This window comes from Equus caballus, chromosome 8, assembly GCF_041296265.1.
Source record: "Equus caballus isolate H_3958 breed thoroughbred chromosome 8, TB-T2T, whole genome shotgun sequence".
Classification (NCBI taxonomy): Eukaryota; Metazoa; Chordata; class Mammalia; order Perissodactyla; family Equidae; genus Equus; species Equus caballus.
Window position 1 is genome coordinate 101,281,164 of NC_091691.1, and position 576,716 is coordinate 101,857,879.

Below are 576,716 nucleotides of genomic sequence, written 5' to 3' on the forward strand. Positions count from 1 at the left end.
CCTCCCTGCTGGCTGCTTGTCTGCGAGTTCTTGATGGTGACTTTTCAGTCCTGCACCTACTGTAACCTTGATTTTTAAGATAGTTTCCTTTAGAAACCAATCTTAAAACATTCCAACCTTTCTAAACTTGCAAAATATTTTCCAAAATTAAAAATAAAAGGTGGTATGAGACAAGTCCTCTAGCAAGGATTCCACCACAGGTATCTGAGCTGCGGATGAGGAGGCCTGTGCCCTCCCGGCTTGGTGGGGGCTCGCTCTGTGGCCTCTGCGGGGTCTGGCTGCGGAGGCTGAGTCCTGGTTCCGTGGAACCTCGCAGGTGGAGATCAGCTTTTAAGTTCCTTCTCGCATAAGTACCCACCAAGCTGCCGGCGGTGTTTCTTTAAAATGCTACATCTGTGTGTAGATGTTCGCACACGTAGACAGGGACATGCTTGTGTCACTGGAGGTGGGTAGAGCTGGGGGCAGGCCTGTGAGCCCCCAGTTCCAGCCCCCAGGCTACAGGGTCAGAGAGACTGAGTCTGCGAGACTCAACTGGGGTGGGCATTTGGGGTGCCCAGAGCTCCCATCCTGGGCACGGCCAGTGGAGGCAGTGCAGGTGTGGACGGGGCTAGAGTTCAGGAATCAGAACAGGAGAGGGTCGTGGGGAGGCGGCCCTCACAGCAGGCGAAGCCACAGCCCCACCAGCTGCCTGGAGGTGATGCCTGGCCCAGGGGAGATTGCCCCCAAGGGCTGCCTGCAGCTGCAGTGCGGGGGGCACTACCTCACCCCCAGGCCACCGACCGTCAGTCTCCAGCTGACATCCTGCCCAGCAGGTGGAGAGCTGGCACCAGCCCCTCCAGGGGTGCTGCCAAATGATGTTAGGCGGGTAGAAAGAAAGCTGAACTCATGCCCACTGACCAGCTTGGAGAAACAATGGGGTCCATGCAGTCCCTTGAAAGGAGGTGCAGGTGGTAAGTGGGGTTTGGGAGGGGCAGCCTGTGCTCAAGGTGGCTGCGTGTTCTGCCAGGTCTTGCTCTGGGCTCGTAGGACTCTGCGGCCAGCGGAGAGCTGCTGCCTGGGGAGGAGGTCCTGGGAGGAGGAGCTGTCCTGGGGAGCCCAGGGCAGCGCACTCCCTGAAGGCCTCTGTCACCCACAGACACATCCTGAGGCTGGCACATTGGCTCATCTCTTGAAAGCAGCATACCATCTCTTAGCCCCAGAGCCTCTGACACAGCTGCCACCAGGGGAGGAGTGCTGGGGGAGTGTTGGCTCGGAGGGGTTTCTGCTGGTCAGGGGGTCCCGGCTGGCATCGCTGAGTGCAGACTGAGATCTTAGAATGAGACACGGACCTCAGAGTGGGGCCAGAGTGGAGCGGCTGGGCCAGCTCCCAGGGGTCACCTCTGTGACCTCTGCAGGGGTCAACCAGGCTCCTCCCCTTCCACCCACAACTGCCGGCACACGGAAATGAGGCCAATGCCCCACAGCCTGCAGTCTGCTTGGCCTGTCTGCGTCCCCAGGGCAGTGGGCTTCCTTGGGATGACGTTGGATGAGGTGAGAATCAACACTTGGGTTCCATGCTTTGTGCGGTTGTGTCATACTTTCCTCTGAAATGGTGTGTCTCTTAGTTTCCTGCTCCGTGCTCCAGGACGGTAGTGGCGCCGATGGGTGGGCTGGGCTGTCTGAGAACTTGATTTTTTCCAGGGGGCAGAAAACCTATAACAGCTTAGGGGAGGAGGGCTGAATCTGGGGTGTCAGCTCATGAATGGACTAGGCTAGTTCTCTGTGATCACTGAACAGAATTAACCTTAAAAAATAAGGGCAAGTTATAGTACACCCCCCACAGTGTAGAGGGAGGGGTTCGAACAAGAAAGGCTTGTACCGGGGGCATTTGAGGATGATGAAGATGAGCAAAAACATTTGTTAAATCCCCCTATAACATTCCTGAAGTGAATGATACATTGATAGGTAGAGAGAGAGATGATGGATATTAGATGGATGTATGGACAGATTGGTAGAAGATGGACAGATGATGATGGGTGGATGATAGATAATAGATGGGTAAATGGATAGATGATGGATGAGAGATGGATAGATGGTAGGTGGATAGATAGATAGCATGATGGATAGATGATAGATGGATAGATTGATAGATGAGAGATGGCTAGATGATGATGGATGGATGATATGACAGATATTCCCTGTATTATTGGTAGGAGTGGAAGACGAGTGAAATTCAGTACCTGTTCTCAGGAAGTGGCATTCAGCCAGGAGACATCCTGTGCTGAGCCCACCTTGATGCCCCGTGTTGTTTCACCCTCTGCAGCATGCACCTCCCTCCCTCTTTTCAGTGGGTATTTTGTAGAGTCTTGCAGTGGTTCTGGAGCTGTGGTGTGCATCGGGATCTCCTGGGGGCGGGTTAAACCACAGACTCCCGGGCCTGCCCCCGAGGCTCTGATTCAGCAGGTCTGGGGTGGGGCTTGAGAGCCTGCATTTCTCAGGGGTTCCCAGGTGAGGCGGATGCTGCTGGCCCAGGGACCCCACTTTGCAAACCGCAGATGTAGTCACCCCAGGGGGGCTCTCCAGAACTCAGCCAGGCTCTGTCCACACCAGGTGGATCAGACTGGCTGAGGGTGAAGCCCAGGTGGTGGTTGGTCAACAGGATTTAAAACCGCACCAGGCTTTGCCAAAGTGTAATGTCTAGACCACCCGGGGAATCTCGTTAAAATGCAGATTCTGGCTTGATGGGTCTGGAGTGGGGCCTGGGAGTCTGCATTTCTACCACGATCCCAGGGGATGCAGATGCCTCTGGTCTTGGCACCACACTAAGCAAAGGGAGAGAAAAGGAAGCTGTAAATGCTCCTTAAGGACAAGTCAGCACTACCCAAGGCACCAGGCCCTTACGCTCTACTTTTTCCCAAGGCCGTTCTTCATTAATTGTTTGCACTTGGCTACAAATAACAGAAACCCCATCTAACAGCTTCAATAAAGGTTTATTTTTCTCATAGAACCCAAAGTTCAGAGTTAGGTAGTTGCTGGGGATGGTTCGGTTGCCCACTGAGGCCACCAGAGGCATTAATGTCCTCATGCTGCTCCTTTATGACCACAAGGTGGCTGCTGCAGTCCCAGGCACTGCATTCATGCTCCACTCACAAAGAAGAAAGAAGAGCAAAGGGCACCAGGCCTAAAGTCAGTATTCCCATCTCTTTATCAGACGAGTGAAAGGTTTTTCAGAAACCCCACCCGGCAGACTTCTGCTTCGGTTTCTTGGACCAGCACTGTGGTCAAGAGGCCACCCCCAGCTGGAAGTGGCTAAGAATAAGTGTGTATGAGAGACAGCCCACAGTTTGTGGCACAGCCCTCCAGTCTGTTGCCCCTGAGCAGGTGTGCTGTGCCAGCTCTCACTAACGCCTGGTGGGGGAATCTTCTAGGCTATCTCCATTCTGCCTGAGGCCTGCTCTCTGCTCACCCTGGGAGCCTAGCAGGTCAGTGGGTCTCGTGCAGACCTTGACAAGCATGGGCTTCATGAACAGAAGGCCTCGGTCTGAGCTCCAGCACTTACACCGTGGCTTTGTGAGGGTAGGCCGCTGCTCACATTCTCGGAATCGTAAACTCGGGGTTTGTACGGGGGCTTTAGGGCTCTGCCTCGCTGGGCTTCCGTCAGCATCACCGGAGCCAGTGTCTAACCCGCCCAGCTTGCGGCCGTTCCTGGGAAGCTCCTGCTGTCCAGCACGCCGCCTGCAGCTCTGCCCGGGGAGCTCGCTCACGTCTTCCAGACCCGTCCCTCCTGAAATGGGTCAGCCGGTCATGAGCAGAGCAAGGACAGGATCCCACCTGCCGGCCGGCGGCCTGGCCAAAGTGCTGGGGGAGCCAGGCAGGGCTGCTGCAACCATCCAGGCACAACTGAGATCTGTTTACTAGAAGCTTCTACCCTGACCAGTGGAGGGTGAGTGTGGCAGGTGTGGGGACAGTGCCCCACAGACAGGGACCCGTGCCTCTGGAAAGGGGGTGAGGCTCAGCCTCGTGACAGCGGCAGGGCGCTGGGATCTCCTGGGAGGGGCAGGTTTGATAGCGTGGGTGGAGTAAGGGGAGCCGCTGGCCCTGACCCAGGGAGAGCAGCTGGAAGCAGGTGCGGGGCAGAGCCGGTTCTGATGGGACACGTGCTGCCCTCTGGGGGCTCTGCCCTGGGCGACCTGGTCTCCGTGAAGCTCGCAGGGCACCACGCGGGAACCACGCACCCGCTTCCAGGTACAGCAGGTCATCTTCTGGGCTTGACCCCACTGCAGCTCTTGTCCGTGTCTGTGCACATCTGGTCTCCACAGCAGAGGAAGCCTCACAGCCGGCTGCTAACAGCTCACCCTGGCGCCTACTGAGAGCCAGAGCCATGGCTGAGCAGAGATGTTTCAGACAGGCCCCGCATGTCAGCTGATTATTCTCTGGCTGATTCTAACACCAGTGTTACTCTTGCGCTCACAAGAGGAGTGTTCGTGGTTTTAGCCCTCACCTTCGTGGAGCCAGCCCAAAGACTGGCACACAGGCCGTGTCCAATAAATACGTGTTGATGAACCGAAATTAGTGTTGTAGATGCAGGAATGTTCTCGAGCTTTGAAGAAGTCTGGGTAAACCCAGAGAATGCCAGTTCTGCCAAAGAACTGTAGTATTTTCTGCTGCTCCCGCCTCATGGTTCAGGAGTGACTACGGAGGCGGAATGCAGAATGGTGTTTTGCAGTGTTCAGCTTAATGATCCAGGAACTGCAGATGGAGGGGGATAACTTGAAAAGAAAAGGGCATTATTGGTGAATGCGCTGGACGCCTTGCAAATTTGAGAGGATAAATTGAAATTTTACAGGACTAATGAGTTTTTGAAAACTGTTAGCCAGGCTTGTCCAAACAGTTCTCTCCCTATTTAAGATTTTCTAAATTAGAAACTCAGAAATTTCAGTAGCTGTTTTGGTCCTGGAATGAATAAGCAGCCGAAGTGGATGGCATATTTCCGTTTATTGACGTTACATTGTATCTTACTTCCATTGTAACCGTGTGTTCTTCTCATGATTGATGGCTTGTTCAGAGCACACGCTGTTTTGAGCCACAGTCTTGATACTTTGTAACCATAACTGGATACAGCTGTCAAGAAAATGAACTATGGGTGCTTACATTTAATTTTTTTATGTACTGTGGGGTCCTGGGACATTTTCACATAAGCCTAAAGTTGAATTTCGAGGTAAATGCACCATCTGTTTAAAATCGTTCTTGTTTAACTCTGTGGTGTTAAAACCTGGAATTTCATTTTGGGGCTTAAGCCCTAGGGTCAAGTTTGAACTTACATCATCTTTGAGAACTGTTGTGCACCTAGAGCCACATCGATGTATCTGAATCCACAGGCTTGCTTTTAGGGGTGAACCTTTCATATGCTCTGAGCGCACAGGTAACACCTCATCTTAGGACGCTATCAGCCTGATCCCTCTGGCAGTGGTTTGAATGCTGTTTGCATCCATGTACTTAATGTGTTGCCCCAGGGAACTGTTATCCCCATTCGTCAGTCAAGGCTGTATTCTACTTTGCATTTATATACTTCCATTATGTAGTATTATATAGTTGAATGTGAGGAATATGCTAAGTATTCTTAAATATCGTTTTCTTCTTAAGCAGCTCATGTGACGTTATTTTGTCTTTTGCAAAAAAAAATTATCTGTGAAATATTTTATCTGTGTTGCCTAGAAATGTTCTTAAATGGAATATAGATAAATCGAAAACTAAGTTGCTCACAGTTTATATTGAGAATAATTTGAGGAATAATTATAAATTCTAAGTTGTGGGGTTTGTTTTTTGTTTGTTTGTTGCCCATATCAAAAATATACCAGGTAGTTTGTTAACATGAATCTTTCAAATTTCAAGTTTAATCCACACATTGTTTCATATTGACTTTAATGCTGAAATAATTGATTCTGGAATTTTTACCTATCATCCTCAGAAGAAGCAGTTTGTACAGCTGTATCTTCTTTTTAAACTGAAGCTGCATACTCATCTGTTACCTTTGTGTTAAAAGAGATTTAAAGGTTTCCACCTGAGCCATAGTTTTCGTAGTGTGAGTCGTAATCCATTTGTGGGTCATGAAATCAATTTCGTGGCTCTAAACCAGCTTTTTTTTTTTTAATGAAAGAAAATAGTATAGAAAATGTCGACTGCACGGTGAGTTGAAATGGTGAGTCCCAGCTTATGTCCGTGTGCAGGTGGGTTCTCCAGGTGGGGTGGTCATGGTTAAAAAGTTTGAAAATCATCCCTGTATGGAGAGATCTTTTCCTTTTCTCTATTTTTCTTTCTTTTTTGAGTCATTAGTTTACTTAATAAGGATTAAAGGCTAAGGCTATAAAATCGAACGTCTGCCAAGATTCAAACTTGGGCTCCGTCATTTACTATCTGCACAATCACAGGCAAGTCACTTTCCCTTTGTACCTCAGTTCCTCACCTGTAACGTGGGCATAAGAACAGCACCTGCTTCACAGGCTTATTGTGAAGTTATGTGAGTTCCTAGACGTGAAAGTGCCTAGACCAGGGCTTGGCATAGAGTAAGTCCCACGTAAATAGTAGCTAGAACTGTTATTTCCAACTCTTGGGGATCTTTTGCTCCAGTATTTACAAAATTGCTTTTTTCATTGTTACTAGTTTTATACATCCCTTAATTGTGTATTATCCTTTCAACATTTTATGTTTTGCTTTTGGTTTCTAAATGAAGATATATATCCTTTCGTACTAGTACTGTTTATACATTAATTAAGATTTTTTGCGGTTCCTGAGATAGGGGCTTTATTAGATATTAAAATGAGTAATTCCTATTTGATTTAAATATATTAGAATGAACTTAATGAGGTTTTCAATTGTGGAAATCATTCACCGAATGCATTCATTACTGGTAAAATGGTGAAGGATTTTAATAACATTGGTTCTGGATTATGAATATACGTGGGAGAGATCATAAGCTACTTGGTAAGAAAATGATGAAATACAACAATGTTTAAAGTGAGGCACACTTAAGAATAAGCACTAGGATCTTTTCTTGAGGTCTTTGGAAGATGACTCGTAATTCATATAGGAAATGGAGGAGAGGAGGTGTGGCTATCGCAAAGAAATGGAAAGGCAAGCTGTAACTGTCCCACCAGAGCTCTTGCAAGAGTCAGGAATAAATCACAGATGGTGAGAAAGCTAAAGGGAGTGAGGGTTGTTACAGTATTCTGTCCTGCAAAAATGTTTCAGCTTTAAGTAGATGAAAACCATCACAATCTTAATTCTGTGGCTTTCACCAAGCCAGGTACTGGGAAGACTGCATTTGGTACAATAGGCAGCATTCCGTCAAATAAATGAATGCTCTGACGTCTGAAGTTATGTCTTTCTAGACATGTAGAAAGGAAGGTACCACATTTTGGTGACCAGAGTATTACAAACAGAAAACACAGAAGCAGATATCAAATTGATTGACCACCTTAACTATACAAGGCATAGCCCCAAACTAAACAGTTGTCTTGGCAAACACATCGTTTTTATATTTCTGACAACCCAAGGCAAACACTAGCTTTTTGTGAATTATGAAAGAACGTGTGCTGACGGCCTGTACACATGGTGTTTTCCACCCAAGGCCATCTTTCCTTTGGTGTAAATCTGGCCGACAGAGAGAGAGCCACCTACATGGCCATCCGAGAATCTTTCTCTCCAGCAGGACGGGCACAGTCAGTTGCTGAGAAAAATATGTAATGAGTTTTGTAAACGTTTGCGTGATTGAAGCATTCAGGCATGTTCTGAATTATGGAGATAAGAGCAGAACCAAAACCCTCTTCATAAGGGTAAAATTTGTTTTAAATCCTGAAGAAAACTGACGTCCCAACAGCAAAGATGGTCTTCCTGGCCTGTGGGGCCCGCTGCCGGGGTAGGAAACTGACCCAGGAAAAGGGTTCACACAGAAAGGGACACATCTCTAAGGTCCCAAGACAGAAAGGTTTTTACATTGGAAACAATGGTTCAAAGAAGCACCAGGACAGTGTGTCAGACCCTGTGTCATCCCAGAAGGCTCTCCTGGAATGGGCCTGAGTGACAGGACTCGCATTCAGGGATGCTTTGCTCCAAGATGGCTTTAGAAATGCGTGTGTCATTGGTTTGATCTGCAACACGCTGCCAGACCAAGCATGCTGTGTTAGGGGGGCTGTTACAAATGCCCCCGTTCCTGCTGCTCAGATTATTCCAAGTCGTTAGATCTTCCATCACTCAAAAAATAAATACAGGGGCCGGCCCGGTGGCACAGCGGTTAAGTGTGCACGTTCTACTTTGGCGGCCCGGGGTTCACCAGTTCAGATCCCGGGTGCGGACATGGCACCGCTTGGCAAGCCATGCTGTGGCAGGCGTCCCACATATAAAATAGAGGCGGATGGGCACGGATGTTAGCTCAGGGCCAGGCTTCCTCAGCAAAAAGAGGAGGATTGGCAGCAGATGTTAGCTCAGGGCTAATCTTCCTCAACAAGAATAAATAAAAAATAATAAATAAATAAACAAATAAGTACATCTTGTCATCTGTTGGTTGTTAAAAATCCATGCTTTCAAAGTGGTTGTGGTGCCACTTGCCATGCCAGGGCTGCTAGAGAAGAACCCTTCCTGCGGATTCGCCCTGACACCCAATCTTTGTGCCTCGCATCTGGGATTCATTCTAGCGTGTAACTGGGTTTGCTTCAGTCCACAGTTGGGGCCTCGATGGCTTTGTATTTGATATTCCTTTCATTCTGGGGCAAAATCAAGAGAATGGTATTTCCTAAAGCAATCCTTGACTAACTTTGAGTTTTAATATTGGCCCAATCAATTTTTAGTTTGTTTTGACCAATAGTCATAATCTCCAGGTAAAAAGTCCTCCTGCTTAAATTCTTGCTCTAATTGCTCCCCCAAATAATTCACATTGGTGTCTATAAAAAAGTGTTGGCAAAGTAGAAAATGAGGCACTGGGTAAGGACATGGCCTAGGAATCACAGTATTTAGGAAAACACTAGATGAAAGAGTTAAGCTGGTTTTCTTTGCTGCAGGACTTCTCAGAGCCTTAAATAATCAATTGGCCATTGTGAATCTCCAAGAGAGGAGTGCAGTGTGGGTGCTTCCCGGATGTGGAGAGCCCGGACTCCACATCGTCCCTCTGGCTGCAGCTGCGAGGTGCCCATGTCGGCTGGCATCCCCGCAAGTCACCGTTTGCGATACTGGAGACACAGTGGGTGGAAGCTGTCGGCTCCTCTTCTCTCAGCGTCTGCTGCAGCTCTGTTCGCAGCCCTAGTCCGTAGGCTGGGTGCAGTTCCCACTTCCCACAGACTGGCCCCCTGGGCTCCTGGAGCAAAGTACCACAAAGTTGGCTTAAAATGACAGAAATCTACTCTCTTGAAGTTCTGCACGAAACCAGGGTGTGGGCAAGGCTGTGCTCTGGAGAGGGTCTTTCCTGTTTCTTCCATTTCTGATGTTGCTGGCAGTCCATGGCTTGTAGACCCATCCTGGATCTCTACCTCTGTCGTCACAGGGCCATCCTCTCCCTGTGTGTCTGTGCCCACGCTTCCCTCTTCTCATGAGGACGGTCGTGGATAGGGGCCAGACTAACCCAGAATGACTTGATCTTACCTAATCACATCTGCAAAGACCGTCTTTCCACATAAGGCGACGTTCACAGGTACCCAAGGTCAGCGCTTGGACATACCTTTGTGGGGACACAGTCCAACCCACAACAGACCACTTCTTTCTGGCAGGGCTCGTGTCAGAGCCCCGGCCAAAGCAGGTGGCACACTAGAAGGGTCTAAAAAGGGACTCTCTTCAGAGCTAGTGGAGACAGCGTCCCGGGGGCTGGTGGTGTGGTGGGTGGTCGTTAATGGAACCAACAAGGGCCGTGGCCTTGAGAGAAGGCTGTCCATCCGGAGCTGTGGATGGGGCTCGAGGTGCATAGTCATTGGGCCCAGAATGAGGGGCCTGAACCCCTCGACCTCTCTCTCCTCCCTTGCTGACCTCCTGTCGCTCTGTCCGGTTGGCTGAGCCCACAGGGCAGCTTCCCGGGGCCCAGAGCCCCACAGGGCAGCTGTGGATGTCCTGCCCCCCAGTCCGTCTCCCTGTAATTGCTCAAGGTCACACTCTAAACAGAGCATGGGAAACGATGGCTTCCCAGCAGTCTTCAGCAAGCAAAGTCTGGGCCACCATGCATTAGTCTGGGCCACCGTGCATTAGTCTGGGCCACCGTGCATTAGTCTGGGCCACCGTGTATTAGTCTGGGCCACCATGTTTTGTTGTTGTTTTTAATTGCATTGGTTGTGAAATTTTACCCAAAAGTCCAGATTTCTAGCTCCTCTACAGACCAGGCCTGGAGACCCTGGGCCCGCATCCTGCAAGACCAGCATCGTTTGCAGCGAGCGGCTGTGCTCTGGACAAGATCAGACATCAACTTTCCGTCCAGCCGTTTCCAGCATAGCCCGGAGGCCCCGCGTCCCCTTGCGAGACTGCTGCTTTCTCTTAGCGGAGTGTCTGCACACCTGGCCTGCGTGTGTGCCACCTGCACACACCTTTGTGCTGCACCCCTGCTGCAGGGCATGGGGTTGCTGCCAAGGGATGTCCACAGCTCCGGCTACCTCACTCCTACCTCCTGCTAACCGGACACAAGCAGGGTTCTCACATTCTGCAAGAGTGCCGGCTGCTGTGAGCTGTCAATCTCTGGCCAGGGAGTCCGGAAGCTGCCCTGTCTCCACAGCGTGACCTGCGGCGCGAGGCTGCCTCATCCCCACTGACCCCTCCCACCTGACCACAGGCGAGCCTCAATTCCGTCCACCTTGAGCCCTTCCTGTCCTTCTTTTATTCACATTTACATTTCCTCTAAATCTGCTGTGAGCTAGACGGCCTGCTTGTGTCGGGACTTCTCGTACAGGCTGGGGGCGTCCATGCCCCACCGTGATTGGATTGTGTAGACTGGGCGTTTGGAACGTTAGTGATCGTTCTGAACCGGTTTTCTCGTCTATACAAAGGGGTCGTAACCGTTACTATACACCGTTATGAACAACATCAGGATGTTTTGCAGATTAAATATTGTCTGAGCCTAGAACATGGTAGGTACTGTCACAATGGTGAAGCCTCCGAGCGTCCACCTGCTCTGCAGCCCGCGAGGTGCCCGGCACAGGTGCACAGGTGCAGGGTGCTGGTCGGAGACATGAGACTTGGGTCAGAAATGGAGGAGAGTTTGTTATTCGCACCAACAGCTGGAGTCTCCACATTTTGCAGTGGTGCCCGCCCACAGGGTGGCACAGAGGGCCAGGCGAGACCTGCACACACAGCTGCACACGCGGGACAGGAAGCCTGCGCATGGGGCACCGAGTCGTTTATGGTGGGCAGTAAGCAGCCAGCCCTGTGCCCACGGAGGAAGGCCGTCCCTGACTTCCAAAGCTGTGAGCAAGCCCGCCCGCAGCCCCGAGAGAGATGCTCTCCATCTCCAAAGCCGTTTACTGGACACACCCCCTGAAACGTGGTCCAGAACAAAGGGCACGCACTGCCTCACTCACAGGGTGGGCAGAAACAGGAGAAACCCTGTAAGAGTTGTCTCCCAAAGGGAGCTCCACCTGAATCCACAATGCCTTCGTTGTATGGAGAGATGCGACCCATTTGATAAACTGGGTATTTAGACAAGCATTTCTAATACCGTCAAATAGTTTTTTGTTTTTTTTTTTAAAGATTTTGTTTTTTCCTTTTTCTCCCCAAAGCCCCCCAGTACACAGTTGCACATTCTTAGCTGTGGGTCCTTCTAGTTGTGGCATGTGGGACGCCGCCTCAGTGTGGCTCGACGAGCAGTGCCGTGTCCGCGCCCAGGATTCGAACCAACGAAACACTGGGCCGCCTGCAGCAGAGCACACGAACCCAACCACTCGGCCACGGGGCCGGCCCCTCAAATAGTTTTTTTTAATATAAACTCTGACTCATTAGATAGAAAGGTGTAGGGCCTTCTATCTAAAAATCTGAGGGAGGGGCTAGCCCTGTGGTGTAGTGGTTAAGTTTGTGCACGCTACTTCAGTGGCCTGGGGTTCACAGATTCTGATTTCAGTTCAGATTCCAGGCGCAGATCTACACACCATTCATCAAGCTGTGCTATGGCAGCATCCCACATACAAAACATGGAGGAAGACGGACACAGATGTTAGCTCAGGGATGATCTTCCTCAAGCAAAAAGAGGAAGACTGGCAGCTGATGTGAGCTCAGGGCCAATCTTCCTCACCAAAAACAAAAACAAAAACAAAAAAAACTGAGGAACTGCCAGATTTATGACTCCTCTTCCCTCGCATATAAGCCAAATGTGATCTTCAGATCCATTTTCTCCTTTTCATTTTCTGTCACAAAACATAATGTGGAAAATAAAACAAAAACAATGCAGTCACCTTAATATTGTGGCTAGATTGGCTAAAACTGATATAATGACAGCATTAAATGTATTTCTCACAATTGTCATTGCCTAATTCACCTTCTCAGAATGACATTGATGGAAAATTCCTTTCAAATGGATGACTTTCTATGCTGGATCAATTTGGTTTGTAAGAGAAAGAGATGAAATCCGACAGCTGGACGAAGGGGGAGGCGTTTCCAGTAGTGTCACTGTTCAGAGAGTGTTTCTCCCTGTCCGTCTCGTTCCTGTTATTAAGAAAAGTGTCTGCCCGAAGATGTGTTCCTTTGTGAGTGATGGTGACTGCATAAATCATAAGAAAATCCTACTTGACTTGTCAGCAGCACTCACAGTGCCCGTGGGCAGAGCTGCTGCCCGTCCTGGCTGCTCCCTGCCCTGGGGGGTCACTCCTGACGTGGGGCAGGCGTCCAGGCCCACGAGCACTCTTGCTGTCCTGCCTGACCCCTGCTGCCTCCTCTCCAGCCCCCTTTCCCGCCACCCATGTGGGAACCTGCAGACTCATCCTCAGGAGCTGCCAGGAGGCAGAGGTGGGCGTCAGAAGCGAAGGTGCCAGGTTTGCTTTGTGGGGTCACTCAGCCTGCGGTCAGTTCTCGTCCTAATCACCCACTGAGCACACTTACGGTCTCCACAGTCCCCACCAAATTAAAGAACTCACTGGTTAATTATCTAACTTTTTGTTGATAGACGCAAGTTTCTACGATTAAACATGCGCGTTTGAAGCCAGCTTCTTCACGGCCTCTCTGCGCAGCAGTGGGCTGAGTGCTCGGGAAATGAGGTCCACCCTAGTCCCCAGCGCTCCCTCGTGTCTCCCCACATCCAGCCACGCCTCTGTCCTCAAAGTCCTTGGCAAGGAGGTCCGTCACTGAGAGGCCCGTGTGCAGCGGGATTTGCACTTGGGCCCAGGTGCACAGATCTGCACGTCCTGTCATCATAGGGGAACAGAGGAGGACTCTCCTTTATAAAGAGGGGGAAACGGAGGAAATCTCTAAGCTGGCCCACATTAAAAGGCTGAAGCCAGATGGCGCTGTGCTGGGTGCTATGGGGGGGACGCGGACACTTTAAAGCACGTCTCTGCCCCCACGGCTCACGGTCTTTGAGTGAGGATGGGCGAGCCAGACAGGAGGGCAGTGGGAACCTGGCGTGTCGCTACCTTGCTGGTTCGTAGCCTCATCTGACTTTTCTAGTCTAACCCACATCACTGGCTCCTGATTTGAAAATCTAGACATGCTCTTAACCTGCTGGCACTCAGAATCGTGGAACTAGGAAGATTCTTAGTCTGCCCGATGGTTAATGCGGGATCTGGGGTGGGATCCTGGAGCAGAGAAAGGACATTAGGGAAACATGAGGGAAATGAGGATGAACTTAAGTTTTTAATAATGTACCAATATTGGTTCACTAATTGTAACAAATGCGCCATACCAATGCAAAATGCTAATAGTAAAGGAAACTGGATCTGGGGTGTATGGGGACTATCTGTACTATCTGCAATTTTTCTGTAAATCTAAAACTGTCCTAAAACAAACTTCTATTTAAAAATAAGCTAATTTAACAAATGAACTGAACTCAGTCATCTCTTACAATATGGGTCATGACAAAAGCTAGTGAATCTCAGAAATATGAAACAACACACAATGGATAAGCAAGGGATATTTTTTTTTGAGGAGGAGGAGGATTAGCCCTGACCTAACTACTGCCAATCCTCCTTTTTTTGTTGAGGAAGACTGGCCCTGAGCTAACATAGCAATGGATATAGTTGGGGGCTACATAACTCCAGGTCACAAACCCTTTCCTGCATGAACAGGAAGGCAGGGGCAGTAGACAGGCCTTGGGACAGAAGACAGCGACAAGATATACACAGAGCTGGGATGCGCTGTGTCTTCTCCGTGGTCTGTTCAATTGGTTTTCATAGAATTCTGTCATCTGGGACCAGACCCAGGGTGTGTCTACACAAGTCACATGAACCAGCCAGTTCAACTAGAAAACCATCCAAACTGGTTACTCAAGACCTCTGGTTGAAAGCCGTTGGCTGCTTCCATTTCACCTGGCAGTTCGTCTCCACAGCTGACGTCGAGGTAGAGCAGAGTCCCTCCAAATTCTCCATTGATGACAAGTATATTAAAATTCCAAAAAGACGGACCTTTAATCAAGTCTCCTGGGAATGTTTCGGAGTATTCTGGCCCCAATAGAATATAACTGTTTGTCTAAAGCATATTATTCTCCTTCTGCTGTTTTTAATAGTGCTTTAAAAATGTATCTATGTCATAAAGTTTTTCTTCCTAGATAAAGTAATTCCTATGTTTCGAAAACATGGTCATGATGTATTAGTCCACCTTACTGCTTGTAACCTGCAAGTGTATCTAATAAAAGTACAAACTGAAATTACAACAAACACCCATAATCACGTGACTATATAGGAATATTTAAAATATCAGTATGTGTTCATCATGATGTTTTAAATACAAACGTATATTCTATTCATAAAAGTAGAAGAAGACAGCGCTTCCCAAAACAGATAAGCAGAGCGCATCACATAAAATCGCACGTAGTTTTGTACAAACAGCATGAACAACGTACAAAGAAAACGTTATGGAGCAGATCCAAGTCTTGTGCCTGCAAAGCAGCTGATCACCTTTCTCCTAAATTTTACCCTCTCTCTATGAACAGACACAAAATGGTTGACTGATTGACTGGTCGTGATCACCACGTGGCAAAGCACAGTTATAACAGCCAATACCACGACCTTGTGCTGTTGAAGCCCATGTTGACAATCAAAAGGCTGGTATTTATCCACGTTGTCCATGGAAAATCACTCTGCATTCATTTCTCTGACAAAAAAACAAAGGTCACCATGGGTGCTGCCATTTTGTTTTACTCCGAATGAACGGGTTGTCGGGAGCCGTTAGAGGAAAAGGAGAACGCACTACCGGTTCCCTCACGTCAGCATCGTGAAAGCTGGTGACTTTCTAAAGATCGAAATGCCATTTTCTGCTAATGTCCGCTTGGAAGTTTTAAAACGCAAACGTACGTGACAGCATTGGATAGCCATTTCCATGTTTACGCAAACTCCCTGCAGCATATTAAGATCTTTGTCAACAGATGGGGGAAAGGATCTTCAAAGTGAGGTGTCGATTATTCCTGTAGAGCTTATCAGCCTTGCGATGTGTGCCCCTGTCATCACTGTGCAGTCAGGATAACCCAGTACACAATGGCGGGCCCTCCAGGGTGAGTGCAGCTGCTCCACCTGGTACAAATTCTACTATCCCCTCAGAAACTCAGGGCACATGGAGATGGGTGGGCTCCATGTTCATGACTGTGGACTCAGTCCGGCCTCTCTGCTCCTGTGTCCTCTATCTGGTACATGCAGCCCCCGATGCACATGAGGCATCAGGCTTAGACGTACCCCTGGGAAAACGCATTAAAGTCTCCACTCGGTGGAGCTGTCACCCCATCAGGACTTCCTAAGGGAAGCTCGAGGGCTCCCTCGGCCAATTCTTGAGCCAGAGCTCTGAGTGGGAGTGACACCAAGGGTTGGGGCCACCCCAAATCCACATATGACCCAAGTGATCATGGAACGTTGCTGCACAGCACCCTGACAAGCCCGTCTGCCTTCTGTTCCAATGACGTGACTTGACTGCAGCCCTCTTATAAATTTCAGGACTGCCCCACCTGAGAGGACACTTCAGTTCTTTTCAGGCACTCTGACCTCTCCCCTACTCAGGTCCCAGTTGGTAGATCTGGGGTTCGTGTGCAGAACCACCATCTCAAAAATGGTCCCAGGCAATTCTATCGAAGGTGGACATTCTTTGAACAGCGTTGATTCAGGTGGTCCTTTGCTTCATAACCTGTCCCAGAGCCACCTCAAGATGGATTGTGGGGATCAAGGGCACCAGACAGTAACAGCGTGAATCTGAATCATCAAGACACTCCCCAGGGAGACTTCCTGCAAGGAAGCCCTTGGCCCAGGCTCTGATGGGGATTCCAGGGAAAGACAGATGGACAGGCCGGGAGCTAGATCCACCCCGAAGCACAGAGAACCTAGAAAGCCTGTGGCTTGCTCTCTGCAGAGGTGGACTTCGGGATGCACTTGTCGGACACGAGCCTGGGTTTAATCCCGGATAGTTGAATGTCCTCTAATAGTTTGCTGGCAAGAAGCCTGAACAGGTATAAAAGAGACGAAGGACTTTAGCTTAGAAATCTTCCCTTAACGACCAAAGACAGGAACAAACAAGACATGACGTGGGAGACAGAGGCGGGCATCAAGCCGAGGGAGCGAGGAGAGTTCGCCCGGAGAGCCTTGGGATGGCTGGGCCGACGGAAGCTCACGTCTGTGGGGTCACCGATTATACCAGTCTCTCACTTCACAGCCACTGGGGTTGAGACCAGTCAGTTATGCAGCCCAATTTTGGTGAGTTCCCAGAAAACTTCTGCCGGGGATAAGCCAGCCTGTCTCTCCCTTGGCGCTCGGCTGTTGGTTTCCAGAATTGTCACTATGAAAAATAAAATACTTGGGACCTCGAGAGCTGCTTTTAATTAAATTGCCACGTTTCCCATTGGGGGTTATCTGCAAATTATGTTGCTCTCTTTTTTTGTGTGAAATGAGCATTGTTCAGTGGGCAACACCGTGAAACCCATGCTCTGTACGAGCTCCCGGGAGGGCGTGCACGTGGGAATCCCTTTGACACCCAGCTGCTGCCATTTTGTGCTCACGAGAGCGCCAACAGGCCGCCGTGCAGAGGAGAGCTGCTGCAGTTGGGGTGGCCTGGCTGTGCAGACACTGGATGCTGTGACCTTGTCACCGGAGGCAGCTCTGCCATCTGTCATCATCAAGAAATTTGAAATGCCTTGAAAACCAAAAGCAGTTCTATAATTTGTTTGATGGTAAACCTGATCTGAACTAAAGCGAAGTGCTTTATAGGACACGTGTGTGTGTATGCACACATATGTAGGTACACGCTTACATATGTACGTGTGTCTACGTATTCTCTGGATGTGTTTCGCTGCAGAAGTATATGACTGACTGCTTGTAGGACGCTTACCCCCCTTGATGCCGCTGGAGGTGCCATATTGTGTGTGCTGTGTGCACGGTGTTCTTTTTCTCAAATCCCCAAATCCTGAATTTCAAAGTGAAAGATCTCAATAAATGGAGGGATAGTCTGTGTTTGTGGATTGTAAAGATGCCATTTCTTCCCACGTTGATCTGTAGATTCAGTGCAATCCCAATCAGATCCAGCCAGCTATCTTATAAAAGTTGGCAAGCAGATTCTGAAATTTATATAGGATTGTGAAGAAAGAAGAACAGCCTACACAATCTTGAAGAACGAAGTGTGAAGACTTATGTTGCTGAATATCAAGACATATTACAAAGCTCGACTGGTTGAGAGAACGTCATCCTAGACAGGAGACCAATGGAACATACAGAAAGGCCACATATGGATGCTTGATTTATGACAAAAGCAGCAGTCAGAGCAGCAAGGAACGGGTGTCCTTTTTCATAAACAGTGCTGGTCATTGGGTGTCCACATGAAAAACTCCAAATTTCACCTTTGCACCAACCCATACCAAAAAAAAAAATCAATCCCAGGTGAATTGTAGACCGAAATGTGAAGAGTAAAATAATAAAGCTTCTAGAAAACTGCACAGGATAAAATACCTTTATGGGCTAAGAGATGATTTTTCAAAACAGAACATAAAAATAACTAACTAAAAAGGAAAAATTGGTCAAAATTAAGAACTTCTGTTAGTCAAAAGATGTAAGAGACTAAAAAGGCAAGTTACTGGTGAGAGAAGATATTAAAACACAGGGAGTTGGTTCTGCTTCTGGAAAGATGAGTAGACATACTTTTCTTTTCCTGTTGCTAAGAACAACTAAAACCCTGGACACTACACGTAAAGCAGACATTGGGAGGGCTGGGAGAAGGGTTGAGAGAAGGCAAACAGGCTGGGACTTCTGCACTGAGGAACAGCACAGTTGTCACTTTCCTAGGTTTTCCAAAATCAGAGCTGAAGAACCGGCATCCCAGAAACACCAATGGGCAGAGACAAAAATCTCCAAGAAGAGCTGCTCTCTCTAGCCTAAGGACCAGGAAAGGGACCACCTGGTAAGACAGACAACTAGTATACAATCACCACCCTACGGTGGACGCCCCCACCTGCAGTGTCAGTGGAGACCATGACAGGGGCAGCCTGGACGTCCACCCCCACCCTGCAGTGACTGCGAGGTTTCACCAGCACCTAGTGGTAATGTGGACACCACTCTCATATCAGCAGTGACCATGGGGGGACCTGGAACTCTCATGGCCACCCAGCAGTAACAATGACCCCCATCTCAGGTGTCCACAGAGACCAAGTGGGGCCCTGGACTCCCCCAACCCTACCTGAGTGATGCCTCCAGCTCTGCTGCTGGAGCAGAGCCAGAGGAAGCCAGCAGAACAGAAGGTTTACATTAGGTCCAGTCTCTCATAAGGCGATGTGAAACTCTCTGGGTTTCAACTGAAAATCACTCATCATACTAAGATCAGAAAGATCTCAAACTGCATGAAAAAGACCATCAGGAGATGTCGACTCTGAGATGACGGAGATGACAGGATTCTCTGACAAGGATTTTAAGCCTCATGATGAAAGGCTTCAACCAGCAATTACCAGCACTCTTGAAATGAGCAAATAGAAAGCCTCAGCAGAGAAACAGGAGATGCAAAGAAGAATATATAAAGAAAAACATAAAAACCAAAATAGAAAGCTCCGTCAATGGTCTCAACAGCTGAGAGGAGAGGACAGAAGAATCAGCGAACTGGAAGATAGAACAAGAGAAATTACCCAGTTTGAACAAAAGAGAGAAAATAGACTGAAAAAGATGAGCCTCAGGGACCTGCGAGACCAAAACAAAATACTAACGTTCATGTCACGAGAGAGCAAGAAGGACAGGAGGAAGGGGGTGGGCTGAAAACATACTCAAACAAACAGTGGCTGAAAACTCCCCAACTCTGGCAACATTCAAGAAGCCTACACGTTCAAGAAGCTGAGCAAACCCCAAAGAAGATAAACCCAAATCCATAGCAAGACAAGTCACAATTAAACTTTTGAAAATTAAAGACAAAGAAAAGATTTTGAAAACAGCCAGAGAAAAATGACACTTTATGTAAAGGAAGAAAACAAGGAGAATGACAGCAGATTTCCCATCAGAAACCGGGAACCCTGAAGAGAGTGGCACCATACTTCTCAGGTGCTGAAAGAAACAACTGTCACCCGAGAATCTACACCCAGCAAAAGTCTCCTTGAGGAGCAAAGGGGAAGTGGATATTCTCAGATGAGAGAAGACTGAGAGGGGTTGTTGCAAAGAGATGTGCTCTGAAAGAACCAAAGTGAAGTTCTATAAATGGAGAGGGAAGGATAAAGAAAGGACGTGGTGGACAGCTACAGCAGCGAGCAGGCTGGGCTCTTGTTCTCTCCCTGAGTTCACTAAGTTATGTTTGGCAGATGAAGTGAGATGACAGCATTGCCTGATGTTGCTGTAAATGTACAGAGAGAAGACATTTCAGACAATTATATTATAAATGGCAGACGTTAAAGGGACGCACAAGAGGATAAGGCTTCTCTACTTCAACTGAACTGGTAAAACGGTGCCCGGAGACTGTGACAGTTACGTGCATTCGATGTGATACTGAGAGCAACCACTGAAGAAGCAGTACAAGGAAATGCTCTCGAAACACCATAGAGACAATGACAGTCCTGGTGTCTGAAAGCAAAGGGACCGAGTTCCCAGAGCCCTGAAGACAAAAGGCGAGACCCAAAAATGTGGACTCATTTCCCACTCCACCTTCAGGGACTGAGCAGATGCCAAGAACAAAGCCTGCCTCCCCCATTCCTGGTGGACAGATGCAGTATTGCCTGGGGAATCGATTGGTTCTCTGAGGTGCCCGTGAGTACATTTGGGGAGAAGCTTTGAGAACACGGCGAGGAGTCTGCCCTCCATGAGACTGGAGAGGTTCCACGAAAGGTCTGGTTGTCATGAAGGAGACAACGGTACAGGCAGGGGAAGCAGCTGCTGAGGTCGCTAGGAAGATGGAGAGACGGGAGAAGAAACACTTGAAGAAGGAAAAGGAAGGGCTGGCTGTGACGGCGCCTTTGGAAATGGCAGTAGTTTTGGAAAAGGGAACGAGGAGCTGCTCAGTAGTGACCTTGAAGAAGTTACTGATTCTGAAGGGGCAGGCATCAGGAGTGTAGCCAAGAAAAAGAGGAAGCTCCCTTCCAAGGAGGAGCCCGCTGGCAGTGGACCTGAAGAGGCTGCTGGCAGCAGGGACAGCCACTCCAAGAAAAAGGGAAAGCTCTCTTCAAGACGAGAATGGGCATTCCCGTTGGGGGCGCATACCTGAGGTGACATTTCCCACCCCATCTCCTGTACCCCAGTGAAAACAAAAATTCACACACAACATGATAGATACATCAAAATGGAATTCTACAGCACCTCCAGCCCCCGCAACCACTCATCTGCTTTCTGTCTTCAAGGATTTGCCTCTTCCGGACATTTCATAGAAATCAAATCATGTGATAGGTGGCTTCTGTGACTGGCTTCTTTCACTGAGCATAATGCTTTCAGGGTTCATTCGTGTTGTAGCAGGTGTCAGTTTGTCATTTTTTATGGCTGTATAATATTGCATGGTGTAGATAGACAACATCTTGGTTATCAGTTTACCAGTTGATGGACACTTTGCATTGTTTCCATCTTTTGGTCATTATGACTAATGCTGCTATGAACATGCATGCACAGATTTCATATGTCTTTTCTCTTGGGCGTATATCCAGAAGTGGAACTGGTGGGTCAAATGGTAACTATACATTTAACTATTTGAGGAACTGTCAGATTGCATTCCAAAGCAGCTGCACCATTCGACAATCCCCCCAGCAAGGTATGAGGGCTCCAACTTCTCCATGTCCTCAGCAACACTTCTCATTGTGTGTCTTTTTGGTTCCAGGCATCCTAGTGGGTGCTAAGTGATATCTCATTGTGGTTTTTACTTGCATTTCCCTAATGACTAATGATATTGAGTGTCCTCTCATCTGGTTGTTAGCCATTCGTATGTCTTCTTTAGATAAAAGTCTATTTAAGTCCTTTGCTTACTTTTTATTTATTTTTATTTTTATTTTTTGGTGAGGAAGATTTGCCCTGAGCTAACATCTGTTGCTAATCTTCCTCTATTTTTTGTATGTGGGACACCACCACTGCGTGGCTTGATGAGCAGTGTGTAAGTCCACGCCCAGGATCCAAACCCACAAACTCTGGGCCACCAAAGCAGAGCATGTGAAGTTAACCATCTGCCACCTGGCAGCCCCCCTTTGCTCATTTTTTAATTGGGTTGATTGTCTTTTTATTGTTGAGTTGTAGAGTTCTTTACATATTATGGATATAAATCCCTGTTAGACATATGATTTGCAAATATTTTCTCCCATTCTGTGGGTTGTCTTTTCACTTTCTTCATAGTGTCCTTTGAAGCATAAACATTTTTAATTTTGATGTAATCCAATTTTTCTATAGCAATCATAAATCTTGAATTTCTCTCATGTTCTTTCTTTTCAATCCTGTAGGTCAATCATATAAATTAGCAAAGGCCCACAGGATAACAGCCTGAGAGAAAGCAAACAGGGCCTTAGCCTCGGTCAGAAAGTGGCTGTGACATGAACAGTGCTCCACGGTGTGGGCAGGTCTTCCCCGGCCCTGACGCTGTCATCCGCGTAGTTGGAGTGTGGTTATTGGAGAGCGGGCGGCAGGCTGGGAGGCTATGAGTGGGGTCTCCCATGTTCTCTCTCTGACATCACTGGTCTGGGAACAAACACGGAGAGCAGATGCGGATGCAGAAGCACAGATGTGGTCTGCCACCTGCCAAATCTCTAGGATGCTGAGCAAGTGCTTGTCGTTTCAGTGACCATTGATCAGTGCTCTCCTCACTGCGCACCTCAGCTTACTTAATTACAAAGTAATTATTTTTAAGAATTATAAGATGAGATGAGTAAGAACTTGATGAGTTCCTCTGCTACTAACAGTGCGTGGGTGCCTCTGTGACCTTAGTGGGGGATTGGAATTGGCCACCTCAAAGTGTGCCTCTTTGGCTTATTTTTAAGAACATGAGACTCTGAAAGAAACTTTGACCTTCTCCCTAACTGCGTAAAAGAACTTAAGATAGAAAGCATGTCCCCAGGACAGGCCATCACCGTACATAACTCTGGAGATCGTAGACTGGGAGAGTCCTTACTAAGCCCACTCTTATCAAAGTTCTGTTTACCGAACATTTGCTTTTCCATCTCCCTGTGAATTGCCCTCCTCCCCTTTGAAGCCCCAAACCACCCCCCACACACACACCCTCCTTTGTCTTTAGCTAAAGATGGTATTTCAGGGAATAGCCTCTGCCATTTTGCCGAGTTGCTCAGCTTTCCTGGGTTTCTCCCGTGTGTACATGTTACGAAGCTTTGTTTGATTCTCTCCTGTTATTCTGTCTCATGTCAATTTAATTTGTAGCCCGGCCAGAAGGACCTAGAGGGTAGAGGCATTGTCTTCCTCCTCAACACCTTCTTAAGGACACGTAAGTTGTCTTGGCTTAACTGATTCCTACAACCGCATCCCCATATGTTCCTAGGTGCCTAAATTGCCAGTATGAAAAGGATGCATGTTTACACATGCTCACATTTTGTATTTCTGAACAATTGTTTACTGACGTCATAGGGAGAGCCCAGTCCTCGTATTTTAATCAAATCAACATGATGGAGATCGCCCCCTCCCAGCTTCACTGTTACTTGTCTAAAGTCTTTATATATTTACCTGTGTGCAGGTAACCAAGTGAAAATAGGATGAATAGACAAGAACAAGTCCAGTGTTTCCCACATGGTCAAAATGTCCATTTTGCCCACACATTTGACACAGGTCAGCATTCCTGTCTCAGGAGAATTCCGTTTTCTAGGCATTCGAGCCTCGGCAGTGGCCTGGGCCTCAGGGTCAGGTGGGTGATGCTGGCCCGCGCTTCCCGTGTGGCCCCTTCCTCCATAGCGAGGGCCCCTCCTGCCTGCTCACTATGTGGTCTCAGAAGGGGTCTTTCCATTAAGTTTGTTTCCTCACAAGAGTTTCCAAATTTTAAAATTTATTTTTAACTATAAAATTAAAAAGAAAACTTTTCCCTCAATGAAATTTCATTTTAAAAAGTTTTTACCTCCAATTTTCAATGTTATTCCTGTTCACTATAGAAAATGTGGCAAATATAAATAAATATACAAAGGGAAATTCACGCCAAGTCCCACTACTGTTGATTTTTTCTGCTAACATTTTCATGTCCTTCCTTCCAGTCTGTCTTCATGTGCACCTTACACGTGCACAGACAGACGCACACACACAAGTCAGGATGGCCCTGCTGGACCTGTGGTTCTGTGTCTCGCTTTACGACTCTAGTTTGGAAAACGTGGTTGCTGCCTGGCTGTGTCTATGCTAATTTTTCTGTAGGATCTTTCGAGGCACCGGTATCAGGGGAGAGAGATGCTTCCAAAGAGTCTGCGGTCACCATGAAGGTCGTGGTTTCACGGGGTTCCATGAGGACGTGATTCTACTATGGAAGTTAAAAATGTGCTTGTGTGGCTCCACAGGGCTGGCCAAAAAATGAAATGAAATGAAATAAAGACTGCAGGGTCTCGTGGGTTTCTTTGAATATCCTTATAATACTCTTGTTCTTTGAGGACAAATACTGAAGTTGAAATATTTAAAAGGAAACTGCATCTATGTCCATAGGATTTTTTTTCCCCAACTTTTATAAATATGTTTAATAACAGTTGTGCTGTCCATAGGTGTTTGAGTTGATGCTTGCTATCGTGTTATAATGTACATGTCTTGCATTTTAATTATGTGGGAAGTCGTTTTGAACAGTATGGCCTCTTGCAACAAAAGCCATTAAGCCAACTTCCCTGGTGCCTCTAGTTTTATTTTGTTTATCTTGATCTTTTCTCACCATCATTTCTTTTCTCTTGGGAAGGAAAGAGTTGTTAACATATGAGATTATGTTTTTGGATTACAGTGAAAGATAATTTGAGTGCCAGTCCGTGTCCCACAGTCATCCAGGTTTTGACTGAGAACAGGTGAGCACCCTCCCCGAGGCTGACGGGCACAGCTCACCTGGACAGCTGGGAGTTGCAACCTCCATCTGGTCCCCGGTGCCTCTGTTTAATGGAGAGTCATTTATACGTTTCAGTGGACAGAACCAAAGGTGATCTGAATTTATTCCAGGCAATTTCTCCCTTTGTTTTTCTTAAGTCATGAGTATTAATATTCTTTAATGAGGATTTTTTTATTTTGAGGGTTTTTTTTGGAGGGAGCTCTGCTTCCGTCCTTTCTGGAGTGTCGAGCATTAGTGAACTCTAAGTAACGGAATGTTCACAAGGTCAATTAGCAACTTTTTATAAAGGGCAGAGGAGGAGAAGGCTTGGCATGTACTCTAGTAAATTAGACTCTAAGGTTCTTGTCGCGTGTCAACACGGTCCAGTCACTACTGTGTCAGTTTGATGCCCTGTCTTGCAACCTCTGTCTCTTCTAAGGCAGACCTGATGTGTGGACGTCACTTAGCCTACAAAGATCTGAGCTAAGGGGTGAAGGACAGGAGGTGCCTCGGAGGAGACGCTGGTGCCTAGGTCGAGCGGACACCTTGTGAAGATCGTGAAAGTTACTACACGTGTGCTACCGTGTCGAGCACCCTGCTGCAAGCTTTGTGTGCATCCTCTTACTTGATCCTCACATAAGTCTTTTGAAGTCAGTAGTATTATGATTCCCATTCTTCAGGTAAGGAAACAGATACTCAGAGTTTAAAACTGGCTCAAGATCACAGGTAGGTAAGTGGGAGAGAAGAGATAAAAACTCCGATGGCTTCATCCAGAGCATTAACTCTTAGATACTGAGCTACAATCACTCCTAAAATTTAATAAAGGCATCCCTGTGCCTTAAAACACATCTGAAAATAAATTTGTCGTACTCTCTGATGGGTGTTAAGTTTCTAAAGTCAAAAATTTTTGCCAAAAATTTGCAGTAGGAAGAGTGAAGAGTTATTAATAAAAAATAATTGTGATAATAATCTATATACAATGCTTTCGCAAAACAAACTTAAAATTATTGGAACAGTTAACGTTACAGGAGTTTCTTCTTCTGGAGAGGAGAGGACAGTGGGGAGAAGTGGGGGCGGAGTGCCCAGGGGTGTCGTCCTGTACAAGCCATGTGGACCACAGACCAGGCGTTCTCCATCACTAATGGGGACTGGCCTCAGAGACCCTGGGTCGGGCTGGCAGATGGGAGGAGTCCTGGGATGGAGGGTAGCTGAGTGCTGAGTGCATCTTTGAAGGAAATCATAAGATCTTTCAGAGACTGTGCTCCTGCTGGTTGTCAGCCTTGGCTGTCAGTGCGCTGACTCCTCGCAGTGCGTGGGCCCTGGGTGTGAATTCTAAGAGCTGTTCTGATTTTGCAGATGTATCAAGTGTATCTGAAAACTCTCAGTTAAAACAACTTGCTAATTTTAGACTGTCTGAAAACATCAAAGGGAAAAGGGTTTAATCATTTGGTTTATTCTATTTGACTATTAAAATAAAATCAGAAATACTCCAAGTCTAACATAGGGAAACACATTAAAAACTAATACGGGAAATCAATAGGAAAAAAGTTAGCATTCAAGTAAACAATAACAGTACATAATAATAATAATAGAACATGCAGGTTATGAGTCAGGCAGACCGTTTCTGCTGGATACCAAGAGTTAATGCTGTAGATGAGCAGGAGGAGGAGAGAGGAAGGGTTTGCAATTCAGTGCATCAAATGTTTATTAGACGTGTTACGGGGGAACAGTGGCAGTGACCAGAGAAACAACAGTAAGTAAGATACAGTTCCTTCGACCCAGAATGAACAACACAACTGCACAAAGAGGAAAATACGAATCTGACTCTATTGTGTGAGAAGTCACACAGGTGCCCTGGGAGTTTCGAGAAGGATACCTCCCCAGGAGGGTCACCCAGGGTCCAGGCAGTGCGGGCTGCTGTGACAGAACACCACAGACCAGCAGATGCTCAGTTCTCACAGTTCTGGAGGCTGGAAGTCCAAGACCAGGGCGTGGGCACATTCAGCGCCTGGTGGGGGCTCTTGTCTGGGCTCATGGATGGCTGTCTTCTCGCCTTGTCCTCACGTGGCAGAAGGGACGGGGGGGCGGGGGGCAGCTCTCTGGGGCCCTTTTTATCAGGGTGCTAATCCCATTCAGGAGGGCTCCATCCTCATGACCTTATCACCTCCAAAGATCCCGCCTCCTAAAACCATCCCCTTGGGCGTTAGGTTTCAACGTGTGGATTATGGGGGGACACGAACGTTCATCTAGCACAAGATATTCGTGAAGGTAATGGCTTTGGAAGGGGACTTGCGTTACAGCCTCAGCAGACAGATGGGAGGAGAACAGCCTGGTCATGCGGAGGGAAGGACAGCTGGGAACAGAGGTTTGAGAGACAAGGAACACCACTATGGGGGATGTGGGAGGGTGAGGTGCACAAAGGCTCAGAGAGTGCAGGGCCTCCTCCTGTCCCCATTAGCAGGCCCCACGCCTCCACCCCAGCCCCTGGCAACCACTAATCCACATTCTGGACCTGGAACAGGCCCAACACAATCTGTGGAATATGATTGAGTCTGTGAATGAATTGCTCGATATTGATGTTTATAACGTAAAGTACTTTAAATAAAGATCTCTCGGCGGCTCACCAATGGCCCATCACTAACTGGTGAGGAGAGGGGACTCAGGAGTGGTGAGGCTGGGGAGGAGAAGAGAGAGAGGGCCGGGAGGGTAAGGCCTGGCTCTCAAAGCAGCCAGCGGACGGCAGGGAAGGACTGGAAACATTTTGAGGGAGTGCTGAACTTTACGTGTGAACGATTCTTCAAGACTGGATTTTTTAAAAAGCAATTCATTGAAAAAGCCAAGAAAGGTCTAAATCATGCACCTTTTCAACGATGATAAATGAAGTCCAAGTGCCTGGCTTGGATTTTCAATCACTGTAAACTGCCCTCGACATGTGAACAGTTAGAATCTGCGAGCAGGACTCAGCTGGAGAGCTCAGGCTCTTCTGTTTCACTCGGGTGTCTGCACGTGAGGGGCGAGCCCGAGGCTGAGAGCCCGTCTGCTCGGGCGCATGCAGCCTCTCGAGTCCACTTGCCCACAGAGAAGGAGAACCTTAGGAGCTTTGTCCAGACAGCGGTCTCCACCAAGTCCTGGGGACCTCCTTCTCCCAACGTCCATCTTTGTGCTGGTCCCACAGTTCCCTGGTCGTTCCTGAAGCTCCATAAATGGCACCCCTCTCTTGCCTCCCTGCCTTCAACATGCATCCAGGACAGGACCAGCACTTGGTGTCGGCCACGGCACTTGGTACGGGCCCCTCCCTCCTGGTATTGCCACCACGTCCAGCCTCCTGCATCCACACGCCTGCACGCAGTAGTCTCCACTCCATACAGCAGCTGGAATGAGGCTTCTAAAACACAAACTAGAGGACAGTGCTCCTGTGCTGCAAACCCTCCGACCACTGCTCGGTCCTCGACCAGAGGCCCCAGTCCTTGCGGGGCCACGGAGGCCATTGGCCCCCAAACACCTTCCTGATCTCAGTCCTCTCCCTTGGGCTCACCCTGTGTCAGGCCTGATCTAGTCCCAGAAGATGTACTGATGGGTTGGCCACAGCTCCTTCTTTGTACAGAGTGTGAAGCTCCATGGGGTGGCAGAATAAACGGGCAGTGATGGCAGACGGCACAGGGTGGAGCTGACGCAAGGCCAGCGTTCTGTAGGAGCACAGGAGGGGCCCAGCCTGGGAATGCAAGCACCCTGAGGGCCACCTGGAGGAAGTGAGATCTGCAGGGACGGGATGGGTGGACCCGGTGGACAGAGAGGGCAGCATCCAGACACGCGAGCGCATGGCTTGTCCTGGGGGCTGCTGTGCCTTCCCTTTGGGTGTGGGGTCCAGAGACATGGAGGAGGACAGGCCAGCAGGGTTTGAAGAGGATTGTCAGCCACCTTATGAACTTCAGACACACCCTGAGCACATGGGAAAAGATTCAGTGCAGGGAGAGGCGCGCTCAGTTTCTCTCCTTGGAAAGACCACCCTGGCCAGGGTGTGGCTAACATTGGAGGGCCACAGGTAAGAAGGCATGGACGGTCCCCTGTGACCGGGACCCAAGCAAACCCTGGAGCCCCAGACGGCCAGCTCGTCTGGATGGAGGCGTGGCCTTGCTGAACCCTCTCGGGACCACAGCAGCTTCGGCTTTGTCTCCACACACAGCGTGATTGTAATAGAAGAGGTTCTCAAAGAGGAGTCAGGGTATTTGTGTTACCAAACCAGGTTCATTTTTGCCTGCCGCCCAGAAATCCAAACACCGTGACCACGAGATTGCAGCAGAGAGAGTGTTTACTCACAAGGCAGCCATGTGAGGAAGCGAGAGCATGAGCCTCAAATCGGCTTCCCTGAAAATAGGGACTCGGGCATGTTTATGGGATGGGGGGGCAGGGTGGTCTGAATTGTGGAGAGAGATGATTGGAGGTGAGGAGAGGGGAGGTAATTGATGATCTGTGCAAGCACAGTCAGACTCCATGCCTCTTCACGGGACCCATGTTCACAAAATGGCAGCGTTAGCATGATCTGAGGGTGGAGTTTTTAGCATTTTGACGTCAACAGGTTGCCTATCAGACATCTGTGTGGGCCTGGTCGATGAGTTGGTGGTCTCAACTGGCCTGAAGTGGACAGGGGGTTTTAATTCCTGAAAAACAGCTCACAGACCCATTACCATGGTGACCCAGGCTCCATGGAGATGTCATCTATAGGAGCGTAGTGGGAGTCAGATAGCATATTGCCTAAGCAGCACAGTTAACAATGGGCGGGTTAAACAGCTAAAAGCTATAATCAGTAACTGCAAAAAGGAAAAAACTTTAGTACCTCGATACTTAATCATCAATGGCTGTTTGCTGGTTTCATTTGCAATTAGCTGGCTAAAGATGGAAAGCGAGACAATGCCGTGATGTGCTGTTTGACACATAATTATAGCGGAATGTGAGACTGTAACCTGGCTTTTTCCTGATTTACATTAATATTGTGGAATCAGACAACATCTGGAATAAGTAAACATTATATTTTCTGTCATAGAATATCTAAAAGCAACATACCAAATCTTTTAGTTTTACAAAATGAAAGCCAGTGAAGCATTTTTGCATTCTGACATAAAGGAAATTGTTAATGCATCTATGCATTCTTGTACACAATTAATATGAACATTTAGTTTCTTCCCGAATAAACTTGCTCAGCTATAAACAAACAAACCTTCGTAGAGGATGGACCAAATACGAGGCTTGTTGACTGGACACTGAAGTAAATGGTGATGTCAGTGTAAATCAGAGCCTGCAGGTGGTAGACGGAAGGGAGATTTCTTTACATCTGCATTGAGGAATAAATTACATACCAAAGAATTCACCCGTTTAAAGTACACAATTCAGTGGTTTTGATACGTTCACAGAGTCATGCAGCCATCACCACAATCTAATTTTAGAAGAGTTTCTTCACCCCAAAATGAAACTCCATACCCATTAGTAATCCCATCCCCCACCCTACCAGTCCCCCAGCCCCAGGCAACCACTAATCTCCATCGAGTTGCTAATTCTGGATGTTTAACATAAACGAAATCATACCATATGTGGTCTAAGAAAGGTTATTTTTAATTGTAATTTTAGAACTATATACCCCCAATGACTTTTTTTTTTTTTTCACTTCAACTTAAATTGCTATTCCTAATGAGGAGAGTGAAAAGAAACTCCATTAGAAGTTGTCAAGCTGCCTAAACACGGGTCTGGGAGAAAGCTTCTGATGCCGTGGTCCCTCCAGCATTTCAGTCCCTGTGTGATGCCTGCTGGCTGGCTCATCTGAGATGCCCACACCAACGGAGCGATGGTGCAGGTGGTTGCTGTCTCGCTGGTCCTTCGAGTGTGTCAGAGTCTCAATCAGCCTCCACGATTGCAAGAGTCATGCATTCCTTGACACATCCTAAGTATTCATTTTCTAAAGGCTGGCACATGTCTTCATTTGGAGTGTGTGTGCGTGCACACACACACAACTTTAAAGTCATAATTTCCACCACGTAGTGACCCTGTTTCTATTAAAGGCTGCCCTACATGAAATTTATTGCATTGGTCTCATTTTAAAGACATTTTGTCTCTTTTATTACATAGAGTTTAAAATTCAAGAAATTTTAACCAATCTGGGGGGAAAAATCAAGAAAATCACATTTTCTGACCAGTTTATAATCTTCATTTGCTGTTCCTTTTCATCAGCAGTCTTTATGCTGTATATATTTGGTCATCATTTCACTTTTTCGGGCCTGTTGAGTCCCTCTGATATATCCATGAATGTAACAGTTACCTCTGATCGTTCAATATGTTCTCTGTTCTCATAGTAGAAATTTCCCATAAAGGTAGTTAGGTCACTCAATTGATCGTCCACATGAAAAGTTGTTGTATTATAGAACTATACTTTAGGCCACTGCATGTTTTCCAATGACGGTTTTTGGATGAGGGGGGACTTTTTACTTTTTGATAATCACAAATAGGTAATATGAGCCCAACCTTAAAATTACTTACTTTGTACCGGGCACTAAGCTAAATGCTTAAAATACATGATATCGTTAACTTGTCACGAGAGCTTGGCGGGGTGCTGCCTCTATTCCTATTGAAAAAATAAGGACACCAGGCTGGGGTCAGCATGAAGGTCAGCGTGCTCAGGAGGTATGTGCCCGGATCGAGAAGGAAGAGGTCACGTTCTAGGCCCACGCCCTCAACCCTTCATCATTCTACCTCCACAACGAGCATTATTGTTTTCAGAAAAACACTAACAAATGCTTTCTGGGGTCTCTCCCCATATTTTGTGCTTCTTTCTCATTGAGAACGCACGCTGTCAGACGTGGGTTTGCAATACCAGCGGCACGTTTTATAAAGCTTTTTATGATTACGCTCTAAATGTTGCTGACAGTAACAGTTGCAAGTGCCTCCTGCCCTTGAGGACCTTGCTTTCTCCCGCCAGATGCTAAACGGGGGCATCTTGTTTAGTCTCCAGTGCGCCCTTGCCACCACAGGGCAGGGCGGCCAAGCGGAGGCACAGAGCACCTTGAACAGGGCTGCAAGCGATTAGACACCAATGTCCTGGCTTTCATTCCAGAAGACAGTCACGACACACATCTTCAGGACCCACGTTTCTGTGTCCACTGTGGAAAGATATCCATCCTTTCAGTCTCAGCTTAAACTAGGATTTTCACAATATGAAATTTTCATGGAAACTGCCTTCAGCATAATAAGTACAAATAATTTATCTGATGAAAGAATGTCAACCGCAAGTACAGTATAATTTGTGTGGTGACAAATTGTCCCCATCGTTCCCAGGAAGAAAAGGATACTGCTGTGCTTGTAGTGGATGGGGGCACTTGTGTTTAATACGCAGCTCCAAGAAACATCACTCGAGCCTTTCAAAAGGTAGATGCAAATTATACTGAATGAAGTTATTATAAATAATTGCTGCCTCCTCTCTGCATTACAGTGAGCTTGGAATGCGAGAAGTGGCAGTTATGAATGAGAGACACCTACAAATTCTAAATTAGGAGACATCCGATGTAGCCCTCCTAATCTTCACTGAAGTCGGAGATGTACTTTCAGAGATTAGTGGGGTCACTTAGGAAATTCGAGGTCCAGTCAACTCAGAGATTGAGCTGCGAGGGGCGAGAAGTGCAGCCTTCAGGTGTCTCCCAGATCCTCACCCACTGGAGCGGCAGCAGAGGGAAGAGAAGGTGCTCGCTTTCACGTGATTATGGCTGGATGCAGGAGACATTGGGTTATGAAAGGGAACATAGGTTGTCTGTAGTACAATGGGTACAGTATCTCATAATGAAGTGGGAGGGTCTTCCATTCCAACAGTAGTTGTTGAGAGACCTACCTGTGTCCACCCTGCGCCATGGAGGGGAGTAGCCACAACTTAGTCTCCAGCAGGTTATGGCGGTGATGAAGACAAGCCAGGGAGAGAAGGCTCTGGCCTCGGTTGGCTGTGCAGGCCTGGAGGGCAGGGGGTGGCTGCACCCACCCTTGTACAAGTTGGGCACCGTGTGGTGGGCATCCACGGTGAGTCTCTTCTTTTAATCCTTGTGCAATCTGTGCTACAAATGGGGACACTGAAACTCAGAGAGTGACTGCCCACAGCCGTCTAGGGTAGGAGAGGCCCAAGAGGACCAAGACCTGGAATGAAAGAAGTCTCACTCCCAGAAAGAGTGGAGAGGGGGCTGCCGGGGCCGCGGGAGGGCACAGCGGGCGTTCCTGTTGGGTGAGGAAAGGGATTTGGTTCTGCAGGGTGAAGCCTTCTAGAGACCCGATACACAGCCGTGTGCTCAGAGTTAACAGTGCTGGACTGTGCACGTAAAAATGTTTAAGATGGCACATTTTATGTTGTGTGTTTTGGGCCACAAAAAAACACCAACAGGACTCATTCAAGTGGGGCTCAAGTCCCTCGTGCTTCTTTTCGCAGCAGTGCACACGATGGAGACTGTGTCTTTTCCTCTGCCCCCACTACACAGCGTGACTCTTAGAACCACACGGCCGGGCTGGCTGGTCACTTTTTTATGTAATATGGTTTTATGAAAATCACATAGAGAGATTGTTGGCTAAACAAGCAGATATGCACATCGTTTGTGACAAGATTTAAAATAAAAATGGGACCCAGGCCTAGTGGGTGTTGCGTGGCAGTCTCCTGGCCCCTCAAACAGAACCGGGGGGCAGCATTGGTCTCGGGATGGCTTGCCTTCCTCACTTCCCTACTGGACACCAGATTCATGCGTTTTTGGCGTTTGTCTCATCTGTTAACTCTGGCATGGGAGAGGCCCTTGCTGATAACCTGGGGCAAAAAAAATGCGGAAGTATCCCAAATCTGTCTGAAACTTTTCCAGGCTTGTGGAAGGTGGTGTAAGTCACAGAATGCCCACCAGTCAGGAGGAGAAGGTAAGGATGAGAACACGTCCTGAGGACCCTCACCCACACCGGGAGTGAGGCGTCTCTGCTGACGTTCAACCTACTTCTTTATCAAGGTCTTCTCGGGGTAAGGTGTTCTGTGGTGGCGAGGGCATCCCTGAACTGGGCAGGATTTGTGAGCAAAGAGGGCTTCATCTTCGTAAGAGGAAGGGGCAGCTCTCTGTCCCCACAGTGGATGGGGGTCCCCCATGCCGGCACCTGCCGTCTCACACAGTCTTGTTATGTTGCTTTGTTTTGTTTTGTTTTGGCTGGAAGTTGATTCATGGTGCAGCATGACCTGGTGAGGGCAGAGGCACTCCCGCAGGAAGATCCGGAGTGCCGGCACATTTGGGGCACCAGCCATGGACCAGACTGACCATGCCAACTGCTGCCATTGCTGCCGCCATTTGTGGCTGCCTGCAGGCCGTGGCCTTCGTTTACTCTGTGCTTGACTCAACAGCCTCCTTTATCGCTCCTTGGGTTTCTTGACTGTTTCAAGAATTCCTTGGAAGGGCTTTACCTCTCAGGTTGGTCCCAAGGTAATGACCAGCCTTGATGGTCACGGACCTTTGAACTGAGACAGGTGAAATCCTAGGTGTCGCTGGAAGTGACTCAGACGTCCCACAAAGTCCGTCAGGCCCCTGTTGTCCGAGCTCACGTGGTGGACCCACGGTCCTTCTGCATCCATCGGTCGTCTGTGGTCCAGTTCTGTGAGTGCTCAGGTGGCAGGAAGCTGTCACGCTTGCCCGCCACTGGGACAGCATGTTGGCCTTGGGCAGGAGTCTCCTGGTCAGGGGCTGCCTCTGGGTTCTGTGGCCCCGCTCCCCTTCGCTCATCCCTGCCCTGGGAACGCAGCTATGTCCACAGCCCGGCTCCAGGCTCTGTCTGTCCAGCTCGGCTGGGGCCACGGGAGCCGTGGCAGCCTTAGGACGCCTTAGAATCCCTCCTCTCAGGGCTCACGCTCAGGTGCTGCCTGAGGACAGCTGCCTCTCATGTTGGTCCGGGTTTACGGCTGGTTTTGGTGGGAGGGCACGTAAGCAGCAGTTCCTCTGTCACAGCAGAAGGAAAAGCTCTCGCTTTTGGTTTTGACTTACTGTCCCCCTGCTCTCCTCAGAACTGAGACAGGGCCCCAGGGAGGGTTGGGCTATGGGCCACGTGACAGACTCTGATGGCGCCCCTCTAAGACCCATGCTTTTCTTTCTGGCTGAGTTCTTGGCAATGAGTCCCTGCCCTTCTTATCCTTGGGGGCTCACCGCTGCTTGTTTTTCATAACAGCTTTCTTGAGACAATTCACGTATAGTTCACCCATTTAAAGTGTGCAACTCAGTAGTTTCAGCATATTCACAGAATTGTGCAACCATCACCACAGTCAATTTTAGAACATTTTCATCACCTCCAAAAGAAACCCCGTGCCCTTTGGCTACCACCCCAAGTTCCCCAGCCCTAAGCACCCAGTAATCTGCTTTCTGTCTCTATGGACTGACCTATTTGGGAAATTTCATACAAATGCAATTGTACCAGGTATGGCCTTTTGTGACCGGCTTCTTTCACTCAGCACAGTGTTTCAAGGTTCACCCATGTTTGGCAGCATCAGTACTTAGTTCCTCTTTATGGCTGAATAATAGTCCCTTATATGGATGTACCACAATTTGTTTATCCGTTTCTCAATTCATGGACATTTGTGTTGTTTCTGCCTTTTCGTTGTTATGAATAGTGCTGCTGTGAACATTTGTGCACAATTTTGTGTGTGTGTTTTCATTTCTTTGGGGTGTGTACCTAGAGTGGGATTTTGGGGTCAAATGGTAACTCCATGTTTAACTTTTTGAGGACCTGCTGGACTATTTTCTGCAGTGACCACACCATTTACTCAGTTCTCTGGCAAAGAGACTTCCTGTGGTCCGTTCCACCAGCACTGGGGACAAGTTCAACCTTGTCTAAATCCCACTAAAGCAGAAATTGGAACTGTCACTACAGTTCCACCAACACTTACACAGTAATTTTGTAATCTTTTCCCTGTAATTTCCCTCCATCTAGTATTTTATTTTCTTTACAAGTCATCTGCACACTTAGGTATTGTTCTCTCTATGAAACAGTGATACAGTTGTTTATAGTGTTTTGACCAAGTTATATGACAAACGGCTGGAGTGGCAGTCAGACCTCCAGCCCAAATTTCTGTGCATTATTTAAAGTAACACCTTCCAAATTAGGAGAAGGGGCTGGGGTGGAGGTGGATTGGCTAGCATGCTGGAGATGAATTCTGAACTTTGGAGTAGTGGAGACTGTGTGCAGCTCTAGCAGTGCTGGTGGGTGAGTGGCTGCTGTGAGTAAGGTCACACACTGGCACAGGCTCACGAGTGCCCAGCAAGGACTGCATGCACATCTTTACATTCCTCACAGCATGGTGCTTTGCATGTCTAGGTGCTCAAAAATATTTACTAGACTGACTTGTTCTAAAGGTCCAGATAAGTTACTTGCCTGCCTGTTTTTGGCCGAGGCTGCCATGAACATTAACACGAGTTGCCTTGAAGGAATGGGGTGTTTTCTGGTTAAAGATGCATGCTGGATGAATACCTTGGTCTCCACTCCATCCATAAACCCACTAGGAAAAGAGAATGGGAGAGGACAAACAGCAACAAAATTTTGGAAGATGAAGAGTGGACAGATGGATGGAAATGACTTAGCAGTACTGAGAGAGCTGAGTTCTAAGTCAGCAGGGAGGAACGCCAAGAAACAACCCAAGTTACACCACAGAATTCCCCAAAGGCTTGTCAATGGGAGACACTGGACACCCTTGAATGTGGAGATGAAGATGATGGTAAAAACAGATGAATTGCTTGAAAATGTGTTTTTTCTTTTAAAGTAGACCAACTGACCCACTTCCCTATCCTAAGACAGGACTGGCTCTTTATTTTCTGGGAACACCACACATAGTGGAGGCTGGTGCCTCAGGCTAAAACTTCGGGACTGAGTGAATGTCGACATAGTAAATGCTGCTCCCAGCATCCTTCCCCCACAGGGCACCTACAAGGCAGGAAACTGAAAAAGCCCTCTCTGTCCTGCTTTCATCCAGAGATACTGACTTTGGAGGTTTTCCCAGAAAACAGCCCAGCTCTGTCGTTCTAGATTGAAGTGCACAGACAGCGGGGTCCAATTACCCACTCACAGCCTTCCATCAGCTTTTTTTTTTTTTTGAGTATCTGGCTCTAAAATACGAGCAGACAGCCAAAGATGGCCAGACATTTGCAGAAACCCACTACTATAAAAGACAGAGGCCACAATGAACAAATAGATCAAAGCAACTCTCAAAAAACAGAGGCTATTTAGAGAGATGAAAACTGAAAAATCACTAATGTCCTCAAGACATGGGAGAAATTAGTGTACCCATGAAATAAAAACAGACTGCTGTGAGAAAAAAAGCTCTAACAGAGAACCAAACTAGCTTTTGGAAATTAAGAATAAATTAGGAAAACTTCAAAATAATCTGGGTGGAGGAGGATGTGAATGGGGGAATAGATGAAACACGAATGGCTACAAGTTTGTAAACATTACAGCTGGGTGGCAGGTATGTGACATCATTCTCTTTACTCTTGAACATGTTTAAAATTTCCCATAATTAAAAAGCTTTAAAAATATGATAACAAAACTGTAAACCTCAGTAGAAGTGCTGAAACGTGAAGTTAAGCAAATTACCCTAAAAGAAGAGTCAAAGAAGCAAACAAAGAGATAGAATGTGGGAAAGATAAGAAGATGAGACAACAGGTCCAGGAGGTGCAACACAAATAATAAGAATCCCAGAAAACTAAAATGTAAGCAAGGGAAGATGTAATAATCCAAATTTGATCAGAGAAACAGAACTGCTCTTAGTGACATGGAATAGGATTTACTATTGGAGTTATTGGACCTTACATGATTGTGAGAACTGGATCTCCAGTCTGTGGCCCTGCATTGGTGTTGGGTCAGAAGTCACTATAGGTCAGCCATCACAGGCAGTAGGGGAGGAAACTAGATGTGGACAAAGTGAAGACAAGGTAAACCTGCAAGGATGAACCCATGAAGGCAGTCAGAACCCACAAGTACAGATGGGAACCTGCATCTTCTCTCACCACGTCAACTGAACGTGTGGGAAACCTGTGGAGGAAGCTGAAAGTCCCTCCACAGACCTGAGTGCACTTGGACTAGCATTTGAGAAAGCTGAAGGAGAAGACCCAGTGGAAGCTGGAGATGCTGTGGGTCTGGACACTGCCTGGATCAATATCAATGTGCAAACTGCCACAGTCCCCAGCACTGACCTTTAGAGCATAAAAAATATGTTCTTCTTTCCCTCTGCCTTCTAAATCCTTCTCAAATATCTCTTGTGGTGTGGCCAACACCACAAGAAACATGTGGCAATACAATAATAGTAGGGAACTTCAACACCCTACTTTCAACAATGGCTAGATCATCCATGCAGAAGATCAATATTAAAACAGCAGACTGGAATAACACTGTAGACTGAGTTGACTTAATGGACACACACACAATGTTCCGTCCAGCAGCATGAGAATACATATTCTTCTCCAGCACACCAGAATATTCTCCTGGATAGATCATATGTTGGACCACAAAGCACGCCTTAATAAATTTAAGAAGATTGAAATTATATCAAGTATCTTTTCCAACCACAATGTTATGGAGCTAGAAATCAATAACAGAAGGAAAATTGGCAAATTCTGAAACATGTGGAAATAAAACAACACACTCCTGAACAAGCAAAGAATCAAAGAAAAAATCAAAATGGAAATAACGTAGTATCCTGAGACAAACAGAAATGGAAACACAACATACAAAAACTTATGAGATGCAGCAAACGCATTTCTAAGAGGGAAGTTCACAGTGATAAATGCCTACCTTAAGCAAAAAGAAAGATTTCAAATAAATAACCTAAGTTTACACTTCAAAGAGATAGAAAAAAAGAACAAACTAAGCCCAAAGTCAGAAGAGGAAAGCAAATAATAAAGGTTAGAGCAGAAATAAATGAAATAAAGATTAGAAAGACAACAGAAAAAAATCAACAAAACTAAGAGTTAGTTTTTTGAAAAGATAAACAAAACTGACAAACCGTTAGCTAGACTAACCAAGAAAAGAAGAGAGAAGACTCAAATAAATAAAATCAGAAATGAAAGAGGAGACATTACAACAGATACCACAGAAATACAAAGAATCCTAAGAGACTATTATGAACAATTTTACACCAAAAACTGGATAACTTAGAAGAAATGGATAAATTCCTAGAAACATACAACCTCCCAAGACTGTATCATGAAGAAATAGAAAATTTGAACAGACCAATAATGACTAAGGAGATTGAATTAGGAATCAAAAACCTCCCAACAAAGAAAAGCCCAGGTCCAGATGTCATCATTGGTGAATTCTATCGAACATTTGAAAAGAGAATTAATGCCAATCTTTCTCAAACTCTTCCAAAAATTGAAGAGGAGAGAACGTTTCCAAACTCATTTTACAAGGCCAGCATTACCATCATACCAAAGCCAGATAAGGACACTACAAGAAAAGGAAATTACAGGGCAATATCCCTGATGAATATAGATGCAAAAATTCTCAACAAAATACCAGTAAACTGAATTCAACAACACGCTGAAAAGATCATACACCACGATCAAGTGGAATTTATTCACAAGGATGGTTCAACATACTCAAGTCAATAAGGGTGAGACACCACATTAACAAAATGAAGGATAAATATCATATGATCATCTCAATAGAAGCAGAAAAAGCATTTGATAAAATTCAACATCCTTTTATGATAAAAACTCTCAATAAATTAGGTATAGAAGGAATGCACCTCAACGTAATAACAGCCATATATGACAAGCCCACAGCTAACATCATACTCAGTAGTGAAAAGCTGAAAGCTTTTTCTCTAAGATCAGAAACAAGACATGAGGCCGACCCCACCACTTCTATTCAGCACGGTACTGGAAGTTCTAACTATAGCATGGAGGTGGGAAAAAGAAAGAAAAGGCATCCAAAGTGGGACATGATCTTATATATAGAAAACCCTGAAGACGCCACCAAGAAACAGTTAGAGCTAATAAATGAATTCATTACAGTTGCAGGGTGTAAAATCAACATACGAAAATCAGTTGCATTTCTATACAGTAACAATGAACTATCTGAAAAGAAATTTAAAAATCAACTCCATTTAAAATAGCTTCAGAAACAATAAAATACTTTGGGATAAATTTAACCAAGGCGGTGAAAGATCTGTACACTGAAAACCATAAGACATTGATGAAAGAAATTAAAGAAAAAGCAAATAAATGGGAAGATATCCCACGTTCATGGATTGGAAGAATTAATATTGTTAAAATGTCTATTCCACCCAAAGCCATCTCTAGATTCAATGCAATCCCTATAAAAATTCCAATAGCATTTTTCAGAGAAATAGAAAAAACAATCCTAAAATTCATATGGAGACACAAAAGACACCAAATAGCCAAAATAATCTTGAAAAAGAAGAACAACGCTGGAGACATCACACTTCCTGACTTCAAACTATACTACAAAGTTATAGCAATCAAAACAGTATGATATTGGCATAAAAACAGACACATAGATCAACGGAATAGAATAGACAGTCCAGAAATAAACCCATGCATAACTAATCTTTGACAAGGGTATCAAGAATATACAATAGAGAAGGGGCAGTCTCTTCAATAAATGGTGATGGGAAATCTGGATATCAACATGCAAAAGAATGAACCATACACAGAAATCTTACATCATACACAAAAATCAACCCAAAATGAATCAAAGGCTTTAATGCAAGACCTGAAACCATAAAACTCAGAAGAAAATGTTGAGAAAAAGCTCCTTGTCATCAGTCTTGGCAATGATTTTTTGGATATGACACAAAAAGCACAGGCAACAAAAGCAAAAACATACAAGTGAAACTGTGAAGCTTCTTTCCAGCAAAGGGAACACTCAGCAAAATGTAAAGACAACCTACAGAATGGGAGAAAATATGTGCAAACCATAGATCTGATAAGGGGTTAACATTCAAAATATGTAAGGAACTCATACAACTCAATAGCAGAAAAACAAATAACCTGATTTAAAAATGGGCAAAGGACTTGAATAGACATTTTTCCAAAGAAGAGATACAAATGGCCATCAGGTATATGAAAAGATGCTTATCACTATTCATAAGGGAAACGCAAATCAAAACCAGAATGAGATATCACCTCACACCTCTTAGAATAGCTATTATCAAAAAGACGAGATAATAAGTGTTGGTGAGGAGGTGGAGCAAAGGGAACCCTTGTGCATTGTTGGTGGGAATGTAAATTGGTGCAGCCACTATGAAAAACAGTATGGAGATTCTTTGAAAATTAACAATAGAGCTATCATATGATCCAGCAATCCCATTACTGAGTATATATCTAAAGGACATGAAATCCTGCCATTTGCAACAACATGGAGTGACTTTGAGGGCATTTTGCTAAGTGCAATACATCAGACAGAGAAAGACAAATACTGTATGGTCTCACATGCACCACCACATGTGGACACTTGCCTCTGTGAATATCTCCAGTTGTCCTTAAATCTAGACAGCTGAGCCAAGGTTAAATGCCCTGGCAGTCACAGATAGGTAGATGTTTGGTCTCTTTTACTTCAGTGGTGAGAGGCAGGTGATCTTTCTCCAAATCTCACACAAATGGAAAGACCCAGCTGTATCTACTGCAGCCCTCTGCTCACAGGTGGAGCTACAAAGTCTGCTCTCAGCCTTTTTTTCTTGGGTTAGTCTAAGAAAACTCTGAGAGGTACATATGCTTTAGTCTCTCTCTCCATAGAGATGTGTGTGTGTATTTATAAATACATAGTAAAATCTCATTTTCTGTGATACTCTTAATGGAAATGCTATTTTTACAAAACGAGCAGACTGATTTCCATTTCTCCAAAACAAAATATTTTATACACACAATATACGTATTATTCTGTGTATAAAATATTTTATGTACAGAAATTTCTGTACAGATTTTTTCTGAACATAAAATTTTAATATGGTGGTACTTGGTATTATATCCTCTGCTTAGAATTTTCAAGAGATTTTTTGCATCACTATTGAAAATATCCTATATAATATCTTGTGGGCTTCCACAGTTTGTGATAAATATACTCAACAGAACAACTTCATTTTAAGAATTTTGAAGTGATAGCTTCACCTGCTTGAAGTGCAAGAGACAAAAATGAAGCTTCAACCAAAGAATGCACTTCTTGTAGAGCTGTATTAAGAGACTTTCCGTTTCTGTCATTACTGAGACTACGGTATTGTGCCTAGAAAGAGATTCTCACGGCTAAAACCGAAGGTGGAAAGGCCTTGTCAACCTCATAGCTGTTGATACAGAACAGTCTTATTGACGCCAAACCCCAACCAACCCCAATGAGACTCCAAAGGGGACAGTTTGATTCCAGTTTATGTATTCTTTATCCAACCCTTTGAACCTCTCCATGAGAAGCTGTTAATTACATTTTTCCTGTCTTGGTAGAATAGTTGAAATATCTATGGTTCGTTACAAAGCAGTAATTGAATGAATGGTTTACAGAAAACTATGAATCCTCTAAATACATTGATTTTAATGCCCTTCAGCCTGATCCTAAACAACAGACAGTTCTTTTTCAAGTTCTTTGGCTTTCTAAGGTATGACTGAAGTTGCACGTGCCATGTAAATGCCATGTGTACACATACCCGCTCACACACATGCATGCGCACATGCTCACACACACGCACATTTTTCTGGCTGACTTAAATTCTTCTTTCAGAAAATGAGGAGCTAGAATAAGTTACTGCACAAAAATGTTTTGGTTTTTAATTATAGACTTGCTATAATTAATGTGAGAGCATTGTGTGGTAAATTGAATAAAAAACCTTATTTTACCACAGTTAAATTTTTCTCCTTTATAACTAATCAAGGCACCATAAATCTTGAGGGTACTTAATCTTTCCCCTTTTAAATACATTTCTATTCAAGGAGTGAAATATAACGTTGGAAATCTTGTGTTTTGGTCCATGTTGGGATGTGCTGAATTCAGATATATGTTAGAGAGGAGGAGTAAAGAAAGACAATCTTTGTTGAACATCTTCACGTCTTCCGTCCTCCATCTGCTGTGAGAAAGAAGGCACTTCTCTCAAGGCAGAGTTCCAGGAGAGCAAAGCAAAGAAAGCGTAAGAAATGATGAATGCTAAAACCGGCTTTTAAAAAATGCGTTTAAAGATAGTTTTACAATATTCATCTCTTATGGTAGTTTTTTTTTTTTCTTTAAACTGTGCATTACAATAACAGTCTTCAAACGTTTTTTTCGTTGATCCCCTAAAAGAATTTTGGAAAAGTATGTATCTTTTCACACATTTTGTATTGACAGCTAAAAGTTTTCATTATAAATGTAAATAGTTACAAATGATGCATTCTGGGCATGTTGTAAGTATTTACATTTAAAGATGGAACTGTGACATCAGTCTTTCAGACGGATCAAAGACATTAAATTCCATAAAGGCTTGATACCCACTGTCATCCATTTTTAAAAACACATAAAGAAGCTCTTCCTTAACATTTGAAAATTTGTCTTTCTTTTTGCCAAAGTATAATTTTCAAAAAGGTAAAATAACTCTCATACAGATGCCAAAAATTTTATTCACATTAGTAAGAGGGAAGATATAATGAGCAAGATACTAAGTCTAGTTCAAAGAGTATTTCAGGGCCTAGATATTTAGAGGCAATTTAATAAAGGAATGTTAGGGTAAGATTTGGCTTACGTACGAAACAGCTGAATAGCCTAAAGGACAATAAACTATATCCTTTGGGGTTATATTTTCTTACTGGACAGAAATTATCTGTATCATTACTGGCAAAAATCGTCAAGTTAACATGTAATTTTGCCAAGTTGGGGACTTTTAATAAATAGTAAATGGTGAGCTCAACAGAGTACATTCTCCTGGTCTTTCGTTGAGCCTGTGCCCTACATGATGTGAAATGACATGCAACCTCCTTTTGCCTTATTACCAAGTTCTGGCTATCAAAATTCTCTTCCTTAAAGTCAGCCGGAAACTTTGGGCTAGAGGTTAAGAAGGCGGACTTTGGAAACTGGGTTGGAAGTCTGGCTGTGCTGGTAGAGCACTGTGACCTCGGGCAGATTACCCACCCTCTCTGCCTCAGCCTCCTCATCTGGGGAAAGGTGGAGGACACTGACAGGACTTGCCTCCTGGGGATGTGACCATAACCAGTGATTGCATGGCATATATTTTGTATCCTTTACTTTCAACTCTTTTGTGACTTTACATTTAATGCGAGGCCTCTTAGACCTCAGGCGTATAGTTGGATTTGGTTTTTAATCCAATCTGACAATCTGCCGTTTGACTGGGGTATTTAGTCTGCTTACATTTAATATATATATAACTGACATTCAGGTGTAACTCTACCATCTTATTACTTGTTTTCTGTTTCTTCCATTTGTTCCTTTAATTCCTTTCATGCTTTTCTTTGGATTAGTAATTTTTTTTTTTAAGGTTGGCTCCTGAGCTAACATCCGTTGCCAATCTTTTTTTTTTCCTTCTTTTCCCCAAAGCCCCCAGTACATAGTTGTATGTCCTTCTAGGTCTGCTATGTGGGATGCCGCCTCAGCATGGCTTGATGAGCAATGCTAGGTCCACACCCAGGATCCAAACCAGTGAAACCCTGGGCCACTGAAGTGGAGTGTGTGAATTTAATGGCTCGGCCACGGGACCGGCCTCTAATAAAGTAATTTTTATCATTCCACTTCCCCCTCCATAAACCTGCTAGTGGAACATTCTTTCCTTATTTGTCTAGTGATTGCTCTAGGGAAGTGCTATTCAATAGGACTTTGGTTCTGTAATTGTGCTGTCAGGGCAAACCCGCCACCCCCGCCCGAGGCATTAGTGAGGCTGTGGTCCTCTGCATCGGGTGTTGGCAAAATCTCTGTAAAGGCCAGATAGTAAATAGGCTTTGCAGTCACATGACCTTTGTAGCACCTACTCAGTGCTGCCACCATAGCTGGAAAGCAGCTGTAGATAATATGTCAACAAATTAGTGTGACATGCTCCACAAAAACTTTCCTTACCAAACAGGTGACAGGTTGATTTCACCTGTGAGCCAGTGTGCTGACCCCTGCTTGGTAGCCCTGGCCATTTCAGGTGGGCTGGTGTCCAGGGCTCCTCCTAGGATGGTTCCAGTGGCGCTATTGCCTACTGCCAGCCTCTTTGAGCCTGGGGGCAATAACGGTTTCCACTCTCACTTGTCCCAGGTAGTCCATCAAACCTCTTTGGTTTTCTGATTCCACCTACAACAGTCCCTTTCTTTTTTTTCCTGAGGAAAATTCACCCTGAACTAACATCTGTGCCAATCTTCCTCTATTTTGTATGTGAGCTGCCACCACAGCATGGCCACTGACCATGCTGATGAGTGGTGTAGGTCCATGCCCAGAAACTTAACCCGGGCCACCAAAGCAGAGTGGGCCAAACTTAACCACTAGGCCACCGGGGCTGACCCTAACAATCCCTTTCTTAAACTTTTCAGCTGAATGCCTTGCGTGTACCATCTTGTTCCTGCTATGATCCGAACTGACAGAACTTTATACTTATGTCATGGCAAGAATTTCTTTCTGTCCTAAGTTACCATCAGCAGTTTGCAGATGTGTCTCCCTACCCAGGTAAGACCTCCCACGGAGCAGACACTAAGTCTTAGTTATATTCGTATCCCCACAATACTTGTCTCTCACTTTGGCACAAAACTGGAATGAAGAATCTTTGCTAAACCGAATTAACAATGCAGAAATGGAGCCAGGAGAGGTCAAAATTTGGAATAAAGACTTGAGGGTTTTTTTACTTAAAGTGAGTAGGCTGTGAAAGAGAAATATTGAAGAGAGGCGTAGTTCGTAAAGGAGTAGAGCCTCATGATTTGTCTCGAAGTTATCACAGAAGGGAAAAATTCAAGGACCTGATGTTACAACGTCAGCTGTTGAGTGAAATGAGGAGCTAATGTTACAATGTCAGTTGCTGAGTGACTTTGAGGAGTTGTGTTACAGTATCAGTTGTTGAATGTGGTTATCTAGCTGGTGGTAACAATGTCGGTTGTTGGATGTGGTTATCTAGCTGGTGGTAACAATGTCAGTTGTTGAGTGTGGTTATCTAGCTGGTGGTAACAATATCGCTTGTTGGATGTGGTTATCTAGCTGGTGGTAACAATGTCAGTTGTTGAATGTGGTTATCTAGCTGGTGGTGACAATGTCAGCTGTTGAGTGTGGTTATCTAGCTGGTGGTAACAATGTCGGTTGTTGAATGTGGTTATCTAGCTGGTGGTGACAATGTCAGTTGTTGAGGGTGGTTATCTAGCCGGCAGTAACAGTGTTAGCTGTCGAGTGTGGTTGAGCACCTCCTGTAACAATGTCAGTTACTGCAGTGAGCCTGAGTAAGGGAAAGGATGAGTGAAGTTCATTTAGCAATTAGGTCACTGTATCCTTTGAGGGCAGTGTCCTCAAAGGAGTGGACTGTATTTAAACCACATAAAAACCAGCTAAGTAGCAAACTGGCAACCAGAAAGTGGGAGCAACTACTTAAGAATATTAATTTTTGGGGGGATGGCCCCGTGGCCGAGCGGTTAAGTTCACATGCTCCACTTTGGCAGCCCAGGGTTTCGTCGGTTTGGATCCTGGGCACAGACATGGCACTGCTCATCAGGCCTTGTTGAGGTGGCATCCCACATGCCACAGCTAGAAGGATCCACAACTGAAATATCCAACTATGTATTGAGGGGATTTGGGGAGAAAAAGGAAAAAAAAAAAAAAAAGCTTGGCAACAGTTGTTAGCTCAGGTGCCAATCTTTAAAAAAAAAAGTATTAATTTTTTAACAAATAATTTTTTAAACTGAAAAAGTAATATATGAAGATACTTAGTTGAGTCTAGAATCTACAAGTTCATGTTGAACCCATTGCTTCAAACACATAGCCATAATGAATATATAAATTATGAGAACAGAAAATGAAAAAGACATAGCAGGGCTCAAAAACAGCAAAGTTATTGGACCAAAACAGAGAGGTGAGCATGGCTCGTCTGCTGGCTTCTGGGTCTGGAAGCAGGTGATGCGAGTGGGAGACAGGCTCACTCCAGGAGCTTGGGTGAGGCTGTCCTACTTGGGGTAGGAAGCTAAATGAACCAACCAAACCAATCAACAACCTACCAACTAACCAACCACCCACAAAACCCTGTTGCTGACAGCTGCCTCGGGCTTTTTAGCAGGCTAGGGGCCTAGAGGGAGGAAGAGGTAGACCCAAACTGAAGAGCAAGAATGAATCCAGCTGCCTGCAGACTCTAGACCTGGCAGGCCACCCTGTTACTGAGCGCCTTGAGATGCCACGGTGGGACTGGGTTCTGGAGGAGGGTGGAAACAGCGACTTTGCTAAATAGCAAGAGGCGAGGACAGAAAGAGGGGGAGGTGGAAAGGGAGAAAGGGAGGTAAAGCAAATATCTCTTTCCCACTTCAAATGTTCCTGTAAACCTAAATTTCAAGACATTTGAAGAAATCTAATGCTAAGAAAGACAGTTAACAAATCAGCAATCAGAACATTTTTCATGCCAGGGAATCCAAAGTATGAAACAAAACTGGCAGAAATGAAATAAGAATGGATGGATAAGAAAAAAAAAGATGAGAAATCTTCAAAGTAAAAAATATAATCATTGAAATAAATGAGTCAGACTGTCAAAAGAAAAAACTAAATCCGAGACAAAATTAACAAAGGCTTGTTTATTCATAAACTTGCAGTGAGGGTACCACCTGCTGCCACTTTTCTTTCAGCAGTCCAAGGGCCTTCCTTAGAAAGGAACTAAGTTTTGCAGAGTAAAAAGAGGAAACCCTGAGCGTCTCTGACTGGCAAGCATTCTATTAAGGTGAGACTTTTGGAGGCGGAGAAGACATTCCAATTGGTCTTCAGGTACTTCTGACACTGCTTGGTTGGCTGAGGGGGCACATGAGCAGTTTAGGGACATTCCAAGAGGACGGATTATTCGGTGTTAGGGGTGGCAGGTGTTCTGTGGCAGGCTGCTCCCTGGAACGAATGGGGGGCGCTGGGGGTCTTTTAGAGTGAGTGTCCTCATGAGAAGTGACTGCATGGCAAGTCGTGTTCCCAAACAGACTGCACCTCTTCCCAAGCTCCCATGGAACATGGATCAAAGTGACTGCCTCCTGGGGGCGGGGTAGAAGGAGGACTTCAGAAGTATCACCGGACCTTTAGCATTTTGGATCTTGGAATATAAAACCTATTCACTTAAATCTGACCACATATTTGGCCAGGAAGAAAACCTCAAGTTTAAAATATGGAAAGAGTTCAGACCAAATTCCTAACCTATAAATTAACAACATTTAAATATAAACTAACAACCTAATAGCAAAATTGAGAACTCTCTGAAGACTTCACTATTAGACCACTCTCTGGAGGCAATTTATGGGAATAATGAAATCCAGGGAATTTTTTAAGTATAGGAAAAACCTGAACGTATTTGCATGTAGAATAGACTGAGACGGAAGGAGGAATTAAAGATACCAGAAACTCAAAGTACGGGCGGAGCAAGGAGTCCATGGAATTAGCCCTGGACACTGTTTCACCCTCTGAGGTCGGGAAAAGAGCGGGATACGCGGGACAGGACAGACCGCCGAGGGGACGGCAGGACGGGTCTCCGGGACGTGAGGAAGGTCCGAGGCCGGGAGCGGGAGAGCCTCGGGTCCAGCCGTGGATGGTGCTGCACGCGGAGCAGCTTGGGGGACTGCGCAGGTTACACAGCGCACATTCGGGGGCGCGGCTCCTCCACGGCTCCCAGCAGAGGGAGAAGCGGGGAGGCCCTTCGGCCACCCGGAGAGGGGTCCGAGTCCCGGCACGCCCTGCAGGCGGCTGTGAGCCCCAAGCACGACTCACCCGCCGCGGAGCGCCGGGAGCGCGTGCCCTCGGCTTCTCCGCGCGCCCGGGCGCGATCGCGGCGTCCCCAGCCCGAGGGCAGCGCGCGGCCTCCACCGGGTGGCTGTGAGGGCGCGCGCCGCGGGGCCCCTTGTGGCTAGAGCGCTGGCAGGCGGGCGGCCGGGGTCCGGGGTGCAGGGCCCCCTGCGGCTGAGAGCGCGGGCAGGCGCGCGGCCGGGGTCCGGGGTGCAGGGCCCCCTGCGGCTGAGAGCGCGGGCAGGCGCGCGGCCGGGGTCCGGGGTGCAGGGCCCCCTGCGGCTGAGAGCGCGGGCAGGCGCGCGGCCGGGGTCCCGCGGTGCAGGGCCGCGTCGCGCGGGGTCCCCGACGGCCTCCGCGCGCGGAGACGCGCCCGCCCCTGCGCAGGGGCCCGGCAGGTGCCCAGCCGGGCTTTCACTGCGGCCCTCGGGGCAGGCGCGCGCCGGCCGAGAGGAGTCGGCCTGCTCCAGACACGAGGGACGGCTCCCACGGCCCACGCGCTCCGGGAAGACGGCCCGCGGCGCAGGCGCACGCGCACACGGCCCAGCGCCCGGGCGGGGCCTCGGGGCGTCACCTCCTCCTGCTGGCGCCCGCGCCGCGCGGGGACGTCATCGGGCTCCGACACACAGTGACGCCGTCAGGCTCCGACAATCAAGGAAGGGCAGAGCGGGCCGGCGCCTCAGCCGGGCTGGAGTTGACGGAAGAGGGCGGGGAAAGGCGGCGGATCGACGGGCGCGGGGAGGAGCGGGCCGGTGCGGCCGAACATGGCGGACCAGATCCCCCTGTACCCGGTGCGAGGCGCAGCGGCCGTGGCCAGCCGCAAGCGCGCGGCCTACTACAGCGCGGCGGGGCCCGGGGCCGAGCGGCCCGGCAGGTAACGACGGGCCGCGCCGCCTCCCCGCGCCCCCCGTCCGTCCCGGGTCCGTCCCGGTTCCGTCCCGAGCCCCGGCCGGCGGCCTGCGCCCACCCCGTCCCGGGCGGAGATCAGTCGCAGCGTGGGTTCGGGGGCTGCTCCCGGGGCAGCCAAGCCCCGAGCGCGCGTCCCGCAGCGACCGCGGGGCCCGGCGCCTCCCGTGCGGCGTAGACCGTGAGGACGGCAGGTGCCGCTCCTAGTCGGCGTCACGGGCGCGGGGCGCTTCTCGCTGAGCCCGGAGCTTCCGCGGCGCCCGCGGCCGACGCGCTGTGCCCTTTTAGGGCCGGGGCGGAGGTCGGAAAGGCTGCGTCGTGTAATGGGCTACGGTGGGTTTAGGGGGAGGTCAAAATGCTCGGCCCTTTGCTTTAGAGTGGAAGTCTCCTATCTGGTTGGTTTCAGCTCAGTTCAACTTATTTCTCACGCGGAGAATACTACGTTTTATGTAATGAGAAAAAGAAACATCAAAAGGGGAGATATTGCCCTTTATGATTACTAAAGTTTTATTCCTGAGGATTTGCAGAAGCAGTTAACCTTTAAAACTTGGGAAAAAAATACACATTTCAATATACGAAATCTAGTTTTCAGAATTTTAGAATTCGAGTTTTTAGAATAATTTTTGGTTTGGGCTATTTGAGAGGGTCTAACGTGTTCAAAGGAGTCCGTAGGACAGCGCTGTAGAGCTGAATTGCATGTCGGTTCATTTGCTTACTAGTCGTTTGATCTTAAGTAACTTATTTAAACTGTGCTCCCTAATTTCCTCAGCTGTAAAATAGGGGACAATATTTTTTTTTAATGGGATTACTGAGCGTTACAGGGGAACTTAGGTGCCTTTTAAAAAAAATTTTATTTTTATCTTTCTGGTGAGGAAGGTTGTCCCTGAGCTAACGCCTGTTGCCAGCCTTCCTCTTTCTGTGTCAGGGGGATTGTCCCTGAGCTAACACCTATGGCAGTCTTCCTCCTTTTTTTTTGGTATATGGGACGCCACCCCAGCGTCTCTTGATGGGCGGTGTGTGGGTCCGCTCTCCGACCTGTGACCCCCAGGCCGGGGAAGGGAGAGCACAAACTTAACCACTCGCCACCAGGCCGGCCCCAGTAGGTGCCCGTTTTTAGTGTTTGGTGGGAAGTGGGTTCTTCAGAAGTGCCACTTCTTTCCTCCCGGTGTTCCCTATGAGAGTAATTGCGTTAGTAATTCTCTGAGCGATTGATTTTAGGAGATCGTTATTTGGAAATACGCCATCTATTTCTCAGTAGGTTTCCGTTAAAATTTGCAGATCAGTTCCTCCTGGATGTTGAGGCTCTGTCATTGTACGTGTGTGTTTAGGATGCCTTGTCTTCAGGGTGGGTCGTCTCTGTTCTTGTCCTGGGTAGTTTTCCTGCTCCGAAGTCTACTTCAGTGGACACTCATGTGGCCACTCCTGCTTTTTGTGGGTTAGTGTTTGCATAGTGTTAGGTTTCAATCTGTGTTGAATTTGTAGTGTTTCTTGTTGGATTGTGTTTTCCCCTCACACACTCTGTCAGTCTCTGTCATTTGATTGGTGTGTTTAGACCATTTATGTTTAAGGCAACTATTGATATGTTAGCACTTAAGTGTGCCATTTTATCATCTGTTTTCTGTTTCTTCTGATTCTCATTCCTCTTTTTCTCTTCTTACTTTCTTTTGGGTTACTTGAATACTTTTTTGATCTCTACAGTTTTGTTTTGTTTTGTTATTTGGCTGAGGAAGATTGGTCCTGAACTAACATCTGTGCCAGTCCTCTTTTTTTGTACATGGGGCATTTCTACAGCGTGGCTGGTGAGTGGAGTAGGTCCTTGCCTGGGATCCGAACCTGTGGACCTAGGCTGCTGAAGTGGAGAGCATGGAACTTTAACCACTTGGCCACAGGGCGGGCCCTCTACAGTGTTTATTTTTTTTTGAGGAAGATTAGCCCTGAGCTAACATCTGCTGTCCATCCTCCTCTTTTTGTTGAGGAAGACTGGCCCTGAGCTAACATCCATGCCCCTCTTGCTCTACTTTATACGTGGGACGCCTACCACAGCATGGCTTGTCAAGTGGTGCCGTGTCCGCACCCAGGATCCGAACTGGCAAACCCTGGGCCCCAAAGCGGAACGTGCCCACTTAACCACTATGCCACCTGGCTGGCCCCATCCTCACCGTCTTTAAATGTGGTGTCCTGAGTATCAGATGGTGTTATACTTTGATGTGTGCAGATCATGGTCAGGACAGTTTATTGTACGTGCCCGTATTCTTGCTCTTTCTGTTCTTCCTTCCTTCCTTCCTGATGGTACAAGAGTCTTTCTTTTTGAAGAACTTCCTTTAGCCAACCTTGAGATTTCTTTCATCTTAAAAAGTCTTTATTTCTCCTTCATTCCTGAAGGACAGTTTTATTGAATGTAGGATTCCCGGCTGGTGCTTCTTAGCACTTGGAGACTGTTGTTCCACTTCCTTCCGGCCCGCATGGGTTCTGATTAGAAGTCACTGTCATTTGAATCAGTGTTCCCTGATAGGCGATGGGTCTTTCCTCTCTGGCTGCTTTCGAGTTTTTTTGTTGTCTTTAGTTTTTAGAAGTTTAATTATGATGTATCTTGGTGTACATTTCTTTGGGTTTATCTTTTTTGTCATTCACTAAGCTTTTTGTTGAATCTGTTCGTTTTTGTTTCACTAAATTTAGGGAGTTTTTAGCCATTGTTTCTTCAAGTACCCTTGTTTCCACTCTCTTTCTCCTTACGTTGGGGACTCCAGTAATACAAATGTTGGATGTTTTGTTAGTGTTACATAATTCTTTTAGGTTCTTTTTTTTTTCTTTCAGTTTCTTTTCTCTGTTTTGTTCAGATTGTGTAAATTCTTTTGATTTGTTCTCAAGTTCCCTGATTCTGTCCTCTGTGATCTTCACTCTACCATTGATCTCATTGAGTGAGATTTTATTTCTCTTGCTGTATTTTTTAGTTTTATAATCTCTCTTTGTTTCAAGAGACTTTGTAATTGATAGTTGAAGCATTTTTATGTTTGTTGCTTGAAATGCTTGCTATAATTCTAGTGTCTGATTTAATCTTAGTTTTGGTGTCAGTTGATTGTCTTATTCACACTGTGAATGTTCTGGTCCTTGGTATGACCAGTGGTTTTCAACTGTCTTCTGGACATTTTGTCTCTTTTATTTTTATTTTTTTTAAAGATTTTATTTTTCTTTTTTCTCCCCAAAGCCCCCCGGTACATAGTTGTATATTTTTAATTGTGGGTCCTTCTAGTTGTGACATGTGGGATGCCGCCTCAGCATGGCTCGATGAGCGGTGCCATGTCCCCACCCAGGATCTGAACTGGCGAAACCCTGGGCTGCCGAAGCAGAGTGTGCAAACTTAACCACTTGGCCACGGGGCTGGCCCTGAACATTTTGTCTCTTACGTCAGGAGCCTGTGGTTCCTATTTGGGTCTTTAGCTTTAGCAGGTAGTTGCCTGTTTAGATTTAGCACATAGATTCTGGCTTACCTTTGTAGGCTGTGGTTCCAGTGACAGTTTAATGTTCAGGGCCTTTGTGCTGTGATCTTTGTTTTCTTTGGTTTATGTGGTGCTGCTGGGGCTTTTTCTTGTCTCTGCTTGTGCAACTGAGGGGAAGAAGGGATTTTCCCAGGCTGATGTCTCTTAGTAAGAGATGAAAGTGTCATCCCATGTGGATGAGGAGGCTTCATTAGCTGGGCAGTGGTTGTGGCTGTATGACCCTCTGTATGTGCCCCCTGGCTACCCTGGTGTGTCTGGGTAGGAGAGGAATCTCAGCACCTCTGTGGCCAGATCCCTCTTGGTGTGGCCTCCTGCTGCTCTAGTGTCTTAGGACAGGGAGGGGACTTCGAGCCATGGAGAGAAACAGTTTCCTAGGCTGGCTGCTTCTCTGGTGGGGTTGCACTTGTCAGTGCTGCCTGGCTGCTCCCCTAGCGAGAGGGGAATCTCAGGCCTGTGGGGACACAGAAGGTTCTTGAGGTCTCTGACCTCTTGTTGCGGTGAGGTCCCCCTAAGTAGTGCTGCCCAGATGTCCCCGTGTCCCAGGGGAGTCTCAGGCCCTGGGGAAGGATGCTGCTTCCTGTGACCACTTGTTGATCTCTTTTGCTGGTGGTAGTAGACTGTCGTCCTATCTAGGGGAGGAATGACCTTCCTGGGCTGCCTTCTCTTGCTCGGTTGGAGGTTAGGAAACCCTGCACCTGTGTCCTTCCTTCTCTTGGGTGGGGGTATGTAAGACATCCTGCTGCTGTGTTCCTCCACTCCTGGGTTGCAAACCATCCTGACTCTCTTCCTCTCACTGCTGCTTTCTTACTGCCTTCCAGAGGTCTCTTTTGCTTGGTTCCTGCTTTATTTCCAAGGTTTATAGATGGACTGAGGTGAGAGGAGCAGGGAGAAATAGATGTTGACTGGAAGTTGTGCTTCCACATTATTCTGTGAAGTTTGGTTGTATTTTATCATGGTAACGCATATGGTTTAAAAAATTTAATAGCGGTAAAAGTTTTGCTTTAAGATACTGTGGCTCTCTTTCCCACTTATTCATTCTCCTTTACCCTAGCCTCTCATCCCAGAGGCAGTTACTCTGGGCTCTTCTAGCTATTTCTTCTGGCATTTGCACATCTTCATTTTTCAGTGGCTGTGTTCCTGACTTTGTCAACATCTAAAACTAATCCTGAAGGCTTCCTTGATCTCAACCCCAGCCAGGATAGAGTTAGATGCCCCTGCCAGGCTCCTATAGTACCCTGTTTCCCCTTGTAGCACTGACTGCACTTGACTATAAATGCTTATCTTCTCCTTAGACTTTAAATTTCATGAGTAGAGTGGCAATGGCTGTCAGATTTTACCCCTGATACCTGACCTCATGAGATGAGTTGGAAAATACTCCCTTCTCTTCTGTTTTCTGGAAGACATTGAGTAGAGTTGTTCCTCCTTTAAATGTTTGGTAGACTTTTCCAGTGAAACAATCTGGGCCTTGAGACTTCTTTTTTGGGCCTTTTAATTTACAAATTCAGTTTCTTTAACAGTTACTGGGCTATTCAAATGTTGTGTTTCATATTGGGTGAGTTGTGATAGTTTGTGCCCTTGAACAGTTGATCCATTTCAGATACGTTGCCAGATCTGTGTGTAGAGTTGTCCGTAGTCCTCCCTTATTACCCTTTTGATGGAGTTTCATTCAGGTGGTGGTTTGTGCCTTCACTTGTTTTACTGGTCAGTCTTGCTAGAGGTTTGATCTTTTCAAAGAGCCGTGTTTTATTTTACTTATTTTCTCTATAGCTTTCTGTTTTCAATTTCATTAATTTCTGCTCTTTGTTTTTCCTTACTTTTGCTTGCTTTAGGTTTGCTTTTCTCTTTTCATTCTCGTTTCTTAAGGTGGGAGCTTAGATTATTGATTGGAGACTATTTTTTTTCTTCTTCTTCTTCTCCTCCTCCCAAAGCCCACCAGTACACAGCTGTATATTCTAGTTGTGAGTGCCTCTGGTTGTGACATGTGGGACACCGCCTCAGCATGGCCTGACTAGCGGTGCCATGTCCGTGCCCGGGATCTTAACCGGTGAAACTCTGGGATGCTGAAGCAGAGCACACGAACTTAACCACTTGGCCACGGGCTGGCCCCCTGTAGGCTTCTTTTTTAATGTAAGCATTTCGTACTGTAAATTTTCCTTTTGGCACTGACTTACCTGTGACACACAAATTTTGGTATTTTGATTTCCTTTGAGATGTCTTCTCTGACCCATGGGTTATTTACAAGTATGTTTGGAAAATTTACTGTTATCTTTCTGCTACCGATTTCTAGTGTGATTCCTTAGTGGTCAAAGAACACGCTTTGTGTGATTTCACTTATTTTAAATTTGAAGTAATTTGTTTTGTAATGAAAGATTTGGTCTGTATTGATAAGAATTCCTGGGGTTCTTGAAAGTGTCTTGTGCTCTTGTTGGGTGAAGTGTTCTGAAATGTTGACTGGATCCTGTTGGTTAATGCTGTTGAATTCTTCTGTCCTTTCTGGTTTACTGTCTAGTTGTATCAGTTGTTGAGAGCGGGTTGTCAAATTCTCCAACTGTAATCATGAACTTGCCTTTTTCTCCTTTTAGTTCTATCAAGTTTTGCTTCACGTACTTTGCAGGTCTGTTGTTGGGTGCATACATGGTTGGGATTGCTTTGTGTTCTTCATGGACTGACTCATATCATTTTGTAATTTCCCTGTCTGTCTCTAGTAAATTTTTTGCTCTTTACTTTATCTGACATTAATATAGCCACTCCTGCTTACTTGCTTTCTTTTTAAAGATTGGCGCCTGAGCTAACAACTGTTGCCAATCTTCTTTTTTCCTTTTTTTTTTGCTTTTTCTCCCCAAATCCCCCCAGCACATAGTTGTATATTTTAGTTGTGGGTCCTTCTAGTTGTGGCACGTGGGACGCTGCCTCAACATGGCCTGATGAGTGGTGCCATGTCTGTGCCCAGGATCTGAACCGTCGAAACCCTGGGCCACTGAAGCAGAGTGTGTAAACTTAACCACTTGGCCGTGGGGCTGGCCCCAGCATCCTTTTAATTAATGTTTGCTTGGCGTATAATTTTCCATCCTTTTAATTTCAACCTACTTATATTTGAAGTGAGTTTCTTGTAGCTGGCTTATGGTTGGTTTATATTTTTTATCCATTTTGCCAGTCTCTGTCTTTTGATTGATATATTTAGAACAAACATTTATGGTCAGTGTAATGAATGATAAGTTAAGGCTTACGTCTGCCATTTTACTTTTGTTTTCTGTGTTTTTTCTTTCTGTTTTCTTTTTCCTGCCTTCTTGTGGGTTACTTGAGCATTTTTAAAAATTTCATTTTGATTTACCTACAGTGTTTTTCAGTGTAGCTCTTTGTATAAATATCATTTAGTGGTAGTTCTCGGTATTACATTATACATACCTAACTCATTAGAGTATACTGTTGTCAATATTTTATCAGTTTGAGTAAGGTGTAGAATCCTTACCTCTTTACATCCTTATATTCCCCCCTCTTAGTAATGGAATTATCTTCTTAAATTATATGTAGGTTTTACATATGTAAAAGTTCATAAACATTTTCTTTACATACAATTAGAACCGTACATCAAACTGTTATAGTTTTTGTTTTGTCTCTTGACTATAACTTAGAAAATTCAAGAGGAAAAGGAAAACCTGTTGTATTGACTGATACTTTTGCTATTTCTGTTGTACTCTTATTTCCTGATGTTCCAAATTTGCTTATTTTATTATTTCTGTTCTGTTCTAAGAATTCCTTTGCTATTCTTTTAGGTTAGGTCTGCTGGAAACAGACCTTCTACTAAATTCTCTTAGTTTTCTTTCATCTGAGGATGTCTTATTTCCCCTTCATTCCTGAAGGATAATTTCACCAGATGTACAGTTTGAGTTTGACAATTCTTTTCTTTCAGCACTTGAAAATATTATGTTACTTTTTTCTGGCCTCCATGATTTCTGATGAGAAATCTGATGTCATTTGAATTTTTTTTTCCCCTGTAGGTAGATGTCACTTCTCACTACTTTCAAGCTTTTTTCTTTTCATTTTGTTTTCAGTAGTTTGATTATTATGGGTCTTTGCATAGATTTTTTTTGAGTTTATACTGTTTGGGGTTCACTGTGCTTCTTGGATCTAAGTTTATGTCTTTTGTCAGATGAGAAGTTCTCAGTCATTATGGGTTTGAATACTGTTTTGTGTGAATACTCTGTCGTCTCTTCTTCTGATTCTCTAGTGACACCCTGTGAGATCTTTTCTTGTAGTTCCATACAGTCATGAATTTCTGCTCATGTGTTTTTAAGTCCATTTTCTCTTGAGATTGGGCAGTTTCTGTTGTTCTGTCTTCAAGTTCATTGATTTTTCCTCTCTCTTCTCCATTCTCATGCTGAGCCTATCTGTTAAGTTTTTTAATCTCTGTTATTCAGTTTTTTAGTTTCAAAATTTCCCTTTGATTCTTTTTCATATTAGGTATTTCTTTGCTGAGACTGTGTTTTTTTCATTTGCTTCTCGCATGTTCATAATTGCCTATTGAAACATTTTTATAATGTATGCTTTAAAATCCTTGTCGTTGCAACACCTGCATCATTTTCATGTTGGCTTCTGTTGATTTTCTTTTCTCATTCAAGTTGAGATTTTCCTGGTTTTTGGTATGACAAGTGATCTTTGATTGTGTCCTGGACACTTTGGGATTATGCTGTGGAGCTCTGGACTTGAAGTCTTCTGTTTTATAGGGCCTCCTTTTGACACCACTTTGACGGGGCGCTGGGTGACACTGCCTTGTGAGTGTCAGATGAAGTGAAAGGCCAGGTTGCCTACAGAGCCCCTTGACACCTGGGAAGGGAGGGTGCCCTGTTACCCCTGGGCAGAGGTGGGCTCTGAGGTTCTGCTGACATCACCTTGGCTGGGAAGAGCAGGAATGCTCGCCTCTCATGCAGTCTCCTCTGACAGTGGTAGGGACGGGCAGGGCTGCCTCTTAGGTTGGTTGGGGTGGAGGTCTGTGACCTGCTGGGATAAAGGTCCCACCCCTGCCCCAGTGGGTAGGGCAGTGGGAGGGTGTCTGCCTACAGCTGGGAGTGTGAGAGGCTGGGTTGCCTTCCCTCTTTGCCATCCAGTGATGGGGTAGGGGCTGTGGTTTTCTTCTGTCTTCTTTGGCTGGGGATGGGCATTGCTATCTGAAAGTTCTCTTTCTGGGTTGCTCTTTCCTGGTCTCTTCCCCCACTTTGTTTCTATAGACTTTTTATTGTGGTGAAATATATGTAACCAAACTAACCTTTTTTTTTGTTTTTTTTTTTAAAGATTGGCACCTGAGCTTACAACTGTTGTCAATCTTTTTTTCTTTTCCTGCTTTTTCTCCCCAAATCCCCCCAGTACATAGTTGTATATTTTAGTTGTGGGTCCTTCTAGTTGTGGCATGTGGGACGCTACCTCAATGTGGCGTGACGATCCATTCCATGTCTGCGCCCAGGATCTGAACCAGCAAAACCCTGGGCCACTGAAGTGGAGCGTGTGAACTTAACCACTTGGCCACAGGGCTGGCCCCAAACTAACCATTTTTAAGTGTACTTTTGACTTAATATGTAACAAATCAGTAGTTTCATACTTTAAAACTGTAAAGCGAGTAGTTTGTTTTATATCAAAGTTATGATTTTTCTAATATTTCTAATTTTGAGAAATGTGTGTTATATATTAAAATACAACTAAAAAATAAAAAATGCAAATTAGACAGTATAGTCTTATATTTACCAAAAACAAAAGTTTACATCATGCGGCCTTGTTCTCCACATTGGCAATCAAATGCTAATTGTTAAAAAAAAGCCAGCTTTGATATGAACTTTTCTTTGTGAGCTTTGAAAGCCTTTTTCCTCTACCTTATGAAAATGTCATTTTATGCTCATTATGTATGAAGAATTGTAGTAATGTATTTTAAAGGCTCCCAGGTTTTCCTTGAGGTGAAATTATTTTTATTTCATTATAATCATACCAGTTTAGGACACAATATGTTTAAAATATAATGTTGGTAAATTGTTACAATTTGTGTAAAAATTTTTATCTTTAGGTTTGTATTTTATGAAAATTTCCAGGGGAAGAATTAGATGTGATTCGAGTATGTTTTAATAAATGTTAAAAAAAAATATCATATTGTTGTCTATATTATCTAGGGTGAGGATGTTCCTGTTTTTTTAAAAATATGTTATTAGGTAAATGAAATGTTGTGTACCACACATAGTATTTAATAGTTCACCAGGAATGCAATTGCTTGTTAAAATCATTTTCTATATAGTAATGTGAGGAATCTGTTTCTCTTTTGAATTATGAGTATGTGAGTAAAAGTAAGGTATTTGTTAATTTGATATTTTTCATTTCTGTCTTTTAAATGGTAGGTACCTGTGCCATTCAAGTTATCTTCACGGTTTGAATGAAGAGTGAATGACATTGGATCTTACCTTGTTTATCCATTTCTGTTAGTACCTTCTCCTTCCTCTTCTTTGCAGTGTGGCTATTGGCCCTGCCTAGAGGCATTTGCAATATTATAATAGTTAAACTGTAGTGTTTAGAAAGAGACTCATGCTGAGAACAGATGGCTATTGTCTGATTATCTCTAAAATATTAGTGTGTTTCTTGGTAGAAGCAATACAATTTTTTTAATGTTAGTTTTCTCATTTTGAGGTCTATATACAATTATCTCTGAATCTTAAAAATTTTACTATTATGATAATATAAAAAATACTTCAGTAGCTGTAAAGATGAAACTTTTCCTTTGCCTTGATGGTTTACAATTGAAAAGCTTTTTTAACGTACAGAATTATTCTTAAGATAGCATTTATCAAAGTGCCCAGGATTCCTTGGAATCAGAGACATATTCTTAAGGTCTATAGAATTTCTTTTAAAAGGATCTGTAGTTCACTCATTTTTTTTTTTTAACTTAGGCATTGTGGGCAACCACTTTTCCTTGTTCTTCTTCTTCTTTTCTTTTTGATGAGGATGATTGGCCCAGAGCTAGCATCTGTTGCCAATCTTCCTCTTTTTGCTTGAGGAAGGTTGTCGCTGAGCTAACATCTGTGCCAGTCTTCTTCTATTTTGTATGTAGGACACCACCACAGAGTGGCTTCATGAATGGTGTGTAGGTCCATGCCTGGGATCTGAACCCCGGGCCACCAAAGCAGAATGCGTGAACTTAACCGCTACACCACTGGGCCGGCCCCTGTAGTTTGCTCAGTTTTACAAAATTCTTTACACCTACCAGAATGAAGAAGTTTCACTTTGTTTTCTGCAACTGACAGTATTAGCATGAGGGTAGAGTTGGTGATTGGGGACATCATAGTTTTAGGCAACTGGAGTATGTGTCCAGAGCTAACTGGTCTGCTTGTCTTTAAATTTCTGGATTGGTATTTACATAATACTAGGCATTGCACCATTGACTCTAATTTGGAAGTTTGTCTCAACTTATGTATAGTGTTGATGTAATTTCTTATATCAAGAAATTGGTATTCAGGTTTCTTACAGAACGTTTTAGAAGAGGAGTCAGTGACTCTGAGGTTACTGTGTACGTAGTTCACGTGGGGGTCGAATCTCAGCTTGAGGGACTAACTGACCCCTATCCTTGTTGCTTGTTTTTGCTGCTGAGGTCATGGCATGCTTTTCAGGCACTGTTCCATTAATTGTTTTTTTAAACTAGTCCACTGTTTATCTCCTCTGCTGCTGTAGAAGGGAAAGAGTTCCAATTTCTTGGTGATTTATATGGTTTTCCTCCTTTTCAATGACTCATCAGTGACATGGTTGAACTTGGAAGCTGTATTTGATGAAGGGACTATACATGTTTCTTTATTGTACTTTGTTGCTTTGTTTTTCTACTCTATTAATATGCAGGCAAAGGGGGAAATATTTATTTTTCTTAAAGAAGTTTTAAACATTAGGCGTATTTTAAATGTCTTTCTCCTTTAATATCAGTTGACTTCTCAGAAACGTTTCCTATCAAAATGGAAACAATAAGTCTGTTAGATACTTAAGGTAAAAATATGAGTTTAAGCTAGTTATCGTATTGACCTACTTTTACTTAGATCTGTGTAAATTATGCGCCTTCTAGCACTTGAGTGTTTTGTTGAAAGTTGCTAATTTTCTTTAATCCTTTGGCAGCAGTTAAAATAGCTGTCTTCATTTCCTAGCGTGGCAGTACTCTTGGGTTTAGTATCATTCGTTCTGTCGTCTTTGTTCACATTGTTTTTACTCATTTTAAAAATATGTTTCCAGAATTATACTTAATTGCTGGAAACGTTGATTTTTCTTGAGTGACAAACCAATTAAGTGTGTGTGACACCAGGCAACAAAGATACTTAAGATTCTCTGCTTATCCTGTCTCTGAAAAAAATCCATTATTCATCATCTTATTGTTTCTAAATACTGAGCTAAGATTTTCAATACAATAGGAAAATTGCTTTGGAAATGGAATAAATTGCTTGCCAGTTCAAAGGCTCCACTTCTGAAGTCGAGGTTACTAAACATGATGTTGCTTATATTCATTATCTACCAGACTCATTGTACTGCTTTTCTAGCATGAAACTTGATAAGATTGTGACTTTTGCTAAAATGCAATGCAATTACTGAAAGAACTTAATGAAAAAGACTAAAAATCTCATTTTGTATACTATATTATAATATATTTAAGTGGTGTTTTGAATTTTAATTGCATTTTATATAAATATTCATCTTCTAGTTGGCTGTTGTAAAAGAAGTGATCTTACACAGAGAAGTAAGAAAAAAGGAATTTTTAAGAGGAAAGATATTCTGCTTTAGGCCTGTTACTTGACAGATCATGTAATTTTGTGCCTAAATCATCTAAAATAACTAGTGGCTTGTCGTAGGGATGTTCTCTGATGGCATCAACAGTAATTGGAGTTGTCTTGTAAAAGAGCATACGAAGAGACTCAAATGAGTATCATTTCCATTAGTGGAGTGGAGTAGGCTGTTCCAAGAGGGATGAGAATAAGTGACTGTTCCTTCTCCTAACACATTTGCTTTCAACAAAAAGTTTTCTACCTTAATATTTCTAGTGACAATATGGTATTCCATCATATATTTAACTAGGTCTAATCACTGATATTAAGGTTTTATTATTTTTGGCTGTGTTTTTAAAGATTTTTTTTTTTTTAATTTTTCCTTTTTCTCCCCAAAGCCCCCCGGTACATAGTTGTATATTTTTAGTTGTGGGTCCTTCTAGCTGTGGCATGTGGGATACCACCTCAGTGTTGCCTGATGAGCGGTGCCATGTCCGTGCCCAGAATCTGAACCAGTGAAACCCTGGGCCACCGAAATGGAGTGCGCGAACTTAACCGCTCGGCCACGTGGCCGGCCCCTTGGCTGTGTTTTTAAACAGGTCATCTTTGTAGATAAATCTTGTATACATTTTTAATTTCCGTGGGATAATTGGAACCTGTGGTTCAATTTTACTTAGATTATTAAAAAAAAAAGGCTTTTGATGCATCTTGACAAATTGTTCTGTAGAAAAGTTGTTCATATCCTTACCAGCAATTAAGAGTGCCTGGTTATCTAAGACTGTTGACCATGCCAAAGGTTAAGAATTATTTGTTTCAGTTGTTTTAATTTGCATGTTGTAAAAGTCTTTCTTGAAAACAAACATTATTCCTAGGTTTAAAACCTTCCCCTGATTTCCCCTTCCACTTGAATTAAAGTTAAGTTCCTTATGCCGCTTCCCAGGCCAGTGGGATTTGCCCCTGCTGGCATCTTCAGCTGCATTTGGTGTTGCTCCCCTTGGCTCTCCTGCTTTAGCCACACTGGCTTTCTGTCCACTCCTGGAGCCCTCTGGGCTCTGCAGCTCCGTCTCGGTCTTCCTAGACCTTCACCTGGTTGGCTGCTTTTCACCCAGGTGTCACTTTCTTGAGACTCAGCTTCCTTGATCTAAGGACGACCCCTCCTGTCACTTTTCGTCTTATCACCTCCTTTATTGTCTTTCTAGCACTTTTCCCTTTGTAATGTAACCTGTTTACTTCTTGTTTTTCTTGTGTTAGTACTTAAGCTGTATATGAGCAGGGGTTTGTGTGCCTGTTTGCGGCTGTACCTGCAGTGCTTGGGACAGCGCTAGCACATAGTAGGCACTCCAGTGTTTATTGAAGGGGCTGGAGTCCCTAATGTGGTTGAACATAATTTTGTAAGTATAGCTATATTTCTTCTGTTGTGAATTGTCTTTGCTCATCAGTGTTTGCTTTTTTATTGATTTTCATTGATTTGTAAGAACTGTTTATAGAGAATCGTTTTTCTGTCATGCGTTACAAACATTTCCCCCAGATTCTCATTTGCATTATAATTTTCGTCTTCGGTGATGCAGAGTACAGACCTCCAGAGAGCCTGGCTGTAGTAAGGACTCAGTATGCTTTAGCCATCCCTTCTTCAGGGCCTGTTTGTCTCAGAAACTGTTAGGAGTTGTTTTTCATTCTGGTTTTTGGTCTAATTCACAAACCTGTTCCCTGAATAATCCATCTCCTGAGTGAACTTGCCATACGCATAAGGATTTGGCTTTTCTAGGATAATCGTATCGAGTGCAGCACGTAAACTACGGCAGCCAACAGGAGGATGAGGAGAAGGGGCCCTCGTGGTAAGCACAGGCAGAACTCGCGGTCTAGGAGTTAGCTGGGTGTGTTCTGTCTTCCAGCGGTTACTTGGCGCCAAGGAGCCAGAGTATCATCAACAATAGTCATAGAAATATTTTCTTTTTTTAAAAATTGTGGTGAAGTATACATAACAAAATTTACCATCGTAACCAATTTTAAGTTCACAATGCAGTGAACTTAAATGACATTAAGTATGTTCACACTGTTCTGCAACCTTCTGTTTCTATGAATTTGACTCTTCTTAGCACCTCATGTAAATGGAATCCTGCGTTGTGTGTCTGGCTTATTTCACCTAGCATGTTTTCAAGTTCATGTTGTAGCTTGTATCAGAATTTCCTTCCTTTTTAAAGTGAATAATATCTCATTGTGGGTATATACCATATTTGTCTGTGGACATTTGAGTTTTTGTTGTTTTTTTATAGTAAAAATTTCCTGTGTTAATTGTCTAAAACTAGAAATTAAATGAATATATGTGAAGTGCTTAAGTTCATGCCTGACAATCCAAGCTTCAATAAATGTTTGATGCTGCTCTCTCCTCCTTTTTCTCCTCCTCCTCCTTCTCTTGATGTTAACTAGCAGGGTCACAGGTAGAGAGGTCCAGTCGGCTCACACAGTCACTGTTCCTTCACTCAGTCGGGTGTTTTCAGCACAGCCTCGCTCCCTGGTTTCTCTTCTGACCTCCCTTCCCCGGAGGATACACTTGGCTAGTTCTATGCAGGAGGGGAGGGGCAGTTGCCTGGTTGGGTGTGGGGAGGGGGCAACGTAGGGATCCAAAGATTTCCTTCACAGCTTTCAGTCCATTTGTGTTTTAACACGCTTCCACACCCACTTGTAGAGTGCTAGTGCTGCCAGGCCCCAGCCCTGTGGATCCCGAGGTTCTCATGGCCTCAATCTCTGCTGCCTGCACTGTTGGCTTCAGATTCTGTTTTCTTGGATCTGCTTAGTTATTTACAATCTATCCATCTGCTTTCTGGTTTCCTACATTTTGTTATTTTCTCCTCTTTTGTTTTCTGTTCTTGCAGGTTTAAGCTTTAAAAAAAAAAATCAATTTTTTTGGCATTGAAATTAGGTTATGTATTTAATCTTCCATCTTTACATGAAACCTTTTTTTCATTTTATGTGTATATGTTTCTTTCTTCTCTTTCGGAAGACTGGTCTTCTGGGTTTCTTACTCTACATAGTGGCGTCGACCTCCAACAGCTCTCCCACAGGAGTTAATAGCTTTAGTTACCTGGAGGGAGACTGTCTTTTTCTCAACTCCAGTTCCAGAATTTTTGAACAACTGTGGCTTAGCTTGGTTGGATGCCATTCCCCACCAACCATTGGGATTTGAGCTCCCTATGCAATTATATAGCAGTCCTTCGGGTTGGGTGGGGAGTGGGCCAGATTCCTAAAGAAAGAGGAGCTGGTGAGGCAGAAAAATAGTCCTGTTCTTTAGAACTTAAATTCTCTTCTACCAGTAAGCTCTCCAGCTACTGCCTGTCCTTGCAAGGCCAAACCTATTTATTCTAGCTGCCTACTTCATATTTCATAGAGACCTCAAACTGAAAATGAATAAAACCAAACCCAAGATTCCCCTCTCCTGTCAGAATCCTGCTCCTGCTAGTGTTTTCTACTCTACTGAGTGGTCCTGCCATCCATCCTCCTGTACAGAGAGTATCCTTAGGCCTCTTGTGTCCTCTGGGCACATAGCTAACTTATCATCTATTTCTGTCTGTCCTGGCTCTTAAATATCTTGAATTCATCCATTTCTCTCCGTTTTCACTCCAGCTGCTTCGTCCAAGCACCATAGCTCTGCCCTAACTCTGACAGCCGCCTCCTGGTTGGCCTCGGCCTCTGTCCTGACCAGTTCTCCAGGGCGGCTAGAATGCAGAGTGACTTGCGTGTTTGCTCCTTCTCTGCAATGGCTGTCCTTCCTGTGATTTGCAAGGGCCTTCACTGCCAGGTTCCTACTGACATTCCAGGCCTGTGAGGTGCCCTGATGCTGACCTCTGTGCGGCTGCCCCTGCTTCCTTTCTCATCTTTCAGGACACCATGTCGTTCCACACTCCTGCTCCTCTGCCTGGAATGCAGCTGTCTTTTGGCTGCATCCCTCCTGTCCTTTTCAGCTTTGAATGCAGGCATCACCCTCCTAGTACTAGGTAACTGTCTCATCAGTTGCCACTGCTGTCATTTTACATTTATTGATTAATGACTTTGAGCCCCATGAGTTAGAGGGTGTGTCTTTTTGTTACTGACCATTGTGTTCTCAGTGTAGGTACTTGCTTGGTGCCCAGCAAGTCCTTCACTGAGTGTATATACTCAGTGTAGCCAAATGGCTTTCTGAGTGTTTGTTCACATTCCTGTGATGATGTTGAGAGATGATCTTCCTTGGGCTCCTAAGCGTAATGTACTCTTATACTCTGGTACTTTCAGAGGTCCCATGGTTTTTATCTTGAATATTTAATAATCCTGGGAGGAGGAGAGATCTTTCAGTAGTTAGTGTTTGCTAAAGATCAACTCACAGTCTCTTTAGGCTTATTCTTTGTTTTATAGGGTGAGGGTGAGCCACTGTGTGTAGGTCCCTGTGTCTAGTAGGTGATTGCCCAGTGAATCTTTGCCAGTGCTGAGTGTCGGTTCCCCTCAGTGCCTAATTCTCTCTACCTTGAACCACTGCAGTGCATGGGAGAGCTATAGTGAAAGGCTCTCCACACTCTTCTGTCTCCTGCGTACAGAACATCTCTTAGTTTTGCTGGGATGCAACTTGCCCATACCAGTGTCTTCTACTTAGAACCCTGTCTTATTGGAGGATTATGTTTCAAGTAAGTGAGAGAGATGAGAGCCAGGTAGTGGAAAGCAGGATTATCAAATTGACTCAGAATACAAAGAAAACAAAACCATGCCATTAGTTGTTATGTAATTGTAGTACAGGCAGGCGTGCACTGCACAACGATGTTTCGGTCAATGATGGACCACATGTATGATGGTGGTCCTTAAGATTAGTACCATAGAGCCTATGTGTACAGCAGGCTACACCATCTAGAGTGTACTTACACACTCTATGATGTTTACACAACAACGAGATTGCCTAATGGTGCATTTTGCAGATGTCCCATCATTAAGTGACACGTGACTGTAGTTGCCAATTGCTGCTGTAACGATTATTACAAACTTAGTGTCTTAAAATAAATTTATTATCTCCTAATACTATAGATCAGGACTGTATTGTCTCACGGGGCTAAAATGAAGGTGTCAGCATTCGTTTCTGTAGGCCCTGGGGAGAATCATTTCATACATGTGGTTGTAGGGTTAAGGTCCTGTGTCCTTGCTGGCTGTCGGCTGGGGGCCACCCTTAGCTCCTAAAGGCCTGTCTGTGGTCCTTGCTCATGGCACCCCATCTCGGAGCCAACAACAGGGCAGTGAATCCTCACACTACCATCCCTCTTGCCCCTGCTTCATGGCGTGTTTTTACAACCCCCATTCTTCTGCCTTCCTCTTCCACTCTTAAGGGCCCATGTGATTCCTTTGGGCCCACTTGGATTATCCAGGATAATCTTCATATCTTAAAGTCAGCTAATTAGCAACCTTAATTCTCTTTTGACTTGTAACCTAACGTATTTGCAGCGTAACATTAAGGAGTAGAATGAGGACATCTGTTGGCGGGGGGGATCTGTTATTCTGCCTACCACTGTTATTAAGAAGAGCTCAGAGGGGGCTGGCCCCATGGCGTAGTAGTTGAGTCCAGGGCGCTCCACTTGGGTGGCCTGGGTTCACAGGTTAGGATCCCAGGCATGGACGTGCACCACTCCTCAAGCCATGCTGTGGTGGCAACCCACATACAAAATAGAGGAAGATTGGCACAGGTGTTAGCCTAGGGCTGATCTTCCTCAAGCGAAAAAAGAAGAAGGTTGGCAACAGTTGTTAGCTCAAAGTGGATCTTCCTTACCAAAAAAAATAAGAGAAAAAGAAAAAAAGAGCTCAGAGAGTTACCTGTTCAAACGGCTATGGGCCCAGCCTGTTTACAGATAAACTTTAGAAAAAAATTTCAAGGATAATTTTCTTACCATGTAATCTGTGATAGAACAAGCACATATTGATTGAATTATATAAGTAAAATATTAGCTACTAAATGCAGAATATATTAAAGAGATTAATTCAACTAACTGTGCTCAGCCACCTTTTGGGACAGCCTGTGGATTAGCTGCTCTGAGGTTGCTGCAGACAACAGGTCCAGTCACAGGTGGAAAGCTCGCCTCGCCCGCTCCTGCTCAGGGACTACCTGGGGCTGCTGTCTTGGGGCTGGGGCTGTGAGCAAGTCACTGCCTTTACAGAGACAGGTCCAGCTCCAACATAGAATAGATAGATGGCACAAAATTGTACTTGGAGCTAAAAAAGTCTTGGAGCGAAAGTAACTTATGACTGATACAAGATAAATACAGTTCCTATAAGTTAGCATTGTCAAACTAGAAAATCCTATGGGAAAAACAGATATATTTATGATAACATTATAATGATAAAATATCTAAGAATAAAATTATTTAAAATGTTTTGACAGATGTGTAGATATAAAATTTTAAGAACGTAAGAACTTTTGAATGAAACTATGTATTACCTACTCATCCAGTTCTTCCCTAATCTTGTTTATAAATTCAATATAATGTTTAAAATTCTAACAGGATTTTTTTGTTTGCTTACTTTTGGAACTCAACAAAATGATTTAAGAGTTTATCTAGTAGGGAAAAGATAGCCTTCTTTGAAAAGTAGCAAAGACAACTTTGGGCATGAATTATGAGTGGATAAGTTGTATCAGATATTAAGTTGCATATGAAGCCATATTTAAGTTGTACTGATTTCATTAAAAATGGAAAAAACAATTCCTCAGGTTACTCTAATATATTTAAAAGATTGCTTGGCAAATCAACATGGGAGAGATGGACTCTTCCAGAAATAATATTGCCATTTCTGTTGTTAGATAGTGTATGCATTCCCGCAAAACCTCGTTCAGTGGAAATGCTCACTGAAAATAGTGTTTACGGGCAAAAACAAGTTAGACAAGGCAGACCACCGGAAACCTATCCTGCTTTGTGACCACATCACTAATGAAAACAGTCATAGTCTTGGTAGCATTAGCTCAAGGGGCACGTTGAGCTTCTGGCCAGTGAAAAAGTGCGTCTTCAATAAAAGACTTCCCTGTGAGGAGGCTGATGGTGCCGGGACTGCTGAGTGTGGAGCCACAGGCAGAGCACACTGGCTGCAGGGTGCCCAAGGTTGTACACAGCCAAAATGTGCCCAGCTGAACTGAATTTTCTGTACAAGAGGCGGGGCAGTCTTAGCCAGAGTTTGTAAGTAGTATACGATCCCATGACACCATGCGTGTGTAGGGCCGATGACAACAAGATGCCATTGTCTTCCCCCGTATGTAAGCAGAGGGGCAGTGTATTCAGCCTCAGTCTGATGAGGTTAGGTAAAATTGCTTCTAGTATTTTTGGTATTATTCATGGCACTCATATTGGTTGGAGTTTAAATGTGCAGTTTGGTAATATATATCAAGTGTTTTAGAGCTTATGACTTTATATAACACTTCTAGTTCTAGAGATCTGAAATAATTCATGTAAAAATATGGGAGATGTTCTATGCACAGATACTTTCACTGAAATATTATTTAATGGGAAATTGTAAATATCTTGTCTGTCCAGCAATAAGGGATAGCTCAGCCACTTGGTTAATCCACTTGCGGAGTACTTTTTAGTTAACAAATGTTAAAAAGACGGTAGAGAAACTTGGGTCTCAGGTTGGCATTAGCTCATCCGGGGACTTTCTATCCAGGGACTTTCTATCACTGAATTACACTTATGTTTGGATTCTTGACAGCCAGATACTTATTTTAAGAATAAAGTCCTGAAAACAGAGGCTTTTGGATCTTGCCTTCTGACCTTCTCACAGCATCCTAATAGGCAAAGCGCTATCTGGCACCATCACCATGCACGTGCACACACACTCACTGGCACTTACCCACCTAAATGCATGTGCACATGCATGTGTGCGTGTACATGCCCACACATGCCTGTGCACATAGAAATACAATTACCTGAAAAGTTTGCTAAAAAGAAAGCTAACTGCAGATATAAAGCTCTTCTATACTGAGGAGGATGTATTTTCATAAAGTCTAGAGCAGAATGGAAATCCTAGTGTTGTTGGATATTCATGATTCTTTGGAGTAGCACTCATCGTTGTCCTTCCCTCTTAAGGCTTTCATTTCCAAAGTGTTGGCTTGTGAGTATAAGAGATCTAGAGAAAGAAGAGAGTAATGATGATGAAGATGACAAATTTCCAAATGACCACAGATCTTAGAGAACATGGTAGGAAAAAAGATGGAGAAGCCGGGGATTCAAGAAACAACAAAGAGAGGACATCTGTTTTGGTCTTTAAAATTATTTTCCCTCGAATACATTTTTCCCAATTGTTCATTATTAGATATTTCAAACATACAGAAACATCCAAAGAATAGTATTCTATAGAGATTCAACAGCTGTTAACATTATACCCCATTTGCTTTCTCTCTCTCTGTGCTGAACTGTTTCACGGTGTGTTGTGGGTCGAGTGACCTTCAGCGTGGGTCTCCCAACAGTAAGCATGATTCTTCAGCCACATCACTGTTGTCACAACTGAGAAAATTAGCTAACTCATAACATGGCATATCCAGCCCATTTTGGATATCTCCTGTTGTATTAAGAATTTATTTTTTTTCAAATTGTGTTAAAATACACAACATATAATTCACCATTTTAAAGTGCACAATCCAGTGGCATTTAGTACACTGACAGCGTTGTGCAGACATCACCACCATTTAATTCCAGAACATTTTCAAGAATGTCTTTTATAACACTTTTTTTGAATCCAGGTACCAATCAAGGTTTAAGTGTTTCATTTGGTGGTATCTCTTTAAATTTCTTTTAATCTGGAGAAATCTTAACAGTTTTTCTTTTTCCTAACAGTATGGAGCTTTTGAAAAGTCCAGGCCAGTTGTTTATAGTGTGCCCCACATTCTGGATTTGTACCTCCTGAGTCAGTAACTGCTCTTCATTTCCTGCACTTCCTGTCGTATGAAAATGAGCTCTCAAACAGTGCTTCTGTAACATCAGTGTGCGGGACTCCTTAGCATGCATTGTAGGCTTACTCCCACGGTTTCTTGTCCTGTAGGTCCTGGGGTGCCTGAGGATTTGCTTTTCTGACACATTCCCAGGTGGTGGTGATGCTGCTGGTCTGGGGACCACACTTTGAGAACCCCTGCTCTAGAGACTGATTAAATTCAGTAAATGTTTTGGCAAGAATGATTGATATGCTTCATATTGCATCACATCAGCAGGCAGACAATGTCAGGTTGTCTCATGGGAAGTGGTTCTGAGTTTGATGACTCATTTAAGGGGGGGCCTCTAGAGCTTTTGGCAGTTTGTACATTTCCGTTTGCAGTTGTGAGGAATTTCTGGGTTGTCCTGCAGTATCATGCGACGTTCTGTTCCCAGCAGCCTTTACCAGATGATTTTCATATCTACTAATGATCTTGGCCTAAACCAGTTACTACATTGAGGGTTGGAAAATGAGGATTCTCACATTATTTCCACATATATGAGCTGGTAATTTTTGGTAAAGAGGAGTTTTCCTTCTCTCTCTCTTCTTGAGAATCACTATAGACTCATGAATTCTGTTTAACAAATTACAATCAATAAGAGTCATTATCCTTATTGCTCAGTTGTCCCAAACTTGGTGGGGAGGTGGTAAATGCTTCAAGCTTACTCCCAGGTCATCATCATCTTCTTTTTTTTTTGAGGAAGATTAGCCCTGAGCTAACATCTGCTGCCAATCCTCCTCTTTTTGCTGAGGAAGACTGGCCCTGAGCTAAGATCCGTGCCCATCTTCCTCTACTTTATATGTGGGATGCCTGCCACAGCATGGCTTGCCAAGTGGTGCCATGTCTGCACCTGGGATCTGAACTGGCGAACTCCAGGCCGCTGAAGCAGAACATGCACACTTAACCGCTGAGCCACTGGGCTGGCCCCTGCTCTCTTTATTTTTAACTTGGGGTAATTCCTACCTGGAGGCTTGATGTGAAATTAAATAAGATAGCATTTGTTGAATCTCCATTATGGTTTCTGACAAATTGTAGGTTCTCAAAAAGGTAAGTTTTTATTTTTTAAAGATAAATATGTTAATGATTGAGGAAAGATAAATGGACATTTGATGGTAGGCTGCGTATTTTTGGAATCAAAAGGGGATTGTTGAACTCTAGAAGGGATGCTGCTTGTGGAGGAGAGTATTTCATTGAATAGAAAGTTTTAGTAAAGGGAATAACAGACAGAGAATAAGCGGGACATAGCATCCTTGCTGTGTATATCAACTCTGACAGCAAACCAAGGGGCCATGTTTCCATCTGTCAGCATTAGACACCTACATAGTCACTTCCACAACTTTGACTGATGAATGTGAAGTTGGTTAAATTTTACGTCCATCAATCCGTAGAATAGAATGTTTAGATATGACTTGGAGGTATATATTTTTTTGCTAATAGTAATGTTTCAGATGATTTTTTTTTTCTAAAGATTTTATTTTTTTCCTTTTTCTCCCCAAAGCCCCCCGGTACCTAGTTGTATATTTCAGTTGTGGGTCCTTCTAGTTGTGGCATGTGGGACGCTGCCTCAGCGTGGTTTGATGAGCAGTGCCATGTCCGCGCCCAGGATTCGAACCAACGAAACACTGGGCCGCCTGCAGCGAGCGCGCGAACCCAACCACTCGGCCACGGGGCCAGCCCCTGGATGATTGATTTTTTTATATTCTTGAATTGAACCCAGTGAGTGGGTGGTGTGGTCAAGCTGACTGTGTACATGGAAGGCTGCTTGGAGGGTTTGCTCACAGCATGGTAATGTCGGCTTCCTTGGGTGGCTTTTTCCTTTCCTGTTTCCCTTGGTTAAGTGCATTTTCTGCAAAGGAAAGTACTATGCAGGGATATTTATAATGGTTTGCCTCTGCTGAAGACAGCTTAGTTGGAGAAGAAAGAAAAGTGTGATTGGTAGAATTGGACCAGCTCTTGCCTTAGACGAAACCCTTACCCCGTGACGGAAGATGGCTTGGCCTGCCTCAGCATTCTGTTCTCACCTTTAACCAGGTTCCAGCTGGAAGATGAGTCTGCCCATTTGGATGAAATGCCACTGATGATGTCTGAAGAGGGCTTTGAGAATGATGAAAGTGATTACCACACGTTACCACGAGCTAGGATCTCGCAAAGAAAAAGAGGACTAGAGTGGTTTGTCTGTGGAGGATGGAAGTTCCTCTGTACCAGGTTGGTTACCCATTTCTGCCTGATTTCCTGTGCACTGAGGTTACAAAGTTAAATTACATATAAGCTTAATTTCTAACATATTTATTGTTATATAAAACTAAAGAAGATGCTCTCTAAATGACATCATGGAGAATATTAGTAACATTAGTCAAAACTAGACAGTGCTAATCTGAAAGGGATGGAAAGCCAAATTCACTTTTTTCTGAGACATTTTAGTGTTTTAAAAGATGGAAAAAAATTAGTAATTTTGTAATTAATGCATGGTAGAATTAATTCTGCTCACTGTATCAGCATTTATAAACTGTTTCTTTCTCTTCCATCTCTAATTATACTCTCATCCCAAAAGGTAGATATGGACCTATAAAATGCAGTTTAGTAACATTGTAGATATGAGTATTATTCCACTTTAATGCTTTGACTTGGAATAAGATTCTTCTGGTTAATTTAACCAGAAAGATATGAAGATAAGAGCCCTTCATATTTTAAACAAGTTCGCTGGTGGTTGAGATAAACTGATGCTGTGTGTGACATGTGTCACATCTGTTCACCTTTAGAGTCTGGTATATGAAAGCACCTTGTATTTCTAGGACGCTTTGCCTTTGACTGTATGGCCAACCTTAGGGACAGGCAGGACAAGATTACAGCTGACCAAAGCTGGCATGACTTGAGGGGAGTATGTCAAATAACAGTTTTTGTAGTCTTTCTGCTTTTTAAGGTTTGTAGTCAGTTCTTTATTACGATCATGAACTTACATCCTTTTGTTCAGAAAAGGAAAGTAAATAATTGTAGAAAAATGTCTTGTTCATCCTTCCTCTCATTATGCTTTTAGAAATTTGCAAAAAGATGTTTTTAGCACTAATTTGAGGTGATATTCAGAACCATTCCATGGACTCCCAGGGATTCTGAGGAATCTCTCAGAGATTGGCAATGTAGAATTAGCAGGTGAGGCTGAACCAGGATTTGGGTTTATCAATCCTTTTCAGCTTCCAGTTAAAGTAGTCTCTATCTTTATCCATCTTATATATTGTAAGCTTTCATATGAAGAAGGAATTTCATGGCTAAACAATGTTTTAGAAATTGCTGACTTTTAGAAATTGTCAGACTAATTTAATAAATGTCTGTGACTTTTTAGAAAACATTTTCTAGGTTAAATAGCCAATATTCCTGGAGTGTTCTTTGTGGGTATATATTTAATTCTGGAGTTAATTTCTTCAACAGATATAAGACTATGCAGATTTTTGGGGGTTTGGTTTTCTTATATCAGTTGTGACGCTTTGTATTTTTCAAGGGATTTCTTTTCAAATTTATATTTAAATTCCTGTGATCTAGCTAAGGTATGTGTGCAAAGGGCTCTTGGACCCAATTCCAACACGAGTGTGGAGTCTTCCCCACAACAGCAAGCAGTTCTCGAGCTCCAGCTGGGTGTCCGAGAATTGAACTTGATTCTGACACTATCAGTGTCAGTGCATCAGGACTATCCCCCATTTCAGACACCAGATGCAAGTCCAGGTTGTCACCTGTGCTTCTGACCGACTGGCTATAAATCAGAGGTTCCCACCACCCCCTCCTCAGGTTTGATTAATTTACTAGAACGGCTCACAGACCTCAAGAAAACTCGTTTTCTCACCAACTTATTGCAAGATGGTAAAGGATACGAATCAACAGCCAGATGATGAGATACATACGGTACGTCGCTAAGAAAGCAGCTTGTGTCCTCGTGGTGCTTGGGGCCCAGCTTGGTGGCACATGGAAGTGTTCTGATTCCCCAGTGCAGAAGCTCTCTGAAAAGGGCTGATGAGCTGTCCTTCTGGTTTTCTACGGAGGCTTCATTACGTAGTCATGATTGACTAAGTCATTGGCCATTGGCGATTGATTCCAGCTCAAGCCCCCCCTCCTTTCTCTGAAAATCAGTGTGGGACTGAATCCTCTGATCACAGGCCTGGTTCTCCTGGCATCCAGCCCCCACATTGGGTGGGGTCCAAAAATCATCCATTTACTTAACAAAAGACACCTTAATCACACTCAACACTTAGGAAATCCCAAGAGTTCTTGGCAGCTGTGAGTCAGGAACTGTGGATGAAGACCACATACGTATCAGAAATACATTTTGGTTATTTCTTATAAATTACAGTGCCACAATGAAGCTCTGCAGGAATGTCACCATTTTTTATTCCTGATATCGATAATTTGTGTCTCTTTCCCTTAATTAATCTTGATAGGAAATTATCAAGTTTTATTTTTTCAAAGAGCCAAACTTTTGGTGTTGTCTTCTCTTTTGAAATTTTAAACTTTTATCTTGATTATGTGTGAGGAAGATTGGTCCTGAGCTAACATCTGTGCCAATCTTCCTCTGTTTTATGTGGGGATGCCGCCACAGCGTGGCTTGACAAGTGGTGCCAGGTCCACACCTGGATCTGAACCTGCACACTCCCTGCCGCTGAAGCAGAGCGTGCAAACTTGACCACTGTGCCACCAGGCTGGCCCCAAACTTTTATCTTGAAATAAATTCAGACTTGAAATAAATTCACTTTTATCTTGAAATAAATTCACTTTTATCTTGAAATAGATTCAAGCTTATAAAAAAGTTGCAAGAATAGTACAGAGAATTCCTATGTGTCCTTTATCCAGATTCACTAATTTTGAGGATTTTGCCACTTACTTTATCATTCACTTTTTATCTTAGTATTATTTTCTTAGTCATTTCAGACTAGGTTGCTTACTTCATTCTTCTTTACATCTTAATACTTTAGTGTGTATTTCTTGGGAAAGGCTGTTTTCTTACGTAAATCAATGCAGTTACCAACTTCAGGACATTTAACATTGATACAATACTACACATTTACTCTAAGTCCGTATTCCAGTTTTGTCTATTTTCCCACAGATGCCCTTTGTAGCACACTTTTTCTCCATTACAGATGTGGTCCTGAGTCAGATGTGGTGTTGAAGTGTCACGTCTGTTTAGTCTCTAACCCGGTCTTTCTTAGCGTTTCTGTCTTTCATTCCATTGACGTTTTTGAGGACTACAGAGCAGGTAGTTTATAGAGTGTTTCAAATTTTGGTTTGTCTGATGTTTCCTTGCTCTCAGATTCAGATTAAACGTTCTCTCTGGAATCCTGTCTGAATGAGTGATGCCGTGTCCTTCTCAGGGTGTTTGCTTGTGACTTCACTGATTTCTGGTCTTTCCTTTATTTCCTTTCATGCTTTCTTTGAGTTTAATTTGCCGTTCTTTTTCTAGCTTCCTAAGATGAATTCTTAGATCGCCAGTATTGTACTTTTTCCTTTTTAAAAATGCATGCATTTAAGTTTTGACACATGATATTTTCATTATGATTCAGTTCAAAATATTTTCTAATTTCCTTTGTCATTTCTACTTTAGTCCATGTTCAATTTAGAACTATGCTGCCTTATTTCCAAATCCCTGGTTGGGGATTTTCCTAGTTATCTTTTTGTATTTGACTTTTAATTCCACTGTGGCCAGAGAACATTGGTGTAATTTTTTTATTTCAGTCTTTGTAATGTGTTGAGACTTGCTTTATGAGTCATCATGTTGACAACATAAGTAAATTTTCTTTGTGTATTTGAAAATCATTTGTCTTTTTTCAGTTGTTGAATGTGTTGCTCTATATGTCATTGGGTCATATTTTTTAATTGTCTAGTTCAAATCTTCTGTATCCATATTCAGAGTTTGGTTGTTTATTTTATAAGTTACTGAGAGATTTGTGTTAATCTCTAAACATCATTGTGCATGTTTCTGCTTTAAATTTTGTCAGTTTTACTTTATGTATTTTTAGAGTATGTTATTAGATGATGCAAGTTTAGGGTCATTAACTTCCTATGGAATTGACCTTCTACTGTCATTTAATGTCATTCTTTATCTCTGGTCTTTCTTTTGTGAAGACTTATGATGTCTAACTTAAATAAAATGATATCTGCTTTTTTGATTAGTGTTTGCATGGATATCATTTTCATCCTTTTACTTTATTTATAAAAAACTTTTATTTTAAAATAATTAGAGATTCACAGGAAATTACAAAGATAGTACAGAGAGGTCCCGTGTATCCTTCACCCAGTTTCCCTGTAATGGTGACATCTTAAATAACTATAGTATAATATCAAACCAGGAAGTTGACATTAATGTAAAGTGTGTGTAGTTCACTGTCGTTTTATCACATGTAGATTTGTGTAACTACCACTGTAGTTGAGGTGCAGAACTGTTTCATCACCACAAAGATCTCCTTCGTGCTGCCTTCTGTAGTCACATTCTCTCCCCTCCCCCGTCCCAACCCTATCATTCTCTTTCTCTAATTTCTCTAATTTTAATTTTGAGAATGTTATATATCTGAAACCATTCAATTTGTGACTTTTTGAGATTGGCCTATTTCAATCAACATATAATGCCCTTGAGATCCATTGAAGTTGTTGTGTGTGTCAATGGTTTGTTCCTTTTTATTGCTGACTGGTATTCCATAGTATGGGTGACTGTTTGGTTTTTTGGGGTTTTTTTAAAGTTAATTTTTATTGAGTTTATGATAGTTTACAATCTTGTGAAATTTCAATTGTACGTTATTGTTTATCAGTCTTGTCGTAGGTGCACCCCTTCACCCTTTGTGTCCACCCCCACCCCTCCTTTCCCCTGGTAGCCACTAATCTGTTCTCTTAGTCTACATGTTTAAATTCCTCATATGAGTGGAATCATACAGAGATTGTCCTTCTCTATCTGGCTTATTTCACTTAATGTAATTCCCTCAAGGTTCATCCATGTTGTGAATGGGACGATTTTATTCTTTTCTATGGCTGAGTAGTAGTCTTTTGTATACATATACACCATATCTTCTTTATCCAATCATCAGTTGATGGGCACTTAGGTTGCTTCCACGTCTTGGGTATTGTAAATAATGCTGCAATGAACATAGGGGTGCATGGGACTTTTGAAATTGCTGACTTCAAGCTCTTTGGATAGATACCCAGTAGTGGGATGACTGGGTCATATGGTAGTTCTATTTTTAATTTTTTGAGAAATCTCCACACTGTTTTCCATAGTGGCTGCACCAGTTTGCATTCCCACCAGCGGTGTATGAAGGATCCTTTTTCTCCACAACCTCTCCAACATTTGTTACTTTTTGTTTTGGTTATTTTTGCCATTCTAGTGGGTGTAAGGTGATATCTTAGTGTAGTTTTGGTTTGCCTTTCCCCGGTGATCAGTGATGATGAACATCTTTTCATGGGCCCATTGGCCATCCGTATATCTTCTTTGGAGATATGTCTCTTCATGTCTTCTGCCCACTTTTTGATCAGGTTGTTTGCTTTTTTGTTGTTGAGTTGTATGAGTTCTTTATATAGTATAGAGATTAACCCTTTGTTGGATATATGACTTGCAAATATTTTTTTCCCAGTTAGTGGGTTGTTTTCTTGTTTCAGTCCTGTTTTCCTTTGCCTTGAAGAAGCTCGTTAGTCTGGTGAAGTCCCATTTGTTTATTCTTTCTGTTGTTGCGTTGTCTGAGATGACATAGTGTCCGAAAAGATCCTTTTAATACTGATGTCAGAGAGTGTACTGCCTACATTTTCTTCTAGAAGCCTTATGGTTTCAGGTCTTACCTTTAGGTCTTTGATCCATTTAGAGTTTATTTTTGTGAATGGTGAAAAATAATGGTCAATTTTCATTCTTTTACATGTGACTTTCCAGTTTTCCCAGCGGCATTCGTTGAAAAGACTTTCTTTTCTCCATTGTATGCCCTCAGCTTCTTTGTCGAAGATTAGCTGTCCACAGATATGTGGTTTTATTTCTGGGCTTTCAATTCTGTTCCATTGATCTGTGCACCTGTTTTTGTACCAGTACCATGCTATTTTGATTACTGTAGCTTTGTAGTATGTTTTGAAGTCAGGGATTGTGATGCCTCTCGTTTTGTTATTTTTTCTCAGGATTGCTTTAGCAATTCGGGGTCTTTTGTTGCCCCATATGAATTTTAGGATTCTTTGTTCTATTTCTGTAAAGAATTTGTCATTGAGATTCTGATTGGGATGGCGTTGAATCTGTAGATTGCTTTAGGTAGAATGGACATTTTAACTATGTTTATTCTTCCAGTCCATGTACATGGAATGTCTTTCCATCTCTTTATGTCGTCATCCATTTCTTTCAGGAAAGTCTTGTAGTTTTCGTTGATAGGTCTTTCACTTCCTTAGTTAAATTTACCCCAACGTATTTTTTTCTTTTTGTTGCAATTCTGAATGGTATTGTGTGCTTGAGTTCTTTTTCTGTTAGTTCGTTATTAGAATATAGAAATGCTACTGATTTATGTAAGTTGATTTTATATCCTGCAACTTTGCTGTAGTTGTTGATTATTTCTAAAAGTTTTCCAATGGATTCTTTGGGGTTTTCTATATATAAGATCATGTCGTCTGCAAACAGTGAGAATTTCACTTCTTTACTCCTCATTTGGATTCTTTTTATTCCTTTCTCTTGCCTAAGTGCTCTGGCCAAAACCTCCATTACTATGTTGAATAAGAGTGGTGATAGAGGGCATCCTTGTCTTGTTCCTGTTTTCAGAGGGATGGTGCTCAGTTTTTGCCCATTGAGTATGATGTTGTCTGTGGGTTTGTCATATATGGCCTTTGTTATGTTGAGGTAATTTCCTTCTATCCCCATCTTGCTCAGAGTTTTTATCATAAATGCTGTTGGATCTTGTCAAATGCTTTGTCTGCATCTATTGAGATGATCATGTGGTTTTTATTCCTCAATTTGTTGATGTGGTGTATCACGTTGATTGATTTGCGGATGTTGAACCATCCCTGTGTCCCTGGTATGAATCCCACTTGATCACGATGTCTGATCGTTTTGGTGTATTGCTGAATTTGAGTTGCCAAAATTTTGTTGAGAATTTTTGCATCTATGTTCATCAGTGATGTTGGCCTGTAGTTCTTCTTTTTGTTTTGTTTTTTTTTTTTTTTGGAGGAAGATTAGCCCTCAGCTAACTACTGCCAGTCCTCCTCTTTTTGCTGAGGAAGCCTGGCTCTGAGCTAACATCCGTGCCCATCTTCCTCTAGTTTATACGTGGGACGCCTACCACAGCATGGCTGCCAAGCAGTGCCATGTCCGCACCCGGGATCCGAACCAGTGAACCCCGGGCCGCCGAGAAGTGGAACGTGTGAACTTAATCCTGCGCCACCGGGCCGGCCCCCGTAGTTCTTCTTTTTCATGGTGTCCTTGTCAGGCTTTGGTATCAGCGTGTTGTTGGCCTCGTAGAACGTGTTAGGAAGTGCTCCATCCTCCCTAATTTTTTGGAATAGCTTGAAAAGTATAGGTATTAAATCCTCTTTGACAGTTTGGTAGAATTCCCCAGGAAAGCTGTCTGGTCTGGGGTTTTATTCTTTGGGATGCTTTTGATTCCTGTTTCAGTCCCCTTCCTTGTGATTGGTCTGTTCAGATTGTCTGCCTCTTCTTGACTTAGCTTTGGGAGATTCTAACAGTCTGAAAATTTATCCATTTCCTCTGGGTTATCCGTTGTGTTGGCATATAGTTTTTTATAGTATTCTCATATAACCCATTGTGTTTCTGCAGAGTCAGTTATTATTTCTCCTCTTTCATTTCTGATTTTGTTTATTTGAGCTTTCTCTATTTTTTTCTTTGTAAATCTGGCTAGGGGTTTGTCAATTTTATTTATCTTCTCAAAGAACCGGCTCTTTGTTTCATTGATCCTTTGTACTGCCTTTTTTGTTTCAATAGCATTTATTTCTGCTCTGTTTTTTATCATTTTTCTCCTCCTGCTGCCTTTGGGCTTTGTTCGTTCTTCTTCCACTAATTCAGTTAGGTGTAATTTGAGGTTGCTTATTTGGGATTTTTCTTGTTTGTTAAGGTGTGCTTGTATTGTGATGAATTTCCCTCTTAATATAGCTTTTGCTGTATCTCATATGAGTTGGCATGGCATGTTGTCATTTTCATTTCTCTCCAGATACTTTTTGATTTCTTCTTTAATTTCTTCAATGATCCATTGCTTGTTCAATAGCATATTGTTTAGTCTCCACATCTTTGTCCCTTTCTCAGCTTTTTTCTTGTAATTAATTTATAGCTTTAAAGCATTATGATTGAAGAAGATGCTTGTTATTATTTCAATTTTTCTAAGTTTATAGAGGCTTGCCTTGTTTCCCAACGTATGGTCTGTCCTTGAGAATGTTCTGTGTGCACTTGCGAAGAATGTGTCTTCTGCTGTTTTTGGATGGATTGTTCTATATCTGTCTATTACAAAAGTCCAGCTGTTTTAGCTTTTCATTTAATTCCACCATTTCCTTGTTGATTTTATGTCTGGATGATCTGTGCAATGATGTGAGTGGGGTGTTGAGGTCCCCTACTATTATTGTGTTATTTCGGATATCTTTTAGGTTTGTTAATAGTTGCTTTATGAACTTTGGTGCTCCTGTGTTGGGTGCATAGATATTTATAAACGTTTATTTCTTCTTGATGTAGTGTCCCTTTGATCATAAATACCGCCCCTCTCTGTCTCTCTTTACCTGCCTTATCTTGAAATCTGCTTTGTCTGATATAAGTGTTGCAACACCGGCTTTATTTTGTTTTCCATTAGCTTGGATTATAATCTTCCACTCCTTCACTCTGAGCCTGTATTTGTCATTGGAGCTGAGGTGTGTTTCCTGGAGGCAACAGATTGTTGGATCTTGTTCTTTAATCCAGCTCGCCACTGTGTGTCTTTTTATTGGAGAGTTCAATGTCTTTACATTGAGGGTGATTATTGATGTATAAGGGCTTACTGCTGTCATTATATCACTCGTTTTCCAGTTTTCCTGCATTTCCTTGGTTTCTTGTCCTATGTGTTCTGGTCTACCTATTGAATTATGCAGTTTTTTATGCTGTTTCTTTGTTTTTTCCTTCTTTATTTTTTGTGTGTCTGTTCTGCTTTTAAGTTTAGTGGCTACCCTGAAGTTTATTTTCAGAATCTCATGCATAACGTAGTCCATTTTCTGATGGCTTCTTATTTCCTTAGTCTAAACTGATTCAGTCCCTTTCCTCCTCCCCTCCTAAGTTTTTATTCTCATTTATTATTCCAACTTGTGTTGTGAGTTTATGGTTAAAGTGACAAGTTTGTCTTTGTTTTTGATGTTTTCCTTCCCTTTAGCCTAATGCTATAGTTGACTGTTTCCTCTCGTATTCTGATTCTGTCTGTCTCCTTACTGTGTGTTTTGTGATCCTTTTCTCTTTCTCTTTCTTTAGATATGAGAACCTTCTTGAGGATTTCTTATAGGGGAGGTCTTGTGGCAATGAAGTCTGTTAGCTTTTGTTTGGGAAAGATTTAATTTCTCCCTCATATCTGAAGGATATTTTTGTTGGATAGAGTATTCTTGATTGTTATCTTTTAAAGTTTTGAATATGTCATTCCAAGCTCTCCTAGCTTGTAAGGTTTCTGCAGAGAAATCCGCTGAAAGTCTGATAGGGTTCCTTTGTAGGTTATTTTCTTCTGCCTTGCTGCCCTGTGTATTCTTTCTTTGTCCTTCGCTTTCACCGATTTTACTACTATGTGCCTTGCAGTAGGTCTTTTACATTGACATTTTCTAGGAGACCTGAAAACTTCCTTTACACACATTTCTCTCTCATTCCTTAGATTTGGGAAGTTCTCTGCTATTATTTCTTTGAGCACTGTCTGCTCCATTCTCCTTTACTTCACCCTCCGAGATACTGATGATTCTTATATTGCATTTCCTCATTGAGTCAGCTATTTCTTGGACATTTTCTTCATTCCTTTTTAGTATTGGTTCTCTCTCTTCCTCTGTCTGGCGCCATTCAACCCATGTTTGATTATGCTGATTTGCTCCTCGGTGGTGTCTACAGGGTCATTCAGGGAATCCATATTATGTTTTATTTCTTGCCTTGTATTTTTCATCTCTAGAATTTCTGATTGATTCTTCTTTATAGTTTCAATCTCTTTTGTGAAGTAGCTCCAGAAGTCGTTGACTTGTTTCTCTGTATTTTCCTTTACCTCTTTGAATTTTATGACAATAGCTATTCTGAATTCATTGTTGTTTAGTTTACTTAGTTCTGAGTCCTCAGGGCATAATTCTGGGTGCTTGTTTTCCCTCTGGTCTGAAGATTTGATAAATTGATGAATGCTGGAAGAAGGACGGGTCTTCCCCATGGTGATATTATTCAGTTGCAGTTACAGCCCGTCACCACTAGATGGGGGTTGAGAGCCACGTATTCTGAGCCTTCTGCCTTGAGCTGAGATGGCCGGCACAGTGTGTGTGGGGGGCAGTTTCTCTTGGGGCAGACCTGGGTTTCCTGATCACCTCTTGCTCTCTGCTCTCCTGAGGTCTTGGCTTGATAAGGTCACCCCACTCGAAAGCGTTAGCCCCATTAGAAGGCTTCCGTCTGGGTGGCAAGGGCACCCGGGAGTCCTGGGTGATCCCCCGGACGTGTGGCCCCTCCCCTGCTCCTTCCCTTATGGAGCCTCCTGCGGCAGCAATCCCAGTCTTTAGGGGAGGGAGTGAAGTTCTCTCTTAACCCATGCCAGCTCCTCCGAGGGGGGCTCCATCCTCTCCACTCTCTGTCCTTTGGCTGCTGTGGGTCTCCGAGGATTCCTGTGTTGTTAGGATATTTTTTGTTGGAATATGGTTGTTCCTTTTTGTTGTATGTTGGAGGGGAGAGAGTCCTGGGCAAGCTCACTCCACCATGACACTGACGTCACCGACTGTTTGTTTAATCGTTCATTTATTGCAGAACATTTAGGATGTTTCAGCTGTTTGGATATTATGAATAAAGCTGCTATGAACAATCACGTACAGGTTTTTTTTGTGTGGACATAAGTTTTCATTTCTCTGAGTCAAATGCCCAGGAGTATGATTGCTGGGTTGTATGACAAGTATGTGTTTAGTTTTTAAAGAAACTACCAGACTGTTTCCCAGAGTGGCTGTACCATTTTATATTCCTGCAGTAGTGTGTGGGAGATCCAGTGTCTCCTCATCATTGCCAACATTTATCATCACTGTTTTTTATTTTAGTGTTATGATATGTGTATAGTGACAGTGCATTGTCACCTTAATTTGCATTTTCCAAATGACTGGTAAGGTTGAACATCTTATTTGCTGTTTGTATGTCTTCTTTAGTAAATGTCTCTTCATGTCTATTTCATTTTTTAATTGAATTTTTTTTCTCTTGAATTTTGAGAGTTCTTTATTTATTTTTCCCGTGAGTCCTCCATCAGATAGGGAGTTTGCAAGTATTTTCTTTCACTGTGTAGTTTTTCTTTTCATCCTCTGAAAGAGTTTTTCATAGATCCAAAGTTTTTAATTTTGATTAAGTCTAGCTAATTGCTTCTTTTTTCTTTTGTGGATTTTGCTTTCAGTGTCATGTCTAAGAACTTTTCACCAAGCCCTGTGTCTTGAAGATTCTTTTTTAATAGTCTTAAAGTTTTACATTTAGATCTTTTTTGAGTGAATTTTTGTATAAGGTGGAAGGTTTAGGTTGAGGTTTGTTTTTCTGCTCAAGTACCGTTTGTTGAAAAGACCATCCTTCCTTGTTGGGTTTCTTTTGTGCCTGTGCCAGCAGTCACTTGGCTCTGCATGCGTGGGGCTCTTGGTGTCTCTGCTGTTTTGTTATCTGTCTGATCTTGTGTGTCTGTGCCCTGCTAGTGCTGCTCAGTCTGTAGTACTCTCTCTCTCTAAGTCTTAAAATGGGGTAGACAGATTCTTCCTGTTTATCTCTTCTTTTTCAAAATTCTCTTAGCTATCCTACTTTCTTTGTCTTTCCATAGAAATTTTAGAATAATCTTGTCCATAGCTACGAAATCCTTAGGGGGCTGGCTGGAACATACACTACTGGGTGGAACTGCAGTGGTGAGAGTAGACGTCTTTGCCTTGTTCCCAATCTTAGAGAGAAAGCTTTCAATATGTCACCATTAAGTATGATGTGATCTATGGTTTCTTTTTTTTTAAGAGGTTGCTCATCTAAAACTATTCACAGTTTTCTTTTTTAAAATCTATCTTGTATGGTGTTGGTCTAATACAAACAGTTTTGTCAGATCCAGAAGCAGGATCATGATAGCGGAAGCCACGTGGAAGGATGATGTACCTATAAAGGTAAATAGATATGTGCCATAGGTCTGTGAAGAATAAAGGAAAGGAAGACTAATATCCATCCTTTTAGGCAGGAGGAATATAGGGAAGGAAGAGTGAAATAGTGGTGGAGAAGGTGACTTTTATCTTCTCCTTACCTGGGACATGGGATCATCTGAGTGGGGAGGTGACGGGGACACAGAGCAAGACTGAAAACAGAGGAACATTGGTCGTGCTTTGGTAGAGATCATCAATAATCAACAGAGAAAAATCAATAATCATGTGTATGTACTGAACCTAGCATAATTTTATACTGTTTGTCCATCAGGAAGAGAGCCTAAGCCATCACAAGCCAGCTATGGAAGTGAGGTGGTGTGTCACGGTGGGGATGGTGGCCAGTGCTGTGAATTGAGGAGACAGCTGCAGCAGATAGTTTTGGGTGGTGCCACTATTGCAGTTTGATGACTGTGGGTGCAGTTGAGAGCTGTGTGTTCTCCATTAGTGTGGGGTGGAGGAAGCTGTGGGGCCAGTACCCAGTGGTGCTCTTCCTCCATGGCATGCACCTTCTTAAAGAAGTGGGCATTCTCACCACTGTTTACAGCCAAGAACTGAAAGAGTCCCTCTCCTGATAATTCAGGACTAAGTGAGAAAGTGAATCATTGTCTGACTTGACAAACCAAAGCCCTTGCTCTTTGCTCTGTGGACTGGGAAAAGTGCTAGGACAAGGGAGTCTGGTCCAACGAAGATAGATCCTGATTTGTAGCCTTTAAGTGGAGAAATGCCTGTTTTCACCATCCTAAAGGGAACCCGACATGAAAATGTGTGGAATTGAGAAGGCTGAGAATCTGTGTAGTGAGCGTAGAGAAGCACCGAGTAACAGGAGCCTGTCAGAAGAGTTGCTGAAGACTGAGCAACTGGGAGTGGCTGCTGATGGGCATAAACCTGTAAGGATGTGGATGGTTTTGTGTTAATGGTATGGACTTTAAAAGGGCGTTGTGTGTTTTGTAAGTGGTACTTATCCATGTGAGTCAAAGAGCTGCCTAGAATTATGGACTTTTAATGTTATTAGTCTCTTCCTAGTGCTGACTACATTGTTGGATTAATTATTTTTGGTCTTTTACAGGATTTCGTTTTTACCAAATGGAACATAGCCAAATTTGGGATTTCATTTGTAATATATTCCTTTTATTAAGGAAAATATTAAGACTATATTTGAAAATGTAGATGTTAGCAGCAAAACACTCATGTTTTAGGGAAATTAAAATATCTCGATAAAATCTACAGGATGTGTATTTAAAGTCTTGATGTTAATCAGTGGCGATCGTGTGGAGAAAGCTAACTGGACTGCGGTTGGCAGGCTTTGGTCAGCCCTGTGGCACCACTGCTGCGTGTCTTCTGCCATGTGGAGTGAGAAATGAGCTGAGATCTTGTCACACACTTCTTATTTAGTAGGCATCTGCTATACCAGGAAGTTATTATGGCAATTAAAAACTGTATCTTACAGAACTGTTTGTACATTTAGCAACTTGCAATTGGTCTTATTTTCTTTATTTCATATAAATTTTCAGTTTTGAATATTTGCTACCTTTTTATTTCCTAAATACCAGGCATTATAAAATTCAATGTTACTAACATTATTAGATGGTGGATCAAAGAGTAGAAGATATATAAAATTACTTAGTTGAGTTGTCGGAGGAAAATGTTGGTGAATATTACAGTAAAGGTAGATAGCAGATAACATTAATGAGTTGTAAATATTTCGATGTGTTTCTATTTGTAGATTCTGTAAGTAGTAACACTTATCTTAAAATTATTCTTAACTCCAGGGACTGAGTAGGCTTTAATTCTTTTATGGCTTAAGAACTGTTTTCTCTTTTTATTATTCTGCAAGAATTCCAACTCTGACAAGTTGAAAGAATTTTTCTGTACTCTGTCTTCTAAGACTTTGAATGTCCTGCATTCAGGCAGATGTCCTTCATGAGTTACTGTGATGCACGTGGAAAGGTGTAGCTGTCTGGTGAGGGGCAGTGTCTTTCTCAGGAGATTTACATTTCACTCTATCAAAAATCACTTTGTTCCTGTGAAGGTGGAGCTGCTGAATGGCATTTCCATATGAAAAGGGGGGAATATCAAATGCTGGGATTATTCCTAGTTCTAAATGGCCTCTATGCTTTCAGTTAATCTGCAGCACATTTGGGGTGTAGAAGCATGGGAAAATGCTGATCTTTTAAGAAGACGTGAGTACTGTGTTGCTTTTGGTTTGGTAACCAAGGGTACCTGTTGGATATAATAATTGTCTTTTTTTTTTGGAGGAGGAGGCTTTCTAAATTTTGGGAGTTATTTAACTATGGGTAGTTAAAATTTTTAGAAGATATGATCTTGGTATATAAAGATGCTGTATTTAATATTAGAGTACTTCTTTGATTATAGTCGTTTGTGAAAAGCTACTAATCCTAAAACGTTTTAAGAAAAAGTATAATTTGTGCACTTTTGGATTTAGTTTCACTTCGAGTTGATGATGTAGGGCGATTTATATATAAATGAGAAAGTGTCTTCTGAATAATCAATAATTTAGAAAATATTTAGTATGCATAGAAATGTCATTAGATAAAGCTCCTAGTTATTTTCTTCCAAGATCCTCTTTTTGGTTTTCCCTCTCATTTATCAGTATTTGTCAGTATACTTTGCCCTCAAAAATTGTTCATTATTTTATTTTCTCCCTTAGCTCTGTAACTCAAGGCTTACACATACTTTCTTGATTACAAGTATTCTCTTTATTTTTGGATTTATGCCCTTTACTTTTAGCATTGAAGTCACCTGTCTTCCCTTTCTGGTCCTGTATTCTATCTGCATAATCCAGTAGCAATTCTGGTGGAATCACAGGCTTTTAAAACCCCAATCCTGTGTATTCATTTAATTTTGTGAAGTAGCGTGTGATAGTGGCTCCCTAACCACTCCTCTGTTCTGTCTTTACGTAAGGAAATAATTAATAACACTTTCATTTGTTAATAGTTATTCGTGATACCGAACTTCTTAATCTCAAGTTCCTGTGCCTGATGCACAGTAAGCCAAACACTGAGACATCGGTACTTGGAGATGGAGAAAGATTTATTTGAATTGGCCAAAACGAGTAGGTGGGAGCCTGGGTTTGCCCAAATCCACCTCCTCAAGAACAGAAAGCAAAGGGTTTTTGTAGAGCTAAGGGACTTGGCAGGAGGAGCTTCGCGGAGACAAAGGGTGGTGATTGCAACCTTCCTGAAGGCATTCTCTTTCTTCTGCAAAACAAGCTCACAAATCCCCAGACCCTTGAGTCACCCCTCAAGTTAAACAGGAAAAACAGCAAATTGGTTAAGGTCTATAGTAACCCTCAGGTACCCAGCTTCTTTAGTAGCAAAGTGTTATGAATAATTTAGTTACATCTTGGAAGTCTAGGAATCATAACTTTTTTCTGTATAGGGTTATAGAGAAAAATTAATAAACTGGTGAAATATATATGTTTTTAGCCCTTGAAAGCTATACCATCAGTATTTCAAATACCAGCAGGGTCACCCATGGTGGACAGGTTTCAGCGGAGCTTCCAGACTAGACAGACTAGGAAGAAGGACCTGGTCACTCATTTCTGAAAAAATTGGCTGTGAAAACCCTATGAATAGCAGTGAGGCACTGTCTGACTTGGGGCTGGAAGATGAGAGGGTGGTGTAGAAAGACCAGCAGGGTTCCACTCTGCTGTGCATAGGGTCACTAGCAGTTGGAATCCACTTCACGACACCAGCAGACAAATTTAATTCGTGGTTTATAGAATGTGAGGCTGTGGAAGCTACTGGAATCTTACTTCATGTGCTGCTGACAGTGGTGTTGCTGTTGAGGTTTTGACTCTAAGCTGATGTTTCCAGTGTTCGTGTGATACAGACCGCCATACTGGACAAACAGTGCTTTTACATTGATGGAGCCTTTTACCTGTAGAAGAATATGTTGACATCAGCATAAACTCTGTAAAATCCACACTTTCTAAATTTCATATGTATTTTTTCAAACACTAAATTTTGCCTATCTGTTTCATCTTAGATTTGTCTGACTTTTGTACATTAAACCATCAGACTAGGTAATTATGTTTTTGGGAACAAAAATGCATATGTGAATACATTCCTCGAGGATTTTTGTCATGTTTGAAATGCTGAAGGGAATTTGCATGTACAAAGCCCATACTCACCTGTTGTGCCTGCCCCCAGGGTGCTTGGTGTACACTAGCCGTGCTCAGTTGCTCTCCCTGATTATAGGAATATTTCAGATCCTGGTGTCTGAAATGTCATATGTGTGTGTGGCAGTCATGAGCCAAAGTGGCCATTGAGCTCTTGAAATGTGGCTACTGTGACTGAGGAACTGGACTTATTTCACTTAATTTTAATTAACTCAAATTAAAATAACTACATGTGGGCGATGGATGCTTTATTGGACAGTACAGATATATTCAGTTTTTGTGCGAGAGTTAGTGCTATAAGGTTGGAGACGTTTTGACACTGGAAGGCAGTAGAGTGACAGCAGAGCTCCTTGAGTGCTTCCTCTGTGACAGGCATTGTGCCAGGGACTTCACAGTGTGTTAACACTAATCTTGTCATTCCCTTCTTTTTTCGCTGAGGAAGATTCTGTCTGAGTTGATATCTGTGCCAGTCTTCCTCTCTTTTGTATGTGGGTTGCCAACCATAGCATGGCTGCCGATAAGTGGTGTGGGTCGGTGCCCGGGAACTGAACCCAGGCCACCAAAGCAGAGCATGCTGAACTTAACCCTAGGGCCACGGGGCCTGCCCATCTTATCATCGTTTTTATGGTTGAATTTTGTCTCCAGAATCGTGACTTTAAAGTTCATGTTTTTCCATTGAGTTTTGTTGCCTCCTCATAAATTGTTCATTTATTTTCATCATCTATTAAGTGGCTGCTGTGCTATTTACTAGACCAAGGACAGGCAGCCTATAAAAATGGAGAAGAGCCAGCCTGACTGTTGTTAGTGTGGTGAGAACATCGTTGGGATCCAGGCGCTGGTTTCAGCTCTGCCATTAACCAGTTGTTTTGTCTTAGATCACTTACCTTTGTGGCCTCCAGTTTTCTCTTATGTAAAATGTGGGAATTGGGCATCTATATAGAGTAGTTGCAGGTGTTAGACACTGCGATTAAATCCAAAGTTTAAGAAAGAATCCCTCCTAGCTTGTACAACATGAGTGCATAACTTGGGTGACATAACTAGGATTTTTGTGCACTGGGAGTACATGTTCTAACTAGATAAGAGGGTGGCAATTGAGATCTGTTGGGGGGGAGGAGCTTGTGAAGCAGGAGGCAGTTTTGTATGGGTGTGCTAAGGTGGGTTGGGCTGGGGGGCAAGAATCCTTGGGAGGGGATCTAGGCCGTGCTGTAAAAGCAATAGGAAGTGAGATACAGTCATTGGAAGCTCATTATATTTTGCCTGAAGCCTTATTTAATTTTTGTTTCATTCAAGAATAAACAAGATCATATATTACCAACATTTTACTGAACTCTCCATGACCAGTCCCTCCCCCTCACTGAAAAACAGTAAAGGTGGGAATACTTATTTTGACAATCTTAAATCAGTTTAATAATGCCCTAATTTATAATTGTTGGAGATTTGAAAGTATGCTTTATGTGTGGAGATGCTATCTCTTCTGATTTGCTTTTAAAAAAGTGATGGCAGGCAGTGATGAGAACTTTCTGTTCTTGCAGAGTTGGATCTTTCTTTGTCTGCTCCAGGTGAAGCAGGAGGTGGGATGGGAGGGAGTTTGTGCTGACCTGCTTGGCCATGCCCTTGGCATCATCAGCCCGATCACGGGGTAGCTGCTCAGGATAGCAGTGCTGGCAGTCCTGTGGCGAATGCCCACACCGCGAGGACAGGGAGCTTCCGAAGGGCAAACCCCTGTCCTTCCAAACTGAAGATTTTCTGAGCATAGCTGAGAACTGGGAAGATATTCAGTAGGGATACGCTGATTTCAGTTTCAGCACACATACGTATTCCCTCCACCACTGATGCCACTGTGGGTGATTTGTAAAGCAACACTGTCTGGTAAAGTCAGTCTAAAGAGTGAGATCTGTGTGATTGGGGGAAAGGCATAGTGCGCCCTGGGGGAGGACGTGCAGGATCCCAAGATTTAGTCTTGATGTGTCGACCTCCCTTTATAACCACACCTTCTGAGACTGTTGTCGTCATGCAGAATTTCATGTTAGCTTGTGAGCCTACTTTGTCACAAAGTGGAGTTAAGACTTTCTGCTTTATCCTGCTGGCTTGCTCTTCTAGCCTTGGCTACATTTAGAAGATGAGGTTTAACAACTTCTCGTAATAAACCATTCTGAGTCTTTCTTTGCATTTTGGAAATTTGAATTAAACCAAATTGCTAATACTGAAGTTTAAATTCATGATTATTTTATGCTTAATAGAGATGAATTTGATACCTTTTTATCATTTTCTGAAGTATTTTAAGAAAAGTTATCCCACTGGAAATTTATAATCTCCACCTGGAAGTAGTGGTTTGATGTCCAGGAAGGGGAAGCGTGTTGTTCCTGGACCCTTGACACTATTGGAGCGAGGATAGATTTAGAATTTAAGTATTTATTGCACAGATAAAGATAGCTATATGAAAATATTTATATCAAGCTTTTAATATTGTTAGAATATCCCAGTAAACGTTAGTATCCTTTCTGAATACTGAATTGAGCCTTGTCTTGATTTTATATTAAGGCTACTAGAAAAGTCATCTTTTAAGGAAGGAAGAAACTGATTACCTCAGAGAAGAGAGGAGGTCACATCCTGGATTAATGATGTCTGAGGACCTTTGTCTTGGAATCCCTGAATGGTATATTGAGAATTATCAATAGCATTCGGGGATCATTTTCTCAGCATATAAGGAATTGACTGCTTCAGAATGTTAATGGTTTTACTTTGCCAGTAAGAGAGTTTAAACAGGGAGGATAATTTCCCTGAGGTTCCAGCAGTTCTTATCTCACACGCATACAAGTCTCTTTCAGTGTTTTCAGGTCAAATTTAAGTTAGTATAACTGACCTATTTTAAGAAAAGCCCTACAGATTAGCATTAGGTCTGCTATCCATGTCTGGTAAATATGGAAACAATCAGTATTGGCTCTAAATACCTAGAATTAATTTAAAAACTTTTTAAAAAGCATATGCAATATGTATCTTTTGTTTCATGCAGTTGCTGTGATTGGCTGATAAATATTTGTCAAAGAAAGAGAGAACTGAAAGCTCGCACAGTGTGGCTTGGATATCCTGAAAAGTGTGAAGAAAAACATCCTCGAAATTCTATAAAAAATCAAAAATACAATGTATTTACCTTTATACCTGGGGTAAGACTATTAAATTCTTGAAAATGGGTTGCATATCAGAGATTGCTCCCTTCCTTTGTTTTCATTGTTTTCTTTTTAGATTTTTTTCCATGTTAATTGTGTCATATCCAAATCAGCATCCTTTTGCTTTTGAACCATCAGTATTTCAGATAATTATTAAATAATTCATACACATTTTTAATGGCTCCATCATAGAGTTAAACTCAAGAAAATTTATAGTTTGATTATTGCCTTCAGTTCTAGATAAATGTTATAATTATATTATTGTAGAAATAATCAAGTAAAGCTAAATAAAATTATCAGAAAATAAGTAATAAATTTTGTTTGGCTGGGAATCTGTTTGGAGGGAAAAGTAAAATATAATGTTTAAAGCCTGCCAAGGAACTTCACAATGAAAGTTAAATGATTTTTTACATAAACGTGACTCAGTAACAAAATATACATTTATAGATATCTTTTCTACTTCACATTATAAATTTCAGTCCTTGTTATATTGTTATATCATTAGTTATCTTTAATCAGGTATTATGTTAAATTTAAATACTGAAGTTTAAGTATTTCATTACTTTTTTTGTTGTTAGTGATATTTCTGACTTAAATTACAAAACTGAGATTATATAGGTTTAGAATAGTTGAATAATTTTTGCTTTTTGCACATGATTCTCTATTTTAATAGATTTATCTTTCTAAAGGCAAAAGAAAGCTGGTACTGGTTATATTTCCATATCAAAGTTTTTGAGATGTTTTAGGTATTAGCTATTGTACTATTGTGCAAGAAAATCTCTTGATTATGTGAAATGAAGGCTACTTTATCTTTCATGTTTTCATTTAAATAATCATATTGGGCATTTATTGGACTGACTTTATATTGGGCATTGATTATCCCCTACCACCTGTCTTCATCTATGTAATAGTTGGCAAATACTTGATGTCTGATATGCTCCTTTATTAAAATATGCAAGACTAATGGCTTCATAATTAAAAGACTAGTCTTTTGCAGGACAATAAAATGTAAACTGTCTTTCAGGCAGATAAATATTCTCACCTTTATTGAATGAAGCTACTGTTTCTCCTTAGGTTTAAATTATTAAATACTCTTGGATTGGCTAAGAATTGTACATTTCCCTAAAGGTCATGAAGTTCATTCATAGACAATAAAGTGTTGATTGCAGTGGTTTGAAATCAACAGTGCGGTTTCACTTTGATCAGAGTAAATTCACGTAGCCTGCCGAGATTGGCTGTATTCTGAAAATACCTGTGGATGTGTCTGTACAACTGTTACTGTGTGAATGATTTTTTTTCTTATATTGTCTCTTAAATTAGTCTTTTCATCTAAGACGTAGTATTTTAGAAACATTTGGTAATTGCACAGTAGGAATTCTATGCCATTTTTAGCACAAATGGCAATTGCTGAATTGCTAATAGATATAATTTATGCTAACTGAGATTTTAAAGAAATCACTGAGGAAAAGAGCTTTCTCTCCTGCTGAGATTAATTTATAAAATGACTCAAAACATTTTTAGGCAGCAGTTGAACATGATTATGAATATCGACTTGTTATCAGTGTAACCGATTTCTCAGTCACTCACATAACTGTATGATGATGTAAATTATGTGAAACTCTGGCTCCAGACTCTGACAATAAGTACTTAACCCATTGCTCTGCTCTTGTTTAAATTTCTGTACCTTACAAGTTGCATTAAAAAAATGGCATCTAAGGAGATTTTGATTTGCACTTTGCAAGTTTCCTTATAATAGTAGTGTGCCATTTCCTCATCTATAAACATGAGTTTTGTTCCATTTTGATTTTCAATTTAAATCTAATAATTTGAGGCATATGTAAGTAGAATTCTATTAATATACCAGATCTTGGGTTTTCTTCCTTAAAGATAATTCTATTTGAAAAAAACAGTTGCACAATTTGTGTTCCTAAAATTTAATTGAATAATGATATTTATTTTTTATTTGGAAATATTGTTGAAGATCAATTATCAAGAGACTGTAAAGAAGGTATAGGTAGCTGTCTTTCTGAAAATTGGTCTGTAATTTACATATTTTTATATTTTATCATTTCATATACGTTAAGGGAAGTAAATACTTAGAGGAGATTAGGCATTTTTTTTTGTGAAGTCGTACCTGTGTACGTTTTACTTGTTCACTCAGTCTCTGTAAAGCTACCCAGATGTCCACATTCAGAAAACGTGGCTGTCATATTTATCATTTCATAAATATAAGGTTAACATGACTTTTCCATTATAAGGTTTTCTGAATTGTTATCAAGATGTGCATTTTTGTATATGTATATATACTGACTTACTAACATTAGGAAGGTTTAGCTGTCTCATTTGCATTGACATACACATAAAGATTTATAGAAGATGAGTGTGGAAAACTGGAAAATTGCATACGGGAAATTAAAAATCTTTTGGAGGACACCTTTAACATAGTTGAAAGTTCTAATGGTGTTTTTTCAGTTTATTTTAAATATAATTTTGGGGTAACTTTACCTCTCTTTATTTGTGATTTAGTTATTGGAAAGCCACTGTCAAGATTTTAAATTTACTGTGACTCAGGGCATATTCTCACTGTTTGATGGAAATGTAGTTAGATATTGTGCTGATTTTAATTATTTAACTGCAGTATTAAAGATATGCGTTGCAGAGATTGTGTTAATTTTTTCTTTTCCTTTTTAGGTTTTATATGAACAATTCAAGTTTTTCTTGAATCTCTATTTTCTGATAGTATCCTGCTCACAGTTTGTACCAGCATTGAAAATAGGCTATCTCTACACCTACTGGGCTCCTCTGGTAAAAGAAAAGATTTTTGAAATTAAGTTAAATTATTAAGTGTTTAGAGTATAGTTTTAAGAGTTGAAGGGTAAAAAATAAGTTGATCAGATTTTAAAAAACATGATGTTGTTGCTGTGTGGCATTGAACTCTTGTTAAAAGGTAATAAAGAGTCGTGTTACTTAGGTCCTCTGCAGCCTTGTAGCAGTGTAGGGAAGTGTACTGCTGCAGAGTCGGGGAGCCTCCAGGTCTGGGCTGGGGAAGCTGCATAGCCCTGTGCTGTGGCCTGGGAGGAGTTTCTGTTGGGCATTCTGCACCTGCCTTGGGGTAGCAGGTCTGTCTCCCCAGCCCAGCTCCCTCCTTTGCTGACAGAGCTGTTGGGAGTCATGGTGTGGGGTCTGTAGGATCTGCTCAGGAACTCTCTTGACATCCTGACAGATGGACAATCTTTTACCTTTGGTTGACGGTGACAATTATAAAGTACGTCAGTCAAGTCTAGGAGATTTGTGGTTGACAGCTCAGTGGATAAAATTTTTTGAAAGGCAAATGATACTTTCTGAATATTTCCATTTCAAACATATGCCATTTCGATAGTTTTATGCTGTTTACTGGTAGTTTTCACTAATTTTCAGCTTATATAGATAAGATGTGTGTTGGCTTTCTTCCTTTCACCTAGAAAAAAGTACTGCTTCCTTTTGTTTGTTTCCTTTTGGGCAGATTACCAGTGTAATCCAGGTGAGGAAACATAGTGAGTGAGATCACTCCTTTAGTGAAAGAGCAGTGCAGTGCTCTGGTTTCCCACCTCAGGCTGCCTTCAGCTTTGGGAGTCTGAGCCAGTGTGCTCTTGAGTTTGTCTGCTCTGGGCTGTGTGCCCTGCCACCCAGCAGACTGCTCCTCAGTGCTGCAGGGGGACTGGAGGAGAGTGTAGAAACCTCGTTTACAGGACAGGGTGAGCCAGCCTCCCATGCTGTTCACACAGACTTTAGGGTAGCTTGGATTTGAGCAGCCAGAGTAACTTTGTATGTAACATAATTACAAAATCACTGAATAAATGAATACCTTTTCCACATAGTAAATTAGCAGGATTGAAAGAGACATTGGTGCTGACAGTGTAAAGCTGTGGTGGTCATCCACTGAGTGTAGATATCAATCTCTACAGTGTAGCCTTTCTACAGGATAGTTTGTTAATATTTATCAAAGACCTTAAAAATGGATTCACCATTTTTATTGGGGAATTTATCCTAAGGAAATAATGATTGGTCACAGAGTCTAAAGAATGTCTGTTATTTTTTATATCAAAAATTATTTAAAAAGTCAAATGTTTGACAGTAGATTGTTTGTGCTATATGGCATATGTATGTTGGAATACTGTCTTGCTGTGTAGCTTTAAAAATGATTTTTAGAAAAAGTATTTAATAACATTAAAGGTATATATGTTAAAATAAATGGAAAAAAGTAGGTTAAAATACATATAGAATGAAAACTATTAGAAATAATCAACAACTACAGCAAAGTTGCAGGGTACAAAGTCAACTTACAAAAATCCGTGGCATTTCTATACTTTAATAAACGAACTAACAGAATGAGAACTCAAGAATACAATCACATTTACAATTGTAACAAATAGAAAAAAATATCTAGGAATAAATTTAACCAAGAAGGTGAAAGGACCTGTACAAGGAAAACTGTAAGACGTAACTGAAAGAAATTGATAATGACATAAAGAAATGGAAAGAGATTCCATGCACATAGATTAGAAGAATAAACATAGTTGAAATGTCCATATTACCTAAAGCAATCTGCAGATTCAATACAATCCGGATCAGAATCGTAATCCTAATGACATTCTTCACAGAAACAGAACAAAGAATGCTACAATTTGTATGGGGCAACAAAAGAGCCTGAATAGCCAAAGCAATCCTGAGAAACAAGAACAAAGCTGGTGGCATTGCAGTCCCTGACTTCAAAATATATTACAAAACTGTAGTAATCAAAACAGCATGCTACTGGTACAAAAACAGGCACACAGATCAATGGAACAGCATTGAAAGCTCAGAAATAAAACCACACATCTACGGACAGCTAATCTTTAACAAAGGAGCCAAGAACAAACAATGGAAAAAGGAAAGTCTCTTCAACAAATGGTACCAGGAAAATTGGACAGCCACGTGCAAAAGAATGAAAGTAGACCAGTATCTTTGTCCATACACAAAAATAGACTCAAAATAGACCAAAGACTTGAAGGTAAGACCTGAAACCATAAAACTTCTAGAAGAAATTATAGGTCGTACAATCTTTGACATCGGACTTAAAAGGATCTTTCTGAATACCGTGTCTACATCGACAAGGGAAACAAAAGAAAAAATAAACAAGTGGGACTTCATCAGACTAAAGAGCTTCTGGAAGGCAAAGGAAACCAAGATCAAAATGAGAAAACAACCACCAACTGGGAGAAAATATTTGCAAATCATATATCCAACAAGAGGTTAATCTCCGTAATATGTAAAGAACTCACAGAACAAAACTACAATAAAATTAACAACCCAATCAAAAAGTGGGCAGAGGATATGAACATTTTTCCAAAGCAGATATACAGATGGCCAATAGGCATGTGAAAAGATGCTGAAGATCGCCAACATCAGGGAAATGCAAATCAAATCTACACTTAGATATCACCTTACGCCTGTTAGAATGGCTATAATCACCAAGACAAAAAACAACAAATGTTGGACAGGTTGTGGAGAAAAGAGAACTCTCATACACTGCTGGTGGGAATGCAAACTGGTGCAGCCACTATGGAAAACAGTATGGAAATTTCTCAAAAAATTAAAAATAGAGATACCATATGACCCAGCTATCCCACTACTGGGTGTTTATCCAAAGAACTTGAAATCAACAATTCAAAGAGAGCTATGCACCCCTGTGTTCACTGCAGCACTATTCACAATAGCCGAGATGTGGAAGCAACCCAAGTGCCTATTGACTGATATTGGATAAAGAAGATGTGATATGTCTATATACAATGGACTACAACTCAGCCATAAAAAAGGGCAAAATCGTCCCATTCGCAACCACATGGATGGACCTTGAGGGTATTATGTTAAGCGAAATAAGCCAGACAGAATAAGACAAATACCATGTGATTTCACTTACTTGTGGAAGATAAACAAACTTATGGACAAAGAGAACAGTTTAGTGGTTACCAGGAGGAAGGTGGGTGGGTGGTGGGCACAAAGGGTAAAGGGGCACATTTATATGGTGTCTGACAAACAATAATGTACACCTGAAATTTCACAATATTATAAACTATTAGGATCACAGTAAAAAAAGATATATGTATATAGAATGAAATACACAATTCTTTGGTCAGCCAACGTTGAGTTTGTGTCCAGCACTCGTCTAAGCAATGTCGATTCAACAGCAAATAAGAAAGACAGAGACCTTTCCTAATAGAGCTCATATCTTGGGAGAGAAGGACAATTTAAATAAATCCGTAATGCCAGGTGGCCAGCCGTCAAGCTGTGAAGAACATGTGAAGCAAGATAAGGGGATCGAGAATGACAGGGTTATTTCAATAGGGTGATTAAAGAAAGCCCTTCTGAGAGGGTGGCACCATATCTGAATGACAGGAGAGAGTGGGTGGGCCACGTTCAGAATGGAAAAAATATTACAGGCAGAGGGAACAGCCGTTGCAAAAGGTCTTGGCATTTTGCTATAGTGTGTGAACGTGGGAACTGAAGGAGGACCCTGAAGCTTATACCACAGTTTTAAAAGTTGATGATAGAGCCACCTAGCTATGGAGAAGGAATATAGATGACTTTTTCTTCTTTCTTTTTTCTCACCTTTCTTTCCCCTGGAGGTAACCTCTATTCTAAATTTCCGATTAAATTGCAGTGTATCTCCTAATAATTTTACCAGTTGGATTTGTATCATTGAAACAATGTGCAGTATTGTTTTGCATGCTTTAAATATTTTACTTAGAGTTGTCTTACTCTCTGTAACCTTTTGCAACATGCTTTTTTGGCTTAACATTGGTTTATAAAATTGATCTGTGTTGACACATACATAACTAGTTCATTTTTTCCCTCTCTAAAGTATTCCACTGTATGAATATATCCTGATTGATTCGTCCATGCTCCTGGGAAAGGAGACTTTTAGGTTCTTTCTGATTTTTCACGGAGACTTTGCTATAATGGTCAGTCTGATTGTACATTATTCCTTCTGCACATGTGCCAGAAATTCTGTAGGCTGTCTCTGCCCTAGAAGTCTCATTTAAAAGTGGGGTTTATTTTTTCCATTTTCTAATGAAAGCAGTCTAACATTACAGAAATTTTAGAACATAGAGAAAATACTTGCTAATACTAAAACACATCCATCTTTATGATTTTGATGTGTTTATTTCTAGCCCAGCTTTACACAGTTTTATTTACCACTTAAATATTATTTCTGTCTTGGATTAAAATTTATTTTAGCTTAAACAGTGATAGTCTGAGAACACAAATTCTCCTTAAAAATCTAAAGTAAAATGTACTCATTCCTATTTTGCTTTTGCCTTTTGTCCTTATTAACTCTGATTTAAGTAGCTTTTAACCAAAGAAAGTATTCTTTTTAGATGGATTCTTTATGAAGAATTTAACTTGACCTATTACAAAATTGGTTGTGTTGGCCAGACCTGGAGTGAATGCACGCATGTACTTCGTTCCCTCTACTTTCTCTGTTTCCATATGAGTGCTCATCCCTAGTTCTGGCTTGAGTTCTAAGTCCTTTCACTTGAGTCTTCAGCCTCCAGTTTTTTGAAGTACTGTATCATTTTTTTTGATGTATGATAATGGACTTTATTATATTTGGGTAAGTACTTCAGTAAGAAGCTAATTCAATATTCATGTAAGGGATACTGTTATTCTGCTTGTGATTGTGGGTTAAGCACCCCAAAAAGAAAGAAAAAGTCCTTTTTTCCCAGTTGAGTAGTGCTTAATGTTGCCTTCTGACTTACACTGCCATGTTCTCTTCTCTTCTGCTCTGATGTCACAGGATTAGACCTCAAAATTGATCTACTTTTTCACACAGCTTTCTTTTGTTCCTTGGTTTGGCAGCAGCAACAATTGATGATTTTTCTCAGATAATAAATAATGAAGATTTGTTAGTATCTATGCTTATGCTATTTATATACATTTTAACCTTTGATTTAGCAAAAATCTTAAAAAGTTGACGTGCACATTAGGTTCATCTTCAAATTCAGAAAGTAGGCTTAGGATATTTTGGTTCTTTGATCCAAACTCACTTCAGAAAACCTTTTAAAAATTTTGAAAATTCAGGTACTATATATAGAAGATCTTTTTTATTAACCTAGGCAAAATTAATGAACCTTTAAACTAAATTTAAATCTAAAATACATTTTAAATTTAAATCTAAAATACATTTCTTTATAAGCTCCTGAGTTCTTCCTCTTCTATACCTGTGTATTTTAACCCCAGTCCTGTGTCCAGGGCCTGTAATAGCATGTGATCTTTCTACACACACTGAAGTTTGTGACATCTTTTCTCATCTTGCTCTCTAAGGTTCTGTAAGGTTGCTCAAAAAAGGAATCAGTTAGCATTTCCAGATCGCTCCTTGCCACAAACCCACTGGTGAAGCATAAAACCGTCTTACAGCTGGTGATTATAAAATCTTATGTCTAATGTCCACTAGTTTTAAAGAAAAAAAGTTACGTCAGAGTTATTTCCTCTGCTCTGCAACTAAAATTGGAATGTTTCTGAAAACAGTAATAGCTTAATTAATAAACATTCTGTTTCGATTCCTCCTGGCAATATTTCCTGGCTTCAGTTCTGAACTAATTTCTGTTATATTTTTCCATCTAATAGAATAAACTGAAAAATTGATTACATTATTGTTTCAGAATGAAGGTTATCGTTCATATTATTCAGCTTTCAGAACAATTCTTAGAGACAAAGCTAGTGTAATCAGAGTAACAGATTGTAATGCTTCTATCAAAATTAATAAGAATAAATCTATCAGTGCACTGAATCAGTGCACTATCGATCACTGAATAGATCTATCAGTGCAAATGATTTTTAGACAAAGAAAATATGGGGTTTAACTCTACAGTTTCCATATGAAATGTCTTCCTAGTATTAAAACATAGTTGAAAACCAGATAGGCTGTATAGGTGAGAAATCAAGCTGTGAGGACTCTGATTTTCAGTCTGTTTTAAAAATCCTTCCTTCCATCCACTCTTTTTCATGAGTGTCTCTGCATCAGACATGTGGGTGAAGTGTGAAAAGGAAAAACAAAATCAATTACTTAGAGTCCCACCATCCAGAGACACTGTTAACGTGAGCTGTGGGACTTTGTTCTCTTTGTGTCTCAATTTCCTTATCTCTAAATTGGAGCTAATGGTACACATCTCATAAGGTTTTTGTGACATTTAAAAGGTAACATTTAAAATACATAGAAGAGAGTTGGCGTATGATAATTCCTCAAAGGTAAATTGATATTATAATGTAGCAAGAGAATTTTTCTCCTTTTACAAAAATATATATTGTTTTGGTACTTATTCCACATGACTCCTGGTTTATCTGGAAAAACAGAAAAGAATTCCACTTGGTGATACAAGATTTAGCCACGGGCTGTGGACAGGCCACTTGAGACATTCCTGTCATCCAGTCTGACTAACAGGGTCATGCACAAATACTGTTGTTTCCAGGGTGACGGTATTTCACTGTGACTCTTGTGTTCAGTTTGGTATTTCTAGTAACAGTACTATAGCTGACATCTCTGACTTGGTTGGTGCTGAGGTCATGGGAAGGCCCACCTGCTCCTGCAGGAAGATTTGATTTTCTAAGTCTCCCATAAACCCCAGTCTGTTATGATCCAATTAAGAACTCAGCAATCTAAACTCTAGAGGTAGAGGCCCATTGACTGCAGACTCTAGTGGTTACAAAGAAAATGGTGGCATCTGCTTTGCCTTTCCTTTAATCTGGTTTGTATTCCTTGGCTGGCTGTTGGATGTTTTCTCAGGACAGATAAGCTAGAGATGGACGTGATGGTGTGGGAATGGCACCTCTTGGCTATTACTGATCCTGCACATCTGTTTTGCATTCACCTAAACTCTTAGATTTGGAATGTGTCCTAGAGTAGCTTAAGGACGCCAGCAGTCCTTGCCTGTGACCAGGGCTCTGTTTCCTCCTTGGAGTGTTTAACTCCTGTTTTTAGAAGTTGGGCCCTGCCCCTTTTTGGTGCATCTGCACTAATATTACTACATTAGAAGTGGGAGCTCATTTTCAATCCTTGCGTTGTTAGAAGCACTAAGAACTAGCACATTTTTGTGGTTTATAATTACTTAATGAATTCAGAGTTAACTTTTGCTGTCCTTAAGTCATAGGTTTAAAGATTGAAAATTAGATTCACCTCGAGAATTTAAATACATTTACGTGTCTGGGCCTGTTTCCTGGAGATTAGAGGTAATGTACACATTTCGGGTAGGGCCTCAGCAAATCTGTTGCAAAAAATTTTTCAGGTGATTATGATGTACTTGCCTGATTAAAAACCACTCCTTTAAAAATAATGTCTTTAGTATATAAATAACATACATTTGGTAATCATTCTCTTCTTGGCTCTCAAGGTGAGTCAGTCACAAACAGAATTTTAAGAAATTACTTATACATCGTGAACATGAGTCTGTAACAGTAAATATTCTCCTACATGAGAATGGCTGCATAAAACTGTATTTTCTGGATCTGTAGATGCGTATTTTTCATGTTACTGAAATTGAGTTGTGACTTATAAACAGTTTGTATATTTAAAGTGGTATTGTCTTCCCACCCAAGACTATTACTAAAATAGTAATGATGTATCTTAAAATCAGTGTTATCTTTGAATTAAGGAACTATAGTATTTCATCATATGAGTGTACCATAAATTATTGATGGATGTTCAGGTTATTTCCAGTTTTTCATATTTGATGCTGAGATGGTTGGTTTTTTTTCTTTAGGGTAGGTTTCTAGAAGTGAAACTACTTGGTTAAAATGTATATAAATTTTAAGGCTTTTGGTAATACTAAATTCTTAAAACTTTTTTTGTATCTACTCCTTTGGCTTTTCATATATATTTCTTCTCTGTCTTACCTTTGCTAACTCTGATTCTAATAAAATGATGAGTTTACATTCAGGGTAGGAGTCATTCTCTGCCTTTGGTGATCACTGTATGTCACTGTTCCTTTGTCGTGACGAGTTACCGTCTTTGGAGAAGCCCCTAGAGCACGTATTTCCCTCGAGGATGGAGACGTTTGGTCATAATGTAGAAATCTCTCTTGTGCTTAAAAATTTGCACTTTGCACAGCTAACATACTCTTAATGGTAAAAGACTGCATACTTTCCCCCTGAGATCAGGAATAAGACAAGGATGTCTGCTCCCTCTGCTTCCATTAGATGTTATATTGAAGATGAAGTGAATAGGGCAGTTAGGCAAGAAAAAGGAATAAAAGACATCTAGATGGAAAGGAAGAAGAAAAGCTAGCTATCTCAGTTTGCAGATGATGTGATATAGGAAAATCTAAGGAGTCCACACACAAAAATATTGGGACTAATAAATGAGTTAGTAAGGTTGTAGGGTGCAAGATAAGTATACAAAAGTCATTTGTATTTTTATACACCAGCAGTGACCATCTGAAGGTGAAATTGGGGTAACAATTTCCTTTGTAATAGCATCAAAAAGAAACAAAAAATAGGAATATATTTAGCTCAAGTGCAAGATTGTGTACTGAAAACTATAAAACATTTTTGAAAAAAAGAAGAGCTAAATAGAAAGTCATCCCATCTTCAAGAATCGAAAGACTTAATGTTATAATGGTGCTGCTCTCCAGACTGATCTACAGACTCGCCGCAATCCCTGTCAATTCCAGCTGACTGTTTTGCAGAAATTGACCTGATCCTAAGATTCGTATGAAAGCGCAAGGATCCCAGAGTAGCCAATACAGCCTAGGAAAGTAGATCAAAGTTGGAGAACTTATACTTTCTCATTTCAAAACTTATTACAAAGCCATAGTAATCAAGACATTGTGGTATTGGCAGAAGGATAGAAATATAGATCAAGGGATACAATGGAGAGTCCAGAAATAAATCTTTACATTTATTGATACAAATTGATTTCCAGCAAGGGTACCAAGACAGTTCAGTGGAGAAGTGTTTTTTCAACGAATGATGCTGAGACAAGTGGATAGCCACATGTAAAAGAGTGAAGGTGGACCCGCACTTAAGACCATATACAAAAAGTAACTCAAAATGAAACTTAGACCTAAATGAAGGAGCTAGACTCCTGGAGGAAAATGTAGAGGTAAGTATTTGTGATCTTGGACACTAAAAGCCTAAGTGACAAACGAAAGTTTAAGTAAATGGGACTTGATCAAAATTAAAAACTTCTGTGCATCAGAGGACACCATCAAGAAAGTAAAATAAGCTAGAATAGGAGAAAATATTTGTAAAGTTATATTTGTAATTCACACGTCTGACTAGGTATTTGTATCCAGAATAATATAATGAACTCTTACAACTTAACAATTAAAAGACACATAACCTAGTTAAAAAGTGGGTATAGGATCTGATACACATTTCTTCACTAAGATATGCAAATCGCCAGTAAGCATATGTAAAGTGATGTGACCACTTTGGAAAACAGTTTGACAGTTTGTCAAAATGCTAGACCTAGAGTTACCGTATCACCCAGGATAGGCACATCCATAGAGACAAAGTAGATTAGTGGTTGCTAGGGCCTGGCAGCAGGAGAGGATGGAAGTTGACTGCTGTTGGGTATGGGATTTCTTTTTAGGGTGATGAAAATGTTCTAAAATTAGGTGGTGGTGATAGTGGCACGACACTGTGAATATACTAAGAAAATGAATTTTATACTTTAAGAGGGTTAATTTTATAGCATGTGAATTATATCTCAACAGAACTGTTACTTAAAAAAAGTGTGCTGAAGGACCTAGGTGAGGATCAAATTCTGCCCTCAGCAGTTGTATTCTTTGGGGGCTATTGCAGATAGGTGGCACATGCTATGCCTGCCTTCCTCTTTGCAAATGGCACACGCCGTCAGCTGATTCTTGTCAGTGATTCCAAGAGTGGCTTTAGAATATCTCTCAAAATAGTACTTTTCATGACCACTGGAAGTATATTGGCAAAGACCAGATGGGATACATCCTGGTGTTTCTGGAGACTACTGATAATTCCCTGGTGTTGGAGGACAAAGCATCATTGGGTGCTGAGGCTAGAGAGCTATCCTTTCTTAAGGTTATACTTTAGTGAAAAGAGTGTCAACAACGAGGAACTATCAAAGACTTTGGGCAGTGAATTGTTGGGGCCCACCTCTGGAGGAGGGTTTTGCCACGTATTTCTCAAATTTGTACTGTAGAAGACACTTTGGTAACTGTGTGGAAGGATGATTTGGAGGGGGATGAGGCTGGAGGCCAGAGACTGATGCTGTAGTGGTGCTATGGGTGAGAACGGAGGAGGGCCTGAGCCAGGCTCTTGTGTCAGCCGTGAGACTGGTCTGGGCCCGAGACGTGTTTAGGAAGCACAATCAGCAGTTGGTGATCAGCAATGAAATTGAGGTAAGAAGAAGAGTCATGACATTATTTATCGGTGATGGCTGTACCATGAAAATCAAGACTATGATGGCTAATGGGTGAATGGAGCACTGGGCCATGGGGACTGAGGCTTGAGCCCTGCACCAGCCGTCAGTGGTGACTGCATAAAGAGGAGTACATTTCAATAGAGAGAAGAAATGTTTTCTCTAGTGGCCCACTTAATTTAGCCTATTAGTCATACAGGAAAAAAAAGACTAGAATAAAAGATTATTGTCCTTTCAGTAGAAATTCATCCAGTGTTGTATTATTTACATGGTAGACTGGGGCATGTTTATCAATAATATGAAGCCTACTGAAGAGGTCTTTATTTCAATATAGGGAGATTGATTTGAAGAATATTCCTGTAATATGTGTCAAAATACGGATGTAGCTTTAAAAAAGATGGACGTTATCCACATGTTAGTAGTGTAACAGAATTCACCATAGATTCCAAGTACATAAAAGTTCGGTTTAGATAGCATCAAATTAACCTATTCAGGTTTTTACTTAAAAAATGAGAGGGTAAAAAGCACTATGACTGTATGACTGTATCTGTGCTCTTAAGTACAGTTGCATGGTATTGCACTATGTGAGAAAACTGATCAATATTAAATGCCATATATGGTTGTCTTGTATTCCTAAATGGTTTTATTCTTTTAGAAAGATGTAAGTGTAGAAATTATATGTCAGTCTTGGTTAATTTGATATTTGAATGCCTGAGTGTTGTAAATATAATTCATGGGTTTATTGAACATTATTTTCTTTTTCTTTGGATTACTAAGTATTTTCTGAAGTTTAGCTTGCAGAAAATATCATGATGTGAATTCAAAAATTTTCTTCCATATAGTAAGAATTTTAAATCTTTTACTACGTATCATTCTCCTTTTGTAATGTTTCATTGTTACTTTTTTTTTTTGAGGAAGGTTAGCCCTGAGCTAACTGCTGCCAGTCCTCCTCTTTTTGCTGAGGAAGACTGGCCCAGATGTCTTGCCAAGTGGTGCCATGTTCGCACCCGGGATCTGAACCGGTGAACCCTGGGCCGCCGAATCGGAACGTGCACACTTAACCGCTGTGCCACCAGGCCGGCGCCCATTGTTACTTTTTGTCTGTTTTCTTTGTTTTCATTTATTTTGTGTTTTAGAAGTAGTATAAATTGGGGGGGGACAATAAAACTAGTAAAAGAATTTTGCTTTATTTTTTGTAAAAGTCCAGTTTTCTCAAGTCCCTTATTTCTGTTTCATAGGGGTTTGTCCTGGCTGTCACTATCGTGAGGGAAGCAGTTGATGAGTTTCGGCGTTTTCAGCGAGACAAGGAAGTGAATTCACAGCTGTACAGCAAGCTTACAGTGAGAGGTTAGCAAGATACTTGGAATCCAATTTATTGCTTGTTTAATGTAGTTAGCATTTTAGAATTAACATAAATGAAAGAAAGCGTCTTAATTCTGTTATTGAAAATAGTATTATGCAATGGCATTTGGTATATAATTAATTTTCTTTTAATAATGTAATGCATACAATTTCAGGGTAGATTTTTATTCTCTAGATGCTTGGATGTATGTGCATGTGTTTATATAAATAGACACACACAACGCATGTACACATACATGTGTATATATATGAATAATTATGTAATGTGCTCCGCTGCAGTCTGTGTATAATCCCTGTGTGCTCGGATACACGTGAAGCCGGACTGGTGTATACACATTTTCTGTGAAGCCTGATAGCACCTTATCTAAAGTATCTCTTTGCATTATATTTTAAACACAATCATAGAGGTGAGACATCTTGTACCGGGGCCTTAAACTATACTTAGATGAAAGGACTTTGAGCACCTAAAATAAATATGATCCTAACTAGTAACTGATATATGCCTATTTCTCCTTGACCTTCATTAAGGGATTTGACCCTTGCTTAATTGATGCTTTTAAAGAGCTTGTTTACTTGGTTTTTCAGTCCATAGTAGAAAAGAAGCAACGTCTTGGGAAGAGAATGGGTGAAGCTTTTACATTTAAATAGGCATGGTGACAGTAGAAAAGTGACAATGAAACCTTGTCAGTGAGGGAAGACATTGAAAAACTAAATGGATATTCATAATAACCTCAAAGTCTGCTTAAAAATGAAGACGTTTAGAGTGGATTTTTTATCTTCTGTTTATACATGGACATTTGTACAATGAATTACGTATTTGAAACACTCCTGTCCAAAATAATTTTTTTAATAACTTATTCAGATATATTTCACATAACATAAAATTCATGCATTTAATTATATAGTTCAGTGGTTCTTGGTATATTCGCAGAGTTATAAAACCATCAGCACCATCTAGTTTTGGAGCATTTTTAACATTCTGAAAAGAAACCGACTATACTAGCACTTCTTCCCTGTTCTTGCCCCTTTCCTGTCCTGCTCCAGGCCTGGACAGCTGCCGGTCTACTTTCTGTCTCTATGGACGTGCCTCTCCTGAACACTTCGTATAAATAAAATCATGTAATATGTGGCTTCTTTGACTTGGCATAATGTTTGCAAGGTTCATCCATGTCGTTGTGTCTATCAGTACTTTATTTCTTTTTATTGCCAAATAATATTCCACTTTTGATAGAACACATTTTGTTTACCCATTCATCAGTAGATAGACATATGGGTTGTTTCCACTTTTAGGTTATTGTCAATAATGCTCCTGTGAGCATATGTACAAGTTTTTGTGTAAACATTGTTTTTATTTCTTTTGTTTGTATACCTAGGAGTGAAATTGCTGGATTATATGGGAACTCTGTTTTGGAGGAACTGCCAGACTGTTTTCCTGATTGGCTGCACCATTTTACATTCTCACCAGCAATTTATGAGGGTTCTGATTTCTCCCCTTCTTCACCAACACTTGTTATTGTCTGTCTTTTTGATTGTAGCCACCCTAGTGTGTGTGAAATAGTATCTCACTGTGGTTTTGATTTGTATTTCCCTAATGACTAAAGATGTTGAACATCTTTTCATGTGCTTTTTGGCCATTTGTCTGTCTTCTTTGGAGAAATGTTTATTCAGATTGCCCGCTTTTTAACTGGGTTGTTTGTCTTTTAACTGTTGAGTTGTAAGAGTTCTTTCTTTATTCTGGATTTAAGTCTGTTGTTAGATATGTAATTTGGAAATATTTTCTCTCATTCTGTGGGTTGTATTTTCTTTTTCTTGCTGGTGTCCTCTGATACACAAGTTTTTTTTTTTTTTTGGTTTTTTTCTTTTATAAAGATTGGCACCTGAGCTAACAACTGTTGCCCATCTTTTTTTTTTTTTTCTGCTTTTTCTCCCCAAATTCCCCCAGTACATAGTTGTATATTTTGGTTGTGGGTCCTCCTAGTTGTAGCACGTGGGACACCACCTCAGTGTGGCATGACGAGTGGTGCCATGTCCCGCGCCCAGGATCTGAACCAGCAAAACCCTGGGCCGCCGAAGCGGAACGTGTGAACTTAACCACTTGGCCATGGGCCGGCCCCCACAAAAGTTTTTAGTTTTGGTTAAGTCCATCTCATCTGTTTTTTCTTTTGCTGCTTGTGCTTTTGGGGTTGTAGCTAAGAAACAGTTTATCATCCAAGGCTACAAAGATTTACTGTGGTATCTTCTAGAAGTTTTATAGTTTTAGCTCTTAGATTCAGGTCTGTGATCCATTTTTATTTTGTATTTTGTATATGGGGTGTGATATGGGTCCACATTCTTTTGCATGTGAATATTAAGTTGTCCCAGTACCATTGATTGAAAAGTCAGTTCTTTCTCGATTGAATTGAAAAAGTAATGCTTAAAAAGCTTTGATGCTTAAAGTAGTAACATGGTAGAGGAAAGGAGTATTGTAGAAAAGAAGGTAAGCTTTAGTTTTGGGAAAAAGAATCCCTAGAACCGTCAGGTAAGTTAGGTATAACTTTGATTTGTCTTTTTTAGATGTTTTTTAGATAATATAGATCCTGGCTTATTTTTTAAATTGTCTTAATTGTAGCATTTGGGCTGAGCGAAGATTTGTTTCTGTATATTAATTATATCATTCAAAAATAAATAGTATGGTGATGTCAGCGAAAATGGTAGAGTAGGTAGTGTCACATGCCCTTCCTTCCACAGAAACATTGAAAAATCAAGCAGAAACTGTCAGAACTAACTTCAGCAGAACTCTGAAAAATAGTCAGAGATTTACACCACTGGATGATTGTCGAATCCAGGAAAAGGCAACCTAAAAATACTAGGAAAGCACTTTGGTGTTTTCACTTGCCCTTGCCTCACCTTGTCCCCATCATGGTACCTGTCTTGAAGACGGCAGCCCTCATTTGAAATTTCGGACTCCAGAGCCTGGCTCTGAAGGCGGTAGAGCAGGACTTACTTTTAAATAATTGTGTTTGTCTGTCTAACTTATCTGGGGCTACTTGTAGGACTGACTCAAGATACTCATCTTTCTTTCGCCTAACTTGGAACTCAGGGCAGAAAAGCCAAAAAGCAGCAGGCATTTCTTGAGCATACATAAGGCTAAGGAACAGTTGCAGAAGCCTGGGGCAAAAGGATACAGTTGAGATATACAAGAGAGTGTCAAATGCATGACAGAAAATCTTGGGGAATTTCTGTGGAAAACTAGGGCATTCAAAAGTGCCCATGTTTAGTGGAGAATTTTGAAAGCCACATCTAAGGCCAGTGCAAGCTCAGAAAAGTCTTAAGAAGAACTTTTGCCTGTGGCCAGTCTCTAGGCTCAGCACAAGCAGAAGTGAAGGCTGAGGTAGAGCTGTAGACACCTGACTAGGTGGTGGAGTCTCCAGCACAGAGCCAGTCTGCAAAGACTGGGAGAGGTGGTTCTCCCTCCCTCTCTGCTGCCCTTTTTTCTTTTCTTTCTTTTCATATGCAAGGAAATCCCTTTCAAACACTGGCTCAACACAGGCTACAGTAAGGAAGACTTCAAAGACCATATGTGACAAAGAACACACACTTAACACAAATAGTTTAGCAAAGTCACTAAATACACATGGCTGTAGCATACACCAAGTAACAAAACCATCCCAGGAGATGGGGGCATATCTGATTTCCCGAGTTATCAGATTATAATACTCCGAATGACTAGTTTTTCAAGAAAAATTACAAAGCATGCAAAGAAACAAAGTGTGGTCCATTCACAGAAGAAATTTGTGAAAAGTATCTCTGAGGAAGCCCAGACGTTGGACTTACTAGACAAACATTAAATCACCTGCCTTAAGTATGCTCAAGGAGCTAAAGGAAACAATGAACAAATTGCTAAAAGATATCAGGAGAATGATGTGTTAAGAAATAGAGAATATCAATAAAGGTATAGAAATTATTTTTTAAACAGCAAAAAATAATTCTGGAGCTGGAAAATACAATAAAGGAAAAGAAAAACTTACTAGAGAGTTTCAACAGCAGATTTGAGCAGGCAGAAGAAAGAATCAGTCAACTTGAACCCTAGGTCACTTGAAATTATTCAGTCTGAGAAACAGAAAGAAGAATGAAGAAAAATAAATAGATCCTAAAGAGTTGTGGGATAGCATCAAGTAAACTTATGTACACATAATGGGAATCTTAGAAGGAGAAGAGAAAGAGCAGAGAGAATATTGGAAGGAATAATGGCCATCAACTTCCAAAATTCGATAAAAGACATGAATCTGCACATTCAGGAAATTCAGTGAACTAGCAGTACAGATACAAAGAGATGCACATAATCAAACTGTCGAAATCCAAGGACCAAGAAAGCATTCTGAAAGCAGCAGGAGAGAAGCGACTCATCATATACAAGGGATCTTCAGTAAGATGATGAGAAATCCGTTGATCAGAAACCTTGGAAGTCAGAAGGAAGTGGAGTGACGTTTTTAAAATAGTGAGTGAAAAACCTGTCAACCTAGAATTCTGTGTCCAAAAAACTATCATTCAAAAATGAAAGAGAAGTTAATATATTCCCAGATAAATTTAGAATTGAAAACAGGGACTCAAGCAACTACACATACACTCATGTTCACTGCAGCACTGTGTACAGTTACCAGAAGGTGATAACAACCCACTGTCGATCAGCGGATGAATGGGCAAACAAGTTATGGTGTATTCATACATTGGAATATTACTCAACTGTAAAAATTAGTGAAATAGTGATGTATGATACAACATGGGTGAATCCTGAAAATATTCTGCTCTGTGGAAGTAGTCAGACACAAAAGGCCATATAGTTTATGATTTCGTGTTTATGAAACACGCAGAATAAGTTGGTAGAGACAGAGCGCAGATTGTGGTTGCCGTGGTCTAGGGAAGCAGGGAATGGGGAGCAGCTGCTTCGTGCATGGGAGGTTCCTCTTGTGGTGGTGCGATGTTTTGGAACTTGATAGAATTGGTTGCACAATATTGTGAGTATACCTAATGCCACTGAGTTATTCACTTGAAAAATGCTGATTTTATGTTATGTTGGTTTCACCTAAAAATAGGACAGAATGTTGAGGAAGACACACTGGTGTTATGTTCTTTACACCTCCTTGATATTTGAACTACTTTTAAATAATACTTTTGTATTATTAAATATTTAAAGTGCTTTGAAATACTTTAAAAATAATTTCAGTGGGTTTATTTTAAATACAAATGGAAATTTACATTTTATTAAAAAATTGGTCATGGCTAGTGATTTAAGAAATGGACGTTTTACATGTAGATGATAATGATAGCTGCTATTTTTTGACTTCCTTCTGTGTCAGATAACATTCATAATGTTCATTTGTGTAACTCTCATGCGAGGGAGGTGGTACTATCTCCAAGTTAGAGATGAGAAACCTGAGGCTCATGCTCAGTAATTTGCCCTCAATCACTGTAGTTTTTGGTAGACTTCATATTTGAACCTGGACCCTTCTGACTGCCACTCCAGTGTTCTTTCAGCTGTGGCGAGGTGCTTCCTGGCTGGTTATTCTGATGCAGATGATTGATAAGTGAAATCTAGAATATGAACAGTGCATGTTTATCCTTATTGAGTACAGTTTAAAACTTATTTTCTTGTGGAGAATATTTGCTGCTCATTTTCTTAATTTCTAATATTTCACAGTTATCTAGTCTTTGAATGGCATTGATGGCTATTTATGTGATTTACCGTGGTTTGTTGTATCATATTTACAGCGTTTGAACTTTTTATATTTGGAGTTCTCAAGTGTATTCTTCTAGAAATACACTGGAAGAATGTTCTCTGTTGTTGTTTTTTTCTTTTGAAAAGGAAAGGCCTTTCCACTTTTCATATGCTAATATCTTGAAGGTGAAGTGTTTGGAAGCAGAGAGTATTTTAACTGGCATATGATGTCTGTCCGCCCTGGAGGACTTTTAGTTACTTCTTTGTTTTATTGCCTCATAGGCTGCTATTCTTGTGTGGCAATTTTTCTTACCCGTTGCTGCTACTTTCCTTCCTTTCTCCTTGTTTATGACTGCTTTGTTTAGTTGTCATTATCTGCTAATGGATGGCATCAGAGGCAGAGTCAATGAGGAGAAAATAAAATAAATTTTCCTGCTTGTTGGCAGCTTTTGCAAAAATTTGTGATAAAGAGGAATTTGAATTGTGTGTGGCCAGTCTACTTTCAGATTCTTGGAATCAATGCTATTACATTTTTTCCGATTGCCAGGGAGAGGTGTGTAAATTGTATACCTTGGTTGTAATCATTCAGTTGGCTAGTTCACAATTGACTTCCACAAATGTTTACTAAGTATCCACTGTGTGTTAGTCACCCTGACAACCTCCGGAGATTCAAACCTAAGTCCTGAACTGTGCTTCTAAAGACCTCATGCAGCGTTCCAGCAGATAGGATGGACGCAGAGGCTTTGGTTGGTCTGTTTTCGTTTTAATCAGCCGCCAGATCTCAGCAGGGCTAAGTCATTATCAACCACTGTTAGTGTATGTTCCAGATTTAAGCCTAAAGGTAGCGTGAAACTATATTTAGAATGGAACTTGAATTAATTCTGTTACATTTCCTTCAGACAGTTTATGATGATTGTTTTCCAGTATATCCTAGCTATTTCTTTTAAGAGTTTTCGCATTTGGTTGTTTAACGTGTTTTCAAGTATTCAGACATATGAGAGAGAAGCATGTCTCTTGTCTTTGAACCTTATGTAAATTGTTTGTGTATCTGTGAATGTGCGAGAGAACATTTACGTATTTACATGTTTCTTGTGTTCCAGTTTCCTTGCCAAAAACAAACGGTATCTGTATAGAGTACAAAAAGAGACAAGTGTTCTTTATTCGTATGTATTTTAGTGTCTTTGATTCGTATTATGAACCCTGTATTTTGCACACTTGTTAAAATTGTTATTCTGGGTTTCTTTTACACTTAAAAAAGTTTTTGAAATGTCTCAATAAAATTTTGTCATTTTTTAGTGAAATTTGCTCCATTTGTGAGTAATAATTATTACTTGAAAAACCAAGAGATTTTTAAATCCCTCTTTGGTGCCGTTTATATATTGTCTATGCATTATGTACACTTTCACAGGGAAATCATAAAATGTCATTGTAATTACTGTATTTTCTACTTGGCAGGAAGGATTTCTCTTGCGACAGTCATATCTTCAGATAGTTGTCTTTGTTGACTCGTGTGCTCAAGTGTTCGCTGGATTTTCCCAGCAGGCATTGCTTAGGAGCTGATACACTTGGCCTTAATCAGAGTCGATCGCTGCAATCTGACACTCAGACAGACATGGATGATTTTCCTTGTTTTATTTATGTGGTATTATCTCCTGTTCCTCCACTTTTGTGACTGTGTAGATAAAATAGAATAATGGATATTTGGAAATCATTTATGTATATTTTATTTTATACAGTCAAAATAATTCTTTGGTAAACATGCTCAACTTTTTACATATTCCTCTCATATAGTCCCCTTTCTTGTTAAGTCATCTTTCTTGTCTGTGGTCTGAGTAGCATTTTTAAAGAATTCATTCCAGTATTCATTGAAGAACATTCAACATACATTATTGCATTTTTATAATATAATACGTATCAATCTACTATTAAATGTCAGGCAGAAACACTTTAGATTTATCATCTCGTTTGTTTAGTTCTCTGTATCTGTACCAAGGTGTACATAGATACTGAGGACCGTATAATGTATACTCAGGACTAGAGATATATATATGGAGGAGTAGATTTATATACTCATTACTCACATAACTAGTATTTTTCTTAGGTCACTCTAAGAGGATCTCTATGAATTCATTTCTTCATGATATTCATACATTTAACATTTTTTATTACAATGTTTGGAAATTAGGGCCTGGAACACATGAAACAGGTTTAAAAATACTTACTGCCTAGCTCAAAGTATCTTCTTACACATAAAAGAGTTGTGTGTATGTATGTGTGTCTGGTGGTATCCTGTACTTCCCTTTGGTAACTGGTATTAATCTGGTGTTTATATTGGACTCTCAGCTCTGTGCTCATACTGCTGTTTCCCCAAGGCCAAGTAGAGTGATTGGCACAGGGTAGGCACTCAGTAAATGGAATGAGTAAGTAAATGAGGAGTTTGCAGGTCAAATATGAAAAGTTTTAAGGTTGATATACATTGTTAGAGTACTGCCCAGTAAGGTCACCCCGGTTTACACTCCAGGGTGCCCAAACGTACCCTTCTGCTAACATCCTTGTCCTCATTGGATATAACTTTTTTTTCATATTTTATTTTTTTGGTTTTTTAAATTTTGTTTATTTATTTATTTGTTGAGGAAGGTCAGCCCTGAGCTAATATCTGCTGCCAATCCTCCTCTTTTTGCTGAGGAAGACTGGCCCTGAGTTAACATCCATGCCCATCTTCCTCTACTTTATATGTGGGACACCTACCACAGCATGGCTTGCCAAGCGGTGCCATGTCCACACCCGGGATCCAAACTGGTGAACCACGGGCTGCCAAAGCGGAACATGCACACTTAACCGCTGCGCCATTGGGCTGGCCCCTGGATATAACATTTTTTTTAACTTGCCAGTTTGATTGGTGAGAAGTACTCTCATTGTGTTTTGCTTGCTACGTACGTACCTTTTAACATTTCATTGTTTGTTTTTGATCTTTATAAAAGTTCATTTATCTTTTGTTTCTGTATCCATCTTTACCTTATAATTTCTCTAAGAGAAGTTTATCACATGTGGCAAATATTTTTATCTTGTTTGGCTAATTTTTTAAATAATTTTTTTAGATATAGATAAATTTATAATTTTTATGTATGCACATCTTCTGCTCTTTTCCTTTGTGGTTTTTACTTTAGTTTTAGAAAGTCCATTCAGTCCCAATATAAGTGAGTATTTTAATTTCATTGCAATATTTCTGCACTTTAATTTTTTGTAGTTGATGTTTTACTCCGTTTGCAACTTTACATTTAAGGTATGTGTTATATGTGGAAGAGATCTCCCTTTTCCATTTTTCCCCTCAAATGGTCGGTTAGTTGCTTTAGAACCGGTTGTTAGTTACTGTGTCTTAACAGGCCTGTGAGCGGGTGCTGGATGTGCTTCAGCCTGTGCTCTGCTTTCTTTCCTGCTCCACGGACTCATCTAAATTTCTATGCTAGCGCCACACCAGCTGTCAACAATGTGCCTTTATAGTACATTCTAGCGTCTTGGGAAACCTCTCCCTCCCTCCCTTTCTCTACCAGTTATTTGTATTTTTCATTTTTTTGTTTTCTTCTCTGAGAAACATGAAACACAAGACACTATAAATATAAGATTATTGGGAAATATGATTTTTGATCATGAATTAGACCAGTAGCGTTGAAACCTTAAGAACAGCCTCACGGCCATATTGTAGTCTCCATCTGTTGATTTCTTCATTCTTTGCAAGGATTGATGTCCACCCTCCATACTTAGGAAGTGCGTCAGAAGTAATCACTGTCACATAGGTCTTTGGAAATTTAGAGGAAGTAAGAGACCAGGGGCAACTTTGAACTGTTTTTGGCTCATACCTCTCTTAATACTAACAACCATACAGACTCTCATAGGACTTTTGGGTTTTTGTATATTTGTAGTCTCCTGAGAAAGGGAGACTACTTTTTTATACATCTTCAGATTTTAGTGATTGAGAATCTTAGAACTTGTTAATTACAAACCATTCATATTAACAATATTTCATATCTTAACCTTTAGTAGATATGTAAGAAGTCTATGTAACTATAGAAAACAAAGATTAGAAATTTCCTTTATGCAAACAGCAGAGGGCTTAACCAAGACTTTGAAGTGTGTCCTCTCTAGTAATGCCATATAATTTTCGTTTGTATCTGTTAGTTGATAAAATATGTAAAGTTTGAGATACTTATTAAATTTTTCAAACCATTGTAATTTTCTACAAAATCTTTATCTGGTGAATGCAGTGAATTACTATTGATACTTATTTCAGTGTTTAGTTCTACGTATTGCCTTAGGCAAAAGATGTGTGCATTGGTGGGCTATAAAGTCTGTATGGATAGCCTCTTCTGCAGCTTCTGGACTCTTTATTGGTGATTACGCAGATGGTATAGACTATTTTCGTAGTGAGATAATTTTAGAGGGGAAGTGGTTGGCTGACATAATTTATCCAGTGAATAATATTCAGTGTTTTATCTTTAAATGTTTCTTATCACGATGTAATATTTCATTATTTCAGTATTCTTTTTAAAGCTATCTAATACTTATTTTACTGATAGAATAAGAAAAAGAATTGACTGTGTTTACTTTGAGCATCTTAATTTTTTTTTTTGTTATTCCTAAAGAATGTTTTTAAAAACTACTTTGGTTATTGCCAGTGAATGTTTAAGGGTAAAATTGGTTGTTTTCGGCAAGATGCTTTATAACCTTTCCCCCCAGACTGTAGTATTTCCCTTTTTCTTATTTTCTAGGCTGTAATTTATATAGTTCACGTGTTGATGTGTTTACTTCACTCTGCCTTAATCTTACCAGAACATCAGTTACATGAGGGTCAGCCTGTGCCTGTTTTGTTCCCACTTTCATCCCCAGTGCATGTTGGGGAAGACGCCCACATGCCCTGAGTAAATCCTGATGTCCAGCACTTCATCAGCAGAGATCAAGGGAAGGCCTGTGCCCCTGCATGGATCTTCTGTCTTGCAGCCTGAGCACAGTCTCAACCAGCGTGCCCCAGGACTGGCCTCACATGACCGTTGTCCCATGTCACTGAAGTTGCAAATTCTCAGACTTTAAAGTCAGACTTCATCTTCTGCATTTTAGTTACTGTGAGCTTTTGCACATCTTCATCCTCAGCTCTGCCCCTTTGTCACTGGGCCCCTGGCATCTGTGTTCCCTCATCACCTACACTTTTCTGTGAAATGTATCTTCCTGCTTCATTGAAGTGCTGCTCTTCTTGGAGGGTCCTGCTTCCTCTGCAGTTCTCTTAACTGGCTGTTGTTTTTCTCCCTTGGCTTTGGGGCACTTGACCTGGAGTTAGCGTCCCTTCCTGTGTTTCCAGCTTATCCCCTTTATACCTGCCTTCAGCTGTTTCTCAACCTCCAATACATTGATCCCACACCTTTGCACTCTTCCTTGCCCCTTTGATGTTGTAGCTGATGAAGTCCAATTTACCAGTTTTTTCTTTCATGATTGTGCTTTTGGTGTCCTGTCTAAGAACTCTTTGCCTAACTCAAGTTTACAAAGATTTTCTGCTGTTTTCCTGTGTTTCTTCTTCTAGAAGTTTTTTAGTTTTAGGATTCATATTACGTATATCTCTTCTAAGTGAATTTTTGTATTAGTACAAGGTATGGGAGTAAGTGTGGATACTCACTTGTTTACTGGACCATTTTTTGAAAAAATGATCCTTTTCCCACTGTATTGCCTTATACTTTTGTCAAAAATCATTTGTTTTTCATGTGTGAGTTTATTTCTGGACTCTCTCTTCATTGTATTGATCTATTTGTCTAGCTTTATGTTAATACCATGCTCTTTTGATTACTATTGCTTTATAATAATCCTTGAAATCAGGTAATGTTTGCCCTCGACTGTGTTTCCCATTTTCAGAGTTGTTTGGCTAGTCTAGATCCTTTGCATCTCCACGTGACTTTTAGGATCAGCTTGTCACTTTCCATGAAAAGCCTGCTGGGATTTTGTTGGGATTGCGCTGAGTCTGTACATAAATTTGGGGGAAAAGTGACATCTTAATATTAAGTCTTCTGACCGTGAATGAGAGAGATGTCTCCTTTTATGTAGGTGTTTTAAAATTTCTCTCAGCAATATTGTGTTTTTTCAGAGTATAGGTCTCTCTTTTAATATATTGTATAATATGTTAATGTAATTAATAAATTAATTTACTTATTTTCCAACTACCCACTTTGCCTCATCTGTTTTGAATTAGGCTCCTACCTCCTCACCCACTTAAGTGTCAAGAGAGTTGGGGGAGAGTGCCATTGTCACCCACATCATGAAGACAAGCCAAATAACCATCTGTCGAGGGTAGTTGTCTACCCGGGAAGCAGTACCTATTAATCTGATGTTGACCTTCTAGAGTGCTTCTTGTATGTGATCAAGTCCTTTTCTGTAAAAGTTGCTTAATTATCTTCCATTCTTATCACCTTGCGTGTGTTTTGTTGTGAAATAATAATTAACACATTTTCATCTTTATTTGATTGTGTCTTTGTCTAGTTAGTTGTGGCTTATATGGTTATGTCCTCTTTAATCCATTATGTCATTTGACCCATTTTATCTGGTTAGGTATAGAATGGTTATAAACACCTTCTTTTTAAAACTGCGTTAAGTTTGGATATGTATTTGTGAAGAAAGAACTAAATGTCATAAATGTATATTTCAGTTACGCTTTGAACCTGTCACAGGATCTGAAATTTAGTAGACATTCAGATGTTTGAATATTTATAGCATTTTAAGCACATTGTATAGAGGTGTCTACATAATACTGCTGGTGCTTACATGGGTTGCTAAAGGCTTCATGAGGTTATATTTGCTGTGTAATTGTGGCAGTCTGGAAGGGGAGGGGTTTCAGTCCAAAGGAACAGCAAATGCAGAGAACTTAGAAGAGTCAGCACGGCATCATAGTTGAAGGATCAGGTGCTAGATTCCGATAGCGCAGGGACAAAGGGAAGTGGAGCGGCAGATAAAGCCAGAATGCTCCTTTGAGATCCTTTGTGAAGAATGTCTATGTGATGGAGCACATTTGAATTATCTTCTAAGTAATTGCCGAATAATGGAGCTTAGTGGCTGGGGATAGACGTAATCCTTTGTTTTTTCCAGCTAATTATTTGGAATTCATATTGAAGTAGGGAAGTGATAATGGAGACCATTTTTTAGTAGTATATTCTTTTTATACAGGCAAAAAATAACGAGTAGTGTTGAGATTGGTGGTCAGGGTATATGTTTAAGGTGCTTTGGAGTAAGAATAAGTAGTTCTTTGAGTTACTTTTTGGTCTTTCTTCAGAAGAGTCCATAAAACTTGGTTAATGAAACAAGGTAGATGAATACTTTCCTTCTAAGAAAAAGAAACACCTAAGCTATTATACTTTTGAAGCATAGTGGCAAGGAACGTTGATTGCTAGAAGAAAGATTTAATGGGAAGGGTTAATTGCAATAGTTTAGAGAGAGAAAGGACTGTTGTTAACTTACTTGGTAGTATTCGGTACTAACTATTTCATCAAAATGGAAAAGGCCAATAATGTATGACTTCCTGAGTCTGTACTTGATGGTAGATTAAATAGGATAGTTTTAAGAAAAACTGTCTCTAGGTTTAAATACTGGCATATACGTTGAAGTATCTTTGTTACTATATTCAGAGCTTGCTTCTATCAAGTGTAGCTCTGAAATTATTAAATTTTTAAATTCCCGTTTCGTAAACACTTTGTGTTGTTTATGACTGTCAGTTTGTGAGAGCAGTTGTGTGTTTTATATGTGCTGTGACTTGTAAAAATTAGGGATTTTCTGTTGTTAACAGTCTTTTCAACTGTGAAGTTAGTATGTTACTAGGAGCAGCTATCAGTTCAGCTCACAAAGGGTGGTCAGAAGTCAGGCTGTTCAGATCAGGCAGCTAGCGGCAATGGTCCTGGGCTTCACTTGTGGACAGGTGCATGGGGAGCAGTGACTTTCCTCCATCTTTTCTGTCCAGTGCACTGACTGTTCTTTGGGAAAGAACAGAAAAAAAGTCAGTGAGTTCAGGTGACAAAGGCTGTAAAGGAAGTGCAGGTAGTCCTTTGAGCACAAGATTAGAATTGTTAGAGAATCAAGAACTATTGAATAATTTGGCCAGTTCTTCAAAATTTAGAAATGTGTACTTTGAGCACGTGAGAGGTAGGTTATTATTACTGATTTGACACTATACCGTGTTTAGCATTCTCACGTTTTGTTCGTATTGTAATATTAGTAACGTTTCAGAACTTTCAACACTGCATTTTACCCTCAACTGTTTTCCTTAAACATTTAATTACAAGGAAGTTCCATAGAAATGAACAGTGATCACTATGTAACACCTAAAATTAAAGGCTATTAAATACAAATTGTGTCTGTTATCATGTGACAGAATAATTAATCTCTCAGACATGTAAGATCTTGATTAAGGAGTCAAAAAAGGATATTTTCTATGTTTCAGAATATTTTAAAATTATTTACTACATTTATTATATCTTATGCCTGGAACTGTTTCTCTTTTTCTCCTTTTTAAATGTGTCTTTTACGGAGACTGTAAAAAAGCAGAAGGAAGGAAAGTGGATTTGATAGTAGAAGAGAGAGACTTAAATATTAGGCAGGAGTTCTGTTGCGCGATACTCGGGGAGGGCGAGGTCAGTGAGCTACAGCTGCTGCCTGATGCCCAGCTGTGTAAAAGTCGTCGCACTGGAAGTACAGACACAGAAAGCTTGCAGTGACTACATGAAAAGTAACTGAAGTAGACGTTCTTTTGTGAGTGTATTTTCTGGCTGGTAATAGACATATACTTATCCATTATGAAGATATCTTAAGATGTGTTTGACATCTAATTTTAAAGAATATAAATTTAAATAAATTTAAAGAATTATAAAATTGCTATTTTATAATATAAATAAAAAGTAGCTCCAGCCCTTATGCATTTATTGTATAACTGAAGAACACAGAAAAATACAATGTAATGTTTAGAAAGCTTTCTGATATCCTCAAAACAAATCTTTAGGTACTGGTGTGGTATTACTGAAATTCAGCTGCTTTAAGAGGTGCTTAGGAAATAAGGTTTTATAATAAGTTGAATGTGGTCTAAAAGTCAATGTAATGACTGGCAGTGTTAGTTTTTGATAATGTAATATGAACTTTTCTCTTGTTCTGTTAGCCTTCAGAATAAACTGGATGTAAAGGAAATGGACTTTTTCGCATGTTAAAACAGTAGTTACAAAAATGTAAAAGTAGACACACAAGCCTGTTGCTAGTCCTAAAAGGGATTGACAGAGGGGAGATCAGTGAGACAGGGAGGGGAAGGAGGGAAGGAAGGAGAGACACAGAGCCGGAAGAAGGGCAGGAGGGAGGTGCCAGACACACAGGGAGAGAAAGCTTGCCTAAGTCATAGCTCAGATTATCTGTATGATATTTCATCTACTGTGTATGATATTAACGTTCTATTATGTAGATGTTGTTTTATAGATGTCTTCTATACTAGACATTGTGTAGATAATTTAAGAATTTATTCAGTGTGTCGTGTAGAAGAATGGCTTTCTGAAATAAAGCTGTAGACCTTAGTTTTCAGTCCTGACCTGTGTCTGTAAAGCTGCTAGTGGAGGGTGATTTTATGTATAATTTTCTTTCTTTTTTTCTGTCAGTTATGTGCCATTCACTGCCATTCACAATATTAAAGTAAGAATTTTGCGTCTTCGTCTTACTCAGTTTTAGTCATCAAATTATTTTATTTAGTCATATTTCTAATCATCAGTAACTTGACTCAGACCTGAAAGAATGGCAGATATGGGAAGAACTTTACAAATAGTATCCTCTTTCACGTTGCCACACTTTTTTTTACTGGGGGATAGTTAATTGTTCGTACTTGGGATTGACTGAGAGAGGTTAATTTTTAGTGACTGTGTCTATCTGAAATAAAGTTATTTTGCAAGTGTAAGTATACATAAATTTCTAAAGTGTTTTTTCCCCCCAAAAGTTATTTCTAAAGTACTGTTTATCAATTGAAAGTTTAACTCTGGTGTACTATTGTTTCCTTGAGTTGATTTTACTTCTTCTTTTTTTTAAGGTAAAGTGCAAGTTAAGAGTTCAGACATACAAGTTGGAGACCTCATCATAGTGGAAAAGGTTGATGCATTTTTAATATATTTTAGACATGTACATGCCAGTGTTTAACATTTAGCCTGATTGATTGCAAGTAACTTTTGAATCTTAAGGAATTGTTCGAGACGTTTATTTTAAATCTCAACATCTTTGTGTAAGATTTTATATACGTGAAGAAAAATCTAGATTTTGTGCAGTCTCTTTTGCTAAAGTACATTTCAATGTGTGTAGGTAAAGTCATAGTTTGTCTAAAATAAGTCGTGTTAATTTCTAAATGTTGCATTATTAGAATCACTTCATTTAACCAAAGAATTATATTAGTTAGAACCTGTTTATAGTAGACTATGTTTCAGTTTCTAGAACTTTCTTTTACAGATAGATATATTACTGGATATTATTGGATATTAATTAATTATGGCTTTAAAACTTAAAGAAAGGAAGGTAAATGGAAGTAAAAGAGGATTAGAAAGAAAAAGAAGTCTTGGTGAATGTAGGAAGAAGCCATTAAAAACAGTCCACAGTGGTCAGCGTTGGAAATTATGGGCCGTGTACATGTGAGTAGAAGTATGTCTGCGTGTACAGACTTTCCTGAGTCACAGGGACTCAGTGGACGGTCTTTTTTTTTCCTTTTTTTGAGGCTCTAGAACACTTTTTAAGAAATATGAAATGACAAGTTTCAGTAAGGCCTCTTACAGAGTAGTTTGAGCCTTTGGTGCCAGCTGGCCTCCAGGCCCTTTGGGAACATACCCAGCCTGAGCCACCGCGTGGAGATGTTTAGTGTAAGAAAGTCTTCCTTAAGAGTAAAGTGGTCTTCATCTTGTAACATTCATCTGTACACGGAGAATGTTTTTGGGTATTTGTTTGGTTTTACAAAATGAGATAAAATTAAACATACTGATTTGCAACTCATTTACGTAGTATTCAGTTGAATGGATACTATAGGTTACTAACTTCTGATCCATTGTTAGATTTTCAGGTGGTTTGTTTTCTACTATTGTGAAATGCTATGGTGAACATCCTTGTACGTGTATTTTGGCATATTTCTATAGGATAAATACTGACAAGAGAGATGGCTGAGCCGTATGTTACTTGTAAAAATTTTGATGCAATTTTTTTCTTCTTTTTTTTTTTGAGGAAGATTGGTCCTGAGCTAACATCTGTGCCAGTCTTCCTCTTTTTGCTGAGGAAGATTGGTCCTGAGCTAACATCTGTGCCAGTCTTCCTCTATTTTGTATGTGGGATGCCACCACAGCATGGCTTGATAAGCAGTGTGTAGGTCTGCACCCAGGATCAGAACCCAAGAACCCCAGGATGCTGAAGTGGAGCACGCGAACTTAACCACTATGCCGCTGGGCTGGCCCCGATGCAATTTTTGTTTTAAACACCAATGTTTATTATCTCACAGTTTCTTTGGTTAGGAATCTGGGTGCAGCTTAGCTGGATCTCTTGACTCTAGTCTCTCTCAAGGCTGGAGTCAAGGCGTCACCTCCAGGCTCTACTAGGGTAGAGCTGATGCCAGGTTCACTCCTGGGATTGTTGGCAGGACTTACTGCCTCGTTGGATTTAGGGCCTCAGCTCCATGAGTTCCATGAGCTTTTTGGCTCAAGTCCTCCCTCCTTACTGGCCACGTGGGCCTGTCCACAGGCAGCTCACAGCTGGCCTGCCAGCAAGAGGGTGAAAGAGAAAGAGAGATTGCCAGCAAAATGGACTCACAGCTTTTGAGGCCTCCTCTCAGAAGTGACATCCCATCATCTTTTGTTTTCCTTTTGGCTTTGAGGAGGCTGTGCCGCATTTGTTGTGGAGTTTGAAGATTGAGATAGAAGCTGTCGTCGTGAATGAAGAGTCCTGTTGGCCTTCTCAGTCTTTTATCTATCTCCTCTTCACTCTCCTCTTTACTCTCTGTTTTCCTTACCTTTGCTGTTGAGTTTGCTTTAGCAGTGCACAAGACCTTCCCGTTTTCCTTCAGTCCTCCCGTTTTTAGTGAGTAACACTTGAACCCTTCTTGGCCATGTTTTAATTAGGTCATCCCCTCAGTCATACAGAGAGATGTGAAGGACACAAACCTAAATCCATGTCTGGGGATTCCCTGGCCTCAGAGGTGTGTTCTCTGTCAGTAAGAAAGAGGTGGGTGAGGGACACGGCCTTTGTCGACATCCAGGTAAAGGCTTTACTTAAATCTGCCACTGGCACGTCCTTATTTTCGCTTGTCAGTTCAGTGTTCAATGGATAGCATGGTGTGGACCACACTCCAGAACCAGATTAGTACTATATATGAGCATGTGTGTGGTATCCCGCCCTACCCTAAAATTTAAAGACTTGGTAGCTGAGCTAGAGGAATATCTTCTCAAATATTTTCACCTACCTTTAGGAGATGTTGGTGCATCCTGAAAGATAGAGGTGACACCACTTACCTGATTTAGTTTTTTATATTGCCAATTTTACATCCATTTTCATGTAAAATTTTTTCACATATTTTACTTACCTAAAATACTTGAATATTCAGAAATTTGAGACATAATTTTCAGTAATTACTGTGAAATGATAAATTTTCAGGAGGAGATCCATGACATTTGTTAAACCAATTTTGTAGTTTTTCTAGTGATAAAAGATTTTGTCTTGCTGATTGATATAACCGTCATAAGAAAGTAGCAAAGATTTGGTAACAAGTGGCTTTGTCCTTTTACTTTTTCTTTAAGAATTCTGGCAACACTTATCACTAGCCAGAACAGTTATTTCTCTTTTATTTGACTAGATTTCTATTTAGAAATTAATGTTTGGATATTTCCATGCTGGATTTTATGTTGTGAGATAGTTGTTGTAATTTTCTATCTGAATTATGGAATGAAAATTAGTGTATTAATATTCATTTTATGGATATTTAAAAGAAAAATGCTAATCAAGTTTGGACCAGTGTTGTAGGTATTGGTAGTTGTAGAACTTACAAGAGAGCAGCAGCCTGAGAAAAAAGGTGGAAAGAGGATGATATGGACTTTAGTGTTAGATGGGTCTGGGTTTAAACTCCTGGTTTTTCAGCTTCAGACTCGACCTAGGAGAAGCATCTCTTTGACAGGTACCTGGGAATTGGTAGGCTAGAGCCATTGAAAGTCAGGGTTGGACTACACCTTTATGCATGTTGGACGAAGAAAGTAATTCCAAAGATTATCTCCTGGCTTAACAAGGAAACCTGAGAAGTATCTAGATTTTTAGACAAACATATCAGTTTAAATATTATTACTTGAGGAATGTATCAAGTAGGGTAACTAGAACAAGAGACTTTCGGAGGCTGAAGGTTGTATTTTACAGGTCGTAGCTCCAGTCTCTGAAGCCCAAGTGTTTGAGAGGTTCCTTGGACAGGAGCAGGACGGGGTTAAGGTGGACACTGTTGCTAATCCTCCACTACTCACCCGAGACTAGCTTCAGGAAGGAAGGATGTTTGCTGTTTTTTCGGGTTGGATTGAGAGACAGTGTCTTTATCCTATTTTTCTGAGGTAATACTATTAAGTATTTTAAACAACTTAATAAATAAGTGTTACAACGTATATTTTAATACCCAGAACAAAACTACAAAAAATATGCAAGGAGAGACACTCTGAGATGCTATAAATAAACTAAATAGAATCCTAAAAAGGGTTCAGGTAACACACAAGAAGGCAAGAAATCAGAAACTAAAGAATGAATACTAAAGAAAACCATCAGAAAACAAATAATAAACTGCAGACTTATTCTCTAATGTATCAGTAATTGCCTTTATTGTAAACAATCTGAATACACCAATCAAGAGACAGGCAGAGTAGATAAAGAAATGAGACTCAGCTATATACTGTTTACAAGAAATTCAAATCCAATGACACAGTAGGATGAAAGTAAAAGGATGGAAAAGATATACCATAAAATTAATCAAAAGTAGGAGAGAGTGTATTAATGTCAATGAAGTATAAGTTCAGAGTGAGGAAAATTACTTGAGACAAACAAGGACATTACATAATGATAATAGGATTCATCCATCAGGAAGACATAATAATCCTAAATTTGTACTCATAATAGAGCCACAAAATACATGAATCAAAAACTGTTAGAGCTGAGGGGCTGGCCCCGTGGCCGAATGGTTAAGTTCGCGCTCAGCTGCAGGCGGCCCAGTGTTTCGTTGGTTCGAATCCTGGGCGCAGACATGGCACTGCTCATCAAACCATTCTGAGGCGGCGTCCCACATTGCCACAACTAGAAGGACCCACAACAAAGAGTATATAACTGTGTACTGGGGGGTTTTGGGGAGAAAAAGGAAAAAATAAAATCTTTAAAAAAAACCCAAAAACTGTTAGAGCTGATAAAAAAAATACACAAATTCCTAATTATAGGTGGGTACTTCAGCACCACACTCAGCATCAGACAGAAGTACTAGACAGAAAATCAGCAGTGACATAGAAATCTTCACCACATCAACCAGCAGAATCTGACGTGTAGACTGCTCTCCCCACCAATAGGAGAGTAAACATTCACTTCAAGTGACCATAGAACATTCAGCACGGTAAACCATATCCATTAAACAAATCTCAAAAAATTGAAAAGAATTTGAAATTATACAGTGTGTTCTTTCACCAAGTAGAATCAAATTAGAAATTAGAAATCAATAACAGAAAGACAACAGGAAAACTCTAAAACATGTGAAAAGTAAACAGTGCACTTCAATTTGTGGGATTAGTAGTGAGTTTCAAGGAAACAAAAAATACATATAACTGCATGAAAGTAAAAATACTACAATCAAAATATGTGGAATGCATGTAAGGCAGTGCTGAGAGGGAATTTTATAGTACGGAATACCTACGTTAGGAAGTAAAGCTCTTGAATCAATAATCTAACTTCCTACCTCAGGAAACTAGAGAAAGAAGAGCAAGATTAAACCAGTGCAAGCAGAAGATGAGAAATAATATGTCAGTGAGATTGAAAATAGGAAGACAAGATAGAAAATTAGTGAAAGTACAAGCTAGTTCTTGTAAATAAATTAATAAAATTGGTATACCTCTAAGAGTGATGACACAAAGCACCAATATCAGTGATGAAATAGAAGATATCATTCCAGATCCTGCAGCCATTAAAAGAATAATTACCTAATACTAGAAACAAATACTCATAAATACACCAACTTAGATGAAATGGACCAATTCTTCTGAAATCACAGCCCCTCAGAACTCAGTCAAAATAAAATACATAGTATGAATAGTCCTATAATCAGTAAAGAAATTGAATTCATAACTTAAAAGCTCTGAGAAGGAAATATCTAGGTCCAGGTATTTTCATTGAAGAATTCCTTGAAACTTTTAAAGAAGATTTGGCTTCATTTTTACACAGTACTCTCCAGGAAATAGTTGAGGATGGAACACTACCCAGCTCGTCTTAGGAGTTTAATAGTATTCTTATACCAAGCCGCGAAAAAGACAGTACAGCAAAAGAAAACTACAAACAAATATTCCTTATGAATATAGGCAGAAAAATCCTTAAGAAACTGTTTGCCAGGGGATATCAGCAGTGTATAGAGAGAATGATATATCATGACCAAGTGGAAGTTATTCCAGGTATGCAGGGTTGACTCAACCTTCTAAAACCAACCACCGTAATCTATCCTATTAACAGACTAAAGAAAAATCATATAATTTTATCAATTGACGCAGGAAAAACCTGATTAAATCCAACACCCATTCCTGATGAAAACTCTCAACAGGTTGGGTTAGAGGGCAATTACCTTATCTTGTTCAAAAAGCATCTATAAAACACCTACAGCTGGCGTGATCCTCAGTGGTGCAGGTCTGAATGCCTCTCGTTTCAGAGGCGAGGATGTTTGCTCTTATACTTGGTCAGCTGGCATTTCTAGGCACTGAATAACGCAAGTAAAGGAAATAAAAGCAATTCAGATCAGAAAGGAAAAAATAGAAGTGTCTCTATTTGCAGATGACATGATTATGTATGTTGAAAGTCCCAAAGGTTCTATAAAACACCTCCTGGAAATGTTAAGTGGGTTTAGCAAGGTGGCAGATTATAAGATCAACACTCAAATATCAATCCCATTCATATACTAACAATGAACATGTGGAAACTGAAATTAAAAATGCTGTAATCTTACAGTCCTATGAAAACAAAATCTTAGGTATACTGAAAATTACAATGTGTTTATGAAAGTAACCAAAAATCTAAGTAAATAGACACACAATGGTCTTGTTCTGGAACATTCCACAATTTTCCCAAAATTGATCTGTAGGTTTAATAAAATTTCTGTCAAAATCTCTGCAAGGGTTTTTTTTTTTTTTTTTTTTTAAGACAAAATAAGCTTATTCTAAGACTAATTTGGCAAGGCACAGGCCCTAAAATGACCCAAACAATCTTGACAAGGTGACTAAAGTGAGAAGAGTCGCTCTTCCTGATGTTCAGGCATATTACCGAGCTATATTAACCCACACAGGGTGCAAGAAGGGTAGCAACAAAGATCAGTGAGACATTACAGGGAACCCAGAAAGAGACCCGCCCAAATAGGCTCAAGGGATTTTTTGAAAAAGTGCAAAAGCAATTAAAATGGAGAAAGCATAGCCTTTTCAACAAGTGAGGCTGGAGCTGTTGGACATCCATGGGTAAAAATGAACCTTAATCTAAATGTCACACTTTATATAGATATTAAATCAAAATGGATCATGGATTTAAAGGTAAACTATAAAACTTTTAGCAAAAAAAGTAGGAGAAAATATTGAGAATCTAGCATAGGAAAATAGTTCTTAGACTTGACACCAAAAACACAATGCATAAAAGAAAGAAATTGTTAAATTGTATCTCATTAAAATTAAAAACTTGTGCTTTGTGAAAGAACATGTGAATATGATGAAAAAACAAGCTACAGACAACGAGAAAATATTTGTAAACCTTAGATCTGACAAAGACTTGTATCTAGATATGTAAAAAGTCTTAAAACTCAACAGTAAAAAAAAAAAATCAAATTAGAAAATGGGCAAAAGATATAGAGACATTTTGCCAAAGAGGATCTACAGATAGAAAATAAGCATGTGAAAAGATATTCAACATCATTAGTTATCAGGAAATGCAAATTAACACAATGAAATATTACTACACGTAGCAGAATGGCTACAATGAAAAAGGGTGACAACACAAAATGCTAGCAATGTTGTGAAGAAAATGGGTCACTCAAACTTCTTGTGGGAATATCAGATGTCACAGTTATTCTGGAAAATCATTAGACAATCTCTTAAAGAAATAAATATGCATCTGTTGTATGACCCAGCAATTGAACTCTTAGACCGGTATCACTGAGAAATGTTAAGTTGGCACAGAAGCCTGTACATGAATGTTTATATCTACATTATGAATAGTAGCCAGAAATGAGAAACAGTTCCAGATATTCTGAATGGTTGATGGTCAAACAAACTGTTGTACATCATGCCTTGGTATATCATGTTAATAAAACACAGGGGCTGGCCCCATGGCCGAGCGGTTAAGTTCACGCACTCTGCTTCAGTGGCCCAGGGTTTCGCCGGTTCGGATCCTGGGTGTGGACATGGTACTGCTCGTCAGGCCATGCTGAGGCTGTCCCCCACATAACACAACCAGAAGGACCTACAACTAGAATATACAACTTATGTACTGGGGTGCTTCAGGGAGAAGAAGAAGGAAAAATTAAAAAAAAAGAAAATAGATCCCTGCTCTCATGTTGCTCATAGTCTTGAGGGGAGGGAAAAATAAAAAGTATCCAATAATTATTCGATGTTATCTAGTTTATTTGTGAGTACCTCATAGAAAATAAAACGGAATAAGGGAATAACGAGTAGTGGTTTGAGAATGAACTTAAGAAAAAATCCTGTTTACAATAGCATCAAAAAGAATAAAATACTTAAAAATTATTAAGAGTAAACTTAAGAAGTGCAAAACTGGTACTTCAAAAACTATGAAACATTGTCCAAACATATTAAAGAAGATGTAAATAAATGGAAAGATAGCCCATGTTTATGAATTTGACGTATTAATGTTAAAATGGCAGTACTCCCCAAATTGATCTGCAGATTCAGTGCCATCCCTCTCAACATTTCAGCTGACTTCTTTGCAAAACTGAGAAGCTGATTCTAAAATTCATATGGAAATACAGGGGATCCATAAAAGCCACAACAGTTTCGAAAAAGATGAACAAAATTGGAGTGTTCACACTTTTCCATTTCAAAACTTTATAAAAAGTTATGGTAATCGGGCTGGCCCCGTGGCTGAGTGGTTAAGCTCGCGCACTCCGCTGCAGGCGGCCCAGTGTTTCGTTGGTTCGAATCCTGGGCGTGGACATGGCACTGCTCGTCAAACCACGCTGAGGCAGCATCCCACATGCCACAACTAGAAGGACCCACAACGAAGAATATGCAACTATGTACCGGGGGGCTTTGGGGAGAAAAAGGAAAAAAATAAAATCTTTAAAAAAAAATAAAAGTTATGGTAATCAAGACTGTAAGTGGCAAAAGTTCAGAGTTGAGAGTCCAGAAACAAAGCCTTAAGTTTCTGGTTAATTGATTTTCAGCAAGAGTGCCTAGAAAATTCAGTGGGATGACTGTGTTTGGGCGGGTGCCTTATTTTGGCCCCATGCTGTTTATGAGAATCTTCCATTTTGTTGTGTGTAGTTGTAATTCATTTTGTTGTTACATAGTATGCCTTTTATCCATGCTACTGTTGATGGATATTTGGGCTGCTTCTAAGTTTTCCTTATTAGGAATTGATACTTCTGTGTCATACTTGACCATGTCTTTTGGCTCACATCTGCACACAATGCTGTTGAATACATACCTAGGAGTGGAATTTTGGGTTTGGGGTATGTGTATGTTCCACTTTACTAGATACTGCAAACGATATTGCAAAGTGATGTATCAAATTATAAGCTTATCAGCAGTGTGTAAGAGTTCCCCCTGCGTCACATGTTTGTCAATACTAGTCATTGCCAACCTTCTAAAAGTATTTACCATTTCCAATATGGATGTAGTAGTTGTGATTTTAGTGTGCATTTCCTTGAAGACTAATAAAATTGGGTACCTTTTCCTGTGATTTTGGATATCTTTCTTATTTGGGAAGAGGCTATTAAAATCTCTTGCCACTTTTCTGCTGTATTATCCTTTCTTTTCTTACCAGTTTGCAGGCCTTTGTGTATTCTGGATGGGAATCTTTTATTAGTTTTATGTTACAAATATCTGTTCCTTCGTGGTGTGCTTTATGGAAAGTAATTCTTAAGTTTAATGAAATCTACTTTTCATTTATAGTTAGTTTTTTAAAAAAATTTTTGGTAGTGAGAGGAAGGAGTCTTGTTTAAGAAATCTCTCCTTACCAAAAAGTTGTGAGAGTATTCTTCTACATTATCTTTTAGGTGTTTTATGGTTGTGACTTTGCCATTTAGAAGTATAATTCACGTGGAATAGATTTTTGAGTTTTTATTGAAGTAGAGGTCAGTTATGGTCTCCCCTCATCCTGTGTGGACATCTAATTTTCTCAGCCCTATTTATTGAAAAGACCGTCATTTTCTCATTGGTCTGCAGGGCCACCTTTCTCATAAATCTAGTGTCCAGATACGTGTGGGCCAACTTCTCGATTCTCTGCTTTCACATTGGTATCATTGTCTGTCTTGGTGGAATGCCATCTTATCTTAGTTACTCCAGTTTAATATTTTAGTTTCATTACATTGTAGACTCAACCCTTCGTTTGTTTCTCACACTTATCTTGGTCATTCTTGGCCTTTGCATTTCCCTGTAATTATTAGGAATACCTTGTCATTTCTCACCAAAAAACATGTTATAACTTTTATTTGGTTTGTGTTGATGTATGGGTCAATTTATGGGCACTTGACATGTTTGCAATATTGTATATTCTAATTTCAGAAGATGACCTATTTATTTAGGCTTTATTTCATTTCTTTTAGTAATATTTTATACTTTTTTATTTAGAGGTCCCGCCCATCTTTTATTAGTTTTATTATGATGTTCGTTTTTTCTTATTACTGAAATGAGCATATTTAAAAAATAATATTTACTTTCTTGCTGTTTGTTACTGGTGTGTGTGTGTGTGTGTATATATATATATATTTGTTTTCTTCGTCATGTATTGTGCTCTTATATTTGCTCACATCCTGTACTTTCTTTGGAGTTCATTGACTGTTGTTTTCCTGCTTTCAAATGGATATTGTGTATTTTTAGCCTCCCTTTCCTATTATATGCATTTAATTGGGTATATTTTCCTCAACATTTTCGTGACTTTGGCTGTGTTCCATGTGTTTTTATATGTTGAGTTTTTATTACCATTCAGTTAAAAATATTTTCTAATTTCCATTGTGATTTCTTCCTTGACTGGATGGTTCTTCAGATCTTAATAATTGCCCTTCTTTCTTTCTTCATCTTAGAAAGAATAGCTCTATCCTACAACATATCTTTTTTCGGCTTTGAAACTACTTATATTTGTTTTTATTGCTGGCTGACTGACTAGTAATCCATTTCTTTATCATGTGTAGATGAATCTTAAATCTCAAAAAATATAAGTAACTCATGAAATTATGTGAAGTATTCTTATTATAATAATACATTTTTTCTTTGGTTTATTACAACTTTCCCAATTGAGTTATTAGTAATAATGATTAAATAAATGTATGTATAGTGACTTGTAAATGTTTTTATATGTCATACCATATCTTTGAGTTTTTTCTTTTTCTGCTTTTAAAAGAATATCTCCTCAAATTTGTGGGCTTTTTGTTTGTTTCTTCAGTTGTACATTTATTCATTCATTCAACATTTATTAAGTGTTTTATTTATGATATGCTCTGTTTTTGTTAGGCATTGGGAAAACGCTATCCTCGCTTTCCAACATCATTTATTCTAATAGGGAGGACATATTTTTAATAAGGCAATAACTACTCTATTATATGTATGAGTTAAGGTACAAGAGAGGCCACAGAAATGGGAATATTTAACATTATTCAGAAATGGAGCAGTTTTTGACTCATCACTAACTACCGTTTATGTGGTTTGTTAATGGATAAAATCTTAGAGGTCCAACTAAAATATGAATAAAAATAGTTATTTTTGTTATGCAAATTACAAATGTTAATTGCTTAAGCATAAATTTTAATTATAATGTTATTTTAGTTATTTTTAGTAGATATTTCTACTTTGAAATGGAATTGTGTTAATTTATAAAACTGCATATAGTTAATTAATATTTTATATTACTCTCTGCAGAATCAAAGAATTCCATCGGACATGGTATTTCTTAGGACTTCAGAAAAAGCAGGTATTTTATTTTTACTTACATTGTTGGTAATTTGGTATTTTGCAGTTTAATTTTCAATTTGAAAGGTAAATTTATTTTTATAAAAATTTTTCTTTGAATGATAATACATTGAATTCATTAATTTCTAAATCACATTTAACTATTGATTTTTGAAACGATGATTTTGTTGTGTGTTTTGTTTAAAAAATGTAATCCTGTCAGAACTTATGTATCAAATGAATGTTTTCAGTCAAATCTATATTGATATCTAAATAATTAAATGATGATGTTGCTTGAAATTTGATTGGTATTCTGCATTTGCAATTTTAATTATCAGTTCAGTAAACATTTATGTACCACTTACTGTGTGCCATGCACTGCTTGTTGCCTAGGATAATAAAAGGAGCAAAACTGAGTTGCTCCCTTCAAAGAATTCCTGATCTACTTCTTTATGGAAGTGTACACATTGATGGGCCAGCCCTGGTCGTCTAGTGGTTAAGATTCAGGGCTCTCACCACGACAGCCTGGGTTTGTTTCCTGGTCAGGGAACCACACCACCCATCTGTCAGTTGTCAGACTGTGGCTGCCTGCATGTTGCTGTGATGCCGAAAGCTCTGCCATCAAGATTTCAGATACCAGTAGGGTCACCCAGGTGGACAGGTTTCAGTGGAGCTTCCAGGCTAGACAGACTAGAAGGAAGGACCTGGCCACTCACTTGGAAAAAATTGGTCATGAAAACCCTATGAATTACAGCAGAACATTGATAGAACGCTGGAAGGTGCGAGGATGGCACAGAAAGACCCGGCAGGCTTCTGCTCTGCTGTTACAGGGTCCCTAGGAGTCGAAATTGACTGACTCCATAGCACTAACATATATTGACAATTAGTTATATTCTGATTTTATAGATACTGTAAGAGTTAAAAGACATGTGGTGGTAACAGGGGAGGGACCTAGGTGAGTTGAAGTGAGCTTCACAGAGAAAATAACACTCTATGACCTGAGCTTTCAGCCATAGGAAGGTGGAGTGGTGGTAATGAGATGTGACCTAGCCACATTGTCACACATTTTCATCCTCTCTAAAATGATGAGAGATTAATCTGGTAATATCCAAAGTCTTCTGCCTTACATTTCTGACTTTGTTGAATAAACAATATTTTCATAGGAAGCTCAGTCTGTGTATTATTATTTGTAGCATGAAGACTCTAGAGAGGACTCTAAATTAATTTTAGAGTTGTTGATTTAGTTTTTCCTCCATTTATAAACAGCATTTTTTTTAAAAGGGCTATTTTAAGTTGTAAGAGAGAAAAAAAATATTTTCTCTTTTTACCAATAGTAGTTATGGTTGTTTACATTGTACGATGGGGCTGTCACTAACAGAAGAGTTCAGCTATACCTAATAATCAAGCAATCTCTGTACCCTTGATACATTTACTTTATTGTGTATGATTTATTGAAAGGTTTGTTTTCTCTTTAGGGTGGGCACTGGAGAGCTGCTTTTTCAGTTCATTTCCCTTTCCTGTTGGAAATACAGCTAGACTCCCTGTCCAGTTAGATGGTCCCATGCCCTGAGGTCTGGCTGAAGGGGATGGCTCAGTTCCTGTGTACCACTTCCAGCCCGGGCCTACCCTCTTTTGCAGCCATCTACTCTTCTCTCCCGGTGCTGGCTCAGTGTCCATGACTTGGGTAACCTTGGAAGCTGCCTGTTGAAGATGGCAGTGCTTCCCTCGCAGCCTAGGCTCCTGAATGAGTGTGTAGAACAGAGCCCCTCCCCTTCCATTACCAAATGGATTCTGTAAGAGAGAGAAATATTTCTTATTAAGTACCAAAGTTGAATGGTTTATCGTTTACGGGAGCTGGTGTTCCCCTAACATCTGCAGTGCTGTGGCAGGTGGTTAACAACTCTGCCTTCACCTTTACTTCTTGCTTGTGCAGAGCCTCAAGATCAGCCAAGTGTGAGACATTAGGGCCTCTCAGGTTTTCCTGGGCATGTGTGCAGCCCTGCACGGGCAAGTGGCTTTCTAGGCTCCTAGGAGTATGTTAGAGCTTTTCAAAGCCCCCTCCAGTCATCTGATTTTCCAGCTTTTCTTTTAAGTTTTTTGGTGAACTTATTGTTTACCCCAGCTTTGTCACCGTCCGGGGTAATTATGTTGTTTAACAATTACCGCTGATTGTTTTTGACCAGTATCCCATGAAAAACGCTGTTCTCCATGAATGAGCTCTGTCAGGCCAAATTCAGACAAGCCCTACCTGGCCAGGTGATTTCGGTCCTCTGGGTATGGGGCTTGGGGAGCCTCAGCCCTGGTTTGGCTCCCTCGGTGGCTGCTACAGTGGAGCCTGGGGTTGGATGTCTGGGAATGGGACAAGTCCTAACACCAACAGCTCACTCATAGCTAGATTTGGACGTATTTCTTGAGTAAATGCACCTGGGATAATTGCAAGTCTTTGATTATTTTCCAGAGTGCTGAAAAAGTTGCTTTTGACAATTTTTGCTAATGTTCTTATTACAGTTATGGAGGAATAGATTTTCAGAGATTTTTACACCACCATCCCTGCTGACATTGTCTACTTATTTATGATTTGTTTGTCTTTGTTTCTAAATGTATTCAGTACAATGAATAACCTGTTTGCATTTGGGAGATGCTTTTATATTAATTGCCCTTTTAATGATTATGGTAGAAATATATGTCAGATTAAGAATATTATCCTAAATATGGAAATAGTTTAGGTAATTAACTTGAAAGAGATTATGTATATTGTTAGGAGATAAAAGATGAACAAAATCCGGCACTTTAAAGCTGGAAGACAGAAATGTTGGATTTTCGGAGGAGGAATGTGAGGACTGGAGGATATAAATGCCTCACTGAAGATGTGATGACTAATAGCACTTTTGGAAATTCTTCTTCAACCTCTTAAGCATCTTTTCATTGTATCATTGTTATGCATAGTAAGACAGCACAACATAAATAAAACATTAGAGCATTAGGCAGGTGAGATACTCTTTATTGGGTTAACTTCAGATAAATAACATTATATCCAAATTGGTTATGTTTTAAAAACATTTTCTCTTCTTTTTCTCTAATTTTGCTTTACATTTCATGTTGTAGGGACAATTGCTCTCTGTAGTGTAATGATACTTAATATTTTGGAGGTCATGATCTTTGAGAATCTTAAGAATTATTAACTGGTTTCCCAGAAAAATGTACACCATATACACATATTCTAAATCTTTGATTGTTTTACATATTCCTGGAACATTATTAATGGTCAAGTTTAGGAACCTACTCTAGTCTGTTTTAACCTATGGTTCTATTATAGTTCTCATTTTATTTTTTTTATCAAATTTAAATTGTTAAAACAATTAGTAATTACTCTCACACAGACGTTAACATGTCAGGTGCTGTTTTGTGCTGTTTTTCTTCTTTTTATAAAGTGAACCAAAAAGCTTCCAAGCTGTATAAAATTTGTGTCATAATATTGCTTTCAATCAAGGAGTCTTAGCTTTGGAAATTCTGTTTGTGTGATTTTATGTAATTATTTTAAGTTTTGTAATTAAAGCCTTGTTTTCAAAAGCATACTGTTCATAATTTTTTGTGTATCTACTAATACTGTTAATATTATTTTATTTTCAGTTTCAGTTCAGAAAAACTTGATAATACATTGTCTATTGTAATAAAAACCTTTAAACCCTAGCCTATAATATAAAAGTCCTAAATCTATGCAGCACGTTTGAGCTTGGACAATAGCTGCTGGGTGTTTGTCAGTACAGCTCAGTGAGTCTCTTCGTGGCATCATATTGACTGTGTATTAATACAGGGTATTCTATTGGGCCGTCAGCTGATTGTTTAGAATGTAAATGAAGCTGTTGATGGATCTGGTGACTGATGGCTTAAATTCCAATTAATCAATTGCTTCATCAGTTTCTTAATTCAGATCAAATATCTCTTGAATGCGCACAATTCTTTTAGTGGTATTAAGAGAAATTAATGCTTTAGAAGTAATTTTCATCAATCTCTTATAAGTGCCAATATCTTTTTCACTTGTCTCCTAAGTGATGACATTATAGTTTAAGTGTCTGGGACATATTACAATAGCTCAGCTGTCACTTGTTAGTGGGGCGAGGGCTAGGTAAATGACACTGTACTCATCTAACTTCTCTCTGTGGTGCTATTAACCTTGCCACCAGCTTAAAAATTTCATGCAGAGTCATTAAGTCATATAAATGATTTAGAAATTAAGTTTAATGGCAAACGATCTGGTATTATATATGCAAAGTCAATGTCTATTTTTCTTTTGTTGGGCATATACTGTAGCCCGTCTCTTTCAGAGCTGTTGGATTTGTGAGCTGTTGCAGGCAGTCTCCTAATATTACATGGTAACTTATTACAATATATGACAGGCTCCTACTCTGTCTCACAATGTCCCATCAATTACTGTATCACCACTTGATGCGGCTCTCCTACGTGACACACATGCTAGTTGATCTTAATTTGATTGTCATTAAACCTGTCCTTTCCTGTCAACTCTTGTCAATTATACAAAATAAAATCAAGTATTCATAAGAAGTCTGTAATAGGAGATAAGCAGACCAATTTAATAATTCATTTTTTGCCAAGCCTTAACTGGCATCAGTTGTGGCTAGTGCTTGCTGTGAAAAAATTCTTAGATGTATTTCACGTAAGACAAGTCAAGTTGGCCATACTTCTGATTTTGCTACAGTTCATTCTCTGTCTCCTTAAATCATATCAGTTACTGGGAGGTGAGTAATGTATAAGTACCTGTACTTGAATATAAATAATATGTCAATTTCCCCTAAATTTTTAAAACAGCGTATAGTTATTTAAGATGAAGCATGTCCTTTTTCTGTAAAGAAAGGCAACTATTATTGTTTCCAGTGTTTAAAAAGTTTACAGAAATCTAGATACTAGTTTTACTTTTAGAAACATAGAATGTTTGAAATTTAAGGGACTCTAAGAGATTACCACGTTTTCTTATTTTATATATTTGAAAGCAAACCTAGAGCAGAGCAGTTGGCATTGATGTCTCAAACTATGTGTCAGACAGAATCTAGGATCCAGTTTCTTTTGTTACTTTTATATCAGAACACACACACACAGATGTATGTAAACATGCATATCTAAGAGGGAAAGAAATCAATCTTGAAAAAAGGTTTAACTATAAAATAACATGCACTGCAAATTTTCTTGGACTCCCTTTTAGTTGAAATCAGTTTATACAGAATACTTTCTTTATCATAAATCTTTTGACAAGTGATGCTTAACAAAATTTATTTATATAATTAGATATATTTTTCAAAGTGCATGTAGTCAGATGAAAGTCTCATAGATATATCTTTAATTGATAAAATAGATGACTAGAAAAATCTGTTTGTAGTTCTTGATCTATTATAAGTCTTTGAAAAGTGACTTAGCTTCTAATAATCTCCTAGATTGATGTTGGCAATATTGATGCCTATGGCATAGGGTAGTTAAAAGGATTAAAAATGTAATAGGTGAAGGGATTACATGGGGCACATTTTAGGTACTGAATTGCTGGTGGTTAATTCAATGTGTATTGCCTGGCAGAGAAGAGAGCAAGAGAATACTCACAATTGTGAGGAGTACTCTTCTTCTCGGGGGTACAAAGGAAAATGAAGCTACTATGGATGGGGATTTGCACAGACCCACTTTTGTTTTGGAATGTTGTGTGAAAGGTTTACTGGACTAAGCTATGTGAAGACATATTCCTATACTGTATCTACCTTAACTATTTCCCCAAATTTGAGAAATAATTAAGTACTGAGTTCCCAGTGTACGCCGTTCACTGGCCAACTTTAATAGATTTTCCTCTGAATTTTACAGCACAGCTCCAAAGTAAGTCTTATTTTTCCCACTGTTCAGATGGAAAACTTGATAAGGTGGAGTAACTGGACAGGGGGCATCAGTGAGTGAATTATAGAGCCAGTACTCAGCCCAAGACTGACTCTTGCCACTGTGTTACACCAGCTTTTAAGTACAAGCACTTGGAGCAGGGGACCTCACCTTCAGCACTCTTGACATTTTAGGCCAGATCGTTCTTTGTTGTGGTGGTCTGTCTTAGGCACTGTAGAGTGTTGAGGAGGACCCTTGGCCTCCAATCACTAGATGCCAGTAGCAGCCCCTTAACCCCCACCACCCTCCACTTGTGAACCGTGAGTGGCTACAGAAGTTTCCAAGTGTTGTCTTGGGGGCAAAATTGCCCCTGGTTGAAAACCACTACAAGAATTTTTTTTTTCTGTTGAAGAGAATCCGTAAAATAAATCTTAAGTATTCAGTCATGTTTTTTTGAGAGTAATTGTTTTAATGTTCTTCAGAGACCTTCTTCTGTAAGAACAGATTGATTCTGTGACATTTGAACGATGTCTACCGTAGGTGCATGTGAAGGAAGCTTCCACTCCAAGCCAGTACAGCCAGGAAGTCAGGGGTTCCATCTCCGTGCAGCTCCAGGCTAAGGCCAGCACCTCACCCTAGGAGGGGTGCCCACCAATCTCTCATTTTCCCCAGGCTCGGTTGGCTTGTTCCAGTGTCCTGGGCCTCCCTTCCACCGCCCAGCTCCCACTTAGAGGCGAGAGCTCTGCCCCAGTCTTGACAGGCCAGGAACACTGGGCCTCAGCTAGTCCACCCACCCTTTCCTCCCCAGCTAGCTTGTAAGGCAGAAGTGATATGTCTGGAGGGGCTGCCATAACTTCTTGCCCCACCCCAGTACCCGCTTATAGGCAAGATGTCACTCGTCATAAAGCTGGCTGCCATCCCATCCTCATCTGCAGTGCCCTGGCCCAGAGGTTCTGCCCAGGGGAGGGACAGAGATCTTTGCAGCTTTCCCAGTGGACTTTATTGGGAACAGGGCTTGCTGAAGTTCATGCCTAAGGGTGGTGTGGACAACAATGGAGAGCTTAGTGGCCAGCAGTTCAAAGGGAGGCTCCGTGATGCACACAAACAAGGGATGCAGCAGGCCAGCTAGAAACTGCACAGCCAGAAACAGGGAAAGAGTCAGCCAAAAGGAGGCCTATGGGTCCCATGCATCGCTTTGTGCATGTGCTACACTCTCTGCTCAGGGGCAGTTAGATAAGACTTGGGGCACACTTAAAGGCTTCTCTGGGACACCAGACAGCACTACCGGCAGCGCCGAAAGCTTGCTGGCCCAAGGGGCCTAAGCATAGTCTCTGGATCTGCTGCTCTCCCCATGACATTTCTTGTAAAGCTGAGCTTAAAGATAGAATCACACACATCCCCGCTGGTCTGGAAGATGGAGCCTGTGCCCGAGGCTGTGGTCCTAGGAGTGGACAAGAGAGAACCTCCAAGCTGCTCGTCCCTGACTGAACCCGGGGCAAAATCATCAACTTCCTGGATTGTGAGAGTAGCCTCCAAGCCACGTGTATGCAGAGGTAAAGGTGAAAATCTGCCTTAGTGAGCAAGCTCATCCAGCACCTGTGACCAGTAAGAGGTTTGTGTGGAGCCAGGGGCAGCCACAAGAAAGCCAGAAAAAAAATCTGAGCAGAGGGTTGAGGGTGCACACTGCAGGGAAGTAGACTTCCTCAAATTAGGTCAGCCAGGCACCTGAAAAATAAACAAATGATTATACAGCAACAGCCCCCATGTGAAATCTTTGATGTTTGTATAACACAATTCAAATTCTCCAGTAAATCAACTATGATGAGTTACATGATACTGCACAACACAGGGATTTGGAGTCAGCTGAACCTAGTGGTGGCATTCTGATTCTGCGCCTCTTGGTGAGACCTCGGGGTAGCTCACCTCTGAGCCTGAAGTAGGGACGGTGTCACATGCCTCCTGTGTCTCATAGGATATCTATTATATATGGGCCAGGACTGGCATTTAGTAGATGTTCAGTAAATATTAGTATCTGTTTCCTTTTTTGAAGAGAAAGAAGTGACTTTCTATTATGCGTGTGTACCTCCATACATTTTTTGAGGGGCTGGTGCAGAACAATTTCTCGTGAAGAAGGTAGATGACATAACTTCTTCTTCCTCAATTTGGAGTATTATCTTAGTGTCTCCCCGTAAGAATCTTAGGAAGATGCTTTCTAAGTATGCCTGTGCTGAGTCCTCCGCGTCCCCAGTTCCTCTCCCTGCCCCTTTATCCCAGTCGTTACCCCTTCCTCCTGGGTCCCCCCATTGCTCTCTTTTATCCTGATCCTTTGGCCCTTGAGGTTCAAAAGGATACTGATCATGGGGGAAAAGACCATTATCCTCACAGAGCTGGTGTGCTGCTTTGCTAAGGAGACTTTCTGAATGCTTGATACATGTTCTCATGGGTCTTTGGCTTAACTGTCTCATAGCCATTTTCCAGCTGAATCCCTCTCCCTTGGGAACTTTCACAGAAGTGTTTCTTTCTCCTATTTCAAGAGTAGGGCTTTCACTTTGCTCCAAATGATTAAGTGTAGGTTGTATTTTAGAACTTTGAGGCTGGGCTACTTGTATGGTCAACCTCGTATTATGTGCTTCTCTTAGAACTTCTTTTTCCTTTTATTTTTGTTTATTTGGTTGTTTGTCTTTAATTATTAGGCTATAAGCTTATTAAAATCAGTAGGAACCATGATACCTGGAATAATGCTTTCATTTGGTAGGTTTTCAATAAATATTGGGCACATGTGTTAAGAGCAGTGTTGTGTGTAAACCTGTTTTAGGGTGAAGCACAGCAGTACCATCTAAGTTAATTTAGAAGTTGATGGTGCTGCTTTTTCATCCTGAGTTAAGTTCTTAGTGAATATTTCCAGATACTTCCTGTAACATCTTCCTCATTTACTCCTTTAAAGATACAAGTAAATCTGCTTTTCTTACCATACCATTACTTACAACATCCTCCACTAATATTCAGTTTTATTTTGTTGTTTATTTTAATTATAAATATCTAATAGTATTATTTTAACCATTTTAGATTACTTTAACCATTTAACCATTAAACAACCATATTATTTCAGCTGCCTTATGGATAAGTGATCTTTAACAGGTTCCATTAGACATCAAAAACTTAACCAATGTCATTTCTGTGGGAAGATGTTTTCTGAATGCTGAACAACTTAAAAACTACCACAATTGGAAATTTTAGGTTTTCTCTTTACTAGAGGACTGCAGCCCATAAGCAGCTATGGACCTTGTAAGGCTGTTCCCCTATTTTTCCCTCCAACGATAGTGTTACTGAGTAATCCTACATTTCTATATCTTCCTTTAAAGTTAAAACCTGTTTCACACAGGACTCTTACGGTTATGTTGTCACTACTGATAAAGAACTATTTCAAAATAGTGTTAAAACTTTTTATTTAATGTTTCTGTTTTGCTGTAGTGATCACTATTGAAAGCTGACCAGGCACAAGCAGTCTCTTCTTCTAGATAAAAGGGAAAAGGCCGTGAGATAAGCTATTGATGAAATTAGCTGTTGAAGTGGAGAGGAAATGCATTTGGCCAATAGCTGTCATAGCGTGAGCTCTGGTGAACACCATGCACGCAGTCAGCCGTTCCCCGGAGCCACACTGGTGCTGAACTGCATCGATCAGTAGTGTGATTGTAAATGAAGTTGATGGATAGGAGCAAATGCTGAGAGATGGGAAGGGAGCTCTGAAATACAAATATGAGAAAAATATAGTTAATAGTCTCTGTCTCTGCAAGGGTTCAAATACACACTTGCGTATTTCATACTTTAGTGCAGTTTCAATTATTTGCAGTGTTTTTCTCTTTACAGCAAGGATCAAATGTTTGTATAATACTTTTGGTTGATGTTTTCTGTATTAATCTGAATATATTTAAATATTTTTTTATTTTAGACTTTATTTTTTTAGAGCAATTTTAGATTTACAAAAAATGAGAAGGAGGTACAGAGATTTCCCATATACCCTCTGCAATCACAAATATACAGCCCCCCCTTTATCCACATCACTCACCAGAGTGGTACATTTGTTGTAATTGATGAACCTACGTTGATACCTCATCATCACCCAGAGTCTATAGTTTACATTTTAAATAAATGTAGTTTTTTCTTTTGTTATTGTGTTAAAATATACCTAACATAAAATTTACCATCTTAGCCATTTTTAAGTGTATGGTTCAGTGGCATTAAATACGTTCACATTGTTGTGCAGCCGTCACCACCATCCATCCCTGTAACTCTTTTCGTCTTGTAGAACTGAAACTCTATACCTGTTAGACAATGTCTCTCCATTCTCCCCTCCCTCTACCCATTGGCAGCTGCCCTTCTGCTTTCTATCTGTATGTTTTTGATGACTCTATGAACCTTACCTAAGTGGAATCATACATTATTTGTCTTTTTTGTGACTGGCTTATTTCACTAAGCATAATGTCCTCAAGGTTCTTTCATGTGGCAGCATACTGTAAAATTTCCTTCCTTTTTAAGGCTGAGTAATGTTCCGTTGTATGTTTATACCACTTTTCCTCATCCATTCGTTTGTTGATGGACGCTTGGGTTGCTTCCACATTTTATCTGTTGTGAGTAGTGCTGCTGTGAAGGTGAGTAGAGCAATGTCTCTTTGAGGCCCTGCTTTCAGTTCTTTGGGCTATATACCCAGAAGTGAGATTGCTGCCTCATATGCTAATTCTATTTCTCATTTTTTGAGGAACCTCATACTGTTTTGCATGGAATATCTTTTTCCATCATTCACTTTCAACTTCTTTGTATCTTTGGATCTAAAGTGAGTCTCTTGTAGACAGCATATGGTTGGATTTATGTGTTTTTATCAATTCTACCAATCTCTGTCTTTGATTGGAGAGTTTAATTCATTTATATTTAAAGTAATTACTGATAAGGAGCAACTTCTTTCCTTGTGCAGTTTGATTTCCTAATGCCTTACAGCTTTTTTGTCCCTCATTTCCTGCATTACTGTGTTCTTGGTTGATGTTTTGTAGTGAGATGTTTAAATTCCTTTTTTGCTTCCTTTTGTGTATATCTGTAGTTGTTTTGTTTGTTGCTACTGTGGGGTTTACATTTAATGTCCTCAAGTTGTAACACTCTAATTTGAATTTACACCAGTTTAACCTCAGTAACATACGGAAACTGCTCCTTTACAGCTCCATTCGTGCCCCTTTTGGTTGCAGATGTCACAAAATTACATCTTTATGTATTGTGTGCCCCAAAACACAAACCAATAATTATTTTAAATGCCTTCACTTCTTAAATTATGTAGAAAACAAGATTTGGAGTTACATACCAATGTTAGACTAATTTGAGCTTTTAGACTAATAATTTTTTTTATAGTTACTATTCTCTTAAATCATGTAGAAAACAAAAAGTGTACTTAACAAACCATTGTTGTAATAATAATAGCTTTTTTCTTGCACATGTATTTACCCTTACTGAGATCTTTATTTCTCTACATGTCTTTTAGTTACTGTCTGTTGGCCTTTCATTTTTGCCTGCATGCCTCCCTCAAGCAAGGTCTAACTGTCACCAACTCCCTCAGATTTTGTTTGTTTGGCGATGTCTTGATTTCTCCCCCACTTTTGAAGGACAGTTTTGCTGGATATAAGATTTTTGGTTGACAGTTTTTTCTTTCAGCTCTTTGAATATATTGGCACACTGCTATCTAGCCCCAAAGTTCCTGATGAGAAACCTGCTGATAATCTTAGTGAGGATCCCCTGTCTGTGATGATTTGCTTCCTCTTGCTGCTTTCAAGATTCCCTCTTTGTCTTTGTCTTTGAAAGTTGGATTATAATGTGTCTCAGCGTGGGTCTCTGAGTTCATCTTATTTGGATTTGTTTGAGCTTGTTGGATGTTTACATTTATGTCTTTGAACAAATTTGGGAAGTTTTCAGCCATTATTTCTGCAGATATTTTTCTCCCTCCTTCTCGGGGCCTCCCATGATGCATTTGGTGGTCCATGTGATGGTGTCCCAGAGGTCCCTTAGTCTCTACTCACCTCTTTTCAGTCTTTTTTCTTTCTGTTCTTCAGACTGGATCATTTCCATCATCCTATCTTCAAGTTCGCTTATTCTTTTGTCAGACTGCTCAAATCTGTCTTTGACTCCATCTAGTGACTTTTTCATTGTAGTTGTACCTTGCAGCTCTTGAATTTCTTTTTAGGTTTTTTCTCCCTTTATTGATTTTTCCATTTTGTTCATACATTTTATTGACTTTCTTGACATCTTTCCTTAGTTCTTTTAGACAGTTGCTTTAAAGTCTTTGCCTAGCAGATCTATCATCAGGTCTTTTCAGGGACAGAGTCTGTAGATTAACTTTTTTCCTTAAATTAGCCATACTCTCCTGCTTCTTTGTATGCCTTGTGATTTTTCGTTGGACATTTTAATCTAATAATGAGGTAACTCTGAAAATTTGTCTCCCAATGGTGGGACAACTTGAAACTCTATAGTAATAGTAATGGCATTGGAATAAAACTCCTCAAATAGTGTAGCTCATCCAGCACACACACAGACACACACACATGCACACGCACGTGCAGCCCTAATCAATCTCCTGAGGATGACAGGGTACCAGTTCATTGTCTTGAAATGTGGGTAAATAATAGCAAGGAGTCAACGCTTTCTTACAGGAACTGTTCCACCAGGTGACTAAACCAAATGCAAAGAGCAGCAGCCTCTCCTTTTACATTTTATTCCAGCTAAAATGTGGAAAAGGAAGGATAGACTACTACCTTCAGCAGCCTCTGTTGCAGCGAGGGATCTGGGCATTGAGTGCATCAATGCAGAGCAGGGCAGGGCATCAATGCAGAGCAGAGCCTGGACACTCTGCCTCTGGATGGAAGCAGGACAGCATTGCCGAGGGCCAGCAGAATCTGAGCTGGTCTCTGGGTGCAAGAGCCAGCGTTACAAGACCCACACAGGGAAGGGGAACCAGTTGGTCTGGATCATTAGTGTTCAGTCAGCAATATGCAGACCCAGGCCTTTCAGCAAACAAATTGGAAGGCGGGAAGGGGAGGTCCTGTAGATGAAAAGTAACTCTAAAGACATGCCCAGAATGGTCAAGGCTCAATTGTAGTGTCTCAGGCTATGCATTGGGGTGATAAACACTAAAGAAAAGCAAGGAAGTGCAGGTGACAATAGTGTTTCTTTAGCAGGAGGCAAGGGGGCTCTCATTGGAATGGGGCACATTCAGGGTCTTCTAAGGGATCCTCCAGTTGTTTACGAAGATATTTACCTTGTCGTAATTTGCTAAGGTATGCATATGCTTGCGTGGCTTCCTGGAACTATTTTATTTTATAGTTAAATTTCTAAAAAACTTCAGAAGTTACTTGAATTCATTTTTTGATTAAACTGTTAATTTGTTACTTTGTTTTATATGCTTCCTTTTATTTTTTAGGGATTGCTTTTTTACAGTTTGATGTAATTTGGCTTTTTAGTTACACAAAATGTGTATGATTTCAAAGAGAACAGTATAAAATCAGATGTATTCAGAAAGTTGTAGCTTCTATTCCAGTCCCTTCCCTGTTTCCTTCCTCCCTGTATCAGTATTGTCCCTGCGTGTACACACACTCATGCATATACGCATACACACAGACACCCTCACACACATAGACATTTGTAGACACACAGACACACACAGTCACACAGACATATACACACTCACACTCTTTCCTTTCTCCCACCCTTGTCTTTCAATGGAAAGTAGTATTCTGGTTCTCTCTGTTCCACCCTTTATTATTATTTATTATTATCAATTATTATAATTTATTATTATTATCAATAACGTTGCACGATTGTCTTGTGTGTGTGTGTTTTGTGCTTTGCTGTTCTATCTTAGGATAGGTTCTGAGAAATCGTATGACAGTATGGGCAGAGGGTAAATAGATTAGTGTAATTTAATATTTTTTGTGTTTAAAATTTGATAGGATTTGTTTGTATGACAATAGCTCTTACCAAGTTTTCTCATTTTATCTGTGATTTTGTTACTGAACGTTTGTTTTGTGGTGGTACATCAGATATTTTGTTAGCAAAGTTGTATCACACGCTCTTGGACTTTTTATGTATTTACTCACTGTTTTGTTATTATGAAAACATGAATTAAAGGCAGAAATGATCAATGTAGTCTTTCTAAAATAAAGCACTAATTAATATTAAACCTTAATAGTGAACAACACCAAATAGGAGATAAATGATTAAATAGTTAATGACCTGTGTCTTTTCAGCAAACTCCTTTTGTGAATCAAATAAATAAAGGCTTTTAAGGATTTTTGCTCATGACAATCTCTAGTATATCATTTCAGTATCCCACTGTGCTCTGAAATTGTGGTTTTAAAGTACCTGTGACTCAGGAATTTTTCTTCTCTAATTCCAAGGTTCATGTTTTATTCGAACCGATCAGCTGGATGGTGAGACCGACTGGAAGCTGAAAGTGGCCGTGAGCTGCACACAACGGCTGCCGGCTTTAGGGGTGAGCCTCATTGTAGTTGCTTTGTCCTCTTATTGTTAGTGATCACTCCTAGGTAGTAAGTACATTTCTGTTTGTAGCAACTAACTTATTTAATGAATTCATAATTTTTAAAAATAATTTCTTTATTCTAGTGAGGGGTCATTGAGAATTATGTGAAAATAATTTCTGTAGTATCTTAGCACATGACCTGTTTTAGGTATAGTTTTGAATGTTGCTGTTGGCTTGTCACCTAGATTTGTTTTCTTCTCTTTCCCTTTCCTTTCTCTTTTTGTTTTTAAACTCTGTCAGTTGAGTAGTCTTCATAATTGAGAACTTTTGGTGGGGTTAGATGAGTCCCCTATTGCTGACTTACTCCCTAGGAGGCAGTTCAGATCCTGCTTTGGTGGACAATTGCATTCAGACTGGTGGCCTAGTCTTGGAGACAAGCCTGTCCACTTTAGCTTTTCCTTTGAAGGGGGGAGCCCTCTTTGATTAGGAGGAAGTGGAGTGTTCCTGTGTCTCTTAGCAGAGAAGGAGAAGGGCTCTTTCGGACCTCTTGCTTGGCCCTTGCTGAGTTTTTCTCTGTACCTGGGGAAGAGACAAGAGGTGGCATTAGAGGAATCAATGCTTATGGATTTTGGTATTTTCAATGATCTCTGAAACAGATCTCAAAAATGCTGAGAATCAGGGGCCGGCCCGGTGGTGCAGCGGTTAAGTTCACACGTGCCACTTCTCGGCGGCCTGGGGTTCGCCGCTTCGGATCCCAGGTGCAGACATGGCACCACCTGGCATGCCATGCTGTGGTAGGCATCCCACATATAAAGTGGAGGAAGATGGGTGCGGATGTTAGCCCAGGGCCAGTCTTCCTCAACAAAAAAAATGAGGAGGACTGGCAGTAGTTAGCTCAGGGCTAATCTTCCTCAAAAACAAAAACAAAAAAATGCTGAGAATCTGCTAAACTGGTACACATCTTCTTTTCTTTTTTTTGTTTTTAACAAAACCACACTTGTGGTCATTTGGTATTTATCTTGTATTATATGTAGTATTTATCTGAATGAGAGAAGCTTCATCTTACACAATTTGCTGATATTTAATGGAGAGTAAAGAAAGATTGAGATTGTCTAAGAATGACCTTTGACCCAAGCAATTGTTGGTTGAGGGAAGGGAAAGTGGATACGATAATTTGGTCACTTTCCTTGCTTTGGTTGGATTTGAATAGAAATAGCTGCTAGTATTGTTTGCAGCTTATCGTTAATTACTGTGACCAGCAGGAGCCTTCCTCATTCTTGTGTATAGTGGACTTTTTGGAAACTAAATATGTTTGGCATGCATAAGACTTTGGAAATAGTTTGTTTCTTTAGATATTTTCAGTTGCCTATAATTTAGGTAATCCGTAGGTTGAAATTCATTCCTTTATATGTTTGTATCTTTTCCAAACACATTGGACAGTAATGAGAGTTTCTTATTTTTTCTTTTGTCTATTTATTCATCATCACATAGTAATGTAGGCCGTGTAATGTGTCTGTAGCAGAGCCACCATCGTCTTCTCCTCTTCTTTCATTTTTAATTCTTACCCTGAGGGCATATAGAACAGAATGTAGGTTGCTAGATCTGAACCACAGGTCCTGCTTTCATAGCCCCTGAGCTGGAGAATGACCCTTCTCAGCTAACCAGCCAACCTTTGCACACCTCCATCATGAATGGGAACAAGTGGGCAACTCCTAGTTTTTGTTTTTTTAGATATAGAAACATTAAGAGAAGGCATGTAAATAGCAAGTCTGTTTTTCTTTAGATAAATTCTTAAAAGTAGAATTGGGATGTAAAAGAATATCCACAATTTCAGGCTTCTGGTATTTATAAATTATCATAGAAGAATTGTGCCAAAATGTCTTCTAACCAGCAATGTATGATTATTAGGTAAATATCTTTCAAAACATTTAAAATAAATATTGAAGAAAAAATTTCAGGTTGAGAGAGAAAATTATGAACAGTTCATTTTTTTAATTTGTACTTATTTGATTACTAATTTAGTTGAAATTTTTCACCACATGTTTATTAGAAATTTGTATTTCTTATTTGGTTGTTTGCCCTTCTCCTATGCCCATTTTTCTATTGCTGCTTGCCAATTAAATTCCCGTGTGTGTGTGTATAGTATTGATAAAACCAGGTATATGCAAACGTGCATTCTAATTTTAATTTTTCCCTCTTAAATCAAAAATATTTTTGTGTCTCCTGTCTTATCTCAGTAAACCTTGTAAGTCTTCATAAGTCCGCAGGTCGAAGTTGTTTTTGAAAGTTGTCCAAACTGCTGTTCTGGATCAGTTTCTTAATCAAAGCCAGGTAGCACACCAGTCAGATGATTTGTTTTCATAGGCTGTTGATTCTCACTGTTCTGTGATGGTTTATTTAAATTCTGTGGGGTACTATGTGTAATTTGTATGTTCTGGGTTAATACAACATTCTTATTGGTGGTGGTGGTGAATGAGGGGAGGCAGAGTCAACTGGACCAACTGATGAAGGGAATAGAGAAGTTGAGGTTGGGGTTGACTCTTTCATACTGACCAGCTGCCCTCACTCCCTTCACAACGGGAGGAGCAAGTGGGCAGCTAGTCAGTCATCAAGTCACAAGTCAGAGATGCAGAACTCACCCCCCCGGGGTGGATGGGAAAGTGTGCACACAGAAACGGCCAAGTTGCTTCTGGAGTAGCTGCACCACTAGACATTCCCACCAGCGATGTATGAGTGGTGCCGTTTCTCCACATCCTGGCCAGTATTTGATGTTGTTGTTGTTGTTTCTTTTAGTCATTTTGTGTGTGGTGTATCTTGTTTTAGTTTGCATTTTTATAATGGCTAATAATGCTGAGCACTGTTTCATGGGCCTGTTTGCCGTCCTTGTGTCCTCCTGGGTGAAATGTCTGCTCATGGCTTTTTAGCAGCTTTTGTGTAATTCCTTAGAATGTTCCTATGCAGAGAAGACAGTTTAGCTCTTTTATTCCAGTCTGTGTATGCAGCCTTCTCTTTGTTTACTTGAAATATTACGCTGGCTGAGATCTCTGATCAGTGTTGAAGAAAAGTGCTGAAACCGTTTGTCCTTGTCTTGTTTCCAAGCTTGGGGAACATTCAGCCTTTATGTGTGATGATAGCTGGCGGTTTTCATAGATGCCCATTAGGCTGAGGAAATTTTTTCTGTTCCTGGTTTGCTGAGGGTTTTATCATGAATGGGTGTTGGACATTTCAGAGGCTTTTCTGTTTCTATTAAGATGATCACGTAGTTTTTCTCCATCATCTGTTAATATGATAATTTACGTGGACTGATTATATACCAACCTTATATTCCCGGGATAGGTCAAACACTGTCAGTCATGCTGAGTGTGCTTTGCATATATTGTAGTATTTGATTTGCTAATGTTTTGTGAAGGATTTTTTTGAGCTTGTGTTCCTGAGGGATGTTGGTCTGTATTGCTTTTGTTGTAATGTCTTTGGTTCGATATCTAGGGGTATGCTGGCCTCATAAAATGAGTTGGGGAGTCTTTTTGCCTCCTGTATTTTTTGAAGTAGTTGGTGTAATATAGATGTTATTTCTTTTTTTAAATATTGAACAGATTCACCCTTGAAACCATCTGGGCCAAGAGTTTACTTTGTGGGAAAGTATTTAATTATGAATTGAATTTCTGGAGTTCTGTTCATGGACATTTGTGTTTTTAAAAGAATTTATCCATTTTCTATAAGTTGCCAGATTTAATGGTGCAAAGTTTGTGACATTGTGGTACTGTTTTTAGCAGTTATAGCATTGGTCCCCCATCCCCTCTTTCATTCTCAACATTGGTAATCTGCATCTCTTTTTTTCTTGGTCAGTCTAGCCAGACCCCATTGATTTTAGTGATAATTTCAAAGAACTTGCTTTTGGTTTAATTGATTACCTTCATTGTCTCTTTGTTTTCTGTGTTACTGATTTCCGTTCTGATCTTTATTTCCTTAATTCTACTTAGTTTGTGTTTGTTTCATTTCTTTGTTAACTTCTTTTTTTTTTTTTTTTTTTTTTTTTTTTTATTAATGTTATGATAGATTACAACCTTGTGAGATTTCAGTTGTACATTTTTGTTAGTCATGTTGTGGGTACACCACTTCCCCCTCCGTACCCTCCCCCCACCCCCCCTTTTCCCTGGTAACCACCGATCAGATCTCCTTATCAATATGCTAATTTCCACCTATGAGTGGAGTCATATAGAGTTCGTCTTTCTCTGACTGACTTATTTCGCTTAACATAATGCCCTCGAGGTCCATCCACATTGTTGTGAATGGGCCAATTTCGTCTTTTTTTATGGCTGAGTAGTATTCCATTGTGTATATATACCACATCTTCTTTATCCAATCATCAGTTTCTGGGCATGTAGGCTGGTTCCACGTCTTGGCTATTGTAAATAATGCTGCGATGAACATAGGGGTGCAACGGACTCTTGAGATATCTGATATCAGGTTCTTAGGATAGATACCCAGTAATGGGATGGCTGGGTCATAGGGTATTTCTATTTTTAACTTTTTGAGAAATCTCCATACTGTTTTCCATAGTGGCTGTACCAGTTTGCATTCCCACCAACAGTGTATGAGGGTTCCTCTTTCTCCACAACCTCTCCAACATTTGTCGTTCTTGGTTTTGGATGTTTTTGCTAATCTAACGGGGGTAAGGTGATATCTTAGTGTAGTTTTGATTTGCATTTCCCTGATGATTAGCGATGATGAACATCTTTTCATGTGTCTATTGGCCATATTCATATCTTCTTTTGAGAAATGTCTGTTCATGTCCTCTGCCCATTTTTTGATCGGGTTGTTTGTTTTTTTGTTGTTAAGCAGTGTGAGTTCTTTGTATATTATGGAGATTAACCCTTTGTCGGATAAGTGGCTTGTAAATATTTTTTCCCAATTAGTGAGCTGTTTTTTTGTTTCAATCCTGTTTTCCCTTGCCTTGAAGAAGCTCTTTAGTCTGATGAAGTCCCATTTGTTTATTCTTTCTATTGTTTCCCTCAACTGAGGAGTTACAGTGTCCGAAAAGATTCTTTTGAAACTGATGTCAAAGAGTGTACTGCCTATATTCTCTTCCAAAAGACTTATTGTCTCAGGCCTAATCTTTAGGTCTTTGATCCATTTTGAGTTTATTTTGGTGTGTGGTGAAAAAGAATGGTCAATTTTCAATCTTTTGCATGTGGCTGTCCAGTTTTCCCAGCACCATTTGTTGAAGAGACTTTCTTTTCTCCATTGTAGGCCCTCTGCTCCTTTGTCGAAGATTAGCTGTCCATAGATGTGTGGTTTTATCTCTGGGCTTTCAATTCTGTTCCATTGATCTGTGGACCTGTTTTTGTACCAGTACCATGCTGTTTTGATCACTGTAGCTTTGTAGTATGTTTTGAAATCGGGGATTGTGATTCCGCCGGCTTTGTTTTTCTTGCTCAGGATTGCTTTAGCAATTCGCGGTCTTTTGTTCCCCCATATGAATTTTAGGACTGTTTGTTCAATTTCTGTGAAGAATGTTCTTGGGATTCTGATTGGGATAGCATTGAATCTGTATATTGCTTTAGGTAGTATGGACATTTTAACTATGTTTATTCTTCCAATCCATGTACAAGGAATGTTTTTCCATCTCTTTATGTCATCGCCTATTTCTTTCAAGAAAGTCTTGTAGTTTTCATTGTATAGATCCTTCACTTCCTTGGTTAAGTTTATCCCAAGGTATTTTATTCTTTTCGTTGCGATTGTGAATGGGATAGAGTTCTTGAGTTCTTTTTCTGTTAGTTTATTGTTAGTGTATAGAAATGCTACTGATTTATGCACGTTAATTTTATACCCTGCTACTTTGCTGTAGTTGTTGATTATTTCTAATAGTTTTTCTGTGGATTCTTTGGGGTTTTCTATGTATAAGATCATGTCGTCTGCAAACAACGAGAGTTTTACTTCTTCGTTACCTATTTGGATTCCTTTTATTTCTTTTTCCTGCCGAATTGCTCTGGCCAGCACCTCCAGAACTATGTTGAATAGGAGTGGTGAAAGTGGGCACCCTTGTCTTGTTCCTGTCCTCAGAGGGATGGCTTTCAGCTTTTGTCCATTGAGTATGATGTTGGCTGTGGGTCTATCATATATGGCCTTTATTATGTTGAGGTACTTTCCTTTTATACCCATTTTACTGAGGGTTTTTATCATAAATGGGTGTTGGATCTTGTCGAATGCTTTCTCTGCATCTATTGAGATGATCATGTGGTTTTTGGTTTTCATTTTGTTGATGTAGTGTATCACGTTGATTGACTTGCGGATGTTGAACCATCCCTGTGTCCCTGGTATAAATCCCACTTGATCATGGTGTATAATCTTTTTGATGTATTGCTGTAATCGGTTAGCCAAAATTTTGTTGAGGATTTTTGCATCTATGTTCATCAGTGATATCGGCCTGTAGTTCTCCTTCTTTGTGTTGTCCTTGTCAGGTTTGGGGATCAGAGTGATGTTGGCTTCGTAGAATGTGTTAGGGAGTTCTCCATCTTTCTCAATTTTCTGGAACAGTTTGAGGAGAATAGGTATTAAGTCTTCTTTGAATGTTTGGTAGAATTCTCCAGAGAAGCCGTCTGGTCCTGGACTCTTATTTTTGGGGAGGTTTTTGATTACCGTTTCTATTTCCTTACTTGTGATTGGTCTATTCAGATTCTCCATTTCTTCCTGATTCAGTTTGGGGAGATTGTAGGAGTCTAGGAATTTGTCCATTTCTTCCAGGTTGTTCAATTTGTTGGCATATAGTTTTTCATAGTATTCTCTTATGATCTCTTGTATTTCATTGGTATCTGTTGTGATTTCTCCTCTGTCATTCCTGATTTTATTAATTTGCGATTTCTCTCTTCTTTTCTTGGTGAGTCTGGCTAGGGGTTTGTCAATTTTGTTAATTCTTTCGAAGAACCAACTCTTTGTTTCATTGATCCTTTCTATTGTCTTTTTTGTTTCAATATCGTTTATTTCTGCTCTTATTTTTATTATTTCCCTCCTTCTACTGACTCTGGGCCTTGTTTGTTCTTCTTTTTCTAGTTCTGTTAGGTGTCGTTTGAGGTTGCTTACGTGAGCTTTTTCTTGTTTAGTGAGGTGAGCCTGTATTGCGATGAATTTCCCTCTTAGGACTGCTTTTGCTGCATCCCAAATGATTTGGTATGTCGTGTTCTCATTTTCATTTGTCTCCAGATAATATTTGATTTCTTCTTTAATTTCTTCAATGATCCATTGTTTGTTGAGAAGCGTGTTGTTTAGTCTCCACATTTTTGCACCTTTCTCTGCTTTTTTCTTGTAGTTGATTTCTAGTTTAATAGCGTTATGATCAGAAAAGATGCTTGATATTATTTCAACTCTCTTGTATTTATTGATGTTTGCTTTGGTTCCCAAAATATGGTCAATCCTTGAGAATGTTCCATGTGCACTTGAGAAGAATGTGTAACCTGCTGTTTTTGGATGAAGTGTTCTATATATATCTATTAAGTCCATCTGGTCTAATTTTTCATTTAATTCTATTATTTCCTTGTTGATTTTCTGTCTGGATGTTCTGTCCATTGGTGTTAATGGTGTGTTGAGGTCCCCTACTATTATTGTATTGTTGTTGATGTCTTCTTTTAGTTCTATTAAGAGTTGCTTTACAAATTTTGGTGCTCCTGTGTTGGGTGCGTATATATTTATAAGTGTTATGTCTTCTTGGTGGAGAGTCCCTTTTATCATTATATACTGTCCCTCTTTGTCTTTCTTTATCTGTTTTGCTTTGAAATCTACCTTGTCTGATATTAGTATAGCGACACCTGCTTTCTTTTGTTCATTATTAGCTTGGAGTATTGTTCTCCATCCCTTCACTCTGAGTCTGTGTTTGTCTTTGGGGCTGAGGTGTGTTTCCTGGAGGCAGCATATTGTTGGATCTTGTTCTTTGATGCATCCTGCCACTCTGTGTCTTTTGATTGGGGAGTTCAATCCATTTACATTTAGAGTGATTATTGAGACGTGGGGACCTACCACTACCATTTTGTGTCTTGTTTTCCGGTTTTCTTCAGTTTCCTTTGTTTCTCGTCCCATGGTTTAATCTGTTCTGATGTAGAGCTGCTACTCTCTGTTGTTGTCCTTCTACTTATCTCCTCTGCTCTTGGTTTTGTAGCCCCTTTCCTTTTTTGGATTTTTCAGGAATGAGGGTTTTCCTGAGGATTTCCTGAAGAGGAGGTTTTGTGGCAATGAACTCCCTTAATTTTTGTTTATCTGGGAAAGTTTTTATTTCTCCATCGTATTTGAAGGATATTTTCGCTGGGTAGAGAATTCTCGGCTGTAGGTTTTTGTCCTTCAGATTTTTGAATATATCATTCCACTCTCTTCTAGCCTGTAAAGTTTCTGCTGAGAAATCTGCTGATAGCCTGATGGGGGTTCCTTTGTAGGTTAGTTTCTTTTGCCTGGCTGTCCTTAATATTTTCTCCTTGTCGTTGACTTTTGCTAGCTTCACTACTATATGCCGTGGAGTTGGTCTTCTTGCATTGATAAAGTTTGGAGATCTATTGGCTTCTGTCACCTGAAGATCCATCTCCCTCACCAGATTTGGGAAGTTCTCAGCCATTATTTCTTTGAATAGGTTTTCTGCCCCTTTCTCCTTCTCTTCTCCCTCTGGTATACCTATAATCCTTACGTTGCATCTCCTAATTGTGTCTGATAATTCTCGGAGAGTTTCTTCATTTCTTTTAAGTCTTGCTTCTCTCTCCTCCTCTGCCTGCAACAATTCTATATTGCCATCTTCCAAATTGCTAATTCTTTCCTCCATATTATCGGCCCTACTGTTCAGAGCATCTAGATTTTTCTTAATCTCCTCTATTGTGTTCTTCATTTCCAATATTTCTGTTTGGTTCTTCTTTATCGTATCAAACTCTTTTGTGACATAGCTCCTGAACTCGTTGAGTTGTCGGTCAGAATTCTCTCTTAACTCAGTGAGTATTTTAATGATGGCTGTTTTGAAGTCATCATCATTTAGGTTATATATCTCATTTTCTTTGGGATTGTTTTCTGTGTATTTGTTACTTTCTTTCTGTTCTGGAGATTTAATGTATTTTTTCATATTGCTTGATGATGTTGATTTGTGCCTCCGCATGGAGATAGAGTTTAGTTGCTCCTTTCACTTGTTTCAGCTGCTGCGGTGGGGGGAGCAGCTGTTTATACTTCACCAACCAGGAACCCTGTCCGTAGTTGCTAACTGGGCCTGGGCCCCTCTTCGTAGCCACAGTGGCCCTTTGGATTCCCTCCTCTGCCGTGGGGGCCGTCACGGGGGGCTTCAGGCTGCAGGGGCCTACTGTTGTTGCCCACCTAGATGCGCTCTCTCCTTGGGGTCTGCAACGGTGTTATGGGCTTTTCCAGCGGCCAGGGGTGGGATCACTTATATTTGTCGCTCCGTTGCTGTCGGCACCCACCAAATCTCACTTGTCCTCTATGGGTCGCAGGAGAGCTATTGGCATCTTCTACAGTCTGTGGTTAGTACACCTAGCTATGCTGCTTTTGCCCTGGGGTCTTCCAGCCTTGTGGCTGGCGGCTGGGTGCCTTCTACTGGTGCTGTGCAGAGGCTTTCCCTAAGGCTTCTGTGAGCCTGTAGGGTTTCCCCCTAGGCTACTAAGCTGGGTCTCTGGAACTCTCTCCAGCCCCAGTCCTCTCCGAGATCTCTGGCAATCCCTAGCCTCACCGGGTGGGCAACGGCAGCTGGGGGTCGCCCCGTCCTCTGGGCTTCTCTCCGGGCCTCTGCCGGGAGCTCTGAATGCTCAGCGTGGCCCCTCTGCTACCGGCAGACAGAGAGTTTTGTCTGCTGCCTGGCGGAGCTCCGGCGCTTCCCCTCCGGGTCGCCGGACCCGCCTTTGAAAGTTCCCCCGCCCCGGTCCTCTCCGAGATCTCCGGCAATCCCTAGTCCCACGGGGCGGGCAACAGCAGCTGGGGGACGCCCCGCCCACTGGGCTTCTGTCCGAGCCTCTGCCGGGAGCCCTGAATGCTGGGCGTGGCCCCTCTGCTAATGGCAGACAGAGAGTTTTGTCTGCTGCCTGGCGGAGCTCCGGCGCTTCCCCTCCGGGTCGCCGGACCCGCCTTTGAAAGTTCCCCCGCCCCGGTCCTCTCCGAGATCTCCGGCAATCCCTAGTCCCGCGGGGCGGGCAATGGCAGCTGGGGGTCGCCCCGCCCTCTGGGCTTCTCTCCGGGCCTCTGCCGGGAGCCCTGAGTGCTCAGCGTGGCCCCTCTGCTACTGGCAGACAGAGAGTTTTGTCTGCTGCCTGGCGGAGCTCCGGCGCTTCCCCACCGGGTCGCCGGACCCGCCTTTGAAAGTTCCCCCGCCCCGGTCCTCTCCGAGATCTCCGGCAATCCCTAGTCCCCCGGGGCGGGCAACGGCAGCTGGGGGTCGCCCCGCCCTCTGGGCTTCTCTCCGGGCCTCTGCCGGGAGCCCTGAGTGCTCAGCGTGGCCCCTCTGCTACTGGCAGACAGAGAGTTTTGTCTGCTGCCTGGCGGAGCTCCGGCGCTTCCCCTCCGGGTCGCCGGATGCGCCTTTGAAAGTTCCCCCGCCCCGGTCCTCTCCGAGATCTCCGGCAATCCCTAGTCCCCCGGGGCGGGCAACGGCAGCTGGGGGTCGCCCCGCCCTCTGGGCTTCTCTCCGGGCCTCTGCCGGGAGCCCTGAGTGCTCAGCGTGGCCCCTCTGCTACTGGCAGACAGAGAGTTTTGTCTGCTGCCTGGCGGAGCTCCGGCGCTTCCCCACCGGGTCGCCGGATGCGCCTTTGAAAGTACCCCCGCCCCGGTCCTCTCCGAGATCTCCGGCAATCCCTAGTCCCCCGGGGCGGGCGTCTCTCTGGGACCCTCCGGGCGCCCCGAGCACCAGGCTGGGTCTCCCCGCCAATGGCGGGGAGAGACTCTCCCCGCGGGCTCAGGTGTGCAACTCCAAAGTTTCCCTCTGCGTTTAGGAGTAATTGCAGGGGGTTTAAGTAGGGTTCTGGTCACCTGTTTCCACCGTCGCTCCTCTGTTGTGTTCTCGCTCCTGCCCTAGATGTGTGTGGATCCTCTGGGGGCGTCCGTTGGAAGAAAGCCGCTTGCGGGTACTAGGCTGCCCGTCGGGGTCGGAGAGTTTTCACCTATATCCACATCCTCCCGGAGGAAAGTCCGTCCGCCTTCCGATGTATAGTCGCGTGGGTGTCTCAGACGTCCTGAGATGCTGTCTGGATATCCTTTGTCAAGCGATAAGTGTCCAAATAATTGTAGACTCGAAGGGCGAGAGACAAAGAGGACTACTCACGGCGCCATCTTGGAATCCTCTTTGTTAACTTCTTAAAGTGGAAGTTAGATTCTTGATTTTATACCTTACTCTTTTCTGTTCTATAAATCTCTGTCTAAGCATTACTTAGTTTGTATCACACAAATTTTTATATACTGCATTTTCATTATCATTTAGTTAAAAATGTTTTCTAATTCCTTTGTGATTTCGTCTTTCACCTGTCATTTAGTTGGAAATATATTGTTTATTTACCGAATAGTTGGAGATTTTCCTGATGTCTCTGTAATTCATTTGTTAATTCCATTATGTTCACAGAGCATGCTCTGTTCTGTCTCTGTCCTTTCCTATGTAGGAGACTCGGGATATGGCCCAGCATGTGGTCTCCCTGGCCAGTGCTCCATGTGCTCCTAAGAGTGCATGTTCTGCTGCTTTATGGGTATTCTGTGACTGTCCAGTAGGTCAGCTTGATGGAAACTGGTGTTGAAGTGTTGTATATTTTTACTTATTTTCTGCCATTTGTTCTCTTAATTAAGGAGGGAGAGTTTTAAGGTATCATGCTCTGTTTCTAGATTGGACTTTCTGCTCTCAGTTCTGTGAGTTGTTGTATGTATATGGAAACACTGTTAAGTGCTTACACATTCGGCATTCTAACATCTTCTTGGTATACTGACCCTTTTTTCATTTCTCTGGTAGTATTCGTTGTTGTGACATCTACTTTGTTAATATAGTGACTCCAGCTTTCTTCTGATTAGTGTTTGCGTGGCGTATCTTTTCCCATCCTTTTATGTGTAGCGTCTCTGTTTCTTTATATATACGATGGGTTTCTTGTTAAGATAATACAAGTAGGTACTGCTTTTTTATTTATTCTGACAGTTGCTGCATTCTTAATGTGTACATTTACCATAATTATGAATAATGGTGGAGTTAAAGGTAATCATCTTGTTATTTATTTTCTACTTATCCTATCTCTTGGTTTCTTTTTTCCATCTTTGGGTGTTATTTCAGATTTCTGTTTAATTACCGTTATTGTCTTATAACTATAACCATTAGTTCTGTCTCGTAGTGTTTGTTCTCTGGTTTCCACTATGTGTTTCTAACTTACATAATTTTTCTCCAAATGATATTAAACCATCTCACAATTTAAGAATCTTGCACAGTAGACTTCCCCTTCTTTCTCATCCTTTATGTTACTGTGTCATACATTTTATAGACCACACAATACATTACTATTTTTCTATTTAAAGTAGTCAAGTATATTAAGAAGTTATTAAAAAATGAAAACCCTATTTCCACTTTCCTATATATTTAGCAATTCTGGGGCCTCTCTTTCCTGTACGTGGTTCCAACTTGCTGTTTAATGTTATTTTCCTCTATCTCAAAGAACTTCTTTCAACATGTCTTGTAGGAGAAGTCCACTAGATTAATTGTGACAGTTTCCGTTTGAAGAGTGTCTTTATTTCACCTTCGTTTTTGAAAGATGTTTTTCAAGTTTTAGTTTGACAGTTTTTTTCTATCCCCACCATTTCAAAGCCGTCATTGCTTTGTCTTGTGACTTATGTAGTTCTGAAGTATTCTCCATAACCATTCTTGTCTGGTCTCCTCTTTATCTTCTAGGTCTTTTTCTTGGGGCATTTTAAAGATATTTTGGGGATGATTCTTCTAGGAATGTGTGTGTGATATATCTTGATTTGTCTTGCTTTGGGTTTGTTGGGCTTCTCGGATCTGGAGGTTCATTGTTTTCTTCCCATGTAAAAATTTTCAGCCTTTCTTTTCCGTATCTTTTTGCTCAAACCTCTGTATCTGCAACATGAAGGACTTGTGGGTTAAACCACTCAGCACACCTGCAGGTATTGAGGCTCTGCTGCTTTTCTTGGTCTTGGGTTCTTTCTGTGACTCTGTTTTGTTTTTGTTTTTGTTTTTTGCTGAGGGAGATTCACCCTGAGCTAACATCTGTGCCAGTCTTCCTTTATTTTGTATGTGGGTCACTGCCACAGCAGGGATGCCAACTAATGGTGTAGGTCCTCACCCAGGACCCAAACTCGGGTCACAGAAGTGGAGTGTGCCAAACTTAACCACTAGGCCATGGGGCTAGCCCCTCTGTGACTCCATTTTGATAGTTTCTGTTGCATTATCTTTAAATTCACTAATTTTACCTTGTGCAGTATCTAGTGTTCTGTTAAGAATGCCCAGCAAATTGGTGTGTGTGTGTGTGTGTGTATGTATGTAAGGAAAATTGACCCTGAGCTAACGTCTTTTGACAATCTTCCTGTTTTTTTGCTTGAGGAAGATTGTCACTGAGTTAACATCTGTCCCAGTCTTCCTCTACTTTATGTAGGATGCCGCCACAGCATGGCTTAACAAACAGTGCTAGGTCCATGCCCAGGATCTGAACCTGTGAACCCCAGACCACTGAAGTGGAGCATGTGAACTTAACCTCTACACCACCAGGCTGGCCCCTACCCAGAAAATGTTTTTATCCCAAATATTATGTTTTTAATCCCTGGAGGTTCCATATGGTTCTCTTAGTTTTGTTATTGTTTGAATACCTTTCTTTTTCTCCTAATGTCCTCATAGTTTCATTTAAATCTTTCAGTAGTTTATACTACTTACTCTTCATCTGTTAATTCCATTATTTCCTGTGTTATTCCTGGGTATGTTTCTATTTTTTGAGTTTTCTTTGTTACAGATCACACTTCTTCTACTTCTTTGCGTGTCTGGTAATGTTTTATCAGATGCTGGATATTGTAAATGTTATATAGTCTTTCTTCTTTCAAAACCTGTTTATCTTTATTTTCTTAGTTCCGCAACTTGCAGATCCACCTGATCTTTCAAGGCTTGTTCTTAAACTTTGTTGGGGTAAGCCTGGAATCCCCATAATGTGATGCTAGTTTAGTCCTACTACAAGGGCCTGATCCTCTGGGATAACTGTGGAAATCCGTGGTCTTTCGAAGGTGCCTCTAACTCTAGCTGGTCAGACTTGATCTCTTCCCCACTCTGTGTCATCTCTGGGCTGGTTCAGGGTCGAGCTCTTGGGTTGTACTGTGCCTGGTCAGACATCACTTTCCCCTGTGCAGGTGCGTGTTAATCAGGAACAGCCTCGGGGAGCATTGTCCAGGTCCCTGTCACTCCAGGTGTGATTTGGCAGTCAGGAACAGACTCGGGGAGCATTGTCCAGGTCCCTGCCACTCCAGGTGCATGTTGGCAGTCAGGAACAGACTCGGGGAGCATTGTCCAGGTCCCTGCCACTCCAGGTGCGATTTGGCAGTCAGGAACAGACTCGGGGAGCATTATGTAGGTCCCTGCCACTCCTTCTCCCCATTGTTCCTTCCAGTGTTCTGCACATGCTAGCTGTCACACTTCCGTGACACTGACCTCTAGCCCTAAATTCAGAAAGACTGCCTTCCTCTGCTCGGCCTTCTCTCTTGCCCTGTGGTATGGAAATCCTTTTATGCAGGAAGCTGGCCTCATAAGGCCTCATATCTGTGTTCTCCTTTCCCAGGGGTTACTGTCCTGCGATTATCCCAGAAGCACTGAGTCCAGTGTCTGAAAACAGCTGTTTCATCTATGTTGTCCATTTTCCCGTGTTTTTGGTGGGAGAGCGAGTCTCATACCAGCCTCAACAACATAGCTTATAGTAGTCATTGGCTAATTTATTTATTTTTATTTTTTTTTTAATTTTTTTGAGGAGGATTAGCCCTGAGCTAACTACTGCCAGTCCTCTTCTTTTTGCTGAGGAATCCTGGCACTGAGCTAACATCGTGCCCATCTTCCTCTACTTTATACGTGGGATGCCTGCCACAACATGGCGTGCCAAGTGGTCTATGTCCACACCCGGGATCTGAACCAGCGAACCCTGGGCCGCTGAGAAGTGGAACGTGTGAACTTAACCACTGCGCCACCGGGCCGGCCCCTCACTGGCTAATTTCTAATGAGAAATATGAGTGCCTTTTGGACTAAGTAAGCTGTATGACATTGCAAATTATAATTTAAAGCATAAATTTTTCTTTTTTTTTTTTTTTAAAGATTTTAGTTTTTCCTTTTTCTCCCCAAAGCCCTGCCGGTACATAGTTGTATATTCTTTGTTGTGGGTCCTTCTAGTTGTGGTATGTGGGATGCTGCCTCAGCGTGGTTTGATGAGCAGTGCCGTGTCCGCGCCCAGGATTCAAACCAACGAAACACTGGGCCGCCTGCAGCGGAGCATGCGAACTTAACCACTCGGCCACGGGGCCAGCCCCTAAAGCATAAAATTTTTAAAAATATAAACCAACGGGTCTTTGTTATTGGAGGATTTACTTGTCATAGGGATGTACCTACCAGGAGTTTTGGACGTTCCTCGGGCCATGCTGCCTCTGCCTGCAGGTGCCTGCGTGCCAGCTGTCCCCTTACCTTGGCTTCCGTTTGTACTTCAGGCCACCCAGCCAGTCTCTTAGGACTCATGCTTTCACAAAAGAGATGGAGATTAAATTTTTTGCTGATTATAGTAGTAATACGTGTATTGAAAATAATATATAAATTGTTAAAAAAATGAAAAACACTCATAATTTGGCCATTTAGCATTGGCTGCCACTCACACTTGGTGTAAACTCTTCCAGACGGTGCACTTCTCTACCCTTACCCTCACCACACACTTGCCCAGCTGGATAATGCGATAGATAGTTTTTTTCCTGTCAGGATATTTAATCAACAGTATGTTTTGGGTCATATTTTTTATATTAGAAAATGTATATCTTTTCAAGTATTTTATTAGCTGCATGGTATTTGACAAGTTATAACTTCTGTAATCAGCCTGAGAGTGGTGAATATGAAATTTAACACTTGTGATGTTTTATAAATAGTGGTGGAGATCAAAAGATAGGCATGTTTCAAGGATTTTGATTCTTTTGCCAGAATGCTCTCCAGAAGACTACAGCAACTTATGCATTTCCTGTGTATTGGTCAATTGACCTGTCAGGCTTCTCCAGTCTGATAACTGAAAAAATTTTATATTTAATTTTTTTGTGATGTTGAAGCTATTTCTTAATCAAGGAAGTGTGTTTCTTGTATTTTTATTTTGTAAGTTTCTGTTCACGTTGTCTGTCCACTTTTGTATGTTTTTAAAGACATCTTTATACAAGCATGCATCAGTTAATGACAGGAATATGTTCTGAGAAGTGTGTTAGGGGATGTTGTCGTTGTGCGAACATCATAGTGTGTGCGTACACAAACCTGGCTGGTGTAGCCTACTTTGCACCTAGCTCTGTGGCGCTGATCTTGTGGGACCACCATCATATGTTCAGCCACTTGTGACTGAAGTGTCGTTATGTGGCATATGACTGTGTATACTTTATCGCTTTTCATTTCCAGTTTTTTCAGTCTTTTCTAAATGTTTTTGTTTATATCTTTTGTCCATATAAAAGTGTAGAATGTTTGTATATTGTGACTACTAGTGCTTTTAAAATGATTACTTATGTAAGATGATAGGGATGCTAATTATTGGTACAATGGCAATCATATTATGATATATAAATGTATCAAATTAACACATTGTACACCTTAAATTTGCACAATGTTGTATGTCAAGTATATTTCAATAACAAAATAAAATGGCTACTGCCTTTTCTTTTATGCTTAGACTATTTCCACTCCATTATTATATTTTGAATGATTACTTTTTAAGTAATTCCTGCTTTGCATATAAAATCTTCAATCCATCTTGCATTTATTTTGAGTGAAGCTGTGAGTGGGAAATCAAACTTAAAATGAAACTTGTTAGCTGTTTGCAGCAGTACCATTTTGTGAGTGGCACACTGGGTTTGCATGCCGTCAGCACTGCCCTCAAATGGCTACGTGGTGCCCAGCTCTCAGCATCAGTTTATGAACATGCCTCTCTCTATACTTTTGCCAAGTATGTGGTGCAGTCCACTCTCCCAGTCTGTTTCTTAACTTCTCGCTGTATAATATCTTTTGCCATATAAATGTTTTAAATTTTATGTAGGTAAGTGTTTATATGTTTTCCTATGTGCTTATGGATTTTGTGTTGTGTCCAGAAGGCTGTTCTCCCACCAATATTCGTTTATCATTTTAACCACTTTCAGTTTGTCAGTAGGTGGTCTAAAGGTGAGCAGCTGGTCATTAGCATTTATAGTCTTATGATTATTAACACATTATTCCCCGCACACAGACCCATAGAGAAGGAAGTTTGATCATGTCACTAACTCTGCGTGGCTAAAAGATTGTTTTAAGAGTGCAGGTCAAGTAGGTTATTTTTAGTACATACTGTTTTCTGGGCCAAATCCTGCCTCCCTCCAGCCGGAGCTTTCTCTGCCTGTCTCCTCCTCCTCACCCTCAGACTTGGTCCTTTTTGTTTGCTTTTCTTGTTATTTTTCATGTAGCAAAATACAGCTGTACTATCGCCTACTACTTAAAACATCTAGTTTATAACTCTCATTCTATTTGTTAAAATGAGTTAGTTTTTATCATGAGACATTGATGTAGCCTGTTGACTTTCTCATGTACTTTGAGCTGGTTACTGGGTTAGTGCTGCTATTTCTCAGTTGCATGTTTCCTCCTTTGTGTCCTTTTTTTTTCCTTTTTCCTTTTTCTGGCATTCCTCTGCCCATAATCTCTCCAGGATTAAAGGTGGAGGTAAAGATCATGAGTCCTAAATGACTGGGAGGATTTCTGCTTGCTGTCATGCTTGGATGGTGACCCCACCCTCCAAGTCTTTCCCTTGGAGCCTCACTTTCAAGAATTCTGGAGTCGCTAGGGTGGACACTTGGAAACAGTTGCACTAAATAATCATTTGTAGTAGATTTAATTTGTTAAGAGTGTTGGAAAAGAAAGGGCAAGGTTAAAATACTATGTTAGAGGGCCAACCCTGGTGGCCTAGTGGTTAAGTTTGGCATGCTCTGCTTTGGTGGCCCGGGTTCAGTTCCTGGGTGCAGACCTACACCACTTGTCTGTCAGTGGCCATGCTGTGGTGGTGGCTCACATACAAAAAAAGGAAGATTAGCAGCAGATGTTAGCCCAGGGCGAATCTTCCTCAGCAACAGAAAATACTATATTTGAATGAATTTGTCTCAAAGAAAAGCCAAACAAGTGAGTGTGTGGTGTACGATTATGTTAATAATAGAATTCTAGGGTAGTGGATCCGCAGTGACAGAGGCTAAGAGTTGGGGGAGGGAGGCCTGCAGACTGGTGCAAAGACACTTTTGGGGGTGATAGAAATGTCCAATATCTTCATTGTGGTGGTGTCATAGGCATATACATGTATTAAAATGCATAAAATTGTACTCTTTAAACATGTGCAATTTATTGCATATAAGTTATATCTTAATAGTTAAAATTCCACTGTTATTATCTGTATCTTTGAGTATTCTCTTTGCCATTATCACAGGAAGTGACATTTTATTATATTCAATATTATAAGGATGTTTTGTTCATTTTTATTAGTGAAATGTGTAAATTTAAAAATATAAAGTTATAGTATACAGTTCATATAATGCTAATTTAAAAATTTTATTGTTGATGCACTTTGACAGATAATGTGATTAAGCATTTGGGTGAAGTAACTGTATGGTAAATAAAAACATTTTAAGTTTTGAAATGACCATAAAACCCGAAAGCAGTATATCCTAGAAAAGAGGAAGTTTAACTGAATTTCTGATTCATCAATCAATTTAAATTTGTAGCTTCATATAATTTGGCGTGTATGTATAATTTTTTTTTTTTATAGAAAAGGAAGTCTAATCTCATTATGAATACAGTCAAGGCCATCTGGTTTTCATTTACTAGCTTACACTGCCCGTAGCTGTCACTCATTTTTGATTTTTCTCTCTCCCTCATGTAATGGACTTGGGGAACGTTTGGTGTCGTTTGCTTTTTGTTGCATCATCGCTTGCGCATTGTGTCCGTGGTGATGCCAAGAATAAACCTGAAGAACTGAGGACACTACCAAGAATACCCTTTCCAATTTTGTTGCGTTCCCTAAAGTGATCAGACAATTAAAATGTCAACAAGCCTTTTAATAATAGCTGTGCTGCAGAGCCTGCAGCAGCAGGTGTGGTTTCTCGTTGCTTCACACTTGTGTAGAAGGCACGCTTTTCAGGCACCATAGATGTTTGGGAAATACATTTCTGGCTTTTGTGATCAGGCAAATTTATTACCAACAATGAAGTCATGGTAATTTTCAATAAATCATGGCTTGCTGATTTATTTCAAAAGACCCATATAGCAGTAAACAATACCATTTACATTTAATTAGCTTTATTGAACGAAAGGCAATTTTATTTGTAATGAACCACATGTTATGATTAAGGATGTATTTTAATGACCTTTAAGTAATGCGAGCAAATGTTGCCCTTGACCTAATAGCAGAGGCTTTCCTACATTATTGAAAACTTCAGAATGATTTTTAAATTATCATGAAAAGCTTCGAATGACATTCTCATTATTGTGCCATTATTCAGTCCTTTGGTGTCTAATACACTAGATGAAACGCATTCCTCTAAATGTTCATGTGCATGTAGAAATGAGGATTGTTGCTAGCTTGTTCTTTATTTCCTTGTATCAAAAGGGAGTCTTGAGAAAGTATATGAATTTCGTTTTTTGAAGATTACTGTGACAGTACAACACTTAAATGAGTGATTCTCGAACTTGCCTTATCCCAGAAATCATTTGGCTGCTTATTAAACATTCTAGTCAAATTTTTATACGTCTAAAATTACTATACACGTAATTTCTCCTTGTGTAAACTAGCTTGACCTAATTAACTTGAAAATAAATTTTTATTAGTTTACATATAGTCTCCGTTGCACTAGCAGACCCACTGTGGTGGGCTCGTGTGTTCACCCTTCGTTCAGTGTAGCATCTCTATTCTCTAGAAACCTGGAAAATAATTTACGTATTTTCCAGGCCTCCTTGAAGGTATGTAAATGAGCTTTTCCAAGTTAAATGAATTCTCAAAGAATTTGCAAGCCAGCCGGGAATGAGGATGAATTACCTTCTGCCCCATTGGCAGTTTTCTGCTGGCAGGTGCCATCCTTAGCTTCAGGGACTTGACTGGCAGTTGCTGTGTAGGCAGTGACCTGTGCACGCTGGAGTCAGAACTCCATTGGTGTATCTTGAACTCAATAGTTGCAACAGTATTTTCCATGGTGGATCATTTTGGTAACATTCTGAGAGTAATTTTTGGAGGTTGAGTTGTGAGACTCATCCCTTCCTAGGATTTTGGAAGAATCTCATTCCATATATTAAATTCTTTTCTACTCTAAGATCTAGGGTGGTTTCTGTATGTCAGATCCTCTACTAATATACCTCAAATCAATATAGAAGTTTTTTTCCCTCCTCAGCATCCCAGAGGTGGGTGGTCCAAGGCTGAGAGGGCAACTCCGAAATCCTTGACAGGTGACTTCCAACTGTGCCCCAAATGTCTGGTCCCTCTGCAGGCCAGCCAGCGGGAGGGGAAGGGCAAGGAGAGTGCTTGCAGCCCAGACATGGCACATCACTTCCCGTCACACTCCATTGCCAAGCGAGCCAACTGGTGAGAGCCAGCTGGAAGGATCGCTGAGGGGTATGTTCTTGGGGGCCCAGATGCCCATCTGAGGCTTGGCGGTTTGTCTTTGAAAGGAGGTGGGAAGAAAGGTGGGAAACAGTCTCTGTCCACCATTTCATCATTTTGTTTTTGAGTTTCTTTGATTTCCTCTCACACTTCTTACTGGACAGTATGCACTAAGCCTTTTCAGTGAGTCCTCGTGGAGGGTTTTACGGCCCTCAGAATGGTGCTCCCTTTGGAATTGCTGCTATGATCACCATTGTTGTTAGAATCACTAATTTCATACTTGTTTTTCAAGAAACTCTAAGCAAATTGAAAATTTCTGTTTTCCTCACTCACCTGGATTAAAGTAGGAAGTAAATGTAAACGTCAAAATAGTAAATATGTCTTTTAGAAATGAAAGAAGCCATATCATTTTTAGACCGTTACTTGTTTTCTGTTAAAGAACATTTTCTTTAAGTGGTAGAGCGTGACATACAACCAACCAGTGGGGCTGCCACTGATGGAGGAGATGTGACAACGAGGAGCCCAGTACACAGCCCTGGAAGCCATGGCTGTCTGGCCTCCCTTTCTGAAAGAATCATTGGGATGCATGCACAGAAGCAACAGGAAAGGGAAAGACCAATTTAAATTGAAAAACTGAGCCTAGATTAATTAGGTGTTCCAGGATCAGAAGAAAATAAATGCAAGTCTCTAATGTATTTTAAGAAATCTGAGAGGATATTGCAATCCAAACAGGAGCTATGAAATAGATCATGTGGAAAGTAAGACCTCTTAGAAAGATACATGGTTGCTGAAATCAAAACAAGAAAATAGGACTGGAAAATGAATTGTTCTCCATCTCAGAACATAGAAATGGTGGTCACCGTTTCTAGCTTGGTCCTCAGTGCTACCTGTAATCATTTTGTTGGTGTGTTTTTAATCGTATGGAGGTAAAACTGGTGTACGGTAAATTTCACATAATTAAGTTGCACACTTCGATACACCTGTGAAAGCATCTCCAGAGACGAGAGCGAAGTACCTGTCACTGCTGCCATGAAGCCCTTTTGTGTGTGTGTGGTCCACTGTGTTCCTCTGGTCGTGGTGTGCTTTCACACTTCTCCACTCTCCCTTAATCCTGATCCACCTGCCCTTCTGTCATCAAATGATTTTTTCTCACAGAGAAGAAAGATTATATCAAATGGAAATTCCTTCAATTTCCCACCAATAAGGGAACAATATTATCCCTACTGGTGCCTGCCCCCTACCTTGCCTATTATTACAACGAAGAATTGTTCCTTCTATCTAAGGACAATTCTTCTATAGCTTTTGCCTAACCCTGAATTTCCGAGACCTCCACTGGTCAATGATTTCCTGCCCTCTCTTTTCCTAATCTCTCCCTCTCTGATAGCCCCTTTCTCTTAGCCCTTAGGCCTTCAGTCTATTCTAGTGTCTAAAGTGTTCCTTCAGTTCCCTCCTCAATTTTAGGTTAATTGAATGTATCTAGAAATTTTATTTATTTATTTATTTAGTTTTGTGAGGAAGACTGGCCCTGAGCTAACGCCTGTTGCCAATCTTCCCCTTTTGCTTGAGGAAGATTGTCCCTGACCTAACATGTGTGCCAGTCTTCTTCTGTTTTGTATGTGGGACACCACCGCAGTGTGGCTTGATGAGTGGTGTGTGTAGGTCCACACCCAGGATCCGAACCTGTGAACCCTGGGCCGCTGAAGCGGAGTGCATGAACTTAAGAACTACACTGCTAGGTTGGCCCCTTAGAATTCTATTTTTATATCTAGCTGTACCTCTTTGCATTCTTGTTAGTAGTTGCTAGAGATTACAATATGTGTTTAACTAAAAGTGTATTGTGAAAAGTTAAAATTGTATCACTTCACATAAATGGTAAGAACCTTCCCATTGAATAGATCCATTTACCCTACCTATCCTTTATGCTAAAAGCGTATTGTGCCTTTTTTGTATGCATGTATTTTTATATGCGTTTATATACTTTTTATATGCATTGTCTACATAATTATAAACGGTTCCAGTATTTTATCTATATTTTAAAGAATTTAAGTGAGAAACAAGATTTTTGTTTTTCTTCTGATATTTACCATTTTTGTTCCTCACTGTTCCTTCCCTAAAGATCTGAGTTCCTACTAGCTATTTCCCTTCAGGCTAAAGAACTTTTGTTAGCGTTTCCTGGGGTATGTCTGCTAGCCGTTAATTCTCATTTTCATTTGTCTGCAAATATCGTTATTTCATCTGTTTTTGTGAATGATATTTTGTGGAGCATTGAATTCTGGGTTGACAGCTTTTTTCCCCCATGCACTTTCAATATACTTTGTTCCACCATCTTCTGCTTCCATTATTTGTACTGAGGGACCAGTGTTATTTGATAGTTGTTCCCTGTATGTAATGTGTCATTTTTCTCTAGGTATTTTTGAGATTTTTCTTTATCTTTGGTGTTTTAGCAATGACTGAAATTTTTTAATTTAACTGTCTGGCTGGGGAGTTTTTGGGCTTCTTGAATCTGTCCATTTGTGGCTGTCAACAAATTTGGCATATTTTTAGTCATTCTTTCTTCAAATAGTTTTTCTTCCCCATTCTGGCTCTGCTCCTTCCAGGAGCCGAGCCACAAGCATGTGGACCTCCTGATGTTCTGTCAGCAGGACTGCGACCACATGTGTTTTCAGAATCTTTTTTTCTGTGTTCTTCAGAATCGTTATCTCTTGACCTGTCTTCAAGCTCCCTGACTCTATTCTGTCATCTCTAATCTACTGTTAAACCCGTCTAATGAATTTATTTCAGATACTATGGTTTCTCAATTCTAGAATTTCTGGGTTTTTTTTCCCTTAAATATATTTTCTTTTTCTGTGCTGTGGTTTCCTCTGTGTTTATTCTTTAGGAAAATATTTTCCTCTAAGTCTTTGAGATGTTATAATAACTGCTTTGAAATTCTCATCTCTTAATTCTGATGTCTGGTCCTGTCAAAATTAGTCTTCATTGATTGAATTCTTTCTTGAATATGGATCTCTTGTTTTTTTTCTTCGTATGTGTAGAAATTTGGATTGTATCTGCAACATTGTTAATGGTACATTGTAGAGACTGGATTCTGTTCTGTTCTTCTGAAGAGGATTGGTGTTTTGTTTGGCTTTAAGTGGTAGTTAACTTGGCTAAAGTCAAACTCTGAACTCCGTCTTTCCTGCAGGGGGCTGCTGCTGAGGTCTTCGTTCAGGTCTTTCAGCTGAGCTGGAATTTGAATTTCAGACACTGGTAGAAGCTCACAGAGACAGCAGAGGAGTTTCTTCCAGCAGGAGGGGAGAGCATGCCAACTGTTCTGAGAAGCAGAGATGAGCTTGCCCTCCTTTCTCTACTCTGGCAGTGTCAGTGTCAGGGCTTGTTTCTTCTCTGCTGCTACAGTCCTTGTGCACCATGCAGCAATCCTAACTCTGCTTTTCAGTCATCCCCTCCTCTTTCCCAGACCTTTCATCTGGAAGGGTCTTATGCAAGAAACATGAAGCATTTTTTACAGAAAAATATTTTTAAGCAACTTAACCAGCAAGAGACATCATGTTTAGGAATTGGTCAAGAAGAAATCCAAATCTTCAAATCTTTTCAAAATGGCTTTATATAACCCACCACCCATTTTTGTCCTGAAAATTAGAGTCTCGGGAGTGTCCCAAAACAGATCATTCCCTTCCTGGGACAACAGCACTTAGTAATCAAAGCCTTATTAAGGCATGCACAAGGGAGGAAGGTGAGGGAAGTGGGATCAGGCTCGTGGTCCACTGCTGCCAACTGCAGCTGATCTGGAATGCCAACCACCAAATTAACAACCGTGAGGCGCCCCCGAGACAGACAGGGCAGTGAGGTGCTCACTGTCCTTGTCATGGGCTTCCTTCCCACTTGCAGCTGGGGACAGGGGTCACTGCTTGGGACCAGTAGCAGTTCGATTTCAGGTGGCCCATCCGAGCATGAGCTCTTGCTTGCAGGCAGCTCATGTGACCCAGACAGCCCAGGCAGCGTCCAGGATGTTTTCATGGTTTACATCCCTCCTAGAGGTCCCAGTTCTGCACAGCTCCCAGGCCTGAGGTGTGTCCGTGAGCCTGTTCCTGCACTCAGCTTGGCACTGCTTGTGCTGCTGCCAGAACAGCCCTGGCAATGTCGGGTCCAAGTTAGAGTTGGGCAGGTGTTTGGGATCTGTGAGTCCAGGGTTCCAAACGATGAGACTTCTAGGCTGCACCATGAGAACACGAGAGCTCAGCCTCAGATGTGGCATCCGCTCCAAGGAGAGTTCCAGAGCAGAGTCTGGACGGGAGCACAAGTCATGTGTGTGGAAGGACGTTGGGAGTGTCGAGAGGTTGGCACCTGCTCTCTCACGACAGATCAGGAAGCTCACCGTGTTCAGTTCACTGAGTTAATGATGGGTGACAACCTTCTGAAATCTCAGTTGTACATTATCGTCTGTCAGTTGTGTCGTAGGTGCACTCCTTCACCCTTTCTGTGAAATCTCAGTTGTACATTATCGTCTGTCAGTCGTGTCGTAGGTGCACCCTTCACCTTTCTTGCCCACCCCCACCCCCCCTTTCCCCTGGTAGCCACTAATCTGTTCTCTTTGTCCACAGGTTTAAATTCCTCATGTGAGTGGAGTCATACAGAGATTGTCCTTCTCTATCTGGCTTATTTCACTTAATGTAATTCCCTCAAGGTCCATCCATGTTGTTGCAAATGGGACGATTTTGTTCTTTTTTATGGCTGAGTAGTATTCCATTGTGTATATATACCACATCTTTTTTATCCAATCATCTGTTGATGGGCACTTAGGTTGCCTCCACGTCTTGGCTATTGTAAATAATGCTGCAGTGAACTTTGGGGTGCATGGGACTTTTGGAATTGCTGACTTCAAGTTCTGTGGATAGATACCCAGTAGTGGGATAGCTGGATCGTATGGTAGAGAGTCCTATTTTTGGGTGGTTATTCTTTTCTTTTCATCAATTTTATTAGCACTCACTAGATTGTTGTATCAAACCTGCGTTCATATTAGTGAATTTCCTTTAAATTTGGAAGTTTCTTTTTGACTCTCCAACTGAGCATTTTTCAGTTATGTTCAGGTCTATGTGGCACCTCTTGTTAACTCTTATGGTGCTATGAGATGGAAGAGAAATCCCAGTCTTCCTTCAGAGGACAGCTGAGAAGCTAGAAATAGAGGCCATGTGAAGGCAGGGTGCTTCCTGATGCAGAGTCCTGTGCAGGAGTGTAGAGACAAATACAGGCCATGGGTCTTTAATTCTTCATTTATTTGGACTAATGTCATTATTATCTCATTTAAATTTCAGGCCTGTAGTAAAGACAGATTTTTTTAAAACTTTTGTATTGTTTTTATTTGTCTGCTTTCTGATTTCAAATTAAGAGAATTTTTTTAAAAAACGACTGAAATATCAAGAATTAAAAGACTTTTAAAACCTTACCCTAAAAAGCTCAAGGATACGTAATCTCCATTTGTGGATATAATATACTCAGTATTATTTGGGTCCACATGCATCAATTTGAAAAGTACACTAGCATATTTGGGTTATAACAAACTTAATTGGTTACTTTACATCCACATTATCCTTGACATACTCACTGTATGATTTCAGGTATGCTTCATACTGTATGCTTTGGGGTTTAGTTTTATAATGTCAAGTGTAAGCTGGTCAGTTTAGTAAGAATGGGTTTACCACACAGAAGATTGGCAAAGTCACACTTCCCTGGGCTGTCTAGTGAATAGCCCAATGAAAATCTCATGTGCGATATGGTTTTTATTATAAATATATCTTTGCTTAATTTAACTCCTTTAATATTAATAAAATTACATAGGGTTTTGAAAGCTAATCTTTCTGGATCAACAAACATACTTTTATAATTATCTTAAAATAAGGTGCTTAAGATCTCATCTCCGGAGACTTAATTGTTTAAACTTTTACATGTTGCCAATAAGTGGAGTAACATGAAGCATATATCTTTTCTGCTTCAAAACTAATTCTGTGAAGGTAGCTATGATGTGTGAATAGTCAAAACCTTCCCCTACAGTTTTATAAATACAGGTCGTGGGAATATGGTTCACGCACAAGGGAGAAATGCAGTGTCTTCATGGCTTTAAGGAAGGCGATTGTTAGCTTATAGTGAATGCAGTAGCTGCTGTAAACACATCTGTAAAAGCATGTGCAAATAGATCTAGGAATTTACTAAATTGTTTTATAAAACTTATGTGGAATTGTGGTGATTACTTAAACCCCACTGAATACTATGATACCTGTATAACTTCTAAAGCTCATTCACAGCCTCCACCTTGAAAACTGGAATCGTGCAGCAGCCCCAGGCCATCTGTATATTACAATTGTCTCCTAGTACTGTTGACACACACCTGTCATTAGGCAGCAGCAGTCTGTTAGAATTAAGGGAAATCGCCACACCTCTGTTGAGCTTAAAAATCGTCTCTTTTAGTTATCTCCCATTCTAATTCATAGTGTTGGCACGCAGAATATAAGAAAATCAAGCATGACTTTTGGTAAATAATATATGAAAAATACTAGTTGGTAATTGAAAATTTTTCAAGTAATTTTGTTTAATTATAATGTAATTAATTTAGATATTCTGTATTCCAGGACCTTTTTTCTATAAATGCTTACGTTTATGCTCAGAAACCACAATTGGATATTCATAGTTTTGAAGGCACATTTACCAGGGTAAGTTAAATATTTTGTTAAATGCAAATATATTAATTGTGTACGTATTTAAAAATAGCAAACCTTTGTTTTGAAAGAATAATTAAGTCAAGAATAAATTCAAACAGTTTTGAACTAAATAGGGAAAACCTAGAGAGTGTTTCAGGTTCTTAAATTTCCCTATATCAAATATCTCTCTGGGATGCATTCAGTGTAGTTCTATTTTTCAGCATATTTACTCTTGATAAGAGCCTTCTTGCTTAAAATATTATGAGTCAGTAACATGAAGCAATTTAGTTATTTCACTTTGACTTTGGATAATAGTTAATATGCTATGATATCCACATCATTTCTTGATTTTTCTTAACTGGTTGAATGGATGTATATGTGTGTGTGTTCATTTCCTTATATGCATATGTATGTTTCATTCTACATTCTTTTCATTATTATAGTGTTTTTGTATAGCTTGAGGCCCCTCTCCGCCTGACTATTTAATAGAGTTTGGAGGACTCAACTTTTGGATTTATACTGATATTATAAATGCTTTATAATACTTGAGAGACTTTAATATATGACTATAGTTTATATTTAATTGCTGCAATTATTTTTAAATTATTTTCATTTTTATTATTAAATTTTTATTAGTTAATTATTTTTTAAGATTTCTGTTGGTACAGTAAGCTTTGTTTCACTCTTGGTTGTCCACAAAGATTGGCAAACAAGTTGAGAAAGGACTTACTAAGGGTATCTTATGTACCAGATAGTGTGCAAACTATGGGAATGCAAAACTGAGGATGCCTGTGGAGGAGCTGGACATCACTGTGTAGCTTTGTCTCTGTGAGGGCTGCAGTAAAAGCATGTTCAAGACGTTCGTGAACACACAGAGGAGGACATCCTGGTGATAAGCGCTTTGCAATGAGTTCTGAAGAAAATTAAGATCTTTTTGTGTTTTTGCAAAAGTCTTTATAAAAAAATCATGTTCTTCTTAAATACAATTTAGCATATGTGAGAAAAAGTCTTACAAAAAGGTACCCTTAGTACAATAAATTAAAAGAGTTATTAACTTAACCACTATTAATGATTTGGAATATTTCTTGCTTTCTACCTTTTGGTTTCATAGATTTATACTGCTTACCACTTGCTACAAGCTGGAAATGTTTGCTAGACAATGTGTGGAAGCACATTGAAGTCCGAGAAGGAGAGCAAGCGAGAAGTATGGCTGAAAACACCAAGGGTGCAAAGTGCAGTTCACATGGAGAGTGTGCAAGTGAGTCTGCGACTGAGTGTGCAGCTGACTGTGCATGATAGAGTATATGCAGCTGAGTGTGCGACCGCGTGTGTCTGTGTGCAGCTGAGTGTGTGCGGCTGAGTGTGCGTGATAGAGTATATGCAGCTGATTGTGTGGCTGCGTGTGTCTGTGTGCAGCTGAGTATGTGCGGCAGAGTGTGCGTGATAGAGTAAATGCAGCTGAGTGTGTGACCATGTGTGTCTGTGTGCAGCTGAGTATGTGCGGCTGAGTGTGCGTGATAGAGTATATGCAGCTGAGTGTGTGGCCGCATGTGTCTGTGTGCAGCTGAGTATGTGCGGCTGAGTGTGTGACTGCGTGTGTCTGTGTGCAGCTGAGTATGTGCAGCTGAGTGTGTGGGTATGCACGACCGAGGGTGTGACTTATGTGACTGAGTGTGTGCATCTGAGCTTGTGTGACTCTGTGTGCGACTGAATGTGTGACTGATTGCGTGTAAGAGTATGCAGGTGTGGCAGGAGGGAGGATTGGGAAGAGTAGCCAGTCTCAATCCTAAAGGTCTTGTCAAAAGAAGGAGGAAGCCATTTAAGGATTTTCAGCTTAAATGTCAAGTTATAATATTGGTGTTTGTAAAAGACTCCTCTAGACTTCCTGGTTCCCTTAGGATAATGGCCTCTGTACCCCCAGCCTCCCCACACCATACAGACCAGCTATGAGAGTAGATAGGATCACCTGTATGTAGCTCATGCACACAGCAAAAATGTGAAAAAGAAAATACTGCAAACTTTAATTTACTCTCAGTGGGGAAAGACATCCAAAATGGCACGGTCAGCTCCAGAGCCAGGATAGCACAGAAGAAAAGAATTTGTCCTAGGATCTTGAGTTCTTGAAGACATTTTAGTTAATTTAAGATACATTCACTTTGTATGAATTGTTGCAAGTTCTTAATAAGTGTAATTCAAATAAACGGCCTTTCATTGTCTTCATTTGATGTTTTTAACAAGATTTTGTTTTACTCATTTTAAATATATTAATCTGGACTTCTGGATTATTTAAGATGAAAAATCTTTATTTTTGTCTGCATTGTTCAAAAAGGAGAAAAGAAAAACCATGCTAAATAACTAGTTTTGTAACTAGACAATGGAATTCAGTTTAATTACTGACATTATCAACCGAACATTTTAAAAAATGGTATCTGCTTGTATTCCTTTTTATAGTATAATATACAAAGGAGAAAATATGTGTTTCTTTTGTATCAGCCCAAATACTTAAATAAGAATCAGAGCAAATTAATTCAAGTGTCTGATGGCAGTAGACGTGTTGTGTATTTTGTTGCCTGCACAGAGTCTGATGCTATCAATGTGCACATTGTGAATGACACCTGCTTCCACTAACCTCGGAACAACGGTGGAGTAACTAAACCTCTGACTGTTTGACATTTTATGCTATATAAATTTTTCATATTGTTATTGATATCATTAATTTCACTGATTATTCAAGATTTAGCTATTCTCTCTGAAGTTTGGGGTTTAAAGCTGTAGTCAGTTTTGAAATATTAGCAGTGTTCGTAGTACTTCAATATCATAATCCAATTTAATCTTTTTTATAATGCATTTTTTGATGTAATTTCTTTTGCAAACCATAGCACACTTATTGTTGTTCGTGTCTTTTCCAGCCAAAATACTCCCCTTTAAAAAAGCAAATCTCTACTGTTTGTTAGGTAGGGTACACTACTGAGAAAACAGCTTGAAATTGTAACATTTTACATTCTCCCATCCCAAAGCAAATTTTATCTTTTCAAACTATATAACATGAAGGAGAGGGATACCCAAAGAGAAAGTTATTTAGCAATAATTTCTTTCTTGCCTTCCCAATCTTTATTCTGTACTATATGAAACTGGTAAAGAACTATCTTTTACAATAGTTTTCTCAATGTTTGAAAAATTTTTAGTGTTTAAAGTCCATCATTGTTATTACAGAATTGCAAGACAACTGCATAGGTATTGTGTGTTCGTCAGCACATAATTGTGTTAGAAATAGACAAAAAGCATTCAGGTCATTAAATAGTTGTAGAAAAGTAATGGGAGAACCAACTTAAATTTCTAAAACTAAATTGTATAGAACCTTTTATTTGCAGTTCAGGAAGCCTTATAAAATTTTTTTCCTGAGGAAGATTAGCCCTCATCTAACATCTGTCCCAGTCTTCCTCTAATTTATATATGGGTTGCCCTGGGATCTGAGCGCTGCTAGGTCTATGCCCGGGATATGAACCCACAAACCGGGGCCACCAAAGCAAACCATGTCAAACTTAACTACTACTCCACAGGGCTGGCCCCTTTTGTAAGATTTTTATTTTTGTCATTTATTTATTTACTTTTGAGGAAGATTAGCCCTGAGCTAACATCTGCCACCAATCTGCCTCTTTTTGCTGAGGAAGACTGGCCCTGAGCTAACATCCATGCCCATCTTCCTCTATTTTTTAACTGTGGGACGCCTGCCACAGCATGGCCTGATATGCAGAGTGTAGGTCTGCACCTGGATCTGAACTCGTGCACCCCAGGCCTCTGAAGAAGAATGTGCGAACTTAACTGCTGTGCCATCTGGCCAGCCCCTTTTTTTTTTTGTCATTTTTTTCATTTTTGTTAAATTAAGGTTATGAAAGTTAACATCCTTGTGAAATTACAGTTGTACATCATTATTAGTCATGTTGTAGGTACACCACTTCACCCCTAGTGCCCTCCCCCCACCCCCCTTTCCCCTGGCAACCACCGATCAGTTCTCTTTGTCCATATGTTAACTACTACCTATGAGTGGAGTCATACAGAGTTCGTCTTTCTCTGTCTGGCTTACTTCACTCAACATAATACCCTCAAGGTCCATCCATGTTGTTGTGAATGGGACGCCTTTTCGTTTTTTATGGCTGAGTAGTATTCCATTGTATATATATACCACATCTTCTTTATCCAATCATCAGTTGCTGGGCACTTAGGTTGGTTCCATGACTTGTCTATTGTGAATAATGCTGCGATGAACATAGGGGTGCATGGGACTTTTGGAATTGCTGATTTCAGGTTCTTAGGATAGATACCCAGTAGTGGGATGGCTGGGTCACAAGGTATTTCTATTCTTAACTTTTTGAGGAATCTCCATACTGTTTTCCATAGTGGCTGCACCAGTTTGCATTCCCACCAACAGTGTATGAGGGTTCCCTTTTCTCCACAGCCTCTCCAACATTTGTCATTCTTGGTTTTGGATATTTTTGCCATTCTAACAGGTGTAAGGTGATATCTTAGTGTAGTTTTGATTTGCATTTCCCTGATGATTAGTGATGATGAGCATCTTTTCATGTGTCTATTGGCCATCCGTATATCTTCTTTGGAGAAATGTCTGTTCATGTCCCCTGCCCATTTGGTAATTGGGTTGTTTGATTTTTTATTGTTGAGTTGTGTGTGTTCTTTGTATATTATGCAGATTAACCCTTTGTCGGATAAATAACTTGTGAATATTTTTTCCCCATTAGTGGGCTATTTTTTTGTTTCAATCCTGTTTTCCCCTGCCTTGAAGAAGCTCTTTAGTCTGATGAAGTCCCATGTGTTTATTCTTTCTATTGTTTCCCTCATGTGAGGGGTTATGGTGTCTGAGAAGATTCTTTTGAAGCTGATGTCAAAAGAGTGTACTGCCGATATTCTCTTCTAGAAGACTTATTGTTTCAGGCCTAATCTTTAGGTCTTTGATCCATTTTGAGTTTATTTTAGTAAATGGTGAAAAAGAATGGTTGATTTTCATTCTTTTATATGTGGCTGTCCAGTTTTCCCAGCACCATTTGTTGAAGAGACTTTCTTTCCTCCATTGTAGGCCCTCAGCTCCTTTGTCAAAGATTAGCTGTCCATAGATGTGTGGTTTTATTTCTGGGCTTTCAATTCTGTTCCATTAGTCTGTGCATCTGTTTTTGTACCAGTACCATGCTGTTTTGATTACTGTAGCTTTGTAGTATGTTTTGAAGTCAGGGATTGTGATGCCTCCAGCTTTGTTTTTATTTCTCACAATTGCTTTCGCAATTCAGGGTCTTTTGTTGCCCCATATGAATTTTAGGATTCTTTGTTCAATTTCTGTAAAGAATGTCATTGGAATTCTGATTGGGATAGCATTGAATCTGTAGATTGCTTTAGGTAGTATGGACATTTTAAGTATGTTTATTCTTCCAATCCATGTGCATGGAATGTCTTTCCATCTCTTTACGTCGTTGTCGATTTCTTTCAAGAAGGTCTTGTAGTTTTCGTTGTATAGAGCTTTCACTTCCTTGGTTAAATTTATCCCAAGGTATTTTATTCTTTCTGTTGCGATTGTGAATGGGATTGAGTTTTTGAGATCTTTTTCTGTTAGTTCATTGTTAGCATATAGAAATGCTACTGATTTATGTATGTTGATTTTATACCCTGCAACTTTGCTGTAGTTGTTGATTGTTTCTAATAGTTTTTTTATGGATTCTTTGGGGTTTTCTATATATAAGATCATGTTGTCTGCAAACAGCGAGAGTTTTACTTCTTCGTTGCCTATTTGGATTCCTTTTATTTCTTTTTCCTGTCAAATTGCTCTGGCCAAAACCTCCAGTACTATGTGGAATAAGAGTGGTGAAAGTGGGCACCCTTGTCTTGTTCCTGTTCTGAGAGGGATGGGTTTCAGTTTTTGTCCGTTGAGTATGATGTTGCCTGTGGCTTTGTCATATATGGCCTTTATTATGTTAAGGTACTTTCCTTCTATACCTATTTTATTGAGGGTTTTTATCATAAATGGATGTTGGATCTTGTCGAATGCTTTCTCTGCATCTATTGAGATGGTCATGTGATTTTTGTTTCTCGTTTTGTTAATGTAGTGAATCACATTGATTGACTTGCGGGTGTTGAACCATCCCTGTGTCCCTGGTATAAATCCTACTTGATCATGGTGTTTAATCTTTTTGATATATTTCTGTATTCGGTTTGCAAAAATTTTGTTGAGGGTTTTTGCATCTGTGTTCATCAGTGATATTGGCCTGTAGTTTTCCTTCTTTGTGTTGTCCTTGTCAGGTTTTGGGATCAGGGTGATGTTGGCTTCATAGAATGTATTAGGGAGTGCTCCATCTTCCTCTATTTTCTGGAATAGTTTGAGAAGGATACCTATTAAATCTTCTTTGAATGTTTGGTAGAATTCTCCAGAGAAGCCGTCTGGTCCTGGACTCTTATTTTTGGGGAAGTTTTTGATTACTGTTTCTATTTCTTTACTTGTGATTGCTCTATTCAGATTCTCTGTTTCTTCCTGATTCAGTTTGGGTAGGTTGTATGAGTCTAGGAATTTATCTATTTCCTCTAGGTTGTTCAGTTTGTTGGCACATAGTTTTTCATAGTATTCTCTTATGATCCTTTGTATTTCTTTGGTATCTGTTGTGATTTCTCCTCTCTCGTTTCTAATTTTATTTATTTGAGACTTCTCTCTCTTTTTGTTAGTGAGTCTGGCTAAGGGTTTGTCAATTTTGTTAATTTTTCTGAAGAACCAACTCTTTGTTTCATTGATCCTTTCTACTGTCTTTTTTGATTCAATATCATTTATTTCTGCTCTAATTTTTATTATTTCCCTCCTTCTACTGACTTTGGGCTTTGTTTGTTCTTCTTTTTCTAATTCCGTTAGGTGTCATTTGAGGTGGTTTATGTAAGATTTTTCTTGCTTATTGAGGTGAGCCTGTATTGCAATGAATTTCCCTCTTAGGACTGCCTTTGCTGCATCCCACATCATTTGGTGCGGTGTGTTTTCATTTTCATTTGTCTCCAGATAATGTTTGATTTCTTCTTTAATTTCTTCAATAATCCATTGTTTGTTCAGTAGTATGTTGTTCAGTCTCCACATTTTTGGCCCTTTCCCAGCTTTATTCTTGTAGTTGATTTCTAGTTTCATAGCATTGTGATCAGAAAAGATGCTTGATATTATTTCAACCCTCTTGAACTTATTGATGCTTGCTTTGTTTCCCAAGATATGGTCTATCCTTGAGAATGTTCCATGCGTGCTTGAGAAGAATGTGTAACCTGCTGTTTTTGGATGAAGTGTCCTATATATATCTATTAGGTCCATCTGATCTAATTTTTCATTTAATTCTATAATTTCCTTGTTGATTTTCTGTCTGGATGATCTGTCCATTGGTGTTAATGGGGTGTTGAGGTCCCCGACTATTATTGTATTGCTGTTGATGTCTCCTTTTAGTTTTGTTAATAGTTTCTTTACGAGTTTTGGTGCTCCTGTGTTAGGTGCGTATATATTTATAAGCGTTATGTCATCTTGGTGGAGTGTCCCTTTTATCGTTATATACTGCCCCTCTTTATCTTTCTTTATCTGTTTTGCTTTGAAGTCTACTTTGTCTGATATAAGTATGGCAACACCTGCTTTCTTTTGTTCATTGTTAGCTTGGAGTATTGTCTTCCATCCCTTCACTTTGAGTCTGTGTTTGTCTTTGGGGCTGAGGTGTGTTTCCTGGAGGCAGCATATTGTTGGATCTTGTTCTTTGATCCATCCTGCCACTCTGTGCCTTTTGATTGGAGAGTTCAATCCATTCACGTTTAGAGTGATTATTGAAACGTGGGGGCCTCTTGTTGCCATTTTATCACTTGTTTTCCAGTTCTTTTGCATTTTGTCCTGATGGAGAGCTGTTACTTTGTGTTATTGTCCTTCTGCTTATCTGCTTTGTTCTGGATTTTGTAACCCCTTTCCTTTTTTTGATTTTTCAGGAATGAGGTTCTTCCTGAGCATTTCTTGAAGAGGAGGTTTTGTGGCGATGAACTGCCTTAACTTTTGTTTATCTGGGAAAGTTTTTATTTCTCCATCGTATTTGAAGGATATTTACGCTGGGTAGAGTATTCTTGGCTGCAGGTTTTTGTCCTTCAGAGTTTTGAATATTTCATTCCAATCTCTTCTAGCTTGTAAGGTCTCTCCTGAGAAATCTGCTGATAGCCTTATGGGGTTTCCTTTGTAAGTTATTTTCTTCTGCCTGGCTGCCCTTAGTATTTTCTTTTTGTCGTTGACTTTTGCTAGTGTCACTACTATATGCCTTGGGGTTCTTCTTGCGTTAATAAAGTTTGGAGATCCATTGGCTTCTGTCACATGGGATTCCATCTCTCTTCCCAAGTTCGGAAAGTTCTCAGCTATTATTTGTTTGAACAGGCCTTCTGCCCCCTTCTCCTTCTCTTCTCCCTCTGGGATACCTATAATCCTTCTGTTGCATCTCCTAATTGTGTCGGATAATTCTCAGAGAGTTTCTTCATTTCTTTTTAGTCTTAGTTCTCTCTCCTCCTCTGTCTGCAGCATTTCTATATTCCTATCCTCCAAACTGCTAATTCTGTCCTCCATATTATCGGTCCTGCTGTTTAGACAGTCCAGATTTTTCTTGATCTCCTGCATTGTGTTCTTCATCTCCAGTATTTCTAATTGGTTCTTCTTTATAGTGTCAAGCTCTTTTGTGACATAGCTCCTGAACTCATTGAGTTTTCTATCTGAATTCTCTTTTAACTCATTTTTTTAATAATGGCAGTTTTGAAATCGTCGTCATTTAGGTTATAGATTTCATTGTCTTTGGGATTGTTTTCTGGGTGCTTATCATTTTCCTTCTGTTCTGGAGATTTAATATATTTTTTCATACTGCTTGATGGCATGGATTTGTGCCTCCTCATAGAGATAGAGTTTAGTCGCTGCTTCCACTTGTTGTGACTGGTGTTGGGGGGGGGCAGCTGTTTAGACTGCACCAACCAGGAACCCTGTCAGCTGTTACTGACTGGACCTGGACCCCTCCTCATAGTCACAGTGGTCCTGTGGGGTTCCTCGTCGATTTTGGGGGCAATCGCACGGGGGCCTCAGGCTGCTGGTGCCTACTGTTGCAGCCCACTTGGACATGCTCCCTCCTTGTGGTCTGCAGCGGTGTTGTGGGCTTTCCCAGCAGCCAGCAGCAGGATCACCTTTAATCGCCACTTTGTCCCTAACAGAGCCCACCAGATTACACTTGTCCGCTATAGGTCCCAGCAGAGCTAGGGGTATCTTCTGCAGTCTGTCGTTAGCTGTGCTACTTTTGCCCCAGGGCCTTCCCGCCTTGCGATTGCCAGTTGGGACCTCTCCACTAGTGCTGTGCAGAGGCTTTCGCTGAGGCTGCTGTAGGAACCTGTTGTTCCCCCCTGGACTATGTAGCCGTTTCACCAGAGCTCCACTCTGCCCCACTCCACTCTCCTGGGCCTGGTGGTGGCTTGTCAGCTGCTGCCTTGTGGGGAATTCTGCTCTAGGGAGCTTCCTGGTGTTCCGAATGCTGGGCGGGGCCTCCCAGCTAATGGCAAGCAGAGGCTTTCCCTGCCAAGTGGGTGTGGCACCCCGGAGCCTCCCCCCGATCCGCAGAGCCAGGCGCTGGAGCTCCAACCCTGTCCCCAAGCACGTCCACGGGAAGTCCAGGCGACCCCTGCACCAACCCGTGCGCCGGAGACCATGGGCCCAGCAGCAGCTTGCTGTCTGGTGCCGTGCCTGGGAATCTGCCCACTGGGAGCTTCCCTTTATTCTGGATTCTAGGCGGGGCCTGCCTGCTAATGGCGAGCGGAGGCCTTCCCTGCCGGTGGGTGTGGGACCCTGGGGATTCCCCCTGGGCTTAGGTGTAATCGCGGGGGGCTTGAGTAGGGCTGTTGTCACCTGTTTCCACCTTTGCTCCGTTGGTGAGTGCACACTCCCACCCTCGATGTGTGGCGATGCCATGGGGGAGTCCACTGGAAGAGAGCCTCCTGCAGGAACTAGGCTCTCCAGGGGTCGGGGGTCAGAGAGTTTTCACCTGTTTCCACCTCCTCCCGGGGGGAAGTCCATCCGCCTTCCGATGTATAGTAGCACTAGACTCTTAGGCGTCTTGAGATGCTATCTGGATATCCTTTGTTAATCGGTGAATGTCCAATTAGTTGTAGATTCGATGGGGGAGAGACAAAGAAGACCACTCACTCCGCCGTCTTGGTCCCACCTATTAGCACACTCTTATTGCAATTGTCCTCTTAATTGGGTTGGTACCCAGTGTAGCTGGTTGCTAGGCTCAGGGGCATACAGTTGTGATAGGCCTGAGACCAACAAGGCTGATCTCAGTTCTCTTAGGAGTGCAGCTGAGTAGGGCTAGCCGTTGGCATGGAGGCACTCAGTTGTTTCAGGCTGTGGAAGGTGGGGCTGATCCTTTTTATGGCTATTTGTGAAACACAAGTTTTCTGCCACTGATAAGCCTCACCCCACTCTGGACCACATACACTGTCAGCACAGTCCTGGTCCGTGCACACTTCTCAACCCCCTGGAGCATACCCCACTGCCACACTGCAGAGGCCCCCACCTCTGCCCCAATGCCCCCCACAGTTCACCTGGTCCTCACACAAGCCCTGCCCGACAGAGGCAGACACCTTTGTCTGCCTGTAGAGGATCAAGGCACTCAGTCAATGCAGGCTGAAAAGTAGCCTGAGGGCTTGCTGTTAGGTGGGGCCAGTCCCTAGGGCGGGTTGCCTGCCCTGGCTGAACTGGATTAAATCCGTGCTCCAGTGGGTGTGGCAGACCCCTGGGCTAACAGCCCAAGGAATGCACCTCAGTGGCCCCCACCTGTGTCCATATCACCACGCCTGGACCAGCTCAGAACAATGGCCCCACCAATGTCTCAGTCTCCGGAGAGGATCCTCCTCTCACCAAGATGCCCCCAGAGCCCACCAGGTGAGTCTCGTTTCCCCAAAGGACAGTCAGCCTTCTCTCTGGTGATTTTAGGTTGCTGCAATGAATGAGTTTGTGCGTGGGCCTTTTAAGACCCGGATCTTTTCGGCTTTCGGCCGATAGCTTTTCTGGGGTGTCCTTGCTGCAGTTAATAGCCAGCAAAGCCAGATAGTAAGACCCCCTCTCAGTTGGGCTGAGTCCGAAGGATGGTTATAGCAGTATCGCCCCTGCTCCGGACCTCACTCCTCCAGGGAGGGCTGCGTAACTTAGGTTGGCTCCCACCTGGCCAGCTGAGAAGCTCTGCTGCTCCCAAAGGTGGCTTTTTTCCTCTCCTGCCAGAGTTACTGCCTCTTCTGCCTTCGTCAGGACTGTCCCTTGTCGTGGGGGTTCTGTTTATCCAGTTTTCAGTTTTCAATTCAGGGTGATTCTTCCTAAAATTGTTGTAACCTGGTTGTGTTTGTGGGAGGAGGCGAGCTCAATGTCTGCTCACAGCACCATCTTGACGAGAACCAGCCGGCCCCTTTTTTAATGTGCTTATTTCTCTTGGAGTTTGACACAATGGGAAAATAGTATTTTAAAAGATACACACGTGTTAATAATTTTTAAATTTCCGTATTAAAAAAACCATAGGAAGAGTTTTCAACTAAGTCATCCTCGTTTGTGCTTTTGTCGTCAGTTGATGATGGGCAGCTGTGGGCAGCGTGGCCTAAAGGAGCACTTAAAAGATGTGCAGTTGGGGCCAGCCCTGTGGCATAGTGGTTAAGCTCGACACACTCTGCTTTAGCAGGCCGGGTCTGTGGGTTCAGATCCCAGGTGGGGACCTACACCACTCGTTAGCCATACGGTGGCTGCACCCTACATATAAAGCGGAGGAAGATTGGCATAGATGTTAGCTCAGGGCTAATCGTCCTCAGCAAGGAAGGAAAAAAAAAGGTGTGCCCGTACACATAAGGTGGCATGGAATCACAGCCACTGCTGACTTCACGTTGAGTGCCACAGGGAGCTTTGGACATTAGAGGAAGAGCTCCATGTTTGTTCTCTGATTCATTCGCTTGGTGGACAAATTCGAGTGCCTTTTCTGTGCTAGGTGCTCAGAAGGTCAAGGTCACGTAGCTCACAGTCTGTTGGGTAGATAAACATGGGAATTGCTGTGATACAGTGAAAGTAATTCAGAATTCCTATTAGAGAATAATTTATTTCGTAACTTAAATGATAAATGTGTGAATTGCTGAATTAATGTGTGAATTAGGATGTATCCTAATTATATGCTCAGTTTGCTAGGTCATGACTAAAAGTACTAGATTAACATACACTGAAAGGATATGCCCTCTGGTCCATATTTGGGAAATAAGAGTGAGGCTCTATAGATTTTTGTATCTCCAGCAACATCTATCGGAGTTAGATTCTAAGACCATATCTCTGTGAATGAATCAGAAATTGGTCCTTTCAGTTCAGTCATAAATTCAAGCACAAGATAGTTAATGCATAGAGTCCACCTACTTCTGTCTTTTAAAGTTGATTCTTTGTTCTATAAAACCAAAATTCAAAGGGAAAATTCAGTTTTTCCTGGATTATTTATTTCTGAGTTAGGCAGTTTTTCTCTCTTCACCTTGAACAGCTACTTTAATTATAAACAAAGGGAACAAACAGCACTTCCCTGCCTGGCGTTTTCCCGTGGAAGAAACAAGGGACATTGTTGGAATACGGGGTGGAATAGTTAGGATTCTTGTCTTATGAAGACTGATGGTTGTATGTGAGCCCCTGTGCAAGAGCTGGACTTGATTCCAGAACAGTGAGAAGATTGTGACTGTATTTTCACCATCAGTATAAAACTATATAAAAATAAAATGTTTAAAGGGACCAAAGAAATTCTAGCCTTATCATCCTAATATAAATATTAACATTTTTTGGACTATTCCCCTTCAAGTTGTTTCCCATAAACATACATACTTATATTAGGACAACATAAGCCTCATTTTTTCCACTGTAAATACATATTTCCTTAGTATTTTGTATAATCATGCAGCTGTATAATTATCAAAAGATTTTTTAATCTAAAACTACTAAATGCAATAAAATGTGTAACGTATTTTACTTGACAAACTGTAATTGAAAGAAGTAACTCCTGAGGGACTTGAAAATGAAAACAAAAATGTGTGTGTGCCTACAGAAACAGAGATTGGCCATATACTGGAATCGGCATATGTAATAGACAGATCCCTTTAATCAAGGGCCGTCTGTGAAGCTCCTGCGCTCTAAGACTCACTTTAAGTACCGTCACGTAGAAGACTTCCTTGTAGTCCCTTTTCTTTGATACTATCACATTTGCCCTTGGGACACTCTTTTGTCGTTTTTTTGAGTTCACGTTTATCTCCCGCATTAAACCAGCATCTACTTAGATGAAAGGCTCTGTCTTCATTCTTCTTAACTATAGTTTCTAACACTATAAATCTTGGTATATATTTGGGTACCAAATTGATGTTTGAATGAACTCGCCTGTTTACAGATGATATAACTAAAGCGCAGTTTAATTAATTACCAGTCTATACTCTTAAAATGAATTGTGTTTTAAGAAACAACACCTCATCTGTGTTTAAACAAAGGGCATCCCAGTGTTCATATTCACACAGCGTAAGAAGCTGAGGGAACATCCCCATCAGGCGGCGGCCTTCTCTTTAGGCTGACAGAGAGGAGTGTAGGGGAAGGCCAGTGAGGTCTTAAGAGTTAAATGCTGAGCCTGGAGCTTGGAATGCAAGAAGCTGAAGAACGGCTGGTCTTTCTGTCAGGTGCATGTGAGGTCACTGTGAGCTACACCCCTTCCTCAAAGGAAACTTAAGTTACAACACCTGATAAATATTTGCAATACCATGGGAAATATTTTGGAAAGTGTTAGGATTGGTTTGGATTTTGTGCTTCACAAATATAATAGAGAATCAAATGTCTAGCAAATACTTCCAAGTAGTCAGCAAAGTGACCAGAATTTATATCATTTGAAAAGGTTTGATGAGTGAGTGGAAAGAAAACACCAGTAGCACAAACCTCTCTTTCTTACATGCACTTTTGGAAATGGGTGTTCAATTTCTTCCCTCCTTCCGAATTAATGTCCTTTGATTTCTTTGTTATCTTAAAATATTTTCTGATAGCAGATTATCAGTTTTTAATAAAATACAGTTCTCTATGGAGGTAACATATCACACAGTGAGGACAGTGTATAGTCTGTTAGCCCATGGAGATAGAGAGATAATTTGCTCCCACGCCTGATGTCTTTCCTTTGTTACTTCTAGATGCAGGCCTGTGGGCTTTTATAATCCTCTATTCTAGAAAGTTTTCTGTAGCCAAGATTGCAGGGACGACTTTATGGACTATGACTTCAGATTAAGATGAAAAATTCTCAGATTTTAAGTGGTTATTTTTGTCTCTGAGCATAAACATTAAAATGTTAAGATAAAACTAGACTGCACCTTATTGCTATTGTGATGCGGATACATGGCCATGTTTGCTGTCTGCACAGATAATTAGCAACATACAGCTTATGTTTGAATTTTTGTTTAATGAAAAATATCTGTCATAACGTTTTTAAAGAGAAATTTAAAAAAAGTCACCTTTATAGATATAAATATAGGTATATATTAGTTTAAATAAAACTTACAGAAGCATTTTTTTCTCTCATGAGTACACATACATTTGAAAAGATGATTCTGGTCCTTAAGAAAAGATGGTGAGAGAATATTCTACCACACCTACTAAATAATTGTTGATAAGGGGATTTGTGATATGTCTGTGCCAGTATCTTCTACTTTTCCAGTAGTACTGTGGTGTTGCTAAAGCACATATTGGAAGATAGAATTTTAGTTTTCCCTCTGAAAAAATGAGAACGTACAGTGCTTTAACGAAAATTTAAAATGGTTTTCTTTGTATTGTAGTTAAATATTTTAAAAAATGAGTTGATTAAAGGCATAAAGACATTCTTTTCACTTGTAATTTCAATTTTTTTAATATGCCCTTGTTTTTTGTATTTTTCTTCATTTTTTTTGTTAGGGTAAAATACACATAACATAAAATTTACTATCTTAACGGTTTTTAAGTGTTTACTGATATTAAATACATTCATAATGTTGTGCAACCCCATAACTCTTTTCCTCCCATAAAACTGAAACCCCTTAAGTGTTAAACAGTAATTCCACATCCCCCCTCCCTGCATCCCGGGCAGCCACCATTCTACTTTCTGCCTCTGTGATTTTTTGACAATAAGTACCTTATATAATTGGAATCATACAGTATTTGTATTGTTGTGACTGGCTTGTTTCACTTAGCGTAGTGTCCTTAATGTTCTTCTGTGTTGTAGCACATTTCAGAATTTACTTCCTTTTTAAGGCTGAATAATCTTCCAGTCTATGGATGTACCACATTTTTCTTATCCATTCATTGATCGATGGGCACTTGGGTTGCTTTCATGTTTTAGCTGTTGTGAATCATGCTGATATGAACATGGGTGCACAAATATCTCTTTAAGAACCTTCCTTGAGTTCTTTTTGGGTATCTACCCAGGAATGGAGTTTCTGGGTCATATGATAATTCTATTTTCAATTTTGGAGCATCCACCATGCTGTTTTTCACAGCGGCTGTACCGTTCTACATTCCTACCAGCAGTGTTGAAGGGGTCCAGTTTCTTCACATCCACGCCACCACTTGTTTCTGTTTTTCTGATAGTAGCCATCCTGATGGGTGTAAGGTGGTATCTCATTGTGGTTTTGATTTGTATTTCCGTAATGATTAGTGATGTTGACCATCTTTTTATGTCCTTGTCGATCATTTGTATATCTTCTTTGGAGAAATGTTTATTCAGGTCCTTTGCCCATTTTTGAATCGGGTTGTTTGGTTTTTTCGTTGTTGAGTTCTAGGAGTTCTCTATATATTCTGGGTATGAATCTCTAATCAGATAGATGATTTGCAAATATTTCTACTCATCCTGTGGGTTGCCCTTTACTCTGTTGATAGTGCCTTTTGATGCACAAAATTTTTTGATTTTCATAAATTCCAATTGTCTTATTTTATTCTTTTGTTACCTGTGCCTTTGATGTCATATCCAAAAAATCATTGCCAAATGCAGTGTCATGAGGCTTTTGTCCTATGTTTTCTTTTAACAATTTTATTGTAAGTCCTACATTTAGGTCTTTGATCCATTTTGAGTTTATTTTATATATGATTTAAGAGAAGGATAACCTCATGCTTTTGCATTTGGCTATCCCGTTTTCCCAGCACCATGTGTTGAAAAGACTCTCCTTTCCCCATTGAATGATCTTAGCACCCGTATTAAAAATCATTTAACCATATATGCAAGGGTTTAATTCTGGGCTCCTTCATTTTATTCCGTTGATCTTCATGGCCGTCTTTATGCCACTACCACACTGTTTTGATTACTGTAGCTTTGTAGTAAGTTTTCAAGTCAGGAGTGTGAGGCCTGCAGTTTTGTTCTCTTTCAAGGTTGTTTTGGATATTTAGGGTCCCTTGGGATTCCATATGAATTTTAGAATGGGTTTTTCTGTTTCTTCAAAAAACATCATTGGGATTTTGATAAGGGATTGCAAGTGTGTTGTTTAATTTCCACTATTTTTTGAATTTTCTGTTATTGATTTCTGCCTTTATCTTGTCATGGTTAGAGTAGATAGTTTGTATGATCTCTATCTTTTTAAATCTGTTGAGACTTAATTTGTGGCCTAACTTAATGTCTGTCCTGGAAAATGTCCCATGTGCAGAAGAATGAGTGTGCTGTTGTTATTAGGTGGGGTGTTCTGTGAATGTCTGTTAGATCTATATTATGTTAAGTCCGCTATTTCCTTCTTTCTGGTTGTTGTAGTGAGGGGATATTGAAGTCTCTAACTATTACTGTAGAATTGTATATTTCTCCCTTAAATTCTGTCAGTTTTTGCTTCATATATTTTTATAGTGTTTCACTAGGTACAGAATTGCTTATAATTGTCGTATCTTCTTGACTTATTGAATATTTAGTTAATATATAATGTCTTTTGTAACGTTTTTTGATTTACCATCTATTTTTGTCTGATATTAGTATAGCCACTTCTGCTCTCTTTAGCTTATTTTGTGCATGGAATATCTTTTCCCATACTTTCACTTTCAACTTCTTTGTGTCTTTCAATGTAAAGTGAGTCTCTTATAGACAGCATGTAGTTGGATCGTGTGTTTTTATCCATTCTGCCAATCTCTGTCTTTTTGATTCATGAGTTTAACACATTTATATTTAAAGTCATTACTGATAAGGAAGGACTTAGTTCTGTCATTGTGTTGTTTTCTATATGCACTATAGTTTTTTCCCCCCACATTTCCTGCATTCCTATCTTCTATTGTGTTTAGTTGATTTTTTGTAGAGAAATGTTTAAATTTCTTTCTCATTTCCTTTTGTGTATATTCTATAGCTGTTTTCTTTGTAGTTACCATCGGGACTACATTTAACATCCTAAAGTTGTCATACATTAATTTGAATTTATATCAATTTAAGTTCAATAACATACAAAAACTATCCTCCTTTACAGCTCCATTCCCACCCCTTTGGATTGCTGATGTCACACAATTACATCTTTAAACATTGTGTGCCTAAAAATATAAACTAATGATTCTTTTAAATGCATCAGCCTCTTAAATTATGTAGAAAATAAGATATGGAGTTACAAACCAAAGTTACAACAATACTGGCTTTTACAGTGATAACTGTTCCTGTTTTCATTGAAGGTATTTCTCTCTTAAATTATGGAGACAATAAAAGGTGCAGTTACAAACCATTGTTACAATAATATTTACTTTTATAATTGCCTGTATAATTATCTTTTGAGATCTTTACAGTCGTGTGTCACTTAGTGACACGGATACCTTTTGAGAATTGCATCATTAGGTGATTTCGTCTTTGTGCAAACATCATAAAGTGTACTTACAGAAACCTAGATGGTGTAGCCTGTTACACACTCAGGCTATCTGGTACTAACCTTATGAGCCCACCATTGTATGTGCAGTCCATCATTCACCAAAACGCTATGACACGGCACATGACTCTACTTCTTCATACGGGTTTGGGTTACTGTGCAGTGTCCTTCCATTTCAACACACACTACTCCCTTGAGCATTTCTTGCAGTGAAAGTTTAGTGGTCACAGACTCCCTCAGCTTCTGTTTATCTGGGAATGTCTTGATTTCTCCCTCACTTTTAAAGGACAGTTTTGCTGTATATAGGATTCTTGGTTGACAGTTCTTTTTCTTTTATCACTTTGACTATATTGGCTCCCTGCCTTCTGGTTTCCAGAGTTTCTCATAAGAAATCTGCTGATGATTTTATTGAGGATCCGTTGTATGTAATGATTTGCTTTCCTCTTGCTGTTTTCAAGATTCTCTCTAGATCTTTTGAAAGTTTGTTAAATGTGTCTCTATGTGGGTCTCTTTGAATTTACCTTACTTGGATTTGGTTGACCCTCTTGGATGTTGACATTCATGTCTTTCATGACGGTTGGGGAGTTTTTCACCATTATTTCTTCAGATGTTTTCTCCGTCCCTTTTTCTCTGTCCTCTTCTTTTGGGACTCCCACAATGCGTATATCAGTATCCTTCATGGTGTCCCACAGATTTCTTAGGCTCTTTCAATTTTCTTCAACCTTTTTTTTTCTGTTCCTCAGACTTAATCATTTCCATTGTCCTATCTTCAGATTCACTGATTCTTTCTTCTGCCTACTCAAATCTGCCTTGAACCTCTTTACTGAACTTTTCATTGCAATTTTTGTACTTTTCAATTTCTTTTGGTTTCTGTTTAGATTTTCTGTCTCTCTATTCATGTATGTGTTTTGTTCATACATCATTTTCCTGACTTTCTTCATATCTTTATTTCTTTGAACCTCTTTAATATTTTTCTTTTAAAGTCTTTTTCCAGTAGATCTGCCATCAGGCCTTTTCAGGGATAGTTTCTGTTGATTTGTATTTTTTCTTTGAATGGACTATACTTTTCTGTTTCTTTTCATGGTATGTGACTTTTTGTTGACACTGGACGTTTGATATAATAATGTGGTAACTCCAGAAGTCAAACTTACCCCTTCCTCAGGGTTTGCTGTTTTTTCATCTGGTTTTTGTTTATTGTTTTTTTGATTGTTGGCGGCTCTATCTGTGCCAAGGATCAGCCTGAGGTGCAAACTCAGTGTCTTCTTAGGTTTTTGCCTGAGCCTTTTCTTGGGCATGCACAGTCACTTTCTAATTTTCTCCGTGTATGCAGTTGTTTTTGAATGTCCTAGTCTTTAATGACTGGCTCCAAAAAGGGGAAAAAGAGAAAAATGAAGAGGAGAAAAGACGCACACCCTTTAACTCTCCTGGAAGTCACTTGAGCAGGAGGCAGGGGTCTTGCTACACTGGGAGAGGTGCAGCTGCAGTGGCCACCCGCCTCTGTGTCTGCACCTCTGTGGTCCGAAGCAGCAAGCAGCAGTCAGAGCACAGACTCTTAGTGTTGGGGGCACAGAACCTTTTTGCCCACCTTGGCTCCCACCCGCTGTGTGCAGGCTGCTCCAGGAACATGTGCACAGCTGCCTGCCAGGGGCTTGGGGTGGGGACAAGTACCTCCTACTGTGCTAAGAGCAGAAATTAACTAGAATTTACCATCCAAGCCTTCCCCTGGAAGTGACAAGCCTTCAGCAGGCCCCAGATTCCAAAATAGTTCCATCAGATAGATTATGCCCCTGCACTTGTCATCCAGGTATGGAGATTCCTGGTGCTTCCTCCTCTGACATCTTCCCAGAATCCTCTTTTTCCCTTGTTTTTCACCTCTGTTTTGCAGTACCTTTTCACTGCTGGTCAGTATGTTTTTAATCTGAATTATAAGTAATAAAAAAGTTTGCTAATTTGCCATTCTTTCCTTTTCTTTCCTTGAATAGGAGGACAGTGATCCGCCTGTTCATGAAAGTCTCAGCATAGAAAACACCTTGTGGGCAAGCACCATTGTTGCATCAGGTAAGAAATAAGTTCTATTTTTAGCATAAGTTCTCACATAAAGGTGATCCTTTGTGTGTTTGAATGACTCCAAACAAATGCTTCTCAAAATGCCTTCCATTATGTATATACTCCACTTCAGTGGGTGTGGAATGGGCCTGAGAGTCTGCATCTTGCACAAGCCCAGGACAAGGCCGGAGCTGTTGCTTACCACCCTGCACTCTGAGCAGCAAGCCCCAAGCAGCTGTGGGTAGTACATCTTCATGTAGGAATGCACAGATGTTTTGCTGGTTTTGACATCTGTTTCTTGACAAACTTGACAGTGTGCCTTAATGAGAGGTGGCACAGCAGAGCTAGGTAAGCAAATGGTGATTTTAGAGGGACCTTACCTCTCTTCATTCATCTAACAGAATTCATAGGAGGTCAGTGTGGTGCATTGTCTGGGAGGGAGAGAAGTCTTAGATGACTTAGAGAGCCGTTAGGAGGTAGATTGTGTCTGAGCTTTAGGGACCAGGACAAAGATTCTTAATTTTCTTATTAGTAAAATTGGAGGATGTTGGAGTATTTCTAGCAGTCAAACAGGGCGGCCATTTAAATTTACATCTTGTAAAGTAAATTTCTCTGGGTGTTATTGAAAATCTGAATGATTGTCACCTTCTCAGAAAGTAATTCACCTTGCTAATGGTGCCAGGAATGAAGCTTAGCAGCAGGGAGTATTAAGGTCACTGTTGGGCACAGGAACCCGAGGAAACATTCAAAGTAGGCTTGTCTGTCTTCCCAGCGTCTATTGCCCGATGCTGGGAACCCTCCTCTCTTTGAAGTCAGTCATCCTTCTGATGGTTTTGTATGGAATCTCTGCTCCAGACCAGGCACTAATGACACAGTGTGGAACAAAGTCCTTAGGATCCTGTCCTCAGGAGCGTGTGGGTGAGAAAGACATTAAGGAAATGAGACTGATAATTTCAACTATGCTAAGTATCACAGAAAGGTGTTGGGTGCCCTGGAAACAAGCCAAAAACCTTACCTGGTCCAGGTTTGGGGGAAGCTTCTCTGAGGAAGAGATATTTGGACTAGATTTAAAGAATACACCGATGTGACTGGGTAAGATGGATGGAAGGGGGCTGTGGAGGATTCCTGGCAGTACTGACACTTATGTGAAGGCCTGGTGCTGAGAGGGAGAGTAGCTGAAGAAAATGATCTAAGGGCCAGGGTGCCTGGCACAGAGAAAAGGAAGGGATCAGACACATGCAGGGCAGTTCTGTGTGCATGTGTTTAAATGGGGGCCTGTGTGTACATGAAAGTGTAAAACAGACTCCAGCAAAGGTACACTCACCCATCTTTTGGGGGAGAGAGAATAAAAGAAGATTTAGTTTTCTACTATTACTTGTAACTAAAAAAAAGCAAGTTGATAACAAATATGACAATTTGAATAGATAGAAATTCTGTGAGGTGTTTGATGTTATTTTTTGTACTGATGAATTTTTCAAATTTCTCCAATTAAAAGAGAGAGAGAAAGTAAGGATAACATGCATGAAGAGACCTCTGAGGGAGCACAGCAGGTCCTAGGTTGTGTAGCCCACAGGAAAGGTCTTCACACCATGAAGAGTCCTCAGATGGAGCAGACCTGGTTCTAGGTTGTGTAGCCCTCAGGAAGGGTCTTCACACCATGAAGATAACCTCAGAAGGAGCAGGCCACATCCTGGGCTGTAGCCCTCCGGAAGGGTGTTCACACCATGGGTCCTCAGAGGGAGCAGGCCAGGTCCTTGGTTGTATAGCCCTCGGGAAGGGTGTTCACACCATGGAGAGTCCTCAGAGGGAGCAGACCACATCCTGGGCTGTAGTCCTCCGGAAGAGTGTTCACACCATGGAGAGTCCTCAGCAGGAGCAGGTCAGGTCCTGGGATGCATAGCCCTCAGGATGGGTGTTCACACCATGGAGAGTCCTCAGAGGGAGCAGACCACATCCTGGGCTGTAGCCCTCCGGAAGGGTATTCACACCATGGAGAGTCCTCAGAGGGAGCAGACCACATCCTGGGCTGTAGCCCTCCCAGAAGGGTGTTCACACCATAGAGAGTCCTCAGAGGGAGCAGGCCAGGTCCTTGGTTGTATAGCCCTCAGGAAGGGTGTTCACACCATGGAGAGTCCTCAGAGGGAGCAGGCCAGGTCCTGGGCTGTAGTCCTCCAGAAGAGTGTTCACACCATGGAGAGTCCTCAGCAGGAGCAGGTCAGGTCCTGGGATGCGTAGCCCTCAGGATGGGTCTTCACACCATGGAGAGTCCTCAGAGGGAGCAGGCCAGGTCCTGGGCTGTAGTCCTCCGGAAGAGTGTTCACACCATGGAGAGTCCTCAGCAGGAGCAGGTCAGGTCCCGGGATGCGTAGCCCTCAGGATTGGTCTTCACACCATGGAGAGTCCTCAGAGGGAGCAGGCCAGGTCCCAGGATGTGTAGCCCCAGGAAGGGTCTTCACACCATGGAGAGTCCTCAGAGGGAGCAGGCCAGGTCCCGGGATGTGTAGCCCCAGGAAGGGTCTTCACACCATGGAGAATCCTCAGAGGGAGCAGGCCAGGTCTTGGGATGTGTAGCCCTGGGGAAGGGTCTTCACACCTTGGAGAGTCCTCAGAGGGAGCAGGCCAGGTCCTTGGTTGTGTAGCCCTCAGGAAGAGTCTTGCAACCACCATTGGGAGGGTACTCTGCAGCCAGGGGCTGTATTAGAATCCTGTCCTCACACTTCTTTCACATCACTGTTCTTGTGTTGCACCTTGCTGATGGTCCTGGATTGTCTAAGCCTTGCCACAGTTAAGTGAAGTGCTGCTCTTAGTCTCACTTTGTGGGTGAAGGACTGTGGCTCAGAAAGGCACACAGCTACGCTGTAGTGGGACCAAGATTTGAATCCAGGTGTGCTGTCCTTGGCAGCCATTGCCATTCAGCACTTAGCATTCAATAGTTTTAGGTAAATATTTACAGTATGCCACTCTAAGCTAATACTTGGTCACAGATTCTACGTTTTCTGTATCTAGATGTTGTATTCCATTTTGTTTCCATCATATTGATGCTTATTCTTCTTAATAAAGGTTCAGAGTTTAGTTCATTCATAAAGATATTCTAAGATTCTTTTTATTTATAAATTTTATTTGATCTTTTGTTTCCTGACTATCAGAGTGTTGTTACTGATCCCAGTACTATTGATTTGTGGCCTTTCTCCTCAAAGAGACAGAAGCAACCTGAGCTCAGGCTTCTGAGATATCCCTGATAATTCCCTGTGTACAGTTTTTGTCTCCTGGCCTCACTTCTCTAGATGACCTTGGCGAGTGGCAGCTCCACTTGCACTCTCAGCAATGCAGACACAGACTGAGGCATCGCAACACACTTGCCTCCTCGGCAGCTCTGTCCTGTTCTCTATGACACATAGAATGTGCCAGGGTATTTTATCTTCTGGAGAGTGTTTAGACTGCTTTAAAACCATCAATTCCAAAAGTTTAAATTAGCTGACTTAAAGTTTAATTTGTGTTTGGGCATTTTTAAAATGCAAGCTTTTTAAATTAATTTCAAAACTTTTAACATGCACTTATTTTTACTTAAAAACCTTATTAATGTGAACAATTACTGGACTCTGTGTATTATCAGACTGCCATATCCGAGTGTTTGAAAACTGGATTTCTAGGAGTAATGTTAGGGCTATCTTCTTTATACTTGATTACATGTTGAGAAGAAAAGACCAGAATCTTTTAAAATCTTGCTCTTTCAGTGTTATATGTCAGTTGAGTTCAAGTTGCCTCCTGGTGAAGTGAACTCAGACCTTCCTCCCTTGTCATAGGATTCTGAATGCCTGCGAGCAAGGACTCATGTTAACACAGACAGACACAAGGACTGACGGTCACCAAAGAGGGGCAAATGCAACTTCTTGTGGCGCCAAGCTGCTGTTTCCTCCTTGATGGTTCAGAGAACATCGCTTTTCCAAAGCACAGTCAGTGTTGTGTAGAGGTGCTGTGTTCCACTGATAAGCAGAAAAGGGGATATTCCCATCTTAAATTGAAGAGAGCCCGGAAGCAAAGATGAGTCCCCAGAGCAGGACTGTAGGACATGTGTGCTCAGACGGGGGTCCAGGGCTGAGCCCCCAGAGCAGGACTGCAGGACGTGTATGCTCAGACAGGGGTCCAGGGCTGAGCCCCCAGAGCAGGACTGCAGGACGTGTGTGCTCAGACGGGGGTCCAGAGCTGAGCACTCAGCAGGACTGCAGGACGTGTATGCTCAGACAGGGGTCCAGGGCTGAGCACTCAGAGCAGGACTGCAGGATCTGTGTGCTCAGACAGCGGGTCCATGGCTGATACTGATTGTGATAAATACAGAAAATAAGAGTAAACGTTTGGAAACTTTTATAGCAATTTGACGAAGTAATTTAATGTTTAACAAAATTGGGGAACATATTTTCTTGTTTTTGTTATTTCATTTCTCTTGGTAATTTATTGTTATATTTAGTCCTCATGGCAGATTAGAAATTTAAAAACAAAACCTGGCACTTTACCATACATAGTTTGTGAGGCTCCTGTACTAGAGAAAGGTTAGTACACATAGGATTGAGACAGCAGGAGAAGCCGTCCCACTAAGACATCACCTAAGAGACCAGACCCAGAGAGCTCTGGTATACCCAAAGACACGTGGAACCTGGGCATGCAGGAGCAGTGGAAATAACAACACACCCCAGCATGCACTTCTTAATTCACAGCCAGGGGTGGGAGTTGATGCTTCCCAAACCTTCCATCTCATGGGGCAGTTGCAATGGTCTGGGAGTGGGTGGAGACATTCTGTCCGTCACTTCCTGTTGTTCTGACACCTTCCCCTGACTTGCACAGTTGGTAGAGCCTAGAGCTGGTGAGGTCTCCCCATCACTCTCTGTGTCCCTGGCCTTGGTCTCTTTATGTAACTTTCCTGAAGATAGTTCCCTGTCTTCAGGCTGCGTGGCTGGTCCTGACAGGTGTTTAGTGTTCATGGGTACCCTGCCCTGCTTTGTGTCTTCATGCTCTTTGGTGTTTTCCTTTCCTTCCCTTGGTTCCCAGCACGTGAAAGTACTGCAGTCCACGAGCAGCCAGACACCAGGTCTTGTTGAGATTGGCACCAGGAGAGCATCTGTAGGTTGTCGTCCATTCCCAAGGCTGCCACAAGTGGCCCTGGCACTTTCCCTGCCGAATCTAGCAGGTTCTCGGTGTGTAATTGAGTCAGGAAATACTGTGGTTGGTTGATGGCTATCTCGATCTGTCTGTCTCTCTCTCTCCGTACAACATTTTTCTCTTTTGTAGTCAATCTTCTGTTATTTCTGATGAATGTGTTATATTTTATCCCCCTCTCATGTCTCAATTTCAAAATTAACGGGTAGTCTTTTCCCATATTTCTTTCTACTCTATACAGGGTTTACTCAATCTTTTAGCTTATAATAATTCATAAATACATACTCTTTTTCAAAGAGAGTGAAGAATATTCCAGATATTCTGTACTGACTCTAGTAATTTTAGTAAATAAATAGCATGACAGACTCAGAAAAAAAAAATGCGTTAACTACATGAGTACTCATTTTTAGTGAGAATGAAATGAAATAGTACATATGATAGCCTTTACCAAACTTTAATAGATTATACTAATAGCATTGCATGAGAAATTCTTTAAATACTTACTATATATGGTATATTTAACATGCAGATACTGACTGTATTCTATGTATATCTGAATGAGGTGTTTCTTGTTAGTCTTGTCATTTCTCAGTCTCATTCTCGGCCCTGTAAACGGTACCACAGCCTGTGATCAACATTGCCAGTCGGCTCCCTGCTCTAGGAGAGTGGTTCTAGCCGTCTGCCTTCTCTCAGGCTTGTTTCTTCTGCTGTTGTTAAAAATAGTTTGCAGTTTGTCTTGTTCTGTTTTTGTGGTTATTTAACATTAGTGACACTTTTATGTTTTGATTAAGTTAGACTTAATTGGCAAAATAGGAAGAAAATATCAGGTCAGATTTAACATTTAGCTTCACTGACAAAAGAATTGTGTGATATTTTTTTTGAAAGTTTTTTATAGTGTATCATTATGTGTTTAATATTTTTCTGTATAGCAAGTACAAACATATCATCTAGGAAGTTTATTTGGATAATAATATATATAAAGATAGCATTTGTGCAGTTTGGGTTAGCTTATATGCCAAATGTGAGCTTACTGTCTTTTCAAGAACACAATAAATTTGAACTTCACACGCTAAATTCAAACCTTGTAGCTTTCCCAGTGGCACACAGTTTAAAAAGGGAAAAAAGGAAATTCTTATTCCAAAAGAGAAAAGCTGTGTAACCTCTGCAGGTGTCGCTTGTGAGTGGTATTCCAGCAGCCTTCATCTTCTTGAACGTCCTGTGGCAGAAGCTGTTTGAATGTGATGTTTGTAATACGCAGCTACCGTTGCTCATATAAATCCGAGAGGTTGCTGAGATCCTACTTTTTACTCCGTGGAGCCTACTCTTGACTCACTAAGTTTCACACATTGACCTCATGTGACATGGAAGTGTTTTTGTATAATTATCATATTTAATTCTGCGATGGTTGATTTCAGTGAGTATGGATATTTTGTCTTTCTCATCTTTTTTTTTTTGAGGAAGACTGGCCCTGAGCTAACATCCATGCCCATCTTCCTCCACTTTTTATACGTGGGACGCCTACCACAGCATGGCTTTTGCCAAGCGGTGCCATGTCCGCACCCGGGATCTGAACCAGCGAACCCCGGGCTGCTGAGAAGCGGAACGTGTGAACTTAACCGTTGTGCCACCTGGGCCGGCCCCTCTCATCTTAATCATATTTCTCACCTTCAAAATTTGTGAAAATAAGGAATATAAATTATAGGTAGCTGCCAATCTAGAAATAGACTTCCATGGTCTTTGACACTCCAGAGATGAGAGCTTCTGAGCCTTTGTAGTCTGTGGGTTCTTCTAAGGGTGATCTCTTATTCATTTATCTTAAGTTTGATAGACCACAAAATTATCATTTCTCCTTGACATGTACAATTAGAAAACCAAAGTTTCAGGAGACAGGAATAAAAGAGACTAATGACATCTAAATTCAAAATGATATGTTGTTTTTGTAATGTTTCTCTTACTGTTTTAACTGTGTATGTACCGAAATATCAGCGAAGGCTTTTAGACCCAGTAGTCTGTAAATGTGCAGTGGAAGCTTGTAGACTTCCGTTTAGAGGGACTGGTGCAGCTGATGCTGGCATGGTTTGAAGTCACACGATGAGTTCCATCAGTTAAGAATGTCGCCTCTTTTTATTTAACTTCAGTGTCAAGTTACCATTTTAGTAGACATTAATGAACAATGTCACTCTTTCTGTTGTCAGTGAAAAGGATGTTAGTTCATTTGCTAGCGTTATATGTAGGTAAATTTGTATTACTTAAGAAATAATGAGTTTTTCAAATTTTATGTTAAAAGTTGAGATTAGATTTTCTCAAACTAGCCAAATTAATATGCTATTGGATAAATTTATATAAAATAGTGTAGTAATATTTTCCACCAAAACAGTTAACTAGAAAATGTTATCTCTGTGCTTACCCTTTAAAATATCTCTATAAGGACCACTTTCGTGTTTTTGCAGGTACTGTAATAGGTGTGGTCATTTATACTGGAAAAGAGACTCGAAGTGTAATGAACACATCCAATCCAAAAAATAAGGTAGGCTAGATGAAGGAACGGCTGCTTTAATGAACTTACTTTTTCCTTTCAGTAAAAAAGTACATGTCATTCTGAATAGCTCGTTCATTTTAGCTTAATATATAGCATAAAAGCAGACTTTCAAAAGTGCTGGTGATTTAGGTTATGAATTCTCTGTGTTTATATAACAACATGCTCATACTGTAGAATTTCCAAAAGTATCTTTTCTTGATTTATCAGAGTTTTATATGTGTCTTAAATTTTCATTGTTAGATATATAATTTGCCCATAACTTGACAGTTAATTATGAGTCTTAATTTCAATCTATTTATTTTACAGTTTACACTCCTTATTTTTATGTTTATGGTTCATTTTTAAAATAAAGGAATCTGTATTAATGTTTTTATGGTATTTAATTCGATGTGTTATATTGTTAAACTAATTTTATTTAACTTACTTCCATTTCAGAAGAAGCATATTGAAAACCAGATTTTGGTTTTAAAGACTGCTGTTATATTCCTAAAATTGTTACTTATGCAGTATACACGTGTGGCTAAGTTAAATCATAACAAAAGTTAGTTTGAATTCTCAGTAGTTGTTATTTGGATAATACATTTTGTATGATCAAGTCACAAAATGTGCTGATGTCCACTGAATGAGAAGCTCTTTCTGCCTGTGCATTGTACTTACTTTTATTTGGAACATAACCTCTGTGTATCTAAGTAGAGTAAAAAATCCTGTCATGGATTAATGCCATGCTTTGTGAGTAATTAATAGTAAAGGTTGTCTTTTGCAGGACATATTGTTACAAAGCAATAGAAATGAAATATTTCTTTGAAAAGATATTTTTTAAGACAAAATGTATTCCATTTTTTCAGCTAAATGTGATTTTTAAAAAATAGTTAACCCTTCAAAATTTAGGAAGACAGCACTGGCGCTGTGATGCTTGGGGCCGTTTTCAGTGCAGCTGACCAGCACTGACGGTGCTTCCTGTCCAGAGGGTGTCCTCACCCACCCACTGGGCACATGCGTTATCCCCATGAGATTAATGGAATTTCATATCTCTGTGTTTGTTAAGAATCCAGGTGTCTGTGTATGATGTGCTTACTAAGGTGTACTGTTATTTTCGTATAAATTCTGATTGTGATGACAGGGAAGACTATCTCTGTAGATTGATATTGCAACTTGGCTTGCATTTGAGCAAATCAGATATACCCAATATGTTCTAATCAAATATACCCAAGTCAGCATTCTACAATAGAGTTAACGTTATTTAAAAATAAATTATTAAACTAATTATTGACAGAGTTAGAATCACATACGTATTTATGTATGTTTTCCATGAAGTAGAGTGATTTCTTTTTCCTTTAGTAAGTAAAACTAGGATGTTCTAATAATGCACATATGAGTTCTAGGGTTTTTTTCCTTAATCATTTTACTTTTACAATTATGATAATATTAGAGGGTAAATTTAATTTTAAATATAAGTTTAAACTTCTTAAAGGCTATCCTGCCTTTAATACAACTCCTTTTTTCAGTCTGCCTTATTCTTCAGTGTAGCTTGTTTCCTGTCACTTTCTCGTTGTGTGTCTGTGTGGTCAGTTCTTTTCTTTGTTCACCTTTAGTTTTGTGTCAGTGTGCTCTTTCCCTTGGGTGTTGGTCCAGGGCTGTTGAGGCGACCTTTTGTCGGTTTGTGGCGCAGTTAAGAACTTTGGCCCTGGAGCCTGACTGCCTCGGTTAGAGTCAGCTTTGCCCCTGACCAGCTCTTTGACCCTGGGCGAGTGCTGTCTGTTACCCATCCTTGTTATCTTTCTACAGAATGAAACGTGAAAGGTGATTGAATGCCGTAGCCTTTCAGTCTAGCCCTCACTGTCAGTCGAGAAACGCTCCCTGAGTGACTAGTTGTGGAGGGCACTGTGCGCGCTGGCCGCCACATGCCTGGAAAGCTTGCCACTGCCCCTTCTCCGCACTCCTCCTCTCTCTCCTGTTTTTCCTCCTCCTTCTTCTCTTCCCTCTCCCTGTTCTTTTTTTGTTTATTTTTAAACAGCCTTCTACATTTCCTCGGTGTTAACAGACTGTTTTTTAGGAGGGCATCCTGGGGGTTTGCAGAATTGGGTTTAAGTCCTCACCCTGCCACTCGTCCATCTCACACATGGAGCCGACGTGCTTTCAGTGGCTTGCACCTTCCTGGTGCTTAGTCACGTTCGGTGCCCCCCTTCCAGTTAGATATCGTGGTGACAGTGATGGCTGTGGACATATGGCAGGCACTCTTCTCAGCACTGTGTGTGCATTCCGTCGAGATTCTGGGTTTATATCAGGGTGGTTGCGGTGCAGGGAGGTCATGACTTGTCGACGTAGTGCTTGCTTCTCCTTGAAGGCACTATAGATAGAGCTCCAACTTGATATTGAAACATTTTTCTGTAAATAAAGGAATAATCTTAGGAGAGAAATAAAATCTCTAAATTTGCATATGTCACTAAATCTTTTGGAGTGTTAAATATTAGATTTATAGGAAAATCTGGGACAAGGTTATAAGCATGCTACAATGGACAGAAAGTAGCAGATGTGATTTATCTGGGGGAAATGTTTGTGATATATATTGAATGAAAAGATTATGTGATATTTGAATTCCTAACCAGAGAAGGGAAGACAGAAATTATTCACTGTTTGTAAGACATTGTTGTCTAAAGACTACATCTCAGTGTTCTTCCAGAGCTTAGTAAATCAACAAACTTTTGGACTTCAGAGAAGGCTAGTGGAAACGAAAAGTAAACATTTAAAAGGGAAATCGAATCATTTACCTGATTTTCATTCGATTTCTTAAGGGAAGCAAAACCGTCCCTGAACTCAATTCTGAGAGCTGTCCCATGCACGGGACGTGTATGACGACGTCAATGGATGCCATGCTCAGGTGAAGTTTCGCTGTGGAGTTCATTGACAGCAGGGTAGTTTGGACTGGAAATACATATTTCTGAGTGAGTCAGGTCTCTAAGTCCTGCTGTAATACAAAGTGCCCTAAACCCACAGTGGCTTACTACAGCAGAGATTTCTTTTCTCCTGGTGGACCATGTTTAACTTATTGGCAGGTACTCTGCTCATCATGGTCCCTTAGGGACCCCTTCTGCAGACATGCTTCCATGACCACTGGGATAAGAAGAAACCAACACAGGAAATTACATACTGACTCTACGGTGCCAGTAGGTCACCTTTCTTTGGCCAGAGCAATTTCTTTTTCATTTGGTGAGGAATAATGGCCCTGAGCGCACATCCATTGCCAATCTTCCTTTTTTGCTTAAGGAAGATTGTTGCTGAGCTAACATCTGTGCTAATCTTCCTCTGTTTTATGTGGGACACCACCACAGCATGGCTTGATGAGCAGTGCTAGGTCCGTGCCTGGGATCCAAACCCATGAACCCCAGGCTGGCCCCTGGCTGGAGCAATTTGATGGCCTCAGCAAAGTTGAAGGAGTCAAGGAGGTACAGTCCTAGCCCAAGTGCAGGAGGAGGGAGAATTGGGAATATTTGATGAACAGCACTACTGGCTACCCACAGTGTGGTTATGGATGAGATTTTACAGACCTTTTTTGTACATTAAAAAAAAAAACCAGTAGTTAAGGGATTAGCAGAGGAAGGGCAGCCCTGAAAGAACGTTGAAAGAGGAAACATTTTCGAGGTGGTTGGTGAACAGCAGCGTGCTGGTCTGTAGAGGTCATTGGGGAGGAAAAGTGAAAAGAAGCCGGTGGATGCAGCAATTAGGAAAATATTGGTGAAATGAAAACCATTGCCATGGATTTATTTGGGTGGAATTCAAATGCAAGGGCACATAGGTGGAGTTTTTCAAGGTCAGTGGTCAAGGGAAGGTCATGTGTGCAGAGTAGGGCCCCAGGGTTAGGGAGGGAAGACGCAGCATGTTTTAGGCAGGAGGCCGAAGCAACCGAGAAGTGGTGGTGATCAAAAACTGACTGACTGGACTGGAGGGAAAGGATTTTATTGATTTTGTTTGTTTGTCTTGAGGACATCAGTATCACAAAACTATTAATGCTCTCAATAAAGGAAGAGAGGGTCTTAGTTTATAAAGAAGAAAAAATATTCTATGGAAGAATAAGTTCCATGGGCATTCAGTAGTAACTGAAATATATAAATGTTAAGATTACTTAAAAGAAAATTATATATTGTTATATGGAAAATAGCTACCATATAAAATATGGCATGGCTTCTTTGATTTGTAGAGAATATTTACAATTATCAATCAGTCAGTCAGCATCTCCCTCTCCTCCTCCCCCACCTTGCTCCGTTTTTCATTTATTTCCTATCTTCATTGTAGTATATATAAGGAAGGTATGAATTTGTGAATTTGCCCTAAGTTCCTAGGATGAAAAACACTACGGGAAAAGCAGTGCTGATTTAAGAAAAAAAAAAATTAATGATAACAATAACTGAGGTGGTGCATTTGGTGGAGAGCATGGTAAGAGTTTGAGTTCCTAGAAGCACCGAGAAGGGTCACAGCCAAACAGTTTAGGCTCGTAAATTAATGAGCAGTGCTAAGGACCTGACTGGTGCTGGGAATCTTAAGTTTATAATGGAACCAGTAACAAGTCTGTGGTTTTCTCAGGCTGATGTTCAAGAGCCAAAGCAGAAATGAAGAAACACACACACAGATCACTGGTCTAAAGGTGCAGGTTGTCAGGGTGGGTGTGTCCAAGGAATAGAGGGCAGACAGGAACTTATCACAGTGTGGCAGTCACTGCCTGCAGATCCAGACAGACAGCTCAGCAACAGCAGGGGGTCTTACAGATTATGGTAGTAGATAGACATCAGAAGGCTCTCTGTACTCACACCCACTCACAGGACCCCTGGAACGTCTTTAGTATTCAGACTCACTCACCGAACCCCCATTCCAGTGGCCCTGCGCCCACCACAGCTTTGCTCTTTGGTGAAGGCTGTTCCAAGGAGTCCCTTCTCCTCTTGGAAACCGCCAGCCATTCTCCGTGACCTAGGTGACATGAGTGTGACTCCCATTTGTGCTGGAAGTTCTTGGGACCAACATTTGTGCTTTCTAAAATATCCTCCCAGAGTTGAGCAGATGGGTGTTAGGTATTTAACCAGTTTTATTTATTTTTAAACTGGTCATTCTGCTCAGCTAATGTCCAACCCTTATTTTGGCCAGTTCTCCTTTTTGTCTTCATTTTGTCCATTCTGTTCTTCTCTACCTGCTTTTTAAAGGAAAACTTCAAGTGCAAAGTGAGGAGAGAAGTATGCTCACCCTTGTACACAAGTCCTAGGTTGAACAGGTGTTCCCTCCTTGTTCCGTCTTTCCTGTGTTGCACACAGCATGCCTTTCGTCCTCGGTACTCTTTTCTTAAAATAGAAATTCAGGCCCTTTCTCTAGCTGCTGCCTTACCTCTGGTCTTACTCTGTGACTCCTGCCTGCACAGCCTTGTCTCACACCCCAGGTGAGTGGCTGTGGGTTGGTGACATCCACTTCACATCTGCCTGCACTGCCTCCACCCCTTGAATTGCCCCAGACTTCCTGAATCAGAAACTAGGGGGCCTCTGCTGCACACTGAAGATTGAGAGCTCCTGTTCCCTTAGTGGCCACTGCAATCTAAAATATAAGAATTCCTGTGTAAATTAATGAAGCTGCAGCTAAATTCAGTGACTCTGACAAATGTCTCATGGAAATTCATTTAAGTTGGCCCTTCAAATTAATTCTTGAAATCTAACTTGATAATTTTAGATAATCAGAATATACAGCTTTATACTTATTACAAGAGTTTATTAGACTACTTTTTTAAATGTACATGTTTTATCTAGACATGGGGATTAAGAGTAAATTCTGCAATATTGTTGGATGGAGGAAGATTTTAAGGTGGAAAGAAATTCTTGAAGCCCCTTTTCAGGATTAGAATGTTTTCCTTGTAGCACCCATTGAGGACAGATGTAGAGCAGGAGACACAGTCCACTCAAGTTTGGACATTTTATTTTAGAACTTTGAACAGATCAAAGTTTTTATTACTAAGCAGTTACTGTTACAGTAATATTTGGTGAAAGTTTAAATTATAAGGAGTGCACCTTGAGTAATGGCCTGCTTTATAAAACTTAGCTTGAGATATATTTAATAAGTTGATCCTTGATTACATTTAAGAGGGAAAAAAATTCTTAAAGGAGGTTAAGAAAAATCAATTGTGACAGGTTGCCATTTTCATGCCGTTCATAATAATAAGTTGCTCAGAGCAAGAACATCAAGGATGAAATGATAATACGAATTGCTTCCAGCAGTATTGTAGTCCCTTGGGCATATTGATTGGTGTTTCTAATAAAAAGATGCTTTCAGATGTCTCACTGACAGACAGATAGGTGATATGTGCCATTATGTGAATTAGAGCTGCTTCTTGTTATCAGAATTATTGTAAAGGCATTTTCAGATAATAGAACAAAATAGAATCTGCTGTAGTGTACTTTGAAAGTTGAAATATCAAGGCTGTTTTGGAGAGTAGCTTTCTTATTTTAAAAAGAACAGTTTATTACTATTTTAAAAGTTGGGTTGATTTATATTAGAATATTACAATAGAATAACTTATTTTTCTCTTTTCTTGTGGTTGCAAATAATCATAGCACTCCTTAATTTTCTTAATAGTTACCTTCTTGAATAGTAAAATATTTTGGATTTAAATGCTTATTAAAAATGTGATCATGTGCTTCACAAAAGAGCTGCAGGTTGCAGAATATACTGTTATAGTCGATCTACGTGGATAAAAAGACTTTGGGAATACTTTATCGGATAGCTGTTATTAATATTAACAAATCATAGTGTTTTAAAGCCTCATCAGGAAAAGATTAACTGGAGAAACAAACCTACAATAAAGTAATTCAGTAGCATATAGACAAGACCCAGTGGGGCTCACAGGGTTATGACAGCACACATAGCGCCTTCACTGCCCTTGTGGAGCCGCACATTTGATGTTACAGCTGCTCACGATTGAAAGTTGTGTTTCTTCATCAGCAGTGTGAATGTAAATAAACTTATAATTTCAGGAAAGCAATAAGGAGGCAAAATCTAAATGGTGAAGAACCATCCTAATGATAACATATGGGACATAATGCTCTAGCAGAGTATGTAGTGAATATCTAAACTGGAAAACTTATATTTAGTCCCTAAATTCCTTTTAAATGTGAATTTGATTATAAAGCAGGTGTCCTAAATAGCAAACACAGGCATATTTATTATTTAAAGTATATGCTTTGTATCACTAAAAAGACTTAGTTTTACATGAAGTTCTCAATGAGAAGGGCTTACTAATCATTTATTGCCTGTTAAAGAACGATTTGATAATATTTAATCATTTCTGAGCAGTACAGCTAAATTCTTGTAATCAGTTCTTAACAGAGAAGTGTAATTTATTCAAGAAGCAAGTAGGTATTTTCATAATTGTCTTTGTTTTTTGAACTCCTTGATTCCTTACCCTGAGGCCATAAAAACTGTTAGAAATTTGTGGAATTTGTGATGATTTATTTATCCTGACATTTCCATCTTAATTTATAGAAGCTCACAAAACTAAGTATTTATTTATTATTATCCGATTATTTGGGAGCATTTCCTATGAAAGCCCTTTTGGATGGGTAAGAAACGTGATCTGAAGTAAGGTTAAATAGCTTTCTTCCCACGTAATCAGCATTGTCAGCTAATAATTACCTTTCACAAAACTTTAAAAATCTGTCATGTGAGTTTGCGTTTTCCTACTCTACTGAGCTGTTAACTGCCTGGGATTTCCTTTCGAGGGACAGTGTTGAGGGCACTGGAACGAGGGGATGCACGTGAGAACTTTGGTAGGATAGGGGCGCTCAGGGCCTGTTAGGCATCTTAGTCGTTCTTAACTCCATCCTGTTATTTAACAGAGCTGGATATTGTGTGAGCTTAGTCTCAATGCAGGTTGGTTACTGAGGGTGGATTAGTTCAGTAGACAGGACTGAGAGAGCTGTTTTGTCTGGTTGATTAGAGTTTGTGCTAAAATGAGGCCGGGCTTGAGAGGACCCTTCAGAAGACGTGTCTGTCCTACTGAAGGCTCTTAATAAAGATTTGTGGAGTTGTTGTTCATTCCTGGATGAGGAAATACTGCTGGTAGTATTTGTTTTGACAAAGAAAGACTAGGTAGAGAATTCCAGTGAGACACTGATGATGGACTGGAGAAACCGTCACCTGAGCCCTTGTGTTAATTGGCTTCTTTACTCCCTTGAACTTGTAAATTTCTAAACAGACAGACAAGATGTTGTTACAGACATAACTGTAACTAACAGTCCTTTTTGATTATTAGTCTTATTTTTTGAAGCAACTCTAGTTCAAAAAAATTTATACTTTGAAAACAGGTAAGGAAGAAGAATTGTTTACATTGAAAGTTTATAAATTTATTAAAAGGTTTCACCCTAACACCTTAGGGATTAATAAACAAACCTGTTTATTCATCTAACTTTTAAAATGCAATTACTGCCTAAGTTGCAAATCACTTTTTTCGTGGTAATTTCTTTGGCAAAAGATAGGATCTTAAAAAATTACGTAAATTTAAAATGTCAGCTTGAGTAAATATTTGCTGCATGAGTGGCCATCACACCTGAGCACTGTTCTGGAGCACCTGGTTCTTGTGGGCTTCACTCTGGCCCCACCTGCCATGGAGCAGGTGCCAGTCACTCTTCTTTCTCTTCCTCTGTGCTGACTGCTCACATGCACTCTCGCTGGTGACCTGCTTCCTTCTCTCCAAAGGATTCAACAAAATACGATTACCAGCATCCATGCACGTCCCCGGCCTTCTAAGGCCTTGTCTTGGCTGTCACCTCCATTGGGACCCTTTTTCTGACTGATTTTTTTGGTTTCTCATGGCCATTGAGTGGTGGTGGTGTTCCCGGTTCCACCATCACGATCAGTGCTTCTCCCTGTCACAGCACTGATCGCTGTGTCTTTCAAGGCCGCCTGACTCCCTCTTTCTCCTGAGCCTCGGTCTGAGTGCGTGGTCCACAATGCAGGCTGCCATCGTGTCTCCCCTAGATAATGAAACAGCTGCTTTCCTCGAGTCTCCCTCCGTAGCCCCTCCAGTTCTCTGGATCACACCCTGTGCCATGTTCATAAAACACAGATTTGATAAGGTCAGTTCCCTGCCTAAACCTGTTGCAGGGATTCCTGTTGCTCTCATGGCAAACACTAGAACCCCTGCTGTAGCCAGGAGGCTGTCCTCCTCCAGGTGTTCATCCTGGGCTGTGTGCCCCCTCGCTCTGTCCTTGGCCCCAAAGGCTTGTTCTGCATCCGAGCACATTGTGCTTCAGGGACCCAGCTTGGTCAGATTCCTCTGGCAGCTGCAGAGCACCCTACATTTCTCTCAAGCACTGAGGAGAGGTGTAACTAGATCACTCTGCACCTAGTTGCCTCTCTCTTCCTCTAAAAGGTAAGCTGCTTGACCATAAAGACTGTTTATCTCTCTATTTCTGGTGCCCTGCACAGCATAACTGCTCAGCAAACTGGTTGAACAAATGAGTAAACCTAGGATAACTTCGTTCACTTGTCTGCCTCTTCCTTGAGGCTATGAACTTCCTGGAGGCAGGAGCTGTACCTTGTTCATTCCCGTATCCCAAGCTCCTCAGACATAGTAGATGTTGGGCACTTTAAATTAGGATCTAAAAGAGGATATAGCGGCTGGCCCGGTGGCGCAGCGGTTAAGTTCACACGTTCCACTTCTCGGCGGACTGGGGTTCGGCGGTTCAGATCCGGGGTGCAGACATGGCACCGCTTGGCAAAAGCCATGCTGTGGTAGGTATCCCACATAGAAAGTAGAGGAAGATGGGCATGGATGTTGGCTCAGGGCCAGTCTTCCTCAGCAAAAAGAGGAGGATTGGCAGTAGTTAGCTCAGGGCTAATCTTCCTCAAAAAAAACAAAAACAATAAAAGAGGATATAAAGATGACTCACATGCAAGCTGTGTATAGGCTTTGTCAGGGAGGTGCACATACCTGTAATAAAAATTAAAAATGAGCAGTGCTCTCGTGGGTGATCTAAGTGTGCTGATAGTGTAGAGACTAGAGGTACCACATGGAGTACACCTTTACTGAGCACTTGCCATGCTCCAGGCATGATACCAGGCACTTCCTGCATCATCATATATGTGATTTGGGGTTTTCTGTTTGTTTATAGGTTCATTATCTCTTACTATCCTTGATTGGTGCTCAGATTGTCCCTTCTTTGGCCTGTGGGAGCCCCTTCAACCCAGTGTTTGGGTCCATTATCATGAACCCATCATTTTAAAATATTTTTTATTCTTTCTGCCACAAAAGATGTTCCAGATTCATCTTGTACTTTCTTTGCCCCAGCCCTGGGATGAGCCCTGGGTTCCTTTCAGCAGAGAATGGTATTTAGAAGTCAGGATCTGGGAGCTGGGTGTGCTCATTGCTGTTGAGATGTGTTGTTCCCAAGCCTAAACAATGGACAGAGTGATGCACGGGGAGGGAGGGATGGATGGATAGGTAGACGGGTGGATTAGTGGATGGATGAATGGACTGATCGGTGGATGTATGGAATAGATGCATGGTAAGTGAATGGGATGGGTGGATGGATGGACAGATAGGATGGGTTGATGGGTAAGTGGGTGGATGATGGATGGATGGATGGATGGGTAGGTGGGTGGGTGGATAGATGAAATGGATGGAGGGTGGGTGGGTGGATGGATGGTGATGTATAGGTCTGTGAGCAGATGGATGGGTATGTGGATGGATGGGTGGGTGGATGGAATAGATGGGCCTGATTCTGTGTGTGGACTGCATGTCCCCATCCTCCACTACTACCACCAACTCTCCCTGTGACCCTGAGTGAAGAAGCAATGGAGACTGTGGTGCTTCCCTTTCTACGTCTGCCGCTGAGAGAATAAAGTAACCCTGACTTGCAGTGAGTTGCCTATTGTGTCTGTTGTTGCTTGGGGATTAGAACTAAGCATTGTCTTTAAAGAGCTTATAATCAAAGAGGGAATTCATCACAGATACATTTGTCTTATGTCTCTTTCCCTACATTTTGCATATAGTAAACCCTCAATAAATAATGATGTATTTTCGGTGAGATTTGCTGTGCCTACATTAAGGATAGTTTTTTAATGTTCCAAATTAAGTGACTTCAAACTTAACAGATTTCGGAAGCTAGGCTTAGAAATTCAAATGTATGTCTTCTAAGCCACATAGCTAGATTTCTATTAACTTTCCTGTTGGTCCTGATGTGAAATATGAAGTACTTTTCTTCATTGCAGTGATGTTGATAGCTGACACTAACTGTGTTACAAGGAACCATGCAATTGCTTAACTGCATTACTAACACTCCCACTACCACAAAATAAAGACATGAAATGAGAAATAGAAAAAAAGACAAATGTAACATTACTACATAAAGTTCGTTAACCTGTGGAAATGAGCAACTTGTGTGCGATACAGTTTAGAGAAGGATTTATTTTGTTTTGCTTGAATATTTAGTCATTCAAACAACAGTTTTCTTAAGTTAAAGTCAATAATTTGGTTTTTTTATTACAATTACAAAAATTGTTTCATAGCCTTAAGATACAGACATGGTCTGAGACACACAATATGGAGAACAGAATTTTCATAATGGATCAATTTAATATGTTTTTAATTCCAAACAATATAAAGAAAAATGACTGCTTCTGAGGTTTAGTCTGAGATGATGCGTTTGCCCTGCTTCCGATGGCTGCGGGTGATGCTGCAGCAGCTCTGTCTCGGGAGGGTGCGTGTGCACTGTGCCTTGTCAGAAGGCACCCCCAGCTACCGTGGAGTGGACTCTCGCCTTGAGAGGAAAATCAGACTGAAAAGTTTACTCGCATTCTTCAATTATTTGTCAGTCCTTATTCAAGATATACTCTTAAACTGCGGCTTTCTGGATAAAGAGGCATAACAATTTTAAAGATAATTTGTGTTTGCTAATTAACTAAAACCAAAAAAATAAATAAATGAGTTCTTGGACATTTTAAATTATCCATATTATTTGCACAATTTTATTTAATACACTTTTTTTCTTTTGAGGAAGATTAGCCCTGAGCTAACACCTGTTGCCAATGCTCTTTTTGCTAAGGAAGACTGGCCCTGAGCTAACATCCATGCCCATCTTCTTCTACTTTATATGTGGGATGCCTACCACAGCATGGCTTGGCAAGTGGTACCATGTTTATACCCGGGATCCGGGGCTGCCGAACCCTGGGCTGCCAAAGTGGAATGTGCACACTTAGCCACTGCACCACCGGGCTGGCCCCAATTTAATACACTTTTTAAATCATTTTAAGGATGTATAACATGCTAGATTGTAACTACGTGTTCTGGTTTTGTTTTAATGCTGAGTTAGTACATTATAGAAAAAAAGAAGGATGCTGAAGATCTGAATCTGTTTTACATTGGAAAAGGAAAGACATTCTGTGTATAACTTTTAAGAGTGAATAAAGATTAGTTTATTTTCCCCCTTAAAATGAATATAAGTAGTTCAAGAAGCATAAAAATGCTCAGTTTGTTATTTTGTTAATGCTACAATGTTAATTTTTCAAGATAAAATGGGAGTTTTCTTTGGCCATCCTTTTGTCACCCTATGAAAGTGGGAAGCTTCACTTGCTGGTCCAGCCTTCTTTTATTTATTGTTTGATCTGAATTTCTTGGTTAGTTCTGGTTGTTTTAAGCAGGTCAAGCTATATGCTGCTGCTACTGATTAATGTGAAGTTGTTTCTTTCCATTTATAATCTTTTGATAGCAATTTACCATGTAAGTTAAGTTTATACTAATAAATTGAGTATAAATTCTCAGTGCTCTATTTAGTGCCTCAGTTCTCTCCTGAGAATCACCTGCAATACTCATAAGTGCTCCTTCATCCATTCAGTGAACACATATTTCTGTAGGTGCTGTGCTGGGCGCAGTAAGTGCACAGATGCATAAATGTCTTTCCCTCAAGGAACTCGATATCCGCTGATGTGGGAGACGTATTAGCAGATCATTTAAAACAGACTTGACCTTTTTAGTCTTGGTACTTGTAGTGTGTTTTGGGAGTACTGAAAATTGGCCCTAACCAGCTGGGAATCAGGGTTGGGGAGGTGTGGCCTGAAGGGTCAAATCTGAGGAGGAGGGAGATGAAAGTCATTCTCCGTCAAGGGTAAGAAGAGAGCCTGTGCAGGTACCTGGAGCGATTCAGCCTGGTTGGTGTGTGTGTTCAAGTGAGGGGGTGGCCAGTCCACAACTTGCCCCCGGAGGGTCTCCTGCCTCACTAGAGTGCTTGAACTGTATCCTGAGCCAAGGAAGGATGAAGTAAGGGGTGGGGAGATGCGTGCTTCAGGTTGTTCCCACAGCCCTGTGGGGGACTGAGTTAAAGGTAAGGCTGAAAGCCAGCCAGGCCTGGTAAGACCTATTCCAGACAGTTTACGGTTGTACTCTCCACAGCGTGTGATGGAGATAACAGTACTGTGTGTATTATATGTATAACACATTGCCTGACACACCATAAATGCTCAAAAATGTCGTTAAAGGCACAGGAGAACTAGGAATGTTAATATACTAAGGTAAAGAAAAAAAATGGAGTCTGGTGCTCAGCTTTTGACTTTCTAAATAGATTTAAAAAAAACAAATTTGAAGTCTTGAAAACCAAGACTTTGATTTGGAAAGAGCTGGGTGCTGTTGAGATTCAAGAGGCCAACTCTTAAAGGAATCAAGGTAGAGTTTAGAACATGAATAGTAAAGAAAGAGATGGTACAGTCCAACTATCCTGTCGTAGACTTCCCATCTTAGCCTGCTCTGGAAAAGAAAAGAGATAAATCGAGAAGCAGGAAAGATGGCTGTGGGCATGGGGTTCCTGCCTCCTGCTCAGGACTCCCAGGAGCGAGGTGTGGACGCAGAGATGAGTGCTGCAGTTCCTGCCTGTGACTCTGGGGATGGGCAGCTTCACAGGTGAGCCCTAGCCCACAGCACTGCAGGCTTGAGGGTGCTGAGGCTGCCCTCCAGTATCCCACAGTCTCCAGAGTCGTGCAGAACAGCGCCAGAAGTTTCTGTACCCCCTGGAGGGTGCAGGCTGGAGAGAAGACCAGGACTGTGAAGCATTCAGTAGTGACCACAAAAGTGACCTGTGTAGGTGCCAACCACACAGTACAGGACTCCAGTACTGCGAGCTGATGTCATGCAGTTAGCAGGCAGGGGAGGTTAAGAGGTGGCCTCCCCATTCTCAGATGCCACTAAGTTCCCCTCACTTCATCCTGGAAGTTTGATGTAGGGGTGGGAAAGTGGAGTGGCAAAGGCCTGAAAACAATTTAATTTAAATCTGAAATACTAATCACTAATTTTAGTGCGTTAACTAGGATGTGACCAGATCATATTCCAGTAGACTGATATTGAGAAATTTATTTTAGGAAAATAGCCTTATACTTTGCATGTCTAAGTCCATGTTCTATAAAGATGATATCCACTATTCTAGCATTTTCCAAATGCTGCCATTTTGAGGCACTTTTGATACTGCAGTAGAGGATTCTAGACGCAGTTAGATGTGATTCTGTGTCTGGTGGTCAAGACAGAGATTTGCATGTTGGTTGGAATCATGGGGGTAGATGCTATACCATGGAAACTGAGCGTGGGCCAAAGATGGGTTCTGTACACCTCCAAGAACAGGGTGTGCTGAGAGGACTAGGATCCACAGGAAAAGGCAGAGGTGCGACTTGGGCTTGAGATAGAGAAGAGTTTCAAGACAGAGGGAGTGATCACAAGTGTCACCTGCACCAGTCTGACGAGATTTAGACCGGAACACATACATGGAGCTGACTATTTGGAGGGCTGTGGTGACCTTGGATAAACACAGAACTTTCAGAAGATGAGAACTTTCTACTTCAGCTAGAAGTCAGATGCAGGGAGATGAGGAAAGGGTGAGAGGTAAATGAGGTGAATGAATATTCTGAGGCTGGAGTTTGTTTATAGGAGAGTGGGGAGGTTCTCATTAGACTGAGCATAAAGGGGCAAGCTAGAGGCTTCCAGAATCCAGAAATGGAAGGAATAGCCTCTGGATTTAACACATGCAAGAAACTTAGAAATTGAGAGTGCATTTCCCCTCCAAGAAGGGAGCATGTGCAGTGAGATGTGTGTGCTTGTGCACGTGCACAAGTGCTACCAACCCTTTCTCTTTGTATTCATTTGTCTGCCGTGTTGGAGATGCATCTGCTACTGTTTAACCGAACTTCCCAGCTTGATGGTCTGTGGGAGCTTGTACCAGCTTAGCCGAGGTGTGGCGTGCTTGCTCTGGCTTACAGCCTCTAGTGTGGCTTTGCGCGGCCTGCGCAGTGTAATCAGCTGACAGTGTTCAGTTTGTTGTCATAGATGAAAATGTTGAGCAGTGTGTGCAGGATTTCCTCAGTTTAACTTCTATAAACTTTTTCATATTATAATCTTAGATTACTGTGTATATTATTTCTTCAGCTTTTTGCTCATTTTCTGAAGTTTCAGGAATGCTCTTTATTTAGCAGCTTTTAAGACATGAGATCCAGTTTTACATGTATTTAATTTTCCTCTAAAATAATCTTCCTCCACATTTTGCATTACATTTTATCCTAAGCCACAGACCAGTGTAAGCTATGCTCCCATCAGCTAGGGGGCTTTTAGACAGAACTTGAATTTTGCTTAAGAATAAGAATAATACTTAATTTCTGTTATACCTTTTTTGTTTTGTTTTGCTTTGTTTTGCTGAGGAAGATTAGCCCTAAGCTAACATCCATTGCCAGTCTTCCTCTTTTGTTTGAGGAAGATTAGCCCTGAGCTAACATCTGTGCTAGTCTTGCTCTGCTTTTTTTATATGTGGGTCGCTGCCGCAGCATGGCTGACCAGCGGCATAGGTCCATGCCCAGGCTCCAAACCCATGAACCCGGGCTGTCGAAGCAGAGTGCACCAAACTCAACCACTACGCCACAGGGCTGGCCCCGCTGTTATACTTTTTTGATGTTTGTTTTTTAATCTTTGTTGACTTTACACGCATACACAAAAGTGCACAAACTTGAAGTATACAACTCAACGAATCCTCACAAGGTGAGCACACACTCATAGTTCATGATGTGGTTAAGAAGTAGAACTTTATCAGCACTCCAGAAGCTTCCCTCCCTCACCACCTCTGCTCCTGGAGGTAACCTCTGTCCTCATATCTAGTTGACTGATTATTTTTGTCTGTTTTTGAAGTTTACAAAATGCAGATACATAATGCATGTTTTTCTGTGTTTGGCCGCTTTTGTACAGTAAGCTGCATGTGTGAGCTTTGTCGACATTGTTGCGGTGCCGCAGGGTGTTGTTCATTTTCACGTCTGTGCTCTATTCCGTCATGAATCAACCGTAACTTTTGATGCAGTCGTTCTGTAGTTGACGGTCTTTGGGTTCTTGCCAGCTTTTTGCTCTCCGGAGTTGTTCTGCTCCAAATATTTATGCATGCATGTCTTGGTGTGTACAGGCACGCGTTTCTGTCAGTTCTGTGCCCAAGGAGTGCAGTTGCTGGGTCATGTGATACGTTTATATTCATTCCATGTAATTTCAGTCTTCCAAAATGATTGCACCCATTTTCATTCGTCCCAGCAGTGGGAGAGAATTCAGGTGCCTCTATGACCTTGTCCATTTTTTTTAAAAAGTTTTAACCTTCTCATGGGTATTTAGTGATGTCTCATTGTGGTTTAGCCTCATTTCCCTGAAGACTGATGAGGCTGAGTTTCCTTCACATGTTTATTGGCTGTCCAGGCTTCTTGGTTTGAGAATGGTATGTGTCTGTTGTTTGCCCATTTTCCATTGGATTGTTGGTCTCTTTCTTATTGTTTTGTGGGAGTTCTTTATGTGTGCTGGTACGAGCACTTTGTTGGTTATATGTGTGTTATTTCCTCCCACTCTGTTGCTTGTCTTCTCAACTGTCTTCAGAGTGACTTGATGAATAGCCATTCTTGCGTCTAATGTAATCCAATTTATCAATCTTTTCTTTTTATGGTTTAAGAAATCTTTCTCTACCCTAGGTCATGAAGGTACTCCCTTATCCTCCAGAAGTTTTATTACTTACCATTCTCAGATCTCCAGATGTCTGGAACTGGGTTTTGTGTTTGATGTGAGGACGGGACAGTTTCCCTTTTTTCCCCAGGTAGATATCCAGTGGCCCCATAACTAGGTGTGGAAAGGCTGTCCTTTCCCTACTACAGTGCAAGTTCTTTCATGACTCGTTCGTCCACGCACAATGGCTGTGCATCTGGACCCTCTCCTTTGATGGATCTGTTAATCCCTTTCTGTGCTAATAATCTTTAATTACCATAGGGAGTTTGATTGGGATTGCATTTAATCTCTGTAAATCTTTTCGGAGAATTAATTTTTAAAGTATTGAATCTTTTAATCAGTGAGTATTGTGTATCCCTTTGTTTATTCAGATATTCTTTAATTTATTTTCAGTGTTTAATAGTTTTCTCTTTAGAGGTTTTGTACACCTTTTGTTCAGTTTATTTTTAGATATTTAGTTTTTTTGATGCTGTTTCAATTATCTTTTTAAAAATTTTATTTTTGTTTGCTGCTATAGAAAAATACAATTGCAGTAAAGCTTTTTCTTTCCAAATTGGTTTCCCACTAAAAATATTAAACATGTACTTTGCAGTTTAATTACAGATCCAAATCAGATGTTGAACACTGTCATCTCAAGAATTTCCCTGTGGCTAACTGATAATGTTTCTTATGAGGAAGTTGGTGGCTCATTCCTCAGTTATCTCGTTACTGCTGTTGGTCAGATGCTGCTGTCATCTCAAGGCCACTGGGCGGCCAGTTGCTGTCTTTATGTGTGGGAGGCAGATCACGGGTACTAGCGTGGGATGGGGAGGTGTGTGGAGCTGCTGTCTTCTCAAGACCACTGGTCGGCCGGTTGCTGTCTTTCTGTGCGGGAGGCAGATCGCGGGTACTAGCGTGGGGGTGGGGAGGCGTGTGGAAACTCGGAAAGGAAAGCACAGCGACTGTGGTTTGGTAGCAGTTTGGGCTCCTGCTGTGCAAACCAGAATGCAGTATGACTCTGAAAATCACGTCAGTCCTGCCATTTTTCTTTCTTTTTACTTTTTTTTTTAAAGATTTTATTTTTTTCCTTTTTCTCCCCAAAGCCCCCCGCTACATAGTTGTATATTCTTCATTGTGAGTCCTTCTAGTTGTGGCATGTGGGACGCTGCCTCAGCGTGGTTTGATGAGCAGTGCCATGTCTGCGCCCAGGATTTGAACCAACGAAACACCGGGCCGCTTGCAGTGGAGCGCGTGAACTCAACCACTCGGCCGCGGGGCCAGCCCCCATTTTCTTTTTTTTTATTGAGTTTATGATAGTTTACAATCTTGTGAAATATCAGTTGTACATTATCGTCTGTCAGTCGTGTTGTAGGTGCACCCCTTCACCCTTTGTGCCCACCCCCCACCCCCCTTTCCCCTGGGTAGCCACTAATCTGTTCTGTTTGTCCACATGTTTAAATTCCTCATGTGAGTGGAGTCATACAGAGATTGTCCTTCTCTATCTGGCTTATTTCATTTAACGTAATTCCCTCAAGGTCCATCCTTGTGGTTGTGAATGGGATGATTTTATTCTTTTTTATGGCTAAGTCCCGCCATTTTTATTCTTACTCCATATTCTCCTCCTCCATCATGACGGTGCTGGGGTGGCTGCTGTTAGGACGCTCAGCCAAGTCCAGATGATTGCCCAGCGTCTTGCTGCTCTTCTGCAAATTTGGTTGGGCAAGTACCAGCTCCCTAGTAGTTGTGGACACAGCCTATGGATGCCCCTGACCATCCAGGCCCTGGATTGTACCCTTCCTCTGCCTACCCCAGCTCAAGCTGTGGACAGGCAGCAAGGATAATTTATTTGAAATTTGGCTTCCTTCCTCTTCCTCCTGTGTTTGGTTGGTGATGTGAGACAAATGGCTAAGGGGTTGGAGGTGAAGTGACCTCCCACTGGAGAAAGCTATCTCTATAATTGGATGGATTTCAAAAAGGGAGAGATCGGCAGTGTCCAAGTCAGCTGTTAGACAGCAGCATTTTTGCTTAGATTTGGAACTAAGTGGAGGAAATTAAAGGTAAAAGTCAGATCGAAGGAGAAAGATATGTATTTTTATCACGCCAGTAAGAGCAAGAATGATAGCAACTGGCATTTAAATGAGCAATTACTGTGTGTCAACTGGGTGCTAGGATAGGAAGGTTCAAGGAGAACATCACAGGCGGGCAGCATATGGAGCCCATCCTGGGCCATCAGTACAAAGGGATCAGAATCCTAGTCATCAATACAAAAGGATGAGATGGGAAAGGGAGGGGACATTCCAGGCAGAGACCCAGATGTTCCCAGGTCTATTTTGCCTTTTAAGAGCTTCAGAAAGCCAAACTGGAAGGGGTTTGGGGTGAGCTACCTGATTGTGCGAAGTGGACTGAGTGGTACTGATGGAACATCCTCGAAGGACAGAAGCTGAGGCTTGCCCTGGACCATGGTACATGCCCACCTGTAGTTCTCTTATTTCCACTGTCCCAAAATTCATGACTACTTCTGCATCCAGAAACTGGAACAAAGATGATGAATTTAAAAACAATCAAAATGAATGATTGCACTTCTTGCAGACACTGTATATGACCCACATGTGGACACAGACCCTCTCATGGAAGCAGGCCCAGACGCAGCTCTGGGAAGAGCACGCGGGCTCAGCCTGCTGGCCGTCTGTTGTGGCAGTGACAGGAAGATGGGGAGATGCTGTGTGCTTCGGGGTATTATAGGGGCTTTAAAATAGTCTTGCAAGGATTAATTCACTTCAATTCTAGTCATTATGGTGCCATTTCCTACCATTATGTCATACTCATTTTGAAAGGAAATTGAGGAAAAATTAGCTTACCTGCAGTGTGTCATCGTTTAAGAGAAATCTGATGACCAAAGCTGACCCTAGCATTTCACTTCAGCTTCTTTTATCATTTAAAACTTTTCACTTAAGTTATATGATTCCCCCTTAGGAGGAATGTGTCTCTCCGCTTGTTGTTGCCTTGAGAGCATTGTTTTTTAAGGGCAGCTAATCATCAATTAAATATCATCACTCTCAGAGATGCAGAAAGGCACAAAGGAGTGCGGATTACATCTCTGAAAGTCTGGGGTCCAGCAGAGTCCTTTAGGACCTAGCCTTTCTACTCAGGTGAGTTCTTGCACCCTGGCTCTTGAGGCCAGGGGAGCGCATCTTCCTGCCCATCCCAAAGCCTAGGGCTTCCACACGCACCACACGGGCTCTCTCAGAGCTCAGGCTCCCACGCAGCTGGTCTACGGAGAGGGTGTTCACAGTGGAACCTACTTCCTAGCAGAGGAAGAGCCTGCCGGTAGGAACCTAACATAGAACAGACAGAGGGAGAGTATTTGTCCCTTAATTACTTGGCCTGACAAGAAGCTCTCCACATTGAGTCTTGACTTCTTTGGTCGTTGTTTTGGTTACAACATTTAATCGTTTTATTTAGTCTATTCTTTTTCAAGTTTTACAACATTTAAGTAAAAATAGTAAAAGAAAAAGTTTTTCTAAGCACGATTTAACAAGTCTTTATTTCATGAACCTAAAGGGAGTTTGTGATGTTCATGGAAAGCACCTCCGAAGAGCTAATTGTGACAGTGGAAATATCACGTCTAGTACATCTCAGCAGGCCCACTAAGCCTCCGCAGCGGCCATGTCTGGCGAAGGCAGCCGGCTGGAGTAGGAGACGGAAGCTGTGTGAGCTTGAGCTTGGCCAGAACACCCCAGCTCCGCAGAAGTAAAATAGGGATAGTGAGTAACCTGTGATGGAGTTAGGGAGCTTGAGTAACAGGAATCGTGCAAAGCATTTTGTAAATCGTAAAGGCTCTTGGGTTGGATATGGCTAAGGTCATGAGGGGTCACAAATTAATCAGTTATAAACAATTTACACCAAAAATGAAGCCATTTTGTGTCTTAGTTATTAGTGTGGAATTAATCTTGTCAAAGTAAACTGGTTAATTATGCATTAATTTTTTTTTCTCTGAGACACTTTTGCCTGCATTTTTAGGCAGATGAGTTTCACTGTTGAACTAGCCCATGGAGGGTACATCCCTCTGTCGAGATGCCACCTGTTTCTGTAATCTTATTGCCTCCTGTCTCCTGGCTTCCAGCCTAGCTGCGGTATCCTAACACTTTATTCTTGAGCACGAAGGCTGGACACACCACCTCCAGGTCCCAAGGCTTTTCTTAGATGGCCTGCAGCTTGAAGCGCTGTGCCTTCCCTGCCCTTCACCCTGACGGGTGTCGTGTGCTCCGTACTCTCCTCGCCGTCCCTCATCAGCCAGGATGCTGACGAGCTTCCAGTGCAGCCTCTCCTGGAAGGCGGCTGTGTCTAGCGTTAGCCACAAGCAGTGTTCATCCACAGTTAGGACCGATTGAGTATGTCTTGCCATAGGACAATTCACTGGGTACTAGAATTTTAGCTATTTTAGTTTAGGGCAGCCTTCTCGTCATTATGTGGCATGCTGGTTTTTAAGACTAATATGTGTAATTACATTTAAAATAAGCGCTGCAAGTGCTCTAACAGCATTTTGATATTACTGTTGTGACCTCGCCGTTGTCTTCTAGTGGCTGAATGATTAATTTGTCTCTAAGAGCTTTTGAGTCTGCGAGTTGCCTCACACAAGGTTTCCTCATGGAGGTTTCCTGGCCTCCAATGACCCTTAGCTGCCCTCTGGTACAAATTCCAAGTGCTTCTGTCATCTACTCCTAATTGCTGTCACCTGCATGTTGCAGTCCCTCCTAACTGAGATTATGTGAACAAGACGCATGCCGCCTTTTGGAGTGGGGTCCTTCATGCCTGTGCACATGTCCCCTAAAAGGAAACACAGTAGTAGATGGTGGGGTTTCTCAGGAGAAGCATTTTTAAGTTAATTTGTGCCTTAATACGTAAGGCATGAAAGATATATTGGTGACCGTTTTGTGAAGGTTGTTAATTCACTAACTCCAAGTGTTTTCTCTGTTTTATGATTTGTTTTAATGGTTCTAGTGCTTAGTAGGCTATTTAGGCTGGCAAGATTGTTTCCACGACATTTTACAGAAGACTTCTTTAATCCTCTTCCCTAAGCAGATAAGCTTTAGTCAGGGCACTAGCCTATAGCGCCATATTATATTAATGTGTTTTACTTGTAATTTAGAGGACAAGAAGAATACCCTGATTTGAGGGCGAAACTGTCCCCTGTGGCACTGGCACAGCTGATCCTCGCGCGCGAGAAGGATGCGTATATCAAACAGTTTACAAAATGGAGCCAGCTGTGTTTCCCTACACACTGTGGCTTCCTGACATGCATCATTAAACCTTATTAGCTGCTTCCTTTTACAAAGATTCTTGTAGTCTTGAACATTGCATATTAACATTTTCTGCCCCTCCAACTGGAAATTATTTGCTTTATTGTAGAGTGTCAACTTGCTCTAGTTTCTGATGCGTTCTAATTGGTACTTTAGAGTATAATCATCGTGAGATACCATGCCATGCATTTCTTTATTTGGAAATTAATACAGACCTTTTCACTTTATCTGTCAATCTGGGCAACTTTCACACAGTTCCCAACTCCTGGGATTGCTTACAAGCCATTAAGTATGAAATGGTTCATAAAATGTCTGTGAAGATGTATAGTAACGCAAAATTTTAGATGGTTTAAAATAGTGTTACATTTTGCCCAGATACCAGCAGTAAGCTGCTTAAATAGACAGTTTTAATAATAAAAGAGTGATTAAGCAAGATGAAAAGTTTAACTATATTATGCTTATCATTTAAAATTTCCTGCAAATCTGCTAAATTTTATTTTCCTTACAAACGAATGCAAATCATGAGAATCATGGATTGATTCAAAGTTAGATGTTAGACCAATATGACAACTTTCCTTCATTCTTTCTCTCATTTTCTGGCATTGTGTTATGCGTCCTTAAAAATTAAAATGTTTACTATGCATTTCATTGCAAGGGAATTTCATGAATTCAGTGACATAGTGATCATGGTTTTGATTCCAATAAATGTCTTAGTCGTAGATCTTGTTAAGTCAGCTGGTGACTCTTGATTTAAAACACTGTTGAGTGCTTTGATGTGGTGATGGGTGCCAGACGTCTGGAGATTGGGGTGGAGACCTTCCATGGTCCATAAATTCCCACATGTTTACACAATAAACCAAGAAATGGTGAAGGAGATAGTGACACGTTACTGGACACTGTCACAGCCTTTGTGTCACTTAGCAGGCTTTGTGTACAGTGTGAATCCTAGCAGAATTGAGATGTGAAAACATGCTACACAAAACTCTACCGCACGAGAGCAATGGAGCATCGCGGAATTTTCCTGCTAATTGCCATCTTTTTTCCCTCGGATACTGCTGTGTCTAGTATTTGACTGAAGTAGTCCTTAATGAAATCAGACTTTCTGGAAACTATTATATAAAAATATTGTAAACTAGTGTTTAGTAAGTCCTCTTGCACAACCATTAAATACATTATACTTGTTGGCATGCCAAAGGAAAAATCTAGATGGTAACATTTTGAAATTAATCACCAAACAAATTTCTGAGTTTATTATAGAAACTCATCTGTATCGTGACCTCCTATAAAGAGAGTCTAGGGGTGGAAATGAAAGTTTCTTTGTAAATTAATGGCCTCGTTTACTAGTAAAAATTTAACCTTCCCTTTCCCTAAATTTTATAAGGAAACCAATCTGAACCGGTGAACCCCGGGCTGCTAAAGCGGAGTGCACGAACTTAACCACTGTGCCATCAGGCCAGCCCCTCAAATAATTTTTTATCTCTTGGAAAGGAGTTCAGAGGGCTCCCTGAAGGGAAACAGTCATTGTGCTCAGGAATCTCAGGACACCATAGCATTAGAAGCCCTGGCTATATATTTAGCAGTTTCCTTAACAAGTATTAATAGAGCCCAAATTTTAGTAGTGGTAGTATTAATGTACTTAAAAACACAAAATTGTTTTCTATTCAATAATATATTTTATAAATTATTTTTAAGTGAATATTTTAGGTGTTTCTGAATCACACACACAAGATATTTAAAATAAGAGACTTGTCACATTCAAGAGAAAATAAAAAGACACACACATGCACATACCTCCCAGAAGAAAAATGTGCTAAATAGTATAGTCTCTTCAGTATGGACTGCTGAAAATAGAGTAGAAAATGAAAGGTGATAACTGCTGCATATTTCTGTGGTTTTACAAGAAGACTTGGTCTTCCCATTCTTAGTGTGTCTGTTAAAATTTTAAGCCTCCTAGTTAAAAAGCCTTTCTTTAAAAATATCAGTACCATTTACAGTTACTATTAGAAGAATCTATTTTTCATCTTCTGAGGGAAAAAAAGAATTCCCAAGAGTGTGCATCTTTTAAAGACTGTGAAGAATCATAAAACAGGCAAAGTTCTAGGCATACTGAAGACGGCTCTTGTACCGGTGACCACAGGCATAATTGGCTCTTACTGTGACTTTTCCAGACCATTTTTGGGTTTTTTTGGCATTACTACTTCCTAAACTCATGGATATTATGTTTTTAGATATTAAGGATTCAAGATGAGGTTAATGCTATTTGTGACATATCTGTTAAAATGAATGTAAAATTACCACAATAAACTGCTTATCTAATTAGATTAAATTGAAATCCAATGCCTGAGCTCAAATTTCACTTATATGAGTGATGTTGAATGTTGAGGTTTCTGGTGTCAGTGGATAGCTTAGGTTATTGAATTAATTATTCTGAGTTGGTGGGGGGGGGGTCTTGGCAAAACCATTTAAAATTGACAGTTTCCTACATTGTTACAAAAAAAATAAGGCAAATATATGCAGGATCTTGAGACCATTAATGTAACCTATTGTTAGAATTTTATCTACTTAGTTTGTAGATCTAAATCTTCAAGAAGCCTTAGCACTATAGTACTGTACTTATTACCTACAGTGTTTTGGATGTCATATCTTTAAATATGATTTTTTATATGACAGTAGATTTTTATCCAGGAAATCTCCCCAGTATATATAAGCAAGCATGTTAAAGTCTGTATCTATTTTGAATACTGAATGACAAATTAAATATACTGAATTAGTTGAATTAGAGATCAAAGTTCTGCTTTTCTCATCAGAAATAGGCTTTCAGAATTCAAAAAAAATAAGCATCACACTTGAGTGCCCTCTGCTGGCTGAGCCACAATATGCCACCCCTTTCTTTTGCTCTCTCCCTGGCTACAAAAGGGTACTTTACAGACAGCAGCAAAATGTCAGCACGGAACGGGGCCGTGAGCAGTGCACACAACTGTATCCAGTATGGCGTTGGAATGGTAGAGATTTGTACGATTTAGTCTCCTTACATCCCTGATTGTCAAATAAACTATGTGGACTGTTGTAAAATAAGATCAGGAGTGCTGTACGTTAGAAAGTTATGGGATTTTCTTAATATTCAGTGCTGGATTTTAGTGTAATTTGTGTACGTAGAGTACAGATTGAATTTCCAAATAATTTCCAGACGGTTCTGTGTATTTTTGCATACTCATTTTTGTTTTAAATGTTGCTTTGATGTGTCACAAGTTGAGAATATTTGTAATAATTTGTAATAAAAATAAAAAAAATTTAACTTTCTGCTAATTTTTAAGTCGCTCTGTTGCTTTAAACTTGATGACCTTTGATATATTGGTTATACTTTAATAAAGTTTCTAATAAGAGGAGGCTGTCAGACAGTAGCTGGCATGAGCAAATTGTCCTGCATGAACAGATGCAGTAAGCCTTAGCTTAGCAAAAACAAATCTGAGATGTGTATATACATATGTTCATAGATAATGTGCTATTTTCTGGTATTTTTAAGGATTGTAAAAAGTATTCTGTTGAGTGGATATGTGTCATAGGAAATGCCGAAGCCAGTACTGAAATTTCTCCAGTGATCTGGAAAGTGAGCAATTTGAGAAGATAGCCTCATTCTGCACTCATGAAGCACCTTCTTGGCGAGTAACATGTTTGCAGGTTTTAGGAATAATTTCACCCTTAACATCGTGTCTATTGTTGGCCAGCTGACTGAAGGATTGATAGTGCGTGTTGTCCTAAACACGGCGCTGGTCAAGTTTGTGTAAACTGGCAGTGTTGTTATTTGAGTTTGCCCTTGAAGTTCCTCACACTGATATGGAAAGAGGTTTGACTTCCTTGCTGAGGAGCTGGGCCTTGCACTAATACTTTTTTTGTTTATGTAAAAAGTATGACGCTATTTTGTTTTTAAGTGTCAAATATTTGAGGGAAAACATCTTATGTAATAACTATTTAATCAGCAAGGGAAAAATGCTGAAAATAGAATAGTCAGGCAAAATGTGTTGGTAGGTGAAGATGTAGGATGTGAAATATTCTTTCAAAATAATATTTAAAATGTTTATTGTGTAAATACAGATTTTTACTTTTAAAAATTAAGATGATATATTGTAACATGAAGAATTGTCACACTGATACTTATGTAGGGAGCTTTTAAAGCACAGATTATTGAGCCAATAGACTAGAATGGCTAAAAGAAACGCTTCTTATTTCGCAGATCAGTGAGGCAACAAACAATAATGGCTCAGACACGTCTACGGCATGCAGCCAGCCTGCGTGTATGACAGACACTTAAGACTTAGTAGTTCATATCCAGAAATGAGTAAATAAGTAAACTTGAGAAGAAGAAAGGGATGTACCATCACTTTTTAAAAACTAATACTTTTAATATAAACTCCAAAATGGAAAAGGTATTGTTGTAATATTTAGGAGTCAGATTTAATGTATTAGTTTCAATTATTTGAAATACAAATGAAGGTCCAAAAATTACTGATTTTTTCTTGTTTCTTAAGATTCTCCTAAAAGTGGAAAATATCTGGCTGGTTTTTTCAAAGATATTTAGCAGAAGTGTGCCCTTTATAGGAACTTCAGTTAGGTTAAGGTGCAGCCTCGCGTCAGTTGTAGTCACAATCCTAGTTCCTGAGTTAGGAGGGCCTGGAGGCCGGTCCACGAAGAGTGTAGCCACTGAAGGATAAACAACATATCAAGTAGTTATTTTTCCCCTCAGTAGCCATTTTTCCCCTCAGTAACCTTTCGTGTATAAAGCTGTACCTCTGCCTGTGGAGAATCATCTTAAGTGAATTAGCTATTAGTTTGGAGGCTTTTTTCTTTTTCAAATTGTGATGTATTTACAGGGAAAATGTAGAACAAATTAAAATAATATTTAGCTTTCTGCAAGAATTTAAATTGGCTTTTTGACATTTTGTATCTTATTATTTTGCTATTCTAAAATATTTCCATGTATCAAATAAGTCAATGTGAGTCTTAAAAGAACGGTAAACATATTTTGATGTTCATGTAATGTTAATCCAGGGGTAATGCCATGCGATCAGCAGTTAGTGCTGCTTTGGCCTTTTGCTCTGTCTGTTACTAAGTCTTTCTAACATAAGACTGGTGCTCCAGTGTGGCATGAGCGTCGATTTCTGAGGGACTTGGTAGCCCGATGACGAGTTTAACTCTGAGATGGATTGGAATGGCGCAGTGTAACGGAGATAAGGGGGCTTCTCATTCGTCCACACGTCCATTAAAAAATAAACCTCACTGATCTTTTCTTGATTAAGTAGGAGAATACCGTATTCACTCTTTATTGTTGGTATAAACCATTATTTTACTGAGAACCATTAGCTGTTTAAAACTTGGTACATAAATTAAAGAGGAGCTAAGTGGATTTGTGATTGTTGCCATTAGTAGCATTTTAGATTATACAGGCAATTATTGTGTTCATTATCCTAGAACAGCCCCTCCGCAGAACCATTGTGGTGGCTTAGACATTATGCACAAATTTTCCCTTGGAGATTAAAATTTCCAGTAGCGTATTTAATTTTGTTATCACAGTTGTTTCAAATAAGACAAATATTATGACAAGTAGAAGAAAATTTGCCTTACTAATATAGGAAATTACAATAAATGTTGAAAATTGCTTCCCAGTGTACTTAATTTACCTTTTCCTATGCAGTCATAATTACTTCAAGTGATTAATAATATATTTTATGTGTGAAAGGTTTTGCAGTCATAGCAAAAGATATCTGGTCTGTTCAAGTGTTTTAAGAAACTTTTTAAAGAAGGAAGAGATTCACATTAACACTCAAGTTACCACCATCTTTATAGAGTCTGTGACTTTATAAGTTAACTGTTTCTATATTGAGTATTTTTTAAGGGTCCAGATTGCACTTTAGTTGCGTTGAAGAAACTTTTAAGGGATTTTAGAGAAATGAATGTGAAAAAGATTGTTAATTGAAAGTGAACTTTAAAAAAAATTCAAGTATTGAAATATGCCTTTTCTTCTCACTGTGTTTTGTTAGAATTGACCAAAAAAGATTAAGATTATATTATATACTATAGCTTGGTTACAGTTATATTCTGGGAAGAATCATCATAGTTCAGAAAAGACTACTACCTGAAAGAATGCAAGGAACAATCCATCACTGAAAAGTTGTATTTTACTCTGCTGAACTTTTTATTGCTTTCCTTTAAATTAGAAGGGAGTTGGAAAAGACAACATTTAGTCGGCTTCAAAACTGTTGTATTCACTAGTTGAGCAACTATCTTCATCAATTAGGAAGGTATTAATACTTTGAATTATCTGCGTATCAGGATGCAGTAGGCTGCTTTTCAAGTTTCCATCCTGTACGAGGCATTTGTTCAAAGGAAACTTTGTGGTCATTTCTGCCTGGTTTTGCCCCAGCTTTTACAGTCTTTCACTGCTGTGATGCAGGGAAAAGTGTGAGGTAGTGCTTATGCATTTTGCAAGACAGTGATTCTTTATTTTATTACAAAAAAAGACCAACTCTGAAGGCCAGATTAAATCATTCCTTTCACTTTTTAATGGGATTTGGATGAATAGAGTAAAATATGCACTTTGCATTCATTGATAGCATCTTTAGGTTGAGGTAATTGAGTCTTTTTTCCCTGACTGAATGAATAATGACTTCGTCTGACCCTCAGCGAGGCCTGAAACTTAGACCGCCTTTGTCACAGCAAAAGGATCTGGGCTTTGAAACATGCTCTACTTCCCTGGCTTAATTTTTCTTCATTTTAATCCAAAAACCTATTTTTCTCAATAATTCAAGCATAAACTATGTAGTAGTTGAAGTGGCGGAAATTGCGAGATATTTGTCCTCGTTGTGCTGCTTTCTAAATGGAGTTGATAAATCAGCCACCGTGGTCTTCCCTGCGCGGTTCCCGAGGGAAGCGCAGCCCGTCCCCGGCTGCACAGTTGGGAGGGTCCAGAGCCTCCGAGCTGACGAACGAGGCTCCCTGCCAACCTGCTGTCGTCTGCGGAGATAGTGGGCTCTGCTGGTTCTGTGCAGGGCCTGGAGAGGGAAACCCACTTCCCACAGTCACTTGGCTAGAAGGTGACACTAGGAGGACCTTGTGCTTCCCACAGAACACTGAAGACTTTGCACTGAAAGCTGGCTGGAGAAGGATCTCGTCTGCTGTCACGTCAGAACTGAGTAGATAGCCCTCACAAAAGTGGCGGTCAGGTTTGTTTAATGTCTCCCTAGTTAGGAGTCTGTATAGTGAGTGGCCAGAGGAGACCGGGTTTCACAGGCCTCGGGCTTTCCTCTTGGGGTCTGGTCTGCACAGGGATGGGGGCGAGGCCTGTGAAGGTCGTCCCCCTCTCAGGGCCTTCAAAGGGCCCATGGCTCCCAGCCGGCAGAGCAGACCCTGCAGTGTCCTGATTTGGTGGAAGTAGAGCTTACCCTCTAGACACATCAACCATATCGATCCTGGTCCCTGTTGTCCTTCCCATTGTTTCCATGCTGCTTTTAAAGGCCATGGAGTGTCAACCAGCAGCAGTGCACGTTGTGAGCTCTAAGAAGTGACTTAATCTATAAGCTTGGTTAGAGAAGAACACTTTCCATTTTATAATTCTCTTTTATAGCGTATATTATTGGTGGTCATCTTATTTTTCCTACTGAGTTGGCTGCTTCTCTCATAGTTTACTCATCTTTCATAACCTTAGAGTTTAGCAAAAAATGTAGTACACGTTTAAATTTATTTGTTTAATGGATGAATTTTCTTCACAGCTACATTTAATAGATTTTCTGAGAAAGTTTTGTGTTTTCTGCCTCACTACAGGTTCTAATGTTCTCATAAGAGTTTGTGGCAAAAATTAATGAAAACCAGATATAAACTAAATACATGAGACATGAAAAAGGCTGGCTTTTTATTGGCAAAAGTTATGAATTTTCAAAAGGCACTACAAAATAAACCAAGTTATTAGCTCCGTAATTCTTAAACTTTTTAATTTGGGAATTATAGTATCCCATTTATTTTATCAAAGTTCTGGCAATCCTGTTTTCTTTTTTAGTTATTGTCTTTCAAAATTTGTACCAGATTCGAGAGAAACTCAGATAGCAGATAGGTGACTGACTGACAGGACTCAGTCTCCTGTTAGTGTCATGTGACTCACGAATAAGCAGTTCGCTGAACACATGCTCTGTCTGCCTCGGCCTCACCGACCAGGTGTGCCTGTGAGCTTGCCAGGGCCTAGGACCCCATGCGAGTTGGCGTCGTCTGGGCTCCTCCAGGCACTTCTGTTAGTAGATGGGTAACACCAGTTTACAGATGAGGAAAAGGAGCCTTGAATAGTGTAAAGACATTCCCCAAGGTCACACAATTAGTAAGCAGAGATTCATATCCAAGTTTGCAATAATAAAAATAATGAGAATAATAGTAACATACAGTAGGCTTACTCTGTACCAGAAGCTGTGCTCCGTGTGCTGTGTGTCAGCTCACTTAATCCCCTGAGTCCTATTAGGAAGGCGCAGTTATATCCCTGTTTTACAGATAAGAAAAGTGATGCTCAGCTTGCCCAAGGTTATACAGCAAGTGGCAGAGCCAGCATTCAAATTAGCCTAAATTTGGAGTCCTGAAGAATCTTAATTGCTGTGCGGCATCACTTCTCCCTCTGTCTGATTCTAAAGCCTTTCTACCAAGCCCAGTACCCTCCACCCCACACACTGTATTGCATTGTGGTCTTTCAGCAATGAAACTGAGCAAGGAGAAAGACTTCATGGAGATTGCCAAAGCTCGAAATTGAAGTTGCATGCTTCAGAAGAGCTATATTCACTTCCCTTGTAGAAGAGAGCCGTCTGGGTTGCTAGTTCTCAGTGTTCCCAAGATTCTACACAGATGCAACAAAAATATGAACTAATTCTTATTGACATAATTTTCCCTCAAATTTTGCTCAGCTAGTAAATGACCCACAGAATGAATATGAGTTTTGTGTACCTTACTAGGAGAACCTATCATGTAGGATTTGTGCAAATCAAAAAGGTTTTCATTACAAGCTAACTACTCTCTGTTGCTTTTCTTAATTCAGAGAACTTTTCAGAGAGACTCTTGGCAGATGGAGGTGACAGACATCCTTTCCTATTCTTGGGGTCCTCAATCTGAATAAAATCCTTAGGGTGCACATAACATGGGTTACCTGCCATAGCATGTGCAGAGGAAAACACGCATCCGCTCTCCATAGAGCTAACCAGGGCCCCAGCGTCCTCCTTTGTCCGCCCATCGTCTGATGTCCAATTTTGTCCTTGTAGGCTGTCACAGCATCAGTGTCTGGACAAAGGTCTGCGTGTTTTGTGGTGGGACACTCTGGACTCGTGCTTTCTCAGTAGACCTTTTCTGGAAGTGCTCTGGGGATCATGACTCATTTCCAGAAATTCTGCATAAATCTCTAAGAGGCTTTTCAGGAGAAAAGTATAGTTAATACATTTTTGTATTTCATTATAATCAAGGCAAATAAAAATTTGAGGATGTCATAACTATCATGAAATCAAATTGGTAATATTAAGGACATTGTGATTATTGTCTTAATTTTGTGTTTTTCTTTCAGGTTGGTTTGTTGGACCTTGAGCTCAATCAGCTGACCAAAGCACTCTTTTTGGCTTTAGTTGCCCTCTCGCTTGTTATGGTAACCTTGCAAGGATTTGTAGGCCCGTGGTACCGCAATCTTTTTCGGTTCCTTCTTCTGTTTTCCTACATCATTCCCATAAGGTAGGTTTAAGAATTAAAACAAATGTCTACTTTCACTGAATATCATTTCATTGAAATTTATCTTTCTCAATGTGAAAGAAATCATCCTCACAAAACTATTTAGGAAAGAGCCAAGAACTCTCATGAATCTTAAGGAATCCTTCTGTAGAAAATAATATTTTGGGGTGGCAAAATCAGTTTTGTTAGAATAATCTAGAAATCTCATACTTTTCCTTAAATAAATATATTGATAATATAATATTCAGTTGGGAGAGATTTCTTGATAAACCATAAATCTGAATCCAAGAAAATAGTTTTTGTTTATTGCTGATAGGCCTTTTTATTTCCAATGCCCTTGGATCTGTACGCAATCACTGACATTTTAAAGTTAGCTGTATTTCCGAGATCATCTAGTATATCCGTGAAGTTAGATCAAGTTTTGAGTAAAGCAATCTGTTAATATGAATAGTTGTTCAAAATGATAACTCATCTAACTCAAGGTTGGGATGCGAATAGTTAATGTTAGATGTCTATTTAATTTAAAGACTAGTATTTATAATATAAATATATATAAGTCCATTTTACCTAACAATTGGGAGATGATATTTGGAAACCAAATATCTGATAAGGGGGTTAATATTCCAAATATATATAGAACTCATACATCTCAACAACAGAAAAACTAACAACCCAATTAAAAAATGACCCAAAGATATGAACAGACATTTTTCCAAAGAAGATATGCAGATAGCCAGCAGGCACTTGAAAGGATGTTCAACATCACTAATTATTGGGGAAATGCAAATCAAAACTACAATGAGATATCACTTTACTCCTGTCAGAATGGCTATAATTAAGACAAGAAATAACAAGTATTGGAGAGGATATGGAGTAAAGGGAATTCTCATACACTGCTGCTGGGGATGTAAACTGTTGCAGCCACTGTGGAAAACAGTATGGAGATTCCTCAAAAAATTAATAGGGGCCAGCCTGGTGGCGTAGTTGTTTGTGCACTCCACTTCAGCAGCCCGCGGTTCACAGGTTTGGACGCTGAGTATGGACCTACACACTGCTCATCAGGCCATGCTGTGGTGTGCTCCCACATAGAAGAACTAAAAGGATTTACATCTAGGATATACAACTAGGTACTAGGGCTTTGGGGGAAAAAAACAAGAGGAAAATTAGCAACAGATATTAGCTCAGGGCCAATCTTCCTCACCAAAAAGAAAAGAAAAAGAGTAGAACTACCATATCTATGATATGATCCATTTATTCCACTGCTGGGTATTTATCCACAGAACATGAAAACATGAATGTGTAAAGATACATGCACCCCTATGTTCATTGCAGCATTATTCACGATAGCCAAGACTTGGAAGCAACCTAAGTGTGCCCATCAAGGGACAAATGGATAAAGAAGATGTGGTATACGTACACAATGGAATACTATTCAGCCATAAAAAAGATGAAATTTTGCCATTTGCAACAACATGGATGGAGCGTCAGGGTATTACGCTGAGTGAAATGTCAGAGAAAGACAAATACCATGTGATCTCACTCATAAATAGAAGATAACAACAACAGCAACTAAAAACAAATACATAGAGACAGAGATTGGATTGGTGGTCTCGGGAGGTGGGGAAGAAGGAGCACAAAAGGGGGTCTGGGCACATGTACATGGCTTTGGATTGTAATTAGTCTTTTGGTGGTGAACATGATATAGTCTACACAGAAATCAAAACACAATGATGTACACCTGAAATTTGTATAATGTTATAAACCAGTGTTACCTCAATAAAATAAATAAATAAATAAAATATTTCCACAAAGGATATTTTTAAAAGATATCGTTAATATATATGATTGAACATTTTCTTTTTTTTTTTTAAAAGATTTTATTTTTCCTTTTTCTCCCCAAAGCCCCCTGGTACATAGTTGTGTATTTTTAGTTGTGGGGTAATTCTAGTTGTGGCATGTGGGACGCCTCCTCAGCATGGCTTGATGAGCGGTGCCATGGCCATGTCTGCACCCAGGATCCGAACCAGTGAAACCCTGGGCCACTGAAGCGGAGCGCACAGACTTAACCACTCAGCCACGGGGCCGGCCCGTGATTGAACATTTTCATATGAATGAAAACCTAATAAACCATGCATTAAATATGAATCTAGAATAACCATCTTTTGTAATATAGCATGGAATCAAACAGTATAGAAAGCTTAGGTACAAGGATTTAACCATTTTGAAGAGAAAACCATATCTTTATTTATAGACCAGGTTTCTCTAAAAGTTTGTCTAAAGATGGTGACTCTTTGGTTTACTCGAATCCTAAGTGGAGCTGCCATCTGTTCCTGGGCTCTGCACAGGATGCATGCAGGTCCTTGCATGCTGCTACCGGAACACATGGGCTGCTCTCAGGCATTGTTTGGGATGCAGAGCCTGTCTCTCCCCGCCTCTGGGAACACGCAGTCTGTGGGCGGTCCCTCCTGCAGTGCAGCAGGCTTGCACTCGACAGCCTGAGCGCCGTACACGTGGAGCACAGAGTGAATGTTAGCTGCTGTTCCTGGTGGGGTTGGGTTCCTGCTGATGTCGACTCCAGAGCCTGCTGCTTCACCCCAGGCTGTGACTGTGCAGACATGGCCAGCCTGCCTGCTCAGCCCCATCTGTCCCCGTTCCCACCTCGTGGCAGCCGTACCACAAGTCAGGCCCTCCTGAGCTGTGTGTCTTCTTCAGGAATGCTCTTTCCTAATCCTCACAGAGGCTTCCTCGTCTGCGCAGTGCTCATACCAGCCAGTCAGCTTGCTGTTACATCTGCCTGTTTTCATTCTGCATGTGTCTCCACTGATCCCTGATCCTTGTCTCGCTTACTTTCTGATTCTCCCCTCACCAGGCTCTGAAGGATAGCAGCCTTGTCTGCCCGTTTTCTGCTCTCTGGTGCCTAGAACAGAGCACCTGCAAGTCGTCAGGCTTCATGGTTGTTGAAGGGACCCATTACAGAGGTCCCATCCTCTGAGGAATGAGTGCAGATTATCTATTGAGCTGTAACACGTCATCACAGTTATCACACAGACACCTGTCAAGTGCTCGACGTGGGCTCTGGGACTATCTTTGTCCCCCGGAGCTCCCTGGGTCAGTGGCAATAGAGAGAATATGACTGTGTTATTTAACACTCATGCCAGAATTCACTCATTCAGATGTAGCAGTCTTTCGTGTGGTTCCCAGTCTGTCCACATTCAACCCAAGTACACAGCTCACCGTCCTCCACCAGCTTGCTCCATTGGACGCCAGCTACTCTCCAGGGCCTCCTGCAGCCTGTCCCCACACACTGGTCTTCACTGTGCATGTTTTCTGGTCTGGCAAGAAGGTGGCTGCGGTTAGAGGCCAGGTGTCAGGGCACCGGCAGAGAGCGCTTTGGGTTAACCATTGTGGGGTTGCTCTTAGCATGCATCTTCGCTAGTGCAGGGCACACAGTCCCCCCTCAGGGAAAGCTTGCTGGAACAATGGCTCAAAGGAAAGTCAGTTCACAAATGGGATGAGTGTGCTGGCTCTGGTTTTTTCCACTCTTTTGTCATAATGTGGCACAAAGTTCAGTGCCAGACATAGTGTACCAGTGGAGTTTATTTTCCTTTTTTCTGAATGTAGCTCTGAAACCTCCCTTCTATATTACCTACATCCACTCAACTACCCAATTCTATGGACTTTCCCTTCTGATTTAGCTTGCCTTTGTCGCTCTCAAGATCAAGGACCTTGGTGGCATTTCTTCTTTGAATTACTGTCACAGCTTTCCAGATGGGCTCCCTGACTCTAATTGTGGCCACTTCTAGTCCAGTGCCTGCACTGTTCCTTCCAAGAAGCAAATGTAAACCTGTAACTCCCCATGGCAAAGAAGGCCACGTGCCTCGCATGCCCTGCACAGCCCACTTTCTGTTAGCCTAGGCAGCTGCTGCACTCAGCACTGGGGGCATGAGCTCGGGAGCCCCCGCAGCCAGATGTGAGCCCCGCCACCTCATGGGAGCCCGCCCCCTCATGGGAACCACACCACCTGGTTTGAGCCTCACTGCCCAGCATGAACCCCGTAGCCCAGTGTGAGCCCTGCCCCCTGGTGTGAGCCCCACTGCCTGGTCTGAGCCCCACCTGGTACAAACCCCACTGCCCCATGTGAGCCCCACCGCCCAGTGGGAGCCCCGCCTGGGAGCCCAGCTTGCTTCCTTGCTGTGTCCACAGTGATTGGCAGTGCATGTTAGGTGTTAACACACTCCTTCAGTTTCCTTCCTCAACTGCCAGCAGCAGTCTCCTGATCCCTACTTGTTGGGCAAACACATCATTTCTTGTAAATTCCCAAGGTTTTCTTCTTTGCTTTCACTAATCTTGTTTCTCTTCATTTCTCTTGCTTTTATCAGTTCTGAAATGCTATGTGATGTCACTTTCACGACTGCTTCTGTTGTACAGAGCCAGAGTCCTAGTGAGAACTGCACTCCTTCTTTCTTCCAGGGCACTTTTATCTTTAACTGATAGAAACCATTGAGAAAAATCCAAATTTTTTAATAGTTTTTTAATGAAATATTTTTAATACGTTGTAAGCGTTTTTAAACTAATTTTCATTTTTTTCATATTTCAATTATGTATATTTATAGTAAAAAACTAGATAATGCCTAATAACGAGAAGAAAATAAGTATCTTCTATAATTTCACTATTGATAAATTCTTTAAAACCTTTCATGTGTATTCATACCGACTTAAAAATATGAATTTGCACATTTATATATACATATATATACCAGCATTCACACACACACACCCTTTTGTTGTTAGTCTGTGTATCCTTTTTAAACGTCTGCTTACAAAATGAGAAAGGTGTCAGACTTTCTTCGAGTCTGTCTTGTTCTCGCTCTTCAGTCAACAATTTTATATTTAACATGTTGAGTCAAACTCAGAGAGACTTTCTAGACAGAATTATAACGGTACCTCTGTTTAGCTCCGAAATACCTAATGCCTATTTCAACATGATACTTTTCCTCATTTTTCACAGTCTGAGAATGCAATTATTCAGATTTAGCAGAAGGGATGAAAACTATAAAATGTGAAAAGTATAGGATGCTGATTTAGGCAATTAAAGTTTACATTTGATTCAAGCAAGTTTGTTTTCCTTTGCACAGTTTCCATAAAATATGAATAACAATACATTTTAGTATTTTCTAAATATGCTTTGGAATTTAATGAAGGATAGATTTTAAAATACTTTTTTTGTTTTGCAAAGTGCACAGTTCTGGAAAGTAGAGACTTTTTCCTCTAGTGACCTAACACTCTTAAAAGGCTTTTAAATTTAAGAAAGTTAAGCTGTCTTATAGAACTTCTTCTTTACAGAATAAAATATTTTTGCATCACCTGATTCAATTTACCTTGTCTTTCAAGGAAAGTATTACAAGATTTAAATCTTAGTTTTGTAACTCTAAAATGAATGAATATCTCCTTAATCGTTTGTGTCACTCATAACAGAAAGCAAACTGACTATCAGAACCCTTTATAGTACATTTGAAGTTCGTCATTTGGAAACTAGCGGTTACTGCTTTCTTTGGTTATTGCGTCCTTTGCCCATACTCTTTGAAGTGCTGTGTAACCTTGTGGTTGAGAATCTAGAAGACTGTCTTAGTGCTGGGTCAGAGAGGCAGATGTGGACAGTGGAAGCACAATGGTGTTGACGAAGTGATAACTCTGTCCCATCTGAGTAACACTTCAGAACCTCTTGTCAGTCTGGCGTCTTCGTCTAAAGCTCTGAAGTTGACGGGCGTTTGTGTGGCTTGGGAGGCAGTTCCCCTCTAATTCATCCTAAATCAGGCAGCCAAACCAGTGAGTGTGGAGGAGGGCTGCCAGTTAAATGCCGCCACTGTGGTTCTGCCAACTGATCGCCTGGAGGAATACCGAGTGCTCTGCTCGTTCAGCACTCTAAGAGTGGAGTATCCAAAGTGTCACAAGTAAGACTTTGCTTCAGAATTTAGAAGTTACCTTTCCTGAAGTTTTATTGGAGGAAAATTCGTAGGAGCTTTTCACCAAGTTATTATAAGTCAGGTACCCTTTCTGTGACATTTTAAAAGTTTGTGCTACCCTACCAGACATCTTTAGTGAGGCCTCATTTTCCAGGTTGAATGCTCGGGGAAAAGAGTCTTGTCAACCTTACTTAGACCTAGGAGTGATATTCAGGGATTGATGGTTTGGGAAGTTTGCAGCCTATCCACATTGCAAAAGATGCTGATATTAGAAGACTCACTGTTTGGAAAGCATGCACAGGAGAGAAGGCCAAGGGTGTGACTGGACAACCTTTTGTTGACGAGATTGGGTGTGTGGCTCATGGATCTCAGGGAAAGCCAGGAATAGATGGGGCTATCCAGGAAGTCTGTGGAGGAGCCTCTTGTCTGATCGCATGGGCCCCTGTGGTACACACAGGAGACCCACAAAGTTTTTGAGACTGTTGTACCAGCAGAAACACTGCTAGCTTGGTCTGGAAGGAACAGAGACAGGACAAAAAAATATGTATATCAGTATTTCTACTAAATCTGTTGAGGTGATTTTTCATCTTTGAATTTTTCTTCTTTAATATTTTAATATGATAAATCATATTGATTGACTTTCTAATATCATACCTACCATTATATTCTTTGGGGAAAAATGCAATTTGATGATGGTGTAATATTCTTTTGTGTATTACTAGATACATTTGCTTGTATTTTTTTGTGAAATTTTTGCATTGGTTTATGTGAGTGAGATTTTTATAACTTTCCTCCTCGTATTGCTCTTTTGGTGTTTAGTATCGAGATTATGCCTGTCTCATAAAACACATTGATGAATCTTCCCACATTTTCTCTTCTCTAAAACATTTTATTTAAAATTACAGTTCTTTATTCTTTGGACACATCAGGGAGGCCAATGGAGGCTGAACTTTTTGCTGTGGAAAGATGTTCAGCAGAGTTGATTTCTTTAATTGTTTAAATGTATTTCTTAAATACTTATAGTTTAAATAGTTAACTTTAAATAGCTAGAAAACTTGATTTGAAGTTTTTAATTTCTTCTTGAGTCAGTTTTGCAAAGTATGGTTTTCAAGAAATATGTTAACTATACCTAAATATTCAAGTTTATTTACAAAAGTTTGTTCATGTTTTCCTGTTCTCTCTTTTATATGTATAGGATCTGTGGTATTGATCTTTTTTGCTCTTGATACTTATTTCTACCCTTTCTCTTTTCTTTTTTTCTTTATCCCTCTTCCAGTAGGTTTGTCGACTTTAGCAGCCTTTTGGAAGAACCTACTGTTGGCTTTATTGATTCTCTATGCTATATAAATTTTTCTGTTCTGTTAATATTGCCTTTATTTATTTCCTCTTACCTTCTTTGGTTTGTATTCTTAGCTCTTGAGACAGATGCTTAATTCCTTAATTTTCAGCTTTTTTTCTCTTTTTGAATATATGCAGTTGAGGGTATAAATTTCCATGTAAGTACTACTTTAGCTGCATCTCAAAAGTTTTAATATGTAGTATTTTTGTTATTGTCAAGTACAGAATATTTTTTAATTTCCGCTGTGATTTCTTCTTTGACCCATGGTTATTACAAAGTTATTTCTTAATTTACAAGCATTTTTGAATTTTCTAATTATATCTTTGTTCATATTTAGCTTAATTGCATAATTGTCAGAGAACATACCTTTGGTTATTTCACATCTGTGAAATTTGTTGAGACTTAGTTATGGGGTCCACTGTTCAGTTCCTTTTTATAAACATTCTGTGTGTATTGAAAAGAACTTGGATTCTGAATTGTTGGTTGCGGTGTTCCATGTATGTCCATTAGGTGAAGATTGTTAATCTTATTTTCTGGTTTCTCTATATCCTACTGATTGTTTTCTCTGTCTTTCCTAACAAGTGCTGAGAGTTGTGTTAAAATCTCCCATTAGTGTTGTGAATTTGTCTGTTTTTCCTTGGGATTCTATTTTCAGTATTACGTATTTTGTAGCTTTAGTATTACGTATTTTTATTTTTGTATATATATTGGATATATACAAATTTAAATTATCTATTTCTGCTGAATTAAGCATTTTGTCATTATAAAATGACTTTCTTTATCTCTGCTAAAGCTTTTTGCATTAAATTCTACTTTGTTTTATGTTAATATAGCAATACCAGCTGGCTTTAATCTGCTTGAGGTATCTTTTTCCATCTTTGTACTTTCAACCTCTCTGTGTGTTTATATTTACACGTGTCTCTTGTAAATAGCATAAAGTTTAATTTTTATCTACTCTGATGATTTTTTACTATTTAGTGCATACACAATTGTTGTAATACTGTCATTTTGTGCTTTTAATATGACTGATCTGTTCTATGTTTTTCTCTTAACATTTTATTTACTGTTTTTTATAATTCCACTTTTTTCTCTTGTTAGTGTAGAAGTTTTATAAGCAGTTTTCTGTTGTTTTAGTAGTTATCCTAGAAATTAAAAACCTTCTTAATTTATCAAAGTCCAAAGTTAATTATTTTCTTTGCATGTCACCTTGGAAGCGTTTACCTCCATTTACCCTTCTGACCTTGTTCTAGTTCTTCTCAAACCCAAAGATGTTACTGTTTTACACATTCCCTATTTATTTGATTTACCCATGTTTTTGTTCTTCATTTCTTCCTGCATTTCAGACTTTCAATGTGGAATGATTTTCCTTCTGTCAGAAATTTATTCTTTAGTTTTTGTTTAGTGCTGGTCTTTGTTGAGAACTCTCTAGACTTTTGCTTGGCTTTCCTTCTTGAAAAGTAACTCACTGGTGGGTGACTTCTAAGCTCTCACTTAGCTTTCACTCTCTCCGGGCTTCCACTGTTGCTGTTGAGTTGCCGTCTTTCCTCCTCCATCTCCTCCTACCCTTCCAGCTGCTTTTAGCTTTGTTCTTTATTGTGGTATTCTGCCCTCTGCTGTGATGTGTCTAGATAGAAGGGGCTTTTTGGTATAATGTTTAGGATTCTATGGGCTTCTTGAATCTGTAGATAGATTTATTGATTCTAGAAAATTCTCAGTCATTATCTCTTCAAATACTGCCTTTGCCCCATTCTGTCTTCTTTCTTTCAGGGACGTCAGTTCAATGTTTGTCAGACATCCTCACATACTGTCTGTTTCTCCAGTTCTTACTTTTGCATTTACCACTTTTTTGTCTCCATGCTTCATTCTATGTCATCCTAGTGACCTGTCTTCCAACTCATTAATTTTGTCTTTGGCTGTATCTAGTCAGCTATTAAACCAATTGACTTGTTAATATCAATTATTGATGTTTTTAGTTCTAAAAATTCTATTTGGTTTCTTTATCACAGTGATTATTTCATTTTTGTAGTTGCCTATTCCATGCAAATATTTTTCCAATTTTCCTTCTGCACCTGGTTGTTTTGTAGTCTACATCTATCACATGTAATATCTGATACCTTTGTCTATTTTTTTCTCGTATTTTTTTCCTTCTGGCTCTTGTTCGTGGTATGCTGTTGCACTGTGTGCTGTGTGGTGTTTGTTGTGTTTTATTCTGGTTTATTTGGTTGTTTTGGTAATTGTATTTGAAAAGCTACTTATAGGAATCATTTGAGATCAAAGATGAAAGTATGTTTTTCTGAGACACATACATTTGCTTCTGCTGCATACTTGAAGGTACCACCTGTCTTGGAACATCTTCATCTAAGTTCAAGATTCACAGTCACTAAATTGTTAGGAAATGTGAGTCTGGCTCCATCTCCACCTACAGACTCATTGACTTCCTGTTCTCCCTCAGGCCCCACTTACTGTTGGAAGGAGGACCTCTTGGTGCACCTCCGCCTCTTGGTGGTCCTTGTCTTAGTTCTGCTCCCTGCAGAGGTGGTCTGTTGAAGAGGAAGTTCAGACTCTTGGGGGTTGGCATGTGATCACTCACCCCCCTGGTAGCTGGTTTGGATTTAGCCCAGAAATTCCTCACAATCTGTCACTTCTTTACGTATTTTAAGAATTTTTACAAATATGTTATACAGTGTTTCTTATTGTTTTCAGTAGGATCATTGGTTCAAATAAAATAGCCTGCCTTACCCCAAATCACAGACTTTCTTGCAATTTTTATATAAAGGAAATTATGCAAATTTGAATAGGCATTCTGATTAACTTCCACAGCAGTATTGTTCAGGGGTAAAATTTTGAGGCCTCAAATGTGATAAACCTTATTCTTGGGACTGCAGCAAGCTTTCTTTTAACAACAAAGTACAACTATATCATAGAAAACTTGGGAAATGCAAGCTTTAAAAAAAAATCACGTGGATAAACAAGTTGTGTATATCTATGCATCGATAAAAAGGAATAAACTGTTGATACATACAGCAACTTGGGTATTTATAGAACAGTCTTGAAGTTACAAAGTTAGAATGATGGAGAACAAATCCGTGGTTGCCCGGGGTAGGGTTGGGGATGGTGTGACTGTTGAGGGGTAACCTGAGGAGAGCCGCTTGCATCCTGATTGAGGCCTGACAGATTGGCTGGTGATGTGAATCTGTCCATAGGACACACAGAGCAGAGAGTGCACATAAAAACTGGCAAAGCCCAAATCAAGTCTGCACTTGATTTAATGGTGTTGTAACATCAGTTCTGGGTTTGGATAGTGTGCTGTGGTTGTGTGAGATGTTACATTGGGGGAAGCAGGGTGAAGGGCACATGGGAACTCTGTGTCCTCTTTCTGCTGCTTCTTGTGAGCCTTACACTGTAATCAGGTGCCACATAACAACGTTTCAGTCAGCGATGGACCACATGTACGATGGTGGTCCCATAAGTTTAATACTGTATAGCCCAAGTGTGTAGTAGGCTACACCATGTAGGTTTGTGTAAGCACACTCTGTGATGTTCACACAACAACGATAATGCCTAGTGACTCATTTCTCAGAACATATCCCCATTTTAATTGACAACATGACTATATTTCAAAATTGTAAGTTATAAAAAAGCAAAACACTGTCATCCCCCTCCATCCAGGGGAGTTAGTATATACTTAGAGGCGGAGGCTTCAGGCTCTGTAATTGGGGCATTAGGGGCTGCATTCTTGCATTTATGCCTACCACTGTTGTGGCCTTGGGCAGGATTCTTAACCACTCTACCTTTAGTTTTCTCATCGGTTTCTTCATGGATAAGTTGTGTGTAAAATAATGCATCAGTGGTGTGAATGTGCTCTTAGTACCTTTGACCTTCTTGCTCCTGTTACTTTTATCTTCTTGTCTCAGTTTGTGTTGGCTTTTAATGTATAATAAGTAGCTCTTTCATATTTGCAGATATATTTGCTGTCTCATTTGCCTTTTAATTAGGCTGTGGTATTTTTTCACAAAAGATCTATAGGTGTAATTTTTAAATTAAGTATAAGTTAAAGGGGGAACTTATCGATATATCAAACAGGTGGAGGAAGATTAGCAAGCAGCTTGTCTGGATGTGGCTAGCACCAGGGGCTCAGACCTGCCCTTTCCAGCTCTTCTCCCAGCTGTTAACTCTGCTTTCCTCTGCTTAGCGTTTCATTCTCTGCCAGATCCTCCTCACCTGGTTATGCAGATGGTGTTGGAGGCCTCAGGCTCATGTTTTTTCACTTAATAACACAAGTAAAAAGCCAGTTCAGGAAAAGCCCGGAGAGGGAACTGGCCCTCGGCGGAGCCCGTCACTGCCTGCACATCTGTGGTGGGGACTGACCAGGCCTGGCACCCTTGTCCATCCCCGTGAGCAAGAGGAATCTCTCACACCATGTAGTTGCTGTGCCGGGCGGGCCGCAGGTGGTGAGGGCCTGCGGGCTGCCTCCTGCAGCCTGTGTCTCCTCCGAGGTGCCTTCTTGGTAGTCAGTGTTCCCTCCGGGTAGAGAGCTGAGCTGAGCTCCTCCAGCCTTGAAAAGCTCCTGACTTTCTGCCTCAGCCTGTCCACCTGTTCCCTTTTGCCTGCTGAGCCGTCTGTGATATTGTGACACCACCACCACCACCACCGGGTTAGTGTGTCTCGTCTACCTTTGCCAGTCCTTTATTCTTGGGCTTTTGGAGACATTTTATTTTAAGGTGTATCTCTTAAATTGCATGTAATCAGTATTTTTATTTAGTTATTTATAAACTGAAAGAAGTGCTAGGCTGTTAATATTTATTTAATAAATATTTATACCTTTCACATTATTGACACAAAACATGTGGCCTCACTCCGGCACATATATATATATATATTTGTGCTGTTGCTATACAGAATGTTTTATACGCATGTACAAGCACACACACACAAGCCCCTGTTGGTTCTACCTTATGTATAACATGCAGTATTTTATGAGTGCCCCCCCACCACCCTCGACGAAAGCCTGAAACAATTCTGAATGTTGGGGAAGTCCTGAATTACTTTGTTCCCATTCACCGCAGCATTTGAGCCTGTGGTCAATATCCAGTTGTTGTGGATCCTGAGAAAATGGATGACATCGTTCTAAATAGAAGGCAGGAAGTTGATTCTCCCTAAAGAACCTCATGGGTTTGCACTGTCTTTGTGACAGTGACATGGAGCGGGTGGCTACATTCCCAGAGCCCTGCATGGGCCACAGGTCCTCAGACGCGTGCTGTCGTCCCCACTGCCTCGTGCACAACTTCCAACTCTCCTAGCATCCAGTCTGTCTTTGGTTCAGTCCCTCTTGAACACTGATGCTCTATTTGTTTTTCCTAAAACACTGCTTTTTTTCAATTCCCCAATCCTCCTACAACCCCTCAAACTTAATAATGTGATTTGACTTCTTCTTATACCAGTTTAAACTACTTTTCCTCCCTCACTAGATTTTCCATTTCTTAGGACCCCAGACTACATTTGGTTGATCCTTCTAATTGTTGTAGTGGATACGAACCAAATGGACTTGTGGCATATTTGGGAACATGTCTCCGTTCATCCAGTTCCATAACATCCATCCCCCCTGGGCTCCAGAGCCTTGCTGACAACCTGCCTTCCCCACATGGCGCACACACATACTGCCCCCCTCCTTTCTGCTTGAACGCAGGGTCTGCCTTTTCTGTAGAAGCTTCCTGACTGGACGGGCCAGTGACTATCTGCACCCCTCATGGAACTCAGTCACCTGCTTTTATGCATTTTGCTAATTCCCACAGTGATCTTGGTAGTATGTGGCATTTTACAGATGCTGTCACCAAGGATCAGAAAGATGGAGTCTGTCATTAGTCAAGATCAACTAGTAAATTTGGAAATTAAGAATCAATACAAGTCATGCCTAGCATCAAACCTATAAAATTCAATTGCCCATGCTTCCTCCTGATGGAACATGGAAAGCAGTTTTGGAGAATTCTGGAGGTGAATTGGCAGGAGTTGAATATTTGGATATAGGAAGTGAAAAGAAAAAGGAATCTAGGACTCCTTCCAGTTTCTGGCTTGGGCGATGGGTAGATGACGCCATTCCTTGACATGCAGACATTTTTCCTCCTCCTTGAGAAAGAACAAATTTGTCTTTATTTTGTTTGGCAGAGGAAGAGAAGGAAGTAGGAATGTTAACTTCCATTGTGTCTGTATTCATTTAGAGGTATGTTTGATAAATCTAAGATAAGGTACTCCATAGACAACAGAATATACTGGTCTGAAGCCAGGAAAGATGTCCAAAGTAGTAACAGAGACTTGAACCTTGTCTTCACGATGCGTGCTGTTGGATGAACTCACCCAGTGAAAATATTTTGATGCTACTCGTGCCATGTGTGGTGTGTCAGGAAAAACTTAAAAGATATCGCAGATTGAAAAATGGGGGAAAATTCAGATGAAATGGCATCTGTGCCATTTCTTTTAAAGGACAGTTTATAGGAAAAGATTTTGATTGCTTTTGATAAAACTGCTCATTAAAATGACTTGTATTTTTTTTTGCTCAGATTAGGATTTAAAAATGTCTCCCTTACAGAGGTGGACACGTAAGTTGTCTCAGGTGGACGCCTTCCCTGAGGAGCATCGTGCGCTCGGGGGACGGGCTCACCTGGAAGTAAATGCTGCAATTTAATTCTGACAAATTAGAGTATAAATGTAGCAAGCAGTGTCGGGCCTAGATGGGATGCGCTGCATATTTTAGGAAAATACAGCTCACCTTTGCTCAGGGTCCAAGTTACCTCCTCAAACATTTTTGTAGCTGTAAGATGAGACTATTTGGACAAGAAAGCTCCACCATTAAGACTATCTTAAACGTTCTAAAATTAACTTTATGCTTTTGTCCTGTAGCGTAAAATGGGTTCATGCAGGTTCCTCTTCCTAAAATGCCTGAATACACTCGTTAGTTAGTTGTTAGTTGATTTCACTTTTCTTATTATGTGACAGTAAAGGTCACCACTGCCCTCTGGTTCAGTTGACCATCTAAAATTGCAGTAACTTTTCCACTTATTTGGAAAGGGTCTTCATAACAATTTCACACTTGCTAAATTAGCAATATAATGAACTTAAAATATATCTGGTATCTATTACCTTATAATCTATTCCTGAAATTCTGAAAATAATAGGCTTAATATTTTTTTGTTTACAAATCTTGTTACTTTAAAGTACTTTACTAGTTGAGTAGAGGTCTAGGTTTTAAAATTCTATAAAACTAGAACACTACTAAAAAGTTAAATGTAGTGATGACAATTACTGTCAACTTAGTATTTGAAGTTTGAGCTTCTGGAATTCTTTTTTTCCCTGGGGAAGATTTGCCCTGTGCTAACATCTGCTGCCAGTCTTCCTCTTTTTGGATGTGAGCTGCTGCCACAGCATGGCCACTGACAGACAAGTTGTGTAGGTCTGTGCCTGTGACCCAAACCTGGGTTGCTGAAGCAGAGTGCACCAAGCTTAACCATTAGGCCACAGGGCTGACCCAGAGTTTCTGGAAATTTTTAACATTAAAAAGAAAATTATTGTATTAACATGTGACCAAAATATACAATGTGAATCAGAGTAAATTTAACTGCTTCCCATATCATGTTTTTGTCTTCGTTGAAGATACATCTTCCTGAATAGCTCTTCATTCTTCACTGAACCGTGAACTTCATTCTGTAGTAGTTCTGCTTTATTTTTATCAACCTGAAGATTATCTCCCTTCTTTTTTTCACTAGTAGCTACTGCTTTGTACACTTGACGAAGGGTATCTGTAGTCAACCTAAAATATTCCAGTGGACTTTATAGTGATAGAATATTTTGTGAAACAGTAAATTCTTACACTCTGTGACAGCAGCCGTTGTTTTATTGAGCCACCAGTCCTTCATGACTTGATGAGAACGACTGTGGAAGAGCCTGGAAGATGCTCCTTTGTTTTCCACTCAACCCAAAACCGAATAGCAGACTGTAAATGCCTGAAAAATTCCTGCCTGGCTAAAGATAGAAATCTATTTGCCTTATCATAGCTAAGACAGGCTGACAGTTTCCAAAATAATTTGACCAAAAGCTGAAGGAAGACCACAACACATAGAAAAAAAGTGATGTTTTTCCAAATTATAGATCTCTGAGCCAAAGAGTCAGCTGTGCTGAGCCTCCCAGGCTGGCAGGTGCCTTTCCCAAGCCCCTCACCCTGCTCTGTGCCCCCCAGAGTCCTGCTCGTTCATTGGCCACCTTCCTGTCTCGGTTCCTCTCAGCTTTTGCCTGTGTTTTAGCCAAGTGACCCTGACTTTCACTTTATTTTTCTGATTCACAGAGAGTCTTATGCCCTATGCCCAAATCATAGACGAGTCCGTGTTAAACGCTTTTCCTTTTCCTTCTTCCATTCTGAGCATCCTGAACTCTTCTTGGCAGCCTGCTACTTAGAAACCGTTGGTGGGTCACTCGCCAGTGCCTTGTGAGCCTTTCCTGCTGGTCGCCCACTCCTCTGGACACCTCACCACACCCTAAAGAAAGGTGTCATCTTTGTCCCAGTGTTTAATAGGAGACACCTGGGGCATATGGATGTTGGGTGCCCTGTGCACGTGGTGGCTCTGGGCTTTGCACCGAGCCCACCTTCCTGGCCCTGGTGTCCAGCCATCCTGGGACCAGTGCTGCCCAGGAGGAGGCCCGAGAGACTGTGCTGTTCTGCCCCACGGTGTCATCTCTTAGTGGTTGTCATCTCTGACTAGTTTTTACTATTCTAACAGGATTATAAATAGCCAAGAGATAGTGAGGAGCTTGTTTAAGAGGTCTGTGTAATTGTCAATTAAAGATTTTTTTTCTGACCAGTATAGTTCTTATGATCTTTAATATGTGAACTTTATGGACAGATATGTCAAGTTATGGTTGTTTTAATTTTCTTTAACTTTCCTACAGACTTTCTTTGCTGACTCTGACTCCTTAACATTCTTTTCAAGTGTGCGTTTATTACCAGGTAGAACCGTGTGAATTGCCACTTTGGCAGGTCGGAATGATTGACTGTCAGCAGTTTCACCACATGGTGTAGGTACATCCTATCTGCTGTTTTTTTGATAGAATTCAATTAGGCACAGATTTTCTTATAGAATGTGAAGTCCATCTGAATGATCTTAAGTCTGATTATTAATGAACACAAATGAGGCCAGACCTACGATGTACAAAGCTGTGAGCCCACTGACTTGTCATTCTGTCATAATCCTATCAAGTGTTGTCTGAGGCTGAGGGGCTCAGTTTTGAGCCTTTTAGGGTTGCACAGTGTACACGTGGAGATGTACGGAAGGGCTGATGCTTATGTGCCCTACCTTTCAGTGCGCTCTTTGCCGTGGGAATAGACTCACCAGGAGTAGCCAGTTTTCTACCTTGAGAGACAGTGACACAGACACACCCCTGCGCCAGGTCTTTGATTCATTGCTATGAACACCCTGTCATATTTGATGTTTCATATTTCTCCAAATTCTAGCCTCTTGACCCAATGTTTTCATTTCTGTTGTAGAAACACCGTATTATCTCTAGATCTAATACCCGTTTTCATCATTGTGAAGAGGCCCCTTATTTTGTTGGTAGTTCTTTTTCTTATTATTTTTCATCAATACCCTTGGAGCCCCTTCCTGAGTTTGGGATGTTGTTCCTGTGTTCAGTTTCTCCTGGGAGTTAATTCAGCTTTCACTTGAGGTGTGGCACTTTTGGCTCGCAGCCTCCTGTGAGTTTAATACAGTATTGTTCTGCGTCAGCTGGGTCTCTGCCTGTCTGCCTGAGTGAGCATAGCACTGTCTGCACACCCTTGGGAGTCTTTGATTTCCTGCTTTCCATTAGCCAGATTTCACTGTCTTTGCCATATTTACATTTTGCATTTAAGATTTGTGCATTCTTTTAATCAAATGAGATAAAAATCTATAAATAGAAATAGTGTCTATAAAAAAAATTAGACACAGCTGAACACTTTGGAAGGTGTCTGAGCCCGCTCTGTCAGGATCAGGCAGCTGATGTGAAGGAAGGGCTGTGCCGTGACTCGCTCGCGCCAGCAGAGCCCGCACTGCATGTGTAGTGTGCGTCCTTGCAGAGCGGCTCTGTGGTTGCAGACGGGGGCTCCAATCCCACGCTTTCAGACAGAATCAGAACAAAATTGTCCCAGATAGGACGACCCAGGCTTTGTTTAAATTGTAGTCTTACTATACAACTGGAAGTATGAAATTTTAAAAGTAAGTTAAAAGTCCAGAGCATAGTGACAGATGCCCTGTGTTTGTCATAGATTTCTCTTGTTCGTGTCTTCGCCTCAGGCCCTCTTTTCTTAAGGAGGCAGATGTAGAGTTGGGGCCTCTACCACTGCCACCCTCCCCTGAAGTTGGAGTGGGTCCTTTCTGTTCATGCTTTTATGGCCCTGGTGCGTGTAGTCAGACACGCAAACATATAAAGTATTTGTGTATTTTAAATTCATGGATGGTCTGTATTGTATTCTGTGTGTCTGTTTGCAACTTGCGTTTCGTTTGGCCAGATTTTAACAACAGCTCACTGGGCGGTTTGGATGCTTTCGTTTGTGTCGTTTCACAACCAGTACTGTGTTGATTGTGTCCTTGTCCCTTCCCTCGTGCGTATGTGGGGAGCTCTCCTGCTGAGTGGACCTGCTGAGTCATGCTCAGGCCTGTCTTCAGTTTTACTGCATGTTGCCACATTACTCTCTGAAGTGATCGTACTGGTCCATACTTCTACTTGCAGTTTATTAAAATACTTGTTTCCCTGCATCCTCACTGACATTTGCTGTTCTCAAGCTTTTTAGTTATTGCCAATCTATTGAGTATAAAAAATGGCATTTTTGCTTTGCTTTGCATTTCTCTAATATTCTAAATTTAATTTTGGGCTAACTCATAGTTATCCATGCAGGCTGTAGAGTATGGTGGAGGCATCATAGATGTGAGAGCTCTGGTTCAAGCACCGTTGTTGGTTTGGAATCCAAACAGGGAGCGAGCAGTCAGGAGCCCAGCACCTGACTCTGGCAGATTGTCCACAGCAGAACGTGTGTCCTCCACGGGAGACGACTGAACAGTGAGGGTCCAGGGAACAGCCAGGTTTTAATCAGGGGAGAATGTGAAAGGGATGTTCTGTGAACAGGTTTCAGACGTGAGGAATTTGTTTCCATGGAATTTGAGTTCCATAAGTACACAGTTTTAGAGGAAGAATCACAGTGAAAAATTGGGTCAAAGAATAAACACATAGATGTTTCCGGTAGTGAGAGTGTGGGGTAAGACACCAAGGATGACAGGCACGCAGCACAGTGCATGTGTGCACACAGCAAGATGCGGGAGACTGGGGAACGGCCACGACAGCCAGCTGGGGTCGGGATTGCTGTTGTGGAGTCTCGGGAGAAGCTGTCGTCTCAGGACTGCCGCGCCCTCATGGGTGAGTGGCTGCACCTGAAGAGGGCGGAGAAGTCCTGCGCCAGGCAGTGCGCAGGCCACGGCCTCATCTCACCGCAGCCCAGCGCTCTGCGAGCTGTCCTCCCAGGGCGGCCTCGCCCTGCAGGGGGCCTGCCTGCATCCCGCGTGCCTGGACTGGTTCAACGTTGTTTGACGAGAAAAATGGAGTTTTAAGAATTAAGCTTACATGCTTAGGACTTTTTAACGTAATTCGTAGAAATATACATTCCCTCCTGTAGATGTAGAGCTGTGGCCCCTTTTTTTTTTTTTTTAGTATGTTTTGAAGATCCACATTGTTTTTCTCATAAAAAGACATATTCTTAGTGCATTGTTTATGATTTCCACTTTGGGTTTCCTTAAGGTGGAGAGAAGAAGACATTTACAAATCTGTCTGAGTGAGACTCTTTACAAAATTTTAAAATTTCTTCCAGTTTTTTATGTCTCAACCATAACTCATTAAAAAATGTTTTTTGAAAGCAGTTTATCGCTATCCAATCTTTCAAAAATATTCCATTCCACTTAAATAGAAAGCAGATCTCTTGATTTTACTTAATACTCATGTTTCATCAAATTGTACAACACATCAGTGTGTCATCTGGCACAAACATGTCTGAACACAAGCACAGCTGCCTCGTGGTCACTGGAAGCGAAGGTCAGCATGTTCTCAGAGAGCAGCTGCCCAGCTGCAGGTGTGTCGCTTGCTGTGAGCATCAGTCACCAGGTTACACAGGGCCGAGTGCATCAGGTAACCCAGTAGAACAGTTGAGTGCAGGTTAGGTAAAGGAGCTTGCTTTGTTAAAATGTAATCAGGCTGCGGCTAAGCCTATTCAGGGACCTCCCTCGCTATGACCATAAATCCAAGCTCTGCGCCATGGGCTGGCCTGGCCGCCTCTGGTCTTGCCTCCCACCACTCTCCCCGTCTGCACTTACCCTCCAGCCTCGCCACCTTTCTGATCCTCAAAGAGGTCACATGACCTAGCTCAGAAGCTGCGTCCTCTGACAGTCCGCCCAGAACCTGTTTATGTCCCTCATGGCAGTCCTCATTGTGGAAAGCATCTTGCTTGTTCTTGTTGTAAAATGAGGGGTTGAATATTAGGACCTATTTCCAATATTTATTCCCAGTAAGACACCGCCTGATTTCCTTAAGCACGTGTGCTCTCTCCTTTGAGCCCCATGGCACCTTGTGCCTGAATGGGCACTTAGAACAGTCTACCTTCTCTGTTCCGTCCAGTACCACAAATCATGCTGAAAGACAGGGTGTGAGTAACCCATTTTACCATCACTGGCAAACATCTTCTGGGCTGTAAAGAGGTTTGCCCACTCAAACGTCAACAAATTCATTTATTTTAATGTCTAAAATCCAATATTATTTATTTATTTCATATAAAGTTAAAGATAATCCGTGTAAGTAAATAAACTTATGTGGAAAACATGAACGTGAAAATATTGCCTGGGTCTGCATCACACTAATGACTGTGATGGGTTGTATCTACAGTTTGCGTGTGAACTTGGACATGGGCAAAGCAGCCTACGGGTGGATGATTATGAGAGATGAGAACATCCCTGGCACTGTTGTCCGGACCAGCACCATCCCAGAGGAGCTGGGGCGCCTGGTGTATTTGTTGACTGACAAAACAGGTACTGTTCTTGTCTGTGTTTTCTCTGAATGCACAAAATAACATCCAATCAGAAGTGATCCTGGTGTGTGTAGATCCACATCTGTTATGGTATGCATATGTGTGTAAAAGAGTATTGAATTAGTTCTTAGTTAGAATTTCCCAGACGCTGCCCAGTAAAACTGGCACACATCTTCTAATATACACAGTATCATCAAAATTAGCAAAATGTTGAATTCTTAGAGATTTAAATGACATATTTCTATATTTTGAATTTACTACTACCTTACAGGTTTTTTGTTTTATTTTACTGCCTTTGTTACACCTTTCTAGTGGCTTCTTAAGAGTAAAAATTGCTTGTTTGTTTATTATAGAATGATACTTGTGAGCTATTAAAAGAAAATAACAATAAGATATATGAATTTGGTATTTTTATAATAACATTCTCCTTAAGAGCCTTGCTACAAACTATTTATCTCACCCTAAGGTTCCATGCCCCAAATTCTATTTGTCTTTATTCATTTCTTTCTTTCTTTCAAATCGAAAAATTCTTGTCAGTCCATAACATGCTAAGAAAGACGAATCGAATCCAGTATTATAGTAAAAGCCATATCTGAGGGTTAAAATCGCTCCTTGATGGGTTGGTTCGTGATCTAAATTACTAGTAATTCTTAGTGAACTAGAAATAAGAGAATATTTATATTATATAACATGATAAAGAAAATATGTCTCAAATAAAATTCAGCATTATTTTTAACAAAGTATTAGAAAAATCTTCACTGTAGTCAGGGAGAAGAAAGAGAAATCTGCTAACGACACTGTTACTTAACATTTATTGCCCTAGCCACTGAGGTAAAACAAGAAGTAGAAACAGTATATATGACCAAAAGAAGCAGCGAATATTTGCAGATGTAACGATCAGCCAAGGAAACCAACTTCTAAACTAAGAGCGCAGTGAAGGGGCGGGAGACAGATTAAATACACGGGGCTCTGTTGGTGCATGGTGGGCGGAGGACTAGAGACCTTACTCACAACAGCTTAAGTGCACATAACACAAATAGGCCCAAACGTGAGGAACATAAGGACACATGTGAAGAAAACGACCAGACATTACAGAGCACCGTAAACAAGACTGAAATAAATGCAGAGACGCACTATGGTCCCAAATGTGAAAATTCAGTATCCTGTAGATGTCAGCCTTCATAATGAATTTGTAAGTTTACTGCAGTTCAGCCAAAATCCAGTTGTTGGGTTGTGTTTGGTTTTCCTTAGGGCTTGTCCTTGTGGGACGTTCAGGAATTGGCCAGTAAGGTAATGCTCATAAATCAGAATAACTCGGAAGTAACAGCTTGAAGGGCTCAGGGTCAGAAAGGTAGACTGGGAAAATATCTTCAGATTTTCCCTTCCCAACCTCATTGGGCCCACAGGAGAAACTTTAAAGAAAAAAAATCTATAACAATACTAGAAACCCAGCAGAAGGGCCATTAGAAGATCCAGAAATTGAGTCATCTCTGGAATTAGTCTGATGGAGAAGCCAGAACAAAGCAAACCCAGATTCAGAATGGCTCCTAAAGAGACCCTACGGAAGTGTAAGAACATTGCTCCAGAACAGAATCCTGGAGAAATTCTTAGTTCATAGCCAACAGGTATATGGGCTGAGGCACGTGGAGTCATCAGGCTTCACGTCATCAACAGAAGAAATCCACCCCAGCTTACCACACTAGTCAGCCTGGTCTTCATTGATAGATAAAATCGTAGATCAAGAATCACAGCATGAAATCAAAGTACCCATGCGAAAAAGCAGAGTGTTCCCAAAGAAAACAAATTCAGTGATTGTTTACAAGGAAACTCAAGAGAACCATCAGGAAAATTTTTAGAATTATAAGAGAACTTAGTTTCATATATAAACTCAATATCAAAATTAAACTGCATTTCTATATACCAGCAACAATTGGGACACTTAATTCTAAAAGTGCCAATTAGAATAGGAACAAAAAGTATGAGTCTGGATGTTATATGGATGTAAGTCTTTAAATTTTGGAAGACCTTACAGATGACTGATTAAATGGATAGGTACACTGTTTTCATGATAGGACGTCTTAATGCAATAAAGATGTCATTTCTCCCCACATTAAAAAGTCTGATGTGTTTGCAAGTATAGGATGAATCAGGAAATTTTATTCACTATTGTAGGAATGTTACTTGGCACACCACATTATAAAACAAAGTTTGACATTATCAACACAACAATTTCACTCCTGCTTCTGTTCCGTAAGGAAATGTGTGCGCATCTACATCAGGAGACATACAAGCATGTTCATAGCATTGTTTTGGATGATGAAAACAAACTGTCTGGATATAACACAAAAAAGTTATCAGTACAAGGGATAAATTATGGAACGTAGTTAGAATTGAATACTAAATAGTGATGATGAAATACAGATATTTACATCAACGTGGGTGGATGTCACAGTAAAACGTTGAACTGAGAAAGGTCTGGGGTCTTCCTCTGTGGGGCAGGAGGATGCACAATGCCCACACTGTGCTGTCCTCCAGGCCGGGCTCCACACCCGCACCTTCTGGTCCCGCCTTTTCAGAGCGTCCTGTGGTCGCCTCCTCACCGTTTTCAGGGTTGAGATTGTGCTCATCACTGAGGAGCAGGGATGGTCTAGTTCGTCTCATCTGGACCAGCAGTCCTTTTGTGGCCATTTTAAATCTGCATATAATACTTCTAGGCATGGCATTGACCTGTTATTTCATCCTAATTCAGGAAGCATATGCCTGAGAGCATCCACTAAAACTTGACGAGTAACTGGTTCTTTCTTTTCTCTCTGTGTCTCTGGCTGGTTGGTGTTAGTAAGTAAAGGTTGTGTGATGTTATTTCTCCTTAAAGTGCTTTTTATTTTGCATTTTAAACAATGGTGGGAGATTCCATAGCCCCTCCACCTCTCTCTGTTGAATTTGAGTTACATTCAGGCTGAGGATAAGTGGCTTTTACTCAGTCATAAAAGTGAAACCTTATTTCTTCCCACGTTTCACTCTGCTACTTTTAAAAGGCAAAAGCAATGCTTCTTAAGGTTTAGCCTAATAAATAATCTTGGTTCCTGAGATTTAAAAAGAATCATAGAAAAATTATATAAAATATATTAGTGAGAGAAAATCTTCTGCGTTTTATTTTCCAAAAGGCCTTTTTATACTAGAAGTTATTGGAGGAGATTTTCTGCCATTAGTTCCTAATGTTGACACTGTATGGGGTTCTTGATATTATTATTTTGGTCTAGATTTTTTTCAGAACCTTTCTCAATAATCACAAGGTGAACGCTGTTTGTGGAGCACTTCTTTTTTTAAAAAGATTGGCACCTGAGCTAACAACTGTTGCCAATCTTTTTTCTTTTTCTGCTTTTTCTCCCCAAATCCCCCCAGTGTATAGTTATATATTTTAGTTGTGGGTCCTTCTGGTTGTGGCATGTGGACACCGCCTCACCATGGCCTGATGAGCGGTGCCATGTCCACGCCCAGGATCCGAACCGGTGAAACCCTGGGCCGCCGAAGCAGAGAGCGCAAACTTAACCACTCGGCCACGGGGCTGGCCCCTGTGGAGCACTTCTGTGTGCACGCCCTGTGACAGCACTGTGTCTGTCCCATGGGAGACGGTCTCATCTACATTTGGGCATCTCCCCACCATGTCTGCAGCTGTGACCTCTCCCAGGACTTCACGATTACTGTGCAGCCATCTCCAGGGAACTCTTGACTTGCATCCTGGTCTCAGGGTCCCGCACCCTGACTCCTGCTACATTCCTGGTCAAAGCAGTAGATGTCAGAGGCCACCCGGCTGGAGGGACTGGGTCTCCTCCTTCCTGAGGGCGTCAGCCTTGGGTCAAGATCCCAGGGGCTCGGAGCAGGGAGTGTTGCTGTGGCTACTCGTGGTGATGCAAATAGAGGACTAAGTGTCTAGTTGTCTTGTCACTGCAAGCAGGTAAATAGGATTTAGTCCCATCCTTGCTTTCACTCTGTGAAAACATGCTTTTCACACAGTCGGATGGAGCCTGGCAACAGACCTGGGGGAGAATCTTTAATGCTGTGTGATCTTGGGTAAATCCCCTAACCCTTCTGAGGAAAGCTGCGTGTTGTCAGCCAGGAAGGTTTTGTGGTGGTATTCACACAGGAGGACATAACTGGGATAGTCAGGCACACATAACCACGAGGCACGGTCAGATTCCAAAAACTGTCTGCACTCTTTGCATTATTGTCCTGGTGAAGCTGGCATATATCTGGTATTTACTGATATGCATTTTTATTCCCAGAACTTCAGTAATCATGCTCTGCTTTTTGTTCCTTACTTTGTTCACATAAATAATTCAACTCTTCTGCTCTCCCCTTCAGGATGGAAATCAGAAGTTGGTCAGGTTTTAGCGGTCACTGTGGTGGCCTCCATGGTCACAGAGGGTCTGACAGTAGGTGGTTGTTTGGTAGAGGGTGAAGAATTTTGAGTTCTCAATATCAGAGATAGGGGTGTAAGGCAGTTTGCAAACATCTTCTGAGAGGCCCGAGTTTCCGCTGAAATGGTTAAGAATGAGCTGTTGTGTAAGGAGCCTTAGGTTGCTAACGTAACTGTGAGGTGGTCCTTCCTATGATTGTAAATTGGGTTTGTGCTTCATCAGGCAGCTTTTTGACAAGAAGTGTCCATCATAGTGCCTCTCTCGTTTTCCGCAGCAGAATAGAAAATGAAGTATCCCAATAATTGCATTACAGTTTCCTTCTTGTGGACAAGAAAGCAATGTGGTATAATTAGGTTTGATTGGAGTGCACGTTTCCGGTAAGATCTGAAATTAATGATGTTGCTATAGTGACACATCTGCGGCCACCAGTGCGTGAAACATAAAGTAATTCATTCGACAGGAGTCGACATCTGTTAACTGCCAGGATACAGAGCTTATTGACACTGACCAGAAATACTAGACGTTATGTGATAAATGAGCAAATGATGCTGAAACTGGAGGACAGATCACTTGTACTTAATCTGCTGGGAGAACTTTAATCTTCTCACTGGTTGCATTTGACAGTGCCTTTGTTTAAAGAACAATGCTGCAGAGAACTCCTAAATTTTAAAACTTAACTCAGGCTGCAGCCTATTAAAGCAATATATTAATTCCTTTGTTAGAGAGTTTTTATCTTCATGTAGAAGAAAACCATTACTAAAAACATCTACTAAAACAACAAGTTTTTTAGGACTTGCTTTTTAATTATAGCATCTATTACCTAAAATGCCACATTGTTTAGACTTGAATCACAAGTGATTTTCATAGGGTGGCATCGTCTGTGATGAGGAAGTGCTGTTTCCATAGTTTGCAAAGGCAGCAGAGCATGGTGTGTATGCCATTAGTGCATATGTACAAAGCTTGTACCTCTCACAAGTAAGACTTAGAAATGTTTGTTAGTGTCCTTGAACCAGAGGACAGTTGCGGTCTCTCCTGCCTGATGGTGATGACCGGGGTCTTCAGCTGTGACAAGTGTGAACAGTCTTACTGGTACAGGTGTTTGCTAATGTGAACACTTGGGTGTGAGTGCTGTAGTTAACATTTTGGGGGTGTTTGGACCGAGTGAGATACTCAGCACATGCGGTGGTTGAGCAGATGCCCACAGTGCTGGGAATGATAACCTTTGGAGAAAGCCTCCTTTACAGCAAATATAATATGTGACTCCACATTAAATAATGTTAGGTATTTTAAAAGTCACTGCGTACTCTCACTTTGGTAAATTAGTGTTATCACCTTAGAAGTTTTGTTTCCACTCCTTCATTGTAAGATCTAAGTGCCTTTGTGCTTTCATGTGGCTGCCGATTCCCTGTGGTCGTTCCTTTGCTTTACTAGAACCTTCACAGGCAGCTACGCGCAATCTAGAGAAGCTAGCTGCCTGTCCCTGGGAGCGGAGGCAGAGTTGCTTTTGTTTCTCTGCTGTAATCGCTCCCTCGCTCTTCTGCTGCAGTGTGTTAGAGCTTCGATATGAGGCCAAATCACAGGCCAGCAATATTTGATCAGAAAGCTTTGCATCTGCTTCTCCAGTGATGTCTCCTCTGCGTGGTTGTGAATCACATCTGTTGCCACCCTGAGAATGATGCCTGCAGGGCTTTTTTGTTAGGAATTAATTTCCTCTTTGCCTGCTTCACTCATTGTGGTCCAAAAAGGCCGCTTTATTGAAGAACTACACCTTTTTTTTTTTTTCAGGAATCACAGACAAACCTTTTGTCCCAGACACTTTCTGTCCATAGAACTACCACAATGACCAGGTCACTGTGAAGCTCTCTGACGTGGTGGCTCTCCACATCTGTCTGCCTAAGTTAGTCTCGCCCCTTTGTGAAGTTTCAAGTTTGGGACATAACTTTTGTTGTATTAAGATGACAAAAATTGTAGAAACTATCAACTGGTTGAAATCATGAAAATCATTTAAGATTTGAAAAATAATTTTACATTGTTGACTCTTAATAACTGATTGAATCTTACTACTTACCTGCTGTACAAAAGAATAGAAAGTCTGAAATCCCCACTGACTTTCCTGCTCAGCATTTTACAGAGTCAGCTCTGAAATAAAAACATCATTGAAATTTTAAAAATTATTTTCAGGATTCATCTTAATATGTTAAGAAATTGTATGTGCCACTTACATAAAGGAATGTCTGCATAAATATTCCAGTTTCTTTAACCCAACAAGATGTGAATACATTTGTTCAAATGGCAAAATAACAGCCAAATTTCATTGTTTGTTTGATGAGCGATGCTAGTCATTGATTAGAATATATCAGTTTTAAGCTGCTTGAAATATGATTTATTAGCAACTTAGAAATTTTAGAAGATTCAGCAGTTATCATTACATAGTGTTTGATTCAAATGACAAACCGTCAGGATAGATCACTCTCTCAGCATTTGGCTAATAACTGCTGTGCACCCTTCACCACACTGCACTTAGAACATTTCCCTCACTCCACAAAGCCACCTTGTGCTCACCAGCTGTCGTCCCCGTCCTTCCCCTTCCCCCACCCCAGCCCTAGGTAACCCCGAATCTGCTTCCTGCCTCAATGCATTTGCCTATTCTGGACTTTCCACATCAATGGAACCATACGTTATGTGGCCTTTTGTGAGTGGCTTCTTTCACTCAGTGCAGCATTCTCAAGGTTCAGCCACATCATAGCATGTGTCAGTGCTTCATTCTTTTTTATTGCCGGATAATATCCCATTGTATGGATGCACCACATTTTATTTATCTATTTATCAGTTGATGGACATTAGCGTTGTTTCTGCTTTTTGTCTGTAATGACCAATGCTGCTGTGAACATTCAAGCTTCTATCCAAGCAACAAGGCAAGAAAAAGAAAAAGGCATCCATATTATAAAGGAGTGTAAAGCTATCTATTTGTGTCTGACGTGGTCTTTATATAGAAGATCCTAAGGAATCTCCTCAAAATCCATTAGAATCAATAAATGAGTTTAGTAAGGCTTAAGATACAAGATCAGTATACAAAAATGAATCGTATTTCTGTACACTAGCAATGACTTATCCAGAAATAGAATTAAGAAAACAGTACCATTTACAGTAGCATCAAAAGATAAAATCAGTACTTCAAGTGTTAAGTCGGCAGTGGTATTCCCGAAATTGATCTATGGGTTCTATACAATCCCTATCAAAATCCCACTTCCTTCTTTTCAGAAATTTGACAAGCTAATCCTAAAATTAATATGGAAGTACATGGGGCCCAGTATAGCTAAAACAATCTTGGAAGAAACACAAAGTTGGAGGACTCAACAGTTTCTCATTTCAAAACTTATTACAAAGCTACAGTGATCAAGACTGTGTGGTACTGGCATAAGGATAGACATAAAAATCAAAGGAATAGAATCGAGAGTCCAGAAATAAGTCCTGACACTTATGGTTGATTGGTTTTCAATAAGGGTGCCAAGACACTCAATGGGAGAGAATAGTCTCTTCAACAAATGGTGCTGGGAAAACTGCATTTCCACATGCGAAAGAATGAAGTTGGACCCCTACCTCACACCATGTACAGAAATTAGCTCAAAATGGATCATAGACCTAGTGTAAGCACCAAAATGATCATCTATTTAAATTGCTTGGTTTTCAGAAGCTAAATTTGTTTTCTATTTCATTCTCCCTGGCTCAGTTAAGCAACTGAACAAGGAGCTTTTAGGTATCTATCTAAACACAAAGCTTTATAAACATGACCCAGAAGGAGAAAGAAATAGTTCAAACCTGGGCTTCAGTTATCTTTTAAATTATTTTAAACCAGATGTATAAATGCAACAGTATATTCATATTTAGTATTTATTCTGCTTGTATGTATCTGTGGCACTATCTGACCCCCCATATTTTCAAGGAATCTTTGTGTAGAATTACTCTAGAGATTTCTCCAAATGGTAATAAGAAGCAAAATATGGTAGCACAGTTGAAGTTGGGAATCTCAGAACTTGAAATACTGTCACCAGGCTAATGGAAGACAGCTAGCTAAAGCGAAGTGTTAAACTAGTATTCGCTCTGCACCCCAGTGTCTAGCAGTCTGTGAATGGAGTGATCGTAACGATTTGCCGTTGGTTTTGGAAAATATCTGTTGTCTATATGGATTTATTTGCATTTGGGAATGCCAGATTTTTCATCTTCAATAATCTCCAGGAAAAGATACTCCAAAGTAAATGCCATATGACTCAAACAGATGCCACTTTCAACCCAGGATGGATTTGTGGTGCAGGAACTGACCAACAGCACCCATTACCATCACAGGAAGAGGCAGCGGATGCCATGCCTCCTGGTGGAAGAGCTCTGCTTGCGCAGAGTGGTCTGTGGAGCCCTGTCTGCCCTGCACAGGTTATAGCAGATCCCGAGCCTGCAGGCGCGTGTGAAACGGCACTGCAGGTCACTGAAGCGGTCAGTTGGTTGCTTTAATAAGTTCAGTTACAAGGGAAAAAGAGGGGAGAAGGCTATGATCAGAGAGGCTCAGGAGACCTGCCTGGGTCCACGTTCAAACAACAGTATAAAAACGTGACGCTGACGACACAACTGGAAGGCACGGCCCTGCCTTGCTCTTTGACATTAGGAGTCACTGCTACTTTTTGGTCTGACGACATTGGGGTTCTCTGTTTTAAGAGCCCTTTCTTTCGTTACTAACACAGACATGCTCATGGACGAATGGCATGTCTCAGGTTGGTCTCAGCCATAATACACAGAGAGTGGATGGGGTTTGCATGAAGAAGTGAGGCCCTGAGGCGGTCCTTGCTGAAGCGGGGCCCTGCACCATGCTTTTCATGACACGCTTCTGTCCACTTTTGTGTATGTTTCATATTTCCTCTAAAAAAGTACAGAGGGGGTGGGAAAGAAAATAAATTCCTGAATTTCAGTTCCTGGTGTTTTGTGTTTCTCACATTCATAATTGAATTTCGCAAGGTTCTTTTTTATCCCAGCTGTAGGTATGCATGTGCACACACACAGCAAGAGTGATGCCCACATGCCATTGGGGCCTTCCAGGGTGCATTTCCACATGTTAAATGCTATTATTACTGGGAAAGTGTGGCATTTGACAAGACATTCAAAATCAACATTTTTCTCTTCAAATCAACTTCCTTCCTAAAGCAGCATAAATACATTGGCTACTGAAGTGGAATTGGCATGTAATTATGTTTATAACTATCTGGATTCTTTCATTTTCAATTCCTCCAAGAAAGCTGTGTAAATTTTAAAATCTGTAAAGTTTCCAGAAATTTTCTGAAGTTTTTCTTACTCCTCTTTGGCCCACTGAAGTTTAGGTAAGGGGATATTGTAGTTGAGGGCAGAATGTAAGTGGATATTTAAAGAATAATTTTCACGTGAGGCAGATTCCATGTAAGCCAAGCCTTGCTCTCTCTCCATTTCCTTTTTAGATGTGTTCGTATCATTGGTGCAGCTTCACTCCAAATGCAGTGATCCTGCCCCGGGTCTCTGATGGCAGATATTTTACTACCTGCCATCAGAAATGGCACGTTTCCAAAATCAATTAATTAATGTGAATATATGTGGATTGTCTCTAAACATATTGTCATGTTGCTTTTAAAAATGTTTACATGTTCCTAAATCTGTGTTAAGCATCACAGGTAACTACAATTTGCAGTCAATAATCAAAGAAAAAAAGGATTTTTCAGATAAATCTAATTACTTTTCAGGACAGGAGAGAATTAAATATACAAAGTGTCCTCTGCTTTTTTGCACAGTGCTTCCAGCTTTGGATTCCACTTAGAAAATACTTTAGTTGAGAAACAGAAATGCAGTTGTTTCCATTTCTCTAATTTGCAATGTCCTACATACCTTCCACCACCAGCCTCTTCTTTTTAAAAGAGCGTTAGCTTCATTTTTTTATATTCCTTTAGTCAACAACTCTTTTGGCTCCTACTTAAGAGTCAGGTTCTGGGGATAGAGTTGGAGACAAAATGACACTGGTCGTGTCCTCAAGGAGCATCCAGTCCAGCAGGGGAGACAGGCATTCAGTAGCTAAGGCCAGAGGGACGTGATTGCAAACCGCAATGATGGCTGCGTAGAAGGAAGCCAGAGCCGCCACAGCGACCCTTCCGTGGGGCTCCGCCCTCTTGGAGCATCTTAGAGTGGCATTATGTGTGTGTTGAATAGGTATTTTTATATGCTTATGTATGTATTTTGATAATATGCTTATGTTTTAAAGAGACCGATAGTGTATGCAACCTCATAGTTCTCGGCTATCACCTGTTGTGTCCTCAGCCAGTAACTTAACCTCATTTTCATCAAATATAAAACTAGGGAGTTGGACGTTATAGGTCAAAAATTGTCTTCATTTGATTTTTTATGGTATTTTAAGTGCTCTTAATAGAGTAGTTTGTTGAACTTTAAAATACATTATATTACAGTTAGTTTAGTGAAAGACAAAAGTGTAGCTCAGTCTGGTAGTTAGTCCTGTTTTGCCTTTAAAGACTCTCAACTATCATACAATAATTATATCTAATACTGAATTTAAATCCTCAAACCTAAGAATTATTTCCTAATTATGTAATTAGGAAGCAAAGATTGATGGCCCTGACAGGATGGCCGCGTGTGTGAAGAGCAGCAGGAGAGCCCCGTCAGACGCGCAGGCTCCCGGACGCCACTCACTGGGCGTCCTGTGCTCCTGCGCCGGCTCCCCTGGGTGGCTGTGCTTCCTGTGCCCTGTTTGCCCTGGACAAGTGGTGTGTCTTCCACGACGCTGCTTTGTGAGCATGTTCGGTGCTGGCGAGAGCAGGAGGAGGCGCAGTGCCCTGGACGAGCGGCAGCAGGAGAGTGCTCAGACCAGCTACCTGGGCTCGGCTCCTTGTCTACGCCCCACCACGTCTCGCTCCTACATCCTTAGCTTCATTTATGAATTTTTAGTAAAGTATGTATTCAGAATAAATTATGGCAAGTTTCTTCAAGTGACCAGTTGTATGCTGTGTACGATATTTATGCAGATAAGGAATTTTGGTTGCATTATCATAATTAACTTGTAAGCACTTTTTATATTCTTTTAAGTTGCCCAGATTGTTTGAATAGGCATGGTTGAAACGTGTGCTCGCCTTCATACATGTGAGTTTTCAAAGTCAGCATGTCCACATCCTCTCCTTGACAAGCTGACTGTTGGTTTGGATTGCTTTTTATCACTTTGATCACTTTGTGTCACTTTGGATCACTTTGTGTTGCTTATTGGGGAAAGTATTTGCTTTGTTGCCTTCTTGATAACAGCAACATTCATGTATTTCAACTCCTTTTTCTTTTATTTTCTAAATAATTGGAAAATGGAAAAATAAATGTGCTGATACTAATAATAAAATAGATGTAGTTCTCATAATGCAGTTAAAATGGCTGTGGAAATAAGTTCGGAAGTAACTGGATGAGTTAAAAGCAGCTCTTATTGGCCTTTATTTGCATGTTTGTTGAACCCAATCCAGGTGATTATGTATTCAATTTTGAAGGGAAAGAAGCGCAGCAAATGTACGAACTGCTGGAAATAGCCACCATTGTGTCTAAAAGCTGACGTATAGAAATCGTGGGGTTTGTGCTACTGTCAATTCTCTAAAACTGATCCTTCCCTCACCGGATACACTGCGTGGAACACGCTGTCTGTTATCTGGAGAAGGCGGACGCCGTGGTTCTCAGACTGTGAATCTCGGTGCCTCACTTTGTCCTTGGATGTTCTGATTTGGTTGCTGAGCGCTGCGACCCGGGCATCAGCACTGAAGTCTCCAGGTGACCGGTGGGCAGCGGCGCTCAGGATCAGCTGGGATGTGAACCGTTAGACACCGAGGCACCAGCCTGGAAGGCAGCCCTTCCATCCTGTTGATCTGAGGCCAGGGAGCAGGAGACCTGACCTCATGGGCATCCTGGTCAGCTGACAACAGTGCAGTCTGACTCACACTACTGCCCCTACTAAAGAAAAAAATATAAATTTAAAACCAAAATGTTTTATTATAGCAATATTTCATCTCAAAACCTCTTAAGTACATGACTATTAGCAAGTTATATGTGAATAGTAGAATTTAATAGTTTTTTAAATCAGAAAACAGGTGTGAAAGTCACGAGGTAAATGAATGTATAACTTGTGAATCTTAAGAATGTAGTTCAGGGCTAGTGCCTCGAAACAGCTTTGTGCTTCTGAACAGCTCTGTGATTATGACTGATGCCTGTTAATGACACTGCTGGTCATTGCGTGTGGATGGCGGGTGTGACGATGCGTACAGCCTTGTGGAAGACCAGTGTGGCCTGTGTATAAGTTCAGATGGTGGTCTCTGAATCCCGTCTTTAAGAATCGACCCCACAGAAGGAAGATTTATGTAGCTGCATTCTTTGTAACAGCAAAAAATTAGAAACTGTCTGAGTATCTGTCTTTGGGAGAACAGTCCAACAGAACGTGGTATTTCATGGTGGACTTAGGATATACTCACTAAAAATAACATAAAATACCCGTGTGTACTGTCAAGTGAAAAGATAGTCTATGAACGTGTACCTGTCTCATCAATGTCCTCTGATTATAGGTAAAAGTAGGAAGGGTTATATACACACCAGATGACCCAGGGTGTTTTAAGGGCAAATGAGCATTTACAACTTTTAAAATGAAAACGAAGGCATCCAGTTCTGGAACGATGGAGTGAGTGTGCTTCCCCTTCTCCCTCCTGCCAAGTACGCTAAGACCTGACGTTACACGTGGAACACAAGATAAGACCGTGAGGACGGAGAAGAAGGCAGACTGGCCGGGCCCTCAGGGCCTCAGGAATGACAGTGGCCAATCCCTTAGGTGCTCTTCTGCCTCGTACCTGCACTGGCCACTAAAGAAGCCAGCAACCCAGAGATCCCCGGGGACAGACACGCGAGAGGAGCTGCTCGCTCTGTCCAAAGGAGCAGCCTGCAAGACGGAAGCTTCCACACTTGACTCGAGCCGAAGACCACAGGAAAACTGGGCCCCTTGCTTTGTAAGAGGTTGGAGGTGTCAGCGAACACTTTGGTGGTAATCATTTGGCAGCATATAAATGTATCGAATCAACATGTCATACACCTTAAACGTGCCCAGTGCTCTATGTCAGTTACATCTTAGTAGAGCTGAGAAAAAACCCCACCCCCTGTCCCCAAAGACTGAGTCGGACCTTAGACTTGCACCCTTGCCTGGCCGTCCAGAGGTGACCCAACTCCCTGGCCAGTATGGTGTCAGAGAAGGCCAAGAAGGGGCTGGACTTTAGTCTCTGCCAGGCGGTCAGTGGAGATGACATGTGCAGCCTGGATGGCCATTCTTGGCATAACAGAAGTACAGAGACGGAGGACTGATTCGTGGTCACCAGGGTCGGGGATGGCGAGGGAGGGATGCGACTGCAAAGGACTGGTGAGGGAGGTCTGTGTAGAGCTGGAAGAGTTCTGCACCTTGACTGCAGTCGTGGCTACACACACTTGTGCATGCGATGAGGTGGCACAGGACCACACACACGTTGGATGGCGCCAGAGTCCTGGTTTGGTGTTACACTATCCTTATGTAGGACACAACCAGTGCGGGGAGCTGGGGAAGGCACAGGGAATTCCCCTGTGTATCTGCAGCTCTCTGGGACTCTGTAATTATTTCAAAATAAAAATTAATGCAAACAGGCAACAAAACACCTTGCTTTTAGATTGGCAAATAGGAAAGAGGTCTTGGTTAAGAGTAGAAGAGTCACATTTCCTTTCAGTGTAATATTTTTTCTTTTAACTAGGATGTGTCTTATGTAAAAGCACATTTATCTTACTTTTTGCCATCATTTCATTGATATCTGTGATAGTCTTTAAACTAGAGAACTATAAGTATGTAATGATCCTCTGGCGTTTCATGTAGAGTACAAACATCTGCAGTGAAGCACACTGCTCAGTGGCACACCACGGCATGCTCTCTGGCTGAGTCCTGGCCACAGATACGTGGCTTGACCAGTCTGTGCTTCTGTTTCCTCCCAGGGTCTTTGTGAGGATCAAGGAAGATAATATTTGTGAAAATAGCTGATACAGTTTATTATAAACACATTAATTTTTAGAGCTAAATGTCAAATTGTAGAATGCTCTAGCTAGGCGGTCTACAGTAATGCAGTCGTGCACCCCCACTTGACAGCGTAGACAACGTGTCCTAGAAGACTGGGCCCCTGGCCATGCTCAGAAGGCTCGAGTCCAGGTGGCCACTGCCACCCCCATTCTGGGGCCTCGAAGGGTGTGTAGCAGAAGCGGTAGCTTGCCTTGGTGCATTGTCAAGAATTGCTTTTGCTGACACGTCTGCTGAAAGTGGGCAACATCCTTTACCCCAAACACTTGCTTCCTCTACCAGGTTCTAGGTTGTGAGATAGAGGGTTTGTTCTATTCACCCTTGTTGTATAAATTTTTTTCCCAAAAGCTGTAGTTGTGGTATGATGAATACCATATTGTTCACATTTATTTTAATAAATGTTGTGATTATTTTTCTTGACTATTGTAAAACCTGTTGAAATGTATCAAACATGGCCCAAGAGATCTTTCTAGAAAAGATTGATCTCTTTCTAAAAGTGACTTATCCTTTTTCCTAGGTATAATTTAATCTCTTTTTTTTAAGATTTTAGTTTTCCTTTTTCTCCCCAAAGCCCCGTGGTACATAGTTGTGTATTTTTAGTTGCCGGTCCTTCTAGTTGTGGCATGTGGGATGCTGCCTCAGCATGGCTTGATGAGCGGTGCCGTGTCCACGCCCAGGATCTGAACCAGTGAAACCCCGGGCTGCCGAAGCAGAGCACGTGAACTTAACCACTTGGCGGTGGGGCTGGCCCCAAATCTCTTTTATTCCTAACATACATTGTAACCTTAACTGAATCTATTCTTTGAATCATTCTTTCAGCTTCTTCAACAAATATTAGCACAGCCCATAAAAGTTAATTAGCAAGTATCTAATTGAAGCAGCTTGACATGGTGGAAGACACACAGAAATTGTAATCAAACCATCTGAGCTCGTCTCACTAATTTCCTAACAGACTGTGAGGATTCCTGGATTTCTCTGCACCTTATTAACTTACATATAACACAGGAATGAGCACGCGCCCTGCCCTTCTGTAGCAGGCCTTTATGAGGGGTCTTCCCCAGGCTATCTAACAGCACTACATATAAATTTAAAACTATTCAAATGTCAGTGGTATCTGGTGGGGCCACTATGCCATGAAATGCAGTGCTTGATTTGAAGGGATGAAAGGAACAGCAAGGTATACCCGTGACATAGTTGGGAGTGTAAGATATATGATGAACATAGGATAATGGAGTATTATTACCAAAATACAGCTCAGAGGTGCAGTGTGCTCTGCAAGTGGCTAAAAACACATGTGCAGTAGCATCTATCACAGGCCTTCCCGGCCAGCCTTCTCTTCTGAGCCCCGGCCCTGCACATAGCCATCCGTCTTCTCTCTCTGTCTGCCTACAGCACTTCAGATTCATCATTTCCTGAAGCAGACTCATCATCTTCTATCCACTTTCCTCTCTCCTATTTCCCAGTGAGTGGCAGCATCCCTGAGCAGAGGCAGTGGGCCTCAGCATGCTCTGAGCAGATTTGGAGCTTCTGTGTCCAGCAGTGATGTCCAGGTGCCTCAGCTTTCCTATATTTCAGGAATTTGTCTGTTCCTTTCTGTCGACCCGTACAGCCTCGTCACTCCTCACCTACGCCTTTATACCAGCTCCTTCCTCGACTTGGACCTCTGTGACCCATCCCCAGCATGGTGACCAGTCACTCTCACTCACCCAGGAGTCCCCAGAATGAAATCAGAACCCAGAAGCCTGGCACAGGATGCCTTGGTGATGGGACACGTGTTGTTTCTCCAGCTTCGCCTGCTGTTCCCTCTCCAGCCCTCCCCTTGCATCAGCATCCGTCGTTCATGGGGTTTATGCAGTCCCCGCCTCCCCCAGGCACCTCAGGGCCTCTGCACTTAGGTTCTGCTGCATTGTTACCTCTCAGAAAGAGAACTGTTCCCTGTGTCTCTCTGCCTGCCATGCCGTAAGCTTCTTGGGGAGAGGCACCTTCACTCCTCTGTGTTTCAGACACTTGACATGTTATCTCACTTGCTCCTTGCTGTTTGCATGCAAGCTAGGTGGTCGTTCTCTGTTTTGCAGACAAACAAGTGAGGCTTGAGAGCTCACGCAGCGCCGTGAGCTTCCATAGCCTGCAGGTGACAGCGGGGGTTTGCACGCAAGTTCTCCAGAACCAGCATGTAGTCATGCCTCTTAAGGAGTTTTTTGCCAAAAAGATAAATGAATTCCAGGCTTATTGGAAGTTTCCAGGAATGTGAGAGTTGATGGTGTGTTTGGAGAATCCTGAAGCCTTGCTGCAGCAAGGAACGTTACAATCTGACAGGAAGGCCGACTGAAGGACCTGCTTTCCATTCCAAGGAGCTTGGTTGGAAACAGTGGAGGGTCACTGGCGGTGTTTAAGCAGGGGAGAGTAGAATGAAGGGGTCCTTGTTCTAGGAGGATCAGGCTGGTTAGAGGACTGGAAACCGGTCAGAGGCTTACAAATCAGGATGGGAGATGAAGAGGGCAGAACTACAGAGTTCCAGAGTAGATGTCAGAGGGGCAGAGGGCTCGCGCCTCATTTCTGAGGTAGGGTTGAAAGTTGTGAGGGTCGATGGAATACAGACAGTAAAGGAAGGGTAGGGGTGACGTCGATGGTGGTGGTGCTCAGGGACCTACCGTGTCACGCCTCTGCCTGGATGCCTGCTTGTCCCCCAGCCCTCGGGCAGGCGTTTCACAATGAGGAGGCTGAGTGCATGGGGGTCGTGCCATCTCAGCGAGGTCCCTGCAGGAGGGAGTATGAGCCTACACAGGCCCCTCTTGGGCACCCTGGGTGCACACTGCTGGTGGAGCGTGCAGGCTGTCAGGGGAAGGGAAGGCTGGGCTGTGAGTCCCAGCGAGCAGGGACCTCTGTGGGGAAAGTGCGAGCAGAGAGCTGGCGCGAGAAGATCGGTAACGGTCCCTTCAGCGGAGCAAAGGATCACGTCTCAGCACCTGGCAAGCCCTGCAGCCAGTGCCTGTCCCTGTGGCATAAGGTGACAGCCACGAGGGATGGAGTGTGGCCTCCTCACTCAGGGGCTTTGGTCACTTGCTTAAGGTGGTTTAAGACCTAAGGAAATAGCAGTCCGTTCTTGGTAGGAGCTGTGCAGGTGTCTTTTGTGATGTTCTTTAACTTTGTGGTGTATGTAGAATTGTTAGGAATAGGAAGTTAGGTTAAAAGAAGCATTATTAATCATACTCCTATTTATAAACTGCTTAGCATTTATGCCTCATTACCATGCCCCACTATAAATTATAATGCTTCACGTTCAGTGTATATCAGAGAAAAAAGTCTAAAGGAAATTCTTAATTGTCAATTACTCTGATAAGTAAAATATTTTGAATTTAAATAATATATTTGTTAAATAATTTTTCAGAGAACTGCTCATTTGGGCACACCTAATAGAGGTGAACTTTGTACTTAGACTAATAGGAATTAGTGTAAAATTTTATCTTTTTGCTATAGATAGTGGGACTATCGTTTTCATCTCAAATCTTTGATACATTTATAGAACTCCCTTATTTCATTTGGAAGCTGAATTATTGCTAGCTACATTATTTAATATGACCTAGTATTTTAAGTTCATTCTACTTTATTTAATGAGGATGGTATAACCAAGGAAAAAACCCTTTGAAACTGCACTTCTCATGTAATTTTGATGATTATGTTCTATTCCCGCTTACTTTCATGAAATTCAGGAGGCGGTTATTCAGGGTATTAGAGAAGGGACATAAAACTTTGCAAAAGGAAAAATGTATACAACTGGCGAGCATCCCTGATAGTAGCCAGTCTTTCAAGTTTATGAAACTCTAATTTATCCATTCTTTTAAGATGATTTATCAAAACAATCTCTAAAACAGTCATTGTAAAATATTCTTTTTAACTTAAAACAGCCTCTGTGTTCGGGTGGGAGTTCTGCATCAGATGAGCTGTTTTGCTTTGAACAGTAATCCTAACTGGTGTGTATGGAGTCACAGGTAGACATGAAACACTTGAATCATCTCTCTCAGAACAGGCGAACATTACATTTGTACCAAATAACAGATCTGAACTGAAAGGCAGGACTAAACTTTCTTTCTCTAACCAGAACCCTTCACACTATTAAAAGTTATTAAAAAGGGAACTTGACATGCTAGGAAGAAAACTTCTTGTTCTCACTAGTAAAATGAAAATAATGACAAATAACATTTAAAAATACTTGGTGTTACAGAGTAGAACATTTTTGCTGCAGAGGTGTGTTCAAATGTATGACAAGCATCTGGCCTATGGACGTAAAGTGTGTGGGATGTCTTGATCTTCCTGATGAGCTCCCTGTGTTCATGTATTTTTTTGTTGTTGCTACATCTGCTATAGGAACCCTCACCCAGAATGAGATGATATTCAAGCGGCTGCATCTGGGCACTGTGTCTTACGGAACTGACACGATGGATGAGATTCAGAGCCACGTCATGAATTCTTACTCCCAGGTAAGCTAATTGACTTCCGGAGGCCAACTTCTTGCAAAATATCCCCTACTGTTGAGTTTAACTGAGCCTTAATTATATGGTAACCTGTACATTAGCAGACTTCTTTGATTATCTTAATACATTGTATTACTTTAGTTACCAGTTCCAATTTATAAATCAAGAACCAGTTTTGGGAGTAATTTTAAATAAGCATTTCTATATTCTGTAATCATAGAGGGCAAAATGACCTTAAGTCATTTATTCATATTAAATTTCTTAGTGAATTATTTGTAAAAATTACTCAGTAAACATAGTATTTTTAAGAATATTGAATGCTGCATCAAATATGTTTCTTAACAATCCCTCTGTTTTTCTTCATAATTAATAAGACTTTCTCATTTTTTAAAGGTACATTCTTTTTTTTTCACCTTTTGAGTAAACAAAAGTCAACACCATTGTATTATCAGCCCTCATACACCTGTCATTCAGCTTCAGCAGTTATATCAATACACGGCTGATTTTGTTTCATCTATAGCCATTCTCCTCCACCATATTATTTTGAAATGAAACTCAAATACTGCGTCATTTCATCTGTAAATATTTAGTCTGTATCTCTAATATATAAGGACTTTTTTTTTTTGACATACCTGAATCTTGTCTTTTTCATTGGAGCCTTACAGGAGCTATCTGAGGTTGCAAGAACAGGAATTATTTGCTTTCACACAAGGAAGCAGCCTAGCGGTTACAGCATTTGCCAAAGATTTTAAGCAGTGAGCTCCCTGTGAGTGAGTCTGTGGTCTGGAATCCTTGTAACATTCCAGGCTCCTAACGTGAGACACATCAGGGCTGTTGTGTGTGCACAGATCATGTTGAGATCAGTGGAGGGTTTGGAGACAGGCCATTTTCAGGCTTATTTTAGGCTCCACGGTTTCCATAGCCCTGTTCCCAGGTGGTATTTGTGTGTCATTCATTTGGGTTTCTTTTTACCTGTCACATAACTTGAAACCACTGATTCAGTGTAATCAACCCTAGCAGTCCTAGGTATCTATTTAAGATGCTCACATGCAAGACTACAGTCTGTATCAACAATCATCACTTCCTTAGGTTTTCCTCTGCCTGTTTGTTGATGTGTTGTAGAACTGAGTCACCAACTAATAATGAGCTCAGGTAAATCCGGACCAAAAGTGCACATCGCTCACCAGGGAACGGGTGGCTCCTGGGCACCGCCCATCCCTGCCGTCCACCAGGCTCCTGTGGGGTCCTTCCAGGTGCATCACCTGCAGAGGCTGGTGGGCGTTGTGGGTTGACAGTCACTTCTTCCCGAATGGCTCTTGCACACACGAGACTCTTCATGTTACACTTGCCCTTCGTGGTGTTTCCGCTCAGACAGAGTTCAGGGTGTTGTCCGCTTTCCCTTCAGTTTTGTGAAAACCTTCTCTTTCTTCTGTAATATTTACCAGTCTGGCATATGCTTTTCTTTACTTTTGAGATACTGTCAAATGAAAAACATCTCATATGTGTGTCTATTTGTTATCTGTAAAGTTAATATACACACACAAGCACACGTATGCATAGACACTTAACACCAAGCACTTTATTAATTTGGATGTCATTTCAATACAGAGTATTTTGTAACCTAGAATGTTCATTAATAGAAGAAAAATCTAAAAAGGAGAAGGAATAAGATTTCCCTTTTCCTAGTAATCTATGTCTAGATTGAAATAGTACCAGGTAACACGTGTTTTTTAAAAAATTATATTATGCATGAATATGATTTTAATAGCTCCAAATAAGTTATTTTATTAGAAAAAATTAAAAGCAGACAAGATGAGTCACTATATAAAACAGCAAATATTTAATGTTTATTTTCATCTAAGAGGACTTCTAAAAATCTTTTTCACTAAAAGCTATCTGTTGGGTAGCTGGTTAGACAGTACTTTTTATGTGAAATTGACTTTATTCCTTATGTTCTGTTTTATTATGAAGATGATAGTAGTCTATGAGGTCCACTGTAATGTAACACAAATCTTTTATAACCTGATTATATTTCCCCACTGGAAGCATTTGGTGATAGAGGGCATAATCTTTAATGGAATTTGTGTGAAATTAAATCATGCAGTCGTCAGTAAACATGACATAACTGAGAGAGAGGAAATCACCCGAGTTCTCTGCTGCTGTGGCAGCGGCAGTGTGAGCAGAGCGCAGGTGTGGTCTGAAGCCACTGAGAGGCAGCGCCAGCTGAGCAGAGCCGTGCGCCCCTTCATTAGGCAGAACTGCAATTTGATGAGCACGGAGTTCACGGTTCAGTGGCTCCATACCCCCAGTCCAATCTCCAGCTAAGGAGGATTGTCACGAGTTCCTCTGAAGTTAACTGAAGAAACAGTTGACAGTCCTGCTGGGGTCAAGGGGAGGTGCTCCCACACCCTCCTCGGGCAGGAGGGGAGTGACAGAAAGTCGTCCACTTTGCTGGTGGAGATGACTCCCTCAAGCACGGCTGAGTGCGAGGAGAGCCAGGCAAACCCAGCAGTGCTGAGTGGGCGCTCGCTGCGAGAGCAGGATGCTGGTGTGGCGTGGGATCCTGCATCCTCAGGATGCAGTGACTGTTGTAGCTGATGGTTCTACAAAACTGGATGCTCTACCCTCAGAGACCGAGGCATGCTGGGTTAATTTATGGTATTAGAGGAAGATTCATAAACATCTTTTCCTGTGTTTATCTTTATGCTTTTTACCCATGGCACTTTTTAAAGAAAAATGAAAGCAGTTGTGAGCATACCATACTGTTTTGTTCTTTGATTCACTGTTTCTAAAAGTAATGGATAAACAGAAATTGTTAAGGACTTAGCAAATTAATGCAAGTAAATCTAGTAAGAGGAGACTGTCCGATTTTAGGTGTTTTTAGTGTACTTGACAACCAGGACATTTCAAAGTAATTTGCAGTACTAGGATAAAAAATAACTTGCCATACCAATAGATATTCTGTAGGAGATCATCAGAATCAAATTGGATAATCAAATAAAGCTACTTTTCTTATCCCTAGCTAATTAGCTTGTAAAAATAAGATGTTAATAATTTCCGTATCAGCTATGCTTTATCTTTAGTTTTGTGACATTCCATATTTTACAGATGTATTCTCAAGCTAGTGGAAACAATGCTAGTTCAACTCCACCAAGAAAAGCCCAATCTTCAGCTCCCAAAGTTAGAAAAAGTGTTAGCAGTCGAGTCCACGAAGCAGTGAAGGCTATTGCACTGTGCCACAACGTGACCCCCGTGTATGAGGCCCGGGCTGGCGTCACCGGGGAGACCGAGTATGCCGAGGTGGACCAAGATTTCAGCGACGAGAACCGCACCTACCAGGCTTCCAGCCCCGATGAGGTCAGTTGGGGCCTCTTAAAGAATCTCCTTTCACGCTGTTACTCAAAGTACAACACTGCGTCGTCTGTGTTTCTTTTGGACTCAGAAGGCGTGAGAATTAGCTCTCTTTTGGGGAACAGAGGGGAGCTTCATTATGTTTTTAGTGCTTGCTTTTAACTATAGGCTAGCAAACCGCCCAGCTCTTTCCAGTGTGTAACGCTGGCGTGACGGCAGCTTCTGGATAAGTGTGTTTGGTCTCAGTGTGTCCTCACATCCCGAAACGTGTGAGACTTCCTTACAGGAAAAACATGAGAAAAGTCAGCGTTTCACTGACTTCATAAACTGATTTCTGACCAAGTCAGATTTTAATAAAGCTGTTGAACCTTGGGACTGTTATTACGAGCTACAGCATCTGATTTTTTCTTATCTCCAAATGAGTCATCAGGTTTGCATATTAAATTTCCAGTTATTTTTGCCAGAAGTTAGATATAATGTATTTATCTCAAAAGAGAATTGGGATGTAAATAATTTCAGAAATCTACAGAAGACATAAATGGTAAAATCTTACATATGGTAAATTAGTCATTTCTAACTTTACATCATTTTTTGAGTTTTAGATTGATAAAATCCTATATCAAATTAATTTGTCCCATTCCTGGACAGTTTTCGTATATCTTACATATAGTTTTTTAATACACTCTTTCCACTCAAGGTTCTTTAGATAATTCTGTAAAGTAATCAAACCAATTGTGGAAGAAATGTAAGTAAACAAGCTTCTTCAAATACTTTGTAAAACTTGATCATATAAGTTAAATCACCCCTCAGAAAAGTACCTTCAATCAAAATTTTTTAAAAAGTCACACCTAATGTTTTAAAGAGAGGTGCCTAGTGATTCTCATTAACAAGTTTATTTCAAAAGAGAAAACTCCTTTCACCAAAATTACATCACAGTCAAGAAGCTAGGTCCTGCGTCGCTGCCTGGAGGCCGTGGTCCAAGAGACAGCGAGACGTGGGCAAGGGTGGAGGGGCTGGGCGCCCTTGGCTGCCATTGAGGGTAGCAGGCTGAGGCTGTCGGGGAAGAAGCGCTGCTGCTGTAGCGCCTGTCTGCGCATCAGGTGGACAAATAGTTTTGTTTTGTTTCTCCTTTTTTTTATATTTGCCTTTTTCTATGTACACGCTCAGTTCTAGAAATAATGATTATTCAGTAGGCCTGGGTGGGGCGGATATTTCTCCATTCTGAAAATCCAATAAGTTGCGTCCACAATTGAGAACCACTGAGACTTGTGAATCTTTCCTTTTGACATACTGTCAGGTTGTAAGACAGATGCTACCATGTGACAAACCAGGGTGGATGCCAAGAGGGACGTGTCGTTTTTTTTTTTTTTTGAGGAACATTTTTTGAGCTAACATCTGCCACCAATCCTGCTCTTTTTGCTGAGGAGGACTGGCCCTGAGCTAACATCCGTGCCCATCTTCCACTACTTTATATGTGGGACGCCACCACAGCATGGCTTGACAAGCCGTGTGTAGGTCTGCACCCAGGATCCAAACCAGCGAACCCCGGGCCGCTGAAGCGGAGCACACAAATTTACCTGCTACACCACCAGGCCAGCCCCTGGAGAAATTCTTAGTTCTACAATCATAAGCAAATTTGGAGATCTAAAACTGAAAAGATGAATAGTTAAGACTCATCAGAGTTATAACTGGTATCTTAGCATTCCAGTGTAGGCTTTGGGACAAGTACAGATCATTGGTGACTGCTCTTTGAAAGCAAATGGACCACATTCTTTTTCTTATAAAGAAAAGGTTGAACACATTTTTTTTTTACATTATAGCATTCTACACATTTTCAAAAATTCCATATAGTTATATATTGGTAAAGAATTATTTCCCCGTCCTACGCATGGGAAATTTAGACCACAGATGTTTCCCAAGAAAAATTTTATTAGAAGTTTTAAAAATACTATGTTACTTTTTTACCTTATTACTTGACAAAAATAAATACAAATTTTATTGAAAATACATGGGACTTTTCATCTTTAGGGTTTTTTGTTTTTTTTTTTAGTGAGGAAGATTGGCCCTGAGCGAACATCTGTTGCCAATCTTCCTCTTTTTTTTTTTTTTTTGGTCTCCCCAAAGCCCCAGCACATAGTTGTCTATCCTAGTTGTAAGTCATCCTAGTTCTTCTATGTGGGACGCTGCCACAGCATGGCTTGATGAGTGGTGCATAGGTCCGTGCCCAGGTTCTGAACCAGCAAACCCTGGGCCACTGATGTGGAGTGCATGAACTTAGCCACTCAGCCACAGGGCCAGCCCCCATCTTTGGGTTTTTATGTAAGTCATAACACTTGTTAAATCTTAAAATAAGAATTCACATAAGAGAGGAATTTCATTGATTCAAAGATTACTAGAGCAAAATAGAAACTGCTGATCTGATATTTAAATTTTGTACTTGTTTAAAATGTCTTCCTACTTTGGAAATTGGACAGTGATTAAAAGTGGCAGAACATTAAATAACCTTTAAAAAATCCCTTTAAAAATGAAAAATAAAAACCTTGAAAAAATAAAAAACAGATATTTTAAATCTGAGAATGGAGAGAATGGACGTCGTCGTGATCTTCAGAGAGCTCTGCTGGCGCCGCGGCTGCGGAGCCCTGGAGCCGGGGGCCGTCTCGCCGGCTCGCTCTTCAGCCGAGCGAACGCGGCTGCAGTGGGGCTGACGGGCGAGCGCGGTGTTTCCCGGTCACCAAAGTGCCGTGTTAAAAGCACTTTTTATTGAATAAAGTGCTTAGAATATTGCACCCTGGAGCTTTGTTCCGAGAAATGGCTCCTTTGGCGTTTTCTGTTTGACCTCGGCTTCGACCTCTCACAGCATAGATGGTCAGAAAGCAGCAGGATCGCTGAGGGACTTCCCTGGTCTTCTACATTCTGCCTCAACGCTAGACTCTGATGATCTCTTTGTGGCTCTTGTGTCATCTTAGTCTGTAGAAGCCTGTAATTTATTAAGTAGAGCGTCCTGGTTTTGGAGTCTCTGAGATCGCAGTTGCCAGTCTTTGCAGTGTGGGCTGTCTGCGTTCTCATTTACCTTACCTATGCTTGTGCACAAATGAATGTCTATTATCAGAGAGTGGAATTCCGGGGCAATTCATTTTAAATCCGTACAGGTTCTGTGAGGTGTAGTCATTAAATACTTGCAGTGATGTGTCATCGAGTGGTGTTTGGTGACACTGACGGTGCAGCACGTGGCAGTGATGTCAAAGAGTAGATAACTGACCTCATCCGTGATGTGGAGCCTGCGTGTGCCCCAGCTGCTGCTGCTTATGATGAGTGGTCAATATTTCATTTGCTCTAGGAGAGTAGAAAATTTCGCTTGCCTGTCACTTTGTCTTACAGCCTCCGCATAGCAAACTCCAGCTTAGCAAACATTAAATGTTCCCTGGAAATTCTCGACAGAATTAGGCTGCAGCCTCTGTGGTTGTCGTGTGTCCAGTGCAGTTGCAGAGAGCTGAGACTGCTCGTGCAGCCTCCGCATAGCAAACTCCAGCTTGGCAAACATTAAATGTTCCCTGGAAATTCTCGACAGAATTAGGCTGCAGCCTCTGTGGGTGTCGTGTGTCCAGTGCAGTTGCAGAGAGCTGAGACTGCTCGTGCCGTGAACAGTATTGGGTGGATGTGAGCTCAGGAGGCAGAGCCTGAGAGCAAAGGTCATCAACTCGAACCATCAAGGCACAGGACGACACAACCTGGAGGACCTCTGGCCTCTTTAGGTCCCCAAAGATTGATTGGCCATAACTTTTAATAACTGCTCACTCCTGTAAACCAGCTGTTTATTAGAAATATCCTTCTCCCCTCTGCAGCCACATCCTCTCATGTAGGGAATTCTATATTTAAATATCATTTCAGGGTGTAGATCTTATCTCCTTGCTCGGTCATGTATTTACAAGAATCAGCTAAAATTATGACAAACTGCAAGCTGATTATTTTGAAATAGAAGAAGGTTACATCCCTAATAGCATTGCTTTTGGGTTTATTGAAGTAAGCTTTAATATATGTGGTGTGCTGTAGTTTTAAATTCATTTTATTGTGTGTGCTTATTGAAGCAGGACTAATTGTGGTGTTTCGTCAATATGTTTGTGGGGAGCAGATCCCTGTTGGTGACGTAAGCCCTCCTCTGGGACCCACAGGAGCAGGAGAGAATGCCTGCTGCACAACCTGCCTTGAGTATTGATTGACAGTTTTTCCAGGCGATCAGATTGCATTTATGTTTATAATTCTCTTAAATTATAGCAATGATGGTAATACCACAGTCGAAAATGAAGACATGTCAATGATCAAATTATGATTAATAAAGTACATGGTAAAAAATGTACCACTGGAGTATAGTTGGCAGATATGTGTATGTAATTGCTAGTATGATAAAGGGAATTTCTTCCAAGCTTTTCATGAATAATAGCAGAGAAATTTCTGAATAATGGAATTGTAGAGAAAAATTAATAATAAAATCTTGCCCTGTATTATATTTCCTCTCATATGATAAAACTCTTGGAAATAGTTTCCTGTACTCATTACTTCACATGGAGAACTGTGAATGTGTGAATAAATTTCCGATGCCAAAGATTACATAAGTGTGTTACTAAGTGGCCTGTGGGTGAGACTTAGCTCAGGCTCCCACTTTTAATTCACATTCACATTTTAATTATTTTTACCTTTGTATTATTAATAACCACATTATTAGAAATTTCTAAAAGCTCAGTAGTCAGAGAAATAGTCATTTGAAATGTATTAAGCCTTTAAATTCTGGGTTGTCTTTTACATTTCAGAGAAAAATCTCTCGGGATTTTGTCTTACTACAATGCCAGGCAGCAGCTCCCTGTGAACACGGCTGCACACAGGAGTGTTTGATAAACTGCTCCCCCGTGTCTTATTCAAATACTGACAGAATTGCCTAACCAAGTAAAATCAAGCAGTAACTCTGGAAACTCTCTTACTGAAGAACCAGTAAGATATCTCCAAGGCTATAGGCTGCAGTGATGCAGGAGGAGCACATTCTTAGGGGCCTGTGCCGTCACCAACAGCGTGGAAGGGGGATGGGAAAAGACACGCACCCCCTCTGCCCCTTCCTCATGACTGGGGGCCGTGCCCCAGGGGAAAGCAAGCAGCAGTGTCCCAGCTGCTCCTGAGAAATTCCGAGGTGACATCTAACACTCTCCACCCACTGCTCCGCAGCCTTCTTTCTGTGCATGTCCTAGTGGCAGCCACATACAGTGTGCAGTCAGACCCAGCACAGAGAATCACGACCTGAGAGAGGCCGTGGTCCGGAGAGGCCAGAGGTCAAAAGCGGTCTCCACGGGAACATGGAGCAGCCTCTCGCAGCACCGCCTCCCCGACACGGTCAGCCCGCAGCAGTGGCGGCAGACAGAGGCTCTGCCGAAATCCACTGGCACATTAGCGAGAGCCTTTCACACTGACGCAGAGGCTGTGTGCATCAGTAAGAAGAAAAGGAGTAAATGAACTTGGCATCCAACTAAAAAGTTTGGAAGAAAAAGACGAAACCAAAGGAAAGTAGGAAAAAGAGAGAAAGAATAAACGAAAACATACAAAGTAGTCATTGAGAGGGTAATTAATTCAAAAGCCGATCCTTTGTAGGGTAAATAAAATAGAAAAACAATTGGCAAAAATAGTAAATAATACAAAACAGTGAATGCAAAGTAAGTATATACATATAAAATTATGCATATGAAGTTAGAATAGACAAATAGGCTTAAGATTTTACAAGAATTTTAAACAGTCTAAATGCTAATATTTCTGAAAACCTCATTAACTATATTCAGGAAAAATATAAATTAGCAAAGTGGCATCTCAGGGAACACGTAGATCCTGAGTAGACAGAAAAGAAACTCAGAAAGTTATCAAAAACAGCTTTGGACAGACAGTTTTATAGGTCAATTCTTTTGAGCCACAAGTAAATTCCACACTATAAAAACTTTTCTGGAACAAGGAAAAAATTCCAAAGCCTTCTAAATCATTTTATGAAGCCAGCTTAATCCTAAATTCTTAAATCTGACCAAGATAACACAAATATATGTATGATAAAAAAGAAATTTACAGGTGAATCTTATGAACAGAGATACAGGAATCCTAAAACATAATGCCAAGAAATCAAACTTATGGTATATTGAAAGATTATAACTAAGTAGCATTTATCCTGGAAATGCAAGAATGATTCAATAGCGGAAAATATATTAATATGGCTTTATATCTATAAGTTGGAAGTCACATGATAATCTCATATCCATTAGAGACTTTTTAAAAAGGCACTAAAGTTAAAACTTCAGTACGCATTTCTGATCAAAATAAACTACCCCCAAAAATCCAATGAGAGTAAAATCAAAATAGAATACCAGTCTTAAATCAATACCATCATACCAAAGAAACTCTACAGTCGCTCCCAAGTGAAGAATAAAGCAAGGATGTGGGCTAGCGCCAATGCCGTTTTGTATTGTCCTGGAAGTTCTATCCCAGATAATATGTCAGAAAAAGTCAAAAGGAGATAAAATTAACACTTACACATGATATGACTGTGTCTAGAAAACCGAAAGAATCATCTGCAGAACTATTAGAATTCATGAGACCTCAATAAGTTGTCCCAATAAAAAGACATGATTCAGTAACTTTATTATCTATCAACACCACCTGCTATATTGAAAACTCTGTCCCATTCAAGAGCAAGGAAAGTTGTTCTGTTTTGTTTTTAAGCCAGAATGACTGTTCAAGTAATTGTCAACCCTGGCCACCCTTCAGAAACACCTGGGGAGTTTTTTGTTGTTGTTGTTGTTTTAAAGATTGGCACCTGAGCTAACATCTGTTGCCAATCTTCTTTTTTTCTTCTTCTTCTACTTGTCCCCACAGCCCCCCAGTACATAGTTGTGTACTCTGGTTGTGAGTGCTTCTGGCTGTGCTTATGCGGGATGGCACCTCAGCGTGGCCTGATGAGCATTACTGTGTCCACATCCAGGATCCAAACCGGTGACACTCTGGGCCGCTGAAACGGAACCGCAAACTCAACCACCTGGCCATGGGGCCGCCCCTGAGGAGTTGTTAAACCCTCTGAGATCTGGATTTCTCCCAAACCTACTGAAGCAGAACCTGCAGAATTAAAAATTCTTTGCCAATTTGTTATATTAGTCCTAAATAACTGGTTTGTTTTAAAAACAGTTAATTTGTATTATAAATTTTCAGTAAATGTTTATATTGAAATAGACGTTGTTTAATACTTTAAGCAGTAGGATACATCTTCACATTAGTCTATTTTATGAATCTACACTTTACCAGCACAAAAAAGCCCGTGAGGGGCACTGGGCCAGGAGTCAGTAGTTTCTAGTTTCAGAAGCCACTTAACCACTTCAGGTCTTGGTTTACTCACAAAGGGGAATAGGGTTATATGTTTATATATATCCGTGATTTCAGATCTTCCCCCAGGCCAGCTCTCTAATAGTCACTGAAATATCCCAAAAGCATCTCGGGTCCTATTTGTAGTAAAGAAACTGGACCGGTAGCTAAAAACCTTCCCACAAAGAATCTCCAGGCCCAGTGGCTTTAGTGGTGAATTCTACCAAACATTTAAGAGGATAAAATACCAATTCTATACAAACTCTTCCAAAAAATAAAAGGGGAAGAAACACTTCTCAGCTCACTTTATAATGCCAGTATTAAACTGATACCAAAATTAGACAAAGGCATTAAAAGAAAATGGCAAACCAGAATCACTTATGAACATAGACGCAAAAATCTGTTGTAAAATGTAGGCAGATAAAACCCAACAATATATAAAAAGGGTAATACATCATGATCAAGTGGGGCTTATCCCAGAAATACAAGGTTGGTGCAGCAGTTGTAAATCAATCAGTGTAATTTACTTTATGGACAGACCAAAGGGGTAGACCCATATGATCATTTCAGTAGCTTCAGGGAGAAAAAACACTTGACTAAATCAAACATCGATTCCTGAGAAAAACTCAGTAAACTTAGAATAAAAGAGCATTTCTTCAAACTAATAAGGAGCATTTATGAAAAATCCTACAGTTAACATGATACGTAATAGAGAAAAACTGGACAAGTTCCTTCTAGCGTTTGGAACAAGGCAGGGATGTCCTCTCTCACCACACCTGTTCAGGATGGTACCAGAGTTCCCAGCCAGAACAAAAGGAGAAACAGAAGGCATACACATGGGAGAGAAAGAAATAAAACTGGTATGACTGTCTAACCAAAGAGTAGTAAGATTGAATAAGTTAATATACCAAGATTGCACATTATGATGTCCATATTTAAAAATTACTTTTATTTTTATATACTAGCAATGTGCAGCTAGAAGTTGAAATTTCAAAATGTACTGTTTAGAAAGCACAAAAAACCCCATGAAATACTTAAGGATAGATCTAACAAAACACATATAGAGTTTGTGTGCTGAAAAGTATAAGGCAGAGAAGAAAAGTCAAAGAAGGTCTGTGTGTGAGAAGTGCATTTAGGATTCATGGACTGGGAGCCTTTGTGTTACCAAGGTGTCAACTGATGTTTTTATAAAGATGCCAAGGAAATCCAATGCAGAAAGGATGATCCTCAGTAAATGATGCCCAGAACAAGAGGACGGCCACATGCAGAAAGAGCATCAGCCAGCATCTCTCACCATATACAAAACTAACTCAGATTGGTCACAGACCTAAGGGAAAACCTAAACAGGTAAAATTTCTGGAAGAAAACATAGAAAATCTTTATAGCCTTGAGTTAGGCAACAGTTTCATAGATGCAAACAGCACAAATTATGAAAGAAAAAATTGGATGTAAGGGTAAAAATCATATTTTCTTCAAAAGACATTATTAAGAAAATGAAAACAAGTCACAGATTTGTGGAATATGTTTGTAAAATAGATATCTGAAAAATGGCTGGTAACCAAAATATATAAAGAATTCTCAATAATGAGAAAACAGCTCAATTTAAATGTTAGCAAGAGATTTGAAAAATACATCACCAGAAATAGGTATGAATAGCGACTGTATAATCCCTTAAAAATAGCAGGCTGGCATCTTGTATGTAAAGAAATGGTATAGAGGTGAGCTAGTGTGCTCCAGGGAGAGAGACGGGGTTCTTAGACCCAAAGCCCCATTACACTGGGCTGGCTCTTCCCAGGATCCAGGAGAGTGCCTCGTACAAGATGGTGTTCAAAAAGTCTTCCATTTATATCGCACTTATGTCTTAGGTATCCCGTTCAACTTTCCACTTGTAAATCACTTTAAATGAGATTATTAGTTCTCCTTTATTCAAGAAGTGTTTCGTTGTGCAGGTTCCTGAGTATACAGCAGTCAGCACAGTAGGGCTCTGAGGTCCTAGAGCTGCTGGAGGTGCGAGTGGGGAAAGAGACCAAGAAACAGACACATAGACGTGTGGATGTAAATTGTAGTGAGTGCCAGAAAGGAAAAGAGCGGGTAGATTTAAAGGAGAAAGGGACAGGGATCCAGGACAGCAGCACCTTAGTCAGGTGGTCAGCGGAACCTTCTGAGTTCCTTCTGAGTGCTGGGGAGAGGGCAGCAGCTGGGACTCACCGAGACAGCCCTAAACGCAGACCTGGGATTGCAGAGGCTCAGGGTGCGTCAGGCAAGGTTTTGTTCTAAGTCCATTTGCACACTCGGCTAGCTGTTGTCCGTCTCCATAATTGTGTCTCCTGTGCCTGGAAGCCACACCCTCATCCTCCTAGCACAGCGGGATTCTGAAGTCGGTTGTTTTCACTGGATCAGTATATGCAGGCTTCATGTGGAATATTTGGCTGCCAACGCATAAACTCCTAACTCCCTGCTCTGATCACTGGAAGAATCTTCACACTTTCTGCTGATGCTGTTTAGTAAGGGACTTACATGGTTTTTAAAAGTATATATATTTTAATTGTATAAGCATCTTTAGAAAGAAAATAGTCAAACTGTCAATGCCTTTGAAATTTTCTTTCCTTTAATTTCTACATTTAATACCACTAGATGTAAATTATTTCTTAGAGCCTTCTAGAAAGAACACCACTAATATATTTCAAATATGTAGAGAGAAGTTCCTGAATTCTGCCTGGGTTTCATTTGTTCCCGCTGCACTCTGAGACAAGGTGGTACAGCGCCAAACCAGGAGACCCTCCTGTTCAGCTCCTTGCACATAGCCATGTGTCCGCTGTGGCATGTTGAGGGAAGTCAGCCTCGAGTAGCTGAAGTGCCACATGCCCACATCCATCCTTGGTGTCTGTTTGTTTACAGACCTGTCCCAGAAATGTTTAATTTAATAGTATCAAAAAGAATTCTGCCCAACACCAAGCAACTTACATGGGAACAATAATTAAAGCATCTAGCTTGTGAAAATTTTTCTTTCTCTTTTAAAAAAAAATTTTTTTTAATTGCAGTGACATTGGATTATAACATGATATGACTTTCAGGTGTACATTGTAATAGATTTCGAATTCTGTGTAGATTACATCATGTTTACCACCCACAGACTAAAAATGTTGAATACTCTTTCTTCTGGTTGGCATCATATAGAGGTTAATCCTCAAAATGATTAGTGATCAAAAACAATTGTTTGGGATGCTGGGTAGGTATAAGAAGCGACACTGATTTTTGTTATAAGCTGCTACCTCAAAAGGGTTGTGAAACAAAGCCTAAACTAAACAGTAAACAGATATGAGTCACCAAATAGAGAACGCCGAAGTCCTGCTGGCGGCAGGCACACATGAGATGACAGTGTTCGCAGAAGGATACAATCTACAGGTCAAAGTGTAACAGTGTAAACTGGAAATTAGCTGTGGGAGGACTGGGTCATTTGCAGCTTATAGAGGAGTTCATAGCAGAAATGCGTGTAGAGTCTCACTTTCATCTCCGTTTGAAGTGGTGGTGCAGCATTGTTCATTTGCCTCACTCCCCAGATGTGTTCTCGTTTCTCTTGACGTCCATATGCCTTTTTTAGTACTATAATTTACAGCATATTGCTGATGCTCTAAATTATAGTACTGTATTATCGGTAGCATGATTTTAGAATCTCGGTGTACTTCAGTATCTTAGTAACAACGCTGGAAAGCCGGAGAGTTCTAATTGGAGCTCCACGATGACTCACTGTTTAACATTTAACAGCTTATGGGATCCTAGGGTGGTAAGTGTCCTCAGAAACGTAATCGCGTCTAACCTCCAGCCTAACACACAGCTCCAGAAGCAGGAATGTCGACAGGTTGCTCTTGCTGCAAACAAACCACCCAGGACTTAGGGTAGAACAAAGCCATTTTGGGCATGTGGGTCAGGACTTTGGCGGGGTTCACCCAGCCCCAGAGCCGTCAGCACTCACTGGTCTCATGGAGACACTGACTGTTGCTTGGGAGCTCATCGAGGGGTGGGGGTGTTGAGAAAGGCGTGGGAGGGAGGCAGCTGTGGTGATGCCACCTCCAAACAGCGCAGCCGGCCGGCCGCAGTGAGCATCGCCCTCCTCTCAGCACCTGCGGAGGGAGCGTCCGCCACCTCGGGCAGCCTCGCTGTGGCCTCTGCCCCTTGGCTGCCACACCGCCGGAGGGATTAGGGTATTCTGTCCATCTCCTGTATTGGAACCTCCAGATGTGCGAACACTTGGATCTCCCCTTAGTCTTCGCTATGTGGGAGGAACTTCCTTTCCTCCCTCAGTTCTGCAGGGTGTGGCGTGCTTTCTCTGACGCTGCCTCCTGGGTCACCCTGATTCAGCCACTGGGCTCCTTTCCAGAATAAGAGATACTTTAACTGTTTTTAAAAAGCAGTGAAAAATCCCAGTCTAATCAAAGGTTGTCTTCCTTTACTCTTTCCCCAAGGCGATGCCAAGTAACGTGCAGGTGTCTCTCACACGACTTTTTCCTTCTCTGCCCAGGGCAGGATTTCCCCCTCCTGAGCTGACCTGGCACCCTGGCCTTGGTGGGGAGGCTCAAAGCAGAGGGGTTTGCTGGCGGTTGATAGACACATATTCTGGGCGTGGTCAGTGCAGGGCTCACTTCAGACACCAGCTGCAAGTTGGGGGTCCCCAAGACCACCTCAGGTTTGATATCCACTCGAAGGACTCACAGACCTCTGCACCCCTGTTAGTCTTTGGTTACAGTTGTAACCGGGAAGGGACAGCACACCGTCCTGGCTCTGTGAGCCACCTCGAGGCATCTTCAGGGGCAGCTCTGTCACTGTTTTCTAACAAAATGTGAAAACCGCAAGCAAAGAATTTCTAGCAGCAGTTTCTCACAGTATTTGACAAACATTGAGTATTTAATTTGTTACTATTTGTATGATTTATCTTCTAGAAAGGGAGCACAGAGATCTTACTGAGATAGTTAAAATAGACAAAAGTAAAAATTTTCTCATGTCATTTAATTCCCACAAAGAGGGTAGAAGCATGAGTCACATGTGGGAGAGAGGAACTCTGGGTTTGTGGAGGTGGGACCCCAGCCGCCTCCTGGTACAGTCTGAGACTCCCAGCTGCAGTGCTCAGAGCACGGTCCCAGCAGCCCAAGGAAGAAGAAATCCGGGCCTGCTGTCTGCTCTTGTTGTGTGTTCCGTCTTCTCTCTAAATTCAGTGCTCCAGCCTGCTGGGCACATGGTCAAATTTGATCTGTGGTTTTAGGCACCAAGCAGGGACTTCCTATGTCAGGACGCCTTTAATCTCTCAGTGCACCTGCCCCCTCGGGCAGCGGCAGGTCAGAACTTTTCCCCCCAGTGTGGTTCTCCCGCCAGCACTGCAGGCCGAGAGCAGGCCTCCCACGACCCAGGCTGTCTGTGCCAACACCTTATCTGCAGGCTCATTAATGAGAGTGGACGCTGCTCTTCTCTTTGATATCAGAGCTCATTTCATGGTGGTGGTCATAGCAAAATGATAATAATTCTGTACAGTTAAATCTCACAATTGGAATCTAATATGTAGCATTTTGCAGTCCTGAATTTATAAATCGGCTAACTGGATGATTTTATTAATTTAAATGAAATTTGTATTTCTACATGATAAGTTGGGGCCAAGGAAAAGTTTGCGCACTGCACATAACCATGCCTACCTCAGAAAGCAGACCGTCGAATTGTGTCCAGTGACAGGGTTGCCGGACAGATGTGGGCAGTGGGATGTGAGGAGTGCCGTCAGACGACACCACCAGGAAGGCAGAGGCAGTGGGGTGAGGGGAGACCAGCTGGAGGGCCATCACCCTCTCTCTGCTGGAGGTGCCTCCATGAAGGCTCTCAGGTCTCCAGCAGTGGAAACAGCCCCAGTGCTCACACGCGATCCTGCACACGGTGGACCAACCTCGCTCTGTTTATCTAGAACAGGAGACAGAAACAGCACCTCAGCCATCTTCTGTTTCTGTGTTCAGATGCGGAGCCAGGTGGAGAAAGGTGGTCTGATCCCTCATCCTTGTGCCTTCTTCATGGGAAGGTTCTTCTGACTTTGTGACTGAAGTAACCAAAAATATAGGATCATTATTATAATTTCACTCTCAATCCTGCTTTTCTGAAATTATTCCGCTCCATTCGTCACAGGCTACCTCTACTATGTAAACTTTTTAAAATATCAGAAATTTATAAAAGGTGAGTTCTGATGCATTGACTACATACAGAATAAAATGAAGTTATAATTTAAAACTATGTAAATAAGTATGTGTCTTTACTCTCCTAAAACAATAGTCCCGCTTGTCTATTTAGCTCCTTTATGAGATCTTAAAAAATGTCTGGGAAGTAGTCACCCCGTCTGGAAGGACTCAGTGGTGGCCACGGCACAGTTCTTCAGAACACGCCCTGAGGCGCGCCAGCCTCTGCAGTGTGGGCACGGCATCGGGAGGGCACACCTGCCCCAGGCACAGTGACTTTAAACAGACCCCCACTGTGTCCCAGAACGTCCCCACACCCAGAGCACCTCTGTGGTCCTAGGAGTTGTTGCACTGTAATTTTTCTACCTTCTTGTCCTTAGACAGTCCCGTCCCACCCAAGCACGCGCGGGTGGGGTTCAGAGCATTAAACAGTGCAAACAGGTCCACAACCACAGACGTTTGGAAATCTTACTGGCATTTCTCTGTAGTTGGGCTTGTGGGAAATTCCTTAGAAAACCTCATTTTAAAAGTGATTCTTGGTCTGCCTAAGAGGGCATGTTAAATGGCTTCTCTGAGCGAGGATGAAGGATAGAATCCTAACATTGAGTCGATAGTTAAATGTGCTGAACATTCTGCCGAGTGGTTTCGCCCCCACAGTACCCCTGTGAGGTAGCCTCGTCCTCGCCGTTCTGTAGACGAGGAAGCCGGGGCCGGGGCCGCCTTCGCCCAGGGCATGTGGTTCACTCGTGGCAGTCCCAGGTTCTGACCTGAGCAATCTGACCTCAGAACCTGGGGCTGCGAGGATTTTATTACAGTCTCTCATGCGAGTTTCAGAAGACACTAGGATCCAACAGTAACTTCCTGCACACCAGACCGAATTTGAAATGCTTGTGAATGATTTGATTTCTGGAAAGCCTGGGTAAAATGCTGAAAGCTTAGGAGGGGAAGGAAGCTGAAGGCAAGGCGTCAGCAGAGGCGCGGGGAGCCGGTGGGGAGTGCGGTGGTGTCGGCGGCTGTGGGACAAAGTCTCTCGCCTTCTCTAGTAGCGTGCCGGGTCACGGACAGTGTGTTCCTGCTGTGTGATGCTCCGTAACTGCACAGTGCGTGGGTCTGTCATGTTGCAACTAGTGAATTTCTTGTCTTGAGGTCACTTTTAAAGGCAAACTGAACTTATTTTTGGGAAACAGTTATAAAAAAATTCATAAATTAATAACTTTAAAAATTATTCTTCCACTTAGACTTTTCACATTTTAATGATAAATAATCACAAATAAGAATAGCGTCTATTCTGGAGTGCCTGCCGTATGCTGGGGTGTTTACTCGAATCATTTCAGCTTTAGAACAGTTTGCAAAGACATGTTCCACTTGGCAGAAGAGGCAGGTGAGCTCCAGTGAGACGAAGGACCTTGTCACAGAGCACCAACTGGTGGGGTTGGCTTAGAAGCCAGGCCTGCCTTTGTCTTCACTGTTTTTCCTCCTTTAAATATTCAAAGATTGTGTGTGGACACATTAACTGTGGAGTTAATCAGTCAGCGGTTTAATCTCTGATTTTAGAAAAAGATCAGGTAAACATGAGGGATTCAAATTGCCCACTCCTGCAGGGTGTTCCTAGAATCGGGTGGAAAGAACCTGAAGGCGGTATAGCTCAGCTCCTGCCCCAGCCCTGAGCCCTGCAGCACCAGCTGTGTGGGCTCCATCTAGGTTTTACCCTGGGTAGTAAACAAATTGCAACAAAAGTATGATCAGGAATGGTCTTTGTCTCAGGAGGTACGACCGGGGGACTCCGTCCTACTGCGTATCGTTTATGTGCAAAGACGTTATGCAAAAGTGCCCCAAAAGCAAAAATGTGCTCAGCGCAGGAGGTTTTGTGAATTGACCGAGTCCTGATGAGCTTTCTGACTGCTGGCCTGTTGCTGATCTCCCCCAGGTGGCCCTGGTGCAGTGGACGGAGAGCGTCGGCCTCACCCTCGTCAACAGAGACCTCACCTCCATGCAGCTGAGGACGCCCGGGGGCCAGATCCTGACCTACTGCGTCCTGCAGATGTTTCCCTTCACGTCGGAGAGCAAACGCATGGGCGTCATCGTCAGGGTACATGCTCAGCTTGTTTCCCCATGAGCTCAGTGCTCCCCAGGGCTGCTGCGAGCCTGCCACGCTGGCTGGAAGACAGTTCTTTTCCAGTATGCATTCAAATGCTTCGTGCTTGTTATAGTTTCTTTAAAATAAAATCTAAGCTAATAATTTACCTGAGACGTTAGTGTGGCTCCCTCTCCTACGATGACCAGGGCAGAAGTAAAAGGTGTTATTTATTAATTAATTTTTGAGGCTAGCTAAAGCTATTTTGCTTTGTTTTGTTTTCAACAGCGGTAGCATGTAGAGAACTTACCTAAGAATGATTTGTGACCATAAAGGTGCTAAAATATACCCCTATTAAATTTTTTTAGCAAATACCAAAAATAGATCTTGGAGGTTGGCTAAACAAGGAAGCTTATTCAATCAAACCATGAAAATTTGAAAGGATTAATGTTTACCTTCAGTCCAAGACATGTATCCATTAGCAAATTTTATTTCACAAACGTCAGCACAGCGTCTGGAAATGTACAGTTATGGTCTCCGTTCTTGATTGCGTGAGCATCTAGAGAGGACGTGGACTTGCACAGAAAGTATTTGGGAGGTCACCACAAAGGCGTTCTCACATCCACGGCGAGTTTCTTCTTCTGGTGCGTTTCTATTAGAGCAGCCGCTATTTTGAGGAGCAGTGTGGCCTGAACATGTCTGTGTTCATTTTTATTCCGTTACAGGACGAGTCCACGGCAGAAATCACATTCTACATGAAAGGCGCTGATGTGGCCATGTCCACCATCGTCCAGTATAACGACTGGCTGGAGGAGGAGGTAATGAGCTGTCTAACCGTTGTGCAGAAATGTCTCTATGAGATGCAGTAAGCAGTGATGGAAAGACAGTATCCTCTCCCCAACTTGCAGACCCTGTATCACTGGGATAAATCGAGAAGCAAATTTCAAAGCAGACATTGGTAGGCTGCCCAGATCATATTGTTTTCCACCACATTATCTTAAATGATTGCAGTTCTTGTCAGTTTCATAAAGTAGAGAAGATAGGAGTTATTTAATTATAAATAGTTTACTTTTGTTATAAACAGCTCCTATCTTGGGGTTTTGTGTGAATGCATGTAGATGTATACAAGTAGGTTCTTATGAAGAATGTTTCACTTATATTAGTGAAAAAATAGAAGGCATTACTAATCATTCACTAAAAAATTATGAAATAATACTGTGTATGTGACCAAAGCTATATTTAATATATTTATTTTAACCTAAATTATATACAAAGAGATTTTAATTAGAATTGTAATCTAATTTGTACATAGGATTCATTGTAAAAATAGAAAATAAGATAAAAATATAACCAACCCTATGCTTCATCAAATCCTCCCTACACAAATAGGGTTTGTATTTAGCCTCATGAGGTGATGTGATTTGTTGTTTAGTTTTATGTGTTAATAAAGAGTTGGGCTTAAAGGAAACCTAAGCCATTGCAGCTATAAACACAGCCCTTTCCCTGTGATCTCTCCCACCGTGGCCCCGAGACAGTCTCTCAGTGCGGGGACCACACCCCGTGTCCATGATGGTATTGGCGCTAGGAATCAATAGCTCCTCAGGCACTTAGATTTAATCAGGGGAATGAATAAATGAGACTCCCTGAAGACAGTAAAATGCCATAAAAATTACTTTGGTCATAATCATGTGCAATTAATTATAAAATACTTGCTTAATTTATTTAGCTTTATGAGGCCAAATCAATAAATGTCTTGCGACAGACAGAAAATGTCAGATTGTTTTACACAAAGATAACTTTATTAAAAATCGTTTATCTTCTCAACATTGTATTTTCTTCCCATGGATAAATCTTTTGATCCTCCACTCACATCTTTGTTGTAATACTATTATAGTCTGAAAACCTTTCACTTTACTAGAAAACCTAGCAGGTTCTCAGGGCCTGAGTTTACAGTCGGGTGTTCCGTCTCAGGCAAGCTCCCCAAATTGAATTCTCCAAATATTAAAACTTGTGTTCTCCAAATGTTAACAACAGAAAACACCAACCTTTTTTAGTCATCATACAACAGAAAGGGCAAGTTTTATGAAGCCTGCTGTGTAAGAATGTCCACTATGCACAGACTTGTAATAACCAGGTCCTGGACAGTAGAGCTCTTGAGACAGTTGGCCTCCTTCCCTCTAAATGCAGACTTGCTGTTCCACCCCAGATGTGTAAATATAAATGAAACAAGGAGTTAGAACTGGGGAGGGGAAGGCACGGTGATCTTCACCCCACCTACCCCGGGAATCCTGGTCCCAAAGAGTGTCTGAGGTGGAGGCACACAAGCTGAGATCTCTCAGCCAGCACTTCCTGCTGGGTCCACATCCTGTGTGTTTAACAGTAAGCATCAGATCTCATCAACTGGATGGATTAGAAAGGAATTTCAAAAAAGCTGAATAGTTTATACTTTGTATTTGCCTGCAGATTTTGACATCTTATCACCAAGTGTAGTAAATGAGCTTTCTTAGAAATGAATACCCCACCTAGAGGAAGATGCAGTTGTCTGGAAACACTCACTTTTGCCCTGAAGAGACGATGGAAGATGACAGGGCAGGGCAGAGCATCCTTGCAAAGTTGTGTCTGGACTGTTTATCAAGCAGTGTGCGTGCTTGTCCCTGGGCGATGCGGGATTTCCAGTCACATCTCTGGTTCTAAATGCACAGAAGGTCAGACTCTCGAAGTCACAGTCCCCTCAGTAGCCATAGCTCTGCCCGTCTGTCTGGCTCATGTGGCTGCCCACAGAGCTAGCATCTGTGCTTCCATGCACGCATGCAGGACGTCACAGCAGGGCTTGCAGACAGCCCTAATTAGGGAACCCCATCCTCCTCTTCCTGCCGTGCAACTCTGAATATTCTGTGGTAACATTGCAGACCCAAGTTACTAATATTTGATTTTCTTCTCATTAAATAAAAGTAGCTGATTAATTTGTTTGGGATGTATTTGCTTAAACGCATGACCACATTGTCAGCTTTACATTTTTAAATGTACATTGGCTGCTCTCTAGCTATGATTTAGAGTCCTCTGCCTGTTGATGTTTCCTAAAAATACCTCCGGAAGCCCCTTCCTGTCCCTGGTGTTGGTGGCAAAGCACGTTGTGGTCCAGCTCCACCTCTGCTGGACCCCACCCGAGGATGTGTCCCTCATGACCGGTAGGCCTGCTGAGAGCCAGCTGGGCCGTGAGCGACCATGAATTTCCAAGGTTCTCTATGTTATCAGCCACACATGCCAAAAACAGTCTAACCATGCTGGTGTGTGGAGCTTTAAAAACGTTGTCAAAATTTGAAATAGTTCCTCAAAGTTTGAAGTTTGAGAGGGAGTCCACTATAAAGAGGTGAAGGGCTTTGTGAGCAGCAGCTCTTAGAGGAGCCGAGAGTGGCCTAGATAAGGTTTGGCTGGTTCTAGTACTCTTGATGTGTAGACACAGCTTCAAAACCTGGTGTAGCTTAGCCTTCATCATAGTGTTTTTTATTTTTTTTTTCTTTTCATGAGGAAGGTTGACCCTGAGCTAACATCTGTTGCCACCCTCCCTCTTTCTGCTTGAGGAAGATTGTCCCTGAGCTAACATGTGTGCCAGTCTTCCTCTGTTTTATGTGGGGCCACCACAGTGTGGCTCGATGAGCAGTCCTAGGTCCACACCCAGGATCCAAACCTACAAACCCCAGGCCGCCAAAGCAGAGTGCACAAACCCAACTACTGTGCCACTAGGCGGCCCCCATCATATTGTTTTCTAAATTTTATTTTTCATAAAAACCCATTCTCTGAAATGAGATTGTGGATGCTAAGAGGGACACGTGCAAAATTCTGAAAAGTCACAGGTGGAGCTGCCCACCTGAGCTGGAGTGGCTGCTGTGACAACATTCAGAGAGAGCAAGCATAGTGCTGCTTACAAAGCTCTCACCTCCTCTTCAGCTCCTCTTTCCCACGACATGCCACGTGGGGCCATCTCTCCTCTTACCCACTACGGTGCCACGTGAGAACTTGCACATCTTCTTACACTATGCTGCCACGTGAGACCTTCCACGTCATCTTACCCACTACACTGACATGTGAGACCTTCCACGTCCTCTTACCCACTACACTGCCACGTGAAACCTTACACATCCTCTTACCCACTACGCTGACACGTGAGACCTTCCACGTCCTCTTACCCACTACATTGCCACGTGAAACCTTACACATCCTCTTACCCACTACACTGCCACTTGAGACCTTCCACGTCCTCTTACCCACTACGCTGACACGTGAGACCTTCCACGTCCTCTTACCCACTACACTGCCACGTGAAACCTTACACATCCTCTTACCCACTACACTGCCACTTGAGACCTTCCACGTCCTCTTGCCCACTATGCTGCCACTTGAGTCCTTCCACGTCCTCTTGCCCACTACGCTGCCACGTGAGACCTTCCACGTCCTCTTACCCACTAAGCTGCCACATAAGACCTTCCACGTCCTCTTACCACTACGCTGCCATGTGTGACCTTCCACGTCCTCTTATCCACTACACTGCCACGTGGGGCCTTCCTGCCTTCCAAGTCTTGTCTCCTCCCATCCGCCACCACTCAGCATCTCCTCCTCCCTTGTTCCCACCTGCAGCCTGATGTCAACACCAAGATCAGGGCAGTGTTAGTTAAGTGCTTTTGACGCTGTTTTTGAAAAGCCTGATTTGAGGTGGAGAAGACCTATGCCTGTCATCTGGAGAGCCGTGCAGTGACTCCACCTCCATTGTGTCCCTTTGCTGCTCCTCCTCAGAGCTCAGGAAGAGCAGAGACATTGTCGGGTCAGGGTTAGTCTGGTGGCGTGTCTGTGAGATGAGGGTCTCTCAGGGTTCCCTCTGCTGTTGCCTCCCGTGCCTGCCGCTGCCTCAGTGAGGGCAGGGCGAGGGGAGGAGGTAGCCAGGGAGCTGTGGTTCAGTCAGCCACACTCCGGCTCATCTCTTGTGCCTGCACGTGGTGGACTTAGGAATTGGCAGGGTAAATTAGCAGGGGATGGTCGTCAGCACAGAGAGTGGTAGTGACGAGTACCATAGGGGCCTCTGTCCCTGTCATACTCAGGGCTAGGGGCCACATGTGAGCAGCATTTCCTTTTCCAGTGTGGAAACATGGCCCGCGAAGGTCTGCGCACCCTCGTGGTCGCGAAGAGGGCGCTCACAGAAGAGCAGTACCAGGATTTCGAGGTGAGCAGACTCCCTGTCTCTCCACCCTCATGGACATCCCAGCCCTGGTAAGGCACTGGTGTTCTCATTAACGAGTTCTTACTGCTTGTGTGACGTTGCAAGGTCGTGTCACCACAGCCCATAAGCAGAGCAGCCTTGCTCCCAGGATCATTGGGAATTAGTCTTCCACCCTCCCCTGTACCACCCACTTCCCAGCCTGCTGGGAAAGGAGTGTCCACAGAAGCAGAAACTCATGATTTCTTTAATGTTGCCAATTTTCATGTCCTCAGTAAGTCCTGAGTGCATAAATCACAGCCTCGTCTCTGTCCTCAGAGCCGGTACAGTCAGGCCAAGCTGAGTGTCCACGACAGGACGCTCAAGGTGGCCGCAGTGGTGGAGAGCCTGGAGCGGGAGATGGAGCTGCTGTGCCTCACGGGGGTGGAAGACCAGCTGCAGGCCGATGTGAGGCCCACACTGGAGATGCTGCGGAACGCAGGCATCAAGGTATGGAGCATGGCCTCTGAAACCAGGGCTGCCTCGATGTGCGCAGTGCCGCTTCCCGGGAGGTGCTGCCCTTGACCTGGGATGAGGCCATGGACATGAGAGGGCCTTGTGCGCAGAGCCCCACTCACGTCCGCTCTCATCCCACTGGACCTCCAGGACCCCACGCCTTGCCTCCCGCCACCCAGCTGGCTTCCTCACGTGCTCCGCTCCAGGCCTCCCGGGTCAACCACCGCCCTGCCCTTTCCCAGCACAGCCACTGCCTGCCGCCCTCGTGTGCCCGTCCCAACTCGGATGGGTGCTCTGTGCAGCACAGCTTCTCCTGTGGCAGCCTACACGCTGGCTGCCGCCGCGCTTTCCAGGGCACAGGCGGTGAGACGTGGCCGTGGGGCTGTCTGCTCCAGGGCAGGAGGCCCCTGTCAGCTCAGCCTGCGCTGGGTGGCGCGCTGGGAGGCTGCATCTGGTGTCAGGATTGCTGTGCAGGTGGGAGTGCAGAGTTACAGAGCAGTGCAGACTCAAAAGGTTTATGTTATCTCAACCTTTACTTATTATAATAAAATTACCTTTTATTGTAATTTTTCATAAAGTTCAACTCAATCTACTTAATTGTATGTGTTGGATTATCAACATATTAAAATAGTAAATGTCTCTCATGTGAAGATTTGAGTATTTATACTAATTCTTTGCCAAACTCTGCAAGACTTTCTGGAGCTCTGCTCTTTTTTCTTTTGTTTTTCCTGTCTAAAGAAGTAGAACCCTCTATCTCCTTACATAACATAGGCTCTGATTTCAGATAGTCCTGCAAAACATGGACGTAGTCTTCCAGCCAGATCACACACACTTGCTGAATGTGTGCCAGGTTACCAGCAGTGGTAGTTCTTGTTCTTGTTTTGGGTGGTTTGTTTGTTTGTTTGTTTGTTTGGTGAGGAAGATTGGCCCTGAGCTAACATCTGTTGCCAGTCTTCCCCTTTTTGCTTCAGGAAGATTGTCCCTGAGTCAACATCCATGCCAGTCTTCCTCTACTTTGTATGTGGGATGCCACCACAGCGTGGCTTGATGAACAGTGTGAGAGTCCATGCCTGGGATCCGAACCCACCTACCCCAGGCCACTGAAGTAGAGTGCACCAACCGAAACACTACACCACCGGACCACCCCCTAGTTCCTGTTCTTTTGTGTAGTTGTTCCCAACTTTGTCATAACAATGTGTCATAATCTTAGGTCCAGGCTAGTAAAGGAAGTTCAAATGTGTGAAATAAATAAAAAACCGAAATCCTCAGACACAAAGAGCCACAAGTAGATTACGCCTGAGCAGAGAATCAGTGTACTGTGTAAGTCTCTTCTGTTTGCTATTTCCAAAATGTATATTTATATATGATATGTAAGACACCTGAAGAATTCAGATGATAAGGAGAAATTACTGCAAGGTTTTTGCTGTTATATAAAATATATATAAACTATCTTGTTATAATCAGGACCGTAGGTGTCCTGATTTTGCTTTCTTTTTAGTCTGGGGACATTTATGTACATAATGTGTGCATGTGTGTGTAATTTTTTTATTATTATTTGACATGTTTTGTTTGATAGAAACAACTTTTGGCTTAACGATTGCCTGCTTACCCATTTTGAACCTCAGTTTCCAGCTGGAAGACCAACAAGCAGGCCTGAGGATCCTCAGGGCCCCCCAGCTCTGCAAACCCAAGGCTGTGTGGTGTCTTTTGCTTTATGCCTGCTGGTCTGGCATCAGGGCGGTGGGAATGCTGCCTTTGGGCTTGTGCAGGTCCTCGCCAGCCTCAGCCATGCGGTTCCCAAACCCCACCTGTCACCCACGTGCCTCCAGAGCTCAGCTGCTGAGTCCAAACACCACTTTGCTCTTACTTGTTTTAGCGAAGCAAGTCCATAGAGGCATCTTTTTTTATTGTGGCAAAATGGACATAACACAAAATTTTATGCATCTTAACCCTTCTTAAGGGTACACTGCCGTGGCGTTAAATATATTCACACATTGTTATACAACCAGCACACTGTCCATCTCCAGAACTTTTTCATCTTGTAAATCTGAAACTCTGTCCCCCTTAAACACTAACTCCCCGTTCCCTCTGCCCCCAGCTCCTGGCACCCCGGGCTCTGCTTTCTGTCTCTGTAAATCTAACTCTTAGTAGTCATGTGAGTGGACTCGTACTTGCCTTTTTGTAACTGAATTGTTTCATTTAGCATAATGTCCTCCAGGGTCATCCATGTTGTAGCTTGTGTCAGAATTTTTTTCCTTTTTAAGGCTGAATAATACTCTATTGTATGTATAGACCACATTTTCTTTATCTGTTCATTTCTCAATGGACACTTGAGTTGCTTCCATGTTTTGGCTAGTATGAGTAGTGACATTATAAACATGGGTGTGCAAATATCCATTCAAGGATAGACCCTTTTTGGAGATGAAAGTGTAGTAGTATTGAAGTTCACCAGTTTAAATTGTCTCCTAGATATGGATGCTCACGGGTGATAAACTTGAGACAGCCACTTGCATTGCCAAAAGTTCACATTTGGTGTCTAGAACACAAGACATCCACACTTTCAGACCTGTAAGTATTTCTCTAAATCACTTTGATTTTTAAATGTTTTATTTCACAACTAAAACCTACTGTTTTTGGGAGAATGTGTATGCAATTTTTTATTAATTACTAAATATCTGTTTTAAAAGAGAAATGTAATTTCTTATTCAATTTATAAAAACGTTAAAAATAGATTTCTATTAGTTATATACATTAAATGTGATCAAAAAGCTACTTTTTGATATAGTGAAGCAAGGTCTAAATTCAAAAGTATTTTTCTGTTGTACTATTGGAATTATTTATTGACAACCAGATATTTTAAAATAGACTAGTCAACTTATAAAGGTGTGCATTGATAAAAATTACATTTTCTATTAGTTATACACATTGCTTATAGTCCAGAAGCTGCTTTTGTGAAACAAGCTCTCAATACAAAATAGGAATGTGTTTGTAATCTACTGCCATTTTCAGATTAAATGCTCTTCTTAATTAGCTCAAAGAAAATTAATAGAAATTATCTAAATTTATGTGTTTACTGTATATATTAGGTTATGACTAAATTTAATTCAAAGAAAAAATAAAAGTTTCTTGGCTCTTGATTGATGGTGGGTGAACAGACATTGTGTGTCTGTGACTTTTCTAAATGAAGCTCTTGCACCTACAGAAATAGTTATTTGAATATAATTTACATGTAAATGTAGTTTATTTGGAAGCATTGGAATCGCAAATTAGGCCCTGCAGACTACTATTTGCAATTAAATTATTAATGATTCTGATAAAACTTCAGATCAATTTTTGTTGACTTTTCAGTGCTATAGCACCACAAATGAACATTTCCACAATAAAACCTACCTATTTAACAATGATTCTGAGATTAATTTGAATGACATGAAATTTTTAATTTATTTCAGTCCTGTAATATATCATTTCCTTTATGCCCCATAAAATCTCCAAAGAATGTCAAAAACCAGCAAATTGGTTTCTGAAATGTTTTCACTCTAAAATTCATGATATTTCAAGATTATGACCTAACTTTGCTCTTCAGGTCGTCTAACCCCCCGATATTGTGTATGCTTGAGTGAATAGGCTCAGTTGAGAACCGTGGCAGAGACGGCAGAGGCAGTCTGTACAAGTATTGTCATCACTGGGCCTGCTATGAAGATGGGCTGTCCTGCCCCGTACTGGGTGGCCCTGAGGGACTCAGCTCCCTCCATGGGGCCCTGGGTTTTAAGGTGTTGAGTTGGAGTTCTGAAGAACTGTGTCCCTGGCGTTAGAGCCACCCCCGTGCCATCAGCCTGTGAAAAGACCAGGAGCTGTAATTGACGCTTGCCGCACTCTGCTGTGGGAAGCGCATCTTCCCTAGCTGTGCAGAGGCCGTCATCACTCCCGAGCCTGCTCCCCTGTGGCCACAGGCCCGCTTCTCCTGGTCACGCTCGCAGTGGAATCGTGGTGCCTTCACTGCACGTCACAGCGCACGTTTCCTGCTTTGAGGTGCCACACCTCGGAAAACAGTCAGTGTAAATTACTGTGTGTGTGTGCCCAGCAGTGCAGGAGGAATTTGAAAGAGCAGTTTGTTGTAGGACTTCGTGTGTCAAGCAGCTTTTGGTTTTAGGTGATGTGTCTAAAGATCTCACTGTGATTCGTAAATACGGGCTTGTTTGTCGGTGCTCTGATTTAGGCAACATTGTAATCTGGGTGCTTTCTCCCTTCTGTGGAGGTGACCAGTCGAGGAGAGGCCCATTTGGAGCTGAATGCATTTCGGAGGAAGCATGACTGTGCCCTCGTCATATCTGGGGACTCCCTGGAGGTAAGGCTGGGCCCGGACCAAGCACGTGTCTGTCTGTCTGTCTGTCTGTCTGTGCGTCTCCCTGGAAGAGAAGCTGGTCTGTAACCAAACACGTGTCTGTCTGTCTGTCTGTGCCTCTTCCTGAAGGTGAGGCTGGTCTGTAACCAAACACGTGTCTGTCTATCTGTTTGTGCCTCTCCCTGGAGGTGAGCCTGGTCTCTGACCAAGCACATGTCTGTCTGTCTGTCTGTCTGTCTGTCCGTCCGTCTCCCTGGAGGTGAGGCTGGTCTCTGACCAAACATGTGTCTGCTTTTCCTGCTGGTGGACTAAGGGCTTTCTGAGTCAAATGTATTTATTAGGCTGCTTTTGCTTATCTCTACTATTTTTTAAGTTTTTACCGTCCTAGAAGTGGAATATGCAACTCTGGTGAGCAGTTACAGCCTGGAGAAATGTCATGGCAATGTCAGGGTGATAACACTCAATATTCTAGAGGCTGATTTAATTGAGGCTTATTCACAGTTCTCTTTAGTGCTAGGCCTTGTGCTCATTGTTAATAGCACATCTTGCCTTGGAGTCTTGACTGTGCTACCCATAGTCTTTATCTAAATGTATCCAAACGGGTGTTTCCAAAAGAGCGCCCCGTGGGACAGAGGACGTGTGAGACCTGAGGCCCTGGCGTGTACTGTGGGAAGCCCTGATGCAGGAGCCGAGATGACTCAGCTGGGGTTGGTCCAGGGCCTGCGGCCTGGCTGTTGGCCAGTCCTCTCTGGGTCAAGTCACGTCTTTCCTCATTTTGCTCATAGATCTGCCTCTGGGCCCAGATAGCCAGAATGGCTGGGCCCGCTGGGTGCCTCTCTCTCCACACAGCTTGTGCACAGGCTCTCTCAGACTTCGTGGATGCCTCTGGCTTCCCAGAGCAAGTGGTCATGGAGTCTGGGGGAGCTGTGTGGTTCCTTAGGACCAAGCCTTTGTCATGTTTGTCACATTTTCTTGGTCAAGCAGGCCACTAAGGCCAGCCTGATTCAAGGGAGGGGGTCAAGCCCACCTCTCACCAGAGAAGTAGCAGGGACAGTAGTGCCATCTTTAACCTGCCACTGTGCCCATTCCAGAAGGTCACATGGTAGCTCAGGGCATGCCACGTTCCATCGGGTTCTTGGAGCAGATGATAAACTTCCATGGGCCAGGGAATCATACAGAATGTCCCCCAGGCTTCCATCATCGCCTCACTCCCTTGTGAGTCAAGTGAGCTGCTTCAAGAAGAGACTGAACTGCGGAGCCTGGACAGTGGGGGTCAAACAGCAGCCCCCCACCCCAGCAGTGCAACACCCCCACCCGTCTTCGCCTCCCGGCAGACCTCCCTGGCCCCCTGGTCTTGGAGGGAGCTCCATCCTCTCCCCACTGTCTCCATGAGACAGCCCGTGGTTTCCACCTGGTCTCCATTCTCATGGCAGTGCCGTGGTGCACGCTGTGAGCATGCTGTTCCTGTCAGGCTTATGTGGGCGCATCTGTTCTGTGCTGCTCTCCCGCTCCCCCTTCTTTCCCAACACCCTGATGCTGCTTTTGGCCTCCTATTTTGGCCTTTGTTTCCAACTGTCTAAATAACAGCCTTTGCATAACTCCTGTTTGATTTTGAGTTTTGGCTCATTTTATTTAGTTTCTGCCCTGCAAGTCGAGGGTTGTTTCTCATTCCTCGTGCCCTCCCAGCATGGCCGACACAGATTCCGGGTGGCCTGTCTTGGCAGTCAGCGTCTCAGGGGCTATGGCACCAGGAGAGCTGAGCCTGCGGCTGCTGCCACAGCCCTTGTTCCTGCTCGTCTCTTTGTCCCCGAGCTAATGAGTGTCTTTTTTCTCTTGCTCGTCCTTGTACTTATCACTAATTCAGTTTTCCTTCTTGGAGAAGTCCTTCTTGGGCTCTTGAGGGGTGCACCGTGCACTGCTGTCTCATCCGCAGGGTCCCCATGTCCCACTGCCTCTGCTGTCATCATTGGACTCCTCCTTCTTGGAGAGCACCTCCTCCTCTAGCTTCCTGGAAAGCAGCCACAGAGATCAACTTTTGAGGCCTTTCATGGGAAGGGAAGGTCTGTATCCTACCCTCGTACCTGACGGCCAGTTTGCCTGGGATGGAATTCTGAGCCAGGAGGGTTTCCCATATCCTCTTGCCACCTGCCACCCAGCACAACTGCTGGGGAGCCAGGAGGAGCCCTTCAATTCCAAGCCCTCCCTCTGAGGCTTGTTGGGGTCCCCCCTTTCTGAAAGTTTGCAGGACCCCCACTCTTATCACACTTCTCATTAATGTGCTGGGTCTGGTGTGTTTCCGTTGACTTGTATCTGTTGGTTCTCTGGGAAGAAATGATGAACGGCTTCCTCACTTCTGATTTTCCCCTTCTCGCTTCCTGGAGTGCCTGTAAGACGGATCTTGGGCCTCCGGACCTGAGGCCATAATCCCTTTATCTTTTCTTTCCTGGTTTCCATCTCTTCCCTTTCCCTCCTGCCCTCCTTGTTAAGGTTCACCCTCTCCTGAGGACAAGCCCCGGTCTTTGCCAGAGCAGGAGGGCACAGCTGCCCAAGCGGCCTCATTTGGAGAGGGAGGGATTAGGGACGTGTCTGCCTGGTCCGAGTCCTGGCGCCTCTCCATCCTCAGCTCCAAGTGGTCTGCCATCAGCACCTGGGCCTCGTGCGGCCTCTCAGCTCCTCTCACAGCTGGCTCTAGAAGACTTCTCACAGCTGCCCAGCCATTTGTCATGAGTTTGTTTGCTTTCCAGCATCCAAAGCCTTTTGCTAATTTCTCCTGTCGTCTGGCTCCTGCTTGTAGATTTATATCTTTTTAAAAAAATTCTCTTGGGGCCAGCCCCATGGCCGAGTGGTTAAGTTTGCGTGCTCCACTTCGGCAGCCTGGGGTTTCACCGATTCAGATCCTGGGCATGGACATGGCACCACTCATCCCACGTGCCACAACTAGAAGGACCCACAACTAAAATATGCAACTATGTACTGGGGGGATTTGGGGAGAAAAAGCAGGGGAAAAAAAAAAAAGATTGGCAACAGTTGTTAGCTCAGGTGCCGAACTTTAAAGGAAAAAAGGACTTATTTCTACAGTTGTTTTAATGGGATTGGGGAAAGGAGCAAAAGTAACTACTTGTATTAAATCCACCATCTTTTATGAAATCTTTTTGTTATTTTTGTGTCACCAAAAATACACATATGTGGTAGGCAGTCAAGAGCAGAGAAACCTGATGTTGGAGAACACATTCACTCCCCTGCCTCCCAGACCTTCTCCCAAAAAGCAACATCTTGTACTATTTCTGTTTCTTGGTCTCCTGGTATCGAGGTTTCCGTGAAACGAGATAATATGCTGTGTCTCTATTTCTAAATCTGCCAACTTTAGGCGATATCTATCAAGTACCTGCCATAAGCAGGATTTAGCCAGCCATCCCAGGTTTTAAGTGGGCAGAGTGCATCAGACCTGGTCTCAACTGTTCACAGGGGGCACCCACAGAGGTGGTTTCTCCTCGTGTGCGTCTGTCCACCAGCTCCTCCCTCCTTGTGCATCTGTCCACCTGCTCCTCCCTCCTGGTGTGCGTCTGTCCACCAGCTCCGCCCTCCTTGTGCATCTGTCCACCAGCTCCTCCCTCCTTGTGCATCTGTCCACCTGCTCCTCCCTCCTGGTGTGCGTCTGTCCACCTGCTCCGCCCTCCTTGTGCATCTGTCCACCTGCTCCTCCCTCCTTGTGCATCTGTCCACCGTTCCTCCCTCCTTGTGCATCTGTCCATATGCTCCTCTCTGCTCGTGTGCATCTGTCCACCAGCTCCTCCCTCCTAGTGTATCTGTCCACCTGCTCCTTCCTCCTCGTGTGCATCATCTGTCCACCTGCCTCCATGCACTTCTCATCTTCTGGAGGTTGGCTGAGATCTCGTGTGTGTTGGTGACTCTCCTCCAACCCGAACCATGCTGTGCATGTACATCCCTCACGTTCCATGCATTAGGTAGGTTCCTGGCTGGGTGGAAGGCAGAAATGTGCACTTGTCTGCTGTGTAGAAACTGACTGTATTGTAATTGATCAGATGATGTATAGCTTATGGATCTAAACTAGAGCTTGCAGATGTAGACCATGTTCTTGTCTTTTTAACAAAGTTTGTTAATTGACTTTCATTATGAATGTTTTATGGGAGAAGCTGCAGCTGAGGACCAGTGACTTTCTCTTTAATATGACATCCCATTTATTTTGTTTTCTTATATTCTGACATATTCCAAAAAAGGTTGAGATGGCTAGCAAAAAAACAGAGTATCACATCAGTCTTAAATTATGTGAATGAGAAAGAGCAAAGGGAAAATAAAGAGTGAAAAATAAGGTCAAGTCAGCATAAAGACGCTCTGCAAGAATTAGGCTGTGTGGCCCCAATGGGGTCTGCAGACATGGCCTTGAGCTTCTTTGCCACCAGAGAACAAGAGGAAAAGAGAAAGGAATACACATGTGACCTCAGACTCCATATCTGTAGCCCACACACTCTCACACACACATGCACACATGCACATACATGCACTCACACACATACCCACACACACATACACTCACATTCTCACACATTCACACATCACACACATGCACACACGCGGTCATCAGCAGTTTCCCAAGCCGCCACAGACATGGGGGACAACACACACAGTCCCCTACATGGAACTGTTGATGGTAGTGATGCTGCAGGTCTCAGAACCTGGATCTCTGACAGCCTACCCTTCGTGGTGAGGTCACTTTCAGAATATCCAGCACAGTGAGGGGACCCCCAGCCTTCAGGTAGCTTTTGGGGATTATTTTCCCCACCAAGATGGGGAATTAAGGGTTGATACTAAGAGTGTTTTATATTAAAGATCAGACAAAGCCCTTTTTAGCCAAGTGCTGGGAAAAGGGGGCTGAGGTCATCTGAACGAAGACAGACTAGTCAGGAGAGCTCCATGGAGCGATCCTCCATCATCTGGGTCACATCAGTGAGGGGGCGCCTCGTCAGTCCCCTGTGCAAACCCCTGGCCTACAGTGATGCTCACAATGAGATGCAGAGTCCCCACTCCCAGACCCGCCTGGCCCCTGACCGCCACTGCTGCCCCTCCACATGGCCTTGCAGCTGTGCAGCCACCATGCTCTGTCCTGCAGAGGCCCTGGATGCTGGCCTCTCCTCCCGCCTCACCCCTGCCTCCTCTGTATACCTGTCCATCACTACTGAATCCCCAGCTGGCAGGGTGGCCGTCCCCTGGGGAAAGAGACCCAAAAAGGACCCACGTGGCACACTTGGAGGGGCCGTGGGACTCTCCTGCAGCCGTGGGAGCTTCAGCTGATGACCAGGCGGTCACGCAGTACATTGTCTTCCAGGTCTGCCTGCGGTACTACGAGCACGAGCTTGCGGAGCTGGCCTGCCAGTGCCCCGCTGTGGTGTGCTGCCGCTGTTCGCCCACCCAAAAGGCCCGCATTGTGAAGCTGCTGCAGCAGCGCACCGGGAAGCGCACATGCGCCATCGGTGAGCACCCCGCCATGTCCTGTGTGTGCCAGGGCCGCCGAGGTGGTGGAAGGTGGCTTCGCCCTGTTAACTGGCGAGCTTTAAGAAAACCGAAATCCTGGGGCCAGCCCAGTGGTACAGCGGTTAAGTTTGCACATTCTGCTTCTTGGCGACCCGGGGTTCACCGGTTCGGATCCTGGGTGTGGACATGACACCACTTGGTACGCCATGCTGTGGTAGGCGTCCCACATAGAAAGTAGAGGAAGATGGGCACGGATGTTAGCTCAGGGCCAGGCTTCCTCAGCAAAAAAGAGTAGGACTGGCAGTAGTTAGCTCAAGGCTAATCTTCCTCAAAAAAAAAGAAAAAGAAAACTGAAGTCCTGAGATTTGAAGGCACAATCGTGTTCAGTCTCTAACGCCAGAATTACTTCATCTTTATTAGAAGACCTTTTAAAACAGCCTCTACTGGTAAAAGAAAAACAGGGTCACGTCCAGGTGTTTTATTTCATTTCACAACTTCTCGTGCTTCTCAGGCGACGGAGGAAACGATGTGAGCATGATCCAGGCAGCAGACTGTGGGATCGGGATTGAAGGGAAGGTACATTGTCCTCTTGTCGCGGTCATCTCTTGCTTGCACTCAGTTAGCACGTCCTTGAGAGCCCGCTCTCTAGCACTCTCCGAGCTGCACGCTTGGGACATGCCCCAGTCACTCTGTGATGCCCTTCGTGAAACGCAGGTGGGAAACAGCACGTCAGTGCCGAGACCTGCGGTGTCCTCGCTGCTCTTCAAGTGGCGTGCAGGACCCTGAAACCCATAGTCCCCTCCCCATGAGGCTCAGCTCAGATGTCACCAAGTCCTCGGCAAACCTCTGGTGGCCACCCACAGCCCCTCCGGCTTCTCCCTCGTGTTTTACACATGGTGTCATGTTTGGGCGTCTGTGTCTCCTGCCAACGGTGAGCTCTTGTTTGAGGTTTGTCTTCCGTGCCCATATAAAAACATGCCCAGAAAGATCCGGAAGTGAGCCTGGTTTCAGCCCAGCTCTTTCCCTTGGCTGCTTTACTCCCGGGTGCCTGACTGTCACTATCATTTATAGCACGTGAAGTGCTTCTCATCAGCTGCCTCACTCAGCCCTCAGCAGCTTTGTGAAAAATCAGGGGGGTTGTTTTCTTAACTATGAGATAAGTAAGGGGTAGAGAATTGTCTTGAAGATGCCCAGCATCACAGGCCCGTCTCCAGCTGGTGTCACATTCTGCCACTCTCTTAATTTCTCTGATACCAGCAGGCTGCTGTAGGCGAATTCTTCCAGAGTCCTGGTGAGCAGCTCCATAAAGCCAGCTGCCTGTGGGCACGTGCCCCACACCCGTGTGGGTTCTCGCTGCCCCTCACCTCAGCAGTCCCTGTGGCTGTCGGTGTGCCTGGTAGGCTGTCCCCTTCAAGGTTGAACAGGGACTTTAGTCTTCCTCCCGTTGAGGTGGAGCTCTAACAGCCGCTTCTGGAAGGTGGCTCTCAGCAGGCACGGGGCTCCTTTTCAGGAGGGGAAGCAGGCCTCGCTGGCAGCAGACTTCTCCATCACGCAGTTCAAGCACATTGGCCGGCTGCTGATGGTGCACGGGCGGAGCAGCTACAAGAGGTCTGCAGCGCTCGGCCAATTCGTCATGCACAGGGGCCTCATCATCTCCACGATGCAGGTACCACGGCCCTCACTCCATCTGCCGTAGAGGGCGGGCCCTGGGGAGAGCTCGGGACCCTCTGTTCACTTGACGTAGTCATGTCATATTGGGTGTTGGCATACGGCCCAAGGAGCCTGCGTGGAGACGAAGCCACAGGACTAACCGCTGCTCTCTCTCTTGAAGGCCGTCTTCTCCTCCGTCTTCTACTTCGCGTCTGTCCCTCTGTACCAGGGCTTCCTCATGGTCGGGTAAGTGAACTGCTCAGCGGCAGCGTGGGGAGAGCTTTTAATCCGAAAGACACCTGTCTAGAATCTCGTCTGAGTATTTCCTTCCGCAGTCAGCATTCAGAGTGAATAATGCTGATGCAAGAAACTCATGTGTTGCTTGGGGGAACTTGAAGACAAAGCTGTCCATGCTAAGTTTTCTCATTAGGTTTTCTGTTTTCTTGGGGAAGCCACAGTTTGAGTCAGGACCTGTGTTGGTCCAAGATTTTTAAAGCGTCCCGTGGCATAATGAGGTGGGTGAGCTGGCCGGGCTCGAGGAGGCTGCTTCCGGAAGCCTGCTCCTCTCCCACTGGAACACGGCTAACCCCCATGGCGCCGTGCCCCATGAGCAGCAGAGACACACGAGAACAGACGTGTTGGGATGGGACCGAACAGATTCCAGGAGACTCAGAGAGTCTCCCTGCTGGTCGTGGGGCCTGGTCCTTGGAGACCTGCCGGGCGGCTCAGGGGAGAGCTTCCCAGGGTGCTGCGAGCATGCGGTCCCCAGAGAGCCGTGCTCACTGCGCCGCCAAATCACCAAGCAGGCATTTACTGCTAAAGCGAGTCAGCTGGAGTCCCGGTCCTCGCCCTCTGCAGTTACACGGGAGGTCAAGTCAGGGTGCCTGCTGGGGCGGTGGCCAGGTAAACAGCTTCTCCCCTGACGCCCCACTTCAGAGCCGCCGGCCGGGGCTCCTCCCGGCGCGGTGGGAGGCGGTCAGATAGCCATGGCGTCGGCAGTCACTGCTCCGAGCGCTCGTCCCGTCCGTCCGGTGAGGAAGGAGACCCGGGAGCCGGAGCCGGAGCGTGAGTGAGGCCCCCAGCTCGCAGGAGGAGCGGGACAAGGTGGAGACGGCCGCGGCTGCCCCTCCCAGGCCCTCCTCCTGCGGCACTTAGCTCAGGTCAGCGGAGAGCAAAGGTGACTTATTTCAGCCTGTCGGAAGAGCGCTGTTAGGGATGCATTTGCTCTCACAGCTCCCTGAGTCCCAGGCCAGAGGCAGGGAGCGTGGGGCTGCCCGGCTCAGGCTCCGTTAGACCGGAGGGCGGCCACTTCCTGCCCCGGCTGAGGCTCCCGCGGGGCCTGGGCTGACGGCTGGCCTGCTGCCTGCGCTCTCCCAGGTCCAGATCTCCCTCTGGGCCTTCGCACCTGGTGTTCCCTCCCTGGGCCCTTCCCTGCCGCCTCCCTCTCCCGCCTCCCTCCGTCTAGACCGGCCTCTCCTGGGAAGTTCCCGCGCCCAGGCTCGGCAGGCCCTGGCCCTCCTGCGGACCAGGAGCTCTGTGCGGACAGCCAGACAGCCAGCCGACAGCGAGTGTGACTCCCACAGAGCGGATGTCATAGGCAGAGCTGTGGCTGGGCCCGGGGGCCCCTGGGAGCGCGGGGCGGGGGGCGATCTGGAACTCGGGGAGTCTTCCTGGAGTCAGGCTGAGCTTTGCCGCGGGCGACGGCTGGGGGGGTGGGGAGGTGGCGCCGCGGGCTGAGGGGCGAGCGCGGGGCTGAGGGGCGAGCGCGGGGCTGAGGCGGGCGGCGCGGGGCTGAGGGGCGGCGCGGGGCTGAGGCGGGCGAGCGCGGGGCTGAGGGGGGCGGCGCGGGGCTGAGGGGGACGGCGCGGGGCTGAGGGGGACGGCGCGGGGCTGAGGCGGGCGGCGCGGGGCTGAGGGGGACGGCGCGGGGCTGAGGCGGGCGGCGCGGGGCTGAGGGGGACGGCGCGGGGCTGAGGCGGGCGGCGCGGGGCTGAGGGGCGAGCGTGGGGCTGAGGGGGACGGCGCGGGGCTGAGGGGGACGGCGCGGGGCTGAGGGGGACGGCGCGGGGCTGAGGGGCGAGCGTGGGGCTGAGGGGGACGGCGCGGGGCTGAGGGGGACGGCGCGGGGCTGAGGCGGGCGGCGCGGGGCTGAGGCGGGCGGCGCGGGGCTGAGGGGCGAGCGTGGGGCTGAGGGGGACGGCGCGGGGCTGAGGGGGACGGCGCGGGGCTGAGGCGGGCGGCGCGGGGCTGAGGCGGGCGGCGCGGGGCTGAGGGGGACGGCGCGGGGCTGTGGCGGGCGGCGGGGGGCTGAGGCGGGCGGCGGGGGGCTGAGGCGGGCACCTGGGGCTGAGGGGCGGCGGCGGGGCGGGGCGCGCACAGCCGGGCCGCCTGTGGGAGGAGCGCGGGCGGCGAGTGCGGGAGCCTGCCGGGCCTGTGCTGTGGGCGCGGGGCTGCGCGGGGGGAGCTGGGAGCTCGGCTCCGGACGTGAGCGGCGTCCGAGTGGGCGGCGCGCTCCGAGCCCGCCAGCCGGGCTCTCTCTGGGCTGGAGGTCCTCTCCGCCCGCCTCGCCTGGCCCGGCCGCCTCCGGTCTGTAAGTAGATCAGTCGTGAGGAAAACAGTAGCGCGTCCTCCGCACAGCAGGCTGCTGCCACCTCAACTCCTGCGCGAGGTGAGCAGCGTCGGCCGCGGCGTCACCGCCCTCCGCGCCCTCGGCTGGGAGCCGGTCCTGCGCTCGCGAGGGAGGCTGTGAGGGACCGAGCCGGGCCCGCAGCGGGGAGAGCCTCCGCGGGCGCGGGCCGCCCTGGGCCGGCGGGCGTTTCCGCGTGAGTGACCGCGTGCCCAGCAGTCCGCCGGGTGGGGCGGCTGTGCGCCGAGTCCAGGCCCGCTGCTCAGGGCCTCAGCTTCAGAGGCGGGGGGCGTGCTCGAGGTGAGCCGCGGCTGGTTTTACGTTTCCCCGGCAGTGATTCTTACAGAATTACTGTAAGGAGCGAGAATTTGCGCAGTGATGCTCATTATGTCTTGAATTGGTACAGTGCGTTTCTTCTTGGAGGCCAAAGAAAAGTATAACCATTCTCACTTTCTTTCGCATTTTAAAAATGATGGCTCTGAAACATTAGGAAGAGTTAAGGGACGGGGTGATCCCGGAAGGACCGTGTTGGGCCTGCCTGTCCTGATCCTTCCCCTCGTCAGCACCAGCCCCAACTGTTTTTAAAGCTGCTGTTTATTGCGTTTATTGAAAGTTTCTCTGCGTGTCCCTCACGTGAATGAGGCATCTATAGTTTTCTTAAGCGTGACTGCCCCAAATTTGGTAGGAATGGAAGGGAGATGTTTTCAGGTTAAGCTTCTTCAAAAATAAGTGATAAAATCAGTTTTGCCCTCAGCTGGAACACAAATAGAAAGAGTTGTGCAGGAAGCAATGTGTTGTTTTTATCAAATAGAATCTAAGCTGACTAAATTAATATTCTCCTCTGATCAAAAAACTGGCTCTAGAAGCTACAAGACAGTTGACAGAATTCAGTTTCACCTAGTTCGTGGTTTTTATCTTTATTCACTCCATTGTCTCTGTCTGGGAACGGGGACCCAGGGGAGGCCCACCTGGACTGTTGGTTGATTCCTCTGTGAGGCCTGACAGGCGTGAGGTTCGGGCTGGCTCTGTGGTGGCAGGCGTGGGTGCTCCCCCTCGACCCACTGCCCACGCGCAGCCTGCACGGGCACCCCCCACAGGCCCTGGGAGTGCGCTCCCCTCCAAAGGCACTCCTTGGAAAGAGCCTGAGTGCACCTGACGTCCCCAACCCCAGGGGCGGCGGGAAGAGTGGGATCACTTCATGGCCTCACTGGGACCCACGGAGAGAGCCTGGGAGTGCTGTGAGATGCTGGATGTTGTCCCAATCGGGCACCCAGGAGAGGGTTGGCACTGAGAGAAATTCTCCACTGCACACGTGTCCTTGAGAGACATTGAGCTTTGCAGGCGCATCACTAGGGTTTGGGGCTTGTCTTCGAAGCTCTACCAGCTGGAAGACAGGATAAAACACTTGAAAGCCTGTTTTCCAACAGTGTACAGTGGGCAGCAGGGACCAGTGCCCGACAGAGGGGAAGTGGCTGCTGAACTTCCAGGAGTAACAGCTGGAAATCCTGGAACCCTTCCATAGGCAAATATCTTAGGTTCAAAAGCATGAACCATTGAAAAGCTGACAGAATGGACTGTATCAGAATTAAAAGTCTTCGCTCTTCTAAAGACTACATGAATCAGATAAAAACGCAGACTGGGAGAAACCGGTTTCAGAACCCCTATCAGACAGGAGGTTTGTATCCGGAATAGTTCATGGTCTTCACACAGCTCTATTTTTTTAAAAAGACTAATGGTTTGAACATATATTACAAAAGAAGATTTAAGAATGGCCAATAAGCACACAAATCTATTTAACATCATCAGTTATAGGAAGTGTAAATTTAACCCACGGTGAGATACCGCTACACAGGCCACATTAAGAAGGCTGATGGTACCAATCGCCAGGAATGTGGAGCATGTTGCTGGAAGGAATGCAAAAGAGCGAGCCTACTCCAGAACACAGCCTGGCCGTTTTTGTAAGATTAATCACACGCTTCCACGTGAGCCAACACGAGTCCACACAAGGACTGGTACGTGGACATGCCCTGCTGTCTTTGTGGTACCCAAGATGGGACAACCCACCCGTCAGCTGACGGACAGGGGAACACATTGCCTTCAATCCACACAGCAGCAGAGGAGGGCAGACGACACACACCATGCTGGGTAAGGCTCGAGGCCTTTGTGCCCAGGAAAGCAGCTAGACACAGGGAGTTGGTGCTGTCTGATCCCATCCATGTGACACTTGGGGAAGCACATCTGCCCTATAGTGCCGTGGGTAGATTCTCCGTTGCCTGTCCTGGGCTGGGCAGTGTGCGGTGTTGACCCGGGATGGTCACAAGGGATGGAAATGCTCTGTATTGTGACCATGCAGGAAGTTATAGGACTGTAAACACTGTCCAAACTTGCTACACTGCACACTGAAATTACACCTCACTGGAATTCAGGAAGGTCACCAAACCCCCAATAGGATAAATTCAAAGAAATCCACACCAAGACACATCACAGTCAAACTTAGGAAAACTAAAGATAAACACCTTGAAAGCAGTGACAGAGAAGGTACCCTCCCTGTGGGCAGAACAGTTCCAGTGGCAGCAGGTTCCTCATCAGAGTACAGGCCAGAAGGAACAGCACCCCCGTCTCCAGTGCTGCCGGAAAGGACGGCACACGGCTCCATCCAGGAAGGAGTTCTTCCAGGAACCAGAGGGAAATAGCTGCAAGCCACATGTCCAGCAATATGTGAAGAACTCAGCACGCAACAGCAAGAGCAGTTTAACTAGAAAACGGATGACAGACATGAGCAGACACTTCGCCCAAGAGAAGATAGAGATGGCCAAGGCATATGAAAAGATGTTCACCATCACTGACCATCAGGGAATGCAAGTTTAACCCATGAGGAGATACCGCTACATACCTCTCAGAATGGCTAAAAAATCTGTGATAATACCGAATTATAGTGAGAATTCAGAGAAACTGGATCTCCTACATTGCTGGTGGGAATGTGAAATGGTGCAGCCACTCTGGAAAACATTTTGGTAGTTTCTTTAAAACACTAAATATACCACTACCATGTGACCCAGAAATTACACTTCTGGGCATATGATCCCATATGGCATTTCTGTCCAAAATGAATGAAAACTTACTTTCACAAAAAAAAATTTGTGCAGTGACTGTTTATAGTAGTTTTATTTGTAATAACTAGAAACTGGGACTAACCCAGATGTGCTTCAGTGAATGACTGGGGTACAGAGACTGGTTCATCCACAACCACGGATACTACTCAGCCATCAAAAGGAGGGAACTGTTGGTATAGCAACACCTGGGTGACTCTCCAGGGAATCAGGCTAAGGGGAAAAGCCAACCCCCAAATGCCATCTCCTCTGTGCTGTGTGCAGATAACCTTGAAATGACAGACTTATAGATGAAGGACAGATGAGTGTGACCAGGGCTAAGGAGGGGCAGGAGGGGAGTGGGCGTCTAGAGGCCCTGGGGCAGTGGAGGCTCTAGGGGCTGGAAGGGAGCGGTATCCGGAGGCCCTGGGGTGGTGGAGGCTCTAGGGGCGAGAGGGGAGCAGCATCCAGAGGCCCTGGGGCGGTGGATGCCCTGTGTCTGGACTGGGTCAGAGCCAGCACCCTGGCTGGGGGATTGGGCTACAGTTTTGCAAGATGCTGCCATTGGGGAGGCTGGGCAAAGGGCACTCGGGGTCTCTTTTTGTTGTTTCTGGTAACTATATGCAGGTCCATAATGATCTCAAATGAAAAGTTTAATTTAAAAAGAAAAAAAAATAGGTTCCGCTACCTGTGGGCATTTGTGGCTTATAGACCACATGATTGTGCTATGAGGTCAGTGTTAAATTTTAGGAAAAAGTGTACTTGGCTGCCCGCTTACTTTTGTTGTATTCAGTTTTGAGCCTCTGGCCTCCGATTGCAAAGGTCTTCGTGGTGTTGCGTGAGCTTCGCCCTGACGTGACTCTCCTCTCGGTTCCAGATATGCAACCATATACACCATGTTCCCCGTGTTCTCTTTAGTGCTGGACCAGGATGTGAAGCCCGAGATGGCCATGCTCTACCCAGAGCTCTACAAGGACCTCACCAAGGTACGCTCTGAGGCTAGGCTGCCTTTCCAGCCACTAGCAAACCCTCCTGGCATTTTATGAGAAGATTTGCTATGAGAAATGTGCCAGTCAGTCGTGAGGCAGTTTCCAAGCAGGTTTGAAATAATCTGTTCTCTGTCCTTCCAGATAACTTTTTCATTTCTACTAGTTATTTTTGGCATTTTCCTTTTGAGTTAAATTTCAAAAGGGGAAAACGTACCAGGGAAACTAATTGTTTTCTTAAATGTTTGCAATAAAGCTCTGATATCATGCATAAAATTGTAATATTAAAGGGTGCTGTAAACCATTTGTGGAACTTTTGTGAATTTAGCAGATAGACTCCTGAGCACACCCAGTGCTGATAGGAGCTCCTGTCCTATTTCTGTGTAAAGGATGCTTATTGGCTGTGGCTGGACCTGGCCAGCATGGCTGTGTTGCAACAGGACCCTCTTCCTGCCTGTGTGCTGCATGGTGCAGCATCCACAGTTAGAAAACCAGGAGCCTTGACTAGGAACTTCCTGTGCGTGCCCAGTCTCTCTACTTATGGATTTCAGAACTATATCTGAAAACTATCAACAGTGTGTTTCTGCCCCTGAGACCCAGATGCTGTTGTTGCAGTAACGCTACTGGGAAGAAAGTCCACCCAGAAAACTATGCTTCCCTGAAGTTATGCAAAAGATTCACTCACTCGGCCTAAAACTAGGCTCTGTTAAGACTAAAATATATCTGAATGAAGTTTTGAGTTTATCACATTTTTTATGAAAGTGTATGTTTATAGCATAGAAAACAGGCTGCATGGGGTGGAAGACCCACTTAACTCCCCAAATACAAATTGTGGCGGCTTTGGAATCTTCCGAAAGGCTGGCTTTTCCTGAACCAACGCTGAGAACAAAACCCACTAACCCCATATTAAATTTGGGTTTACAGTTGATAACCTGAAATTATCAACTCAGACGTTTAAAGCTATGGCAGTATGGTGTAATGAGAAAGAATTAGATGAGGCGTTAAGCAGCCAGACGTGAGCCCAGCTGACCACTAACCAGTCAGAGTGGTGCTGGAGCCACTTAGATCTTTGGATTTCTTGGTGCTGTAAGGATCTGATGGAATTAAGATTTTAAAGTTCCTTGAAAAAAATACAAAATGTCCGTATTACTTTTATAATCAAAACAAAAGTAAGGCTAGCTCACTAATATAGTGTAAAGTAGAATAAAATACCAAGCCTTATATTTGATAGTATTTGATTTGATAATAAGACATATATATATCTCAAGCATTGTTGTCATGACGCTAACATCACTGTGAATATTATAAGTAGAGGAAAACTCTTTGGTTTAATATCCTAAAATGGTAAAACCATTATCCTTCAGTAAAGCAGAATAGGATTGAAGATCCAAAAACTACAGGAAGCTATTGCAAATAATTATAATTTTGGTGGATCGTGTGTTTCCTTATTTCCAGAGACTCCAGAAATGTTGGCTTCAATACTGCCTCCCAAATGGAAGGGGAGACAGCTTTTCCTGTAAGAGTAGGAAACGAGATGAGTGACCCTAAAATTGGAGGCCGTCGGGATCTTGGTATCTAAGTTGCATTAAGGTCACTGCAGGACAGCCCGGTTGTTGCTGCCAGGTGGTCAAGGTGGGAGGAATTATCAGGAGGACTGAGTGCAAATGCAGACTTGACCACTGGCAGGACACATGTTTTCACCATTGTTAAGGATTTAGAGTGTACCCACAGCATCTTTCTTATGGGTTTCTGAGTTACTCCAAGTACAGTGTATACATTTACAGGTCACAGGTTTTTGCCTTGACTAGCCAGCTCATCTCTGACTATAGGCATGAGTCGGTCAATTCCATGCCATTAGCTGATACATTCAACATGAGGGGATGTCAGGAAACCATGTGCGATTCTGATTAAGCTGGATCACGTTAAGGGTACTACCTTCCCAGTTTTGGCAAGGTGGTCAACAGTTCAGAATGTGTCAGTATCCTAAAGTCAGGACCCCATTCCTAAATTATTTTGACAAGAGTTCAGTCACTTATTTTCTCTAGGATCTTTTTCTGCAACATCCAAAATCTGTACTGTTTGTCTTCATGGTGTGTGTGTGTATTTTTGTGTGTGTGTGTGTATTTGTGTGCGTGTGTGTGTGAGAAAGATTGGCCTGAGCTAACATCCGTTGCCAATCTTCCTCTTTTCGCTTGAGGAAGATTGTTGCTGAGCTAACATCTGTGCCAGTCCTCTTCTATTTTATGTGAGACATGGCCATGGCTGGCTCCATGAGCCATGTGTAGGTCCACGCCTGGGATCTGAACCCGTGAACCCTGGGCCGCTGAAGCAGAGTGTGCGAACTTAACCACTACGCCACTGGGCCAGTATATACATCTTTAAAAATCTGGTATACTTCAAGTCCTTTGAAAACAAAGTAGCACTGAGGTACTGAACCACTTACCTTGATAAAAATTGAGAGTTTTTTTCTTATTGAAGCCAGAGAAATATTTTGAAGCTGTATATTGCTTCTGAACGTTGGCCAAGTTTTCTGAACATTACACTTTGCTCTGCTATCCAGTACCTTTGATAGCCGGGCACTGGGCGGTGGTGTAGCCCATCTGGCTCCATCAGTGTTGGCAGGTCTGTGGAGGGTGCTGTGCTGGGGCTGGTGGGTCCTGGTCTCAATAAGCCTGCATTTAGTCAGGAAAAGAAAATGTAAGTTCAGGATAAATTAAATAATAGTTAAACAAGAGCATAGGGCAGCAGCATAAAATAAGCCTCAAATTGGAATATAAGTAAGTGTCCAATGAATAATTTATCTAGGAGTTCTGACGAGTTCTGAGCAGAAATCTCAGGTCACAGTAACTTTATAAAATACCTTCAAAGATAATCAAGGGAAGCAGAGAGCACATCCCTTGCAAAACAGAGGAGAGTGCTACACTTTGACATAAAATACCCTGTTTTGATACTTATTTGACAGCCTGCTCTAACAAGATCAGCCAACACCTGCTGGGACACAGTGTCTGTTCAGTGACCACTGGGCAAGTCAGTTCAACAGAGAGGCAACATTTCCTCCTTCCTCCTAAATCCATATGATTTTCATCCCTTCAGAGAGTGATGTATTTGTAACAATAATATTTGGTATTCCTCTTTTGAAGGTCAGATTCTGCTTTGGGTTATTAAACTTTGATTGTGATGAGTACAGTCATTTCTAATTTTCTGGGTGCTGCCAGTATGATAGGGAGTTCGTCCTGTCTTTATGTATTTATCCCTCTCCTGACTCTACAGATGACTTTATTTGTCCTGAGTGGTCTATGGCCTCTTATGAAAAGCCCCCTGAGCTGAGATGCAGGGGTCAGGACTGGTAAGGTGACCATGGTCAGCCAAGCTTGCCCACGTGCTCCCGAGGCATCTCAGACTCGTAGCTGTAGACTCAGTCACTGGTACATAGTTCTGTGTTCATGATAAACTAAACTACTTACCAACTGTGGAGACACTGGCTGTGGTTGTACTGACTGTCAGAGGTCAGGTAGGTTCTTAAAAATCCGTGGAAGGTCAGATATTGAACTATTAGGACTACTTTACTATTTTTCATTTTCCGTTAAATATTCTCAAAATGGTTTTAGATTTTGAAATGTGTATTTGTATCCTTACGTAATTTTAATAATGATAGTGCTAAGGCAGGAAGACACTAAATGCAGAAATTAGGAAGGAAGAAATACAAATACCTGTTTGCAGATGCCAAAATCCTAAAGAATCCACAAAAAACCTCCTGGACTAGTGAGCTTAACTAAGCTTGCAGGATACAAGAAAAAAATATTTTTAATCATTTCTAATTGAAAACTAATTCAACAGTCTGGGTCTGAAAAAATTTTAAACACTGATTATAATAGCCTAAAAAAGTGAAATACTTGATTTAACTCTAACAACGTATGTGCAGGGTCCGTATGCTGAAAACGAAAACACAGTGAAAGAGGTTTCAGAAAGGTGTAACATGCGTGTTCATGGATTGAAAAACTCCATGGTGTTGAACATTGACAAGTTGATTCTAAGATTATGTGGGAAGGCAAGTGAACTAGAATTACCAAAGCAGTTTGGGGAGAGAAGAACAAAATGGGAAGACTCACACTCCCCGATTTCAAGACCTTCTGTAAAACAGCTGTGAAGGTGCTGTACTATTGGCAAAGGATAGACACATCAATCAGTGGAACAGAACAGAGAGCCCAGAAGGAGAGCCACACACGTCACCCAATGTTTGACAAACGTGAAAGGGAATCCAGCGGAGGAAGGATCATCTTGTCAACAAGGATGTGGGAACAATTGGTCACCCACAGGCAAAAATAGAACCTCAGCCCACACCTCACACCTTCTACGGAAGTTCACTCAAAATGGGTCATAGACCTAAATGTAAAATGTAAGACTATAAACCTCTAGAAGAAAACGTGCATGACCTTGGGTTAGGCAAAGTGTTTTTAGATATGGGGTCAGAAGCATGATTCATAAAGGAAAAAGTTGATAAATTGGACGTTATCATAATTAAAAACTTGTTCTGTGAATGACACTGTTAAGAAAATGAAAAGACAAGCCACAGACTGATAGGAAATATTTGCAAATCACACTTCTGATAAAGGACTTGTATTCAGAATATATGAAGAACCCTCAAAACTCAAAAAGAAAGCAAACCAATTTTTTAAATAGACAAAAGACCTGCATTGGCACCACACCAAAGATGATGTACAGATGGCAAGTAAACATATGGAAAAATGCTCAACATCATTTTTCATTAGAGAAATGCAAATTAAAACAATGAGATACTACTACAACCTATTAGAATGGCAAATATCTAAAATGCTAGGAATACCAAGTGCTGGCAAAGATATGGAGCAACAGCGGCTCCCACTCATTGCTGATGGAATGCACAATGGCACAACCACTCTGGGACACAGTTTGGCAGTTTCTTGTAAAGTTAAACATGTACTTACCATAGGACCCAGCAAGCCTACAGCTGAGTATTCACCCAAGAGACATGAAAATTTATGTTCCCACAAAATTCTGTATGTGACTGTTTATGGCAGCTTTGTCATAATTGCCCCAAACTGGAAACAACCGGATGTCCTTCAACCAGTGACTGGCACAGCCATACAGTGGGAGAGTGTTTAGCAATGAGAAGAAAAACCATCAATTCAACAACACGGATGGATCTCAGATGCGTTTTGTTACACAAAAGAAGCCAGACTCAAAAGTTTGTATGATCCCATTTATCTGACACTCTGAGGAAGGCAAACTACAGGGGCAGAAAACAGATCAGTGGTACCAAAGGTTTTGGGGTGGGAGGGGGTGACTGAAAAGGGTCACTTTTGGGGTGAGGGGTCTGTTCCATCTGGCACTGTGCTGGGCACGAGACTGCACTTCTCAGAACCCTAAGGACTGCGGCCCGCCCAGAGAGGAGTCGGGAGAGCTGGAGCGCAGACTGTGATGAATCTGACCACACGGCGCTGAGTCACAGTCTCATAGGGTCAGGGTGGGTGGGGGAGGAGAGGAGCTGCTCTAAGTCACTTTGGGAAAAGTGTCTGAGTCTGCTGGGAGGCTGGAGACCAGAAGAGCCACGCACAACCCCGAACTCCGTGGGTCACGTGTTTCTGCAGGGACCTGCTCTGTGTGTGGCCCAGGGCTGAGCGGATGGTGCTGTGTGGCGGCAGACGAGAACCAGCCTTCTCACTATGAGGCGGGGGCTGCTGGGCTGGGGGGAGTCAGGTGATGCATGTTAGTGCAGGTACAGACAGATGCAGAAAGAAACACAGACACATGTGTGCACACATGTCCTAGGTCATCTGCTGAGCGGGAGTGCAGTGGCAGGGAGCAACCCGGTGTCCAGATCCCAGAGGAGATGCCACGCCGTCAGGCACTAAGTGGAGTGCCAGCACCTTAGACAGGGAAAGTGCAAGATGAGCCTGGAGCAGCTGTGAGCCAGAAAGTAAGGATGGGCTCAGAGATGAACACCACCAGTAATGGTGGCATGTCAGATGGCACAGGCCTCAGCCTGGAAGAGTGCCTGACAGCCAGACTTGGAGCATCTTGAGCAACAAGATAAATAACAGTGGTATTCCATTATAACCCCAGAATAAAGCCAACACCCCAAGTCCTTACTAATATAGAGAGAGAGAGAACCCCTCCCCAGTGGGGCATTCCGTTCCACAGGTGAGAGCATGAGGGAGCTGGGAAGGCACGTGGGAACACAGAGCAGTAAGTGCTGTGCAGAGGCCCCAGTGGGCACAGAAGTCCGTGGGCAGAGGAATGGAGAGAGACAGTAGCTGCTTTGTCTGGAAGTGTCTTCCCAAGATAACTGGATTTTTTTTGTGTTTTTGTGTATGTGAGGAAGATTGTCCCTGAGCTAACATCTGTGCCCATCTTCCTCTATTTTGTATGTGGGAGGCCGTCACAGCGTGCCTTGATGAGCAGTGCTAGGCTTGCACCTGGGATGCTAACCAGCAAACCCCAAGCTGCCAAAGTGGAGCACGCAAACTTAACCTCTATGCCGCCAGGCCGGCCCAGTTTTCCCAAGATACAAATACAAAGGGAAAAAATGTAATTGAACAGCAAGAAACCCGGAAGACACCGTCTTAACCAAGTGGGCAGAAGTCATGTAACCAGTGAACACACGCCATGTCCTCCTAGTGCTGCACACTGGGGGACACGCCGCCCTTTCTGCCCCAACAGTCCAGTCCTTAGAAGGCAGCAGGCAAACGCACACTGGGGCATTCCACAGCATCGCTGACCGGAGCTTTGACAAGTGTCCGGGTCATTGAAGATGGGAAAGAGGAAGGGGCTGGCCAGATCTCCGGAGCCTCAGGAGATGTGATGAGAGAGGCAGTGTGGCATCCTGGCTGGGACCAAGGGGCAGAAGAAGGACACTTGTGGAAAAACTGTTGGCATCCAGATAGTTTAGTCAGACTGGACCAAGGCTAGTGCCTCATTTTGCTAGTGGCTGTTCGGGGTCCATGTGAGGACCAGCCGAGGGCAGCTGGGGAGGGTCTATGGAGCCATCTGTGCCACTCTCGACGGCACTGCAACACAGGTGGTTGACAGAGACGAGGCAAAGCCTAGAATACCTCCTCCTTCCTGGGATAGATGAAGAGAATTGCATTAGCAGAACTGTAGCCGTGTCCTTCCTAGATTCTGAAGCTTTAGCAAATCTCTCCCCCTGAGCCCCACCTGAAGCAGGTTAGTCCGGCAGTAAGCGCACTCTGGTGAGCATCTGCTTCTTGTCTAACCTGTTCAGAAATACTCTGTGTGTTATATTGCATGTTCAGTACTATTCTGAGAGTTATATTTCATTGGATGAAATTGAGTTCATCCCCTTTAGAATGAAGGAATAAGAACTTTAAGAAATCAATAACCATGATCTCAAACCAGTAGTACAAGAAACAGAAGTGTCAGTGGAGTCAGGAATCAGAATACCATGTGAAAAAGCGCTGTCCTAGCCGCCGCCCCGACCGCCCCTGTGCCCCTGTCTTCTGCCCCCTCTTCTCTCCTAACGAGCTCGCACGTGCTTGGTGCTTGGAAGCCCTTGCTTCCTGCCCAGAGTCAGAGCATGTTCTTTCACAGGTTTCCTCCTCGACCCCAGTGGGCACCAGCCCTGCCTCCCTTCAGAAGTTGTTCCGGCGTTTCCGTGTCCCCGCCCTTTAGTCGTCCTGAACCATTCTTCCACCCCCAGACTCCTCCAACGCAGTTGTCACTATGGGGATGTGAGAGGAAACACCCATCTTCCTTTGTTCCAGCAGGAATCAGAGAAAGTAGCAAGGAGGTAGACTAGGAGAATAAGTTAAGATGAGAGGAGTGGTCACAAACGTGGGGCAGCCCGAGTCCTGGCACTGCTGAGCTGTGGCCTCAGCACCCATCCTCCCTTCATGTGTAACCACACGTCCCGTCAGTGTGCACGTCAGCACGGCCTCTCTATGTGCTACACAGTGTGGCGCTTAGCGCTTCTGTAGCTCTTAACCACATTAAACAATCATATTAATAGTTTTATTCATGTGACCTTCAGGTGGGTTAATCTTTCCAAAAATTAGCTGGATTTTATTTTTTTACAGTTTTGGTCGACGTGTAATAGAAATGTATTTTCTGAAGTCTGTAATTTTAATATGAAAATATGATGACAAGCATTTACTGAATGCTCGCTAGGTTTGTGGCATTGTGCTTATTTAATTTTGTCCACATGAGGTCTGTACCGTTACCATTTCTGTTCACAGAGGCACACGAGTTAAGTGCGTGCCAGACATAGCTGGGGAGGGGTGTCCCTGGCCGTCCAGATGCTCAGCCGCATCTGCTCGGCACCTGGACAGAGTTCCTTGCGTGTGAGTGAGGGGTTGGTGGAATCATCTCCGTGAGGCCATCCTTCGTCTTCCTCAACCAGTGACAAGGTGCTCGGGCCCAGGAGAGCACCTGGACATGCAGCACAGATGGGCAGTGAATGAATTGCCTCCACACATAGTATATCTGTGCCACTAAGTGCAATGAGATTTTTACTTTTGTCTCTCAAAGCTGAAGTCTGGGACCCATTAATAAGCATCACATCCAGGAACAAGTGGTTCGTGTGTATTTTTCGCATTTTTTCTCCAATTATTTATTTTAGTGATGGTTTTTATGCTCACCCTATTGTGTTTGATTCATGAATCTACAGTCTGCTTGGACACAGGAGCACTGACTGCACCTTTGGTGAGCTGTCTTTAAAAACCGTCTGATGAGCTTGCATTTCCTAACGCGAGCAATAGCACAAATGCTCCCTTTTCATCTTTCAGTACGTAAATTGATAATTATGTCACATAAATTTTGAATAGATGTCAGCAAATCTGGCTACAATCTCTTATTTCTGTATAAAAAATTAAAGTTAAATTTTCTTTTAAAATATTCAAATAAAATTAGCCATGTACTTAATGACACATGAATTTTATCACCAAAGGCCCAACACCCGCTAGTATCCAGTCAGAGAAACACACTTGGGAAATATATGCTAAGAGAACCTATTAAAATATATAAACGTTTAAATTAAAGTTTTCTGCCTTTTAATAAATTGATGGCTTGAATCTGACTCTTCACACTTATGTACCCTAAGGAGTCAGGCTTGGCCAACATTTTCAGATCGATCCTTGTAAGCAAGGAGGACACTGAAGGTGCCGTACTCGGCCTGTGTCTCTTCTGAAAAGTTGTCGGCCGACTTGACGGAGATGGGAGTCAGACCTAGATCCCTCCAGTGTCATGGCCGTGTGTCTCGCTGTGTCCCTGGTGTCCTCCATCTCCTGTCCAGGTTCGTTTGTGTGTGGCATTTATCGCTCTGTCACTCTGAAACATCCCCCTCTGAAGTCGCTGTGCTAGTCCCTTCCGCGCTGGGGCACCCCAGTCGCAGTTGGAGCTCTGGACTCTGCTCAGGCACGCTGCTTAGCACTACCCACCTGCAGCGAGAACTTAAGGAAGTTGCCAGGCCTCTCATGCTTCCTCATCTGTAAATGGAAATGTTGTCAGCTCTATCCAACCGAGTCACTCTGTGGCTCCAGAAAATAGCCTCAGAGGCACGGGATCAGCACAGTGGTCACATGATGCTATGGTTCTGATGGTCTGTTGGGCTTTGTCCTGATGCCCAGGCCTTTAGCGACCCTCAACACCAACACGGTAGTACAGTCTTCTGTCTTGGATATAAATGTCTTTAGGAGTGGTTAGACAAGAGCACAGGCTGGCATTCTTCTGTCCTGGCCCATCCCTAATAACCTATGCTGAGCTTTAAAAGTGAAGGTTATTGCACAAGAAACCATCCTGTTTGTCTGTGTTGGACTTATTTGTGTGACATCTTTTCCAGAAAGGACCTAAGGGATAATGAGTTCTGACTTCCCTTGTAATAGACCACCCTTTTCATATGAAGAAACTAAAAAGTAAATATATAGCAATGTTTGTTCCCAAGCAATAAAGAAGTAAAGGGAAATTATTTTTACTACAAGGAAAGTCCTTCTCCCCTAGTGCATTTCACTGTTTGTACACATCAACGCCTGGGTCACTAGGAAGCCAAGGGACGTATAGCTACGGCTTAAAGGTCAAGCAAAAGAAAACAGCACCTCTCTAGGTGTGGTGTGCGCAGTGCACAGCTCGGACGCACAGGCAGGAAGATGGGCGCTTGGTTGGTACCTGGGCTGGGCTCGGGGGCCTGGGTCTGAGAAGTCCCACACGCAGTTTCTGGGACACACATCGCCATGCTGTTGCCCTCTATTAACTGAGCTGTTCCCTTCTTTGCCCTAGGGAAGATCCTTGTCCTTTAAGACGTTCCTCGTCTGGGTTTTAATCAGTATTTACCAAGGTAAGACGGGCCCCTTTCTCCTGGACTGAGGATTTGTCTTCTGTTAGCAGTGCTGTTTTCACGTCCCCAGTTAAGTTCCAAAAGCTTAAAATTTTGTCAGCATTTAAATACTGCTTTCTGTTAACCCTGTAAATCGATACTCCAGCAGCTGGTCTTCAGGCCTCGTCACACTGGGCGTGGACTGCTGTTTTTACTCACACATGTCACCTAAAATTGACCTGTTTTAAATTAAATGTGAATTCAGAAAATTGTTAACACACACTTGTCCCATTGTGTACCCTACAATGGTTTCTTTCACGGAGTGGGAGCAAGGCTCTGAGAATCTGAATTACATAATCAGAAGTCCTTGACACCCCATGTTTAGTGCTGCAGGTGGACGGGCTTGTGAAAGTGTCTGCACAGGTAGACCAGATGTCCTGCGTTAGCGTGTGCAGTGTCCATGCTGATGGAGTACAGGAGTGCCCCTTCCTGCAGAGAGTAGAAGGCTCTTAGGCCTCTGCTTGATCCTCTTCAGCCACCAAGCTAGGACCACATCTTCTCTTAGTCATAACCCAGAGTTTAAATCGTTAATCTACAGAAGCGTGGATACGGATGTAATCCCTTACCCTTAGGTGTTTTAGTATCAGTAGCTATTTCTGTGATGGGTTTCCCAGCTGACTTCCCTCGGACTAGAACTCCTGTCCAAGCAGCGGATGCTGTCGGTGGGAAGCCCTCTCCACTCCCCTTGCTGTCTTCCAGGCGGCATCCTCATGTATGGGGCCCTGCTGCTTTTCGAGTCTGAATTCGTCCATGTCGTGGCCATCTCCTTCACGGCCCTCATCCTCACCGAGCTGCTGATGGTGGCCCTGACCGTCAGGACGTGGCACTGGCTAATGGTCGTGGCCGAGTTCCTCAGCCTGGGCTGCTACATCGCCTCGCTTGCCTTTCTGAATGAATACTTCGGTGAGTTGCCTTGGAATTCTTTTTCTTTTTCCTGAGGAAGATTCGCCCTGAGCCAACATCTGTGCCAGTCTTCCTTTATTTTGTATGTGGGATGCCACCACAGCGTGGCTGGTAAGTGGAGTAGGTCTGTGCCCAGGATCCAAAGCCATGAACCCAGGCTACCAAAGCGGAGCATGTGAACTTGAACCACTTGGCCACAGGGCCAGCCCTTGGAATTCTTTTTTGAATAATTATCTATTATTGGTTTTTAAGCATTTTTTTATTGTTACTTTTTATTGCATTGTCTTAAGTTGGCAGCCACAATAAAACCCACATCAGAAAGCTTCATTTTGATAAAAAAGCTTATTTTGATGGAAAGATTAAACTCCTTGCAATAATTTATAAAATTAAAATTTTCACCACGTTGGCTTTAGAAAGATATTGAAGTTGTGCTGGTTTTCAAGAGTTCCTTCCACAAGAGCCGTATTGTTTGTCCTTTTTTGTAATTAAAGCAGTGGGCACTCCAAGGAAGAGGGCTTCCCGGGTGGAGCCCAGGTGCCCACAGAGGCAGCACTCTCCTGCCGTCCCCTCTCAACAGAGGCCTCAGGGCATGGGGGTGACGGCTTCAGCCCCCATTAGCAGCCCAGCTGCATCAGCAGCATCTTCAGAGGCATCAGAGACATGGCCCTCGGCACTATGACTCGTCCTCCCTGCTTCTCTCCCACACCAGCCCACCTGTTACTAGCCAGGTGACCGTGACAAAGTGGTTCGACCGCCCTGAGCCTGTTTTCTGCAGGTGATGCTGGATGAGACCTGAGGAGGAATGTGAGCACGCAGGAAGTGGCGGTGGTTGTCATCACAGTCCTCATCACCACATTCCACGGACTGCAGAGAGAACAGGTCGGAATTGCCCAAACCTCCACAGCCTATGTGACTTGCTCACTCCTCCTTCCCTGAATTCAGGGTCCCCAGGAACTGACTGAGGAGTTGCCCTGACTCCATCACAGGTGCTCTGCTTGGGAGGAATCAGCTGTTGAGAAGAAGCCGCTGTGAGCTCACTTTGTGGAGTGCCTGTGCTGGGCACATACAGCCCTCTGTCCCTTTCCAAGGCTTCCTGCTTCCCCGTGAGCGGCTGGCCGCTCTGACCCACCTCACCTGACCTGCTTTATCAAACCCAGCTTCTCACTCTTCTCCCCAGATGTCAGCCCTTTCCAGCCAGAGTTTGAGAACACCCAAAGTTTGGTTAGTTACTTCCCTGTGTCATCCCAAATCGATTGACCTGGCTAATAGGACTGCATACGATTTCTGTTGTAAGGTTTTTAAAATCAGGGCAGAGAGAAGAGGAAGAATATGGCTGGATGAAGCCACAGGCAGTGTTTGTCCTCAGAGTTCCCAAAGCCTGGCTGAGCCCAGCAGTGTGGACGTGGCTCCTGCATCCACGTGGCACACTGGAAACCCCACTGAGGGGCCGCCTGAGAAGGTGAAGGCAGCGCTTTTCCTGGTCTGAGATGAAATTTTCCACAAGTTTTTCCAAAAAAGGGAGAACTGCCTCATGTCCCCGATGGTGTCCTCCCCATCTGTAACAGCAGCTGACCATCACCCTCTTGTGCTCTTGATGGCTATGCGAGGCCAGTCGGACATGTTCCTGCCACCCAGGTTACGGATGAAGATGCTGACTTCCATGTTTCTCATTTGCTAACATCTGTGTGTCCAACATGAACAGCAGACCTGGAATTTGAACTGAAGCTCACCCCAGGGACCCTGGGACTGACACCTGCAACCTGCCTGCCGTTAGTAAGTGAGCCCAAATCTCCATCAGGCCTCAGCAGACACTACTGCAAGCAAGCCCCTCCTGTAAGGTCGCGTTGCGTGCAGCAGGTGCCATGATTCATCTGGCACGGTGCTGGCCGTGAGAGGCAGGGGGAGCCAGCCAAGCCTGCTTGGCAGGCAGGATCCTCCTAGAGGAATGGAGTTGTCCTGGAGGGGAGGCCTGTCGATTCTGACGTCTAGACTGAAACAGGCTCGTCACTGGACCGCTCTGGAATGGCCCACCCTGACAAGCCCCAGCTGTCACAGGAGGCTGCCATCTGCCATGTGGTTCCTCGCTGGTGCGTGTGCGGAGAGCCAGGTCACCTGGGGCAGGGGGACCTCTGACAACACGGACGAGGGAACCTGGAGGAAACACACAGAACTTCAGAGGGAAGAGCTGCATCCATTAACCAAGAACAGAGCTCTGAGAACAAGAAAGAGTCCTTGGAGCCTAGAAGCCTGATAGCAGAGATAAACGGAAGGATTGGAAAATGAGTCACGGAGCCCTCCTGAAAGTAGAGCAAGAGGATGGACACTGAGGAAACCACAGGGTCATCTAGGAGGCCAACCCTATGACGAGTGGGGGTTCCACAAAGAGCGAGCGGAGGCAGTCACTTAGGCAGTGGCACAGAGAAAGTCCAGACCTGCAGCCTACCGTCTGTAAATGGGAAGGCCCCACAGGGCAGTCCCGCCCACACGTGAGCCAGGGTCCACGCCAAGACTTGGCTTTCTTGAAATTTCAAGAGAAAGAGAAAGTCTTGGAAGCGTCAAGGGAGAGGTAAAACCAGTTTGGTGCCACGAGTCAGGAGTGAGCGTGGCACCGTGGAGACGACAAGACAGAGCCTCGGATTCAGAGGAAAGAGGTGTTCACCTGAGGAGGGGAGCACCTGGGACAGCCACAGGCTGAGCCTGAGGAGGCAGGGGGGCTCCGGATGCGGGGGCGCCGTGCAGGCATGCAGGATGTGGGGAGAGCCAGCGTCAGAAGCATTGTCCACGGAGGCAGGCTGATTAGAAGGTGAACTCTGTCTGCACAGCGTCCTCAACCCTGCCCTCTGGGACAGGAATGTCTGCACCACATGCACACCTGGGGCTCCCTCTGCAGGAAGGCGGGGCCGGAGACCTGCAAGTTCTGCATGTTCCATGTTCACCGCACCAGCCTTTCCTGAACTGCTTTGTCCTGCAACCCCTCTGTGAGGCCTATTAACGTCCTATAGGACAGTGATGTTTCACGAACAGAAGGAATGGCGCTGCTGGGCACTCGCTCGCTCACGGGGGCCCTTCTAGGGTAGGAGGCAGATGCCTTAGGTCGCTCCCTTCGGCCAGAGTTCTGCTCCTGATATGGCTGAGGTCAGCCACCACCAAGAAAGCGTCTCGCCCCTGCTGGGCGGCAGTGGGCCTGGTTCCAGACTGACCTGTGTGGCCTCAGCCAGGTGCCTGGACCTCCGTGAAGCTGTGACAAAAACAGTGCCTTCACGTGGGGTTGTGGCAGGACCGCTGGCCCCCAGTTGTGACGTGCCATGGAAGCATCGGCTCTTGTCTTCCCAGGGACATTAGGGTGACTCGCCAAGACCCTGCCTGCACAGATGCCGGTCACCTCCCCAGGGGGCTTTTTAGGAACAGATGCAGGATCCTGTTGTAGGGCCCTGTGGCAAGGGTGGGATGGGGAGGGCCTCTCAGACCCTTGTAGAGAAGGAGCCTCGTGTGGTCAGAAATTGCCGTGAGTGCTGATGTGAAGGAGTGGAGCCAGGCTCTGTACCCAGGGTAGGCACGACGGAGGGCCGGTGTCCTCACGGAGTGACAGAGGGGCGGGTTCTTCAGAGAGCAGGCCCTTGACCCAGGGGCTGTGTGTGTGACTGACAAAGCAGGGAAGAGATGAGAGCAGAGTTCTGCGTGCGGCCAGAGATGAGAGTTGGGGAAGGCCCGTGTGGCCCCGAGAATCTGGAAGATTGGCGTTAACAGTGCAGTCAGACTCGCCCTCCTTCCAGTGCTGTCGGGCTGTCCCTGGTCGGTGATCAAGTCACAGCACCGCACTGGTGTTATGTCTGTGTCGGTACACTTCGGCACTGTCAGAAAGTGCATCTTAAGGCAAAGAGTGTTGACACTTGAAAATCGAAAGTCTGCCGCTGTCCAGACGCACGACCGCTGTCTGTGGGATACACTGACTTCCCTGGAAGGGGAAAGGATCCTCTGTTTCCACTCCGTGGAGTGAAGCAGTGTACCGTCAGGTTATTTTTGGTGAAAATTGATCGTAACCTGCAGCTACTGTATTATGAAAACCTCTCTATCCTTTGCACCAGAGCTACACATCACAAGATGGATGAATGTTTAGGCGAGTTTCAACAGCGGGAATTTGTGAACTTTGTTCTTTTGCATAACTACATATAAATGGCAGAGAAGTGAAAGGGATTCCCCTCTGAAAGCAGCAGCTGGGTGAGCTCACTTCCAGGTGTGCGCTTAGTGGTGAAGAGATGGAGAGGAACATATAAAAAGCTAATATTTTTGTATTAAAAGAAACATCCGCCAAAAGAATAGCTTATAGCTATAAGAAATGGCTAATTTCAAGTTGTAATATTTCAGTTACCTTTGTTTTAAGAGTAAGCATTTGGGGGCTGGCCCAGTGGCGCAGCGATTAAGTTTGCACATTTCACTTCTCGGCGGCCCAGGGATCGCCAGTTCAGATGCCAGGTGCAGACATGGCACTGCTTGGCAAAAGCCATGCTGTGGTAGGCATCCCATGTATGGAGTAGAGGAAGATGTGCATGGATGTTAGCTCAGGGCCAGTCTTCCTCAGCAAAAAGAGGAGGATTGGTAGTAGTTAGCTCAGGGCTAATCTTCCTCAAAAAAGAAAAAGAAGCATTTCATATATTTTCCTATATGAGTGTGAGAGAAATGGGTTTATCCTCATGGCATTTCATTTTAACATACCTTTCCTTCCTTCAGTAATACATACAGAACACACAACAAAACAAAATACAAATACTGCATCTGGTCCCTTGCTAGAATGAGCAGGCGTAAACTGAATTTTGAGGTGACAGACACGCCACGTCACGTGCACTGGGCAGGTGACGCCCCGCCCTGACCCTCAGCTCACTCCCCTGTGAGCTGGGGACAGGCCTCTCCCCTCACAGGGACACTTTGAGGATGAGCAACCACGTGCTCAGGCGTTAAATTTAATGTGAGGGAACAGTGTGTACACAGCCCCTTTCACGGCAGCGAAAGCACAGCTGGGATATAGGGTGTTTTGCGTTTTGAGCCTAAATCCCTGTGGGACTTTGTGGATCTGGGTCCCGTAGGGGAATGTTTGGGTGTATGACTTCAAGCTGCAGTAAGATAACTACTGTATTTCAGTTGTGCTTAAAAAGTCATGTGGTGACACACAGTGGAACAAGGTGTGAAAACCAGAGTGACAAATGCTTTTCCCACTGTCGTTTTTATTGCTTCTTAATGTATTTCTTTATTTGTTAGCCAACCACTTGAAATATCCTGATATCCCTTAATCTGTCCTTTCTTGTCTTTGTCCTGTTTTGTCTTGAACAGGCATAGGCAGAGTGTCTTTTGGAGCTTTCTTAGGTAGGTGAAGTTACCATTTCTTTCAAGAGTATAGTTTAGCAGAACAGTGTTCGTCAAGATATGTAACTGATCTGGACAGCTCCCTCTAACTCACTGTTTGCCTCTAACTCGCTAACAGTAAGCATTTGCCGAGGGCTCTTCCCGCGTGGTGACAGGCGTGGGGCCGCCGGGTCCCCCTTAGGGTTCTGTGGCTCAGCGGACAGGGCCGGGACCCCAGGCACCCTAGGTCTGCTTGTGAGGATTCATGTCCGGAAGGTGACGTTTATCCCTCCCCGCAGCATTTTTGCCCTTTAATTTTTAGTGGTTGAGCCCCTGGAAAACACTTCCAGGATTTTTTCAGAGTATGGTTAAATACAGACCGTGACCCCATCCCTCTGGGTCCCAAACACTGCACACGGACCAGCAGGTTTTCCTGTGCCATTGTTTGGTCTGAAAGTCTGTGACTCCCACTAAGACGTCTTTTTATCCCACCTTCTGATGACCTAAAGAGGTTTCTGCCATTTGTAGACTCAAACTCTGTAAATGTCTGGTTTTTTGTATGCCTCTCCCCATGAGAATGTCACGTGGCTGTCATCTGACTGCAGCTTGTTACAGTGAGTGCAGAGGTCGGCCTGTGGGGCAGGGCAGGGCGACTGGAGAGGACGTGGTGAGGCTGAGGAGCACACGAGGCAGGCGGCAGCGACGTCTCACACCTCAGCAAAGTCGCTGCCTTAGAAGGAAACAGTTGGCCTAGATGGTCTAGACAGGTCACAGAGGCTGCGCTGCGTGGTGCTGCCTCCAGACCAGGCGCCACAATGCGCGTGCGCCTGCACACAGAAGAGTGGTTTAGTCACACACACTCTCTGAGACCTTGGCTCCATTTGTTCTATGGAAAGGATTCATTGTCCCTGGTATATGGGTAAAAACTACTGTGATGAAGAAACCCAAGGCTCTGCGGGGGCCGCCTCTGTGACGTCTGGTAGTGATTCGGGAGGCGCAGGAGAGAGCAGGCAGGAGGCGGGAGGTCTGCGGCTCGTGTGCCGTGGGGGCTGGTGGCCTCCTTGGCTGCCTCTTACGCTTGTTCCTGAATTTCTTTCCCACAGATGTTGCCTTTATCACCACCGTGACCTTCCTGTGGAAGGTGTCAGCAATCACTGTGGTCAGCTGTCTTCCACTCTACGTCCTCAAGTACTTGAAGCGGAAGCTGTCCCCTCCCAGCTACTCCAAGCTCACCTCCTAGGGCCGCGCATCTGCCAGCCTGGCTCCGGCACCGTCCAGTCGCTGCAGGGGATGCAGGGTTTGCGATGGCTGTGGACAGAGACAGTGAGAGGAACGGCCCAGGAGAGAGGCCCTCTGGGGACGGGCCCTGAGACAGGCACTCCTCCTCAAGCAGGGGCCGCATCCTTGCCTTTCTATTATTTTTCAAAACAATTCCAGATCGAACCAGCTTGTGTTTCTATTGAAAATAAGCCCTGATTATTTCACTATTACTGTAAAGCATTCATCTTACTCTACTGTTCTGAGACTAGAAATGAAAGTTTAATATTCTGCAAATTCTAATGTTCAAATTATTTCTTTGATGTTATAATATAGAAAGACATTCCTACTTAACTCAAATAAACTCCACATGCTCTCAATGCTGCTGTCTGTGTGAGCTGCTCCTCACCAGAGACCAAGTGTGCCTGTCAGTGCCTCTGTGGGGCACTTCCATGTGGATTCACACCCTCCTTGGCACCTCTTCGCGGTGCGCGCTCCTCCCTCTATTCACAGCATTCTCGGCACCTCTCCGCAGTGTGTGCTCCTCCCTGTATTCACACTGCCCTAGGCACCTCTCTGCAGTGTGCATTCCTCCCTGTGTTCACAGCATCCTCGGCACCTCTCTGCGGTGTGCGGTTCTCCCTGTAGTCACACCACCCTCGGCACCTCTCCGCGGTGTGCGCTCCTCCTCGTATTCACACTGCCCTCAGCACCTCTCCGCGGTGTGCGCTCCTCCTCGTATTCACACTGCCCTCAGCACCTCTCCGCGGTGTGCGCTCCTCCTTGTATTCACACTGTCCTCGGCACCTCTCCGCGGTGCGCCCTCCTCCTTGTATTCACACTGCCCTCGGCACCTCTCTGTGGTGTGCGCTCCTCCTTGTATTCACACTGTCCTCGGCACCTCTCCGCGGTGTGCACTCCTTCTTATATTGACACTGTCCTCGGCACCTCTCCTCGGTGTGCGCTCCTGCCTGTATTCACACTGTCCTCGGCACCTCTGCGCAGTGCATGCATGCTCCTCCCTGTATTCCTACCGTCTTTGGCACCTCTCCAGGGTGTGCGCTCCTCCTTGTATTCACGTCATCGTCAGCACCTCTCTGCTGATTGCACTCCCTTTTTTTTCTTTTTAATGACTGGCACCTGAGCCATCATTTGCTGCCAATCTTTTTTTTTTTTTTTTTTGAGGAAGATTAGCCCTGAGCTATCTGCTGCCAATCCTCCTCTTTTTGCTGAGGAAGACTGGCCCTGAGCTAACATCCATGCCTATCTTCCTCTACTTTATATGTGGGACACCTACCACAGCATGGCTTTTGCCAAGCGGTGCCATGTCTGCACCCGGGATCCGAACCAGTGAACCCTGGAACACCGAGAAGCAGAACATGCAAACTTAACTGCTGCGCCACGGGGCCGGCCCCTCAATCTTTTTTTCTTCTTCTTCTTTTCCTCAAAGCCCCCCAGTATATAGTTGTATATTCTAGTTGTAGGTGCTCTGGTTATGCTGTGTGGGACGCAACCTCAGCATGGCCTGTTGAGCAGTGCCATGTCCACGCCCAGGATCTGAACCAGTGAAACCCCAGGCCACCAAAGCAGAATGCATGAACTTAACCACTGGGCCATGGGGCTGGCCCCAGCACTGCCTTTTGTATTCACACTTCCCTTTCCAGTGGGAACCCACAAGTTCCTGAGTTCTGACATGAAGAGCTGTTCTCCTCACACACACTGAGGCCCAGTTGCACAGAAGGTTATGTTTCTCACATAGTTCCATGGCAGCTAAGAGCGTACATTCAAAGGCATTGCTGTTGGGTACACCTGTTTCTCGAGTCTCATCCTTTTATGTCTGTAAAATCTCACTTGAACTCCAAAACCGTGTCTGTGCAGAAATGTCAGCTGTCCTGTCAGCTCGTCCCACCTGAAGTGCTTGCCTCAGGGTGTCCTTGGTTTTCCTACTTTACTCAGGTTCTAAACACACACACACGGCTCAGTCGTATTATGATAGAAAAAGCCCTTTGTCTTCCAGGCTGTCATGATTTCTGTGAGCCAGCTGAGTTGCTTTTCTTAAATACGACTTTTTTGTGAGGCAAGGCGTTGGTTTCCTGTACCATGTATAGCCCCTGGGGTGTTACTCTAAATCTGTGGGTTGTATTTTAACTGACAGCATTACCCACTCCTCACTGGGAGTGTCTTGGAGGATTTCTCAGCGAATTGTTCAGGCTTCTTGACTTAGAGAGGAGTTTCTTCTTATTTCCTAAAGTCATCTTGCACCAAGTCTCTTGGGTCCGTTCAGTTCTTCAGCCTAATTTCCTATGAAATGTCACTGGCCCCCCAGCCCCTGGGGACAGCCATGCTGGAGCTGGGGAGCTGGTCAGCTTAATGGGTCTGCCCCACTGCCCATCCCGGGCCATTTCCTCCTGCTCTACTTGCCAGCCAGGCTCCTGCAGTGGCGTGTTCCCAGGAGGAAGGTCTCCAGCCACCGCAAAAGTCTCTAAGCTGACCCTCTGCCCAGCACCGCCATCAGCACTGTGCCCTGAGCTCAGGCCAGTGTCCCTGGGCGCGGGCGTCATTTCCCTCGCTGCCCACATGGTGCCGCTGTTTGAGCTCTTCGTGGGTGCCGCAGGTTTTCTCCTTTGGGTTCTGGATTAATGTCATCCCAGATCACTCCGGGGTGTGGATAGATCTGGGCCTCCCGGCGTCTGCAGCCCTGCCCTGGGAGCTCTAGCACGCATGACCTGGAGTAAGTGGGTTCACGCGAATCACAGTCTGCAGCCAATGGTCTGTGAGATAGGGCCACGCAGCTGAGGCCTGGGGCTGCCAAGTGCCAGGCGGGGAGGACAGTGACTAAGGCGCTGCCAGCCCACGAGGCCGACAGTGCAGTCGGGATAAACCAGGAAACCTCGGAAACAAACCCACAAGCGTGTGGGACAGCATGCAGGGCGACTTTGCAAATACAGGAGCTTCTGTGAGCCTCAGATGGTCAGCTGGACACTGACCAGCAGACCTGGTGAACGTTACAATCAGGAAATGGAGATGTCTTAAGTCCAAATTAGGGGCATAGAGCTGAGGTGCACTGAGCCTGTGAGGTGAGGATGGTCTCCCCCAGCTGTCGGCAGGACTCCCTGAGATAGGATGGGGACGTCAGGAGCTGCAGGCAGTGACTCACGCACGAAGTGCCTTGGAGGGGCACCGACAGCCCTGCTTCTCTGCTGGATCAAGGAGGAGAGCCACCCACGAAGGACAGTTGGATCCAGCCTGGCACAAGCTTCTGAGCTGGCCCTGAGAAGGCAGTGGCCTCTGCTGGAGGGAGCGGCTGTCCACCTGCAGGCAGTGAGGTGTCCCTGTGGGTGGAATGGCCTCAGTCTGTTCCTGCTTGTCAAGTTCTGGATGCCGTGTCAGCTCCAGAAGTTCTACTGAAAGGGTTGATCTGTCAGTGAAAGCTGTCCAACCTTGTAGGACTTATTTCACCATCTTTGGGGCCTGGGAAGTGCATTTTTATTGTTTACCAGTGTAACTGGGTCTTTCCCAGCCTGCTGTAAGCTCCATGAGACAGGAGACCGGCCCCACTCTACATCGTGGGTCAGTGTCCCCTGAGTGCCTGGCTGTGCAGGTGCTGAGCTCACAGGTGTGAGCATGACAAACGCCTGCCCGTGGGTGGTCTCCCGGGGGAGACCACGTGGGCTGGGGGACAGGGCTTAGAAGGAGTCGAGAACAAGTGACGGGGGCTCCTCTCCAGGGGTGAGATTGAAGCCCAGAAATAAGGAGCAATAGAGAGCAGTTTCTGCACAGGCCCCGAGGTGGGGGACTCAGGGAGTTGAGGGGCGGAGCTGGGATGACAGTGGGGTGGCAGGCGAGATGGAGGGGTGGCGGGTGAGTGAGATGGGCTCACAGGCTGTGCTAACCCCAGCACCCTGAGAAATCACTGGAGTCTCACACACAGGAAGAAACAGCACACGCAGACACTGCTCAGGACATGTCACCAGCAGGAGGAACACACCTCGAGGTCGAGGGAGATGGGAGGGTCGTGGAGGGTCTGGCACGTGTTTATAGGCCAGTGGTGGACACTCACTATGAGCAGACTGGGCGTTAGGAGGAGGGCACCCCAGACGAGCAGAGTTGGAATGAGACGGCCGGGCGCTCCTGCCAGGCACCGGGAGCAGAGGAGGGTGTCTGGGGAAAGCACAGGGGTGAGAAGGCTGGTGTGGTGGGGAGGTGAGGACGGCCCCAAGTGGGCTGAATCATGACACAGATTCTTGGCAGAGGGCAGTGACACAGTGGCAGAGGATGCAAGCCTCCTGGAAAAGAGAGGCGGCTTGCCCGGCAGAGCTAAGTGCACTTTATTGAGGATTTTTATCATGACTTTGAAGTAAAACCAGTCACCCGAACTTGTTTGGGTGTTCTCCAGCCGGATTCAGATCATTGGGTTTGACCACAGTTGGGTTTTTGGAGCAACTCTGATGGAGGGAGAGGGAGACAAGGGGCGTGGGTTAAGGGAATTAGACTAATTTAAACTAACGAGAGAAGTGACCTCGAGAGGGGCTAATGGATGTGAGGAAGGGCTGAAGCTTTGACCACTGCGTCGCCAAGCGCCTTGACATCGCTGCCAGTCGTTGATGTGTGAAAATAGAGCGGATGGATGGGTGCATGGGTGGGTAGATGGACAGATGGAAGGGAAGGTGGGTGGGTGATGGATTTATGGATGAGTGGACAGGTGAGTGGGTGGGTGGATGAATAAATATAATGGATGGACGGGTAGACGGATGGGCGGGTGAATGGATGGATGAGTGGACGGATGGAGAGATGGGGTGATGGGGAGATGGATGGAGGAGTAGATGGTGGGTGGATGAGTAGATGTAATAGATGGATGGATGGAATGGGTGGATGGGTGAGTGGATGGATAGGTAGATGAATGGATAAGTGCATGGGTGGGTGGATGAATGACTTTCTGCTGCCCTCCATAGCCTTGTCCTATTCTAGACTAGTGACTATCATTGTGCCTTTTCTCCAGTATTTCTGAATCAGATAGGGCTACATTGTGTTCACAAAGCCTGTAAACTCACCCCCCATGAAGCCAGAGCAGATGGCAAAAGTGGTCACCTGTTCCTTTCTGTCCTGCTCAGGGCCCAGGCAGAGGCTCTGCCTCTTTGAGGTGGGACAGTCCTGGACTGCCTGCCCTGGACCCTCTTCGTCCTCACCTGGCCCCTGAAGCAGGAAGGCTCAAGGACAGTGGGCCCAGGACCCCACCAAGAAGTGGAACCCTGCCTTGTGGGAAGGCAGCAGGGCCTCCCTGCACTTTGAGCCTGTCACATGAGCCATGCGGGTGCAGGCATGTCCCAAGAGCTCCGTCCAGAGGACCTGGGGGCCACCTGCTCTCCCCTCCTCTCCAGGTGTCACCGAGAAGCCCAGGGAAAGGCCTCAGTGGCTGTGCCATCAAGGAACATGGGTCAGGGTCTGCTGCCCCCATCAGCGGGGCCCCCAGCCCACAGCTCTGTCCGCCTCACTCAGTGTCACCAATCCCACCTGAACACTGAAAACTTGGTTCAAAGGGCTGAACCCCAACAGAAGCCAGTGCCCCGACTCCCCTTCCTCCCTCAGCCCAGCACCCGACTCCTCTCCCTCCCTCAGCCTCCCAGTGCATGAAAACCCACTGAAGCCCTGCCTTGTGCTCCAGAGCTTGTGGACCCGACCCAGGGACGGGGTCACTTCCCTCCACTCCAGAGCATGTCCACCCGGGACAAGGCCGCAGCCCACAGCAGTGAGCGGGCGGGCTGCTCTCCGTGGCCTGGGGCTGATGAGGGCCCTGCCCATGTGCCCTCCGGGCTCTGGCCCAGGATGGTCAGGTTATGTCCCAGGATTTCTTCAGTGGAAACGGAGGAAAAGCAGGTCAGTAGGGGTGGCTGACCTGGTGACGCGGCCTCGGTCTGGTCTACACAGGACGGAAGAAACCCCGAGTTCAGTGCAGCTCGGTCCTGGCCAGACTATGCCGTGGCAGTCATGTCACATGCGCCCCACCTGCAGTTCTCTAAGAGGCCTCACGACCTGCAATGACTGACCCAGAATGACCGACCCAACAACCGTGGCGCTCAGGCCACACCCAGGACAGCAGCCCCCATGCACAAGCATCCCTCAGCTCTTCTGGAACCCCGTGCTCAGACACATCCCCTGTGCCCTTGAGTCCTTGGGGGCGGACTGGCCTTGTTCCCATCCCAGGACAGCTGGTCACCTGATGCCTCAGGAAACACTTGATAGACAGTGAGGGAAGGTGGAGAAGCTGAGGCACCAGAAAGTTTAAAGAGATTTTCCTCAGAGCCCGGGAGAGTGACTCAGGGGCTCTTTGCTCCTTCTGGGAATTTTAACCCAAATCTGAGAAGCACGAAGCACCTGGCCCATGGCTCTACCCCCTAACTGTGTGAGTGAGGCCTGGACGGTCTGGGCCATGGGCCAGGGGTTGCCCTGGTACACTCGGGCGCAGGGTCAGACTTTGCTTCCCCTGAGCCACCTTGTCTCCATGGTGGCCATGAGCCCACCTTCCTGGCATAGGGGCCACCTGGGGAGACTGAGGACAGCAGGACAGCCTGGAGTGTCCTCTTCCCAGGACCACGGCCTCGGGGGGAAAGGTCCTTCACTGACCCCACCTGGTCCCCGGTCGGGACCCCACTGTCAAGACCTGTAGCCCGGAGCGGAGAGCCGGCAGAGCCCCTCGATTCCTCATGTGGCAAACGATCCACACAGCAGGACCCTGGGGGGCTCCTGTGTCCCCTGCACAGTTGGTCCTTGGGGGGCTGCCTTGTCCCCCCACAGTAGGACCCTGGGGGGCTGCCCTGTCCCTGCACAGTTGGTCCTTGGGGGGCTCCCATGTGCCCACACAGTAGGACCCTGGGGGGTTGCCATGTCCCCCCACAGTTGGTCATTGTGGGGCTCCCCTGTCCCCACCCAGTTGGACCCTGGGGGGCTGCCATGTCCCCACACCGTAGGAACTTTGGGGGCTCCCATGTCCCCACACAGTTGGTCCTTGGGGGGCTCCCCTGTCCCCGCAAGTTGGACCCTGGGGCACTGCCATGTCCCCACACAGTTGGTCCTTGGGGGGCTGCTGTGTCCCCGCACAGTTGGCCCTTGGGGGGCTCCCCTGTCCCCGCAAGTTGGACCCTGGGGCACTGCCATGTCTCCACACAGTTGGTCCTTGGGGGGCTGCTGTGTCCCCACACAGTTGGTCACTGTGGGGCTCCCCTGTCCCCACACAGTTGGCCCTTAGGGGGTTCGGGGGCTCCCGCATCCTGGTACATTTGGACCTTGTGGGCCGAGGGGATGCTGGTCCCTCATCCTACAGCCCTGGCAGGACTGAGTGCACCATCCCACAAGGAGGACTCTATCAGGTTCCCTGATTCCTCACTAAATCCTTCTCTGTCCCAGGACCCCGGGCACTTGGTCTTAAGGTCTCCCGGGGTCTCGGGTCCAGAAGTTCCTTGAGTGCACCCTCCATCCCAGCCATGAGAGTTCTGGTCAGGGAGTGTGTAGGTGATCCCGTGGCACCCTGAGTTTTAAGGCTGGGCTGGGAAGGGCCCAGGGCAGGACTGGGCACATGGCTTGGGTTTGTGTCCTCAGGAGACGGGAGAGGGGGTGACACAGAAATCTCTTGAGTCCTTTGGGCCAGAGCACCCTGCTGCGGGGGCACCCTGCGTTCCTGCACGCGCTGGTGGCTCTGTGCATCCCTGACACGGGATCAACACATGACGACTCAGTCCCATGATCGCCACCGGGAGTGGGTGTAATTTCAGAAGCTTCCAGAAGGTGGTGCTGGAAGCTAAGAAATGATGCTTGTGGCTGCCTCAGCTATCCAGGCTGATTTCTCAGCAACTTAAAAAAATTTTTTCTTTTCAGTGAGGAAGATTGTCCCTGAGCTAACATCTGTGCCCATCTTCTTCTATTTTATACGTGGGACGCCTCCACAGCATGGCTTGAAGAGTGGTGTGCAGGTCCACGCCCAGGATCCGAACCACAAACCCCAGGCCACTGAAGCCAAGTGTGGGAACTTAACCACTACACCACTAGGCCGGCCCCTTGGCTCAGGGATGCTAACAAGGTTTTTAGAATCTGGATGTCTCCTTGAACCCAAACAAATGGATCCCAGAATGCGTGACTCCCCGACGGATCCCAGGTTCACTCTCGCTGAAGAGTTCCCGCCTCCCCACGAGTATTTGCATACACATTATGTCTTTTGCCTGAATGAGAAGCATGGTCCCCTCATCCTATTAAAGCCCACTCGGGGGTTCCAGGGAGAGCAAGGCCCCAGGTGTCCAGGCGGGGTCTCCTGGTCCTTCTGGAGGGACCTCCAGGCACCTGCCCTGTGTCCAGGCCTACAGCCCCTCCCCAGTGGAGAAACTGCCTGCTGGGCCCGGAAGGTTCTGAGCCCTCAATGACCAGTTTCGGGTGGACAGCTGCCCGGCATCAAGGTCTCAGGAGGCTCCGGCCGAGAGCCGAATGGAGGCCTTGGGGCCCTGGGTCCTCACGGCCTGCCGGGCTGGCTAGACTGCAGGGTGGCAGGGACTCACTCCCTGGACTGGAGTGAACGAGAGACCCACCATCTGGGTTCTAAGGCCACACGTCGGACATGAAAGTGCCCAGGGCTGTGCTTCGTCCCGAGGTTCTGGGGGAGGACCCTGCCGGCCCCTTCCCACCTCTGGGGTTGGCTTCCTGGGCTTGTGGCCGCATGGCTCCGACCTTGGTCTCCATCCTCACACGTCTCCCTGTGTGTCCATCCAAATTTCCTTGACTGTATGAGGACAGCAGTCCCTGGACCTAGGGCCCCCCTGCTCTGGGGCGGCCCCGTCTCAGCTAATTACATCTGCAAAGATCCTATTTCCAGATACTGTCCCATCCCAAGGTTCTGGATTGACATGAATTTAGGGGGATACCATTCAACCCAGTACAGTGGAGGTGATCACTGGACTCCTAACTTAACTTCCTAGATAATAAAGTTAGTTAATATCAGTTCAGGTACAGACACGTCAGCCGAGCACCAAGATGGTTTTATTTCATGACCAGTAATTTATTGTGTGTCAGGGTCCAGGTTGAGTCCTCGCGTCCCTCTGCCCAGCACCCAGCCTGCCACCCACCCCTGAGGGACAGACTGCTGTGAGGCAGACCCTGGACATCTGTGTGACTCAGGGCGTTCAGGAGTCATATGTGCCTTCTGCGTGAACACGGAGGGCTTTGCCACACAACCACAGGGAGTGCTGTCCACAACAAATGAGCTGGGCCACGTGGCATCCGCCCTGGGCTCTCGGGCCCCTGGACCCCAACGTCCACTTGGCCTCAGACGTCCTCCTTCCTAAGTGCCCTCTTTTGGCCTGTCGCCGTGACTCAGTTTCTCCCCTGGCTCCTGAGGAAAGGGGTCTTGTCTCTGAAGACACCGGGAACAGGCAGGGCTCTTGAGCATCCAGAGGCTGTTACCATGACAACAACGTGGTCCGCGCCCAGGAGGAGGGGTGCTGGGAGCCTTGCTGTGCTCCGCAAGCTAGAGCTGAAAGGTGGCTGCCCTCAGACCCACAGCACGGATGCCTCCTCCAGGGACTGGGACTCGGCCTCACCCCAGGCCCCAGGCGGAGCTAGCTGCTCCAGCCTGGGAAGTTCTGAGGGCGTCCACGATGGATCATGGAGAAGAATAGCCAGCAGATCTCAAGCGCCCCTGGCACCCCCCCCAGGCCACACCCACGGCCAGGCCTGGCCGGCGGTTGGGGCAGGTTCTCTTGCTGCAGGTTCTGTCGGGAAAGTTAACTTGGGTCCCAAGAAGGACCTGCCATATCTTCCCGTTCTGCATCTAACTCCGACGTTACAGGTGCATTTTTAATTATCTGTTTCTGTTTTTCTCTAGAGTCAGTTTGTAGCCCCAGAAAGTTGTGAAGGTAATGTTACACCACCTGCGGCTCCTGGGGGAAGCTGCTGCCTGTTTTCCTAATTAAAGTGATTGTTGCTGTAGGATCTGCATGGTGTACCCGGCACGGTTACAGGAGGAGCTCTGTGCAAAGCAAAAACCTACTGGAGCTCAGAAGGATTCTCACCAAAGTCCCTTGACTTCCAGGCACAGTTTCTGGGGACCTGGGACAGCTCCTTCCCACACCCACTTTTGCAGTGATGGGGCGAGGCCCTCATGGCTGCATGTGGATTAGATGGGCTTCGTTTGCTTCAGCGGGTCACCATCCCTGATTGTGGAAGCTGGATGCATCTGGACACTAGGTGATGACTCCCAGGTACCTGTGCCGGGCCAGTGTGGGACCCTGGAGGGCCAGGCAAACCAGCAGGGGGACCTGGGATGGGGGACTTCATGGGGAAAACCTCCCCTCCTCCCCCAGCTGACCTTTGACCTCCAGCCCTGAGCCCTGAGATCTGGGCCAGTGGTCCCACTACCTGGGACTGTGGAGCTGGCTGCCAAGGAGGATGCCAGCCCCAGGTGTCTGGAGGTTCGGGGGAGGCCCTGGGGCAGGGAGGGCACAGATGCCGGCCAGCCCCCCAGGAGTGAGAGTGGAGGAGAGGGGCTTGCAGCCTCCTACCTCCCACCCTGCCCTGTGGAGGAAGGTTTATGCTGGATATTTAATGACCGAAGTGTCCGGAAAGCAGTGGTCCGCTGAGAAATGATGAAGGGCTGGGCTGGGGCCGGGAGACCACAGAAGGCGTATGTAGGAACATTGAAGGAACACAGTCCTGATTTTGCATCAGACTGTGTTAGTCCTATTGCAACCCTAACAAATGACCACAAAATTAGTGGAAAAAACAACACATGTTCTCTCACAGTCCTGGAGGTGAGAAACCCAAAGTGGGTTTCTCTGGCTAGAAACCCAGGTGTGGGCAGGCTGGCTCCTTCTGCAGGCTCCAGGGGGAACGAATCCCCTGCCTCTTGCAGCTTCAACAGGCGCCCGCATCCTTGGCTGATGGCCCCGTCCCCCATCCTCAAAGCCAGCAGCGCAGCATCTTCCAACCCCCCTCTACCGCTTCTGTCCTCACCGTCCATTCCCCAGACCCTGCGGCCTCCCTCTTAGGAGGACCCTGTGGTTGCCCTGGGCCCACCGCAGCCCAGGCCTCTCCCAGCTCAGGGCCCTCACCTTCGTCCCGCACAGCCCCTTCTGCCACGGGAGGTGACACCTTCTCAGATTCCTGGGATTAGGACGTGCTGGATGTCTTTGGGGCCATTGCAGCCACAGCTCCTGGGCTGGAGGCCAGTCCATGCAGCGGCCACATTCGGTTCCTCTGCTTATGAATCCTTTGTGAGCAGCCCCCAGGCACCCAGGCCATGCCAGGGCCTCGCCTCTGCCCTCCGGAGTCCTGGCTGGTCCCAGTGCCACCCCGGGGCCCATCTGCCTCCCCCTCAGCCAAGTCTGGGCATAAAGCCAGGCCAGGGTGCTGCGTCTGCTTGTCACTTTCCTGGAGAGCCCTCCCAGGAGAGCGTAGGGGCTGCCCACCCTGCCCGAGATGCCGACAGATGGGAGGGAGGCCCTTCTTCCTACTAGGGCAGCCACCCCTGCCAGCAGCGTGTCCCACCGGCGGTGCTGGGGACCCCTCCTGTTGGCTCAGAGGGCAGCTCCCGGTTGGGCACCTGGCACCGCAGGGGTGCAGTTGGAGTGGCAGGGAGGCCGAGGCCCTGGAAAGACCCCACACTGGGAAAAAGGGCTTGGCAGGGAGCAGCAGGAGCGCCCACCAGGGCTGCTGTCACCAGCGCTGCTGTCACCAGCGCTGCCACCGGAACCCCAGGGCTCTGTGAGGACTGGCACCCAGTCGTGAGAGCAGGAGGGGCCAGGTGGACAGGGACGGGAAACTCGGACTGCGGAGCCAGGTGTTGCCCCTTCCCGCAGTCAGTGATCAGCAGTGGGTGCTCACCCGGGCCACGGCCAGTGGGAGCCGACCGAGGACATGGGCGGGCACTAGGAGGGGATGTCGCCAGGCCGTTGGGGGCTCGACCGCTTCTGACTGCATCTCGGCTTCTCTGAAATGGTCGGACACAGCCAGACCTGACCCAGGCCCGGGGCAGTAGCCTTGAGTTCCTGCTGCCCCTCTCTGTGGCCTCCCGCCCAGCGGAGGGCAGGTAGCTAGTGGCGTCTCCTCTGGAGCCGAGTCCTCCAGGGGCGCCCCTTGTGAGAGCCTGCCCCAGTGCCGGCCGTGATAATGCACCTGCAAACTCAGCAGAAGCTGCCTTGGAGAGCAGTCTGGCAGGTCCTCAAACAGCCAAACACAGAATCAGCACAGGATCCCGCACCCCCACTTCTGGGAACACCCCCAAGAGAGCTGAAAGCAGGGTCTCAAGAGGTGTCTGCACCCCCATGCTCACTGCGGCATAATTCACAACAGCCAAAGGCGGAAACAACCCGTATCCATCCACGGATGGATGGATAAGCAAAATGTGGTCCATCTATTCAATGGAGTATTACTCAGCCTTAAAAAGGAAGGAAGTGCTGACCCCTGCTCCCTGCTACACATGGATGAACATGGAGGACATGTGAGTGAAGTGAGCCACTCACATCGGGACAAACACTGTATGATGCCATTCGTACGAGGGACCTGGAGCGAGTGTGCAAAGTCACAGAGACAGAATCGGAGGGGCTGGGGGCTCGTGTTTCATGGGGACAGAGCTCCAGCTGGGAAGATGGAAAGAGCTCTGGGACTGGATGGTGCAGTGGCTGCACGACAGTGTGAACGTGCTGTAATGCCACAGAACCGTGGGCCTCAAACTGGTTAAGACGGTGAATTGTTGTTATATGTGTTTTAACACAATTAAAAAAATACACTGTAAGGGGACTGTCGCTGTCTGAGTACCTGAGGCCCAGGTGGAGGAAAGCCTGGGGGGACCCGGCCCAGAGCCCACCGCCCACCTCAGAACGGAGCCCCCTGCGGGCCTAGCTGGGCGGTCCTGACGACTGTTCACCTCATGCCTGCCCACCGCCTGCTGCCTGCCCTCCGCCCGCGAGCCCCAGGCCTCCTCGATGAGGGATTCATGTTCGTTTGCCGCTTCCTGCTTCTAAGACGAAAAGAGGCTTCGGCGGGCAGTGAGGAGCTGCCATCGCTCGGACCCCCAACTGTTCTGACGCAGCATCTTGACGAGTTCAGGGGAAATGATTCAGAAGCACACGGGTTAAATGTCCCTTGAAATTCACTCTGGTTTAAAAATTAATGGAAAAAGTGCTTGGCAAGACTTGTTTAGAGTCTTATTGAACCAAAAACGCTTTTAAAATACTTTGTGAAGCTCAGGGAGGCCACGCCGTGGCTGGGTCCTGCTCTTGGGCAGATGCTGTCCCTTCCCAGGGGGATGGAGCCCTGGATGGGCAGGAGGGGCGGCTGGCTCATGCCCAGAGCCTGTGCCTGGGGCTCTTGCTCACTTCTCCTCATGAGAGCTGCACCACGCAAAAGATGAAAGTCGATTAGAATCAAAAAAGGAAATTAAGAAAGCCTCCCTGTCTGAGGCTGGGGGTAATAATGGCTTAGCTTGGGTTGCTGCTTAGTTAGCAGGTTTAGGTAAACCAACTAGTTTAAGAAAAAAGTTACAGGGCTTCCCCAGTGGCATAGTGTTTAAGTTCATACTCTGCTTTAGCAGCCTGGGTTCGCAGATTCAGATCCCAGGTGTGGACCTACACACAGCTCGTCAAGCTATGCCTTGGCTGTACCCCACATATAAAATAGAGGAAGATTGGCACAGATGTTAGTTCAGGGCCAATCTTCCTTGGCAAAAAAAAAAAAAAAAAAAAAAGTTACAATGTTGCCATTAGAAAACTAATATTATTACTATTATTATTTTCAAAAGAAAAGCACTGTGAATTCACAGGTGCAAAACCCAGATCTTGCCAGAAACAAAAGCCAGAATCTGTCTTCCCCCCCAGGTTGGGGACATGAGCAGATGTTGCAGGAGGAGGAGGCTTCTGAGCCGTGCCGCCTTCTCCCTGGACGTGAGGTGAGGGACATGAACCCCTCTCGTCCTGCAACGTGCTCAGCAGAGGAGGCTGAGACTCAGAGAGCAGAGTGTCTGCCGTCTCGGCTTTGGTATACTTCTTGCTCCTTCGACATAAAGTCAAGCTCATGACCGGCCACCCCCGTGAGCCCACAGTCGGCCTGAGGCAGAGGGGAGAGCAGAGAGGGAGCAGGGCCCTCAGGTACTCTGGGCAGGGGCCGAATGTCCAAACTGGTGCAGGAGCTCGTGCCGGATTTTAACACTCAGCACAGCAGGACCCGCACCCACCACGGGATGTCAGCTCCACCCCACTGTGTTTTCCGAGAGAAGTCAGGGCAAAAATGAGGCATTTTTCTCGCTAGCAGGCTGTGCCAGGCCCGACAGATGCGGCCCCGCGGGGCAGGGCTCATCTGGCCTCCACCTTCTTCCTCCTTCCTCCTTCCTTTCCCCAGCACCGTGATTTCCCATGTGCCTCTGAAGCTGGGCCCTCCCCATCCTCATGGAGCAAGAAAGGATCCTGTCTGGCCATGTTTATTTGCTGTTTCTTTGTCTCCTAGCTATGACTCTCGTATGATCTAGGATTCCTATAGTTTTGACAGAATCTCAGATCAAACTAGACTGAGCCAAAAAGGGAAGCTGTCCCCTCTGCAGGTGAAGAACTCAGAGGTGGCTTCCAGCTCCCGCTGGATTCAGATGCTTAAACAGCTCAGGAATCTGCCCTTGGACTTGCTGTCCCCACATCGGCCTCAGTGGGCAGTGGGTGCCTTGGAGCCGTGGGCTTACCCCCGACAACCTCCAGCAGTGGCAGGAAGCACCAGGCCTGGGTCCTGTTGGCTCAGTGGGGTGCACGCCCACTGAAAGGAGTGGGAGGTGGCCCCATGATCCCATAAGGAGTGTGGGCCAGGCCAACGGGGGTCCCTAAGCAAAGGCGGTCTGATGGGGGAGGGCTGTGTCAGGCGAGAATGGCCTGGTGGTGGTACCCACGGATGCTGGATGCAGAGGTGGCACCGCTGGGGCTGTCAGCCATGCTCCACAGCAGTCCTTGGGAGGGAGGAGAGCTGGGTGGGGCACCTCCTGGGCCACAGGCATTCAAGGGAAGGAGACAGCATGATGTGACGTGGTACCCTGGAGGGAAATAAAAACCACTTGGCATTTGTGTTGGTCCCCTGGGGCTGCCATAACAGATAACCACAAACTGGGTGGCTCAAGCTAACAGAAATGTATTCTCTCACAGTTTCAGAGGCCAGAGTGCAGAGTCAAGGGATGGGCAGGGCCGCGCCGCCTCCGGAAGCTGTAGTGGAGGATGCTCCCTTGCCTCTTCCCGCTTCCGGGGTGCGTGTGTTCCTTGCTGTCACATCACTGTAGGCTCTGCCCCTGTCACCACATGACCTTCTCCTTATGTGTCTCTTCTCCTCTTCTTATGAGGACACCGGCCATAGTGGATCAGGCCCCCCTACAAGGACCTCCTCTGAGCAAAGCTCATCTGCAAAGACCCTATTTCCAAATAAGGTCACGCTCGCAGGACTGAGGGTTAGGACTCTAGCACATCTTTTGGGGGGACGCAAATCAGCCCATAACAGTGTTGCTCTGAAATCATAATTACAGTTTATTGAGCAATCAGTAGGGGGCAGTCGCTGACCTAAGGGATGTCACCTCATTTAACCCGCACAACAACCCTGAGAGGTGAAGACCATTGTAACCATCTCCACAGACCTGCTCGCTCGCCAGTGAAACTGGAAAATCCTTTAAAACAAAAGCAGCCATTTAATGCCTCTGGAACTGGTCCTAAGGGCAAAAAGCAAATGAAACATCTGTTCAAGAAAATCTATGAAAACTCACTAAGAAAGCAAGAGTCTTTGGTATTTGAACCAAGACTCCCTAGTTCTGCGAGGAGACTCCACCCCAGAGGCTGCAGCCAGGAACAGAGGGCTCCCCGCTCCCAGGCCCCAGCCCGGGGCTTTCTTCCCAGGAGGAGTGGGACTTCAGTGTGGCTGGTCCTGCCCCCCGCTGCCTGCTGCTGGCTGAGTCCCTGGGGTCCTGGAGGGGTCCACTGGGGGGGGGGGCTCCCTTACTCTGTCCACTGCCCCTTGTGGGATGAAGGTGCTCCCTGGATGTGGCTGAGAATACTGGGGCCATGATCCCTTCTCTCCACTCATGAAGAGGTGGTTCCATGCTAGGAGAGGTGATGTGAGGACCTCAGCGTGCTGCCCCCAAGCACTCAACTCCTGGGGGTGGTGGGGAGGGGGTGCAGCTTACCACTGTTCCATCCCCAACTCCACAGCCTGGGGCAGAGGTTTTGCGGGAGAGGGTGTGTGTGTGGGGGGGGGGGGGTGGGGGGGTGTAACACAGGCCGTAGGCAGCTCCTGGTTTCCTCCCAAAGGAACAGACTTCATTTGCAACAGAAAGCGGTGTTTGAACCCAAGGGTGCTTTCAAGAGCAGTGGCAGTTGTAGAAGGAAAATGAGGAGATTCACGGATCTAATGAAGACACAGCCTAGGCTGCAGGCTGGCTAGTTTGCAGGAAGAACTGGGGTAGAGGACATCTGGAGGAGCCCTCCTGGGGTCAGAACAAATACCAGACACTGGCCTCAGAAACTATTCCATCCCAAGAGCCACAGTTTGACTGGCTGGTTAGTAGAGCAATTTGTGCCCCGGGACATTGCTGAAAACAACAGAGGAATCCTATTAGTGGGGCTTAACGGCTGGGTGTGGTTGGGGAAGGAGAGCCCCGCCAGTACTGCTGACATCCCACAGCGACTGTCCGGGTCCCCAGGCTGGGCCTCCCTGAGGAGCAAGGGCAGAGGCTGGACACTGTGGGTGAGGGGGAGTAGACTTTACTAAAATAATCCAACCAGTCACTAAACAAATAAACAAGCAAACAACCATAACAATCCGCAGATTGGGGGGGGGGGTGGTACCAAGACCCAAAGTTGGTACAATATAGTGTCTAAAATGTCCAGTTTCCAACAAAAAATTAAGAAGCAGGCAAAGAAACAGGAAAGCGTGAGCCATATCTGAAGCAAAGCAGGCGACAGAAACTGCCCGTGAGAGTGACCAGGTGCTGGGTCTAACAGAGAAGTACTTCAGGACGTCCGCCGCAGAGCTGTTCACAGAACCAGAGGAAAGCCTGAGTGAAGGAGTAAAGGAATGTGCAATGACAATGTCACGTCAAATGGACACTATCAAGAAAGAGACAGAAACTATGAAAAAGAACCAAAGGGAAATTCTGGAGTTGAAAGGTACAATAACTGAAGTAAAAGATTCACTGGAGGGGAACTGGCAGAAGAAAGAACGGGTGAACTTGAAGATAGTTCCATGGAGATTATGGAAGCTGAGAACACAGAGAAAACAGAATGAAGAAAAATGAAGACAGCCTCAGAGAACTGTGGGACCCTGTCAAGTGCACCAACATATGCGTAATGGGACTGTTAGCAGGAAATGGGACAGAGAAAGGAGAAGACAAAATATTCAAAGGAATAACAGCTGAAAATGTCACAAATTTATTGAAAAACAATAACCTACACATCCAGAAACCTCAATGAATGATAAATGCAAAAGGACCCACCAACTGACACATTATAGTAAAAACACTGAAAATCAAAGACCAGGAGAAAATCTTGAAGACAGCAAGAGTAAAATGATGCATTGCTTATAATGGAACCCCAATAAAACCAACAGTGGCTTTTCAGCAGAGACAATGCAGGCCAGAAGGAATGCAGTCAAAGTGCTCGAAGAAAAAACTAAACTGTCAACCAAGAATCCTACACTCAGCAGAGTAGCTTTCAAAAAGGAAGGTGTAATGAAGATTTTCCCAGATAAACAAAAACTAGGAATTTGCTGCTAGCAAACCCATCTTACAAGAAATACTAAAGTAACTTCTTCAGACTGAAAGCAAGCAACTCCAGACAGAAATGTGAATCCACATGAAAAACCAGAGTGCCAGTAAAGGTAATTATGTAACTGTACTATTTGGAATGTGTGCCACATGACACCATAGAAAGGAGGAAAGGGAAAAGACCTGTGTAGGAATAACACGTCTATGCTCACTGGAATTAAGCTAGTATAAATCTGAAGTTGGTCATGAGGTTAAAATGTATATGGCGGGGCTGGCCCAGTGGTGTAGTGGTTAAGTTCGCATGCTAGGCTTCAGTGGCCCAGGGTTTTTGGTTCAGATCCTGGGCGTGGACCTATGTGCTGCTCACCAAGCCATGCTGTGGTGGCATCTCACGTACAAAATAGAGGAAGATTAGCACAGGTGTCAGCTCAGGGCCAATCTTCCTCACCAAAAAATAAATAAGTAAATAAATAAATAAATAAAATGTATATGGTAAATCCTAGAACAATCACTAAGGAAATAAGAAAAAAATTTTTAAATCATTAAAGAAATTAAAATGCTACATCAGAAAATATTCACTTACTGTAAAAGAAAGCGATAAAGGAGGAATAGAGGAACAAAAAAGACACTAGAAGAACAGAAAACAAAGTAAAACGTCAGATGTAAACCCAACTTTATCAATAATAACATTAAATGTGTATGGATTACACAAACCAATGTAATGGCACAGACTGGCAAGCTGAATTTAAAAAATGACCCAATCCCACACTGGCTCCAGGAGACACACTTTAGATTCAAAGGTACAAATGGACTAAAAGGGTGGAAAAAGATATATTATGCAAAGAGCAACTACAGGAAAGCTGGAGTGGCTGTACTAATGTCAGACAAAATAGATTTTAACAGAAAAAGTGTGATTAGAGAGAAAGAAAGATGTTTCATAACGATAAAAGGGCCAGTTCATCAGGGAGACATAACAATTATAAACATATGAGCACCTAACAACAGAGCTCCAAAATATATGGAGCCAAAACTGATGGAATGAAGGAAGGAAGAGATAGTTCTACAATAACAGAGACTCCAATACTCCACTTTCAATAATGGATTAATAACCAGACAGGAGACCAACAAGGAAACACAAGACGCAAACAACACCGGGAACCAGCTAGACTGCTAGCCATCTGTGGAGCAGTCCGCCCAGCAACAGGAGGACACACGTTCTTCTCAACTGCACGTGGACAGTCTCCACATGGACCACAAACTAGGCAGTAAAGCAAACTGAGGCCCCCACACTAACAGGCAGTGAGAGGGGGCTAGGGAGGTGGGCAAGGACCTATCAGAACAGTGGTAAGGACCCCAGGCAGAGGGGGAAGGAGGAGCAGAGGCCGGCTCTGGCAGTTGACCAAGCAGAGATGGGGGAGATGACTCCAAATCTCAGCCGGTGGGTGACAGTGATGGGGAGTGACTTCCTGGTGAGGAGGTCCTTGGCTGTGGAGGGTGCAGGACGTCAGGCACCATCCTGAGCCATGTAGCCTTGATCTGGATGCCCTGGGCGGGGCTGAAGGGGGTAAGTTGGTTGATTGACAGTTGGGGTTTTGGACTTGTGGTGGTGCCGGGAGCACGTGGCTGGGCTGAGTTCAGGCAGGGGATGAAGCCTTTGCAATGTTCCAGGGACGAGGGGAGGGATCAAAGAGACTTCACAAATAAAAGCACAGTGTGGAATCTCTGAGCCCCCAATTCAGGGATCTCTAAGAACTCCAGACTTTAAAAGGAAAGTCTGCAGGTGCCGACACAGGTGTGGAATCCCCGTCCTTCTCAACTCCAGCCACAGCTGTGACAGTCACTTGCACTGGCTTTGAAAAAGAATCTCAGCAGTTTACGTAAAAGTAAATAACTTCTCCATAATTCTGATTTCTTAATTCAGTGCCAATCTCCACTGTCTGGCTAAACGCCAGCATCCCCAGCATACTTCCTAGCATCTCTGTTCAGCCTTTGTGCTTGTTCCCTGCTGGTCAGAAGGTGCTGTCAGGCGGGAGAACCCATACCTGCCGGGCAGAGGAGTCAGGTGCTCAAAGGTTTCTAAACGAAGTTTTAAAGTGACCACTGTCACGGCTCAGAATGTGGATCCAGCAAGAATAAACACTCACGTTTAGCTCGCAGATGTTTGAGGCGATTTTCTGGAGCAAACAGTGGCACCTGGGTGTTTAACTGAGTAACAGGAAGGCAGGCTGGGCCATGGCTACCGCCCCTGTCCAGGAGCCTGGACCAGTGCAGTGTGTGCGGAAGACGCACCAGAGGATGGAAAGCTCCAGGCCAGGTGGGCAGGGCAGGTCCCCAGCCCGTCTCCCGGGGCAGGAGGACAGAGCAGCCGCCTTCAGGGCAGCTCCAGCCAGGCCAGAGCGTTCTCAGGTCCTCCTGACCCTGGCCGGACCGCCCACATCACTGAGGATGGAGTCTCCATGGCAGTTGTGCTTAAACACAAAAACCCAAGCAACGGGGATTGCCCGAGTCTCTAGGAAATATTGGGCCGGATGAACACCCAAGTGCGCTCCAGGAGAAAGGATTTGGCATCCAAAGAGACTTTGAAAATGGTAAGCTTCTCTGGGCGTATTTGCCCCAATAATCCACAGAAACAACAGTAATCTAAAAATAGTCTTGTTTTCTGTCCTCAGCTCCTTTTAACTTCGTTAGTCATCACCAATTCTTAAAATAAAATCCGTGTAACGTCTCTCCTAGTAGCAGCCATAAACACACCTCGAGAGCAGCCCGGAGGACCGAGCGAGGCGGAAGGGGAGCGCGGGGGGCTGCGGCCGCGGAGACGGAGCCCGGTGGCCCCGCGGTGGCCGCAGGGCCGGCCGAGGCGGACACGGGGGCGCGCTGGCCGCGGAGCTGCGCCGCCGCCTCCGGAACTCCCTGCGCCCTGGCGCGCGGCCACCGTGGTCCCGGCAACGGCATTAAACAGAGGGAAACAGACGGGGATTCCGTCACCCGGGCGGGGGAATAAGGAGAGCATTGAGAGCAGACAGGAAAAGAGCTTTTCTGGATGGAGTGAAAATTATTTATTAAAGCAGGAGGAGGGGGAAATGGAGGAGAAGGAGGAGGAGGAGATGGAGGAGGAGGAGCAGCGGCCAACAGCCCCCAACTGCGGCCCCTCCCCAGCCGAGAGGCGCCCCGCCCCGCCCCCGTGGGTCCCGCGGGCTCCGGGTCCGGGAGGACCGGCCGGGCGCGCGTGGCGGCGCCGGAGGGGCGGCCGCGAGGGGTAGGGGTCGGCCTTGAGTTTAACTGAACTTGCAGACCTCCCTTCGCTCCCCCACAACGGCTCCTGGGGGCGAAGAAGAGGGGCTGGGACGGGGGAGCGGAGACTCTCCGAGCAAAATCCTGGCCCCAGGTCTGGGGACACCCCGCTGCCCGCAGAGATCCGTTTAAAGGGAGGGGCGCGGGAGGGGCGGGCGGCGCGGCCCTGGCGCCCCCTGGCGGCCCCCAGCGCTGCCTGGCCCCCGCCCCCGCCGCCCCCTCCCCCCCACCGCGCCTCAGTGTCCTCGTGGGGTCTCCCCCACCCCCAGCGTCCACCCCCGGGCCCCCTTCTCCCTGCGCTGGGGTCACCGAGGCACGTGCCAGTCCCGGCTCTCGGCGAGGGAGCAGATCTACAGGTAGCGATCCCTGGAAAGGGCTGTGACGCCCACCCAGACGCGCAGAGGCGCGGCGACCCCCTCCCCACACCCGCGCGGCGGGAGACCTGCGAGGGGGAGCAGGGATGTCGGCTGTGCCGAGTGCGCTCGGCAGGAATGACCCACGGTGGTGACGTGGGCATCGCTCCCGCTGGCACCTTCCTGTTATTCCACATCCACCGAGCAGCCAGCGAACCCACCGGACGGGGCAGTGTGGCACCAACCCCCACCCCCTCCCCGTTTCCCTGGGGCCCCGCGCAGAGTCGTTTGGGGCATCCACCGGCGTCCTGCAGGCCTCCTGGGTCCCCGGGGCAGACACGCCTTTTGCTTTTGGGTTTATTTTAAACCACATAAGGGTGTCGTGCAATAGATTTACGATTTTTATACGCCAGACATTTTAACCGCCCTCACACTCCAAGCCCGTCCACCCAAGGCCAACACGAAACTACGGTCCCGTCTTGGCAGCGGGGCTGCGCGGAGGAGCGGCAGGAGGGTTGGAAAGAGCAAAGTGTGAAGTGAAACGGCCGGCGCTGGGGAGGCCGTCCCGAGCACCCGCTCTCAGCTCTCAGACCAGCCCCTCAAGTCGCTTCCAAACCCCGAAGTCTCGCCTACAAAACGCCCCCGGCCCTCCCGGGGCTGCAGGGGCCGGCGGCTGGGGGCCGGGGAGGGCTGCGCCCGCCGTTCTCTTCGACCTCCGCCCGCGGCCTCGTGCAACAGGCAGTCTGGGCCGCTCGCGTATTTACAGAGTAAAAATGACAATAACTCCACGTCCCGGGACTGCCATGCAATCTGTTAGTAATTTAGCGGGACGGGAATTTCCTTTCCCGGGCCTGCCAGTGGAAGCGCTTTTCCAAATTTCCACCGCGGGGGAAGCCTGCGATTTTACATAATGACTTCAGCACGCAGGGCTCTCTCGCACCCCCTCGTCTCCGGCTCCCTCCGCCCCCTCATCAAGCAGAGGGATCCTCTCTCAGACGCCCGCGTGGACCTAGGCGTCCAGGCTGGTGGATTCGCCCCGGTGCAACCCCGCCGGCCCCCGCTGGCGGCCCGTCCCTCCCCGGTGCGCCCCGTCCCTCCCCCCGTGTGCCCCTGTCCCTCCCGGTGCGCCCCGTCCCTCCCCGTGCGCCCCGCGGGCCGGGCGAGCGGCGGCTGGGCGCGGGGCGGGGCGGGCGCTCGGCCCCGCTCCGGCTCGGGCGGGCGGGGGGGGGGGGCGTGATGTCACGGCGGGGAGGGCGCGGGAGCGGCCGGGGGGCGGGGAGGCGGGGGAGGTGTTTTCCAGCTTTAAAAAGGCAGGAGGCAGAGCGCGGCCCTGCGTCAGAGCGAGACTTAGAGACTCCGCACTCGCCGGCACAGTCACCGCGCCGGACCGGGCGGCCGGGAGCGGGGACCGGGGCGCGGGCCACACCTCCGAGCCCCCGCCACCCTGCCACTCCGCCACCCGCTCAGGTCCCAGGGCCGCAGCCCGGCCCCGCCACGCACGCACACGCCCCTCAATGACATTTCTCCGGGGTGCGCGGCGCTGAGCCCAGGCCGGCGCGCGTTCGCCGGGGGAGAGGTCCACCTTCCCGCGGAGACCCGACCCCGGGCGGCGGCGCAGGGCACCCGCTCCTCCCGCTGCTCCCGCTCCTCCTCCTGCTCCCCGCCGCCGCCGCGTGGATGCCAAGTACCAGTTTTCCAGGCCCTTCCAAGTTTCCACTCGGCCCTCCGGCTGCAGTCTGCGGGAGCGGAGAAACTTTGAGGCCCGCGCCGCCCGCCGGCGGCACCATGAAGTCGGCGGAGGAAGGTAAGCCGGCGCGGCCGCCGCCCCCCACTGCGGCCCCCATGCCCCCCCAGCCCTGGCGCCCCCCAGCCCCGCGCCCGTCCCGCCCGCGCGCCCCGCGGGGTCCCGGTCGGGGAGGGGCGAGCAGGCTGGGCCGGGGTCTCAGCGCCCGGAGGGACGCGGCGTCCCCGGCGCGCGGCAGGCGCGCGGCACAGATTGAGAAGTCGTGTCCCCCTGGTGTTTCCCCAGAGCAGCCCTGATTTCGAGCGCGCCTTCTTGCCAATAGGTGTCTCCTCTTCTCCAGTGCTGAGTGCACGCACTTGGCCTTCGCTGGTGCAGCCTCTCAGTGGATCCCGGCTGTAGGAACTCGGTTCAAATGCAGGCGGTTCCGGGCCGGGCCGAGGTTAGGGCGGTCAGAACTACACAGGACACTTTGGGATGAAGTGAGGTTTCTTTGGGAAGGAAGGGTGGCCTGGTTTCTTCCCCAGCGGGGCAAGGCCACCCTGTGGCTTGGAAGACAGCGAGGAGTGGGGGTTCTGTGCCCCTCCGCAAGTTCAGTGCGTGGTGGATGCTCCCAAGCGCTGGGCTCCGCAAACCGCCTCCAGATTGCTGAGCCCGCTGGGACCGCTCCGCGTGGCGCCGTCACGCTGGTGGCTCGACCCGCAGGACTAAGTGTGACCGAATGTGCGGTCCCAACGCAGCCCCTAATTCAAGGCATTTTGCAGTCTTGCAGACGTAAGAGTTCCAACTGCAGACAATACTTCAGGGCAGTTTGAAAAGGGACCAAGTTTAAAGCTGCTTGTTGATAGCCACAAAGATGGCATAAGAGTCAGCCCTGAAGCCTGGGGATGGCGGCCCGCCGCTGACGGTGGGCTCCTACCCTCCAGCAGTGCAGTCTCAGTGCCAAGCCCTCGTCACCCCCTGCCCTTAGAAGAACCACCGCCATGACCAAAGCAGCCCAGCTCCTACCCGGGATGCTCTTGCCGGAGTCCCAGAACACCCTCGAGAAGGGGTGGCCAGCACCTTTGGGAGGGATTCCTATCAAATGCTTCGTGGAAACTGGGAGACACCTTTCCAAATGGCTTATCGGCGCTGAAGCATTTTAGTTAAATGACTTTAGGAAAGCTGGCAAACCTGCCAAAGAGTCCTCTTACATTTTATCAGGGCGGACATCCTTCTGAGGAGGCTGGAAACTGAATGCTACCATTTCCGGCTCCTTTCTGATGACTATGAGGCCCAGTGGCCTTAGAGCGCAGTTTCCAAACACTGCCCGCCTGGCGAACTTCCTTACCTTTAACAAAGAGGGGCTGAAGACCACGCTCGGGACCAGAGCAGGTTTTCAGTGTCGAGATGTCTTTTGTTATTTTCTATGTATTTCGTATCAAGGAAGGAAGATGTATTTTATCTTTCTTACATTTCACCTCAATTTAGAAAATGTTTAAATCTAAAAATCAGGTAATGTTTACCGAATAAGATTTTGCTATTAGAAAAGTTTAAAAATTTTTTTGCTGAGGTTTTGATTTTAAATCTTTGGGACAGTTATTTCAAAGTTTTCCCCATATATTTTTTATCACTGCTTTAAAAAAATGCAGGTCTTTCAAAGTTTAGGTTTCTTTATTTGAACAGTCGGTGGTCCATCCTGCAATAAAGAATCTTTTTTCTCTTACAAGAGAAAAAAACACGTGTGTGTAGAGGGTGATTTTTCCTGTTTCCTCCTTAAGAAAATGCTTTTGAAAGTGCCTCTGCTAAGAGGCGGGGCACCAGGTGGTATGGTGCCCTTCAACTAAAAGAGTGTTGATACGTTTTGTGAGGACCACAGAATTGGGCTAACCAGAAAGTAAGATCGGGTCCTTCCCACAGACAGCCGGGTGCAGAGGCAGAGTAGCTCCCTGCGGGTCGGCGCTAGCCTTGCCGAGGGCAGGGGGATAAGCTGTCCTCGTCCCCCAGGCGGGAGGAAGACATTAGTGTCCATCCGAGAATTGAGAATCAGAATGGTAACCCAGCTCTTCCCTCCAGTTCAGTGAGCATCTGGGTGGTAGCTCATTAAGCACTGTTGTTTCTGAAGGCCCTGTGCTTGTTTTTCCACGAGGAGAATGCGGAGAAATGCAGACCTTGTAGGTAGCCACCCACCTACCCATTCAGAGGTTGCTCCACACAGAATGCCCCGGGCTCTCCAGAAGAGAACAAAGCTCGCCCTGTTCTCTCGCCACTTAACTGTGTGTTGTTTCCTAATCCCGATTAGAAATGGCCTGGCGCTGGTGCCCTGCTCTGTCACACCCAGCGCTGGAGCTCTGCGCCCCTGAGCACCACAGCCTCTGAGAGGAAGCGCCAAGCTAAACATTTCCATCAAGACAGGAGCATCTGCTGACTTGGCAGAAAGCTCCAAACCATTTACAAGAGGAAAGGCACTGGGGGTGGGGTGGGGGGGGTGGTAAGAGGAGCAGTTAACAAACCGCCACCCCATCTGGTTACCTTGGTTGGGGATCTGAACCCAGATGGGGACCAGCTCAGCTTTAGGATGAAGCAGCCTGAATCCCCTATCCCCACAGGGCCCAGGAGCCTGGGGCACATGTGCTCCTGGAAGTGTGTGCCCACTTTCTCCGGAACAGCTGAGCAAAAAGTTTTAGTCTAAACAGATGATAAGCACTATTATTTGTGTGTAAATTTTTGCTGGGGATGAGAAGGTGGCTGAAGTTAAAAAGAAAAAACCGAAAAGAGAGAAATGAAATGTTGCGCCTTCTCAACAGAAAACAGAACTTCCATTTGCCTGAAGGTCAGCAAAAAAGGCAAAGTAAAACAATACAACCCTCCAAAATACGTCTCAAAGTGAGAACTATTATTAGAAACGGAATCAGGCCAGAGCGAACTATAGTTTATCATTGGAGAAAGCCATCTGAAAAGGGTCCTGGCAGCGGAGCTTGCGGGGAGTGTCTCCGCAGGTTCTCTGCTTCCGGAGAAAGCAGAACCGCGGGCCGGGCCGGGGCCTGCAGGGCCGAGAGGAGGGCGGCAGGGATGAGCGGCAGACATTTGCACGCCCGCCCTCCTTTCCGCCTGGACCCCGCCCCAGGCCTGATTCTCAGCTCTGCTAAGGTCCCTCTGCCACCATTCTCCTGCCAGTGCAGATGCTGGCTTACATGGTGCCAAGGCCTGGGGAAAGTTAGAACACAGCTGGGAGCGGGGGTAAAGGGAAGGAAACGCGCTCACAGGGCCTCGATTTTACAGTTTGCTGTGCATGCTGCTCGGCGCGCGGGCCGTGGGTGGAGACCCCGCGCTCCTCATGCGCGCGCTCAACCTGAGCAGCTTCGGTTACTCGTGGACGCACAGGAGTGTGCACGTGTGTTTTAGTAAGTTGGGGGACTAAGTGAACGTTGTCACAAAAAAGCGAGGGCTGCCGCTTAGGCCCGGCCTGTAAGACGCCGGAGGCAGCAAGGGCCGTGCCCCCGCCGGCCGGTCTGGAGCAGCCGCGGCTTCACGGTGCGCTGGGGGCGCGCTCCCACCCCATGGAAAACCGCCGCGTTCCTGCCACTTTCGGGGACGTCTTTAGCTTTGGGGGCGGAAAGAGGCCTCCCCTGTGTCGCTGCTCTTCCGCAGCAGGAAGCCCGGCTCTCGGTGGACGCCTCCTCCGGGCTCAGGCTCGGGGCCTCCTGCAGGACGTGCACGTTGTCGACTCGGTCAGCGTCCGAGTCGGGCTGAGCTCTGACTCCTGGGAGGAGGCCCGTCGGCTTGAACGCTTTAAAAAAACTTTTAGACAAAGTCACTTGGCTCGCATACAGCGTGCGCCATCTCTTCGGGAATCGGTACTGATCTCTGCGCGCGGTCCCCATGCACGCCCGCCCCGGAGTCGGCGAGCGCGGCTGCAGGCGGGGGTCCCGCGCGCAGCGCTCGGACCCGGGACACCCGGGGTCTCGCTCGCGGGTGGAGGCGGGGACACGCGTGAGCGGCGTGCGCCCGGGCTCGCGGGGAGTTTATTTAAAACTCGGAACCGGCGGCCGGAGCGGCTTGTTTATGTCAACCCGGAAACGGCGGGGGAGGGGCGGGAGGGGCGGGGGAGGGGCGCGGGCCGGAGTCACGTTACCGAGGGCGCGCGGCGCGGGCGCAGCAGCCGGGCGGCGACCACAGGTGCCCGCGGCCGGGGCCCGACCTGGACCCCGGACCCGGACCCGGACCCGGCCCCAGGCCCCCGTCCCCGGACCCAGGCCCAGACCCCGATCACTGACCCCGGACCCAGACCCTGGATCCCAACTTCGGACCCCAGACCCCGACCTCCGACCCCGGACCCCGATCCCACTTCTGACTCCAACTTGGCCCAGACCCCGACTCCCCACCCCGGACCCCGACCCCTGATCGCGGACTCCGACTCCGACTCCCGACCCCGGAACCTGACCCCGACCCGGCCCGGCCCCCGCGGGTCCCGACATGACAGGGCTGGAGGCGGACCCGGAGTTTGACTTTGATTTCCTCTTCGAGTTTAACCAGAGCGACGAGGGCGCCGTGGCCGCCCCAGGTGGGTCTTCGCGGGCCGGGGAGGGGGCCCGGGTGCAGGACCGGGGGTGCAGTGGTCGGGGCTGCAGAACCCCGGGGGTGCAGGGCCGGTGGGCTCAGGAGCGGGGCTGCAGAGCCCCGGGGCTGCAGGATCGGAGTCGGGAGGAGCCAGCCTGGGGGGCGCACCTGGGGCCCGCGCCGCCCCTCCCCGCTCCTCATCCTGGCTCTCCCCCCTGCACCCCTCCCCCGCGCCGCCCAGGTCAGAGGCAGCGCCCACATCCCCCCCCCCCCCCCCCCCCCGCCCCAGCGTCCTGCGCCCGGGGCCACGAAGGCGTCGGGAAACAGGTCAAGTGTTGGCGAGTTGGGGGTGTGTGGGGAGGCCCCCTGTGAGGCCGGCTCGGGGGTCGGCGGTCGGGTGTGCTGAACGGTGCCGCAGCCTGGACTTCTGGCGTCAGAGAGCAACGGGTCTCCTGCCTGTGGCTCACACTTGGGTTGGGTCTTCGGAGCAATCTCGCTGGAGGGGCGCCTCCTCCAGGGCGGCCAGTGTGCCGCTCAGGCCGTGACACGCGTGTTCAAGGCCCCGGACTTGGACTCTGCCGCCCAGGACAGGTGGCCAGCGGCCATTGCCAGGGGGCACGGGGCCTGGAGCCCCTCCCAGGACAGGCGTTTAAATGAACTAGCTAGTAGCTCTGCGCCCAGCCACCGTGGTGGGGAGCTTTTCCTTTCTTTCATTTTCTCTTCTCTGAAAAAATAAAGGTTCCAGTTAAACAAATAACACATGAGGGAACCCTCCCGCCCCCAGAGTGGATGCTCTCGAATAAGAATGCCACCTATCGAGTGATCACAACCGGCTTGTGCTGGGAGACTCAGTCTGTGCCCAGTGGAGGACACCCAGGAGCCGCCTCCGGCAGCCTGGCCCTGCGCCACCTGTCTCTTCCGTCCCCCTCCGGCCTCCTTTCTGTGGCTGTCTTCAGGATATCTCTGTCCCTGCCCACGTGGCCGTGCAGCGAGGGAGCAGCTCACAGCACACTTGGCAGGACAGGCGCGTCTCTGCAATGATTGTATAATAGTTTCCATATCGTTCACCGCCCCTCTTTGAAAAACTGTAACCTCCTGTTCATTTTTAAAAAATAAATGTTCCATCCAGCCCTGGGCTGCCTCATCTTCCTTACCTGCCCTCTCCGAATGTCCTCCTTGTCCGTCTTCTGCGGCCGTGGGCTCCAGGCCTCTGGGCTCATTGGAGCCAAGGCCTGTGAGGGTGGGGGACGGGGGCAGTTCCTAAGAGATTTGGGACTGGAAGTGGAGAGACCGGCCCCTGAGCCCTTCTTGGCTTGCTTGCTTTGGGTCTGGCTGCCTGTGGGACTGAAGACCTCTCCTCAGGGTTCCACCCCTTTTCAGTCCGTTTAGCATATATCCTTCACAAGAGGCATGGGGTGGGAGTGTGGGCTGCACGCCTGACCTCTTTATGGTGTGAAAGATCATCTCAGGCAAGGACTTCTGGGCCATCTTGGGTTTTGGGACACATCCTGTGTCCTCAGGGATGCGGCCACTGTGGAATGCCGGCTTGACAGCTCGTTTCTTTTTGGTGCTGAGTAATATTCCGTTGTCTGGTTGGACACAGTTTATTTATCCACTCACCTACAGAAGGACATTTTGGTTGCTTCCAAGTTTTGGTGATTATGCATATAGTCCTTTTTTCTTGTTCTTATTACATGACATTGTAGTTTTTGATTATTAATTATTATATTGTTATATGAAATTGTTACGTTAAGTTCTCCAGCTCTTAATGGGTGATAGAAACGGCTTCACATTGTTTCTGGAATAAGCCTAGATATAAATAAATGAATGAATGACTAATACTGAGATCGATTGTTAGGCAAAGGCAGCACAGAGCTTTGTAGATTATACTGAACACAGAAGTGGGCACTTTCTCAAAAGGACACGGCCAGCCCTGACCACTGGCGGCAGTGGTCGCTCATCTGTCAAGATTCCTTCTCAGTTGAGAGCAGCGTCCCCCGACATCCTGGGGGTCAGTGGATGCATTAGCCCTGTGCCCGTGCGGTCGCTTGCCACCTTGTGCTCTCGTTGGGTGTGTGGCACCCGCAGGGCTCCTTATCCAGCACTTCGAGGGAGCAGCCAGGTGTGGAGTTCTTTATTTCCAGAGTGCTCAACAGGTGAAATAGACAGTCCAGTCACCGTTTGTTGGGAAAAAGAAGAGAGAATTTAAAAAATAAGTTGCCATGGGCTGCGCAAGAGTGTTGTTTGCACTCCCGGGGCCTCCTCATCTTCCTGTCTCCACCCGGCTCCAGTGCCCCTGGGGAGAAGGCTGGGCGGTGGGCTTCCTTCTCTGGAGAGGAGGGCAGCGGGGAGAAGGCCTCCTGTTCCTTTCTGGTCTCAGGAAGTAGCTGCTTTGCTGTCAGCTGGGAGGCGGGCGTGGCCCTGCTTCCCGCCAGCCCGGGGCTCCTGTTTTCTCAGTAATTTCGGCCAGCCCCATGGCTGCTGCCAGGACTGTCGCCCTGGCAACTCCACAGGAAATTGGCCAGGCCTCTGGGTCTCGGGCCCGAGCCTCCCCAGCAGTTTGGCCACCTTGCTGCCTCGATGCAGGCAGGTCTGCCTACTCACTGTCACGTGCATCACTGGTGGCATTTCAGAGTTCACGTGCGAAAGGGGACATCTTTTGCCAAAATGAAGATTGGGAGGAATTTTTATTCTCAAGTCCCTTCTCAGCGATGGCAATGGTTTTGGTGAAGAGACCCTGGGAGGCCCCTGTGTGTGGCGGGCTGGGCCTGTTCTGCTCTGTAAACGCCGCCTCCTGAGCAGGGAGCTCAGGGGAGTGCTAGACACGGGCACGCCATGTCATCTGTGACCTTCGACATTTTAGGACATGCATCCATATTTTCGCCACGAGCAGCCCCACCATCCTCAGTGTGTCTGGCCCACGGTTCCAGAGGTGGTTCCGTCAAGGATGGGTATTTGTATGAGCGGATATTTTAATACTATAGCATGTTGTCAAGGAAGGCCATGGCAAGTAGCCAACGACTTGGGTGTTTTTAGTTCCCTAAGAACAGAGAACGAGAGCTGAAGATGGAGATGACCAGATGTGTCTGACCTGGGGCTAGCTCGTCCCTCTGCGAGGAACCATGTGCTGGGGGCGGCTGGAGTGAGGGCCTCCGAAAGGCTGGGTGTGTTATTTACAGAAGGTTCGGCAATGTGTGTGCCGCTGTCACAGGCCTTCTGTTTGCCTCTAAATCCTTCTCCCTGGCACGTTGTCGAACCGACTGGCCCGCTGAAGCTGTCTCTGTCTGTCATCCTCGGGGCCTGCCTGTCCCTGCCGCCCTTGGGAGTGCCTCCCAGAGAGCTCGGGGAGCAGCGCCCAACAGCGAGGGCTGGCCACTGAGCGTTTTTGGGGTTTGTTGTGTTTTGTTTCCACCATCTGCAAAATTACCATCTCGCCGTGTGGGTAGCTGCCCCCCGGCCCTGTGGAGACTCTGGGCAGCGTCGCGAGGCTGAGACCTGGCTGTCAGGCTTGTTCCTGTTCTATTTCTAGCTTCACGTCCTGCGGTTCAACCCCAGCCACTGCTGAAGGGGATGTTCCTAAAATGAAGAATGAGAGTCGTGACGGGCCATCTCAGAGTTTGTGAAAGAGGGGAGGACCGGTGGTGAGCAGTGTGAGGTCTGCCCCCTGGGACTGCTGGCATCAGCAGGGAGTGGTCTCAGTGGTCCCAATATGCTGTTGGCCTTAATAGAAAGGACGTGGGTAAACTTTTTTGTGGTTGTTCAGAAATAATAAAGTTGTATGGCTCTGAAAAAGACCATTTCTCAGAATGAGACGAAATATGTCTGACAGCTCTGGCTTGTTGAGTTTGCTGAGGACTGACTTCGCAATGGGCGCTGGACCAGCCTGGGAGCTGCATACCTCCTCTGCTGGCTGCCGGGTACCCGCCTGCTGCCCACGCTGGTGTCTGTCTGTGTGCCCCGGAGTGCCTGGCACAGTGCTCTGACTGGGAGGGGGGACGGAGACCGGAGAATCAGAAGAGTAACGGGAGGGCAGTTCATGTCTCCAGAGGATGAGCCACACTGTTATTACTTTTTATTATATTAAGCCATTTTGAATAAGCTCTCCATGATATTTGCTTAAACTCGTGCTGTTGCTTTTGCACTCACCTGCACTGTAATTTCGTGGGTTCTCCTTGGCAAGCAGCCAGGTTCCCAAGGCACAGCAGAAAGTGACTCGAATGGGTGTCAGCTCTTTAGTGCCTCCTGCCATGGCGCGAATCAGCCTGACCGTCTCAGGATTTTTAAGAAAGTTACTGGAAATATTTTCATTTCATGTAAATGTAATCCCTTTGAATAGTTAAATAATTCAGATTTGCGTATGATTTAGGTGGGTAATAAAATTGGAGGGGAGGGGAGAGAGGCCCCGACAGGCGAGAGAGCGGGGCCCAGGGCTGTGGGGCAAGCTGGGACCTCTCCCCGTGTGTGTTTTGTTCTGAAACGGAGAGCTTTGTTGTCAGATCTCTGGTTGAGCGTTCATAATGAAGTTTCATTTTGTAATTTGTTTAATTAAGGTAAATTCATGGTTAGGTGTGTCCTTTTTTGTTTTTTAATAAAGGCTTTATGTTTTTTATTTTCTGATTGGATCGTGATTATTGACGGACTTTGGTTTAAATCAAGGCCCCTCTTAGAATGTTCTGGAAGTCAGGGACCCCAGTCTCCTCTGCGGGGCCCAGTGGGGAGGGCGCTTCCCTGGATTCCCCTCCCAGCGCCCTGTGCAGCGGGGGCCTCAGGCTCTGGGGACCAGGAAACCGGCGCTGAGTCCCCTGGGCAGGGGTGGGGAGGCCCCAAGACTTGCCCTGCCGATAGCCAGGATTTTTTTTAATTGTTGGAATTACCTTCCTCCCAAGAATGGTTGGCAGTTCAACCATGGGATCACCTATATCTCTTAAAGTAAATTATAGACAGTGTTCTCTTTAAGATTTTATTTTTCCTTTTTCTCCCCAAAGCCCCCGGTACATAGTTGTGTGTTTTTAGTTGTGGGTCCTTCTAGTTGTGGCATGTGGGACGCCGCTTCAGTGTGGCATGATGAGCGGTGCCATGTCTGTGCCCAGGATCCGAACTGGAGAAACCCTGGGCCGCCGAAGCGGAGTGCACAAACTTAACCGCTGGGCCACGGGGCCGGCCCCGACAGTATTCTTTTAACTGGGGCGGGAGGTATAGGATCTGTCCATTGAGCCGCCTCAGTCCTGAGGCCTGAGGGGGTGCTGGGAGCCAGGCGGCCTGGAGGGCCCACCTCCAGTGGCATCTCAGACTCCTGGTCCTCCCCCTCTTCATCTTCGTCCTCCCCGTCCTTACGCCGGAAGGATTAGGCAGTGCAGTGAGCGTGGGCTCCGTGACACCCATTTTGTGTTTATGATGGTGCTCAGCGTTTCCCATGCGCTGCAGGCCTGGTGCGTTGTCTTCTAGATTGATCACTTTCTTTAAAATGAAAATTCATTCTTGGTTGGCTGCTGGACCTTCTGTAGGCTTCACACGGGTAGGAGAGCTCCGGCAAGCAGCGGCTGCAGTAAGTGTGGCTGTGACTGCATGAGGACACCCCCCCGCCCCAAGGCTGGGAGGGGCCTGGAGGGGCCTCTTCTTTCTGGAGGGTCTGGAGCGTTGTCCCTGCCATTGGGACCCCGACACTTTGAGGACAGAATGTCAAGAAGGCGCCGATCCTCAGGGAACAGAGTTTGACCTGCGCAGGCCCCGCTCGCTTGCAGCTGCTGCCTGGAGACACCGGCTGAGAAGCCAGGCCCCCCTTGCCTGTGGCCCGGCTCTTCTGGGGCTCCACCCTGAAAGCCGGCCAGAGGGGAGCAGAGACCACAGAAGAAGTGGCACCTCGCTTCTTTCTCAGTAAGCCCAGGAAAGCGCTTGTCCGGACTAGAAAAAGGCCGGCCGAGTTCGCTGTGGGGGATCAGCCATGCAGTGTGACCGTGGCTCTGGCAGGGGTGGCCCCCAGGCGTGTTGGGCAGCAGACAGGGACAGGTGGGGAGCCAGAGGGGGCATCTGAAGACCCAGACTCATTGGGGAGGAGCCGAGACAGTGGAAACGGCTGTGGGGCCGATGTCAATGGTTGTCGCAGAAACTGCCTGAAGAAAGGAACATTTCAGACGGGTCAGCAGGGTCTGGAGACCAGGAGGCAGCCATCCCGGTCAGCAGTGAAACCAAATGTCAGGGATGGAGGGAGCAGACATCCCTTTGACTTCTACATACTTAATTTTGGAGTATGTCAAACACAACAGAGCTATTTCTTGAAGTTTGATTACTAAAATTCCTGCCCTGTAAATGTATGATAGGATTTTAACTCACTTTATCAATACTCTACTTACTGATCCTTCACTCATCCTCATGCATCGATAGCTGAGGCTCCCATAGCCATGCCTCCCACCCCGCTTTTGGTTCGGCTGGTTGGCATCTCACTTCTCACCTGGAGTCACACAGTTACTGGACGCCTGTGGGGCTCGGGGACACAGATTTTCTTTTTTCTAACCCACAGTTCTGGTTACAAAGGTTTGGGAAGTGTTGGCCAGCCGTGGAGGGGAGGACCTCTGAATGGGGATGTATGTAGACGTGTGTGTGTAACTTACATGTACATGTGTACGTACATGTAACACATGTATAATAGTCTACGAATGCGTATGTGGCTAGAAGACACGTTTTTGCCAAGGTGTGTCTGTAGACGTCTTTTGGAAGAAATACGGAGTAACATTTAATCTCTGAGGGGATACTGGTTCTGCGTTCATGCCGCCAGCACCCCCTAATTTCCGGCAGACCCTCACAGAGGAGGCAAGTCTCCTATTTAAAGTGACGCTCAGTCCCGTTGTGTCCCTCAGGCCCCTGGCCTTCCTTCTCCGAGAGTCTCCACCCCCGGGTTTTCCTGCCCCTCACTGCCCGGGTTCCTCTGGCCAGCGTCGTGTGCAGCCGCTTTCTGTAGCGCTGTGTCGTGGCCTGGGCCTGGCGTGTGCACACCCAGAGCTGAAGGTGGTGATGTCCATACTTGTCCTGAGAGGTCGTTGCAGTGCATAGGGCAGAGTTCTCCTGGTGGCCTCAGCAACCTGCAGCCCCTATGTGCCTCCTTCTCCTGAGGAACGTTGGCCTTTTCCTCTTGGAAGTGCCTTTCCACCGTCATTAACTTCTGGTTTGATTTTTACAAAGATCGTAACCTAATTTTTGGCATTTGGTGATGGTTTTTGTGTTAAGAGTGTGAGTGAGCATGTGAGGCTGTTGGTGGGAGACAGACACAGTGAGCATCAGTAAGCATGGCTGTGCTGTCCCAGGACTGGCGCAAGTTGGGCAGGTGGCGGGAGGCCTGGTGGGTGCTGCTCCTCACCTCACTTCCCTGAGGAAGTGGAGGCCTGGTCCTTTCTTCACGTTGTGTGCCCTGTGTCCCTCTAGCTCTCTGGGGTGTGTGGGAACCTGCTGGGCAGAGGAGACCTGGAGATGGTGAGGACCAGAGGTTTCCAGGGACGATTGTGTCCGTGGACCTGCGTTAGCTTGATCTGGCCCTGGTACACCCCACCCTGAGCTGGATCCCTTCCTGCCGCTCGGAGCTCCTGAGCCCCTCAGCTGCAGTTTTGGTTTCTCTTGCTTGTCATGGCTCTGTCTCCCCCGAGGGCTTTTTGGAATCTGCACCGATTTTGAGCATCTGGAACACTGATGCTCTCTTTGAAAGGCAGCCCGACTCCCCGGGCTGAGGAGGGTGGGGGCCAGTGTGCTCTCCCCAGGCTACCTGTGAGGGGCCTGCGCCCACCTGCACAGAGAAGGGCCATTTTGGGAATAGTGCACAGCATTTAATATCAGGAGGATTTGGAGAGATAAGAGCAAGAACTTATTGATGGTAAGGACTGTGAGAGACGGGGCTACCAGAGAGGGTCGTCAGATGGCTGCTCTGGAAACTCATAATGGAGGTGATTCTCACCCAGTTAGAGTGCTAGACCGATTTCTTAGTAATCGGGGTGGGGTTTGAACCAGGGCATTGAGGCTCTCAATTTTCTGGGGTTCATCCATTTGGGTTTCTGCACCACAGCACAGCAGAAGGGCAGCACTGTCACTGAATAAGTATCTGCAAGCCAGTGTGCTTCACCCAGGAGAGGGGTGTCGAATTTCTGTGTGAGTGCTTCCATTATTTAGAGACCTTGGAATACTCACCTCTAGGCATACAGTAATGAGGTACCAAGATGTTATAAAAAGCCATTTCAAATCAGAAATCCAGAAGTGTAGCTTTCCTGTTAAAAATTACTAATAACACTAGTAATGATTTTTTAAAAATATTTTATTGAGGTTATAATGAACATATAATGATTCTTAAATCTAGCTTGGCATCAACATCATTTGCTTGGGTTTTTCTTCTGTTTTGTTTTTTTTTAGAGAGATTCCTAGGTCATGAGCCACTGTCAAAATTTACATGAGAGAGACTCCAGAATGTGTGTTTTCATCCGATCTTTGAAGTGTGTTCTTTGTAACTGGTGATTAGGGCACCTCAACAGTGATTAGCCTATTGAAGTCTCTTTAAATGTCTAGGTCCCTGTATCTAAAACCCATCCCACCCGTCTGCCTACTCACTCATCCATCCACCCATCCATCTACACACTCACTCATCCACTCACCTATCCGCCCACTCACCCATCTATCCATCCATACACTCATCCGTCCACCCACACATCCACCCACTCATCTATCCATCCATTCACCCACTCACCAACTCACCCATCCATCCATCCACACACTCACCCACCCATCCATTCATCCACCCACCATCCATTTATCTATCCATCCATCCATCCATCTATCCATTCATCCATCCACCCACACATCCACCCACTCAACATCCATCCATCCATCCATCCATACATCCATGCATCTATTAAACAAAGTGAGCACCTTCTATGTGTCAGGCACAGTCCTAGGCTCTGAAGACATCAGTGAACCAAAGTAGACTAAGGCAGGCAAAGGTTCCTGTCCTCATGGAACTTAGTCTCTACTGGTGAAAGTGATGATGGACAAGGTGGTAAGAGTTAAGGAGAGAAAAATGAAGTGGGGAAGTGTGACATAGTGTTGGGTTGGGAGATTGGGATTTTGAAAGGGTGGCTGGGGGAGGCCATTTTTGAATAGAGTAGAAGAAAGCACTGGCCCAGCGGCGTGGCTCTCCGAGGGCAGGACGTTTGGGGCATTGGGGAGCCAGCGGGGAAGCCCTAGGGAGGTGCATGCCTGAGTGAGAGGCTCAGTAGGGCTGCTGTGCTGGCGTGGAGGGAAGGGAAGGGAAGGGCTGGGAGGGGTCACAGGGACTTTGGTGGCCAGGACAGGGCTCTTGCTCTGAGCTGTCGGAGTGGCATGAGCTGAGCGTCGTTTCAGAGGCCCGCTCCCTGGAGCTGTCCAGAGACAATGGTCCCAGATCCTGGGTTCACTAAGCTCGTGTTTGTATTTTGATGACCTGCTCCTCATGCCATCTTCTCTCTTTTTTCCCTTCTAGAGCACTATAGTTATGCGTCCTCCAGTATCGGTTCTGGTCTGCCCCTCTCCACGGCGCACCCCTCGCTGCCAGCCCCATGCCATGACCTGCAGACGGTGGCCCCGGGCATCTCAGCTGTGGCGTCAGCAAGTCACCCCTCGGGGTACGGAGGGGCTGTGGACAGTGGGCCCTCGGGCTACTTTCTCTCTTCCAGCAATGTCCGGCCCAACGGAGCGCCTGCCCTGGAGAGCCCTCGCATCGAGATCACCTCGTACCTTGGGCTTCACCACAATAACAACCAGTTTTTCCACGACGTGGAGGTGGAAGACGTCGTCCCCAACTCCAAACGGTCTCCTTCCACGGCCACCTTGAATCTGCCCAACCTAGAGGCCTACCGAGACCCCTCGTGCCTGAGCCCGGCCAGCAGCCTGTCGTCCCGCAGCTGCAACTCCGAGGCCTCGTCCTATGAGTCCAACTACTCGTACCCATATGCGTCCCCACAGACGTCCCCCTGGCAGTCTCCTTGCGTGTCCCCCAAGACCACAGACCCCGAGGAGGGCTACCCCCGAGGCCTGGGGGCCTGTAGCCTGCTCAGCTCCCCTCGACATTCACCCTCCACCTCGCCCCGTGCGAGTGTCACCGAGGAGAGCTGGCTGGGGGCCCGTACGTCCAGGCCCTCGTCGCCCTGCAACAAGAGGAAGTACGGCCTCAACGGCCGGCAGCTCTCCTGCTCCCCCCACCACTCGCCCACGCCGTCCCCACACAGCTCGCCGAGGGTCAGCGTCACAGATGACACGTGGCTGGGCAACAGCACGCAGTACACCAGCTCAGCCATCGTGGCTGCCATCAACGCGCTGAGCACTGACAGCAGCCTCGACCTGGGCGACGGCGTTCCCGTCAAGACCCGCAAGACTGCCCTGGACCACTCTCCCTCGGTGGCGCTCAAGGTGGAGCCGGCTGGCGAGGACCTGGGGACCACGCCGCCCACGTCTGACTTCCTGCCCGAAGAGTTCTCCTCCTTCCAGCACATCCGGAAGGGCGCCTTCTGCGACCAGTACCTGTCGGTGCCACAGCACCCGTACCAGTGGGCCAGGCCCCGGTCCCCGACGTCCTACACCAGGTGAGTGGGTGACAGGGGCGTGCAGAGTCCGCTAGCCAGGCTCCGGCAGCAGAATTGAGTTCTCATGGCCTGGAGGCCGAGGGTCAAGATGAGGTGCTGGAGGGGCTGGCTCCCTCAGAGGCTCTAAGGGAGAATGTGCCCGCCCTCTCCAGCTTCGAGGGGTTGCTGCAAATCCTTGGTGTCCTTGGCTGTAGAGTGCCACCCCGTCTCTGCCTTCACTGTCACGTGGTGTTCTCCCTGCGTGTGTCTGTCCAAATTTCCCATTTTATAAGGACACGCTCATCTTGGATGAGGACCACCCTGAGACCTCATCTTCACTAATTCCCTCTTTAATGAAAGGCCCCTTCTCCAAATTAAGTCACAGTCTGAGGTGCTGGGGTTTGGGCTTCTGCGTCTGGATTCTGGGGGCCCACAAGTCAGCCAGTAATGAGGGTTACAGACCGGGGCGCTCAGTTTTTGTTCTGTTCTTTTGTAAAGCCGAGCGATCCCTCCCGTCTCTGCCTCTCCTCCTCTGCTCACCACTTCCTCTGTCCCGCCTAATTGCTGTCACCACGAGGGTGCAGATGGGGCCTCTGCTCGGCAATTCCCCAGAGCCGCGAACGCCGCTCCCCGAAGCAGCCCTGCCGGGGGTTTGGAGAACAACACGCTGCTCCTCCCAGGGGACCAGCGCCCGCTCCCTGGCAGTCTGGTGACAGAGAGTCGAGCCCGTTCCAAGCTCCACGTCTTGGGTTGTTGATTTTTCTTTTTCACGGTGAGCAGGGCTGCTGGCGCTCCGTTGGGTCCACTTACTCAGCCCGGTGTTTTTATTTTTAACTAAACAGCTTTCCCAACAGGTGGGCCACTAATGACCCCTGGCAGAGTGCTTTCTGCTCCAGGATTTTTATCAGGCGTGAACGTCCGCCTGTGCCTATCCCCGTCTGACGCCGGCTGCACGCCTCCCCAGGAGGAGGCCTGGGCGCCCTGCACACACGCTCCTGCTTGTAGTTTCTGCGTGTGGTTTCGGGTATTCGAGGCTCGTGTTTGGTTTTTCCTGTTCCCTTTTCTGTCGAGGGCATTCTGAAGCGAGATCGGGGAGTAGGACCTGGTTTCCAGCGATGTGATGCCCCGAGGCAAGGACAGAGAGGCAGTTGGGTCGTTGGGTGTAGACTCTGCTCTGCTCTCTCGGAGCCTCTTTCCCCACAACTGAAGCTCATGTGGTTAGTCAGGGCCGCGTGTGGATGGTTTAGTTCTGGGCTCTGAATGAACCCAGCTCAACCTTTCTGAAAGTTTGTGGCGAAGAAACAAGATGAGAGTTGACAATTTTTAAAGCAATCGGGTCGTGCGTCCCACGTTTCTACGGGCGTGGTGTTTGGGATGGGGGTCACTTCAGACTTAGAGAGAAAGCGAGAATGACCACCATTTGTCCTTGACTTGCATTAGGCTGCATCCACATTTCTACCCCCAACTCTACTTTCCATGCTTTGAAGTTTAAAAAACTGGTGTATTCAAAACATCATCAGAAAAATGTATCGCAGAACCTGGATTCAATTCCTAAACATGGGAATTTAAAAATCCATTTGGGGACATTTAAAAAATTTAAGAACTGTTTATGCCTGCTATACTATCTTTACAATTTTTATTTAAATTTTATTTAAATGAAGAATATTTCCAAGCCAACCATCTCAAGCACACAGACTCATGAATTACAGTTTATGACCTTCTGTGTTTTCATGGGCCGTGAAGGTCACAGTCACTCGTAATGGGACTTCAGTGAACTGACAGTCATGACATCTAGGACGGTGATGTCATCAATGTGTAATCTGACTATGAGTGTGAAGAGAGCAGTAGTATGAGGGTTTTTAAAGAAGTTGTAAAAATTTAGGTAAACCCTAGGTTTGCCAGGGCTGCTGTGACAGACAGCACAGACCGGGCAGCTTAAACGACAGGAGTTTATGTCCCTCAATTCTGGGCTGGATGTCGGGGATCAAGGTGCCAAGGGTAGTTCCTCTAGGCCCCTGCCCTTGCTGTGTAGACGGCCAGCTTCTCCTTGTGTCTCTTCACAGCATCCTCCTTCTCTGCCTGTCTCTGTGTCCAAATTCCGCCCCCATGCACTCCCCCCCCCCGCTTACGAGGTCGCCAGTCATTGGATCAAGGCCACCCAGTGACCTTGCTTTGACTTGATGGCCCCTGTAAAGACCTCGACTCCAAACACGGCCACATCCTGAAATCCTGGGGTTAGGACTCCATCCCACGAATTTGGGAGGACCACCTGTCTTGGCATCCCTGTGGCAATGGTCAGGTGCCTCTAACAATGGCCCGTTGCCTCTTCCTTCATGGCCTGCTCAGTGATAGAGAGTCCTCGGGAACTCGGGGTTCCTGGCCAGTCTCCGTCTGCAGGGACCAGGCCTGCGTTTGGTTCGGTGATGGGAAAGCACAGTTGCTGCCTTTGTCTTTGCTCGGGAGTTTCAGCGATAATTATGTGGCCGCGTGACTGCTCTCCTTATCTCTTGGCCACTGAGCCCCCGTGTGGGTGATGCTCCTGACATTCCTGTGAGTTAACGCAAACAAACAGAACACGTGAAGGCCACCAGACTACCCTCAGAGGGGCTGAAGTTCACCTTTTCCCGCTGTTTTGGTTCCACATCAAAATATGTTTCCTGGTCCTTGCAATATGTTTCCATGTGATCCCGTCAGCTGGTGCTCGGGGGCAGTTGGAGGCCACGGTAGAAATGAGAGGTCAGGTTGTCCCCGCGGGGAGGGCCACCAGACTTCCTTCCCTGGACACCTCAGCTCGGCGGAGAGAGTGCAGGCGAGTCAGCGGGCCTCAGCGGCATGTCGGAAATGCCGAGTTTTTAATGATCTCCGAAGTTTGAGGTAGAGAATTTATCACAACACACCTATCTTCCCCTTCCTGGGGTGCAGGCCCTCGGCAGTTTTAGTCTCGTCCTCCTAGCGAAAGGGACTTTTCATGACAAGTGTGCTGTGCTAGCCTTTCCTAAGGAATCTGGGTGTGTGGGTCATTTCCCTTCTGGGGTCTTTTTGTCTGGACGGCATTCACGGCACACCCCCCCTTGTGGAGCCTTCTGATAGGCCCGCAGGGCTCAAAAGATGATGCTAAATTCTTGCTGCAATTGAAGAAATTATGTTTGTGAAACTAGCAACAGTATTTGACAGAATCTCTTTGTTTTTAGAGTTTAGACCTATTTTCAAGTTTAATGGACTGATGCTTCTGTTCTTAAACCTTAGGAGATGCACAGAAATTACAGCTGACTTGCTAGAACCCCCATAAAAAGTCAGAACTTTAAACGCTCTGTCCCAGAGTCCAAGTCAGGCCGTGAGCCTCCTCAGAAAGGAAAGGGTTTCTCCTCCCACCTCATTCTTTCTCCGATGCTGCTGCTGATGGTAACACAAACAGCGTCTATGGACCAGCTGGATCGCGCTGCTGAGGCTGTTCATCGGAGTCGGGTAGGGGTGGAGACGCGCTGTGTGTGCAGAGGCCAGGGGCGGCGAGGCACTGGAAGGTGCTCACTTAGATTTTGTTAGTTCTGGATGGGAGTTTCCTTATGAACTGAGAGGAGCTGCAGTTTGCATGGTTGTTGACTGCTTCCATCGCTCCACCTCGTGCACCGGAGGGTCTGTCTCCGGCGGTGTGTGTGTGCATTGTTGGCGCCTGGGGCTCGTCTCTGAGCAGGAACACCTTTTTTCTTCTAGAAAAGGCTCATGGAGAGTTTTATCTTCTGAGGTTTTGAGTCTTTAGCTGAATGCAGCCAGCGTAATCCCTGAATTTGCCTCTACAGAGGCAGAGTTACAAGAGGAATGCAGACTTAAAAAGAAACTAGTTTTGGAGAGGCAGAAGCATTTTAATGTGAGTATGCTCGTAACGTCAACAGGACGCTTGTCCAGCCAAATTCCTTTACATGAAACTTTGCTTTTTTGATTTGAGTACCTAAAAAGAAGTAGATTTTTCTAAGGGGCTTAAGCTTAAGCTTAATGAACGATTTTTACTTGGAACCTCCTCGGTTCAAATGACCTGAGGCAGCCACATGTCCAAATCGGTTTATTTCCGACATCACTTCTTTTAGGTTTCTGGCTGCAATATTGATGATTTTAGCAATATCGGTAACTTTTATACTATGCCTAAGTGTTAGTTTCTAAAAGTCTGATGACACTGCTGTGATCCTGATTTATAAGTTATCTGAATATTTTAGAGTTTATGCTGATTTGGAATCAGGTGAAATAGACCTGCAGGCTGGTAACAAATCCGGCAGCGTCATTGCACGAGGGCTTTGCTGCTCCGCCAAGGAGCCCTGGCCCCGGCCCGTCTGTGCTCAGGTGGTTTCTGCCAGGCCAGCCCACTTAGGGTATCAGGCCTGGCGCCTCTGGGTTATTTTTCTTTTTTTGACCAGAAGGAGCACATCATCTGAAAATCACAAAAGGAGTCTCGCTGATAGTGAGCTTTAAAAAAGCAGACAGTTAGAGGCTGGCCTGGTGGCACAGTGGTTAAGTTCCTGCCCTCTGCTTCGGCAGCCTGGGGTTCACTGATTTGGATTCCAGGTGCAGACCTATGCACTACTCATCAAGCCATGCTGTGGCAGGCGTCCCACATATAAAGTAGAAGCAGATGGGCATGGATGTTGGCTCAGAGCTAACCTTCCTCAAAAAAAAAAAAAAGAAAAAGACAGCCTCTGGGAGGGGCTGTGAGACCAGTTGGGTCTCTGTACAGCCCCCTGAATGCTGGCAAGACCCGGGCTTGGAGTTGGGGCCACTCATTCAGGCCTCCACTTAGTAATGGATAGAGCTGGAGCTCACGCCTGTGACTGGCTGACCCTGGAGCTGCCTGCTTGCTGGGTCCCTGAGCCCAGGAGGCCTGCCAAGTCTCCCTCTTGTCAGGAGACCCATGTAGAGGCTGTAGGTAGCCATCAGGAGATGCTCGGAACCTGAGGAAACCATAGATGTCCCGCTACCAGGATGCTGAGCACACTTCTGGGAGGTCCTTACGAGGCCCAGAGACTAACCTTAGCCACAACCCCTTCTAGAAGTTTCCGTGGGTAAACTGAGTGGTTAAGGGGCAGGGCGTAGGGGGGCTGTGTGTTGTCCAGGACACTGAAATGATGTCCCCATTTGCTGTGCCATACCTGTTCTTCGAGGGCTGACTTGGAACAGCTTTTCAGAGACCCAACATCTTCACTCCTTGTGTAGTTTCTTCGTGGTTTTACAGAGTCCACAGCTGACACTTGGAGAAGGTGCTTTGGCTTAAGATTAGCCTGACGGTTTCAACTGAGATTTGTGAATCGTGGCCGAAGGAGAGGCTGTGGGGGTGGAAACTTTCTGATCCACCTTACAGTGCTTTCCCAAGGTGCGTGTGGAGGATGTGGCCCTTATTTCTCTTCTTTATGTGATTCTTTGAATGTCTATTATTAGCTCCGTAAAGGAGAAAGAGGAACTCAAGCACTTCTGTGTTCCTGGAGAGGATAAAATAATTTGAATCTTTGCGGCTTTACACTCCAGTTTTTAAGTCGAGCTATTGAGATCTGAAGTGTGGCTCCTTTCACAGAATAATCCAAATGCCAGAAGAGTTACTGCCGTGAAACTGATTGGCACCGGGCCTGGTCCTGCCCACGTCCATCCCGTGTGCCTGTAGGGTGTGGAGTGGAGGCTGTGTCCAGGAGCTTCACATCCCAGGCGCCGGGATCCTTCACACAGCTCCAGTCTTCCCCAGCTCAGAGCCCTGGCCACAGGAAGTGTCCAGTGACGACATGCACCAGTGACCACAGACAAAACAGGACTGATTTCTGCTCAGACCCTTTCCTCTGAGGAGAGTGTGGGGTGTGCTCGTCAACTTGTCAAGCATCGCGTGTGCACCTGCAGCTGGGTTAGCGGGGAACAAGATAGCAGTCCTGCCGGGGAGATTAAAATTTAATCTGGAGGCAGCTATTGTCCACATTTAAAACTAGACCTTCCATGCAAATTAGCAGGACTTATTTGCTAATTGTTTCTTGGGTTCTTGAGCAAAAATGTATTTATGTATCATGACGGGGTTTGCTTTTTTATAAATCCTTCTAAAATATCTTCTGGAAGCTGGAGTTTGACACAGCATAAGTAGGTTTTCGATAAAGTAGGTGGCTCGAAAGTCGATCTTCCCTCTGAGATTTCCCGTTCGATACAGGTTGATCTGCGTTCTTAATGCCCACCACACTCGGACCGTGGAACAGGCCCATTTCTGCAGTGAGGACACTGCGCAGAGAAAGGAAAAGGACCTGTCCTACGTGCTGGCCGACGTTCGGCTTAGCGCCATGAGGACTCGGGTGTCCGGGTGCCTCTAAATGCCTGAGCCGCCTGCACATTTGGTTCGACTCTGCAGGCGCTGCCCCCCGCCCCCACCCCCCCAGCCCTGGGTCTGGGCAGCAGGTTCTGGCTTTGTTGAGAGGGACCACTTCTCATTTGGAGCACGGAGTCGTGCACCCCCAGGGTTCAGAAGCAGTGGATCATGCACAGCGTTTCAGGTGTTCTCAGCGTGTGGTGGCGATCGTGCGTCTTCACCCCGCTGACCCCGTGGTTTTCAAGGCCTGTGAGGTGGACGGTCCAGTTCTTTCCCTGGTGCACAGGCTACTTAGGATTAAGTGGGCTGTTTCTAGGGTTTGCTCATTCATCGCAGGCACCAGGATGACACATAGTGTGGTCGTGCCTTGGAAGGTCCTGGAGCCACGTTGACATGCCTGATTTTCTCCTGAGATTCTCCTTCCACAGGAGAATGTGGCCATCTTTGGGGCGGCCACACTGCAGGATGCCCCTTGTTTGCCTGAGCCCAGGGCTCTGCAGGGCTGTGAGGGATGAGCATGGGGGCCTGGCATGGGGCCAGTGAGTCCATTGCTGCGGCAGCTGAGGCTCATTTTACAGATGGGGAAACTGAGCATGGCATGGTCACCGGTGAGGTTGCTTGAGGACTTTGGGCTCCGAGGCCAGGAGGACGAGGGCTCAAGTCATGGCCCCCTCATTCCAACGATGACCTTGAGCTCCTCACTTGCAAGGTGGGCTCTCAGTTCACACCGCTCTCGGAGGGGCGCACTGAAGGTGCTAGAAGCACGTGGCATGTAATGCTCGCCCTGGAGATGGGACGGTCAGGGACCAGAGAGTGGGGAGGTGAGGCAGTGCTGTCTTGTTTTAAGTTGGACACAGAAGAGAAGTGGGGTGAGTGGCAGCTCTGGCAGAGGTGTGCAGAGTGAGGAGAGGCACTGTGGTCATGCAATGGCAGGGTCCAGAGGCCACAGCGATGAGATGGCAGCGGGGCCATGCCTGCCGGGCACGGGCTGTCCGCTGGCCCTGAGGGTGAGGGCTGTGCTGCAGACACCACATATGGGAGCCTGAGTGCTCTCTGCTTTAGCAACGTCCGAAACACTTGCTGGGGTTCTGAGTTTCTCTTGTCCTCAGGGAACAGTACATCACTGTCTGGATACGTCCCTGTGGATGATATTAGAGCAGCTGTGGTTATTATGCCCTGAACCACTGAAGTTTGCTTTAAACTTAGAATTTGAAAAAAAAAAGGTTACCATCTAATGAGTATCTGGGTTTTTCTACGGGCCCCATATTTCAAACTAAATAGTTTAGCATTGAACTTGGGAGTCACCTAGTGACTGTCCTAGCTTCAGTCTGGGGTAACAATCGAGTTGGAAGGTCAGTGTTGTGGCTTGTTTGTGCCCTGTCCTGCATTCGCTTGGCGATTCTGAATTTCTTGGTTTTTATGAGCAATTAGGGGCAGGTAATCTGAGCATTCTCATCCTAAAACTTCATCTGTCTAAAGACTCATGAGCAGCAGGCTCTGGTTCTAGACTAGAATAACAGTCACAGTGTGCTGGAATCTGCCCTGTAACGCGAGGGTCAGTGGAACAGCAGAGGGACCGTCCAGAGCTCATTTCCCACGGGGGTCATCAGCCAGTAAACATATTCCTCCATCCTGCCATCCTTGCCTTCCTTCCTCCCTCCCTCTATCCCTCCATCCTTGCCTTCCTTCCTCCCGCCCTCCTTCCCTCCCTCCATCCCGCCACACTTGCCTCTCTCCGTCCCTCCCTCCCTCTAACAGGCGTGGGTGCCTCCCTTGTGCCCCTGTCATTCTCCTCCCTGAGAGTGAAGGCCAAGAGAACTCAGCGGCCGCCCTCTCTGAAAGTCCTCGTCCCTGGGAACAGAGGAACTCAGTGCAAATGCAGAGTCATCTGTCTCAGGTCAGGAGGAGGAGTCCCCCAGTGTGGGCCGTTCCCCCAAGTGGTTTCTCTCCCAACTGAGCCCAGGTTTCTAGACAGGAGCCCTTTCTGCCTCACCGAGCCACCCTCCACGTTGAATCTAGGGACTGTCTGGAAGAAATAGACATATCTTCCCCCATCTGTGCAGTTAGGAAAGGTCTTCTTGAGGAGGAGAGCTCGCTTTTCTGGAGGGCAGAGGACCGACGGTGGGTTCCGTAAGAAGCAGAGATGTGGGCATGCAGTGAGGGAGACCCCAGGGGGCTGTCCATCTGGGCAGAAGGGCTGGGCGCGGTCTGTGGGGTCCTGGGGCCTGGCCTGGCTCACACTCACCTCTTCCACCTGCAGGAGGAGCAGGGCAGCAAGAATGGGGGGATGCACATCTAGGACGGCTGGGCCTGAGTCCCAGCACAGGGCAGGGTCCATGGAGCTTACGTGGAGTCGTGGCGTGTTTTTGTGGGGTCCAAGGCCTCTGCCCCGACACCCGTCCCTTCCAGACTCTTACCAGAAATAAAAGGCCAACCCCGAAGGGTTTTTCCAAAGGCCGATGGGATCGTGGATTCTAACCGGCTCCTCCCTGAGGGGTATTCTGTGGGAAGGTAGGAGGGTGGCCCCGTGGCGGGCCTGGCAGGAGAGGGTACTGGAGACTGAAGGGCCGTGGATTATGGCAGTGATGACGTGCGGGGGGACCGGGGGAGGGGGGATGCTCGCTCACACATCCTTCAAACCACTGGGGGCTTTTTAGTGAAGAAATCCGCTTTTGTCCAGGGAGGGCCCACCTGTCCTCCCCCGACAGGGCCCTGGCCGTCCTCCAAGAGGTCGACCTCTCATGTGGGAAGGACTTTCTCAGCCTGGAGTTTTTGGCGCAGGTCAGAGGGGCCAGTTCACCTTGGGTGGACCTCTGACGGGAGAGTTCTGTGGTCCTGGACGCAGCCTCTGCCCACGGGAGCCTTTGGGGGCCCAGACCCCGCTTAAGTGACAAGAACTGAGCTGATAACCGTTTTTACAATCAGAGGGAAAAAACCAAACAACTCACAATTAGGAGGCCTCTAGCTGCCGACTCAGAAAATATTTCCTTAAGACTTTGCTGAGACTCCCCACTAGGGTATACCGCTATGTACTGGGGCTTCGGGGAGAGAAAAAGACTGCGATGACGTCGTTTTCCTTAAACGTGCTGTGATTGTCTTTCCTCTGGGCGGATTTGGGTCCTGCCAAGCTCAGAGTCTGCAGCTGCCACTGTTTGAGAAATGCTGGAGTCACAGGGAGCCTCTGGTTTTCTTCTAAGCGATACATCCACATGGGCTTCAGTTCTTGGAGAATTCAGAGTTGAAAGGATTTTACCCAAACTGTTTAAACAGAAGAACGGCCTCTTCTGGGTTTCCGCCACAGAAGGAGAACTTCGTACCCGACGGAGTTGTCCTGAGGTCCTTGTAGTTAGCTGACTGGGTGGCAGTGACTTACACTGAAAATGGGAGGGGGAAGCGGCCTTTTTAAGGAGGAGGGTTTCAGACCCACGGGTCAGACCAGCTCACCGAGAGGAGCCCGCGTTCAGAACAGTCAGCTCACGAGGGGCGAGGTCAGAGAGCGAAACTTGGAAAAGCTTATTATTTTGCAAGTTAAACAAATAACATCCACCACTGTAGAATATTTTTAAATGTAGATGAACAGAAAGAGAAATGAGTCACCGATAGTCCTCGGACGGGAATGCGCAGTGACCGCGTTCGCGTCAGCCTTCCAAGATTACTCGTGAAAATGTCCTTTGTCTCTCATTGCGTCACAGAAAACTTGAAGCGCGTGCAGAGTTAGAGAGACTGGTCTGGGGGTCCCCGTCCCCCCTGACTTCAGTGAATACAGCCTTGTGGCCGCCATGCCCCATCCCCCAACCCCAGTTCTGCAGGTCATCCGAGACATCACGTGATCTTATCCAAGAATATTCCGTGTGTCTTTCAAAGACAGGGACTCGGTTTAGGAAAGGATTTCGATACCATTAGATTCCATGTTAGACACTAGTAGGTAATTTAAAATAATCGCTTGATTTCACCAAGCTAGTTTCCGGGTTTCCCTGATCTGTATTTTCCCCACAGTTGCGGGATTCAGGCTCCGATCCTCTCTATCGGTTGGAGAATCTCTGGTCTGCGTGCAGGTTTTGCTCTTGTCGATTTTTCTCCGCAAGTCAGTTCTAGAGGGACCTGACCATCCCCCCCCGTTCAGGATTCGCTGGTGCCTCCGCAGTGTCACTGGCGGGCTCCTCCGACCCCGGTATTCTCTGTTTTTCCCTCAAATTGGTGCTGAATCCAGGGGCTTGCTGGGTTCTTTGTGTTTTGGCCAAGCAGTGAGTGCACAGCCCTCGGGAGGCACATGTCCAGTGTCTCTCTTGTGCTATTAGTGGTCGTTGATGACATGGTTTACCCGTGATTTTCAGTTTTAAGGCAAGAGACTTGGGTCTCAAGGTCTGGCCTGAGCCCTACTGGCCCCGTTAGTCATGGGCTCCTGGAGGGGGTGGGGGTCGCTGCCTTCCCGGGAGACGGAGATGAGATAGGAAGGCTTCGGTGAAGCCTTAGCACTATTGTTAGCAGTTAATTATCCCCAAGATAACCTTGGTTTTGAATTGGGGTAAATAATCTCGGGCGTCAGCGTTTCTTCCTGTGTCAGCCGTGCTCCTGAGCTAATTGGGTCTCCTGTGCAGAAATGCAAAAAGAATCACGGTGAACATGCTAGTGTTGAGCTTCACCCGCAGAGACTGTCCTGTCGACAGGTTCGTGAGTGCCTGCTACGAGGTCAGCTTTGGGTTTGAGGGGAGAAGGGCATAGGTATTTCATGGAACAAATTAAGTTGTAACTTAACAAACACCCTCACAGTGGTAGTTCTGAACCTCTTTCCTGAAATGAAGCCGTTTATGAAATCTCTAGTTTTAGGACTAGGCTCTTCCTCGACTGGACCCGTAGATGCATTGGTAAAGTTCATGACAGGTGGTCAGCAGTGGCCCGATGGAAAAGAAGCGCTACCCTATGGTCATCCGGACAGCCGACTTCTCAGATGCTCCAGATGGAGTGACCGGTGGCCAGGCAGCTGGGCCAGAGAGTGAGGACCTTGGTAGTAGATGCGGACTCAGGAAAATCTTGAGTTGTTCTCTGATTTTTGATCGCAGTGTGTAGGTGGTCGGTGCTATGAACTAAGCATCTAAAACAATCCTTCACACTTTCCCCACATGAAGGAGCACAGAGGTTTGATAAAACTGACAGGCCTTTCTCATGGGAAACGGACGGTCACAGCAGCTCTGAGAGAGGCGTGATTCAGACCGGGAGTGCAGGGCATCTTTTTCCACACGGCGGGGGGGGGGGGGGGGGGGGGTGGGCGCCTCGCCCACGCACCAAGGAGATTATGACTCGCCTCCCTCGTGTATCACACGAGGTGTCCCCACCGTCCGTCCCCCAGCATGAGGACAGTGTTGGCTAAGTCACCAGCAAACACCAGAGCCGGAGCCTGGCTGCTCCCTGCCCTGTGGACCATCAGAACTCCCTGCGGCCTGGGGAGGTGGTGCCACCCTTCACATGGTGCCCACCTTGCCTGCTGGGGGAGTGTCTCCTCTGCATCAGGTGGTGGCAGTGACAGCAATCGTCACGTGTTGGAAATAGCCGGCCCTGAGCATCGCCCGGCACAGCACTGCTCCACGATGGGAGACACGGGGCCCCATGGGACCAGAGCTCACTGCCTCCTCTGGTGGTGATGATAGCAGGCATAGGCAACGTGATTTGGATTCCTATGTTCCAGGCACAATCACAAGCATTTTAGAAAAGACTGTTCGTTTGCAAGAATTCTAGATTCACAGCAAATTGCAGAGAGCTGTGTGTCCCCTCAGCTGGCGTCCCCGACACCGACAGATTCCATAATAGCCACTGTCGACACCAGGACCCTGACATGGCCAGAGCGTGTGCCTCTGGGGAGGAGAATTAGGTGTGCAGGGTGGGTTGTGTTCCCAGCTCTTTGCTTAGCACCTTATTAATCCTCCAAACAGCAAGCGAGATGGGATTATCATCATCCCCATTTTACAAGCGGGAAAACCTCGCAAGAATTCAGGAAAAATATGTAATTTGCTGGAAGCCACCCAGGCTCTTGTCTGGAACAGGCTGCCTCTGGAGCAGCAGTGCGGAGGGTTCTGTGGGACCTTTACCTGCCACGGCTGCAGACTTCCCAGAGTCCAGCTGCCCCCAGCCAGTAGGCCCCATCCTCACGTGTGGACGAGTTGCCTTTGGGGAAGGAACGTGTTCTGGGCTCTTCAAATTAAAGCAGTTTCAGCCGTCTCCATCAAGACGGCTGACGTCCCTGTTCTCCGTATAGATTACCCCTGTTTGTTTTATGAATTTGTCCTTCATGTGAGGCTTACAAGACCCACGTCCAGTCTATGATCATTAGATTTCACTTTACAAATGACTGTCCAGAACAGGCCCGGGGAATAGTGAACACTGTCTGCCATAGTTGACGATTAACAAGGACGGTGGTGTCACCCGGAGAGGCCTTTGCAGACCCTGAGGGAGCAGGCTCTCTGTTGGGATGGGGGTGGGGCCTGGGGTTCCACGTTGTCTTTAGTAAAATGTGTTTAAGGGCTCAGGGGACACTCAGAGGTCCGGAGATTTTCAGAAATGCCCCTCCTGGCGGTTTAGAAGTGTTTCTGTACGTTTGTGACGACTGTGCAATGAGTGTTTCCCACTTGTGTGTTTGGTGTTTCGTGGAGATGCAGCCTTGGAGACCCCCATGTGTGTGGTACGGTCTAGGATGGAAGCACACCGGGCCGCGCTGGCGAGGTCACTCAGTGGTGTGGCCTGTCGGGAGGCGCCTGGAGATGTGTGTCAGGAGCCTCAAATGTTCACGCTCTTCGACGGAGGCTGTGAGTCTGTGTAAGGAAACGACCAGAAGGCAGCCAGGATCTCATCCTGGACGATCGCATCTCTGTTGTTTATAACAGCAATGACTGGGAACAACCCAGAAGTCCAACAACAGATGACCGATCAATTATTTGTGTGACAAAATGTGATGTTGTGACCAAACCACTTTTGAAAAATATGCTAAAATGCTCAAAACATGATCTTTAAATTATGTATGAAATTATATATTTTATTTTGTTAAGGTATATGCCTTTTAATGTAAAAATACTTACAGATGTACAGCCAGTCGTGGATGTAATTTCTCTGGATGAATCGGGCGTGTATGGTTGTGTGTGTAGGCGACTTCACGCGGCTTCTGTTTGTACAAATCAAGTGGACCTTCGATACGAATTTAACCACCTGTTTTCTTGGTCGCCTTGAAGGCGACTTTTAGAAAAATTGGATTAAGTAGAAGCTGAGTTTGAGGTTCTCAGTGGTCTTTACCTTCAGCAGATGCAGCCCAGGCGCGGAGGGAGCCCTGGGAGCCCTGTGAAGCGCTGCTCCTCTGCGGGCTCTCGGTGACCCAGGGGCCCGGCGGGGGCGGGGACAGCAGCGGGGGCAGGAGTCAGCCGAATTGTGGCAGCAGCAGCCCAAGTCCTCGCACATTTCTCCCGTCTTAGGTCTTTCCTCTGAATCAGAGACACATTTGCATTTTTGTGGCACTGCCAAATTCATGCTGAAAATTTCCAACCAAAAACAATAATTTTAATTGTCTATATTACAATATTTTGTGAACCATTCTGACTTTAAACTGTGCGCACACTGTGTTGCTAACTCTGTCAGTGAGTCAAGAGCAAATTATTTCCACAGATTTTTTTTCTTCTATGATATTCAAGTGCACAGTGGCTTAGGAAATACGTCTGCCCGTCACCAAACCACAGGGAATCGAGGTTTTTGTGCTTCCCTGCTCCGTCCCTTCCTTCTCTCTCGCTTGCTTTCTCTTTTAATTTCCTGGGAGTCAGGTGAACCTATCTTTTTATTATTTGTATTTGTTTCTCCTTCTGTTTACAGCAAAAGATAGTCTTCTACTTAGATCAACAGTGTGTATGATAACTCAAAATAAAATAGAACATGGAGTATCCTGCAAGGAGACGTTAACCACGTAGGGCGGTGGTGGCGGTGTCCTCGGTGTTCGTCAGCACGTGACACACTCAGCCTACAAGCAGGGGAAGTGATCTGTGGGAAAGAATCATCACCTGTAGGGAACCTGACCTGGCCCCACCTTCGCCGCTTTCCCAGAACCCGGGCAGGCAGGGCCGTCCTCCCTCCTGCTCCGAGCTCTGTGCCTGCCGGCTTCTCCCTCCTCCTGGCAGTGGTGCTGGGACCGAGTGAGTGAGGCTGGGGACCTTGTCTAGGAAATGCCTCTGACGTCCACAGCCGTGCAGCTGCTAGATGCATCAGGGAGCTTCCTCCATCAGGAAGGCTCTCTTCCTTGCTATTTAATGTCGCTCAGAAGCATCTCCGGCATTTGGTGGCGCTGGCCCCTTTGCTCAGCCCCCTGACGTGGGCATTTCTCTTGTTCAGGGCAGACACAGATTCTCAGTGCACACGTCTTTACCCCACTCTTGTTGGTCAGATTATCGGCCCACATTTCTGGAGAGATTACTGAGGTGGTGCTCAGGGAGAAACACCGGGGCTTGACCCTGCACCTCCAGGTTTACCTCGGCACCTTGTCGAAATCGAATCAAAATGTGAACAGCAGGCAGGAGCTCGGAGGGTGGGCTGTGGGCTCCATCTTCTTTCATGCTCCTGTCTGCTGAAGAAATGTGAGTTTTAGGTTGGCAGTTGAATAGAGGACCTTTACGTGAAGAGTGGCTCCTGAAATCCCACAGATAGACCCTCGGAGGGCGGGTCCCACGGTCGGGAACCCCCCACGCAGGACTGTGGTTTACAGCAGAACAGAGTGGACGTGGGGGCTGAGAGGAAACCGTCGCAAAAGGCTTCTTCCCTCCACGGAAGATGTCCTGTGTCCTGAGAGAGGTCCGGTCTTCCCGGCCTGCCGGCGCCTGACTGTTGGATGCTCCAGGCCGACATCCATCATATTTGCTGTGGGTTCCAGTTAGGCCTTTCAGCTGGCGCATCTACACAGGGACAGAAGAGGCGGCCTCTTCTTAGGGTGCGTGCCTTTGATTCACCGGGCCAAGGATGAGGAGCTGTGTGCTTGGGCTGGGGGCCGGTCAGCTGGCCCAGTGGAGGGAGACACACCCACCCAGGGGCTGTTGGCGCTGGTGGCATGCCTGCGGCCTGGTGCTGACTTTAAGCAGGGCCTGTGGTGTATCCAGCCTCCCTGTGCCCCATGCAAATGCATGTGAGCCCCACCCAGGCTCTCAGTATCCGCGTGTGCTGCTCGAGGGGACCCGCTCTGCAGACGCCGGAACACAGAGCAGGGGAGATGCTCGCAGAGCTGCTTCAGCGGCCAGCTCACCAGTGCATCGTGCCCTGACACCATTTCTGAGATTGCTTTAAAGTCATGAGTGTCCTCAAGCGTACTGGCCTTTCAAGGAATATTTTAGACATTTTGTGTTTTTAGAAATTACATACTTGATTCCAATATATGCTGGTTCCTGGGCTTTTTCTTTTTTAAAAAATAAAGCTTTTATCTGTTGTTTTTGCGCTTTGAAAGCCGCCGTTGGTGCAGGTCTGTGCTGAGCTGCAGCAGCCTGGGCACGCTTCGAGGAGCAGCAGGCTGAGTCCCAAGGCTGAGACACCGTGAGCTCCCTGTGTCTATGTGTCTAGGCCTCTGCTTTAAACAAAGCCTGCCTTTCTTGGACGCCTGTCCCAAAGAAGCCACCGGGACTTGCGGCATCTCTGCTGCTTGCACAGAGACTGAGATGGCCATGGCGAGGTGGTGGGGTGTGCCTTCACGGCGGGGCCAGACTGTGACTGACCTGGAAGTAAAGGTGTCTTTAGAGCCATGTGTGGCAGGAGCCAGCTGGGCCATCTCCATCCGCCTCGTGCCGCAGGTGGCCTGTGCTCGGCACACAGCACGGCTGGTAGGGAGGGTCGGCTCCCAAGCAGGGGTCTGGGCCTACTCTAGGGCTCTGCGCACATGGGGACACGGATGCCACTTGAGTACCAGGCCATCCTTGACGGGGTTGGACAGAGCAGTGTCCTCTCTGGCGGAATTCTGCCACATCCGAGAGGAGGGGACGGGAATGGCTGCCATGTTGGGACAAAGAGCCCCCAGGAGCGACTCTAATTGCAGAAGGCAGCCTGAGTGGACTGGACCCTGGCTCTGCGGGACATTACACCTGGCATGTGTGGACTGCAGCTTTTTATGGTTGACCTTTCTCTCTTTAAAGGGCAAGATCCTGAGCATGTTCTGTAGGGAGAGCGGGACCTTTGGAGGCACAAAGATCTGGTTTCAAGTGGCAAATCGTCTCCCTGTGCGAAGCCTGTTTCTGCCCCTGTACAAGGGGGCTGTCGGCACCCGCCTCCACTGCCACGAGGGGAATACAGGGGTCCCCTGGGCTCTGAGGACAGGGCCTGGCGCACGCCGCACTCTCCTTTCCCCTCGCCAGCACCCAGAAAACAGACAGCTTGCAAAATGGGCCTTGCGTGGCAGCACAGCCATCTCTCTGTTCTTGTGGGTCTCCGACTCGCGGGCCCTGTGCTCTGGGTGGGCAGCCTCTCTCGTTCATCTCGCGTGAGTCACAGAATTCAGGGGGCTGGGGTGGGGTCGCTGCAAACCGCATCTTCCAAACCTGCCGTTTTATGAGGCTGCCGGCCGCGGCCCAGACAGTTAAGCTCTGCCTCACAGCTAGTTAGCGGGACGGGGAGATTGGAACCAGGCTTCCCGGGGCTCAGACCGGGGCTGGCACCTCTGTGGTTTTAAAAAGATCTTCAATTAGTTCTGGAACCTGTCTTCCTAGGGAGGTTAAGTAATTCGTGCAGGCCTGTCCTGAAGGAAGGAAACTATTTTAAGGTCGTGTGTTGAAAATGTTTCCATCTTATTCGAGAACCTCATGGTGAGGACCTGACGAGGCTCTGGCCGTACGTCAGAATCAAGTGACCTCCAGCTTTACAAAGACTGATAAATCATTTTCGTAGGGACATCATCCTTGTTGATGGGAATTTAAACGTCTGACGGTGGAGGCGACCTGCCGGTCGCAGCCCCCAGAGTTGCGGCCCAGCGCTGCAGCCGAGCGGGGACATCCGGGCAGGTAGTTAATGCTCTGCTGTGTTCCCTTGCAGCCCGTCTCTGCCTGCCCTCGACTGGCAGCTGCCGTCGCACTCAGGACCCTACGAGCTGAGGATCGAAGTGCAGCCCAAGTCCCACCACAGAGCTCACTACGAGACGGAGGGGAGCCGGGGCGCCGTGAAAGCGTCGGCGGGAGGACACCCCAGCGTGCAGGTACAGGGTCGCTGCCCCACGCGTGCTCCTGTGCGGAAGCAGGAGTCGCTGCCGGTTTGGTCCCAAGGCCGCTTGGCGGCAACAGCTAACGGTGGTTTTCTTTTTCTCTCCTTAAAAAACGTTGTCATCTCCCAGCCAGTTTAGGTAAATATTTTGTACGTGTAGTTCAGCCCCGGTTTTCCCCTCGATGTGTGTAACGGCCAGAATGAGAGCTTGGTGCCTCTTCCTTCTGCTGCTGGCACATCAGCCATAATCGTTGACCTAAGACTTTGTGTAACGATGCAGACTGCTCTCTGTGAAACCGCCTCTCGGGGCAGGCGCCGCCTGGAAGACTGGCCGCGGGGTGGGCAGCGTGGGCCTGGCCTTGGTCGGGAGGGCTGGGCCGGGGACGAGGCCGGAGGGTCTTTATTCATTGAGGACGCTCAAGGGCGTAGCTCGTGGCTTGGAATCCGCGGTTGCTGTGTCTCGATGGACACTGCCTTCCGTCCCGTGTCCTCCTGAGCAGTCGTATTGGACTCAGGAAAGACGGCAGAGAGGGAAGGAGAAGTCAGGGACAGACAGCTTGGTCAAGAGGATGCCCGGGCCGCCTCGAGGACCCACCTCACTTCTGGAGGATGGCCAGTGGGCAGTGTGGGCTGGGGGCTGCCTCTGTGCCTCTTAGTCGGCTTGGCCCTGGGTGTTTGGTTTCAAGGTGTCCTGGAATAGGAAAATTCAAATATGTATATATATATATAAAACCTTGAAATAGAAATGTTTTATTTTTGAGGACCCTTTCTATAACAAATCTGTAGAAAGAAGGTTTGTCAGAACTGAGGTGCGAAGCTCCTGTCTCCCGAGTCACGTTCTTACTCTCCAGAAGCTTCAGTTTGCAGGAAGCTTCAGCTGTGAAATTGGAGGTAAACTTTGCCGCCAACAGGGGTTCCCAGGTCCCTCATCCGGTTGCGTTGCGTTGCGTCGTGTCCGCCCGTTCCCGCCACGGATGTTGGCCAAGCGTGCTCCACCTGCGAGGTGCTGCCCGCTGGCCTGCAGCCACAAGTGGACACAGGCCTCTTCCCTCCACGCTCCCTCTCTGGGGAGAGACAGACGATGAGCACGAAGTTGTCCAGTTTAGAGATCCGGGCTGCGTGAGGAGTCGAAGCCAAGGGGTGTGCTCGTGATGACCCTACGCTTCAGATCTGGGCTGGGGACGGTGCTCCTGAGGGAGGCACTCCAGCCGCCAGTCACGCGGTTCAGCCTGGGCCCCGGGCAGAGCCGAATGGAGGCCCATGCCCACCTCTGCTGCTTCCTTTGCCCAGAGTTGCCCCCCGTGCCCAGCTCACAGATCTGGGTAAAGAGGAACAGAGTCCCGCTGCTCAGCCACAGCTGCTCCTCACCCACCGCACCCTCTGCTTCTCGTCCAGACGTCTCTCTGCCCTGCGTACATTGGCCCTTTAACTGTTTGCTGCCTGGGCTGCTGTGCCAACTGTCCATTGGCTGAGAGCCTTCAGATGGGCAACCTTTGGCGGCTCTGCATCGGTGTGCCCCCCGAGAGCGCACCGTGAAGCGCTAAGCTCTCCGCTGCGGATTTAAGGTTTGCCAGAAGCAAACTCCCTTTGCACGGCTGCTGTCTTTGGTCTGGGTGTGTCAGTGTCTGCTTTTAAGGACGTCATTCTTTCCCGTCTAAAGCTCTGGACCCTCTAGGGCTGTGGTTCTCCAAGTGTGGCCCCCTGACCTGCAGCACCAGCCCCCGCGGGGGACACGTGAGGAATGCAGGTCCTCTGGCCGCCCAGATGCCGAGGGTCTGGAGCTTGGTGGCGGCCTGTGGTCTGGTCCCCAGGCGAGGACCCGCTGTGAGGTGTCAGCCCAGGCGGGGTCCAGGCGGTTGGGGGCTGGGTGCTCTGGGGCAGGCTGGCTGCAGCCGGGCAGTGTGGGAAGCCTTCCTGGCCCAGTTCAGAGTGGAGCTCGGGCTCTGTCAGCGGTGGCTCAGTGCCATTTCCCTGCCTCATGACGCTCTGGGGAAACACAGTTTGCTTGGCGTTAGAGTCACAGCGTTAGTCACCTGGCGGCCAGGGAGGCACCTCGTAACCACAGCAGGGACAGGTAGCATCTGCTGCCTCAACTTATCCCCTTCTCCACCCAGGAAGTAAACGTGAGCTCCCAGGTGGCCGTCTCGTGGGCGGCAGCATTCCATTTCGTCATGTGTGTGACCCCCGTGAGCCTGAAACCCCCGCGTGGGCTCCTCTGATGTGACGATGTGACAGTCTCAGTGCAGACACTTGCTCTCTTGCCCCAGGGCTCCAGGCCACGCAGCGTTGATAAGGAATGTTTCTCCCCAGCCGGCGCCCCCACCGCAAAACCGGGTGCCCAGCCCTGTTATTTAGAGAGTGGTGCAAGCCGGGAGGGGCACTCAGCAGGGCAGCCGTGTTTTCATTTTATTCCATTTAGGTAAATAAAAAGCTAGCGAGGGAAGGAGGGCACAGAGACACATGGCTGTCTGCCAACCGACAATCAGCGACTCGGAGTCTGTGGAAGGTGCTGGGAGGCACTTCAGCCGCGCTCGGCCGGTGCGAGGGTGAGATTTGTGGCCGAGCGCCTGGTACCAATTAATACCCACTTGGTTAGCTGCTTGCAGAAGGAGACTCGTCAGCACGAGCGGCCAGTTTGACATTTTCAGTCTCCGCCTTCCCAGGGGGGGAAAGGTCAGACAATGCCTGCACTTAGCCGTGCTCATAACCACCCGCTCTTAGCTCCCCTTCTTGCCTCGGTTTTCACGGAACGACAGTGCGTTGTGCTGAGTGGAAAAGACATTACAAAGGTGAGGAAACAAAGGTGTTAAAGAGGGAGAAATGAAAATAAGGCAGCAGAGGAATAATGGCCGAACGCCCCCATTTCTGGTGAATTACGTTGGAAGGGGTGCTGGTCCTGCGGAGGAGAGAGCCGAGTGCAAACCTTGAACGCCTTTGTCGGCGAATGCAGAGCCAGGCCTGTCGGTGCCGGCCCTTCCTGCCGTGGTCGAGGACATCCTCAGCACCACCCTTTCTCCGTGGAGGAGGAGAGGACGGCCCGGGCGTGCGAGCCCTCGGGTTTCGGCGTGTTTGCATCCCCGTGGGCTGGTCGCCCGCAGTGGGTGACGCGGCTCCCACGCTCGGAGCGGCCACCCCACGGCAGCCTCGAGCCCGCTGCCTGCGTGCCCCCGTGCTGGGTTCCCATCTCTACTGTCCAGGTGTCTTGGGCGTGGATGGTTCATCTGAGAGCCTGGATAGTATAGAGAGAATTGAGACATTTTGGAGGAATTAAGGATCTTGAAACAGTATTTAAAATATCTTAGAGATGTAGCTTCAAAAATTATTTCACATTAACTGATGGCAAAATGGGAGAGGCTGGTGACGGGTTTAGACAGAATGAGTGCCCCCTCTTGTAACTGAAACACAGAAAGAAAACCACACCCAACAGAAAATGTCAGGCGCTCTCTCTCAGCGTTTCTCATGTGTGAGAAATTAGTAATTTAGAGTTTTCTGATCTATCTGTGGTAAAGTGAATTCATGTCTATGCGAGTGTGAGGTAAGCAGTTAAAAAGACGGGGATTTTGGGGATTTGTTTTCTTTTTCGGTTAGTGGACCACAAATTGGATAAAAATAGAATTTGCGCATAATTATAAAACAAATGAAAATAGACAACTCTCTCAGTGTCCGTGAAAGCTCGGTAACCACAGAGGCTTTTTCTGTGCTGTGAGTAGTTTTAGCACGTCCTCTGACGCCAGCAGCCCGAGTGCCCACCCCATCCTCCCTGTCAGAAAGGACTGCGTATCAGCCGCCTCAGCCCGGCCACAGGTCACCGATATTCGGAAAACAGCCCAATCCCACCAGCTGAGCTGTGGGCAGCCGGTCCGAGTGAAGCCAGGCTTGGGCTCTGGGGCAGACCGATGCCATTCAGAACCGCCTCTCCCGTGGACAGATGAAGGGGCCCGTCCCCCGGGTGGGCCAAACCAAGGAGCTTTCGCTTGATAAAAACACGCTGTCCTTGTAATCCAGCTAGTCAGACTTTCTTCTGCATTTCTGCAAGTTTGTCTGTGAAATCAAAGCTAGCGATTGTCTGCAGAGGGGAACCCCCAGGAGTGCCCCAGAGGGAGCCCTTGGTCAGGCCTCGAGCCTCGGTGAGGCGGGAAGGAGCGGCCCACATGGTCCCCCTTTGCTCTGCATCGAGGAGACACAGCACAGCGCGTAACCTTTCTAGGCAGAATCAGACTAAAATTGTGGATTAGGAGAGAACTTCAGCATTCCTGTGATCTCGCCCCCCGTTTTTATTTGGGGGCGCAGATGCTCACGTGGCCTGCCCAGGGTCGTTCAGTAGGCTGGCGGTGGGAGCGAGCATTCAGGCCTCCTTCCCCCACTTGGGGCCCTTTCCCAGGCTCTCCGGAGTCGTGCACAGCCCCTGGTGGGCGTGACTGGCAGATCCTGTCTGGGATCCCAGGGCTTCTGTGACCGCCCTCCGGGTGCCCTCTCACGTCCTGGCCTGGGCTGGGTGGGAGGACAGCCGTGTCCGGCAGGGCACCAGCTCTGCAGGCGGGTGTGTGCACTGGGGCCTCGGCGAGTGGCAGGGGCCACGGAGTCCATGGCCCGAGCTCTGCAGCTGGCCTCTGCTGGCCATGTTGTGTGGAGATCGATGAAGAAGGGGACGTGGAGTTCCCTGAACTTTAGAAACTTGCCTTTTCGTCTTTTGAGAAATGATTCAGACACAGGGGGAGTGCTTATCCACCTGGAAGGAAGGCCCCAGCCGTGGGCAGGGTGGGGGTCTTGCCTCCCAGCTCCCAGAGGTCCTGCCCCTTTCTTTTGGGTCATTTTCCAGCCCAGGGTCCCCTCTGTCCTGGGTCTGGCCCTTCTGCCATCAATTCCCTGTGTCTTAAATCTGGGGCCGCTGAAGAGGTAGGAGCAGGCCCGGAGCGTCACTTCCGACGGAGGACATGGCGCACCTGTCCGCGGTCCTCTGTGCCCTGGCGAGCGCCTGCAGCGGGGCTGACACAGAGGACGAGGGTGATAAGAACGTCCTGGTCCTGCTTCTCCTGAGTCCTGAGTTCACACCGATTGTCCAGAGGAAGGCAGCATGCAGCTCTCCTGGGCTGTCCCCTGCCCCGTTGTGGAGTCTGCGCTGAGGACGAGGTCTGCGGGTGCAGGGCCTCCCCACCCCGAGGGGCGTGGTCGAGACCTGGCGGCAGGCCGGGCTCCTGGGCGTGGGTGGGAGCCACGTGTGGGGGCATCTGGGAGCTGCTCGCTCCCTTCCCGTCTCCCGCCCCTCTCGGGCCCTGGTCCGTGCGTGGACACTGGCTCTGGCTGGTCCTCTTGAGGTTTCTGTCAGTGCGCTGTGGGGGAGTGGCTATGGGGGAGTGGCAGTGCCCCTCCAGCTTCTCTCCGGAGGGAAAGCAGAGGGACCCTCAGGCCTGTGTGGAGTTTGCCCTTGGGGTGAGATGCGGGCAGACATGCCCTCCCCCTGGATTCCCACTGATAAACCAGAGAGTTCTGTCCCTGAAGAGGACCCAGGGTTGCCCTGCTGCCCCTTCTTCAGAAGAGAAACTGAGGCTCAAGGAGGCTGCCTGGCTTGCCGCATCCTGTGCTCTGGTTGTTTCAGTTTCTGTTTTGTTTTCTGGGGTGTCCTCTTCTCCCTTGTTTCCTCCCAGCTGTTTCCAGGTGCGTTCATCCCTCCCCCCGCCCTCTGCGCTGCGTCCTGACACCTGGTCCCCCGTCCTGAGAGCAGCGCTCACGTGAGCACGTGCTGGAGCCCATCTGGAAGGCCCCTGCCCTCCGGCCCTGCAGGGGCAGGAGGAGTGACCTGGGGGATGTCGCTGACCTCTGACCCGGGGGTCAGAGAATTAAGCTCTGTTTAGCAAGTCACCAAAATAACCTGCTTCGTGACATCTACCCCATCCCCCGGGAGGCCAGGCCGTGTGAATAATTCATGGGGCCCTGAAACGCGACACACGGCGAAGGCTCTGGGGGTTCCTAAACAGCGTTTTAGCTTGTAGCTTGTGTTCTTGTCAGCCAGCGGCTCCCTGGTCAGTCATGAGTGGCAGTGGGAGCCCTGTCTGGCCGAGGAAGGCATTGAATCCGGAGCTGAGGCCGGGGGTCTGGCTCTTCGGGGTCTCAGGGCCTCTCCTTAGGGCATGTGACTTTTAGGCTTCACTCTGCCCCATAGACCACGACACGTGTTTTTCTATCACGTCCGACATTTGCGAGCTGAAACTAAGGACTGAACGCACCAGGAAACAGCTCACTGTTTTCAGACCCGTAAAACCGGCATTCGGGCATTCACATGGGGTTGTTGTTAAAACCCTTCTGGCTTCATGCAGTGCCTCCCCGCCCCCAGGTGCCAGCCGGGCTGGAGTCTTCGCTGCTTGAGAAGCAGGGGCCTTGGGGGCGTTGGATACTGAGGACAAGTGTCACACCCCCTTCTGTCCAGCTTCGTCCTGTTCTTTCTCATTGGATTGTCATGAGTAGGTATCTGCGTCTCCCCTGTAGACAGGATGTTAAGGAGGAAAGCCAGAGTTCTCACAAAAGCCAGAGAAACGGATGTTAGTGGAATAAATTATTATTTGATGGCAGACCTACTTAGGCCCAACCAGGAGCCGGGCGTCGGAGAATCACAAACAGCAGCAGCTCTGCCCCAGCCCGGGGCCTCGAGCCGGGAGCCAAAATGCCACGTGGTGGGAATTAAAATGCAGGTCTGAGCTCAAACCAGACCCTGGCCGGCCCCACAGCCAAACGCCGCCGACCTGCCAGAGGCGTGGATTAATTTTTCAGGGGTCTGCCTGGGCAGCGGAGCATCTGCCCTCTACTCTTTCAGCCGCGTCTGGGCGAGTGGTCGTGTCCTTTCCCTGTCTGTGCGGTACGCAGGCCTGAGGCGCGTGCCACCTTCACAGTTGCCATCTCTCCCTCCGCACCTGCTGCCTGGTCCGGTGTGTGTGTGTGGTGTGTCAGGCTGACTGCCTTTTTCTGTTTCACTGACACTAATGTGCTCCCTGAAAAATTTGTCAGCTTTTATGACGAGTGAGGATTTGCCATTTATATTCCTTCCTAAAGCCGAGCCAGAGGTCCCCATGAGAGGTCAGGAGCTCCTCTGTACTGGGGAGGTGTTCAGTGATGCAGGCAGCACGGGATCCGTGGAATAAAGTGAGATGAAGTTGGCCAACAATAATAACAATAACACTTGAGAAAACAGTTGGAATTTTGTTGTGATCTGCTGACACCCGGCAGAGGTTTACCATCTCAGACAGGTTCATGGGGTCAGTTTTTAAACACCTGTTTCAGAGTTTCATTGTCCAGCAAAACTGATGAAAAGTGCAGTTTAAGTTTCTGTACAGCCAACGCATCACTTCAGAATAAAGTCTGATGAGCGGCTTAGCGATGGAAACCCTTTCAGAGCAATGAACAGCGTCACCAGCCTGCAAAAGTCTCCTCGTTCAAAGCCTGGTGTCTGAGTTCCAGGCTGCGGAGATTCCAGAACACGTCACCCCAGGCGGAGCCTCTGATGACGGTCCTGAGTTGCACCTCATCTTCCACATCTTTTCGGGAGGTTTTCCAGAATGTCCTTTGAGGGCAGCGTGGCGTCCAGGGCTGTTTTCACAGAGACGCGTGTTCACGTGCCCTCACGGTCCCGTCCCAGCCTTGGAAAACTCAAAGCTGGTGCAGGTGGGAGGCGGGGAGGACAGGCAATCGTGAGAAATAATAAAAATAATAAGAATAATAATGACAAAATTGGGAGATCCACGTCTCCTGCTGGCCCTCCCTGCTGGCTGTGGGCGCCATGGTCTCCCTGGGGGCCACAAGTCACAGACGCCCGGTGCCCGTGGGTGGGGTTGGACCCGGCGGGAAATCCCTGCTCCATTTGTTCAGAGATTGGGCCTCTTCCTGCTGGTGAGCCCTCAGCCTGGGCGCCCGGGCAAAGCCAGTGCCATTGGTCTCTGAGCCCAGCTCGACCCCCGGGGGAGGACATTCTGGGTGTTGTCTCCCTGGGCCACCCTCCGCCCCCTGTGCAGGGCCCTGTGGGGAGAGTTGTGGCCTCTGCGCAGCCTCCTCTCTGAAGACAGAGTGAACCGCGGGAGGCCTGGGGCCTGGGGCTCTGTGGGACCAGCGCCTGCACCCGGGTCACGGGGTCGGGGCCACAGGTTGGCACTCGAGGCAGCCACGTCCCTGAGGAGTCAGGGCGATGGGCTGGCAGGCAGTGACCACTGATCAAAACCTTCCTTGTCCTTGTCCTTTGTTCTGCTGTGGTGTTTTGAGGACTGTTTTGTCTCGGAGAGAGAAGGCCCCGGGTTGGAAGGGTGCTGGCTTTCTGAGTGGCAGTTACATAACTGTTCTCTGAGCGGCCCTGCCCAGGCCCAGCTGTGGAGCTGGGGAGACACGAGGACCCGCCAGTGTGCTCCGGGGTCGGGTGGGTGCGGTCTCGCCGAGCTGGGCTTGCCACCCGTCTCAGCTCTTCTCTGGGAGAACACTGGGCTCTTGTCTGTGGATGGAGAGCTCTGCTCTGCGTCAGCACAGATGGCCAGCTTGGCCCTGCCATGGGCCCAGCCGTGCTGAGGCGGGAAGCACAATCGCGCCTTGACCAGCCATGCGGGTGGCCGTCCCTTCAGCGGCACTCGGTGCCAAGGAGAAGGGCTGGCCTGGACGGCAGGCCGACGTCCCGTCGTGTGGACGTATGGGTGTCTGGCTGGCGTTGCCACGTGCCAATGCAGGGAGTCTCTGTGAGGTCTCCAGTACCCATGGCCTGCGCAGCACCTCCGTTGGCCCTTGGGGCCAGGCCTGCCCTCGGCCACCCTTTGAGTCACTGACGACAAACTCCAAGGGCCAGGCACAGCTTCCAGAAGGCTCACCTTCCCCCACCACTTGTGCACTCAGGGAGTGGCCCACTACCCCCTCAGGCCACCCTATTGTATTCACGTTAAGTTGACCAGGTCTTGCCTTATTAGGACTCAAATGGGGGTCCTGAGGAAGGAGGCCATTCAGGAGTGCAGCTGCCATGAGCTCTGACCCTGAGTGGGGCCCCGGGTGGAGGGGAGGTTGGTGGAGACATGAACTCTGCCTGTCAGAGTCCTTGGGCCTTTCTCCCCTGCCAGCGTCCTGCCTGGGCCACAGTGGTGTGTGCCCTCCCACCCTGCACGCCCACTGCATTTCTGGGTCCACGAGACGAGCGGGGCTGGGTGGCAGCTGCGTGGCCTGGGTGGAGGGACCTCTGTGAGGTAGGCGCCCCCGTGGGCCGGCTCTCCCCAGGGGCCTCGCCTCTGCAGCAGAGCCCCAGAAAGTCCTCTCTTCGGAGGTTCCTTGTGCTGGTGTGTGAAGGTGCCGGGGGGCCTGTCTGCGAGCTTGCGGGAGCCTGGATGAGTCCCCCGAGGCGGCCAGCTTGCGCAGCTGGCTCTGGGGGTGGCTGGCGGCTCCGCTGGGCTTGTGTGGACCTGACGTCCCTGCGGGTGTTACACCGGCGGCGCTGCGCCGCAGCCTCTCAGTGCCCGTGTTGCTAGAAGTCTGCGGCTTTTCTGCAGTTGCGCAGTGGCCCGCAGGGTCCCTCCGGGTCCTGGGATCTTCTGAGCTGCGTTTCCTGCTGTCGTTTTGTTAATGTTCCCCGAGGGTTTCTAAGACCCACGCTTTCCATTTCCAGATTATTTTTTCCCTCAGCAGAAAGTTGGGGCTTCCCAGCACATTTTTAATTAGAAATGCTAAATGTAGTGTTTCCATGCAAAACGTTCTTTGATCCAGAGCTAAGGTAGCTTTCTTTCCTCTGGGCACTTCCATGTGTGTCTGTGGATCCCGTTCGTCCTCCGCAATGCCAGCCGGGGCTAGGGGCGCACACTGCATCCCGCCGGCCGGTTTCTTGGATACCATCTTTGGGTCTCTTGTGCTGGTCACTCGGGTTCAAGTGGGCATCTCTGAGGTGTGAGCAGGCCCAGGGGTCAGAGGTGGCAACTGCAGGCTGGGCCCCCGACGCATGCAGAGTCGGGAATCGCTTCCCCGAGGCCAGGCGGCTGGGCTGGGAGGGGACCCGGGCGTGAGTTGGTGTGTGCACGGGGCTGGCCCATGTCCCCTCAGAACACAGAGCATGTGGTGGGCTTTCCTCCGAATGAGGGTTGGAGGGCTGTGGCGTGAGCCCTGGGCAGCTGCTCGAAGCCCGGGGAGGCCAGGACGCCTGTCATGCGGGTCCAGCTCAAGCCTCGCATTCTCCCCCCGCCCCTCGGCCTCGGGCTCAGCCAGAGACCTCGGTTCATTCTGTCTGCTTAGTATGCACAGCCCACCTGTGGGTGAGCCAGGCGCCCTCGGTAGAAATCCCTGCAGTGTTTGTACGCCGCTGCCTCTCCGGGAGTGGGAGATTCTGCCTGTTCCCCAGTCCTCGGAGCGCTGGCTGAGACGGGCCTCTGCCCTTGACACCAGTGCTCCTTCCAGCATCTTCTCTGAGTCAGTTGCTGGAATAGGAAGTGGGGTCCAAGGAAGCACAACCTTTGGACTGAAACCCTTCGACCTTGAGGTGCCCCAGCTGGGCCCTCTTCTTGCCCGGCTGGCCGTCCTGCGTCGACCACAGACAGCAGGGCCCTCGCCCCAGCCTGCTCCTTGCTCCTCCATCAGATGCGTGTGGACCCTGCATTCCCGTCTCTGCCTGCAGTCCTGCAGCCGCCTCCTGGCATCTGGGAGGCCTGAGGTCTTGACAAGGGGACAAGGTGGGCCACGAGAAGCTCCCTCGAGTGGCGTGCGCCCTGCTGGCCTCACTGGGCGCATGGAACACAGCGTCCTGGCGGTGGTGGCATGAGCTTTGCCGGGCCCAGAAGAAAGTGGATCCGAGCTGAAAGAAAGTCACGGCGCTCAGGTGGCTGTTTGTGCAGGCAAAGCGTGGAGACCAAGTTCCCAGGTGCAGACGGAGGAGGTCGTCCAAATCTTTCTCGTTAAAGAACGAATGCTGAGTCAGCTCAGCCAGGCCACAGCCACAGCCGCACAGCTCTGCCCATCCTTTCCCCTCAAAATCCCGTCACGGCCTTCTTCCTCGTCCGGGTCCTAGGACAGCAGGGCGGGCGAGGGGCTCGACAGCCTGGAGACGCGGTGATCCCACCTCCCATTCGTGCTGTCCTGTCAGGGCACGTCCACGCGTGAGAGCGAAAGTAGCCACAGGTGCTTCACACGTCGCCTTCTCCCTCGTCACCACCCCCCCGCACCCAGTAAAGTCAGCAGTGGGACAGGGCAGGACAAGAGGGCCGGGCGCCGAGGCGTCCCCAGTGGGGCGTGGCTGCTGTCTGGGTGTCGCCCGCACTTGGAGACTCACGCCCACTGTGGGAGGAGATACACACAGCCTAGAGTGGCAGGCGATTATCAGAGGCCTTGAGAAGCTTCCAGTCCATCGCGAAGTGGGATTGCCGTGGGGATGGCGGTGCGTCTGAGCAGCAGGATGGTGAAGGCAGCTGTAGGCTGAGCTGGTGTGGCAGGAGTGGGGCCAGTCCCTGGCCGTGTGTGCTTTTTAATCGTTTATGCACATAGACTCGTTGGATAGGCCTTCCTCTTGTGTTCTGTTTTCTAGCTTTTCTGAAAGTTAGCATCCTAGAGCCTTTCTGTTGGTGGAACTGAGTCTGTGCCTGGATCACTTCTCACAGCTGGTGCTGGAGGCCATCGTGTGTGCGATGTGTCAGCCCTCCACAACGCTGTGACTCTAGCTTATCTGAGGGAAAACGGGGTCCAAGTCACTAGTAAAGTAACTTCACTCATGGAACAACTCTAGGAATTAAAGTGACACTTTATGGTGTAAATTCAGTATTGCCATTGGCTCAGTGTGCACACTTGTGCATGTGCACACACACAAACATGCACATGCGCGCGCACACACACACGTACACACCCACACACATGCATTTATGCACACGCACCTACACACATGCACACGTGCACACACAACAACATGGAAGCGGGGGAAGATCCACCCCGTAGAGAGCAGTGAATCACGATGGCCATTCTGCAGACGGGAATCTGATGGAGCAGTCATAACAGGAACAGCAGTGACTGCTGCCTGCTGAGTCCTCCTGATGCTGGGAGCTCCATCCGCGCAGGAGCTCTCTCCTTCCTCCTGCTTCACAGAGAAGTACCTGCCTCCCCGTGTCACCTAGCAATCATTGGAGGACTGCGGTGGGCCTGAGTCAGCAGAGCCCAGAGCCATCGCCGCCTCTCCCTCTGCTGGGGTGCAAGGGTCACCCTGTGTGGTTCAGACCCTGCTGTCTGTGCACAGCTTCACCAGCTTTCTGCTTGTTCCCAAGGCTCTGCCTCCCGCTGCCGGTCCCTGTGGACATGCTGGCAGGCGGTGCTCCTGCCCCATCAGCCGCCTCTGCCCTCCAGCACTCAGGGAGGACCTGCAGCTCAAGTCAGGAGGCTGGGTCTGTGCACTGCTCACCAGCACCTGTGCTCTGAGCTCTGGTTGGCTCACACTTGCTGGTGAGTCTCACAGCACATCGGTCTGTGCTGCTCCGAGAGCGTTATTCTGGCAGGAGCCCCAGGCCTCCCCGGGAGTCGACAATAGTGCGCTGGCCCCTGCCCAGCTTGAGCAGCGGTGGGGGTGGGGTTTTGGGTGGAAGACCACCGGGCCTGGTTCCTGTCCCCGTAGCTGTGATCGCCCCCGCGGGTTTGGGGGTTGACTGGAATTCCATGAGGACTCATGTGTGATCTCTAAGGTGGCCAGCATATTGTGGCCACTTACAGAGGCGCAGGTAAAACTTCCAGTTGAAGAAACTTTCCCTAGAATTCCCCAGAGGGCCGTGAGCTGGTGCTGGTGAGTCAGAGGTGTCTCACGTGTGTGTGTGTGTATGAGCATGAACACGTGTGCGTGTGTGAGCATGCGTGTGTGTGCACGTGCTCACGTGGGTGCAGAGGGAGTGCCGAGCTCCACGCTTCCGGCTCTTGTTCCCTCTCCCGCCTCCACCCTGGCGTGGGGCATGGGTGTCCGTCGTCCGGGCTCTGCAGCCCTTTGTCTCTGGTTTGGAGCCCACGCAGTACACACAGATCTGTGTACTGATGGCTTCTGAAGGGCATGCGCCTGGGCACTGTGAGCAGGTGCTGCAAAGGGACGTGGACTTTAGAGCCAGGAGCTGCAAGGGGCTTTGTCCATGAGCCTCTGAGCAGCTTTCCCACTGTGGACACTTGTGGCTTGGCGCCCTTGCTCCGGTGCCCATCCTTTGCAGAGCGTGGTATGCGGGGTGGCGTGTGTAGCACGGCAGTGACCACACGGCCTGACGGGCCTCACCTGTGACACCGTTGGTCTCCCCATCTCCACTCTCTCTGGAGTCTGTTGATGCCCCACACCCCAAACCCCAAACCAGATCCCACAGCCTGGCACCTCCGGGACAGACCGCTGGATGCGGCAGAAGCAGAGAGCTGACAGAGACAGACCGCGATCTCTGCCTCCTGAGGCGGGTAGGCCTCATGGTGTCGGTCTCGCTGTGGCCATGGGTGAGGCCGAGGGGCTGGGCACTGACCAAGGGGCCCAGGGACAACTGGGCCCATCACTCAGGTCTGAGGGGGTCTGGGCTTGGAGACCAGGTCTGGGGTCCCTCCCTCCTGCTGCTGTTAGGACTCATCCCGCCTCACGAGCGTCCTTTGTCTGCCTGCTCCCACGGTGCAGCTGCTTTTCTGAAGACAGCTCGCCTTGCCCGTCACTGTCACCCGTTTTCTGGTGAGAGTCCCATTTCCCCGACTCCCCGTCTCGTTCCTAGAGGGCTGCTCTGGGCCAGGGGCCGACCTTTGCCTGTAATTCTAGGGCCTTCTGGATCTAGCCACAGACGGCTGAGAGTCAGCGCCCGCTTGCAGGAATTTTTTGGTCTTCGAGTGACCGGGGTGGACCCCCGGCTGGGACAGGCGGCTGGGCACTCTCCTGGCCGGGCCGCATCCCTCACGGGGCGAGGACGCCGGCTCCCCGCAGACAGGGACAGCGCTGCCCGCTAGCTCCTGGCGTCGCCCTGCGGACCCTCGAGAGTGGGGAAGCTGTCTCAGTGATGGGTGCGCCATGATGCCCTCCTGCTGTCCTGCGCCCTCTGAGAAGCTGGGCCTCATGGGGACGAGGTGCCACTCACGAGTGGGGCTTCCAGGAACACGGTGCAGCTGAGGTGGACACACTGTCTTCCCACAGTGGAGCTTCCTTCACTGTCCTGAGAAGACCGTGGGATGCTGCGTTACAGCTATCAGGAAGACAGGCCTGTCCTGACCATCTGCTCTGTCCTTAAGCTCTCTTTGCAGGAAAGACTTCAGGTCTTCAATCATATGGTTACAAATGAGGAATTTTATTCCATGGAGAACGTTGCCTCAGCAAAGCTGTTAAAAGCTACCTGGTTTGGTGTTGCTGCGGGAAGTCTGGGATCTGTGCTCTGTGGACAGCATCAGGGTCTGTGCTCTGGTCCGTGATGTTGTCCCTGGTATTGTGGGGTTTGTGAGTGGGACGAGGCCCGTGGCTGGCTGACAGGGCCTCAGCTGGCCCATGTCCCCTCGTCCTGCCCCACTTGGTTCTCCCTGGGCTGGCAGTCCCTTCTCAACTGCTGGCCACGTGGCATCGACCCTTTCTCTGCCCCCCATGAGAGACACCTGCACATGCACGCATACCTGTACATGCACACACATCCTCGCGTGCACATCCACACACCTGCACACACGCACACACTTCTGTACACACAGGTACAGGTACATATACTTGCACCTAAACACACTGGCACACACATACCCTTGCAGGCACCTGTACACATGCACTTGCACACACCACACGACAGACGGGCCTAGTAAGGAAGTTGGGATTGTGTCCTTCATCTGGTGACTTTCACCTAACGCTGTTGTGAGCCAGGGAGGCTGCAGCCCCCTTGCACACACACTTTTTACAAACACAGAAATCACGTCCCCCAGGTAGGCTTCTGCCTGTGCTGTGTCCAGCAGGTGCCCTGGGGGCCTGGCCAGGAAGAGCGAGGCCCCGGGGAGAGAAGCGTGGGCATGGGCGGCCGTCTCGTGTGGGTTCCCCATGGTCCAGGGGGTTTTCCTCGGACCTCCGGCTCCGTGTTTGATGCCGCTGTCATTTTCATGTCCGGTTTTTCTGCTCTCCATGATGAGGGTCTCCAGGGGTGGCTTTGCGGCATCAGTCTGTGCTCTGATAATCATGGTTCATTTGGTGGCTGGTCAGCAGGCCCCTTCCCGCACACACAGCCCCTCGCGGTCACTGCTGCATCTGTTGCTCACCATCCCGGAGCCAGGGCCAGCAGCAGAGATCGTGTTTCCTTTTTCTTTATCTGGGAGAGCGTGTCTGCACGCAGGAAATCCTTCTCGTGAGGAGGAGCCCCTTCTGTCCTCACATACCTGGGACCCATCCTCCCTCCAGGCCTCGTGCAGGGGCCCGGCTGCGGGCGTGGGGCGGGGGCACAGCCTCTGCGGCAGGGGCAGGTCTCCTGTGGGCGTCTGCACGAGAATTTGGGGACTGGAAATATAGTGAGAAAATGCTCACATCACACAAACAGTCTCAAGATAATCCAGTAGCAAGAGAATTTGGGTGAAAAAATAGTGAAGCCGGTTTATGAGCTGGATTTTCCTCCCAGCGTGGTTCCTCTCTGTATTGTGTAAAGATGCAGATTTTACACTTAGGTTTAAGGCATAATCTCGCTTTAAAGGGATCGCCGCATACACACGAGGATCCCCTTTACTTAGTCTGTGTGTAGACCAACTCAAAGTGACCAGCTGAAAAACAGAAGTTCCCTTCGGTTAACTGGTCCTTTGTTTATGCGACGCTGCCTTCTGCTGCATGTGTGCATGTGCACGTGTGCGTGTGTGTGCATGTGCGCGGGCTGCTGGAATGTCAGCATCGGATGCCTCTGGCCTCAATCACTCTCTTCACCTGTCGTGTCCGTGTAAGTGCTGAGGTCAGCATAGGAGCTAAAAACAAACATTTTTATTTGTAGAAAACTCATAACTCTCACACCTTGAAAATGGAATAGTCCATTTTGTTTAGTTTAGGTTGAAGCAAAGAGAAGTCATTGTTATGACAGGTAATTTTATAAATATTATTTTGACAGATACTCTAACATGCCAGAGGCAGGAAATGCATGGAGTGCGACATGTGAAGTATTTAAGTCATTTTTCTTAAAATGAACTTCATGTTTTAAATAATAGATGTTTACCTCCCAGGTTAAACCTTAAATAGTCCCATTTTCACTGAAATGGCATGTTTTTAAAAGGATAAAGTTATACCCACAATCTGCTGCATTCTACACACCATCAGAGAAATGCCACACGTGAATCCTGGGAGAATTTTAAATTGTCATTTCCAAATTGTCTGACCCCAGCCAGGCCCGTTTGTGGACCAATCGGGCCGCCTCCTGACACCTGGAACACACTCACCCCCACAGGAGAGGGTTTTGGTTAAAGACTCATTTCCATATTCTTGCATTAAATTTCGCAAAATGGAATAGAGTGGCAAAATTTGTCTTTTAATCAGACTCTGATTTTATTTTTACATTTCCTGTGATAAAAATGCACGTTTGAGTCCAGCATGGAGTCAAGGTTTCTTAGTAAGTTCATTAAATTGAGAAAACACTGGACTAATGCTCCCAGCAAGGAGATGAGAAGCTGAGTGGATGGGACAAGCTGGTCTTGATTTTCCCGTCCTAACTGAATCCTGTTTGCATAGAGACACTCTTGTATTCTTATAGGAAAACAGGTTTTCGTTCAAAAAGGGGAGGCATTTTGTTCCTGCAGAATTAAACAATTTGAGCAAGAACCACCTAGAAACGAGTGTCAGGTGCTGGGCTGGCTCGCCGTGGGTTCTCTGTGTCGATGGGCTTAGGGGTGTGAGAGGCTTGAGCTGGTCTTCAGTGCATCGCAGGCCTGGAGGACAGCAGGATGGAGCAGGGCCGAGGGAGAAGATGCCGTGTGGCCTCATTACACACAGTGCTGACCACAAGCTCTCCATTCTCTGCTGGATGTCTCTGGGTTCCTCCACAGAAACTCAGGGCCCATGTCAGCTGCAAGCCTTGGACGCCCTCCCTTCCTCTCTGTGGGCACACGCCTCTCAGACACGTATTTAGTTCATACGTGTCACATACCTGTGGACCAGCTTAATTATTTAATATGAAAGAACCACTATGAAGATGATCCTGTCCACGGATGCTTGGGAGCGTGTCACAGAAAGAAAAAGATAAAAATAGGATGCCTGGGGGCTGGCCCCGTGGCCGAGTGGTTAAGTTCGCGCGCTCCGCTGCAGGCGGCCCAGTGTTTCGTTGGTTCGAATCCTGGGCGCGGACATGGCACTGCTCATCAGACCACGCTGAGGCAGCGTCCCACATGCCGCAACTAGAAGGACCCACAATGAAGAATATACAACTATGTACCGGGGGGCTTTGGGGAGAAAAAGGAAAAATAAAATCTTAAAAAAAAAAAAAATAGGATTCCTGACAGTGTATCTCATGCTGCAAACCAGGAAAGAAACTCTTTCCAACCAAACAGAATATTCCAGAGTACGTCTGGAGAACCTTTGTGTGAGTGTGTGCATGTGTGCATGAGTGTATGTGCATGCGTGTGAGTGTCTGAGTGTGCATGTGCACGTATGTGAGTGTGAGAGTGTGTGCATGTGCCTGCATGTGAGTTTGTGTGTGTTGGGTGTTTGTGCGCTCATGTGCGTGAGGGTTGCATGTACACACATGAGTGTGTGCATGCTGTGTGCTTGTGTGTGTGTGTGTGTGGACAGTCCCCAGTAGTTCAGACTTGGGAACATTGCTACACTCACCGTCGGTGCACGTCCTTCCTGTGTGGAGCTCCTCCTCGTCTCTGTGAAATCTCACAGGTGATGTTCAGAGCCCCAGCTAGCCACTCCGCAGTCTGTGACAAATACTGGCTGTTAAATATTAATCAGGGGTGCTACAGAACGCTCACCCGGAGACATTTACAGACGCCAGATACCCATAAACCAGCCCCCTGCTGGGTGTCTCAGAGCTGCTGGAAATCCACTTGAAACTGCAAATTCATCCATTTCAGGGGCTACGAATACAATGGCAGTCAGTCGCGGTCTCTGTGGCGTAGTTTCTTGTATCCGTAATTGTGACATCATGTAGACGGTGTCGGCCAAGGAGACAGGGGCGAGACTGAAAGAGCCATTGATGTTTCAGTCGGTCCTGCTGTAATGGATGCTTCCTCTGGCCCTGGCCCCAGCCTCCCCCCAGTGGCCTCTCGCATGAGCACATCTGTCCTCTGCCGGCCCGAGTGGGTGGTGGGCTGGCCCTGGGGCTCAGCTTGCGGGTTGCGTGCGAACCTCTCTCATGAACTCTCTGTCGTCATGTGGGATCCTTTTCTGAGGACTCAAAATTCATAAATGACTTTGTCTCTTAACTAAATGAAGTGAGAACAGTCCATGAATCTTTTGTCAGCATGGCTCTGATCAGTTCACTGCTGACTGAACTACACTTCACATGGCAGGCGCCCGCTTCCCCTGGTTAATAGATTCCTGCGGTCAGTCCCTGTTTTTTAATCTGCAATGTGACATTCCAAGTGTTTGTGTTGAAGAATCTAAGTTGCGTTGAGGATGAAGAGGTTAATGTACTTGGAAAAAATCTCCCGGCATGCTAGAGCAGTTGGGTGATGGGGAAACAGAAGCTTTTGCTCCAGACAAACTTCCGAGCCAGATGGCGCAGGACCGGCTGGGCCGTCCTCCTCCACGAACTGGCCGAGGTCACCCCCGCAGACGCCACTTCAGCAGAGAGGGCCGTTTCCTCCTCCGGCGTTTCCCGGGAGGTGCAGCCAGCCGCTCACCCCCGGGAAAGCCGTGTCGTCCACTCTGAACATGGACCCTGACACCCTCCAGGAAGGGAACAGGCCGTCCTGCACTTTTTGAGGCAGCAAGTTAGCATGCCTCCACTCCATCCACCTGGGACTCCACAGAGCACCTGTTTTCCTGCCGCTGTGGCCGTGGGTGATGCGTGAGGGCGGAGGAGGCCGATGCGTGTCTGAAGTGAGCGCTCAGCCCAGACTCCTCGCCTTCTAATGGTGTTGGTGCTCCCAGACGCCGCGCTGGGGCCCAGCAGATTTCATGGAAATCAGGGTGCTTCACCTCCCTGTCATGAGGGACCTGCTCGCATCCGACCCGAGGCCGCAGCCGTGGTACGCCTGGGAGGACATGAGGCCTGCTGGCCTGCGGAGCCCGGGTCCCCGTGCCACGTCGCAATCCAGCCGCAGCTGACTGCAGGATCTGAGTTTCTATTCCTATTTCTAAAGTCCACTTTGTTTCAAGTTGGCGTATTAAAGTGAAAGTTAAAATCTGTGCAAACACAGGAAGTTGGAATTATGCTCGAAGGTCGAGTGCTAAGTGGCTGCCGAGACCCAGCAGTGACTTTCTTCCTGGCCTAGACTGTCGCACTTTCTTCTTCTTGTTGGGGAATTCCCGTGTGTATTTTCATGGCCGCATTTCCATTTCTCTCTCTGACTCCCAGTTAACAGCTTTAGCTTCCTCTTCTCTTCGCTGCAGCCTCCCCTCGGTTTGTCCCTGGGGTATTGTGTCTGCCCCGCTCTGTTTCCCAAGGGCGCCGGCTCCCTCCTCTCCCTCGGCCTTCATCTTGCCATGGCTGTGTCTCGGGTCTGCTGGTCTCATCCCCGGTTCAGCCTGCTCCCTCCGTCCCCTGCCAGCCCTGCTTGAAGGCCCTTGTGGTCCAGCACCGGCCTGCTTCAGGCAGCTGAAGTGACTGTCCCGGCAGGCGGCTCACAGGGCAGACAGGCCAGACGGTGGACCAGAGACTGGTCCTCCATGTGCACCTCTGCTAGTCTGTGCTTCTGTCGGTGCTCAGGCTGCTGGGAGGCACTACCGGGCTGTGGACCCAGCAGATGCTTGGCTCTCACAGCTGTGCCTGGTGCATGGACAGGCAAGAACGTCCCCAGTGGGGGGCCAGTTCTTCCCGTGGCTTCTGTTCGTCCCTCCCCCTCCACCCGCAGCTTTTCTGAGCAGCCTGCACGTTGCCGGGGGCTCCAACCCCACCTTAGAATCCCCTGCCCTGAGCAGGGTGGGGTCGTGCCAGGGCCTGGGGGCTCCCAGCTGTCAGCAGGCCCCGCAGCTTCAGACAGGGTTCTGGCTTGTTGGCTTGTCGAAAATGGACAGCGTTCTGGTGCGTCACTTCCCTCGGAGCGTGTGACGTGGCTCATCACATTGGCGTGGGTTCCAGTCACTACCTGTTGTCACAGTGGTTGGAGTTAGCCAGGAGGAGAGCGAAGACAGGAGGAGAAGGAGAGGACGCAGATTGCTCACACGTGCTGAGCCCTTTCTGTGTGCCGGGCGCTGCCCCAGGCCCTCGCATGGGCGCATGGCGGTCCTCGCAGCAGCTCCGAGGGGAGGCCCCGTCCCCACTTGTGATGAGGACACAGCAGCGGGGTCTGGACCCAGCCCCTCTAAGCCACGTGCTTGATGGAGAAGAAAGTGTTCCTGTTCCTGACGGAGTTTGCCCCGTGGGCTGGCGTCTCTCAGTAGTAACCCTGATGGTGTTCACGTGAAAGCAGAGAAACAGTAGTTCCGGAAACGATTGGCCTAAGGAGAGCCTGATGTGTGAGGCCGAGAGGAAGGCAAGATGGAGCGGGGCCGGTCCGAGGGCCCTGCTTTTCACCTCCTGGCATGGGGTCTGACCCTCAGCGTCCGTGGTGCCAAGGAGCAGAGCTGGGCCCCGGCACCTGGTGGGAGCGCCGTGCTCGTCCTGTGCCCCGTCATCAGAGTCTCCTTGGAGTCGTGTGGTGACACACACTATGTCTTTTCAAGAATGTGGGCTTGTCACGTGTGGTCCCTATGTAGTCTGACGCTGGTCACAGACCGGCCACACACCTGACGGCCGGAGCTTCTGCAGCCGATCTGGGGTCAAGGGCCAGGGGCACCAGGGCAGCATTTAGCCACCACCTGCCTCTGAGAGAGAGGCTCCGAGCCAGGTGGAAAAGGGCCAATTTTGTTTACGTGTCTGTTTGCAAGTGCCCTGTCTGCCGGTGAGGATGTGACTGAATACAAGAAAGTGGATCCTGTCCTGTTGGGCGTGTGTGAATTTATTAGGGGAGGGGGTTTCGGCAGACAGCTCAGTGGCGCCGGCATTCTGATGGGGCTGCCCAGCCGCACGTGGTCCTACTCGGAGCACAGAGGGTGGTGTTCCTGCACGCGAGTGCACGAGGAGAGAGGCGGGTCTGAGGAGGAGGAGCCACTGGTGCCTTCCCGCCTGCTGCTCCTTCCAGGGAAGGTGAGCATGGCCATGAGTGTCGTCACTGTCGTCCTGGGTGCTCGTCCTGGGTGGTTGCGGTAGTGTGTGTACAAGTGTGCACGTCTGTGTGTTCACACGTGGGCGGCAGGAGTGTTCAGAGCCGACACCTAGCCGAGTGCCCCAGGACGTTTAGCATAATGAGGCATTTTCTGCACACTTGTCTTATTGGACCAATATGTTACACAGAAGCAGAAAGGGGGCCGGGAGTGGGAGGGACTTAACACCCAGCACCTGTCACAGGTTTTCCTTTTGAATTAGCCTCTGCTTATAAAAATTTTATTGATTCTGAGCAGTCTGTGCGCAGGGTGCTTAGTGGGGGTGTTTGTTCTCTCACCAGCTCCACGGCTACTTGGAGAGCGAGCCGCTCACGCTGCAGCTGTTCATTGGGACGGCGGACGACCGCCTGCTGAGACCCCACGCCTTCTACCAGGTCCACCGGATCACCGGCAAGACCGTCTCCACCACCAGTCACGAAGTCATCCTCTCCAACACCAAAGTCCTGGAAATCCCACTGCTGCCGGAAAATAATATGCGAGCAATGTAAGCTGCGCGGCTGCGGGCACCGGGGCAGGCCCCCTGCGTTCCTACACAGACCCCTCTCCACAGCACCAGTGGCCCAGGGTGCCCTTGCTTAACACCTAAAGAAACTTCACAAATACTTATGACAACAGATTTGTTTCTCTCTAGGGTTTCAGCCACTATACATATTGCCACTTGAAACCAATCTCTCACTTGCACAGCAGTCAGTGCCTCCCGTGCCTGCCTGCAGCTCTACACACGGCGCCCGTTCATGTCTGCGTGCAGCGCTGCAGAGTAGAGGGGGCTTACCGTGCAAACACGGGAAAATCAAGGAGAACAGCATGTCTGGGTAATGTTCTCACTGAGAGAGGCTCTGACGTTGCTGGTATGACCAGCTCCAACGTCACAGTCAGATCTGACTCATTAGTTCATAGGTGAATTGATTAATAAGCTGAAGATTAATTAATCTTCTCATGTCCAAATAGGGCCTGTATTCGTGGCTTCATTTAATCCCACTAGCTGAGTGACTGTTATGTGCTTTGCATGTCGCTCCTGAGCCATGAGTGCAGCAGAGAAAGGGAACAAGGTTGTCCCACGGAAGGGCCCTGGTAGTAAATACGCGTGTGGATAAACAGCTGAGGCCCCGAGTCACTGACAGGGTGGCGTCTTTGAGCTCGGTGGCCAGTGGAGGTGAGGGAGGTGTCAGGAGGAGGCGGCATTTACGCTGAGAGCTGAAACGGGTGAGGCAGCCCGCGTGACGGTCTGAGGCAGGAGTGAGGGGCGGGTCCGTGGGGAAGGGAGGAGCGTGGGCAGCTGGGCTGTGGTGGGCGACGGAGAGAATGTGAGAGGAGGGGCATGCGGCCACGTTGCGTAGGCGTTTGTGTGGGATTTTGGTAAGTTATTTGTAACTGTTAAACCCTCTAAGTTAAAAACAAAAGGAAAGCTTTCTCTCCACGTTGGCTTTTCATGGATTTGGAGGAATTTACGGGCCTCTGAATTCGTTGCACATCCTTGGGTTTGCTTCAAGAGCTGTAATCAGAGTTTCCCGAGGTCGGGACACAGTCAGGTAGTTTGTTGTCCAGGTCATGTGGGGTCCTGGTCACGAGTCTCCGCCTGGTGGAGTGGACACGACTCGGAGCCCGAACTCTCAGAGCTTCCTGAGAGACGAACCGTTCAGCTTCCATCCACTAGTTTACACGTGGAGCGTTTTGCTGGAGTCCACTGTTGAATGAAACTATTAAGTTAAATGAAATTAAACAAAGTCATCAGAAGCCCTAGAAAATTTAGCATCTTAAACTGAGTAACGAGGGTGCCGTCCGAATCTTAAGTCAATGGAACTTTTCGGGAAGCGCACAGGCACCTGCACAGCAGGAGGGAACCCAGCAGGCTCTTGTCCTGTCTTCCTGCGGTGCTGTGCCTGGTGTCTCCAGACCTGCCAGTGCAGTGGGACGGAAGCTTCCAGAACCCTGAGTGTCTGCTCGGGATCAAGGGTAGATGACGGAGACCCCAGTGGTCGGGGGGGATTGTCTCCACATTACTTCAGTCCCCCCACTTCGCTGCGTGTGTGAACATGCAGCTTTGTCCTGCCCGTGGAGGTCTGCAGGTCTCTCCTGGGGGTCAGCTGCTGTCCCGGGAGGGTGGGCCAGCCGGAGGGCAGGAGCAGGCCCAGCCCAGTGGGATTGGCCCGAGGCCCTGGGTGGCGGCCAGTGGGTGGACGTCTTCCATCCGTGCGTCGAAGACTGAGAGAAGGTGCGGCCTCTTGTTCTGGCAGCATTGACTGCGCTGGGATCCTGAAGCTCAGGAACTCTGACATCGAGCTGCGCAAAGGGGAGACGGACATCGGGAGGAAGAACACCAGAGTGAGGCTGGTCTTCCGCGTCCACATCCCGCAGCCCAACGGCCGGACGCTGTCGCTGCAGGTCGCCTCCAACCCCATCGAGTGTTGTAAGTACTGCACCTCCCCGTCCTCAGGTGGCGCCGGCACCGGCCTCGGGGCAGACACCTTCTTTAGGGACGCCTTTTCTGTGCTTCTCGTTTGGGTGCCTGGTGAGCTGTGCTTTTCTTGTGCAGCCGCTGGAAATAGCTGTTCCTCCAAGGGGACAATCGCATGCCTGTCACGCGTGAACCGTGGAAGGCTTGACTTAAGCTGGCGGTGGGTTTGGCTGGCTCTGCGCTGCTGCAGGGCCTGCCCCCAACTCCCCACACTGACGGGGAGAATAAAAAGGAAAGAAGGTTAGTCCCGAAGCTCTGAGATGTTCTCATTGATCACGTTTGAGTTAATCCCCTCACATCTCAGGAAGCTTGAGAAATGGCCTTCTGCCTGTGGTCCGGTGATTGGACAAACCTGGAGCTGTAAGACTGCGAGCGACTCACTGCTCTTCCCTGATGTGGGTGGGCTGCCCAGGTGTGACGCCGATGCTCCCACCCAGGGCCGGACGCTCCGCTCCCACAGGGGCCAGGCCTCATGGCTCAGCTTCCTCTTGCGATGACTTTGTTAACTTTTGTTGGCACGTGGGGTCACTGGTGAAGCGGTCTATGGGACACCGCAGCCCCTCTGCTTCAGCATCGCTTCCTTCCCGGCTCCCCTCTCCTCGTGGCCCTCCTTCCTGACCCGAGAGCGGGACCCCAGGGAGGTGTCGTTGGGACTCTCCAGGAAGATACAGTCGTCCCAGCTGCACTGCTGGCCGCTGTCAGACATCTCCTTGTCCAGGAAATGGCTTATCAGCGGCCCCTCCTCCTTCTCGCACCTCTAAGGACCCCCAGCCCCGGGCGTGGGCTGTCTCAGGAAGCCCCCCGTCCTCCCGGCTCCCATTCCCAGGCTCAGCTGGGGCGTCTTGGTTTGCTCCTTCGCCTCCGACCTGAATGCCGACTGACCTCAGCCAGAGGGGCTCTTCCTCCCGTCCCCCAGCTCCTGCCCCGCGTTGGGGTCTCTGCCCTGTGCTCCCCTCACCTCCCCGCTTGCCGATCCCCGATCCCTCACGTCTGGTCTCGAAGGCGCCTGTCTCCACACTATGGACGGCTCGTGGGGTCACGCCACCTTTCTGCACCGTGATCTCCTCCCCAAGATGGAGTGGGAGCCTCACTCATGGGTCCCTGGCTATCAGGTGACTCTGCGAGGACCGTTGGCTTGTGCAACCTGCAGAAGTGCCCGCTCTCGCTGTCTGCTTCTGCACGGAAGCTTCTGGCCGCCTTGCTGCACCTGCGTCCTTCTGCCTGTCCTGCCTCCCCCGGACAGTCAGAGCCCTGCTCCAGGTCTGCTCCCTGCCACCTGGTGATTCTACCAGCGCCCCCTCCCAGCTCCCTCAGACCCACATCCAGGCCTCCGACGGCCTCCATGTCCCAGCCCCTCTTGTCCCAGGGCTCCTGGCTCTTCTGGGACCTCCCTCACATGCCTTGCCTCTGGAGACTCCTACCTTCCATTAGCGCCTGGCCCCACGCCCCTCCCACAGCGCCCCAGGGTGGGGGCTCTCATGGCTGCTGCCAGCTTCCTGAGACCACGTTCCGTTCCCACGGTACCTGGGCATCCAGGCAGGGATCTTCGCTGTGATCAGGCCGTGTCCATTCAGAGTGGCATGCTCCGTCCTCTGTGCAGATTGCTGGGGCGTCTCCCGCACCAGCAGGCTGCTCGTGGGGAGTGTGCACGCCCCTCACATGGAGGTTCATGCACACAGACCTGCACGTGTGCACGTCCCTGAGGGACGTGGTTTTCTCGCACGGGCCGATCAGACATGCTGTTCCCCTTCTCTGTTTGGTAATCACTCTGACCTGGAGTAAAGTGCTGCGTCCTGCTCAGGAGACGGCTGTGAACACAGCGGGTGAGGTGCGCAGTTGCACTGTTGTTCCATTACGAGTCACGCCATTCACACTCCTCACCCGAGGAATGGTCTGGACGTGCCGTTCCTGAGGCCTGGCCACCCATCGGCCGCCCTCGGGGAATGCTGTGCGGAGGCGGGGCCTGGGGAGGCCTGTCACTCACTCTCGCTCTCCTGACCCCACGCAGCCCAGCGGTCAGCCCAGGAGCTGCCCCTCGTGGAGAAGCAGAGCCTGAGCAGCTGCCCTGTGCTCGGCGGGAAGAAGATGGTCCTGTCCGGCCACAACTTCCTGCAGGACTCCAAGGTCGTCTTTGTGGAGAAGGCCCCAGGTATTTTCCTCAGCAGAGGCCATTGTGTGGCTCCTGGCTTGGGCACTGGTGGGAGCTGTTCGGGGGGTGGGGAGCGGCCGCTCCGCTGGTGGTGTGTGCTGGGCTCGGGGCCTGCATGGAAAGCCAGGGCTGCGTCCAGTGGTGAGTGCACGTTTCTGGAGCCGTCGCGGGTCTTCTTACACATTTCGCTGTCAACACCGCAGGGACTGAGGTGCGGGGACGCGCCAGGCCCGGCGTGCGCCCTCTCTGCGCTGCGGGGCGCCTCCCTCTCGGGTGCCTGCTCCTGCTCCGCTCAGGCCGAGTCTTGGGCAGCACCGACGAGCTCCTCTCCTTTCTCAGAATCGGCCTCCTCAGAGGCAGAGCGGCCACAGTCGCCGGTGGGACCCTCGCTCAGGCCCAGAGACCTTCCACACCCACTTAGCATCCTTCAGTCCCCCTTTCTTGTTGGTGCGCACCCCAAAGACGCAGAGGCAGACGCTGCTGTTCTCTTCCTGATGGTGGCCTCTAGAACCCGCCGCCGTTTTGTGTGCATGCGAATGTGGATCTCATCTGTACCTGTGTAGACCTCATCTGTGTGTGTGTGTAGACTTCACCTGTGTGTGTGTGTGTGTGTAGACCTCATCTTTGTGGGCGTGCGCACACTCCCGTGTGTGTGCTCGGAAGAGGAAGCTGTGGACAGAGGCTGCTGCAGGTCTGAAGGTGAAGAATGTCTTTTCTCTGCTATTTGGGGACCCAGAACAAGAAGCCCCTCGGTGTGCGGCAGGACAGATGCAGTGTGTGGCACCGCTCCCGACCCCCGTGTCCACGAAGAAGCTGCTCGGTGCACACGTGAACAGCAACGAGGGCGTGCAGGCCTCACTTCTCCCTAACACCCCGAGCTTTGTTTCTGGAGCCGGTTCCTTGCAGCTGGAGAGCAGCCCAAGGCCCTCGGCATGGTGCTGTGCCCACTCGGGTGGGGAGGGGCCCGCGGTGCTCGGGTTTGGTGGCTTGTTTTCCTTTTTCACATTTCCCAATCGAAATTTTCTTGAGAGCGCCAGGGCAGGCCTCACGGTAATCACTGAAAACCGCAGAGGCATTCAGCCTCCATAATGGGCCTTGATTTTGTACAGTTTGCAGGAAACTTAAGGTACTTCAATCAAAATGGACTTAAAAGTCTCTCACATTTAACTTGGTCTGCTATATAATCATGTACATAATTGGAAAACGTGTTTCAAACTATGGAGAAAACTCAACCCCGTGTGCCGACAAGGAGAAGCACTGGCATGGCTGGAACAGCCTTCTTTGCAGGAGGTTAATTGTGAAATAACTTGACCTTTTGAGCTTTAAACATGTGTCTGTGTGTGGTGAGGAGGAGCGTGCTCTTCTTGTGGCGAGACATTCGTGCTCAGAGCTGTCCCGAGCTGCAGCTCCCTTGGGCTGATATCCAGAGAGCTCGAGCAGCCTTTTGTACTGTTTTCCTGGACCAGTCATCATCTTGACGGCAGGACAGGACCGGAGGGTCCCCAGGATGCTCTCGGGCTGCTGCGGGTGCCCTCAGGGCCCCCACTGCAGGGCACACTCCCCACGGCCGGGCTGTCACCTCAGTCACGGGGCTTCGCTTTGTGGCCTCATGGGTGCCACGTGGAGGTCGGCCACCTGCCTGCCGTGTGGGGAGCTTGGTTCCCAAATGTCAACTGTTGTCCTCCCCCGGGCGGCCCTGGCCTTCAGAGGGGCAGAGTCCAGTCTGTCGCACACCATCTCCTGGGCCTGTCCTCGACCGTCTTCCTCCTGCAGCAGCTCGGAGGGTGGTGACTGGACTCACGTGGACGCCCCGCACTGTGACAAGTGAAGTGTGGACAGCACGGTGGTACGTGTGGACCCTGTTCTAACTCCATGTCTGTGTTTAAACAAGGTTGTTTGCGTGTCACACACATGTTCACCAAGTCGCACGTTTTCAAAAGAAGGAAACAGACGTGCACACGTGTTCTTTCGCCAGAGGCCCTGCAGTGTTCCCACCCTCCTGCTGCTGTCGGAGAAGCAGCACTAGAGCTGCTGTGCCACAAGTCAGCACCCGTCCTCCCCAGGCCACCCCACTCCTCCCCAGGCCGCCCCCATCTCCTCCCCAGGGCGCCCCTCCTCTCCTCTCTAGGCTGCCCCCCTCTCCTCCCCGGGCCGCCTCCCTCTCCTCGGAGGCCCCGGTGGGTGGGCCGGCTCCACGACAGGACGTCCCTTCAGCTGCTGCGGGCTCACGGCGCCAGGGACTCAGAGCTCTGTGTGTGTCAAGGAGTGGGTCCTTCTGCCTGGGGGCTGGCTGTAGTGCGTTCCCCCCAGGGAGGGCGTGCTTTCTCCTCTTGGTGACAGAGCAGGTGAGAGCTGAGCCCCGGCTGTCACTGCATTCGGCAAGTTGGAACAAGGCATCCTTGATGGCCAGCAGCGCAGGCCGCTCTGGTGGACATCAGCCCGGTCCCTGTGGGTCAGCCGAGGCAGGAGGAGGGGCCGCGGGGACTGCGTGAGAAGTGTCACAATGGCGGTGATCAGAGCGTGACGCAGCAGCGCTGAGCTCTGTCTGCGTGAGTGGTGGAGATTTCTACAAGAGTCCTGTGGTTTCCCTTAGGTCTTTACTGTGCGTGCAGAAGGCCCAGTGTGAAATAGGCCTTTCCTCCGAGGAGTCACACGCCGTCCCAGCCATGGAAGTCTGTGTGTGGAGGCCTGGGCACCCACACACCTGGAGGGTCGAGAGTCAGGTGCAGGACGCCCGGCAGTGCAGGACCTGCCGGCCTCAGAGACTGCAGATGTCCACCTGCGAGAATTGAAATGGTGACCCTCCCCCCTCTCTCCCACTGAAGGGCCTGTAGCTCTTTTCAGATCTGTGAGTCAAGGCATCTATTTGCACACCCTTGTGAACATTTGAAACAACCCGGGGGCACTCTTGTCCAATTTACATGGAAACACCGAGAAGACGCCCCTGAAGAACATGAACTCTGCTTCGGAGATGGGCTGAGACGGAAGAGAAGGCGAAGGTTTCGGAGGGTTAGTGGGTTAACATCGAGTTCTTGATGCTAAGGCCGAAGACAGCGCCTTCTGTGAAGTCACTGGTCTCTTCTGCTGCAATTGTTGGGAACCTTGAGTGAAGCCCGTTGTGGCTACTTTGCCGAATAGCCAACCTCACCAAAACTTAGGGGCTTCAAACAACAACCACTTCATCTACTGGTGACTGTGCATGGGCTGGACTCAGGGTAATTTGTGCGGCCACCTCGAGCTGGCATGTCAGCTGGGGCCGGATGGCGGTCTTCTCTGCGTGTGGTCTCAGGGTCTCCCGAGAGGTCTCCTGCAAGGCCTCTGACACCCTACGTGGGCCTGGACCATGAACAGGGCTCCCCCTCATCTGGGGTTCCATCAGGTCCCAAACGCCCAGACTCGGGGGAGATCCCCCCAGGTGTAAATGTGGAGGCCCCGTTCATTGCGGCCACCAGTGACCACCCACCACAAAACTCGACCACTTCTCTTTCAAAACCTCTTCACAGGTGCTTAGACCCTTACTAAGACCCCTCACCCAGCACAGACAGTCCTGGCTTGACGGCCGGCCCTGGTGCTCCCTACCCCTTTGCTCCAGCCTGGGGTCTGCACTGGCTTGTCCCTTTGCTGTGAGCCCTTCCCGGGTCCTGGCGCGGTGGGCTGCTCGCCTCAGTAGTTCCCACCCAGCACCCTCGGCTCGATCTTCATCATACCAAGTTTATTTATGAGGGTGTGGCTGTCACCCGTCCTCACGGGAAAGAGATGACAATGTGTTCGTGGGCAGCACTCAGCAAATGTCATCGTCAGCATGAAAGTAAAAAGTGGCAAAGATGTGGATGTTGTCAAATACTCACACACAGTTTGCTAAATTCCCTAAGACAGAAGCAGGGCTCACCTCCTTGGGACTCGTGGGTTCCTACGCCGTCCCGAGAGCTGGAGCCCAGCCGGAACCAAACGCAGAAGCTGGCTCAATTTAAGCTAAAGAAGAGGCAAGCCGTGGTCTTGGTAGGGCCACCCCAGCCATGTGGCCAGCACTGGGGTCCTTTGGCCTTGGGGTCTGGCTGCTGCCGTCGGCCTTTACCAAGAGGTCTGGGTGGCTCCGCCTGGGAGCCCACGGAGCTGTGTGTCTGTGGCTCACACACTTTCAGAGCCCTCGAGATACGAGGGACCAAGGGGACTGCATCAGTGCGATGCTCACCGGGCCCAGGGATGGATGAGACTGGAGGGTCCCGGGACACCTGTTCTGAGGCCACATGACACACGAACTCAGTGTTGACTGTGGGGCCTGTGGCCAGCCGCTGGCTTTGCTGAGCCGGAGCTGCTCCTGGTGTTTGTGATGGAAGGGCCTGTGCACCCCAGTGTCAGTTCCTGCAGGCTCCCAGGAGGTGGGCGCCCATGGTGCTGTGGCCCCTGGTCACTCGTGCTTCCCAAGCCCCGTCACCTTGACTGCACCCGGCTTTCCTTTCAGGGCCAGGAGAGCGTCTCTCCATCACTGGCTCCGTGGGGGCTGCTCCCCTGAAGTTCGGTTTGCAGGGTGAGGACAACCCCCAGACCCCGATCTCCAAGGGCAGCCCGTCAGCACTGGCCCGAGTTCCCGCTGCCCGAGTTCCCGCGGTGGGATCTCTGCCTGACGAGGCCCTTCTTTGGTTTCCTCCTCTCAGCCCTGTCCCCTGGCTGAGCCTCCAGCTTTCTTGCAGGAGGGAGGAGGTGCCAGGAGCACCATGTGCAGCCCCATCGGTCACCCGCCTGGTGTGGCTGCTCCATCCTCATCTGTGGGGAAGGTCTGGGTGCAGAGGAACCCGTGGAGGCTGGCACAGCGGCTGGCGTGGAGGGGGTTGCTTGATGTGCACTGCTCCATCGCGCTGGGTGGAGGGCGGCAGAGGGACCAGAAGAGGGGGCAGCGTCCCCCAGGCCCCTTCCTCTGACAGAGCGATGCCGGCGAGCAGGAAGGTGCTCAGAAAGGTGGTGAGGCTGCAGCTGTCCTCGCCTCTGTTTACCAGCTTAGCCTGAGCGCCCGTGAAGATGCCCCTGATGATGGTCCGTTGTGAAGGGAAACCACCAGGATGTGCGGGTTCAGGGTAGACGGCCAGACGCAGGCGTCCCTGAATCTGTGAGTGTGGGAGGGAGGTAGGCCTCGAGCTCACACGCCTCCCCTCCCTTGTGTTTCACAGACGCCCCGTTTGCTCCAGAAGGTGTAGCAGGAAAACGGCCGCTTTGCCCTGAGATGCTTCTTTGCGGGCAGGGAGGAGGCACGGGTGAACGGATCCGCTCTGTCCTCCCAGAGCTGTCCCTGAGGAAGACGGGGAAGGAGGCAGGCCTGGAGCAGACGTGTGCATCTCTGGTCCGAGGGCTTCCTGAGCTGTGTGCCTGTGTGTCACGCAAGTGTGTGCGTGAGCGACTGGCGTGTTGTGCCTCCTTGCGCTGTGCCTCCACGGCGCCCCGGTCCCAGTGGCTCTCAGACCCGTCTGCTTAGATGAATTCACGTTCGGGGTCCCCGTGTCCCCAGATAAGACACTTGCAAGTGGCTTCATGAGGGGCCTCAGGCCACAGCTCCAACTCATCCCGCCGAGCCAGTGGACCGCCGCCCCTGATGGTGCCGGCATGGCTGCTGCTCACAGAGTGCGTGTTGGGAAATCGCATCTCCCAGCAGCACAGGGTGTGGGCCAGGGTCCTCATGTCGTTTCTCTTTTTGTTAAGTGTGAACCTGTTCACAATGCGGGCTTCCTAGTGTGGCAGTGTCGCGATGCAGGATCCATATGAAGGGTAGGTGCAGCTGGGCGGCTGGGGGACGCCCAGACCTGAACGGCCAGTTTGGGAGTGTGTGTGGTGTGTGTGTACATGAGTGTGAGTGTGTCAGGATGTGTGAGTGTGTGAAGAGCCCCCTCACTGCCTGGGGGGCGTGGCTGCCCTGCCGTCCTGGCTGTGCTCTGCAGGCGGGTGACGCGCCTGGCAGCCTGGGTGGGCAGGGGGCCTAGGCACCCTGAGATTTTCCACTCCGGTGCAGTCAAGCTGGGGCAGAGCCAGCACGGGTCATGTTTCGCTCGCTCTGGTCATCCACCTGGTGCTCACGCGGCAACGATGCAGCAGCAGGCCTGGCCAGTGGCCCGCACCTCCCCCCAGGGTCTGGACCCTGGGCTGTGGCTGCAGGAGCCCCAGTTCATGCCGTGGCCACAGGGCTGCAGGCCCCACTTCCTAGGCATGCTGGTCCCTAAAGGATTTCTGGGAATTGCCCAGAGACAGACAGCTGGCTGTGGTGCCGCTCACACACCCGGAAGCCATGACTTGGCATGGGGGAAAGACCTCTCCTTTCAGATTTTCCTGGCACTGGCACTGCAAGGGTAGGGAGGGCCACGTCCGTGCACAGGGACAGCTGTCGTCACCCCGCTCACCCGTGTCAGCTGGTCCAGGGGGCTGACCCCTGAGGGCGGTGACCCACGCTCAGTGGGGCAGGTGCTGCTGGGGTTCTGAGGTCAGCAGCCCCAGACCCACCCTTCTCTGCCCAGCTCAGAGCTCTCAGGAGCACCTTTGCCCCAGTGTAGGGAGATTTTGGGGGGCTCCCACTCCCTTGTGGGGTTTCAGGCTGACCTCAAGGTCAGCATCCGACAGACGAGGGAGGGGGCGGGAAGGGGATCAGATGCTGGTCTGGGAGGTGGGGGCTCAGCTTCACGCCTCGTGGGGCCCCTGGCCACACTTTTCCCCAAAGGGCACAGTGACTGAGGTGGGGGGCACGAGTGGGGTTGTGTGGCTGGGGCTGGCCGGGTGTGGGCAGGAGGGCCTGTCCGCAGGCCTGTGGGGGCTCCGTTTTGGACCCGCCCAGCTGAGTCCACAGCGGGTGGCTCATTTCTGTTTCACTCGAGTCTCTTCTGGGGGAAGTAGGCTGTTGCTCTGTGGCTGCCCCAGAGCGCGAGAGTCGGAGGATGGAGGAGGCAATGAAGACGTCCTGCCCGGTGATGCTCACCGTGGGTGGACATGCGGCTGAGGTGTGCCCTGCCCACCCTGGCTGACCCTGACTCCTTGAGGAGCAGCGTCCTAGGTTCCCCTCCTTGATCCTTCAAGTGGGTTAGGTCCCTGTGCAGGGTCCCGGCGTCTCCTCTGTGGCGGCCTCACAGGAGTCAGGGGGACCACCTGTTTACACCTCGCAGGCTGCCTTCCCTGGTCGCCGGCAGCCTGGTGGCAGGGCGGTGTCGCCCTCATGCACACTGGCCTTGGTGGCTCCTGGGTGTCCAACGCACAGGCCGGACACACAGTTTGCGCTCCACAGGGATCTGTGAAGAACAAGCAGCCCGCTCCCGTGGCTGACAGACGACAGAGGAGGGCACGGCCTCTGCATGGCCGAAGGCCTGAGTAACCCAGGTGCCAGGGAGCAGGCGTCATGCCACTTAAGTGAGGAACTTTCTGACCGAGGCCCTGCATTGTTTCCATTCTGACCGTTGGGCTGTGTGACCGTCAAACCACTTTAGTTAATGCTGTGACTCTTCAGGACTCTCCAGACATCGAAGAACGACCCCGGAACAGTCCCCAGAAAGCTCTTCCGGCTCCTGAGGAAGCTCGGGGCTTGCTGTGAGGACCCCACTCAACCCCAGCGTCCCGAGGGTGTGGCGGGACATGCGGCCGCACCGCTGGCCCGGCTGTGGAGGCCTCGGGCGGGCGTGGCGGGGAAGCCTTTCCGATGACTCACGCTGCAGGGAATTCCCTAATGATTCGGAATATTTTTACTTCTGGGCTTGTGCACAGTTTCCTACTGAGAAGCCAGCAAGCTCTCGATAAGGCTGGAGCACAAAGGCACATTCAGGCCGACTGCTTCCCTTCCTAGCAGAGGCTCAAGTTTTGCACAACACCCAGGCCGGCCTGCGCTGTACAGAGGAGAGTGCCCAGAGGCTGATGGCAAGGGGTCTGACCGGCACCAGCTCCTGTGACATCAGCAGTCAGTGGCCACTGCTAGTGCCAGGGGAAGTGAGAACCATTTGTGTAATTTTCTAAAGAGTCCGAAATTGTCAGCCATCTTTAAGCTGCTTCGGTCCTGTCTTGTCCCTGAACCATTGCTGTGCATACGTTTCTGGCTGTAAATAGACACTGGCCTTTAAAAGACAATTCTCTTAGGATCCCTAAGCAGGAACAGAAGCCCCAAATGCCAGCCCCCTTGGGCTGTTAATCGACCACAGATATAAAGACCTTCATGGTGGGAATGCGCAGGGGGGCACTTTGTGGGGTCCCAGAGCTGAACTTTTAATGGGAGTGTCTAAATGTGTTTGCTTGTGCTGTGTTAGGCTGTGACTCAAAGGGTCGGCGTTTTCGAAAGCTGTGAAGGGGTGGTGTGCCTGAGCCGGGTGGCTGGGCCTGGCTGCTCCTGGAAGTGCTGTACACAGTGGGACTGCATGGCTTGCCAGCCCCCGGGAGATGCTCCAATGACAGGCGTCCCACAGGCCCAGGAGGTGCTGGAGGGGAAAGACTCCTCCGGTGGAGCATGTCCTCTGCTGGTGGGCCCCACAGACCCCTCCATGCCTGCATTACACTTAATTCTCGATACACGAATGAACCTGCAAAACATTTATGGGGAGGCCGAGTCTGGTCACTGGCCCCTCCTGGAGGACGGATGGAGGGCTCTGTGGGCACTGGGTTCCCCTTGTTGCTGATGCGACGTGAGGTTTTGCTGAATGTCTTATCCCTGGCCCTTCTGGCCTCAGTTTCCCTTCCCCTCTCCCAACACACTCGCTGCCCTCCCTCTCCCCCTTCTGATGGGAGGGCCTGGACGTTCTCCAGAATTCCTTATTGAAACTCAGACTGATCTGGCAGCTTCTGTCAACAGGCAAAGACTGAGCAGCAGCTGGGTTTTGCCCCCAGCAGGTCAGAGTATAGCACCTAAAGCTGCTCTGTCTGGGGGGCAAAGACAGGCTCGGTCATAAGAAAAACTTTTAAGTTGTTTTTAAAAGGCACCAAGAACATGGGACACTTGGTTATAGGAAGAGTAATTTCTGTTTCCTTAAACAAGTGGGGGGTGGCTGGGGCCCGACAGCGAGTCCCAAGCAGGTGTGGACAGCATGGCTCAGAAGGAGCCCACGTTCCCGGCAACGGCACCTGAATCCTCCATCCTTTGTCCGCACCTGTGCCCGGAGTTAAGGACGCTTCTTTCTCCTGAGTCCTGAGCTCACAGGACCCGGGGAAGTGTGCTGCTCTGTGGCGCTCCTGGTGCCTGTGAGAGCCGAGGGCTGTGTTTGTAGTTTCCTGTTGTTTTTCCCTAGAGGAGACGTGGGTGGCATCCCCTGGGCCGTGGGTCCGCATTTTGTCCTGAGTGGGTTCATCTGGTGGACGGTCTGTGCTGGGACCTCGCATCCCGAGGGGCTGCTGTGGTCCTGGCACACTGGCGCTGCTCTCGGCCGGCCTCCTTGTGACTCACATTTCCTTTCTGTCTCCACCCTCCACCCCTGCCCGCCGGCACTACGAGGGAGAGAAAGGAGATTTTGTCTAATTTATTTATAATTTCTTCTTTGAAAACAGAGCATAAGCAAAAACTAAGTATATCTAGCTATACATGTTCATTTGGGGAACCGATTTTATAAAAGATGGCGAGGAAAGAGGCCTCTGTCGGAGACTGACACCCATTAATTCAAATTAACTACCCAAACTAGTCCCCAAACCGTGTGCTCACCAGAGAGGGGTGTCCAAACTCCTTCCCAGGAGCGTGGGTCTAGAACCTCCCCTCCCTGGGCCTGGGGCCAGGAGAACAATGGCCCTTTCACAGGCACCCTCGGGATTTTTAAACATGCAAACGGCCACTGGGGTAAGGTTAAAAATACCTTGTGTTTTGCATTTCTATATACCCTGATGTGGCCAGAAGTAGTCAGAGAAAGGACTTTCTTATTTACCCAGCAGTTCCTCTGCGCGAGGCAGGACCTTGGCTGCTGGGCCCTTGCTCATTAGAGTGACTCCACTCCCAAAAGCACAGAGGGTGTTGCGGGCTTTGCGGGGGCGAGGTAATTGGCCCGTGCTTCCCACTGTGTGCACTGCGGCTGGAGCTGCGGGTGGAGAGCCAGGATGCAAACCTTGGTCCGGGGCTGGAGACAGCGCACATTTTACTGGGGTCGCCTGTCTTTCTCCTGGGCTCGCGCTCCCTGGGAGAGTGGAGCGTGAGAACCCTTCCGTGGTCGGTGTGGGGCTGGAGATGTGCTTGTGGACACAGGCAGAGGGGCAGGTTTCTGGGGCTCGCCGCCCTGTGGTCCCCGGCAAAGCCAGGGGTCTTTAGGCCCCCAGATCCCCTGCACCAAGTTTGGGTATGATTGTAGCCTCTCCCCTCCAGGCCTGCGTCTGCTCTCCGCGGGTCCCGCATGAGTGACTTTCCGCTCCTTCAAGTTAATAGCCGGGATGGCCCTAGCCGGGCAAGGGGTGGTCCCCTAATCAGAGGGGACCCATTTGCCCGGATCAAGGCAGGCGTCTTCGGGGTGGTGCACTCAACCAGGCACACAGAGTGACAGACTTCTCGCTGCCCCTTTCTTCTAGATGGCCACCACATCTGGGAAATGGAGGCGAAAACCGATCGAGACCTGTGCAAGCCAGTAAGTATCGGTCAGAGGTGCCGCATCGAGGGTGCTGCCAGGGATTTCTCAGGGGCTCGTCAGGCTGGAGGAGGGGGTTCCTGGCCCGAGGCGCGTGGCATCTTGTTTGTTAAAATGAAACGACTAATAAAAATAACCGATAGAGTCACAGACAAGACATAGAAATGATTGTAAAACACTTCCTAAACCAGCTCTGAGGATGCAAAATAAAATGACGACCCAGGACCAGACAGTGTGGCCACACGGGACCAGACGGCACACGGGGCAGAGGCTTCTACCCAGGAAGTGCTTTGTAAACCCTGACAGTAACAGCTCTCAGCCACACGGTCCAGGACATGGGGGCCCACTCTTATGCCCGTGGTGTGGGACCCTTCTGTCACCCTCTGGGCTGTCATTGTCACCAGGAGTCCCCACATCGCCCCATCGCCCCCAGGAAGATGGGCTGTTCTGAGCCTCTGAGTGGGCGCCACTCCTGCCCGGGCGTGCCGGGCCCCACGGCTCCACCAGCATCCTTGGCAGGGCCGTCTTAGTACGTGTTCTCCTCGAAGAACACCCACGACTTAGTAGACTCCCATTCTGAGCATGAAGTTGGTGTGAGCTCAGATGTAATTGTGCCACTCAAGGTTGCTTGTTCCGTTGCCAATGAGCGAGCAGGTGGACGTGTAGGTGCAGGACATCTGCGTGCACATGGCGTGACCCCATCGTCATGTGCCAGGCTTGGGGCCTGCAGGTGGGCTGCCCGCAGGGGCCCATCCTTACACTTGGCCTTTTGCAGCTTTCTCGGCACCGTTCACACGTGCAGGCACCTGCGCAGTAATGATTGGTTATTGGTGGAGACTGTCTCTTATCTGGAGTTGCATGGCTGTTCCGGCTCTTCTGACTCCTGTCCGCGTGGCAGTGCCTCTCCATCCCTCCTTCTCCCGTCTTTATGTTTAGTGTGGGTTTCCTGCGGTTCTGCTGTTTTAGCCTTTGGCAGTCTGTCTTTTAACTGATGGCCTCAGACCAGTGGCGCTCGCAGTGGCTGTTGACAGCTGGACGCTATCCTCCACTGGGAAAGTGTGTCCGCTTAGTCCCTCAAGAGCAGCAGGAATCTTAGGCTGACATCAAAATGCCACGGCTAGCGAGGGGTTCTTTGAAGTCCAGAATTCTCCCAGGCTCTGTGGTCATTGTACCGCCTGCTGCAGAGGCATGGACGGTCCTTCTCCTGACCACATAGGGTGGTGGGAGGGTCAGTATTCAGAGACACCACTCAGGTCAAGGACTGACTTTTCTCCCTGTGGGTCCTGGACTCCTGTCGTGTGAACAGGGGACCCTGGGCATGGGGTTCACTGAAGTGACCCACGTAAATGATGCCCTTGGCTGGCAGGACGCCGAGTCGCAAGGGGAGACTCTCAGCCGCCCCGGGGGTGGCTCTGACAGCCTCTGGCTCTGCAGCCCAGCCTCCGCTCTCATCAAGGGCAGTTCTGCCAGGAGGAAGCGTCTTTTACCTGAGACTCAGCTTCCTTCTCCAGGCTCTAATGCGCCTTCTGGAGCCTTTCTGACTGGTGTCAGGTGAGCGACTCCTCCCACCAGGAGAGACCCGTGCTCCCAACACCGCTCCTCTCCAGTGATGCCCAGGCCCCGCTGATGCTCTGAGCCTCGCATCCTCAGAGGCTCACACACCCGGAGCCTCACACACTCAGTGCCTGACACACTCAGAGCCTCACACGCTCAGTGCTTGACACACTCGGAGCCTCACCATGCTCAGTGCCTCAGAGGCTCACACACCCAGAGCCTCACCATGCTCAGTGCCTGACACAGTCAGAGCCTCACACGCTCAGTGCTTGGCACACTTGGAGCCTCACCATGCTCAGTGCCTCACACGCTCAGGCTCAGACAGCCGGAGCCTCACACACCCAGTGCCTGACACACTCAGAGCCTCACACGCTCAGTGCCTGACACACTCGGAGCCTCACCATGCTCAGTGCCTGACATGCTCAGAGGCTCACACACCTGGAGCCTCACACACTCAGTGCCTGACACACTCAGAACCTCACACGCTGAGTTCCGGACACATTCAGAGCCTCACATGCTCTGAGCCTCACACGCTCAGTGCCAGACATGCTCGGAGCCTCAATGCTCACAGCCTCACATGCTCAGTGCCTGACACGCTCAGAGCCTCACATGCTTGGAGCCTCACACGCTCAGTGCCTAACACACTCAGAGCCTCACACACTCGGAACCTCACATGCTCAGTGCCTGACACGCTGGGAGCCTCAATGCTCACAGCCTCGTTGAAAGGTTGCATGTTTTAAAGTAAGTTTAACAGTTAACAGCCATGTGTTAGAAGAAGCATAGTCTGTGTGAACAGTGATACACTTGTTTATCCTTCTTGTCTCTTACACGAGGCTAACTTTTATATATTTTTTCTAATTATAAAAATGTCACACTTGTGGAAATTTGGGAGATGTAACAAAGTATAAAAAAAGGAAAACACATGCCTGGTGTAATTTCCCCACTGAGTCAGAACCACTATTAACATTTGGTGTTTTCCTTCCAGGCTTCTTCTGTTGTGCGTGGGTGTGTCTGCGTGTGCACGTGTGTACGTTCACACACATACGCATTATATTGCAGCTATCTTTAAACACAGGGGGATTGTGCTGTGTGTGCAGTTGGTGTACGTCGTGAGCGGTTTAGACGGTGGGTTCCTTATGGCTGTCGCAGGTGCCCTGGCGCCTTCGTCGTCCTTGTTCTTTTCCTGTAGTGACTGGTCTTCCCGTCACTGTGTCTTCTTCCCTACGTCTTCCTTCTCGGTGTATTTAAGCACCACGGGGACAGTATTTTGTCACATAATTTGTCTGTTGAGCAACTTGAGGCATATCAGCCTGTGCCCACATCAAAACACAGAGCCCTCTGGTCACTGAGAATCTACGAGATGTGACCCCAGAGCTGCACCTGCCCTTGGGGCGCGTTGCCTCTGCCCTCTGGCACTCGGGGACTCTTGCCGCCCGTTGATGCTCGTGGCGTCTCACTTTTATTGCTAAGCGCAGTGTAAGCAGAAGCCCTCTGCCTCTCCAGTCAGCGTCTCCTGTGGAGCCTGGACTGCTCTGATGCAGACTCCACGGTGGCTTGCTGTCCCTGAGGCCAGCTGCGTGTGGGGCGCCAGCGATGCTCGCAGTGTCCCCTTCCATGTGGTTGAGTCCTCAGAGAACAACCCCTGACGTCCCGCCTTTTCTCTGTGTCTTCCCTGCACAAACCGTGACACTGAGGCTCGGAGTCCTGCTCAGCGAGCCAGGCCCCCGACCGCGGGCTGTGTGACCGCGGGGCCCCGTCGCCAAGAGGCAGCGCCCACGTGGGGTCTGCGGCAGCGCAGTTCTGCCTGTCAGCCGCCTCCGCACCGGGGCCGTCTCTTCAGGTTATTTTGATAAGAGGACGACAGGCTCAGGCAGGGACACGTGTGCATGCTGCTTTTCCCAAATGAAATGAAGTTATTAAAGCAAGAAAAACATGTTGCCTGGAGCAAGTGTGGTCCCGGATGAGCCCGGAGGGGGCCTCAGGCTGGGTCCTGGCCCCTTGGCCCTGCCGGTCATGAGCCCTCAGCGGCAAGCATCTGTGCCTCAGTTTCTTCATCTGCAAAAGGAAAAGGGTGGGCCTGAGGGTCTCTTTGGTTTTCTGTTTTAACATTCTCAAGATTTCATTATTAACACGATTCGATCAATTTTGCTATTAAACAGGTAACAAGCTACAGTCAATGGGTTTTTCCTACACGTTTTCCCTACTCTTTAACTGAAATGGTGTGACAAAAAAATGAGGAAACTCCTTGGATGTGAAATCCCACCCAGCCCCCAGAAATCAATGCACCGCCCTGCCTCCTGCAGTGTTGGTGCGTGTGGGGATGTGCCCGCGGGCTGATTCAGGCCCACGGACGCCCAGCGTGGAGCGCTGTGACTGGCAGCCTCTGCACACAGGAAGCTGGGATTCAGGCATCCTGCCCCTGCCCATTTCTTTCTCCAATCTGCCGTGCTACCCCACGGTCGCTGTTTTTATATCTGTGCTTGAAAGAGCATAATTTTTGTACAAATGTGGCTGACTTTTATTTTAAAACATGGAAAGGAAACACAGACAATCCTGTTCCATCTGTGGGTTCGCGTTCTACCCATCTGCCAGCTCCCCGAATCTGCTGAGTGTCGAGCTCACCCGTCGTCTTCAGTTTGGGGGAATCTGGAGTCCATGACGTGGGCTTTGGACCCTTGTCTCAGAACCTGTCCCCAGAGACAGGTCTCCGGGAGCTCCTCCCCCGGGTCTCCATTACCGGTTACCTGAACATGTGTTCCTGGCTCCATCCATGAGTCAGCGAACGTGGGGCTTTTTTCAGTTTTTTGAAGGCCACTGATCCTCTGGTTTAGGGTCGGCAGAAGTATGTGGGGTCTTCTGAAGACCTCACCTGCTGAGTGCCAGTCAGCTCTCACCATTTGCACTCGAGGCCTCCCTCCCAGGCTGAGAAGGCTATGAAGCCCCGGCCTGCCTCCCCTGCACACACCTCCTCAGACCACCTCTCAGCTCTGGGCACACGTCAAGGACCGTGTTCCTCGCTGGCCCACGCATGACTGGCAGGCCCGGCCTCATACACGTGTGCTGTGTCACACGCAGGCTCTGTGTGGGCGGCTTTGTTGAAGCAGCCTGGGCAGTTGGAGCTGTTCACCTTTACAGAAACTCTGCCAGGCGGTCACCCCCGGGAAGGGCCCCTCCATGTGACTGCTTCAGGGCGAAGCCTGTGCACTTGTCGCTAATGCCTCCTCCCGTCTGCTGCTTTCTCACCAGAATTCCTTGGTGGTTGAGATACCGCCGTTTCGAAATCAGAGAATCACCAGCCCCGTCCAAGTCAATTTTTATGTCTGCAACGGGAAGAGGAAGAGAAGTCAGTACCAGCACTTCACCTACCTGCCTGCCAATGGTAACGCTCTCTTTCTAACCTTAAGCGCTGAAAATGAACCAATGGGGTACTTTTTCTAAAAGATGCAGAAACGATGGGATGCTCTCTGTAAAACCACATGGTTGCATTGTACATTTAAGTTGTGTATCATCTTGTTACCAAGACCACGTCGTCGCCTCCTTCAAAAAGAAAGTGAAGCTTTCGGTGTATTTCTCTCTGTCATTTGGGGTGGGGCTGCGTGTTAGGATAATTACTGATCATTTTGTTGGCTGCTCGCAAATACACAGCAGCCAAGGGGGAGAAAAAGTACCACTGCTTTGTGCTCGAAAGCTGCGGGGGTCTTGGTGTGTGTTTGAATTCTATCGATGTTTAAGGTGGAAAAGCAGATAGTGGTAATTATCTTGCAGGTGCCTTTAGAAATAAACCCTTGCTTGTAAGCCTAAAGGCTAGTGCCTGGATGGTTGTTAATTCACATTAACAGTTTCTGTGCGTGCTAACGCCGCAACGTTCTGCCTTGAACAATTGTCTCCTGCGACTGCAGACCTTGTCAGGTCCAGGTACCTTTTTGCTCAACCAAATTGTATCCTTGTTCAGATTGTCTGTTTCTACATTTTGGGGATGGCTTCTTATGACTTAAGAAAACTCAGTTTACCTTTTCAACTTCGTAGGGTGTTTTCCTAAAGAAAATACCATTGTTTGTTTTTTCACCCCTTAAACATATGGACAAGAAAGATGTGTTGCCCACGCGCCCCCAGAGCCTTGCCCGGCGCTCTGTGGCCCGTCTCTCCCCTCCTGGCCAGCCAGGGAGCCGGTAAGAGGACAGCACTGGCTCATCCTGGACTTCATTGCATTGTATGTGAGCTCAGCTATGCCAACAATCCTTCTATACTGTAGCTTTGGTTCTAAAAGCTTAAGAGAGTCATACAATTTAAGAGGGAAATTACACACTAAAAACTAATTGCAAAAGTAGCCATGTTGTTGTCTAGGTAAAATCAAGATTTTTTTGAAGGTTTCAGTTTCTTAAATATAAATGTCATTTACAATCGGCTAGATGATAGAAAGCCCTACAATATCTGTGTTGATATCAAACAGTTATAATTAACTGTGTTTCAGGCAAATACTAGCCATGCCTTCAAGATTTGAATAACGTGATCTTGTGTAAAGTTACCGTGTCCTGAGAGTGTACAGGGAATGGGCTGCGGACGCGGTGTGTGTGCCCGTCGGTGGCTGGGGGGCGGCTCCTGGTGCAGGTCGTTTGTTCCCTTAACCTGTGATTCCTTTTGGATTCACGTGGTCTGTCCAGCTTCTGCTTCGTGCATCCTGCTCATTCTTGGAACAAGGTACAATGTGTCTGACAAAAGAAAATATTTAGTCTTTTTATGAAAATGTAATGATTGTGTCCTAATTAAACTTCAAACATCCTTGACCAAAAATTGAATGTTTTAAAGAAAACCCAGGCCTTATGAAGAAAGATTGTTTTCTAAAGAAGTTTAGAAAATAGCTCTAACATGAATGTTTTCTGTAATCCCTGCTCCAAGTTTCTATAGTGCTGACACAGACTGACCAAGTGTCAGAGGGAGAAGGGGCCTCTCTTACAGGTGGGAGGATGCGGGACCCCAAAGGAAGTGTCACTGAGACCATGGGGCCATGCTGTCCAGGTGCCATTGCATCTCCCCGACCCTGCAGCAGCCTTTCAGTCCTGCGCAATCTCACTCCTACAGGGCTCTGATCTGCCCTCTGCCCCAGCACCTCCATCCCCGTGCTCCCCATCAGCCCCAGCACCTCCGTCCCCATGCTCCCCATCAGCCCCAGCACCTCCGTCCCCATGCTCCCCATCGGCCCCAGCACCTCCGTCCCCGTGCTCCCCATCGGCCCCAGCACCTCCGTCCCCATGCTCTCCATCCACCCCAGCACCTCCGTCCCCATGCTCTCCATCCACCCCAGCACCTCCGTCCCCATGCTCTCCATCCACCCCAGCACCTCCGTCCCTGTGCTCCCCATCGGCCACAGCACCTCCATCCCTGTGCTCCCCATCGGCCCCAGCACCTCCGTCCCCGTGCTCCCCATCGGCCCCAGCACCTCCGTCCCCATGCTCTCCATCTGCCCCAGGACCTTCGTCCCCGTGCTCCCCATTGGCCCCAGCACCTCCGTCCCCGTGCTCCCCATCGGCCCCAGCACCTCCGTCCCCGTACTCCCCATCGGCCCCAGCACCTCCGTCCCCGTGCTCTCCATTGGCCCCAGTACTTCTGTCCTCTCTACTCTAAGGGACATCCCACCTGGACCCCTGTCCCTATAGTTGGTCCCAGCTCTGCCCACAGAGCCATCACCCGTCCCATCTGAGCAGTGACTCGTCTGGCTCTCTGTGGCCTGTACTTGCCCTGCCTTTCCGGTGGTGTGAGGCCTGCTTTCATCAGGCCCTAGCCTCCCTTCATCACTTCTCTTCTTGCAACGTGCTCCAGCTCCACCGAGCCTGAGGCGTCCCTGCTGCCAGCCCCTGGGAGCGCCCCTGGCCCACCCTGCCCTCCCAGGTGGTGCGTCCCCATGTCTGCCATGCCCCAGGGGCTGTGATCACACCAGTACGCCACTAGACTGTGAGCTCCTGAGAGCAGGGACCTCAGCCAGCACCTGACTCCATGCCGAATCGTGGGAGGCTGTCCTTACATGGTTTTTACAATAAATAAATGAACGACTGAAAAGCTGGACCTCAGTTACCGGTGTTCGGTTTGTTTTTCTTTGCTGCACACACGACCTTCTTCAACTCTGGGGCTGAGTCCACTCGCTGGCTGACCCAGGTGCGAGCAGGTGTGAGGACCTGCGCTCTGAGTGCCGGTGCACGCGCGTCCTGGAGGCTGCCAAGGGGAGGTCTCCCACCCTCATGGAGACGGGATCGCCAACTCTGGGTTCAGAGGACGTGTTGCGGGTAGCCGACAGCTCTGCAGGTGGACCAGGGTGCGATTTTTCCTCTGGGTTCTGCCGCTGTGTTAACATGAGCCATGTGTCTGCCACAGGCGCGCTCACATCTGACAGCGACCTCGGCAGAAACCAGCCATGGGAGGCGTTGTTCTTATTTACATGGGCAAATTCTTTTTAAGGTTGCAAAATGTGCTGTTGAAATGAATGAGACAATGGAAATAAACACATTTAAACCCTACCCGTGAAATTCAGTTTCACGTGTAAATATGTACAATCAAGTCTCATTTTAGACTTTCCCTCAGGTCAGGTGTCAGTAAGATGACAGCATGGCGCCGTGTCTCCTCCTGCCTCTCAGAGGTGACCTGAGGACCAGTGCCTTGGGAAGGGCCCTGCTGCCACACAAAACTGCCCACACGCCGGGCCGGGCCTCGCCACCCGGGTGCAGGCCCCTGGGAGTGTCAGGTGTTGGAAGTGAAAAGCCCGGAGTGTCTGCTGCTCAGGGGCAGGGTGAGAAGGGCCACTCTGTTGTCACCTTCCGTTGCCTCCTCCCCTTCTTGTCTCAGCTCTGACGTGACCTTGTGATGACTCGACAACAGATGCCCCCGACCCTGTTGGCCCAGTCTCGTTTCAAGGTCCCTGTCGGTTGGTCAGACTGGAAGACAGTCTGGAGGCAGAGCACCTCTGGGCTCTGGTGGGGCTGGCCTCTTCGCGCCCGGGACATTGGGGTCCCTATCCCTCTCCAGCGGCGGCCGAGTATTTAACGGGAGGAAAGTCTCCAGTCGAATGTAAGACTGCGAGCAGAGTGTGCACAGCGAATTGGAAACTCCCCGCCGTCACCTGGCATCCCGGGGTAGCAATCAAGTGCAGAAAGTGAGAATTCTAGAAGAGACTGCAAAACGACACATAGGCAGCAGGAGAGGTTTTCTTGTCTCTTGCCTGTCACCATTTGTGTTTAGCAGTACTCAGTGCCGTCTTCTCAGAGGAGGTGTCTCTAGAGGCGTCTCTAGCCGTGCCGTGTGGGCTGAGGGGAGCCCTGGAGCCGAGCATGAGACAGACTCTGCCGGGAACAGTTAGGCCTGAGAGGTGCTGCCAGCTTGTCAGTTGAAGTTAAAGACAGACAGGAGGCTGACCTGGGGGAGCGGCTCCAGGTCTGGGGGCGCAGACGAATGTCCACATCAGCTGTGGCTCCCGGGCTCGCGTTCCAGACGTCTGACCCGGGCGCAGGCAGGGCAGGCGGGAGCCCACCCAAGAAAGAATCCCAGGTCACGACGTCACAACTGTGCACCAAGGCCCAGACGGCTTCCAAGTGAGGAAATAAATCGTGACAACTTATTGGGCCCTGGAGAGTCTGTCTTTGCGTCTGAGATGTTTTTAGTCAGTTTCCCAGAAATGCCCGTGATGGCACCTGGGCCCCCTGCCCACCGTCACTCACAGCTGTGCAGGTGAGGGTCCTGGAGCTTCACTCGCATCAGCCAGGAGAGCCTTGGGGACCCCTGGCCCGCCCGCACACACCTCTGTCGGGGCTCCCCGAGTGGCCAGGACTCTGCCCTGGTACCTGCTTGCCCTTCACGGATGAACAGACCTGAAGAAGGTCGTGTAATGGCGGCCGCCCAGCTTGCACACTTCTCAAAAAGCCCACTCGGGACTGTGGGAAGGAGAAAACCTCAACCCGCTTGGAAGGGACGCTGACCAGGGACAAAGGTGCCCCAGGACAGTGGGTACCTGGCCTGCCCGGGCTCTCTGCTCCTCTTTGTGGATTGGACGTTAGCGGGCTGGGGAACGAGCTCCGGGAAGAGGTGCAGGAGGACATCGTGCTTCCCCTGCTCATCATTAGTGAGAGAATCCATGGTCACGTTCGTTAATAATCGTCCTGGGTGATGCCCTGATTCAGAGGGAGAACGGGGAGCAGAGTCACTGTTCTCTGGCTTGTTATTAAGTCTGGAAATAAGACTAGTGGGAGAAATCAGTGAGAGAGGAGCCGGTGTGCGAGGCGGGAGTGGCAGGGACAGAGCGAAGTGCCAGGCACGCCATCACCCCTGTGGCGGCCAGAGCAGCGGTGTGGTGTGGGCAGCGGGCAGAGGGGGGTCGCTGTGCAGGGCTCCCCCAGGTACGGCAGCTCGTGAGGCTGTCATCCACGGCCCGAACAGCTAACATCTGGTTAGGGACTTGCATGCCTCAAGTTTCTGCAGATCCCAGAGCAGGGGCTGCCGCGAGGAACCGGCTTTGAGCAGCCTGCAGACTCAAGGGCCCCGTGAGGCCGCTGGCCAAGCGCCCCGAGGGCAACGACGGCAGCTCTCAGTTCTGTGGCACGCGGGCTGGATCCTACTCTCAGGGGCGGCCGGAGTCTGTGGCCGGGATCTCGGACTGGCCGCCTTCCAGTTGCCCTGGGCAGCCTGGCGGCCTCGTCTTTACAGCGAGCTTTGGGTTTACCTGTTCCACTGAGCGTTTGGCTCGTTTTTTCCCAAGTCCCTTGTATCAAAGTTTAATCTCACAGCCATCGAATCAGGATGGGTGCTGGCAGTGACTCAGAAAGCCGCTGAGCTCCTGCTGGGGAAAGCATGATGGCCAGGCCAGCCGAAGGCTTTGTGAGCCTCCTCTACCTTCCAGACCCTCCTTGCGCTCCTCCTGCAGCCCCTGGCCCCTCACCCCAGATTAGGTGGGAGGGCAGCCCTCTGACAGGCTCCTCACAGCCTAGGCCTCGCCTGGGCATTGACTCGTAACATCCCCTGTTTTATACAGAAACAGGCTTGCTCACATTCCAAGCTCGCTGAGGCCAAGGCTTCTGAGGACACTGCTGTCCACGCCGTCCCCTTGCGCAGTATCCCTACAAGGGCTCTGTGTGGCACGTGACCACGTGGTCCTCCACCCTGCAGCCCTGCGGGCGAGTATTCTCATCTCCATCTGATGGGAGCGGTAGAGACTCAGGCGGGGGAGCCGAGCGTGTCCACAGTGGGGTCTCGCTCCCGGCCAGCGCCTGAGCCCTGGGGTCAAGGCCTGGCCTTCCCTCCATCGCAGAAAGCTTGTGGCTTTCCACAAAAGCAGATTATGCTGACCTTTCTAACCCATGGGTGTGGGGATTAGAAGGTTCCAGGTGGCCAAGGGGTGTCAATTTTGGGAACTCCAGCTCCCCCAAAGCTCCCTTCCAAAGGCGAATAAAGCCGAGCGGTAGCAGGTGGGAGGCGGGAGGGTGATGGGGCAGGAGGAGACGCCGTCCCAGCTTGCCCGAGGAGGTGCCGCCCTCGCTTCCTGCAGGGCCTCCCGTGACCTCAGGACGGTCAGCTGGCAGGCTGGCTGTGGTCAAGGGCATAGCTGGTCCCTGTGGATGTTCTGGAACATTCTGGAACAGCTGTGTGATAACCTCGTTGCCGAGTGAGCGTGTCGGTGGTGGAGCGGGGCCGGCGCACAGCTGTGAGCGTCGGGCATTGTGCAAGACGCTTTGATGTGCCTGCTCGTCAGAGCCTCCCAGAACCCAGGCGAGGCTGCTTTCATTAAGTCCCTGATTTTACTGGCTCGCTCACTCTTCCACCCAAAAGATGAGGCGCTAGTGTTTTAATTTCTCTTTCCACATTTTAAACCTGATGTGACAGGCGACGGGAACCAGCTGCCCACGTGTAGCAGGATGCTGACTCCTCCCAGCCCATGGAGCCAGCCAATGCCCTGGGAGGGGTGTACGTCCCACTCAGGCCCCCCAGGAGGAGCAAGTGAGGACAAGGCCAGTCCGGGATGGACGGCGTAACTGGTCAGGGTTCAGTGGGGGTCAGGCAGAAGTTTGGAAGCTGTCCGCCATTTCTGGGGAGGGCTGGCTCTCCATGTAGGCCGTTCCTACAGCGCCGGATTCGAATTCCGTTTCCTCCATCGCCTTCGCGGCCTCAGCTTCTAACGTGCATTCTGGTCTGCATGTCGCTGACCTGCCAGGAAATGGTCAGGTTTGGTGGTGGGTGAGCTCCCCAAAGGCTGGAAGACAGACTCAAATTAAAGGCGAATCGGGGAGGCCTCGACCTCTGAGAGCTGACCTGGCCTCGATGTCTGGTCAGACGTCTTGACCAGCAGGCATGCCTGAGCCTCTTGGCCCCACGGAGGGTCAGCCGCAGGCATGGGCTTTGGACGCGGGTCGGTTGCTCCTGAAGAGGTTGGGGGAGTGGAGGAGAGGGGGCAGAGCATGGGGACGGTGTTGGGGTCTGGCCCCTGTGGCAGACAGGGAGGCCCGTGCCCAGAGCGGGTGGGGCTGGGGGCGACAGGGGCCGGGAACCGAGGACGGTCCCTCTCGGAATCCAGCCCTGGCTCACAGCAGCGCCGTGGAGACGAAGGGGCAGGAGGCTGGTTTTGTTTAGAAACCCCAGGCCATGAGCCACCAGAAGTAAAAGGCAGCCTGAGTGTGCAGTGAGGCCGGACACCCAAGAAGTCTGGGCCCCGACGCTCGAAGAGAAGACCTGACAAGCTCTGGCGACTTGGGGCATGAGGGCTGGTCCCACGACTGGCGGGCACAGCGCGGTGGGCTCAGCGTGGCCTCAGGAGGCCGCCCCAGCACGGCTCCCTGGGCTGGGACCAGAACCCGCCCTCGAGGCGCAGCTGCTTGGATGCAAACCACCAGGAGGATGAGTCATGTTCCCTTCAAATGCAGTTTTGGCAATTATTGGGTGAAACCCGATCGATGTATTTTTTGGCTCGTGTGGTCTGTTTTGACCGTATCTGCCATCAGCCTAATTGGGTAATAATCAGATCCCCACGTAACCGAACCTGTAGAAGATCGGGGCCGGTGCACACCTGCAACCACAGGGCTGGCCCACACATGGTGACACTGCCTCATGCACCCCTTTCTGACTGCTGGCGTCAGAGCCGTCCCGTCACTTCCCATCTGTGAGCCCTTGGTCTCTGGGCCTCTCTGTGCCCGCTGAGGCTTCGCAAACAGGTAGATGATGCAAGGACCACGTGAGATCACGGCTGTTCCTAGCCACCTGGTCAGGTCGGCGTAGTGAGCGGCTGCCCAGAGCTGAGATTTCAGTCCTGAGGGCTGTGGTCTTTGCAGTTGGAACCAGAGAACCGTGCCTCCCCAGGAACCTGGAGTGTGCGGTGTAGACTCTGGGTAAGCTGTGTGGGAAAGACAGCGAGCGTGCTCTCAGGAAAAGGGGATGAAATCCTGAACTGAAATGCCCTCTGCTTTCCCACATGGCCTACGGGTGGGTGTGAATCCGCTCAGCCGCTGATTCACCCACCCCCTGACCCGATCCAGAGCTCACTCTTGGCTCTGGACACAGAGAAATGACGCGTCTTTGCCCCTAGGGGCTGGCAGTTCAGGTGGGTCCACTCACTTTTCCTTTCTCGTTATTTCAAAAAAGTCGTGCCCTGGAGTTATCGTTTCTGGATGTTTATATTGATGGTAAAACGTGGGCCTTAATGTCGTGAACAAACACAAGACAATCTGATCTTTGTTTTCCGGGGCTTGGAACAAAACCCCCTTTGTCCAGGACTGTGGCAGGTACCTGGGAAAGTAATCCAAGTTGCAGCCATTGAGAGCACTTACAAAACGTGCGTGTACAATGAGAAGGGAAATTATTAGGAATAATTCCTCGGTTGCATATGGCACCTTCAACTTTCGGGTCGTTTTAGCATGTGTTATGTCACTTGGTCCCGTTATGAACTCGCAACCAGATGTTGTTGCAGACAAAGACGGGGAATCTACAACAGGATCGGGCCGCCGTGACAGAATCCGCCAGACGGGGCCTCAGACCACAGATGTTCACGGCTCATGGCTCACGGCTCTGGAGGCTGGAGTCTGAGATCGGGGTCCCGGCAGGGTCAGAGTCCGGTGAGGACCCTACTCCAGGTGCTGACACCGCCTTCTGTCTGTGAGCACACATGGTAGACAGAGAACGAGATCTTTCTTCCTCTTCTTATGGCCACGACCCCGTCAGATCAGAGCCCCCTCAGGACCTCAATTAACCTTAATCACCTCCTGAAGGCCCCATCTCCAAATAGTCACTCTGGGGTTAGGCTTTAGCTGTGAATCTGGGGACACAGTTTGGTCAGTAGTGATATCTCTGGCTTGCCCAAGGCCAAGAGCTGGGCGTGCCCCGAGGCCGCCCCCTGGCCCCCACTTCTCCTGGGCCAGCAGCTTGGAAACAAGAGGGGTACCTCAGTAGCCCCTGTGTGTGGAGGGGGCTCGGTGCCAGCCTCTGTGGTACTGATGCTCGTGTGTACCCCTCACCATCCTGTAGGCGGATGTTGTCTCTGTCTTGGAGCTGAGACACTGGGGCCCACCGAAGTTGCATAATCAGCCCCAAGGCCACGCGGCTGGCAGGCGGCCACAGGACTTAAACCTGGCTCGCCCAGCGGCCACAATCTGGAGCCCTTTCTCACTCTGCATCTACCTCTGAGCGAGGTGTGCACAGACGGATCTCGTCCCTGTGGCTACAATCCATCCGCGTGTGCAGGAGAAGTGCGCTTAGGCTGCACGTGCAGGGAGAGTGTTTAAAGAAAATGCACAGGTGAACGTGTCTGCTGCTTTATTTGGGCAGCTTTGGGGTCGGCGAGCTTCTCGTACACTCTATTCTTTTATCCTTCATTCTTCAGAATCTGGCGCTGTGCTAGGTACCAGGGTACAAATGTCAGGAAAATTTTGGACTCCGGGAACTCACAAAATAGTTTGGCACTTCCTGTTTATTTAAAGTGCCAGCCTGTTCCTCTGGACAACACAGTTGGACTCGCGAGTGCCGACACTCTGTGGCCTGTCCCCATGCGCCTCCATTGCAAACGGAAGGGATGCCTGTCTTCCTCCACCACAGAGCCGGGGCCCGCTGGGCTAGAGGGTTGGCTCAAGTCGTCTCCGAACTGGATTCCTTGGCAGTGCCCTTCAGTGAGAGGAGAGGATGTCTCAGACTGCGACCAGACACGTGGTTCCTCTGCCCGTGTTTGGTCCTGATCTGTGCACGAGCCCTGGATGGATGGTGTGAGAGGAGCCCAGATGGTGTCCACCTCGCAGCTCCCACATCACCTGTCTGCCTAGGGAAGGTGGTCATGCGCATTCGGCATTCGACAGCCGATGAACAAAGCCTCATCCCGGTGACAGCCCACTGGCCTCCAGACCCGACTTCGCTCCCGGGCAGGAACCACGCACGTGGCCCTCAACCACCCAGGGAGCTGGCCTGGCCCCTGTCTTTCGTCTCAGTGGGATCTCACGGTTCAAGGCAAGGTGGGAACCAGGGGCTTTGGTTCTGCCCTGGACCCTGTCGCAGGCCTGCGGAGTCGCTGTCAGCTTAGGGCTCTGGCCGCCCCCATGCTGTTCACCTGCTGAGACAGCTGGTGTGGCTGTTTGCAGAGTACACCGAGGCCCTGGGTGACAGTGGGCGCAGAAATCAACCATTCATTGCCATTTAGGGAGGCCTGGATGCCCTGCGGGTACCCAGGCTTGGCTGGGCATTCGCCAGCTCCATGTCCAGGGACGCATTCCGGGGTGTTTCAGAAGGGTGTCTGGGGGCCGTGCCTGGGGAGCCGCGTGTCCACCGGGCCCAAGCCCCAGCAGAGCAGGCACACGCTCACTTCTGGACTGCGTGAGACACGCCGGCATGGCCTACTCGCTGGGCCGGAGTGCTGTGCCCACAGCTGCACACCAGGAGTGGATCCCGAGGGGAGGCGAGGTCAGACGGGCATGGGGTCAGCTGATTTGAAAAGGCCCCAGCCTACCCTGGGTGAAGAGGAGTTGGGGCTCAGGCAGGGCTCTGCTCTGCGCTCACGGACGGGAGCCCTGATGTCTGGCGCCGCCTCATTACAAGGGCCCCTCCCTCTTGCTGTTGCAACATGGCTTTCTTCAAGTGAGGCCATGAGGGTTCTGGAAGGCTCTTTGGCCCACAGGCTGCTGTTGCAGGGGCTGCGGGTGAGGTGGGGGTCCTGGGGAGAGGCTGGCTCCTCCTCTCACGGTGTGCGTCGACTGATGGCCAGGAATGCCATCTGCCCTCGACAGGGAGAGAAGACCCACGGCAGGGAGAGAAGACCCGCAGCCTGGCCTGGAGGTGCGAGTCCAGGTGCTGGGACGACCCTCCCAGGGCTCATGTCCCTGACCCTACAGCCACAGGGGCAGAAACTCGGAGGCTCCTGCGGTGAGAAGCTCGTGTCGGACACGCAGTGGGCCTCAGTGCCTGTGACGGAGGACACGGAGCGCATGGCCTGGAGCTGAGGGCAGCGTCGCTGTCGGTCCGCACACACGGGCTCGACGGACAGCAGTCACTGCTCTGTGCTGGGCATGAGCCATTCGGTGGTGGACGCCTGCGCGCTCCGACAGCAGCCTGATTTTTCCATGAGAACATGCTTTGTGAGCGACAGCCGGCCTTACAGATTAGCGTTAAGCTTTCACACTTTTGCTTTCTGTAATAAATTAGACTCTAGGTTCCTGGCTTGGGTGATGTGGTGTTCTTCGGCGCGCCGTGGCTGGTCTCCCGTTACCCCCCGCCCAGGCCAGCGCCGCGCACAGCAGAGCTGGTAACCAGACATTGCGTCACACTGAGCGTCAGGCCGGGAAGGAAACTGCTCCCGGCCGTGGACGAGATCCCGCCGGCGGCTCCCCCCGAGAGGCAGCGGCACCACCCCCAGCCCTGCGCAGGACACGTCCTCGTTCTCCTCACTAATAGGAAACAGGAGGCATCTTCTCGGTGGCTTTGCTGCAGAGGGGGTTCATTTCCTTTGAATCCCACACGAGAATGCAGTTCAGACGCGACCCAGCCGCCGGGCATTGGTGCCTTCAGGCTCCCGTGTGTGCCGTGGGAGCAGCGTCGTCGTGCCTTCAGTCTTCAGAGGGGGTGTCCGTATTTTCCAAGTTGTCACCCGTCCACAGGGCCTGGGCAGCTTAGGCCTGCCCCACGTCTAGTTGTCTGCCTGCAGTCAGCAGTTTATCCTGGAACTCCCCACCTGGTGCCAAATCATTAGGGTTTCTGTCCTCGCCTCTTCTCAGCGACCCTCTGTCCCTGGGTTGTGTGGAGCCCCCGGGTGGGCAGGGTGGGGATTGTCTCCGTTAAGTGCGCACAAGTTTATTCCCAAAGGGAGCCTGTGGCGTGGCCTCACGCTGGGCTCGCAGAGGGTGGGGATCAGGCCCTGGGCGCTGCAGGCGCAGGGAGGGATGTCTGAGCGGAGGAGGCTGCCTAGGAAGGACCCAGAAGGCCAGGCAGCCTGATGGCTTCAGCCCCATGTGGACTCTCCACCCGCTAGAGGCACAATGGTGGGTCTGGACGCCATGGGAAGGTGACGCATTTCCTGTACCCTCCCTTCACACCCCTAGCTTGGGGTGGCCTGTGCAGGGGCCCCTGCGTGATCATTTTCTGAGACTTTCCCAGAAGGATCCCAGGGAACCGAGTGATGTGGGAGTTAATGCCAGTGCCACCGACGGCTTTAAACAGGTCGTAAACGACAGACACTCTTAACGGCCCACAGCAAGCAGACGGACGCCGGCTCACTCCTGCACACCCGGAGGAGACTCGGCTCGGTCTCTGGCCGGTTTCGGGAGTCACTGGTCTGGCCCTGTGCACCCCCCACGTGACAGGTAGCTCTCGCTGGCTGGCACTTCCCAGGCAGCTACTCCTTTCGTGTGTGCAGAGCAGACGGGGCGGGAGTTCTTAAAGGGCTCGGGGGACACTGTAGGAGAGACACGAGCTGGTCCTTGAGCCTGAAAATCCAGCGCAGTGCAGAGAGGATCCCAACAGGGTTTTAATTTAATCTGCCAGACTTATATATTTTTTTAAGATCACGAGCTCTGGAAGTTACCACACTCTTATAGAATTTAACCATTGCTGTTCTGGACGCCAGCGTTTCACACAAGCATCTTCCCACAGGAAGGCCTGGTTCCACGGGGGCATGTGTGCTCCTGGCTGTTCCCCTCGGAAGGCGACAGCCTGTCTGCCCCTCAGGTGTGGGGGTCTCTCGGCGGCTCACTTCGTCCGTTTGCCGTTTCTGGATTTACAACATGCTGGAAACAGGCCGAGGCGACTCTGGTTGGGGAGTCTGGTTAGAACCTGCCCAGCCCCACTAGGCGTCTTGGGAGCTGGCCTGGGGCGCGTGCTGTCGGCACTGCTGGGCTCTGAGCCGGTGCAAGGCCGTCCCGCCTCAGCCCGAGCTTCACGGTGCTGGGGCTACGGCTGCCTGTGGAGACGTGACTTCCCGGGGTCCGGCGAGCGGGCGGCAGTGCTGTTTTCTAGTAAATGTGAGGACGTTCCTCTGGGTCTCGGCAGCGCGCTCCCTGCACAGCTGGGGGTCCAGCTCTTCAGCCCCACCCCGTCTGTGGAGGCTGCATCAGGCTGCCCGCCCGCCCCCCGGGAGCTCAGCCCCAGCAGAGGCCTCTCCTCAGAGGTCGCTTCCAAGCTGGGGCCCAGGCCGGGTGCCAGGCTCGCCGGAGAAACCCCAGGCTGTGCAGCTCCAGCCGCTGGTCACCGTGTGCAGACTGGGGCATTAAGGGAGAGTCCCCAGGGAGGTCAGGGGCTTGCGAGGTGTTGCCTGACAGACGACGCCACATGTGCGTCTGCACAGGCCTGTGGATGCAGATCTGCAGACATGCTGCGCTCAGGCGGCCTGCTCCCCTGACTGAGTGTGCCCCCTCCTCTTGCCTGGGGTCGCTGCAACGACAGATGCCCTGGGGGGACCCGTCACACCCTCCTTAAAGAGCGAGGCGCGTCCTCTTCTGATGCGCACCCTCAGCAGCCGCGGACTCCTCCAGAGACTCAGGCCGCCGCTGGCCCAGAATGTGATCCACACGGCATTAAACGCCACTCCTGAGAACACCAGCTCTTCTTGGGGTCCCTTCCACAGCCAGTGGCAGTTTTCTCTGGAACACAGTTTCCCTGGGACGCCAGCCCCTCCCCAGAGCCCAGGAAAGAGAGAGAAACCCCTTCCGCTGCGGAGGGCGTGCATGTGGCGTGGGCAGGGGCTGGCGGCCGGGCAGGGTGGGGAGTCAGCGTGGCTAATGAAACCCAACCCCGTGCTCCCCACGGGCACCTGGCGTGAAGACCACCCCTCACTCTGCCCTCTCTGCCGGGAGACCTGCCCGATGGGCCGTGCTGGGGACGCCTGAACTCCATGGGTGAGCAGCAGCGTGTCCTCCAGCCCTGGGCTGAAGCCCTGTCCGCTCTGGGCCAAACGTGATTTTCAGGCAGTGATGAGCACCGCCAGCGAGTTCCGACTGCGGTTCTGTCTGCAGGTGGCGAGGGACTCCTCCAGGGAGACCGCGTGACTGCTCTGCCCTGGTGTTTTCTCCCTGCCTTCTGACCGTCAGCACCTCCGGCACCACATACCTCTGTCCTCAGTGGGCAAGGAGGACGTGCTGAAGATGGGAGGCCCGGTTGAGAACAGGGGCCGGGAGACCTCAGCATGCCAGCGAGGCCAAATGAAAGAACAGGGTTCACTGGGAATCCCCAATGCGGGAAGCTGAGGACCTGGAGATTTCAGGAGGAATTACACAGCCTGGGGCCTCCCCCCTCACCTAGGCTGGAGTGTCGCCTTCATGCCAGAGGCCAGGGGCCTGGGCCAGCAGGCAGCGCTTGTCCCAGGTCCCACAGCCTTGGCAGGGCGGCCGTGCTCCACCGGGAAGGGTCCATGGGGAGCCGTCTCCACGGCCTTGGGGGACCCGCGGGCGCCGTGATGGAGAGCAGACGTGCGCACCAGCTGGCTGAAGACCTCCGTTACAGACGTTCTCTCAAAATGTAGATGTGCTCCTACATAGGTAGGGAGGCAGCTGGGGCCGCACGCAGGCCCACAGGCTGTGCTTGCACGGGGCGTTCTCTCCCTGCCGTGGAGAATCCACCTGTGCACACACGTGAAGAGGTGAAAACGCGGCAAGGAGGGTCTGATGACAGCTGATTGTCCCAACCACGTTCCTCAAAGCAGCGCTGGGCGTCTGTTGGGAATGTGTGTGCGGTCCCTCGTCACTCTCAGAAGAGTCTGACCAGTGAGATGACTCCTGTAAGTGGGCGTGAGAGGAGAAGCCCATGAGGAAGCGGGACCACAGGGAGTGAGCAGGGAGGTGATACACGGCCGAGGCCAGTAGAGACCCGCACAGGCACCCCCCGCCCCCGACGCTCCCTGCAGAAACCCAGCCACCAAAGGGCCTTCCACTTCCGGTCTGCCTCCGTCGCGCCTCCCAGCCCGGCTCTCGAGGCCCCATCAGCTTCCCAGCGAGGGCCGGGTGGACGGCGGTGTAGAAGCGGTTCAGGAGCTCTGACTTCTGCCCCGGGAGCTGCGTCATCATGGGTTGTCTGTCGTTTGGACGCGGTTCATGGTCTGGGAGCGGAAGCGAGGAGGGGCGGGCAGGAGGGATGTCGGTTTTGCCTGCGGAAGAGTGTTTTCCTTTTCCAGCAGTCAGAGCCCTCTCTCCTGCACCAGATATGCACTTATCTTTTCCGTTGGATCCTTACCCACTTCTCAGCGCCACCTTACTGTGCGTTCGAGTTCACCGAGTGTGCAGACGTTTATCAGATAGGGCGTCGGTAGCAGTAGAAATGCAGGAGGACATCCAAGTTAAAATTTTCACTTTGATTACTACAAATCCATGGGCCCTTGGGTCCAAAGCTTCTACTGCAGTTTGCAAATGGATTTTTATAGCACATTAGTGCTGGGGGTGATTCCAAGGAAAATAGTGCGCTCACTATTAGAACCAGCTGCAGCTTTCCGGAGGCGATGACTCACGCCCCTCTTCTTAATTGGGTGGGAGAACCAGGCAGGAGACACACAGGGACTCAGTCAAGTCGCTGTTTGTTTTCAGAGGGTATCCTAGCCACAAGCCCGCCCATCGCACCCATCTGCAGCTTGTGTTTATTTAACTTTTTTTTTCCTTCTCACAGTTCCAATCATAAAAACAGAGCCCACCGATGACTACGAGCCTGCCCTGACCTGTGGACCAATGAGCCAGGGCCTGAGCCCGCTCCCGAAGCCGTGCTACAGCCAGCAGCTCGCCATGCCGCCCGACCCGGGCTCCTGCCTCGTGGCCGGCTTCCCGCCCTGTCCGCAGAGAGGCAGCATGATGTCACCGCCGCCCAGCGCCAGCCCGAAGCTCCACGACCTTTCTTCCGCTCCCTACAGCAAGGGCATGGCCAGCCCAGGCCACAGTCACCTCGGACTTCAGCGGCCAGCCGGAGGGGTCCTCGCCGTGCAGGAGGCGCCGAGACCCGTGGGCGTGCACCCCGGCTCCCCCCAGCAGCCGCCCCCCGCCCTGCTGCAGCCACAGGTGAGTCCACAGCTGAGCAGTAGCTGTTCCCCGGGTCGCCAGCCAGCACTCTGTCCCAACAGCTCCTCCTCTCCACTGCCGTCCGGTACCCAAGAGCCGACCTGTTTGCAGTCCTGCAGCCCAACCCGCCCATCCGTGATGGGCCACCAGCAGCACCCGCCGCCGAAGGTTCCGAGAAATGAGTCTGCAGCCACCCAGCCTCTGCCGCTGCCCGAGGTGCGTGAGGACAGTAATCATAGTCTGGCCCCCATTCCCGTAACGGTCAAGCGAGAGCCTCAAGAGTTGGACCAGCTGTACCTGGACGACGGTAAGTCCCCACGCCGGAGGTGTGCGTTCAGCCTGGCGCCGTATCCAAGAGTGCAGGAGGAGGGGTGCCTGTGTATGCGTGTCTGTGCGGGAAGCACTTCCTGCTGCTGTTGGCGGCGCTGTGTGGTCACCGTGTCAGCCGCCAGCCAGCCGCGTGATGCGCGGCTCTGCTCTGTGACCTTGGTCCCGGCGATGTCTGTGTCTGTAGACCCTCAGGGGACACTGTCCGGGCCATACCGGCTGGAAAGTCAGCATGCTCCGGTGTGCTGGCCACAGGTGCAGACGGTGCTGCCGGGCGCGAGCTGGGAGTTCTGTCACAAGAGGCTGCCGGGGAGCGTGGCTGCAGGCTACGCTGTCTTGTTCCTTGGCATCTTAAGAGCTTCTTTAGTTGAGAGAACAATTTTTGAACAACTGCTTAGCTAGAGGTGATTAACACTGTACCCTGCACGGCGATGTAGAAACACTTGAGTGCTGGGACAGTCTCATCAGGAGCTCGGTGAAAGGATCATAAGGCATAGGGTGGCTCCTGGTGCCGGGGGCCTTCTCCCCGTACGGCGCCCAGCTGGCTCGGGGCAGAAACGCAGTCGAAAGTGCACGTTAGGATGGCTTGGGAAGGAAGTGCCCCCAAAACACCCGTGGTCAGGATAATTGGCGTGAAAACCTGAGTACCAAGGTCTTTCTGTGAGACGATGGCAGTGACACCTCGTTGTTGTTCTCAGCGTATTTGCTCTGAGGAGTCACCCTCTCTGGACGGGTGCGGCCCCAACTGAGGGAGAGCAGAGCCCTGACTCGCGCCTTCACCACCTCAATTGCAGGTGAACCCGCCACTGGGCTGAAGCTCCGCCATCTGCTCAGTAAGAGTGGGTCCCCTTAGCGCTTCGGTGCCCCACCTGGACTGTCCGTCGGGTGCCGGCCATCAGTGGGACGTCCTGTTCTCCTGGTGTCAGTTGTTTCCTGGGCGAGCGTACAAACCGATGCCCCGGAGCAGATGCTCCTCCCCCACCGCCAGGGGACTCAGATGGAGCCTGAGAACTGGGCACACGGCCCAGGGCCCTGAAAACGCTTGCAGGGTCGAGGCCTCGCAGCCTCCTTTAGCCCTTTTGCCTAAAATAACCACCAAACGTTGTAGGCTTTTATTCCCCGCTCAGTAAATGTCACATTTTCTCCAAGTTTGTGTTCTGCGAGCTTCCCAGCCGCCCTGTGTCCCAAGGGGTCCTTTCTGAGGAGCATCCACTTTTGGAGCTGCTGTTGCAGAAGCAGGTGGCAGGTAGCAGGTCACCCACACTCTGTCAGCACCCATGTCCCACCAAAGGTGCGGACGTGAGCTGATCTGGGGACGCGTGAGCCTCCACGGTGGTGAAACCCGGCCGCGGCCTCTGAATGTGTCAGCGTCTGTCCCCAGCTCGGTGCCCAGGCGGGATGAGGACTCCCTCGTCTGTGCTTCACATGGTGCAGATTCCTGTCTGCGCAGGTGGGAGCGAGCCCCTGCCAAACGCCTCTCCCGCTCAGTCCTAACTTGAGGCGATGAGCTTTCAAATATTTTCTTCTGTAAATATGCAACCCTTAAACCCCAGACCTCTTCAGGGTGCACTTATGGGTTCCTAAATAATGTCAGGTTCTCCTTCCTTGCCCCCTCAGAAGTGCGGGTCACAGTGATGCTTTCTGGAGCCTCCACCCAGAATTCAGCAGCTCCTTCCCCGAGAGCCACACTCTAGCTCCATCACTGCCCGCAGCACTTCAGGAGGTTTATTGCGACCCGGGAGGAGGGGCCGGCTTCGCATGGACATTCTGTGCTGGTTTCACGTTTCATCTCATAGTCCCCCTGAGCTCACAGCAGGCCCGTGACAACAGTCAGGACGAAGGGAGGCCATGCTTCCTGCTACCTCCTCGGCACGGGGGCAGGCGTGGACTCCACCTTCGTTGCTGTGTCCAGCGAGGCAGACCGCTGCATCCGAGGTTGGATGCTGACACTCACAGCTGTAGCCCTGCCACTCTGTTTCGTCTCAGAAAGTCCCGGCGTGGTCCTGCTGGAGGCTGGGTGAGGACACGCCTCCCCCTCAGGTCCTGCCCAAGCCTCCTTTGCTTCCGGGCGACTGGGCAGCACCCTCTGGCCCCTTCCCACCGGCCCCAGTGCCTCTCGTGTTCAGACGCAGCCTCGTTAGGATGTGCAGGGGCAGGGAGCTGCCCTGGGAGGCGTGCTCGTGGGCCGGGGGATGTTCTGCCTTCAGTGGACTCAAGTCGTCTCGAGAAGGTGCCCACGTGGCAGGTGTGAGGGACACTTGGGGCCGCGGCCCTGGGCGGATCTCTGGGCCCCTCTGGACTTGAATTCACTTTATTTCAGGAATGGGACTTGGTTGAGAGGTGAAAGCTGAGTAAGACGGTCCAGGCTTGAGGCCTCTCGGTCCAGCAGGTGGGCCGAGGTTGCACAGGCCCAGCCCCACGGTGCAGACTGTCCTCTGCCGATTGTTCCCTGCAGTTGGCCTGGCGGGCTGTGGGCGTGGAGCTCCAGGGACAAGGAAGAGCCCAGGCTTGGGGATCACCCATCTGCTCGCTCTCCTGGTACCTCCGACCGGCTCCTGCCTTCCCACACTCCCCTCCTGACACCAGGCGCCGGGCCCTGGGCTCCTGCCTCAACACGTCTTTAAAACACCTGCACCCTCTGCTTCAGGGCTCCTGTCTCCTGGCCGCTCCCTAAGGTCTTCCATTCTTAATTTCCCCCAAATACTCTGCCCCGTCGTCCCTGTGATCAGGTTCTCTCTCCAGAACACGGAACAGATCGTGTCACCTCCTGTCCCAAACCTCCCAGGGTTCTCCATTGCTAAAGCACCAGGTACCTCGTGTGCAGCTCCAGCCCCCCAGTGCTGCCCCACATGCACCCACCCCCGACAAACCTGTCTGTCCACTTAGGTCCTCAGATCATCGTGTGGTCCTGGGGACCCTTGGGCAGAAGTTCTGAGACCCAGCTGGTGCGGATCTGTGCACACGGTTCTCTCTGCCTCTGTTCCAGGCTGGATTTAATTCATGGGCCTTTATTTCCGTGGTCTCTGTAATCCTGGGCCAGCCATAAACAGAGCTTTCCAGTTTTAGCCTATGAGAGCAAAGCAATGTTCATTTTCTGGGGGTCAGGTTTGGTATCATGGTTAAGGTTGCTGAGCCAGAAGCTGCCCTGGAAAGCAGTGAATGCATTTATATACGTATGTGCATTTTCCTTATGTGATGTTTCATTGCTGCTCTGTGGTCCTCAGCTGGAACCACGTGACGGAAAAGGCTTGGGCCGCTGAAGAGTGAATGCTGGCCTTGGACCCTCACGGAAGTGGCCTTGATCCATCCCCCTGGGCGAGTGCCCCTCCTGGGCCTGCTGGAGCTGGTGGGGGTGGAGATGGCAGACAAAACTCTGCCAACATCCCCACAGGGACTGCCTTTCCTGGAGGAGGACCCTCCCGAGGTTGAGGAAGCCCTTGGGGTGAACACGCTGTGTCTGGGATGCAGCGTCTTGTAGGCCCAGGCTTCCCTCCAGCGGGCGCCCTGGCCCAAGGTGTTGGCATGGGTCCATGCACACGGGCCAGACGACCCTGCCCCAGGGGTAGCCACTGAAAACACTGGCTGTGGGGCTTTTCTCCCGACAGTTGGAACCGTACATTGTCCAGTCTAGGCATCCCCCCACCACCAGGAAAGCAGATGGAATGTTCGTTGCTCTGTCTGAGCTGCTGAAGACTCCCTGAGTCCATGGACGGTTAGAATATGAAGGGGCCTAGCTCCTTCTAGAAAATCTTGGGGTATTTATGGCAATGCAGTTAGGAGCAAGGAGAAAGCACTCCGTCCTCGTGAGAGGGTGGGCAAAACTGTCCGCTGAGCTGTGGAGGCTCACGGACGGATCTTGAGGCAGGATCTTAGCGCCAACCTCAGTTCCCCAGGACCAGAACCCGCTGTCTGGTCGTAGGGCAGTAATATCCATGCCGTCAGCCCCACGTTAGTCCCGGGAGACTTTTAGTGCAGAATAAAGGCCCACATCGTGAGCATGGGAACCCGAACCCCCAGCCTCCCCCCCCGAATTCTGAGGGCATTTTGGGGGCGGGTTCATCCTGGTGCCTTGGTGTCGGAGACGGTGGGAGAGACGAGTGGAAGGATATGCAGGTGTCGGGCGTGTGGGCTTAACCTGGAATGCTTGTGTCAAGCGTGAATGACTGTACTTAGCACTAGGACTCTGATCCTTTTCCTATCCCCATTTCAACGTTCCACACGATTGAGGTTTTTTTTTTTTTTTTTTTTTTTTTTTTTATTAAAGATTTTATTTTTTTCCTTTTTCTCCCCAAAGCCCCCCAGTACGTAGTTGTATATTCTTCGTTGTGGGTCCTTCAAGTTGTGGCATGTGGGACGCCGCCTCAGCGTGGTTTGATGAGCAGTGCCATGTCCGCGCCCAGGATTCGAACCAACGAAACACTGGGCCGCCTGCAGCGGAGCGCGCAAACTTAACCACTCGGCCACGGGGCCAGCCCCACGATTGAGGTTTTTGAAAAGCAATTTGTCGGACAGGGACAGTGTCAAAACTCCTGCTCATTCTGGGGTGGGGTGGAGGAAGGTTCCAGAGAAGGTACGTATGCCAGCATGCGTGCGGCGTGGCCAGAGCGTGGCCTTCTGAGGCCTGTGGGAGAGGGGCTGCCTTGTCTGGGGCCGATGTTGGGCGAGAGGGGACGCATGGGGCAGCCAACCCGCCTTTGCGAGGACAGCTGTCCACGCCACATCTCAGCCTGGCATGTCACCTGCCCCACCGACTTGAAAGAATCTCTTTAGAGCAGTGATTACTTAAGCTTTTGGAGTTGCAACACCTTATTATTGTTTGATTTCTCAACCCAATTATATTCCATCTTTCATCACCTCCACTCTGCTTTTTTTTTTTTTTTTGTGCTGAGGAAGATTCATCCTAAGCTAACATCCATGCCAATCTTCCTCTCTTTTTCAGTACATGAGCCGCCATGACTGCTAACAGAACCGTGTTAGGTCCATGCCCGGGAACTGAACCTGGGCTGCCGAAGCAGAGCATATTGAACTTAACCACTAGGCCACCAGGGCTGGCCCACTCTGCTTATTTTTAATTAAATGGATTTTGTTTAGTGTATATTTTTTTTAAGTTCCCCACGTCTCTTAAGAGAATAAGAGGCACTTCAGAATCCCGGCTGTTCAGGCAGTGCCCTTGATGTAGAAAACAGGCGGCCATGAAACGTCTGGAGGGCGGGGGTGGGGAAGGGGGTCATTAGGACTCACTCCAAGGCTCCTTTCCCTTGTGTCTGGTTTTGAATTTGCAGCCTACACAAGGAAGAGGCGTAGAAGAGAGAACGGAAACAGCAACAAAAAACTAAAGCAGAAAACTAGACGCCATTAATTTCAAGTGGCCTTGATGTTAAAAAGCGAGCAGTCTGTCGATTACACAACAGGGGGTCAAGCTGGGTGGGCGGATGAAACCAGGACCGGGAGGGTGCAAGGAAGAGATGTGGGGCGAGCCAGCGACCAGGCCATGGGGTCTGGGATCCTCCATCACCAGCTGCGGGGGCAAGGCCTGTTCTCAGAGGGACGCGGCATCGCTGGTTCCCGGAGGCCGTGGCAAGCTCTGCGCTCCCGGCTGTGACCTGCCTTCCCCTCGTGGGGTTTCCCTGCGTGTCCCCGGCACTGACCTCTCCCTGGTCCTTGGGGAGCGCGCTGCGATTGACGGCAGTGAATTCGGCCACACTGGCGCTTCGGGAGCGCAGAGCCACGGTCCCTGTCCCCATGGTGACAATGAGGGAACTGAGGAGGCACAGTTGCTTCCCCCGCTCACCCGCCAAGGCTTGCTGCTGGTGCCTCCGTGGGGCTTCTGTCCGCCTGGCAGGACCTGAGCAGCACGCACTCAAGAGTCCTGTTTTCGCTTGCTTGCTTCATCTGAACAACCGCTCAGACGTCCTTCAGGGCCGTTCAGGCTCCTCAGGCTCGTTTGTAATGCTGATGGTGCTGGCCCTGAGGATTTAGAATCTGTTGCCTAGGTGTGCTGGGTTTTCATTTGGGTTTTACTTTGGTTTTCCGAGAATGTAGAATAAAAAAGGCAATAATGGGATATTATGTCCAGTTCCAGAGAGCCTAGGGCATTGGGGGCACATACCTGGCCATCATGTGAATTATCTAGAGATCTACAGGGGTGGTTCCGCTGTGCACAGCATGTCGTGTGCAACCTGCAGTTGGTCTGTGGCGCAATGCACTCAGACACGCGAGGGTTAAGGCCCTAGCCACGTTTGCATTCATCTCCTGGAAGACTTGCCTCAGACTGAATCCCGACTTGTTTCTCACTTGTTTCTACCCTCAGGTTTCCTTTCAAAAGGACTTGGTCCATAAAGAAATTTCAATTATAATTTATTCTTTGGTTCGACAATATTCATAAGATTTAAGCTCTCAATTTAGGCTTCCCAATCATGGCAGAACCACAAGGGTACATTTTTGAAAGATTAGTTTTATGGGCTTCACTTTATTTTGAATGTAGATTAAAAAAATATGTCATAAAAGCTCTACATGAGCCATTTCTCCAATACAATTTCCCTGCATTTCCCGTGGTAGAGAGCGGGGCTCCCCTCCTGGTGAAGAGTTACCCTTTGACTTCCTTACACATAAATGTGGACAGTTCACGCACACACACACACCCAAACACGGAATCGTTTATGTATCAGGGGACACACTCCCATTTATTATTTATTATTTACGTACATTCGCTGGGGACACATCGGAAACCCTTCTGCAATGCACGCTGACTCCAGCGCTTATGTGAAGGGACCGCACGATGGAACAGCCGTTCTGCGGAAACAGAGCACCGCCTCTGAGCCTTGCACTGAAGCAACGGCTCCCCAGATGTGGGCTGGTCTGCACCACGGCCTCCCCCACAATCGGCCCTTTCAGGTCCCTCCAGGAGCTCTCCCGTTTCCAGAAATCTAGATGTCATTAAAACAACAAGCAGGTGGACCAGGCCGGCCAGGATCGTGTCTGCCCCCGTCTGGGCTCTGAGCGCCTCCCCTCTTGCCCTCCCCTTCTTTCCTGAGCTTAAGCTGCTCCAGAGAGAACAAAAAGCTCTCCTCATGGAAAGTTTTACTAACCTGGCACGGCGCCCAAGTCTGAGGCCTTCCCCATTCCTAATGATGATTGAAAGAGTCTGTGTTACGGGATCAAACACGCTGAGTCGTTAATATTGCGGACGGAGGCTACCACATGATGGATAGAAGAATGAATTCAGCCATGCAAATAATTCATTAGGGTCAGTCCTTAATGCACTTGGATGTCTGCATGGGAGTCTTAAGGCATAAAAATTACACTACACACCACCCAGAGATGGGGACTGCTGTCGGCGTGGTCAACCAGCGAGCTTTATAAATAGGTTCCCTGGAGACCCCTACAGAGGGATCTCCCTACACAGAAGAGTTCATCCAGTTCCAGGCCTGAGCTGCTGCTCCGTGGGCAGAACCTCTAATTGTTCCCTCAAAGGGCCACAACAGGCTTTTCCAAACCCGTGTGCGTGCCTCCCTGGGCTGTCAGATTCTGTCTACAAAGAGACACACAGAGCCTCGCTTCCAGAGATGCTGTGCCTCCAACTGGATCAGATGGATATGCCGATATTGGCTTACGTATCTTAGTCTTTGTCTAGATAAACCCGTGTCAGCCAGTATCCATCAGAGCCTGTTGGCCGATGTGACAATGTCTCTGTTAACCAGGTGTAGGCGGCAATCCAGCACTGTTTCTGCTGAGTCTTGGAAGGTGTGTGCTTTCCTGTTGAAAATCTGTTGCCATTGACCTCCAGGGCCGTGGCACTTAGGAGCCTGCCCCTTCCTGAAGGAAGGAGGGGACAGCAGGGCTGCCTCTAAGATGTCTGCTGAGTAAGGTTCTCTATAAATAGGGTGCTGCATTTGGCCACTGTAGGCACATGCTGGTGTGGCTGCCGGCTTTCAGCTCTGCAGCTTGTTGGGCTGTGATGGCAGAGTGTCCTCTGTTCCTTCCGACGGGTGGAGGGTGGGGACAAGGGGAGGGGGCACGTCGTCATATGACGCTGGAGCTTAGGTGTCTGAGGTCCTGGGTGCTTTTCTGAGTTGCCTGGTGTCGACATTAACTAGAAACCTGGAATGCTTTGAATTACACTATGTTGCTAATCAAAGTGTCCTTCTACAGCCCAATTATTTTCTGTGTACTTGGAGGGATATTCAGTAGTACTGCTTTCAGCTAATATTAACCTTCCACCTTTCTCCCTTAATCACAGGTCTTAGCTTATTTCCTTCTTTCAGTGGAGAAGGAATGGGCATTATTAATCAGAGGGAGAGAAATAGGGGTGGAGGAGAAAGAAAGCAGAAGGGACGAGCTGGAAAGGTTTTGCGGAGCTCTTGGGCAATTAGCAGCGTGTAGGTCTATTTAGTGCCGAAAAACCCTCACGACCGGGAAGCGGAGATGGACAGAGAGCTGACGTCCAGAGAGGACTGCACGTGGCCAATGTGGGGCATGCTTGTGGCGTCTTTGTCCTTTGTCATAGGCGGGCTCTGAATGCTAGTAAAGCGTTCATGCGTGAGCGTTCGTGATGGCGATGCCGGGTTTTTTCTTGTGAGGATACACTCTGTTTTCCTCCTGCAAGGAGATGAACAGCTTTCCAGAAGTTCTGTAAATAGTTCTGTCTCCATTTCAGATCAAGTTGTACAACACCGGCCTGGTCTTTGCGTTTTCTTTCTCTGATGCTTATACGTTTCAAAGAACTTTCTTAAGAATGAGTGCTCTTTACAGATACTTTCAGATCTGTGAGCCGGCAAATAGCACACCACTGTGCTGTGTCACCAGAGCATGAAGCCATAAAGCAAGCCATTTAAAAGCATAATAGCGACATTCAGAAAGCCCAGCTGTCGATAGACCATCAGGGCCTGGCGTCTCTTTGGGGACAGTGGTGACCAGGGCAGTGGAGGGCTCTGTCTACATCTGTTGGACAACTGTGTTTTCGCAAGAGCAGCCACGGCCTGTAACTCAAGCCAGGCACTCGGTCTCCTGCCCCTGGAGCTCTAGGCAGAGAGCCAGCTAGGCACGAACACTTCCCAGGGATCTTCCTGGTACAAAAGTGTGTTCTTGCACATGGATTCCTAGGGAACAATGAATAACTGGCTCACAGTTGTCCATCAAGTCCAGGCAGAGAAGAACATGGATAATTGGAATTGTAGTAATTGTCTTCCCATCAGAGCTGAAAAGTCGTTCCCAGTCCAGCATGACATATGATTGCCAACAAACAGAAAACCCAGATAGCAATAATAGTAATGAGTACTGAATGTAAGGCCTTTGGTACTTTCCAAAGTGACGTTTTACATGTATTCTCTCAGTTTACGTATTCAACCTTAGAACAGTCCTGTGGGCAAACTACCAGCGTTCACCACACCTCACAGAGCGGGGCTGAAGCTGCGGGAAACGCTGTTGGAATCGCAGTTACTCAGAGTCGCAGTTAGCCAGTGACAGCCCCGGAGCCCCACCTTGGTCTGCCGCTCTGGTCTCTGCACAGTCTCTCAACTCCACCAAGGTTTAGCTCTATTGTTGAATATTTTTTCCCCACTAGAGACGTGGTGAGCAAAGATTCCTGCTCAAGAGTCTAGCTGTCGGATATGAGCTGGCCTTGCAAGCCGAAGAGCAGTGTCGTAGATTTTTTCCTTCATCAAAGAATTTCTGGTTATCAACTGAGGCACTTTTTGATAACTCAAGAGGGACTGGAAGGAAAGCAAGACTTCCAGAATGATGAAGAAAGGACCTTGGTGAGGCAGCACTCCCCAAAAAAGTGACATGAATACTGACAAAACTATCAAATCAGTTATTTCAGAATCTGGAAATTAACCAGAGGCAGAACAAACTGAAAAGCATTTATTCAAGAAAAGCTGGGCCTTGGTAAGAACAGCAGGGTCTGTGGGGCTTTAACTTGGGACCTCTCCCATCGCCCCTCCCCAGCTCTGTGGCGCATCACCATGAAAAGCCAGCAGCTTCACAGACAGGGAAGGAGATCGGCCTCTCTGAGGCTCTGTCAAAAACCCAGCCCCGGAGCACAGTCAGTACTTTGACTGGTTGTGCAGGTCCCTGGAAAAGCCACATTCCCAGGGCAGGGTCAGAAACGACAGACGGCTGGAATCCTGCTCATGGGAGCTGCCACGGCTGTGCTCTCCACTGGGGCGGACAAGGGTCTAGCCCCACTAGATGACCACAGGGAACTGGAGAAGCCTGGCCTGTGCCTGGGGGTCTAGAAGACCACACACGTGTCCACGGATGCACGCATGCTCAGGAAAGACCTCGGAGAAGAGAGGGCCCCAGTCGTTCACCTCTGGCTGAGCTTGAGACTCGATACAAGCAAAAGTGACAGCTAAGGCTGATGTGCACGCCTTCACTTAGAAAGTGGGCCTTAACATTTAGATTTCCTTGACAAAAGGTGGAAGACGTAATGGCTCAAGGCATTTAAAGAAACCTCCGACTGATAGTTGACTGACCGTTAAACTATGCTAACCTGAGGGTGACCCCTAGGAAGCCAGGCTGAAAAATAAAGACAAGAATTTTTTCAAAAGAGGCCATACACTTCAGAGAATACAGATGTTACAGAAGTAGTCCAGGAAAGTCACTAATCAAAGAAGCAGCGACAAGGGCAAAAAAGAATGCAGAATTAACAACAAATCCTACAGTGGGGAGATTCGGATTCCAGAGTTGCTACAACATATTATCTGTAATGTCCAGTTTTTCAACCAAAAAACTATGAGACGTGCAAAGAAACATGAAAATGTGACCCGTACACGCCAAAAGAACTACCCACAGGTGAGAGACAGCGTGCCCGAGAGGGCTCCCTGTCAGACCTGGCAGCAAGGCTCGAAGTCAGCCACTACAGATCTGTTCAAAGAACTAAAGGACGCTGTTTAAGGAATTAAATGAAAATAAGCCAACTATGTCTCACTGAATAGAGAGTGTCAATATGAGATTCTAAAAAGATACATTTGTACCAGAGTCAGGTAGAAGTCTAGAATTGCAAAGTGCAGTGACTGAAATGAAGAATTCACTAGAGGGAGTGAATGACAGTTTGGAGCTAGCAGAGGAAAAAAATCAACAAACTTGAAGACAAATCAATAGATTATCCAGTCTGAGGAATAGAAAGAAAAAAGAATAAAGAAAAACAAACATACAAGAAACCACAGAGCATACAAACATATGCATAATGGGAATCCAGAAAAAGACGAGAGAGAAAGGGGTAGAAAAAAATATTTGAAGAAATAGTGGTCAAAATCTTCCTAAATTTGATGAAAAACATTGTTATGCACATCTAAAAAGGTCAACAAATTCTAAGTAGGATAAATTCCAAGATTCACACCTAGACACATCATAGCCAAGTTGTCAAAAGACAGAGAAAAAGAGATAATCCTGAAAGCGGCAAGAGATGAACAGGTCATGCGGTACCTGCATTCCTCAGTAAGATTAACAGCCAACTTCTCATTACCAACCATGGAGGACAGAAGGCAGTGTATTGCATATTCAAAGAGCTGAAAGGAAGACTGTTGACCAAGAATTCCATATCTAGCACAACTAGCCTTAAAAATGAAGGAGAAATAAAGTCCTTCCCAGATAAGCAAAGGTGCAGAGAATTTATTGCCAGCAGACCTGACCTACAAGAAGTACTAAAGGGAGTCCATGAGCACCTGCTTGGCAGTACCAAGCACAGTGCTAGATATTAGGGATAAAGCAGCAAACATGTCAAAAAAGTTCCCAAGACCCTGACAGTTTAGTTGAGAAGATCAAAAAAAAACAAGAAGTACTAATGGGGGTCCTTCAGGCTGATGGTAGCTCAGATCCACACAAAGAAATAAAAAGCACTGGTAAAAGTAATCACACAGGTAAATAAAAAAGACAGCATATGCATATTTTTAAACTCTTTTCTCCTCCTGATTTAAAAGAAAACACATGACAATAATTACAAAACTGTGCTGATGGGCTTATAATACACAAAGATATCATTTGTGTGACAGTAATAGCACAAAGGAAGGGGTAGGGAAAGAAGCTTTATCAGAACAGTTTCTATGTATTATTAGAAATAAGCTATAATAGTATATAATAGTATTAAATAGATTGCTTTAAGTTAAGATGCATATTGTAATTTCTGGAGGAACCATTAAAAAATAACTTAAAAATATATGTAATAAACAAACAAACAAAAGATGAAAGAAAGCATTTAAATGATACACGAGAAAATATATATTTGACACAAAAGACGGCAGTAACGAAGAATATAGGAACAACAAAAACAAGCAAAACCACAAGACGTGGAAAACAAATAGCAAATGGCAAAAGCGAATCCTACTGTATCAAAATTACATTAGATGTAAATGAACTAAACACTCCAATAGAAAGGTGGGGGTTGTGAGACTGGATTGGAAAACAAACAAACAGGATCCAACTATATCCTGTCTACAAAAGACATATTTTAGATTTAGAGATACAAATAGGTTGAAAGTAAAAGATGGAAAAGGTATATCGTGCAAATAGTGACCCAAAGAGGTCTGGAGTAGGTGTACTGATACCAGACAAAATAGATCTGGAACCAGAGAAAATGTTACCAGCGACAAAGAAGGACATTTTATAGTGAGTAAAGCATAAATTGAGTAGGAAGATATAACAATTATGAATATATTTCCATGTAACAACAGAGCCCCAAAATACAGGAAACAAAAATGGGCAGAACTGAAGGGATAAGTTGAAAGACAATTAAAAAATAATAGCTGGAGACTTCAATATTACACTCTTAATACTGCATAAGACAGCTAGGCAGAAAGTCAGTAGGACATAAAACAATTGAACCACACTGTCGGCTGGCTTGACCTGAAAGCCATGTAGAGAACGAGCCACAGGGGTGCACAGAGGGAACCTCCTCCAGGATGGCCTCCCACCAGGCCGTCAAGCAAGACTTCATAAATTTGAAAGGGTTAATTCTGATCACAATGGAATTAATCCATAGAATCAATGCAATCTCTACCAAAATTCTAGCAGGTTTTTTTTTTTCCCAGAAACTGACAAAATGATCCTAAATTTATATGGAATTTCAAAGATCCAGAATAGCCAAAACAATTCTGAAAACAAAAAACAAAGTTGGAAGACTTACAGTTCTCAATTTCAAAACTTACTAGAAAGCTACAATAATCGAGACAGTGTGGTGTTGGCAGGAGACATGTAGATCAATGGAACAGAATTGAGAGTCCAGAAATAAATCCTTATATTTATGGTAAATTGATTTTTAACAAAAGTGCCAAGCCATTTGACTGTGGCAAAGGATAGCCTTTTTAACAAATGGTGCTGAAACAAGGGATATCTACATGCAAACGAGTGAACTTAGACCCTTACCTCACGCCATACACCGAAAGTTTAACTCAAAATTGATCATGAAATTAAAAGTAAGAGCTAAAACGATAAAATTCTTAGGAGGTAACATATGAGAAAATCTTCAAGACCTTGGATTAGGCAAAGATTTTTTTAGATATGACACTAAAAACACAGCCCATAAAATAAAAAAATTGATAAGTTAGACCTCATTAAAATTCAAAATTATTGTGCTTCAAAAGATACCATTAAGAAAATGAAAAGATAAGCAACAGACTGGAGGAATGTATTCACAAAACACGTATCTGATAAAGAGCTTGTATCCCGAATATGCAAAGAACACTATTTCTCAATAATAGTAAGACAAACAGGCTAGTCAAAAAGTGAGTAAAAGATTTAGAGAGACGTTTCTCCAAAGAAGATATGTGAAAGGGTAAGAAGTACATGAAAAGAGCCTGAACATCATTAGCCATTAGGGAGTACAAGTGCAATACTAATGCAAATGAGATACCAGTTCATACCCATTAGACTGTAATAAATAAGAGAGACAATAGCAAATTCTGGAGAGGATGTGGCGAGATTGGAACCCTCACACATTACTAGTGGGGATGTAAAATAGTATGTCACTTTGGCAATGTCTTAAAGTTGAACATAAATTTGCCATGTAACCCATCAGTTCCACTCTTGGGTGGAACTCAAGAGAAATGAACATGAGTCCACACAGACTTGAACACCAAGGTTCTTGGCAGCATTATCCATAATAGCCAGACTTTTGCAACAGCTTAAATGTCCAGCAACTCATGAATAGATAGGAAAAGCGTGTGATAGCCATACAATGGAGTATTAGTCGGCCATTAGAAGGAATGAAGTACTGATTCATGCTAGGACATGGATGAACCTTGAAATCAGGCTTAGTCAAAAAAGCCAGACACAAAAGTCCACATATCATATCGTTCCATTTATATGAAAATGTCCATAAAAGGCAAATCTCCAGAGGCGGTAAACGGCCTGGCGTGTGGACCTTGCTAAGGACGGTCGAGGTGTGCATCTCTTACACAGCTCAAGGAACTTCTTTTCAAAGGAGTGTTTAGAGTTAAGTACAATTTTGTGGAAGTACTCAATGCCGCGGGAGCAGCCGTGCTCTCAAAGCTGGAGGCTTGTACACGTCACGTATGGTTTTTCCTTTGTATGTGGAACATGCACAGTCCTTGGACTCCTTTTTTAGGGAGTGTTAGGAAAAAATTCGAATTCTATTTTTGTATGATATGAACACAACGCTGATGGTAGAATTTCTCTTAGGGAATAAAATATGTGTGCTCCTCCATTACTTACTGTTGAGCTGAGTAGACGATTATCTTGGAAACATGGACAGTAGTCCTATGAATTCCTCCGTCTGTTGCCGCTTGGCGGGATCGGTGCCTCTCTGTTTTCTGACCGTGGGCAACTTGGGTTCTCTCTCACATTAATGTGGGTGGGGCACACAAAATTTTGAGTCCCTTTACCTTTTTCAGTTTGAATTTCGAAACGGGATTCTTCCTTCCTATCAGATTATACAGTGGACACTTCCACGTAGTAAAGAACAAAGAAAGTCTATTCCCCCTTCTAAACATCCGCCCTTATCAGGCCCGGGGGACCCCAAGTAATCAAAGCTGATACTTGGGACAATAGACCAAGTCGGCGAGGCCACTCCCCTCCCCAGGACTTGGGCAGTTATCGCTCCCACAGCCCAGCGGCTGGGTTTTTTTGGTCTGAAGTGGGCAGACGGTGCAGGATGCGGTCTTTGGGCCTAGGGGCCTGGGGGCGGCATTATCAGCCCCCTAGCCGTCCTCGCTCCCACCCCAGGACGGGCCCTATCAGGCCCTCACAGCTGCTGTTGCTTTAGATAGGGCAGGAAGTGAGCCCTGGGAGACAGCAGGAGCTCACAGCCTCAGCAGCATCTAGAAATGTCTGTGATTTACCCGCGGCTCTGGCTCCAGTCCGAGCCCGTGCAGGAGGGAAAAGGGAGAAAGTGCAGCAGATTCACTGTCTGGCCGAGCGCAGACGTGACGTCGGGGGAGTGTTGCCGTCACCGTGGGGGCCCTGGCTGTGTAAAACCAGGCAGCCGCTGGCAGCTCCCTCGCTCTCCTGCCGAGGGGGGACCCACACGGGGCAGCGCCCTTCAGTCTCTGGGGAAAGCCGTGTTCTACGGCCTCCTCCATCCTTGCTGCCCATAAAGCACTTGGTTTGCAGTTTAGTCTGTGTGTCTGCCTTGGTTCTAACAGGACTTAGAGCTCTGCCCCAGCGAAAGCTAGACGGGGAAACCAGGTGAGTGTCAGAGCTGGCATCTTGCATCAGAATGCGTTCAAGGTCCGGGTGGTTCTGTGCAGACATGTGCAGCGTCCTCTCACGCTGGTTTCAGTCCGACCTGCTCAGAGTGGTCTGAAACAACACGTTTCTGCACCGCCTTGTTCACAGGCAGAAGTCTAGTGAATCGAGAGATACAGCCCGGGGCTGGGGCAGCACCCTCCTTCTCCAGCACCCCCTGAAGTGTTTTCGCTGGAATTGGTTTTTAGAAAGGAGCCCAGAGAAGACAGTCCCTCCATTAGTGGCCTAGCTAGCATCTGTGACTGTTTAGTGTAAGAAATTACATTTTAGGACATTTCCTCTTAATTACAGCCCCAGACGAGATTGGTCGAGGAGGGAAACGTGCCCGTGGTCACGTGGTGTGGCCGCTGTCCCCGGGTGGGGAAAGCCGTGCTGTTTGCTGCTTTTGGCCCAGCTCCCTGCTTTCACGATGTCAAACTTAGAATCGCCTTTATATACACTTTGCATTTTTTTTCCACAGTAGCTGTTGCCAGCAAGCTGTAAACTACCGTATATCACTCAGATTTAAGAACCTAAACTTTAAAACAAATTAAACTCTTGTTGACATTGTAATAAAAATCAGAATGGAACTGAGCAGCTCGGTAGAAGTGAACTTCAATTATTTCTGTGGATTTAAGATTGTTTTCTGGGATTCCCAGACTCCCAGTACAGCAGAGTTATTTCCTCTTGGCAGATGGCTGGAGAGAAAAGAGGTGGTGGGTGGATAAAGTGAGGTGGCCGCCGCTGGGCCAGGCCTGGGCAGAAGCAGAGTCTCCGTCCGTCCGTCTATCGGTCCGTCCCCCGAGTGTTCTGGCTTCACAGGAGTGTCTGTGGCCACATTTGAAACAGCATCAGCAGGACAGCCAGGATGTGCCAGGCGGGGAGCTGTGTGTAGGCATTTTTTAAACGTATATTAATTTAAGAAAAGAGCTGAGAAAATGTTTGTCAAATTCTGTTAATTAGGTGTTTATGCTGAATTGACAGGAGAATTAAAAGCACGGGGCTGACTGTCCTTCAAAACTGTCCAAACACCAGCGGACGCGTGAGGCTCCAAGCCCCCTTATCTTTCCTCCCCACCTTAACTGCAATGTTGATATTCTTCTGCAATCTCTTTCACTCGCTGAGATGGAAACGGTGGTTTCCCCTGGATGAAATGCCAGCTTTCCATCCTGCGTGCAGTTTCCTGTCATGATAAAGCGGAATGGGAGTACCACAGAGAAACGTGTGGATGGAAATGAGGTGATTGATCCACTGGACAGGCGTTTCTCCAGAGGTGTGGCGGCTCCTGCAGAGGAGGTTGACCTGGGCTTTCGAGAGCCTTTCATCAGCACCGCGCCCCTTCCCTCCCTGCCACTTCCTCTTCTGCTTCCTGTTTCTCTCTGCTTTCAAGGCCAGGCTGGCAACGGGGTTCATGACTTCTGGCTCATAAAAACGCCACCGTCCACCGTCCACTGGCCACTGTGCATTGATTGGCGCTCTCCCTTGCTGCCACCATCGCTGAGTCTTCAAGGCAGGCACTGGGAGCACCCAGACCACCTGTGGGGGGCGGGGGAGAGTTGCTGAGCCCCAGGGCATGTGGGTGCTGACCGCTCCTTCCTGCCCAGTCAGGGCGCAGGGGAGGAGGCCCCTCGCTCCCAGGAGGAGCTGGGCCCTGGGGTGTGAGCAGGTCAGGTGGTGCCTCTCTCAGCAGGCGGCGTCCAGCACACTTACTAAGTGGCAGGCAGGTGAGGAGAGGAGAACTTGAAAGTCACACCCCTCTGCGTGATTTTCCTCCACAAAGCCCCTCAGTGAAATACTCACTCATACACCTGCAGGTGCAGCCCTGCTCACTGGAGGGTCTTTCCAGACACTTGGGGGTTTTAAAGCAGTTTTGATCACTTTGATTGTGTCCGTGGTCTCCGCTTGACCAGGGCTTGCTAAATTCACGGCGCATCTTGACAAGCTGTCTCGTGTGCTCTTGCACGTGGAAGCGCATTGTAGTCTCGGAGTTGGAGCCCGTGTCCGACAGCCTGTGCAGGGGTAGGGGAGGAGGTTAGCAGGGAAGGTGCCGGACTTGACCCCCAGCTCCGGAGCTGGTTTTCTTCATCGCCGTTTGTCATGGAAACGGGCCTCGGGTCATCCTTTAGTTCAGTGTGTGACGCTCCAGGGCTGCCTGCTGTGAAGTCAGCCACTGAGGGGCAGGGAGGGGCCTCACGCTGGAAAAGCTCTGCAGTCTGAATTAACACTTATTGTGAATAAAGAGCTCTAAATAGTCATTCTCTACATATTCAGTCTTTTTCCTGAGGACGTATTTTAAGCCTTCTTCAGAAACCAAATTTAAATAAACAGAGAAGGAATTAATGCTAAATTTTCCAAACAGGAGAGCTCATAACCTCGCCAAAAAGAAGCAGTTCAACAAACACAAGACACAATGCAAGTGGCTATTGTAGTAATTTCACCACAGCCTGAGCAATAAATGCTTAGAATCCTGCAGAAGAGGTGTGTCAGGTCTGGCTCGGTCTCAGTCTTGTTGAAACTCACGGAAAGGATCAGTTCAACTTTCAAAAGACCACATAATGTTGGCAGATTACTTTGTATGACTGGCATTGCGAGGCTGTCAAGACACATGAGCAGATCAGATCCCTGGCCCCTGGAAAAATTAGAGCAGAGCGAGGAGCACAAGGTAACAACCAAATGATGTTCAGAATTTAAAGAATGATCCAAGTTGACAAAGCAGGGCCACAGAATGGTGCCTGGTCCATTGCCACCTGAATCGTGGAGGCCAGTGAGTGGCAGCGCTCCTGCTCTTGAATTTGAGGGCCTTAGAGACCATTTCAGGGGAATGAAGACGGGAGCTTCGTCTTAAAGGCTGTCTGTTCCACATCTCAACCGTCTCTTTCTCAGATGGGAAATGCGTGTAATGAGGTACTGAGGGACATGACACTTTCCCGGGCTTGGGTTCCTGTCTGTCAAGCTCCGGAGCAGTGGATTGGTAGAATTTCCTCCAGAAAGCAGGTTGTGAGTGTGCTTCGGGCCCTGGCCCCCTGGCCCACAGGGTCCTGGCGCACGGCCCAGGGCATCCTTTCCTTGTTCAGGAAGGAGATGCAGGTGGTTTCTTCTGCCTGTTCCTTCCAGTGTTGTTAGAAATGCTGTTCCTCTGCTTGGGCTGAGAAGTGGTCTTTGGGGCCGTGGTAACTCAGCAAGGCTGCTCATTTTGGTAATCACCAGGGGCATGCCGTTATTACATAAAGTCAATTAGTGCGCATACATGCCGGTCCTGCTGATTTGATTTAGAACTAACTAAAGCTCCAGTAATGTGCAATTACAAGAAACTTAATGGTCCTTTATACCGAATGCAACTTCCATGGCACCTAATATACTTTGATGAATTACTCATTATGTGCAGTGTTGGAATAGCTTCTATAAAGATTAATAATTGGATAATCAATACAAAAATTCAATCTTGGGTTTTTTTTTCTTTTTTCCACTCCAGGGTCAATATGTCCTAAAGATATGGGACCTATCTCATTTACCTATATTTTTCTGACTCTTTGCCTCCGTCTCCTTCCTATTGTTTTACAAATTAGGAATTTTTAAGAGTAACTTGCCAGCTTGGCTATTGACGCATTCTTCTTCATGGCATCTGTGGTTTTTCTGTTCAGATCTTTACAGAATGAAGAAACTGGTCAGTTCTACCAACGCTCATGGGTGCAGTTCCTACCCTCAAGGTGGGCTCGGTCTACCCGGGGAGGGAAGTGGACGTTAAAGAATCGCATAGCAAGGGCAGTGGCTCGCTAGGGCCTCTGGGCACCGAGGAGGCACCAGCTGGCCTTTCCGAGGTGGCGTGGGAGGCAGGAGTGGGACTCAGGTGTCCTGGGCAGCAGCATCACCGCCAGGCTCTGCTGTGAGGTGCTGAGGTGTTGGGTGGACCTGGGAGCAGCTGGGGGTGGAGCTGAGGGAGGAGGCGTGAAGAGATGGGGCCTCCCTGTGGGGCATTTCCCTCAGATTTCCACCTTGGCGGTACTCGCTCTGGCTGTGGGATGGGATGTGTGAGTGACTTAGGCCCAGCAGCAGGTGGAAATGCTGAGCCATCCCAGCCCGGAGCTGCTGGAAGCAGAGCAGCGGGGGAGAAGAGGATGGGCATGGCATATGCGGGACCCACGCAGGGACTGGCTTGGTGGGCAGGGGACCTGGCTGTGGGAGGTAAGAAGCAGATGCAGCCTCGGCAGCGGGGGCAGCGGCGGAGTGTGGAGAGCTCAGGAGAAGGTCTGAGGGTAACCCTTGCTTGCGATTCAGCAGCTGTGGCGGAATCCGCTGAGGAAGTCGTGCCCTCCAGGCTGGGGTGGAGAGGACAGGCGGAAGCATTCGTGCCTTCATCTCAGGCTGGCCTGTGGGTGGTCACAGCCAAGATTGGGCTGCTGGCTGGAAAATGGCTCCGAGAGGACGCAGAGCCCAGTGCTACATGACAGCAAACTGGAGATGCCAGAGGATGAAGCGGGAAGACATAAGTACGGCCCAAGATGCGGTGGCGAGAGTTTGGACTTTCTGTTGAAACTGAACTAAAGGGGCTGCTCTGGGAGGCTGAAATAGTGAGAGATGCTACCGTGGGAAATCCTGTGCTCTCTGTGCCAGAGCCTCTCCCAGCAAATTAGCCTCTTAGTTATTTTACAAAGAACAAAACCAAAACAGGCAGAATGCTGTACCACATGTGTTACACCCACACCCTGAACCTTCAGTTTACTCCCAGATTTTCCTCAACAGCCTTGTAAGGAGGAAAACCACTTCTTTGCTAGGAACAGGTGGCCAAGGGCAGCGTGTGTAAGCCCAGCAGGTCAGAGACGCGGCCTGTTCTCTGAGCTTGTCCTCAGCTCGTCCACCAGCACCAGGAGGAGAAGCTGTGGAGCGAGAATCCTGCTCCTGTGTTCTTCGCATCCCTACGTTGCGCTGACTGAGGACCTGTGATCTCTCTCTGGCTGTCGCTGCAGCAGTCCCTGAAGCCGCAGAGCGATGGGGGCCGGGGTGGGGCAGCACAGAAGTGAGCAGCTGTCCTGCTGTCTCCTCACCCCGCTTCCCCATCACTGAGAGACAGGAGCGCATGAGGTGGAGGCCCGTGTGCTGTGCGGAAGGACTAGCACGCAGTCGCTCACTCGCGTTGACACACAGACGTCATGCGTGGGTGCCGAGCGCATGGGGAGGTCGTCCAGATGTAAAATGGAGGCGGCCTTGCAGGAATTCAGTCTAAGGAGTGTGGAGTTCTATCAATAATAATTTTCAATAGTACTTGAAAGCAGGATCACTTGTAAATTCTAACAATGAAAATGAAAATCCCTGAGTGTTATTTTAACTCCTTTCTCCATACCCAAAACCCTGGGCTGCCATGTCAACGCCCATTGGCTCAGAGCAGCTGAAGGTGGCTGATGCCCTCTCGGAGCCAAGCTGTGCTGTTGGCCAGCAGGTGAGGGCAGGATTGCTCCCAGGGGCTGCCTCAAGGTGACCCCAGGGTTAGGGTACTGGCCACCGCAGTGGTGCTGGTCCTCAGGCCCGAATCCTGTAGAGCACCGCAGACCGTGGCAGCTCCTGGCCCTCCCTCAAAGCTGCAGGTTGCCTCTGTGACCAACCAGGTAATTTCAGACACCTGGGTAAGAATTCAGCTTTTTCAAGAATTGTTCTCAGTGGGTTATTTCCCTTTCCTCATCTCTCTTCAGCACCACACCCACTTAGCATCTGTCTTCCCTAAATATTGTGTCATTCTCTGCTACACTTCAGAGAATTTTTGAGCTATCCCCAAACTTCAAGCAAAATGTCACTTGTAGTGTTATGTTTTCAGTTAAAAAAAAAACTAGCACAAATTTCCTCTTAAAGATTTGAACAAGGGTTGGAACTGTTTGAAGGTGAGAGAAGCGTGCTCCCCACTCGAGGACGACGGCACTGCCTTTAAGGGAGCAGCCCTGGGGAAGTACCTGGGGGCATTTTCTTCTGGGCACTGAAAGTTTTCCTCCCTGAGTCTCCTGGTTGCCCTCACCTGGCCCAGGGCTTCTCGGACATTCTGTGGGTACGGATGGAATCGCTGGGGATCTTGTTAAAATGTTCCGGTTCAGTGGGACTGGGTGGGGTCCAGGAACCTGCAGCCTTCCCAGCTCCCGGTGATGCCATGGCTGCTGGCCCACAGACGGCACGAGGAGCAGGGCCAGTCCTGGTGGTGGTGTGCTCATGGTGTGGTGCTGGGCCAGGACGGCCTGAGGGGACGCTCGTGTCTTCCCCGTCACCGTGGGACAGGCTCAGCCCCCTCTAGTGGATGCCCAGAGAGCTGGCCAGTCTCAGGAGGCCAAGCACGGCCATCATCAGCCTCTCCTGGGCTCCAGCTTCTCTCTGAAGATAGTGTTAGTCTTTAATTATGAAACTTTCAAACATCCACAGGAGTGGAATGAACAGTAGAGTGGGTTCCTCTGTCCCCTCACCCAGGTCCAGGCCCTGAGCAGGCAAGACACAGCACAAACACTTCCTCTCTCCCCTCTGGTTGTCGGTGTTGATGTCTCTGAGTCAGGTCCCAATCTCACACCTCCCTGTCGCTGTGTCCCTGAGATGCATCCATCTTTCCAAGTGGTCATTTGCTCATGTGATCACAATGCGACGATCACGCCTAACACACTTGCTAACAGTGCTCTGGTGAGGTGAGGATTTAGTTCAAAGTCACATTTAACGATAAGAAGGAGTGGTTTCACTTCCTGCAAACCCAGGAACAGGTGGGTTTGAGCCGTCTCCTTTGCTTCCCTCACAAGCAGCATCTCCTGACCGACACCTGGCACCTGATGGGTGTTCGTGGGGCGCCTCTCCTGTGCCAGGCTGGCAGGGCCTGGCGGTTTCCCACAGCTGAAGTTGGGCTGATGGGCATTTTGACCCCCTTGTACTGGGAGCCGCAGCCTCTGACCTATCTCCTTCACTGCCCGACAACGAAGGAAGCCCGCGTTGTTGATGCATTGTCACTTTCGGTCCCCAACCTCATGCTTAGCCGCCAGAGAAAGAATTCTGTTTCCACAGCGGAGTGACGGGAGGAAGCACACCTAGCCACACCCGCAGCTGTCACTCTCTCTGGGTCCATTTATTACTATTTTTTAATTAAAGGGGGCTTTAAAATTTTTTATTTTTTCAATCCTGTTAATTCTGTTTGAATTCTGTTTGTCAGAATTGTTTCATAATTTGGGGGAATGTATTTTCTAGCCGCACAAAGAAGCCCTGGGAAAATGGTAATTGGTGGTTTAATGATCCCAGTGAGTAACTGTGGAATGAGAGTTGAGCATAGATGAATAATGGGCCAGGTGATGGAAGGCATACGCCCTGCCACACATCACGGGGCACGGAGGACAGGCCTGTGGTGCCTCCGTCACGTGGCTGGCCCGGTCCCCACGGATGCCGGAGTTTCCACTCGGGGCGTTTGCATTATTTGGAGTATTCAGGCTAAATAAGGAAGCAGGCACCGAAGGTAGGAAAATCGTTCTGTTTTAATGGCTGACAGCCCCGCGTGACAATAGTGTTCATCAGTGCCAACTCCACATCCAGTTGGGAGGGTCATGTTTTATTAAAACTGTGACTTGTTGTCATTCAGTCCCTCCGCTGCCCCATTCTCTCCTTCTAAAAATAGCGGGCCCCATGGCAGTGGCTTATTATGATCAAAAAGATAAAAATAAGTGAAGGCTGAAATAGGTCCAGGACTCCCGAGGTAACACGAGAACTTACTTTTTAATGAAACTTGAGAAACTGTATTATTTTCCACTGCTTCACAAAGCATCTTTGAAAAAAAACCAGAAAAGTAGAAAAGGATTGTAGTAATATTGCAACTCTGCATTTTCGGAATGACCGTGGTTGTGATCCACTCCGGGAAAATGGCTCCTCTTTTTAAACTGCCGCGTCCCAGACATAGCGCCTCTCGCAGGGGGCGCCGGGCGGCTCAGAAGACCAGAGGAGGCTGGGTGGGCACAGCCGCTGTACGCAGGAGCTTATGACAAGTGCCTACCTGCGGAGGAGGAAATATTTACGGCAAACTTTCTAAGAGGTTGCCTCTTCTCAAGAAGTTAAAAACCCACATGAGAGACAGTGCTTCACTTTCCTCAGGGCCTGCGCCTCGGCCATCTCTTTGCATCGGACCAAACGCGCTCTCACAGTGGAATGAAAGCATGTTCTCCGCTTCCTATTTTCTGATCTCTAAATTGTGGCTTCAATCATGGTGTTTTCATGTACTTAGCTCACAGCTCCCATAATACGTTAGATAAGAACCGAGTAAGTCTAAATGTACGTGTCCAGTGGAGGACGTGACAGTGTCTTCAGCCATCTGCCAAAACCACAGACGTGTGGGGAACACATCTGTCGTGGCCCCTTGCAAAGACAGTCACAGCAGTAAAAGTCTGTATGTTCAGTAGGATTTGCAGCCGCCATCATTTGCATCCTGGCTTTCTTACCGAGAATCCTTAGACACTGGAAAGACTCAGTGCATCAGACATAATGGAGAGACTTCTGAGAACTTAGTTCTTTAAGAATAGATTTGGCCTGAGATATTTCTGGTTCTCCTTGTGTCTACCCAAATTATTATCCTCTTAGGTTACAGCACTAACTTTAGCTAAAGGTGTATTTTCTGGGAAACTTAGCAAATACTTTTTAAAATTATCTTTTAGTTATAGGAATGGGAAAGAATGTCCTTCCTGTTTTGTTTTGCTCTTCAAAAAACTATTTTGGCTTTCCCTTAAAAAAAAAATGTTTTTGATGACTTGTGCTCTGCAAAGAATATGATTTTTTCTGTCCCTCAGAGGAAAATGGAGTAAGCAAGTAACAATTGCTTTTGTGCTATATATTTATTTATGTGCAGTATTTAATTTGATCGTGAGCTGTGACAGCGAGTCTGTAGGACATGAGGCCACGTGGGATGTTGCCTTAGGAATGTAATCCTGTGTGGACTCCTCAGTGGAATCTTTAAGACCTTCTTTGTTTCCCATAGTGCTTTTGTTTAAAGGACAATGAAGCCTTTAAAGAAATACTTCTCTTCATGAAAAAGCAACATTGTAGCATGTTATATAAAACGAGGACCGGAAAAATGACAGTATCCCTGCTGGGCTGGCTAGTTTGCTAAGTAGCCGTACATAAATATTGTTAAATTTTTCTAAATTTCATAGGACAGTTGGTTTCTTCATTGGAACTAACATAACTATTGAAAAAGAGGAAGATGCTTTAAAATGTGTTTTATGTAATTAAGCTAATATATACATATATCAACAAATATGTTTTTTTAAAAAAATGACAAATATTATTTGCAAAGTATGGTTCTTATGGTCTTAACCTTTTTTTTAAAAAAGCAAGGATTAAACAATGTGGCTGGGCTAACACTGCTGAACCAGATTTCTTGTTCTCTAAGCCCAAACCCAGTTCCTAAGAAACTAGGGTCAGCGTCTGTGTGAACACCCATCTAGAAAATTCTAACACCTGCTTCTTCTGGCTCTTGCTTCCCCACGTCCCGGCACGGAGGGCCCACAGCTCTGATGGATTCCCAAGAAGGAAAAGGAGCAGAGCCCTCTGTGTGGTCCCTGGGTGTGTGGGGCCAGGCGGAGGCAGCTCGGTCGTGTCGAGCGACTTTTTCCGTTGTTTGGCCAGGTTGTCGCTCACAGCTCCGTCCGATGAGATTCTCTGTGACAGGAACGGAAAGACACAGCTAATGTTTGCATTAACCTAAAAAACCTACACAGATATTTGTTCTGATAATGAAAGGGACACACACACATTGTAGGAAATGTGGAAACTAAAAGTATAGGAGTATCAACCCCCGTCCCCCGGGCACCATTTTATGTCTTTGTGAGAACGTGGGTCTTGTGGTTGAGCTCAGACTTTGCGTTAACTTCAGACCAGTGTGACTTTCACTCACATGCCCCATAATTTTCTTCTTTTTCCTACAATCAGTAAACTGAAAGTTCACCGGAGAGTGCCACTGCGTGCACACACATCTTTCTTTATAAAAGCAGGATGAGTAGAGCATCTGAGGGAGCATTTTTAGCACAGCATTCTGCCGTATAGAAAACAGACCTGGAGAGCCTTGCACCCCCGAGGAAGCCATCACGGTATCGAGGGTGGAGCCTGCAGCCTGCCCTGTCTCTGCGGACAGCTGTGGAGCTCCTGGCTGGCTGCACCACACTCCCACCAACAGTAGGGCCGGTTCCATTCCTGCCTCTGCTGTTCACCTTCGTGTGAGGACTGGTGCACCTCCTGCCCTCTCTGGTCCTGTCTTCAGAATAAGAATAATGATAATATTCCCTTCCCGGAGAGCTGGGAAAGACACTGTGAGGCACGTGCCTTTTATGATTCCCCGCTCCCAGACCTCTCATCTAGGGGGACTTGTTTCTCTCCTGCAGAAGACTGAAGAATTCCCCGATTCATGGAGCAGAAAGATCTCAGACAGACCTCCTGTTTTCACAGGAAGACCCTCAGGCACCAGGCAAGTGCAGGAACCCATCCCACGGGGCTTCAGAGGCAGAAGGAGAATGGGACTTGCGTCTTCATTCGTCCAGACTCTCTGGCTGCACCTTCTCCTGACGATGCGTGTCCAGGATGCAAAGACCTCCCATCAGATTTTCTGAAGGAAGGCCACGGGCCTCCCATGGCCAGCAGGTTGCTCACAAATCTCTGAGCTGTGGTTTGAATGATTTGGCATGAACGTAGGGAGAATTTATGTCTGAGAAAAGTTGGAAAACCAGAGGATCCTCAGGTGTTGTTGGCTCATTGCCATGTGCCAAAGTGTGGCCTGGCCCAGCGCCCCCCTGGGAGAACAGGAGGCCGGGCAGCTTTAAAACAGACACCACCTAGATATTCTCTCTGTAGCTTCTGTCACGTTTTAGGGATTGCTTTTCCTCCAGGGTTTATTTATATTTTAACTGATCATGGAACGTCCTATTTCCTAGGATCTAAGGGACATCCTAAATGTTGAGACCCAGGGCTTTCCTTCGTCCTCATTCTTTCCTCTTGCCGTTTAAAGTGACAGTGTTATCACTTCATTCAAAGTCCCTCTTATTTAAAGTCACACACAGAAGCACACACTATCACTGATTCATGCAGAGTAGGAAGTAGGGCAGTTGATGATAAAGTCTTGGAACTGACGAGATGAGTGACTGTCAGGACGGCAGTGAGCAAGCTGCCTGAGAGGCCGCGTGGGGTGAGGGGTCCCAGCAGCGACGAGGCAGGCAGCTGCCAATCAAGGTCCAGTCCCACACACAGGACTGACACTGGGGGAGTGCGTGCGTGCAGCCAGAGGCGCGCTGGGTGCCTTCCAGGCCTGGCATGTCTGTTGAGGCCTCCACCAGGCTTTCCTTGGGGAACAGCGTGCGCCGCCGAGCCTCTGCTGGGACTCCTGAATGAAGTTTCTGACGCAGCCTGTCAGCACACGGCTCTGGTGTTGACTCTGTGCTGACACCTCTGAGGAGCACTTGTTGCTTCTGCCGTTTGTTTCAGAGCAGAGGAAATGCAGGCACCTCCTGTTTGTTCCTACGATGCAGCGGAAAATGCGCGAGAGTGCAGACCCTGTGTGGTTCCCTGGGTCACCTGCCTCTTCTCCTTTTTAAAAAAGATTTTTAAAGCACATAAACTCTAGTGCAGGAGGAATGACTGGAAAAAGGTGTTTTGCTCAAACAGAGCACCCTGTTTGTGTGTGTGGTGGGTGGGCTGTTGATGTGTTGTTCTGTTTTGTTGTGAGAAACGCCCACAGAAAAGGAAAGTGGTGTCTGTGCCCCTCGCTCTTCCCTCGGGGACAGAGTGGGGGAGAGCTGGGGGGAGAGGGAACTGGCATGGGCAGGAACGGAGAGTGGGCTGGCGGAGCTGTTGGGGGTTGTTGTACCTCTGGTCCGCCCGCCTCCTCAGCACAGCCGGCGACAACCAAGCATCCCCACCTTTCGTGACTTTCTTAGTAAGTTTGGAAAGCAGCACACGTCTCCCCTGAGATGTGCCAGTGGAGCTCCGAGGGAACAGTCTAGAAGGACAGAGAACCGCGGGGTGTGCGGGTGGGGTGTGAGGCCCCCCGCAGGATCAGATCATCTCGTAGTGGTCTCAGCTTCCTCTCCTATCAGCTCCAGGGCCGAGCGCCTGCCGCCTCCACTTGCGCCTTCTGTGGCCTCTCCATTTACAAAACTCAGAATTACGATGTCTGCCTTCACTTCCTCATAGGATTGTTGCAAGGATAAAGAATAATTTGTGAGCAAGTGCACAGGAAACCATGAAGGCTGCATAAATGTTAGGTCAGTCCAGTGTCTGCTCATTCATTAAAGTTTGATTTGAGATCCTTAGTTGCTTTCAGAAAGCAAAAATTCAGAAATGTGGGAAAACTTTGCTTAAAAGCTGGGCATTGGCGGGGCAAAATATATGAGGCAGTATTCAGACTTGCACAATTCCTTTCTGGTCTGCACTATTCTCAGTATGTCACACAGAACGAGGAGCGAGACCAGGAGGTGGACTGTGGATATTTCACTGCAACACGAGGCTTTGCCGTCAAAATGGTGATCAAAGAGAGAAATATTCTACTTTAAAAAGGACACTTCACCTTATTAATATGCACAGCTCATTTCTGAATAGCCAAGAGATCTTTAGGCAGCTTTAGGAAGAATATAGTTAATATTTACAGATAATCTAAGTACAGGTGGAAAGCTATGCCTGTATTTTATGCATTTTAGTTTTGTATTTTAAAAAATACTAATTTCCTTTACACTCAATTTCAGATATGTATGTAAGATCTGTATACAGAGGTGGATGGGGGGCAGTGAGAGACACACACACATCCTGCATACAGATCCCAGATTCAAACAAGAATTCAAACTGCCACGTAAGTTTTAGAAAAAAACAACAGTTTCCACCTTAGGAGCATTTTAGAGAAAAATTAAATATAAGGGAAAAAACCCTTCTTATTAAATTAAACTGTGGTGTAACAGCTCACCACATCCTGTGCAGGGACATCTGACGTGAAGCAAAGCCAAGGTTCCTCTTTCAGGTCCTGACGAGCTGTGAGGGTCACATGTTACCTGCAGTTCAGAATACTTCTGCAGAGAAAAAACCTTGTGTCGGTGGAAAAGCTGAATAAGAAGATGGAAATTATCAGCAGAGAGAAGACATTGTGGGAAACCGTAGGTGTCATCGACACAACCATATCAAAGAGAGAAAGCCACTCCCAAAATAACCAACACAGAGCCCCGGGGGCGAGGGTGTGCTGGTGTGGACTCGGAACCATGACCTCACGGAAGAGGAGTAGGAAGTCACCGCCAGGAGAGGAGAGGAGCGGGAGGGTCCTGTGTTTTCATCCTCAGCCCAGCCATCCAAGGGCCACCTGACCTGTGTCAGCCCCTCTGGGATGGGTTCCTTAACCCTCTGAGAAGTGGGAACCATTGTGCTTCCCTACACGGTTGTGGCACAGATTGCGTCTCTGGAACAAAGCATAGCTGGATGGTTGTTCTGTCCTCAGTCGTGTGGACGGTTGTGTGGGACGCTGTCCCCTGTGCAGTTGGAGGTTGTCCATCTTTGCTCTCTGTCTGCTGCTGCCTGCTCCACTCGATCCCATGGAGTACACTTAGGGAAGATCCTGGAGGATGTCTGCCCGTGTGTGGTGGTTCTGGAGTGCATTCTAAGGTGTCTGAAACATTATGACCCCAGGTTGACATTCCCAGGCTCGGATAACAGCCTGATGACCCGGCAGCCCAGCCAGCAAGTTGTAGTGGGGAAGGCAGGGCCTGTTGCTCATCAGAAACCACCAGACCACAGTGACGGCACCGAGAGCCTTGCTGACTTGGGGGGCCCCTCCACTCTTCTGAGAGCCTCGTGACAGCCCCAGATGGGGCAGGGAAAGCGGGGTCAGGCATGGCCTCAGAGTAGCCCTGCAGTGGGGCGCGTGGCCTCTGGTCAGGGCGCTGGAGGGCCCAGGACACGCTGAGTGACTTCCTCACTCCCACCCACGGCAGGCGTCCCTCCAAGGCTCAGGTGCCCCAGTGGGCAGCAAGGGGAAGCCCACTTCTGATGTTTCTTCCCCTTTTGTCTTGTCAAACAGATGTTATTTTTCCTGTGGTCTGTAAGCCCTGAGTAACTAGAAGATTCTCAGCTGCTTTGCTTACTGCCCTTCCTCCCCATCCCCATCATTATTACCCCTCCGGCCTCCCCCGCATTCCCCTCATTATTACCCCTCAAGCCTCCCTCCCATCCCCATCATTATTACCCCTCCAGCCTCCCTCCCATCCCCATCATTATTACCCCTCCGGCCTCCCCCGCATTCCCCTCATTATTACCCCTCAAGCCTCCCTCCCATCCCCATCATTATTACCCCTCCAGCCTCCCTCCCATCCCCATCATTATTACCCCTCCAGCCTCCCTCCCATCCCCATCATTATTACCCCTCCGGCCTCCCCCGCATTCCCCTCATTATTACCCCTCAAGCCTCCCTCCCATCCCCATCATTATTACCCCCCCCAGCCTCCCTCCCATCCCCATCATTATTACCCCTCCAGCCTCCCTCCCATCCCCATCATTATTACCCCCCCAGCCTCCCTCCCATCCCCATCATTATTACCCCCCCAGCCTCCCTCCCATCCCCATCATTATTACCCCTCCAGCCTCCCTCCCATCCCCATCATTATTACCCCTCCGGCCTCCCCCGCATCCCCCTCATTATTACCCCTCAGGCCTCCCTTCTCATACCTATCATTATTACCCCTCAGACCCCCTCCCCATACCTATCATTATTACCCCTCAGGCCTCCCCCGCATTCCCCTCATTATTACCCCTCAGGCCTCCCTTCCATCCCCATCGTTATTACCCCTCCAGCCTCCCCCAAATGCCCCTCATTATTACCCCTCAGGCCTCCTCGCATTCCCCTCATTATTACCCCTCAGGCCTCCCCCAAATGCCCCTCATTATTACCCCTCAGGCCTCCCTCTCTCCCCATCATTATTACCCCTCAGACCCCCTCCCCATCCCCCTCATTATTACCCCTCAGTCCTCTCTCCTATCCTCATCATCATTACTCCTCAGACCTTCCTCCTCATCCCCATCATTACCCCTCAGTCCTCCCTCCCATCCCCATCATTATTGCCCCTCAGAACTCCTTTCTCATCCCCATCAATATTACCCCTCAGGCCTCCCTCCCATCCCCATCAGTATTACCCCTCAGGACTCCCTCCCATCCCCATGATTATTACCCCTCAGGCCTCACTCCTGATCCTCATCATTGTTACAGTATCTCACTAGAATCAGATCTGCTCTAAGACTTCAATTGTCCTTAAAAGTGGAATGTAGCAGCCCAGACTCTTGGTGTAGTAAAATTGAAAGTTCCATCGCTTCTCTATCAAGCGGGATCCCATTTACCAGAGTCCTCGTCCGTGAAATCTCTCTGTTTTGAGGCATCACAGCTCACTTGGCACCCCTGGTTAAGACATCCCTGCTGGCTGCATTTCCTCCTTCCCACAGCACCCACCGTCCAGGTGCAGGGACGCTGATGCGGGAGTCCTGGCATTGCCGTGTATGGCCCCAACCGGTGCTTAATCTATAGACGGGTTAGGAAGACCTGCTGTGCCCATGGCCGAGGGTCAGTTTTAGAATGACATGAGCTGATGACCATGACAGCAGCTGGTAAGCTGTCCAGTGCTCACAAACAAGTGGTGAAGGGCTGTGAGCAGGACGTCGTCCTAACTCGTCTGTCAGCTCCTCGCCAGGGCTTGTCTCTGCTCACGAGCTCTGCATCTTCTTAGGTGTGCTCAACCACTGTGCTTGGTGCCGAGACATCCCAACTGCAGGTGAGCCTTTTCATTCCCAAGACAGCACCCTGAAGGAACGGGATTTGTGATTTTTCTTCGTCAAAATGTTCTTTGAAGTGGCAATGTTCTGCAAAATATAAATTGAACATGTGCCTCAAAAAAGAAAGAGGCTAAGCACGTGAAATGGGAAAGAACTATGCAACCTTCTCGTGTCCCCCGCAGCCGCCTGCACTCCGGGAACCAAGAGGGCACGCAGGAGAGGCCTCGCGCAGGGGCGGTGCGGTGGTGGCAGGTAGACCGGTGCGGTGGGCCAGGCTGAGCCGTGCGGCACACCGCAGGGGAGCCACCCCCCCCGCCACCCCCCCCCGCCTCAGCCAAGCTCCACACGCTGCAGTGGGCCTCACGCAGCCGTTCAACCTTGTGTCGTGGCTAAAGAGCTGCCCGGCACACACCCCGGGGACAAGCGTGGTCCTGAGAGCTGATCTGAGCCAGGGCCTCATTATTGCCTCATGAGCAGCTGTGAAGAGTTACTGGGCGAGGAGAGCGCCAGCCCTCCCGTGTTTGCCGCGGGGCTATGTGCCACGTGGTTGTGTCCCGTGTCTCTGCAGGGTCCAGAGGTGTCCTCTGCAGACAGGTGGCCTGGAGCCCACGTGGCCTGCTGTGTGCTTCTAGGGGGTCATGAAGCCAGCTCGTCCCGCAGGCGACCCCCTCCCCTAGGCGGCAGGTGGGCTCGGGCAGAGGGTGGCCGCTGTTGCCCTGGGTCCCTGCCCAGGCTGCACCTTTGGGAGGAGCCAGTGGTGTGGGGTCTGCGGTCCAGGTTCCTGACGGTACATCAGTGCCAGCAAGCTCTGTTATCAGTTCCCATGACACAATTCCTGGTTCCCCCAACCGTTTTATTATTGTTATTCTTAAAAATAGTCGGGGGGGAGGGATGTTGAAAGGGAATTTAGGGAAGGGAGTGGGGGTGATGAAAAGTGCGCCAACTACTCGCTCCAGGAAGCCGCCCTCGGACAGGCCGGGGCCTTTGCAGAAACACATGGCGTTTATCTGGGCGGCAAAGGGAAACCTGGGTGGTTCCGTGACGTGAGTGCGTGTTCCCCACCTCCAAATTCTGCTAGGAAAGTGAGCCTGGTGACAGCCTCCCTGGTGACATTTCCCCTATCTGGTGCCGATCAGGTGGGGCGGAGGGAGGGGATGTTGTGTGGCTCGCTCATGATGGCCTTTGCCAGCTCTGCTCATTTCCTCTCTGGCTGCCAAAAATCACAGGCTGATAGCGGACACGGACAAGGAAGCAGAAATGAAGGAAGAGCCCCAAACGAGGAGCCTCAGGCCTGGTGGTCGGCCGTCCTCTCTGCCGTGATGTGGCCGGTCCAGCTACATCCCGGGGGTGGTGGAGTCCCTGAGGGTGGACTGGACAGAGGCTCTTGCACGTGGGTGTCCGTCTGTAGGTTTTGCAAACCTATGAAAACATCAGCCGTGCACCCCTGCCCAGAGAAGACGCGCTCCTGGCCCGCGGAGCAGCACCTGGCGCTCCTTCCAGAGCTGCGCCATCGGAACACCCGCAGCAATTTGTAACTGGGTTTCTGGACTAGGCGGTAGCTCGACCACCACCAGTGCCTGTAGGCACTGTGGCCAGGGCCTGGGCAGCCACGTGCTGCTCTCAGGACACCCGAGGACCATGGCGGGAAGCAGGAAGGAATGCTGGGCCCTCGAGGACACAGCTTTTCACGGGCTGAACATAACTTACGAAAGCACGGCTGATGGAGTTTCAGGTGATTCACGTGCGGTTTTACGCAGACTCTCGTATCCCTAATGCTCTTTCTGTTTTTGTTTTCTTGCAGTAAATGAAATAATACGAAATGACCTCTCCAGCACCAACGTCCACTCATAGTTGGCACCCTCGGAACTCAGAGCTGCGTGGTGTCGACTTGACAGGTGACAGATGGGCTTCGGTGTACAAAGACTTCTGACTAAATAAACTGAACACACACCTGGTACCACTCAGAACTTCCAACTTCCTGAAGGTTTATACCATGCGTACAAAGAAGTAGCTCTTGAAGGAAGGAAGGCAGGACGAACCACTCCATCTTCTGAAGGAGAAGTCATCTGAAGAGGAAGTAGAGAGTGTGGGGCAGTGAGTGCAAGAGACAGACCTTCTCCTGGGAGTGACCCGACGTGGCGGCCTGACCCCAGCCTACCCATCGGGCACCCCAGGATTTCAGTACTGGAAGTGCCTTATTTAACCAGACCACAGCATCAGGGCATCATGGAGTCGAGCATTGAATTGCTACCAGGAGAGTATTTGTAGGAGCCAAAGCTATAAAAACATTTCATCAAGAGGCTTTATCCTTTGTATAAGTTAGGAGAATACTGTCAAGCTGGGCGTTGTGAGAAAAACCTAATGCGCTTCCTACTTTTTTCGAATTTCCTGGATTGTCATACACAATTTTGTTGCCTTATTCAGTGCATTTTAGAAATCTTCCAATTTGTCATCTCAGCTCTTTCATAATATTCTTCCCTCCGCTGTCTTACTGAAACCGTAGGATTGTTAGTTGTAGCATGCTAGGATTTTGTTTGTAATCTGGCTTCAAACATAGCACAAGTAAGTTGAATAGCACAAGATAGGTTACTAGACAAAAAAAGAAATCTATCTGTCACAGGATAGATCTTGCATTTGCATGTGTGTCCATATATAGGCATATATTTATCTATCAATAACAAGGAACTGAGGTGGTGATATTCACTCTTCGCCCAGCAAGGGCTTCCGCATTAGCAATAACCAGTATCTGTTTTGGAAAATGCATCTAAGACTCCAAACCTGGCTTTTCAGCTACTTCCACGGGGGTTTGTCGCCCCCCCGACAGGTCTGCATTTTCTCACGTCATGCAGTTAGCCACGCACTTTAGAAAGCCAGGAGAGGTGCCCTCAAAATACCCATGTTACCAAATGGCAAGATTGGAAAGTAACTGTAAATACCGTTACAAAAGGAGTGTAATATATTTGTTCAGCTGTAAGATGATTATTTCACAGAAGCCTTATAACTCTGCTTCATCTAAGAAAACGATTACCAAAAACAATGTTTTAATATGAGCGACTGTGGCATGTTTTCAGATTAGTGACTGTTGACAGATAGCTTAGTGTTTGCTTTTCGCCTGCATTTTGTACAATTAACAGCTTATTACACATTATTACTAGCAGTGACCTATTGTTTCACATAACCAAAAAAGCATGGTTTAATTAAAATATGTTTAACCTAATAATTGTGCCTTAGGAATTCATGCCCCCTCATGGAACATGCCTGAATTGCACCCGCGGGTGGAGGTTGTAAGTTATAAGTCATTAAACATAATGTTATGGTGGAGAAAGCTCTCCCACAGAAAGAATTATTTTTAAAATGTTCTTCTGTACGATTATGTCTTACTTTTTTTTTTTTAACTCACAGCAAGAAACAAAAATCTGAAAGCCATATCTGTAATGTTTGCACATAACTGTGAAGAGCTGAAGATATATGGCTGCGTGTACATATGAGCCTGCCCCTCGCAGGCTGCCTGCCACTCCTGCCCGTAACCCCGGAAGTTACCCCGCATTTAGTGTCTAGGAGTTGCATGAAACACTTCTTGGTAGATTCCCATATGGAAAGGAAATGTTTGATATTTGTGTCAGCTATCTTTGTAGTTAGACAATAGACACAATAAAGCCATATTTTTTGCTGGACAATCTTAGTCTGAGAGTGATTCATTACGTGTATGGAAAATTCCAGTTTCTTCTTAACCATACGGGTTTTCTCCTGTGGGTGCTGGCCTTGTGTCGTCTGTGAGAAGGCTTTATGTTGTGAAGCTGCGCTGATGTGGCCAGCTGAACGTGGAGGTGCGTCTTAGAGCCCTTCTCTTTCTTCCCCAGATTTTCGGAGGGAAGCCTGTGGAGAGGAAGTGGCACGTGGTCGAGTTCCCAGATGCTCCACGCGGCCCTCACATCTGGGCTGTGTGGACAGGGAACTTCCACTCATGCCAAATATTTCTGCTCAGAAACAACCGGGCGAGGCTCTGGCCACACACATACTTGCGTGCACTTTGACCATCATTTTAGCAAGATAATGTGCATGTAAACTGACCTCCTGTTTTTTCCCATCTCTTTCTACTTGCTTCTTCAAGTTACTCTCCCCGCTTTGCCACCCAGATCTTCTACTTCAAGCTTGGGTGGGAAAATATCCTCTAGTCGTTCATAAATCTCGTATGAAACCTGAACTTCTCCAGTAATTATCATTCTGAAACGTCAGAAAAAACATTTTGCTTTCAGGACTTTTAAAATGAAAAATTCCTGTTTCTTTTGCTAAGAGGTTTACAGATTGAGGTAAAGCAGCCAAGATATCCTCCTCACCTAACGCGACGGGCACACGTCCCTCCCGCCAGGTCTCCGCGCTGCTGTGGCTGCAGGAAGCCCAGTAGCGCCATCCAGGGAGCTCCATGGGGGCTGAAGGAGGCGCAGAGGGCGTGGTGGCGACTGTGGGAGAAAGAGGGCCGGCTGTTCATGACTGTGAAGGGCCCCTCCAGCCCTAAGACCCAGCTGATGTCCCGACCTATCACAGACCTGGAATGCTAGACCCCAGAGGGAACCGAGGCGCTGGGTGCAGAGGAAGGGAAGGAGGTGGGCCGCCTCTCCTGGGAGCAGCTAGCCGCTCGGAGACCCAGGCTCACCTCAGCGAAGATGCCCTGGAAGCTGTTAGTGTCAAAGCGAGTTTTTATCAACCATTCCCACCCGCCCCCCCCCCATTCCCAACAACAGAATTTTATATTCCAGAAATAAAAACATAAATTTATAAAATGATGGATAGTTTCTGCAAGAGAGGTTGTGCTCCTGTGAATAGCCCTGTTGGCTTAGTTTTCAGTTCTTTTAGGTGGATTTTGAGTGACAGAGAAGACACACCCATGGGCTTCTTCCCAGCAGGGAGGCTGTGGGGTTAGCCCTCACGTGTGAAGACCAGAACTAAGACCGCATTTTCCTGGGAAGCCGAGAAAGCTGTCAGCTTACCCGAGGCTGGGTGCCCCTCTAGAGCTCTGGGGTCACTTCCCTGACGTTCACTCGCCTCCTGTGGCGTGCCATCCTCAGGGACCGATGTCACGCCTGGAGGACAGGCACCTGCCCCAGAATCGTCCAGTAGGAGACAAAGCAAGGGGCAGCCACGGCACGGGGAGGATGTGGGGAGGACGCGGAGGACCCTATTGCTGACTCCGATTCCTTCTTACTCCTTTTGGTGGCCACGATTCCAACCCTTCCCGAGTCTGACACCGCGTGATATGAAAAAAAATCTGATAAACATCCTGTTTCTCCTTGTAACCAAGTGCAGCCCAAGCCAGAATCCGACTGCTTGAGGCCCCTCCATATGAAGGGAGTCTCCTGACCTGGGCAGTGAGGGTCCTAGTGAGCTGGTGGCTCTCCACAGCCCCTACCTTGTCGCACAAACAAGCAGCTCCTGCCCGGGACATGTGCATCCCACCTTGCTTCAGGGAGGGACCCTGTCCTAACCAGCTGCTTCTGCTGATCCTGTGACATTACCCGGGCAGTGTCCCAGGCAAGGATATCACAAGGAGGGTGTCCGTGCAACTCCAGTCACATATGTCTTCAGAAATACATTCCCTGTTGGAGTAAACTGCATTTGAGTTGGTGTATTTGGAGAGGAGGTATTATGGGAAGAAAGATAAGAACGGGTTCAAGCTGAGATAGATGGGCCTCGCTATGAGAGAAGTCCTTGCTCACTTTTTAAAAAATTAAGGTAGGATTCACATAAGGTAAAATTAACCATTTTAAAGTGGTCTGTTCAGTGGCATTTAGTGCATGCACGATGTTGTGTATCCACCTCTATGTAGTTCCAAAATATTTCATCACCCCAAAGGAAACCCTCTGCCCTCTAAGCAGTCACTTCCCCTCCCCCCAACAACAGCCCTGGTAACCACTATTAATTCCGTCTCTATAGATTTGTGTATTGTGGATATGTTATGTAAATGGAATCATACACCCTGTGGCCTTTTGTGTCTGGCTTCTTTCACTTAGCATAATGATTTTAAGGTTCATCTACATCATAACATTTATCAGAACTTCACTCCTTCTTATGGCCGAATACTGTTCCATTGTACGGATGGACCGCAGTTTGTTTATCCATCATCAGTCAATGGACATCTGTGTTGTTTCCACCTTTTGGCTACTGTGAGTAATGCCGCTCTGGACATTCGGGGACAAGTTTTTGTTCAAGTCCCTGTTTTCAGTTCTTTGGGGGAAATACCCAGGGATGGAATTCCTGGGTAATAGAGTAATTGTATGTTTGACTTTTTGAAGAATTGTTTTCCCTTGCTCAGTTTTTAAATTATGATCCCTAAGACAGACACTGCATCACTAACCTAATTTGGAATCACATATGTGAAACACATCATATTTATAATTCTTTATGCCAAAAAAATTAAGTTAGCTATAAGATGACTAAATATCCATTTATGCCAAAGCAGAAGCAGATCTGCTCATGCCCGCCTCTCGCTGTTCCTGGTAGAGTCAACCTGTCCTGGCTTTCTGCCAGGAAACTGGGGCAGGTTCGTTAAGTATCTGAGTCATTCAGATGGTGCCAGCAGAGGTCCAGATTGCACATTTTTATTTTACTTCACATGTGTAGATTAAAATAGCAGAGAAGAGAGCCTCGGCGGAGATCGCAGAGCTGTGGGAAATGGGCACATGGTGAAAACGCTTCTTAAACAACGGCTACTGCGGGCACTTTCCACGATTTACCCGCTGACGACAGGATTCAGTGTCCTGACCTTTCTGCGAATAAAGCCGCAAAGCCACTCGGCATCTCTCTGTGTTGCATGATCTTCAAACACCGTTCTGTCCGTGACCAACTGTTTTCAGACCCCAGCAGCTTCGACACAGCAGCTTCTCCCTCAGCCGCTGTGGGAGCAGGGCCGCAGCCTCGCGTTAACGAGCTTAATTATCAGAGCACTTTTCCCCGCCAGCAGCCAGTCCTCTTTTTGCCAAAAATGAGGAGGAAAAATGCTAACGAGAAGCTATTTTGGGGGAAGTTTAAGTCACATCTGGAAGGAGGGGGCCCGGACGAGCTGAGCCGACCGTGCTCAGTTGTTCCTGGGTTACTCGGCGTCCCGTCCTGTTCTGGAGCCTGACCTGGGGCGGGAGAGGCCCTCACCGCCTCCCTGTCGTCCCTCCTTTCCTCCTGCCAAGAATCTGCCACTGTCCACAGACGCCCCTCCGGATGGAGCGCGTTTCCCAGACTGTCTCCAGGTTCGTGTCTGAAGGGCCCTGAGCGGTGCGTGCTGTCTCGCGGGCTCCTGGAAGCCTGCTTCCCACTCGCTCCGCGCAGCCACATGCGCAGGGACAGGCCCCACCAGAGCAGAGCAGGGCCCAGGTCCCACCTCAGGAGCACCGGGAAGCCCCAGATCCCACCACCAGAGAGTCATTCCTGCGGCGTGAGGCTGTGTCCACCACGTAAAAGTGAATGCCCTTTGGTGGGAGGGCAGGAGGAGAATGAAGACCCTTGCTCTCGGAGGCCGTCTGCCCCTGGTGTGAGGAGGTCTCCGTTTTCCTGAAAGCTGGCCTTCAGGGGAGCCCGGAGACCCTCTGAGCCCCTGACGGGGAAGGTGCCCTGACTGCCCTGAAAACACCACCTGAGCCCAACAAAGCGCCTCCCCAGCAGCACCCAGTGGGCGCTGAGGCCGCCAGCATGGCGTGTGGCCCGCGCACAGCCTGAGGAAGCGCTGGACTTGGCTCCCTTCTCACCTGCTTGGGTGCTGTTGTGGCCGGAAACCCCAGGCCGCCACCCGCAAAGCCGTGGGGCAGAGAGCTACCTCCCTTCTCCAAGCTCCGTCTTCTCCTGTGGAGAAGTTGAGGCGGTTACGAGTCCTCTGTCGATTCCTCCTGCGATTCCCTTGAGTCAGTGATGGTCCACACACTTACCCAGCGCCAGCTTTGTGCCAGGCGTGTTCAGGAAGCTTGGTCTGTCAGTACATAAGTCCTCCTCATGAGGAAAAGAGCCATTAACCTCCAAACCCAGTAAAGGAACATTGGGCAGTCTGGGAGAGGTGCGGCGGGCACTGGGGAAGGAGTGAGCAGGGAGCGCAGGGGAACTGCGGGGAGCTGGGCTGTAACCTGCGTTGGGTGGTCAGGAGAACTCACTGGACAATGACAGTCAGGTCAACACTTGAAGAGGCAAGACAGTCCTGAGGGACCTGGGCAAGAGCATCCAGTGAAGGGAACAGCCAGTGCAAAGACCTCAGGCCAAGTGCGCCTGGGAGCTAGGAGTGGCGAGGAGGCTGTGGAGGGGTAAAGGGGTGGAGAGGGCAGGAGGGTGGAGGGGTGAGGGTTGGAGATGGCGGGAGGGTGGAGGGGTGAGGGTGGAGAGGGCAGGAGGGTGGAGGGGTGAGGGTGGAGAGGGCAGGAGGGTGGAGGGGTGAGGGTTGGAGAGGGCAGGAGGGTGGAGGGGTGAGGGTGGAGAGGGCAGGAGGGTGGAGGGGTGAGGGTGGAGAGGGCAGGAGGGTGGAGGGGTGAGGGTTGGAGAGGGCGGGAGGGTGGAGGGGTGAGGGTGGAGAGGGCGGGAGGGTGGAGGGGTGAGGGTGGAGAGGGCGGGAGGGTGGAGGGGTGAGGGTGGAGAGGGCGGGAGGGTGGAGGGGTGAGGGTGGAGAGGGCGGGAGGGTGGAGGGGTGAGGGTGGAGAGGACGGGAGGGTGGAGGGGTGAGGGTGGAGAGGGCAGGAGGGTAGCAGATTTTGTTTCCCACGAGGAACTACACCAATGTTTTCGGATCCTCATCGGGCTGTTCCCTTGCCCCCATTGGCATGGGTGGATTTTGTGACCATCTCAATGGACATAATACAGTGGACATGCCTCTGCATGACTTTCAGGGCTGGGTTAGGAAAGGCAGCACAGCGTCCACCCATTTCTCTCTCAGATGCTCCCCTTGAGCCCAGGCACCGTATTGTGATGGAGCCCAGGCCACATGAGGAGGCCACCTGTGGAGGTTCCCGCTGAGAGCCCGCTGAGGTCCCAGCCAATGGCCAGCACCAACCACCAGACATATGAGCGAGGAGTGAGAGGGAGAGAGACAGAGAGAGAGAGCATGAGCTGGCATCAGGGTTCCAGTTCCAGCCTCTGAGCATCCACACTGCCTCCAGGGGGCGGAGACCAGATGCCCCTCGCTATTGTTGGGAACAGGTTGTCAGGGAGCAAGGGTGGAAGCAGGAGCCCTGTCAGGACAATAATAACAATTAAGGATTCATAAAAGTAAATAGTAATAGTAAGACCACCATCACCGTCATCCAGATCACACTAACCAGGACGGTCGCGATGAAGGTGGCGAAAACAGATCAGATTCGGGAACTGCTTTGGAGGCAGAGTCAACAGGAGAGCCCCCTGGAGTGGATGAGGTGCAGGCTGTGGGAGAAGAGATGGTGGGAATGACTCTGGGCTGAAGCACTTGAAGATGCCACTCAGTGCATGGCCCCACTGAGGCTCAGCAAACAGCCTGTGACTGACACAACACAACGGCTGCGAAGGCCTGGCAATCTCTGCCCAGCCCCAGGCCCTCTGCAGGCCATCCCCATGCCCAGGCACCCCTTGGACTGGCCAAGGCTTTCTCAGAACCGCCCCCTATTGAGGTTCCTTGGCCGTTGTTCCTCCTTCCTTGCCCCTCTCCTGTCACAGGGATCCATCAGGTCTTGTCATGGACCGAGGCTTTTCCCCCCCAGCCCCTTCCCTCTGCCCTTGGTCTCCCACGGGTTTTATCCCAACAAATCTTCTGCATGTCTAACTCTGCTTGGCCTCTGTTTCCCCAGGGACTCAACTGACAGGATGCTAATGTTCCCATCTATAAAATAAGGACATTAATTCCATTCCAAGTCTAATGTTCTTTTGACATCTGTTATGGACCGCTTGTTTGTGTCCCCCAGAACTCCAATGTTGAAACCTTAATCCCCAGAGTGACGGCGTGAGGACGTGGGGCCTTTGGTAGTGATTATGGGGAGCCCTCACGGTGGGACTGGTGCCCTTACAGGGAGAGACACACGAGCTTGCTTGCTGTCTCTGCCCTCTGCCACGTGAGGACGTAGCGAGAAGATGGCCTTCTGTAAACCAGAGGGAGGGTCCTCACCAGGAGCCTGACCCCCCGGCACCCTGGTCTCCACTTCCAGCCTCCAGCACAGTGGGAAACCAATCGTTTGAGCCGCAGTCTGTGGTAACTGTCATGGCAGCCCAAGCTCGGGTGGCGTCTCTGTGATCCTGGAAGTGGGACTTACGCTTTAGCAGCAAAGAAGAGAGGAACTCCAGAGCCCCTTGACAATCACAGAAGCGGATTTGCAACTGCACAGTGAGGAAATCGTGTCCTCGCGCTTCTGGAGTCTGACACTGCTCCGTCTCTTCCCACGTCTTGATCTACCCACAGTCCTACTCGTGACACAAGAGTCGCAGCAATCCGAAGGCTGTCGGCATCCTGTCTGAGGGGCTGGCTCCCCCAGGGAAGGCGGCTGTGCTCCAGCTTCACTGCGTTCTCACTGTAGGGTTCTGTTCCAATCCGATTCACGTCTTTTTTAAAGTCAAATGAAAAAAGGGTTGACTTAAATACTCCTTAACTAATGGGATGTTATTGCTGGTGGTCTAAATTTAAATGAGGACTTTCTGTAGTTCCTTTTGTGGTACAATTTCAGCCTGTGACTGGGGGGGTTTCAAGACAGAATGAATTTAAGAGTCTTTTGGGAAAGTGCATCTTACTCTCCAATGTCTCAGCAGGTCCAAATCCTTCTGCTCCCTTTACAGCCTCCTAATCTCTTGCCTCTGTCTTCTTTGATCATTCTCATTCTCTTCTTTGAAAATCGAAGCTGGCGAGAGGTTCCCAAAGATGTTTAGGGCTGAGAAGCTGGCTGAATGAAAGTCCTTCCCAGTCCCTTCGCCCCGTTTTTATTGGACACATTCGAAAGCTGAGTTGTAATTCAACACCACATTGCATGAGTGAGGGTCTTGGGCAGTCATTTTCTTCTCTTCTAATCCCTTTGTTTGGTTTGAGTATCAGAGCAATGCTGTCTTCTTAGAAAGAGTCAGACAGTATTCCCTCCTCGGGGGCGGCCCCGGGCCTGCGTGGTTAAAGTCCCATGTGCCCTGCTTCTGCGGCCCAGGCTCTCAGGTTCTGATCCCCGTTGCGGACCTACTCTACTCATCAGCCATGCTGTGGAGACGTCCCACATACAAAGTAGAGGAAGACTGGCACAGACGTTAGCTCAGGGGCGAATCTTCCTCAGAAAAAAAAAAAAGAAAGAAAGAAAAGAGAGTATTTCGTCCTCTTCAATGGTCTGGAAGTTTGTGTAGTATTGGTAAGGCAGAATTCATCAATCATCTGGGCCTGCAGTTTTCTTTGAGAGAAGATTTCTAACTACAAATTCATTTTTTTAAATAGATACAGTGTCATTCAGGTTATTGATTTGTTTTTTTGCCTGAGCCTTGGTAGTTTATATCTTTCAATGAATTTGTCCATTTCATCAAAGTTGTAGAATTTATTGGCATGAAGTTCTTTATAATATTCTTTTATCATCCTTTTAATACGTGGAATCCACAGTGATGTCGTCTCTCTCATTCCTGGCCTTTGTCATTTTGTCTTTTCTTTTTTCTCCTGACTAATCTAGACAGAGGTTTACCGTTTTCTTGATCTTTTCAAAGAACCAATTTTTTATTTCCCTGATAAACTCTGATCTTCATCATTTCTTTCTCCTGCTTTCTTTGAGTTCCATTACTCTTCTTTATCTAGTTAAGATGGAAGCTGAGGTCTTTGGTTTGAAACTTTCTTCCTTCTTCGTATAGGCATGTAGTGTGTTAACTTCCCTCTAAGTATTGCTTTAATTGCATCCCACAGATTTTGATGTGCTACATTCTTATTTCATTCAATTCAAAATTCTTTCCAATTTCCAATTGACTTCTCTTTTTGACCCATTGAAAAGTGTGTTATGTAGTTTACAAGTATTGAGGGTTTTCCAGATTTCCAGCTTAATTCCGTTGTTGTTTAAAGAACACATTTTACATGATTTTAGTTTTTATATTCATTGAATCTTGGTTTATGGTCTGGGATGTGGGCTATCTCTGTGAGTGCTCACTTGATAAAATGTGTGTTCTGTGTTATTGGCTGGAGTGTGCTATAAATTTCAATTGGGTCAAATTGCTCAATAATATTGTTCAGGCCTTCTAGATCCTTACTGATTTTCTGTCTACTTATTATATCAATTACTAAGAGAGAGGTGTTCCAATCTCTGAATATAATTGTGGATTTATTTATTTCTCCTTGAAGTTCCATCAGTTTTTGCCAGGTGTATTTTGAAGCTCTGTTGTTTAGGTGTGTTTAGAATTGTTATGTGCTCCACATTAATTGACCCATGTATTATTATGAAATTACCCTTTTTATTCCTGATAATACTTTTTGATCTAAAATATTCCAGGTCTGATATTAATCTTTGATTAGTATTAGCATGTATACATTTGTTTATTTTTTAACCTGTAGCCCTTTTATGACTTTATATACAAAGTGGATTTTTTGTAGGCATATGGTCTGGTCTTACTTTTTTTTATACAATCTCATCATCTCTGCTTCTCCACCTGGGTGTGTTGGACCATTGAATTAATTGAATCACCAACGTGGTTGGCTTTAAGTCTACCCTCTTGCTATGTGTTTTCTATTTGTCCCGTCTACTCCCCTTTTCCTCTTTCCTGTCTTCTTTTGGATTAAACTGAGTATTTGCTATGATCCCCTTTCTTTCTCCTTTGTTAGCTTATTAGGTACCGTCTTTATTGTGTTACTTTAGTGGTTGATTAGGGTTTAAAGGTAACATCTTTGATGTCAGAGCCCACCTTCTAGGGATACACAGCGACATGGTGAGCAGCAGAACCTCCTCACTGCTCCACTTCTCTGCCCCCAGCCTTCATGCATCATTGTCAAATAGCTCCCTTCTGCACATGTTACAATCCCACAATACAGTGTTATTGTTTTGCTTTAAAGAGTGAATTATCTTTTGAGTTTTAAGTGATAAAAAGTCATAGCTATTTCATATTTCCCTGTGTGGCTGCTGTTCCCAGGGCTAGCCAAGACTTTGTGCAGATCGAGCTTCCTGCCTCCTGGCCTCTCCCTGCGGGACTTCCACAGCGAGGCTGCCACAGCTTGTTCATCCATTCACCCACTCATCGACATTTGGGTTTCTTTTCCCCCAGTTTTTTGGCTACAATGAATAAAGCTGCTATGAACATTTGTATTCCTAAGTTCTCATTTTGGGTTTTGGTGAACATAAGTTTTTCATTCTTCTGGGATAAAGACCCAAGAGGGCAATTTCTGGGTCTTATAGTAAGGGCATATTTAGTTTTTTAAAAACTATGCAACTATTTTTTGAGTTACTCTACCATCTTACATTCTCACTAGCAATGTATGAATGAGTATTTTTTTGTTTCAGCCATTCTGATAGGTGTGCAGTGATATTTTATTGTGGTTTAAATTTACATTCCCCTGATGGCTAACGAAATAGAACGTTTCTCTTGTGCTTATTTCGCATCTGTGTATCTTCTTTGGTGAGGTGTCTCTTCGTGTCTTTTGCCCATTTTCTAATGGGATTGTTTTGTTTTTTTACTGTCAGTTTTCAAGAGTTCTTTATATATTCTAGACACGAGTCCTTTGTAAGACATGTGGTTTGCAAATATTTTCTCCCAGTCTGGAGCTTATCCTTTCAGCCTCTTCACAGGATCTTTAACGGAGAAAAACTGTTTAATTTTAATGAAGCCCAATTTGTTGATTTTTCCTCTCATAGGCTGTGCTTTTGAGGTCAGGCCTAAGACCTTTTTACCTAGCTCTAGGTCCTGAAGAGTTCCTTCTATGTTTTTTTCTTAAGGTTTTATAGGTTTGTGTTCTACACGTAAGTCCATGATTCATTTTGAGTTAACTTTTGTGTATAAGGCATGAAACTCAGGTCTAGGCTCATGGTTGCGTGTTCAGTTGCTCCAACACCATTTGCTGAAAAGGCACATTTCTGCTTTTGAATGTCTTGGTGTGGGTCTGTTTCTGGGTTCTCTATTCTAATCCCTTCATCTACGTGTCAATCCCTCGGCCACGGCCGCACTGTGTGCATTGCTGTACCTATGTAAGTCTTGAAATCTCATCGAGTGATTCCTCCCACTGGATCCTTCTTTTCCAAAATTGTCATAGCTACTCTAGGTCATGTGTCTTTCCATGTAAATTTTGGAATGAACTTGTCTATATCTACAGGAAGCCTTGCTGGGGTATTAATAGGGATTGTATTGAGCCTCTAGATCAATTTGGGGAGAACTGACATGTTGATTATGTTGACTGTTCCAATCCACAAACATTGTATGTTTTTAAGGTCTTTTTTCATTCTTTTTATTCTTATTAAGGACTTTTTAAAATTTCTTTCATCACATTGTTTATTTTCATCATACAGATACTGTACGTGTTTTATTAGGTTGATACCTCAGTATTTAATTTTCTTTGCATCAATTATAAAAGGTATTCTGTATTTGATTTAGATTTCTGTGTGTTCATTGTCGGTATATAGAAATGTGATCCATTTTGTGTGTTGACTTTTATCCTGTAACCTTGCTGTATTCACTTATTAGTTCTAGGAGTTTTGTTGTTGATTCCTTGGGATTTTCTATGTAGATAACATCTGCAAATAGGGACATTTTTATTTCTTCCTTTCCAGTATGTATGCCTTTTATTTCTTTTTCTTGCTTTACTGCACCGGCAAGAACTACATTACTATGTTGAATAAGAGTGGTGAGAGTGGGCATCATTGTCTTGTTCCTGACCTTAGAGTTCAGTCTTTCCCCATGGAGTGTGATGTGAGCAGTAGGGTTTGTAGATGCTCATCGAGTTGAGGAAGTTCTCCTCTATTCTTACTTAGCTGAGAGTTTTTATCGTGTACAGGTGTTAGATTTTGTCAAACGCTTTTTTCCATGAATTGATAGAATCATATAATTTTTGTTCTTTAGCCTGTTGATATGCTGGATTACATTCACTTTCATTTTTGAAACATAATTTTTATGGCTATAGAATTCTCAGTGCACATTTTAATTTTTTTCTTTAGGTACTTTAAGGATGTTGCTCCACTGTCTTTGATTTGCATTGCTTTTGATAAGAATCCTTACCTTTGTTCTTCCATATATAATGAGGGTTTTTTCTCTGATTGCTTTTAAGATCTTTCTCTTTATCACTAGTTTTAAACAATTAGATTATGTAATTTGGTGTCATTTTCTTCATATTGCTTGTGCTTGGGGTCTGTTGAGCTTCATGGATCTGTGCGTTTATAGTTTTCAGCAAATATGGAAAGTTCCGGTCATGATCTCTTTCAACATTTCTGTCCCTCCTTCAGCAACTCCAATTACACGCATATTAGGCTGCGTGAAGCTGGCCCACAGCTGACTGACATTCTGTTTTCTCAGATGGTTTTCCTCTGTGTTTTATTTTGTGTAGTTTCTAGTGCTATGTCTTCAAGTTTATTAGTTTTTTTTTTCTTTTGAGGACGATTAGCCCTGAGCTAACATCTGCCACCAATCCTCCTCTTTTTCCTGAGGAAGACTGGCCCTGAGCTAACATCCATGCCCGTCTTCCTCTACGTTATATGTGGGATGCCTACCACAGCATGGCTTGACAAGTGGTGCATAGGTCCACACCTGGGATCCGAACCGGCGAACCCTGAACCACCGAAGTAGAGTGTGCGCACTTAAGTGCTGCGCCACTGGGCCGGCACCCTATTCATTTTTCTTTTCTGCAATGTCTAGTCTGCTGTTAATCCAGTGTATTTTCAACTCCAATACCATAATTTTCAACTCTGGAAGTTTGGTTTGGGTCTCTTTTTCATATCTTTCCTGTTCAATCTTTCCTCTGACTTCTTGAACATGTGGAAGATAATTACAACAGTTTTAATATCCTTATTTGCTAATTCTATTATCTGTTTAATTCTCCGTTGATTTTGATTGGTTTATTTTTTCACTTATTATGAGCGTATTCTCTGTTTCTTTGTGTCTGCTAATTTTTGATCAGATGTCGGACATTGCGGATTTTACCTCGTTGAGTGCTGGCTTTGTTTTATATTCTTGTAAATGCTTGAACTTTGTTCTGGGATGCAGTTAAGTCACTTGAAAAGTGTTTGATCCTTTTGGGTCTTCTAGCTTTTAAGCTTTGTTAGGTAGAACCAGAGCAGCATTTAGTCTTGGGCTAGTTTTTCCCACTATTGAGGCAAAACCCTTTTGAGGACACTCCCTGATGCCCTGTGAACTCTGAGGTTTTCCACTCAGGGTGGGTCTTGTGTGAGGTCTGGGTCTGATCCTTTCTGATCCTTTCGAGTGGCTCCTTCCCAGGCCTTAGGGCCTTCCTCCCGTGCACATTGATCAGGGCTCAGCTGAAGACTCCCAGGAGCCCTCTGCAGATCTCCAAGCTCTCCCTCTGGTACCGACCCTGACACGTCAGCTGCCTTTGCCGCCCTGCACTCCAGGCTCTGTCTCCTCGACTCTGCCTGAGGCCCACCTCCTGGCCCAGGGCCTGGAGACCCTCTCCAGGCCATACGTAGGGGCAGTCACAGGGCTCCCCTTGTCTGCTTCCCTGTCAGGGATCACTGTCCTGCGTTGCCTGATGTCTGATGTCTAACACATGTTTCATATATTTTTTCCCTTTTTCACTTGTTTTGGTGGAGGGTAAATCTGGTCCCTGTTAGCCATCTTGGCTGAAAGCTGAAGTTCTGATGCATGATTTTTCAAAGCTTCTTTGGTAGGCCAAATTTTAGTCAGAGCAGTAGTCAATCTTCCACTTTCCCTGCATTTTATATCATATAACAATAATGCTATTCACATAAAACTGCGTGTCTAGCCAAGAGGGTGGCTCGTGATCACCAGATATGCCTTGGGGCCACATATAATTTTAATCGGAAGGGAAAGCGTCAAACAGAGGCTGCAAAACAGCTTTAGCTGCCAAATGTGCTTTCTACCTGGAGGAAGGACAAGAGATCCTGGGGAAGAGACAGGTTTTCATGGTTTTTAAAAAACAACAGAGAAGAGAAACGTGTCTGCGTTCAGGTGATGTGGCCTTCCCACATGGCTCTCGGTCACGTCGCCACTGTGCTGGGAAGTCTGTGCCGAGCTCCTCGTTGTCTTGTCTGCTAGCTGCTGCCCCATCACACCGCACTGTCCTCCTCCAGAATGGGCTCAGAGACTCGGCCACGGCCTCTCAAAGGTCAAGCTACTTTGTAGGGTCAGCTGCAGCTGATCTCACCCAAGAGACACAAACCCAGAGACTGACAGTGGACTGTTGGCATATTGAGTTTCAAAGCCAGAAAATGAAGATCACTGAATTCTGTAGATGTTTCTACCTTTGTGTTTTCATATATTGTACCTGAAAAACATATTAACTGAGTGACTTTAATTTGGAATTTGTAATGATGGGACATTAATGATATTCGGCTGGTTCAAGTTCACTTTTACTCTCTGGTGAGAAAGGGGTTTACCAAGCAGTTTACTCACTTAAAATAAGAATGAAAGTGCTACTTTTATGGGGACAGTTTTAAAGACTTTAGGAACATTCATCGTTTACGCACAAATTAGGCTGCTAACTATGAGACTTTTCCTATTCACTGAAGTAGACCTAGCAGGACTTCCACTTGAAAATATACTATTAGCAATTAGTTCTTGTAACTACATGCACTTGAAAGGAATAAAGCAAATTTTTAAAAAATATGTACCCTCTAATCCAAAATTTTCACTAATTTAGACTCCACTTAATCTAGATAATAACAGTACATAACTCATGTACATGGTTCAACTATAATTTTCAAAGTATTATCCAAATGCGCTCTACCTCATTGATCCCCAAAGCCGTCCTGTGAGGGAGATAAGCCAAGTCGAACCCTCAATCTATGGGTGAAGTTAATGAGGCTCCTGGTGTCTCAGAGGTAACTTGTGGGGCTACAGGGCTTTCTCATTGGGCTCTTGCTTTGAGGAGAGAGAACCTGACATTCATGCACTGACTCATCCCCTCACCCATCCATCTATCATCCACCTACTCATCCAGCCTTCCACCTATTCATCCATCCACCATCCATCCATCAATCATCCATCATCCATCCTCATCCACCCATCCATTCATCCATCCATGTGTCGTCCATCCATCCATCCATCATCCACCCATCCGTCCATTCTCACTGAACTGACATGTTTTGCGTATGTTCCCTCACTTACATCTTACTACTTTGCCGATGTTGAGATTCTATCACCATTTTACAGCAGAGTTCTTTACGGCACAGCAAGGTCTTGGTGCCCAAGGTTGGCAGGTGGGCCTGAGAGCAGCTCTGCTTGGGGCTCAGTTCTGTCTAATTTAATTAATGCAGGCTTTGCTTGAGGCACAGTCAGTAAGCTGAGGCAGCACTGAACATCTGCCCCAGGTGTGAGCACTGAGAGCTAAGCTGCAGAGGGGGAGGGTCCCAGGACAGCCTGGGGTGAAAGCTCAGGGTCTGGCTGTCCTGGGAAGCCCTCCTCCCTCTCCCTGTCCCCACAGGCTGCCCTGCTGCAGAGCCCTCACCCTCCCAGGGGTCAGGGACCCCTCCTGCTGCCCTCCTGTTGTGCTTGGATTCAGGTTTCTTTGTGTTTGTCGGTTATAGCTTCCTGGCAGATATGAATCCTGACCAGGAGTGGCTGGCCCCGCAGGTTGGGCTCATTTCTGCCCATTGTGTCCCTCAGCCACGTTCCTGTAATCAGGCCCCTCAGCCAGGCCATCCCCTCCCATTGTGGCTGTTAGTGACGGATGATTGGTATTCCCCTCGGCATGGATTTCCTAATTATTCTTGGAGGCAGAGCAAAGCAGAAGATGGAGGCAACGCCTGTGGCTCCCACTGACCTAGCCGCCCCTGCCTGGAACTTCTATAGGGCCAGAGGTCCGGATGGCGGGGCCCTCAGGGGAGGGGCATCACTCTGGGCAACTCCATCAAGCTGCACACATAAGAGGAATTCGCCCTTTGTGCACAGGGACACAGGTGCCAGGCTGAGGGGACCACACAGGATGGGGGTTGGCAGAGAAGGCGAGGAACCGAATAAATCAAAGCCCTATCTTATATGACGGAGGGGTTCTAGCCTGAGTTACAAGCATTGGCACTTTTGTTTCTAAGTTTTCTACATTTGACATTCACCGTGACCTGGAAGCTGTGTTTGTGCATGGGTCCCAAACCCAATATTCAGTTGTGTGCCGTGTGGGAGCTGTGTCCCAGAGCCCCCGCAGTGGGCCTGGGAGGGGTTCCCTGAGTAGACTCTGGGAGCCTTCCTGACCTGGTGTCCCAGTCACTTCTCTATCTTCAGGCCCCCTCTGGTGTGCAACTCTCGCAAGGCAGATCTGCTCCAAGCTTAGGGCCAGGATCAGGGTGAGGTGGGTGGGTGCAGATGCCTGACTGTCCCCGGCCCTGACAGACCCTCTCTTCATCCGACGCCGTGCCCCAGCCAGGCCAGACTCGAGAAGGTAGTTGGCAAACAGTTGCTGCAACCACACCTGTTTCACAGGTGAGGAAATCCAGACTCAGGCTTTGTCAAGGAGCTCGGCTGGCGTGGAGCTCCGGTCCCCGCCAGCACAGTTTCTCCATCGCAGCCGGCTGAGCAGTCAGCTCCCAGCCTCTGGGAGTGGGGCCTCGGCCCACTTGGGTCTCACGAGAGTCTGTGTTTTGTCTCTTTCCAAAGCGACTCGGATAACTGTGCTTACTTGTCCTCAAGGACCAGACAGAGCCCAGCTGACCTTGATGGAGGAGGTCAGCTGCCTGTCTCCCCGGCATCAGGTCGGGGCACGAGGAACAGGCTGCCTCAGTGACCAAAGCAGAAAGGGCTTCCTCGGGCCGGGGGCTGAGGGGCGAGGGGAGAGACTCAGAAGAAGCGGCGATGCGAAGGGTGGGCTGTGTCCCGTGCAGGGCAGTGGCTGCACCCTGGGTCCTCCGGCCGTGAGGTCGCGTCTCTCTGCCCCGCAGGGCGCTCCTGTGAACTGGGCAGGGTGGGCGGGGCACTCCCCAGCTGGCCTCGGCTCTGCCGCTCTCTACCAGCGCTGTGGTCTGTGCGTCTGTCTCCAGCCCTGCCACCTTGCCCCTGTCCACTGCCTTGTCAGGGCTCTGAGAGGCCAGCCGGCCTGCCTCCTCCCTGTGCTCCCAGCTGCAGCCCAGACAAGGGCACCGCCGGCCTTGGCGGACACGCAGCACCCACTTCCCTCTGCGTCTGTTGGGCCGTCTCCGTACGGAAATCTGTACCATCAATGGAATATTCTCCAACAACTGCAGCCACCGGGAGACTAGGCTGGGTTTCACTGTAATTCACAGAGGTGGGAGCACCTTCACCGAGCTGGCAAATCCAAACTGCACTGGGTCGTTTTGTAGAATAAAGACGGCTGCCGTCTTGCCTGAGAGCTGTGGCGGGCCCACCTCCGTCCTCCTCGGGGTTCGACTGGATCTAAGGATTTAAGATACAGCAACGTGTCAGCCCACATCAAGCTGCAGTCTATTGCAACGTTTGAGAAAAACCTCCAATGGGAGAGTTTGTACACTCCACTAACCGGGAAACCATTAACCAGATCTCTTGTTTCCTGATTATTCTACTAACCAAAAATTCCTGCGTTACATTTTGATGGACTTGTGATGAAATCTCAGGCAGTGTTTCTTCAATGAGGAGGAGTGGGGTTCCGCTCCCCAGGAGGACGGCAGAAGTCCTGCCTCGCAACTGAGCTGGGCAGTTGGTCAGTCGGGAGAGCTGTGAGGAGAGGAAGAAGAACCCCTGAGCACAGAGCCAATTAGGGATCCGGAGCAGAACGTGTGGCTTCAGAAAGTACGCAGAGGAGGCGGGCATGTCGGCTGTGGGAAGCCACTCAGCCGAGAGCTCCTGGGAGAAACGGTTTGGGCCCCAAAGCAGGATGCACCCTGGTGGTGAACAACAGCTCTCTGCAGGTCGCGCACGCAGCCGGGTAGGAGGGCCCCTCGTTAGAAGCATTTGTGCTCGTGTGGAGGTGCTGTTGGCTCCAGGAGAAAAGGCTGATTTAGTTCAGGCTGTGGGGCCTCTCCTCCCTCTTTCAGCAAAGAAATCATCGCCACTGGCCGACCAGCTCCCTAGCCCGAGGCCTGGAGCTGGACCAAGATGATTGCACGTAGGGCGGAGGCTGAGCAGATGGAACAGCATCTCTGGTGTCCCTGATCAGACTTGGGCTGAGTCCTGGGTGGGATCTGAGTGCTGGACGGGGGCCGGGGTGAGAAGGTGTAGTTACAAAAGAATGTGTACCCTGAACCCTGCTGTCAAGGAGCGAGCGCCAATGCAAGAGAGCAGCGAAGGGCGCTGGGTCCTGGTCACAAGTGGATAGCGCAGAGCGGGGCACACGCGTGTGGGGAGTTATGGCCCCTCCATGCTCATCCTTCCTCTTCCTCGCTCGGCCAACCTTTCAAACACTTCATAGGATGATGGATGCTTCGCCAAGCAGTTCTTACAGGATGTTAGAGGGTAGCTTTTATCCCTGATGACCTCTAGAAGACACGTCCTCTCTGCAGCCCTGTATCTCCCTGGCTTGGCGCTCCACTGGGCAACGCTGCCTCATCCCATCTAATGGGCCTTAAACTGCACGGAATCAGTGTGCCTTCAAGGTGCCTATTTTTGTCAAAGAAAGGCCATTTCCCAGTCGTGCAAACTCAACCCCTTCCCCTTTGTGCCCTTAGAGTCAGAGACTCTCCCGTAAAAGACAGATTCACGTTTTCGAGGCCACACATTGTTCAGGGCAACTTCCATTGATGACCAGTGCCCAGTGTGCAGACGTCTTGTGTCAGAGACCCACGTGGGCCAGCCTGGTGGAGGTGGGGAGGCCAGAGTGCCACACTGACGTGAAGCTTTTGGTGGAGAGGGGGAAATCTGGTGTCACAGTGCTTCGGGCCACACGGTGGGAGCTATGTGTGAGGACAGGGCCACCATCCCATGGCACTTGGCCACTCCTCACCCTTGACAAGACAGCCTACAGACTCTAGCCCCCATCCTGAGACACTTCATCAGTCTCCTACCGAAATGCAGCCGGAGGGCTTCTCATCAGCCAGATGTGGCGCCCCCAAGATAGCGGGGGGCTCCCTCAGCCAGCCCAGAAGCTCAGCTCATGTCAACACAAAGCAAGGTTCTTACTGTCATGCTTCGCACCTGCAGACGATAGACTACATAGGAAAACAAACAGCTCGGGAGTCACCAGCCAGATTTACCAAATGCTGGCATTTGCTTTGTGTTCACTGACACCGGAGAGCATCAGTCTGTGTTCTTTAAATTTACGTAAAGTAAACCGTGTTCCATGTGTCATTTGCAACCTGCTTTTTTCACTCATGCTCTGTTTTTAAGATTCATTCATGTGAACTGTTTTCTAGTATTCCATTGTGTGATGGTGTCACGTTTAGCCCTTGGCTTGTGGTCAGGGGTGCTGCTAAGACTGTCCTGACATAGCCTCTTCCTTTTCGCCTTACTCTTGTCTGGGTCGCTGGCTGTGACTTCCTTCACTTCACTCAGATTGAAAACGGCTCCCCAGTGTGGGGAGTTCTCCAACAGCACGAGGGGCTCCGTTTCCCCGTGACCCTGCCAGCATGTGGGTTTTGCACTCTGATGTATGCGAAATATTTCATTGTTTTAATAATCAACACTTTTTTGCATGTCCTAAAAGGAAAATTCGCTTTCCAATACATTAACGTAAAATTGGTTTTTACTGAGGAATTTGTAAGGAAAATTGAGGAAGGGACTTGCAATGCTTAGCAAACAGCATTCCTTCCCAGCGTCCCCCTCCTCTTCCCACAGTGATCTCCAGACCTTGTCAATTGTGCTCATCAATCTTTAAGCTAATGAATGTGGGTCTCTCCCTGCAGGGCAGGTGCAGACGGGGCATTCTCATGTCAAACACACTCTATGCTTCCAGAAGATTACTGTCCATTTGTGTGGCCTCCTTCTAATGACCCACATTGGTTTCTTATTCGCTTGGTGATAGACTTTGTCAAACTCACTGGCCTATCCAACCCCATCAGGCTGTCAGCCGACCCTCTGTCCATTCTCCTGGTCCTCCCCTCATCGCAGCCAGTGTGAGGTCTTCAGCCAGTGGACAGTCCTCTCCCCTGCCTGACAGGCCCTCACCAACCTCGGCCCCCTCCCTGCTAGGACTACAAGCAGCGTCCTGGGTACTGAGGTTGAAAGCTTGGCTGCCGTCCTGGCCGGGTGTTGATAGGACTGTGACATCCTCTCTGGGATGCTCTTCTCTCAGCTTGCCCTAACTGGACTCATCAGTGCACTTTGTTCATGAAATAAGGGTGTGGTTTTTCCCATCTTTTCTTCTCGGTGTGCGAGTAATATATATTTTTTCAATTACTAAAGTTGTGGTTTGCAAAGCAAATCTACCATTGCTGGCAGCCAGGGCTGGCACTAAGGCATATTCTGTGTTGTCAATCTCCAGGGGCTAAATCTCAGTTTAGCTTCGAATATCAGTTTAGAAAATTGAGGTCCTATGAGCCTGCTGTTTAAAGAGAGAACACTTTAATAAAAGCTTCCAGGAGTTCCATGAGCTTAAATGTGGTGAGAGTAGATTTAAGAATTGAAAGACAGAAAGACTCTCCCTGACAATATGTATTTGGAAAAAGACAACCATTGGCCTCCCTCTTATCTTATCAGGAGCTGCATGCTCAGATGACACGTGCGGGATCAGCCTCAGACGAGGTCGTCCCCTGCAACAAGTCAGGGACATACCACCAGCTGCAGCAGGGCAGTGACACCCCAACGTCAGGCAGCACAGTTCCTCACAGAACCATGCTCTGGAGGGAACTATTGCCCCCGATTGATTTTATAGTGGAGGACAGCAAGGCCCAGGAGCGCTGGTGATTTGCCAGAGTGACACGGCTAAGGGCAGGAGTTTCAGTGGATAGAGCGGGGGTCTGTGGGTGTCTGCATAATGTGCCCCCATCCCTGTTCCAGAACCCTCCGTGATGAACTCTGGTGCCCCATTCTGTGTCACGCTTGTCACCATGGTACGTGGGCTGGCTGCACATGGCTTCCTTACTGTCTGCTACCACTGGAAGGAGGAGCCTGGAGCCAGCACTTGTCCACTCACTGCCATACGTTCAGCAGGTGCTCCACAAACACATGCCGAAGGCAAGAGGGAAGGAACACAGTCCTGTTGTGTAAAAAATTCAGGAGAACGACATCCGGGCAGCTCAGCACCTGGGGGCATGTCTTTGGTTTTGGCACAAATTGAAGTCTATGCAGACTCAGCTGAAATGTCTGTCTCCTTTTCCTCATCTGTGAGAGGAAGGTTTGGTTGGCAGGCTCCCTCAGAGCCCTCCACTCTCGGTCATTGAGGAGAAGATTCCAGAGCTGAGAGGAGAGTACAAGTTGCAGACCATCCTCAAAGGGCTGTCCTCCCAGCTCTGTCCTCAGTTCTGTCCTGAGGGCTGTCCTCTCAGGTCTGTCCTCTCAGGTCTGTCCTCTTAGAACTGTCCTCTCAGGTCTGTCCACACAGGTCTGTCCTCTCAGGTCTGTCCTCTCAGGTCTGTCCCCTCAGGCTGTGCTCTCACGTCTGTCTTCTCAGGCCGTCTTCTCAGATCTGTCCTCTCAGGGCTGTCCTCTCTGGCCTGTCCCCTCAGGCTGTCCTCTCAGGGCTTTTGTCTCAAGTCTGTCCTGTCAGGCTGTCAGGCTGTCTTCATAGTGTGTCATCTCAGGGTTGTCCTCTCAGGTCTGTCCTCTCGGGCTGTCCTCTCACGTCTGTCCCCTCAGGCTGTCCTCTCAGGGCTGTCATTTCAGGGCTGTCCTCTGAGGTCTGTCCTCTCATGTCTGTCCTCTCTGGCCTGTCCTCTCAGGGCTGTCCTCTCAGGTCTGTTCTCTCATGTCTGTCCTCTCAGGCTGTCCTCTCAGGCTGCCCTCTCATGTCTGTCTCTTAGGTGTGTCCTCTCAGGCTGTCCCCTCAGGGCTGTCCTCTGGAAAGGGCCACATCTACAGATGTCACACAGTGAGAAGGTGCAATATTGAGCCTCATTCCCGTCCCTGGGTCACATAGGTGATTCTGATGACTGATGGAACCAAAACCCAGTGGAAAAGCGTCTGCTGCTTGAAATGCCCATGCTCCCCATTGGCTGTATTTCCTCACAGTGTAAGAGAGCAAGAAGGCCACACAGACCGTGGGGGTCCCGCCTCAGCCCACCATGCCTTCCACGTGCTGTGGACAGCAGCCCTGTCCGAAGGGCACAATCTCGTCCGTGTCAGCTGCTGCCTGATGGCTTCCGTGAGCAGGATCTACTCACTGAGGGCAGCGTGGCCGTGGCAGGGACCCTGCTGAATGACTGCCTGGGCAGCAGCAGCTGTCACATTCTGCCCACCAAGCAATGGCACCCAGGTTACCCTAGACCACTTAGCACCCCAGCTGCAGGGCTGACCCCAACTCTCAGGTGCCCCCAAGAGTGCCTGGGCGCTGACCAGCTGTAGCGGACAGCTGCAGTTTTACTTAGCGAGTAGAGCAGTCTGGGCTCCGCAGGAAGGTGGCCTGGCTCCAGCCTCGGAGGGGTCCCCTGCCTCTGGCCAGCAGATTGGCACTGCCTATGTACTTACCTTCATATTGCAACAAGAAGAAGCTTGTTTCAGAAATAAAATCAAGAAAGAAAAAATGACAGAGAGTAATGCACGTGGGACTCCTTTGTTCGTGCATTCACTCAACATTCATTGAGTGCACCTTCCAGGCACCCTGTTCACTGCTGGGGAAAATCAAGTATCTTTCAGTATTTAACCTTCCTGTGTGTGACTCTTACGCCTGTCTCCCTGTGCTATTTGTAGGATCACCGACTTTTGCCTTATCAAGTGGTGGTTACTTTGTTTTGCTGGAAGTGGTTACGAAGGACCTGGGTCACCAGCTTTGCCCTGGTTGGCAACTACTCTCATTCCCTTTCTCTTTGGTGACAGTGACTCCTAAATGCTTCTCCCTTTGAGCAGCATCATAACCAGTCTGCAGATGGGCTGGACGTGGCTGAGGGCCCATCAGGGGCACAACGGCTCTAAAGAGCTGTCCTGCTTGGGAACTTGGGTGAGAGAAGCCCAAAGTGTTTCCTGTAAAATCTCACCCTTGGAAATCTGCCTATGAGCAATTCTACTAAACACTGACATGGGAAATTCGAGGCCTGTGTAGATGAGCGCTTTTCTGTAAACAGAGGCCCCAATAGCCGGGCGTCTGCGTCTGTCCAGGCCCCCAGACACCCCGTGTGAGAGTGGGAAGTCTTCATCCCTCCAGGAAGGAGAGCGGGATCCAGCAGAGGACTAACCACCCTGGTAGGAGACGGGCGGGAACGGGCTGCTGTTCAAGTGGGGTGTGGGCCCAAGTGCTCACATGGGTCTTATTGGAGGGTTCAGGGAAGTGAAGGGTTTGAATTGGTGGCAATACAGGGTGAGGCTGAAGCGTTCAAGGACGTTGGCATCAGAATGTGGGGAGCAACGCACTCACGTGTCCAGGGAAAACGAGAACAGGCTGGTGAGATGGTGGGACCTGTGGGCAGGGGTCGGACTCGAGTGCTGACGAGGGGATTTACTTATCACCAGCTAGAGGGAATGGTGGGCTCCTAGGAGGCTGTGACAGGATCAAAGCCATCTGTAGGGATTATTTTAGGGGCCGTGTATGGGCTGAGTGGTGGCAGGAGACACTGGGGGAGGAGAGGAGACCCCACAGGCCAAGCGTCTCAGCAGGGCCCTCACTGTGGGAAACGAGGAGGAAGCAGGTCGTGAGATCCTCATCAAGAGCTCCTCGTGGCTGGGACTTGGGGCAGACTGCTCTCGACGGGCACCCGCTTACCTAGGAGGCCACTCCAGGGTGCTGGGGAGCTGGCCTCAGGCCTCCATGGGTCCCCACGCAGCAGCTCAACGCCCTCAGTCCCTCCAGCTCTGGGCTCCAGGACCACCCATGGTGCTGCAGGGGGGACCCACCTCAGCCCCTCACAGCTGATGTCTCGGCCTGGGCTCTGGGTCACGGGGGCCGTGGTGCCCCTGTCGACCCTGGAGTCCTCCCTCCAATCCAAGGGCCCCCCATAGGTCCTCATTGCCTTCCACCAGGAGTCCCAGGCGCCAGCCAACTGCCCCCAATTTCTGTGGGAGACTTTTTATTTTGTTTACTTCTTGCTGCTGCTTTGCCTGTTGCTTGTCACCTGAATTTCCTGCCATTCTTCCAGCACCTCCTGTTGGAACCTGCCCAGGAACTTCGGCAAATTGGTTCCAATTAACAAGATTGTAACCCCTTGAGCACGGGGGGTCCCCATTTCCCTGTGTTACCCCATACCTGGCTGCCTTGTCGGGTGTGAGAGGCAGTTGAACAAAGAAGGAAAGAGGCCGAAAAAGATGAGTGGCTGGAGGGATTCACTGGAGGCTGTGTGAGTTTCCCGGGACTGCCCTAACAAAGTCCTAACACTGGGCAGGCGGCTTTGACACAGAAATTTATCATCGCACAGCTCTGGGGGCTGAAAGTCAAGTCTAGTGTGGGCAAGGCAGGTTCCTTCCAAGGTCGTGAGGGAGAAGCTGCTCCAGGCCTTTCCCCTAGCCCTGGGCTGCCTGAAATCTTTGGGGTTCTCTGATCTCAGTCTCTGTCATCAGATGGCCTTCTCCCTGTATGCGTCCCCTTTTTATAAGGACACCACTCGTATTGGATGACGGCCACCCTATTCCAGTGTGACCTCGTCTTAACTAGTCACCTCTGCAACAACCCATCTCCAAATAAGGGCATATTCTGAGGTCAGGGAAGGACTTCAGCATGTGCATTTTGGGGGACAGGACTCAGCCCTCAGCAGACGTCTGAGACCAACTCGGTAGGTTTGCTCTGCACATTGATGGTCAGTTCCCAGACTGCCCTCCATCCACCCCCGACTGGCTTACCCTGCTGCTCCTTCCTTCCTTCTTCTCTTGGCTGGATCCCCTGCCTGGCTGGCCTCTGCCCTAGCCTCACGTCGTCCAGCCTCTCCCGGAAGCCTTTGATGCTGAACCTCTTAATGTCAAGTTCGTGTGCCCGATGTACAATTAGCCACTCAGTGAGACACAGTGCTTGGAGATGGAGAAAGGTTTATTTGAATTGGCCAAAAATGAGAAGGCAGGAGGAGAGTTTCTCTCAAATCCACCCTCACAAGAGAAGAAAGCAGGGGGTCTGTATAGAGCTAAGGGGCTTGGGAGGAGGAATTTGCAGAAAAAAAGGGGAAGTCTGTGTTTCTTTCATTCCAGATAAGCCCTTGAGCTATCAGACTTCTGGGCATCAATGGCAGCTGGGGGCTGGTTATCTGGTTCCTTAAAGGCTTCTTTTTTCTTCTGCAAAACAAGCTCATAAATCCTTGTGGTCCTTGAGTCACCTCTCAGGTTAAACAAGAAAACAGCACATTGACAAGATTAACTTTTTTCATGTGTCTGTGCTGGGAACAAGGTCGAAGGGTGGTCAGTTCTTACTGAATAATTACAGTAGCCTCAGGCACGGGCTTCATCTTCACAGGCCCCCCCACCCCGCCCCCCAACCCCTCACCGCTGCCCTCTTTCCTGCCAGCCTTCCTTTCTCTCCTTCTGGTCATCAAGACTGAATCTATTTACACCTTTCTTTGTAACAATCAAGACTTAATTCACAATCATTTAGATTGAAACTAGTCCAGTTTACACTGAAGATAACGGAAACAAGTTTTTTCTACAGCAGGATCTTCCTTTAAAATCCTCATTTAATCCAAGAAAAGTGAATAGTTAGGCAGGACTTCTCTAGAAAATGACAGAAATGAAAGTTAGTCTCCTCTGGACTGTCTCGGGTATGGTCCTCAGCAGTTCCACCCTGAGCCTGGGGGCCTCACCCCACCCTCACCCCTCAAGGGGTAGGAGGGTTTAAGAGCAGAGCCCCGTTTGAGGGTAGATTGTTTCCTGTTCCGGCCCTGAGCTTGCCTGCGCTGGAAGGTAAAGCAGGAGTTCTCCGCATTTGCTGCTGTAATGGCTCAACTCCACTCTGGCTCTGTTATCAGAAGCCAGCCCACCCCTGAGTGCCTGGGGCACAGGGACCGACTGGACACTGCCCCGTTGCTTTTGTTTTAAATCCTCTTGTGTGCTTCCAGCTGGAAGATGGGGCCTGACGCACCTCCAGGCACGGTGCAGATCTGCTCTGCCTCATCCGGAGACACACCAGCTCCGAAAGGGCCCGAGGAGCCAGGTTGACCTGCCTTCCAGGGCTGCGCAGGACCAGCTCTCCTGAAGTCCGCTGTGGGTGGCTCACTGACCGCGTGAAGGAGAGGCCTAAAGAGAATGGGGCTTCTGCCCAGGCTGCTCAAGTTCCCATAGTCAAGACCCCAGATGTCCTCAAGCTGACTTCACAGGAAACGCTGATCAGTAGCTGTACGTGCAGATAATGATATCTTCCCACGGTGTCCTCCGCACCAGGGACCACAGCATCACCCCCTTCCTCTGTGGGGCGAGCTGTGTTGCCTGCAGAGCTCCCTAAGCATGAACACCGCAGATCCTAAGGTTCTGAGGAGCAGTGCCCGTGACTCAGCCAGGGAAGAATGTTTTCCTTGGCATTCGCTTCCGAGGAGCCGGAGTTGGCATCCGCGTCTGGAAGCCCTCTCAGCACACGTGTGCGCTTAGGCAAGGCAGCGCTCTGTTTCTGTCTTCTTGCCACTCAGAAGGCGAGGGGGCGGGGGAGCGGTGAGCAACAGGAAGATGCTGCAAGAAAGCTTCACCAAGGGCTTGGGAAGAACGGGTCTGGTCCCAGGTGAGCCCCGGACCAAGGGGCCTGACTCTCAAGGGTTAGTGGACAAGCTGCTTTTATAGGATTAAAGCAACACCTGGGAAATGGGAGAAAGGTGTGGAAATTCATGGTAAAATTTGCCAAAGGCCATTTAGGCTTTGTCTTGTGAGCATGAAATTAAGTAAATGAAGCAGTAAATCTGCCTCCTGTTTGGTGGGGCCAAGTTTCAACGTGTCACACCTAGGGAGACACCTTCAGCAACTGAGACTAGCACCATCTGGGGCGTTGGCTCCAGTGAGTCATGTGAAGGGCACCACCCACTGTGTTCCGCACCTACCCGGCCCTGGGAAAGCGGATTCTCCCAACACTGACCCAGCCTGACCCAGTCTTCCCACGGAGACATAACGAGCACATGAAAGCCAATGGCACTGACGCGGGCCTCCCATGATGAAGGCCTGATGTCTAGTTACACAACTGATCAGATGCCGTGGCCACTGAACGAATGAAAAACTAATGAGCGAATGAACGTGTATAAAGAGCCGTATTAGGAACTGACCGGGAAAGGAGAGGCTAGGACAGAGGCTCCACGCTCGGCAGTATATTCTATGGGGACTCGGGGGTCAGCCCTGGTGGCCCGTTGTGTTCCGTATGATCATGGTTTTCTGTGTTAACTGGAAGGTTTCATTCCTGTAACTCATCATTATAAGGGCTGACATTCTGAACTCGGTGGCAGGTCTAGACCTAAACAGGGACAGACTTAAGGCTCATATCCCCAAGCCCACTGTTGTTCTTTCTGTTCCTTCAGGCGCCTCTTGGCCTCACATTCTGTTCCCATTCCAGCTACCAAAGCCTCTCAGGTCGCACTAAGGTACAGGTGGCTGACGACTTCTGAAGTGTTGCTCCTGTGAGGAATAACTGGATTTCAACAGCATACTGAACTGCAAAACACAGCACGCACGCTACCAATTCCCACTCCTGCATCAGGGAAGACATCACTAATTGATCACAGCATTCTTTCCCACTGAGCCCAGACAATCCTGAACCTAGTGCTCCAGGGACCACTACCAATGAAGCAGATTAAGACACATCAAGGGAGACCTCTTTGCCATTCTGCCTTAAGCTAATGGCTTGAAGATGCTGATGATGGAGTTCCAAGCCTTAGTTGGCGAGAGAAGGGAACATTAGGATCGTGCTAGCTTGCTCGAAATCTCATCACCAAGTGAGAGCTTGTTTTGCATTGGAAGTTAGCTCTGTTCTAGGAACACCCTGAAAAGCACCAACCTCACTCTAATTTGCTGATTCATGTAGATGACTCTCCAGATTATAATCGATTTCCTTATTCGAATGTATGCTGCCTCCTCGCTTAATGAAGAAGATGGATCTGCAGAATATGGGAGTCGCTCGCCATTATCAGCGGATGATTGAAAACAGAACGAGGCCATTTCTTCCTCAGTGGTTGTTAATCAGTTTCATGTGTCTGTACAGTTTGGCTTGAAAAACCCAGTAAGGAGCCAACCTGAGTCCAAAAGCAGTGCACGGCCATGTTTCACTTCTGAATCCCTGGTGGCCGGCCAGGTGGACGTCAAAGTCTTCACGACACTTCTGGAAGGTGGTTGGCCAACATTCTCCCTGTGAAAGCGCCTGATGTCTGGTAGAGCTTTGCCAAGACCGCCCCTCCCTGAAAATTTACTCCCCGGTGGTATCTAACTCAATCCCTTTGTGAAATTCTCTGAGATGCCCAGGAGTATTAAAATTGCTATTTAAACCACACCTTGTTTATCTTCCTCAATGCTAAGTAGTAGATGGAAAGCACATTTCAGAACACTTGGTGTTCATACAAGCACGGTTAAGTTTCCTGATTTATTCCCAGCTCTTGAATCAACAGTTCCTTTGAAGTTGCCCTGAGATGGGATTGCGTCCGGGGTATGCTTCCACACTGGAGCCCTGCCGTTCAGCACCTTGCTATCCAGCTTGTCCACCATGAGGCAAGTGACTGCTCACTCCCCCTCCTCCTTACTCCTCCTTCCCCTCCTCCTCCTCCTTTTTTGCCGAAAAATAAAGCTGTATTGTTTCCACTTGGCTTGGGAGAGGCCTGGTGCTGGAGGGAGAGGCTCAGGCGGAAGTCCCGTGGCCCTGGGCCGAGAAGGCTCCTTGTTGGCTTGAGATACTCGCCCAGCCGGGTCATCAGAGTGTAATCAGGTGGTCACTGTCTCCTTGATGAGTCCCACCTCCTGGTTCAGGGAGCAGTTTCAGGAGGTCACAGAGATGGGGTCTGTGCGGGCAGAAGCCAAGGTGTGCAGACCAGCAGGGCCAGGCCAGGGTGGCCCCACGGCATCCAGAGTGCAGCCCCACTCCCCCCATGACGGCTCTGCCCCGGCTAGAGGAGCCCGGTGCCGGGCAGATGCTGCATCCCCGGGAGATGCTCAGCGGTCCTGCTCTTCCCATGGGCCAGATTGTGGGAGGACTGGCCCACACCCTCCAGGGCCACATCATCACAGTGGAAATAGGCCCAGAGAGAGGTAGATGAGGAGGCTTGCAGGCACAGGTTGACCAGGCGACTGATGGTGGCCTCCACCCCTGAAGAGGATAATTGTGGAGAATCTGGGAGTTCATGGGTGGTGACAACAAGCAGTTAACCACAAAAAGAGTGTCAGCTGGTCCTAGAAGCAGGGGCAGCAGAGACGACATTCTGGAGCTGTGACTGGATGGGAGGTTAGTGGGTTCCTTGGGACAATTCTTCCAACACTGCAATCACAGGCCAATGTGACTGCCAGTTGCCGTGACAAGTGACTTCCAGAACTAGACCTGCTTTTTCTCTGCCAGATGACACTTGAGGCTGCAGCTCGTCCCTGCTGCCATCTTTGTCGGGCTGATAGGGTTCCCGTTCGACCTTGGCTGACCTTGGCGTTCCTTTCCTGCTCCAGCCCCAGTCCGATTACGCTACTCTGTGTCTTCTAAACTCAGCGACAGTCAAGTCCTTTCCTGCACAGTATAACTGAGGCCCTTTTCAGAACTTAGAGACTTTATTTCACATGGAAAAAAGTGTAAACATCTTAGAGCAACCTAATAAGTTGAGTAAAATTATCTGGAGAAGCCAAAAGTGCAATAATAAATAAAGTGTAATCTTGATGCAAACGAGTGTTTGGGGCCTGGATGTCCAGTTTAATTGAATTTTCCGGTTAACTCATGACTGACTAGAAAACCCTTTTTCTCTTAAATCTTGTTTAAAAAATCATACTAAAATTATATCTATTGTCCTTCTCAGTAAGTAGACAAAAGCGAAAAAGCAAAAACGCTTACTCCTTTGATTACTAGATCTCTTACCCTGGATCCCCCCAATGCAGAGCTGGGACAGAGGCTTTGGAAGGTGGTTTATTAGGAGCGTGACCCCAGATGGCAGTGCCATGTTCTAGAGGTGGACGCAGGGAAGGAAGAGAAGCCAAAGCAAGGACGCCTGAGTGTACTAGTTAGTTAATGATCACTGTGTAATAACTCACCCCAAAACTTAACAGCTTAAAACAGCAAACGTGTCTTGCCTCACCGTTTCTGTGATGAGGAATCCAGCAGAGCTCAGCTGGGCCCCTCAGGCTCTGAGTTCTCTCAGGCTGCAATGGTGGCGCTGGCCGGCTTCTGCCGTGGGCTCAAGGCTCAGTGTGGGCAGAATCCACTTCCAGCCTTGCTCAGATGGTATCGGCAGGCCTCACATCCCTGCCGCCGTCGGCTGGAGACCTCTGCGTCTTCCAAGAAGGCCGGTCACAGTGTGGGAGCTCACTTCCCTCAGCAAGAGAGCAAGAGTGGGCCGCCCACGACGGGTGCTGCGTCTTCCGTAACCCAGTCTCTGAGGTGACATCTGCCACTTTTGCTATTGTTCATTAATTAGAAGGGAGTCACTAAGCCCAGCCCCCTCCAGGGGAGAGGACTACCCTAGGCTGTGAACAGCAGGAGGTAGGACCATGGGGGCCATCTCACAGGCTGCCCACCCCACTTAGGCTGGCCACCTCCGTGGGGAGGCCTTCTGAGGACCTCATGCAACACGTCTCAGAGCTGCTCACTCGGCAAACAAATGAGGAAGCATCTGCCCGTCAGCTCCCAGCGCCCGGTGGTCAAGGTGCTCAGGCTGTGCGTCTGGATGAGGCCTGGCCCGTGAGTTCCTAGGGCACATCCCCTGGGGTTGCAGAGAGGCCTGGACAGAGAGCAGGAGCACCAGGTACAGGCCAAGGTGAGGCCCCTGCAGGAAGGAGTGGCCGAGTGAGAGGCGGAGTCAAGAGGACTCGGGTTGGTCCACAAGAGGGAACTTTCAGAGTCCTCACCCCAAATACCAGAGCTGTGAGTCCAGCCCCACAGCTCTCCAGACCTCCTGCCCTACTCAGCAAGGTGCTGCAGGACAGACCCAGCCACACTCCGGAGCTCCTCTGGTTCTAGCCCAGCCCTTCCGTCATCCCGGCACTCCTCCAACCCCCTTCTCGTCACTAGCTCCCCCTGACAAGTTTTCCTCCCCCTGCCTCCTTCATCGCAGAGATTCTAATTCTTACCTGGAGAGAAAGCCTCAGAGCCTACCGTCCCCTCCCTGTTTCCAACCCAATCCAGCTCTGTCTAACCTTCCACTCTCCAGCTCCCCACCCCGCCTTGTCACTGACTCCACTATACGACTCTTTGGAGCTCGCTCCAGCTGTGGCCAGATTCCGCTGCATTTTCCACTTTCCCCTGGACCTCGTCCCCCTAACAGACAATTCTGGGTCTCCCGGCAACCTCCCTCACTTGCCCTCCCTTCCCCCTCTGCTCCGTCCCTCTGCCCCTGTGCTGTAACCACAGGACCCTCCGCCCTTGCTCCTCCTGCATCTGCCCTGTTTCGCTCCGTAGTTCCTTCCGTGTTGGCCCTGATCTCAGCAGAACTGCTGGTTCCTTGGACACTTGACCGTCTAGGGTACCCACTGCTGGTTTCCAACAAAACCAGTCAGTGTGAACTCTGTTGCGTTCTCAGCTGGCCAGCGGCGCTAGGGGAAGGTGACGTGCTGAAGGACTCGGGGGGATTGGAGCTGGCGGTCAGGACGGTGGGGTGGGGAAGAGGCCTCCCAGCATTTAAGGGGCCCGTGTACCCTATGCCTAAATATTTAAAAGTGTTCAATCAACTTAACAAGTTGTACAAAATATCTCTCCCCCAACTTGACAAACTTGCCTTCACATTTGTCATATTTTCACCTGAAAACCCAGCTTTGAACTTAGAATTCTCCCTGACACTGCTCGCCAAACGCAGCGGCCCAGGAAGAGCCAGTGCCCAGACCTTGGTCTGTTTTCCTCGTCCTCCCCCACAACTCTATCCCAGGCCTCACATCCAAACCTGTCGCCACCCTGGCTGTGTCCACCCTCCAGTCCTGGAAGAGGCCTCTGTGTTTGAGGAGGGAATTCTAGGTCCCTGGGCGTGGCGGGCTCCAGGCAGCCCCATTCCGTGAGAGCCGGCCCTCCTGCCTGAGTACAGGGTGGTCCTGGCGGGGATGCCCCAGGGGTTCCTGCTCTCACAGAGGGTGTGCGTGAGGCTGGGTGCCTACAGCGCGGCATGGGATGGAGCTGGCCCGGTGCTGCCCTGCTGTTCCGTCTCAGCTCCCTTGTGTCCCGAGGCTCTGAGGCACAGTGCAAGCTTTTGCTGGAGGACCACACAGGGTGAGGGTTCAGGCAGCTTTGACGGAGGCCGCAGGGAGGTGCTGGGAGGCCCCCTGGCTGACTGTTTCCCCGTCTCACATCTCCTTTCCTTTACCATCTAGGTTGAAATATCTCCACTGTCTCAGCTGCTCAGGTCAACACGACAAGACGTCTGGCTCAGTTCCCCAAGTGCCATTACGTGCCTCTGGCACCTCTCCCACCTCCTGCCTGCCCGGTCACTGCTGCGCCACATCAGACCATCAACAGGCCATCGTGTCCACGCCCTGGCCCTCTCGCTGGACTCGCCACCTCCCAGCCCCCTGCTCTCCTGCTCACTCGACCCAAGCACTGGTCTGCCTGTCTCCTGACCCTGCTCAGAACCTGCCATGGCTCCCTGCAGCACACACAGCAAACCCAAAGCCAGAGGAGGGGGCACGGCACAGGCTGAGGCTCAGAAGACGTGGTCCGGTCCCGTCGCTTGCCTGAAGCATCAGAACTGAGAACTGGGTTTGAGAAGTGCAGGAGTGAGGGGTGAGGAGGGGCAGGCGGCAGTCTAGGTAGGCAGTTCCCTTCCCAGCACCAAACAGCACCCTTCCGTGGTGCTGCTGTGTCCTGCAGGCCCAGGGGGCCCTCCCGGTTCACACTGCAAGGCGAGGCATTCTGGCAGTCTTAGATGCAGGCCACAAGATGATGAAACAGAACAGCCTTGGAGCTTCTGGGCTCAGGGCACCCGGCGACGTTTAATGGTGTTCTGCAGGAAGTTCCTAATTATCTGTGAAATTGAGGATCTATTTTCAGATAAGACTCCAAGAACCGATTCCACCAAGTAGGCTGAAAGTGCCTCTTCCTCCTCCATATCTGGATGGGGGGCTGGAGATCCCGCCCTGATCACCCTGCGTGGGCAGCGCAGATGGACTGCTCACTCTGGCTGGCGAGGCGGAAAGCGTGCCTCCATACCCCAGTGGACGCTGTAGAGCATTCGAGCAGGAAGCAGAGCCTCAGTGTGGAATGCAGCTTGGTGCTCACTGAGCCCAGGCCCGAGGCCACAACAAGGGTCTCGGAGACCCCACTGGGGGGCAGCAGGGTCTGGCTGCATCAGGGCCCAACGCCTGTCACAGTGCCCTTTGTGGGGACCTGCCCATGTGCGCAGTCTTTGTTGTGCGGGTGTGAACTGCATGCTGTCCTCAGCAGTCAGCTGCAGTGCATTTCCTGGGATGGGTGGGCCTTCATGGGCAGGCTGTCAGTGCACAGACACCTGGACAGGTCCCGCAGGGGAACAGGGTCCCTCAGAGCTCCGCCTAACCGGGCCTCCTTCAGGGGGCTGCATGTGACATTTGTGGGAATGCACAGAAGGAAGTGGAGGTGGAGAGGCATCTTACGACTTCTCAAGGTACACATTTGGCTTTGCCAAAAGCGAAGGAAGAGGCAGTGCTGCCCTTGGCTTCACCTCTGTGTGGGCTCTCAGCTTGACCTCTCCGGTGCCCATCTTGGCTGGAGGGGCATCTGTGCCTTCCACCGGGCAGCACGAGGTCTGCTGGTAGTGGTAGTTCCAGCTTGAGGGCAGTGGATTTCCTGGAGTCCACACCACCTGGAGGGGTGTCCTGGCTGAGGCGCTGTAGCATATGTGTCCACGTATGCACCCAGCACCGGGTCTCCACGGAGAGCAGAAAGTGAGGACACGGCAGGCCCTGGGGGTTGAATAGGATCTTCTAATGACGGCAAGACATTGGGATTTGCTGATTCGTCTTTAATCTAATTAAAGACTCCTTGCACCGAGAGGCACAGTTGTGCCTGCATTTGTGCGTCCACGCACTCAGTCAAAGCCCCGTTTACTGAGGCTGGACAGACCCAGGCGGTGCTCTGCTCCGGGCCCAGGACGGCCATTCACTGACTGGAAGACGTGGAGGAGGAGTGCTCCCGGTCACTCCATCCCAGGACAGGCGCCATGGGCCTGGATCTCCTGAGACACCAGTGCCTGCAGGAGCTGATCTGCAGGACGAGGGACCCCAGGATAAGGGGCGATGGAAGGGACAAAGGTTCTCTGACCTTCAGGGAAGCAGCAGGGGACCACTCATCTGAGGGTTGTCAGCCGGGTGACGGGTGGGAGAGCTTAAAGCCAGGATCCCCCGTCACAGATGCTCCCACCATCTGGACGCTGCCCCAAGGCTGTCGAGCCACTTTCCTTGAACCATCTCGAACGAGAACTCGCCTGGTCCCGCCTGGTCTGGGACGGCTTCAATCGTCAGAAGCTTTCCTCAGGTTGCTACGAATTGCTCCCCTGGAATTTCTACCCATCTGTGCTGACCGTCCTCTGGCGCAGGCAGACCAAACCAACAGCCCACGAGCCCCTGCTGCCCCTCTCCCCAGCACCGCTCACAGCCTGCGAGAGCCCCCACGGCAGCCTCTAGTCCTGTCCTGTTGCTTTTCCTCTGGTTGTCAACGTTTTTCTTAGTGTGGCACCAGGAATCAAACACTGGCTGGAGATTTAATGTTAAGAAACTATTGTTAAATTTGTCCATGATAATAGTTCTGTAGTAATGTTTTATTAAAGATCTTAATTTTTTTAGAGACAATGCCAAATGTTTAAGGATGAAATATGATGTCAGGGATTAGCTGCAAAATAACACAAGTGGGGCAGCGGGTTGGGGGTTGATGGTGCAGGACTGGCCCGAGCTGGTCACTGTGGAAGTTGGACAGCAGTCCATGAGGTCTACATGTCATTCACTCTCTGCTTCTGTCCTAAATTGTCTGTAACATAAAGTCAGAAAACAATTAGGCCCAGAGCAGAAGTCCCTCAGTCTCGCATTCTGTGTCTCGTTCCCAGAGTTGAAATCATCTGCAAGGCTAGAATGGAGGAGCTGGTCTGTCTTACGATGCCGAGACTTCGCAGATTCCTGGGCTGTCAGGTGGCCTTTCACAGCCACGGGCACCTTACACACACTGCGCTGGGTCGAGAGGAGAGGCCCCTCTGTGTCCCTCCCACCAGCCCTGGCCGGCTACACTATCTTCTGTGAGCCATCACCTCGTGGCCCTGGCGGCTCCTGGTTGCTGCACCGACACGCGAGTTTCCACCAGATGGGAACATGCGACCGGCAGCGCTCTCCAGAGACACTGTTGTTTCTGCTCTTTAGAGGCATTTTACTTTACATAGAAAAAAACACAGTCGCCAAGAAGCACCCGGGTTTTACTTCAGCTTGTAGGAATTTAATGTGTCAGAGAATTTTTATGCAAATACATGTCATCTTTCATTGAAAACATGTATAGCACACTGTGGAAAATGTTTAGTTGCAGCCAACTTTCCTTACAAAAATTTTTGCACATATAAATACATATATTCCCTAATTCCTCCTATCACGTGTCTGGTTTAACTCCTTCCAGCCTCTGAGGAAATTCAGAAGACACAATTATTCGTGCTCCTGTCCCTTGCCCACTGCACTTACCCAGAAGAGGTTTTCTGGGAACGCGTTTACTTGGTTCCCATTTACCGGCCGCATCTTCCTCCTTGAAGAAAATCCCTCCCATCCGTGTTGTGTGCGTTATACAAAAGCGCAACTCTCACAAGTGAGCAGGTGGAGGCCTTTTTGTTGCGATACAAAGGGGATTTGGGTTGTGTTTGTGCTTCCAGAGGCTCAGCAGCCTGAAAGCTGAAAGGAGCGGAGTGTCCACAACGTCAAGAAGGGAGAATCCTTGCATTGCCTGTGCTGTGAAGGTGCCCGGTGACAGGCGCTGACTCAAGCAGATCCTAACGGGGAAGGAGCACAGGCCCCCACGATCGTCCAGCGACAGACCACACCCCACCCTTCAGAAGTTCAAAGCCCCCCGCCTCTCCGACTGGGCCCCTCACGCCTGTTAACCTGGAAGGAGCTGGAAGGGGCAGACCTATGCTCAAATGACAAAGTCTTTCCTGGAGCCACCACAGAATGAAATGGGCCGTGATGGGGAGCATCCTGGGTGACTCTGGTTGCTCTCCTGTGGGGGCTCACCTGTGTGAGGTTCCCCTATGTGGGGAGCTCACTTGTGTGGGGTTCATCCGTGTGGGGCTCGCTTGTGTGGGGCTCACTCATGTGGGGCTCACTCGTGTGGGGCTCACCTGTGTGGGGCTCACCTGTGGAGGGCTGACGTGTGGGGCTCACCCATGTGGGGCTCACCTGTGAAGGGCTCACCTGTGGAGGTCTCACTCATGTGCAGCTCACCCGTGTGGGGCTCACCTGTGTGGGGCTCACCTATGTAGAGCTCACTCATGTGGTATTCACCTGTGGAGGGCTCACCCGTGTGGGGCCCACCCGTGTGGGGAGCTCACTCATGTGGGGTTCATCCATGTGGGTCTCACTTGTGTGGGGCTCACTCATGTGGGGCTCACTCGTGTGGGGCTTACCTGTGTGGGGCTCAGACATGTGGGGCTCATCCATGTGGGTCACTCGGGTGGGGCTCATCTGTGTAGGGCTCACCCATGTGGGGCTCACCTGTGAAGGGCTCACCTGTGGAGGTCTCACTCGTGTGCAGCTCACCTGTGTGGAGCTCACCTGTGTGGGGCTCACCTATGTAGAGCTCACTCATGTGGGATTCACCTGTGGAGGGCTCACCTGTGTGGGGCTCACCCGTGTGGGGCTCAGTCGTGTGGGGCTCAGTCGTGTGGGGCTCACCCGTGTGGGGCTCAGTCGTGTGGGGCTCAGTCGTGTGGGGCTCACCCGTGTGGGGCTCATCCGTGTGAGGCTCATCCGTGTGGGGCTCACCTGTGTGGGTCTCACTCGTGTGAGGCTCACCTGTAGGGGGCTCACCTGTGTGGTCTGAAGCCTCGTGAGCCCTTTACCATGGGGCTTCGCTGCTTCACAACAACTCTGCTGAGAGGCCTTTTGTCACCCTAATTTACAGAGGAGGAAAAGGAGGCTGGTGGAGTCGAATGGGGTCCACGGCCCCACATCTCAGACTCTCGTCCACCTGGCCCCGAGCCTGGGCACACCTGCTGTCCTGGTGCGTCTGGGGAAGGTAGTGAGTGATCACGGGTGGGTGGGACGCCCGGCCCCTGCACGCTTCCAGCACTGGCGCACCGCACCTTGCATTCACAGAGACCCTGTCACGCCGCAGTTCAAACCGGAATGCACTTATCTGGAGGGCTTCTGGCAGTCTCGGGAGGTTAGGGTCTCAGAGGGCACCTAGGGCAGGCATGGGTGGGGGCTGTGTCCTGACCTCCTACACGCTGGGCCAAGGGCAGGTGACCTCAGTTTCTGTGACCCGAGTGAGGCATGGGAATCGTTTCGTTCAGGAGGAGGGAGGTGTGATTTTCTTCGTAATTCACGCCCCACCGCACGGGAAGCCCTCCTAGTACAAGTGTGGAACTCAGGGACAAGCTCCATGCCCCAGTGTGTCCAAGCCACACTCACGGGCGAGGCCCTGTGGCTGTTCTGCCCTGAGTCAGCAAGTGCGTGAGGCTCACCTGGTCCTTCAGGGCTCTGTGGGAGGCTGCCCCTGTGCTGACTGCCAGAGGCCTCCGTGGCGAGGACCAGATGGAGCTGGGGATGGGGCCCACGCCACGACGGAAGCGGGTGGCCTGCGGGAGGGAAGGCAGGGAGGAGGGGCTCATTGGGTCTCACACAGGTGGTGCTGCAGTGCTGTGGCCGGCCTCCGCACGTGCCCACCCTCCACCCGCCTCCATTCCACAAAACGCCCGTCTCCGTCCACACCCACGCTCCTGTCTGCCTGTCTTCCTCGTCTTCCGAGGCTGAACTGCTGCCACAAGCAGCCTCTGAATGCTCGCTCTCGTCGGCCAGCGCTCTCCAACTTTGTTAATCAAGACCGGCCACGAGAAATGCACTTAACGTCACAACCAGCGCACACACGTGGAAGGGAAGCAAAAGCCCGTGAGACAGCCTCCCGGTGATGAGCGATTCCTGATGGAAATCATCATTTCTAGGATGATCATAGAAACGGAGAGTTCTGTTCCATTTTTTCACGCTAGTTAGGACTCATTAAATTGATTTCACAACCAGCTAATGGGCTGCGACCTGCAGTTTGTGAGCGGCCCGGAGTCGTCCGCAGCCTGGAACCTCGTCCCAGGCAGCACTCCCACGGGGCTCCTTCTGTCCTGCCTCGATCTGCCTTCTTCCTCGTGGCTTGAAATCCATGTGCCTAATTACCCTCCTGGAGGCTCTGTGCTGTCTGCCACCCCCACAGACCCGGCACTGAGCTTTCACCCGGCACCCACTCACCCCAGGGTGGCTCCAGGGCACCCGGTCCTCCAGCTCGTCTGGGGGTGCCTTGGAATCTGCATTTTCGTCTTGCAAAGGCACTGCATGCCTGGAACTCTCCCTCGACATGGCCAGAAACCAAGACGTGAGACAGTGGTACAACAGACAGGAAACACAGCAGAATCTCAGGCCTAGAGTTATGGATGGTTCTGGAAATATTCTTCATATTTTCCAAATGTCTCCAACGGATCATATTACTGTAAGAACCAGAAAGAAAATCAACATTAGGTTGAAAACAAAACAAAATGCGAGTGCTGTGGGGTCTGCCCGCGTTCACCGGGATAGCGGGTACCTGGTTCCAGGAAAAGCCTTCCTCTGAAGGCCCCCGCAGGCACCATCTCTCCGTGCAGGGTGGCCTGCTGCAGGAGGCCTCTGTCACAGGGCGCGCCTGCCCTTCGAGACGGTGACTTGGGGCAGGAATAGCAGAGTGAGGAGCCAGGGTCAGTGCCTGCCGCCTGCTGCTCAGGCTACCAACACAGCTGCGCGGTGCGGCCCCTCGAGGCAGCTGGGGCTCCACGCAGCAGCCTTGCTGCTCGACAGGGGCTGGCTGTTCTTGGGGTCCCCAGCTGTGGGCCTGAGCGTCCTCCTGGACAGTCGGCTTTCCTATTTCAGCTGAAGCCTGGCTGAACACGCCTCCTCCTACACACAGCCCGCAGGGTCTCCGCACATGTGCACTCGGGCCGCTTCCTCCCTGCCAGGTGGGCTGTGCCTCTCCTGCCGTGTGAGCCGCGCTGTGTGGCTGTCACTGAGCTGGGTGTGAGGCTGTGGGAGAAGGGGACAGGGCCCTTGGCATGTGCCCATGCCTCTGTGCTGGGGCTTGTCTCCGCAGGACGTCGCAGGTCTACCCGTGGCCTCATGGGCTGTTCAGTGGCAACAATGAGGTTGCCCCACAAACCTAAGTGCCTGTGCCACCTCCAGAGCTGAAAATCTGGCCGGGGAAGGGCACAGAGTTCCCCTCAGAGAGCTCCATCAGCCCTCCGACCAGAGCCAAGGGTGAGGGTGCCCTGAACTCCGGCCTCGAGGCTCTGAGTGAGGCAGGCAGGAGGGGTGGAAGAAGAGAAGAGGCGGCAAGGCCTCATCCCTTCCCTCTTCCACTCCTCCATTCTGCCTTTATCTCCCCTCTTTCCAAAGGGACGAGCTCAGAGGACAGAAAGCAACTTCTGATGGTTCTGGACCTGCTTGTGGAAGAAGCTCCGGGAAGAAAGGACAGGAGAACCTCTTCATGAGCCTGGGGTAGGGAAGGTTTCTTAACTGGGACACGGAAAACACTAACAATAAGAAAAAGATTGATTCAGTCTGGTTTCATTAAAATTAAGAACTTTCGTTCCTCGAAAGACACCCTTCAGAAAGTGAGGACGCACGCCACAGACCAGAGAGGAGGTCTGCAGTCATGTAGCCAACAAACACCAGAGATGCAAAGAGCTCTTACAATCAATATGAACAATGCCAACAATTCCCTTTCCTAAAATGGGCAGAAGACTTAAGTAGGCTCCACGAATCGGGAAGTCCAGACATCCATCAGCGTCTGGAAGGGTGCTCGTCATCCTTACTCACCAGGAAAGTAACCACTGCCCCCCACTCCAGAAGGACAGAAGCGGAAAGGACTGACAAACCCAGAGTGGGCGCGACGTGGAGCACGTGGAATTCCCGCCTTCCTGACAGAGTGTGTACTGGCGCCTGCCTTGGAGAACTCTCTGGCCGGGCCACTAACGCTCAGCACACCTGTGCTCTGCCACCCGTTGATTCCGCTGCTGGACAGATTCTCCACAGAGTGAGCGCCTGTGCCCACTGGAGACGTGGAGAGAGTGTTTGTAGTTTTATTTATGAGAGCCGAACACTGGACCCGACCCAATGTCCATTGACAGCAGAACGGAGAGTGAATGAACTTGGTGTGTCCATGCAGGGGAGTGCCACACCACACTCAACACAACCTGTCCACATGCAGCGGGACGGCTCAGAGAGGCGAGCTGGGCACAGACGCGTGACTCCACGTACACAAGCGTAAGGCAGGCAGAACCACCCATGACAGAGCTCAGGACACTGACTGCCTCTGGGGAGGGGGCCAGGCCCACTTCTGGGGGTCAAAGACATTCTCCATCTCCATCTTAGAGGAGGTATCATGGTGAATACTCGTGCAGACATCCTCCCAGCTACACTCTCGCTGTCTGTGCACTGACTGTACGTCACTTGCACCAACTTTAAGGAATCACAGGCCCTGGAATCAGGCGACACTGGATTGGAACTGAGGTCTGCCACTGTTATGTTCCTGCCCGACCTCTCCATGTCCCAGTTTGCTTGTCTGTGAAGGTGGGATGACAACAGCTGCCTGCATCTCCGATGCTGACATGAGGATCAAATCAGTTAATACTAACCAAGGGCTTGGAGTCCTGGCTAGCTCGTGCTCGTGCTCAGTAAGCACTGACTACTTCGATTGTCTGATTATTCATTCTCTCCAGGTGGTCAGACTTGTTTGCCACGGGCTGGCGCCACCCGTCCATTTCGCCACGCTTCCCCATCATGTGGCCTCACGCTTCACTCACGCAGCCAAAACAGGTCTCGGGAAACAGCCCATCTGAGAGCTTTCATTTCTCTGCAGGCTTTAGTCCTGTCGCCCACGGCGTATAAACATTGCTCAAGAAACTTGGCACTAGCCACAACTGTGCTTCCACATGCTGGCAGGTTAGGGTAACCGGAGGATCCCAGTAAACACAGAAATCATCGGTAAAGCTGAGAGTTATAGGTAAGATTCGGAATTTAGAGTTGCTTCTTATGCTAATAGTTGTTTTCCAGCTTGGAGCTGAGAAGTGTCCTAAATCTGAAAATCAAATTGCATCCATCTCAGAAAAATAACAAATGAATGCTTCAACAATTTACGAAACAGGTGAGCAGAAACTCAGAAACCCTGCAGGGGGCACAGGCTCCTAAGTGGGTTACTCACGTCCGGTTCAGCTTCCAGAGCGCTGGGGGCATGCGCCTGGTCCACGCAGTTGCACCAGCCTTGCCGTGGTCTTCCTGTGGGATTTGCCATAAACTTTATGTGGAGTCTTCAGATCTTCAGGTATGTTTTGACCAAATGGCCAGGAAGTTGGATGAGAAAGCTTAATGTATTTCTACTCCAGGGTTCTAGAAAGACAGTCGCCCTGCAGCCTCTGATCTGACCTTTGGGAAGCGGGATAATTGTTGAAAAGCATGTTGAGAGTGAACAATATTGCTGTGTTCCATATAAACACACACAGTTGAGGAATAATGTCTAGAACGCCGCTGCTTGAAGCCACAGGTGAAAAGCAGTAAACCAGTGTGAGAGAGGCGGTTTTGAGCCACAAGTGTTGTCCTAATGGCACCTTGATAACATGACTTCCAGGCGCATCAAATCAGTTTTTTAATCTTTTTAATCTTCATGGCCCCCAGGAACTATCTAGCCCTGGCCTGGGGGAGGGGCTGAGACAAGTTATCAAGACCAAGTAATTGGCCTCCAGAGCGGAGTCAGACCCGCCAAGACAGACTGGTCAATGTGCTCGGCAGCGCTCTGCGGCTGTGGCGCTGGTGGCGAGCGCTGCTCCCAGGTCTTAACCACAAACCTCCTCAGATATGTTTCTCAGAGATCTTTAAGTTAGAAGCAGTGCTCGTCATCAATCTTTCACAATGGCTTTCGGGAGCCACAGTTCATTTAAACATTTTACGTTTTTATTGCTTATTGTGGAGGATAGTAATTAAAGCTGTCGTGGTCACGTGATTAAGACTAATGAAAGCAGAAGGACAGGTTCCCATTTTCCGTCAGCCTGGATATTCGTCTCCTTCCCGCACAGCGGGGTGGGCTGAGAATGGGGGGACACTTCTCTCCCCAGGGAAGCCCACTTCCTAGAGACCTCAGCAGACATCAAACTAAATAACCTGGCTTCACAGAGGGTGAACCTCAAAGACCAGTGGTCCCCTCGTCCAGGAAGAAGGGCGCGTGGAGATTACACGAGGACCCGAGAGCACCCATCTTCCTGGGCGAGTGGGGCCAAGGAGCACGATAACAACATCCTGCTGGTATGTGTTCTTGGCCACCGGGAAGGAGTCCTGGAAGCGAGACAGGAATTAGTCATCCCACAATTAGTCATCTGGCCGTGTAGCTTGATACTTGAGAGAAGGGATCTTTATTACAGAAACACCATTCAGCCATTGGCCCAGTCCTTGACTGCTCTGATTTCTCCCAAAATTATAATTAGGAATGGTTTAAACGAAAATGAACATGCAATTTTGAGCAACCCCCAAAATGACTCAACCAGAGCATCCCCTGGATGCTCCTTCGTGAATCAGCCCATTCACTCCCTGGTGATCTGACCTTGGTGCGCAGCTTTTCTACTCTCTTCTTCTCTTTCATCGCTTTTCGTCTTCCCTTCTAGCTCTGTCTGAATCCAGATGCTCTGCCCTCAGCTTTTCCTTTCCTCAATGAAAACCATAAACAGATTTGAGAAAGGAGAGGGCACTCTGTGCTGACCACACAGGACTGACTGACACGAAGAATTCTTCTGAGATCCCAGAGGTGTCTTGCTTGCCATGGGCCTTTGGAGAGTGTCACCTCTGGGTCTGGAAGGGTGGTTCTGTCACTCTCATCTCCTCTGGTTGGGGACGGCCATGTGATCTGCACTCACCCAGGCTCTCCGTTAGTCCTCCTAGCCTTCATATTATAGTTGAGGTTCGTGTTTTCTGCCATCCCGTATTGTATAGGGGTGTCAGGGATTCAAGAGCCAGAGTAAATCTCAATTTATCTAAAGTGAAGGAGTAAGTCGCCTCTCACGGGAGAAAAAAGGGAAGTGGCCCTACAAAGTGGGGGACAACTTCCCAAGCTGAGAGGGTCAGAGATGGTCATCTCTGAAAAATGCTTTGGATTTCAAGAAGAAAGTCCAGGAGAAGTGGACATATGTGCAGAAGACATTCCATTTCAGACTCTTCTTAGCTGGAGTCTCTGCCACCAAACCAGTGACAGGACTAACTCCAAAGGGTTAATCCTTTGGGGGTTTATTGTGGGACATGCATATTCTTCTTTACTTCCTCCTGAAACTCCCCTAAAATGACAGTGAAGTAGAGAAAGGGCAAAACCCCCAAGGATAAAGAAAACAGGGGAGGAAGCAACAGTTGACAAGGAATGGCCCCAAAGTTTTGGAAGCAGGTGGGTAAGTGGGAACTGACTTAGCACATGAGAGAAAGCTGAACTTAAGTGTGTGAAGTGGAAAGCTGGAGAAAGCAGTGACAAGCAAGCGGTTCAGTGTCCCAAAGACAAGGAAAAGCCCTCAGAAGTACCAGAGGCCCAGCAGGCTGCAATGTGCGGGAGAGTTGAAAACAGGGTGGTTGAGTCACCAGCTTTGAAAGAACAGTCAGACCCTCAGATTCTACCTCCTCAACATGCTCACCAGCAGGAGAATAGTTTCTCTATCTTGGCAAAAGCTGGGAGGTTGCCCTCTGGATGGGCTGCAGCAGGGATATCCCACATGACTGAAGGAACGTAGTGAAACACGTGAGATTAAATGACCCCCATACCCCTTCCTCCACTCGCCTCCCCGAATGCTGGCAGCTCGGCTTACTCCCTTGGCAGGAGATTGGAGGACTTCCCTCTGGGGAAACTGAGCATCCTAGAGATAAGACCTGACATCAGGGGTCCTCCAATGAAAGAGTTGGGGCTGCCTAATCACCTTATAGTGAACCCCATGAGCTAAAAGCCCTGCCTATCTGGATATCCACACGCAAAAGAATGAAGCTGGATCTCTGCCTCATGCCATATTTAGAAATTGATTCAAAATGGATCAAAGACCTCAATGTAAGAGCTAAACCATAAAACATATAAAATAAAGCATAGGTATAAATCTTCATGGCCTCGGATTAGGCAATTGTTGCTTAGATATGTTGCCCAAAACACAAGCAACAAAAGAAAAAAATAGAAGATGGATTAGATATCATCAAAAGTAAAAACTTTTGTGATCCAAAGGACATTGTCAAGAAAGTGAAAAGACAACCAGAGAATGGGAGAATTTTTTTGCAAATCATGTATCTGTTAAGAAATTGTATCCAGATTATATAAAGAACTATTACAACTTAATAGGACAATAATCCAACTACAAATGACAAAGGATCTGAATAGACATTTCTCCAAAGAAGACATTTGAATGGCCAACAAGTACATGAATGGATGTTCAACATCATTAGTCATCATGGAAATGCAAATCAAAATCACGAGATACCACTTAGCACCTACTAGGATGGCTAGAATCAAGAAGTCAGATAATAACGAGTGTTGTCAAGGTGTGCGGAACATGGAACCCTCACACACAGCTGGTGGGAATGGAGAGTGGTGCCAAAGCAGTCTGGCAGTTCCTCAAACAATTAAACGTAGAGTACCATAGGACCCAGCAACTCTACCCCTACAACATATCAAGAGAAACGAGCACCTGTGTCCTCACAAATAGTTGTATGCTGGGCTGGTCCGGTGGTGCAGCAGTTAAGTTCACACGTTCTACTTCGGTGGCCCCCCAGAGTTCGCCAGTTCAGATCCTGTGTGTGGACCTATGCACCGCTTGCCAAGCCATGCTAGGGCAGGTGTCCCACATATAAAGTAAAGGAAGATAGGCATGGATGATAGCTTAAGGCCCGTCTTTTCAGCAAAAAGAGAGAGGGATTGGCAGTGGATATTAGCTCAGGGCTAATGTTTTTCTTAAAAAAAAATACTGGCACACTAATGTTCATAGAACTATTCACAATAGCCAAAAAGTCGAAACAATCCAAATATCCATTAACTGGTGAATGGATAAACAAAAAGTCGTAAATCCATATAATGGAATACTATTCAGCCATAAAAAGCATGAAGTACATTCCACAAATGAATGATTCCTGCTACAAAGTGGATGAACCTTGAAAACACGACACTGAGTGAAGGAAGCTAGTCACAAAACCCCACATATTGTACAATCCTGTTTATATGAAATATCCAGAACAGGCAAATCCACAGAGACATAAAGTAGATCTCAGTGCTTGCCTAGGGCTGGAAGGAGAGTGGGGAGTGTGAGGGGATTGGGGGGTGATGTCTAAGGGTTGCGGGGTTTCTTTTGGGGTGATGAAAATGTTCTGAAATTGATTGTGGCGATGGCCGCATGACTCTGTGAATAGGCTAAAAGCCATTGAATTGTATACTTTACGTGGCTAGATTGTATGGTGTATGAATTATTGCAACAAAAGTGTTTGAGAAGAAAGATCTCTTCATGCACCCAGTGTTTCTGTCAGCATTTTAGTGCCTCACTTTTAGATATGAACGGACAATCAAGGAGCGTCAGACACCTGCAGAAAACCTATAACCAGCTGTGAGCTGAAGGTGGCTTTTGTTGGCTTCTGAAAGCAAACATTTGTTAAATTTTTAGGAATTTGGGAAGCCAGTTGTTGGTAAGTTGAAATTGTTCATGATGAGAGAATTTACACCATGGAAATGGGACAACACTACAAATCACAGCTTTTTCCTCCCGAGAGCCAATTGTTAAACACTTCCCAGCACCTCCTGCCTGGAACATAAGAGAGAGGAAAATGCAGGGAAAAAAGGAAAAAGGGAAAAACACTGAAAACTTAGGAAGCAGGAAAAAAAACCCTGTGTATTCAGAAAGGTAGAAAAAGACATTGCAATCACGGAACAAGGGAGGTTGGAAAAAGGTATCACTCGGAGCTCAAGAAAGAGCTCTTGGAACCTGGAAACACCATCGTACAAATAAAAACTCAAGACAAAGGGAAGAGTTGGGGTAAAATTGAAATATCCTGAAACGTAGAACAAAATCACACAGAGAGGGAGAAGGAAGAGATGATTTAAATTGAAAGATTAGTCCAAGAGGCCCAACCTCTGACTAAAAGAAGCTCTGGAAATGGAAAACAGAAAACAGAGGGCAAGAGGCAGTCCAAGAAACAACGCAGTACACTCCCACAGACTGAAGCGTTGGCTCCCAGACTGAAAGAAGGAAGTTCGTGGTACATGAGTGAGGAGGCCTGCCTGGAGACGCACCTCCATCGCCCTCAGAGAGGAGGCTCTGAGACGAAGAGAGGACCCCAAGAGCCCCGGATAGAAAAGGTAACTTACAAAGGGTCGGAAGTAGGAGCAACGTTGGAGTCACCCAGCAGCGTGCACCCAGAAGACAGTGAGCACAGCTTAGTGTTTTTAGGAAAATCATTTCCTACCTAAAATTCTAATCCAACCACATACCAATCAAGCATGAAAGAACAGATATTTTCAGACTGTGTGGAGGCTCCTAGCGGATGTGAGTACAAACCGTGGAAGAGGAAGCTTGGGAGCCAGGACACTGGGCATCTCACAGGAGAGAGGCTGCAGGCTCCAGGAACCATGGTAAAGGATGTCCTGGGAGCCGAGACTCAGAGCATCTCACAGGGAAGGCTGCGGGCTCTGGGAACTCAGTAAAGGATGACCCAGGTGACAGTTTGGCAATGACCAGATTTGCGTGTGAGAGCAGAGGGCTTCAGATGAGTGTCCCAAAGAAAAACCTGAAGGCAGCAGAATGTCTGGTGTCTCACTGTACTGAGGGACTGTCAGTTTCCACAGAGAAGGGGCGGTGAGTTCACGATGTCTATATAAGCTACACAAAACATGACTTGTATAAGAAAGGTAGATACTCCCGATGTGTTAGTTAGGAGGCAGGTTTGGGTGCTATAACAAAGACCGAAACAATAGTGCTTAAACAATCAAAGCCCGTTTCTCTCCCATGAAGCAGCTTGAGTAGAAACCAAAGGCAGCTCCACAGGACCAGGGACCCAGGCCCTTCCCTCTCGTTGCCTGGCCTCCTGAGCATACAGCACTCACCTTCTGGGCTGAGACAGCTGCTTCAGCTCCTGCCGTCAGGCCCACATTTCCCCTCACACGTCCTAGCCGGAAGTTGCACACATCTCGCCCATTCCCATGCCGGGTCCCGTTGGCCAGAGCCTAGTCCGACAGTGGACCCGCTGACGAGGAACCTTGGGATTCACCCACACGCCCAGCAACGCTTCGATTGCTCCTGGAGACGTCCTGAGAAAACTGGAGGAAATGGGGATGAGAAGATAGCGAGGGATGCTTGTTACCTGAGCTGGTACGATGACGACATCACGCTGATGTTAAGAGACCTGATCTGCAAGAGGCACAAACTGAAGTATTTACGGACGAAATGACGTGATGTCCGAGATTTGTTCCAGACTCCAAATGTGTTTATGTGTCACTTGTGCACTTTAAAAGCAAGTAAAAAAAACAGTCAGAGACTTTCTCTTCTCCCGTGTAGAAGAGGAGCGTAGCAGATGCTGGGGCCGCCTGGCCGTGCCTGGGGCTCCCCGTGGCATCTACGCGACACAACAAACAACCGCCTGTGGTGGGTGAGCTCAGCCGTGAGGGGCCGACTGCATGAAAAGCCGAGGGAAGGGACTGTGTAGGCACCAGAGGGGACGGTTGCAGAAACCCCAAATCTTCACCTTCTTTGGCAGGAAGTCAGCAGATAGTACCAAAAACTTAAAAATCTGAAAATAGCAGTGAAACACTTAAAAAAAAAATGGAAGTAAAAACCAAAAGGAAGTTGAAAGAATTGAAGTGGGAGCCTTCAACGAGTGAGAAATGGGTACGGAGGGGAATGACCAAGAACGCTGTTTTGTTGTGGTGGTGGTTGTTATCAGAATAAAAATATATCTAGATTTTTAAAAAGTATTACTTTACTAAAAATAAAACTAAAGAAAACAATAAAGTGATAGAAAAGTGTTGCTATAGCAAAGGAGCTTTGGCGTGTGCCGGAGGAAGAGGCGTGACAAACCAGGGGCCGTGTGAGCACCGCCTCCAGGCCCCAGGCCTCCCCCGGAGGGGGGGGGGGGGAGCGGTCCGCGGGCGGGAGGCCTCCCCACCCCAGGCATGGACGCCACATGCAGCCGCTGCCCTGGAGCCACTTCCTGCTGGTCTTGAGGCCCAGCGCCCTGGAGCCCGCTTGCTGGTGCCAGGACAGTGGGGGCGCCCTTGTTGGGGCCGCCAGCGCCGCCCGAGGCTCCAGGACCAGCTTGTGGCTGGCCCGCTACACGATCTGCTCTTTCTACCTGCTGCCAGGAGGAGCCTGTGCGGTGGGGTCTCTGTGCTCCAGACCTGCCCGGGGCAACTGAGCTTCCCAACCCTGGGCCGAGTTCCTGCAACATTCATGGCATGGAGAGGAGGCTGGGCGTTTTAACCCCTGAGTGGTTCCGATTTCAAAAATGGAATCTGGCAGATGATTAAACTGAATCACAGACCTAATTGCTTTCACTTAAAATAATATTAAAGCGAATGTGATCTTGTGTTTAACTTGGAGGAACAGCACCTTTGGCAGCACAGTTCTGTTCTGATTTTTCACTAGGGAGGGCTCTACCCTACAGTCTGCCTGTGCAAAAATATTATAAAACGAAGTCCTGGTGTCTGTTGAGTTAAAGAAGTATTTTTAAATGAAGCAAAGGGCCACTTCGGGGAATTGCTTACCCTGTTTCTGCCTTCGGCCTGAAAGCAGACAGCCCACGGATGGAGCAGAGAGCAAGGAGCTCCCGGGGCAGCTGTGGGCCCAGAGGCCTGGGTGTGAGAGAGGGGAGGCTGACTTAGAGGGGCTGCAGCTCCGGGGCCCCCATCCAGGTGCTGGCAGCCAGGCCGGGCCTGCACAGAGCTTGGGCAGCCGCCACCGTGCAGACACGTCTCTGCACAGGCCTGCGCCCACAGGGAGGGCACGTGTGCCATCTGTAGGCACTGGGCACAGAGCTGACCCTGGGAGACGGCAGGCCCCACTCCTGAAGAACATCCTGGAAAACGGCAACTGTAAAGGGGCCCAGAGGTGGCAAAGGGAAGGCCTTCTGGAAGAATCCAAAGGGCCAGACTCAGAGCAGGCCTGGGCCAGGCAGGCTGGCGGGAGGAGCTGGGAAGCTGCCTGTAGGGTGGAGAAAGAGAGAAAGGGCCTGGTTCTGAACCACCTTCCACTGCCGGCTGCGATTTTTGAGTTCACTCCCAAGTTGATCTTTGCTCAGTTGCCAAAACAGCTGTTCACACGGTGAGGGTGGGATTCTAGGGGCCTGAATCCCCTCCAGCCCCCCGCCAGCCCAAGGCAAGGTAGCAGGGGGGCTCAGCCAAGGCTGGGCTCCGCCAGGCAGAGGACAGAGGGACAAATGGGCAGCCCCCAGATCTCGGCCCAGCACACAGGGCGCTCTCACCCTGCCATGCTGGGAAGTCGCTGCTTTTCCGGTAGTCCCAAGTTAACTGGAAGAAAGAAAAATATGAGAGGAAGGGAGATGGAAAACACGGTCATAAATCTGGGATCTGTTTATATTGGTGCTTCTACTTCAGATTTTCAGTTTGGAAAAACACTTTTTTATGCATTCCAGGCACCTCGGCGATGACCAAGAGATAATGGTAAACGCAAAAAGCCAAAAAAAAAAAAGGATACTCCTTTCAGTTCCAGGAGAACAAATCCGAGTAGATTGCAACGCGCCTCAAGGCCTTCGTCACATTTGAACGAAACGGTTTCCTTTAGCTTTTCCAGTTTCACTTCATTTCTGTGCCTTTCTGCTCATGCAAATGTGCCAAGAGTCTTCTCAGCTCTGAGATGCGGCCCTCCAGCAGGCCCCGTTCTTCCCAAACGCCTTCCAGGGACGCAGGTCTGCCAGGGACCTCTGGGGAGGCTCCAGCGAGGAAAGCTTCCTCGCCTGGGACCTTTAGGTAAAGGTTTCAAATGAACTGGAGTGAAAAAGCGTAGAATATGAAAATCTGGAGCAGAGCCTGCCTGCGAGCAGGTGAGAGGAACATGGGGCGTGCGTCGTCTGCGTGTGGGCTGCGGGGCCTCTGAGCGAGGGATGCTGAGCAGAACACAGGGCCCATTGTCTGTGTGCTAGATTTGCACGGATCCCGGCCTGAAATGCGAGGCCTTTTACATTCAGCTGTGGTTTCCTTCCCGCCTTGCCACAAAAAGTCTGTTTTTGCCGAGCTGTGTAGGTCTGCGTGTTTGGTGGGTACGCATGGCTCACGGATGCCAAGTGCGAGTAGGTGGGTTTTAATTTGCTCCAGCTGTGCTGGCCAGCCCCCTGGCCCCACCACAATATGGCGAACAGAGTAATGGGGATATCCCTTTGAAGCAGCTGCAAGCCGTCCAGTCATATAAACTGAAATGGAAACAGGGTGAAAAACCCAAACCTGCAATTCTGCCTAATTCCACAGCTGCACTCACACAGCTCAGCGAGACAGCCGCCCAAACAAAGCCACGGCCCTGGGCCCTGGCCCGCTGACAGGAGGGAAGAAAGGAGATTACTAAGAGCCCCAGGTATTTTAGTGAGCAGGAGGCCGGCTGGGGAGGACAGGGCGCCAGCGACACCTCCAGCTGGCAGGCGCTCCTGGCAGCCACGTCCCCAGAACTGCATCCCGGTGGGTGAGTGCCTCGTCAGGCCTCGGCTTCCAGCTGTCCTGGAAGCAGATGTGGCCGGGAGGGGCTGGGTTGTGGAGGAGCCCACCCCCAAAGCCAGTGTGATGGGGCCCCGCAGACCCAGGGACGCCAGAGCCTGGAGCCCAGCCCCAACGCCCGGCAGGGTGGGACTCCCACAGAGGGCCGACTCAGCATCCCACCCACCCAAAATGACTGCCAAGGGCAGGTTCTCCTGAGAGCCCAGAGGCAGCCAAACAGAGAGCAGGAGAAGGGAGTGACCCGGGCCCGGGCCAGGCCTACAATGTCCAGGTAAAGTGACAACCAGGAGCTTCCCCGGGCAGATCAGTGGAAGGGCGCTTTCCAGGGAGAGCAAGAGCGTGCTCCTCCGTCCCCCTGGCCTTCAGGCCAGCCTCTGCCTGCCCCTTCCTCTTCCACATCCCCAAGTCCAAGCAACTCCAGGTCCCTGCAGGACCACCGGGGAGGGCGTAGCACTGGGCAAACCAGGCCACACGTCTGAGCACACGCTCCCCTCCTATCTGTGTCTGTCCTGCGAAGTTCCTGGAGATAAGTATATCCATATATTCAGTGCATATATACACATACATCCTTGGATATATACATACATGAGTGTACATGCGTGTTCATTTTGTGTATATGTTTATACCCAGTACACACATGTGCATCCTTGTATCTTTGCGTACATGGTTCCATGGATGTGTGTTCATGGGGTGTACGTACACGTCACACGTATGACCATGGTGGGTTGGACAGGAACGCTCAGAGCCCAGGGCTTGGCCCGTAGTGGACACTGGCTGACTGTGGATTTGTGTGTAATTGGAGCATGGAGCTGGGGTGGAACATGGGTAGACAGTGTAACCCGGGGGTCCTAGCTCAGGAAAACTGAGGTCTCCGTTTCCAGGACTCAGAGTCACTCTCTGGACAGACCCGGGGCCTGGTGGCAATGCTAGCATTTCCGGGGCCTCCAGAGAGAGTTCTCAGCTGAGACGAGGGCCCTGCAGAAACTGGGCCGTGAGCTCCAGAGCTAGCTACCCTCTCGGGTGTCGACAGGGCTAGGTGGTTTGCGAGCCACGGTGCAGCCGGAGCGTCCCTCCCACGTGGACCACTCCCCGAGGGCATCCTGCCTCTGTGTACAAGTGTCCAGGGGAGACCCCTCCCCGGCCTGGCGCTGGGCGGGGCAGTGCTGGGTGCCGTCCACACCAGCTGCCTCCTTGAGCATTGGTGGTGCTCCTGCTCCTGGGGCCACAGGGCCTGACCCTCCCAGGGGCAGCCTGGCCTAAGGGCTGCTCTCCGGGGCATGTCGTGACCACCTGCACGAGCAGCCCCTGTGGTACTTCCTGCTTTCTCCCTTCCCTTCCCTCTCTTGGACATTCTCTTTTCAGCCCTGGCCAGAGTCCCTGAGTCAGTGAGCCTGCTGGGAGCAGAGCAGGAAGATGCCAGGGAGCAGCTCAGGTGCCCGCCCATGTGGCAGGACACAAATGTGGATCAGCCCTGGCCACTGAGGGGGTGCAGAATGTTGGCCTGAGAGCTCACTCCCAGGATGGTGAGGCCCAGTCACGGGGGGCGGGGTTTTGAAGGATGTTGAGGAGTGTTCAGTGGGAGAAGCATTCCCCAGCATGACGTGTGAAAGCATCAAATGATTAACGCCTGGCTTCTTCTAGAGGTAACGAGACCGTCTGTGGCTGGGGAGCAGGTGTGTGAGGAAGGGCCAGTACACAGCTGGAAAGCTGTTTGGGGCCCTGCAGGGCCTCCTCACAGTGTGCTGGGGTGCGCGCATAGCTAGATGCGGTGTCCTGGGTCCCATGGCTCTGGGCCGACCTTGTGTCAGGTCTGCCTAAGACGCACCTGGCTGGGGAAGACTTCCTGTCGGTTTGGGAGCAGGAGCGCAGCAGACTTCCTGCGTCTGGCGTGGCTGCTGGCACCTGGCAGTGGAGTCAGTCTCCTCTGTGCACGCACAGCTCTGGGTGAGGGTCCTGGCTGTGCGGCCGGGCAGGTGGCACTGGGCCATCCCTGGAACTCGGCACAGGGCCACCCTCGAGGCTGTCCGGGGATTCTGTTGGCACCTACTCCCCTGTTTTTGATTTCTTTCTGTGTAAAATTGTTCAAGTAATTCTGCTTTCGAGACTCAGCCTCAGGCCACAGGCACATCCCGGGAGGAGGACCAGACCGGAAACTGGGGCTACGGCCACTCCTGGTCACCAATGTGCACCAGGGACCAGATGCTGGCACGCGGCAGGTGCACCAGATGCGTTTGCTGAGTGAAAAGGATGGATGCTCTCTGCTCTGTGACAGTATGGAGGCTGGACCAGAATGGGTCCAGTACAGGAGACCAGAGAGAATGACGTGGAGCCAGTCGAAAGAGTTGTCGGGTCGGCTCCTGGCCGCGGGCACAGAAGGAGCTGACCTGGGGACCAGCCAGCTGGGACACGAAGCAGGAGGAGGAGGCAGGATGACTTCTGGTCAGGCTTGGGGACTGTGCTGGCGGGGCAGCTGCTCATCGGAAGAGAGTCCTGTCAGACTTGGGGCTCCCCTGCCAGCCCCGGGGACAGCCCCATATCCTGCAAGATCCAGAAATACTAGAAAGGCCTGCTGGTGTCCTGACAATGACAATGCTCGGAGCAGCGCCTCCGGCTGGGACCACAGCACACAGGAGCCGGCTTCTCAAACTGTCTCGTCAATCTCCTAGCAGCTGCTGAGCGTGTCACATCATCTCCCTTTATGGACAGGGAGGCACAGAGGGGTTAGGTACTTTGTCCCTGGCACTGAAGGTCAACAGACACCAGCTTCTTCAAAGCCTCTGGCCCCTGATCTACAGCTGTACCAGCTGCGTAACAAACAGGATTTGAGACGACACAAATCTGTCCTCTCATTTTCCGTGGTTGGGAAGCCAGATGGGCTGTGGCTGGGCGCTCTGCTCAGGGTCTCACAAGCTGAAGTCAAGGCGTGGGCAGCCCCACACTCCGCTCTGGAGGCTCCCCGGGCGTTGGTGGGATGAGTTCCTGCTGCTGGAGGACTGAGGTCCCGGCTCCCCTGCTACTGGGGGCCTCCTGACTTCCTTCCTGGGTGGCCCCTGGGTCTTCAAGCAGCCTCGAGCCTCTCACACTCGTGACCCCTCTCGCAGCCTCCAAGGGCTCCCGTGAGGAGGCCAAGCCCCAGGCGTCCTCGCCGTGTCACAACACACTCACGGAGTGACAGAGCAGCGGTCTTCACAGGTGACAGGGCCGACGGCGAGGCCCCTCAGCCCAGGATGCATTTCAGAACTGCCCACTAAGTTTCTGGACGAGAACGGTCCTCGGTCTACGATGCCATGAGCTGGGTTTCCCATCTGAAACCCACTAGACGTGAAGAAAGTCCCATGCCTGTCCTCCTCACCCCTCCCCCATGGTTACTGGTTGCCCGCCAGCCGCACTAGCGTCCCCAGACGTCACGGCGGGACACGGGGGCCTGCCTGGAGGGGAGCTGCGAGTGTCACATGTGCACGGGATTTTGAAGAATTGAGGTGAAAAGCAGAATGTGCAACATCCACTGTTTACCTTGATTACATATTGAAATGATAATATTTTTGATAGATTAGGTTGAATAGAATTTAATCTTGAAACTAACTGTACCTATATATTTTTACTTTTTAAATGTGGCCACTAGAAAAGTTAAACGTGCACATGTGGCTCCCATCAGACTTCTGTTGGGCGGTGTAAGTCTAGAAATCACTGTAAAATTTCCACCTCCTGCTGATTTTATTAGAACCATGTATAATCCACATGTATGTGAACACGTGGGCAAAGGGAACTCTCGACAGTGGACACAATTAGGATTATTAGGGTAATGGGCTCATTTTTGTTTTCCTATTTAAGAAAATAATTTAGTAGAGAAAGGCTTTGAAGTAGAACAGAGTCTAGAAATTATTTTTCTGCCCAGATTCAGGACTGAATGCCTAACACCCTTCTGAGTCACCAACACAGGCACACGGCACAGACGCATGTGCATGTGTGCACACGTGTGGCTGCACCAGCAGAGAACGGAGAGGAGCGGCCGCTTGATGAAGTGGCAGACAGCTGCAGCCCACGTGCCGGTGCAGCCTGCCGGGCACCGTGGCTGCCGGCCCAGCACTTGCGTGGAGCCGTGCGGTGGTGACACAACGCTGACACCTCCCTGAGCTTGAAAGCCTGGACGTCCAGCACCTGCCGGCTGGGGAGGCTTTGTGTCTGGCATGTGAGTTGTCAGAGGAGGAAATGCTGTAAACCAGCCAGGAGCGGAGAAGAACGTCAGAAATGGAGAAAGAAGAGGCCTCGGATGAAGCCGCCCCCAGGCAGGAAGGGCTGGTCCCTTCCGACAGCTTATGTGTGGCTGAACTGATGCACAATCAATCCACCGGCCCCAGGGCCACTCACCTCCAGGCCTGCTGTCTGGCCTGCATTTGACCTCGCCCCTCACCTGGGGCCTGTGGGTGGCCGAGGCATCTTGTCTGCATGAATACGCAGCGGAATCACAGGAGACAGGGCCTCCGTTCCCACTCCCGGCTCCTTCTATTGGGCACGTTCGAGGCCTCAGCAGGAAGGGCAGTACACCACGCCCGCTGTCCCACTGCTTTCTGTCCCACAAGGTGTGTCTCCCTCAGTCTTCCTCCTGGTCGCAAACCAGCAACCAGCCCCACGCGCTCCCCACGGGGCGCACCTGGTGAATCCACAAACCCCTCACTGGTTCCTTCACAGCGTGTGGGGAGAGCACCCCACAAGCCTGAGGGTGGAGACTCGGAGTGTGCGGAAGCTCCATGTGTGCTCCAGGGGCCCCAGGGCTTCCTGTGGACAGGGGGTTGGGGCAGGCTCCGGGTGGGGAGGAGGCCAGGGCTGCTGGTCCTGTCATTGCCTGGTGGCCCTTTGTCCTTTCTGACTGAATTTATCACATGGACGTGTTTGTCTCACCCTGACCAAACCAGTAGGATGGCCTGTGCCACGCGTGTGCTGGACACGTGAGATGCATGGGATGCGTCACCCCACAGCAAGAGCCCAGGAGCCCCAGTGGGCCTGACGCAGAGAGGACAGCCGCACAGCCCCTGTCCAGCTGTCGGCCACCTGGCCCATGCAGAAGGTCCTTCCTGCGGGTCCTGGGGGAGCCCACCCCCTCCCCGCAGCCTCTGAACAGACTCCAAAACCACTGGGTGCCCAATGACACGCTGACCTGGGTCTTGGGAGCCGCCTGCACACTTTTTCACTGATGCCCGGCTGTCCCTCACCCTCTGCCGCTGGCCCCCACCCCCATCGCAAGGGCTTCTGGCGGGTAAGAGCTAATGCCCACATCCCAGGGGGCGGGTCGCTCATAACCCAGCTGAGCTGCAGTATTTAAGGCCTAAGACAGCCGTGGGAGAGGACCAGCTAGCGTTTGGGGTACCCACCTGGACCCCTACAAGGCCAGCCCTGCCTCTGCCCCAGCCTTGGTCCTGTCAAAGGCCTGGGCAGTCTCACCTTGGCAGCCCTCTAAGGAGGAGCTTGGGTCCCTCTGGAGGTCCCCTTCAGCTCTCCAAATTTAGGGCAAGCTAACCACCTGGTCTTAGCCCCAAACTGCAAACCTGTTAGGAGGCCAGGCCCCAGCACAGCCTGTGGGCATCAGGCACTTGATGGGATGTGTGACAGAGCCAGAGCTGGACAGACTCCCGACTCTTAGATCCCCCACCACCTTGTCCCCTTAGCTGGGCGGAATCAGCCAATCCAAGCTGGGTGCCCAAGTTCTGGGGGTCCCCTGGCTGACTGTGCCCCTCCCCCAGCCTCTGCTCCCTGCAGTTTCCACTTAAACCCCCAGGAATGCAACCAATTAGAGATCTATTTGGGTTAAATAGGATGCCATTCTCAAAACGCAAATATGTGTGGACTACAAAAAGGCCATCAGTCATTCACACATTAGTGTGAATAAGTCCAGAGGCTTGTTCCATCCCAACCTTTAAAAGGGCAGAGGGCAGCTAAAGCGCTGGTCTGAACCCTGGGGTGGGGCTCTGCTGAAGAGGCCAGGTGCACCCTGCAGGGCTGAGGGCCTGCGCCTCCCTCTCCTGCCTTCCTCGGCCTCCTGCTTCCTGCTTGTCCTGCCCAGGCCGCTGTGGGTGGGACAAGCCCACCTGCAGTTAGAGAACTTCCTGTTCATTTTGGAAGGCCTCCCTCAAAATCCAAGCACTTCCGTAAAAACAGCGTCTGCACGACGAGGCTGTGGCAGGACCTAGGGGCGCCTCCCACGACCTCCTGCGAGTGGGCCCTGGGGATTTCTCTCCAAAGGGAACAACACAGGGGCCTCGCACACACACGCACATGCACACATGTGTGCACGCACTTACACATATGTGTATGCACGCATGTGCTTGCGTACCTTCTCACCGAGGCCCCGCGCCTGCTCCAGGCCCCACGCTCGGAGCCTTGCCGTCTGTTCTGGAGACCCCTCTTCTCTGCCTCTGTGTGGTTGAGCCCTGAGAGCTGGGAGGGCACTGACCTGTTTTCCTTTGATTCTCGTGGATGCCAGAGTTGTTTCTAGCCTCCATCCTTTTTCTCAGCAAATGTTCTTTATTAGAAGAAGCTTAACTGGGAGCGATTGTCCTTTTGATAATGTGGCAGCTCCAGCACCTGGTCCCACACCCTGCAGCCAGTCAGCCACCTCCTGCCTCAGCTTGCCTGCCGGCGTGGTCTTGAGCAGCAGATGCTGTAAGATTCAGGGAGCTGTGCCATCTGCTGCTGTTTCCGGCAGACCCTTCATCGCTGCTCAAGGAGCCTGGAGCGACAGAGTCTGGAGAAGAAGAGAAACTCAGAACCTTCCCCTGAAGAGGACACTGAAGGGTCCATTTTTGAGCCTGTCTGTCCGGGAGCCGAAGACTGGCTAGTCTGAGGGGTTGCCGCCGTGTGGGGCCAGGCTGAAGTGGCTTCGGAGGCGTCCTGGAATCCGTGGGATCTCGTCTTCTGTTTGACCCATGGTATTAGTGTCCTGGGGCGGCCATAACAAATTGTCGCAAGTCAAGTGGGTTGAACAACAGAGATGCATTCTGTCACAGTCCTGGGGCCAGAAGTGGGAGATCACGCTGTGGGCAGGGTGCGCTCCCTCCAGAGGCTCCAGGCAAGGGTCCTTCCTGGTTCTATCAGCGTCTGGGTCTCCAGACGTCCCTTGGCTTGTGGCCACATCCCTCCCGTCTCTGCCTCCATCTTCACGTGGCCTCTCCATGTGCCTGTGTCCTCAACTTCCCTCTTCTTAGAAGGACATGGTCACACTGATGAGGGCCCACACTAGTGGCTTGTCTTAACCGGATCACCTGCGAAGACCCTATTTCCAAACAAGGTCCCCGTCCATCGGCACTGGGGCTAGGACTTCAGCACGTCTTTTTGGGGGACACAGTTAACCCTAACACCCATTTTTCCTGTTCAATCAACCTCACAACACTTCCCACTCGGTACATGAGGCCTGAGGCACGGCCCCCAGGCCCTGTCTACATGACATGGCCCACTGGTTCCCACCTGGCTGCTTGTCCAGCCAGAAGCTGTGAGAACCCCGACACCCAGAGCAGCCAGACCCCGGGCTTTCAGGGACCCGAGGGCTCGGAAGCGAGTCTCCGGCGCCATCGTTCTGCCCATCCACTCTGGCAGCAGTTCCACGGGCCGTAGCGGCATCCTCACTGTCCTACAGGCCCTCTGAGGGGCCTGGGTTGCCCTCACGCTTACAGACAAGGAAACTGAGTTCAGAGTGGCCACACTGGGAGGGACAGGATTGGACCCAGGCCGCCAGGGCTCAGAGCGCACACTCTACACACATTGGAGTCCTGCCCTGGCAGCTGGGCCGTGAAGACCAGCAGACCCAGCCAGGCTGAGGGCTCCCCACAGACCCCCTCCGCCTCCCACACAGCCTCCCCCCGATGCAGCGGGAGGCCACCTCCTGCCACTTAGGTGGTTAGATGCCAGGTCACCACCACCCACAAAGGGCTCCTCTCTGTCCTGTGAACCAGCAGGGGACCTGCCCACCTGTGTCACCCAGCAGATGCGCCTGGTGAGGAAATGCCCAACTCTACACGCAGACCAGGTGGAGGAGCCGGAAGGCTGTGCATGGCCCGGGCCTCTGGACTGCCCAGATGCGGGTCTCCTGCCAGCTCCTAGCTCCAGAGATCACTGAGCACCACGAGGGCTCAGCAGGAAGCCGGCCCATCGTTTTCGTCTCCGCGCGACTCACTCCTCCAGCATTCAACTGTCTTCCTAGGGGCCTCGCTGTGTCAGACCTTCTGGACGTTTCCGTGGACTCGCTGCTCTCGGGCACTTCTGTTGGCACGGGCCATGTCCTGGGCACACGGTGTCACACTCCCTTGTCCCTGTCCTGGGGGCCGAGACAGGGCGGCGGGGCTGACTGAGCACAACGGGATTGTTCAGAGTGACCGTAGGAGGACGGGAGGAAGCCAGGAGCACCAAAGGGGTCTCCTCTGTGGGACGCTCCTTCCTGGGAGAGGCGGCCCGTGTGTTGTCCCCACACTCTGGCCTGACCCTCAGGCAGATGCCCACACACCCCAGGTGCTGGAGAAGGACCTTAGGAAGGGGCCCCCAGAGCCCGGGCCCCCAGGACGTGCATGGCCCCTGCTCTCAAAGCTTTGCTGGGGAGATGCTCCAGATTCCACGGAGCCCACAATTGGATCAGAACAGACCTGCTTGAGACTGGACATTCAGCCAAAAGCCTGGAGGATGGAATGGTTCTGACATAGGCCCTGGGAGAGAATTCCACAAAATGAAGGATGCGAAAGACTCTGGAAGATTAGAACGGGTACAGGGCAGGCCGAGGTGGAAGGTGGGCAGCCTGGGAGGGAGGGATGGTCAGTGAGGAGTCGCCATTTATCCCAGGGCCGGGGGAGCCACCAGGGGGCTTGATCCTGGGCAGTGCAGGATTCGGCCCTTCAATCTGAAGCATCCTCTAGTCGTGGGGGCTGAAGTTAGTGCTACAGACAGCGAGGGCTGCAGGGCCAGCACAGTGGCCTTGGCACAGGAGCAGGACAGACGTGGACAGCTGCCCACCGTGGGACCCGACTCAGGTGGGAGGAGGCATTGGTGCTGTCTGCTGACCGGGGAGCAGTGTGGGGCATTGATGCCGGCCACAAGCTGGGCTAAGGGGCTACCGGGACACCGAGTGGACAGGTGAGGCCTGAGAAGGGGGAGCCACGGTGGGGGAGAATGGACAGGACACAGCTCTGGGCAGAGCCCCCAGGACTCAACTGCAGGAGGACGATGGGGAAAATGGGGAGAATGCACCTGTCCAGCCCGAGGGGCCGGCTGTGCTCCCTGCTGAGTGAGGGGCGCCAGGACCTCAAGATCTCGAGATATTCGAGCAAAAGGACCTGGAAAAACCAAGGTCCAAAGTTGGCTCCTGTTTCCGACGAGTTCCAGGTTTTTGAAAATTCAAAACTCTGCTCTTCCTCTCTTCCAACCAAGACTTCAACACGCGATACCAGCGCATCAGTCTGCAGCGTGACGCGGGGGTCCCCTGCCAGCAACGCACGGGACAGAAGATGTGAAGGGCAGGGGGCTCCTATGTCACTGAACTCGAGGGTCTGGGCCCAGGGAAGTCACACCCCATGGCACTATGAGCGGACTTTTCTCAAGAGCAATGGATGAATTTCAAGAGGACCAGCGATCGTGGTTTATTTTATGGCAGTAAAAATATCCCTGCCACAGTCAAAGTCCCTAGAGCTACAGGTGTCTGATTCGAGGGGACACAGGAGGTGGGCATGGGGTGGAGGCATCACAAGCTGTGTGCGGGGCCGTGGCGTTGTCCTCTGAAGGAAGAGTCCAAAGCGCTCCTCTCCGCAGCCTTTGGAAGCCCGTACCTTGTCCCAGGTAATTGACTGCAGATTTCCCGTCCAGCAGGTGGGGCTGTCCGGGGTGCACATGGGCTCGTGGCCCACAGGGCACACTTGGCAGGCCTGGCTTGTTGCAGTCCTGGAGGTGTGAGCTGAGCACGGCCCCAGTGTGGGAGCCCTTAACCAGGCCTCGGACAGCCCGGGAGACACACCAAGACCCTCGCTCTTTGCCTCTGATGGTGCATTGCCCGTCACTGCCCGGGATTTGACCGAAGCCTCCATTTCAAGGGGAATCACCGGACATCACGACGTGATGCATCACGACGTCTGCTTCCAACTGCAGGGCGTGGGGCCCGGGGGAAACACCTCTCCTTATTTACTGATGGATGCACACACCACCGGTAAACTGGAGAGGAAAGACGTGCGCAATTTGACGTTCTGGAACTGAGCAGAATAACCTGCTCAGGAGAGAGGAACAATGCAGCCACGAGGGTGGCCACATCACTGCACCCAGCAGGCCCTCAGGAGGGCCCTTCTCCAGCCGACGTGGGTCCTGAGACAGGACCACAGGCCTGGGAAGTGGAAGTGCCAGCCGCGCCCATCCCTGCGGCTCTGGCTCCCTGCAACCTCTCGGTGGAGCCCTGTCCCATGGGCCAGTCCCCGGGTCTGCGACTGTGGACCCCACAGAACCACAGACCGCAGGTGAGGGGAAGCAGTGTAAGACCCTGGCTTCATGGGCAGAACTTGTGCTGAAGGGAGGCCAAACCCCGTTTATGAAGATGCGTTTACAGCTCCTGGGTGGACCAGTCAGTACGATCATCATCCCATTCTACAGATGAGAAAACCGAGGCCCACAGGCTGTGTCACTTGTCCACGGAGGCCTACTGTCACCTAGTCAACACAGAACCAAGGTTCAAACCCAAAGCACGTCCACGCTGTCAGCATCCCCTGAATCCCGGACACATTATGCCCACGAGCCTGGGAGTCCCTCCCTCTCTTAGAGCCGTCAGCTCCCTTCTGAGCAAGTTCCAGTGCACTGGCTCCCTTCCGAGCAAGCTCCTGCGCACTGGCTCCCGGGTCCCCTCTCGGGGCGGTCCGGCTGCGCGGCCTCCCTGGCAGGATTCCACTTCCTCCCAAGGCAGCCCCAGCAATCCCGGCTGCAAGTGCTCAGCCCGGTGCCTCCTGCGCCCGGCCCCACACTCACCCCGCCCTCTGGTCTAGGAGGCCTGAGGGTCAGAGCAGGAACCAGCTAACGAAAGACCAGCCCTTTGCAAGGCTCTGCCTCGAAATTTCCAAAAGAAGTTCTATATTTCGGATAATCTCAGTTTCTTTCAAATAACTCATATCATCAGAAACACACGACAGTCACATTACTGAAAAGGCACACAGAACTAGCAGTTTAACTTGCAACGCAGTTCACTCGTGTCTCCCCAGCACTGTGATTGTGGCAACGCAGATCAAGTCAGTAACTGCTTTTTTACACAGGTCTTTTCTTCTCCATTTAAAAAAATGGTTAAAACACTCATAACATAAAATTTACTATCTTAACCGTTTTTAAGTGTTTAGTGATATTAAATACATTCATAATGTTGTGCAACCCCATAACTCTTTTCCTCCCATAAAACTGAAACCCCTTAAGTGTTAAACAGTAATTCCACATCCACCCTCCCTGCATCCCGGGCAGCTACCATTCTACTTTCTGCCTCTGTGATTTTTTGACAATAAGTACCTTATATAATTGGAATCATACAGTATTTGTATTGTTGTGACTGGCTTATTTCACTTAGCGTAGTGTCCTTAATGTTCTTCTGTGTTGTAGCACGTTTCAGAATTTACTTCCTTTTTAAGGCTGAATAATCTTCCAGTCTATGGATGTACCACATTTTTCTTATCCATTCATTGATCGATGGGCACTTGGGTTGCTTTCATGTTTTAGCTGTTGTGAATCATGCTGATATGAACATGGGTGCACAAATATCTTTAAGAACCTTCCTTCAGTTCTTTTTGGGTATCTACCCAGGAATGGAGTTTCTGGGTCATATGATAATTCTATTTTCAATTTTCGAGGAACCTCCATACTGTTTTCCACAGCGGCTGTACCATTTTACACTCCTGCCAACACTGTACAATGGGTCCGATTTCCTCACATCCACACCAGCACTTATGCATTTTTCTGATAATGACCATTCTGATGGGTGTGAGGTGGTATCTCATTGTGGTTTTGATTTGCATTTCCGTAATGATTAGTGATGTTGAGCATCTCTTCATGTGCTTGTTGGTCATTTACATATCTTCTTTGGAGAAATATCTACTCAAGTTCTTTGCCCATATTTTAATTAGGTTGTTTGTTTATTTGTTGATGAGTTTTAGAAGTTCTCTGTATATTCTGGATATTAATCCCTTATTAGGTATATGATTACAAATATTTTCTCCCATTCTGTGGATTGTCTTTTTACTCTGTTGATAGTGTTTTTTGATGCACAAAATTTTTAAATTTTCACGAAGTTCAATTTGTCTATTTTTCCTTTTGTTGCCTGTGCCGTTGGTGTCATATCCAAGAAATCATTGCCAAAGGCAATGTCCTGAAACTTTTGTCCTACATTTTCTTCTAAGAGTTTTATTATATTAGGTGTTACATTTCCGCCTTTTGACCTAAAGGACCACTTCGACTTAATTATTGTCTATGGTGTTAGAGGAGGGTCTGACTTCATTCTCTTGCAGGTGGAGATCCAGTTTTCCTAGTACCATTTGCTGAAAAGGCTGTATTTTCCCCATTGAGTGGTTTTGGCTCCCTTGTCAAGAATCACTTGACCGCACACGTGTGGGTTTATCTCTGGGCTCTGTTCTATGCTGTTGGACCGCGGGCCTGTCTTTACGTCACTGCCACACTGGTTGGACCGCGATGCTTGCAGTAGGTCTTGGGGTTGGGAACTTGCACGGGTCCTTTTTAAAGCTGTGGTGGAACTCTTGTCTTGTGCACCCAGGTGGAAATAGACCCTTGGATGGCAGTTGTCGTCTCCTGAGGCAACAGAACAGGGGAGCCTGCCCCACATGGTGCCTGGGGTTCAGGCAGCCCTGCAGACAGGCAGTGAAGGGTGCACTGTGAGGCCGAGATGAAGGTCAGGCGTGGTTGACGGGGTCACAGTGGCCTTTGGTCCTGGGGGCCCTGGTCTGTCAAAGACAGGAGCTGATCTCTTAAGAGAAGCTCTCCAGCAGCTCTGAGCACAGGCTCACAGTGTGCAGAGTCTCAGACTCGGGGTCAGTCGGGCCAGGGCCAACGAGGGCCCAGGCGGAGTCCTCACCATGTCAGGGCTGGCTGCAGCCTCAGTGACAGAGATAATCTGAGGACGTCGCTGAGGGCCCGTCGCGTGTCAGGCATGGCTCTGAGGGCCCACACTGTCCTTTCATGCTGACACCCGTCCCCTGGATGAGCTCTGATTCTTCCTACATGCAGATGAGGAAACTGAGGCACAGATGGGTGCCAGGAGCCGGTTTGTCCCTGGGCAAGATTTCTGTGAAGCCTCCAGTGAGGGTAGACTTGCACAGTGGTGGGTGCAGCTGTGCCTGGTTGTGCTACCAGCTGCGGGCTAACCCCACCCCCCCAAGACTCCCCTGAATCATCTGTGGGAGCCTGAGCCAAGATCCGGTGCCCTTGGCCCCAGCTCGGCCAAGGCCCCTGTCGCGCTCCCTGCTTCTAGTGAAAAGGGTTTCCTGACGTGGACCTCACGACATCTGGGCTGCATAATTTCCTGGCGTGGGTCCCTGCACACTGAAGGATGTCAGTGGCACCCTGGCCACCACCCCTGGTGCCAGCACCCGCGTGCCCCAGGACGTGTGACACCACACAGGTCCTGGGGGCAAAGCCGTCCTGTGGAGACGCACTGGGTCCCGCTGCAGCCCCCCGCCCACAGCCTGAGGGTCCTCGCTGGAGGCAGTTCCTGACCACCCTGCCCGAAGCCAGGGCTTCAGTCAGCTGCATGGGCGTTTCGGGGCCACCTCAACCGTCTCCAAGAACTTCAAGCAGCACGTCCGCTCCTCCGTCCTGAGAGACACGTCTTCTGAAGAACTCCTGGCATGTGCCTCGAAGCTCTCTGTGGTCAGAAGCCTCCACAGAATCTTCCTTCCCCACACCTGGAAAATCAGCACGCTTCGACCGCGGAATACCTGCCACCAGATCGCGCTTGGCCTGGAGCTCCCTGGCGGCTCCCGTGGGCCTTGGCGCAGGAAGGTTTGGGGGCGACTCACTCGCCTGCCGGCCCAAGAGGGAGACTGTCTGTGAGAAGCTGTCTTTCTCGCCTTGGACGGCTGAGGGACCTGGACAGCTGGTCTCAGTGTGAAGACGCAGGCCCCGCTCACGTCATGGCGCCAACGCTGTCCTGGCAAAGAGGCATCTTTTCCGGGAAGACAGGTCCTGTCTTACCCTAGTGTCCATTTTTAAAAGCAGACGCACGTCCCAGTGGAAACCACCCGAAGCAAGTGCTCCAAGTGTTTGTGGAGCGCACGGCGCTGGGCGTCTGCATCCAGGGCGGGGACATTCACGGGCGCGGCAGCCAAGCTGTTCCCACCTGGGAGTCTTCCTGCTGCTTCCGTGAAGCGCGTTGTCCTCCAGACGGCCCGCGGCCCGCTCTTCCCAGCTGCAGCCCGCCCCGCTGCCCGGGGTTCCCTGCCTCCCACGTGTGGGGTGTGGTCAAGTCCCCCACCCGCAGAGCCGCCACCCCCGCATGCCACGTGCCCCAGCCGGGAAGGTCCTGACACTCACAGCATCGTGTTCAGGAAAAATAAATTGGCCCCCAATTCTACAAAGTCGGGTGTTCGCATGTTGAGTTTATTCAGAGCACAAGACGTCTCTCCTTGCGTGCCAGCCGTCCACACAGGGACTCAGAGGAGAGGGGACGTCCGCGGCCGGCTGCACTTAGGAGCCCCCGTACTTCGCCGAAGCAGAGCCAGTGCCCCTCCCAGGCCCTTCCCGTCAGGCCCGCTGGTCACCACCTGTGGTCTGTCTTCGCCGGAGCTGCTGGGTCCTCCTCTCCACGTTTGTGTGAACTCTGGGTCCTGCTGACTGAAAGTGAGTTCTGTTTGTCGGCAGCCTTGTGGCTTTTGGACTTAACAGACTTGAAATTAGTTCACGACGGTCCAGACACACATCGCAGCTCGGAAACCACACGGGAGCCGTGCTGGGGAGGCAGCAGCCAGACTGAAATTTACAGCAGTGACCTGGGCCTCGTCAGGCCCCTGTGACAGGGTGTCGAGTGAATGGCTGCTTAGTCACCAATTTGCTTGGCAAGATGCGGTGGATTAGGAAATACATAAAAGGTCAGACAGTAGGAGTTTGTCTAGACATTCTATTTTGGATTCTATGCTCGGTGTGTTTCTGTAGCAACCTTTGCAAACACCACACCGATATTTTAGCAATATTATAAAAAGCGTTGTTCTCCGTAATCAGGTGCAGGCCCGCTAGGTTTGCACACGGACACACCCGGTTCCTTGTTCAACCGCGGTGTCGCCGATGCCTCAATTCAGAAGCTGGAGGGAGACCCTCGAGAGGGCCCCTCTCCTCTCCAGGGCCTCTCCCGGCAGCGCCCGGCTCCTGGGAAGGACACACCGCTTGGGAGGAGGCCAGGCCTTCGAGAAGCTTGTCCAAGGCTCATAGGAGATACGCCAAGAAGTAAAAGCAGCTTGTTTTTCCTCTGGGCCTGACGGGAAGGTTAGTTCATGGCCCATCCCTTAGTCGTTTCTCGTGGTTTGAAGCTGAGCTTCTGAGGGCTGGGAGAAGAAGAAATGACACGTGTGACCCAGGTCTCTAAATGCCCGAGTTCTGTCATGAACTGAAGGAGACAGGGGAGGGGTGGACAGAATTTGGGGAAGAAAGCAGGAAAGCGTGAAGTCTCACCAGGCCCCTCCGTCTCCAGTCCGAGATGACTGGAAGTTTAAAAATACTCTCCCAGTGGCTCTGAACCCGGGGGACACGAGGCACTGCCTGCAACATCTCTGGTCACCATGACTGGGGGTACGGGTGTCAAGAGTGTGGAGGTCAGGGGTGCTGCTCAGCCCCCTGCAGGGCACAGGGCGGCCACCACAAGGAGCACAAAGAGGGGGGCCCTGCTGCTCAGAAGAGTCACGCCCGGTGATCAAGAGACGAACCATCTGCCAGTGAAGCATCCGGAAGGCCAATTCCACTTTCAACACTGTCATTGTGATTGTTCTTACTGCTGCCACAGCCCCTCACCTCCCACTCGGCGTCACCCGTCCAGCCGCCCTGCCTCCTCCCGGTGCCGCTGGAGCTGGCAGGCGGGCAACACCCACCAGCTTCAGAACTGGGAACAGGTTTGTGTTGCCTGCTCCACTGAAAGTCGATGTGAAGAGGAGCCCTCTCGACAGCCCGTGTGCGGGGGTCACGTGGGAAACCGAGCCCTCCCACCAGCTGCAGCACCAGGAGAAGTGGACGCGGCCTGAGGTCTCCATTCTCCACGCTCCCGCGGGTGGAGCTCTGCTCCCAGCTTGACTTAGTTATTCTTGCTCCTCCTGACCGGGGACATCCCAGATGTCTGGACGTGGCTGGCAGCGCAGAGCTGTTCTGGAGGCACCTGGCCCGGCCCCCTGTGGGCTCCGCACAACAAGCTGCACTCTTTCCTCAGGGCGGCTCTCAGGACACTTCCAGGCCAGGGTTTGAGGACATAAAAGTCTTGTTCCTTTAGGAAACCAAGAGGCCTGTGGCCTGCGGAGCGCACTTACCACTGGCCTCATGGCTGGCCTGGGTTAGCAGAAGCCCACTGCTAGGCGGGTGGGGAGTTTGTAGCCCTTTGCTCCAAGACCTCTGGGCCACAGGAGCTGCAGTTCAAGCTGACAGCATCCACAGTTTCTCACGCTGCACAGGCAGATACGTGGTGAGGCCCACCCGGACATGCCGCCAGGAGAGGCGCCATTAATGAGACGGCTGCTTCTGAGCTGCTCTCCTGAGCACCTGCACAGGAGGCTGTGCACATAGGAAGAAGCAAAACCGCAGCATGCCTGTCTGGTCTGGACTGCACAGAAGGAACCTCAAGACCAAGATTTGAATCAAAGCATATTTGAGAGACGATTCCAAAAAACCCTGTCAGGGAGAGCAGTGAACTAAGAGGGAAGGCAGGCCAGTCTCTCCAGGAGTTCCCACGTTGGGATGGAGCTCGAACCAAACAGCAACCTGGGCAGAGAATAGAGGAACAACGCTGATGTCACAGTGCCCCCAGGGTGGGGCTGGGTGTGCATACCCCATACAGTGCTGATGTCAGTGTCCCCCCAGGGAGGGACTGGGTGCATGCACATCCCACACAGTGCTGATGTCACAGTTCCCCAAGGGAGGGTCTGGGTGTGTGCACATCCCATACAGTGCTGATGTCACAGTCCTCCCCGGGTGGGGCTGCGTGTGTGCACATCCCATGCAGTGCTAACATCAGAGTCCTCCCAGGGAGGGGCTGAGTGCATGCACATCCCACACAGTGCTAATGTCACAGTTCCCCAAGGGAGGGTCTGGGTGTGTGCACATCCCATACAGTGCTGATGTCACAGTTCTCCCAGGGAGGGGCTGGGTGTGTGCACATCCCATACAGTGCTGATGTCACAGTCCTCCCAGGGTGGGGCTGGGTGTGTGCACATCCCATACAGTGCTGATGTCACAGTCCTCCCAGGGTGGGGCTGGGTATGTGCACATCCCATACAGTGCTGATGTCACAGTTCCCCAAGGGTGGGGCTGGGTATGTGCACATCCCATGCAGTGCTGATGTCACAGTCCTCCCTGGGAGGGGCTGGGTGTGTGCACATCCCATACAGTAGTGACATCAGAGTCCTCCAAGGGAGGGGCTGGGTGTGTGCACATCCCATACAGTAGTGACGTCAGAGTCCTACCAGGGTGGGGCTGGGTGTGTGCACATCCCATGCGGTAGTGACGTCAGAGTCCTCCCAGGGTGGGGCTCGGTGTGTGCACATCCCCTACAGTAATGACGTCCGAGTCCCCCAGTATCTGCTCTCATGCCCAAACAGGTGCTTTATTCCAGCATCTGGTAAAGACCATGAAGGTGCATTTGATAACCAGTGAACTGTCATAGAATGAATTAGATATAATTTGGTAAATGCTGGAAAAATGTATGTATAGAGTTTCAGCTTAAGATCTTGAGTAAAATGTCTCTCTCTGTTCTTTGTCTTCACTGAAATCACCTGGAAACAGAGAGAGAGAATGCAAAATATAGACATTGTTTTTGGCCAAAGTTGGAGACCCTGGAAACTCTAGATCATTCCACATGAAGAAGCATGCACAGACTCAGGGGAGATTCCACCCGGGTTGGACACAGGCCCCAAGTGGACCTGCGACAGGTGGCCTCCAGAGGAGGCGGAACACTGAATCCTGCAAAGCAGAAGAGAGGCCCTGACTTCGGAGCCCTCGGTCCTGGGATGGAAATGGGACCAGGGACCTGCTGGCTATGGGGCCGTCCCCATATACAGGTGACACGGAGGTGGAGTGGACAAGGAAACTCTGAGCAGCCTGTGGGTGAGGGGAGGTGGGGAGGGCATCTTCTTGACCCCTGCGTGACTGACCTGTGTTCTGGGGAGTAGTCCAGGTGAACCTAAGTGGGTGGTCCTGCCATGTGCACAGAGTCGTGTGTGAGGGGCTTTGCTGAGAACCAGAACTTCCATCAGGTCTGGAACATGGCCTTGACCGTCTCTGGCGTCAACCTCTTGCAAATGGAAGGTCTGTAGAGAGCTGCCCGTGTTCCATGATGACTGATAATAGGACTGACCTATGCCAAGTTACTGCAAGACACGAGGAGGAAGAGCAGGAAAGACGGGACACACGCCGACACAGAGCCGCCGAACAGACGACACTGTAGGACGCAGTGTGATGACGCAGAGCAATGAAGGGGACAGCCACCTCCCTAAGCAAGAGCCCAAGCAGAGACGCGAGAGCCGAAGAACTGCCGAGAGGAGAGGGGGAGAAACTAACGCACCACAGGTTGAGAATGCGGAGGAGCGGCCGTCAGGAGGCTGGAAACACGGAAAAGGGAGAAGAACAGATTTGGGATGATGAAGGGGGAGCAGAGATTAGAGAGAAAGTAATTAACATAAAAGACAGACCCTCAGGAAGAGAAGGAAACAAATGAAAACAAAACTTTGACGATGGTCTCCCAGGAAAACCAGACAGAGGCCCAACGTGTGTGTGTGTGTGTGTGTGTGTGTATGTGTGTGTATGTGTGTGTGCGCGTGTGTGTGTGTACACAGGCAGTGATATAATTGGCTACACGTGTGCAGGTCCACAAACATACCACACGACGCCAAGCACGCACTTGGCCAATGTGACAGCCCATGTGGTTTCCATCAGCCAACCGACGACCTCCTGCAGGAAGAGAACACAGGTTCGCGAGATCTTCAAACTCTCGCACTTTCTTCACGTCGTCACCTCGGTGCCTTGTTGGTCTTCCCCCAGTTTAATCTGTTGGGAATTCTGCTGGACTCTCCTCAAGTGGCCTGAAACGTATGTGTTGACACCACCACTTGAAGGGGCCTGCTCTGGGGTGGTCAGAAAGTATCCACGTGGTCCTTCTGACACGGAGCCACGTGGCAGCATCGGCGGTCCAGGTTCGCTTTACGGTGGAGCGAGCACATCACAGGCATCCTCGCAGCCTCCAGGCCTGTTTCTCCACTGCGGCTCTACTGACCTGGAGCTGGAGGTGTCTGTGGTGGGGCTTCTTGCGCATCACAGGTGTGAGGCAGCGCCCTGCCTTCCACCTACTAGAGGAAGTGTCACCTCTCCTGGTGGTGACAACAAGGAATGTCCCCACAGGCGGGCAGGGAGACAGATGTGTAACACACAGTGACCCTCATAAAGCCATAGTCACAGATGGTCACAGCACCACAGGGAGTACTGGGGGCTCCAATGCACTCCCTTAGGGGAGCTGATCAACCTGTAGGGTCAGGGCGGCCCCCTGAGGTCACCGTTCACAACAGCTCTGAGGGCTGAGTGGGGTGAGCCAGGCCAACGTGGAGGGAAAGTGGACAGCCGGCGTGGGGAAGTGCACGATGGGAGCACTGCCTGACAGGAGCTGAGACCCTGAGGGAGGTCCAGGGTGGGGGCTGCAGGCTGCGGGGGATGCGGCCGACGCCCGGGGCAGGCTGGGCTGTGGTGTGACGCCGGGGTTCTGTGCAAGTGCCATCCGGACAAGGAAGCTTCCGGAGAATCAGCCCCATCAGGGCCCAGAACCACTGGGGCCGCGACTCCCCCAGGCTGCCCTCGACTCCAGCACACGCGGCAGCACCACGTGCCGGACACAGCGGCTCTGCTGGAGGCTCAGGGTTGGTTGGTTTCCATTTAAACCACGTTCTCGTGTCACTTCCTGTCCTCGTTTCACTGTGTCTTGTCAGCTCCATCAGTAGGAATGGGAGGTTTTTCACGTGGCCGGGAAAGCCCTCCTGTTCTGGGAGATTCCCAGAGGCCCCCACACTGGCTGTGTGATGCGACCCTCCCAGGCCTCTGTCTATAAACAGCAGAGGCCTGAGGGTTGAAGGAGACACCAAGAGGTCTGGCACTGCCTGCCTCCCTGAGCCCCAGTGACAGCAGCTCTTGGTTTGTTTGTCTCCACCAGCTAGTCCAGCCCAGGCCACAGGGCAGGAGGACCAGAGACAGGCAGGGGCCAAGGCCCATCCCCCAGCCCCATCCCCGTCCTCTGCACTCCTGTCACCAGCTCTGACTCAAAGGCCTGAGTGACAGGCTCACTACACAGCTCCAGCACTGACCCTGTGCCCTGTGCCCTGAAGTGGCCCCCAGCAGGGCCAGTCCTCTCACATTCCGGCTTTCCAAAGTTGATGGCCAACTCCTTGGGGGAGACAGGAGGAAATAGGCATTTCCTTGGGCTTGAGTCAAAGGCACCTTTTTATCTGTTTTCCAGGCTATGTGGCATGAAGGAAGCTGAGCCCCATTACAGGTGCTTTGAAGTCCCTCCCTTGTGAGGTTGGGAAGGAGGGAGGGAGGGAGGGGAACCTCGGTCAACAGCAACCATCACCCAGCCCGGACCCTGTGGTCCTGGACCCTCTGCCCAGGAGGCTGGAACCCTAAGGGAGGGAGGGCCAGGTGGGGCAAGTTCAGGCAGCAGAGTGGAGCCTTGCCCAGAGGCAGTCAGGGAGGAGGCCCTTGAACGCTGTGTAGACAGACTGGGTTTGAATCTGGTTCCAGTGCATACTCTCTGTACCTGGGGGGCGTGTAAGACCTCTGAGCTGCAGCTCCTGTAAACCAGACCCTGGACGTCTGCTGTCGGGCTGTGGCACCCAGGCCAGTGTGAGGCCATCACAGGGCAGGTGCTCAGGATCTAGAAGCCTGGGACTCCCCACGGGCTGGGGGTGCACTGGCTGCCTCCTGAGTTTGCTCCCCAACCCAGTCAATGGCTGCTCACCCCTCCAGGGCCCCCCTTGGCTTCTTGCCGCTAAGACTTATTCCAAGCAGCCCGAGCAGCTGAGGTGGGTAGGCGAGGCCTCATCCGAGAACCACCACCCCACGCCACGGTCAGGCCGCACACCTGGGAGGCAGGGACCCTCGGACGGTGGCTGGCTCAGCTGGGATGAACACCTGTGGAGGATTCCTGGGAAGAACACCGTTGCATGTTTCCGCAAGAACCAGAAACCTGGTTTGTGTTTCTCGGTTTGTTTCCCTCTCGCAGGGTAACTGAGCTGTAGAGCTGGGGGCTGGGCCACTTAGAACGGTCCACCCTTTCTGGCCCCCCCGGCCTTCCTCCTGGTCCTAACGCTGGGTTCTGTCCAGGTGCCGAGCCGTCCTCGGCCCTCTCCCTTCTCCCTGTCCGTCCCTGGCAGTGCCCCATGCGCCCAGGGCTTGGCCACCATCTGGAAGCAGGTAACCCCTACATCACGCGTCCAGCTGCTTGCCCGGCGCCTCCTCCGGGATGTCTCTAATGCACCCAGGTCCAGCGCGCCCCGTGCCCCTCTTTTCTGCACCGTGCAGCTGCTCCAGCCAGAACCCAGTGGTCATCGACGCCTGCTCTTCCTCATCCCACCTCCACCAGATGGCCAACCGCCTGCTTTGCCAGCACCGCCAAGACACCTCCCGGCCCGTCTGACTTCTGGGCCCCCTGAGGCTCCCATGATGTCCCGTACAGAACGTACCCAGGAGGGTGAACGGGCAGCGTGCCCTTGGCGAGCACTGAGTGAGCCTCCTCTTGGCGAGCTCACACGGGCAGTGAGTGAAGTCGGGGCCACGCAGCAGCTGAGCACAGCCCCTCCCAGGCCTCTGGGGCTCAGGGCTCTGACCTCTCCACCGGCCCCGCCCCTCCCTCCTGCTCCCCGGGGCTGGCTCGGCCCTTCGCAGGCACGACCTGAGCTGCCCTGGTTCTTGAGGTTCCTACAGACGCGGCGCCAGGCGGAAGGTCGGGAAGGCCCCTGCCCAGGACGCCAGTCGTGGGAGCTGCACATCCTGTCATTGGACGGCCCTGCCTGCGACACGGGAGGAACTGGAAGGAAGGTGCGGTTCTCACAATGCTCTTGTTCCCCATCAACACGGCCTCCTGAAGAGACCCTCGGGCAGAAACTTCTCCCGGGGCTGCGTTCTAGAAGGAGTTGAGCGAATCTGAATGCCAGGTGGTTTTTATTTCACAGACACTGTGAGCCATGTGACAGTGTCCCTCTCTGCCTTTGCTGCGAGGAAGAGCAGCACCCAACTGGCCAGCATCATGGGTTGAATGGTGGCCCCCAAGAGATGCCCACCGGGCACCTCGGGATGCAGGCTGACGTGGAATACGGGTCTTTGCAGGTGTAGTCAAGGTGAGCATCCTAAGATGGGCGCACCCTGGATCATCTGGATCGGCACCAACACCATGACAGATGTTCTCGTAAGAGAAAGTAAAGCAGAAGAGAGAAAGAGAAGTCCGTGTGAAGAGGGGCAGAGCCGGGGGTGAGGAACACCCGGAATTGTTGGAGCCGCTGGATGCTGCCGGGCGAGGGGCCTGGATCGTACTCTCCTCAGAGCACCAGAAGGACAACCCTGCCCAGCCCTTGATCTCGGGCTCCCGGCCTCCAGAACCAGGAGACAGTGGATTCCTGCTGCCTTACGCCGCCCAGTCTGTGAGACCCGCCGTCTCAGACCAGGCGCATGCTGTGCTGCGACGTCGCGCCCAGCTCCCTCTGTCCTGGCCCCGCTGGCTTGCCGCCACCTTGCTGGTGGCATGCGTCCCAGGCCTCCCTCTGGATTTGTGTAGCATCTCTGAGGACGCCACCTACACAGCTGCCCAGGGTCATTCTGGGTGTCGCCACACACGTGTGGCTGACGGGCTCCGTGTAACATGACATGTGCACACCTCTCTACATTTAGCTCCCTCGCTTTTCAAGCCATTGTCTTGATATCAAACAGTGTTATAATTTTTGTCTCAATCATCAAAAATGACATAGAAGGAGGACAACCCCATGGCCAAGTGGTTAAGTTCACGTGCTCTGCTTCGGCGGCCCAGGGTTTCCCCAATTTGGATCCTGGGCGAGGACGTGGCACCGCTTGTCAGGCCATGCTGAGCGGTGTCCCACATGCCACAACCAGAGGCACTCACAGCTAGAATATACAACCGTGTAGTGGGGGCTCTGGGGAGGAGAAGAAGAAGGAAAAAGGATTGGCAACAGATGCTGGCTCAGCTGCCAACCTTTAAAAAAAATTAAAAACAAATGATGTACAAGACAGGGGTGGAATGGACAGCACGTGCCCATGTTTGTGCTCCTCCCTGACGCTCTAGGATTCTTTCTGTCATTCCTTTCTGGCTGAAAAGCTCCCTTTACCCATTTTTGGAGGGTTGGTCTCTGGTGACAAACTCTTTTAGCCTAGGTTTTCTAGGGTTTTTTTAAAGATTTTATTTTTCCCTTTTTCTCCCCAAAGCCCCCGGTACATAGTTGTATATTCTTCGCTGTGGGTCCTTCTAGTTGTGGCACGTGGGACGCTGCCTCAGCGTGGTTTGATGAGCAGTGCCATGTCCGCGCCCAGGATTCGAACCAACGAAACACTGGGCCGCCTGCAGCGGAGCGCACGAACTTAACCACTGGTCACGGGGCCAGCCCCTTTTAGCCCAGGTTTTTGTTTTCTTCCTTTCTGCCTGAGCTTCGCCTTTATTTCCCTTCATCCCTGAGGGATGATTTGGGGTTGACTGCTTTTCCTCCCACCCTGGAAGGACGCTGGGCCGTTCCTCTGGCCTCACAGGTTTCAGAGGAACCTCTGCCTGGGGCTGGTGTGCCCCATCAGGATGCATTTCTTTCTGGTCCGTCAAGATGTTTTCTTTGTCTTCAGTTTTCAGAAGTTTAATCACGATGTGTCTGGCATGGGTTTTTGGCTTTTCTCTATTTGGGATTTGTTCAGATTCCTGAATCTGTAGATTTACCTCTCCTACCAAATTTGGGGCATTCTCAGCCATTGTTGACTCTAACACCCCTTTGACCCCCTCTCTCATTGTTTCCCTCTGGGGCTCTGACGGTGCAAATGCAGACTTCTCTTGTCCCGTAGACTTCTCTTGTCCCATAGGCCCCCTGGCTCCACTCGTTTCCTCTTCAGCCTATTTCTCTGTGCTGCTCAGAGCAGGTGAACTCTGACACCTGCTCCCCACTGCCACCCCGACCCCACGGAGCCCAAGTGTGCGCTTCTGTTATCGAAGGTTTTGTTCTATAAATTCCATTCAATTCATTTTAATCACTTCTGTTTGCTGAGTTTTCTGTTTCTTGTTTGTTTGGTTCAAGAGAAGTTGTAATTGCTTGTTGAATCATTTTTATGACGGCTGCCTTAAGATTTCGTGGGATAGTCCCAGCCTCTGATTCATCCCAGTGTTGGTGACAGCCGATTGTCTCCTTCAAGTGGGCTTTCCTGATTTTTATTATAAGGGGTGATTTTTAATTTTGTCCTGACGTTTGTCTGCTGTGTCAGGAGACCGTGGGTCCTGTCTGAGTCTCTCCTGTCAGCCGGCAGTCACCCTGTCGAGGCTTGGCACCGGGTTCTGGTCTTTCTGCAGGCTGTGTTCCCAACGGCCGTCACATCTCAGAGCCTCTATGGTGCTGTTTGGTCCACTTGGTATGTCTGGTGCCACGGGGCTCCCACTGGTCCTGCTGGCGCCACCCGAGGGGGCGGAAGGAGCTCCCCCAGCCCAGGCCCCCAGGTGGGGAGAAGGCCCCTGGGTGGGGAGAAAGAGGCTTCCCCTTGCACAGCTGCGGCAGTGGCCCCACTGGCCTGTGATGGCCCCCGTGGCGGGTCCCTCTCCTGGCCAGGCTTCTGCTGTCTCTCAGGAGGCTACTCAGTGAGAGGAATGAGCCCTCCTGTCCATCCGCTGCTGGGCTAGGGCTAGCACGGGCCGGGCTGTCCCCCTCCTCTGTTGTCAGATGCCAATTCCGGCCCAGCCTCTGGCCCCCTCGCCCTCCCAGGTGCCTCTGGTGGCCTCTGTCTCCAAGCTTCGCGCTGTGCTGAGCGGGGAGCAGCGGGCATGCCGGGCTCAGCCACGTGGTCGGGAAGAGCAGGGCTGCTTTTTGAGAACCACGTCCAGCCCTGTTTGGAGCCAGGCGGGGCGTAAGCAAATGGGCGGGGAGGGTGGAGGAGGGTCTGTGGGAACCCTGCTCCACCTCAGGGTGGGAGGTCACCTCCAAGGACCCCAGCGGCTCTGAAATCCGTCTGCCTTTGAGGAGGTAGGAAGGCCTGATGCCGAATCCTCCCCGAGGCGCCCGCCCATGCCCACCCAGCCGACGGCCCGCTACCTGCAGGCCTCATCATGTCCCCACACTCACGTCCCACGGCCTGTGGATCAGGCTGTCTCATCTTTAACCAGGGCATATGGACGCGCGGGGGAACCAGCACCCTGGCTGGGCATCGTGAGGAGGGCATGAGGTCGGAGAGATGCTGGCTCTGCTTGGGAGGTGGAGCACCAGGCCCCCGGAGGCCCAGCCCATTGCCCCCCGCCTGTGTGTCATGTGGGAGGTGGTGTCTTAATGAACCTGCAGCAGACGCGCTTGCACTAATTAGCTGGTGACCTTGGGTGACTTCCCTGGGCCTCAGTTTCCTTCTGTAGAAGGAGAGGGCGGTGAAGTGATGACTGGCTCAGGGAGAAGCCGAGGCATCGGGTGGCTGGGCGCTGGTCCCGGGGTCGTGGGCCCACCCGCCACCCAGAGACTCAGAAACCTGAGACGACGGTGATGTGCTCACCTGATGAGTGCGGCCTCCAGACAGGCCTCTCAGAGCCTCATGCACACACTGGGGCCCCCGACTGGCAGTGCAGGGCCCCCGGGGGCTGGTGAGGAATGCAGACCCCCAGGCCAGACCCCAGACTTGCTGAACCAGAAGCTGCACTGGAACAAGCGCCCAGGCATCCCTGCATGTTGGCTTGGGGATCCCAGTCTAGAGGCTCACCCTGGCCCCAATATCAGCCGGTCTGTCACCCATGGAGCATGTTACACCTCTGGAGGTGGAGGGGGGACAGGCCCGGAACTGCCCCTCGATGCCCCTTCTTTGCCTCAAGCTTTGGCTGGGAGGAAACTGTGGCTCTGCCCAGTCCTTCGCACGGCCCTGGAGTAGGTACCCAGACCCTCCTCTGAGCACAGGCTTGAGGGAGGTGGGGGGCTCGCCCTGTGGGTTGCTGTGAAGCCCGCCCCGTGCCAAGGTGTCTTCAGGAAGCTCTAGTTGGCGTCCAGCGAGGCCCACGAGTGGGCACGTCACCAGGGCAGAAGCTCGGTCGGTGAGTGTTCCCGGGCTCCGGCAGGGCTGAGCACGGAGCCGGGGTCACGCGATTTCTTGTGTGCTCCTCACGCGCTGCAGTGTCACCCGTCTTCCACCCACTGCAGACTCGAGCCTCTTCACGGGGCCCTCGGGGACATGCACCTGGGGAGGCGGTTCCTCTCCAGGGAGCAGAGTGTGCAGAGGGATCGTGGACGGGGGCTCCCAGACACACTCGCTCCTCCTGGTTGATGTGTGGAAACTTGTGAGGAAGGGTATTCAGTCCTGTTTCTTCCAGGAAAAGTTAATACGCATCTCCCTGTTCCGTGATCAATTTATGAACTGTGGATGCGGCCCTCAACGGTATGTTTGTGCATCAACATATCCACCCCCCCACCCCTCGTTCGGCTGTTGTGTGCCTCTCGTGACAGCCCTGGGGTTCGGGGAGGAGGAGCAAGGCCCTGCGTTCCAAGATGGAAAAGTTCTACAGACCAACACGGGAACCACACGATGGACTAACTACTGGTAACATCATTTCCCACCTGAACTCTCCATCCGTTGCACACGACACCAGATAACCCACCAGGTGCGTCCTTGACGACCACCTTCTGCAACCCAGTTGTTCTACAGAGAAGGGAAAGAACATCAGAGCTTGCTCAGACAGTGCCGCTAACTCCCGTCAGAGCCAGGACTGACCAGACGGCACTGCTAACTCATGTAGAGCCGGGACTGACCTGATGTCACCACTAACTCATGTCCGAGAAACAGAGCGTGTGTCAAACCCACGGTGGCCCTCACACCACACGTCCTGTTACTTCCTCGCTTGTGCATTGATGCTGGCCTGTGACCCAGAGAGACTGTGCCGCCCTGCCCAGGGTTTGCACACCCACCACAGGGGAGCGGCAGGAACTGGGGGCTCCCCAGAGGAGGTCGGACAGAGGATGACCCACTCATTTGCCAAATTGTTTAAAGCAGATTTTTAAGACGGGGACTCTCATGGTGAAATGCAATCCATCCCATCCCAGCAGGGAACAGCCGGGGCCGCTGAGGTTGGCTGCACTCGTACGGCAGCGGCACCGGTAGCACCTTACACAGTGTCTGTTGTAACCTTTATAGATGGGGAAACTGAGTCCCAGGGGAACCAAGCATCTTGCTTGAGGCCTGGAAGAAAGGCGGGATTTATCCTGGCATGAAAGGTCTATTTTTTAACACCACCCAGCTGTCCGGTGCGTTTCTCATTTATTTGATTAAAAAGCCCACTGGTGAGAGAAGGTGGCCACTCTTGGGCCTCCCCAAGCCCATTGCCAACTCGCACATCCGAGCTGGTCATGCCCTGGCTTCCCTCAGCCAGCGGGCTGGGCAGGGAGTGGCCCGCTCTGGGGGCCGTCCATGGGGGACTCGCCTTCCAGGGTGACCTTCCCTCTCCGCCCGACCCCTGGCTGCCACCATCAGGCAGAGCGCCCGGTCCCTGCCTCCTGGGGACACCAGAGAGATGGGGGCCTTGGCACTGCTTGGGTTGTGTTTTTAACTGTTAGAGAGTCTCTGAGGTGAAAGGGGAAGTTTCAGGCCACCTGTGTGAGCCCAGTGCAGTTGCTGGAAGGTTCCTTCCAACGAATTTACTGAGAGAAAACCATCGGATTTAAAGCCAGAGATTCCTCAGTCGTTTCTGTCATGGCCCGGAAAATCAACCCTTATAAAGGCAACGTTTTGTTTGAACTATGCCTTATTCCATAAGAATTCCAATAAAGCAATTATATTTTAATAAACGCGGCAAATATTATGGATGGCACTTCATTTCATAATAGAACCTGTATGCACAGCAATTAGCAGCCGGAAAATGAGCAGGACAGAGCCAACGTTAGGCATGCGTAATGTTTTCATTATAGGAGTTACAAATCACCTATTAATCTCCCTCTAAACACCCAGCAACACGCACGCATTCCTCACCTCAAAGTTGGTTCTGTGCAACTGCTCTAGGTAAACAGAACGAGATGCCAGGAGGCAGCCTGTCGGTGTTTGATTTATGGCGTGAACTGAGCGCCTTTGTGTGTTAAAGACTTGATTAACCCCCAGGAGCAAAGTGTCACAATATCAAACAGCTCCACTGGAGGCTGGCCCTGCAAGGCCCGGCCCACATGGCCTGCCCAGGACAGTCTGTGTGTCCAGGGTGGTCTGCGTGTCCAGGATGGTCTGCGTGTCCAGGACATCTGTGTGTCCAGGGTGGTCTGCATGTCCAGGACATCTGTGTGTCCTGGGAGGTCTGCGTGTCCAGGGAAGTCTGTGTGTCCAGGGTGGTCTGCGTGTCCAGGGAAGTCTGTGTGTCCAGGGTGATCTGTGTGTCCAGGGTGGTCGTATGTCCAGGATGGTCTCTGTGTCCAGGGAAGTCTGCATGTCCTAGGACAGTCTGTGTGTCCAGGATGTGTGTCCTGGGAAGTTTGCATGTCCAGGACCCCCAGGGAGCATTTGCACTTGATCCAGCTGTGGGGGTTCTTATGGATGCCGTCTACAGAAGGGTCACTCTGAATCCAAAACTCTGAGCAGCAATGTGTCCTAAGACACTCCTGTCTGCAGCCAGACGGCATCCTCTCCAGCCTCGCTTCTCGGAGCCGCATGCTGACCCCGGGCTGTGGGGCACACCTGCCGTAGATGAGGACAGCCCACTCGACACACACAGGGTCTGCTTGCTTCAGCGCATGATCGAGGACCCATGCGTGTTCACGCAGAGCTCACACACAGAGCTCAGCTGGTGGGGGCAGGAGCTTGTCCCCTCCGCGTCTAGACAACCGCCAAGCCCTGACCAAAACCCTGGCCAGATGCCTCACGAAACTCGGAAGATGCACCTACCCTCCTCCAGCACCCAGGGGCTCGGGAAGGATCCCATAAGCAAACCCATCAACATTCCCGCAGGGAGACAGTTTCGTTACACACGCGTGATAAATAGACTCAAAACACCCATGTTTGTGTCGGGGCGCCACTTCCAACAGGACCAACGGCGGTTGTGTCTCCAAAGGCGTTGGCTTCAGTTCTGGAGGCCAGTACCTGGGCCAAGCCCAGGTGACAGGGGTTGTCAGGCCGCACCTGTGACAGCAGGGGCTGCCGCGTGGAGTCTGCCTGTTGAACTCCCGTAACAGCCCAACCTGCCGGATGATGGAAGTTAAATCCCGTCCATAGGCCGCCCCTCTTTGTCTCCCGAGGCCTGGGGTCTAACAAACTCTGACATTTGGGGAAGGGTCTTCCGGTGCTCAGTCTGCAGCAGCCACTGCTGATGCCCCACCATCTACTTCCCAGCTTAGGCCCTGGTCGCTGCCAAGGCCAGACCCCAAGGGGCGTAGGCACCAATGTCCTGCAAGGTTCTGACCCTCCAGGGCATTCTGAGCAAACAGAGGTGGTCGCGGCAGCGTGAGAACCACAGGGCCCCTCCCCAGCTCAGGGAACCTCCCCAGCTGCCCGTCGTCCAGCTGACTCCCACACCAACACCCTCACCCCTCCTGAGCACATAAGCTGAGGACCACACATGTCTGGCTTCCTCTGACGTCAGGACCAGCTGGAGCCGCTCTGGTTGGGGGGCCTAGAAGAGACCCCTGCGGCCCTGGATCAGGAGGCCAGAGGCCCCGGCTCTTGGGGACTTTGGGACTGCACTAAAGGGCTCTTCTACCCTCTCAGCCGTCAGGCCAACGGAGACCAGAGGTGAGACCACACTGCGTCCCTGGGTGAGGGCTAATGGTCAGCCCCCACTTGGGGTCAGCTGGGACCTTCCCCACAATCGTGCACTTTATGGCTCTCAGCCACGCGGGAATCACTCCCCCTGGTTTCAGACCTGAGGTAAGAAAGTGAATATGTCAACCAAGCATCTCTGGGTGAGATGCAGCCTCTGCAGCCCATTACCCACCACCTGTCTCCTCAGGACCATCACTCGTGCTCGGGAGCCGCTCCCGGGACCCAGGGCACCCAGGCAGGAAGACCCGAGAAGTACAGGACACAGGAGGCGTGTTTTCTTTTAAATCCAACTGAAGGGAGAGATTTAATTCTCTCTGAAATGTCGTTGTCAATTAAATTCCAAAATTGTTTAATAAATTTTCTGTTTGAGAGTAGTTTTAGATTTGCATGAAAGCGGCAAAAACAGTGCCGAGTTCTCCTGTTGCCCGCACGGTTGCCCCCTTGCTAACATCTTACGCTGTCACGGTTTAACGCCTCTAACAGCACACTGAGTCCCGGATGAGGAACCGTTGCTATCGATCAACTCCATCATTCCTTCCGATTTCCTTAGTTTTCCCCAGTGTCCTCTTTCTGTCCCAGGACCCCACCCAGGATCCCACGTGACATTTAGTGGTCAAGTCTCCTTGGCTCCTCTTGGCTGTGACAGTTCCTCAGACCCCCTTGTGTGACGCCCTTGATAGTCTCGAGGAGGGCTGGGCGGGCATTTTGTGGGATGCCCCTCTGCTGGGATTTGTCCGGCGTTTTTCTCATGATGACACTGGCTTACGGGTCTTGGGGAGGATGACCCCGGAGGTGAAGTGCCCTCCTCACCACGTCGTATCCAGGGTGCACTGTCCACATGACTTGTCCCTGTGGACAATCACCTGGCCGCCTGGCCGAGGCGTGTCTGTGAGGTGTCTCCACCATAAACAATGCCCCACCCCAGCCCCGGCATGTTCTGGAAGAAGTCATGCTCACAGGGTAGGAGCTAGGCTCCCCGCCGGAAGGGGAGAATCCACGTGAATTTTTTGGAATTTGGCACAGGAGATTTGTCTGTTCTTTCCCTAAATTTACTTTTTAGTATAATAATTCCTAAGCTTTTCAGAGAGTCGTTGTTTAGCTTGTGTTAGAAACATAAAGGTCGATTATTACCGTTTTTTTCTACAGAAAATGCAGGACGAAAGGGTCTGTCTCTCTTCCACCCTTAGGCTCCGTGCGGCCGTGTGACTCTGGACTGGGGCTCACCTTCCACCTCGTCCTCCCCGAGACCCGCACCGTCTCCACATGTGCACCCGGCCGGCTCTCGGGAACCCCGCTCAACACAGCCACCGCCTGGGCCCTGCCCGTCCGGGGGCCTCGCTGGGCTCCCTCCACCACGCCTGAGGCTGCTTTTCTGCTTTCTGATCCTGTCCTTCTCAGCTGCCCACAGCCCTCTCCCCGTCGTTCCTCGTCCCCCGTTCTCCTCCCCCCTCATCCCTCGTAGCTGAGTCCACCTCCGTGCAGAAACATGTCACTTAGTGAGAAAGCATTGGCTCCAAAACAGTGTGTGCCAACAAACACTGGGGACAACGCAGACAGCCCAGGGGAGCCCGGAGCCCACATCAGGCCCGCTCAGCCACTCCAGCCGGGCCTTCAGGCAGGCCTCCTGACCACTCTGCATCCAGACCCGCGGGGGGCTGCCCTCTGACCAGCCATGGCGGCCGGCGCAGGTTGGTGGGTGGTGGCCAAAGACACAGACTCCCGGGCAGAGGTGAAGGACTCCATTCCCACGGCCTTCGCGGTTTTGAGCATCAGAGCCAGTTCCAGCAGAGTGAGAGGAGGGTGCCGGAGCACCTGCACGGACCTCCTGGGTGCAGGACGGGGACGAGCGGCCTGCCCTCTGTGGGTGAGGCTCGGTCCCTGCCCTCTGCTGTCCACGACACGAACTCCGAGAAGACCCTCTGGTTGACGCCATTGGTGGCTCAGCTATGAGCCCTGGTCCCGACACTCGAGCTCAGTGTTCCTGTCATGAAATGGGCTTGCCGAGCACTCAGTCCTGGGCTTCCGTGAGCTCTGCAGATCTTGCCCAGAGCGCAGAGTGCCAGCACTGACCGGAGGACGTGCCCACAGAGGAGCCCCAAGGTGAAGGGTCAGACCCAGGGCGCAGGGGCAGTTTCCCATCCTCCAGTTGTGGGAAGATGCCACAGATGCCGCACACCACGCCCGGTCCTGGGCCTTGCTCCCTCAGTGCAAGTCTACTGCCCCAGACACAGGCCCGTGGCCCCACAGGACAGGAGACATGCGGGAGGGAGAGAAGCCTAGTTCCGTGATGGGGTCGCCGAGTGCACACCTCGGGGAGGTGGGGACCCCATTGCCCTCCACTTCCCAGAGCCTGGGTGTCCCCAGAAGCCCTGTTGGGGGCCACAGGCCGAGATGCCCCAGGTGAGAGGACCAGCACCTCCCGCCCAGGACTGGCCTCTGCCTGGGGGCCAGCCCCAGAGACATGCGCTCACTCAGGGCCGTTCCCCAGAACCCCACAGCAGGAGCTCCCCCTCCCCGAGCTCCAGGCTCGTCCAGAGCGGAGGTGGGGGCCCGCTCACTCCCAGTGTCCCCGGCTTCGCAGAAGCACCCCAAATGCCAGCAAGGCTGCGCTTCGACAGGAGCGTCCCACAGTCAGAAACAAGCTGCAGGGTCGGCCGCTCTGAGGATGGGCAGGAGCCCCCAAGCCATGTGCCTCCCAGATGGAAGGTTCTGCTCGAGCCTCAGCCCCTATGGTGGCACTGAGAGGAGCCCCCAGCCCCGGCCAGGGGCACTCAGAGCCCCTCAGCCCCAGGAGTCTTGGGACTCAAGCCTCCTCTCCTGGTCACCGTGTGGCGTGTGTGGCCCCTCAGGGCTCATCCTGGAGGAAGGACGCCCGCCAAGTGGCGCCTGGTGGACATTCTCTGAGGACCTCGGGGGCACAAGAAGTTCGTGCGGGGTCAACGGACGTCCACTTCATGTCCAGGAGCAGCTGTGGGCGGAGAGCGGGGGCGTAATCTAATCTTCCCCTTCTCGCCACAACGATCGCACGCTAAGGGCTGCTCTCTCTTAATTAAGCTCAGCTCCCAAATCCTTCTAACCACGCAACTTCACAAGAAACATGTATCTTTCCAAATTAGCTTTGTGGCTCAGAATAACAAGCAGCACAGTTATATTAATTAGTGTACAGGAGCTCTAAGAACTCGTTTGCAGGTTGTTTTATTTGCTCCAAAGGGAGCCGACATTTATTGAGGTGGAGGATGTTCCAGCCCCACTGGGCACGTTAGGACATCGCCCGTCAGCTCTCACTGAACTCTGCCGCGGGGGAGGCGGGACGGAGGTTGGGAGAGGGGCAGTGAGGGGACCCCCTGCATCTGCTGCAAAGCCCACTCCACATTCCGGAATCACGTGAGGTTCCCTCCCCCCGCAGCTCCCATGGTTCCTTAAAGTAACGAATCTGTCTACACTGCATGCTTCTTACTGAAAAAGCCAAGAGAAAATCTTTCTCAAAGAGTGAGATTTTCAAATAAGGGGAATCAGAGTCTTTGTAAAAATCAAGCCTGTGAGACTCATCCGGGACTTTCAAAGGGAGCTTGGCGGGGACCAGGGCTCCTGGGACAGCCGCAGGTGTACTTCCCACCCCGGCAACTCCACGTTGCACTGTGGGTGACGGAGCCGAGGCTGCCCCAGCTGAGGACCCCACAGAGGTGGCTCCTGCGGGGTTGGTTCAGAAGCTTCCTCCTGCTGCCTGCGAGTAGAGAAACTTACCCCAACCGCACTCTGGGTGTTTTCAGCTCAAAACGTACACACTAGAGTCGAAGCAGGGAAATGTCTCTGAGGAAGAGACGCGACCCCAACACATCAGAGGCCCACTGCCCGTCCCGCTGGTGATCGTGGTCACCGACGACAATCGTCTCTGCTCCAGAGAAAACTGAGCGCACTTCAAAACCCATCATCAGAGGACACACGGCCAGATCCGCTTCCCCAGACCGCAGCGTTGCCAGGGTCTTCTGCGGTGCCGAAGGGGAGGGAACCAGGGGAGCCCTCGGGGGCAGTCCCGGGTCATGGGGCTAGGTCATGGGGGCTCCAAGGAACCACATCTGTGATGCCATCAGTGCCGACCAGCAAGGGCGGCAGAAAGAAGGACTGAGGACGTGAGCAACGAGGCAGTGACTATTCTCATTTGGACACTGCGGGCTCCAGGGCACCAGCACCCACAGGCCTGAGGTCTGGCATCTGCAGCCCCAGTGCAGCAGGAGTGACCCCTCTGCTGGCAGCAGACAGCCGACTCCCAGGGGGAGGTGGTGTCCCCGCGGCCCCAAGGCTGCGCCAGCAGAGTGTGCGTCCTAAACATGGGACGCAGCCACAGGGAGCCCAGAGCCTGAGGGGAGGAAGGTGCTTGGAGATCAGCCAGGGGACGGGGCTGGGGGCAGATGGGTCCCAGAGAGGCCAGCATGGGAGGGACAGCAGACAAGGAGCAGCACCCAGACCTGCGGCCCCGACAACCTTGGGGGATACAGAGGACACACTTACAGATGCTCTGAGAGAGGGGCAGCTGCCGTGTGGACGGTTAGTGCAGGAGACCCCGTTAAATATGACCCGAAGGAAAATTTAAACGGCCTTTGGAATAAACGACTTATGGTGCTTCGTGTGGTTTTGGAAATGCCAGTCGTGTCCCGAAAAGGGGGAGCTGAGCAAACAGCAGAATCCAGGTGTCTCCCAGTGACCTGGGATAGTGGAGTTTCTGCCCGATGATCTGGGATATCTGGGTGTCTCCTCAGTGACCTGAGACATTGGGGTGTCTCCCTGGTGGCCTGGGGTGACAGGGTTCCCCACTCTCATGACTGGACACTCTGTGGAGACCTCTCAGGTGCGGCTTCTACTCCAACGACGGACAGTTCTGAAGGCCCCTCATCTTACCAGGCGAGGCCTTGCACCTGAGGCAGAAATGCCCGCCCTGTTTACCTTCAGGGTGCTGACACACCCTGGCAGAGACGGTCCCGCTCCCTTAGGGACCGTGGTGGTCTGGGGCCAGGCTTCTGTCTCAGGGAGCCGGGCTGGTGGCCCACGGCTGGCCAGGGGCCCTCTGACGGGTCAGAGCGGTTCTGCTGGTCGATTGTCTGGCATCTGCTCCTCGCTGCTCTCTAACGTGACCAGAGTAGAGTTCACGGCAAGACCTTCCCCCAACAGCACCGACCTTGTGCTACCTGGCCTGGAGCCTGGCCGTCCGCAAGCCTGCTGAGCCCAGGGCTCAGGGTCCAAGAGCAGCGGGCGGTCCTGCTGGAGCCAAGCCTGGCTCGCCCTCTCCTCCCCGGGTCCCAATCTGTGTTAGGCTGGCTGACCATCATCTGCCAACCGGCCCTCTGACCCGGCCCCTCCCTGGTTCACCTGTGGAACGCGGGCTGGCCACCCCTCAGCTCGGGGTCTCGGGCCAGCAGGGTGCAGGGTGGCCCTGGCATATCCACCCCCCGCTTGGCCGGGCAGGGCTCCCGGAGGCAGCCTCCTTTCTCTCCTTGTCTTCCAGGCTGCAGCGTCCAGGGGCATCTGTTTTCTCTGCAGCGTTTGCACCCGACGTGTTTTGGTTTCCTCACACTCGTCCGTGAGGGTGCAACACCCCGCCCAAGAATGGCCTTTGGCCCTGAGGTGAGAGGCTGCCAACTGCGCGTGTAGACAGGGCATTTGCTCTGGGAGAGAAACTCAGAAAATGCCCAAGAAAATAGAGTCTGCAGAGCTGACGGCTCCCACCCCACGTCTGGATCCTCTTGGCTTTGCCTGTTGCCAGCGGCAACCTGCCGTCTCATTTCTGCTGGTTTTCCCCCAAACCAGCCAGATCGTAGCCCTTCTCCTCTCTGCCCCCTTCACAGCCTGCCCCTCCCTCGGCGCGTCCAGACTCTGCGCAGGCAGGCGAGCTGACGCCACGCGAAGCTCAGGGACCCCAGAGTCTTCCCTGGTTACCAAATGCCCAGTCGGGGTTGGGAAAACACGCCACCGATTGGAGCTAGGTGCCGGCCCCCGCGATGACACTGCGGAATGAGGACTCCGTGTGGTGGAGTGTTTTCCTTCCTGCTGTGGAGTGTTTGTCTCCGTCTGATTTTTGTTGTGTGAGAACAGCACCCAGAGTCTAGCCTTCCCCCGACAGTCCAGCCGCCTTTTCCTTCTGTGGCACGAAGAATTGAAGCGGGTCCTAGTGTCTGAGTGATGGGACGGGAGTGGGGACTGGGAGCGGCTGCAGAGGGAGGCAGTAGGACGGCTTCCCTGAGACCGTGAGGTGGACCCCGTGCCGCTGACAACATGTCGATGACCCGTCTGTGCCCGTGAGCCCAATGGACAACGTAACTCGTTGCCCGGGAGGGGCTGAGGGCAGTGGGCGAGGTGAAGGCCACAGCCCTGAGAGGGGCCAGTCTCCTCTGGTGGCTCAGAGCGAGGCTGTCTCTTTCAGCTCCAGTGAGTGACCAAGCGCGAGGCCACGTCCACAGGACAGTGGACATGCTGGTGGGTCCAGAAAAGTCAGCCGTCCCATCATGGCCACTCAGTGCCCTCCGGCCACCCTCTCCCCAAGCTGGCCGAGTGGTCGGCCTATCAGGGGTCAGACAGACGGCCAGACTAGCTGAAGCATCAGGTCAACTTCTTCCCTTCGGTCATCTCCTCAGGAAGGCGGCGCCAGGCTCCCACATGAGAGGCAGCCAGTCCGACCATCCAGGCTGTGCCGAGAGCTCTGCAGAAAGACGGACGGACCTGAAACACAGGATGCAGCAGGGACTGCTCAGGGGAAGAGGCCGGCCAGACCTCGGCTCCGTGCCGAGGGCTCTGCGAGTGTCGGGCCAACGCCCACCCCATGTGGAGAGCAGAGCCACACTGAGGTCCGGCAGGAGCTTGCGCTGGAGGCCGGCGTCTGTGCGCTGGAAGAATCGCGGCCATCATAGGCCAGAGGACGGTCGGGTCTTCTCCTCTCCCTGGCGCAGCGATGGCTCTGCAGAGGGGACGCACACAGTTGCTTCTACCGCACATTAGAGCAAACCTGGAACCTGGTGCCACTCCACGGGGGCCGGCCGCTGGAGGGCACCTGGAGGCTGGCAGCTGCCTGGCAAGAAGCAACACCTCTTCCAGCTTGAGTGGCAGGCGTTCATCTCTTCCTCCAGACCAGGGCAGGCGTGCCCTCCACGGGGCCCTGGGGCTTCTCTCGCCTCCACTATGGAGTCCACGGGCCCATGGACATCAGCAGGAGCAAGTTAATGTGGGCTCAGCCCATCCTGCCCACAGGGGCACACACAAGCACCTGGGGGCATATGCAGGCACACTCATGCACGTGTGGACACACGGGCACATTTAGGCACACGGGGGCACATGTAGGCACACAGGGGCACATTTAGGCACACGCGGGCACACTCATGCACACAGGGGCATACGTGGACTCACAGGGGTGCATGTAGGCACACGTGGGCACAAGGGCACATGCAAGTCTGCTGCTGAACACTGCCACCCGTTGCAACCACGACTTCGACTCTGACGTTGGGGACGTGCCAGGTTTGGGTGAAACGCTCGCCTGAGGCTGTTTGTGGGCCGCTACAAAGAACATCTGGCACCAGGAACAGCAGCTGCTTAAGGCTAAAAATAGATCCTCGAGGTGAATCTTCAAAACCAGGGAATGGCCTCCACGCTGTCACCGTTGCGTGGGTCAGAGTGTGCCTCCTTGATTGCGGGTGACCTTTTCGGATGTCCCCTTCCTCATGTGTCTCCGTGTGGGGTTCTCTGTACCTGATCCCAAAGCAGGCGAGTGGGCTGCTTGTGTCCAGTACAGGAACCAATTCCGTCATCTAGGACGCGGGCGAAGCAAGAAGAGACGAGAGGGAGGGAGTGAGCCAGTGGTCAGCCCGGTGTCTTTCTCCATTTGCTTTTTTTTTAAAGATTGGGAGGAGAAAAAAAAGAGAGAGAGAGAGAGCAGGTATGACAACAAAACAGTTGTGCTGCGTGAGAACACGCCCTTCCCGTGGCTTCTGTTCTGCCTGCTTCACCGAGCAAAAGCAACGATTGCAGGCCTTGCCCACTGAGGCCATCCTGTGACAAACCTCAGACTGCTTGGAAGGGGCAGACCCTCCTCTGGGTCCCACGCTCCTGGCACAGAGCAGACGACGGTAAAGGAGCGGATTGCCACCAACCACAGTCAGTGGGTCGATTGACTATTTCACAGTGAGGCATACACATCCATATCGAGTGTATAAATAATATTTATTGACAGAACTTCAAGTTTATAGTGGAACCTGCCAACCACAGAAAATAAAGACCAGCAATAGAATTGAATACCAAATTCCACACTTCCTGCCACAGGCCCTGCATCCCAGTCACTCCTCTACTCTAAAGGAATGCCACCAGGTCTGTTCCTAGCAGGGCCACCAGCTCTAGCTGCTGTTTGCAAAGTGAGGACTTGCACCCGCCATGCTCTCTCAGCCCTGCTGGCTCTGACACGCCAGGACCTCGGTCCTGAGATGTAACCGTGTAGAGGTTCACGAGAACTTTGTTCATGGAAACTCAACATCAGAAAGCAGACGGAGACGTAATAGGAAAGGGCAGTTAAAGTCCCCCAGCTCGAACTGAGAGTTTGGGTTCGTCTCTCGGGAGAAGCCGCGTCTCTAAGTGCCTGGAAGACCACGTGGGAGTGGCAGGCGGTTCGTGAGCAGAATGCGGGGCTCTTGCAACGGGAAGAGATGTGAGAGGTCCAGTGTAACTCCTCACATCCATAAACAAGGAGAGGAGGTCCAGCAATGCAAAGCAGCTCACCCCAATTGCCACCAGCGACAGCTGTCAGAACCAAGACCAGGACCTATGACCCCTGACCCCAGCCCACTGACCTTCCTTCCACCTCACTCTACTAGCGCATCCAACCGCCACCAGCAAACATCAGCAGTTCACTGCCTGTCGGGATCTTGGACCCCAGCAGTGATTCTCAGGATGTGGCCCATGACATGGGGGCCGGAGATGCTCAGTGGCCCGTAGATCAGAACTGGTTCCCATGGTGATAAAATGCCGCTGGCTTCCTCGCACACTGACGTTTGCGAGGACGGTGCAGAGCCGCGGGGGTGGGACTGAGCGCACGCCTGAGCAGCGCCAAGGTGGTGGCGTCAAGTTGCGCGAGTCCATCCTCACGCACTTGCGGATAAACAAAAGCTGCAGCTGCACTTTAATACGTCCTTAATAAAGCAAAAAAGGACTAATTTTATTACACTTCGACCCTCGAATGCAGACCTTTCTAGTATTCTGTGTGAGCGAGGGGGACACACAGAGTGCTCGGGCCAGATGGTGGCCGTGCCGAAGACAGCGCAGCTGAGCCATGGCTGGACCAGCCCTTTTGTCGGAGAACACTATTTCCACCTGAAAGAACAACCAACAGACTCGTTATTGGGGAGTGGGTGTCAGGCAGACACCGTCCTGAAAATGAACAGGCGAACCTGCTGCTTTAAGGTAAACAGCTGACGGTGTTTGTTGCTGAGGACAAGGTTTGAGCTTTCAAGCAAAAACTAGAGTTTAGAGGTTGGGGTGTTACTGACAAACATGACTTTTTGGTGTTGCATAAAGAGATGTGCCAGCGTCTGGAAGATCCTCGTGACCCCATGAACTGACTTTCTCCAAGTGACCAGAGCACGACGTCCCAAAACCTGCACGGGCGGCAGGTCGTCCAATGAGCAAGGAGAGCACAGCCTTCGATGCCGCAGCCCAAGAAGTTTGCCAACGCGGCTTCAGATTCTGCAGAGCAGCTGACCTTTAAAAACCACATTCACCAGGTTTGTGTGATGTCAGAGAAGAATATGCACAATTGTCTGAAGAGGCTAATAAATCTGCGTGGGGCCAGACTTCTTTCTATATTTCAACCAGCACAGTACCTCACAGCGGCCTGAACACAGAAGCGGAGCGGAGAGTCTGTCTGTTAAGCCAGAGGTAGAAGAGACTTGCAAAAATGTAAGAAAAAACATTCTTCTCACTAAACAGTTTTGTTACGTTTCACATAAATATGTTATTTATGCTAACTCTTTGTAGGTTTATTGTTACTTTTAAATGAATAAATTGACAAATATTTTTAAATTTCTCAGTTTTAAGTGCCAATGTGGTGTAGATCCTCAGCTACGGTAAGCAAAAGCTCTTGGTGGTCTTCTATAATTTTTAAAGGTGTCCTGAGACCAACAAATGTAATAACTGCTAGATATTGTAGCTTAGCACAAGTTGGGAATTTTCTTAGAGGCCTTTTTATCAGTAAGTGTTTAGTCTTTTTGCCCCATGTAGTGGCGGTAGAGTGACTTCTAGAAAGTGAGATGGGAGCCCTGAGGCTGGCGCCAGTGGTGGCCACTCAGTTCTGCGCTGGAGCTGGCACACCTGCTGTGCCTTCCTGGGCCTCAGACTTCAGGTGGAGGAGAGACGCAGGCACCCGAGCTGGGCAGCTGTCAGCCACAAAGACAGCTGCATACGGATGTAGGAGGCCCAGAGGGCTGTGGGCGTGGCATCACACGCACACACGCACGTGCTCATGCATACAAAGTGCACACACCCATGAGCACGCATACCCACGCACACCTTCCTTTCTTACCCAGCCTTATACCACTCAGGCAGGAGAAAGAGTTTTCTGGGGTTTTTTTTACTAGACACTATTTTTCAGAGCTGTCTTAGGTTCACAGCAAAATTGAAGGGAAAGTACAGAGATTTCCCATGTATCGCCTGCCCCCACACGTGCACATCCTCCCCCATTATCAACATTCCCACCAGAGGTTACATTGAGTGTGGACCTACACTGACACAATGATCACCCAGAGTCCATGGTTTCCATCAGGGTTCACTCTTGGTGTTGTGCAGTCTATGGATTTGGACAAATGTATAATGACATACACCCATCAATGTAGCATCATACGGAGTATTTTCACTGCCCTGAAAGTCCTCTGTCCCCTCCTGTCTATCCCTCCCTCCCCATAGCCCCTGGCAACCACTGACCTTGTCACTGTCTCCGTAGTTTTGCCTTTTCCAGAATGTCGTAGAGGTGGAATCACGTAGTCTGTGGCCTTTTCAGACTGGCTTCTTTCACTTAGTCACATGTATTTAAGGTCCCTCCATGTCGTTTCATGACTGGACAGCTCATTTCTTTTCAGCACTGAATGATATGTCACTGTCCGGGTGGACCACAGCTAACCCGTCCACCTACTGAAGGGCCTCTTGGTTGCTTCCGAGATTTGGCAGTTGTGAATGAAGCTTCCGTAAACAGCCACGTGCAGGTTTGGTGAGGACGTCAATTTTCAGTTCCTCTGGGTAAACACCCAGGAGTGCGATGGCTGGGCTGCCTGGTGAGAGGGTTGAGTTTGTAAGGAGAGTGGAGGCTTCGCTCTGAAGGAAACCTGTGAGGCCTCAGAGAAAAGACCCCCAGACGCGAACACCTGGAATGCCCCCAGGAGCAGGCCCTCGTCTGCGAGTGTGGCTCGCACAGCTGCAGGGGACCCTGACGCAGAAGCCCAGCGGGGACCCCGTCTTAGGAAAGTCCTCGACATCAAAGAGGGACCGAGACAGAAACAACAACAGAAGCCTGGAGGGCCCAGACACAATTCAGGAAGCAGAAGAAAACCCATAAAGAAAACAGAAGCAGGATTGTGAGGAACCGTCGAAGCAAGGACACACATGTGTCCTAACATGTTCCATGAGGAATACACACATGTGTCCTAACATGTTCCATGAGGAATACACACGTGTGTCCTAACATGTTCCATGAGGAATACACACGTGTGTCCTAGCATGTTCCATGAGGAACACACACGTGTGTCCTAGCATGTTCCATGAGGAACACACGTGTACCCTAACATG

The 576,716-nt window shown here is 47.5% G+C and overlaps 2 protein-coding genes and 1 long non-coding RNA gene across 37 annotated transcripts; all 3 read left to right on the forward strand.

The window, feature by feature from the left end:
- The first annotated feature begins 48,965 nt into the window (after positions 1-48,965).
- ATP9B (ATPase phospholipid transporting 9B (putative)) lies at positions 48,966-336,106 on the forward strand. 22 transcript variants are annotated; one of them, XM_023648016.2, is made up of 30 exons: positions 48,966-49,330; positions 72,615-72,788; positions 92,051-92,201; positions 94,896-95,009; positions 106,851-106,959; positions 122,748-122,806; positions 134,026-134,077; positions 148,353-148,447; positions 175,857-175,937; positions 195,797-195,872; positions 203,462-203,538; positions 235,427-235,587; positions 255,829-255,971; positions 274,871-274,983; positions 278,086-278,334; positions 293,833-293,994; positions 294,705-294,797; positions 299,111-299,194; positions 299,507-299,677; positions 302,153-302,251; positions 303,939-304,028; positions 309,370-309,514; positions 310,027-310,091; positions 311,026-311,181; positions 311,347-311,411; positions 317,758-317,866; positions 328,133-328,190; positions 328,929-329,132; positions 334,458-334,490; positions 335,573-336,106. In XM_023648016.2, exons 1-30 carry the CDS (start codon positions 49,221-49,223, stop codon positions 335,707-335,709), a joined length of 3,435 nt encoding a protein of 1,144 aa, XP_023503784.1. In that variant the 5' UTR covers positions 48,966-49,220; the 3' UTR covers positions 335,710-336,106. The 22 variants fall into 22 exon arrangements, with proteins under 22 accessions (XP_023503784.1, XP_023503785.1, XP_023503789.1 ...); XM_023648017.2 differs by lacking the exon at positions 334,458-334,490 and having other exon boundaries at positions 48,991-49,330; XM_023648021.2 differs by lacking the exon at positions 328,929-329,132 and having other exon boundaries at positions 48,991-49,330.
- A 22,290-nt stretch (positions 336,107-358,396) lies between these two features.
- Positions 358,397-484,377, forward strand: NFATC1 (nuclear factor of activated T cells 1). 14 transcript variants are annotated; one of them, XM_070275910.1, is made up of 12 exons: positions 358,455-358,926; positions 372,893-373,991; positions 391,318-391,477; positions 413,035-413,237; positions 414,988-415,160; positions 417,217-417,357; positions 427,846-427,901; positions 432,702-432,834; positions 448,539-448,921; positions 449,033-449,228; positions 475,361-475,552; positions 482,502-482,631. In XM_070275910.1, exons 1-11 carry the CDS (start codon positions 358,800-358,802, stop codon positions 475,519-475,521), a joined length of 2,832 nt encoding a protein of 943 aa, XP_070132011.1. In that variant the 5' UTR covers positions 358,455-358,799; the 3' UTR covers positions 475,522-475,552; positions 482,502-482,631. The 14 variants fall into 14 exon arrangements, with proteins under 14 accessions (XP_023503795.1, XP_023503793.1, XP_023503790.1 ...); XM_070275911.1 differs by lacking the exon at positions 358,455-358,926 and adding an exon at positions 362,989-363,406 and having other exon boundaries at positions 482,502-484,377; XM_023648025.2 differs by lacking the exon at positions 475,361-475,552 and having other exon boundaries at positions 358,406-358,926; positions 482,502-484,377.
- An 80,254-nt stretch (positions 484,378-564,631) lies between these two features.
- LOC138925451 (uncharacterized) lies at positions 564,632-565,268 on the forward strand. The gene is made up of 2 exons (XR_011441646.1): positions 564,632-564,881; positions 565,099-565,268. It is a non-coding gene; the product is annotated as an uncharacterized lncRNA (long non-coding RNA).
- Positions 565,269-576,716: the final 11,448 nt, after the last annotated feature.

Coding starts and splice junctions, on each gene's coding strand:
- ATP9B (XM_023648016.2), top strand. CDS start 49,221: ATGGCGGACCAGATCCCCCTGTACCCGGTGCGAGGCGCAGCGGCCGTG. Junction 310,092..311,025: donor GGATCGGGATTGAAGGGAAG/GTACATTGTCCT, acceptor GCTCCTTTTCAG/GAGGGGAAGCAGGCCTCGCT. Junction 334,491..335,572: donor GTCTTTTGGAGCTTTCTTAG/GTAGGTGAAGTT, acceptor TCTTTCCCACAG/ATGTTGCCTTTATCACCACC.
- NFATC1 (XM_070275908.1), top strand. CDS start 358,800: ATGCCAAGTACCAGTTTTCCAGGCCCTTCCAAGTTTCCACTCGGCCCT. Junction 373,992..391,317: donor TCCCCGACGTCCTACACCAG/GTGAGTGGGTGA, acceptor GTTCCCTTGCAG/CCCGTCTCTGCCTGCCCTCG. Junction 415,161..417,216: donor CTCCAACCCCATCGAGTGTT/GTAAGTACTGCA, acceptor GACCCCACGCAG/CCCAGCGGTCAGCCCAGGAG.